General features: G+C 42.6%; 1 protein-coding gene and 1 non-coding gene across 2 annotated transcripts; one reads left to right on the top strand and one right to left on the bottom strand.

Annotated features, from left to right (window-relative positions):
- Positions 1-106,617: 106,617 nt before the first annotated feature.
- LOC124721881 (inhibin beta chain-like) lies at positions 106,618-422,332 on the bottom strand (the record flags this gene model as incomplete). The annotated part of the gene is made up of 3 exons (XM_047247030.1): positions 106,618-108,999; positions 139,627-139,865; positions 422,050-422,332. Coding segments are annotated over 3 exons (1,248 nt in total), but the record flags the coding sequence as incomplete, so codon positions are not given.
- Positions 422,333-574,728: 152,396 nt separating this feature from the next.
- On the top strand, positions 574,729-574,803 carry Trnas-cga. The gene has a single exon. It is a non-coding gene; the product is annotated as a tRNA-Ser (tRNA).
- The last annotated feature ends 1,913 nt before the right edge of the window (positions 574,804-576,716 follow it).

A 576,716-nucleotide genomic window follows, 5' to 3' on the forward strand; every position in this document is an offset into this window, starting at 1 on the left:
GCAATGTAGTAAGATTACGGGTCTTCAGGTTGCAGCAAAAATTTTATGTGATGAAATACTGTAGTGAAAATCTTGCAATGGGACTTGGATGTTATAAACAGAATGTAATGTTTGAAAAGTTGTTAAAGTGTGTTTCACATGTATGCAAAAGGATTTTAGATGAAACAGTGTGCATCTACACTGATGAGCCAGAACATTATGACCACCTGTTTAATAGTGCACATGTCCTCTACTGGAACCTAATACAGCTGTGACTCAGCAAGGTATGGGTTTGACAGGCCCTTCATAGGTTTCTGGATGCATGTGGAACTAGACATCAATGCAGATATTATGCATTTCCCATGAATTATGGGCCAGTGGTTTGTGGGAATGGAATTAGTTGCTAATAGGATTCCAAATATGTTTCATTTGGTACAGATGAGGAAAATTCAGTGGCTGAGACATCAAATGTGAACCACTATCATTCTCATTAAACCACAGCAGCATGAGTCCGGCCTTGTGAAATGGACAGTTATGCTATTGGAAGATATCGTTGTCATTGGGGAATATTGATTTACTGCTCATTTAGAGATCTGTTGTCTTACATTTTGTAACAGGTTGTTCATTTATAGCATTTCTTGTTGATGACAAAACATATTCCATAATACAAACAGCAATTACTGTTTTTAATATCTACAATTGTGATAATAATAAATTAAAAATACATTTGAAATTGGTAAGTGGGTCGAAGGCTTCCATCCAGTCACTCACTGATCAGTCTGGCCTGGCAACGGAAGACAGCAAAACGTAAGCTGAAATTTTAAATTTAGCATTTGAGAAATCTTTCACGCAGGAGGATCGTGCAAACATACCACCATTTGAGTCTCGTACAGATTCCCGTATGGAGAACATAGTGATAGACCTCCCTGGGGTTGTGAAGCAGCTGAATGGGTTGAAAATAAATAAATCGCCAGGCCCTGATGGGATTCCAATTCGATTTTACAGAGAGTACTCTACTGCATTGGCTCCTTACTTAGCTTGCATCTATTGTGAATCTCTTGCCCAACGTAAAGTCCCGAGTGACTGGAAAAAAGTGCAGGTGACACCTGTATATAAGAAGGTTAGAAGGATGGATCCTCAAAATTACAGACCAATATCCTTAACATCAGTTTGTTGCAGGATTCTTGAACATATTCTCAGTTCGAATATAATGAATTTCCTTGAGACAGAGAAGTTGCTGTCCTAGCATCAGCATGGCTTTAGAAAGCATCGCTCCTGCGAAACACAATTCATCCTTTTTTCACATGATATCTTGCGAACAATGGGTGAAGGGTATCAGACGGATGCGATATTCCTTGACTTCTGGAAAGCGTTTGACTCAGTGCCCCACCGCAGACTCCTAACTAAGGTACGAGCATATGGGATTGGTTCCCCAGTATGTGAGTGGTTCGAAGACTTCTTAAGTAATAGAACCCAGTACGTTGTCCTCAATGGTGAGTGTTCATCGGAGGTGAGGGTATCATGTGGAGTGCCCCAGGGAAGTGTGGTAGGTTCGCTGTTGTTTTCTATCTACATAAATGAACTTTTAGATAGGGTGGATAGCAATGTGCAGCTGTTTGCTGATGATGCTGTGGTGTACAGGAAGGTGTCGTCGTTGAGTGACTGTAGGAGGATACAAGATGACTTGGATAGGATTTGTGATTGGTGTAAAGAATGGCAGCTAACTCTAAATATAGATAAATGTAAATTAATGCAGGTGAATAGGAAAAAGAATCCCATAATGTTTGAATACTCCATTAGTAGTATATCACTTGACACAGTCATGCCAATTAAATATTTGGGCATAACATTGCAGAGCGATATGAAGTGGGACAAGCATGTAATAGCAGTTGTGGAGAAGGTGGATAGTCATCTTCTGTTCATTGGTAGAATTTTGGGAAGATGTGGTTCATCTGTAAAGGAGACCGCTTATAAAACACTAATACAACCTATTCTTGAGTACTGCTCGAGCATTTGGGATCCCTATCAGGTCGGATTGAGGGAGGAGCAATTCAGTGGCGGTTGGTTTGATCATCACGTGAGTGTTACGGAAATGCTTCAGGAACTCGGGTGGGAGCCTGTAGAGAAAAGGAGGCGTTCTTTTCGTGAATTGCTAATGAGGAAATTTAGAGAACCAACATTTGAGGCTGACTGCAGTACAAATTTACTGCCACCAACTTACATTTTGTGGAAGGACCACAAAGATAAGATAAGAGAGATTAGGGCTCGTATAGAGGCATATAGGCAGTCATTTTTCCCTCATTCTGTTTGGGAATGGAACAGGGAGAGAAGACGCTAGTTGTGGTACGAGGTACCCTCCGCCACGCACCGTATGGTGGATTGTGGAGTATGTATGTAGATGTAGATGTAGTAGATGAAAGGAAAAAAACCACAAAAATATTCAGGCTTTAAGAAGATATGATGATAGATGATAGGAAAGAGAGAAGGAGAGAGAGAGAGAGAGAGAGAGAGAGAGAGAGAGAGAGAGAGAAATGTCACCCTATCTGAGTCAGCGTGGTCTGAAAGTTTCGGAACTACTTCAAATATTGCAGTCCCAGTTCGCTACAGTTTAATTTACAAAGTTAGGGAAGACATCAGTAATATTTACATTGGCCAGAGTTGTTATGGTGCCTTTATTTATCACCACAGGTCTCTTGGAAATCCAAATGAATGTCCCCCATAACATAATATTGCTCCCACCAGCCTGTGTGTATGGTGCAATGCATATTTCTAGCAGCTGTTTTCCTGGATGACAGGTTGTCCAGACATAATAACTGACCTGGTGGAACAAGAAACATGATTCATTCAACGAAGTGATAAAGTTTCAACAATGCATGTTCCAAGCTCAGTGAACCTTTTTACACTGCAATCTTAATTTACAATGATGTTGGGTCAAGATGGAAACATATACGAGTTGTCTACTGCACCAACATTGTACTCCATGACCACATCTGTTACTGATCACTGCCTATCCTGTTTTACAGAGCAGCTAAACCTCTGACCTTCACATTCTATGATGAGACATGGATCCAACCCCCTCTCCTCTACTCACGGTTTCATCATCCTTCAACCAGTTTTATAGATGCTTATGACAGCAGCATGTGAACAGCTGACTTACTTCAACATTTCAGATACACTCACTCCTAGGTGCTGTGCCATAACAATCCACCCTTTGTCAATGTCATTGTATTTCCTTGTTTGCTGCGCAAATCATCACTATAATGGTTTTCAGGTTGTCTCTGCTCTTCTTACATACTCTCTGTAGTACGCCATGTTTCCACAAATCCAGCAGGCAACATTCAGCGGTCATTGTGTTTTGGTTCGTCAGTGTATATTAGGCATAAAAACTCTTGACACTCAAAACAGTGAAGACATATGCCATGCAAATTCCAAAACAGGTACATTGGCTTTATTAAGGTGTAAATACATCAGCCATTCAAATAAGTGGAGAAAAAAATTATACTCATGAGAAGTGTATATTACAAGAAACAAGAACAAAACTACCCAGAACCATTGCAGTATATATCTACACTGATAGCCATCGACATGAACTAGCAGAAGTTTTCTGTTATCAATGAAATTCAGCAGGATTCAACTCTGTGGAACCTGGGGTGCCACTATGGGAAATTGTCAAGGATATTGCAATGTTCATGAGAAATAGTCATATTCCATTAATTGGAGCTGTCATCACTTTTATTTTATTTGGTATACATATTCCATGGATCCGTACATGCAAGAAATTCAATTGGATGTGGAATGTGTTGATACAAATACAATAAATACTACAGAATAATGATAACATAATACAATAATATAAATAATAATAAGTATAAATTTTTCTTATTTACTAGCTAACATTTATCTAGTATTGTAATCCACTGTCTAACATTAACATAATATTGCATCATTCATGTAATAACTGAATAATAAGATATATCTTTTTATTCAAGAAGTGCATTAAAAGTGCATATGGGAACTTTTAATTATTTCTGGAGAAGAAATCATCTAAGGAGTAGAGTAGCTGGTCAAGCAGGTATTTCTTTAACACATATCTGAATAGCACTTCATTTTCTCTTGTACTTTTAACATCATTAGGCAGTCCATCAAAAATCTTAATATCAGCATACTTTACTCCCTTCTGTACGAGTGACAACTTTTTAATTCAAAATAGAGATCATCTTTACATCTTGTATTATAGTTGTGGTATGGACAATTTGTTTCATACTGAACATAGTTTTTAATGACAGAATTCACCAGAGAGTATGTTGTCAGTGCAGCGAACTGTGTGAAGAGTTTTCTACATGAGGTTCATGGAGAAATCCCACACATAATTCGGATTGCTCTCTTCTGAGCTGTTAGGATTTTTTTTGAGACTGATGAATTACCCCAAAAGATCATGCCACAACTCATTAATGAGTGAAAATACCCAAAATAAGCTGATTTTTAATGGTGTCCCGAAGATGAGTGATGATTCTTAGAGCAAAAATTGCTGATGACAGTCTTTTAGAATCAGGGACATATGATGTTTCCAGCTGGGCCTACTGCCGACATGAACATTTACGAATTTAGTGGAGTGTATCTGTTCTAGTACCTAGTTGTCATGTCCAATGACTACGTTTTCTGGATTTTTATTTTTAGTGTGGAACAAAATACAATTAGTTTTTTTAACTATTAACTGAAAGAGAATTAATTGTAAACCAAGCTGTAACTTTTCTGAGTATTTCATTAACATCAAGCTCTAAATCAGTAGTGGACATATTTTCTACCGCAATACTTGTATCATCAGCAAACACTGTGAATTCGCATTTTTTACTAATGGACAGGGGTAGACCATTAACATACATTAAAAACAGGCAAGGGCCCAAGGACAGATCCTTGGGAATCCAATGCTGTATTTTGCTCCATTCAGAAGCCACTATATTAAGAGATGCATTGTTGCAGCCACGCAGGACCACCTTTTGTTTCCTGTCTTCGAGATATGATTTTAACCAATTGCCTATAGGTCTTCTGATTCCATATTGATAGGGCTTCTCTAAGAGTATCTTGTGATTTACACAATCAAAAGTCTTGGAAAGGTCACAGAAGACACCATCTGGTGACTTCTTACTGTTAATAGACTCCAAGATATCATTTGTGAGTGAGTATATGGTTTTCTCTGTTGAAACCCTTTTTGGAAAAGCAAACTGTCTATGGATCATAATATTATGCTTATCTTGGTGGGTCACAGTCGTGTTATACACTCTGTTATAGACTGATTTTTCAAGAACCTTTGAAAATGTTTTTAACAGAGAGACAGAATGATTATTTGTGACATCTGTAGCATTGTCTGATTTGTAAAGAGGTCTCTCAGTGACATATTTCATCCTCTCATGAATAACTCCGTCACAAAGAGATGTGTTGCAAATGTGAGCAAATACTACACTTGCTTTATTACTGCAAGCTTTGAACAGCATGCTGAAGATGTTATCTATACCTGAAGATCTTTTAATTTTTGATGAGTGAATTATTTCTTTTTTTTTATTGATGGTTATGGGTTATACATTTATATCATTAGAAATTTGAAGGAGGTTAAGTTTAAGATTATCTGCAGCTTCAATTAGGTCACCACCGAAATCTATTTGAGAAATGACAGTTAAAAAGTGGTTGTTAAATGTCTCTGGTATCTGTTTAATATCAACTAAATTCAAATCATTAATTTTTAGGACAGCAGTTCTTACATTGTCAGATGGTGAAGTTCCTGTTTCCCTCTTTATTATATTCCAAATTGTTCTGATTTTATTATTTGAACAGCTAACTTATTTACTGATTACTTTTGTTAAAATTTTACAGTATGTCCTATAATAGTTAAGCTGGAGAGGATTACTAGATTTTCTGAATATTATATATAGTTCTCTTTTTCTGTTGCATCATAATTTTATACCCTTGGTGAGCGATGGTTTTTTGCCTGATTGCCTCTCCTGTAGTCTATAGATCTTTTTTAGAAGACACTTTCAAATATACCTGATACTTCATAAATAAATAAATTTTATTTTCTATTAGCATCACCTGTACAATAAACATACATCCAGTGTCTCCCAAAGGTACAATTTGAACTCTTGATTATTTTCCACATTCATGTTTCTAATGGTTTTCCATTGAGCACCAGCATTACTCTGATGTGTATTAAAGCTGTTAATGGCAAGTATTTGCCCACCATGATCAGAGAGACCATTTATGACTTTTTCTACTGATTAGCTCTACTCATATCTACAATGATACTGTTAATTAAAGTGCTACTTTAGAAGATGCGTTTACTAGGAAATCAACATTAAAATCTCCTTTCGCTTTAATGTCCCTATTTTTCCTTGTTATATGATGGAGCCCTCTATACTGCTACAGTTGCCAATTTCTTGTCATATTCTGCTATTTCAGTAACACATACCTCAGAATCTAGCTCCACACAATATTTTTGTACATCTATTGTGTTAAAGGACAGATTCTTTTTTGCATAAATAGTTACCCCACCTCTGCTCATATGTTTTCTACAATATGAGGTAGCTAATACATAGCTTGGAATATTGAAAATTTCCATGCCCACAGTGAGATGGTGTTCTGTTAGGCAGAGAATGTGAGCACATTTTGCACCGCTCAGTTCATCAATATTTATTATAAGTTGGTCTAACTTGCAAAACAGGCGTTGAATATTTTTCTGGAAAATTGTGAGCTTATTATTAATTACATGGTCAGTTGAGGTGCTGCCATTATCGCGACTGAGATTTATTTCCTTTGACATACTTGTATAATAGAAGTGGTTTTCTGCAGGGGAGGTGTGCTGGTAACACTGACATTTATTGGAATGGACTGTATTACTTACATACTGATTGGAACGTTTCCCACTCTGCAATGACACCACACAAAATCCCCACTTGGAGTTGAAGACTATCAAGGTCTCAGGTACACCCTATGGGCTGCTGTCACTACAGAGCTTTGTGCTAATACTCTTGATCCTGTTGGAGTTGGTGTTGCTGTCATTGTTGATGATGAACATTCTTCCTTCTTGGATGTTACTGCTGCTGATGATGGTGCTTGTGTCACTCTTCTTCTGATCAGTCTCCACTAGTTGTTTCTGCTGGACTGGATGCTTTTACAGATGGTGGTGATCCTGCTGCTGCTGTTGAAGCAGTCAGGTCCTATACTACTACTGGTGAATGTTGATAGGCTCAATCTCATAATGAGTTTCTCTGCTGTTGTTGTTCTGCTGTTGCATTATTCTCACTTAAATATTTGATAACTGTTTTGGCTTCCACAAACTTGTCTCTTCCTCTTGATGATGAATTTTTCTCTGTCTCACTTACCAGCTCTGCTTTTGGTTTGTTACACAAATCTATTTTTCCTTTGGACACCATATGCAGCCCATGTCTTTTATTATCATTTCTGTTGAGGAATGTGTTTATGTCAATTACTGCAACATGATCATGCTCAGCTGCTGCTTTCATTATTTGGCTGTTTAATTTATAAATGGAGTGGTTTTTCTTGGAATGTCATATCTGCATGGAATTCTATATGATATTAATTTCGTCTGCACTGTTTTTTGTATTACTTCATTAACAGCATTTCAAAATAGCATGGTTTCTCTTCATTGTAACTGTTGTTTGTTCCAGCAATCTCAACTGCACTGTCAGTTTTGCTGTAATATTTGTTCTAGAATATTGTTCAAAAGCTTTCTGCATTGCCTACCATGACTGTCGCTCAGTAAAAGCACTTTCCGTTTTGGGCACAAATTTTTTTCAACATGTTTATGCGAATTCAGTTTGTTTGAGTTTCTGTATGTGTCCTTGGGTTGTATGGTGTCTGACAATTGAATTTCACCATTTCTTCCAAGCAAATGTTCTCACTGTTTCAGACTGGCATACTTGTAATGGAGCTCCTCATTTTCTAATCTGGGGTATTCCCTACTTTTATAGGACTCTGGCAGTGGTTATGATGATGTGTATAGGAATGAACTAGAAAATGCTGTCTATCAGCTAGAAAGTATAGTATTCTGGTAAATACTGAGAAGCAGTACATAATTTTGAATGGTATACCACCCAGGCATCACCTCATATGCACTTTGTACATAAATATAGCAATTCATTAACAGGTAGGCCCCTACTTCTCCATCATCATCATCATCAACAATAACAACAACAAAACAATAACAACAACAACAACAAGAACAGTAGAAACACCAGCACCACCAACAGCAGTAACAGCAGCATCACCAAAACCAATAGCAGTATGACCAGCTTCACCAAAACCAGTAGTAATAAGATTACCAATAACAGTAAAATAGCAATATTTCTCAAAACATTACCAATGACAGTATCACCAAAAGCAGTAGCAATAGCATGTGTGAATTTTGAAACTAAAAAAATTGAAAGAAATGTATACATGGCTCATGCTCTACATTTAAACAGATGAGGAAAGATTGACATTTGCAGTAGGGCTGCCTCTTTCATGCACATGCTGAAAGTAGAAAAACCAAGTATCAAAATAAGCCATACACAAATGGGCAAAAACGCAAAAACTACTGTTCTGAATTGAAAGAAAAGGTAACAAAGCACTGTCTTCTAGTGAAAGTATCAAACAAGAAGAAACAGACAATTATGGACCAGTTTGTAAGTTGAAACAAGCAAGAAACAGCAATTCATCTACCCACTTGAACTAATAACCAACAAATACAGCGACAAGGCAGACATGAATGGCTAAATGGGTAAAAAAGGGCTATAATAAAGTGGAAATTTGGCGCATTTCAACAGAAGAAATGCATAATCCCACATCCAGTGAACCAACAAGCTAAAAGTTAGGCAGCAAGGATTCCACATCGGGAAAAATTTTTGATTTTTTTCCCACTAGTGCAAAAAGTAACGTAAGTGCTCAAGAAAGAAAGGATATATTCCATGTATGTTATTTTAAACTTCTAGATTAGAATATTCAGTGACAGTTCAATCAGCTTAATGAAACACAGAGAGCTTTTCTTCCTGATTAAATGAAAGCCAAAACTGCCAGATAGTTCAGGGTAAGTGTTGGAAATGTGGTACATCCAGCACCTACAACCTGCACGTAAATGTGATTGGAATAAAATAGTATTAACCAATAAGTTTACCTTGAAGAGAGAGACAGAGAGAGAGAGAGAGTGATCCGAATGACATTTCTGCCCTGTGCTTTACTGAACACTGGCTACAATCAGATGTGTAAGAGCTCCCTCAGTTGAAAATTGCAATCATGTTTTGTAGGGAAATATAGAGTCATAAGGGTACCAGTGCATATGTTAAAATACTGAATTCAAAGGTGTAACTACATATCATAATCTTTCTGGTGAAAAAGAAATAGAACTTTTCATACTTGAACTGCCAAGACAAAATACGATGATTATGTGTGTACAGATCACCAGATGGAGACAAAAAAGTGTTTTATAATGACATGGAGGAACTTTTGGAAGAAATTGACTATCCCAAGAAAAATATAATTATCTGTGGTGACTTCAATATTAATTTCTCAAAATACAATAAATTCGAAGAAGATATTATAAATTTACTACAGTCATTCAACATAAGCTCATAAGCTCAACTGTAACTGAACCAACTAAGAAAACACGAACTTGTGCATCGGTCATTGAACAGAGTTTGATAAATATATGTAAATATGTCTATAACGCAAAACTTGTAAACATGGCATTTAATGATCACTATGCTCAAATTCTTGCAATGAATGTTGCAGGAAACTCAAACTCTACAGAATAAGATGAACTGTAAGTAGTTCCAATACTGAAAATGTCTAATATTTTTGTTTGCTTCAGAAGAGTGAAAATTGGAATGATGTAGACAATTGTAATGATACCAATGAGAAATATCATAAATTTATGGCCACATTTAACCATCTTCTTTAATTGCATTTTCCAGGGAATAATCTACATTTAATTCTGTTAAAAAAAAAAAAAAAAAAAAAAAAAAGTGATCTCTTAAGGACAAAGATACCATTAGAGGACAAAGATACAATAAGAGGGGATCGTATGAGTACTCCAAGCAAAATACTAGTACTGTTATTACTGACCTTGAAAGATACAAATGAATAGTAACACAAGTTATTTCAGTAGCAAAAGAACTAGAAAAGGACAGCCTAATGTGTAATTCCAAGGATAAAACTAAAGCAATGAGTCCATTTTTAAAAAGATAAATAAGTGCAAGGTCAGTTAATCAAGGTGATATAGACCTGACTGTTTTTGTTGTGGTCTTCAGTCTGAGGAATGGTTTGATGCAGCTTTCCATGCTACTCTATCCTGTGCAGGCCTCTTCATCTCTGAATAACTACTGAAACCTACATCCTTCTGAATCTACTTACTGTATTTACCTTTCGGTCCTTCTCCACGATTTTTACTGCCCACACCTCCCTCCAGTACTAAACTGGTGATCCCTTGATGTCTCAGAACATGTCCTGCCAACTGATCCCTTCTTCTGGTCAGGTTGTGCCACAAATTTCTTTTCTCCCCAACTCTATTTGGTACATCTTTATTAGTAATGTGATCTACCCATGTAATCATCAGCATTCTTCAGCAACTCCATGTTTCAAAAGCTTCCATTCTCTTCTTGTCTAAAGTGGATATTGCCCATGTTTTATTTCCGCACATGGCTACACTTCATACAAATACTTTCAGAAAAGACTCCCTGACACCTTAAATCTGTACTTGATGTTAAGAAATTTGCCTTCAGAAACACTTTTCATGCAATTTCCAGTTGGCATTTTATATCCTCACTACTTCGACCATCATCAGTTATTTTGCTCCCAAATAGCAAAACTCATCTACTACTTGAAGTGTCTCATTTCCTAATCTAATTTCCTCAGCATTGCCTGATTATTCAAGTACATTTCCTTATCCTTGTTTTGCTTTTGTTGATGTTCACCATATATCCTCCTTTCAAGACACTGCCCATTCTGTTCAACAGTTCTTCCAAGTTCTTTGCTGTCTCTGACAGAATTGTTTCATTTTCTTTACTGCTTGCTCAATATAAAGAATGAATAACATTGTGGATAGGCTACAACCCTGTCTCACTTCCTTCTCAACCACTGTTTCCCTTTCATGCCCCTCAACTCTTATAACTGCTATCTGGTTTCTGCACAAATTGTAAGCAGCCTTTTGCTCCCTGTATTTTACCTCTGCAACCTTTAGAATTTGAAAGAGAGTATTCCAGTCAATGTTGTCGAAAACTTTCTCCAAGGCTACAAACGCTATGAACATAGGTTTACCTTTCCTTAACCTATCTTCTATGAGAGTTCTTATGTTCAGTATTGCCTCACACATTCCTACACTTCTCCATAATCCTAACTGATCTTCTCCAAGGTCAGCTTCTACCAGTTTTTCCATTCTTCTGTAAGGAATTCATGTTAGTATTTTGCAGCCATGACATATTAAACTATTAGTTCAGTAATTTTCAGACTTGTCACTTACTGATTTCTTTGGAATTGTAATTATTGTATTTTCCTCAAAGTATGAAGGTATTATGCCTGTCACACACATCTTGCTCACCAGATGGAAGAGTTTTGTTATGGTTGGCTCTCCCTAGACTATCCGTAGTTCTAATGGAATGTTGTCTACTATTAGGGCCTTGATTTGACTTGATCTTTCAGTGCTCTCTCAAATTCTTCATGCAGTACCGTACCTCCCATCTCATCTTCATCTATGTCCTCTTCTGTTTCCATAACATTGCCCTCAAGACCCTCTATTTACTCTATCCATCTTTTTGTTTTCATTTCTTTGCTTAGGACTCTTTTTTCCAAAGGTCTCTTTAATTTTTCTGTAGATGGTATCTATCTTTACCCTAGTGATCTACACTCCTAAATCCTTATATTTGTTCTCTAGCCATTCTCGGTTAGCTATTTTTCATTTCCTATTAATCTCGGTTTTTAGATGTTTGTATTCCCTTTTACCTGCTTTGGTTACTGCATTTTCATATTTTCTCCTTTCATTAGTTAAATTCAATATCTTGTGTGTTATCCACGGATTTGTACTAGCTTTCATCTTTTCACCTACTTGAGCCTCTGCTATCTTCACTATTTCATCTCCCAAAGCTACTCGTTCTTCTTCTACTGTATTCCTTTCCCCTGAAATTGTCAGTTCTTCCTTAATGCTCCCTCTGAAACTCTCTACAACCTCTAGTTCTTTCAGTTTGTCCATGTCCCATCTGCTTAAACTCCTGTAATTTTGTAGTTTCTCCAGTGAAAAGTCTTAAAATTTAAAATCTGATTGCAAAATGTCTGTCTTACCATTACATAATCAATCTGAAACCTGCTGTCTCCAGGTCTCTTCCACTTACCTTTATACAACCTTCTTTCATGATTCTTAAACCAAGTGTTAGCTATGATTAAATTAAGCTCTGTGCAAAATTCTACCAGGCAGCTTCCACTTTCACTCCTTCCCCCAGTCTGCATTTACCTACTATTTTTCCTTTTCTTCCTTTTCTGGCTGTTGAGTTCCAGTCCCCCATGACTATTAAATTTTTGTCTCCCTTAACTATCTGAATAATTTCTTCACCACATCATACAGTTCTTCAATCTCTTCATCATCTGTGGAGCTAGTTGGCATATAACCTTGTGCTACTGTGGGGGGTGGAGGCTTTTGCGTCTATCTTAGCTACAGTAATGCATTCACTATGCTGTTCACAGTAACTTATTTGTGCTCTATTTTTTTCATTGATTATTAAACCCACTCCTGCATTCTGTATTTATAGCCCTGTATTCACCTGACCAAAAGTCGTTTTCCTCCTGCCACTAAACTTCACAACTCCCACTATATCTAATTTTAACCTATCTATTTCCCTTTTTAAATTTTCTAACTTTCCTTCCCAATTAAGGGATCTGATATTCCTTACTCTGACCCATTGGATGACATTTTTGTTTCTCCTGATAACAACATTCTCCTGTATAGTCCCCATCCAGAGATCCAAATGGGGGACTGTTTTACCTCCTAAATATTTTACCCAAGAGGATGCCATCATTTTTTAGCCATACAGAAGAGCTGCATGCCCTTGGGAAAATTTCCACCTGTAGTTTCCACTTGCTTTCAGCTGTTTGCAGTATAAGCATAGTGAGGCCATTTTGGTTGGTATTACAGGGCCAGATCAGTCAATCACCCAGACTGTTGCACCTGCAGTTACTGAAAAGGCTACTGCCCCTCTTCAGGAACCACACATTTGCTTGGCCTTTCAACAGATGCCCCTCCATTCTTGTTGCAGAGACGGTATATCTGTCTGTATTACTGAGGCATGCAAGCCTCCCCATCAACGGAAAGGTCCATAGTTCAAGGGCCAGGGGAAGGGAAGGGGGACAAGGGGGCTGATTACCTGAGGAACTGCCTAAAATTAAAAGGGGATTAACTAATAAGTATTTAGTAAGTGCTAATGAGATACCAGACATTATCATGAAAGGTAGTGCAACATTTATTGTAGAATCAGTAGCAAACATAGCATGTTTGTGACGTTTGCCTGCTTTATTTCTTCATTGATAGTGTTCAGTGTTGATGTACCACATTGTTATACTGGCTGAAAAATGGAGGGTGGAAGTTCAACACTGACTACTGTAAATGATGTAGCTGACAGTTTCACAGTTGCATTTCACAGTTCTTTACTTTTATTGTTCACAACCCCTCAGTATTACACAGTTATATGGGCAGTTTACAATTCATAAATGTTAAGCCTCATTAATAGGTTGCAGGCAAACAACAGCATACTGCTACAATAGTTTTCTGTTGAACATCTATGAGCAGTAAATACCTAACCACACAGTTCACAGTTCTTGGAGAATAATAAGGTATGTGTGACACTGTTCTCAGATACATTGAACAGACACTGTCATTGTTTTAACCCATGAAATATTTGTGTTACACTAATTCCATTGTTAAGTTGATGCATTATTGTTACTTGAAACAGTACATAATTTCCCTCTGACAATCTGCAGTGGACTAACCATGTAGAGACCAAAAATCTGACCTTTATATATCCTCACATTAATAGGCACTGAAACTATAAATTGTTCAATGTTTAATTTACAGAAATTACAATTAAAACATAACTCATTCAATTAATGGACTACTTTGAGAAATTCCTCCTTTTCAACAGTTCCTTTTATCACAAAGGTTAGGCTGACTTGTTTGTTTAAACAATGAATTTAACAATGTCGTTATGCAAACAATGCTTTTGACAAATCTGGTAATTATTTTGGAATTAAATAAGGGCTAGCTTTGCTAACATGTTTTTGAATAGAGCCAAATAAATACTTAAAGAATCCTAGTAGTTCATCTTCCAAATGTCTATAATTAGTATCAAGTTTGTATTTGTTTATAAGTCAACAATAGAATCTAAGTCACAAAACAATTACTGATTTCACTCTATAGCAAAAGTATTAACTACAAATGGTCAAAACAAATTAGTAAATTAATTACATACACAGCACTAAACACAAAATTAGAGCTGCTGCTATTTTCTTTAAGACTGAGTGCCAACCTTTCTCTTTCATGGAAATGGAGATAACATTTATGTTAATGGTAATTAGGCAAAAATGAAAATAAAATGAATTTAAGGAGGCATATGAGAAAACAGGAGAGGAAATAAAGAGACCCCAGCCTGCTTCATCACAAGTTGATCATTTGAGAGTGATTACAAAATGAGAAGTAACACCTCTGTATAACAAGGGTGCAAGATGTGAAATTACTAGTTACAGGCCAGTTTCAGCTTTGGCAGGCTTTAGCAAAATTATGGAAAGAGCGTTTCTTAGAAGATTAACAGCTCTCTTAAACAAGGAAATCGTGATAAATGACTCACAACATGAGCTCAGAGCTGCAAAGTAAACCCAGACAGATATTTTTGCCTTTTTAAATGAAATACTGACACAAGTGGATGATGAACAACATCTGTCTGGAATATTTTGCATTCTTGGTAAAGCCTTTGATGATAATGATCATGACATTTTCTTGTATAAGTTAAGAAATTATAGAATCAGAAGCCAGTCTGGAAGTGGATCCAATCATAACCTAACAATCATCAAAAGAATAGAGAAACAAAATAAAAGACAGTGAAACATAACAGTTTCTAGTTTTTACTGTAATGAGCAACAACCTTAACTATTCTGTAAAAACTCAAGTATGGAGTCCTACAAGTGCCACTTCTGGGATATGTCCTATTTTCGCTGCATGATAATGATTTGGATGGTCAAATAAATGGTGCAGCCAAAGTACTCTTTGCAGTTGAGACTAATATTCCAATTAAATCACAAAGTGAGAAAAATATACAGGGAATTGGAATACTGGATATGCATAGTTTAGCACAGTGATTCAGGATCAACAGGCTCCTCATGAAATCTGGAATAAAACGTGTGGCAGTTAACATCCATGCAACACAAAACCTCCATCCTGGAAACCCTGTTTTCACCATCGAAGTAAAAAATGTCTCAAATGGATGTCATGAAAATTTTAGGTACAAAAAAATTCAAATTGCTCTGAGACTATGGGACTTAACATCTGAGGTAATCACTCCCCTAGAACTTAGAACTACTTAAACCTAACTAACCTAAGGACATCACACACATCCATGCCCGAGGCAGGATTTGAACCTGTGACCATAGCAGTCGTGCGGTTCTGGACTGAAGCACCTAGAACCACTTGGCCACCGCAGCCGGCTTTTAGGTACAGATATTGAGGAGGATTTTAAGTGGGAGATACAACTCAACAATCTAAATAAAAAAACTATAGGATTCTCACTCAAGGTGCAAGCTGTTCGTCAGTGGTGACAAAGTACCATGGCAGTATATGGTCACCACTACTGTATAGAATAATTTTGGTGGCAATTCCTCAATTTAAAAAATTAAAATACAAAAAAAGGGTGTTAGGGTGATAAAGAATGGTAAATGCAGGGATTCCTGCAGACCCCTTTTTAAAAGTCTAGAAATATTGCCTCAGCCTTGTTTGTACAAGGGAGCATCTTAAAAAAGAAAACATCTTAAAATGTAACTATGATTTACATGTATGTGAAGCTAGTAGGAGCTTAACCTACATGTAAACACAGTAAGTACAGACAGATGCAGAAAAGCAGTATACCATACCGGAGTTATGTTATGTAGCCACATGTTGTCTTAGTTAAAATGCATGCCGACCTTAAGTACATTTAAGATAAGATTGAAGCAGGCCTTGCTTGACTGATGCTTCTAAATTGTCTCTGAATTTCTGGAACATCATTATGAGTAAAGCTAATTTATTAAATATTGTTTATTATATAACTGTAAATTATGTCACTTTGTATTATTATTTACTTTGATTGTGTTGTTTATGTGCTCTCACTTCATAAATGTGTAAACTTCTGACTTGCCCTCTATTGTATGTGCAGACAATATGGTACATCAATTTATATCATTATGTACTTATCTCAGTGACTAATGTAACCATAAATTAATTATGTTAACCCAGACATGTCCTATATCATATGTACAAACTGTGCACTAAAATGATTTCCTCGAGCAAATAAATAAATAAACACAAATAAGAATAGTTGCAGAGAGATCACAGAAAATTGAAGCAGGTATATCACCAACAACAAAAGCATCAGTATTGCCAAAAGCAGAAGCAGCGTCATCAGCACAAACTGTAGATGGTACACCTGCATCACCAAAACTTGTTTCAGCAGTACTGAGAACAGTGGCAATGGTAGTACTAACAACAGTTGTAGCAGTAGCAGCAGCCACTAAAAAAGTCCACTGCTGACTGTTGGTACAGAGCAAGAAGTCATGGAAAGAGGTAACAGTGACAAGAAGCCCATATACCTAAAGATGTGGTATTTTTAGTGTCCAAGGACAGAAAAATGGTACATTGAAAATAGAGCAATAGATATGAATAAAGCACATAGCACTCTCAAGGGCACTGACAAAATGTTTTGCTGAACAAAGTGGTGCAGTGATAGCCTTCAGGGGGAGTGCCGTTGCATCCATAATCAAGCAATTCTCATTAATGTTTTCTGTGATATCCATTAATCAATCAAAGCTAATGCCTGTGTGGTTTCTTTGAAACAGACACAGCCAGTTTTCCTTCATATCTTTGCTCTGATCAAATTCTTGATTCATCTCTACTGGGCTCATTGTCAATGGGACAGAAAACCTTAATCTACTTTCCTTTTGTGGTGTTTCAATAACATCTGCAATTGATGACAAATAGGACTTATAATTTACAAATTCTATTAGAGAATTATCTAAACAGTGCATAATTACAGTGTATAAATGAATCCTGCATGGAAAGAAAACTGCAAACTGTGTATGCTCTCAATTTCATACCTGGCAGTTACTTATGCAGAAGGGTAGTGTGCATATGCATGGTACTAGCTGTATTTACTTTAAGAGTTTTATACATTTTGCACCAATTTATTTCCCAGAATGTACACCAAATGGAAGATATATGAAAATTATTGAAAAGTGTTTACTAAATAAAAATGTCAGTAATATCTGTTTATACAGTACACCAGTTAGTGGTGGTGGTGGTTAGTGTTTAACGTCCCGTCGACAACGAGGTCATTAGAGACGGAGCGCAAGCTCGGGTTAGGGAAGGATGGGGAAGGAAATCGGCCGTGCCCTTTCAAAGGAACCATCCCGGCACTAGCCTGAAACGATTTAGGGAAATCACGGAAAACCTAAATCAGGATGGCTGGAGACGGGATTGAACCGTCGTCCTCCCGAATGCGAGTCCAGTGTGCTAACCACTGCGCCACCTCGCTCGGTCACCAGTTAGTGACATGAGGAATGGTTACCCTTTGGGAGGAATGCAGGTGCATGCATAATCAAACCATTCTCATTGATATTTTTGTAATATCCCTTAACCAACGAAGGCAAATGCCTGTGTAGTTCCTCTGAAATAGACACAGCTAGTTTTCTTCCGCGTATTTGCCCTGTTCCAATTCTTGATTTATCTCTATTGACCTCATTATCAATGGGAGATAAGACCTTAATCTGCTTTCCTTTTGTACTGTTTCACCAGCATCTGAGACTGATGACAGATAAGATTGATAATTTTCAAATTTTATTTCAGAATCATCTGAACAGTGCCTAAGTACACTGGATGGAAAGGAAACTACAAACTGTGTACTCTCTCTACTTCTTACTAGGCAAGGTACTTACGCAGAAGGGTAGTGTGCATATGCATAGTACCAGCTCTATTTGCATTAAAATCTTTATACATTTTGTGCCAATTTAATTCCCATAAAGTACACCAAATGGAAGACATCTGAAAATTATCAGAACTGATTACCAAATAAAAATATCAGTATTATCTGTTTATACAGTGCTCCAGTTAGCGATATGAGCATTTTATTAAATAATGCAGACTATTTTCTGCATAAATAAAAAACATATTTTGCTATACGCGGTGACTTTAATGCTAACCACCCAAAGGATCCAAAACAAAAATCACATATATTAGAACTCTTCTTAACACTTAATCTAGAATGTATGACAGGAACAGCAACATGGAAAACAAGTGTCTTCACTACAGCCATTGACAAAGCGTTTCACTAATGCATCTGTGACATGTATTTTATTTATTTGTTTGCCTTTATTATTCCAAGGATCATCTCAGAATCTTCTTCCTCTCCTTCAGTGTTTTTCCCACATGCCTGCAGGTTCCACTACATGGATCCATTGTCCCCATTTGGCTCTATCATGGGCTGCATCTGAGAGGATGTTCACACATTTAAGATCTTTATGAATCGTATCAGCCTAACGTTGCTTAGGTTGTCCTTTGGGTCTACTGCCGACAAATTCAAGTGTGTAACCTGACTTGGCAACAGAGTCATGACTAGCCCGTAAAACATTCCCAAACTCCCGAAGATGATTCTCATGCTTCGTGTCTTCGATCGGTGCAACACCAAACTGTTTCCTAAAGCTGTCATTAGAAACATGATCTGACATAGTGAGGACCACTGTCCAACTTAACATCTTCATTTCCATTGCACTTAGGAGGCATTCTGACTCAGCTGTAGTTGGCCAGCACTCACAACCCTACAAGGTGATTGGTCAGATGATAGTGCAATAGATTTTTGATTTTAAATTATCTTCCATCCTGTGTCACAAGTGACTCTGGCTGTTGTTCGCCACTTTATCACGGTTTCCTGAGTTCTGGTGTTGACCTCTTTGGTGAGTCAGCCATCAATGGTGATTGTGGAACAAAGGTACTTAAGCTTACTCACCTGAGTCAGATCTTCACCATTAAGAATGATGGTTCCCATTTCATGTCTGTCTCATGCCATGTACTCGATTTTCTTCAAATTAAGGCCCAAACCATGTTGTCTAGATTAGATTAGTACTTGTTCCATAGATCATGAATACGACACTTCGTAATGATGTGGAGCGTGTCAGGTTAATAAAAGGTGTCTGTACAAGATATTACTTTACACAAAATATTACATGACAATCAATATTTTTAATTTTTTTTTTTTTTTCGGGTGAGGGAATTACTCACTTACTGTATTCAAAAATTCATCTAATGAGAAGGAGTTTCCATTAAGAAATTCTTTTAATTTCCTTTTAAATGCTAAATGGCTATCTGTCAGACTTTTGATGCTATTAGGTAAGTGACCAAAGACTATTGTGGTAGCATAATTTACACCCTTCTGAGCCAAAGTTAGATTTAACCATGAGTAGTGAAGATCATCCTTTCTCCTAGTGTTGTAGCCATGTACACTGCTATTACTTTTAAATTCATTCGGATTGTTAATAACAAATTTCATAAGTGAATATACAGGGTGTTTCAAAAATGACTGGTATATTTGAAACGGCAATAAAAACTAAACAAGCAGCGATAGAAATACACCATTTGTTGCAATATGCTTGGGACAACAGTACATTTTCAGGCAGACAAACTTTCGAAATTACAGTAGTTACAATTTTCAACAACAGATGGCGCTGCAAGTGATGTGAAAGATATAGAAGACAACGCAGTCTGTGGGTGCGCCATTCTGTACGTCGTCTTTCTGCTGTAAGCGTGTGCTGTTCACAACATGCAAGTGTGCTGTAGACAACATGGTTTATTCCTTAGAAGAGAGGATTTTTCTGGTGTTGGAATTCCACCACCTAGAACACAGTGTTGTTGCAACAAGACAAAGTTTTTAACGAAGGTTTAATGTAACCAAAGGACCGAAAAGCGATACAATAAAGGATCTGTTTGAAAAATTTCAACGGACTGGGACCGTGACGGATGAACGTGCTGGAAAGGTAGGGCGACCGCGTACGGCAACCACAGAGGGCAACGCGCAGCTAGTGCAGCAGGTGATCCAACAGCGGCCTCGGGTTTCCGTTCGCCGTGTTGCAGCTGCGGTCCAAATGACGCCAACGTCCACGTATCGTCTCATGCGCCAGAGTTTACACCTCTATCCATACAAAATTCAAACGCGGCAAACCCTCAGCGCTGCTACCATTGCTGCACGAGAGACATTCGCTAACGATATAGTGCGCAGGATTGATGACGGCGATATGCATGTGGGCAGCATTTGGTTTACTGACGAAGCTTATTTTTACCTGGACGGCTTCGTCAATAAACAGAACTGGTGCATATGGGGAACCGAAAAGCCCCATGTTGCAGTCCCATCGTCCCTGCATCCTCAAAAAGTACTGGTCTGGGCCGCCATTTCTTCCAAAGGAATCATTGGCCCATTTTTCAGATCCGAAACGATTACTGCATCACGCTATCTGGACATTCTTCGTGAATTTGTGGTGGTACAAACTGCCTTAGACGACACTGCAAACACCTCGTGGTTTATGCAAGATGGTGCCCGGCCACATCGCACGGCCGACGTCTTTAATTTCCTGAATGAATATTTCGATGATCGTGTGATTGCTTTGGGCTATCTGAAACATACAGGAGGCCGCGTGGATTGGCCTCCCTATTCGCCAGACATGAACCCCTGTGACTTCTTTCTGTGGGGACACTTGAAATCCCAAGGGTACCGCCAGAATCCAGAAACAATTGAACAGCTGAAGCAGTACATATCATCTGCATGTGAAGCCATTCCGCCAGACATGTTGTCAAAGGTTTCGGGTAATTTCATTCAGAGACTACGCCATATTATTGCTACGCATGGTGGATATGTGGAAAATATCGTACTATAGAGTTTCCCAGACCGCAGCGCCATCTGTTGTTGAAAATTGTAACTACTGTAATTTCGAAAGTTTGTCTGCCTGAAAATGTACTGTTGTTCCAAGCATATTGCAACAAACGGTGTATTTCTATCGCTGCTCGTTTAGTTTTTATTGCCATTTCAAATATACCGGTCATTTTTGAAACACCCTGTATCATTTACTCTTAATGCTATTTGTTCCTCTTCATGTCTGGTTCTACCGGTCTCCTCCTTCACTATATCCCATATTGTCTTTATTTTGTTATCTGATATGAGTATCTTTTCCTTGTAATATATTTGCTTTGACAACCGTACTACAGTCCAGAATCTAGTGATTCCTGTATGTCTGTCCCTACATCAATTAAATATCATCATCTTTATTTTTTTACGCCTGGCTTTGCGATAGGTTCAAAAATGGTTCAAATGGCTCTGAGCACTATGGGACTTAACATCTCAGGTCATCAGTCCCCTGGAACTTAGAACTACTTAAACCTAACTAACCTAAAGACGTCATACACATTCATGCCCGAGGCAGAATTCGAACCTGCGACCGCAGCGGTCGTGCGGTTCCAGGCTGAAGTGCTTAGAACCGCTCGGCCATTTGTGATAGGAAGTCACTATCATCACACACATCAATTGGAATGGAGTCACTGTATGAAGTAGTCATCTACAATTTTCTTTTCCTTCGCTTTTTTTCTGGAGTTACGTGGTCCAATGTTGATTATAAACTGTTGAAGGACATTGCAACATTGCGTCTATTAATACTTGTAGAATGAGCTATGCTCATTGCATCAGGTGTTCTTAGGCTTAGTCAATTTATGGCTTTTGATGAAGTCTAGGAACCAATGTTTACCAGCTACTCCATTTTCCAAAAGTTGGAGGCATGCTTTTATTCTATAGTGTACCAAAGGGAAATGCCAATTTCCTTATCTTAGTTCAGGACAATCCATCATACATTTGGAAGCAATTATGAGGTAATAAACTAATTCATTTTCTCCCTCAGGACTATATACCTGTTAGTCTGCAGAATTTCTATAAGGATCATAATTAAGATTTTTAAATATCACTGTAGAGTGGCTCTTGAAACATTAAAATCTTTCACTGCTTTTATCACTTTTAGTCCAGCCTTCACTACAGCTACCGCTTCTGTCAGACCTTTCACAGAAGTTGGCGCTCTTGTTTTACGTCCCCTTGTCCATGGGCATCTGTCAGAATCAACAGGGAACTTATTGTAACAACAAATAATTTACCTTGAGTCATGATCATGGTGTCCGCAGCTCGTGGTCTCGCGGTAGCATTCTCGCTTCCTGAGCACGGGGTCCTGGGTTCGATTCCCGGCGGGATCAGGGATTTTCACATGCCTCAAGATGACTGGGTGTTGTTGAGTTGTCTTCATCATCATCATTCATCCTCATTATGGTCGAAGGAAGGCAATGGCAAACCACCTCCACTAGGGCCTTGCCTAGTACGGTGGTGCGGGTTTCCCGCATCGTTCCCCTACGCTCTGTCAAGGACTATGGGACTTCATCATCATGATCATGGTACAATACTACCAGCTGACTCAAGGTACAAATTTCCTGCCACTCTGGTAACAGGTTTGCATAGCTCGAAATAATAAAATGGTGGGAAATTTGCAGCATGGTTATTAAGGTGAATGTATATCATAATTATTTACCATTTATGTTCACATTTAGGTGAAAAGAAGTGTAGGAAACTGCAGTAGTTGCTTCTCGCTCCTGTAACAAAAGCTGACTATACCCATATATTGATGTACAACCTTGCTGTGAAAAAGACTGAGGTTAGAGAGTAAATACCAGAGATATAAGAGTGGCTCTAGGTATATGCTGGCTCATTCACATTTTCCAAAACAGCATGGAATCTGAGACAATAGCATGAAACACAACAGATGGAAAGATATAATTTGTGCCGAAAACTTGAAAAAAAAATGATTTTTCAGGAATTAAAACCAAAATATTCTTCTGGTGCAATGAGATCCCTGATTGTGTGGTAATGAAATGCGTAATAATCTTGTCAAGCTCCTTACCAGTACTCAACTTTGCAGCTCCTTATTGCCCAGATCTAGCAGCATATTTCCAGAGAAAATGAAACTGATCAAAGTAAATGATCTGTTTAAAAAGGAGGGAGAGAACAGGTATAAAAATTTATTGACCAATATCTCTGCTGTTTTCTGACATCTCTAAAATATTGGAAAAAGTCTTCTAGAGAGGACTCATTAACTACATAGGAAAAATCAGTTCGTAACTCCCAAGAAGGCTTCAGAAAATTGAGTCAACAGAAACTGCTATCTCTCACTTTCTAACTTAAAACCCAAATGTAGTAGATAAGAAGGAGCATGCAGAAGCAGTTTCTTTCAGATCTGATGTAGGTTTTCAATGTGACAGGCCATAGCTTATCACTTTCAGAAATCTAATGGAGTGAACAAGTAAGAAAATCTTGTCATTCAGTATAATACTTTGAAGAAACTCACCAACGAGTAGAAATGACTTTAGAGCCAAAATATGAATTACAAGAGCCATGGAAAACATGGCAGGCACAAACTCAAGGAACCACTTAGTGAGAAAATAGAAATATAATCATTATCATTTTTATACATCCTAATACTAACAACATTATAACACATCCAGAAATTTAGAAATGAGGAAACCAGTTTAGTATTCACAAATATCTGTATGATACCAGACAATAAAAAAAAAAAACCACTCATTCTTCCAAAATGAAATTTTCGCTCTGCAGTAGAGTGTGTGCAGTACATTAAAACTGTGTTTTGTTAAATGTTCTTCCACAGGAGAGCCAGTGAGAAAGTACGTAGGTTGGAACTTAAATAGCCGGCCACGGTGGCTGAGCGGTTCTAGGCGCTTCAGTCCAGAACCGCGCGACTGCTACGGTTGCAGGTTCGAATCCTGCCTCAGGCATGGATGTGTTTGATGTCCTTAGGATAGTTAGGTTTAAGTAGTTCTAAGTCCTAGGGGATTGATGACTTCAGATGTTAAGTCCCATAGTGCTCAGAGCCATTTGAACCATTTGGAACATAAATAGTGACAACACTGCTGTGGAGACACTATGCAATGGAATCTACTATTGTCGGTGATAGCACACGTTGCTGACGTACCTACCTTACCTCTGAGCAAATGGACTCGCCCGTCCCACGTCACCAGTGTGTGCACAATCGAGGGAAACACAGTCACTTGCGAGCGAGTGATCTAACGTAACGGTGTCCACTAGGCTTTCGAAACAGGAAGAACGGAGTTTGATCAAGATTGAACGTGTTAGAGGTCGTACAGCAAGACAGTTTCATCAAGGTCTTCAAGAGGCATGCGGGGAATTGGCATTGCCGTACAGAACAGTGTCACATTGGGTAAAAGCCTTCAACGAAGGTCGGCAAATTGTGGCAGACATGCATCAGGCAGGTCGTCCTAGCGTCTATGAAGAAGTGCAAGCTTTTGCCGCGATTCGTGAGCTCACCCACGAAATCGGATTTGAGCATACGGCTGTGCTTCGCATCCTGAAGGAACACCTTGGCATGCGAAAAATTCCATGAGGATGGGTTCCGCATTACTTGACAGAAGTGCAGAAATGGATGCGTTACGATTCTGCTCAGACGCACTAAGTGCTATGAGCACGAAGGAGAGGCTTTGTTACCCCGTATCGTAACACTGGATGGGACATGGGCCACATCGTACGATCCAAAACTGAAACGCCAATCAAACGAATGGCGTCATTATGGATGGCCGTGAAAGTCGAAAGTGCGTCAGAGCCCCAGTATGGTGAAAGTTATGGTGATTCTCGTGTATGACTGTGATGGTATTATTCTAATGCATTACATTCCTCTATGGCAGACCATCAATGCACATTATTACTGTTTGTTTTTGGAGCGCCACTTGCGACCAGCTTTGCGAATGAAGCGGCGACACTTTCTGCGCAACCCACCCATCATTTTGCACGACAATGCCTGGGTTCTTACAGTGCAAGCTGTGGCTGCTCTGTTCAGTCGATGGGACTGGGAATTACTGTACCATCCACCATACTCCCCGGACTTGCGACTTTGATTTGATTCTGAAGATGAAGCAACCACTTCGTGACATTCGCTTCAGAACTGTTCCAAAGATTCGACAGGCAGTAGACCGCTCCATTCGCACCATCAACAGAACAGGCTCTGCTATCGGTATATTACGTCTCCCACATTGCTGGCAACGGGTTCTACACAACGCTGGTGACTACTTTGAAGGACAGTAACAGGTGAAAACATGTAATTCTTTTGTATCGGTTGGGAATATATAGTTGTCACTGTTTAAGTTCCAACCCTCGTATTATATGTTTTATAGTAGCTGGCCAAAAAAAGCCTTCATTGTGTACAAATACAACATAAATTTATGAAGCAATTTTAATTAAAGTCACGTCTTTAATAATGGAAAAAGCCAGCTTAATTGAAGAAGAAAAATGATATTATTTTCTAAGTGGGGGAAAAAGCATAACGGATAAGGTAAACAGGCCATATGTATACCCCCTCATATATATTGTTTGTTGTGTTTGTATGTGTATATTTTCACTAGCAAATAAATGCTGATGTTTTGAAATGTTTGGACTACATTTTCCCTGTTGTTTCGCTTCGCAACAGATTGGATGTTCTTTGTCAAGAACACCAATTATGCGAAGTTCGTTTGGCCATTAGTAAACTGTAACAGTGCTATTTCCGTAATTTGAACCTATATACTCACTTCTTGTGTTACTATGACATCTCAGAATCTCACCTTCACCGGTTGGTACTGACGTTGTGTTGACTTACATCCTAGTGTGAACAGACCCCTTTCTCACGATGACATCACCTGCTGTTCCGTTCCGAAGTTCGCTGTGGACTCTTTCCATGTAGCTCCAAGCGAGGTGTATGACATCTATCTTTGAATGTCTGCCATTTCAAAACTTTAACATTTCCGTGAACCCTTTCACTAGCTAACTCTGTGACGATTTTGGCTTTCCTTTTGTATACACTTGATGCTCCTCCTTGTACGACATGACATGAGCACCATACACTTGAACAGTATTTAAGTGTCTTTTGTAAGCAAGCTGCAGCTTCCGATTAGCCCACCAATCAATCGTAGCGTGGAAGTAACTGTATATTCAACTGACCATACGAAATTGTTCCACTTCATACATCTACATATTGTTCTTCCCAAATATTTGCATAACTTGACTATTTCTACTTGTGAGTCATTAATCTTTTAGGATATCAAACTTCTGCGCCCATGATTTGCATAATTTAGCATTTCTATATATTAAGGTTTAATAGTGAGTTTTTGTACTACAAATATTACCTGACTCCAAAACTCAACACTACTATTACATCACACAACACAACACAGTTACGTGAGTGGTCTAAGCAGATGGGTGGAATCGCAAATTTCGGTTGACTCCAGTTTTTTATCCAGTTGGAAACCCTGGTTGGATGAACAATAGGAACAAACGTTGTCTTAAGGTGTCCATGTGGTTCGAATTAAGGAGGTTTCATTAACCTTCTTTTAGAGAACCAACTTTTCGAATGTCTTGAAACCTAAATAAACCTGTATTTCAATGAACATTGGAAGTCTAGAAGAAATGTAGAGGCAAAAGTGATGAAATTAGCTGGCCAGAGTGGCAGAGCGGTTCTAGGTGCTTCAGTCTGGAACCGCGCGACCGCTATGGTCGTAGGTTAGAATCCTGCCTCGGGCATGGATGTGTGTGATATCCTTAGGTTAGTTAGGTTTAAGTAGTTCTGAGTTCTAGGGGACTGATGACCTCAGCTGTTAAGTCCAATAGTGCTCAGAGCCATTTGAACCACTTTTTTTAATGAAATTATATAGCATAACATTTTATCACGTGAAAATGTAGTTGGTAGCTATTTGCAAGTTTTGGTCATGTATTCTGTAAAGTAATATATGATGGGTGTTGAAAAGAAAAGGTATGAAACGAAACTGTGTATGTAATTTTAGTCTTTTTTGAAAAGTAATCACCCTACGCATAAGCACAGCTATTCTGCTGTTTCATGGGCTGAAGGATTCCCGGTTTCCAGAATTCCTGTGGCTGTGACCACAGCCACCGTCCACTGTGTCCTTCAGCTTCTCTTCATAGTTGAAGCACTTCCCTTTGAGATGCTTTTCTTTTAATGGACCAAACACACAGAGGTTGTAGGACAACATGTCTGAATTGTAGGGTGGACCCTCAAGATGATTTATCCATGCTCGAGGAATTTGGTGGGTATCTGCCCTCATACGTCGAAAAAGACTATGAGCATCCCCTTGCCTGCTGAGGGCACAGTTTTGAATTTTTTAAGAGAGGCGATGATGCATGCTTCCATTGCCTCCTGTCCTGCTTCATCTCTGGCTTGAAGTGATGGCACCCCTTAGTCACCAGCAATGATTTGCTCCAGGGAAGTGGGGCATTCATAATACTGGAGCAGGTGTTGCAGTACTAGCCCAGTATGCAGTTTCTTCTGGAGTTCACTGAGCTTCTTCAGAACCCACTGTGCACACAACTTCTGGTAACCCAAACTGTCACGCACACTTGTCCACACTATTCCAACACTGGCCCCCATTGTCACTGCCAACAATCACTCTGTGAAATACCAACCACTTCTCATCAGGCTGTTCACCTTGTCTACGAGTTTGACTGTGATTACCATGTTTGCCTGGCTCAGACTAAGGTCATCTCTCTCAGTCTCCCATCCTTCACAAAACATTCACTTTGTAACCGAGGTGTTGGACACATAGTCTCCTCCATGCATATCAGCCATCCAGTGAAGAATATCCACCTGTTTAACTCCTTCTGCAGTCAGAAATCTGATAACACCTTGCTGCTCCTCATTTGTCGAATATTGCAATGTTAACACCTATTATGTCCTCACATACACTGCCTGGATGGAACACACAACTGCCTGCTTCTCTCCTGCACCACGTGTCCCTAGATGTCTGACTACTTTATCCCAAAGCGGCATTTGAAAATATCAAACAGTTTGGTTGTTATGACATTTTGTATCTTCTAGTTTGAACAGTTCTGATATTTTTTCATAAGGCCAATCAAGCAAAAATGTGCTCAATCAGCTAATTATGTAAGTTGAGCAGAAATATATACATTGCTGGAGACTGGTTGCTTTCGTCGTAAATAGATGTGCTGTATGCTAACCTCTCACATTTTTGTTTCTTAGCAACCTTCGTATCTTAGGCAATTATCCATTAAATTTGGACGCTGACCTTATTTCCTTGCTAAAAGAAGCTGTCTACATTCAAGGAAATAACTTAACTGTTATTTTTAGTAACAGGTAACCTGCAACATATGGGATAAAGTTCATTTACTGTAGGTAGAATGGTGATTGAATAGAATCATGTGCATGGATTTCAGATACAATTCATGTTAATTGTGTGAATGTTGTTTTGTACCCGTAGGTTCATTTTTACATAAATTTTATTAGTAAGAGGCATGAGACCTTTGAAACTGCTTTTAAATGCATAAATGTGTGACTAATGTTCATGGACATGCTGAAAAGTAGTGCCTCCAAATTTTTATGTGAAAATTCTTAAAGCTTTTTAAATGAAACAGCTGTTATTAACATTTTATATCTTTATTCTTCAGATCTATATGTTTATTTTTCAATGGAATCACCTTGGCAGTGAACACATTTCTCCAAACAAGAGACCAATTTGTTGATACTGTCACTGTAGAATGTTTGACTTAGTTGATGAAGCCAAAACCTCATCTCTGCTTGTACCACTTCATCGCTATCGGGGGTATTCTTTGAGTTTTGGAAACAGATGAAAACTGGATGGTTCCAAATCGGGAGTGTATGGAGGGTAATCGATGAGAGTGAACCCAAGGCCTCGGATTGTTGCAGAAGTTGCAACACGCATGCGTGGTCTGGCATTGTCATGCTGAAGGAGAGAGTGCTCCATGTGTGAGGGAACTCTTTGAATTTGAAACTCAATTACACTATGCTATTTCTGACACACCAACATAATTATGTTACACGCAACCAAGATACAAGCTGCAGTTTGGAGCCTGCTAATGACAGAGTGCTGCAGGTATGTACACATGAAGAATTTGGATCTAGAATATTGATAATGTTTGTTTGTTTAAAACGTTTTAAGGGTTTTGACATAAAAAATCAGCAACTTTATTTTTCAGCACGTCCCCATATGTAACTCTATCATGACATGTCATTTGTCTGTCATGTATTGACTGAAGTCAGTGTGCATAATTGTGAGAAAAAAAATTCTTTTTTAATTCTTTGTATGCTATATTCAGTTCATTAACAGTAATTTTATGTTTTACTTATTCAGATATAAATACTGAACTCTGTTTTCACTGATGATTTTTAGATTTTGTGGTTTGGAGGTGGGGTAGTGCCCTCGTCCTGAGATTAGTATGTCACTCCTCTATCCGTATGATATAGATGTGTCTGTTGTTAGTTGTGTTTGTAATTTATAATCAGGACAATCAAAGTAAGCTGTGTGTGAAGTACAGTGCAGGTGCAGTGTGTGCTCTTCTTGAGTATCACCATAGTCCTTTGAACCTGTCTTTCTCAATTGATTCATGGTAATCATATTACATGCTCTCGTTCTGTAAATCACCAAGTGATTCTAATGTTATGAAATTATATACATGACTCTGTCTCCAACATATTACCTTGGCCATGTGGGTAGCCTAATAATTATTTTAGACCTTAAATCTAAACTTTAGTCAAGGACCCAAAGTGTTTGTAGAAGTTGATTTTAAATCTTACTTCATGTTGTATTAACTCCTTATTGTGACAAAACACTTAAGGAATTTTAGTTCCAACAGTGTTCACAGCTATTATAAACTTCTTGAAAGAATTTAGCTTCCTGGATTGCCTGTTTTTGTATATCATTCTATTTTTGTTTTTTACATAGCTTTCTGACGCTGTAACCATTTTCAAGCAAAATGAAGACCCTCCAAAAACCATGAGTTTTGGGTTACACTCATATAACTTCATGGACTGGGCTTGAGAGCAGTAGCTGTAATATGTAATTCTGTACAAACATTAGTACACAGCCAAGCCATTTACTAATGTGCAGGAGCTCTGAACCATTTGCAGCAGCACCTCATAGCAAAAACAAGGCAATGTCCTTTCTTGTTAATGAACAAAATGAGAGTCTAGGAACTTCTAAACAGTATGTAAAGTTACAATAAATAGAAAGACATCTGTAGTTTTGTGTTAACAGTTTGAGTTTTATAGAGATTTTGTTGTGTGAACTGACAATTCAGTTTTACCAGCGCTTGTGCAATTTTTAGTAACAGAAATCCAAGTTAAGTGTATTTATTATTATTATTATTATTATTATTATTATTATTATTGTTATCTGTCAACCCAAAACTTACAATTTTAACAGCTTATGGGCTCAGGGTGGATAATAAGAACTTATAAATGATTGTGCCATGTAAGGCTAGTTTTCTGCCTGTGTGTAGGCTAAACAGAAAAATAACTTTACCACAAAATGAGAAGTGTAATTGTTTGTATGAACTAGCTTGAAGCTACTGAAAACTGGACTGATTAAAAGTTTCAAGTGTGCATAACACAAAATATCACACCTGCCTGTACTGCTGTCAATGTCATGTGGAAACTGTCCAATGAAATGGCAAACTGGTGGTTTTGTGATCAAAATCACATTAACCATCAATAAATCAGTTAAAAAAAGGGTCATATATTGTGAGCTGCTACTCATTGACGGGAATCTGAAGCATGGTTATGTAACTTTGATTGACTGATTAATTGATTTATCAATAAAAATTTAGAATTGGTGTATACATCTTTTTACAGCAATGGTACAGTATGAGAAGAAACCATCTGATGACATTGTGACACTTATTTCTAGGATTTAAAACCTTATATGTCACTTGCAGATTTTAAGTGAGGAAATATTTGATTTGATAACTCAGATAGTAACACACAAGCACTTTGTCAGTGTGTGGCAATATTTCTTTTACACCTGTGTTAGATTTTGGAATGTAGGGTGTGGTGACAAAGTGATATGTAGTGTAGCCCGAAGTCTAGATTTTGTTGGATGGTGAAAGCCTGTGAGTTGAAGGTGTATCAAATGCTTCAGTTAGACTGGAATGGATGCAAGCTGGTGAGTGAACCCTTATATTCATACTTACTGGAGGGTAGGGTGAATATAATTGACGAAGTTGAAAGTGTAGTATATAGAGCAAGCAGTAACCACAATAATTTTTTTGTAAAGGGGAGAAACAGTTTGGAATGATAGGTATGTCTCTATCATTATAAACCACGTCACTGAATTCATGACTACAGAATGTGAAAAGCTGTTACTGAAAAACACTCATCAAATAACTGAGAAGTGTTTGTTGGAGAGGCAGTTTTTACATCAGGTGATTTCGGAGAAGCTGACCATATCTGAGATCAGTGCTGATGGTTTACCTCCTATGAAGAATTTCCAGATGCAGGACCTGTTTTTATTTGTGATAAAAATTACATTCCTGTTTTTGGTACTGGGATTATTAATATTTTAGCCCACAATGGATATTAATGGGAGGAGAAACTCTTTATCTAGGTTTGATGTATACTGGAGTTGACGTACCACCTTTCCTCCTCTGAGTAAACCAGTAAAAGTATGATACATCACACTGATAATAAAACATGTAAAATTTTAAAAGAGGGAAGTATTGCTGCAGTAAGGTGTGGTGTAACATATTTTTTGGAAACAAATTTAAGTTTATCTCAAATAGTAACTGTTAGACAAATTTCACTGTTCATTTAGCCCTGTTTTTGTACCACAGGAAGTGGGAGATCATAATAGCACATGACATAACAGGTTTTGAGTAATACTAAAATAATTTTCAAGATAAGCTCTTTCACTTGAATGACTGCATTTTTTGTAAAATGCATAAACTCCCATCTCCATCCATTGGCACCTAATTGAGCAAGTAGATAAATTTGTGCATGTAAATTTGTGAGTGTGGAAAAACAACAAGGTTCAGTCCATGAGAATGAATGTTTATGTGACAGACCTCTGTTTGTGTGTAAGGATGATGATTTGTACAGTCAGTTGTGTAATGCACAACTGACACAAGTTTATCTGCCAACAAAGGTGTAAGCATCTCGAATATGAAAAATTTTCCACAATTGTTCAAGCCCTACTTAATGTATAATTCATTTTCCTATTAGTAAGCAGTCAATTTCTGGATGATGGCTTCATTAAATAACCTTTATGATGCAATCACATATGCCTGTGGTATCTTCAGTGTTTACACCGTTATCAGATTCTCAGCCTGTTGTACCATTGTATACATACTTGAAACAGTAGCAACTATCAACCAGTGTTAGAAAAATTGTACTAAAATTTCCTTTCTGGTTAAAACTGTCAAATCTGCTTTGTTTGGATAATAGATCATTACATGGTGGCCTTCAGTGTCTCAGTAGAGTATGGAAAGCTTCGACTTGTTTTGAAACCCTTCCTTACCCTCACCTTATCACTCAATGTACGAGGTACCTAGAAAGCAAAAGAAGTATAAAGTTTCATATCTCAACATAAATGTTACAACACTGATGATTCTTGACAACTAATTTACATTATGTTTGTTGTGCTGCAAAAACACATTTTACCATATTATTATAATTGTCTCATAACAGTGGATATCTCTCTTTTCCTTTATTCAGTACAGCATGTTCATTTCAGTGGCCCAGAAAATATTTTTGGAGTAGAGTGATATCTTCTCTTTGATCATTGCTGCTTGATGAAGGAAGTGAATGAGGATCCCCTGTGGTAGAGGTAGACTTCAGGAACAGCCAACAGTCACATGATGTGACTAACGTGTTTTTTGTAGATTTGTCAGAGTCACCAGTACTAGAGTAACTTGAAAAAATCACACAGAGCAGTTGCTTGAGAAGGAAGTTCATCCTCTTCAGCAGAAGAATGTAAAGAAGGTAAAGGTGCAAGGTGTGACACAAGCTGTTGCAGCACTGCAGGGAACTGTAAAGCCTGCAGATACCAAACTGGGTTTATTTGAGAAGACAGTAATGGAATACTTGCATAATATGTCACAACACATTGCATTAGACTGCCAGGAAAATTCTGAATTGTTTAGCTTTTCAGACAATGGCATAATTGCCAACTGTCACAGTAATTGGAATTCTCCAATGCCAGGTCCATCAAAGATTGAGACCTTTGACAAAAATCAGTCAACAGTTCCACATATATTTTTAAATTTACGTTACTGGTTTTGGCTGATTAATCTGTAGTCTTCAGGCATTTGATCTTAAATCACAGGTAAGCTGATGTCAAATGAAGATTATGTGATAAGGACATTGTACAAAAAATAAGTAAAAGAAAGCAAAAATTTTGTTAAATACAAATTTGAAATGACTGAGTGTTATAAAAAACCAAATACCTTCACCAAAGAAACCATAAACAATATACCACTGCAAAAAATAGAAAGCGTGAGATGAATAGCAACCAACAAATTGATAACTTGAGGTGAAATGAAGATGCCTACATATAAAGTAGGAGCACTAGCATCCATAGACCTTTATAAAAGTATATGAAGTATTTACCATAAACACATAAAAAGACAATTATGCAATGGATCAAATTCTTGAAGGCCAATAAAGCATAAAAATAAAATAATAGGTGAATGCAACTAATGAAAATTCAGGTACTGAGCTCTCTTTTATTAACAGCTGATGGTGGTACCATGAGACATTGGAGTAGTGGCTATTCACTGAACTTTCCAGAATGCTGGGGGCCAAGCTTGCTGCTTGATGCGAGTAATATCTTCCTATTACTAGTACTGACCCGCTTGAAGTCTGTGGCTGAACTGGGGCCTGACCAGTGATGGGCAGCTGGCTTAGTCAGTGTTGATAAGAGCTGTTGAACTGTGTCTTCCTGGAGGTGTGGTGCTGCCTACTCTTTCCATTGGCACATGGGCCAGTGCCTTTTTTTATGTGTTTCATGGTGCTGTGCTGCTTGGTGTGCAGTCAATGCTTCATGACTGGACAGAATGCACCATTGTAAAGATGCAAATGGAAAAGAAGTGTAGAGTCACAATAACATTAAGTAACAAGTGTATCATGTTTTTGAAGATCTGGAGGTCAGTATGTCGATGTAACATCATGCCTCCCCACACCATAACACCAGGACCCCCAAAACAATTACGGTAAACAATGGGGGATGTATCATCATATGGCAAGTTTTTGTTACACCTAATGAATCTGAGGACATTGTGGAACATGATGTTTTTGGTGGTTCAAGTGTGTGGGGAGGCATAATGTTGCATAGGTGTACTGACCTCCAAATCTTAAATCCAGATGCACTCACTGGGCCTTATTATTGTGTCACTGTACTACTTCCCCATGTGCATATTTTGAGTGCTGCATTCAACCATGACTTAATTCTTATGTGTGACCACTGTAATGGGTTCTTCAATACTGCTTGTTCAGTGCTCTGTCTTCAAACAGGATGGTGACCATTATTTTATAGTTTTTTTCGTACTGAATTCTACAGCACATCCATATTTCTAGGTTAGTGCTTTGTTTGTTCATTGTTGGTTTTGTTTTCTTCCATGGAGTACAATGCTGGTCCCAAGTTGTCTTTGTACCAAGAAATATTAAATGGTCCAAGAATTGTTATTTAGGTGACTTCCACTAGTTATTTCAATAATAGTAGCTTCTGAACTTTGAAGCAGATATATTCTTCATTATTTCAACACTCAGCACTAATAACATGTAAAATATGTTGTGTATGATTTGTAAGGTAATAATTTGTTGTTTGCTGTTCATTACATTTACTATGTATTTTTTGTGAAGTAATATGGTTTATTGTTTGTTTCAGGAGACTGTGTAGTTGTTTTGTTGTTAAATTTTTGTGCATTCATTTTTATCAAACAAGTTATGCTTTTCAGATGCCCAACCTTTGTACATTTGCTTTTAATGAACTTTTTATATTTTTAATTATTCTTCGTAGGATGCATTTGTCATCTGATCCTCATTTGATATTTGCTTATCTATAATTTAGACCTGTATCAAACTTCTTAAGATGACAGATTAATCTGTTGAAAAAGGTAAAGTCAATTTTTTTTTGCAGGTGACCACAGTGGTCTTTGTGTGTGTGTGTGTGTGTGTGTGTGTGTGTGTGTGTGTGTGTGTGTTTTTAGATTAGATTAGATTTACTTTCATTCATGTTCATCTGTAGTGAGAAGGTCTTCCAGGATGTAGATCCTGTCAGAAAAACAATAATACATGAAAAATATTTACAACTAAAAGAAATAAGCTAATGTACCTTCCACAGGTTCCAAGTTGAATGATCATCTTTTTTCCCCCTAATGAACACTATATGAAAGGGTCATTTTACAAGACTCAATTACTAATATCGCATTAATGCACTGAATTTAAAACTAAAAAAAAGTTATTTATTTATGAGGGAATAACATATAATAGAGCTGCTACAATACTTATTTACAATGAACACATTACTGCATTGAAATGGTGCAGAAGTTAGATTGTACTTTATACTGGGTGTACCATAATTAATGGCATAAAAGCATACATTTAAAGTAAATGATACTAGAAGCAAAAAAGTGTCAGTAAACATAGGGTCGAAAATGCATACCTTAAGAGCTATGAGCATTTTTTCACCTTCGACACTGTGAAGCAAATCTCTTCTACTGCAAGCTCTTTGCTTTCCAGATTTTGGGAAATAGTAGTATGGACCAAAACAAGGAAAAAAGTTTACTAAACATAGGCTGTAAAATGCATACCTTAAGAGCTATGACCCCGTGCTCGTCTTTGCTTCTTGGAAATACAACTCTTCTAATGAACAATTGCTCATAACGTATAAGGTATGCATTTTAGAGCCAATGTTTACTGGACATTGTTTTCTTGTTTTGTTCCATACTACTACTTACCAAAATGTGGAAAGTAAAGAGCTTGCAGTAGAAGAGATTTTTTAAGCTTTTTATGTGAAAAATTTGAAGTTGATCTGTAGTTCAGAGTTCACGTTAAGCCGCAGGTTCCCTTATACTCAGCTGTGTAAGTCAGTTCAAAGGACGGAGGATATCAATGATGTACCACCTCCAATAGGACCATGTCTAGCAAAATGCTGTGGTGCTAAAACCAACATTCAAGTTGAAGACATCTTTTCTTGTTTTACAGTACTGTACTTACAGCCAATACACAGAAATGTGAGCATTTTATGTTATAAGGTAAGTGCACATCAACAATTACAACAAAATTATGTGGGAGAGTTGTATTCTGAATGGTGAGTGCCAATCAACTCTGACAACATGATGTGCATTTTAGCAGGAACATAATAATTACTTTTCTACATTAAAGCTTAAAGCTTGCTTACAGCTAATGGCTTTGTCATTCTCATGATGAGTATATAATGCTTAATTTATATTGCAGAAATATACAGTGTTTCTATTATTTGGTACACGGATAAGACTTGTGTGTAAACAAGCATTACTAATTAGTGACAGCCAATTTATAGTTTCATAGCAGCATGTTTCATTCCACAAATGGTAAAAATAATGAAATACTATCAATTTATTTAGACTGTAGTTGTGGCACAGTCCACTGAGTTTGAGAAAAGAAATAAGAAGGGTCCTATAAACAGAGATTTCTTTTTCACTGTAGCTTTCATTAAAGGAACATAAATATTAAAGTGCAAAACATTAATTTGATACCCAGTTTTAGCATACTTACACAAAGCATAACACCAGCATTCAATACCAAACAACTTTAGAGGATTTCTGACAAGTACTCCAAAGTTGTTTCTGTCATGACACTTAATCTTCAAGCATTGCTTTCTTTATAAATTTGTTTGTAGCCCAAATACTATTTCTGTGCAAAATCCACTTTTGAACCTAATGTTCATGCTTTCTCTTCTTTTTGTGGAGCTTTTGGTGCAATTTTAATGTCATAACCTGTATGCCAACATTAATGCCTCTCCTAGAAACCTCTGCTGCTATTGCACACTGTGCGACTAGAATTTAGCATGTTGCACATAAAATTGGCAGCTCATGGTGCCACTGCAGTTTCAGCAGTCATACCACAAATAGTTGTGTCCCTTTAGTTGAACATGCAAAATTGGCTAAATGTTACTGTATATGGGGCTTGTTGTGCTGCTATCAGAATTCATTGGATGTATTGACTTCAATTTTCTCTGTTTCTGTCAGATATCCATCCTATCATCAAGAAAGTATATATACTTTGTTGACTGTTTGTCCAGATTATCTTTGGCAATGCTTCCAATATTTTTCTTATCTTTGTGTTAGAAAGTTAATGCTTTCTGTTTTTTGTGGTGATTTTTATTTTTCCACCCACCTCATCCTCATATTTCCTGTAGTTGATTACAATTAGTCATTTGAGTCAGGGAAAAATGAATTTCTTCTGGTGCCTCAATGAATGAGAAATTCAATTCGTTCCTGGACTTATTTTTGATACATTTTGAAGCCGGCTTTCCCCAAAGACAGATTAAAAGAAATCAATCTGCTGTGAAAGGAAAGAGTAGTGAAACTAACTTACAAAAAATATTGTAAAATTCTAACATGTGTAATTAGGAAGGCCAAACAAATAAATTACGCAGAAAAATCAGCAATTCAAACAATAAAGTAAAAACCATACGAAACATCATAAAAAAGTGAGACAAATAGGAACATAAAATCTGAACAAGCAGAGACTCCACAGTCCTCTGGTAGTGGTTCAGGCAAGAATAATCAAAAAGTTGCAGCCTTTAATAACTTTTCCTCACTGTAGCTGAAAGAATAGGGAACCATAGTAAACAGTCAACCACATAAGCCAAAGAGATACTAAATCACATGCAAATCACACCACATACAGCACTCCATTTCAAAAACACAATTCCTACAGAAACTGAAAAATCATATTATTACTTAAAAGCTCTGGATCTTGTGGATATGATGGAATATCTAACATGTGCAGACTTAGTCACATTACTATTTATGTAACCAGTCAATGGAAACTGGGACATTTTCAGACAGACTGAAACATGCAGGAGTGATGCCCAGCCACAAGTGTGTGCCAAGGAATGTACTATCCAATTAACAGCCTGTCTCTTTGTTCTGACAGCTGTTTGAGAGAGTAGTTTATGATAGGGTTCATGGTCATATGACACAAAATGGGTTACTGACATATACACAGTTTGGCTTTCATAAGGGATTCTCTAAAGAGAGAGCTATATTTAGCCTAAGAGATGAAACTCTAGGTGAATTAAATCTCAGAAGGTATCTGATGGGGATTTTTTGTGACCTTGCTAAAGCTTTCTACTGCATAGATCATAACACATTTTTTGTGGCGGTGTTCGTAGCGACAAACACTTGGCTGTAGAAATGGCTTACGAAGTCACCGCCACACTTTTAATAGCGGGCCGACCGGTCCGCTGGAACAGTAAACAGAAAGATGAAAGCCCAAACACTCATATTAAATAAAAGTCGGTACTTATCTTTTATTAATGAAGATACAGTAACACAATAGTGAACTCGGTGTCTACAAAAATCTGTCTAGTTCGAGTCGGAGCGGCTAGGTCAGCGTCGGCTGACGACAAACAACAACTCTGCTGCGATGAACACACAACTGACTACCAAGTACACAATTCGGAGGCGAGTATACAACTGAGCGGCGAATACAGAACTGTCCTAGCGCTCGCGACTCCAGCGCTTAAGAAGCCAGAAGCCAGCGGTGGCGCGCGCAGACTTGCGGCGATTTCCTGTATCGCTGGCGCTGCTTATGCGGACGGCGTCCGGACTTTGATGCTGCCAACCTTTTGGCAGCGGGCTCGGGTGGCATTACTGGCTAGGACATAACAACATTTCTAAACATGCTTCCACACTATGGCATCAAAGACAAACCTTAGACATGGCTTGAATCTTATCAACACAACAGGAAGCAAAGAGTTATCTTAATAGAGGCAGGTGTAACAGTAAACTAGGACTGGGGAGATATAAAATATGGAGTCCACTAGGGTTTGATCATTGGGACACTGATTTTCCTTATCTGCATTAAGGATCCACCAGTTACAATTAATGACAAAGCAAAAATATTCAAGTTTGCAGATGATTTTAGTATTCTGATCAAGGGCTCCAACTCCTCAACACAGGATATAGCCCTGACAGTCACTAACCAAGTACACAAATGCTTCACAGCAAATAGCCTAACCCTAGATTTTTCAAAAACTAACATCATACAGTTTCAGACAGTGGATAACAAACTAAAAGTCCCTGAAATGGAGATCAACAACCAAAAAATTTATGAACCCACGCATACAAAATTTCCTAGGCATCCGGATAGACAGCCAGCTAAGATGCACAGAGCAAATTGATCAGCTGATCAAAAAACTTAGCACAGTGTGTTATGCCCTGAGAGCTATTTTTCACCTGGTTAACAGAGAAATATTGCTTTTGTCATATTTTGCATATTCTCCTTCTGTACTCTTTTATGGTATTATCTTCTGGGAAAATGCTACAGGAGTTGAAAGAATCTTCAAACTACAAATGTGAGCAGTGAAGTTAGTATGTGGGGTGTCTAACAGAACATCCTGCACAGGTCTCTTTAATACTCTCACGATATTTACTGTGACAAATCAGTATATACTGTCACTAATGCCAGCAGCAAATATTTCTGCAGAAAAACTGTGACATTTGCAAGCATAATTTCCACCAAGGCTCTGCAACTCTCACAAAAGTCCATAGGGGAGTAAATGAGTCAGGAATAAAATTATATAACAGGATTCCCATCAGTATAAAAAAGGAAATTAATAATATGCAGGTATTCAAAAGGAAACTAAAAAGAGTCCTCAGAGAACAAACTTATTATAAAATGAATGAATTCCTAGAGTAATAAGGCATCCTTTTGAGTAAAAATAGAGAAAATAATATCTCTACTTATGTCATGAAGACAAAATTGTGCATTCTTAACATAAATTATAGTGGTAAAACGTAAATTTATTTTTGTTATAGGTTAAAATGTGTATTACCATTTACTTTACACTATTAAGTATTCACTTGAATGTACTTAGGTGTTGAAGAAAAAATTTCGTATTTCAATTTAAATCATAATGACAAAATGTAAATTTCATTATTTATGTGCCACTCAGATAAAAATGTGTACTTCCATTCATTCTGCTATTTTAAGCATTCACTTGAATTAATACTAGTAAAACGCAGGTTGGAATATTATCCGCAGTCAATCATTCATAGAAAATAAGTATTTGTATAATATATAAAATGCTCACATAATTTTGTGTTATTTCACTTGATTTGCCCTATATTAATTGTACCCCATTTTTACAGTATGTAATTGACAGGACCAAATAAAAAATCAAATCAAATCAAAATCAAAACTGTTTCATATATATTAGATCATAGTTGTGGCCTTGACAACCAGAGAATGTGGTCGTGTGTGTGGTGTGTGTGTGTGTGTGTGTGTGTGTGTGTGTGTGTGTGTGTCGCTACGGTCACAGATCCAAATCCTGCCTCAGGCATGGATATGTGTGATGCCCTTAAGTTAGGTTTAAGTAGTTCTAAGTTCTAGGGGACTAATGACCTCAGTAGTTAAGTCCCATAGTACTCAGAGCCATTTGAACCATTTGTGTGTGTGTGTGTGTGTGTGTGTGTGTGTGTGTGTGTGTGTATGTGCATGCATGTGTTGTCTAATTCTGATGAAGGCCTGTTTGGCAGAAAGCCTTGTTTGACAATTTTTTTGTTGTGCTTATCTACGACTCATCATCTCTGCTATATGGTGAGTAGCAACTATCCTTTCCATAATACTGTCAGAACCTAGTTTTATTTGATACAGAACCATGACCGGAGTATTTTAGATTATCATTTGACCATTATGTTCAAATTAACCATAATTTTTTGCTTTTGTACAAAAATACGTAGTTGTTATTGGATATGCCAACAGTCTTGCCGCAGTCGTAACACGGGTTCCCATCAGATCACCAAATGTAAGAACTGTCGAGCTCGGCTAGCACTTGGATGGGTGATCTTCCGGTCTGCCGAGTGCTGTTGGCAAGCAGGGTGCACTCAGCCCTTGTGAGGCAAACTGAGGAGCTACTTGATCAAGAAGTAGCAGCTCCAGTCTCGCAAACTTATATATCGCTGGGAGAGCAGTGTGCTGACCGCATTCCCCTCCATCCAGTGACACCTATGGATTGAGGATGACATGGCAGCTGGTCGATACCATTGGGCCTTCATGGCCTTTTCAGGAGGAGTTTAGTTTTTTAGTTATTTGATACAAAATATTGTTCCACTACATTTGGCCATCCATATTAGAAAAACAGAATAATTTATGACAACTGTTGCAATGCCAATAATGCATTGCATTCTTTGTCACAAATACCTGACAAGACATGAAGAATTATAACCCCCACACAGTGATTCTTCTGCAGTTTCTGTGAGGACATATTAATATTGTGTAGTTAGAAATATTCTTTGTTTTTTATGTATACGTGGTCATTATAGGCAGCTTGTGTGTTTATGAATATCCTGATGTTCATCATTTTTAGAGTTATGAAATACAAATGCACTAAGATCTCTAGTTTGGAAAATGAGTACATTTTCCACACATAAACAATATGAATTTCCTTCAGAGTACATATTTCATATGTCTTTGATAAAAGGTTTTACAAAGATCTTTTCCTCTTTTATAATTTACTCTACCAGCATCATGATACATATTTATGTTTCTTCAAATAGTGGTGACTTTTGGCATGTTTGTAGCTACATCATCTTAATTGTTTCTATAAAAATTAAATGATCGTACAGCATTGTTGGCCGTGAGTCCCCATGGGGTGTTCAGCCACCGAAATTGCAAGTCCTTTTTAACTGACGCCACTTCGGTGACTTGCGAGTCAATGATGATGAAAGACACACAAAACCAAGTCATCTCGATGCAGAGAAAACCCCTGATCCCGCTGGGAATCGAACCCAGGACCACATGTGCGGGAAGCAAGAATGCTACCGCAAGACCACAAGCTGCAGGCATTGTTTCTATAGTTGCCTTACCTTGAAAGAGTTCTGCAAGAAAGAACTACTTTCACCACAGACATTCTGTGGATCAAGTTGATAACGTTATGGTCAAATTCAGTTTGTGGTTTTGAAGGAAACAGCAGTTATCTCAGTCTTTTTTGCTTATTTCTAAATTTCATCTCCTCATGATATGAGTACATGAAAGGATCAAAATTCACTAGTGACATTTTTGTTACCTAAGTATGTAAAACTAGGCAAAATCTCCTCGAGAATGTAAAATATTGTGGTAAATGGTTTAAACTGTCAAAATATATATAAGTGGATGAACAATTTAAATTGGGCCAAACAAGTATCACAGCTAACCATCCCACCAGAAAACTAGTTGAAGTCTCCCACTAAAATTAATGCTGTCAGTGTTGGAACTGTACATTCTGTCATTTATGAGAAATTTAGTTATTCCAAAACATGTGTGACATGGGTTCCAGACAGTTGATTACATTCCTCAAAGATACCAAAGTTCACACTCATTCTGTAACCAAAGAGCTGTTTATAACACTGGCAGCGTGTACTCCCGTTGAAGTACCTGCAGCTGTTGACGACATCTCCTGCCTATGATCCTGTAAGTTATTTGAGGATTGTATATGCCTGGAAAAACTAACATCTCACATTACACACATTCACCCTTGGTCACAATGTATTGCTACATTAGCTGTTGTATGTTCTTCACCTGTGGCCAGTGTTGTAGACCTGTCTGGCCAGAGTGTTTGATTCTGCCCAGTGGCCTACCTGATTACCACATTGGCTGAGCTGGCCTCTGTTGTATGGCAGTGCCCAGAATAAAACTTCGAAAAGTTTACAATTCACATGTCCAACTTTTTTGTGGGTGTAGTATGGCAAACGACTTGGAGACATTGTTTTCAGTATTCCAGAAAACAAAGCTTAAGTGAAATAAGAAAAAGTGTTGTTTCTTTGTAGAACAAGTTGAATACTTGGTGCATGTCCTCAGTGCTTCAGGCATTCATCCCACACCTCAGCATGTGAAGGTGGGCCAAAAATTGCCCACACCAAAAGGTATAGGCCAACTCGAGTCAGTACTAGAACAATTGAACTGTTACCAGAAATTCATACCACAGGCAGCAGCAATTGCAGAACTCCTTCATGATCTCCTCAGAAAACTGCACTTCATCATGTGACAGGGCTTTTGGAGATCTTTGACAGGTCCTTCTCCTTCCCACAAGCCTCACCGCCTATAATCCAGCCCAGCCACTTGTGTTAGTGACAGATGCTTCCAACTATGGAGTGTGAGCAGTCTTATTTCACATTATCAATAGGGTGGAGCAGCCCACTGCATTAGTCTCCAAGACTAGGTCAACAGCTCAATGGAATTATAGCCAAACTGAGAAAGAGACACTGGCCATCATCTTTGGCCTCAAAAAATTTCATAATTATATATATGGTGTAAAACTTACGTTGCTGACATATCATAAGCCATTGCTACCCCTTTTCAAAGCTTCAGCATCCGTTCCCACCAATGTGGCTCACTGCATATAATTATGACATCAAATCCTATGTCACCAAACACCACGCTAATGACGATATTCTGTCCCAGTTACCAGTACTTCAGGATCCAAAATTTGATGAGGTTTCCACTTAAACAACAAGGTAGAAGAGAGAGTAGCAGCATCCAGTGGACGTGATGCTGGTGCCAGACACTCCGCAAACAACCCATTCATCAGGGAACTCCTTGTTTGGGTCAAGTGGGAGTGGCCCTCCAGTCGAGGACGCACCAAGGACCCAAAAACCCAGACATACTGGCACAGAAGACACGAGCTTTCAACTGTCCATGGCATGTTACTCTACATGGCGAGGACCACTGAACCAGGGTGGTTATTCTGACGTCACTACAGCAATGGGTGATGGCTCTACTACATGAGGGGCCCTTACAAAAAGGTTGGCTCAGCAGCACATATACTGATGGGATCTCTCAATGCTGCTATCACATAAATGGTTGCAGCTTGCGCCACCTGTCAGAGCAAGCAGGCCACATCACGTAAATGATTCTTCCCATGACCGGTCACTTCAGCCCTATGTCCAAGACTACACGTGGATTTAGCTATAACATTTCTGCACTGTACCTGGGTCATAGCTATTGATGTAGGTACAGTTTTTCCTTATGTCTCCTGTATGTGGAACACTTCGTCCAGTTGAACCATGCAGACCCTGGCAAGTTTTTTTTTTTTCAGTAGAATGGCTCCCAGAAACTTTGGTAACTGATAATGGACCACAATTCACTTCAGACGGATTTACTTCCTTTTGTGATAATAATAGTACACAATTAATACATATGGTGCCTTTCCATCCAGCCTCCAATGGCCTAGGAGAAAGATTTGGCCTCATGTTTAAAAATCAAATACCAAAATTACACCTCCATCATTCTCTGAATGAATCCTTTAGCTGGTACCTAGTTTCATATTGTGCCACTCCAGAAGACAAAGTCTTGTCGATAGAAAAATTACATGGTCAACCACATAGGTCACAACTTTCAATTATGCATAGCTATTGATGTAGGTACAGTTTTTCCTTATGTTTCCTGTATGTGGAACACTTCGTCCAGTTGAACCATGCAGACCCTGGCAAATCTTTTTTTCAGTAGATGGGCTCCCAGAAACTTTGGTAACTAAGAATGGGCCACAGTTCACTTCAGACGGATTTACTTCCTTTTGTGATCACGAAATATCTATCACAACCATTATACCCTTCAAGATCTTGTATGGGCCCTGGTCTTTTCTGGATAATAACAACAGTGGCTCCCAGTAACTGTCACAAAACAATTTGGCTGGGCGGTGGCTGAAGTCACCCTGGCAAATGGCGTGGCCTGCCAGAAACATATAAGCGAAATGCGACCCTATAAAGGCAAAAATCCATACACAGAAGGATGACCATCCATTCTTTTTCCAGAGACAGAGACCAAGGGGAGGCCACAAAGAATCAATACAGGGCATCCCAACCACTGCCATCAACCTCTTCTGTGGACCAGTCCACACCCACTGAAATGACACCTATAAGAGTGGACGTGATTCTGGCATCTCACCCGCATACCGTTGAGAACCCAGAACAGCAAGGAGAAGTTGAGATGTATTTTCCCTCTTGACATGTCACGACTTTTTCCTGCAAGGTAGACAACACATCATACATCCCAGGCAACCACTTTTAGCCGAAAAACAGATTTGCTGATGTTTCACTAGATGGACCTAGCAGTGCTGCCAGAGGTACGGGTCATGGGAACCTAGTTGCTTGTGCAATCCGTGTGAGTGAAAATAGATTCCATTATATCCTGCCGCTGGATGGCATTTATATTGGCGCACTGTCGTCCATCGGCAGTTCACTCCGAACCAGGACACCAGTTCAGACGCCAAGCTCCACCAAGCCACCATCTATGCCACCCCTGCTATGGACAACGCCCTGGGTCACTGTGACGCCGCAGACCGACCTGTCGTTCTCAGCGAGACCTAGCAGTTTCCTTTGTGTGACAAACTTGTTTGAAGGCCTCTGTGGTCGAGCAGTTCTAGGCACTTCAGTCTGGAACCGCGCTGCTGCAACGGTCGCAGGTTCGAATCCTGTCTCAGGCATGGATGTGTGTGATGTCCTTGAGTTACTTAGGTTTAAGTAGTTCTAAGTTCTAGGGGACTGATGACCTCAGATGTTAAGTCCCATAGTGCTCAGAACCATTTGAACCATTTTTGAACAAACTTGTTTTGTAAGCTACGGCCCTCAGCCGTTGACTTTCAGTCTTATAAATCTTGTGTTATCATTCGTTGGAGAAAACGAACAGTGTTTATCTAAATTGTAAATAAACTTTTTGAAGAATCTATGATTTTTTGGCGCTACCTACGGAGGATTCTTCACTTCCTACGCAGCTTAAGTTCTATGCCACTACATTTCCTCCCTGCTTAAATTAATCCAGACCACCGGATTGCTGCTTATGAGTCTGGCTGCAATGGGGATCCTGATTTAACTCCTATTGTATCTCCACCTGACATTCTACTGTAGGGGTTCTGAGTAAACACTTCTTATTTAACTTTTCCCCTTTGCATGTCCTTCTTCCCTTTTTATATTACACTGTATACACGAACTCACTCTTGCGATGCTCAAACATGAAGTCTCTGGGTCATTTGTTTTGTTTTCACTGTTTTGTATCAGTCAATGACAATTAGTCACTGGTGGCGACACGACTACTATAGAACTGCAGGCTAAAGAAAAGCAAGAGCGGGATTTCGGCAACACGATACTTATTTCCATCAGAAGTATGCAGATTGCTGACGTACTAGTTCCTTTGGTTAAGTCAGTGGCTATGTTCAGTCCAATATTTTTTTCACATGATCAGACAGGTTTTCCATCGTCATACGACCGTTTTGTCCAGGTGTCATCTGATCCATGGAAGCAAGAAGGGTCGGATCTAGTGCCTAATTTAAGTAGGTTAAATATTCCTTGTACAGGGTCTCGAAGTGTAGGTCAGGCAGGTGAATTAACAAAAAATGTTGGTGTTTATTATCGCGGTTGCGGTGATGATGGGAGGTACCCAGAAAGTAGGTGCTGAGATGTCGCATCGTGTACAATTTATCAAAAATCCCTGCCCCTGCAGTACTATTTGCCGTGCGCCACCAAAACGGTTTTTCATACCAAGTACAAATAGCAAAAATAGGTTTTCTTTCTGAGAATAGCGACTGTGAGCTTGTCGTTTGGAAGAATATGTTTCACTCTTAATAAACTCCCTGGGGTAACCAGTTGCGTACTGCCCAGAGCTAAACAGTCAGTACTTGCATGTTACAGGAACTGTGTATATTCGTTTCGTGGGAATGACACTGACTTTTCCTGTTTGGCACTGAGGCGGAGAGCAGTACTTCCTCAGATCCTTGTTAAATGACTAAACTGACCGAGCAGACATCCGTTATAAATTATGTTTAACGTTAAAGTTAAACGCCGAAGTATGCCACAGATACACTCAGTCTCATTTCCTGCCAACCTGCTTCCTGCTGCAAGATCGCACAGCTACTTATACACAAACGACAAATTCAAATGGCTCTGAGCACTATGGAACTCAACATCTTAGGTCATAAGTCCCCTAGAACTTAGAACTACTTAAACCTAACTGACCTAAGGACATCACACACACCCATGCCCGAGGCAGGATTCGAACCTGCGACCGTAGCAGCCTCGCGGTTCCGGACTGCAGCGCCAGAACCGCACGGCCACCACGACCGGCAACACAAACCACGTACTTAACAAAACAATGATCGCAGTGTACCAAAAAACATCACCATTTTCCTTCTACACTAAGTTAGATACTCTAAGGTTCTACTATATCAGCTAATAAAAATTCTTTTAACCTATTACCTAAACAAGAATAGTTCCTTTATGCTCACTCGTCTGCCTCTTTCCAATAACCAATACAGACAAAGTCATAACCATAATATATTCTCACAAATATTCCTAATAACTGATTAAAACAGAGAAAAAATTAGTTCCCAAGGCCACCTCGTGGTCTTCAGGTGTATGCATGTGACGAAACAAATGTAGATTCATCCTGTTTCGCTTGCCTCGTTCTACCTATCTTTATTTAATTCCCTCCAACCACTTCCCCTTCAGAAGGAGATCCTGTTAAATTTGGCAGTGCTTCCAGTTCACCCTGAAATGGACGAATTCTCCTTAGATGGACAATTGTGCTTCAGGTCGGAAGTTTCAGTTCGATGCAGTTAGAATGTCCCAGAAAGAAAATTGTGAAAAATATCACTAAAGGTTGCCCATAGGGCTCTGTTTGTGGCCTAGAGTGCTGACATGTTGTCACAGAGCCATTACTAAAACAGTTTCAGAGTATAAAAAACACTAGAGGCTTCACCGCCAACGCAGACGATCTGCTCAATGCAGTATCTGCCAACTCAAAAGTTAAATTAGAGGAAATTAGTAAGGTAGTTGTTGAAATACTAAGTACCTGGTGTGCAGGAACCGAACTAACGATAGCAGCACATAAAATAGTTTACATGTTACTAAAAGGAACATTACCAAGAACGAGAAACCTCCCAATCAGAATAAATGACCAGTCTGTGAACAGAAAGGGGAAAAAAAACCCACAAAACTTTCATGCACATGTGGAAATAGTCTGACAGAGAGACATTGAAATCCTGAACAAAACAGCAACAATTGCCCACAGAAATTTTTCAGCTACCACTAAGTGTAATAAGAACGTATCACGAACAATCTTAATTGCTAATGTGGGCTACAGGTTGAGAGTTTGTGCTCAGAGAGCTAGAAAAAAGGACAGCAGAGGCTCTATGGCGAGCACAGGAAGTGTATTCCTGCGCCTCACAGGGTTGTATAGAATAACACTGACTGAGGCGCAGCTGGTGATGCTAGGCTTACTACCTTTAAACCTAGCCGTAAGAGACAGAGGTGCACAATACTGGCTGAAAAAGGACGAATATGATTAGATAAAGGAGATACTGGGCCCAAGAGCAACATCGAATACGGAAATAAAGGATTGCATTGATAGAGAATGGCAAAAAGTATGAGACAGGGCAGAAGCAGCGAGGAGAACTTTCCAGTTCTTTCCCAACTTAAAAGAAATATCAAGAATGTCATACTTTCTTCCGACTAAGGGAGCTATACCCTGCCTTAGGGGACATGGTGCATATCTCAGCTACTTATTGAAAATACAACAACGCACCATAGTCATGCTACAGACCAGGGCAGGAACCCCTTGGTAATACAACAGTCTATGACATAATTAGGAATGAGGAACTGTGGCGTGAGCTGAACTCGCTGACATCTAAAATATCAGTTTATAAACTGCAAGTCTATGGCTGAGAGACAAGCAAGAAGAGATCATTCTACATGATAACGAGACGCACCATGGCAGAACATCCACCTGCAACAACCTTCCGGAAGCAATGAGATGAGCTTTGGGGAGGACCAAGAAAGGATTTCCTGAGACCCTGAAGCTCTCTCCCAACCTCTACACCTTTTGTGACACAGCAGCACAACACCTGTGAATCCTGAGTGCTACCTCAGCGCACCGGGGGATAACTATCCAGACAAATCAGAAATATCGCTTGGTTCTGATATCAGGTGCATTAGTAGTATAGAATTGTGTAGTTCTGTGTAGTGTAGCGTTGTATAGTAGTGAAGTTCAGAATTATTAAGTACAAAATTGTGATCCAGAAATGCAGCATAGGGTAGCGGACGAGAAGCTTATGCCTTCTGGATTCAAGATGAACGTATATCTGTGCCCCACATGGCCAAATGGAGTATGTAGACATTCTGTTTCTTTCTTTTTCAGAAATTATTTTTTCTTTTGTGTGTAGATATATTACATATCTTCTTTTTCTTTAAGTACTGCAATGTTTGGTTATATACCTGAACTTATGTTAAAATATTATGTGCTACATTCATGCCAATTCATATGCAACATTTGGTCTGTTCTTTCGTTTAGATAACAGACTAAAAGAAAATAGCAAATAAATGCGTTCGATGTTAGCTGGAGACGTCATCTTTACTACCTCGTAAGGTCCTTGGTAACGTGAAATGAACTTTTTAATTTTTCCTTTAGGATTAGATAATATTCACATTTAAAAAAATGTTGCATCACCTCGATTCCGAGAGTTCCGGAACCTGTACAGAAAATTGGAATAGAGGTCAACATAAACATCATTTCCACCCTTTTTATTGCTCATTAAAACCACACATTGTATGTTGTACCACCATACAGCGAGACTTTCAGAAGTTGTGGTCCAGATTTCTGTGCACACCGGTAACTCTAATACCCGATAGCACGTGCTCTTGCATTGATGCATGCCTGTATTCGTCGTGGCATACTATCCACAAGTTCATCAAGGCACTGTGGGACCACTTTGTCCCCCTCCTCAACGGCGATTCGGCGTAGATCCTTCAGAGTGGTTCGTGGGTCACGTCGTGCATAAGCAGCCCTTTTAAATCTATCCCAGGCATGTTCGATAGGTTCATTTCTGGAGAACATGCTGGCCATTCTAGTGGAGCGATGTCGTTATCCTAAAGGAAGTCATTCACAAGATGTGCACGATTGGGTCGCGAATTGCCGTCCATGAAGACGAATGCCTCGCTAATGCGATGCTGATATGGTTGCACTATCAGTCGGAGGATGACATTCACGTATCGTGCAGCCGTTACGGCGCCTTCCATGACCACCAGCGGCGTACGTCGGCTCCACATAATGCCATCCCAAAACAGCAGGGAACCTCCACGTCCCTGCACTCCCTGGGCAGTGCGTCTAAGGCGTTCAGCCTGACTGGGTTGCCTCCAAGCACGTCTCCATCGATTGTCTGGTTGAAGGCATTTGGGAAGAGAACGTGATGCTAATCCTGATAGGTCCATTCGGCATGTTGTTGGGCCCATCTGTACCGCGCTACATGGTGTCGTGGTTGCAAAGATGGCCCTCGCCATGGACGCTGACAGTGAACTTGCGCATCGTGCAGCCTATTGCGTACAGTTTGAGTCGTAACACTACATACATCTTGTGGCTGCATGAAAAGCATTGTTCAACATGGTGTGTTGCTGTCAGGGTTCCTCCGAGCCATAATCCGTAGATAGCAGTCATCCACTGCAGTAGTAGCCCTTGGGCGGCCGAGCGAGGCATGTCATCGACAGATCCTGTGTCTCTGTATCTCCATGTCCGAACAACATCGCTTTGGTTCACTCCGAGACGCCTGGACACCTCCCTTGTTGAGAGCCCTTCCTGGCACAAAGTAACAATGCGGACGGGATCGAACCGCGGTATTGACCGTCTAGGAATGTTTGAACTACAGACAACACTAGCCGTGTACCTCCTTCATAGTGGAATGATTGGAACTGATCGGCTGTCGGACCCCCTCCGTCACATAGGCGCTGCTCATGCATGGTTGTTTACATCTTTGAGTGGATTTAGTGACACCTCTGAACAGTCAAAGGGACTGTGTCCGTGATATAATATCCACAGTCAACGTCTATCTTCAGGAGTTCTGGGAACCAGGCTGAAGCAAAATTTCTTTTGATGTGTGTATTATCTGCTGCCCAAAGTTGTACTTAGGCAATTACACTTCATTCTTTTAGGTGGTTTCCTGCCGTTCTAGATCCTTTTTTATAACATTTTTTTTATCTTTTAGCAAAATTTCGAATGGAGGATGCGACTTCTCCCAGGGTATGTTGGTATAATTCCTAAGGGGAGGGCTTTTTTGGTAAAAAAACAACCTCGTATAGGGACAAGCCCGTGTTTTCGTGGATTTTCGAATTATATGATGTTATGACAAATTGTAGTACTGTGTCTCAATCATTGTTGCTACTTTTTATCTAATAAGTTAACATTTTCCCCACTGTCCTGTGAACTCCTTCAGTTCTACCTTTCACTTTCAGGAATAGTGCACTAGTTTGAAACTGATAGCATAACTGATTCAGTGACTCAGACATAAATTTAGATCGTTGATCAGTTATCTACAATTTCTGGTGATCTGAATGACAACAACCATTGGTTAACAACAGCCTTTGCAACTGTTTCTACCTGTTGATTTGGAATGATGATCACGGCCAACAACGGAGACAAATTATCAGTTATAGTCAGTACCTATCGACTACCTATGGTGCTTGTGGAAAGGAGCCAAAGACATCCATTGCGACCATTTTCAGTAGTCTATCTACCTCAAGTAAGAGTTCGCTGACGACTCATGTTGTCTCTTTGAGAGCAAGAAATGCAGTTTTTTACATAACAATTTAGTCTGGTTTCCTCGTTGGCCACTACTAAGATTTCACACTGCAGCTCTCCATGGCACAACGTCCACTATGTCCTGCTGAGATGGAATTGTGAGCGTGCTTCAGTACTTCATTTCACGCACTTCCCTTGTCTAGCACTCCGACATCAAAGCTGAATTGTGCTTCCCTCACAAACTGTTTGAGCTTCCACACTTCAGTACATTCTACGACGGCTGCGTTCATCAGTGTTCCCGTGAGGCTTCTCTTAAAATGTCGCCCAAGCAGCTAACAAGGGAAACAGTTGAAGATAAAAATTACTGTGGGCATTTCTTTTTCGATAGTTAAATAGTTCTGTCCCCTTATTCAGCTATCTAAAAGTGTAAGCTACTGAATGCCCTTTCAAAAAAATGGTTCAAATGGCTCTGAGCACTATGGGAATTAACTTCTGAGGTCATCAGTACCCTAGAACTTAGAACTACTTAAACCTAACTAACCTAAGGACATGCATGCCCAAGGCAGGGTTCGAACCGGCGACCGTAGCAGTCGCGCGGTTCCAGACTGTAGTGCCTAGAACCGCGCGGCCACCCCGGCCGGCGAATGTCCTTTCCAACATATTTATTGACTTAAGACAGTCTAGAGCAGTGTTGCATTAGTAAGTCCTGCTACAATGTAACTGTTTTTAATAGGAAAATGAAGGACTGAACCGGTAGCCAATAAATTTTCAGTCACTCAAACACTGCTTTGCAATCCAGAGTCTGGTGAAAATTTACTCCCTTCTTTAATTAATGCGTAAGGGACCTTGATGCATCTGCAAATTTTGGGATGTATCCATAAGTATTGGGAAAAAGAGAGTATCAGTCCACTCTGCATTGTTGCCAGATGTATCCAAGATGGCGGCGATGACGTCATCCAAGATGGCGTCATGAAGACTTGGCAACATCACATGACGTCATCCAAGATGGCGGCCATGACATCATTCAAGATGTCGAGAAGTTTGAATTTTGGCGGGAAAGTGCCATGTCCCCCTCCCCCAGAAAAGTGGCGGGAAGTTCAAATTACAACAAAATAATGTACCACACCTCTATCATCTCTACTAAGCAAAGAAAATGGCTGGTCTCACTTGTGTTACTTCCACTAACCTAAGTCACCCTACCGCCACCTCTTCCTACGAGCTGGCACCGCCTTTTAATTTTGGTGGTAAACAAAATTCAGTTCCCATATATCTACTAAGCTAAGAAAATGGCACGAAAGGAAAGACACTTGTAGTAACCTCAGTCGCCAGACTGCCACCTCCTCATAAGGATTTGTGGGAAAAGGACTTGGACATAAGTCTTTAATTTAAACAGTTCCATGCAGATGTGTTCACCACAAGGTCAGGACTCCAACTCACTTAGTATACATGGCCACCACCGGAGGGTGCTCTCATCTGTGACATAATCCAAGATGGCGACACCCAGTGTATTCACCAAGAGCTCCAGACTCCAACTGACTTACTACGTATCACCACCACCAGAGGTCACTGTCATGACGTCAGGTGATGATGCAAGTACCGTTTTGTAAGCCACCTCCTTTGTTGATGGACTACATTTTCTAAGGACTCTCCCAATGAATCTCAACCTGGCACCCGCCTTACCAACAATTAATTTTACATGATCATTACACTTCAAATGGTTCTGCACACATACTCCCAGATATTTTACAGAAGTAACCGCTACTAGCGTTTTTTCCGCTATCATATAATCATACAATAAAGGATCCTTCTTTCTATGTATTCGCAATACATTACACTTGTCTATGTTAAAGGTCAGTTGCCACTCCCTGCACCAAGTGCCTATCCGCTGCAGATCTTCCTGCATTTCGCTGCAATTTTCTAATGCTGCAACTTCTCTGTATACTACAGCATCATCCACGAAAAGCCGGATGAAACTTCCGACACTATCTACTAGGTCATTTATATATATTGTGAAAAGCAATGGTCCCATAACACTCCTCTGTGGCACACCAGAGGTTACTTTAACGTCTGTAGACGTCTCTCCTTTGAGAACAATATGGTGTGTTCTGTCTGCTAAAAACTCTTCAATCCAGCCACATAGATGGTCTGATATTCCGTAGGCTCTTACTTTGTTTATCAGACGACAGTGCAGAACTGTATCAAACGCCTTCCGGAAGTCAAGGAAAATGGCATCTACCTGGGAGCCTGTATCTAATATTTTCTGGGTCTGATGAACAAATAAAGCGAGTTGGATCTCACACGATCGCTGTTTCCGGAATCCATGTCGATTCCTACAGAGTAGATTCTGGGTTTCCAGAAATGACATGATACGCGAGCAAAAAACATGTTCTAAAATTCTGCAACAGATCGACGTCAGAGATATAGGACTATAGTTTTGCGCATCTGCTCGAAGATCCTTCTTGAAGACTGGGACTACCTGTGCTCTTTTCCAATCATTTGGAACCTTCTGTTCCTCTAGAGACTAGAGGTACACGGCTGTTAGAAAGGGGGCAAGTTCTTTCGCGTACTCTGTGTAGAATCGAATTGGTATCCCGTCAGGTCCAGTGGACTTTCCTCTGTTGAGTGATTTCCGTTGCTTTTCTGTTCCTTGGACACTTATTTCGATGTCAGCCATTTTTTCGTTTGTGCGAGGATTTAGAGAAGGAACTGCAGTGCGGTCTTCCTCTGTGAAACAGCTTTGGAAAAAGGTGTTTAGTATCTCAGCTTTACACGTGTCATCTTCTGTTTCAATGCCATCATCATCCCAGAGCGTCTGGATATGCTGTTTCGATTCACTTACTGATTTAACGTAAGACCAGAACTTCCTAGGATTTTCTGTCAAGTCGGTACATAGAATTATACTTTCGAATTCACTGAACACTTCACGCATAGCCCTCCTTACGCTAACTTTGACATCGTTTAGCTTCTGTTTGTCTGAGAGGTTTTGGCTGCATTTAAACTTGCAGTGAAGCTCTGTTTGCTTTCGCAGTAGTTTCCTAACTTTGTTGTTGAACCACGGTGGGTTTTTCCCGTCCCTCACAGTTTTACTCGGCACATACCTGTCTAAAACGCATTTTACGATTGCCTTGAACTTTTTCCATAAACACTCAACATTGTCAGTGTCAGAACAGAAGTTTTTGTTTTGATCTGTTAGGTAGTCTGAAATCTGCCTTCTATTACTCTTGCTAAACAGATAAACCTTCCTCCCTTTTTTAATATTCCTATTTACTTCCATTCTCAGGGATGCTGCAACTGCCTTATGACCACTGATTCCCTGTTCTGCGCTTACAAAGGTTCGTGTCTGTTTGTTATAAGTAGGTCCAAGATGTTATCTCCACGAGTCGGTTCTCTGTTTAATGGCTTGAGTTAATTTTCGGATAGTGCACTCAGTACAATGTCACTCGATGCTCTGTCCCTACCACCAGTCCTAAACATCTGAGTGTCCCAGTCTATATCTGGTAAATTGAAATCTCCACCTAAGACTATAACATGCTGAGAAAATGTATGTGAAATGTATTCCAGGTTTTCTCTCAGTTGTTCTGCCACTAATGCTGCTGAGTCGGGAGGTCGGTAAAAGGAGCCAATTATTAACCTAACTCGGTTGCTGAGTGTAACCTCCACCCATAATGATTCACAGGAACTATCCACTTCTATTTCACTACAGGATAAACTACTACTAACAGCGACAAACACGCCACCACCGGTTGCATGCAATCTATCGTTTCTAAACAATGTCTGTGCCTTTGTAAAAATTTCGGCAGAATTTATCTCTGGCTTCAGCCAGTTTTCCGTACTTATAACGATTTCAACTTCGGTGCTATCTATCAGCGCCTGACGTCACATGGTGTGCTGTGTACGTTAGTACACATTACTACAGGATAGTGCACATTAGTGCATGTTAGCTCACCAACATGTGTCTGTAAGGGGGATGTGGTGGTTGGTTGAGGATCATGGTGGAGAGTGACATTGATACCACCAGAGTGTGCTACTGTGGACTTGGAATCAATTTTCGCAAATGCCACACCCACCTGGACTTGGAAGGAATTAGTTAAACTCTCCACCACGATCCTCAGTCAACCACCACGTCCCCCTTACAGACAAATGTTAGTGAGCTAACGTGCACTAATGTGTACTAACCTGTAGTAACGTGTACTAATGTACACAGCACACGATGTCATCCAAGATGGTGTGCTGAAATGGCCAGAAAACTGCTCTGAACATAAGTCTTTATTTTGCAGGCAGTGTCTCCATCACGAGATTTAGTGTCCAACTGACCTAGTACACATTACTGCCACCAGAGGGTACTGTCCTCCCTCGTATGACCAAATCCCAGATGGTGGTCTGTAGGGGCGAAAATGGTGCGAAAATGACTCAGGCTGCGCTGGGCTGCTGGAGAGAGTAAGGAAGGAGTACACTCTATTAATTTTCGAACATTTTATTTACCTATTGAATATATTTTTCACACATATACAAAACACATGCTTGCGTCACTTCACACAGCCCACAGATCTGTAAACTATTTCTAAATAATGCTCTCCAGACACGCAAACAACTCCTAATTTACCCAAATAATTTAAGTACAGACATTCACACTCCTCATAAGTAACGCAGCACAGTGATACGTACAGACGCTCAGTAGTCGTAAACTGTCCAAATAATGCAGAGCACAGCCTACAGACATGCTCGCAAAATAATGCAGCAGACACTCAACCAACATACACAGACACTGTCCTCTGTTCACTACAGGGCATAGGAGGCTACCGATAGCCCCGCCAAGTGACGTGGCCATCAGTTGTCAAACCACACACAGCTGCCCACAGGCATGACGTGGATACATCCTTTTTCGTACTTGACACTAGAGAAATTCCTTTCCTAATATGTGTTCATCTAGACGACGATAATGATGCGAGCGGACAGGAGCAAAGACTTACATACAGAGCGCAGATGCTCCAAGCTTTGCCACACGTGAGTGCGGTCGACTCGGCCGACGCAGGTGAAAGTTGCGACTATATAGTTTCCCTTATACCGACCTCACAGAACTCCAAGGTGCAGTCCCCATACTCGAGACACCTCAGGCCGGCATTGTCTTTACCACGGATGGCAGAATAGCACAGGCTGTTTCCATCTAACGGAACATATGTGATGTGTTCAGCCGCGCGTACCCACCCCAGCATGGCTCACACCACGTCTCCTGGCGAAACGTCTGCATGGCGGCTCGCCATCTAACAATGTTCCCAATTTTATTCTTACGTCACATGGCTTTGTAAAAAAAATGACAGCCAACTCGACCTCTCGGGAATTGTATAGTGTCCCAGAAATTGTTAATACTCGCTTTTTAAAAGTCTCAGCTTGTATGCACAGAAATTCCTACTCTAAAAGAACCTGTTTACGAAAATAACATCGAACGCACTCATCCCAGTGCTCCTAACGTCTTACCCTTGCAGATTTCAACGTACGAAAACGTTCCCTCCTCTATGTAGAGACTCCTATATCTCAACACAAACGATGTCAATGAATGGAGCATTCTGATTGGCTCTTATCGAATTTACACGCTGAATAACTTACGCCGCCGGTGTCAAAGCACCATCCACCTATTCTTTCTGGTGCTTTCAGCGGTTATTTTACACAGATCGCTAAATTGCATTGACAGTTAAACCCGCAAAATTGTCTCCACATTATCAAAAACATACCATAGTCACAAGAACATTGCAAGCCAGGAAGATATTTACCACTGTAAATAAAATTAAATATTACCATTGTTGCTAAAGTCTGACACCAATCAATGTACAGGTAATGTCGTCTCTTGACGACTGTGCTTCAGTATCTATAGCGCATATAATTTTCCACCTAAAAACTTATGACCACCTGCCTAATAGCTTGTTTGTCCGTGTCCGTCTCAGGAATGAAATACATCACTGATTCTGCGTACGAGAGATCCGACTGTTTTTTGGTACGTTTGTGGAGATATGTGATATTAGATGTCTGCTCTCAGGTCATGTATTTCTCAAAATAACACGATGATGGATCCCGATAGCGACCCAGATGGGTTCCATAGGATTTAAATCTGGCGATTTTGGTCGCCGAGACATCAATGTGAGTTCACTATAACGCTCCTCAGACTACTGTAGCAAGATTCTAGCTCCGAGACATGGACAATCATAAAGCTAAAAAATGACATTGCTGTCAGGGAAGACATTAGATATGTAGGAATGCAAGAGGTTCGCAGCCGTCAGAACCAGAGGTCCCATGCAAGCGCAGGAGAATGTCCCCCGTAGCATAATACTGGTCCCACCAGCCTGCGTCCGTGGCGCGCTGCCCGTTTCGAGCCGCCGTTCACCTCGATGACGTAGTTTGTGGAGACGATCATCTACCTTGTGTAGCAAAAGTGTGAGTCACTCGAAGAGCCGATACGTTTGCATTGATTGATGGTCGGCTTCCGACGGTCCCGTGCCCAGTGCAATCGTAATTGATGATGTCGTTGGGTCAACATTTGAACACGTACGGGTGGTCTGTTGCGAAGCTCCATGTTCCGAAACGCTTGTGCGTGCGCCAGCATTGTACTCTTTCGGCAGAGATGCCACATATCACCGTCTATCTTACTTTACAGATTAGTCAAACCTCCAAACTCCACGTCCTGTGAAGAATCGTGACGTCCAACCACTGAGCGTCGAGTGGTAGTTTCACTATCCTTCTACCTCTTTCCGTAGATGCTCACGACAATAGCTCATGAACGTACGACCAGTTTCGCCGTTTTCTAGATACTCTTCCACAGGCTCCGCGTAATTATTGTCTGCCCTTTGTCAAAGTCGCTTGTCTCTATGGATTTCCCCATTTGCAGCGCGTATCTACGCTAGGGTGATCTCCCATCCATGTCTGCTCCGCTTACACACTTTTGTTACCGTGTCACGTGCCTCAGTGACACCAGCCGGCAACCAACGTCGTGGTGGGCAGTGGTCATAACGTTTTAGCTTGTCAGTGTACATATAATAAACGTGGATGTACGAGGGGGGACCCAAAAGAAACCGGATTGTTGTCATAAAAAATTTATTGATGAACCTTTTCCAAAATTACTTCAGTCACCTTCAAAATACTCTCCATTACATGCGATGCACTTGTCAAGTCTCTCTTCCCACTGTTGGAAGCATGTTTGGAACTCTTCAAGTTTGATATTGTCCAGTGCCCTTTGCGAAGCTGTTTTTACCGCCTCCACATCGTCATAACGCTCCCCTTTTAGCGTTTTTTTAATTCGTGGAAATAGGAAAAAGTCGCACGGGGTAGTTCCGGCGAATACGGAGCGTGGGGAACGACAGACCACCTCTGAGATGCCAAATAGTGGGTTACTCGTAAGGCCGTGTGTGCTGGAGCGTTGTCGTGATGCAGAAACCAGTCACCTGATCGCCAAAGTTCCGGTCGTTTCCTCCTCACATCCTCTCGCAGACGCCTTAAAACATCCAAGTAAAAGTGCTGGTTAACAGTTTGGCCAGGGGGTACGAAATCCCGACGCACAATTCCACGAACATCAAAAAAGACAACGATCATCGTCTTCACGTTTGACCGTACTTGCCATGCTTTTTTTGGTCTGGGAGAGTTGGGAGTCCTCCACTGGCTTGACGCTTGCTTGGTTTCTGGCTCATACCTGTAACACCAACTCTCATCGCCTGTAATGACTTTGTTCAAGAAGTTTGGATCACATGCAATCTCTGTTTTCAAGTCCTGACACACATTCATGCGGATGGTTTTTTGCTCCTGTGTGAGAAGGCGCGGAAAAAATTTAGCAGCAACACGTCTCATGTGCAAATCCTCACTCAAAATCCGCTGGCACGAGTTCCAACTGATTCCTGTCTCTGCTGAAATTTGGTCGATCGTTTGGCGACGATCCTCGTTGATCTTTTGGCGGACCTTTTCAATGTTCTCCTCATTTCGCGATGTTGAAGGGCGTCCAGAACGAGCTTGGTCTTCAATACACATCTCACCACGTTAAAAGCGGCCAAACCACTCGAAAACCTGTGTGCGTCTCAAACCGTCCTCCTGGAAAGCTTCCTGAAGCATTTGGTGTGTATCCATTGCACTTTTTTTAAGCAGGAAACAAAATTTCACTCACACTCTTTGTTCTTTTAAAGTTGCCATAACGACTTCACAGAGGTAACCTGCCAACAGTCAGAGAAACACAATACCACACTTGCACGTTCAGCTCTACACTGACACCGTCTGCACAGCTGTTTCATGAAGGTCTCTACTAACACCATCTAGCGTGAGAACCCTGCACTACGTCTACGAGTGGTAGCGCCCTCGGATTCCGGTTTCTTTTGGGTCCCCCCTCGTATGTATGTATGTATGTTCCATCTCTCCTAAACCGCTGGACCGATTTCAACCAAACTTGGGACATATATCGCTTACTGTCTGGAAAGAACCACTGTGGGGGTAAAAACCACCTCCATCAGAAAGGGATGAGGATGGGAGTGAAAAACTGTCGTTGCTCACGACGTCCAAATAGCCAGATTACATGCATCCATTATCTGAGAATGGGAGCACTTAGCGGTTTGCGACAAACTTCACACATAATTTCAAACTTATACGGGCCTTTTTTGTGCTAACGGCCTCCCCCTCCCCTCCCCCCCCCCTCCACCACACACTAAAATGACAGAAGAGGAAATGTTTATCGCTTACTACATCTTTACTGCTCATGCAGCAAAATTTCCTTATTAGGCATGACGTTTTAATTTATTACTTCTTTACTAATAAATGTATTCCCCAAGACGTTTTGCAGACAGTATTCAAATATAACGCTAAATGAAACTACAGAAAGATATAACTGTATGACACTTTGTTCAGGAGATATGAAATCATAAACACTGAGATGAGTGAAAAACTGTCTCATAATGCATGACGTTTCAGTTTATTATTTCCTTACTACTGACTCTATTCACAACATATTTCACAGACAGTATTCAAATATGCAACTGCATGTACCTTCAGAATTATATAATTATACAACACATAATTCAGGAGATATAACGTCTTAAACATAGAGCTGCGTGCAAATTGACCTGCAGGGCGAAATTCCCTAGGGATACTGGTGATATATGTGTAAAAATTTGAGTGAAATACGTTAAATACACGTACAAAGGCAAGGACATGGACTGAAAGATCCTCCTAAACCCCTGGATCGATTTGAAACAAACCTGGTGCACATACCTCGAGGTGAGAAAAGGAAACCAATTGCTGCACTGCAGGTGCTAATGTAGAGAGAAAAGTTGGAGGAGAAGACAGGCAACAGACAGACAGACAGAGACTGGAAGTAGGAGAAGAACACAGGTAGTGGGGAGGAGGAAACTGACAGAAAGGGACGGAGCACGTTGATAGAAGACAGAGGAGCAAATGGAATGAGAGAGGGAGAGGAGTAGATGGACAGAGCGAATGGGGAAGAGCAGATGGTACCAGAGAGAGGAGCAGAAGGAGATGGACAGAGAGAGAGAGGCAGGAGGAGATGGACAGAGAATGGGGGCTGGAGGAGATAGGAGATGGACAGAGACTGGGCTAGGAGAAGATGGACAGTGTGAGTGGGAAGAGAAAGTGGACAGAGAGAGGGGGAGGAGGAGATGAACATGGGAGGGGAGCAAAAGATGGATGGAGACAGGTGGAGGAGGATATAGTCTGGGAGAAGGGGAGAAGGAAATCGACTGGAAGTGGAGGTTGGAAGAGTTGGACAAAAAGAGAAGAGAGGAGGAGATGGAAAGGGAGAGGGGGTAGGAGATGGGCAGACAGGGAAATAAGAGGAAGATGGACAGGAAAAGGAGGGAGCAGGAGATGGGTACCACAAGATAGAGCATATCAGGAGGTGATAAAAGGGAAGAGGATATGAACAGAGGGGGTAGGAGCTGGTCGACAGAGAGAGGGCGGGGGGAGCAGATAGAATAAGAGATGGAGGAGAAGCAGATGGAGAGAGAGATAGTAGGCGAAGGAGGAGATCGATTACTAGAGGGTTGCAATAAATACATACTCTAGCAATGCGGGGTAGCTCTTTTTCTATAAAAATTAGTGAATTAGGGATATGACTGTAGTACCACTACCGTGCTAGGTGTTGTGAAATCTTTAACGGCTTGTACCAGTCGTAGGATGGGCCGTTCACCATCTTTGCCAGTGACATGACCTCTACGTGGATCAGAATAACGGAGTGGTTGACAGCGAAGGTCAGTTGAGCGTGGAAGGGGGTTATGATGTCAGTTTTCCGGCGCGTGCGCGCGCAGTACGGTTGTAACAGCAACTGCTGTTCGGATGCTTACTGACTACCTGCACAATGCAGCCTCTTAACGTGCTGTATTCAGTTCGCAATACAGAATCGTAATATCCTTGTGGCTTAACGAACGCACTCCTGCGTATATTGTTGCCACCCTTCCAGTTTTCGACGGGATTGTTCCGGAATTTGAAGTACCGTCCAGGATCCCAGATAAGTGACTCATGACGCCCTCTGAGTCTGCCTCGTGCCGATTTTGCGAATCATGCTAATGAAGAGAAAGTCACTATGCATGATTCACAATTGCATGTTAGAGTAGGAATTGTTGAGTAGTTAAGTTGTCAGTTTGAGCATTTTAGAATTAGAAGGGACTGTCATTTGGAAAAGATATTTCGTCCTTCCTGTAATGATGAAGACAGTTCGTCTTTTCCGAAGGAGAAAGCTAAAAGATACACCGTGCCGCTTCAACAAAGACTGATTAGAAAACAAAGAATTTTTCCACATGGTTGATGAAAGGAAACGTCTTCACAGGAGAATGAGAGATTTGTCTCTTCACGTTTTCGATAAACCCACGGTGTAAAAAACGGCGTTTGCTACAAGTCGTTTGATTACGAAATGAAATTGCATCTTTCCCTGTTTCCAGGCAGTAATATTGCATCTAAAACTTCGTGTGGAAGAACTAAGGCGACGGATTTTTCGGAAACTTTTCTTGGCCCATACAGTCAAGATGTAGTGATACGAGAGCTTCATTAAAGCCGTTCATTTTCCTGTGTCCTCAGGCTGTTAAAATTGAGGAAATATAAAAAGTTCTCCTCATGCAGTTTAGTACTTTGCTGTTAAACACTGGGATACATCAGAGATTGCTAGATTATTATGGAGACTCCATACAAAAACCCACAAAGACATTTTCCATGCAATAAAGAACATTACCAGTGTCAGATCTAACGGCTTTCATCTGAAATCAAGTAAGTAAGTTACATACAGTGCTGACGATACTGCAGTGAACCATGGAAAAAAATTGGTTTTATCTCACTGAAAAACGAAAATCCACACATTTGGAGAGCTAATTGCAACTGTCATGTCATAAATAATACTGCAAAACATGGTTTTAAAAAATTTCATTACGATTTGGAGGCATTATTTCTCAACATCTAAAGTGAATTTGTTCGTCTGCATAAAATGCTCGGTCACTGAGAGACTTTTCAGAGTTTATGGGGATAGAGTTTAAGGAAATGTTACAATACGTCAAACGAGATGGCTCTCGGTACCTCCTGCAGTTGGCAGAATTGTATATTGATGGCCACCCATGAAGTCATATTTTATTAAAAAGGGCGAGGTAGATTATTCAAGACTGTTTTAGCAATGTGTGACATCAAATGGACAGCATGATGCTGAATAAAAAAGCATATTTTCTTCTTCAATCCTTTGTTTTGTGCTGCATATTTTGCCTGCGCCTGAAACTGCTATTAGAAAACTGGGAAACTGCGCAGTTACTTCTGTTGAGTTGTATAGAATATTAAGAGATCTTAAGAGCAAGCTAGAGAACAGGAAACAAGATAAATTCTTAGGAGAGAAAGTTCATGGAATCCTGGAACATACACCAAAATCACGGAGGATGAGTTTTGAAAATGATCCACAGTCTTGCGTGTCACGTCGCAAGGATTATTTGCAGCAAGCTATGATTTTTCTGAGAACAATGTGTTCAATATGCTCACAACTTTTTCGCTTAAAGAACATATAGACTTTCGATTGCAATGGCACTATATTTCAAAGGCGACCAACAAACTGAATCTCAGCCTGGATGAAGATCAGTTATACAATGAATTCTGTGATTTCCGGAATGCATATGCTAGTCTTGATAAAAGTAAAGACACAGACCAAATTTGGCTAGATGTCTTTAAGCAACAGAGCACAATTAACATATCGCATTCAAAGATGCTTAGGTTTATACATTATTTCAGTTCCTACCAGTAACTCACTTGCTGACAGAATCTTCAGTGCGATGGAGAACCGGTGGTCAGAAGAAAGAAATCGGATGTCTGTGGCCTTAGTGAAAAGAGAACTTCGAATAAAAGTGAATTTTCAGAAATTTGTGGTGAGTTATTGAATTTTCTGATAGAGAGAGGAAACAGTGAAGGATTACTGAAAGCAGCAAAGACAACACAAGATGTGCATTCAAGGTGATCATGTTACTGTTGGAGATTGGTTCAAGATTTTTTATCTCTCTGTTTTATCTGAACTTTGAAATGAATTTATCAATTTTCCTGTAACCGTAATTTTTTTAAATAGCAAATCTATATTGTAGGTACCAATAAGAATGAAAAATGAGGTGACTTTCTTTTCTATTTTTATGTTCAAACAGTATCAAAAGTAATTTTGATATGTGTAGAAATTATAAAAAAAAGGAACAGAAGAGCACTGTCTTTTACAGTAACCAGAATTACTCAAATTTACTTCAATTATTGGTTACGAAAGGGATGACGAAATGGATCTGAATCGTTGTTTGTATCGTGTAAATACAATACTCCACAACATTAAAATAATATAAACTGCTTAAGTACTTACCAATCACTGTACTGCGATTTAGTGTGTTGAACTTATGTAGAGGGGTATTCCTAAATAACAAGATAAGATGTATTGCGTAAATGTGATAGATATCATTTCGTTAAAAATATTAAACACAAAAATAAAGGCGAATTATGGCAAGGGGTAAATGCCACTTAGTTCAGAGTCACTTTCTTCTTCGACACTGTTATTATTTGTGCTCTGGTCGGTGAAAAATTCACTGGAATTGCTCAAGAATATACTGGTAGTTATAATTAAACTTTCCCTATTTAACACGTTATAACACGGAAATTAATTACCTTACGAGAACCAAACTAGGTAGCATTAATATCAAGGATATGGGGAAGGGAAATAATGCAGAATAAATTCAACTGAAACACTTTTAATGTGCTGCTACGGTACCATTACTGCTACAAAAGGGGCTCAATATGGCGCTCATGAATGTCCAGAAGAGTCTGAAAGAGCAGGATTGGATTCTGCATTGCAGAACGAAGCATGTACGTAGGTATGCTGGCTATCTCTCTTGATATGTTGCGTTTCAGATCACCACATGTGTGAATTTTCCCCTGGTAAACCCTGTCCTTCAGGTAGCCCCACAACCAGAAATCACAGGGGGTGAGATAAGGTGATACTGTCGGCCAAGCATCTGGAAACGATCGGCTGATAATTCAATCGTTTCCAAGTGAGTCTCGGAGAAGCAGGTGAACTTCACGAGCGATGTGCGTTGGGGCCCCATCTTGCATGAGAAGTGTTGAGTTCAATGCGTCTCTCTCCTGTAGGACGGATATGATATGCTAACAAAGCATATCGCGGTAACACTGGCCAGTCACGCTGCACATCTTTGGTTCTTGAGCGCCAACCTGTTCAAAAAGGATGGTCCAATGATGAACGTAGCCATGAAGCCACGACATACGGTGACACATTCATCATACAAATGAACTGCATGCACAGTGACTGGAGGTGAAGATCCCCTCACTCGGAAGTTCTCTGTGTTCACCTCAACCATTAGAGAAAAATGAGCTTCGTCTCTCCACAGGATGGTCCAGGGCCAGCCCTCATCAATTTCAGTCCTTACGGATACCATTTGAGAATGGCTCTAAGCACCTTCCGTACAGTCGACCACGGGATGTTCAACTGCCGAGCCACAGCACGCGCACTGCCTGACGATCGGGAACTGTGCACAGTGTTGTCTGCCATAGCAACAGCGATATCATCAACCACCTGTGGTACAATAGGTCGTCGGCCTCTTTCCGGAGTAATGGCAAGTTCTCTGGTTGTTTCGAACTTCTTCATCATGCTCCGCGCAGCAGGTGGAGAAAGAGGATCCTTCTGTAATCCATTCAAACAGCGATATGCTCGAAGCGCAGCTGTAGCGTTACTGTTGTTTTGATAATAGAGCTTCACCAATAATGCCCAGCTCCTTTTACCCAACCCTAAGATATCTCAACAATTTTATTTTTACATGAAAGCCTGTATCTTAATCTACTTTTCTACATAATTTCCGTCAATATTGAGGCACTTGTCATAACGTTGTACCAGTTTTTGAATACCCTCCTCATCGAAGTCTGCCGCCTGACTTTTTAACCACTGCATCACCACTGTTTTGCCTTCGTCATCGTCTTGAAGACGCTGACCGCCCAGGTGTTTCTTCAAGTGCAGGAACACATGGTAGTCACTGGGAGCAAGATCGGGGCTTTACGGAGGTTGATCTAGAGTTTCCCATCGAAAAGATGTGATGAGATCTTTGGTCTTATTCGCCACATGCGGACAGGCATTGTCTTGCAGCAAAACGATGCCCTTGCTTAACTTCCAAGGACTGTTGCTTTCATTCTGGTGTGACGTAGGCCACCCATGTTTCATCGCCAGTAACAATTTGGCTCAAGAAATCACCACCGTCGTTGTGGTACCGCTCAAGGAAAGTCAATGCACTGTCTAAACGTTTGGTTTTGTGCACATCCTTCAACAATTTCCTATACCCAAAGTGCGCACAATTTTCGGTAATTCAAGTGCTCAGTCACAATGCCTTACAAAACACTAGGAGAAACATTAGGAAAGTCATCCCGCAAGGAGGAAATCGTAAAGCGTCTGTTTTCTCTCACCTTATTGTCCACTTCCTGCACCAAACTTCCATTAACGACCGAAGAACGCCCTCTCCGTTGTTCATCATGCATATTTGTGCGGCCATCTTCAAAAGCTCTCACCCACTTTCTTACCATTCCATCACGCATAATGTTTTCTCCGTAAACTACACAGATCTCACGATGAATATCGATCGCTTTTAGGCCTTTAGCACTAAAAAATCTTATAACAGCCCGTACTTCACAGTTGGCGGGACTCACGATTATCGGAGGCATCTTAAACACTCAGTACACAACGTAAACAAGGAAGAATCAGACTGTAATAGCGTCAGTGCGTGGATTAAGGTACAGGCTTTCATATAGAAATAAAATTATTGAGATATATTAGCACCTCTTTTTTTTAATTTCAAAACTCTACTTACTTAAAAAACACGCCTCGTATTTTCAGTATTACTTTCTACACTCATTTCACTTTTCCATGCTTCCTTAACAGCTGTTTCCATGTGGCGTATAACATTACTCCACTTCTCTGGTGTCGTTTGTGCTACTGCTTCTTGTAACGGTTTTTGAATTTCTGCCACAGTGAAGTTTTTGTTATTTGTTGCCATGAAATGTTTAGTTTGCGACCAAATCGTTTCGATGGCGTTAAAGTGGCAGTGGTATGGTGGAAGCCTAACAACGATGTGGCCACGTAATTAAGCCTCCTCGGTCACAACATACTATACTATTTTCATGAGCCCCGTCTTACATAAATCGCCCTGAACTTTCACACCCAACAATGTTGGACTTTTCGTTGCATCGTTGGAACTTTATATTTAATAACTGAAAGTTACGGGGAAATATCCATTACAACGAAAGACGGACCATTTAAGTGTCCCAACGGTTGCTCCTTGAACCACTTCAGAAAGTAATTGTGGTTCGTCTCATCGCATCAGTCACTTGTTTTCCTCGATTTGTAAACTAGGAGATTGTTGGGTACGAAACCAGATGAAGTTGCAGTTTGCATGACAGTAATTCGTACGCGCTTTCCCACGGGAACAGCCAAACTTCCACTTACGCAAGGATTGCCCAGAAAGTAACACACTGCGTTTTTTTTCTGAGTCGAAAACAATGCTATAAATTCAAAACGTTCTGTATGTGTTATTGGAAGTTTCCTGTGTGAGCGCGCCAAGTTTCCGTCCTTCCGACAGATATTGTAGCTCCAGGACAGATCGAAAATGGTGTCTGTACGTGATGTACGTTGCAAGCAACGTTCCGTCATTGAATTTCTCACTGCAGAGATAGAAACTGTCAGGAATATTCACAAACACTTGTGCAAAGTCTATGGAGCATCTGTTGTCGACAGAAGTACAGTTAGTCGCTGGGCACGGAGGGTGACCTCATCCGAATGCCGTTCGGCGGAGCTCCATGATTTGCAGAAGTCAGGGAGACCATTCACGACTGTCACACCTGATACCACAGGCGCCGACACCATGGGGTCTGCCGGCCGGGGTGGCCGAGGGGTTCTAGGCGCTACAGTCTGGAACCGCGCGACCGCTACGGTCGCAGGTTCGAATCCTGCTTCGGGCATGGATGTGTGTGATGTCCTTAGGTTAGTTAGGTTTAAGTAGTTCTAAGTTCTAGGGGACTGATGACCTCAGATGTTAAGTCCCATAGTGCTCAGAGCCATTTGAACCATTTTTGAACCATGGGGCCTGAGGGGGCCCAAGCCCCTCAAATATTCATTAGGGGGCACGGAGACCCTCCCCCCCCCCAATAATTTAAGAAAATTATTAGTTACATTATGCTTTGTAAAATCACAAAATTATGTTGGAATTTTTTATTTTCTTTGTTTGACGATAGATACCTTTTAAAATACGTTCAGTAATGAATTAAAGCAAATAATTATTATGGTAGTAAGCATGTTAACTGAAAACGAGTGGTGTGAATCATGATAGTGTTACAGTGCTGTGGGCGCACTTAGAATTTTTCCCGTTTCGCGAACCTTCAGGTGAAGTCTGGCGCCGGCGGGCCAGCGCTGTGGCCGCAGCAACATCAAAAAGGCTGCAGCAGAAGCGCCTGGAACCCTCCGCCTCACGTTGCCTTGACGCTTCGAGACATTACGACGCCGCGGCTATATAAACCCTACCCTGCTGTCATAGTCATTGAGTGTGGATAGTTTCGTTCAGTGCATGCTGCAGACGTGTTTAGTTTTCCGACTTTAGTGTCTCAAATGTTCAAATGTGTGTGAAATCTTACGGGACCTAACTGCTAAGGTCATCAGTTCCTAAGCTTACACACCACTTATCCTAAACTATCCTAAGGACAAACACACACACCCATGCCCGTGGGAGGACTCGAACCTCCGCCGGGACCAGCCGCACAATCCATGACTGCTGCGCCGTAGACCGCTCGGCTAATCCCGCGCGGCTTTAAGTGTCTAGTGGACTATTTAATATGACTATATTTTATTCAGTTTCTTCAGTCTCTTAGTTTATTGTGAATTAAATGATATATATGTGTAAATTTGTTACCAAAAAGGCGCGATTGGAAGTTGATGATACTGTAAGTCAACCTCCAACAATTATTGTGTCTTCAATTGCTTCATCGTCTTCAGACGAGAACAATTCACAGCCGAAACCTGGAAAATCTGGTAAGGGAAGATCATTTCAGAAGTCTTGGTTGATCAAATATACATGGCTAGAATATGAAGCATCTGCGACTACTGAAAAAGTTTTTTGAAAAACCTCCAAAGAGGCAGATGCTAAAAATGTATTACAATTTTCTTCAAAAAAAAGACGATGCATTTATTTCCGTAGGATTTTCTAACTGAAAAACCGCTTTGGAAAAATTCCGTCTTCATGAAAATACGTTCACGCATAAAGAAGGTGTTCTGCAACTAAATTCTATCACTAACCCAAGTGTGGCCTCCCAATTGAATGAACAGTTAGATAGTGATATGAAGAAAGGCCGTTTAGCTCTTGAAACACTTTTTACTACGGTGCAATTTCTATGCCAAAAAGGACTAGCAATTAGAAGGCACGAAGATATAAACTCACTTTTTTTTTCAATTGTTGGAACTCCGAAAGAATGACATACATGAGTTTAAAGATTGGTTAGGGCGTTCGGGGTATAAGTAGGAGTCCCGCGATATTCAAAGCGAGATCATTGATCTACTAGGAAAGTCTGTGTTGATAAAGGTATTGGCTTCAGTCAAGAAGACTGAATATTTTTCCATTACGGTTGACGAAACAAGTGATTCTTCGATTCAGGAATAAGTGTCATTTTGTATTCCTTAATCATCAACCAAGAGTTTATTGGCTAATACGAGACCCCCAACACTGAATCACAAACTCTGTTTAGCATTTTAAAAGACGTTTTTGCTCATCTTTACTTGTCAGTGGATAACTTAAGAGGACAGCAATATGAGAGACAAGTTCAAAGGACTAACAAAGTTAGTTTTGGATATACAAGCAAAAGCGCGTTAAGTGCACTGCACTGCTCACAGTTTAGACTTCGCAGTTGTAGACAGTCTCCGCCATCTTACGTCTATGAGGGATATTATGGCTTTAACCAAGGACTTAATAAACACCGCAAGGGAATCCAACAAAAGGATGGGACTTTCCAGAAGCATATGCTGTGAAAGCGCCAACGACCAAGCTGGTCTACGGCCCCTTTCTCAGACTCGAAGGACTATGCGAGCTTCTAGCATCTTGAGAATAGTGAAAAACTTTGAAGAACTTCTAGAGTTTTTTAAACACTTTCTGCAGAGGACAAAACAGAGGCCGGTTACAAATGTGCAGGCTACCTTGAGTCAATGTTACAATTCAGGACTTATTTCTTTTTACGTCTTTATTGCCATACAACTAATCCAGTAGAGTATGTCAAAGAAAAAATTCAATGCCCTGTGTTGCTGATCTGAAAAAAAAAATGAGGGCTTGATTTGTATATTGAATGGAAGGCGTGATAGTTTTCAACACTTTTGGAAATTGTGTTTAAAAGAAAAACCTTCACGAGTTGATGATCCTTCGCTTCCTCGGAATCGTAGTGCACCGAAGAAGTATGAAAACAACGAAGGCAGCTCACCACACTCTTTCAAAACTCCAAAGGAATACTACAAAACTATTTACATTGAAGTTTGTGAAACAGTGCAATCTTGCATTACTGGGCAGTTTGCTTCAACTGGACTCACACAGGTCATTGCAGTTGAACAAGAGTGCTTGCTTTTAGTAAACAGAGGTGAAACAAATATGGAAAAATCAACTGAACTTTTCAAAAATGACCTAGACATTGAGAGACTGCACTTACACCTGAATATGCTAGCCGATATCGCTAATCAAAAACAACTGGTCTTAAAAAAAACATGCGTGATGTAAGAAAATACATTACACAAGAGCCTGCAGTTGGAGAAATGTTATGTGAAGTAGTGAAGTGCATTAAGCTTCTCCAAGTAGTTCCAATCACGACAGCAACAGCAGAACGGTAATATAGCGCCCTTAGACGTCTGAAGTCATACCTCCGATCAACAATGGGACAGAAGCGATCGAACAACTTGGCTGTTCTTCATGCCCACCGAGATGTTTTGGATTAATTGGGTATCCGACCAGTCAACAACGACTTCATAATCAGTTACCCAGTCAGACGGTCGACATTTGTACCTTTTTAAAGACACTCTAGCCCTAATAATGGCATTTAGAGCAATATTAAAAATCTTTATAAAATAGAGAATTAAATACATACATAACGTTAAATTTTCATTTTCGAAATATTAGTACTAGTTGAGTGCTATACTACTGTATTACTATAGTACTGTATTAGTCATTTTCAAATACTTAAATATTATTAGGGTGTAAGACCCAATTAAAACCCGCTATTTACATACTTTTTAACTGAAAGTATTAGGCATACTGTATTAATTTTATTGACTGTATTAAAGCATTAACTTTGAGATATTGTTTTTATTTAATGAACCCTGAGCCTAATTTAAAGTAACCTTAAATTAGCTATTTCACTTATTAATCAAAGTGCTATTACTGCACGACAGCAATATTTTATGTCGTATTCTTTTAATGATAGTTTAGGATTTATTTAAATATAATTTCAGTCTTTTCAGAGCTATATATTCACTGCTTTGTAGTAGTCTAAAAGCATGATTATTACTGTAAATTAAATTAGCTTTTTACGAAAATAACGTGCATGTTTATGTTTTGTTTCTTTTTTCAAAGTCAAAAAATGTGTCAGGCTTGTCGAGATTCCGTGAGTGTCGCGTTATCGAGAGTCCATTTTTCGGGGTTCTAATGTTGATCATATGACTCTAAAATGCTTAAAAATAGTTTAAAACGCATTATTTTTCATCTAAAATTTAGAAAATTTCCTGGAGCAAGACTTCCAGTATGGTCTCCTCCAAATTTTGTTATAAGTCGGCTCCTCTACCTGACACACCTGGCTTAGCTCCCTCGAACTTCCACTTATTTGGGACATTAAGGGAAGTCATTCGTGGAAGGCATTTTGAGGACGATGAGGAGGTGATTCGCACAGTGAAGCACTGGTTCTGCTACCAGGGCAAGGACTGGTACCGACGAGACATACACTTCTTTGTTTTGCGGTAGAGGACGACTTTATGATGGGATGGAGATTATGTGGATAAATAGGGAGCGTAGATAAAGCACCATTTTTTCGTGTGCGTGATTCTCATTATGTTCAATTAAGAACTGTCGAAGAAAACAAATGCTGTGCAATACTTCCTGGGCAACCCTCGTATTATCACCTTCCGTCTTTTCTGACAGAACGACCGGCATTTACCCAGGTTTTGTCGAGTCACACAGTGTCTTCAATTGGCACTCTAACGATGTCTTTTAAAAATCGACAACCTCTCGGTACGACATCACTTTTCTCCATCATAATATTCCGTCCATTAATTTTTTTGTAACAAAAACCGAGGGCTCTGACAACTATTAACAAAGAAATCTTGCTGCCACTGAATAATTCAGCCTCGCGAAGAATAACATTTTATTTTTACATCTACATCTATATTCTGCTAACAACCGAGAAATGCATATCAGAGGGTACGTCCCACTGTACCAATTATTAGTGCTTTTTCCGTTGGATTCTCGTATGGAGTGCGGGAAGAATGACTGTGTAAATGCCTCTGTGTGTGTTGTAATTAAACTGATCTTGTCCTCACCATCCCTATTGGGGCCATATTTAAGGGTGAAGTATATTCCTAGAGTAATTATTTAAAGCAGGTTCTTGAAACTTTGTTAGCAGACTTTCTCAGGATAAGTTGGATATTCTTTTCTCTCGTAATGTGTGTGGCAACGGACAGCATCTTGTTGGAATGAACTCAGATTTGTTACTTGTGATTCTATTCTCCTCTTTTTACTGGTTGTCCGTAGTTAGATGAAACACGCTCTTACTCTTCTGCACAGTATTTTTGCTTCAACGACAATGTTCTTATCTATCTTCAACGCGACTGCAGTTCTTTCGTCTACCTTCATTAGAAGCAATTGAGTCGCATCATTCCCTTTCTCCTTCTCGAAATATTTTCGTATCGATCACACAAAATCAGACGTTGGACCGTGCAAAACTTTAGATTTAGTTTTACATAGTCACTTTGTGCCCAAATCCTTAAATGTATAAGTGTAATCTATACGTATTTCATAATATTTCCTGTTGTCACCACAAAATGAATAAAAATAGTCATCCAGACACGAACAATTCGCCAAACTTTCCGTTTAGCAACCACACTTTTCTGCATACTTCGGATTTTCTGTGGCCAAAAATTAATTCACCACTCAGAGAAGTAAAGCAAGCAATGAAACACTGTTTAGATTAGGTACCAGCCGTAAGAACCGTCTGCAACTGGGTATAGTAGACTGGTAACCATAGCAGAGAGATTTGACTATGGCGAACGGGAAGAAGGCGTGACCAAATGTGTTATCCAATTGGCTCTTGCTATGGCAGCAACTCTCTAAACCGCTCGACGTCATTCACTTTGTTATTCTGATCCACATATAAATAACGGAACTCCTGTAACATGAAGGGGTGCTGGTCTAAGCTAAGCGTCAGTCGTTCTGGACTTAACTACTCAGAGACCTCTCGTAGATGCATCTCACGCTCCTGAATGTCCTTGGAGAATACAATAACATCGTCTAGGTAGAGCAGGCATTGTTTCGGTTTCAGATACCATAGCTACCTGACTAGCAAGCGTTGAAAAGTCGCCGTTGCGTTTTTCAAACCGAATAGCGTCTGATCATACTGGTAGTGACCAAATGGAACAAACAACGCTGTGCTAGAACGATCATCTGCTGCCACCCGCTACTAGTAGTAAAGTAACGGCATTGCCCCAGGTTATCTAAAGTCTCTGTAGCAATCAGCAATGGTTGTGCGTCAGTTGATGTCCGTTGGTTTAATTGTCTATAGTATCAGCAGAATCTATAAGCTTTCTTACGCTCTGAGGACTTCTTTGGAACAACGACAACCGTAGATGAGCACAAACTGGGGCTTTCGTCGATAGTCCCATCCTGGAGCTGTGGGTCAATAAATTCCTCCATTACTGGTAGTAGAACGTGGGTGACCAAATACAGTTTTATGTATACAGGCGACTCGTTTCGAACGGAAATTCTGTGTTGCACTAGTGGAATAGCCAGCAATGGTGTAGACGTGTTAAATAGTTCCGCATATTCCTCCAGGAATCTCTGCATGTCGACTAGCGTAACGGCTCTTGGGTGTGGCAAGATGCGATACAAACTGTAACTGCAGCATCGATTAGCGAAAAATGCATGGATCTTAAAATTTTCTGGGCCCGCTGGGAATTCGTGGAATCGACTAGTCAGTTGTTGTCCCTCGTCGGGCATAGAAGAAAGCTCTTAGTGGCCAAATCAACGCAGATGTATTTCTGTACTATATCAAATGGTTCAAATAGCTCTGAGCACTATTGGACTTAACTGCTGAGGTCATCAGTCCCCTAGAACTTAGAACTACTTAAACCTAACTAACCTAAGGACAACACACACATCCATGCCCGAGGCAGGATTCGGACCTGCGACCGTAGCGGTCGCGTGGTTCCAGACTGTAGCGCCTAGAACCGCTCGGCCACTCCGGTGGGCGGTAGTGTATCATTTCATTGAAACAGGCATCTGGGATCCATAGGGATTGGTCAAGCTCATTTAGAGTGTGGAAAGACTACAAGAATAACTCTTGTTTCCTTGTGCGGGCATTGAGTTTTATCAGCAGTATCCAAATATCTGAAGGCAAGTGTGGGATTTAGAGCAGAACTGCTTTACTTGTTGAAGGTTGGAGCTTCAGGTAATGAGCAGTTTTGTTCTTCAAAGCATGGTATATGGAGATAGAAGAAGACGGTGTACCTAAGCGAAGGCAGCATTGTACACTCCTGGAAATGGAAAAAAGAACACATTGACACCGGTGTGTCAGACCCACCATACTTGCTCCGGACACTGCGAGAGGGCTGTACAAGCAATGATCACACGCACGGCACAGCGGACACACCAGGAACCGCGGTGTTGGCCGTCGAATGGCGCTAGCTGCGCAGCATTTGTGCACCGCCGCCGTCAGTGTCAGCCAGTTTGCCGTGGCATACGGAGCTCCATCGCAGTCTTTAACACTGGTAGCATGCCGCGACAGCGTGGACGTGAACCGTATGTGCAGTTGACGGACTTTGAGCGAGGGCGTATAGTGGGCATGCGGGAGGCCGGGTGGACGTACCGCCGAATTGCTCAACACGTGGGGCGTGAGGTCTCCACAGTACATCGATGTTGTCGCCAATGGTCGGCGGAAGGTGCACGTGCCCGTCGACCTGGGACCGGACCGCAGCGACGCACGTATGCACGCCAAGACCGTAGGATCCTACGCAGTGCCGTAGGGGACCGCACCGCCACTTCCCAGCAAATTAGGGACACTGTTGCTCCTGGGGTATCGGCGAGGACCATTCGCAACCGTCTCCATGAAGCTGGGCTACGGTCCCGCACACCGTTAGGCCGTCTTCCGCTCACGCCCCAACATCGTGCAGGAGGGACGAATGGAGACGTGTCGTCTTCAGCGATGAGAGTCGCTTCTGCCTAGGTGCCAATGATGGTCGTATGCGTGTTTGGCGCCGTGCAGGTGAGCGCCACAATCAGGACTGCATGCGACCGAGGCACACAGGGCCAACACCCGGTATCATGGTGTGGGGAGCGATCTCCTACACTGGCCGTACACCACTGGTGATCGTCGAGGGGACACTGAATAGTGCACGGTACATCCAAACCGTCATCGAACCCATCGTTCTACCATTCCTAGACTGGCAAGGGAACTTGCTGTTCCAACAGGACAATGCACGTCCGCATGTATCCCGTGCCACCCAACGTGCTCTAGAAGGTGTAAGTCAACTACCCTGGCCAGCAAGATCTCCGGATCTGTCCCCCATTGAGCATGTTTGGGACTGGATGAAGCGTCGTCTCACGCGGTCTGCACGTCCAGCACGAACGCTGGTCCAACTGAGGCGCCAGGTGGAAATGGCATGGCAAGCCGTTCCACAGGACTACATCCAGCATCTCTACGATCGTCTCCATGGGAGAATAGCAGCCTGCATTGCTGCGAAAGGTGGATATACACTGTACTAGTGCCGACATTGCGCATGCTCTGTTGCCTGTGTCTATGTGCCTGTGGTTCTGTCAGTGTGATCATGTGATGTATCTGACCCCAGGAATGTGTCAATAAAGTTTCCCCTTCCTGGGACAATGAATTCACGGTGTTCTTATTTCAATTTCCAGGAGTGTAGATCAAATAACTAGCTGTTAGAAATAATGGCAGCTATGAGGCTCGTTAAACTGAGAATAAAGCATGTTATTTTGTTTTACTTGCTCTTTTATTTTGCTGAAATTTATGATGACATTAATATATACTAGTTTGGGGTTAAGCTATGTATATTTGTGTTCCATTTTCCGATTTTCCGATGACTTTTTCATGTTTTTTCCGTGCTGATGTCGCTTTGAAGATCTCTAGTTTTCATGTCTACTCTTCGCTCTGGTTTTGCACTGTTTGTCCACCCAAATTTTATCACTTGAAATAGAGCTAGTGAGCTGCTTCTGCAGACATTTAAAGGTACTCAAGACGGTGTTAAACCCATTGAGTAGTCTACAGGCTTTATTGCTGTTTTGGAACATGGTGAACGCTTAAAGGGTTGAGATCAAACAATGAGCGCTACCTTATTTCGCAAATCGCCACGTAACACAGCAACCTTTTCTAGCATTTGCTCGCCGATGATTCTCATTTATTACTGAGATGGTCTAGAGGTGTTAATATCAAACAATCAAGCAATAATTTAAGAAAACACTGCGTTGGTTGGCAGGCACTACTTTGCAAATGTAACTAGATAAACCTATTATTGCTATTTCTGTCTCTTTCTGTCATAAGCCTACTGCAAACAGCACATTTTATTCGTAAGAACTTTTTCTCTTTTATGAACACAGCATCAGTAATGATTTTTTTTAAAAATCATTATAGGTAGAAGTTACTTTGCGTTGTTGTGATTATTATAGACTGAATGACAGTTTTAACTTAGAATGATGTACTGAAGAGTGTACTGTCAGCGTGTTGTGTTCGTTTTTACACTATCTACTTTAATTTCTGTATATCTTTGTTTTTCCGGTAATTGCCCATATTGTGCATTGTTTCATTGCAAAGTGCGCTTGAATGATTTCAGACTTAATATTACTTGTAGCTTATGAAAATTGTCTGTGGATGTTCAGGTTTTGGTGTCGATGGTCTGTTATTGTCTCCTCATTTGCGTTCCTCTCTTTTGGGGTAGTACCAATGACATTATTCTCAAGAAATATCTTTTTTAACTCAATAAAGATCAAAAGGTGTGTTAATTACGCATAATGTTTACACTGCAACCCCCGTAGACGCTTATGAAAAGTAAATCACGTCTGGCTAGTGAGCTTTTCAGTTTGCAGTATGCTTAAGAAAGAAAAACAGCTACTGATTTATCATTTTCAGCTTGCAGTAAGTGCATCTCAATGTTGTTGGTATCCGCTCTATAGCCTCTACGCCTGGTTGCAGAAATGAGAGTACAAGTCATTGATGAACACTAGAATGAAATTTTCACTCTACAGCGGAGTGTGCGCTGATATGAAACTTCCTGGCTGATTAAAACTGTGTGCCGGACCGATACTCGAACTCGGGACCTTTGCCTTTCGTGGGCAAGTGCTCTACCGACTGAGCCACCCAAGCACGACTCACGCCCCGTCCTGACGGCTTTAATTCCGCCAGTACCTCGTCTCCTAGGAGATTGGAACATTCAATCTGGTCCATAAACTGTGTCATAAAGTAAGCAATCCTTAGCACACTGGACATAGGTGAAAACATAGTGAGCATCTGATACCTCGTATTTCTTGAATTAGCGACCCATCATCTGTTTGACGTCACACCCTCGCCTGGATTTTATGTTGCTATTGTCAAATGGTCCCTTTTTCTGCCGTTTTATCTACAGTGGTTCATTTTTTTTCTGTTGAGTGTACTTTAAATAGATGGCAGCGAGGTGAGAACACGTCAGTTGGTGCAGGCCAGAGTCGTCCAACGTATGTCTACACCTTTAATATAGTAAGTTTTGTTAATTGTGCAGTTGCAGTAAATTTCAGTGCGTGGTTTTAAATTACATCTAGAACCAAATTATTTTTTCAAACAAATTGAATGATTTATATGAAATTACATGGAACTTGATGGAGAATCCTTGTCTTTAGATACAGCAAAATAATGTCAATATTTGACAGTTACTTACTTGCAGAAGAGAGAACTAGTCTTTGATAATAAAAGAGCTATCTGTCATTCGGATTACTATTGTTTGTTATTCTGAAGTTGTATTAGTTGTTAACCAGAGGCTCTGTCGAAGAATGAACTAAGAATTTTCATTCACAAAGTAACATTTTAAACTCTGATTGCAGTATTTTTTGAGACTTGCTAAATGGGAGTAAAATATTTACATACTTACAAATTCATATAATTTTCTTTTTCTCCATCTGCACCTTTCGGAAGTATTAAAGTTTTAGGAAGAAATGGCTGCTACGTTTCTCCCCTCCTTTATGGTCTTTATTGTGCAATTTGAATAGACAGATTTTTCTTTAACCCCCTCCAGGACATCACTTAAAACTTCCGGGCTGAGATGCCGTGGTCCATATATAAGCCTCTCCCCTGACATTTCACCTTCGACTGCGGAAGGCATCCTCCGAGGATGCCTTCCGCAGTCGAAGCCGAAACGTCAGGGGAGAGTCTTATGTATGGACCACGGCATCTCAGCCCGGAAGTTTTAAGTGATGACGCTGGCCGGAGTGGCCGTGCGGTTCTAGGCGCTACAGTCTGGAACCGAGCGACCGCTACGGTCGCAGGTTCGAATCCTGCCTCGGGCATGGATGTGTGTGATGTCCTTAGGTTAGTTAGGTTTAATTAGTTCTAAGTTCTAGGTGACTGATGACCTAAGATGTTAAGTCACATACTGCTCAGAGCCATTTGAACCATTTTTGTTTTAAAGTGATGACAACACCTGCCGTGAAAACCTTCATTCTAGGACCCCTCCAGTACAGTTTTAATGTAATTTTTGATTGTCTCTTGCGACATACATTTAATGCGCTGCATATAATCACCCATACCTCGTTATGAAGAACTTTCTCTCCACCTATGGTTCGTGAAGACTGCCATTCCATGCTACGTACTGAAGAGACAGAAACGACAACACTCAAAGTGCGCAGATCGGCAGGTGGCAGTTGACGCAACCACCCTTTTAGAAGAAGGGGTTCGCTTCCTCCAGCACTGAGGACAAAAGATGCGTTTCTGCGCAAGTGTCACCTCTTTCTTCACGATCTGTACTACTGGGCTGCCAGGTGTGCAATAGTGATACACATGTTATGCTGTTGGTATGATAAATTGAATAATATCACTATATAATAACATTCTTCGTGTCTGCATAATTTTCACTGGTCCTGAAGCACTTTTTATCGCTAATTTCAGTTCTATTAGCTTTTACAATCACGTAAGGTTTCCACAAATCAAGTAAACTCATTTTTCATTTAAATCTGAAGTTCAACAGAGAGAAATTGTATTGCAAGTAAGAGAAATTTTATTTTAGTGAGATTGTTGCACCCATATGGGTATTAGGTGGGAAAGTTTACTTCACTTTTAACATGGTGTAACGTTGTGAGGTTATACTTGTACTGTTGAATGTAATTTTGTAACTGCTTAGAAAAGAGTTCCTGCAAGTGTTTGAATGACACAAACGTATTCTTTCCTGTTTGTGGTAGCTAAGCAAAGTCATAACATTGATAGCTTCGTGAAAAATGGCTACCAAACATACTTCAATATAAAGCATATGGTGAAGACAAAAGCTGGGCACTGTATGGAGTATGCCATAAATTTTTTGAGGGGCTAGGACTGTTGGAAAATGTGAAGAGGAAACCAATGTCTTCTGCAATTCCAATGGTTTGGAGTGAATCGCAAAATCATGTACATGGGGTTGGGTTGTTTGGGGGAAGAGACCAAACTGCGAGGTCATCGCTCTCACTGGATTAGGGAAGGACGGGGAAAGAAGTCGGTGGTGCCATTTCAAGGGAACCATCCCGGCATTTGACTGGATAAATTTAGGGAAATCACGGAAAACCTAAATCTGGATGGCTGGACGCGGGATTGAACCGTCGTCCTCCCGAATGCGAGTCCAGTGTGCTAACCACTGCGCCACCTCGCTCGGTTCATGTACATGATTATTACGTTCATATAGCTAGTGTTGAAGGTCATAAGGTAAAAGTAAGTTCGGCATAAAAGATACTAATATTTATTCAGCCTTATGGTCAGTTACCCCTACTTTCACCCTAGTCCAGATCCACCTACCATTCTTCAAGATTTTCGGGAGAAGGGTAGCTCAGAAAATGAATACAATGATGGTAATGATGATAACCCAGAAGAAGATTCTGCACCAGAATTATTTAGTCAAAACGAACTAAATTATTTAAATCGTGACTTCAGTGTGGCAAAAGATGTCACTGAATTGCTTGGGTCAAGACTGAAAGCGAGACACCTGCTGCAACCTGGAGTATCATTCTCTTGCTACAGGAACAGAGGACGGGTAACCGAACGGCATGAATTTACAGTAACAAGTAATTGTTAATATGCTAACTGAAGAAAGAGCATTCAGAAACCCATTATTTACATAAAATCATAATCCAAGTCAGAAATCATAGTGACCTTAAAAGAACAAATTTGGTGTGTTTGGTGATGTAGGCCTACTGAAACTGGTTATCGGAATATATGCTTTACCAGAGAAGTTGATTTTCGAAGATTTTCTTCTGAGTTTATTACACTGCAGATCGCCCCCTTTCTGGTACAACGTTAGGAATATATAACACTGTAAAATAGTTCGTGATTTGATATTCATGTTTCTTTGTTAAAAGCTAAAGTCAAGTTAGAATTATACTGCCATCAGAAACCTAGTTACTTCCTTTCTCACATTGACTCGACGGTGTTTAGGTGTACGTATGTTACCGGTAGTATGTAAAATATCAATAACTGCCAGTATTGCATTAATTTTCATCATTTGTAGAATTAAGTGAATTCCTATGAAGCTACGAATCAATGTTCACTAATTACTCAACATAGTTACTTATTCACATGCAGATGTTATCCACAAATGAGATAAAAGGAACATCATATAACTTCACCACATAAATTAATAATTTTGTGCTCGTAGCTGCAATAGTTGAACTTTTTACTACTAGCAACCTTGAATGTAGAAAGACAATATTTTGTTAAAATACACACCACACTATCATAGATCTGTACACATACCATCTACAATAAAAGCAGACCTATGTTGTCAGAATTCTTTGCTACTTACCATAACGAGTGAAATCATACTCTACGTCATTTTTGTCATTATAGCTGTGTATTTGTTATACAGCTTAAACTGATGATTTTTTTGTGTTGGGTAACTTTCACAAATTACCTCATTTAAATTTTAAATAAAATGCAGGAAATTTTTCTTAAATTCGTGTAAAAGAAAGTGAAAGGTTCTTTCAGTGTAACTAATTTTGTTTACGAATATACTTTTTATTACACAGTTTTCAGAAATCAGTCTTTTTGTGTGGCAGCTAGTGTTGCAGATGCACCACTCCTATAGGATTTTAACGCTTTGTCATATTATTGATGCAGTCATTGCGAACGCTTCTTATTTTAGCCTTTGCAACAAATAAATCACAACTAGGGTCGTGTTTCCACATACTATCCACAATTTAAAGCAATGTTTAAACTGCTCTATTTGTGACATTCGTTTTTCGTGACTCCACAAAGCAGGTCGCTCTTCATACAGTTGAATAAGCTCCACAACTTTTGCTACCAACTGCTGTCTGTCTGTGTGTGCTCCTTTTTTTTGGTACTAGAACACACACACACACACACACACACACACACACACACACACACACACACACACACACACCTCAAAATTTCCGTCTCAAAACACAGCGATGTTACTTTGAAATTATCGTCGAGGTAGCAGTTGAATGAGGCTAATCGTTGGTAGTTGAACGAAATTGGCGTCACGAAGTTAAAGTGAATTTATACCACTCCGAGTAGGGGCCATGTGGCAGCAGTTTAGTGGCATGTGGAAACTCAATTTTAAACTTATTCCTGTGAGTGATATGGACTATCTTTCGCGTGATCTTTGAAGGGTTTTGATGTAATCTTTCTTAAAAGCATGAATCTCTCTCTGTGTATAGTCATATACAATGTGTTTTTAAGACTGACGTGCGCTCTAGATTAATGTCCTTACTATTGGTTTTAAGATAAGATTTTGAGCTGAGCATCACCGATCCACAGTGACAGGATGTGAGTGTGGCAACTAAATGACTAGATAAATGAAACACGTAGGTTGGAAGATCTTTCGAACAAGCAAAGAGAGAACTGGTAATGAAAATTTTTCGTTTTTGCAGTTTTCTAAGAGGAACTGTAAACGATAGTGCGTAATCACTCTAGAAGTAACAGACACAAATGAATTTAACGAAGATAAGCAGGTAAAAGATGAAAGGACTGTAAAAGGACTGTAAAAAGCGTTACATACACGAAGTGGATATTTGTATTTATTTTTTGAGAACGTTGCACATAAATTCCATTTAAACATGGATAAAGTGCCGAGAGCGTGACGGATTGTTCACTGATTTACTGTCGAATATTGTAAGCAAATAATATACGAATGGGAAAGATATTTACAGCGTAAAGTAAACAAGGCTGACAGTTGCAAAATCGAACTATTGAATTAAGATGTTTACCCCCTTGGTCTTAAAGAAATAAGGGTATACTCACCAGCAAACATTGTTAGTGTGCAACCGATTCTTGCATGGGGAATTCGACCACAGAGGACAAATGAAAGACAGATAAACGGGCAATGGGAATCCTGTTAACAACTGTAGATTCCCATACACATTGTGATTTGTGGTATGAAATGTTTGTGTTAAAGGAATATGTAAACGTCTAAATAAAATTGGTTGAATAAATGTTGGATTACTTTGCGACACGCAGTGCGCAGCTGTTCAAAGTTCATCGTTCTGGTGCAGAATTATCATAAAAGCGAGGAGGGTCTACCTATCGAATACGAAACTGTTACAAGAATTACGCTGTGTGATGATTCGAATTTCTCTTTTTAGAAATTCGAAGGAAAATGACAGAATACAGACATGAAATGCGAAATTGAAGTAAGAGCACTAAATGTTCCTTTTGTCAGAAGGGGGCAAATACAACAAACAAAGCTGGACTGAGCTGATCAAAGAGGACGACACGTGGCCATGGTAACAGCCGCAAAGAGTGTGTACATGTATACCCTGCGAACCACTGTGAAGTGCATGGCAGAGGGAACGTCCCATTGTACCAGTTATTACGGCTTTTTCCCGATCCATTCTCATATGGAGAGCGAGAAGAACGATTATTTAACTGCCTCTGTGTTGCTGTAATTAATGCTTTCCTCACGATCTCTATGGGAGCGATGTGTAGGGAGGTGTATTATATTCCTACAGTGATCACTTAAAGTCGGTTCTTGGAACTTTGATAATAGACTTTCTCAGGATAGTTTCCATTTATCTTCTACAGGGTGCCACCTCAGTTCTTTCAATATCTTCCTGGCGCTCTCTCGCAGGTCAAACAAACCTGTGACCATTCGTGCTGTCCTTCTCCGTATACGTTCAGTTTCTCCAGTTACTTCTGTCTGGTACAGGTCCTACACAGTTGAGCAATATTTTAGTATTATTTCAGGCAGTCTTCTTTGTAGGGTGATTGCGTTTCCCTGGTATTCTGCCAATAAAATTAAGTCTGCTGTCTATTTTACATACGACAGAGGCTATGTGATCGTTCCATTTCATATCACAACTAAGTGCTACACCCAGGTATTGGTATGAGATAACCCCTTCCAGTGACATGCTCCCACAGTAAAAGAACAAATATTTACAAGTTACTTTAAATAAATTGCATATTGTTATATTTACACCAGTGATGAACAATAATTAAACGTAACTGAGGGCAAAGGCATATGTAGGATAACTAACAAATTTTAGTAAAATAATTATACTCTTCCTTGTGTTAAGTACGTTAACACATCGACCTTACATATAAGAGCTTTGCAATAACTGCTCAAAAGTAACGTGTCGCTAATACAACGAGAAACCTTTCTTATTTGTTTTATGACTATTACATGCAGTCATAGGAGCAAGGAAGTACATGGCGTAATACGCTACTAAAGATTCAGCCATAAAGTAAGTTATAATGCGCCTAATATATCTACAGATATGACTTGTTCCTATGTCAAAATCACAAGTGTCACCAATGTATCCGATGTATAATGCTTCCGTTTTAGATACTTGAAAACCGTCTAAGGCCGAAATTGCACAATCGTACTGAAAGGAAGAGAACGGCAGCTGAAGCTATCACGAAATCATTCAAAAAATATTCCAGCAGTGACTCACTAATTGTCAGTACAGAGAGCCTGTAGAAATACATATAGAGCAAGTAACGTGGATATGCCGGGCTCTACAGGGAAAGAATTTGGTGGTGGCAATGGATACCAATGCTAAGTCATTCCCGTGGCAGAGTGGTGAACAAGATGAAAAGAGTCACTTATTAGAGGATTTAATAAGTGAACAAATTTTCCATGTTGTGAACAAACCTGGACACATATACGTACTTACACAAGTCGGACTTGAGCGAGGTCACATATTGACTTTACTCTGGTAAGCAATGTGGCTGCAAACAAGATAGAAGTCTGGGTAGTCCTAGACTCTCAGAAATCTAGTGATCATAATTTTATAATGATCACACTTCCATCCGAACCAACAGCTGTGCGGCAGGAATGGATCTCTAGATATAATTATAAGAAGGCAGACTTGCTCCTTCGGGAATATACTCCCCCAGAACTGGCTGAGAATTTTTATGCGCATGAGGCCGCTGTGGTGATGATTGAGTCAATACAGAATGCGATTTCTGTCACTACACGAATGCTGGGAGGAGTCCAGAGCGTCCGCCCGGCGCCAAGGACTCCCGAACCAACTGATCTTCGTAGATCTGTGGGCAGTGCTCGAGGAAAGTGCCAGCGCTTCTTGAATCCGTGTGACTGACAATATACTCTTAACATATATCGTTCACAGCGGGAAAGATACAAACAGAAGATATATGAGGTGAGGAAGGAAGGCTGGGACAAGCTTGTACAGAAAAACTTAGCCATGTCCCCATGGGGAACGCCATTTTGCAAGAGAGAAAATAAGGGCACCTACAGTGTTGGCATCAGTTAAGAGATCAGGTCAAGAGGAGTATGCGACATCGTGCCAGAATACAATTGTAGTCTTGCTGGAGATCCTGCCACCTGACGGTGTGACAGAGCAGGACTCTCCGGCGCAGACTGGAGTACATAGGCGCTTGGAGGAACCAGAGAAAGCAACAGCTATGTACCCTTGTTCAGCTCTTGAGGCCTCTAACATCATCAGGAGATTAAAAAAAGTCTCCGGGACCAGATGGAATTCCACTTGAGGTATTACAAACTCTGTCACCTAAGATCGCCCCACATTTGGTCCAAATCTTTAATAAATGTTTAGAGACTTGCAGATTTCCACGTATATAGAAACTAAGCAAACAAGATAAAGATCCACGCGACGCTAAGTGATATACACCAATTTGTTTACTAGACACCCTGGAGAAAGCGCTGGAGAAGCTGCTCTGCGACAGACTATGAAGTCATCAGGAAATACACTCCTGGAAATTGAAATAAGAACACCGTGAATTCATTGTCCCAGAAAGGGGAAACTTTATTGACACATTCCTGGGGTCAGATACATCACATGATCACACTGACAGAACCACAGGCACATAGACACAGGCAACAGAGCATGCACAATGTCGGCACTAGTACAGTGTATATCCACCTTTCGCAGCAATGCAGGCTGCTATTCTCCCATGGAGACGATCGTAGAGATGCTGGATGTAGTCCTGTGGAACGGCTTGCCATGCCATTTCCACCTGGCGCCTCAGTTGGACCAGCGTTCGTGCTGGACGTGCAGACCGCGTGAGACGACGCATCATCCAGTCCCAAACATGCTCAATGGGGGACAGATCCGGAGATCTTGCTGGCCAGGGTAGTTGACTTACACCTTCTAGAGCACGTTGGGTGGCACGGGATATATGCGGACGTCCATTTCCTGTTGGAACAGCAAGTTCCCTTGCCGGTCTAGGAATGGTAGAACGATGGGTTCGATGACGGTTTGGATGTACCGTGCACTATTCAGTGTCCCCTCGACGATCACCAGTGGTGTACGGCCAGTGTAGGAGATCGCTCCCCACACCATGATGCCGGGTGTTGGCCCTGTGTGCCTCGGTCGTAAGCAGTCCTGATTGTGGTGCTCACCTGCACGGCGCCAAACACGCATACGACCATCATTGGCACCAAGGCAGAAGCGACTCTCATCGCTGAAGACGACACGTCTCCATTCGTCCCTCCATTCACGCCTGTCGCGACACCACTGGAGGCGGGCTGCACGATGTTGGGGCGTGAGCGGAAGACGGCCTAACGGTGTGCGGGACCCTAGCCCAGCTTCATTGAGACGGTTGCGAATGGTCCTCGCCGATACCCCAGGAGCAACAGTGTCCCTAATTTGCTGGGAAGTGGCGGTGCGGTCCCCTACGGCACTGCATAGGATCCTACGGTCTTGGCGTGCATCCGTGCGTCGCTGCGGTCCGGTCCCAGGTCGACGGGCACGTGCACCTTCCGCCGACCACTGGCGACAACATCGATGTACTGTGGAGACCTCACGTCCCACGTGTTGAGCAATTCGGCAGTCCGTCCACCCGGCCTCCCGCATGCCCACTATACGCCCTCGCTCAAAGTCCGTCAACTGCACATACGGTTCACGTCCACGCTGTCGCGGCATGCTACCAGTGTTAAAGACTGCGATGGAGCTCCGTATGCCACGCCAAACTGGCTGACACTGACGGCGGCGGTGCACAAATGCTGCGCAGCTAGCGCCATTCGACGGCCAACACCGCGGTTCCTGGTGTGTCCGCTGTGCCGTGCGTGTGATCATTGCTTGTACAGCCCTCTCGCAGTGTCCGGAGCAAGTATGGTGGGTCTGACACACCGGTGTCAATGTGTTCTTTTTTCCATTTCCAGGAGTGTAGCTCATATGATTGAGTGACAATTCAGATTACGCCGAGGTCGGGATGCGTTCAATCTTTTAGCCGAATTTGTGTGATCGGCGACCTGCTCTGGGAGTGATAGTAGATTTCTCCGGTGAATCTGACAATCTTTCGCGGCCGGCGCTGTTATCCTGCTTGCGGGACATGCAACGTGTGGTGTCAATGTGTGGTTGCCGCATGGGTTATTGCAGACACTGAGTGGCAAAGATGACTTCCCGCAATTCAGTTGTAGTCAAAGATATATATAGAGGACGTACTGAGGATTCAGTATGGAGGCCCTTCTGAGGTCCTTGCAGGTGGACGCTTCGGTATCGGGGCCTGTCGCTTACGCTGATGACTTACTCGTGTTGGTGCAGGGAAATAGTCGCCTTGAACTGGATTGAAGAACTCGCATATGGTGATAATAATGGACTGGTGTGAAAAGTCTAAGTTGAGTATAGCACCACAGAAGTTGTTGTATATGTTGCTAAAAGGAAAGCTTAATAGAGATCCCACAAGAAATGAGAATTCGGTGTAAATACCTTGGGGTATACCTGGACCAGGACTGGAACTTCGCGTCACACAGGCAAAAAGGCACTGGATGTGCTACACAGATTAATAAGTATTGGGCAGAAGAAATTTTATCTTCAACCTCGTATGATAAGATTATATCATGGTAGCCTGTAGGTTGCAATGGTGGTATACGGTTCCAGCCTATGGGCTTATAGAGTGTGTTTGATGAGACCCGGAATGGCTGTGAGAAGAGTACAAAGAAACGTATTAATTGGGTCAATTGAAGATTTTGGCACTTCTCCCACTGATGGATTACTGGTGATAATGGGCTTATGTTACTAATAAGGCAGAGTGCTGCATACTACTGGTTATGGGAAAGGGATTACAGAAAGGTAAGGGAAATTATGGGAAAGCACCTAAATAAAAGAGAAATATGAGAAGAGGCCGTGAATATATGGCAAGAGCAATGGGACACGTCAACAACTGCGAGAAGAGTCTCTGGATTCTTACCTAATGTAATGGAAAAGTTAAACATGAAATATTTTGCACTTAGGCGGGGATTAATATATCTTCTCACATCCTGTGTATTTGCACAAAATTGGAAAGCGAGACTCAGCAAGATGCGGCTGTGGTGCTCTAAAGGATACCTGTGAGCATATGCTATTCGAGTGTCTAACTTTCAGTAATGTAGCCTCAGAAGAACGTGAGGGTCCAGCTGCTGATATAAAATAGTTGCTGTATGACTATGTAGTTTGCATCGGACAAGACGCAAGATCGAATAGGAGAATGGAGTGAGCGGTTGGTCCTCCAACCTTTGCTCTTGCGGGGGACTGAAGGATTTAGAAGGTGTTTGGGGGATTTGCCGAAGCACACCGGCTGGCAGCCGCTGTTCGGATCGGATGCCTGGGATTTGGATCGCCTCGTCGGTTGCTGGTTATCTCCCCTCCATCTACTCATCTAAGTAGTATTGTACGGTGCCCAGTAAAATAGATAGTTACTGTTGCAGTAGGAGCGGTGGAATGTCGTTTAGTATGGTAATGGGTGAAAATTAATAAATTTTTGTTAAGTATCAAGGCAATGGCTTCGTAAATGGATATTAGCGGCCAGCGTCCTCGTCACTACGTATGGGCAATCTACTAGGATCTCCCAGTACGGGTAATCAGACTGATTGTGTTGTATTCATGTTTTTGCATTATTTGTAAATTAAAGTACAATTGTAGTTTGAAGTAGAATTGTTTAGTATATTGCAGTACGGTCCATTGTATTGTAGAAGGTAGTGGATCTTAATTGTAATTAAGTCTAAGAAAAGTGACTCACTAATATTATATTCGTACGATACTGTTTTTTCGTCTTGTGAAGTGCATAGTTTTACACTTACGAACATCTTAAGCAATTTCGCTATCTCTGAAACTTTGTCAAGGTCTGCCAGAATACTTGTCGAGATTCGTTCAGACTGTACTTTATTGAACATAACTGCATAATCTGCGAAAAGTCTGAGATCACAATTAATATTGTCAACAAGGTCATAAATATACAACATAAACAGGAAGGGACACAGCACACTTCCCTAGAGCGCACCCGAAGTTACTTGTACCCAATCCAGTAACAAATTTCGTGGGTGTGGAACTGGGTCAAATACTTTTAGGTAATCGAGAAATACTGCATATACCTGACTGCCTTGATCCATGGTTTTCAGGATGTCTTGGGGGAAAAGTGAGAGTTGTGTTTCACATTATTTATGGTTACGAAATCCGTGCTGGCATGAGGGAGATCGTTCGGTTAGATAGACCTCATTGTGTTTGAGTTCACAATATGTCCTAAGATTCCACTACATATGGATGTCAAGGATTCTGGACAGTAGTTTCGTGAATCACTTCTGCCACCGTTTTGTTGACAGAAGTGAGCTGTTCTTTCTACCAGCTACAGTTCTTTTGTTCGAGGGATCTACGATAGATTATAGTTAACAGAAGGGCTAATCCGGCTGCAAGTTGGGTACAGGATGTGATACGGAATCCATTGGCTGCTGGGGTTTTTTCAGTTTTAACGATTTGAGCTGTTTATCAATGCCAATCACACTGTTATATATTTCACTCATCTTTTCAGTGATACAAAGATTAAATGTCGTAGCACTCCTAGGTTTTCCTTTATAAAGGATCGTTTGAAAACAGAATTAAGAATTTCTGCTATTGCTGTGGATATGTTAGATAATATTCCCCACACTTTTGTGACCACGTTTCAGACAACGAGCAAGCAAAACATAGAAAGGGAAATGTATTAAAATAACATGTCACTAAAATACTCGCAAAGCCTCGTTGCTGCCAGCGAAACAACCGCACAAAATATCACTCTGCAAATGAAGTGGGAGCCTGTTGGATAATGTTACGTATTCACATGCAACATACACCACTTTCTGAGAAAATGACAAATTTCTGACAGTGTAACAACGGACCACATGACTCATCAACTTCATAAATTCATCACTTACTTCAAACATAAAGAGTCAGTAAAAGTACCGAACCGTGATGGATATTCGCTACGTAAGGCTCCAGCATTGTGCGCGTATGTCTATCAGAAGTATGTGGAAGAGACAAACGGTCGACTTGCGAAATATCTTTTACATTCCAGACATTGTGTGTAATTTGATATTAGCCCTCAGACGACCGATTAAGAGGTGGTGGTATCGTCGCCAGAAAATGATACTAGAGTCATGTATCAAAAGTGCGAAATAATCACAAAAGCTTCAAAGACAGGAAACTGTATTACTTTAGTCATCCAACTCAAGCGTTTAGAAGTGTGGACGTGGCCCTGTCGCAAAACCTTACCATTAGTCTTATGCCACTGACGATTAGGCTACATTCATATTGATAAAGCTAAGAAATAGTTCTAATGTAATGGAATAAACCTCGAAGTGTGAGATGACAGGAATAATCAGTTGTGCTGTATTTGAATCGAAGGCAAAAGGAAAGCTAGACCTTTCCCCAAACAATCTGTAAACATGGCAACTGAACAGCTGTGTTTGATGCACAGTGATGTAACGTGTGTCTTTGGCTCAGCTAAGCTATAACATTCATTGACGATTATTCGAGATATGCAGCAGTCTATTTGCTAAAAGCTAAATCTGAAATTTTTAGTCATTCAGAAATATAAATTGTACACAGACAATTTTCTACAGAAAAGAATAGAAATGCCCCATTGGGACAATGAAGGTGAACAAATGAGTAATGATTTCGAAGCATTTCTTGGTAAAGATGGAATTCAGAGGCAGATTACTGCCCCTACCAGACACCAAGAAATTGATGTTGCAGAACGGTGGAATCAAACCCTTGCAAATATTGCACGATGTACGCTTTTGAAGAGGGGACTAGCACAAAATTACTGGAGCAGAGTGAGAGCACCGGCAAATTACTTGCAAAGTAGATGTCAGACAACAGAAAATAATGGAGAAACCAAACACTGATCATCTACTGTTAATCGTATGTTGTGCATGGGCAAAAATGAAAGACACACGTGGCAAATTTGAACAATAGCACAATTTCATTTAATGGTTAGATATCCAGAAATTATGGACGCCTACAGGCTCTGGCACAATGTTTATAAAAGCTCTCGATACTAACTGGTATCTGAATTACACGATACATCTGATCACATATAAGTTATTATTTCATTCAGAATGTGCTGTAACTAATAAAATATTTAATAATAAATGAAAAGCACCAGTTTGCTTTTGTTCTACAATATTATTTTTATTGCTAACCGGTTTTCGGCTTACAAGGCCATCTTCAGGCATTTACTGAGTATTATCACCGGTTAGCAATAAAAATAATATTGTAGAACAAAAGCAAACTGGTGCTTTTCATTTATTATTATAATGTTGTTCTACCAAGAACCGACGGAAGATTCTGTTAATATAATAAAATATTTCTTTTGAGCTACAGGTACAATCCATATGTTCAACGTACAGCAGTAGATTTTGAAACAATATAATTTATTTTAAAGTAAAGGAAATAATTAAAAAACAAAGAGGGAACTAATAATCCAAATAAAATTTCATATACCTTTTGTATTTTCCATTAAACACGTAGTGCGTAACCAACATATTCTTAAAGTTGTCGAAACTTTAAGATGTTTCCCATTAAGCTTTGTTATTCAGTATGTAGTTAGCAGACTTCTGCTTATGATATGTAATTAGCGTTATGAAAAATATATTATTTAAAGATATATGGTAAAATCATGATACCTACAAAGCAGGTATTACTCCAGATTTTATTACAATTACAGACCATGTATTCGCGTAGAGAGAATCAGCAACTATGTTGATTTTAAAATTTTTTATATGTATATCCTTTACTTTTCTGTAGCGTAATTCCGATAGACAAACAACAGGGAGCTTCCACAAACTACATAGTTCTGAAGATAATCCAGTGAGACTGAAATTTGTCATACTGCAAAAAAAAAAAAAAAAAAAAAAAAAAATCGAGTTAGGACTGAAAAATAAATCATATATATGAATAAATTAAATATTTTTATTAGCTTAGACATAACTCAATGGAAACCTACTTTTCTCAGCTGTTCAAAGAACAATTTTCCTTTTCCAAAAATAATTTCTTTGAAAAGTTATTGATGATAGCAGCTTTCATAATCTATAGTATGATTTTACAAAACTGAATAAGACTTGAATAACAAAGACTATAGTCTTGTAACACTAATTCTCAGGTTTCTTACAGTTTGCACTTTTGTCAAAATTAATATTCCAGTTATAAAATTATTGTGATTAAAATGTTTCCATTCCATGACAATTCTGCTGGGAAATATAAGATTACAAATATGGGCGTTGCTCGCCAATTCCGAGAATCTGTGCTTAGATTCCGGTCTGCAAACATACTAAGCTACTATTCTCAAGATGATTGTCATTTGTTTCACTTGTCTTTTGAAGCAATGTCGTGAATAGCTAATCTGATACTAATATACTCTGAACAGCCAAAGAAACTGGTACACCTGCGTAATATCGTGTAGGGCCCCCGTGAACACGCGGAAGTGGCGTAACACGACGTGGCATGACTAATGTCTGAAGTAGTGCTGGAGGAAATTGACACCATGAATCCTGCAGGGCAGTCCATAAATCCGTAAGAGCACGTTGCAAGGCATCCCACATATGCTCAATAATGTTCATGGTAGGACGTTTGGTGGCCAGCGGAAAGTTTAAACTCAGAATGTGTACCTGGAGCCATTCTATAGTAATTCGGGACGAGTGGTGAGATGTCACGTTGTCCTACTGGAATTGCCCAAGTCAGTCGGAATGCACAATGGACACGAATGGATACAGGTGATCAGACAGGATGCTTACGTACGTGACACCAGTCAGAGTCGTATCTAGACGTCTCAGGGGTCCCATATCTGTCCAGCTGCACGGGCACACACCACAACAGAGCCTCCACTAGTTTGAACAGTCCCTTGCTAACATGCAGGGTCTGTGGATTCATGAGGTTGTGTCCATAACCGTACACGTCCATCCGCTCGATGCTATTCTTGACGAGACTCGTCCGAGCAGGCAACGTGTTTCCAATTATCAGCAGTCCAACGTCGGTGTTGACTGGCCCAGGCGAGGCGTGAAGCTTTGTGACGTGCAGTCATCAAGGGTATACGAGTGGGCCTTCGGCTCCGAAAGCCCATATCGATGGTGATTCGTCGAATGGATCGCAGGCTGACACTTGTTGCATTGAAATCTGAAGCAATTTTCAGAAGGGTTGCACTTCTGTCATGTTAAACGATTCTCTTTAGTCATCGTTGGTCCTGTTCTTGCACGATCTTTTTCCGGCCGTTGCGATGTCGGAGACATGATGTTTTACCAGATTCCTGATATTTACGGTACATTCTGAAATGGTCGTACGGGAAAATACTCACTTCATCGCTACTTCGGTGATGCTCTGTCCCATCGCTCGTGGGCCGACTATAACACCACGTTCAAACTCACTTAAATCTTGATAACCTGTCATTGTAGCAGAAGTGACCAATCTAAGAACTACGCCAGAAACTTGTTGTCTTATTTAGGCGTTACCGACCGCAGCATTCTCTACTGCCTGTTTACATACCTCTGTATATGAATACGCATGCCTATACCAGTTTCTTTGGCACTTCAGTGTATGAAAACGGCAAAGAAATATGTTTCAACCATTTCGTAACAAACCTGAACTTTGACTACCACCAAGAGGCCAGAGACAAAAATAAGTAAAACGTATTTTGATTATAATTATTTCTTCCCAATGATAATTAAGTATCGCAAAAATGGTGAATATTTATACCTGAAATGTATTTACTTTGTTTGGTGTTTAACTTTGTTGTATACTAATTGGGATGAAATATTAGAACGTACCGCTGAAAAGCAGTGTACAACTAAAAGAAAAAGATCCATAAAGCATACAAGAATCAACGTCAGCTAATGATAAAAATAAATGGCAAGAAGTAATGGAAAACCTAATGCAAAAACCTACCTGGACATCTTTACCACTAGTTAACAGCACAAAGACAATATAAACAAATTGAGTTTTCAAGCGAAAGCATGATGAGAATCAAAGAATTTTCAGATATAGATTGTGAGCGGTGGCTTTAAGTAATGAGCGAAGTCCGGGAATTGATTTTGACAAATGTTACGATCCAGCTATAAAGGTGAAATTTATGCAGTTCCTTACAGGAATAGTAGTCAAACGAGACTGGGACATTCGTCGTTTGGAAGACATTGCAGCATTTCAGATGATGGAAGTAAAAGACGAGGCCTATGTGGAATTAACGATGTATTTCACAGATGCCACTATCAAATGACGAAGGAAATTCAGTGCCACACCAAATTAGAAGGAATCGCAGAACAGTGAGTGCCTCTACAGATCTGAAAAGGATTGCATCAGTCCAGCAGGAGGTGGAATGGAGCAATCAGTGAGTTCCTGCATATGCAAGGGATACTGTGTTCAAGAGTCGGAAAGGAAATAACTGAAATGAAACAGATATCAAGCATAGAATAAGGAACCTCGGAGTAGCAGGTTATGAAGTCAGTCTAGGGATGGCGACCATTAATGAAGGAACCGGAATTCGGATATATCGGTTATTTTCCACGGGAGCTTAATCTGACAGTTAAAATCCTTCAATTAACCGGTTTCTGAAACAGCCACTTTTCGGTTTTTTTATTCCTACTATTACCTGGAATAAACGTGGAAACAGAGCAAAGGTTGATAATTTTGATTCCTTCAGTTTCAAGTTATATAGAACCAAAATATTAAATTAAGTCGGAAAATAAAAGAAAACTTAGACAATCCACCGTTTCTCGAAAAGTGGCAAGTGGTTGAATACTACAAACATTACCAGTATGCTCATACGCATCGTAATTTCTTGAAATTCTGCTCAAAAGTCACGTTTTAATCGAGGATCATACCAATATTTCGGCATTACGGGTACTCAGTGAAAAAGGATGAAACCTGGGTTGAAGAACTCTGTTTTTCTTCTTAATCTGTCCGTTTTCAAGGGCAGCAAGCAGATGAAGGTATATTATGTAGACACATGCAGCAGATCAGCTACGTGTTGTTAGTTTTTAGTTTATCACTGTTACCATAATTACTTCCTTTTTTATTATTTCATAGAAATGGCAGTCCCCCCCCCCTCCCATGAACCATAGACCTTGACTTTGGTGGGGAGGCTTGCGTGCCTTAGCGATACAGATAGCCGTATTGCAGGTACAATGACAACGGAGGGGTATCTGTTGAGAGACCAAACAAACGTGCGGTTCCCGAAGAGGGGCATCAGCCTTTTCAATAGTTCCAGGAGCAACAGTCTGGATGACTGACTGATCTGGTCTTGTAACATTGACGAAGACGGTCTTGCTGTGTTGGTACTGTGAACGGCTGAAAGCAAGGGGAAACTACAGCCATAATTTTTCTCGAGGGCATGCAGTTTTACTACATGGTTAAATGATGATGGGGTCCTCTTGGGTAAAAGTAAGTAAAATAGTCCCCCATTCGGATCTCCGGGCGGGACTACTCAGGAGGATGTCTTATCAGGAGAAAGAAAATTGGCGTTCTACTCATCGGAGCGTGGAATGTCAGATCCCTTAATCGGGCAGGTAGATTAGAAAATTTAAAAAGGGAAATGGATAGGTTAAAGTTAGATATAGTGGTAGTTAGTGAAGTTCGGTGGCAGGAGGAACAAGACTTCTGGTCAGGTGAATACAGGGTTATAAATACAAAATCAAATAGGGGTAATGAAAGAGTGGTTTTAATAATGAATAAAAAAATAGGAGCGCTGGTAAGCTACTACGAACAGCATAGTGAACGCATTATTGTGGCCAAGATAGACACGAAGTCCACGCCTACCACAGTAGTACAAGTTTATATGCCCACTAGCTCCGCAGATGAGGAGATTGATGGAATGTATGATGAGATATGAGAAATTATTCAGATAGTGAAGGGAGACGAAATTTTAATAGTCATGGGTGACTGGAATTCGATAGCAGGAAAAGGAAGAGAAGGAAACGTAGTGAAGATGGAATAGGGATAAGGAATGAAAGAGAAAGCCGCCTGGTAAAATTTTGCACAGAGCATAACTCAATCATAGTTAACACTTGGTTTAAGAATCATGAAAGAAGGTTGTATACGTGGAAGAGGCCTGGAGACGCTGGAAGGTTTCAGATATATTGTATAATGGTAAGACAGAGATTTAGAAAAAAAGTTTTAAATTGTGAGACATTTACGGGGGCAGATGTTGACTCTGACCACCATCTATTGGTTATGAACTATAGATTAAAATTGAAGAAACTGCAAAAAGGTGGGAATTTGAGGAGATGGCATCTCGATTAACTGAAAGAACCAGAGATTGTAGAGAGTTTCAGTGAGAGCATTAGGGAACGATTGACAGGAATAGGGTAAAGAAATAGAGTAGAAGAAGAATGGGTACCATTGAGATATGAATTAGTGAATGCAGCAAGGGATCAAGTAGGTAAAAAGACAAGGGCTAGTAGAAATCCTTGACTAACGGAAGAGATATTGTATTTAACTGAGAAAAGGAAAAAATATAAAAATACAGTAAATGAAGCAGGCAAGAAGAAATACAAACGTCTCAAAAATGAGATGGACAGGAAGTGCAAAATAGCTAAGCAGGAATAGCTAGAGGACAAACGTAAGGATGTAGAGACATATATCTCTAAGGGTAAGATAGATACTGCCTACAAGAAAGTTAAGGAGACCTTTTAGAGAACCACTTGTATGAATATCAAGGGTGCAGATGGAAAACCAGTTCCAAGCAGAGAACGGAAAGCAGGAAGGTAGAAGGAGTATGTAGAGGGTCTGTACAAGAGCAATGTACTCGAGGGCAATATTATGGAAAGGGAAGAGGACGTGGGTGAAGACGAAATGGGAGATATGATACTAAATGAAGAATTTGACGGAGCACTGAAAGACCTAAGTCGAAACAAGGCCCCAGGAGTAGACAACATTCCATTAGAACTACTGATAGCCTTGGGAGAGCCAGCCCTGACAAAACTCTACCATCTGATGAGCAAGATGTATGGGACAGGCGAAATATCCTCAGACTTCAAGAAGGATATGGTAATTCCAATCAGAAAGAAAGCAGGTGTTGACAGGTGTGAAAATTACCGAATTGTTAGTTTAATAAGTCACAACTGCAAAATTCTGACTCGAATTCCTTACAGACGAATGGAAAAGCTTGTAGAAGCCGACCTTGGCGGAGATTAGTTTGGATTCCGTAGAAATTCTGGAACACTTGAGGCAATACTGACCCTACGGATTATCTTAGAAGAGAGATTAAGGAAAGGTAAACCTATGTTTCTAGCATTTGTAAACTTAGAGAAAGCTTTTGAAAATGTGGAATACTCTGTTTCAAATTCTGAAGTTGGCAGGGGTCAAATACAGGGAGGCAAAGGCTGTTTACAATTCGTAAAGAAACCAGATGCCAGTTATAAGACTCGAGGGGCATGAAAGGGAAGCAGTGCTTAGGAAGGCAGTGAGACTGGGTTGTAGCCTATTCCCAATGTTATTCAGTCTATATACTGAGCAAGCAGTAGAGGAAACAAAAGAAAAATTTGGAGAAGGAATTAAAATCCACGAAGAAGTACTAAAAACTTTGAGGCTTGCGGTGACATTGTAATTCTCTGAAGACAACAAAGGACCTGAAAGAGCAGTTGAACGGAATGGACAGTGTCTTCAAAGGAGGATATGAGAAGAACATCAACAAAAGCAAAACGAGGATAATGGAATGTAGTCTAATTAAATCAGGTGATGCTGAGAGACTTAGACTAGGAAATGAGACACTTAAAGTACCGTAGTAGATGAGTTTTGCTATTTAGGGAGCAAAATAATTGATGATGGTAGAAGTAGAGAGGATATAAAATATAGACTGGCAATGGCAAGAAAAGCGTTTCTGAAGAAGAGAAATTTATTATCATCGAGTATAGACATTAGTGTCAGGAAGTCTTTTCTAAAAGTATTCGTATGGAGTATAGCCATGTATGGATGTGAAACATGGACGATAAATGGTTTAGATAAGAAGAGAATAGAAGCTTTCGAAGTGTGATGCATAGAAGAATGCTGAAGATTAGATGGGTAGATCACATAACTAACGAGGAGTTACTGAATAGAATTGGGGAGAAGAGGAATTTGTGGTACAACTTGACTCGAAGAAGGGATCACTTGGTAGGACGTGTTCTAAGACATCAAGGGATCACCAAGTTAGTACCTTAGGGCAGCGTGGAGGGTAAAACTCGTAGAGGGAGACCAAGAGATGAATACATTAAGCAGATTCAGAAGGATGTAGGGTGCAGTAGTTACTTGGAAATGACGAAGCTTGTACAGGATAGAGTAGCATGGAGAGCTGCATCAAACCAGTCTCTGGACTGAAGACCACAACAACCACAACAGAAATGTCAGACAACTCTTCAATCTCTTAAAGCATATGAAGCATTGTACTTCACTGCTAAGTGACTTCGTAAAAATATTTTCAGGATAAGTTGGTGCGATTCTACAATACAACGGATGTCTGGCGACGACAGCGAGAAACTACCGTATAGACCAGGTGGGGTCAAGTCTTGCACGCTGCATGTTCGCGCTTACTTTAAGCCGTGACAAGTACCAACAGGGACAGTATTGTCTCAGGAATGCTGTATTAATTCTTATGCCATACGTTTCTTGCTCGTTTCTGTCGACACTGTTATTAAAATAGCACTGACTGCTTTTCCCATTTTCTGTAATAACTCAATATTTCAAACAAATGGTAATTTGACTAATAAAAATTACTCCTAATTTGAAAAGGGTTTATTTAAAACTGAAAAATTTTTGCACAGCTTCTATTGCTAATTGATAAATGGCTTTTTTACTCGGTCATGAGTATTATATAAAAAATCTGTTATAACCGAGTCTACACAAATACCGAGAAATACCTGTTATTCAGAATTAAAATCCCGGCCGGTTTTTCTCATTCCTAAGTCAGTCTGAGTTACTAGAGAAGATGAAACGCCGATTTTAGACCAAACAACGAACACAAAAGAAATCTCGCAATAATTCCGAGTAGAAAACTGCAAGCCTATGAAAACAGTTCTCATCTTGAAAATGAAACTACAAAATACGACGGATAAATTGAAACCCAGCAAAATGGATGCATCAAAATACAGAACCACAGCTGGAAGTCTCCTATACCTGGCAGTGTGTACCAGGCTGTAATTAAGCAAGTTTAGTAGGAATCTGAGTGAGAAAAACTGGCATGCCATCGAACACACTCTAAATTATTTGCGAGAGAAAACAAACGCTACACTCGCTTGTGGCAAGACTGGAAAGAAAATTGAAATTTTTGCGATTCAAACCACCGTAAATCTATTAGAGGATAATCGACAGTCTTTCGGAGTGTGACTGTGAGCTGGAGCAGCAGGAAACAATGGACTGTGCAACAGAGTTAGTTGCACTGAGAGGATCTGTGAGAGAAGCGAAATGGATGAACAGTTTTCTTAGTGAGATTGTTTTTTGTTCCATCCTTTGAAGATTTTCGTCGATAATAAAGACATAAAGAAAGCTGATGAAAACCGGAAGGCTTCAGAAAGAACCAATCGTATGGACCCAAAGATGTTCTTTGTGCAAGCGAATGCGGAAGTTTAGAATATTCACTCCTGGAAATTGAAATAAGAACACCGTGAATTCATTGTCCCAGGAAGGGGAAACTTTATGGACACATTCCTGGGGTCAGATACATCACATGATCACACTGACAGAACCACAGGCACATAGACACAGGCAACAGAGCATGCACAATGTCGGCACTAGTACAGTGTATATCCACCCTTCGCAGCAATGCAGGCCGCTATTCTCCCATGGAGACGATCGTAGAGATGCTGGATGTAGTCCTGTGGAACGGCTTGCCATGCCATTTCCACCTGGCGCCTCAGTTGGACCAGCGTTCGTGCTGGACGTGCAGACCGCGTGAGATGACGCTTCATCCAGTCCCAAACATGCTCAATGGGGGACAGATCCGGAGATCTTGCTGGCCAGGGTAGTTGACTTACACCTTCTAGAGCACGTTGGGTGGCACGGGATACATGCGGACGTGCATTGTCCTGTTGGAACAGCAAGTTCCCTTGCCGGTCTAGGAATGGTAGAACGATGGGTTCGATGACGGTTTGGATGTACCGTGCACTATTCAGTGTCCCCTCGACGATCACCAGTGGTGTACGGCCAGTGTAGGAGATCGCTCCCCACACCATGATACCGGGTGTTGGCCCTGTGTGCCTCGGTCGTATGCAGTCCTGATTGTGGCGCTCACCTGCACGGCGCCAAACACGCATACGACCATCATTGGCACCAAGGCAGAAGCGACTCTCATCGCTGAAGACGACACGTCTCCATTCGTCCCTCCATTCACGCCTGTCGCGACACCACTGGAGGCGGGCTGCACGATGTTGGGGCGTGAGCGGAAGACGACCTAACGGTGTGCGGGACCGTAGCCCAGCTTCATGGAGACGGTTGCGAATGGTCCTCGCCGATACCCCAGGAGCAAGTGTCCCTAATTTGCTGGGAAGTGGCGGTGCGGTCCCCTACGGCACTGCGTAGGATGCTACGGTCTTGGCGTGCATCCATGCGTCGCTGCGGTCCGGTCCCAGGTCGACGGGCACGTGCACCTTCCGCCGACCACTGGCGACAACATCGATGTACTGTGGAGACCTCACGCCCCACGTGTTGAGCAATTCGGCGGTACGTCCACCCGGCCTCCCGCATGCCCACTATACGCCCTCGCTCAAAGTCCATCAACTGCACATACGGTTCACGTCCACGCTGTCGCGGCATGCTACCAGTGTTAAAGACTGCGATGGAGCTCCGTATGCCACGGCAAACTGGCTGACACTGACGGCGGCGGTGCACAAATGCTGCGCAGCTAGCGCCATTCGACGGCCAACACCGCGGTTCCTGGTGTGTCCGCTGTGCCGTGCGTGTGATCATTGCTTGTACAGCCCTCTCGCAGTGTCCGGAGCAAGTATGGTGGGTCTGACACACCGGTGTCAATGTGTTCTTTTTTCCATTTTCAGGAGTGTATAATGTGAGAAGAATATCACTTTGTGACCGAGGCAATCGACAACCTCAGGTTGAAAATCCATATGAAGTTGATGCGATCGAGGACTAGGGGTGTAATTAATATGGATAATTTTTCCGACGGTCTTTCAAGTGCTTGAAAAAGCGAGAATCTCTCTCACTGTATTGGTTCGAATGAAATCTGCTTTTACAACTATCTTGTGCTGTACATTTATGTATCATTCCTATTGATTTTAAGAGAATATTAGTTTTTCCTGCTCAATTTCTTGCTCTCAAATTGTCTGCTGCTATTAATATAATTTACCTCTTGACTAAAATTCTACATTCAGGAGGTCTTTCCGTTAGCGAGTACTTCTTCTTGCAAGACTAAATTGAACTGGCTGCAGATTAGTGTTAGCTTGCCCAACTAACTTAAGGTAATTTCTTTTCACCAAGAAGCATGGCAGTTCATGTTTTAGGTGTAGATATGGAAATTTGTATGAGGGATGGTTAGTGGGAATCACAATCGCTGCCTCTGAGACAGACCTTTTCACAGATCACTTAAAATTAGCATTCCTGTAATTTCATGATCATTACTTTCTGTCCTTTCTTAGGTAAATTAACGATATTTTTGCCTTATGGAATAATTATGATGATGAGATGTATAATTCTTCCAGTGAAATAATGATTAACTTTTTCCAAATTAACCTTAAAATTTTCTCAGACTTGTTTACTATTCATCAACATTGTCTTACATGCTATCAATTACAATCTTTTTATAACGATAAATATTCAGTATTAAATGTCAGATATGTATTCTTCTCATAACATCGTAATATCCTGATCACTGAATGTGTGCATCATATTGTAAACATAAGCCAAGAGTTCTAAAGTAATTACATAAAAGGTGTCTAGTACTTTCACAGACACACACTACTAATTCCTAACCGAATTTCTTTTGTCCATCTGACTCTTATGTGACTCAATACCCTCGTCACCAAGAGTCTACTTCTTCGTCATTCTGTTCTTACCTTGGTGACTGTACCTTTTTCAAAATGATTTTGTCTTTATGACTGGGTAGATACCTTTTACAGACCCACAGATCAGAATTTTTGTTCAGAGTAGGATCTGTTCATAATACCTGCACCTTTTACCTTATGGATAGCCTCAGCTCTTCTGAGCAACTTCTTTTAAATCTCTAATGTCTACTTACGTCATTACAATTGGCGCTACTTTTTTCTGCTTCCCTCAGCAATCCTTTTCCTAACACCTGCTTTCTGTGCATCTCCTTATTTTCTTCTTTTGCTTCCTTGTTTCTCTCGCCCTCTTCTTTCACCCCTCATTTTCTGTTAATTGCACATGTATCCTTTCTTTACATTTTAACCTCTACAGCTTTTAAATATAAAAAAGTCATCTCTTACGTGTTTTATTTTCATAAGTGGTGCTTGGTTTAGTGTAGTTAATGTAGTTATTAAAATGAAAAAGTTCTTGATGTGGTCAGCATTTTAAAATCAAAGCGGTGTATGTCAAATCGTCTACATATACAGGGTTATTACAAATGATTGAAGCGATTTCACAGCTCTACAATAACTTTATTATTTGAGATATTTTGACAATTCTTTGCACACACATACAAAAACTCAAAAAGTTTTTTTAGGCATTCACAAATGTTCGATATGTGCCCCTTTCGTGATTCGGCAGACATCAAGCTGATAATCAAGTTCCTCCCACACTCGGCGCAGCATGTCCCCATCAATGAGTTCGAAAGCATCGTTGATGCGATCTCGCAGTTCTGGCACGTTTCTTGGTAGAGGAGGTTTAAAACACTGAATCTTTCACATAACCCCACAGAAAGAAATTGCATGGGATTAAGTTGGGAGAGCATGGAGGCCATGACATGAATTGCTGATCATGATCTCCACCACGACCAATCCATCGGTTTTCCAATCTCCTGTTCAAGAAATGCCGAACATCATGATGGAAGTGCGGTGGAGCACCATCCTGTTGAAAGATGAAGTCGGCGCTGTCGGTCTCCAGTTGTGGCATGAGCCAATTTTCCAGCATGTCCAGATACACGTGTCCTGTAACGTTTTTTTCGCAGAAGAAAAAGCGGCCGTAAACTTTAAACCGTGAGATTGCACAAAACACGTTAATTTTTGGTGAATTGCGAATTTGCTGCACGAATGCGTGAGGATTCTCTACCGCCCAGATTCGCACATTGTGTCTGTTCACTTCACCATTAAGAAAAAATGTTGCTTCATCACTGAAAACAAGTTTCGCACTGAACGCATCCTCTTCTATGAGCTGTTGCAACCGCGCCGAAAATTCAAAGCGTTTGACTTTGTCATCAGGTGTCAGGGCTTGTAGCAATTGTAAACGGTAAGGCTTCTGCTTTAGCCTTTTCCGTAAGATTTTTCAAACCGTCGGCTGTGGTACGTTTAGCTCCCTGCTTGCTTTATTCGTCGACTTCCGCGGGGTACGCGTGAAACTTGCCCGCACGCGTTAAACCGTTTCTTCGCTCACTGCAGGCCGACCCGTTGATTTCCCCTAACAGAGGCATCCAGAAGCTTTAAACTGCGCATACCATCGCCGAATGGAGTTAGCAGTTGGTGGATCTTTGTTGAACTTCGTCCTGAAGTGTCGTTGCACTGTTATGACTGACTGATGTGAGTGCATTTCAAGCACGACATACGCTTTCTCGGCTCCTGTCGCCATTTTGTCTCACTGCGCTCTCGAGCGCTCTGGCGGCAGAAACCTGAAGTGCGGCTTCAGCCGAACAAAACTTTATGAGTTTTTCCACGTATCTGTTGTGTGACGTGACCATATGTCAATGAATGGAGCAACAGTGAATTGATGAAATCGCTCCAATCATTTGTAATAGCCCTGTATTTTTCGTACCCCTTCCGAACTCTTGAAGAAGAGGGAATCCCTGATATCATAAAATCTACATCACACATTTATAACAGCTGCCACTTTTCGTACCACCTTCATTGAGAAATATTAAATTTTTGACTCATCCACCAACTACATTAAGGTAAAGACACTTGTAATTGACATATTGCTGGTAACTGACAACTGCAAATAAATTCGTTTTAGATTTTTAAAAAATTCTCAGTGCCACTTTCGTGTGCGTCACTGTCGACAGTGAAATATGCCCTCACCCCATGAAACAGTATGCCGAGATTTGCACTTAAAGATGGGACATTGGCACCAACACTGGAGGTTAGGAATTTTATGTCTCCCTTTCTCCTGTACTTGATGATCAACTACTGCTGATGTTAACTCACCACCAGGATTCAAACCAACCAACACTGCTGCGTTGAGCATGACTGCGCAAGTGTGAGATGGTGACTTCAGCTACGTAAATGACAGAAGTATGTCAGTGTCAACTAGTGATGTTTGTACCTTCAACTCTTTATGTTTTTCTAAAAACAATTTCAACTTCTTTAAAGCAATGAATAATAACGTACTACATACAAAAGCAAGAAAAATATCCCAGAACTTAATCTAATTTGAATGTATTATAAAGTTGGTTTTTAAATGTAAAATGTGTGGAGTTTCATTTTTGTAAAATGACAACAACTGGTGATATTACTATTATTAATTAAAATAACGCTAGACTATCACTGCCAGTATTCTATTTACCTCACTCATGCTAGTATTATGAACTGGAATGAATGCTATCATTGATAACCTGATATAATAAAAATGTCATTACTGTGACGCATAGAGTTTGAAAAAAGTACGGGAACACGAAAACCACGACACCTTACCATCCCTGTTACAGTGAAGGAAACCCGTTGTCATTCAAGACAATGTCTAATCGTCTCGAAATACCAGCAAGTTCAGGTAACTATGAAAGAGGTGGATAGCGGTTATGCACCTTCCTCTCCAAAGTAGACCACAAAGGCTCAATAATATTGTAGTACTGAGATCTAGAGACTGTGGTGTCCAGGTGAGACCCGACAATTCATCCTCGTCCTCCAGAAATCAGTCCTGAATGATGTGAGCTATGTGAACAGATAGCCTATCGTCTTGGAACACAGCAGCACCATTGAGGAACAAACAGTGCACCATAGAATAGATCTGATAAGCCTTCACAATAATACGGCCTTGGAGAATAGCGATGGCGCCCATGGAATACCACCGTATGGCTGCCCAAATTATTACCAATCCCCACCCCTCGACACCATACATTACTCAGTAGCTGGAAACAGTGTGAAACAAGACTCGCCCAACCAAATTACTTTCATCCATTGTTCCTTAGTCCAGGTTTTATGGCTTCGGCGCCACCTTTTCCAGTTATGGGCATTTGCATCACTGATGAGTGGTTTCGGTATGCCAGTTCGCGCTGTTATGGAGCTTCCTTCGTATTGTTTTGGTGCTGACAGGGTTCGCGAGTGCGACATCCAGTTCTGCAGTAAATTTTGCAGTTGTCGTCCTCTTACTTTTAGTACAATCGCCTTCACTCACCGTCTCTCAAGATTACTCAACATTCATGTCCGTATTGTGACTTAAAAGATGATGTTTTTACGCCCTCCGTCTATACCTTATAATTCTTCGATACAGTTCGTCTTGAAACACGAAACATTTCGGCTCCATTGGTTATGGTAGTACCCACCATACGGGCACCAACAATCTGCAATTCACTTTGCTGCGATATAATTGACTCACAACTTTAGTGTTCTGATCAGAAACTGACGCTTGCAACGCACTGAGGACATTGTACAGGTGCCGTTCGTGGTCAAATACCTTGCTAACCTCTGCATTTATGTTCAGATATCTGTTTCTCGCGGTGTTTCCATAATTTTCTTCGTCCGTTATAGACGCTGCATGTTGTATGTGAGAGATAGCGAACAATGTTTTGGTTTGAAGTTTCATTGCATCATTGCTTTCTAAATATATGTCCTAGTTGTGATATTATTTGCAGTTTCGTGCACTTACCAGTGAGTGTGAGAGAAATTAGAAAGGCTTGAAGAATATGATGCCTAATAACTGCAACTTACTGAACTTCACACTTGATTGCGTAACCAGCATAAGTAACGTCGGGAAAAAGCACAGGTACCGGTATCACTGTTGTGAAATGAATGTAAAATGGTTTGTAAAAAATGTTTTATTCATGAATGTAAATTACGTCAGCAATACAGATACTCTAAAGTTGCACCTGTAAAATATATGGAACTACCGCAATAAATACATATTGTGAATATCACAGGCAGACAGAACTGACAACACACGCCACTACCAGAAATTGGGATATTTTTTTCTGTTGCCAGAAGACTGCCAAATTACTTGTGAATTCGTAGAAGAAATCTCTTACAAAAACAGACCACACTTCAACAAATACTTATTATGAAATATGCTGGATAAAAATTTCTAATGTTACCATGAAAGTTACTAATATTAACGAGAAACTGTAACTTAAGTGAAACAAACTGGATAGTATTAAGTACACTTTAACTTTAAATGATAGATAACCATTCAAGTAGAGAAAAATAACAAAGTCAATTATTGTTTAGTAATTCTTATTTTTAAGTTATTATGTAGCTCACTGGAAAATTCAACATTATTAAGAGCTGCATGTAGTAGGACAAAATATCAGCGTAAAAATGGATTTAACAAACACAATTTTTATTTTAGAACTGAATGAATAATAATAATTTTTTATATTGATGACAGAATTGAGTGTCAGATGTACACATTTACTTTAAAGGTTACTATCTGATTCACGTGTAATCCATTAAGTAGCAGAACAGTTTGTCATTTGAAGAAAAAAATTATATGTTACCCATTTAAAAATAAGTGTCCTGCATTTTCCATTCATAAAAAACTGTGAAAGAAACGTTATTGTGTACAAAACCGAGTACTGTAGCCACTATGCTGTTCCCTTATGTTTTTAAAATGCTTTGCACCATTAAAATTACTCTTTATGTTCCTCTTGTAACACATAATGGTAAATATGTTTGCTATGTCTGACTGTAATGTTATTGCTCTGATTTGTGAAATTCATTTAGAAGCATATTAATTGTCACAATTATATATTTGTTACAATCATTGTATTGCTATGAGAAAAGCCATCCTAAAATGTAGTTTAAATTTTAAAGTTTGAAGATCATATTCTACATACTAAATTGTTGTTACATCGTTACTGAAGTAACAGAATATTACAGGTGTACAGATACTTAAAATAATAAAAAAGGAAATAGTGCCTTGTAAGGTGAAAAATCAATATGGGTAACTAAGCTTAATTATAACTTCTGTCTGTAGCTTGAATGGAAAGAGAGACTTTCATTTCATCATGTTTTAATAGCATAATCAAAACTATAGTTAAACATTACCAGAGTCACTGTACAATTAAAAAAATTATGCAATACATCTACACAGTGCTAGTAATAAATTACACATCTATAGTATGCCAACTCCTGCTTAATAATTTTATTAGGTTGAATGACCTACATATTTACCAAAATTTATAACAAATTAATACTTATATTACTAAACATTAGGCAGCATAAGAGCTGAAAAGATAAGAATGTAAGTGTCACCCAGTCAAATATCAGTCAGTCTTCGATTCTGTGTGTTTCCTCCATTGACATGCTAGTTTCCAATAAAACAGTCTAGTCATAATAAAAGCTGTGAAATTCAAATTGATGATATGAAGTTTGAATTGATGTAAATGACAATAAATGAAATGAGTTTATGGAATGTTTTTTGGAAATATATAGACACACAATGAGGGAGGAATGTTTTTATTCTAAGGACAACCACACTCATCAACAACCATTTTCGGGAGATCTCTCTTTATTATTTTGTTATCTAGACCCCAATAAATTAAAGACATTGATGAGAACTTGAGTGGAGCACAACAAGGCTGTAAACCTGGTAGGCTGTCCATCTTTCTATACTCCTCCAGTGGAGGTGTATGGAAGTTCACGTAGGAATCTGGCGTTCTGTGAGGTCCACCACAATCACCACGACAGTAATTTGCATAGTAACCACTAGGTGCTATAATCCAGTCTTCCCATCCGATTTCTGTAAAATTAACGTAAAATTTGTTTTTGCAGCAAGGACCTTTGTCTCCGTCAGTGCAATCCAATGCTCTTCTTCTGACACGTCTAATGGCAGTTGGATCTGTGTGGACTACTAGAAATGGACGCTGGGTATCATTGGATAGACCCAGACTGCTAGGGTGACTTTGAGAGTACAGGTCACTTGTGGAGTCAATACTGTTAATCACCCTAGAGAAACTAGTCTCAGGATGTGGCTTATAATCAGCATCTGGTGGCCGCTGCTGGAACAGGATGGCTTCCACCATATCAGAACAACCAGAACAGTCTACCAGAAGGCGCAGACGTTCTCTTGGAGCATGTCTAGCAGCATACCAGTTCTGCACTGTTGATGTGAGATCAAATTTCAGCCATCCCAGTCCTGATAGTGTGACAGGTAAGGATGCTGCCATTTCTGTGTAGTCATCGAACTCCTGCAAGAAATAGAAACTGATACATATTGGATAATACCACAACACACAATTTTTCAAGAAAACAACAGGTTATGACTGAGAAACATCTGAAATATCACAGTTACTCCATTTGTTAAAGACAACAGCATATTCTACTAACATTCCGATTCTGCTATTGAAGAGCACCATTAAGCATCAGCATACTAAATAGCTTTCTGCTTTAACTCATGTGTTCAAGATTCGTCAGATTTATAATAAATATGCACACATTTCTGAACAAACAATAATTTGGAGTATTTTCATATTTTAAATGAACAGAACTTCTCGCGAGGAAACCTATCTACACCCATATTCTACAAACCACTATGAACTACATGGCAGAAAACACTTCTCATTCTACCACATGTTAAGGTTTCTCAGTGTTTGTTTTGGGCATAGAGGACAGCAAGAATGGCTGCTTAAATGCTTCTGTGTAGAGAGCGATTACTATAATCTTGTCTTTGTGCTTCCTACGGTAACGATCTGTGGGGGACTGTGGTACATTCCTAGACGCTTATTCAGTACTGATTGTTGAGGCGTTTTAAGTAGGCTTTCGCAGGATAATTGACGCCTTTCCTCAAGAGTCTGCCAGATCAGGTTTTTCAGCATTTCCATGAGTGTCTCTTGGCTCAGACAATCCTGTGAACAATTGTGCCGCCCTTCTTTACAAACGGTCAGCATCATTTATTAGTTATAATAAGTATAATTCCACACACTTCACCAATATCTGGAGGTTGGCTCACAAGAGTTTTGCAGGAGATCTCTTGTTTACTATTACTGTGTTTTTCCAGTGCCCTGGAAATGAATGAAGCCTGCCACCTGCTTTATTTATGATCCATCCTATGTGATCATTCTGTTTCATATCTCCACAAATTGTCACACCGAAGTATATGTATGTGCGGACTAATTTCAACTGTGATTCATTGTTATTGTGGTTATTGGATATAGTGTTTTGTGAAGCGCACTGTTTTACGTTTATTGCCATTTGCGACACTTTGAAATATTTTTAAGACCTGACTAGATATCTGTGCAGATTTTTTCAGACATTATTTTTTTTTTATTTCCCTTTGTGTTTGGTAATCATTGTCACAGTAGCTGTCTCATGGTCACTGAACCAGTTTTTGTGGGCAGACTCAGAGAGGTCTGATCTATTTGTTGCCATTATATCTAATAATGTTTCCGTCGTGAGTGGGCTTCTGAACTACCGGTTCTAAGCAGTTATAACAGATTAATCTGCAAAGATAATCAGTATAAATGAATGTACTCAGATTGTTAGAACTTACATTCAAAATCAGTGAGAATGGTAGATGATGCTACAGCAGTAAATTTTAGTGAGGATTTTGAATGAACTGACTGTATTCTTGGTTATTCTGCACTACTATTTTCTTCCTAAAATGGTATGGAAATATATATAAAATACATTTGCAGTTAAAATGTGCATGGCATGGAAAGTGAAACTATCAGATGATGTACCAGGAGACACATATATAAGGATCTACCACATTAGCAATATTGATTACATGTGTTTATAAATGCCTGAAGAAGACCAGATATATAAATTAATTGAAAACTAAAACTAAACTCCGTCCGAATGGGCCATGGATGGCCGAACGGCACCGACAGCCGCCGTGTCGTCCTCACCCCACAGGCGTCACTGGATGCGGATATGAAGAACTTGCATAGATGTGGTACACATTTAATTTACAGATGAAGTGTGAAGAACATACATGAAACATTCTTGCATCACCAGGGTTCACACTGGCTTACCTCCGAGTCGGGTGTCACCACACAGGCGTGTGTTACTGGCATTGACTACAGAAGTAGACAATGAAGTTCATAACAATACTGGAATGTTAACTAATTTCTAACACAGTTTCTGAATCCAGAAGTCAACATAGATGGCTTTCTACGAATGCATAACCACTGTTTTGAAAGCTATTGATAAAAAACTGCAAGCTGTAGCTATCACTTTAAACTTAACCATAGCTTTCGATATGATGGGCCATAGATCTCTCCTTGAATATTATGGCATTTGGGCCCTATTAAATGAATTGACGCATTCATTTGTTAGCTACTACAAGGAAAAAGTAAACATAAAAGATGCAGAAGTACAATGCCAAGCAGTACCAGAATATTTGTCAGAAGAGTGATTCATCATCTATAAGATACTGTAGGAGCTATTAATGAGCTCTCTTCGATGCCTGATTTATATTAATGATATGAACGTGCATATTGATTCTCATAAAACAGTTCTGTTTCCTGATGACACAACGGTGTTTGTAAAAGCAGCAAAAATGAAGATTTCCATCATGGAATGAGTGTTATAAGTCAGCTCAGTTAATGGTCAACAATAAACTACATCATAATAAACTACAGGAAAACAGTATCAATAAATTTCCATAGCTGCTGAAATAACATCTTGCTTTACCCTGAAGTCATTGTAAATAAAGAGGCAAAACGTTTCTTAGTTTCTGTATATGAAGTGACCTTAAGCAGTGCAAACATATTGAGTACATCAGTTCCAGGATGATTACAGACTGTAACCTTTTAAGTGCCCCGAAAGGCTGAATAAATGATTATTCATTATTGTGTGTTTACGATGCATATCTTAATGCTCATCTGAAATATGGTCTCATATTCTGATGAAATTCCCCAGCAGATCAGGGGGCCTTCAGAATCGAGAAGAAAGTAATTACGGTTATTATAGGACGCAGAGCTGGACAGTCATGTAAACTACTACACTCCTGGAAATTGAAATAAGAACACCGTGAATTCATTGTCCCAGGAAGGGGAAACTTTATTGACACATTCCTGGGGTCAGATACATCACATGATCACACTGACAGAACCACAGGCACATAGACACAGGCAACAGAGCATGCACAATGTCGGCACTAGTACAGTGTATAGCCACCTTTCGCAGCAATGCAGGCTGCTATTCTCCCATGGAGACGATCGTAGAGATGCTGGATGTAGTCCTGTGGAACGGCTTGCCATGCCATTTCCACCTGGCGCCTCAGTCGGACCAGCGTTCGTGCTGGACGTGCAGACCGCGTGAGACGACGCTTCATCCAGTCCCAAACATGCTTAATGGGGGACAGATCCGGAGATCTTGCTGGCCAGGGTAGTTGACTTACACCTTCTAGAGCACGTTGGGTGGCACGGGATACATGCGGACGTGCACTGTCCTGTTGGAACAGCAAGTTCCCTTGCCGGTCTAGGAATGGTAGAACGATGGGATCGATGACGGTTTGGATGTACCGTGCACTATTCAGTGTCCCCTCGACGATCACCAGTGGTGTACGGCCAGTGTAGGAGATCGCTCCCCACACCATGATGCCGGGTGTTGGCCCTGTGTGCCTCGGTCGTATGCAGTCCTGATTGTGGCGCTCACCTGCACGGCGCCAAACACGCATACGACCATCATTGGCACCAAGGCAGAAGCGACTCTCATCGCTGAAGACGACACGTCTCCATTCGTCCCTCCATTCACGCCTGTCGCGACACCACTGGAGGCGGGCTGCACGATGTTGGGGCGTGAGCGGAAGACGGCCTAACGGTGTGCGGGACCGTAGCCCAGCTTCATGGAGACGGTTGCGAATGGTCCTCGCCGATACCCCAGGAGCAACAGTGTCCCTAATTTGCTGGGGAGTGGCGGTGCGGTCCCCTACGGCACTGCGTAGGATCCTACGGTCTTGGCGTGCATCCGTGCGTCGCTGCGGTCCGGTCCCAGGTCGACGGGCACGTGCACCTTCCGCCGACCATTGGCGACAACATCGATGTACTGTGGAGACCTCACGCCCCACGTGTTGAGCAATTCGGCGGTACGTCCACCCGGCTTCCCGCATGCCCACTATACGCCCTCGCTCAAAGTCCGTCAACTGCACATACGGTTCACGTCCACGCTGTCGCAGCATGCTACCAGTGTTAAAGACTGCGATGGAGCTCCGTATGCCACGGCAAACTGGCTGACACTGACGGCGGCGGTGCACAAATGCTGCGCAGCTAGCGCCATTCGACGGCCAACACCGCGGTTCCTGGTGTGTCCGCTGTGCCGTGCGTGTGATCATTGCTTGTACAGCCTTCTCGCAGTGTCCGGAGCAAGTATGGTGGGTCTGACACACCGGTGTCAATGTGTTCTTTTTTTCCATTTCCAGGAGTGTATATGAATTACTGGTAATGACACCATTACCATGGCTATAGATTATAGGACACACTATTGTTCTTAAAAAATATTATTTGGCAGTGTTTGTAATATGAGAAAAAATTGTGACATACAACATGGTAATAGAAGATCAAAAGGAAACTTTAGTGTAACCCCAACAAATACATGTTTTTGTCGGATAGGTACATGCTTATAGGAATAAAACTATTCAACAAGTAGTCACGTTATAGTATTTAAAACGTACTGGTAAATTAAATTTAAAGACACTAGAAAGATCTATTAGAGTTTAACTTCAGTATCACTATTTCCATTCAGTAAGTGAACTTTAGCATATGTACATATAGACACGAATATTTTGCTTTTTAAGCACAGATTTAAGTCAAGTACAATATCATTTAGCACACAATACAGCGAATGAATAAACAGGCTAAATAAATAAAATAGTGATTCACTTGTGCATCTGGTTTCTTCGATCTCGCGAAGTTTCTTCTGTGCTTTATTGCTATTGATTGTATGGTGATAAGCATATTAAAGGGTATTAAAGGGGTGATTGTGATAAATGTTGTGCTCCATAGCATCCTTAAATATCGAAATATATGAATAACTACAAAATACAGTTTTATAGGCTAACTGAGAGCAGAAAAACAACGTTTGACGACCTAATACAGATAAATACACATAGGTAAATCATTTTAAGAAGCTAATGGAGAATATTAAGTTATTTCCACAGTAAAATGTTACAGCGTCTAACTTCAGAGTAGAAATCATAGGCTCTTGTGCCATTATACTAAACGTATTTCCCGAGTATTACATTGAGAACTGTAGGAGACAATTCAAGTGTAAGGGAAATTTGGATCTGTTGACAATAAATTGGTGAAAATTTTTTGATTCAGTGAATGTAGAGATAGTAATCAGGTATTGTAGCATCGTTGATCACTGGTATTGAAGAAAATGCTAAGAAAGATACTGCTTCGTATCATACGTGGCAAGTAAATTATCAGAAGCAGACAACAGCAAACTTCCAGCTCTGAGGAGGAGATTGTGTTAAAAATTCATACATACTGTTTGCCACATACTACATAACCTTGTGCTACAGACAATAGATACAGATGGGAAAGATGTACAATAGTTCATTAACAATATCAGAAAGCTACTACACAAGGAGAAGGATATGCATTCCAGATTCGAACCAAACGGAATCGTTGCTCATAAACAGAAACTGAACGAAGTCAAAAGAAGCATAATGACAGCAGCGCATCAATCATTCAATGAGGTTGAGAGCAAGGTCTTATCAGCAGAGTTCGCGAAAGCGCCTAAAACGTTTTGGGCTTACTTAACATCTGCTAATATGTAAAATCAGTGACCGAAATCATTGCTTCCTTAGCCTGAATGATTTCCAGACATTTCACTCGTTGGAGGTGTCTGGAAAAACTGATCAGCTATTTCTTCAACAGAGCCACAAGCAACTAAACCATGTGCAGGGCAACACCACAGGACATATGCAGCCATTTTTTATCCTATAATGTGAAATTAGGGGCTGCAACTGCAACATATGGGATCCTCGTGCCATGCCGCAGTGTCAGTCAGAAGCCTTATACAGTTCTGTAACGATTATAATTTGTGTATCATCACGTCCTTAACTTGTGACCAATGAAGTTAATTTTAGTGAAATATACTCTTTTTCTTGTTTCAATGATCTCAAAGACTAGTGGTATATAGGGTGATCAGCAGCAACCTGAAAATCTTGTAAGGGTGTTGCAGGGTAGGTTGTGCAGAGAAATAACTTAAGAAAAAAAATCGACACATTGCGCCATTTCCGAGTTAATTAGCGTTGAAGTTAACCAGTGAGATTGTTGTACATGCAAATTAAACAGGCCCACCAGATATACGAGCATTCAAAAAGAAACGAGTCGGAGGCATAATTACAGAAACCAGTACCTGTATGTTAGAAGTATTGACCCTGGCTGTTGAGCAACTTGTCCCACTGTGGCATAAGGTGGTGAATGGCTGTCTCATAAACTTCCCGGGGCTGCGATGTTAACCAGTTCCGCACGTGCAGCTGCACGTCATCGTCCGAGGTGAATCGTTTGCCCCTCAGAGCCTTTTTAAGGCGACCAAAAATCGCGTAATCACAGGGAGAGAGGTCCGGGCTGTATGGAGGGCGCCAGAGAACCTCCCATTTTAATTTCTGCAGGAGTGTTGCTACCGTGTTGGCCGTATGAGGCTTCGCAATGTCGTGGAGCAGAATGACCCCACGAATGAGAGTGTCTGGTCGTTTTGATTTGGTCGCTTGGTGAAGGGTGGTCAAGGTTTGCGAGTAATGCTGAGTATTTGCTGTTGTCCCGTGCTGCATGAAGTGAACCAGAACGGGGTTATCTTGGATCAAAACGGTTCAAATGGCTCTGAGCACTATGAGACTTCTGCGGTCATCAGTCCCCTAGAACTTAGAACTACTTAAACCTAACTAACCTAAACACATCACACACATCCATGACCGAGGCAGGATTCGAACCTGCGACCGTAGCGGTCGCACGGTTCCAAACTGAAGCGCCTAGAACCACTCGGCCACCCCGGCCGGCCAGGGTTATCTTGGTCAAAGAAGAACGTCGCCATAACATTTCCTGCACTCGTGTAGATGGCCTTGGCTTTTTTTGGTGGTGGTGACCCTGGATGCATCCACTGGAGACTTTGTTGTTTTGATTCTGGTTCAAAGTGATGATACCATGACTCATCTCCAGCCACCACTTGTGCCAGGAACACGTTCCCTTGGCGGCAGATGTGGCCGAGCGGTTCTAGGCGCTTCAGTCCGGAACCGCGCTGCTGTTGTGGTCGCAAGTTCGAATCCTGCCTCGGGCATGGATATGTGTGATTTCCTTAGGTTAGTTAGGTTTTAGTTCTCAGTCTAGGGGACTGATGACCTCAGATGTTAAGTTCCATAGTGCTTGGAGCCATTTGAACACATTCCCTTCCCGAGCATAGTGCTGCAGATGAGCAAGACTGTGGGCCATTCGACATGCTTACTGGTGTGGTTGAAGACTGTGGGACACCCATTGGGCACGCACTTTACGCATGTGCAGTCGATCCTCCATGATCGTGTGAACACTTTCGATGCTCAATCCGACCATGGCGGCTATGGTTTTCACTGTCACTCGGCGGTCCTGGGTAATGAGTGCATCCACCAGCTGGACGATGTCATCGGTAATGCAGTGTGATGCTCCAGATTGTGCATCATCCTTCCCTGAAGCGCTTGTGCCACGCCTTGATCCTGGCAAGGGACATGCAGTGTTCGCCGTACACTTGTGACATTCGTCGATGAATGTCGGTTCCTCCTACTCCTTCCGCTGTCAGGAAACGAACAACACCTCTTTGCTCGTCTGTTGATGCCTCCAAGTCGCTGTTTGCAATGCGACTGGCAGCGTTGGAGGATTGATGCATGCTGCTGCTAGCTCTCTATAGTCACGTGACGTGCACGTGTGCCCTCTAGCGACGGGCTGTGAACTTCCACACTCTGGCTGGAACCACATCCTGTACACACACCACGATGTTACCCTCCTGTCACCGGTTTGCGCATTCCAGACTCCGGCTCGTTTCTTTTTGCACGCCTCTTACACAATTAGTGTCCATTGTACTCATGTTATAGATGATTGCGCACGAGACTGGTCAGCCTTTGACTCGGTATCGATCCTTACTATCGTCCCATGTCCAATTTTTGTATCGCTCTCTTGTTCAGTTTTGGAAAATCAAAGGAAGGAGCACATATGGGGACACCGTCTCTGGCGGGTAGCTTGAATTTGGGCGGGAACGGCCTGATTGGCTAACTTCACTGCTGATTATCTTGGAAACGGCGCAACGTATAGAATTTTTTTCTCAACAATTGTTTATCAGCACTACTTACCCTGCAACACCCTTACAATATTTTCAGACTATTTATGGCCACCATGCACATTAAAAAATCTACACAATGGAATAATGGCTTCTCTTTCAATCCAGCATACAGAAAATGACACTGCATTTCTTGTTGACAAATAAACTGAATTGAGAGAATGATTCCTCAGACTGGAACCACATATTCTAGCAGGTATTCAGGGATATTTTAATTATGTGTACATAGGTATACTTAATATGTGAACAGCAATATAAATGTTAGTTTAATGAAATGAAGTGAAAATAAATGAAAGACTACTGATACAGTAAACAGCCAATATTGCTAACAAACACTTTTAACACCCCATTTCTTACAGAGGTGGGCTGCTACATTTGTCACCAGTAAGTTTGGCAAGAGACGCAAGTGTTACAGGAACACAAATGGGAATCCCTGGAGGGAAGACGATGTTATTTCCGAGGAACGTCATTGAGAAAATTTAGGAAACCAGCATTTGAAGCTGTCTGCAGGACGATTCTATTGCCGCCAACATACATTTCACGTAATGACAACATAATTACACAAATTATGTATTTCCCGTATAGGAGAAGACAACTTTATCAGGCAGCGACTTTCAATAAAGTTGTCCTCTCCTGTACGGGAAATACATAATTTGTGTACGAGTACATGTTGTGACGCAGGAACGATGACATATGGAAGTTTGGGTCTGGCACTGATAGCCAAAGCGGTTAAGGCGGCCGCTCGCCTAAAGCGGGAAATCCAGGTTCGACTTCCGGTCCGACACAAATTTTCATTGCCGTCATTCCCTTATACAACTAATGGTTGTTCGTATTCGTAACTACGAATACATTTCATGTCTGTATGACAATACCAGAGACTGCATAATCTTGTGATCACTGTTCCAGCAAATTAAGGACGACAATAAACGACTTATGGTCGAGTATGGGTGAAAGTAGACTGTCAAATTAAGCTGTCTTGTCGAGACAATACGACACAGCCACTAAATCTGACTTCATTGCCACAATGAATGATTTTCTCATAGCGAAGTGAAATTACAATCAGAACACATTTCCTGGAAAGGGATAATTTCTCAGCTTTTAGTCATAGCTCTTTTCTTTCACTTCTAAATACTAATTTATGAATAATGAATACTTTGTGACGAGTGAATAAAATCTGTTATGCATCACACATCATACTAAAACCAATATACAATAGCTGCAATAAACGTTAACATACTGATTTGGTTTTACTTACAATCTTTAATTCATTTACTACTATGATATACTTAATTTCATGTGCGCATTGTTTGTCATTAGCGTAGTTCATATAAGTAACAGCTTTCAGTAATGGTTCGTTTTTTATATCTGCTTGTATGAGTTAAAAAATTGTATATGTTTACGCAGAGTGGGAGGGGGAGGGGTGGGGGGGAGAGCACATTTACCCAGTAAGGTGGAATGAAATTAGTAGGAATATTAATTTTTACAATGGTAATGTTTCAGCGGACTGGTAGTTTTTTATCATTCAGTTTTGAAGGATATGTAAATGACTAGAATTTCCATGCTCTGCAACAGCTAGAACCCCATTAGTGTTATTTATTGATAGGATCAAACGATGGAATTACCAGTTGTGATGGCGTTACTAATGATTGTGCAGAAAGTTAAATGGCTCTTAGGTCAGACAGTAGAAGTAGTTTGAAAAGTGGGAATTATTTTAAAGTGAGCCAGTGTTGGACACAAGGAAGGAATAGGGCAAGCTAGATTATTCTAGATTTTACTGATCACGAAGACTTACAACACCCAACACCAAGGATGAAGTACAGCAGAGGCTACTGTATGACATGTACCTGGCATCCGGAAACTAGTGCTGAATTGTATAAAACCAAACCATCCACTATTAACACTTGGCGACTGTCGACATTTGCATCTACATCAGAGCTCTAGAAGCAAGCGTGTAGTGCGGCGTGAATGGCATATGGTGTATCGCCATCATTTTAACCCCTTTCTATTCTATGTAAGGATCTCACACTGCTCAGGAATACTCCAGAAGAGAATAGACAAGCGTAGTGTAGGCGGCCTCTTTTGCAGATCTTTTGAATCTACTAAGTGTTCTGCCAATAAAATGCAGACTTTGATTTGCCTTCCACACAAACTTTCCCATGTGATGGTTCCAATTTACGTTTCTCGTTATTGTTACCCCTAGATGGTGCGGTGAATCAATAACTCTAAAATTTTAACAATATGAGTACACCATTATTTGAAATGCGCCTACGCCGTCTCTTCGAATACAAAGTACGAAATCCACTTCCGAAAAATTCCAGAAGCTTGTCTGTACGCACCTGTTTACTCCCACAGGATGGTCAGAAACTGTCTGGCAAGGGAACCTCCCCATCGCACCCCCCTCAGTTTTTCAAGGCCTATCCACTGTGCCAACTTATAACTAAATCTGAGGGGGGTGCGATGGGGAGGTTCCCTTGTGAGAAGCTTGTAAAGGTGTTGCAGGATAAGTTGTGCTGAGAAATAGCTATTAAGAGAAAGATTCGATACGTTGCTCCGTTTCTGAGTTAATTAGCATTGAAGTTAGACAACCATGCAGTTGCACGTGCATATTCGAGCGGTCTGCCACATACAATTAGTGTCATCTGTTCTCAAAGTGTAGATCATACCGCACGAGACTGGCCAGCCTTTTTTAAAATTTTCTGTTAATTCTGTAGATGAAAGCTGTGTGTAGTAAAAGAAACAAATAGCATAATTTTTGTCTCGTGGATTTTAGAACGAACTGACGTCGAAACTGCAATGCGCTCTTCAGATTTAAAATCAGAATTACGGAAACAAAGTGCTGTAATACAAAATGCAGAATATAAAACGTGCTGAATGGGCACTAATAAATTCTTAGCCAGAAAAACTTTTATGCAAGAGAAAAGCAATGGGAATCATGTCATGTAAATTCAAAGTGGATTGGAGGGGAAAGGCTGCAACGAGACTTTATGCGGAATCGCCGGCGATGAGTGCAAATGCGTGCCGACTCACATTACCACCTAGAGCTTCTTATCCGCAGCCCCGTCCATGGTTGGTTGGTTGATTTGAGGGAGGGGACCAAACAGCGAAGTCATCCTTCCCATCGGATGAGGGGAGGATGGGGAAGGAAATCGGCCGTGCCCTTTCAAAGGAACCATCCCGGCATTTGCCTGAAGCGATTTAGGGAAATCACGTAAAACCTAAATGGCCGGACGAGGTATTGAACTGTTGTCCTCCCAAATGCGAGTCCAGGTTGTTAAGGGGCTCCGGAACGCCCTATACTTGCAATGTTAAAATAACGCTTATAAATTACATCTTTCCTCACAAAGTATTTGAGGTAGGAAGTTGAACTTTTTACAGATTATTTATTGGAATATGGGCTACAACTTAACACAGGGATTTTACAAAATTTTAGTTCAGTTATTAAAGATGATTTTTTTTCAATTGTAATGAAAATTTACAACATTTTTTTGCAATTTTTTATTTATATATTCAAAAATATACAGTTTTTTGGAAAAAGGCTGTGTTAAATTATGCAGAAGGTACTGTGTAACATTTACTGCAAGTTTGAAACAAATATGTTTGGAAGATCCTTAGAAAACATGTAATTAGTATGAGAAAATAAAAGTTTTGGGAATCGAGCGACAAAGATTGGATTAACTTTTGAGTGCATTCCAGGTCCATAGGATGGATTATCTTCATCCTCTGCAAACTCCTCCTCCAGCTTCCTCTTGTTCCTCCTCCTGTTTACTCTTGCTTGTATTTCTAAACTCTTTACAGCCCTGTCTGCACCCCGAAGGCGTTCCTTGTCTAAAGCAAGCATCGCTCGTACCATGTTAGAACCTATCTTCATTCCCATATTTCTAAATACCTTGCACCTTACAATGTTGCCATCATTGAAAGTCGCAACAGCATCATACACACCAAAGTGAAGTGTTTCTATTCCAACAAATACAGTCTTGGGGATTCTCGACCATATAACACTATTTACACTTTCATTGGGGTTTTGAGTTTTTCCGTGAATACACTTTTTCAACAGTTCAGGTGCTGCTACGTCTCTGAAAATAGGTTTTATCACCTCCATTATTGCATGAGGCAGACTATGCTTATGAGTGTACACTTCACCAGTTAGCAATCCTTTGTTATATTTACACCAACTGTCTTCTTCTTTGGGACACAAGCTATGTTGGAGATTTTCATCGGTTGAAGAAGTATGAAAAAAAGAGCCCAAACAGCCTTCTTCATTTCATCGACACTTTGTGTATTTTTCCTAATAGCCATTCCATAATAGTTCTGTATTTTGTCAATTACACTGTCAGTTAACCTTCCCTTCCCATCCAACCCTTTACCATCACTGAGTTTTTGTTTTTTGTACGAAGCTTTCAGTCGCCAAAGTCTTGTTCCCATTCGCTTCTGTGCGTGTCCAATACACTCAAATTTCTGCACTACAACATCATCACCATAGCGCTTCAGTCCTTGAACATGTTTGAAACTTTTAGAATCACCGTCACCAAGGTAATTAACATATCGCACTTTATCACACGCCTCAGAACGCTGGAATATACTGGCAACACCAGCCACTTCCATTCCTCCACTACTGCCACTATAGTTAGCTTTGCAATTATTTTCATGTGTACCTTTATATTTTTGTGGACATCTACAATACTTTGATATTACTGCTACATCTAAAACTTTCCCTGTATACATACTGGTGGCAGATACTACACCATGAAGAGATGTGTGTCCCCGTTTATGCCAGGTACCATCGAACGCTGCAGTCAAATCTCTGTTACCATTATTTTCCATTACTGCCTCTTCCACAGCGTTCTTCATAGATTCTATACAGACATCTTCTACTTTAGACCCTATTAATTTATTATAGGTCGTAAACTTGGTTGGGGGATTTGGAAGATTCATGATGCCACAGAAAATTGCACCTGCAGTAGCACCCTTACCAGCTGAACGCAAGGAATAAACAAATCTAATGTTGTGTTCATAGATTTTGCTACCATTTTCTTCAGTTGCAGTTACTGCAACACTGTTCCAAAAGGTGGTCATGTATGAACACTTATCACATTTCAGTTGTATTTCACTAGCAAGTCCTACGTGCTTTATTATGGAGAGTTCCAGACCAACTTCACTACAATGAATACATCTTACACAGTTTGAAAAAATTCTTTTGAGAACCGACATATCAAATATTTCATTCACATACGATTCGCCCATAAAACATTCATAGTTTTCACTCATTGAACCAAGCTTCTTCTGTGAAGTATTTTCTTTCCCACTTTGACTGCTATGGGCAGGTGTACTTGAGAGGTTAGGTTCACTCACTTGGTCATCGTCTTTATTGTTTACAATAATAACACACACCTTTGGCTTTCCAACATTTCTCCTTTTCTTAAAAGCCTTCAGAGGATTTCTAATAACTTTGCTTTTACTCATTATTATACTTCAACAAAACAGAGACTCAAGAAACAGAATTAATTACGAATATTTTCGAGATAACGACAGAGTAAATAAACATGAAACAATCGACAATCACACCAGCGATATATATTGAACCATCACAGGTTAGCCACAACACATACTTTATCTCACATCACTAAAATGTACCTGATGAACACGGAGGTTAATAATAACACCATTTGACAGCAGTTTAACAGCGCCACAGTGGGTCACGCCCATGTAGAACACATTTCAAAAAAAATTTAAAAATAGTTGTAGTCTTCGTAATTGAATAAATTATATATCTATTAAAAGGTAACAGTCTGCAGATTCAGAAAACGCAAAAAAGTAAAAATTGAACTTTTAATGATTTTGAGCCTTTCCGGAGCCCCTTAACCATTGCGCCACCTCGCTCGGTTGCCAGCTACTTTGAGACTGACTCAGGAGGTCTAACGTAACTGTGCATCCGCACTGAAGGTGGTGGATTCATTACCCATTCAGGCGATCAGTTATATGAATGTGTAGTGTCTGTTCCTTGGGACAAGTCCCAAAGAACAGGCACCATGCGTTCATATAAGGGAATCATATCGGTAGTCGACTTAGATTTTTCTCTATCTCTCCCCCTCCTCCTCTCCCCCCTCTCTCTCTCTTCCTCTCTCTCTCTCTCTCTCTCTCTCTCTCTCTCTCTCTCTCTGTCTCTCTGGGAGACACAGAAGTTCTGTACGGGGTGTCCACAAAGACCCGCTATCATTAAGAAAAATCATAACTTGGGAAATGTTAGAGACATTTATCACCTCCCAAAAAATTTTACTCCTTTTTCTTTTGTTACAGATTTGACTTGCAGTGCATCAAAATGGCGACAGGCCAGGAGGAGGCTCAATATGTCATCTGGTACACCGAATCCTAACCGGTGAAAATGGTACTATGGAATTAACGACGTCAGTATGAAAGGGCATGAACAAGAAAAACAAAAATAATGAGATGGTTCAAAAACTTTAAAGAAACAGGCGATGTCAAAGACGTTCTTCAAAGTAGACATCTACCTGTTTGTCAAACACGCATTGCTAGTGAGCTTAATTTCAACACAGTCCTCGTGAGTAAGTTCATCGTGGATCACGCTAATTATAGTAAGCAAGATCAGCTATCCATAAATAGCTACATGAGCTGTTATCCCTATTTTCGTAGAAAGTGATAATGGTCCAAGCATTACAACCAAACGTTCGACCTCTGCGGTATGCATTCGTGTATCCCCCCATAGATGGTGACAATGACTGCCTAAAAGAGTACCTGTTTCCAGCTGAACTGAAGTTCCACAATTGTGGACGTGTGAATCGCCACGAGATTAAGATTTGGGGCACCTAAAATCAATTCAACACACCTGAAAACATCTATGATAGCCCAAAGCTTAATGTTTGGTATGATCTAATGCACGGTAGGGTGTATTTTTGTTTGAAGAGAAAACCATAACGAGAACTGTTTACCTGGACATGCTCGAACAGTTCCTGCTACCACAGATCGAAGAGATGCAGCCGTCCATCATCTTTCAGCGCGATGGTGTACTCTCACATTGGAATTTGAACGTGCGAGACGTATTAAATGACACATTTCCTGACAGACGAGTGGGTCGCAGTGGCCCGATGGCATGGCCCCCGCGCTCTCCCTATGTCACGCATTTAGACTTCGTTTTGTGAGGTTACGTCAAGGATGGCGTGTACACAACACCAGTCAATGACATCGCTACCCTTCCTGCACAAATCAGTGAAGCAATGAAGACTGTTGATGACGTAATGCTGACCCGTACATTGGCAGAACTCGAATACCTTTATTTCTAAGAGCTTCGAATGGGGCGCACATTGAAATTCTGCATAACAAGAAAAACTTTGAGGGCTGATAAACGTTTTACAATAACCCACAATGCTCTAACAATTTCCAAACTATAATCTTTTGAAATGATAGCGGAACTGTATAATGGTGATGGTGGTAACACAGGAAACCTACTATTAATTCGACATAGGCTTCAATATGAAAAGTCTTCTGACACCCTTTGATGTTCGTTCCAAAGGCCTCAGCCATGACTAAAAGAGTGCATGACCTCTTTGTGCAATCACTAGGACCAACAGTACAATCTTCGGTTAAGGCTTTCCGCTGACTTCTGATACACGGAAGGAGGAACTTGTTTACATTCCTCCTGGAGCACTGTGAAGAATTGTTGCTGGGTATTGGGGCTAAATGGTTTGACACGCGTCCTTGACAGAGATGTACGTACACGAGTGCAGGGAACTGGTCATCCACAGCCACTGAATTCTTCGATTTCGATAAAACTTGGTTGGAAAACAATTGTGCCACAACACGTCACGATAAACAGTTTATCAGTAATGAGAGCAGTTTTGAGTCGAAGTAGTACACGTTCGATTGCATAGCCTGACTTTACTGAGAGGTCATTCAATATCGTGTCCAGAGACATAGTATAGTTGTAACTACGAATTAGCAGAATAGTGTAGTAGTGGGTAGGAAAAAATCAGTTATCAGTTTTTAAATCCTAGTTTACGTATCTCATTATAGGTTATTTTACCTGAATTGAAACGTAGATACCGCGCGACTGCTACGGTCGCAGGTTCGAATCCTGCCTCGGGCATGGATGTGTGTGATGTCCTTAGGTTAGTTAGGTTTAAGTAGTTCTAAGTCTAGGGGACTGATGACCTCAGAAGTTAAGTCCCATAGTGCTCAGAGCCATTTTGATTGAAGAATTCCGAAATGGTCGCACAAGTGTTACGCACGATGAAGGAGCCGGACGACCGTTTACCGCCACAAATGAAGAAACCGCTGAGCGTTCACGTGAAATGATTCTCTTAGAGAGACGATTAACTATTGACGAAGTGGCACATCATCTGCAAATTAGTCACGGTTCTGCCTACGAAATCATCCACAACAGACTTGGGTTTCATAAAGTTTGTGCAAGATGGGTCCCAAGACAACTTGTACAGTTGCATAAACAAACGCGCTTGGACATCTGCAAAAAACATTTGGATCGCTATGGTAACGAAGGGGACAACTTCTTAGACAGGATCGTAACTGGTGATGAAACGTGGATCCATCGATACGAACCGGAGAGTAAACGACAGAGTATGGAATGGAAACATCCAAATTCGCCGTGCAAGAAAAAGTTCATGACCCAACCGTCTGCAGGGAAACTGATGCTTACGCTTTTTGGGAGGCACAAGGTGCAGTACTGGAGCATTATGGGGAAAGGGACAAAACAATAAACAGTGTACGTTACAATGAGATGCTTACTGTCAGGCTAAAGACTGAAATTCGAAGCAAACGCCGAAGATTGCTATTTTTAATAAAGCGGTGTTGTGTTGATGCACGACAATGCCCGTCCGCAGACTGCTGCTCACACTGCTGAAACGCTCCAGGAACTCAAATTTTAAGTACTGGATCATCCTCCATATAGTCCCGATCTTGCCCCCTTCTGACTATCACTTGTTTGGCCCACTCAAACAGGCATGAAGGGGCCGTCGAATTGCCTTGGACGAAGCAGTGAAAGAAGCGGTGCATTCCTGGCTCGCAGCTCAACCGAGAATCTTCTTTTATGAGGGCATCAGGAAGCTTCTAGAACGACGGACCAAGTGCGTTGAAACGCAAGGAGACTATGTCAGAAAAATGATGTTCTTGTAAGTTTCCTATTTGATTACAATAAAACTTTATAACTACTTTGCAGATAATAATTGACTTACCCTCGTATCTAACACATAAAGTAATGGGTCCATAATTGGACCCCATAGTAGTAACTTAAATAAATTGCACCAAAAGAATGGGGACTGTCTACCTCGTTCAAAAATATGACTATAGTCGACCATGAGTGGAAGTGAGCTCATTACCAATTTAAGAAATTATCACTTGTTAATGCTGAGAATGTTTGTAAGCTATTTGTTTATTTTATAATTATGTAATACACCTCATCGGGAACAATATCATAGTCAGCATCATTCAAGTACTACTACTATAACCAAAGGCAAATTTCGCCATTCAGATCTCAATTATTATTGTAAGTTCATACGGTATATGCAGCTCGTACTGCATTTACTCTATTTCTGTACTGATAACATAAGAGGGGCATGCCATCTACTGGTTGCAAAATATCATAGACAGCACAACAGAACTAAACGGACTTATTTGAAACCCCATAATGTCTTCCACTGCGAAGCATAAGTTTGAAATTTGGCTCAGAGGTACCTTCCTATAAAATGGTGCAAAAGCGTGGCGCCCTGCGACGGCACCCTTCGATACGGCGACGCTTCAGAAAGGTGTCGACACGGGTGAAAAAAAGGCCACATCTCAAAAGTTCATGTGAGATGAGGGTTAATAATGTCACACTGACACCATATTACACCACATTCTGACCAACTCCACCGTGAATGTGTCACACGATGAGAAGGTCGATAGACCCCCTCCTACCCAAAATTGTACCCCCTCATTTGCTGCCTCCGCAGTGGAGGTTAGGACCACGACACCTGGCGTTCAAATCTCGCAGTTTTTTCATATGTTTGGTTCAAATGGCTCTAAGTACTATAGGACTTAACATCTGAGGTCATCAGTCCACTAGACTCAGAACTACTTAAACCTAACTAACCTAAGGACATCACACACATCAATACTCACGGCAGGATTCGAACCTGCGACCGTAGCAGCAGCGCGGTTCCGGACTGAAGCGCCTAGAACCGCTCGGTCACAGCGGCCGGCTCATATGTGTGGCAAAGTATAACATTTCAGACACACCGCCGGTCAGAATCAACACGAAAAGACCTTATAAGGTGGTTTAAAGGGTGTCAATGAAACCACCTCTTCCTCCGAGGCGTTGATGGCCACACGTTTCGCGGACTAAGACGACAGTTCGCAGTGCGATGAGCGACAAGAAGATGTTCGTGACAACTTTTGACACTGCTGACACTCTCGGACGTTTCAACCTTTATCTAAGGACAATGTGGGGCAACATCCCCATTGAACATAATTGTACCCGTTTGGAGTGCAGTACGACCGCGATTTTTATTCTCGGGTACAGCTTGAAACTGCTAGAGACCGTTCAAAACCATTCGACGAAATCTGAGCGCGATCGAAGCAGTAAAGAATACTTATGCTTTTTCAGCCCTCCTGTGAAGAATTCAAATGGGAGTGCAACATTAAAATGTGGGTGAATAAAACGGCAAAAGGTCGCTCTAGGCTCCCTGTCAGAAATTTCGACACCAATTCTACCTGGTGGCCGCTCTGGCGCCTACGGGTTTGGCAACCCCCTCGACAACCTTGAGAGCGGTTTGTCTAGCTTCAGGCGCTAGAACAGCCGCCAGCCTGTACTAATGTCGAAGTTTCTGACAGGTACATTTGTAACGTGCTCAATTAAGTCGCGTAGGTGGTACCGAAGATGTTGCGAAACTGGAGGATCTTAGAGGGATCCTTTGCCGTTTTATTCACAGATCTGTTACGGTTGCACTGCCACATGCTCACGCCACAGGAGTGCGGAAAATAGAAGTGTTGCAAACTTTACTGCTTCAGATCACGTTCTAATTTCGTCGAATTGTTCTGAACCGTCCTTAGTGGTTCGAACCTGTATACGAGAGTAAAAATTGTGGTCACGCTGCACTCCAAACGTGTGCAATCGTGTTTAAGGCGGTTGCTGTCCTACAGTGTCCTTAGATGAGAGCAGAAACATCCGAGGGTATAAGCAGAGTCTAAAGTTGTCAAGAACACCGCACTTAGAACTGTCGTTTTCGACTTTACACCTCACATGAACTTCTGAGTTGTATCCTTTTTTCCGTATGTGTAGACACCTTCCTGTTTGAAGCGTCGCCAAGCCCGAAAGTGACGTCGCAGGTTGCCAAACTTCTGCATCGTTACAGAGGAAGGTTGTAGGCAGCTTTGAGCAAACTTTTGAACTTACGTCTCTTAATGGAAGACAGTTAAGGTTCAAATGGCTCTGAGCACTATGGGACTTAACTTCTGAGGTCATCAGTCTCCTAGAACTTAGAACTACTTTGTGGTGTCACCGCCAGACACCACACTTGCTAGGTGGTGGCCTTTAAATCGGCCGCGGTCCATTAGTATACGCCGGACACGCGTGTCGCCACTGTCAGTAATTGCAGACCGAGCGCCACCACACGGCAGGTCTAGAGAGACGTCCTGGCACTCGCCCCAGTTGTACAGCCGACGTTCATGGCAATGGTTCACTGACAAATACGCTCTCATTTGCCGAGACGATAGTTAGCATAGCCTTCAGCTACGTCATTTGCTACGACCTAGCAAGGCGCTATATTCAATTGATATTTATTATGTAAAGCATGTATCATCAAGAGAGATGTCCTACAATTGTGGATTAAAGTTAAGTATTACATCATCTACGTACTTTATTTGCAATTCTCAAGGTATTGTCCTGTTCCAGACCCCACGCCAGTCAGCGTGTAATTAAGCGCGTGCATTTCGGCCTCCTCTAGAAACACAGTGTTGGCTCTTCTGCCAACACTGCATACTTAAACCTAACTAACCTAAGGACATCACACACATCCATGCCCGAGGCAGGAGTCGAACCAGCGACCGTAGCGGTCACGCGGTTCCAGACTGTAGCGCCTAGAACCGCTCGGCCACTCCGGTCGGCGACAGTAAGGGGTTTGGAATGAGTGATCATTTAATTTTGTTGCACATTGAAGGTTGTAAGTTCATATCTCGTAATACAGCCCTTTGACAAATTTAAATATTTTGCTGTCAGTAACAGAAAGAGAGAGACAGAATCATAGGTCTTGATTACGTTATTCACTGTATACACTAAAAGAAGCATGCATGTAATTTCATATGAAACTGTTTGTAGCTAACAAAATGTTTATAATAACAGTTTAAATAAAGGAAATCAAAGCCTTTAACACAGAGTCTACTGCAAGGTCTTCGTAATGCCGTTTAAGATTTCTTCAACGATCTTATGATTAGAAGAATGAATAATTAATTACTCATAGATAGCCACTGTAATCATGCTAATTAAATACGGGGCGTGTTAGTGGTATCTAGAATCGCAGTCCTTCAAATCACAGAAGTGAAAATTTTGAATGTCTCCGGAAACTTGCAGCGAAAATCGTACAGTAGGTTTATTGGGACTTTTTGTTCAGGACACGGACGTAGGTTGGAGACGCCATAGTGAGTGGATGCGTGTAGCAGGACAGGTATTTTGGAGGCGCCACAGTGAGTGGATGCATGGTGTAGGGACTCGGTGGGTAGTTATACTGTGATGATTTTGCGATTGTTCAGTAAATCTGCTGTTTATATAGAACTCACGGCTATCTGTTTTGCCAGCTGAGTGAAAATAACGGAAGCGCAGAGAATCTCTTCGCTCTACATTTTAGAAGAGTTATTGTACGAACTCAGGACCAGAAGGCGACAGGTGAAATGTTGCATATAATGTTGATGACCCAAAGTGTATACGGAGAGAAAGTGTCGAAAAACTGTAAATAAAAATATTCCGGTAAAGCTTTATATGAGGTGGTAGACGGGAGAATGAAAGCAAACTAGGAGGTCCAAATCCTCTCCAATACACATGAACGATCTCGATTGACAGTGTTCTTACAGAAGTATTACAGAATTAGACTTTAAAAAATCTAGGGAATTTGTCAGCAGAGAGAAGTTTGATGTTTAAATACGGGACAGAAGATAATAAACAAGTCGATTTCACTTAACATAACTATATCATTTATTCATACCGTTGGTATGGTAACTTAGTGAAACGGAAGGAGGTCGAGAGCAAAGAAGAGGAGATGGAGTTTTATTGAGAGGAGACCAAGATTTTATTCGAAATAGCCTAGCTTTGCACATTTGCCGCAAGCCTGCTCCTTGTCACAACGGTTAGGTACAGCTACATATTCTTTAACTATTTCTGACGGAGTGATTCCAATTGGAATCACCAAATAATCTGGTTTGTGGAGCCCATATTACGCAGCAAATGTTCCCAGATGGAATCATAAGATGGAGTTCTGTTTTCTGCCAACAGATTGTAGCACCTTGTTGGTCGATAATAATCGACTGTTAGGTCTCAATCTTTTGTTGTTTGTTGACATGCGCATGGCGTTCCTGTTTCGGTATGCAATTGCAACTTTGTAAAATAATAACAGGTATGCATTACATTTATAAATATTAGCTTTTATCGCTTTCTGTTGCTTTAGAATTAGAGAATAATGTGCTTATATTCAATTTTCACAATGAGAAAACAATGATTCCATTTGGAATCAGTAGGTTTTTGTCATGTGCATACTTTAACATATGCTGATGTCGTTTACTGTCGATTAGACAGATATTTAGTTTCAGCTATCCACTTTTATCACTTATAAATGGATTATAAGAACAAATATTATATATAACCTGAAGAAGATACTGCTAATGGTTATTTTTAGTGATACTAGATTGCAATTTGTAGGTTATAAGTTACGATGTAGTTACTAATTTTATATGCTTTATTTGTTGGTAAGTCGCGGTCACTGACAGATGCAGAAATTGTAGCAATTTTGGAAGGCGATATATCTGATTTTGAAGATGCTGACTTTGAAGAAGATCAGGAATCTAATTTGGAAGTTGGTGTTCGAGAAAGAGTTTTTGGTGATGAAGATCTTGCTAATGAAACTGTAAATATAGACTGTTTAGATATTCCTATGGGAATTCACACACTGAATGACAATTAAGGGGAAGAGCTAGATTAGACTCCCCTCGCTGCACATCTTGAAGCACAAAATTCAAGTGATCTACATGTATGTCAGGTAAGAAGCAGACGTTGGCTACACAAAAATATGGAACCAGTAGATGTGGCCTATCAGTCCACAGTTACTGATCCGCCAAATGAAGAATTAACCCCACTGAATTACATTGAAAAATTTATTGATAGCACCATCATTCAGAACCTAGTAGATCAAACAAATCCATATTCTACGCAAGAAAAAGCAGGGAAGTCCATAGACACATCTACAATTGAGATGTCACAGTTTCTTGGAATCCATATTTTAGCTGGAGTTGTTCCAATGCCAAAGTATAGGATGTACTGGGCTGCTTCTACCCGTTATGAGCAGGAACTATGTCACGAGATCGATTTTGTAAGTTGAGGACTTATTTACACTAAACAATAATGATAACATGGTACCAAGAGAACACAAAGACTATGGCAAATTTTTCAAAATTAGACCTTTTGTCTATCCTCTGAGAAATATTTTTTTTTTTTAAATTGAGTCAGAGGAGTACAACTCAGTAGATGAGATGATGATCTCGGTGAAGTCTCATACATCTATGCTGCAATATATGAAGAGCAAGTCACACCGATGGGGAGTGAAAGTATTTTCACGGGCTGGAGTAAGTGGCTTTGTGTGTGATTCTGAAATATATGTGGGTAAAGGGACAAAAGTGGAAGATGGCCTTTTAGGTACGAGTGGTAATGTCATCATGAGGCTTGTAGATAATTTGTCTAAACATCAAAACTACAAATTATTTGTTGACAATTACTTGGCTATGGAGCTAAAGAAGCTGGGAATCTACATGGTGGGAACTCTGAGAAAGAATTGACTAGCAGGGTGCTATTTGCAAACAGATTGTTCTTTGAAACAAACTGGTCAAGGGTCTTATGATTACAGATTAGAGACAAATGAGAACATCATGTTGCTAAAATGGTTTGACAATAAGGGAATCCACCTTATTTCTTCATATAAAAGTCAAGAGCTCCTTGAAGATGTAAGACGATGGTCAGTTGCTGCTAAGCAATACGTCAACGCCCCTAGACCTGCCATAGTAAAAGAGTACAACACTTTTATGTGGGGTGTTGACCTGCATGACATGCTAGTACAACTCTAGAGAACAAATATCAAGGGCCATCGATTCAACCTCAGAATAATATTTCATCTTGTCAACATGACATGTGTTAAGGCCGTCTGTTGTACAGAAAACATTGTGGACAAAAAATGTAAAATACAGACCACTGCTTGATTTTGCCAGTGATATTGCAGAAGGTCTTTTGAAGAGGGGTAATGCAGAACCAAAAAAGAGAGGGCGTCCAGCCAGTTCATCAAGTCCAAATCTAACGAAGAAGAGGAGAACAGGTAAAGCGAATCGTCCAGTTGCTGATGTACACTATGATGTTATAGGCCACTGGCCAGAACACCTCCCTGACAAAGTAAAACGTAAATTGTGGATGACAAGCTATTCTAGGATGAAGTGTATGAAATGCAATGTCTCAGTTTGTCTTAACAAGGATACAAAGTGTTTCAGGGATTTTCATGTAATATGTTGATTTTGGCCACGTATTAACTAAAAAAATGTTGCTGTAACAAAAAATTCAAATTTCCATAATTTAATGTGTATTTTGTAAAATGTGCGTAGTTTTGCTTAAATAAAACGTGAACTGACAAAAGGAAAAATGTTTATTTTTTTGCTCTCACATGCCGGCTGTAGTGGCCGAGCGGTTCTAGGCGCATTAGTCTGGAACCGCGCGACCGCTACGGTCGCAGATTCGAATCCTGCCTCGGGCATCGATGTGTGTGATGTCCTTAGGTTAGTTAGGTTTAAGTAGTTCTAAGTTCTAGGGGACTGATGGCCTCAGATGTTAAGTCCCATAGCGCGCAGAGCCATTTGAATCATGTTTTTGCTCTCACATGTCACACCATTGTCCCAATGATTTCAACTGGAGTCATTTCAAAAATCATACACCAAAATATATTTTTCAAAAATACGATTAAAATTCTTACTCACTGTATTCTAAAGATCACATAAATTGAAAGAAAAAATTTTTCAGTGGTAGAATATAATTCAGGTCAGAAAGAATTAATGGTCAGTGTTTCAAGCTGTATGTAGACCCTGACTCTTTGGAGTACGAGTTGACGAACCCTGAGGGAGACCTAAATTATGTTCTTAACTGGACGCTTCCCCTTTGGTCCTGTCTTGAATTGTATTGCTACTTCTTCCTTAAATTCTTCCTCTGAAATATTTTTGCTCAAGTTGATCTCGTAAAGTTCTTGTAGGGAGTCCTTAACTATAATGTAGCAGGTGTCTGATAGATAGCCAGAAGTAGTCTAAGTGTTCGGAGCTCCTCACATTTGTTATTCTTTAGCTATGCAGTTTTCTCAGGATTTTTTTCCATCCTATTATGTATCTACTTCCACAATCACTGTATTTGCTGTCGACCTAATGGTTCAAATGGTTCAAATGGCTCTGAGCACTATGGAACTTAACATCTATGGTCATCAGTCCCCTAGAACTTAGAACTACTTAAACCTAACTAACCTAAGGACATCACACAACACTCAGTCATCACGAGGCAGAGAAAATCCCTGACCCCGCCGGGAATCGAACCCGGGAACCCGGGCGCGGGAAGCGAGAACGCTACCGCACGACCACGAGCTGCGGACTGTCGACCTAATGGCCTCGATTTTGATCTTATCTTGTCTAGGGTTGATAGTCTTTGTTAGTGTTTCTCTTACAGCCTTTACGTCGCGATTATTTGCCGATTTAAACAAAAGTACACTTTCTGTTTGTCTTTAGCTTGTTCAATGTATTTTTCAACCTTTCTTATTGGTTTATGTGTTATGCCGTCTGCAGTGACTGCCGCAAAGGATAGTGGAACAGGCTTGTTTTCTATTTCAAGTCTTTGATTCTCTTCTTTAAGGTCTGTTATTTCCTCCTCCAGGCGCTGGATTTGTGCTGCGAATCTGGGGCATTGGCAACGGCCAGTTCTTTCCGCACTCTGTGAGCCTCTTTACGAAGTTGTTCGTTTTGGTCTACTAGTTTACACCGTGTAAGAGCAAACGCCCATATTTTATTTCGTACATTGGCTGAGATTGCAGTGGTTGCCCTCTTCTGTCTTAGTTCGCTTACAAATTCAGGAAATATGTCATCAATTACAGCGATCTTGTCTACTGTTGTCGCATCCAAGTGTCATATCCGGAGAATTACTTCGCCTCACTACACCAGTATTACGTGCGTTATTTTCACCCCTTGACGATGTGGCGCTACCACTGCTGGGACTTGCTGCGGCTGCTGCCAGCTCGGGCCACTGAATTTTTCGTGTCTACGCTTAAACGTGGAGACGGAGTCGGCAAAGTCAAAGAAATGCGACACACACGTCTTAGGTTTTTCAGTGTGCGAATTGTTGAGAGTTAGCGTCGCCTTTGTGACATAAGTCTTCTATGAGTCTAAACAGGCTTCTAAGGTCCACTCGCCTCCCACAATAATGTTTATTAGCAACAGCAGCAGTAGTAGTACGGAGGTATGCTGTCTGCAAGGCCATCGTTTAGTTTCGCTCGCTGAGACAGCCATCTAGATGCGCGAGGCGAACAAGAACAGCTGAAGGCTGCTGACGCGTCGGTTGCCGTTGCCGTTGACGGCGAAATCGGTGCATTGCTGCGAGGCAAGGCGTGGCGCGGCGTGCTGACGCGTGAGAACCGATTGGCTGATGCGAGAGACCGACAAGCCCAGGGTTGGCGGAAGGGCGGCGAGCCCTCCGCTCCCTCGGTGTACAAGCGCCCCGACGTATGAATAACCACAAAACTTTATTCACTCTCCGTATGTAAATCACAATACCTAACGAGTAAGCAATAAACATACTGAAAGAACTTTTCACTCTGCAGTGGAGTGTGCACTGATATGAAACTTCCTGGAAGATTAAAACTGTGTGCCGGACCGAGACTCGAACTCGGGACCGCAACGTCCGTTCTTCCAGGAGTGCCAGTTCCGCAAGTTTCGCAGGAGAGCTTCTGTGAAGTTTGGAAGGTAGGAGACGAGGTACTGGCGGAATTGAAGCTGTGAGGGCGGGTCGTGAGTCGTGCTTGGGTTGCTCTGTTAGTAGATCACTTGCCCGTGAAAGGCAAAGGCCCTGAGTTCGAGTCTCGATCCGGCACACAGTTTTAAACTGCCAGAAAGTTTAATAAACACACTGTGTGAAAAAACACTCCCGGCACATGCGAACGTAAACACCAACTGTTCCTGCTCAGTTTTAACCTAAGAAAACTGCATCGAGGTGCGGAGCCACGTCACGGTGTTACCGGCTTGGCAGCCATCTTGGGTGCGAAACGGGAATGTTCAACCTGGTGCATCATTCGGACGATTGCCTTGACTGCTCACGGCGATTTTGCCTGATTGGCATACTGATTCTGGACCCTATGGCGTTCGAACGAAAGCTTTTTGGTCGCCCTCTATGTATAATTGTGTGTGTGTGTGTGTGTGTGTGTGTTCAAAATGGTTCAAAAGGCTCTGAGCACTATGGGACTTAACATCTGAGGTCATCAGTCCCCTAGAACTTAGAACTACTTAAACCTAACTAACCTAAGGACAACACACACATATCCATGCCCGAGGCAGGATTCGAACTTGTGACCTTAGCGGTCGCGCGGTTCCAGACTGAAGCGCGCCTAGAAGCGCTCGGCCACACCGGCCGGCTGTGTGTGTGTGTGTGTGTGTGTGTGTGTGTGTGTATGTATATGTGTGTGTGTGTGTGTGTGTGTGTGTGTGCGTGCGTATGTGTGTGTTAATGAGGGCGTTCGCAAATGATACTGTGTTTATAGGAATTCACAACGCCAGGAAACCGTAGCGCATTGTAGGAAGACTGCAGAGAATTAATTGTTGTTGCGGCGGCTACCAGCTGATTCTCGCCCTAAACTGATGTGACTCAGTGCCCGTAAACAGTCGGAAAGTCTTCTTATTATTTGATTACACAATCTGACGATTGTTCACTAGAAATTGTCGTTGGAATTACATAACGAGTTGTGTATATCCGGAGCTATTTAAATTGAAACGACGACATAACTAGGAAAAACTGCCAGACTGAAATTCCTTCGAGAAATCCTAAGGAAATACGTTTCATCCACGAAGGAGGTCGTTTACAAAACCATCGTTCGGCCGATTCTTATATTCTGCTCATCAGACTGGGGTCCTTGTTATGTTGGGTTAGTAGCGGCGGTATGTACAATCCGAAGAACATCACCAGGTTTCATCAGGGTTCGTTTAATGAGCACGAGGGAGTGAAGAAGTTGTTCATCCGACTCCAATGATGGTCACTGCAAGACAGGCAATGCACGTCAACTCAGAGATCTACTGTTACAATTTTGCGAGCGTACGTTGGAGGAAGTGTGAAGCAGCGTGACACTTCCTCCCACATATCGCGAAATGTCCATGACAGTAACATCAGAGGCGTTCTAACTCTTACAGAGCATAGAACAAGGCACAGTGGAAATGATAGTGTTACACTGCGACATACAACGAAGGTGGTTTGCCAAGTATAGATGTAGATGTAGGTCAAGGGGACAATAACACCATTACCATTTTGGGGTGAAGAGGTGCAGCCCAGTATAACGTTAGAAAAGTAAAGCTGTTGTCCCATTCTGCTCAAGTAAGTTTTCAATGACTGCAAAGCCGAGGGGTATTTTCTTACGATTTCTATCAAATCGACAGGGCCAGATGACATTGTCGTTATGACACTCGAATTGTGTACTGAAAGAGTGGATGTTCAATTTTTGTCTACCTATTATGATTTACATTTTTCATGGTGCCGCAAAAGACAAGTCAGCACAAAGCTGTGACGATTCGTAAATTAGACGACAGCTATTTTCGTTTTTCAGCCATGCCCAACAAGAACAACCACCATGTCCCCGCTTGTTAGAGAAATAAAAGTAAAGTGTGTCCGATGTACCAATTCAAAAAGATTTTTTATGTAAGATAATGAATAAATGTTTAGCTTTCCAGGTAACAAGGGCAACATAACGAAGAAACATTTTTTCTTTATCGTTTTAAGGTGGATAGAGCACCATAAATGAATCGAAAAATGGAGTCTGCACAGGAAAAGGCACGGCTCGTTTCTTGGTTTGTTGAAACGAAGTCAGATACCCAGGTTCAGAGAAATTTCCAAACGGAATACGGGAAACCACCATCCTCTCAGGCAACAAAAAGAAAATGGCACAGGAGCTTCATGGAAACAGGAAGTGAGAATCTGAGGCACCACATAGGCAGGGCAAAGAGAAGTGACGAAGATACGCAGATAATTCGACAGGTTTTCCAGCGTTCACCACGGAAGTCTGTTCGTAAGGCATCAAAAGAACTGGGAATCCCTGGTATGACAATGCACCGGATACTCTGAGAGCGTTTTTATCTATTCCTCTGAACTTGGGTGTCTGACTTCTTATCAATAAGCCAAGCCATTCACTGTGTCTTTCCCTGTACAGAATCAATTTTTTGATTCATTTGTTGTGTTACAGCCACCGTTCAACAACAAAAAAGACTTTTTTCAGTTATGTTGCTCACGTCACTTGTAAAGGTAAAACAGTTAATCATTATCTAACACAAAAAAATGTTGTTGAGTTGGTGCATCAGCCAAACTTTTTTTCTCAAAGTTAATTAAGGTCGAGTCTTATGACACTGAAATTATAACTTACCTTTTGGGACACCCTGTACAATAGAAGATGTGACAGTGCTGTCAGTGAGTGGTACCGGTGAATGGAAAGATTGAAAAACAAAAACTAAACTATAATCAATTCTGGAGTCGGTTAATTGTAACAATTGAGGAAAAATTCTATGAAAAGGCGTAGTAGCGGCTCGTGCGGGCTAAGAAAATGGGTCTTGAACATGCCCCTATGGTACCACAGACACGTTCTGTAATGAAGTGCAGTGCGTACAATGTATTCACTAGCATGTCAGAAAAAAGATCAATGAATCACAGTGTACCTGTAAATACACTAGTGGCCATTAAAACTGCTACACCACGAATAAGACGTGCTACAGACGCGAAATTTAACCGACAGGAAGAAGATGCTGTGATATGCAAATGGTTAGCTTTTCAGAGCATTCACACAAGGTTGGCGCCGGTGGTGACACCTACAACGTGCTGACAGGAGGAAAGTTTCTAACCGATTTCTCATACACAAACAGCAGTTGACCGGCGTTGCCTGGTGAAACGTTGTTGTGATGCCTCGTGCAAGGAGGAGAAATGCGTACCATCACGTTTCCGTGCTGCATCCCAACGGCCTCGTATCACTAGCAGTCGAGATGACAGACATCTTATCCTCATGGCTGTAACGGATCGTTCAGCCACGTCTCGATCCCTGAGTCAACAGATGGGGACGTTTGCAAGACAACAACCATCTGCACGAACAGTTCGACGACGTTTGCAGCAGCATGGACTATTAGCTCTGAGACCATGGCTGCGGTTACCCTTGACGCTGCATCACAGACAGGAGCGCCTGTGATTGTGTACTCAACGACGAACCTGGGTGCACGAATGGCAAAACGTCATTTTTTCGGATGAATCTAGATTCTGTTTACAGCGTCATGAGGATCGCATCCGTGTTTGAGGACATCGCGGTGAACGCACATTGGAAGCATGTATTCGTCATCGCCATACTGGCATAACACCCGGCGTGATGGTATGGGGTGCCATTGGTTACACGTCTCGGTCACCCATTGTTCGCATTGACGGCACTTTGAACAGTGGACGTTACATTTCACATGTGTTACGACCCGTGGCTCTTCCCTTCATTCCGTCCCTGCGAAACCCTACATTTCAGCAGGATAACGCACGACCGCATGTTGCAGATCCTGTACGGGCCTTTCTGGATGCAGAAAATGTTCGACTGCTGCCCTGGCCAGCACATTCTCCAGATCTCTCACCAATTGAAAACGTCTGGTCAATGGTGGTCGTGCAACTGGCTCGTCACAATACGCCAGTCACTACTCTTGATGAACTGTGGTATCGTGTTGAAGCTGCATGGGCAGCTGTACCTGTACACGCCATCCAAGCTCTGTTTGACTCAATGCCCAGGCGTATCAAGGCCGTTATTACGGCCAGAGGTGGTTGTTCTGGGTACTGATTTCTCAGGATCTATGCTCCCAAATTGCTTGAAAATGTAATCACATGTCAGTTCTAATATAATATATTTGTGCAATGAATACCCGTTTATCATCTGCATTTCTTCTTGGTGTAGCAATTTTAATGGCCAGTAGTGTAAAAACTAATTAAGAGAAAGCTGTCATCTCTAAATTACAATAATTTCAAACGACAGTGAAATGTATAACTAGTAAATGAAATGGAAAACCCCTGTGAGACAACGTACCTTACCACTCAGGTGCGTGTCATTGGTAAAAGATACAGTGGCCGGCTTGGTTACTTTGAACAGCCAGAGCGTAAGGTTCTTGTCAGGGATGCTCCTCAGGTCCTTAGGGAGCGAAGGGCGGAAGGCGACGCGGACCCACAGAGCAGCAGCCTTCACCCGCAGTTCTGGGCCAGCTCCTTCCCCTTCCATTTCTTGAAATCGAGAGAATTCAAGAAGGGTCTGGCCATTTAAGGTGTGACCTGGAAACATAAGGAGTACAGTTGTTAGTTGTCTGGACACATGAACTGTAATTGTTATTTTTATTGTCTAAATACAGACAGCAAGTAAGTAAAAAAAAAAACATATATGATCGTGCCCAACGTAAAGTACTGAGGGACTGGAAAAAAAGCGCAGGTGACGTCTGTATATAAGAAGGGTAGAAGGACGGATCCTCAAAATTACAGACAAATATCCTTAACATCGGTTTGTTGTAGGATTCTCGAACATATTCTCAGTTCGAATATAATGAATTTCCTTGAGACAGAGAAGTTGCTGTCCATGCATCAGCACGGCTTTAGAAAGCATCGCTCCTGCGAAACGCAACTCGCCCTTTTTTCACATGATATCTTGCGAACCATGGATGAGGGGTATCAGACGGATGCCATATTCCTTGACTTCCGGAAAGCGTTTGACTCGGTGCCCCACTGCAGACTCCTAACTAAGGTACGAGCATATGGGATTGCTTCCCAAGTATGTAAGTGGCTCGAAGACTTCTTAAGTAACAGAGCCCAGCACGTTGCCCTCGATGGTGAGTGTTCATCGGAGGTGAGGGTATCATCTGGAGTGCCCCAGGGAAGTGTGGTAGGTGCGCTGTTGTTTTCTATCTACATAAATGATCTTTTGGATAGGGTGGATAGCAATGTGCGGCTGTTTGCTGATGATGCTGTGGTGTACGGGAAGGTGTCGTCGTTGAGTGACTGTAGGAGGATACAAGATGACTTGTACAGGATTTGTGATTGGTATAAAGAATGGCAGCTAACTCTAAATATAGATAAATGTAAATTAATGCAGATGAATAGGAAAAAGAATCCTGTAATATTTGAATACTCCATTAGTAGTGTAGCGCTTGACACAGTCACGTCGATTAATTATTTGGGCGTAACATTGCAGAGCGATATGAAGTAGGATAAGCATGTAATGGCAGTTGTGGAGAAGGCGGATAGTCGTCTTCGGTTCATTGGTAGAATTTTGGAAAGATGTGGTTCATCTGTAAAGGAGACCGCTTATAAAACACTAATACGGCCTATTCTTGAGTACTGCTCGAGCGTTTGGGATCCCTATCAGGTCGGATTGAGGGAGGACATAGAAGCAATTCAGAGGTGAGCTGCTAGATTTGTTACTGTTAAGTTTGATCATCACGCGAGTGTTACGGAAATGCTTCGGGAACTCGGGTGGGAGTCTATAGAGGAAAGGATGCGTTCTTTTCGTGAATCGCTACTGAGGAAATTTAGAGAACCAGCATTTGAGGCTGATTGCAGTCCATTTCTACTGCCGCCAACTTACATTTCGTGGAAAGATCACAAAGATAAGATAAGAGAGATTAGGGCTCGTACAGGGGCATATAGGCAGTCATTTTTCCATCGTTCTGTTTGGGAGTGGAACAGGGAGAGAAGATGCTAGTTGTGGTACGAGGTACCCTCCGCCACGCACCGCATGGTGGATTGCGGAGTATGTATGTAAATGTAAATGTAAATCTTTCAGGTTCTTTCGTAATGAAATGTGCAGTTAGCCTAGATGCTATTAGCACTGTTACTAAACTATGTTGCGTATAGCGTGTATACAAAGTAATCGCGAGTAGTGGACTATCAAATGACTCAAGTAATAGTAAGTAGAACAGTATATAGATCAGCTTGGTTCCTGAAGTGTTTAGTTTCTGAGTTAATGCCAATGACTTATTTTCTTACGTATTTCGTTGCTTCTTGAAAGTAACTTTGATATCAAATGTACCCATAGCCGAAGACACTAATGCATATGTGTTCCATGTTAATCGATTAGTGGGCAGCTTGTCGGAATCGCGCTTGCAGGAGACATTTAAACCGCTGGTATCAGACTGGTAAGGGGAAGAGAGGTGATAACGTAAAGTATCACCTGACGTTCTATGAAAAAATGCGTTTTTAACCATCAGCAGTTTATTTTAAAACATAAATGTCGACCGGTTTCGGTCATGGACCACCTTCACAGGAAGTAAGATGAAAACAGATAAGGTAAAAACGCATTTCATGTTCCATTTAGACTGATATAACGTCAATACTGTCATAATGAGAAATCACAATCAATAGTCAAGTACAGCACTTCCAGAAACCACGATTACGATTCACAGTGATTAATGTCACTAGGCTATGCACGGTTGGCAGTGGCGTGTTTGTTGCTGTTAGAAGTACATCTACATGACTACTCTGCAATTCACATTTAAGTGCTTGGCAGAAGGTTCGTCGAACCACAATCATTCTATCTCTCTACCATTCCACTCCCGAACAGCGCGCGGGAAAAACGAACACCTAAACCTTTCTGTTCGAGCTCTGATTTCTCTTATTTTATTTTGATGATCATTCCTACCTACGTATGTTGGGCTCAACAAAATATTTTCGCATTCGGAAGAGAAAATTGGTGACTGAAATTTCGTAAATAGATCCCGCCGCGACGAAAAACGTCTTTGCTGTAATGACTTCCATCCCAATTCGCGTATCATATCTGCCACACTCTCTCCCCTACTACGTGATAATACAAAACGAGCTGCCCTTTTTTGCACCCTTTCGATGTTCTCCGTCAATCCCACCTGGTAAGGATCCCACACCGCGCAGCAATATTCTAACAGAGGACAAACGAGTGTAGTGTAAGCTGTCTCTTTAGTGGACTTGTTGCATCTTCTAAGTGTCCTGCCAATGAAACGCAACCTTTGGCTCGCCTTCCCCACAATATTATCTATGTGGTCTTTCCAACTGAAGTTGTTCGTAATTTTAACACCCAGGTACTTAGTTGAATTGACAGCATTGAGAATTGTACTATTTATCGAGTAATCGAATTCCAACGGATTTCTTTTGGAACTCATGTGGATCAACTAGTTTAACTTGTCGCGAAATTGAAGTAGATAATTCCTGTGAGTTAGTATGGGCAGAGGTCATTGTTGGCAACCGGAATAAAATAATAATAGGTTCCTTTTACCGACCTCCCAATTCAGATGATACAGTTGCTGAAAGGTTCAAAGAAAATTTGAGTTTTATTGCAAACACGTACCCGACTCATACGATAATAGTTGGTGGTGACTTTAATTTATCCTCGATATGTTGGCGAAAACACATTTTTAATTCCGGAGGTACGCATAACATATCATCTGAAATCGTGCTAAACGCATTCTCTGAAAATTATTTCGAGCAGTTAGTTCATGAGCCCACGCGAATAGGAAACGGTCGTGAAAACACGCTTGACCTCATAACAACAAATAATCCTGAGTTAATAAAGAGCATCAAAACCGATACAGGGATTAGTGAACACAGGGTTGTCGTAGCGAGACTGAATGTTGTAATCCCTAAATCTTTCAAAAATAAGAGAAAAATATACATATTCAAAAAAGCAGATAAAAATTCACTTGACGCCTTCCTAAGAGACAATCTTCACTCATTCCAAGTTAATAATATAAGTATAGATCAGATGTGGCTTGAATTCAAAGAAATAGTAACGGCAGTAACTGAGAGATTTATACCAAATAAATTAACAAACGTCGGAGCTGATTCTCCTTGGTACACAAAACGGGTGAGAACACTATTGCAGAAACAACGAAACAAACATGCCAAATTTAAACAGACGCCAAATCCCCATGATTGGCGATCTTTTAGAGAAGCTCGAAATTTAGCGAGGACTTCAATGCGAGATGCTTATAACCGTTTCCACAACGAAACTTTGTCTCGAAACTTGGAAGAAAATCCAAAGAGATTCTGGTCGTATATGAAGTATGTTAAGCGGTAAGAAACAATCAATGCCTTCTCTGCGCGATAGCAATGGAGATACTATCGAAGACAGTGCTGCCAAAGCAGAGTTACTAAACACAGTCTTCCGAAATGCCTTCACAAAAGAAGACGAAGTAAATATTCCAGAATTCGAATCGAGAACAGCTGCCAACATGAGTAACGTATAAGTAAATATCCTCGGAGTATTGAAGCAACTTAAATCACTTAATAAAAGGAAGTGTTCTGGTCCAGACTGTATACCAATTAGGTTCCTTTCGGAGTATGCTGATGCATTAGCTCCATACTTAACAATCATATACAACCGTTCGCTCGACGAAAGATCGGTACCCAAAGGCTGGAAGGTTGCACAGGTCACACCAATATTCAAGAAAGGTAGTAGGAGCAGTCCACTAAATTACAGGCCCATATCGTTAACGTCGATATGCAGCAGTATTTTGGAACATATATTGTGTTCAAACATTATGAATTATCTCGAAGAAAACTGTCTATGGACGTACAGTCAACATGGGTTTAGAAAACATCGTTCCTGTGAAACACAACTACCTCTTTATTCACATGAAGTGTTGAGTGCTATTAACGAGGGATTTCAGATCGATTCCGTATTTCTGGATTTCCGGAAGGCTTTTGACACTGTACCACACAAGCGGCTTGTAGTGAAATTGCATGCTTATGGAATATTGTCTCAATTATGTGACGGGATTTGTGATTTCCTGTCAGAGAGGACACAGTACGTAGTAACTGAGGGAAAGTCATCGAGTAAAACTGATGTGAGTTCTGGCGTTCCCCAAGGTAGTATTATAGGCCCATTGCTGTTTCTTATCTATATTAACGATTTGGGAGACAATCTGAGCAGCCGTCTTAGGTTGTTTGCAGATGACGCTGTCGTTTATCGACTAATAAAGTCATCAGAAGATCAAAACAGATTGCAAAACGATTTAGAAAAGATATCTGAATCGTGCGAAAATTGGTAGTTGACCCCAAATAACGAAAAGTGCGATGTCATCCACATGGGTGCTAAAAGGAATTCGTTACACTTTGGTTACACGATAAACTAGTCTAATCTGGAAGCCGTAAATTCAACTAAATACCTAGGTATTACAATTACGAACAATTTAAATTGGAAGGAACACATAGAAAATGTTGTGAGGAAGGCTAACCAAAGACTGCGTTTTATTGGCAGGGTACTTGGAAAATGTAACAGATCTACTAAGGAGACTGTCTACACTACACTTGTCAATCCTCTTCTAGAATACTGCTGCGCGGTGTGGGATCCTTACCAGATAGGACTGACGGAGTACATCGAAAAAGTTCAAAGAAGTGCAGCACGTTTTGTATTATCGCGAAATATGGGAGGGCGTGTCACTGAAATGATACAGGATTTGGGCTGGACATCATTAAAAGAAAGGCGTTTATCGTTGCGACAGAATCTTCTCACGAAATTCCAATCACCAACTTTCTCCTTCGAATGCGAAAATATTTTGTTGACGTTGACCTACATAGGGAGAAACGATCACCACGATAAAATAAGAGAAATCAGAGCTCTTACGGATAGATATACATGTTCGTTCTTTCCGCACGCTATACGAATTTGGTATAATAGAGAATTGTGAAGGTGGTTCGATGAACCATCTGCCAGGCACTTAAATGTGATTTGCAGACTGTCCCTGTAGATGTAGATATAGATGTAGATTAATGTCAAAGGGTCGAAAAATCATGGGGGAATATATACACATGAAACTTCATACAATCGTCTACATCTGATGCTGACTATTGTCTTTGCTAGTTTCATATCTATATGCTCCTCCAAGATTTCTGGTCCCTTTGACATTAATCACTTTGAAGTGTATTCATTCGTTACATTCACACTTCGTAATCATTCTAGGATTGGTCTCACAAGTGGTATGTCAGCCACCTTATTACCAATGGACGGAAATCTTCCGCCTGTTTTACCTACGACTGAGCCTATGTCATCATTCCACTTCACATCCCGACGATCTGATACACCCCTGAAATGTTATCATGACCGGACTGAAGCTATTTTCATATAATACGTAGTTACAGGTAAGTACAGAATATGCAAAAAATCTAAGGTTGCTTTTATTATTGTTTGAATTGTCATTAGTATACAGCCTGAACAGCAAGGCTCCCAAGACACATCTCTGGCGCACACTTGAAGTTACTTCTATATCTAGGTATAAGAACTGAATCAAGATTACTTGCTTCGTCCTTCCTACCAACAAATCCTCAACCCAGTCAAAAATTTCAGTCTGTAGCCAATTTTTCTCTTATAAGCGTTGTTACGGTAATGAGCCAAATGATTTTCGGAATAACATGCCAAATATTTTCCATTTTGTTCGCAACGCACTAAGGCGGTGTGCTAAACTATTGTATTCTGTAAGAGTGAGCACTTCGAACATTTTGCGCAAGACGTTGTGAACAATTCGTGAAATTCGACAAGTGGCAAGTGTAATGAACAGTTGCTTCAGCTGACATACTATGAGCGATAGTCTCATCAGTCGAAAGCTAAGTATTTCCGTACCCAAGTTGACTTGAAGTTTTCTTTTTATATGAAGGATCCGAACCCTCAGTATTGACACTACGATAATATTCAGTGAACATAGACCACAGTTAAGTGAACATAAAGTAGCACAAAAAGTGGTGCAGTATAATTAAAATTATGTTGTTGTTGATTGATACTTCATGCAATATATTTCTAAAACAGATTTACTTACAAAAAGCAGTGCATTTCTGCCATTTAATTTTTTATATCTAACACAATGCCAAATGCGTCCGATGGCGTTGTTTCTCACATATTGCTTACCTACGTTATTATACGACAATGCTCACAGTTTAATACGTCGTGAGTGTCACGACTTCTCTTATTCACCTTGTAAGGCATATGTTGTCTTCTTATCTCTTTCATTGATTCTAGGATAGGTTTACTTAACTTGGTATCATATAATGTTTTTGCCTGTTTTCAATTCTGTGAAGCAATACCGCTGCTCAGAGGAAATTCCGGAAACCCACATTGAAAATGAGTCAAGAAACGCACCGCTTCATACCATGTAATGACTACGAAGCTAAAATAGAGAAATTCGGGAGCATGCGGAGGGGTATCAACTATCGACTGCCTTTCTTCCAGCCTACCATATCTGATTGTAACAGGAGGAGGAGAATATTACAGTGGTACCCTTCATCACACACCGTACGGCAACTTAGGGATCCAACTGCTGTGCCGTAGCCGCGGCATCTTCCCATACTCTTCAATGGTTGCTGCATTTTGGTCTTCTAAGTCCTATTAAATTACTAAGACTGTCCTTAATTTGGGCTTTTCTTCGAAAACATTTATTGTAATCCATGCGATGTTCTTGCATCCCTTAGTCATCTACCCCAGTGAGTATCGATCAGTATGTAATACGTGCCTATGCTGAGGTAAAATAATTGTCTGTGAAATACAAATACAAAAACGGTGATGACAATTTACGTATTGCACATGCTGTCAATGAACGACACGCAGTCATGCGCTTCTTCATTAGAAGCAATAACAAACCGGGAAACCATCATCAGTAGAATTTGGCACAGATTTAATAATCGAGGGCTAACGGACGGCAGCGAATCGAGTTCCGCCCCTGACGTTCTCGCCGTTCATTCACGGTCTATAACGCTTCAGAAACCGTGCTAGGTAGAGCAGTGGTTGACACACTGGACTCGCATTCGGGAGGACGACGGTTCAAATCCGCGTCCAGCCGTCCAGGTTTAGAATTTCCGTGATTTCCCTACATCACTTAAAGGAAATGCCGGGATGGTTCCTTTGAAAGGGCACGGCCGATTTCCTTCTCCATCCTTCCCTAAACCGAGCTTGTGCTCCGTCTTTAAACAACTCGTTGTCGACGGGACGTTAAACACGAATCACCTCCTCCCTCCTAATGCCTTAGAGCAGATGAAGTACTGTGGAGAAGCACTATGGGGTTAAGAAAAATCTACATCCCATGGGGTGGGAATGAAAAGGATGTGATATTCAAGCACAAAATAGGAACATTTGGAGCAGTTTCAACCAAATTATTTAGGTACATCACTTATTATTTGCATAAAAATACTTTTGGAGTAAGACTGCTCCCTGCCATTAGGGGATCGGGCGTGGTTGAGAAGGGGTGACGTAAAAATGTTCGACAATGATCTGTTAGTATTTATTTCCAGTATTTAATTCGCTTGTAATACTTCAGAACGTATGACGCGGAATTTGTGTCTTATTTATGTGCTGTTCAAGTAGCGAGAATGAACACTAGAGTGAGCCAATAATTTTGTCAATGTGTGTAGGGACCTAAGATGAAGCAATACGGCTTCATACAACAGATAAATTTAGCATCCTCTCTGTAATCGTATGGTGTAAAACAACAGAGAATCAGACATATAGGTGAACAATATATGTCAATATTCCTATGTTTAACATATCCTCCTAAACCTCTGGATTGATTTCAAATAAGATGCTACACATATTATTTACTATCTGGAAAGAAATAATGTGATGGTGAAAACCACCAACCTCCCATTGGGGCGAGTATGGTGGTGATAACATGGTGATAGATAGAGAAAGGTGGGACACGGAGATGGACGGAGAGAGGGGGGAGGAGGAGGAAATTTACGAGAGAGTGGGGAGGAGAAGATGAACAGAGAGATGGAGGTAGATGGAGATGGACAAAGACAGGCTGATGTATAGACAGAAGGGCCTAGGAAACGGACGGAGAGAAGGGGGAGGAGGAGATGGACAACGACAGGGAGAGGTGGAGATGGGCAGAGACAGGGGAGGTGGATAAAGAGGGGGAGGAGGATGTGGATAGAGAGTGGAGGAAGGGAGATATGGATAGAGACAGGGGGAGGATGAGATGGACAGAGAGAGGTGGAGGAGGAGATGACAGAAAGAAGCAGAGGAGGAGGTGAACAGAGAGAGGCGGAGGAGGAGTGGATAGAGAATGGGAGAAAGATGTGGATAGAGAGTAGGGGAAGGGAGAGGTTGATAGAGAAATGAGGGAGGATGAGATGGACAGAGAGAGGCGGAAGAGGAGATGGACAAAGAGAAGATGGAGGACAAAATGGACTTACAGAAGCCTGGAATAAATAATTACCTGAGCAACGTCAGGTTTGCCAGCTAATTGTATAAAAAGGGTGTTTATAATTAAAGTTAAACTTTCAAACCGCTGTAGAAATACCACCACTGGTCAGAATGACGTCAAATTGCAACTGAATATTACCGGAGAAGGGAGAAAACGTATGGCAGAAGAAAAAAAGTGTGGAAATCGATCAATAGATGGCGCTGTATGTGTCAGAATACATAATGAAAACACCTGTCATGTGCACGACCCATTGAAGTTGCTACACGGCTTTTCCTCCTTCCGCGTCTGCGACTTTCGCCATGACTGCCTCAATGCAGGATCGCGCTCTGTTTGTAAAGCTGTATTACAAGAAGGATGACTGAGCACACGTCGTTCTGGAGAAGTTCCAGACACTGAAGGGTTTGAAAAAAGGCGTTGGTCCGATGATTGCCATGGGTCTGAAGAAAATGATTCGGAAATTCGATAAGACGGTTTCTTTTGGTGTGCAACCTGGTAGAGGGAGGAAGCGAATTGATTCCACGTCAGTGGAAGCAGTGGCCACAGCATTGTAGGAGGAGACGAGTGATGGTGTACAAACTTGTAGTGCACGGAGAATTGCCCGGACAGTGGACATACCCGTGAGCAAGATGCGTAAAATCCTACGAAACATCCTTCTTTGCTATTCGTTCAAAATTACCGATGCGCAAGAGTTGCTTCCCGTTGACCTGCTAGCAAGAGATACCTTTGGTTTAGAATTTCTTGCCCGTATGGGAGTGGACAGTGACTGGCCAGGGAAGATTTTGTTGACAGACGAAGTCCACTTCCATCTGACAGGATACGTCAATACACAGAATTGTCGAATATGGGCAACGGAAAATCCACACGCAAATCAACCAGTACCACTTCATCCTGAAAAGGTCACTGTGTGGTGCGAGTTTACGGCATCATTTGTTATAGGTCCATATTTTTTCGATGAGACAGGTGCTACAGGTCCTGTCACCTGCACCGTCTCTGGTAAGTGTTAAGATTATCTTCTGCGCAACCATGTCATTCCAGCTCTCCAACAGTGTGGATGGGATCATTTTTATGCAAGATGGCGCACCTCTGCACATTGCAAATCCAGTTAAGCAGCTGCTGAAGCACCATTCCGGAAATGCTCGAATTATCAGCCACCACTTCCCTACAGCCTGTCCGTCCCGATCACCTGATCTTAATCTGTGAGAGTTCTGGCCCTGGGGCTATCTGAAAGATGTGTTCAGTGTTCCGATTGCAAACTTAGCTGCATTGAAGGCACGCATTGCGCCACACATTCTGAACGCGGCCCCGGAAACACTTCGATCAGTTGTGGAACATGCTGTTCTCCATTTCAACTTGTTGCAGAAAACGGTGAGCAGCATACTGAACATGTTTTGCGCCAGTCACACGGAAATTAACAATCCGATTTGTTTCTGATTGATGCTTTTTATGAGGTTTTTGGTCTCAGGACAATTAAAAACCGATGTGATTGATGCTTTTTATGCGGTTTTTGGCCTCAGGACAATTAAAAACCGATAAGAGTGATGCTTTTTATGTGGTTTTTGACCTCAGGACAATTAAAAACAGATTTTTCCCACCCGATGTTATTTGACCTTGCCGTGGTAGATGGGCTTACGTAACTAGCAGTATCACGCTGGTACACCCATGCACACTGAGTAGTACAGTTCGTTTGATGTCAAACGTACACCTTAGGGATTGTTGTATGATTCATTTGTCATTTGTAGTCGTCCACTATTAAATTATGATGCTTACAGCGCCGTCTATTGCTACGTTTTGTAACTTTATTTTTCTTTTGCCATACGTTTTCCCCCTTCTCCGATAATATTTCGTTGCAATTTGACGTCATTCTGACCAGTGGTGTTATTTCTACAGCGGTTTGAAAGTTTAAGTTTAATTATAATCACCCTGTAAATATGTACATTCGGGGACATCTCAGGGTTTAGAATTGTAACGTAAAACTGTTAGGAATAAATGGGCTTCCGCAGTCCCTTGGAATCAGGACAAAAGGTCTCAGCGAGACTCGCTCCGACGCACTCCGTTGTTGATTTAGTAGTAGTCTGAAGAGACGTAGTGCTCCCCTCTGGCTGCGTGGTGCACTGAAGTAATTCAGAATGGAACGGTATTCGCGTTAAAAGACATTTATGTGGGCAGCAGCGAGTCAGGTACTGTATGGTATTAGTTCCAGACAGAATTATCGCACGCCGCGTTCGCCGACGCAGCGATATGTACACAAGAGGACCGTGAATTGTTGACCGCCGGCCGCGGTGGCCGTGCGGTTCTGGCGCTGCAGTCCGGAACCGCGGGACTGCTACAGTCGCAGGTTCGAATCCTGCCTCGGGCATGGGTGTGTTTGATGTTCTTAGGTTAGTTCGGTTTAAGTAGTTCTAAGTTCTAGGGGACTTATGACCTAAGATGTTGAGTCCCATAGTGCTCAGTGCCATTTGAACCATTTGAGCCAATTGTTGACTATGATCATCATTTGACGACATCACAATCAAGGAGTCGACAGTTTGTAAGAAACTTAAAACTGTTTAGCATGTAAAAGGTAGTCCCAGTGACTGCGTTGATTAAACAATAGTAACAGCGTTGTGTTATTGTAATTTTGTTGTTAGTGTTCGTTGTTACCCTCTTGTCATTATAAGCTAGAATAAGGCACTGTACCTATTCTTAATTATAACCTAGTAACGTTGGGGTAATGAAGTAACCTGCATTTATCTGTTATATACAGGGTGAGTCACTATCTATTGCCACCAACAATAACTGCGAAAGTATGATAGGAGCTGAAAAGTATGTGGGACAAAAGTTGCAAGGGACAACGGGGACATTATATGACGTTGATTTTTTGTTGCTAGGTGGGATCGCTTCAGAGATATGGAGGTCAACTTTGTTTTTTTTGTAATTGGATGCTATAGTTAGGTACTTATTTTCTGACAGCGGCTATCGAGACGAATCCAATGATGTGTAACAGTAAGGGCTTTGAAGTTCAACGAAGGTCACAAAGTTGGCATGAACGTCCATTTACAGAAGGTGTTCGAAGTGATGACCATTTATATCAATGCAGTGCTGCAATCTTTTAACAGATGTAAACGTTAACAACAAGACATACGTAATGAAATGGACGTACTTACAGAAAAGTATTCACAGCATTATGTTAGGCGAAAAATTAAATCATTATCGTCAGATGATAAAACCATGATACACTGAAAATAAAGGTATACTATAACACAATGATGTGAAGATTGGTTTGTGGCGCTCAACTGCGCGGGCATCAGCGCCCGTACAAAGTTCCAATTTTTACACAATGCAATGTAGCCACTGTCACGAATGATGATGATGAGATGGACCCCATGATCCAGAGGCAGCAACGCTAGCCACTAGACCACGAGCTGCGGACACACAGTGATGTGACTAATTACGAAAATCATATGCCATACAACCGCATATGGCTCACATTTGTACTTATTGAACGGTTATCATACGGTAATATAAATTACATCGTCAGTCTATAAAAACTGTGCTAGATAGTGTACTCATTCGTGTTAAAACTGTAATCAGCGTTAACGCATTGGACAGATTCATACCAAAAAGGGGCGACTACACAGCTGATCACTGTTACTGGTGGAGCCAAATTTGGTCATTGACGTCTTCATACATAGATAGCGTTTAGTAGCTTACAGTTAAAAACCAGTGTGGCGTCTGCTACGATAAGTACATGTGACAGTCATAACAGGGGGCCCATATGTTGCATCAAATAGCAGTCTGCCAGTGTTACAATCACAGGTATGGTGACAGAAAACAAAATGCATGGAATTAATGGTTTATGTGCACTCATAGGCACGTCTTGCTGCATGACGGCTCAACACAAAAGTTTTGTTTCAAGTACAGATAGTGTTGAGGATCAGTGGACAAAGTTCAAAACCATCGTACAATATGCGTTAGATGAGTATGTGCCAAGCAAGATCGTAAGAGATGGAAAAGAGCCATCGTGGTACAACGACCGAGTTAGGAAACTGCTGCGGAAGCAAAGGGAACTTCACAGCAAACATAAACACACCCAACGCCTTGCAGACAAATAAAAATTACGCGAAGCGAAATGTACTCTGATGAGGGCCATGCGAGAGGCGTTCAATGAACTCGAAAGTAAAGTTGTGTGTACTGACTTGGCAGAAAATCCTAAGAAATTTTGGTCTTATGTCAAAGCGGTAGGTGGATCAAAACAAAATGTTCAGACACTCTGTGACCAAAATGGTGCTGAAACAGAGGATGACAGACTAAAGGCCGAAATACTAAATGTCTTTTTCCAAAGCTGTTTCACAGAGAAAGACTGCACTGTAGTTCCTTCTCTAGATTGTCGCACAAATGACAAAATGGTAGATATCGAAATAGACGACAGAGGGATGGAGAAACAATTAAAATCGCTCAAAAGAGGAAAGGCCGCTGGACCTGATGGGATACCAGTTCGATTTTACACAGAGTACGCGAAGGAACTTGCCCCCCTTCTTGCAGCGGTGTACCGTAGGTCTCTAGAAGAGCGTAGCGTTCCAAAGGATTGGAAAAGGGCACAGGTCATCCCCGTTTTCAAGAAGGGACGTCGAACAGATGTGCAGAACTATAGACCTATATCTCTAACGTCGATCAGTTTTAGAATTTTGGAACACGTATTATGTTCGATTATAATGACTTTTCTGGAAACTAGAAATCTACTCTGTAGGAATCAGCATGGGTTTCGAAAAAGACGATCGTGTGAAACCCAGCTCGCGCTATTCGTCCACGAGACTCAGAGGACCATAGACACGGGTTCCCAGGTAGATGCAGTGTTTCTTGACTTCCGCAAGGCGTTCGATACATTTCCCCACAGTCGTTTAATGAACAAAGTAAGAGCATATGGACTATCAGACCAATTGTGTGATTGGATTGAAGAGTTCCTAGATAACAGAACGCAGCATGTCATTCTCAATGGAGAGAAGTCTTCCGAAGTAAGAGTGATTTCAGGTGTGCCGCAGGGGAGTGTCGTATGACCGTTGCTATTCACAATATACATAAATGACCTTGTGGATGACATCGGAAGTTCACTGAGGCTTTTTGCGGATGATGCTGTGGTATATCGAGAGGTTGTAACAATGGAAAATTGTACTGAAATGCAGGAGGATCTGCAGCGAATTGACGCATGGTGCAGGGAATGGCAATTGAATCTCAATTTAGACAAGTGTAATGTGCTGCGAATACATAGAAAGAAAGATCCCATATCATTTAGCTACAATATAGCAGGTCAGTAACTGGAAGCAGTTAATTCCATAAATTATCTGGGAGTACGCATTAGGAGTGATTTAAAGTGGAATGATCATATAAAGTTGATCGTCGGTAAAACAGATGCAAGACTGAGATTCATTGGGAGAATCCTAAGGAAATGCAATCCGAAAACAAAGGAAGTAGGTTACAGTACGCTTGTTCGCCCACTGCTTGAATACTGCTCAGCAGTGTGGGATCCGTACCAGATAGGGTTGATAGAAGAGACAGAGAAGATCCAACGGAGAGCAGCGCGCTTCGTTACAGGATCGTTTAGTAATCGCGAAAGCGTTACGGAGATGTTAGATAAACTCCAGTGGAAGACTCTGCAGGAGAGACGCTCAGTAGCTCGGAACGGGCTTTTGTTGAAGTTTCGAGAACATACCTTCACCGAGGAGTCAAGCAGTATATTGCTCCCTCTTACGTATATCTCGCGAAGAGACCATGAGGATAAAATCAGAGAGATTAGAGCCCACACAGAGGCATACCGACAATCCTTCTTTCTACGAACAATACGAGACTGGAATAGAAGGGAGAGCCGATAGAGGTACGCAAGGTGCCCTCCGCCACACACCGTCAGGTGGCTTGCGGAGTATGGATGTAGATGTAGATGTAGACTTACATACACGAGATGATTCAAATAAATTTTTGCAAACTGACATGGCACATCGGGCATACAACAAGGATCGGTAATAATAAGGGAACCGGACATGAACAAAGACCATCCAGAGCTACTAAAGGTCGTTTCAGTTATTTGGTCACATGCTGCAAATGGACGCCCATTACAGGGGATCTCAAAGTTTTGTCCAGATGCGTTGAGACACGCCTGACATCGACATTGCATTGAACGGCGCCCCCTCTCAAAGATACGTGGTGTATCTCGAAGACATTCTACTGCCGCAACAATCCTGCCCACCAGGTCCTTCAGCGATGTAACAGGTGCCTCAAACAAAAGGTCCTTCAGATATCCCCAAAAGATAAGATCCATTGGGACAGATTGTGGTGGCCATGTGACTAGCCCACCGCGACCAATCCATCATCTGGGAAAGGTTGCCTGCGGATGTGCCCTCACGTGTCTGCTGAAATGTGCGGGGGTTCCGTCGTGGGAACATCATTCAGCATGTCCGGCAGAACCTCTCGCAGGAATACGAGATACGTGCGGGCATCAAGTATGTCAAGAAGAATGTATGGCGCCGGTCGGTGTGGCCGTGCGGTTCTAGGCGCTTCAGTCTGGAACCGCGTGACCGCTACGGTCGCAGGTTCGAATCCTGCTTCGGGCATGGATGTGTGTGATGTCCTTAGGTTTGTTCGGTTTAAGTAGTGGACTGGCAACCGGACTGTTCTGTGATAATTAGTTTGTTCTTCTTTATTGGGGCAGTTAGTAAGCACTTTTCGTGATTCAGAAGCATACTGATGTTGCGCTACATTTATCAAAATGCCCACGTTCTTTTATTTGAAGTTGAGGAGCAGAGGTGGCTTCAAATGGCTCTGAGCACTATGGGACTTAACTGCTGAGGTCAGCAGTCCCCTACAACTTAGGGCTACTTAAACCTAACTAACCTAAAGACATCACACACATCCATGCCCGAGGCAGGATTCGAACCTGCGACCGTAGCGCTTGCGTGGTTCCAGACTGTAGCGCCTAGAACCGCTCGGCCACCCCGGCCGGCTGGAGCAGAGGTGACTGTCATTTTTGGCAGAAGTATACATTTTCCATCTAGGTCTGGTTGTGTTTCGGAACCAGTTGCAAGTTTTCGAACTTTTTGGCTTAAGATGACAAGAAGAGCATTGTGTTTAACCAAGCGGGGTGTGAAGTGCTACACACCCACGAGGGTAAACGGAGAGCTTTTTATTCGCTGTTCGTAGCTACCACCGACGTACACGAGACTCGTGACACATAGAAGAATTAGTAGAAACTAAGAATAATGCTTTGGAAACGCTTGGGAAATGTATTCGGGTAGGAATGTTCACAACTGAAGGTCGTATAGCGGTGGTGCCTTCACGCTCAAAAGAAACTACCTGGTCCTTGCAAGAGCTACATTTGTTGGTGCAGTGACTGATGATTGAGGAGATGAGCTTAGAGATTAGAGCGGTGTCCTCCGGCCGGGCAAGCTCAAGATAGCGGCGTGGCTGTCGCCACGGCTGATTTGTGGCGGCGGCAGGCGGATGCATTTGTCTGGCAGCGGTCAGGACTGCGGCGGTCCGGCGCCAGCGCAGGCGCCACTCGACGGATGGGCTCGTCAGCCACGTCCGATGCTGGCCCGCGATACGCAGCCAGAGCGCCTCCCAGCAGACAGGCCCATTTCGAAACAGCTCATTACGAAAACACGTCTGCACCTCATTCCCAGGATCCGTAGGTACAGGCCGTAGAAGAAGATGCACCGAACTCCTCTCTCACTTCGAGCCAAGTTTTAGGACTACCTACTACTTGTAAAAGGACAAAGAACCTGATAGTATCTGATTACAAGATTTGTGGTCAACGTATTGAACATGTCACATCGCGCAAATACCAAAAAATTACAGAAAAAGCCAGATACGTCGTGGTCAGATATGTCGTGGGTTCGGATATTACACGGTGAACAAACCTTGCTTCATTCTGCAAATAATCAGTCTGACCACTATTAGGTATTGTTGTAAGAAGTGGTCCATTGAAGAAAATACAACAGTTGAAGAATGTACTGACACAGGTTTCAACTGCAGTGACAGCCAGTCTGCATGTGACAGTCTGCAACGCAATATTGATTTGAAGACTTTAACCGCTTAACGGTAGTCAACCACGAGGAACCGATTTCGAAGATAATAAGAGCAAATATATTACTAACGCTGCACGAAATGAGAGTGATAAAGCTGTCGAAGATGAGGATGAAGAAGAATGAGGAAAAAAAACCGAAAATAAACACAGAAAATGCTCCTAGTAAACGTGAAATATTGGGTAATATAAACAAGGTGATTATGGTGATGGAGAGACAGTTGTGACACCTGATGAACATAAAGCAATACACACAAAAGAAAATGCGTGAAATTACTATCCAAAAAAAGCTAATTGACTTCTTTAAAGCAGTGGAAAAATGAACCAACGACGATTGCAGACAGTGTTGTTAATAGTCTTGTATTTAATGTACAATAGTGTAATTCAGTATTTTATTTCGAACTGCTGCTGTATTATTACTTGGTCACCGTTTGGGCGATGATAAGTTTTTTAAATGTTTTACTTCTACCGCTCTTTAAATTTAAATAGTGCACAATATATAGCCCTGTGTAACACTGCATTATGTCCTTTTCCGAACTTCCCATGCGTGGTTTGTCACTCCACAACTCGCTCTCGATATAACCCGTTACGCTATAGCGCATATCCCCCGACAACCGCATTATATCCGGCACCTACCGCACCTCAGCTCGAACGGCTAAGACCGAATAAAAATTATTTTAAAATACGGAAATGTGCCTTGTCAAGAGTACGTACTGTTCCATTTCCTTGTGTTTCGCTAGCTTCATTGGAACTCTAGATTTGCGCTTCGATGACAAATAAAGAAAGTGCATACTGAAACACACCAACTTATGTTTTGAGAAATATGACTTTGCAAATACTACATACGAGTAGACACTGACGGAAAGAAAATAGCAACATCAAGAAGGAGTTGTGCAACGTAAACGAAAGTTTGTAGGTGTGTTTCTACATTTGAAAGAAGACGCCTACTCATATTTCACGCCAGGCGCATAAGAGTGGCGCGATTAACATCACTGGGACGATGCAAATCAGATTTGCTTCAACTACGCGCTGTAACGGTCGTGAGCGTTAATTGCCTTTGAGATTGGAAATGGTGAGTTAATGTTAGTCCAGAATGACTTTAAGGTGACAAAGACACCATCATCAACATCTCACTGCGTTTGAACGAGATCGCGTAAAAGAGCTACGAAAAGCTGGATGTTTCTTCTGTGATACTGCACAAAGACTTGGCAGGAATGTAGCTACTGTACGTGACTGCTGGCAGCGGTGGTCGCGGGAATTTACGGTCGCAAGAAGATCGGACTCCAGACGGCCATGTGGCACTACCTAGACGAAAGACCATCATGTTCAGGGTATGGCTCAGGTGCATCGTACTGCACCTGATGCAGCAGTCTAAGCAGCATTTGGCATCACAGTGACACAACGGTTGCATCAAGGACAGCTCCGAGCCAGACGCCCTGTAGCATGCATTCCCCTGACCCCAAACCACAACCTTTTACCTTTTACTACTTCAGGAGCGTCAAGGGAGAGCTCATTGGAAGGCAGGGTGATTGTATGTTGTTTTTTCTGATGAAAGCTGGTTCTAGCTTTGTGACGGAGATGAACGTGTGTTGGAGGCCAGTTGAGGGTCTGCAACCAACCTGTCTGCATGCTAGACACACTGGACCCGCAGCTGGAGTTATGATCTGGGGTGCGACTTCGTTTTGACAGTAGGAGCACGCTCGTAGTTATCCCACGCACCCTGACAGTAAATTTGTACGTCAGTCTGGTGATTCGACCTGTTGTGCTGCCATTCATCCACAGAATTCCAGGGGGTGAATTCCAATAGGTAACTAACGTGAGCTCCCGAGGCCCACCGCACGGCGTCCATGGAGACGAGGCGCACGCCAGAGCTTAAATATGCTCTCTTAGACAAATTATAGATTCAGGTACATCTTCTGAAGAAGGCTCAATTATTTGGGCTGAAACCTAGGTTAAGATTGGTTTCATTACGGCAATCGAGGCTGATAGTTTCTTATTTAACGGTAAGAAACTTCAATGTTGTAATTGATCCTTGATATCCTGGATACACGCATTGGAAGGCAGTCGACGTCCAAGTTGGTTCCACACACGTTATACTGGGTAGAGATATGGCGATGTTTCAGACCACGGGAGTTCCTCGAAATCACGTAGGCAGTTCATAGAGACAAGTGACATGTGTTGAAGAGCATTGTCCTAGTGAAAAATTGCACGACAGTATTTTCAGATGAGAGGTAACACATGGGGACGCAGGATGTCAGTAACGTACCGATGTGCGGTCAGAGTTCCCTCAATCACAATCAGCCGTGACCTTAAGTCATACCCGACGGTTCCCCTCACCACGACATCAGCAGCAACACCGTTGTGCCTCTCCAAAACTTTGGAAGAATGAGATATCTGTCCAGGTCGACACGATGGTAATCTGGGTGGAGCAGAACCGCAACTAATGTGACACCATTTACCAGCAGCCCATGGTCCCCAGTCATGCTACCAATCCAAACGCATCCGTTTGTGTTGAGGTCTTAACGGCAGCTTACGTATGCAGTGGTAATTCCGTAGCCCAGATGCTCGTAGTCTCCGACCAATGACGCGGGATGACATAGAATTTTGCAGGGAATCCATTACTTGTTCTCGGATGGCAGGTAAAGATGTGAAGGAGATAGAATGTGCTTGGTGCACAGTATGGCGATCCTCTTTTGTAGTGGCCTGACGTGGTGGACCGGAACCTTGGCAGTGAGTATGCTCGTCGTCATGCTCCCACTAGTTCAACATTTGGCCACTGTCACATCCGAATACCCCATAAATGTGGATATTGCATGATTCAAGCATCCGGCCAAATGGAGACCCACCACGATGTTCCTTTAACACCGCCAGTTAGTGATATCGCTGTCTCACACGAGTACGTAGCATTTCTAAGTCCTTCACAGTGATTATTTAACATCTGATGCCGTTCGCGCTCCTAATATCCCCTATCAGCCCTGGTAACAACAATACACTTGAAAAAAAAAAAAAACCACTGCACTCTGGTGGCCGTTCTACCTGTCACATGGAAACGAAACTCTTATCATTACATACCCGCTGGTGGTGCGTACGTATACGAAGTTACATTGACATCCAACCATGTGTTTTGGATGCCACACTCTTTTTCTCAGACAGTGTGTGTTTTTTGTGAATTTCAGAATACTAGCGAAAGCTTCATAAACACTAGTTTCCGTGAAAAATTTTACATATTTATTCGATAGCTCACACCCACAACATGCACAGTTGTTTTATTTCATTGGTAATTTCTTTCTCAATGGTAATTCAACAACGGAAAATCGGTAAGTTCATTCGTCTATGTAATGGAGGTAAAAGTAAACTTCCGTTCTCAGTGCAGTCTGGTAGAGCGTATTGTGTCTCCAATCGTGAACAGCACGATGAGCCTTGCGCACACCTTTCTGTCTGTCACCATATCTTGAAGAGTCACGTACAGTTTAGAGAGTTTACGGTAAGAAGAGTTGTCAGCACTGGAAGTTACTTGGTTCCAATAGCTCCGAGCACTATGGGACTTAACATCTGAGGTCATCAGTCCCCTAGAACTTAGAACTACTTAAGCCTAACTAACCTAACGATATCACACACATCCATGCCCGAGGCAGGATTCGAACCTGCGACCGTAGCAGTCGCGCGGTTCCAGACTGAAGCGCCTGGAATCGCTCGGCCACAACGGCCGGCCTGGAAGCTACTCGCCGAATCCGTGTACATCATAGGGGCATAGGGAAATCATTAGATTATCTAACTGCTATCGTGAGACGCAAAATATTTAAGATCTACGCCATAGTGGTCGCCTGCGGCTGACATCACTAGCTGACGACGGATACTTGCAAATTATGACTCGCAGGTGCTCCAAGGAGAATGGAGTAGAGCTGTGAGCTGCCTTTTTGAGGCATCTGTGTCGCCCCAAGCAGTACGCAGCCGACTCCACACGATCAATTTGCCCTCTACGTGTCCAGTACTCCCTAGTGTGCGAAGAAGTAGAGCAAGCAAACACGTAAAATAGAATGTGGATCAATAACGTCGGGTTGTCTTCACCGACGAGTGCAGATCATAATAAGAGGGTATGGAAAGGGCCAGTTACAAATGCACGTCTCTGGCACGCAGTCTCATTGGTTCAGCTGGGCGGTGAATCCTTCATGTTTTTGGCCAATATTGCGTACGGATGTCGAACGCATCTTATCGATATCGAGGGTAATTTGAGAGCTGTGTAGTATCAGGACAGGGTCCTACAGCCTACTATAATGCCCTACAGTTGACATTTCGGTAATGGGTTCGCTTTTCAGGATGATAATGAGCGAGCACGCAGCGCCCGCCTCGTGAACACCTTCCTCCAAGGAACCTAATGGAATGGACCCACCATTTGTACCTTATCGAGCACCTTGTGGGTAGTATGCCAAGTGCGATCCAGACATGTTACAATACACTTGGTAAAGCAACATGGTATTGAATGTTAGCCAACATCAAATTTTAATTTCGGAGATGAACACTTCCGAACATAGTGCCTTTGTTTTGGTTTCTGATTTGCTTTTGTGACTCTGTAAAGATTGTATTATAGTTTCATAAGGTTTATTATTTCATTGCCTGCTGTCTTTGAATCTAAGCCCACACATTCTCGCAGGTATGAAGCTGCTGCATATATATAGGAGTGGACAAAATAGTGGAAACACCAAAAACACAACACATTAACATTCCTGATCCGTTGGCATTAAAACCAGCTTCCACTTATATGAGTTTCGAGGGGGCAATATTATACTATGCTTCCTATAAAATAGTGGCACGTCCATGTAACGATAATGGAGGTGGGTACCGATCACACGCCCTGCTCTCCAAAATAGGCCACAAAGGCTCAATAACATTGAGATATGATGACTGTGGTGGCCCAGGGCGATGCTAAAATTCATCCTCGTTCTCACAAAACCAGCTCTTAAAGATGCGAGCTGTGCGAACAGGGGCCCTGTCGTCTTGGAACACAAGATCACAATGTGGAACAAACAGTGTACCCTGGGGTGGACCTGATGAGCCAAATGGTCACGTAATCCTTGACAGTAATCCGACTTTGCACAGTAACCACGGGACTCGAGGAATACCACATACAGGTGCCTAGATCATTACCGAACCCTCGCCAAGTTTCACTCTTGGGCCGTAAACACAACAAAAAATTTGAAACGGTACGAAGCAAAACTCATCCAACCAAATGACTTTCTTTCTATGCTCCGTTGCCCAGGTTTTACAGCTACGTGGTTTCCTGCTACGGCCATTTCCATTACTGACGAGTGGTTCTGGAATTCCAGCTCGCCCAGCAGTTCCCTACTTTCGAAACCCTTTTCACGTTATTTTGGTGTTTACAGGATTCGCGAGTGTGACATTCAGTTCTGTAGTGAATTTTGAAACTGTCTTTATTTTTCGTCACAATTCTCATCAATGACCATCTGTCACGAATGTTAACACGCACTTTTGACCTTGTTATCTCTTAGCGGTTGATGTTTTTTCCATTTTCCTTGTATGCGATATAAATCTTCGATACGTTTTCTTTTGAAACACGAAACACTTCGGCTACCTTGGTTACAGAAGCACTCACCGCACGAGCACGAACAGTTTAATTTGTTCTCGTTAGAATTCTCTTAGCTCAGACATAATTCACTCACAACTACACAGGGAACTGGTCCAACCACGACTGACAGTAACGTTTTGAGGATATTGCATTAGTGCCATACAACAGCATAACCTGTACGCTTGGCTAGCATCTGCGTTTGTATTCAAGCATTCATTTCTCGCGGTTTTTCCATATTTTTGTCCACAAAAATCACGGGATAGCGACGTGCACATATGCAGAGGGCGGCAGTGTCGTGTACACAAGGTATAAAAGGGCGGTGCATTTGGCCGAGCAGTCGTATGTACTTGGGTAATTCATGTGAAAAGGTGTCCGACGTGATTACGGCCGCACGACTGGAACTAACATAAATGGTAGTTGGCGCTAGACGCATAGGGCATTGCATTTCGGAAATCGCTAGGGATTCAATATACCGAGATCCATAGTGTCAAGAGTGTTCCAAGAATACTAATTTTCAAACATTAACTCTTAACACGAAAAACGCAGTGGTCGACGGCCTTCAATTAACGACCTAGAGCTGCGGCATTTGCGTAGAGTTGTCAGTGCTAACAGACAAGCAACAGTGAGTGAAATAGGCCGGCCGTTGTGGCCGAACGGGTCAAGGCGCTTCAGTTTGGAACCGCGCGACCGCTACGGTCGCAAGTTCGAATCCTCCCCGGGCATGGATGTGTGTGATGTGCTTAGGTTGGCTAGGCTTAAGTAGTTATAAGTTCTAGGAGACTGATGACCTCAGATGTTAAGTCCCATAGTGCTCAGAGCCACAGTGAGTGAAATAACTGCAGGAATCAATGTGGGACGTACGAATGACGTATCCGTTAGCACAGTCCCACTAAATTTCCGTTGGTAAGAGCTGATGGTTAGGTTTGTGTGTGGCGCAGACCCAATGAAGCAATGGACCCACGTTGTCAGCAAGTCACTGTGCGAGATGGTGGTGGCTGCATATTGGCGTGGACTGCGTGTACATGGAATGGACTGGGTCGTCTGGTCCAAATCAACCGACCGTTGACTAGAAATGGTTATATTCGGCTACTTGGAGACAATTTTGCAGCCATTTATGGAGGGAATGCTTATAGATGACAATGCGCCACCACACTAGGCCACAGTTATTCGTAATTGATTTTAAGAACATTCTGGCCTATTGCAGCGAATGATTTGGCCGCCAAGATCGCCCGACATAGGAAATAATCGAGAGGTCAGTATGTGCACAAAATCCTACTCCGGAAGCACTTGCGTAACTATGAACGGCTATAAAGGCAGCATGGCTTAGTATCTCTGCTTGGGACTTCTAACGACATTTAGAGCCCATGCCATCTCGAGTTGCTGCACTACACCGGACGAAAGGAAGTCCGAGGCGATATTAGGTCCAGTGTATAGCGGCCCCTATGGCGGATGACTGTGAGGTTGGTATCCCACCACTTGTCTGGGATATATGCAGACATGTCTTCGCTGATCATCGGTCACAGTTCTAAGAAGGTCTCATCACTGAAGATAATTATACTTTAGTCAATTAGATTTTAGGCCAAAGACGTGTCTGGAGACTTCACAGGCAGCGCTGGAATATCAGCCTGACTCTCGCGCGCCTTACGGCCTGACAACCAGGAGTGATAGTCTGGGTGACATGTCAATCAATGCCAAGCCGACTGAGCTGGCCGAAGTGGCCGAGCGGTTCTAGGCGCTACAGTCTGGAACCGCGCTACCGCTACGGTCACAGGTTCGAATCCTGCCTCGGGCTTGGATGTGTGTGATGTTCTTAGGTTAGTTAGGTTTAAGTAGTTCTAAGTTCTAGGGGACTGATGGCCTCAGCTGTTAAGTCCCATAGTGCTCAGAGCCATTTGAACCATTCTTGAACCAAGCTGACTGACTGGTTGCATAAAAGCCAGAGGTGGGCCAACGCGTTATTGACATGCTCTGTTAGTGAAGTTCTGTCTGTAGGGTATACCATCCAATTTTTCTGAAATTGTAATCATTTGTTTGTCTGTTCATCACATTCACCAATCTCCTTCCCATTAGGACAATTCCTTCGTGTCTTACAGCACATGAAGAATAAAGACATACAATGTTAATAAAGTTTGTTTTGTTCAAAAAGCTTTAAGAATTTTCAAGGCATTACTTTTCAGCACAACCTCGTACAATTCAGTGTCGAAGTGATGGATAAGCATCGTTCCGTTCGCACGCTAAATGCCCTCGGGGACGTACTGCCACGGGTTAAGTTAAATTTCATTAATAAAATGAATTACCAGCTCGTTCCAACTCAGCTAAAGTGAACTCCTAAATTGTTTTGTTGATGTAACTGAACACGAGAGCAGTTAAGCGTCAATTGATTGACAAATCTGTTTTCCCTGATCGGAAGAGGAATTAATAAAATTTAATATTTCCTAATACTTGTATGTATTAGTGTTACGGAAGCTTTCTGGATAAGGTTTATAACTGTGAATAACTGCAAACCACTTTTTCTTCCGCGACTTTTTTCTTAGTGCGCTAAGAATGTGAGCATTTAATAAGCTGATACAGAACAATTACTATGTACCTTTTAGAAGAGTCTCTACATGCGGAAGTACTAGGTATGTTAGGGCAGCCGTTGGAAATTTGAAATTTGTGGTAAGGGCTTATGGGACCAAACTGCTGAGGTCATCGGTCACTAAGATTACGCACTAATTAAGCTAACTTAAATTAATTTACGCTAAGGGCAACACACATACCCATGCCCGATGGAGGACTCGAACCTCCGACGGGCGGAGCCGCGCGGACCGTGAGAAGGTGGCTCAGACCGCGCGGAGGGCATCCGTTGGTCGATATCACTACAGACGTGAGACTGAGCGTATTTTTGGGATCAAAGGAAAAAATATTAGAGTTTAACGCCCCGTCGACATGAAGGACGTTATCGACGGAGTACAAGTTCGGTATGTTTCCAGAATGGTAAGTAAAACGCCCGTGCACTATCAGAGGTGTAATCCCTACTTCTCCCTGGGGAGATTTAGGGAAATCACGAACATGCTAAATCTGGATGGCCGGACGCGGATTTAAGCCGTCGACCTCTCGAACTCGAGTCCAGTGTGCTAACCACCGCGCCACCTGGCTCGATTATATTGTCGGATGCACACACAATTAGCAACGACAACTCCTACTACTACAGGCACTGCTGATAATCGCATTGGTCAACTGTAGCTATGGTCTCTTACTGTCAATAGTTGGTGTGGTGTGACTGAGTTTGAAAAGCTTGTAAGAGTGTTGCAGGGCAGTCTGTGCTGAGAAATAATTGTTGACAAAAAATTAGGTACGTTGCGCTGTTTCCGAGTTAATTAGCATTGAATTTAGTCAATCAGGACGTTGGGCGTCCAAATTTAAGAGGCCCGTCTCTGGTGTCGCCAAACGTGTTCCTTCGTTTGATTTTCTAAAACCGAACAAGAGAGCAAAACAAAAATTGGGCCCGGGACGTAACAAGGATCGAACCCCAGCCAAAGGTCCTGCATTCGCATGCGCTATCATCTACGCTATTAAAACAACTGATACTAACTGTATCTGGCGGTCCTCTTGAATTTTGCGCGCGCAACGGCCTGGTGGACAACGCCATTTTAATTAACTTGGAAACGATGCAACGTATCGAATTTTTTTCTAAACAATTATTTCTGAGCAAAACCTTCCCTGAAACACCCTTACAGGCTTTTCAGAAATCTGTGTACGCTGTATAATACTGTAAAATGTTTCTTCATTTTAGCGAGAGCTTGTCTCATGCGAATAAGGGTGAACGTTTTACGTTATCGAGAAATAGGAGAGAGAGTGTAACGGACGTGATCCAGGATTTGGGGTGGATGTCATTATAACAAAGGCGTTTCTTGTTACGACGGGATCTTCTCACGAAATTCCTATTGCCAACTTTATTCTCCGAATGCAAAAATATTTTGTTGACACCGACCTACATAGGAAGATATGATCATCGTAACAGAATAAGAGAAATCAGAGCTTGCACGGAAAGAGGCAGGTGCTCGTTCATTGCGCGCAATGTTCGAGAGTGGAATAGTAGAGAATTATTGTGAATGTGGTTCGACAAAGCATCTACAAAGCACTTTAGTGTGATATGCAGAGTATCCATGTAGATGTAGGTGTGCCGTTGACAGTAAGAAATCTTGGATAGTATGGTAGCGTTGTCTTATGACTGTCGCTTTGTAATACACTCCATCTATAGTGATATCCTCCACACTTCCAGCCAAATTACCCGGGAACTAATATATTTAGAAAGCTAGTATTATTGTTAATTAGTCACTAGGCCTAAAGTCTAGATAAGGGCCGGTTGCAGGCACGGCGGTGCTCATCTACTGCTCATACACTACAGGCCATTAAAATTGCTACACCAAGAAGAAATGCAGATGATAAACGGGTATTCATTGGACAGATATATTAGACTAGAACTGACATGTGATTACATTTTCACACATTTTGGGTGCATAGATCCTGAGAAATCAGTACCCAGAGCAACCACCTCTGGCCGTAATAACGGACTTGATACGCCTAAGCATTGAGTCAAACAGAGCTTGGATGGCGTGTACAGGTACAGCTGCCCATGCAGCTTCAACACGATACCACAGTTCATCAAGAGTAATGACTGGCATATTGTGACGAGCCAGTTGTTCGGCCACCATTGACCAGACGTTTTCAATTGGTGAGAGATCTGGAGAATGTGCTGGCCAGGGCAGCAGTCGAACACTTTCTGTATCCAGAAAGGCCCGTAGAGAACCTGCAACATGCGGTCGTGCATTATCCTGCTGAAATGTAGGGTTTCGCAGGGATCGAATGAAGGGTAGAGCCACGGGTCGTAACACATCTGAAATGTAACATCCACTGTTCAAAGTGCCGTCAATACGAACAAGAGGTGACCGAGACGTGTAACCAATGGCGCCCCATACCATCACACCGGGTGATACGCCAGTATGACGAAGACGAATACACGCTTCCAATGTGCGTTCATCGCGATGTCGCCAAACACGGATGCGACCATCAAGATGCTGTAAACAGAATCTGGATTCATCTGAAAAATTGACATTTTGCCATTCGTGCACCCAGGTTCGTCGTTGAGTACACCATCGCAGGCACTCCTGTCTGTGATGCAGTGTCAAGGGTAACCGCAGCCATGGTCTCCGAGCTGATAGTCCATTAGTCCATGCTGCTGCAAACGTCTTCGAACTGTTCGTGCAGATGGTTGTTGTCTTGCAAACGTCCCCACCCCTTGACTCAGGGAGCGAGACGTGACTGCACGATCCGTTACAGCCATGCGGGTAAGATGCCTGTCATCTCGACTGCTAGTGATACGAGGCCGTTGGGATCCAGCACGAAGTTCCGTATTCCCCCCTGAACCCACCGATTCCATATTCTGCTAACAGTCATTGGATCTCGACCAACGCGAGCACCAGTGTCGCGATACGGTAAACCGCAATCTCGATTGGCTACAATCCGACCTTTAACAAAGTCGGAAACGTGATGGTACGCATTTCTCCTCCTTACACGAGGGATCACAACAACGTTTCACCAGGCAACGCCAGTCAACTGCTGTTTGTGTATGAGAAATCGGTTGGAAACTTTCCTCATGTCAGCACGTTGTAGGTGTCGCCAGGGGCGCCAACCTTGTGTGAATGCTCTGAAAAGCTGATCATTTGCATATCACAGCATTTTCTTCCCGTCGGTTAAATTTCGCGCCTTCGTGGTGTAGCAGTTTTAATGGCCAGTAGTGTAAATACTGCGTACGCGATACTGCCGCCAGCTGTATATGTACATATCGCTATCCCATGAATTTGGTCACCTTATGTATAGATGTAGAACAAGTAAGATCCTCATTGGTGCTCTAGCACAATCTTCATTAGTGTTTCTACCATGGGAAATATGCAACACATCTGAATTTACTTCCTATACGCGGAACTACCATTACTGTTCCAAAAGATTAGGCCGAGAGTTTTCGAAAACTGTTTCGTCTCTTTGGTCTTTCAACAATGCGTCAGTAGTTTGGCACTAACTGAGTTGATAAGTACTCTCATTTTAAAACGATCAGCAATAAGACTGCTGGGTAGATTTCTTCATGTGTCACAAGCTAATGGTTTCCATTTGATACCTACATCTACATATATATTCCGTATGCTACAACGTGATGTGCGGTAGAGGGTGCCTTGTAACACTGCTCGTCATTTCCTTTTCCGTTCCATTCGCAAACAGAGGGAGGGAAAAATGAGTATCTATGTGCTTCCGTACGAGCCCTTATTTCTCTTATATTCCTGGACCTTACGTGAAGACTACGGTGGGGGCATTAGAAGCGTTCGGCAGTCACCTCCAAATTCTAGTTTTTTAAATTTTCTCATTACTGTTTCACGAAAAGATCGTCGTCTTCCTTCCAGGGATTTCCATTTGAGTTTACGAATCATCTCCTTAGTACTCAGATGTTGATCGAACATACCTGTAATAAATCTAGCAGACCGCTTCCGAATTGCTTCGATGTCTTCCTTTAAGTCGACCTAGTAGGGATCCCAAACACTCGAGAAGTACTCAAGAACCGTTTGCACTAGTGTTCTTTACGCGGTCTCCTATACAGATGAACCACGCATGCCTAAAATTTTCCCAAAAACTGAAGTCGGACATTTGCCTTCCCTGCTACAGTCCTTACGTGCTCATTCCATTTCATATCGCTTTGCAGTTTTACGCGTAGATATTTTGTCGAAGTGACTGTGTAAAGCAGTACACAACTACTGCTATATTCAAACATTATGGGATTGTTTTTCCTATTCATCTGCGTTAACTTGTATTTTTATACATTTAGAGCAAGTTGCATTCACCACAAATACAAGAAATTTTATCTACGTCATCTTGTCTCCTTCAACAATCACTCAACGATGACACCTTCCTATACACCACAGCGTCATCAGCAAACAGCCGCATATGAGGAAACTGAAGTTCTGTATCAGATGAAATATTCCGATATCACTGTAAAAAGTGTTGTTTGTCAACTGCAGTTTACGTTACCACTTTGCTCTTCATAGCAGAGGAACCACTGGTGACAGTTATGTTCGTTTCCACGAATATCAATTACAATAATGTTGTATTTATCCTGTTAGGTGGTGTTTGCTTCTTTACACCGAAACGCCGATGAAAAACGATGACTCACGGACCCCATTAGTTTCGTGTAGTTCAGTAACATGTTACCGCTCTACTAGTGCATCAAAATCTGATATTCAGACGACCAGACAGGACCTTTTTTCAGTCGTTGAATTTTAAGCACGTACTTAATATTTAAATGTGCGTGCTACGTCTGGGCCGCAAATAGACAAAAAGGTACGTTTCGGCTTCCTGACAGGACTTTCTGATACGACAGAAAACTGAAACTTAATGAGGTATTTGTGAAGTACAGAACTCTTCTATCTGAACAGCGTTTTAGCAAATGACAGGCATAGGAATAAGTCTTTAGTAAAGAAAGCTGGATTTTTAACTGTTACAAGGAAACGATGTTACGGCGATAGCTCTTATAACAGCTTTTTTCGGTTAGTAGCAAGAATTAATTCCGAAGACAATGACATCAGAAAATGAACACAATGTCCAAAAGTCGACCGGAAACTGTGCAGGGAGTAAAATTCTTGTACACAGTTTGCAGACAATTAGCTGACAATGTGCTGTGCTGGAAAATGATATTTGATCGAAACCGGTCGCTTATTGAAAAAAAAAAAACTTTTAACAGCAGTTTACAATGTTACAACATGATGTTTTTTCTTTACGATGTTATATGACGTTATTTCTTAAGTTTAACAATGATATGGAACGCAAGCAACAAAAAATGTTTTAGAATTGCTCCTCCATTTACCAAAGCTGTTAGTAATAGTTTTCAACAACTATTACAGGAATCATCTGATCCTTCCGACAGGATGGCACTGCATCTTCACGCGAATCTGTCATCTGTTCAGTTTGATTTCAGTTCATGTGACTTTTGCAACATTAGTATCTAGATGCCATATTTTTAGCATATCTGTGAGAACTATTGTCTGAAGACGTTCAGTTGTAGTTTTTTGTTGCAATTTCCGCAGTTCACATTCAGATGTCAATAAAAATGAAAGAAGTTTACTAAGTTTACACTGAGGTCATTTAAAAGAAAATAGCAGTAACAAATGACGATAATTACCGAAAAATTTGAGATACAAACTGATTCCCTGAGTTAAGGACGATGCATGGTAATATGAACTTAATACAGTGGTCTTGTTGTAACTTTTAGAAAGTTATATATATTGATATGTGCGAAGGTTCTTGTTACACAAATCTCACCAAAGTTAATGTACAGTTACCCTAACATAGTAAACAATTTGTCAACATTTTATCACGGTGATTCCTCTTAAATCAGTATCGAAACGAAACGATGTAGTGCAGCAATACCTAACAAAAAAATGGCTCTGAGCACTATGGGACTTAACATCTATGGTTATCAGTCCCCTAGAACTTAGAACTACTTAAACCTAACTAACCTAAGGACATCACACAACACCCAGCCATCACGAGGCAGAGAAAATCCCTGACCCCGCCGGGAATCGAACCCGGGAATCCGGGCGTGGGAAGCGAGAACGCTACCGCACGACCACGAGATGCGGGCTACCTAACACAAATTCGATATAAAACGAAAAGAAAATTCGCTTGAAGTGTAGAAACTTCGTTTGAAATCTCTTCGTTAAAAGAAGACGAACGCTACAAAACACGAATCGTTACAGTCTTCAGCTAACAAAGATAGACGGAAACAACAGTTCACAAATGCTGCACAGAGAGAAAGTTCTGACTCTTGGTATCCTTCCACACAAAATAACACGTTAACAAAAATGTAAATAAAAGTTTGAGCATTCATATGTATCTATGATCTACATGTCCATTCTAATCACTGGAAAAAGGGCATTGTGGGTGATACCAGATGATGAGCTTGATGTATAGACTTCTGTGTAATTAATACAGCCACGTTAGGAACAAGGATGTCATCTTCCCGGGCGTAAAATTCACGTTTCGTAACACAGGAAATAATACACTGAAGAGCCAAAGAAACTGATACACCGGCCTAATATCGTGTAGGGCCCCCGGAAGAACGGGGAAGTGCCGTAACACGACATGGCATGGACTCGACTAAAGTCTGAAATAGTGCTGGAGGAAACTGACACCATTAATCCTGCTGGGTTGTCCATAAATCCGTAAGAGTAGGATGGGGGGAGACGTCTTCGGAACAGCACTTTGCAAGGTATCTCATATATGCTCAATAATTTTCATGTCTGGGGAGTTTGGTGGCCAGTGGAAGTGTTTTAACTCAGAAGAGCGCACCTGGAGCCACTTTGTAGCAATTCTGGACGTGTAGGGTGTAGCACTGTCCTGCTGGAATTGCCCAAGTCCGGCGGAATCCACAATGGACGTGAATGGATGCAGATGATCAGAGAGGATGCTTACGTACGTGTCAGCTGTCAGAATCGTATCTAGACGTATCAGGGGTCCCATATCACTCAAACTTCACACGCCCCACACCATTACAGAGCTCCCAAGAGCTTCAACAGTCCCGTGCTGACATGCAGGGTCCATGGGTTCATGAGGTTGTCTCCATACCCGTTCACGTCCATCCGCTCGATCAATGTGAAACGAGACTCATCGGACCAGGCAACACGTTTCCAGTCATCAACAGTCCAATGTCGGTGTTGACGGGCCCAGGCGAGGCGTAAAGCTTTGTCTCGTGCAGTCATCAATGCTAAACGAGTGGGCGTTCGGCTCCGAAAGCCCATATAGATGATGTTTCGTTGAATGGTTCGCACGCTGACACTTATTGATGACCCAGCACTGAAATCTGCAGCAATTTGCGGAAGGGCGGCACTTCTGTCACGTTGAACGATTCTCTTCAGTCGTCGTTGGTCCCGTTCTTGCAGGATCTTTTTCCAGCCGCAGCGATTTCGGTACACTCGTGAAATGGTCGTACGGGAAAATCGCCACTTCATCACTACCTCGGAGATGATGTGTCCCATCGCTTGTACGCCGACTATTATACCACGTTCAAATTCACTTAAATCTTGATAACCTGCCATTGTAACAGCAATAACCAATCTAACAACTACGCCAGACACTTGTTGTCTTATATAGGAGTTGCCGACCACAGAGCCGTATTCTGCCTGTTTACATACAGGGTGTTACAAAAAGTTACGGCAAAACTTTCAGGAAACATTCCTCACACACAAAGAAAGAAAATATGTTATGTGGACATGTGTCCGGTTACGCTTACTTCCCATGTTAGAGCTCATTTCATTACTTCTCTTCGCCGGCCGCGGTGGTCTAGCGGTTCTGGCGCTGCAGTCCGGAACGGCGGGACTGCTACGGTCGCAGGTTCGAATCCTGCCTCGGGCATGGGTGTGTGTGATGTCCTTAGGTTAGTTAGGTTTAAGTAGTTCTAAGTTCTAGGGGACTTATGACCTAAGATGTTGAGTCCCATTGTGCTCAGAGCCATTTGAACCATTACTTCTCTTCAAATCACATTAATCATGGAATGGAAACACACAGCAACAGAACGTACCAGTGTGACTTCAAACACTTTGTTACAGGAAATGTTCAAAATGTTCAAAATGTTCTCCGTTAGCGAGGATACATGCATCCACCCTCCGTCGCACGGAATCCCTGATGCGCTGATGCAGCCCTGGAGAATGGCGTATTGTATCACAGCCGTCCACAATACGAGCACAAAGAGTCTCTACATTTGGTACAGGGGTTGCGTAGACGAGAGCTTTCAAATGCCCCCATAAATGAAAGTCAAGAGGGTTGAGGTCAGGAGAGCGTGGAGGCCATGGAATTGGTCCGCCTCTACCAATCCATCGGTCACCGAATCTGTTGTTGAGAAGCGTACGAACACTTCGACTGAAATGTGCAGGAGCTCCATCGTGCATGAACCACATGTTGTGTCGTACTTGTAAAGGCACATGTTCTAGCAGCACAGGTACAATATCCCGTATGAAATCATGGCGGTGAATCGAGGAAGTACAGTACATACTGATGAAACTAAAATGAGCTCTAACATGGAAATCAAGCGTTTCCGGACACATGTCCACATAACATCTTTTCTTTATTTGTGTGTGAGGAATGTTTCCTGTAAGGCCGTACCTTTTTGTAACACCCTGTGTATCTGTATTTGAATACGCATGCCTATACCAGTTTCTTTGGCACTTCAGTGTACAATCTATCGAATAACTTGGTATAGGTTGGCTGGTTGGTTGGTTTGGAGGATTAAAGGGACCAGACTGCTACGGTCATCGGTCCCGGTATAGGCTATGGATCATAATTAGAAGTAATTATTATTTGTGTTTCATGAAATTGTAATTCTACATTTGTTTCTCTGATTGTGGGGCTTATTAAATTATCAAAAATGGCTCTGAGCACTATGGGACCTAGCTTCTGAGATCATCAGTCCCCTAGAACTTAGAGCTACTTAAACCTAACTAACCTAAAGACATCACACACATCCATGCCCGAGGCAGGATTCGAACCTGCGACCGTAGCGGTCGCGCAATTCCAGACTGTAGCGCCTAGAACCGCTCGGCCACTCCGGCCGGCATTAAATTATCGTTAGCTTCCAGAGTGCCATCTGTGTCTACCCTTTCATAGAACATGCTCGCAGCCAGAAGGCTCAGTGTGGAGTAAACGTGGGAAGCAAGCAGGGAACCATGCCACAGAGACGCACTTGTGCTTCTTAGAGACAACTGAGCGAGTTTGAAAGCGGTCAAATTCTGGCCTTCCGAGTAGCGGGGTGGTCCTTTCGGAGAAGTGCCACACGAGTCGGACATGCTGCATCAGTTGTGCAACGATGTTTATATCATGATCGTCGTACTGTGAAGGGCCGCAGTGGTAGATCGTACAGCTACCACAGCACAGATAAAAGGGCTTGTGACCCCAAGAGTGTCAACACAATGCGTTACGAACCAGTTTTTAGCAGTAGGACTACAGGCACACACACCTCTAGCCTGTCTTCCACTCACGCCACAGTATCGACGTGAACGGCTCGACTGGTGCCGTCAGAGGAGCACTTAGAAGATGAAATAGCGCGCTGTGGCCCTCGGTGATGTTAATGTCAATAGGCGTTGTTCCATTTAAAAAAGTGTATGTTTACACAAAAAGTGCAATTTTTAAGTAATATTTCAATTTGTTTATTTGCTAACAACACGAGCCCCTTGCAAGCAAGTGACGGTCGTTTGCGCGTACGATATAGACCTGGTGAGCGATGTCTCGTAGAACGCATTCATCCAAGACACACTGGCCCTATTCTAGGCCTTACGGTCTGGGGTGGATAAGCTACAACTCTCTTTCACCTTTGGTGGTCCAGGAGGGGACGCTAAGGAGCGCTCGGTACGTGCAAAATGTTGTTACAGCCGCTCTTTAGGCACTCTTGCAACAGAAAGATGATGTGGTGTTCCAACAGAATAATGCTTGTCCACACACTGCCCATGAAACGTACGGTGCAAGACGTGCAGCAACTTCCCTGCCCAGCACGATCTCCAGAGCTGTCTTTAATAAAGCGCATGTGGGATATAATGAGACGAGAAGTGACTCGTGCGACTCGTCAGCCAACAACTGCTACAGAACTACGTGTTCAGGTCGAGCAGGCGTGGCATAACGTATCAAAATGGTTCAAATGGCTCTGAGCACTATGGGACTTAACATCTGAGGTCATCAGTCCCCTAGACTTAGAACTACTTAAACCTAACTAACCTAAGGACATCACACACATCCATACCCGAGGCAGCATTCGAACCTGTGACCGTAGCAGCCGCTTGGTTCCGGACTGAAGCGCCTAGAACCGCTCGCATAACGCATCCGAGGACAGTATTTTCCATCTGTACATCTGCTGGATGCCAGAGTGAGCGCCTGCATTGCCGGCTATGGAGGCTACACCCCGTAATAATATGGGTGTTTCAGCATGGGTCGATACCTGGTACCTCAGAACCGCTAGCGCTATAGATCTGTAAATGTAATCGTTTCATATATTCCAAATACATTATTGCAACAATAAATCTTGAGTGAGTTGGAAACCTCTAAAACGGTTTATGATACTATTTATTTTTTCGGGGGTGTATGTGGTGTGTCCGAAAGAACGGAAACCACGTATACAGGGTGAATCACCGAAAACTTGCACCGCACATATTGCGGAAATGGAAAGTCCTATTGATGTGCGGTTTTCACAGAATGAATTGGTAGTCAGGGGCTCGGCCGGCCGGCGTGGCCGAGCGGTTCTAGGCGATACAGTCTGGAATTGCGCGACCGCTACGGTCGCAGGTTCGAATCCTGCCTCGGGCATGGATGTGTGTGATGTCCTTAGGTTAGTCAGGTTTAAGTAGTTCTAAGTTCTATGGGACTGATGACCTCAGCAGTTAAGTCCCTTAGTGCTTAGGGCCATTTCAACCATCAGGGGCTCGTATTGTTAGCACCTAAACAGATTGAAATAATACTTAAAATTTGCATTTTTTGTGTAAACATACATGTTTTTAAAATGGAACAATACCTATTGAGCAAATGGCTCTGAGCACTATGGGACTTAACATCTGAGGTTATCAGTCAATGCCTATTGACATTAACAAACTAAAAGCAGACTGTCGGTGGCGTTTGTTGCAGGATTCTAGTGCGAGTCGTTTACGTGATACCATATTTTGAAAGTTTTCATACCGACACTTGTCTGTGCCATTCAACTTGCATAGTTTCTAGGTACGATGTTGTTATGTTTGCTTAATAATGTATCATAGTCGCGGTGGTTCGTATCCTGCCTCGGGCATGGATGTGTGTGATGTCCTTAGGCTAGTTAGGTTTAAGTAGTTATAAGTTCTAGGGTACTGATGACCTCAGATGTTAAGCCCCATAGTGCTCAGAGCCATTTGAACCATTTTTTGTATCATATTCCAAGCAAGAGGGTTGTGAGTGGACGGTGGGATTTACCAATGAAGAAAAAGCCGACATGTTCGTGGTGTACAGAGAGTGTAGGAAGAATGCAGTACGTTTTGTACGGTGTATGCGGCAAGATATCGCAATAGATGTCGACAATCTCGGCAGTGTTTTGTCAACCTCTTCAACCAGTTACGTGGAAGTGGTAGTGTAACACTTAAACAACGTAACAGAAGCAAACAAGTGACGACAGAAGAGGGGGAAATTAATGTTCGTGCTACTGTTACAGCTGATACACACGTTAGTTCCCGTGCAAATCGCACGAGGAAGTGGCATGAGTCAAGCAACTGTCCTACACATTAGCCATCGGCATATGTTCCATCCCTGCCACCTCTCTCTCCATCAAGAACTGCATGGAAAAGATTATGAGAATCGTGTTAACTTCTGTACGCGGACATTGGGAAAGGATACTCAAGATGTATCACATATCTTGTTTAGTGATGAAGTCACATTTACGAACCACGGCCAGGTAAACCGCCGAAACATACATCATTGATATGTGGACAATCCCCGTTCTCTTCGTGATGTGGAACGCCAGCGTCCCTAAAGTGTAAACGTGTGGCGTAGGATCGTGAGCCATCAGCTCACAGGTCCGTTTCTCATAGACAGAACACTGAGTGTGATGATGTATCGCAGCCTCCCAACAGACAATCTTCCTCGAATGCTAAAAGACGTTCCTCGGCAGATTAGGAGGAACCTGTGGTACCACCATGATGGTTGCCCAGCCCATAGTGCACAAGGTACTACATCAGGTCTTCACTAACTGTTTCCAAATCGTTGGAATGGACGCAGGGGACCTATATCTTGGACAGCCAATTCCCCGGATTTGACGCCTGTAGGCTTTTCCTGTGGTGAAAGCTGAAAGACGCTGTCTACAAGGACATACCAACTATACCCGATGCTATGCAACGACGTATTATTGCAGCCTGCTCAGACATCTCAGCTGAAATCCTAGCGCGTGTGCAACAGTCGTTCCATACCGGACTGGAAACGTTTACTGCCTCTGCCGGTGGTCATTTTGAGCACAATCTGTGATGTTCGATTCTCTCATTACTTGTTAGAATCCACAAACTAATATATGCGCTTGTGTTGCTCTTTGATGTGTGCTACCACTGGTACTGTGCAAATGTCGGTAATGGAACTTTTAAAAAAACGATATCTCGTGAACGACTGGCACTAGAATCCTGTAACAAACACCACTGACATTCTAATTTACCCTGTTTTAAGTTTGTAAAGTCAATAGGCATTGATCCATCTAAAAAAAGTGTATGTTTGCACAAAAAACCGAATTGCTAAGTATTATTACACTCTTTATTTCTAACAATGCGAGTCCCTGACTACCAATCCATTCTGTGAAAACCGCACATCAATAGCAGTTTCCACATTCGCGATATTTGGGGTGCAAGTATTAGGTGATGCATCCTATATATAATTAAGGCGATGACGACCAATGGCCGGCCTAGGTGGCCGAGCGGTTCTAGGCACTACAGTCTGGATCCGCGCGACCGCTACGGTCGCAGGTTAGAATCCTGCCTCGAGCATGGATGTGTGTGATGTCCTTAGGTTAGTTAAGTTTAAGTAGTTCTAAGTTCTAGGGGACTGATGACCTCAGAAGTTAAGTCCCATAGTGCTCAGAGCCATTTGAACCATTTATGACGACCAATCATCGTTTTCGTGCAGATGCACATCAAGCTCGAACTCTTACGGAATCGGCGAGATGTCGCCAGTAATGAGGCTAATGAGCAGAGGCACTACATCAGTAGTGTGCGAAACAAGTTGAGAATATGGGTCCGACGAGAGTTCTGCTACAGTAGTCCGTGTGTTTCTATTGACCATCGTGTCCAGATGGCGTAGTGGTAGGCACAATTATCTGGCAACCTAGAGACCCAGGCTCGAATACCGGTCCAGCACAAATTTTCAACTTGCCTCATCCATATAAATCAGTACCCACTGGCAGCTAATACACTCCTGGAAATGGAAAAAAGAACACATTGACACCGGTGTGTCAGACCCACCATACTTGCTCCGGACACTGCGAGAGGGCTGTACAAGCAATGATCACACGCACGGCACAGCGGACACACCAGGAACCGCGGTGTTGGCCGTCGAATGGCGCTAGGTGCGCAGCATTTGTGCACCGCCGCCGTCAGTGTCAGCCAGTTTGCCGTGGCATACGGAGCTCCATCGCAGTCTTTAACACTGGTAGCATGCTGCGACAGCGTGGACGTGAACCGTATGTGCAGTTGACGGACTTTGAGCGAGGGCGTATAGTGGGCATGCGGGAGGCCGGGTGGACGTACCGCCGAATTGCTCAACACGTGGGGCGTGAGGTCTCCACAGTACATCGATGTTGTCGCCAGTGGTCGGCGGAAGGTGCACGTGCCCGTCGACCTGGGACCGGACCGCAGCGACGCACGGATGCACGCCAAGACCGTAGGATCCTACGCAGTGCCGTAGGGGACCGCACCGCCACTTCCCAGCAAATTAGGGACACTGCTGCTCCTGGGGTATCGGCGAGGACCATTCGCAACCGTCTCCATGAAGCTGGGCTACAGTCCCGCACACCGTTAGGCCGTCATCCGCTCACGCCCCAACATCGTGCAGCCCGCCTCCAGTGGTGTCGCGACAGGCGTGAATGGAGGGACGAATGGAGACGTGTCGTCTTCAGCGATGAGAGTCGCTTCTGCCTTGGTGCCAATGATGGTCGTATGCGTGTTTGGCGCCGTGCAGGTGAGCGCCACAATCAGGACTGCATACGACCGAGGCACATAGGGCCAACACCCGGCATCATGGTGTGGGGAGCGATCTCCTACACTGGCCGTACACCACTGGTGATCGTCGAGGGAACACTGAATAGTGCACGGTACATCCAAACCGTCATCGAACCCATCATTCTACCATTCCTAGACCGGCAAGGGAACTTGCTGTTCCAACAGGACAATGCACGTCCGCATGTATCCCGTGCCACCCAACGTGCTCTAGAAGGTGTAAGTCAATTACCCTGGCCAGCAAGATCTCCGGAGCTGTCCCCCATTGAGCATGTTTGGGACTGGATGAAGCGTCGTCTCACGCGGTCTGCACGTCCAGCACGAACGCTGGTCCAACTGAGGCACCAGGTGGAAATGGCATGGCAAGCCGTTCCACAGGACTACATCCAGCATCTCTACGATCGTCTCCATGGGAGAATAGCAGCCTGCATTGCTGCGAAAGGTGGCTATACACTGTACTAGTGCCGACATTGTGCATGCTCTGTTGCCTGTGTCTATGTGCCTGTGGTTCTGTCAGTGTGATCATGTGATGTATCTGACCCCAGGAATGTGTCAATAAAGTTTCCCCTTCCTGGGACAATGAATTCACGGTGTTCTTATTTCAATTTCCAGGAGTGTATATTTAATTCCCTTGTACAAAACTTCATTATCAACATCCTTTACGTAATTGCTGAACTGTTACTTTGTAATTTATCTTTCTGTTTAATCTAAAATGGCCCGCATTAGCGTTCTACGCTAGGTTTTCGATGCACGTGCACCGGTAATAAATTATAATACGTGAAAAATGAAAACCATTCAATATAGACTTAAATACTGTGTTCCAGCTACTATTAACAAGGAAATTAAATACAATAAGCGGTTTTCCACTTTCGTTTGTTGTTGTTGAAAGCTTCCTGGTGCACCACGTTATTACTATGAATCACAGGATGACACAAGACGTAAAATATGATAAATTTAAAAATGGTTAATATTCAGCCTACTAAAATTTGAATGTATTCCATCCCTGTCGAAATAGTGCACAGGTGAACCTTTCGGATGTCAGTGTCCAATGGGCACAATACTTCGGCAAGGGACTGCGTTGCCCTTATCAGGTGCGCTGATGAACTGACCGCTTTGGGGCCGGAGCGGCGCTGTTGTCTCTTTCCGCTCCCACCCTTCCCTCCCCCTGCCACCCGTCGAAATGCCCCTCTATCTGCCATCCGTTCCCTGCATTTCCTCCCTGACTCTTCTCGCCGACACATTGCTCCGTTCTAGATTCGTACCCTGGCACGAGCGCTGCCAGTACTCCTGCTGTTCCTCCACCTGCCTCCGAAGTCAGTTCGTTGTGGGATATCTCCCCTCTTTCCTCTTCTTAAATAAACTAAATGCGAGCTCCCAGGCCTTAATAAGGACGTAGCTGCTATCTCTATTGAGCAGCGATTCCCTTACTCGAATCTCAATAGATTCTTCAGTGTTACAGTCCCAGAAATTATATGTCTGTGTCAAAATGGTTCAAACGGCTTCTGAGCACTATGGGACTTAACTTCTGAGGTCATCAGTCCCCTGGAACATAGAACTATTTAAACCTAACTAACCTAAGGACATCACACACATCCATTCCCGAAGCAGGATTCGAACCTGCGACCGTAGCGGTTCCAGACTGTAGCGCCTAGAATCGCTCGGCCACCCTGGCCGGCCGTCTGTGTCAGAACATAAGTACGGTTGTAACCGGTTCTTTAATTCCTATAGGTCATGTTCCACGACAGCCGCCTGTTATGCCGCGGCAGTCCGGTGTGCTTTTTACGTTCTCAGCAGCCATCTTCGACTTTACGCACCTTTTGACCTTTACCGTATATATACATTATATGTATTCGCAATTGCGAATATGGCTATAGAATGGAATGACGACCATGAAAATTTGTGCCGGACTGTGACTCGAACTCCGATTTCGCGCTTATCACGAGTAGTCGCCTTACCATTGTTTTTCTTTTTTTTCTGTTTTTAGGGCCCCCCCTTCCCCCTCACAGTCCTTCCGTTCGCTCATATTGTTTTGCCTTCTTCTACTAGCTTTTATGCTTTAGTCTTTTATTATTATTATTATTATTATTATTGTTATTAAGAGAGTCCATCGGTCTACCAACTTTTCTATTTTTGTATTTTTTGTATTTTTTATTTTTTATTTTGAAGCCGATTCTTAGTTTTCTTACTTTTTTCCAATGCTCTGACGCTTTTTTTCCCTGGTCGGCTTCTAATTTTTTTGTAAGACAGACGCCTTTACCGATTTTGCTAACATAAAGGAGATAAATATTTCTTCTGAATATTAATTAAAGGAAATTAATCTTCGTCTTCAGGACGGAAAGACAAGTATATTAAATTAAAATGAAAGTAAAGTCTCTCATATTCAAAGGAAAATATAAAATCTCGCATCCCCTTCAAGTTAAAGCTTTTTAGAACATAAAACTTCTCTTTTTATCACATAAGGTGATTAAAAACTAAAATGAAAGAACCCAATTTCTTCATGAGGATTTAGTCCTGTGCTTCTTGCCAGGGACTTTATTTCTTTTCTGAAACGTCTCGTGAAAGGATCTAATACATTCATGTGCCAGTTATCTGTGATCGTGCAAGTCTATCATCTCAGAAGTTCGTACCAATCTTGATCTATTATTGTTCTCTGTAACATTTTATTACATTATTCTCTTTAAGAAGCATGCGTAATTCTTTTTGTAGTCTTTTGTCCGCATGAGATGGTGGTTCTGAGTCGTTAAGTAGACCCAGCAAACTTCTTTGCTTTTGTCTTCTTCCTTCAAGATATAATGCAACGTGTGCCCTTTTAGCCAGGTAACAGTGTTTCTTTTAGTATTAGGATGTGCACTGCGTCATGCCAAATTTCTTTGACTTTTTCACACACAAATCGGTGTTCTTCAGTATCAATAAGGTTGCATGACGCCCACATGGGCGAATTTGTAAGACGTATAGCATGCAGTTTGGAATTAGTTGATATTTTCCTGTTGACTGCATTATACCAAGTTGCTTTCACCTTGGAGGGTAAGTTCCGATCGTGGATGTTTTTCCAAATTGCAGACCAGTCGTTGTTAGGGTATTTTCCTTCAGTGCTATTTCCTTCCTTAGCTTCCATCAAATATGAATAGATGTCCTTTACTTTCGTCAATTGCTGTTCTGAGAGCATCGAGGAGATATAACTGTATTCAAAGAGAAAAGTTTTTAGGTGACAAAGACCCTCCTTAAATTTCCTTCCCCCAGAACTCGCTATATCATAAAACATCTATTTTTCATACTTATAAATTCTTTTCATATTTTTTGCTATCACATATGTTATTATTGCCATTATTATAATTGTAACTATTATTACTATTACTATTATCACTATTAGCTGCAGTAGAACGAGTTCTGCCATTATTAACTTTATTAGTTCATAGTCAGTGTTACTTATTCACATTATCACTACAGATATTCAAATCATTTAACTCTATTTTTCATAGTAAAACTGTTATTTATTAGGTAAGTGTGATGTAAAAATGACACTGTATGTGTGAAGCCTTGGTCCGATGTAAGAGAGAGCCTGGTTACCCTAATCAGATCACGTTAAATAAATAAATAAACAGTGTAATGTCTCATTTAGTTACTTTCGAGCTTTTTAAAACGCAATAACATACCACTGGGGACATTGCCAGTAGACTCTAGCTACGTTTTGAAAACAGCAGGAGAATGTGTCGCCCGTGTATATTTTTGTTAAATTCCGTTTGAGTGATGATCAGAAGCAATTGGGAATCTAAATTAGAGTAGCTGAAGAGAGATCTGAACCTTGCTGCTTACCACTGCATTTCTGCCGTTTTTACCATCGGACCTGTAAGGCCTTCTCTCATCTTGTCAGTCAATGTACATTCTTGCTCGCATGTTACGAGTCGTAGACGTAGTCGTGTCAAAGTCTAGGATTCACACGGGGATTTCTTCCGCCTGGACAAACGTGAAGTCAATTTTAGAAGTCGTAAAGTTTCCAAGAATAACACGCATCTGGAATTAAGGAGAAGGCCGTCACAAAACGTCACAGCTACGCTGTTTACCAGCTGAATGCAGAAATTATGCTCGTAATGACTGCTGATATTTACGGGCCAATAGAAAACAAGAACGCCTCCTTCTTCGTACAGATAGATGTGAAATCCCCTTAATGCCCTGTTCTGTAGGACTTCGGTGGATTTTATAAGATCGTGTTGTTTCTAATATGAAGCTACTGTATCACTAAAGACTGAGTCACGAATCACATTTACTTTTGTGGCATTGTTAAAGATACTGTCTTGCTCGGTGACCGAAATGGCATGTGAGAACCACGGAGATCCTGTATCAAGGTGGCACAACAGAGATTCGAAAAGGATTTGTTCCGTAAAGGAGCCGAATATCATACTCATTGTGACTTCTCACACACTTATTCCTATATAAAATAGTGCTGAAAAATAAAATCATTGTGATGAAACTATCATGACGATGTTGTAATATTTATGATTAACTTGAGCAGCAATCCACAAACATGGTAAATTAAGGCGTGATGACTGCGTGCTGTCCTCAAAAAAAGTGGAACGATAAAAAAAATGATTTTAGTGCAGCATGTAATATACGGAGTGTAAATGAAGCAGTGAACTCTGCGAGATTCTGCGTATCAGGTGAACGACTATTGTTATGTTGAAAGACGGGATACATCATTTGTGCTTTTTTACGATGTAATTACTATAAGGAAGACTATATATGCAACTCCAAAAAAAAGTCTGCATCTATACACGGATGTGTCACCTGGCCGCACATCTTCTGCAATTCATTCAACAGTAAGCAACCCCTTTTCTGAATTCGATGACTTACTTAGAAGGGAACCTCCCCATCGCACCCCCCTCAGATTTAGTTATAAGTTGGCACAGTGGATAGGCCTTGAAAAACTGAACACAGATCAATCGAGAAAACAGGAAGAAGTTGTGCGGAACTATGAAAAAAATAAGCAAAATATACAAATAAACTTTAAGATAAATGACAATTAATGTATGGCTTTAGAAAGAACTGTCAATGAAATCATTATGGATATTAATAAGTAGTTTCTAACCAATTCATTGTCATTAAACAATATGAAGTTAGAAACGAGCACGAGATTTTTACTTATAATGTGCATAAAAATATGAGCAGAAACAGAAATTTGACAATTTTAAATTCTTGGTGTTACGATTTGATATTAAATGCAGCTTGGCTGAGTGTCCCTCAGCACTGCTAATTAAAGTCTCACGAAATTTTTGTTTGCCATGCGAATGTTAACAGACTTGGGTAACTGGTTATTCTCATCTCATAAACCTATACGGTATAAAATTTTGGGTGATTCAAGCTAAAGTTGTCCATGTCCAAAAGTATATAATACGAATCATTTGTGATATGAATTCAGGAACGTAATGCAAATGTCTTTTCAAAGAAATTAACCTATTAACGACTGTTTCCATATAAATTTAGTATTTAATAAAATTTGCAGTAATTAATATTTATTTTGTTCAAACCAACAGCTCAGTTCACGAAATCGATACTAAGAACAGAAACAATATATACAGGGAATTTAATCCAAATTATTGTCCGTTATTTAGAAAGAAAGATTTTCAATAAATTGCAAAAAACTACAAAAAATTGAAATTACTAGTAAACTGCAGTTTAGATGAAGCCTAGAGGTTTTATTTCTCGTTAACTCCTTCTGTTCCACAGATGAATTTCATAGTACAACCAATTAATATAAACATTGTTAGCAATGTCACATGAAGTGTTTGGTGTGTAACAGCTGACAGCTGCACAGCCTACACGCAATAAAGCGTAAGTAAGTACGGTTTTTGTTCTTTTTTCACGATTCTTGGTTACTGTAGTTCAGCTGTCGTCTTATGCACTATAGTGTGTATGCATTTACACGTTTAGATAAACTTTTTATTCGACTGTAGCTGATAATTGTTTAAAATTTTGGATGAATTCCTCGACCTTGAGTACCATTCTATTTGAGATTTGTGGCAGATATTTTGGAAATATTAAATGTGTATTAGACGTTTTAGTTTTTCTTAGATGATTCACTGCCTGGAACGAATAGAGTGTCTAAGGCGTCTAATCAAATACAATCCTGTTGTAATACTCGAATAGTCAGTAAGACGCAGTATAAAGAAATAGAACATCGTGATGGGTCGAAAATGTCCATAATTTACACTCATCTGCATTAGGGATGATCAAAATAAAAGTCCCGTGGTATGTAGTGTTAGTTTTCCTTACTGCTCTCATCTCTGCCGACAGAACGACTACCAGTTATGAAACCAGCAACAAATTGCTGTTAAAAATTTAAAAAAGGTGTCAGACAAATTTCACTTCACAGGATCGACGAGACACTTTATTACTGCTTAATGCATGCGAGTAATATCAAAATTACCCAATTTTCAAATTATGCAGTAGATATAAGTAATTATGCAAGATTTACGCGAAAGCTCATTAATATTCAGGTAGTACAGAAAGGTGGTGCCTGCCGGCGGCTGCGGCTGGGGCGCCTGGCCGCCCAGCCGCCGCGCCGGAGTCTAACTGAATATGGCAGTTAACGCCCGCCACGCCGGCCAGACGCCATAAATCAGCGCCTTATACTTAACATTGCGACACAGTTACAAGCGTTCTATGTCGGCGTATATTCAAATCAGTAAAAATTGTTTGGCGCCGCTCTCATCGTTCCGAGCAGCCTACCTCGAAGAAATACATATTTTAAAGTTAATTTTTGGCGTGCGGCCTTGGCGGCGCCATGTGATTGTAGACTGTCAGAACGGGCTGCTTTGGTAATTTGGGACATAATGAGTCGTAGCTCACACACACCGGCTGCATTCAAATTAGGAGTAAATTAGCCGATGCATAAATAACGACCAGACTAGCGAGGAATGACGGTAACTTTCTGCGTCTGGAAAGCAGACAAAATGTGTGTGTGTGAACTTTGTAAATTAATATCAGCGTCCGTTTAAGGCCCACGAGCAATGTCTCCGCTTTCTCTAATTTGGATTCCCGTTAAATGTCCGTCTGCTTATCTGAGTGAAGACGAACACCGTTTAACATGTGAATCGGCGTTAGAGGTATGGCTGCTAGTGCAGAAGATCGTAGCCTGCTACCTACGTATCGCGCCTCGCGCAATTGACCCACGGCTGCTCCTTTGTCCAGAGGATAATTATTTCCCACCTGCGAAGACTCACGCTCTCACATGGTTTAAAGGCATGTCCATATACTACCTCTTTCGAGATGATGGGAAGATGGTACTTGATTACTGGCGATTTCTCCAGGACAGTCATAACACACTTGAGTTTACACCCCGATACCGACAACTATTTGCGAACTATTTCGGCAGTGTCTTCGATAACCCCCCTCACAGTTGGGGTTCAAAAGGCTCTGAGCACTATGGGACTTAACATCTATGATCATCAGTCCCCTAGAACTTAGAACTACTTAAACCTAACTAACCTAAGGACAGCACACAACACCCAGTCATCACGAGGCAGAGAAAATCCCTGACCCCGCCGGGAATCGAACCCGGGAACCCGGGCGCGGGAAGCGAGACCGCTACCGCACGACCGCGAGCTGCGGACTCACAGTTGGGGAGTACCGGGCACAGGATGACCGCCGTCATGAAGCTCCACACGCTGCGAATGTTTTATCAATTTGGAACATGGTACGCAAATTGGCCATGTGCGTGGAATGGCGTGCGGGATTTGGTTCCATTTTTTTTCTTTACCATCTATCATCATACTATTAGTTTCAAATTCTATTTCCTAGTTTAGAAGGAACTCTTGTTCTGTTTGTTGCTACGGATCTACATTCTATTTTGTTTGTCGTAACTGAAAGACGGCTTTTTCCATATAAAAAATATAGTTGGTACAGAAAAGATTTACAAATAAAAAAATTAAAGAAAGAAACAAAGAAAAAGAAAAAACAAAAAAAGAGAAAAGAAAGGGTTACAGCTACCGCGCTGGAGGTACCGTGTTCGAGTCTTGCTCGTGTATTTTTTTATTCAAAATCGAACAAATTTTTCAATTTTAATTGAAAAAAAAAAATAAAAAAAGATAAGACGTCGCGAGTCCTACTACATTCGCTGCTACATTTATTGAAACGCAGCTCCAAAAAAAAAAAAAAAAAAGTGGTTACGTGCTTGTCTACCTTTCTGGGGGCCCGCGATCGTTTTCCAGCCGGGTTGGAGGATTTTATTCGCTCGTGGACTTGCTGTTGTATTGTTCTCATCAACCTTTCATCATTACTGACACGCAAGTAGGCCAGTGTGGCTAAGACTTGCAACCCAGGTGCCGAACATCCCGGGCTGGGACCTCTTGGCCAACAATGCCACAAGATCATTTCATATCATTTTCCTCTTAAATTTGCAGAGAAATTTAAGTAGTTATCCGCTACTGGGCACAACGCGTCTAACCGAAAGAGTATGGTCACATACATTAAACTATCCGGACATCCATTTTCCAATAGATAACTGGACGACAACTGTTGTTGTTGGTGTGGTCTTCAGTCCTGAGACTGGTTTGATGCAGCTCTCCATGCTACTCTATCCTGTGCAAGCTTCTTCATCTCCCAGTACCTACTGCAACCTACATCCTTCTGAATCTGCTTAGCGTATTCATCTCTTGGTCTCCCTCTACGATTTTTACCCTCCACGCTGCCCTCCAGTACTAAATTGGTGATCCCTTGATGCCTCAGAAGATGTCCTACCAACCGATCCCTTCTTCTAGTCAAGTTGTGCCACAAACTTCTCTTCTCCCCAATCCTATTCAATACCTCCTCATTAGTTACATGATCTACCCACCTAATCTTCAACATTCTTCTGTAGCATCACATTTCGAAAGCTTCTATTCTCTTCTTGTCCAAACTATTTATTGTCCATGTTTAACTTCCATACATGGCTACACTCCATACAAATACTTTCAGAAACGTCTTCCTGACACTTAAATCTATACTCGATGTTAACAAATTTCTCTTCTTCAGAAACGCTTTCCTTGCCATTGCCAGTCTACATTTTATATCCTCTCTACTTCGACCATCATCAGTTATTTTGCTCCTCAAATAGCAAAACTCATTTACTACGTAGCCTCTCATTTCCTAATCTAATTCCCTCAGAATCACCCGACTTAATTCGACTACATTCCATTATCCTCGTTTTGCTTTTGTTGATGTTCATCTTATATCCTCCTTTTAAGACACTGTCCATTCCGTTCAGCTGCTCTTCCAAGTCCTTTGCTGTCTCTGACAGAATTACAATGTCATCGGCGAACCTTAAAGTTTTTATTTCTGCTCCCTGGATTTTAATACCTACTCCAAATTTTTCTTTTGTTTCCTTTACTGCTTGCTCAATATACGGATTGAATAACATCGGGGAGAGGCCACAATCCTGTCTCACTCCCTTCCCAACCACTGCTTCCCTTTCATGCCCCTCGACTCCTATAACTGCCATCTGGTTTCTGTACAAATTGTAAATAGCCTTTCGCTCCCTGTATTTTACCCCTGCCACCTTTAGAATTTGAATGAGAGTCTTCCAGTCAACATTGTCAAAAGCTTTCTCTAAGTCTACAAATGCTAGAAACGTAGGTTTGCCTTCCCTTAATCTTTCTTCTAAGATAAGTCGTAAGGTCAGTATTGCCTCACGTGTTCCAACATTTCTACGGAATCCAAACTGATCTTCCCCGAGGTAGGCTTCTACCAGTTTTTCCATTCGTCTGTAAAGAATTCGCGTTAGTATTTTGCAGCCGTGACTTATTAAACTGATAGATCGGTAATTTGCACATCTGTCAACACCTGCTTTCTTTGGGATTGGAATTATTATATTCTTCTTGAAGTCTGAGGGTATTTCGCCTGTCTCGTACATCTTGCTCAACAGATCGACAGCTGTTACTATATCTTTATGTAGTAGCGATGGCACCTTTAGTTATATTTATAGGTCTAATTTTATTTTCAATAGGTTTTACTGTTGCATAATACCATCTTCAGGCCACAGAATGCAGTAATTATCTCTTTGTCATGACTGTACAAAACGCAATATCAAACTATTTATATCTACATACAGACACATCTTTGCTGGTCATCGGGAATCAGTTCAAAGCGAATTGACGCATGGTGCAGGGAATGGCAATTGAATCTCAATGTAGACAAGTGTAATGTGCTGCGAATACATAGAAAGAAAGATCCCTTATCATTTAGCTACAATATAACAGGTCAGCAACTGGAAGCAGTTAATTCCATAAATTATCTGGGAGTACGCCTTAGGCGTGATTTAAAATCGAATGATCATATAAAGTTGATCGTCGGTAAAGCAGATGCCAGATTGAGATTCATTGGAAGAATCCTAAGGAAATGCAATCCGAAAACAAAGGAAGTAGGTTACAGTACCCTTGTTCGCCCACTGCTTGAATACTACTCAGCAGTGTGGGATCCGTACCAGATAGGGTTGATAGAAGAGATAGAGAAGACACAACGGAGAGTAGCGCCCTTCGTTACAGGATCACTTAGTAATCGCGAAAGCGTTACGGAGATGATAGATAAACTCCAGTGGAAGACTCTGCAGGAGAGACGCTCAGTAGCTCGGTACGGGCTATTGTTGAAGTTTCGAGAACATACCTTCACCAAGGAGTCAAGCAGTATATTGCTCCCTCTTACGTATATCTCGCGAAGAGACCATGAGGATAAAATCAGAGAGATTAGAGCCCACACAGAGGCATACCGACAATCCTTCTTTCTACGAACAATACGAGACTGGAATAGAAGGGGGAACCGATAGAGGTAGTCAAGGTACCCTCCACCACACACCGTCAGGTGGCTTGCGGGGTATGGATGTAGATGTAGATGTAGATGTAGAGACTTATCGCTGAAGACAATTCTACTCAAGTCGATGAAACTTCATGCCGAAAATGTGTCTATAGGAGTCCCAGACAGCGGAGGGATAGCAGCCTGACAGGAATGACGGTCTGGGGCGCCATTCTTTTCATTTGGTAGTCACCCGCGGCACCACTACAGCATAGTGGCGCGTCGACAATATTCTACTCTCCGTTCTGTTGGTCTTCATAGCAAGACATCCTGGTCTGCATTTCAGCAAGATAATATCAGCCCGAACACGGTGAGGGTGTCTATTGCTTGTCTTCGTGCTTGGCAAACCTTACCTTGGACAGCAAGGTCGCCGGATCTCTCCCCAACTAAGAGTATTTGGAGCATCACAGGCAGGGCCCTCTAACCAGCTCGGGATTTTGACGGTGTACTGTACCAATTGGACATAACTTGGCACGATGTCGCTCAGGAGGACATCCAATAACTCTGTCAATCAATGTCAAACCGAATAACAGTTTGCATTAGTGCCAAAGGTGGAGCAATGGGTTATTAACTTGCTCAATTTGTGAAGCTCTTTCTCTTAAATAAATCATCCAGGTTTTCATAAAAAATGGTTCAAATGGCTCTGTGCACTATGGGACTTATCTTCTGAGGTCATCAGTCCCCTAGAGCTTAGAACTACTTAAACCCAACTAGCCTAAGGACATCACACACTTCCATGCCCGAGGCAGGATTCGAACCTGCAACCGTAGCAGTCGCGCGGTTCCAGACTGTAGCGCCTAGAACCGCTCGGGCACACCGGCCGGCAGGTTTTCATAAACTGTAATCATTTGCCTGACTGTAAATGTACATCTCATCTACCGATTTCCGTCCAATTCGGATAATTCTTTCGTGGTGAGTCGTTATTGTGTTTGTGTTAGATTGTGTTTTGTCCTCAGTTAGTGTTGGGCACCTTATTCAGTGTGAAGGATTTGTGGGTAACTGCGGTGATTCACGTGTGTTGCCTTGGCTGATGGCGGCCGCTGGCCAGTACACGAGCAGGGTAGCTCCATCGCAAATGGCAGACTGCCATACCGGTCCGCCCTACTTAGGCTACGTGCCGCTGATAACGTGGCGCAGACAGCCCAGACCGCTGCGTTAGTGCCACGGGGGTTTTACTTTAGATCCGAAGTAGTGGTTATCAACAAATGACAGTGTATGCCGTAGGAAAATAGTAAATTGTAATTCATTGATTTGGCCATTATTTAAACAATAACTGGTGTTCTCGTGGTACTAATGGACCAGGCAATAATATTTTTCTGACACGACACTTTTTTTCTAACACCTGGCCTTCGAAGAAGCCAGTAAATGCAGAACGCAATAATGTAATAAAATCTTAAGCAAACCGGCTATTATTCTGAATGAGAATATAAACGTCATAAAACGCTGGACGTTGTCAGTCAGTGGATATCGGGACAGTATCTGGGAGGAGTGTATGCTGTTGAAGTCGCTATTCGGATATCCTTAATTTTTCTTATGGTGCTTGACGGAGGGTGTTTTGTATGCCATTGTAATTTCCCCCCCTTTTCCAGTTCGAGTCGCGAATGGTGCGTGGGAAGATCGTCAGTTGATATGCCTCTCTTTGAGCTTGATTCTCCCTTATTTCGCCTTCGTGGTCCTTCTGCGGGGTATACGTTGGAGAAAGTATTGTACACTGACGTGAAAAATTGGAACACCAAAAAATAATTGATGAAGTGAAATACAAATTACACAAACTTGAAGTCCTAGAAAGAAAAATCATTCGAAAAATACTTGGACCACCAAAAAATACAGAGGTATGGAAATTAAGAAACAATGAAGAAGTTTATCGCAACACAGAAAACATAAATGAAACACTACGAAAGATGCGACTGCTATTTTTTGGACACTTATATAGAATGAGCAGCAACAGGTTAACCAAACAGATTTTTAAATATCTTTGGGACAAGAAGTCAACAATAGCCTGGACTCAAGAAGTTAGGAAAGATTTGGAAAGAAACAACATACGTGAAAAAGATGCAACACAAAGAGAGAGTTTCAAGAGGAAAGTGTAAAAATGGAAGGATTCCAAGACAGGAATAAGAAGGAGACAGGGTCTAAACGGTCCGAGGAGAGAAAAAGGATACATAGTGAAAAGTTGAAAGAATACTGGAGGAAAAAGAAAGAACAACAAAGAAGGAAGCATTGACATTGGTGCGTGGTCCTTAGATGACCCAAAAGATGAATGAAAGAAGAAGAAGAATTGATGTAGAGTAATGAAATTTCAGGAATACATTTGTCTAGGTAACACATTTAAATGATTAGCATTGGAATATTACAGGCCGGCCGCGGTGGCCGAGCGATTCTAGGCGCTTCAGTCCGGAACAGTGCGACGGCTACGATCGCAGGTTCGAGTCCTGCCTCGGCCATGGATGTATGTGATGTACTTAGGTTAGTTAGGTTTAAGTAGTTCTAAATCTAGGGGACTGATGAGCTCAGATGTTGAGTCCCATAGAGCTCAGAGCCATTTGAACCATTTTGAAGATTACAGCTTAATGTAAGGGCGAAATAAGCCATTGCAAATGTGAAATACCGATACATGAATAACGGGTGTAACCGCCAGAATGTTGAAAGAAAACATACAAACATGCATGTATTATATTGTACAGATGACGGATGTCAGTTCGTGGGATGGAGTTCTATACCTGTTGCACTTGGGCGGTAAATAGAGGGATGGTTAACGCTGTTTGTTGATGACGCTGAAGTTATCGTCCGATGATGTCCCATATGTGCTCGATTGGAGACAGAGCTGTGATCGAGCAGGCTAAAGCAACACGTCGACACTCTGTAGAGCACGTTGGGTTATAGCAGCGGTATGTGGGCGAGCATTATCCCGTTGGAAAAGACTGGCTGGAATGCTGTTCATGGCCGGCAGCACAACATGTACAATCACCTGCTTTCAGGGTGCATGAAATAGCCGCGAACGTGCTCCAGTTGTCATACGAAATCGCACCCCAGACTATAACTCCAAGTGTTTGTACAATGTGCCTAGCAAGCAGGCAGGTTGGTTGCAGGCCCTGAACTGGTTTCCCCCTCTCAAATACTCGGCCATCGTTGGCACCGAGACGGAATCGGCTTTCATCAGGAGACACAAAAGGCTTCCACCCTGTCCTCCAGTGAGCTCTCGCTTGACACAATTGAAGCCTCAAATGGCGGTCGTTTAGGGTCAGTGGAATGCACGCTATAAGGCGTCCGGCTCGGAGCTATCCTTGAAGTAACCGATTTGTGACAGTTGGTTGTGTAACTGTGGTGCTAATTGCCGATCAAACTGGTGCTGTGGATGCAATACGATGCACCAGAGCCATGGGCCCAACACGATGGTCTTCCCTTTGGTAGTGCAACGTGGCCATCCGGAGCCCGGTCTTCTTACAACCGTTCATTCTCGTAACCATTGCTGGAAGCAATGATTTGCAGGGGCATTCCTGGCAAGTCTTTCTGCAGTATCGCGGAAGGAACATCCAACTTCTCGTAGTTCTATTACATGACCTGATTGAAACTCAGTGGTCGCAGGTTCGAATCGTGCCTCGGGCATGGATGTGTGTGATGTCCTTAGGTTAGTCAGGTTTAAGTAGTCCAAAGTCTAGAGGACTGATGACCTCAGATGTTAAGTCCCATAGTACTTAGAGCCATTTGCACCATCTGAAACTCAGTGCGGTCTTGGTAATGTCGTCTTTGTCGCCTTAAAGGCATTCTTGACTAACATCAACTCACCACGCCCAATCGCAAAGGTAACCGGCGTTCACTACCGTTACAGCGTGTATTCAAAGCAAACCCGATTTGTATTCTCACAGGGGCGCTACCAGTGTCACTTTTAAGCGACTAGCTCGAAATTTGAACAGGAATAATTTATCAGATGTATAAACACACCTAGCAACGTCGGTTTATGTCGCACAACTTCTTCTTGCTGCTGCGATTATTTTGATATCAGTGTATCTATTGACTCTCCTAGAAACGCACGCTCTTGAAAGTTGGTCACTAAAGTCGCATGAGCATCTCTGTAGCGCTTACGCGCTTACTAAACACGCTGCTCTTTTTTGACTATTCTCTGTTTACTCTGTCAATCCTATTTGGTATGTGTAAGAGACAGACGAGCAGTATTCAACTGTCAGTTCATATGAGTTTTGTAAGATGCCTGTTTCGTAGTTAGACTACACTTACTAGTTCCGAGACTGACGAAAAATATTCAAATATCAGTCAAACGAACATTATTACCTATCTGTTTCGTGGTTGGACTATAGGTACTGTGGATTCTTCCAGTGAATCTCAGTCTAGCATCTCCCTTACCTGTGATTAATTTTATGTGGTCGTTCTACTTTAAATCGCCCCAAATATTTAATGGGCTTAACTGCTTTCTGTGATTGTTTTGCGATTCTGTGGTTGTAAAATAACGCGTTTTTCGTCTATTTGTGCGCAATACATTACTTTTGTTAAAGCTGAGGGTCAACTGTCAACGCTTGCACAAGCACCGGTCCTCTGTGGGTCTTTCTGCGTTTCACTACAATTTTCTAACGTTGTGATTTGTATGTATGTAACAGCATCATCCGTGCAGAGCCGCATTGAATTATTGATATTCACTGAGCCATTTATGCATCTACATCAATACTCTGCAATTCATATTTAAGTGCCTGGCGGAGGGTTCATCGAACCACTTTTACACTATTTATCTACCGTTCCAACCTCTGACAGTGCGGGAGAAACGAAACCCAAATTGCATATGATATCCGTGACACTGTCTCCCATACTTCGCGATAACACAAAAGGGTATGTTCTTACTGGATCTTTTTCTATGTCCTCTGTCAGTCCAATCTGGTAGATATCCCTACCACGCAGCCATTCTCTAGAAGATGCTGACAAGCGTAGTGTAGCCAGTCTCTTTAACGGAATTTGTGCATATTCTGTGTTCTGTAAATAAAACGCAGTCTGTGGTTCGCCTTCCCCGCAACATTATCTATGCGAGCGTTCCTATTTCAGTTGTTCGTAACTGAAATCCCTATTTATTTTGTTGAATTAACAGCCCTTCGATCTGTGTGATTTATCGTGTAACCGAAACACAACGGATTCCTTTTAGAACTCATGTGGATGACCTCACACTTTCATTACTTAGGGTCAATTGCCACTTTTCTGACCATGCAAATAATTTGTCTGCATCATTTTCAATTCGGTTTCGAACTTGTGATGACTTTACTAGACGGTAAACGTTAGCATTATCTGCAAACAATGTAAGAGGGCTGCCCAGACTGTCGCCTAAATCATTTTCATAGATTAGGAACAGTAGAGAGCCTGTAACACTTCCTTGGAAAATTGCAAATGTCCTTATGTTTAACTCGATGGCTTTCCATCTGTTACTACAATATGTTACCTTTCTGTCAAGAATTCACAATTAATAAAATATTTCTTCATTGAAGAAAACCGATTTCAACAGACTACGCTGTCATCTTCGGGTCTTAAAAATCTTTTGTTGTGAAACGTGTTCATTTTACGCAGAACCTCCCGCCAAGATGTCAAGTGGACAAAAATCCGCACATTATAAAAAGTTTGTCATCACTAAACCTTTCATAATGTGCTCATTTTTATACATTCGACATCTTGGCGTGTGATTCTGTGTAAATGAGCACGGCACGTTTTACAACAAAAGATTTCCTCATCTAACGCGGTGGCGTAGTCTGCAGTAATTACACAGTGATTCAACTATTACTTTTTAGTTGAACGGATCTTTGGTTCTGCGGTGCAGCCTACACGTATACAAAACTTCCTGACGGATTTAAATTGCATTGCAAACTGGAACTTGAATTCAGTTCGTAGCCTTTCGTGGTAAATGCCCTAGTCGATTGAGATGTTCATACACGCTTAGCAGACCGCTTCACAGGTCCAAATTGCCACTAAATTTTTCCGATTTTCCTCAATCAGTGAAACTTACCTACACGATTTTCTGGAAAGACGCTCCTGTTAAAAGGATGTAGTTTAAAATGGAGACGAGAAATATGGGCAAATACAGCACGTGAGGCGGTCACAAAAGCAGGCCTGGATAGCTTAATCGGGAAGAGCGTTTCCTGCAAGAGGCAGGGCTGTGCGTTCGAATCATCGTCTGGCACGCGCTTTTATTATGTCAGAGACTGTCAAATCCCCTTCATGACATATTATGTTATTGACCTTTAGCGTTTGTTAAAATTGCGCTGGAAGAGTCACTGAGAAGCTTAGGTGTGACGCGCGCTTAACGTCCGGTCGGCGCGGCAGTTGTCGGCGAGCACTTCACTCGCCTCGAATGCGGAAGTCGAGACTAGGCGCCGTCTCACTGTTACAGGCGAGTCTTCTCTTTTCCAGCCGAGACTGTTGACCCCTATTACCGCGCCGCAGTTCACTGCGAGGGAGGCTATGCGCCGCTCAAACTTCACGCCTTCTACTACGAGCGAGTGACTCTACTTCGTGGAATACAAGGATAACCGACTGGTGTATTCTGTCGCTGTCAACTTTTTTCCACACAAAGCAAGCTCTTAGTACGTAGCCCTCGACAGAAAGCAAACGAACTTCTATCGAGCTATTATTCCGAATGATTACGTTGCTGCAGAAATCCGATAGCATAAAAATGTTCGACAATTATGTAGAAAGTCCCTTATGTATTTGACGGTTCCTTAGTCTACAGTGTGTTTCACACTTCTTGTTACACACTTCTATAGGTTGTAGAGGGGACTCCGTAGATCAAGTTTTCATTAAGAACCCAGTCCGGAAACATCCTCTAAAGATGCTACAGAGCGTCAGAGTTATAGTCGCCGGGGTCTGTAAATGCATTTATATACAAGGTGATACCATGGTGACATTACCAAGGAGGAGGTTAAATGTATTACAATAGCGAAGATGAACAAGTGCTCATAGCTCCCATGTTTACTGAAAATGCCTACCCTACAATCTTAGCAACAACAGTACCAAAACATGTATTCCACTGTCATAGGTATCAGGACGGTTTTCCTTTATAACTTTCGAATCGTTCGTTTCCGGCACAGGGACCTGTACCTCACTCAAATTGATACATTTATCCTTCTCCACCATCCTAGGAAGTTTGTAACGTCATCACGGAATCACTCTGTACAAACGTACATTTGCAAGCGCCGACGCCTATGGCTTTGATGCTCTGTAGCGTCGTTCGATGACGTTTCCGGACTGGGTTCCTATGTGAAACTGGATCTACTAAGTACCCTCTACAACCTCTAGAAGTGTGTAACATGAATTGAGAAACACCCTGTATATCTGAGACCCAGACATTATGAATAATTTTCTGTTTTTGTGGGCCATGCTGAAATATTGGTCCGTCTTTTTTTTCAGCGTGACAAATGCGTAATTGTGTAACGTGGATGACAGTGGCGAGTACTTTACAATCCAGTGTCGGGTTTATGTTATTGTGTATGACTGTGCAAAAGACATGTAGGAAGAGGGTGAAATGCGATGCCCATTCACGGTTAATTTTTCTCTCGGATCGACGTTCCTCTTTGGCAGAAGACTCACCAACCGTGTTCTGCATCTACATGAGCACTGTGTGACTCACTCTTAAGTGCTTCGAGGAGAGCCCACGTGCACTCACTGCTTCACAGGTTGGGAATATTACTCAAGACATTGAGACACAACATTGTTACACAGAACTGTATGCCGTCACCTAGTGACATTACCGCCACATATCGCTTCCAGATATTGATTCATATTCATTTTTGCAATCATTCTGTTGTTAATTTTATTTAGAATGTACGTTTGCCTCGCGTCTCTTTCACTGGGGAGGTGTTTTACCGGTTTGTTCTCTGGGTCCTCTCTGTCGGCAGGTGGTTCTTAGTGAGTCTCATTAGAGAGGGCGAAGGTTTGGTTTTCTGGGAGCTGGTCAGTTTTCACGGAAGTAAGGTTGCGACCTGCTTTGTGCTTTTGTTGCCAAGGCCAGAGCCTCTCCTAGTGCTGAGCAGAAGGTGCCGTGCTGCCGCTGCTTTCCATAGAGAATAATTATTGAACATGACATTTTTGTCTATTCTGTTCGGATATCAAGGGACGAGAGAACGAGATGCGGCCGGAACAGCGTGGTAACTTCTGCTGCTCTCGTTCAAAAATTTGGTGTCCCTAAAAAAGCTGAGTCACACCGTCACCGTGCTTGGTGCGAAAAAGCTGATCAATCGGTGGGACATTGCTCCATCCCAGTACCAACTTATTACTCGTATTCGTGAGTTTTGTACTATGAGAACGGTAAGTTTCTGTAGCATTCCACCGCTTTTTCGTGAAATAAGAGATATTCTCGTCTGTCACATTGGCAACAGCATTGAGTCGTCACCACCGCGTACAATTTTTTGGAAATTAGAGAGTTGAGGAAGGAGCTCTATGTTTCGTAGTCATTCGATCACAGCTCGCCATGAGGGTCGCTTCCACACGTTTTGGTACTATCCCCACAGAATTACCGTCATTTAGTAAATTCATCTGAGTTTCAAAGAAGACTGTTCTCTCTTAAACTTTATTGTGATGTTTGTCAGTTATTACAGAAAACAAATATCTGTTGACCTCAGTCTTGACTAAGATTCCAAGATCCTCTATATTGTCTTACAACTTTTCAACGGTTAGGCGACCCACTAATAATAAATATAAGCTGGTGCAAACCTCAGCTTGTTGTCCTTGCTGTAACAGCGTTATCGTTGTGCACAGCGGTCAAATTCAGTGATCAGTTATATTAAGAATTCAGGGAAAAGAACGCGCGTTGCACTCTCTCGTCTTGTATGGTTAAAGATTTGTTTTGTAACGAGCATTGCACTTATGCTCCTCGACTATGATCCAGAAGTGGGGCCAAATTTTCAGCCCCTTATCTCATACTTCATAAAATTATGGAGAAGAAAAATTTCTTCCACCACAGGGATTCGGGCAGTTTCATCCTCAGTTTCGTTACAGTGATATGTATCTTGAAGACGCGAGTCCAAAGAAATCGATAGTAATCCAGACAGAGAACAAGACATGTGACCATCATCATATCAGTGATGGATATTTGAACATTGTAGCGAGCGAGCTGGTGCGGGGTAAGACACTGGACGCAAAAATGGGAGGACTGTGGTTCAAACCTCGGTCCGGTCATCCAGATTTAGGTTTCCCATATTATCTTTAAATCACTTAAGGCAAATGCAGGGATGGTTCCAATTAAAACGATACGGACAATTTGTTTCCCTAATTCGAGCTTCTGCTTCATCTCTAATAACCTCTATGTCAACGAGAGGTTAAACCGTAATCTTCCTTCCTTTTTTGCTTTGAACTATATCTCGAGCTTTGGTATGGCGTTGTAGCACTGCTGTAGGTGTGTGGTATTCTGTCTCACATCTCACAGAGCTGTGTCCCGCCTGGTCACACTTCTCTGCCCAGCCAAATATACCATGGTTACAGTAATGTCGTCAGCACATGTAGTGGTGTATTGAAGCACCGGTTGCTTCCTTCGATGGGTAACCACAATTTGGATAAATACAGCTATGACTGAAAACGTTTAGAACAGTGTAGAGAAGAACGTTATCGTTCAGTGTTCATGATCCAGCATAATAATGGTGTCCATATCCGGAGCCGCAAAACGCACAGATAATGGAACTGTAGCAATTCGTAATTTTCAATTTTCACAGCCTGCTTGCTTACTGATGCCTAGGCATAATTCAACTAACAGTAAGAGGCGGTTTTTTGTCTTAATCAGTCTCGACAGAAGTAATGGTTGCCAGCATTTGTATAAGCTCAGATTTTGTTCTAAATGTTTATGTCGCAGGTATTCAACCGGAAATACTACATTCATCTCTAGGTTGGGAGAACTTCAAGCCTGTTGGACTGCCTTCCTAAAATACCCCACTGTCTCCAAGCACAATTATGAACCGAACGAAATTTGGAATATACAATAAGAATTAATATATACGAGCACATAAGAGTTTTTTTTGTCGCCGCGGGATCGAGACGAATACAGGTACACAGTGCACAGACGAGGAGAACGAAATAAAAAAAAAAAAAAAAAATTGATACGTTTCGCGTCTTGATACCCCTATACTGTAACAATACAAATTTACTACGAAGCTTTAGAAAGAAACGTGATCAGAAGGAATAGGAACACAAAACTAGGAAATATGCTGCGTACTGTTTATATTGCTGTCTATCATACCGGTATCGACTAATACTTTTGCCCCTTAGCTTTGGACATTATTTTTCAACGCTTCCTAGGTTTATTATAAGGAACGATTAAGAAGTTTCTGTTTGAGAGTGTTGCTGCAGCGTAATGCAACGTAGCAGGACGCCGATGTGACTATAGAAAGCACCGGCATGTAGAAAGGGGCTTAGTGTGGCATTCGTGTCTTTCCGATATGCGTGCGGTAAATGTGAAAACGCCGCGCGGGATTAGCCGAGCGGTCTGAAGCGCTGCAGTAATGGAGTGTGCGGCTGGTCCCGGCGGAGGTTCGAGTCCTCCCCCGGGCATGGGTGTGTGTGTTTGTCCTTAGGATAATTTAGGTTAAGTAGTGTGTAAGCTTAGGGACTGATGGCCTTAGCAGTTAAGTCCCATAAGATTTCCCACACACATTTTTTTAAACTTGCCGTAGAACAAACATTGGTAGATATCAATGCGAGAATGAAGAATGAGTATGGGGCAGCGTGTCTGTCGAAAACCATCGCTGTGGAATGATGCGCCAAGTTCTGTGCTGGTCACGATTCGACAACTCGAGCAACCGCCCTTAGTCCTCATCTCTATATTTTTTTATTTTACAATCTAGTCACGAAACTTCCTGGACTGAATTTCTCCCCATGCGATTATTACTCCTTTGGTCCCTTAAAAACGGCCTTGAATGGTCAGGGATTACTTTATGACGGGGATGAGCAGCAGGCAATTACGGACTTTTTTAAGCAGGACACGGTGTTTTACCAAACGGCTACCTTGAACCTGGTGCGTCAGTGGGATGATTGTCTCAATGCTCACGGCGATTTTGCCTGATTAGCATACCTGTTCTGGATTGTACGGCCTTCGAAAGAAAAGTTTTTGATCGTCCCAATTCTATATTGTTGCTTAATCAAATTACTATAGAAGTCACTTCGAATTGTTCCTGCAATGAAGCGACGTTCCAGTCGCTTCTCCATGATTGTGCATCTGTGTTAAGAGCACAACCTCAGATTACGGAATAATGTGGAACGAAAACTGCGCGCAGTGGCAGAGCGTTTCTAGGCGCTTCAGTCTGGAACCGCGAGACTGCTGCGGTCGCAGGTTCGAATCCTGCCTTGGGCATGGATGTGTGTGATGTCCTTAGGTTAGTTGGGTTTAAGTAGTTCCAAGTTCTAGGGGACTCATGACCACAGATGTTAAGTCGCATAGTGCTCAGAGCCATTTGAACCATTTTTTGAAATCTGCAATGACATGAAGCAGTTTTCTCTAGAACGGGCGTCGTCAGCTTAACGTCCCCATCTGCCAAACGGATGAACATCGACAAAGTCACATGATCTTACTCCTTTAGATAACGACAATTGGCTGCATCTAATGTATTGGCAACTGACCTAGTAAATAGGAACTATTTAGCATCTCTCTCTTTGCCCATAGAATTATTATGATGAAAATACCTCTGCCAACACGTTTCGAAGCGGCTGCTTTAAGGTGAACTGTCTTCGTTACACTCGAACGCCACTGAAGTAATATGCATTAGTAACGTAGAGTAACGTGATACTAATGATGATAGGCGAGAGATAATATTAATTTCCTGGCCTTTACTCCGTCTTCTTCAAGAATGTTTACGAATCATATTCGCGATTACTGGTGGCCATAGCGTCTGGGAGTTGATGACTTCGTATGGTGAATATTTTTTTGAGCGTCAGTGCAAACCAAGAGCCAATTGACTGTCTTCAGTACCTCGTGTAGTACAGCTGCTTTTCAGTTCGCCGTTACCATTTATACTGAACTAAAACTAAACTCCTCCCAAACAGGCCATGAAGGCCCAAAGGTACCGACTGGCCTCCGTGTCATTCTCAACCACAGGCGTCACTGGATGCGGATATGGAGGGGCATATGGTCAGCACACCACTCTCCCGGCCGTATGTCAGTTTCTGAGACCGGGGCCGCTACTTATCAATCAAGTAGCTCCTCAATTTGCCTCACAAGGGCTGAGTGCACTCCGCTTGCCAACAGCGCTCGGCAGACCGGATGATCACCCTTCCAGCCCAGCCCGACAGCGAGTAACTTCGGTGATCTGACGGGAACCGATGTTGCCACTGCTGCAAGGCCGTTGGCTACCATTTATACATTAGAATGTAATTCATACTCCATATTGGCACTGAACTTTATGTAGGATACGGAACATGGGAGAAAATAAGGAAATCACGTCTGATAATTAATATACGACGAATATACGTACAAGAGGGAAGAGGTTTACAAATCCCATGTACTGCTTACACAGACCGTCCAAAACGTTCAGAGACTGATTTTCTTCCTGGCTTATAAACAACCTCAGCTCAGTAACTACGGTGACAGCTTGAACTGTAAAAAAAGAGATGTGCATCCGATGAGTCATTTGTGAGCAAGCAGTGTCAGGCAATGGAGGTGCGGCTGTAGTGTGTCAAGGTCGTTGTGTCACAAATCGCAATGGAGCAACATCTGTAGATCAAGTACTGAAGACATTCTCCAGAATGGTTTGAAGTAGATTAAAATGTGTGCGAAGTTTACCACACCCACCTTGACCCCCGAACAAAAATGACATATGGACGTCTGCCGTGACTTGATTGAAATGCAAAATGCTGACAATTATTTTCTGGAAAAAATCATCACATGTGACGAGACTTGGTGTTATCAGTACGAACCTACAACAAAACGACAAATTGCAGAAATTCAAATTAAGAGTGAATGTCAGTTAAGCACAGCTGAAGAGGCTTGCACAGAACAGACTCAGGTGAAGGGCTGTATCAGACCAGCCTTAGAACTGAAGACCACAACAACAACAATGTCTGTCATTGGAGTTTGTTGTACATTTCCGTCAAGCTCTCTCTCTTCTCCTTCAAGCCAGTGTGATGCATGAGTTGAGCAACATCCCAATGAAAGACGTTTCTGACAGTTTCACACGGTTGAACGAACGTTCAATGCGTTTTACTCAAGTAGACGGAAACTATGTAGAACACTTGAAACATTAAAACCACCATCTTAACTTTTCTCTAATTTTTACTAATCAGGTCTCGAAACGTTTTGGACTGGTGGTACGTATGGCCGAGCAGACAGTTGGGCTCCTATTTGTCCATGCCTTCCGTGAGTTCTCCGCTTGAAAGTTGCGATTTCAATTGCGCTTTTTGTCCACAATTTTTTATTTCTAAACTCCCAAATTTATATTTGCAATATGCTGAGATATCTTACTTCACCTTCTATTAGTCTAGCCAAACGCTTTACGTTGTATATTTGTGGCACCACCGAAACCTTTTTACGCTTTTGGGAGCTTTCACTTTTGTTAGCCAATCGGGGACGTGGGTGAGTCGAACAGGCCATGCAGCTGAGTGTAGCTAGCATTGCTTTGTCTGACGTGTTCTGGAGTCGGCGTGATGCAGTTCGGAGCTGACCTACTTTGGACACACAATGCGAAGGCATGCCTCGCTGGAAAAAACATTAATGCTGGGGAAGATTGAAGGAACTAGAAGAAGAGGACGTCAGAGGATGAGATGGATCGATGGCATCACAGAAGCAATGTGTTCCAACCTGGAAGGTCTACGGGAGAAAGCGCAAGACAGGAAAAAGTGGCGTGATTTGGTTCATGGGGTCACGAAGAGTCGGAACCGACTAAACGAATAGAGAGAGAGAGAGAAGACGTATATCGCGAACTTATAATTTCGTAGCTTTTTCTAGAATTTCAGTTCATATTACATATGCTGGGAATCCGTGTGGTCTTTCTCACCCGTCTGCACAGTTTTAGAACAATACATCAACTATATGATATATTTCTGTTAATCATTTTGCTCAATCTAAGTCATTTCTTTGTTATTGAACGTCAAATACTGCCATGCTGGGATAGTGCCATCTTGTCCACACCCGTTCCAACAATCTTTGTCACATCAGTTACCAGTCAGTGTATAAATAGTCAAATAATTTATTCGTACGCTGCTGTTTCAGTCCATTAATAACAATTATTTTTTCAAGAGTGACTTACAGGCGCAGAAAGATAGGTCACTGATCTAGAATGCAGATAACTGTGGAAGAATATGCATTGTACTTTTGTATAACATGGATATATTTCGTGGAACATATGATAATGTGACAGCCTTTGTTTCCAATAGTCACAGATTTTGCTTTTAAATTATATCATTATCTCATTGGTCTAATGAGACATTTTCAGCAACTGTTCTTTTGCACTCTTTATTCATTGATTACAGTTACGAGGAAACCTCTCCATAGCACCGATGGCTTTAAACGAAAAGTATACATACTACATAACACTGTGGCTAATATTTGATGAGTGATTACCTGCTGTTCGGTGCTCGAGTACGTGGCTGTGCAAAGTCATTACCGCTGTGCATACACGAAATTTTTAAACTAAGGCGCGTGTTCTACGAGCATCCGAGAATGTTAATCGCTTGATCGAGTCTCATTTCAGTCATTACTTTTTTCGTTTTTTTGTTCAGTTTGATATAATATTCATCAAGTATGTGCTAATTAACACATTTAACTGACATTTTTATGAAAGCTGCACGTCTTCTTACGTCTTCTTATTCCTAATTAAATGTCGCACACAAATATCCAGTTTTCATTGCAAACATAAATTATTAATTACCGATCTTTTAAAAAAGATTGTTAGTCAAGATTGGTTGGATTAAAAAATTACTAATTAAATGATTCCATTTTGATGTGCTTTACACTGTACGGATATGCTCTCAGAACATGCACTTTTGTTTAAAAATTTGATTCCACCATGAATCGAACCAGACTTTCCTACGTGGCAGACATGTGAACTACAACCGAGCCATAACTTACATTAAAAAAAATACAGCCTTTCTCTAGCACATTAGAGATGGTCGGAAAACTTCAAAGTCGATTTTCTCGAGAACTTGAGTTGCCTCGAACTGGTTTGGGGGATTGCCATATGGTCTCCTTGTGAGTTCAGTTGTCTCGTCGGAAACCATTATTGTCTCGAAAATTATACTTCAGTGTCATATCCACGGCAGGATCAACAATGGCGGGCACGAAGTGGACAGCACAGGGCAGGAAATCGGTTGTGCTCTTTTTAAAGAAATCATTCTGCCCTTCACTGGAAGTGATGTAGGGAAACTGCTGAAAGCTTGAATTCGAATGATCAGAAGGTTATTTGAGCTCCGCTTAACGGACTACGGAACTAATCCCTTAACCGCTAATTTTATTTTTGAGTATTTAGTAAGTGAAAGTGATATTTGTTTGCAGAACGTCTGAATCTGTTGCGATAAGAGAGAAAGTTTTGTGGCTAGAGTTGGCAGCGGAAGGTAATGAATCAGTACAGTGAGTCAAGAGAAAGAAGCGGAGAGTAAAGTAGCGACCGAAAGTCAAATGTTCGGAAGTAAGGCGGTGACTGATGAGAGGAACCGTATTTGTGCCTTTTATGTAATACGCTTGTTGACCGTGCCAGCTGAACCGGGCGTTTTTGCTGCTTTTAGCCTTGGTGCCAGAATGCTTAATTCGCGTCTAGACTGTGGGAAGTGAAGGAACCGGCGGTGCCTTCCACGGTGAGTGGGCTACTAAAACTGCAATATGTCACGGCGCTGGCGACAGCCACAGCCAGTGCCCCGCCGGATCAGTTTCTCCAGACGCGTATCACTTTCCGGCTCCGCCGTGTCTGCCGATCTCATTACGATCCCGCTGCCGCCGCCCCGCAGCCTCTTCGCCGCGCACCTTCCTCCCGTGCGCTACAGCACGTGACACGTTTCGGCGAATCGACGAGGAAGCGAGATTAAGGTTGACGGTTAAGTCATTGGAGACGGAGAGCAATCTCGGCATGGGCTAGGATTGCGAGGGAAATTGGTCGTGCCTATTCAAAGGAACAATCTCAGCATTTGCCTAAATCGACTTAGGAGAAACTGTGGAGAACCTAAAGCTGTACAACTGGACTGGGATTCGAACCCCGCTTCTCTCGAATAAGAGTCCAGTACCCTTATTACAATGTCACTTTGCACGGTGGACCCACACGTGGACACCAACCAATGCAAACAACTTGGTATATGATGTAAACTGAGCTTGTAGGGCGTTCCTGAAACAGACCCGCGGTAGTTCTGTGTGTTTGGAAATTTGGAAATTTGTGGTAAGGTCTTATGGGGCCAAACTGCTGAGTTCATCGCTCCCTAAGCCTACACACTACTTAATCTAACTTAAACTAACTTACGCTATGGACAACGCATACACCCATGCCCGAGGGAGGACTCGAACCTCCGACGGGGGAGCCCCTGTATGGTTAAGAAGCCCTCTAAACACCTCAGTTCATTTTCTAATGCCTTGCCTCTTACTTCCCTCTGATTTATATTTTTAATGTAGGGGAAGATGGATAAAAACCGCGTACCTTAATTTTCAGTTCATATAGATTATTTTCAGTGATCAATAAGTTTGCAAAGTGAGATTATTCAGATCTCTCATATATTCAACAACATGATACTAGTCAGACTTTAGCTTAAAATAAACCATCTCAGCATAAAAAATAATTAACCTATTTAGGTAAAAAACCGGTTCTCCTCAAACGTTGGGTAAAACGGGGTACTACTTTAAATGAATGAAAAACTTGGCCGGCCGGGGTGGACGAGCGGTTCTAGGCGCTTCAGTCTGGAACCGCGTTACCGCTGCGGTCGCAGGTTCGAATTCTGCCTCGGGCATGGATGTGTGTGATGTTCTTAGGTTAGTTGGGTTTAAGTAGTTCTAAGTTCTAGGGAACTGATGACCTCAGAAGTTAAGTCCCATAGTGCTCAGAGCCATTTTTGAAAAACTTGGAAACAAGAAAAAAGGCTTATTCTGCTTCCAAAAATGTATGAAAACTTGTAGATATCCTTAAATATACTATCACAGGATACTATAAACCTTTTTGAGTGACAAAATTCGTTTTTGACAAAGAACTTCAACAATTCAAAATATTTCGCTACACTAGGCAAAGTTCTCAGAAACTGATCCTAATAAAATGCCTAAACCACGCTTTATTAAGAACAGAAATCACAAACGAAGTAGTTTTCTTCATCCTCTGCACTGGAATATTATTCATGAGACAGACACTGGATCCATACCTTCTATGATAACGAGTCTGGATATCGCCCAATACAAAACATGCATATTTCGTCTGCTTCTTCTTCGCCTGATGGAGTCAATGAATTTTGCTTTCTCTTTCTCTTTTTTCTTTTTTTGAGCTGATCTAGTCTTCCGAACTTTTGTTTTCTGCTACTTCACCTTCGTTACAGTTTCTTCCCCATAAAAAGTTTTCGTTTTGAGTTTCTCTTTCTTCTTTATCCTTCCTACTTTTTCTTGAACTTCCAAACAATTTTTTCATGGAAATAAGGTCAGTATTTCTGCTGGTCCCTTCTCCTGTTGCTGATTTGTTTGCACTTTCTACGAAGCTAGCTTTTAGGGGAGGCATCACAAGCTTTTTCCAGTCCGGTTTTGCCCCACTCGGTGTGTCTGATTTTCCTCACAGTGCAAGACTGAACAAAACATGGCGTTGGAAAGTTAGCATTTATACCATGTGCATTATAGAAACACTGAAATACACTGATAAACATTATTAACCGAAAGACTTACTTAACTGTTTTCATCAGATACTGTTAATCTTCAAGACACTGCTCCAAACTTCGCCAACATCGAAGAAAATTTCAGTAAAAACTTAAAAAATATCTAGAAGGAAAAGCAAGAGACGGTTGTTAGTGGCAGTTATTTACGACTCCCAGAATGACAATTGCTAGTAGTTCTGGATGTTATCTAATCGATGGATGCACTAGTCTCGGAAATCTGAAATTGCCCAGTTAGACGTGCAACCCGGTTTAACCTATTTTTCTCTAGATTAAAAAGCCATCTTAAGGAAGTTTCATAAGAGAAAGCAAAGAATATCTTGGGACCAAGAACATTTCTGATATATTAACACTGATGAGCCAAAAACATTATGACCATCTGCTCAGTAGCTTAACACGGATTGGAAAAGTCTTTGGTAGGTTTCCAGCTCTCTACGCGAGTCTGTTCTGAGCAAGCCTCTTCATCTCTGCGCAACTGCTACAACCTACATCCATCAGCACAGCGAAGTTCATCAGTCTCCTGATCACCCACTAGCATACAAGCAGTGTACCCAGCATATAGTGTAAATTCTGTGTGCAAGCGTTGGAAAGTATTCTTAATGTTGGAGTAGCATGTACCTGAGGGGTAAAATGGATCAAGCCTGGCCGTAACCTAGTGGGCTGTGGGAAACCGCCCATCCAGACTGGCCGGCACACCAACCCCTCATCCCAGGCCAAAAAACCTGCCCGTCCCAGAATCAGTCACGTTAACACACGCGGCTGCCTGGTCGGGTCTCTTCTCTAAACTGTTTATTACTTATGTTTAACTTCAGTACAAGGCTGCTACTTACTTCTCACTTCAGTAGAAGGCTACTTAGAAATGTATTCAGAAGCGACTTCCTGACACTACATTTCACTCGATTTTAACAAATTTACATTTTTTTTCAGAAACATTTTTCTTGCTAATGCCAGCCTGCGTTTTATATCGTCTCAACTTCAGTTATAGACAATTATTTTGGTGATCAGTTAACAAAACTCGTCTACTACTTTCAGTGTCTCATTTCCTAATGGCCTCAGGATCGTCTGATTTCATTCGCTCTCATCCAATAACCCTTCTCTTCTCTTGTTGATGTTTACCTTACGACCTCTTTTCAAGACATTATCTATTCCGTTCAACTGACCTTCCAAGTCCTCGGCGTTTCTGAGAAAACTGCAATGTCATCGTCAAACCTGAAAGTTTTTATTTGTTCTCCCTGAACTTCAGTGCTGTTTCCTGATGTGTCGTTAGTAGAGGTGGCTAATAAAGACGATCAGATATCGACAAAAATATAGCACATTAGTCAGTTTATTTACACTATCTACACTGAATAACTGATTATACATAACTCTGAATGCAGTAGGTGGTTCTATGGCACTGAGTTATATACAATGAGAATAAAGTTCTAGAGCGTAAAAATAGTTTTCGATGCTGATACTATTCGATAGGACACTGAATACAATTATTAGTGAATCACTGCTGCTTAAAAAGGCGTGCCTGCCAATCAGAGTCGCAACAATGAGGTCGTGTACCTTTTTTAGCGTCCCTGATAGTGAGTATACATGGCGCGCCTCAGCGGAGACTGCAAGCGTTGGAGAGCGAGATCGCTCGGCGGCGTGCTGGCGGGAGATTTAGAAGCGTCGTCTCTGGCGTAGCTATGGGCAACACGCGGCGCGCCAGGTACGGTCGACGAAGATGTAGTCGATAACGCATCTCCAGCTTTCTCCTCGCTTTCCTTTGCTGCTTGCTTAACGTACAGATTAAATAACGTCCGGGATAGGCTACAATCATGTGCCACTCCATTCTCAACCACTGCTTCCGCTTCATGTCCTTCGATCTTGTAACTGCAGTCCCGTTTCTGTACAAGTTGTAGACAACTTTTCTCTCCATTTATTTTGTCCCTGTTACCTTCAGAATTTCAAACACTGTCTTCCTGTCAGTACTGTCAAGAGGTTTCTCTAAGTCTACAACTGCTATAAACATAAGTCTGTTATTCCTCAGTTAATCTTCTAAGATAGGTCATGTGTTCGGTATTGCCCCACGTGTTCCTACATTTTTCGGGAATGCGAACTGATCTCTGAGTTCGGCTCAGTTTTCCCATTCATCTACAAAACGTTGGAGTTAGTTCAAAAATGGTTCAAATGGCTCTGAGCACTACGAGACTTAACTTCTGAGGTCATCAGTCCCCTAGAACTTAGAACTACTTAAACCTAACTAACCTAAGGACATTACACACATCCATGCCCGAGGCAGGATTCGAACCTGCGACCGTAGCGGTCGCTCGGTTCCAGACTGTATCGGAGTTAGTACTTTCCGACCATGAGTTATTAAAATGATGTGTTGTTGTGGTTTTCAGCCCAGAGACTGGTCTGATGCAGCTCTCCATGCTACTCTGTCCTGTGCAAGCCTCTTCATCTCCGAATAACTACTTCAACCCACATCCTTCTGAATCTGCTTAGTGCGTTCATCTCATGGTCTCTCTCTACGATTTTTACCCTCCACATTCCCTCAAATTCTCTTAGAAATATCACATCTTCCACCTTAATTGTATTTTTATTTATTTATTTGAGTCACCAGTCTTCAGACTGGTTAGATGCGACCCACCATGAATTGCTCTCCCGTCCCAACCTCTTCATTTCAGAGTAGCACTTGTCTTCAATTATTCGCTGGATGTATTCCAATCTCTGTCTTCATCTACAGTTTTTACTCTCTATGGTTCCCTCCAGTCCCATGGAAGCTCTTCCCTGATGTCTTAACACATGTCCTAAGAGCTTGACCCTTCCTCTTGTCAGTGTTTTCCATATGTTCCTTTCTTCTTCCTCATTACTTACCTTATAAGTCCACCTAATTTTAAACTCTTCGATCCTCTCCTGTTCCAGTTTTCCCACAATCCATGATTCACTACTATTCAGTGCTGTTCTCCAAACGTACACTCTCAGAAATGTCTTCCTCAAATTAAGGACTATGTTTGATATCAGTAGACTTCTTTCGGCCAGAAATATATCCCCTTTGCCTGTGCTATTCTGCTTTTTATGGTCTCCTTGCTTAGTCTGTCATGAGTTACTTTGCTTCCAAGGAAGCAGGATTCCTTAATTTCGCATACTGTGTGGTCACCAACTTTGATGTTAAGTTTCTCGCTATTCTCATTTATGCTATTTCCGATTACTTTCGTCTTTCTTCGATTTACTCTTAATCCATCTTCTGTACTCATTAGGTTCGAATCCTGCCTGGGGCATGGATGTGCGTGATGTCCTTAGGTTAGTTAGGTTTAACTAGTTCTAAGTTCTAGGGGACTGATGACCTCAGAAGTTAAGTCCCATAGTGCTCAGAGCCATTTGAACCATTTTTTGTACTCATTAGACTGTTCACTCCATTCAATAGATCTCTTAATTCTTCTTCGCGTTCACTGACGATAGCAATGTCATTAGCGAATTTTGTCGTTCATATCCTATCACCCTAAATTTTAATCCCACTCTTGAACCTTCCTTTTATTTCCATAATTGCTTCTTCGATGTATACATAGAACAATAGGGGCGAAAGCCTACATCCCTGTCTTACCCCTTTTAATATGAGCACTTCGTCCTTTGTCTTATCTTCATTTAATTCCTCTTCTCTTCTGTTAGATTCTCCTCAAGTTTTTTCGTCTCGCATACCTCTTTCGTACATTGCTTCGACTTTGTTTTCCTTTCTTTACTTAATTTGATATTCATATAGCTGCTTCTCTTTTCGGCACAGGTTTCTTTAATTTTTCTATAGGCATCATCTATCTTTCCCATTGTCAGGCACGCTTCGGCGGCTCTGCATTTCTCCACTAGCCATTCCTGCTTTGCAACTGTGCATTTCCTGTCTGCACTCCCCGTGACAGACATTACAGGACAGTTTAAGTATCTCATATATATATTTATTTTTCTAAACTTAGAGAAATTAGTTCCAAGACGAGTCTCGCCTACGTTCCAATTTACGTGCATAGTGTTAAAATTATAGTAAATCAAACTTACACCAATGCGTATTTTCCCGCTTACCATCAACGTTTCATACCCTAAGAGGGATGAACCATACTGGTACAGAATGTGCTCACCGCCATGCGGTAGGTAGGAACAAAGTACAGTCTCTTAAACATCCGTTTCATTACGGTAGTGTATTTGAGAGACACTGGAGGAAAGAAAACGGATAGAGCGCAAAATACGACAGTCTGTAATGAATCGTTGTTGTAGTAACACCAAGACGATGAAAACGAAGAAAAACATCCCTCAAAATTTTGACAAGCTCTCTAAATGCAGCCTAGAGTAATTTCACGTCTGAATTCTTTAACATGAAGCAACGAGGCGCATTGGTAAACCTTTAATTACCACTGGAACTGTTTGAATCACAGTTTGAAAACTGTGAGCAAGGTTTCCGTGTTTTATTAAACCGATCCACGAAATTTAGACGTTTCATATGTAATCTGTGACATGTTCCAGAAAGTGTTCTTTTTCTAATGATATGTATAGCTTCGAAGTCATACAGATAAAATTCACCTATAAAAGATTGCACATTTTCAGATTAACATCGCAGTTTAATTTTAAGACGTCTGCAAACACGTGCTTTCTTTCATCACTCCCGACAAAAAGTGAAAGAAACTCTTAATTATTATTTCTTCGGCGTATTTATTCCCTCCGGTATTTCGTTAAGGGCTGCGAAAGCCACACTCAAATATCTGTACTGATTCGTATTAAAAAGAACGGAACGTTGAGGTTTAATGTTCCATCGACGAGCTGATGATTAGAAACTTAGCACAAGCTCCGACTGAAAAGTTTTAACGTCCCAACATTTATGTTAAGATTTAGGACAACTATCAAAAACCTGAAGTTAGCATCAGACTGGAGATTTTTAATCTCCATACACTTAGTTGGAGGTGAGTGTTTTCCTACTGCGCAACCTCGCGCCATTTAATTCGTAGTCTAGTACCCGCTATATCTACAACTTGTACAGAAACCATACCGCACTTATAAGGGTAGAAGTGCATGACAGGGAAGCAGCAGTCAAGCAGAATGTGAAACGTGTTTATAGCCTGCCAATGATGTTATTCAATCTGCACATTCAGTAAGCAAATGGGGAATTTTGAATGGGAATTAAAATTAAAAGAAGAGAAATAAAAAATAGTCCATTTGCCGATGATGATGCCGTTCTGTGTAGAAGGTAAAGGACTTCGAAGAGCAGTTGGACAGAACGAATAGTGTCTTTAAATACTAAAACAATCGTAATGGAGTGAAGTCTAATGAAGTCAGGTGATTGACAGAACTAAATTAGGAAATGAAACATTAAGAGCAGTCTATGAGTTTTTCTATGTGAGCTGCGAAGTAACTCACGAAGTAACGTACCTGTGAAGTTACCTGGATGCGTATAAAAGGTCTAGGTAAAATCAAGTTAATTGTCAGATGTTTTTACCATCTACGCGATTCCGCCGTGACAGTTTTACAGTCATTCAAAGGAAGTCTACGCTAACAGGAGAATGGTCCAATCCGACATGTCGAGACCCCCTAAATGTTTTTATACAGGAAGAAAGAAATAGAATGACAAAATTATCTACTAAGACACACTACAAGTATTTATTAAAAAAGGTTGAAAATAGACAAATTCGTAGCTCGCCAGGTGGCTGCAGAAATGCACACCCCTGCCGTAGCTGTAGCCGGCAGTGTATGCGCCACACCGCTAGCTCACATCCTTCGTTGACAAAACATCGGTAAACAGATAACACGGCACAATGCGTTCGTAATTTGTAAAGTGAATTTCAGTTTCTGCTGATAGTTTCTCTGACATCACTGTTCACAGTTAGTATTAGCTCGAATTTGCAGCTCATTTAATATCCATAATAATTAGCAGTTGCCTTTGCGTTATCGCCAAGCGTTAACAGTGAATACAAAAGTGAATTAATTAATTTCTTTGCGTTTTATTTGTATATGCTTGCTAATAGCATCTGTCTCTGTGCAGATTCCAGAGTTTCACAGTAATGTGGAATTCAGTTAACGCTTAAAATCTTGCAAAGGACGTAGTATGCCTGAAAAATTACTTCTCCCGAAGACCTACACATGCGTTATTTATTTGTTAATTTCTTTGATACTCATGATGTCAAAATTTCGCTAGAAATTGTGGAAACATTAGAAGAAACAGGAAATAACTCTGACGATTCCGTGAATTGTGGTGGTGCCTGCGCTCTCGTAGGAACTTAAGGAACTGAGTGCATTTCTCTGCGTCTTCTCGGCGCCAGGTCTCACTTCGACGCACCTATAAGATTATGACCGCATTCCCGGTTGAAGTTGTTCTCGCACATTCCAACATCTTCTGCTTCTTTAATAACAGAATCCCAGTATACTGAAGCGTGATACATGAGTCTATTGTCATCGAACATTATTCGGTGTTTATTTGTGAAACTGTGTTCAGGAACTGCTGATTTCCCAATCTCTCAATTTGTGGTGTGCCTTTGGTGTTCTGCACAGGGTCCTACCTATTTTGCAAGACAGCAAAACGAAGAAGCACAGTACGTAGATCATCACGAGATTGTTCAACGTTTTCGCGTTTTCGTTTCTGGAAGAGGGCTAACTTTATATCTTAAACTCCACAAATATTCTTTCGGAACACATTCTTCGTATTATTAATACATAGAGCTACGACTGTTTGTGACAGGGACCATCTGGATCCGGAGATTAATGAAGACATACGCGGACCAATCAAGAGCCATCTGTGGGCTATAAATTGTCTCCACCACAGAAGCCACGACAATCAGTTGGTCCAGATGAATACATTGGAGGACTTTATCGAAAGCTGTAGACTTTATGCAGATCTGATGCGACAAGTAAATCGAGAAACTTATATAGACAGATGTCGTAAGGACCTTCGATCTCACATCAAGAAGCGCCATTGGACAGACATTAATCATTGTAGACAGTGTTGACAATATTTCATATAATTATGGAACTCGTTTGATGTTCACATGGTATGATCGTTTTGGTGAACGATAATATCTTCTGTAGAAAGCAACATGGATTCTACCAATAACAATTTCGTGAAATTCAGCTTACGATCTTTGTCCATGAGTTCCTGAAAGCAGTATATAACGGCGCCTACGTTGATGCCATGTTATTTCGCTTTCGGGAGGCCAGATTCGTGATTGGATTCAGTAGTTCTTAGTCAACTTAAGTAACCACATTGTCAATGTGAAATCGGGATTACCCCAACAGAATGTTACTTAAGTGTTATGTTGAGTACCAGTGCTGTAGTTCTGGTAATAAAATTACGATAAGTACAACTAGACAAATATCGGGTTGATCAACATTCCACTTGTATACGGCTAAGTTGATGAAAATGACTGATATGCAGCACGATTGTTTCACCGCATACGGTAAATACTCACACGACATTCGGAGCAGCTGATAGAAAACCAAGAGAGGGCGAAATGTTGGTAGTAAATACTTCGTTTTCGACAAGCGTGTTTTCAAAATTTTAATGTTTACGTACAAATAAGTGTGTTTTATGTGCTTGACACATTTTACATTTAGTAGTAGGGCTACTGCTGTATTATAGGTATCCTGTATCCTATGTCAGTTATTCGGGATTCCTGTCCTGTATTGGATGTCATAAGCGGCTGACGGCCGTCCATGTTCCCATGGAACGATTTTCTTTGTGCGGGACATTTTGAGACTCTTTGAAGAGGAACTGTCCACCAGGACTCGGCAAACGGTGCAAGCCTTGGACACATTTAATGCTGATGTGAGCTATATCTATAAGCCAATAGTGGTGGAGGACTAACCACTATGAGTACTGTCTGCGCACTGCTATTTACAGCGCCCCATGCTCCAGCTACAGTTCCGGAATTTGGTGTTATTCATCGATGAATTCCCGTTCAGTCGAGATGACATTGTGAACTCACACAACATCACGTTTGCAAGGACGAAAAATGCGTGTACAGGCGGTTAAAAGTAATTAACACAGGCTCGGTGTGAATTCATGGATCTGGATGACTTTTCGATTGGAGCTGTATCTAATGCCAACCAGACAAAGAGGACCAAGCCGTCTCATTTTTCCAGATACGTTTTTCCTGTCCTGATTTCTTCAAAAGAAAGAGCTTCACAAATTGGACAAGTCAATACTGAGTTGGTCCAGTTTGGCCCTTACGCAACCAGCTATTCGGCTTGCCATTGTTTGATAGAGTTGTTGTATGCCCTCCTGCGGGATATCGTGCCAAATTCTGCCCAATTGGAGCGTTAGATCTTCAAAATCCCGAGCCAGACGGAGGACCCTGCCCATAATGATCCAAATATTCTCATTTGAGGAGGGATCCGGCGACATTGCCAGCCAAGGTAGGGTATGGCAAGCACAAAGACAAGCAGTAGAAACTCTCGCCTTGTGCCTTATTTTGTTGAAATGTAAGACTAAGATCGCTTACCACGAAGGGCAACAAAGCACCGCTGTGCTTTAAGGTTGCAGCCGATGACAACCAAAGGGGTTCTACTATGAAAGGTAATGGCACCCCAGGCCATGACTCCTGGTTGTCGGACCGTATGGCGGGCGACAGTCAGGTTGGTATGCCACTGCTTTTTGGAGAGTCCCCAGACAGGTCTTCGGTGGTTGTCGGGGCTCAGTTCGAAGTAGGACTCAGCAGTGAAGATATTTCTACTCCATTTAATGAGAATCCAGGCCAAAGATGTGTCTAGAGATGCTCCGGACAGCGGTCGGATATCGACCTGATTGTCGGCCGCCAGACATCCGGAAGTGATGGTTTCGGGTGATGTTTCTTTTCATAGCAGGCCCGTTTGATTGTAATCCGCGACTCCCTTACAGCACAGCGGTTCTTCGACGGTATTCTACGCCCCGTTTTATTGCCCAAAGCAAGCCATCTTGGACATAGAGATCATCAACATAATGCCCGCTCGCACATGGCGAGAGTTTCTACTGCTTGTCTTCGCGCTTGCCGAACCCTATCTTGCCCAGAAAGGTCGCCGGATCTCTCTTCAAATGAGAGCATTTGGGGTATTACGGACAGGGCCCTCCAACCAGCTTGAGATTTTGACGATCAGTTGGACAAAATTTGGTACGATACCCTCAGAAGGATATCCAACAACTCTGTCAATCAATGCCATGCCGAATAAGTGCTTGCATACAGCCCATAATTGGACTAAAACGGTATTGACTTGCTCAATTTGTGAGGCTCTTTCTCTTGAATAAATCACCCGGTTTTTCTGCAGTCGCTTGTTTCTCAGTACACGTACATTTCCTCTACCGATTTCAGTGCCATACGGATAAATCCTTTGTCGTGGTCGCTCTCTGCATCGCCGCTATACACTTTGCAATCAAGCTGAAATCAAAAATTTTGAACACCTTCAGTAAGTCAAAGCACGGTGTGATGCACTTTCCTTGCGAAATTTGGACTACACACCCGTCACTATATCCAATCTGTTTTCAAGTTTTCTCCCCACGGCACTGGCCTTCGAATTTCGGTACATGCATTCACTCTTGAAAGTAAGGCTGAGTTTATTGTCTCGCTCGACATATTATGTGATCATGCAGCACATGCAGCCATCTTACACTGAAGACTAATGAATGGATTCTATAGCTAATTATGCTACCAAACACAATCAGAAGAAGCTTTGACGCCACAGTTCTCAAACTTCGGCATCTCACAGGGCCTAGACTATGCATTTCGGGAATCGACTTCTCGCATGAAAAATGACCGGTTTGCCATTCTGCGCAACATACTAAGCGTTGTCGAGGTTTTTTTTCTGTAGCGTCGTAATATATAGGATTCAGTATACGGCGCTGGGAGCTCTGTGAAGCTGGCCACGGATGACGCTGTCTTAGCGCCAGCAAAATAAAAGGAAATATAGAAATACTTGCTAAGCTTCGATACTTGGTGCGGAGAAATGTAATTGATCTTTATCATACACAGATGTACCGTATTTTGAATAAATAGTCGGAAAGCTTCATTATGGTCTGTTTATATTTTGGACGACCGTTCACTACAAACAGTAACACCAGTAAAATATCTAGGAGTATGAGTCGGAGCTACGGGAAATGGAACGACCAGGAATATTAGATGTCAGACTGACATCACTGGAATAATCCTACGGAAACATACACGGTCACATCACATTAATGAATGTGACCACCTGTCAAAAGCCTGAACAACCACGTTTTGCAGCGCGGACATGGAAGAAGCGAGGCAGTGAGGTTCTGGAAGGTACAGACAGGGATGTGAGACCACGACTCAAGAGCCGTGGCCAGCTGCGTTTCTCAGTTGAGGTCTCATGGTGCGAACAGCCCGATCGAGGAGGTTCCACAGACTCTCGATTGGGCTTAAATCCGGGGAGTTTGGAGGCCAGGGAAGTATAATAAACTTATCGTTGTGCTCTTTGGACCACACACGTACAAAGCAAGCTATACAACTCATTGCGTTGTCCTGTTGGAAGATGCTATCATGCCGAGGAAAAATAAAGGGGTGGACATAATCGACAAGGATAAATGCATACTTATTTTGATCCATTGCGCCTTCCAGAATGACGAGTTCACCCAGGAGATTCCACAAAACCATCCTGCAGACCACAACGCTCCCTCCTCCGCCCTGGTCCCTTACGAAGATTATTGCAGGTGGCCATCTCTCTGATGGAGCATAAAACGTGATTAATCTGAAAATTCCACCTTTCGCTTCATCCTTCGTTCATCCCTGTCATCTATGGCCCGTGGTGCTCCACAGTTGCCTCGGCGCCGGTTTTGGATAGCGTCACGGTATATTTGAACCACGGCAGCACGCAAACAGCAAATTTAGCTGTTTCTGAAATGCTTCAACTCTTGAATGAGATTTTCACTCTGCAGTGGAGTGTGCGCTGATATGAAACTTCCTGGCAGATTAAAACTGTGTGTCGCACCGAGACTCGAACTCTGGATTGTCTCGAAAATCAATTATCAGGCCCTTTTGGACATGAGATAAATCGTTCCGCTTCCGCATTACGACAACGACTGCACGTTTCCCGCGTCTGCCCAACACGCTTTATATACCCTCATCTGTTAGTGCTGCCGCCTGCCGTCTCTGAGTGATTAATGCATGTTGACGTCGAACATAGGCAGTGGCCACATTAATGTGATCGGACCGTGTAGTGCACCGACGGAAGGAGTAACTTACAAAACCCAAATTTGACTGATTCTCTACTAATGTTCGTTAGTCTGCGATCTTTAAGAGTAGGATTAAGAGAGGCGATCCAAAAAAGAACGGCATGTTTCATTACGGGTTCGTATAGAAACACGAGAGCTGATCAAACAAATATTCTCATGAAACTTCAGTGGGTCACGCTGCAGCACTACGACGGAGATTTAATACCACAGACTCAATAAATATGGAGACGGACTAAGAGTTTTACACAGACATTGTTGTACGGATCATGGTTCCGTCTTTGGGCACCGCAAGCCTAGAGGTCTTGATAAACACATCATACGTGGTTGGCCGTTAACCCTCCAATTGAAATATATACTCGGCGTCCAGGGTGGTTGAGACAGTCTCTTATTGAAGCCATAGTTAGACCAACTCTCGAGTACAGGCTGTTTCACACTTCCTATTGCAAGGTTCTAGGGTGTATCGAATACTCGTTGTCGGGTGCCCTTCGTGACAGAGGACATCTCTTCAAACTCGAGAGTAGGGCGCGTCCGTGCTGCACCACAGTTAACCCAGATATGTGATATCGTAATTACAACAGAGACCGACAACAGCGCTTTCTTCTCAGCTTCATTTGGTGTTGAGCAGCGGGAGATTTGGTAATGACCCGATCTTCACACTTATTTCATATCCAAACGGCACATTTCAGGACATGGCTTCCCTATCAAAACTATCTACTAAGACCCCTCCACAATCCCTTGAAGCCTATAATAGGATCTGTGAAACCCTCTTTATGGTTAAAATGGTGGTAGAGCATTTTCCCGCGAAAGGCAAAGGTCCCGAGTTCGAGTCTCGGTCCGGCACACAGTTTTAATCTGCCAGGAAGTTTCACATCAGCGCACACTCCGCTGCAGAGTGAAAATCTCATTCTCCTCTTTATGGTTGTTAACACGCCTTCTTGACCTGGTCATTGATTTAGTAGTGTTTGTATTCTTTGTTACTTTGGAAGACGATTCTGGCTTTCGTTTAATGGTACCGTTTCGGGCTCACGTTACTTGTGGTGCCAACATTCGCTCTCTACTGCATTTCCCACTATCATCGTAGCATTGATTGTTGTTTCCACACCCTGCGTGGTTCGCGGAGCGACCCGAGCAGTTACTGGTAGGATACGACACTTCAGGGAAAATCAAAGGCTTTCGAGCTGTAACAAAGCTACGTTTGTTCTTCCCGCTTACCGATTGCGGATGGTACCCTGAAATACTCTCGGCCACACAGCGTAAGACGGCTGGAGAAATGCAAGCGCAGATCAAAGAAGAGTGCGCTGATAACTGTTCTTTGAAAACTACAGAGACTTGTTGTGTAAGAAGCCATCCCTCCGCTTGATGTAGCGGAGGTGCTGGGAGAATAAATTGAGCGAGGACTACGAAACCGAAAGGATGTTTTGCGCTCGCGTTATGCCAGTGAGGGGAGAAGGGAGCGCCGCAGCAGCACAGACTTGGCCGCCTGCCTCGCGTCTCAGATGTCCCGCACTTGTCAATACTGCGTACTGCCGCCTACGCACACACTGTCTGGAACTATGCCCGCTTCTCAGAAACTACTCAGTACCTACTTTTACTCATTCTTTATGTGTGTACAACAGATGAGGCCGCAACAGTACCAAAGGAATAAATGCTTAAGGAGAGAGAGGGAGGTGGTAAAACTTAAAGACGAAAGTAAATTTCGCTTGATGGCTCCCTGCCGAGTAACACAGCTCGATGAAACTTGGACCACACAGTATAGCACAGAAGTTAACTGAAAGAAATACGCTATGAGACGAAAATAAGTTACACTTTTATTTTAAAGACAATAATTACACTGAAGTCACCACGATGTAGGGTGGTCCCCTGGACATCACAAACGGCGGAACATGATTCTTAACAGGATGTATGATCACCACGGACAGCTATACATGCTATGCAACGTGCACCCATGCTGGCCACATGGTTGCTAGGGCGTTGACAACTGATGGAAGGTCTTTGGTGCCTGTGGACGTCTCCCCACCGCATTCCACACTTGCGTGATGGGATTTAATATTGGGAATGGGCAAACTAGTTCACTGGCCGAACATCCTCTCGTTCCTAAAGCTTCTCTACCTGTGCATTTCTATGCGGTTGCGCATTGTCATCCATAAAAATGGAGTCAGGGTCGAATGCACCCATAAAAAGATACACATGAGCAAAGAGTTCAGTATAATAATTACGTTAACCGATGAGCATGCCGTGACCAAAGATTTGGAGATCAGTACACCCATGTAATATTATGCTTCCCCACGCAGTAACACCTGGACCTACAAAATGATCATATTGGATATGTTCCCGACTGCGATACGTGTTTCCAACTCTCGCCATATGAGGGTACGTAGTGCACTCAGGAACATTGTCGAATATGATGGTTTTGATGGACCACGTGTTATGGTGAGAGGAGAGCGTAACGTAGCAATGGCGTATTGGCCTCCAAATCTTTGAACACGGTACACTCACCGCTCATTGTTATTGTGACAGTATGCTCCTTCCCCAAGTGCTTCTGGGTGCATTCGGCCCTGGCTTCATTTTTATGGATGACAATGCGCGACCGCAGCGAAACGCACAGGCGGAGAATGAGAGAATATTCGGCGAAAGGACTGGGCTGGACGTTCTCCGCTCATAAATCCCATTGAGCACGTGTGGGATGCGTTGGGGAGACGTACGGTAGCACGTCCTGATGCACCAACGAACAGCCAGTAGCTGTCAACCGTGGTGGTGAAGGAGTTGAACGCCCTACCATATGATCTCCGTACCAACTGTTTTGCCAGCATTGGAGCACGCTGCAGGCGTGCATTGCTGCATGTGATAATCACACTTCCTATTAAAAACCATGTACCGCCTTTGGTTATGTCCAGGGGACTATAATGAATCGCAGTCACTTCAGTGTAACTTTTTTCTTCGGATAAGAGTCATATTTTCGGTTCGTTTAATTGCGTATTTCTTTCACTTACCCTAGCAGTAGTTCTATCTATGTATGGGGAAAGTATCAAATGGTAGCTTGTAACGTGCTGCAGACGAGTGAGCGAAGATCGGACTGGACCAAGGAAAATGCAGAAAACTGAGTAAGACCTTTGCGGAGGATCTGTGCTTCCATTAGTTTAATGCTGTCGCGTCTTGCAGTTAAATACCTTTCTTTTCTTCTGTAATGTCCAGAAAAATGCTTCATTTTCTTTTAAAGTGTGAATAAATATATTTTGTTTTACATAAAGTACTAAGTGCATACGTTTAGTTCATTATTTTGTACTAAACGAATTTTATTACTTTATGAAGTTGGAAGAGCGACAGGATTCCATAATTTCAACAGCAGCAGGTTAAAGCCATTTACTAAGAAGATTTCATATTATTATTTCAGTCTGAGAAAAAAAGTTGGTCTGGCGGTAAAGCGGGTCTTTGGACACCGAATGTTCACAGGGTAGAATCCTGGTCGGTCCACGAAGCAAACTGTAGGTCTCTTTGCCCGGTGGGATTACTGGGGTTGGTTAGGGACACGTAATTCGTCGATGTGGAGTCTGATTGGAAGGCCATTGAGCTAACTTGATGTGAGCAAACAGTTGATAACATGAATTTGCAAGACAGGGAGGAATGTGAACCTCATTCTTCAAGTATCCTAAATGAGTCAGCCTTGTAACTAATAGTACATAGAGTCTCGTTCTGCAACTGCTGTAGTACTTAAACATTGCGGAAGACTTTCCACTAAGTTCTGTTACAATGAGGGTGAAATCCGTTTTCATTCCCGAAGCATGTGAATATTTCTTCCAGGGGACTTGGGCTGTTGGTATGCTGTGGCTCTTAGCAGCTAAAATTTTGGCAGTGCGTTTCTTTCGTTGTCTTTCTTCTTGTGTAAAAAAATTTCAGGGTAGGTTTCGACATGCCTTATTGGACCATTCCCTTGTAAGTACCCTCCACCACACACCAGCCAAGAAAGCGAGTTAATGGTGCATTCTCACAGAGGAATGTTTAAAATTTCAAGTCTCTGGCTCATCGAAAAATTAATTCAAATCAATTGCTAAATTTGTACCGGACAGAAAGACAAGAAAACGTCTTAATGAAAACGTAGTGACATAAGAAGTGGCAACCATTAGATACAGGTCCATTTGACATTTGTGACACATGACAGGCTAGAGCTGATCTATTTATTTACACTGGAACAAAGAGAATAGAGGAACTGTACCCTCGCCAGGACCGGAAAAGTGGCTTCCTATAGCATTCTGGACATGTATGTGTACATAACTATGTATATTAGTGTAGACTGTGTTAACTGCAAAGTGAATCTGTGTAACTTGACATTTTACCTGCAGTTTCAGAAATTAGATGTTTAATCGCTATAAATGAACTACTTTACACTTACATGTTCACTGTAAAATATACACTGCCGGAAAAAAATTAGTACTCCCTTTTAGAGGTTCCCAGTAGCAGAGGAGCAAAGTTCTAAATTTATCCAAGATGGCGGCTCTCCTTGGGTGGTCTCCCCATCTTCTGTCTCTGGAGTGCTGTAGTGTAGATTTGGATATGTCGCAATTTAACTGATGCACAAATTAATTAAATTATGCAAATTAATTAAATTAAAATTGGCGGGAAACTCAAAAATTGCGTAAATTTCGGAAATGTCGGGAAATTTAAAAAATAGTAGGAATTTCAAATTTTGGCTCCCCAGCTCACAATATCACGACTGAAGGGTGCTGTTGGCTCCCCCCCCCCCTCTCCCATTTACCCTCTCCCCTCCCCAATTTTTACACTTGTGAATTGGCGGGAAAAGTATCCAGTCTGTACTGAGCTGCTAAGGAGGAAGGTACAGTCTTTATTTGTTTATAGATCTGATGGCCAGCTGTCCCAGTGAGCTGCCCCAGCGCTGCTGTGGCGCTATAGAGCGGCGAGTAAGGCAGCTATCCTCCAGTGGAGTCACGAAGTACCAGCACTGTGGGTTGTGATTTGACACTCGGTTGGGATGTGCCTAATGTTCTGCTGGCGGGGAGGTACTTTGTGGGTTAAAGAGGCGGCTTCCTTTGATGGTTGTAAAATACTAAGACGCTCAATGATTCTAAGTGAATACCAGAATCTGTAATGGTGTAGGCCTTCAGAACCACGCCACTCTAATGTGACGGCGGTTTCGAAGGTCCTCCTAGAAAGATCGGCAAACACGAACACAGAACGCTAACCACCGGAACCATCTCATCATTGAGTGGCTGCTTCAAAGCCATCCTTGCAGCTGCAGTAAGTTGTGGGGGGATGCAAGCAGGAACCGCCTCACCATATGGCGGTGTTTATAAAGGTCTTTCTGGAAAGATAATGGTGGACATCTGCTCTCACCAACAAAGAACAATGCTTCCAGGAACAGCTCCATTGATCTAAGACATCCATGAATTTGAGGAAAATTGTAATGGCATTTGCTTTGTCTTAGACGGCAAAAGACTCTCCTGGGAGGGGTGCAGAATGCTGACAAAAACCGTCCTAGGACTCATGGGTTAAACAGCTAGTGGCTTTGATGGAGATGGCAACAGACTCTCCTGGTTGGTTCTTACTGAATTTAGCCGCCAAAATTCTTCTGCTGGTGTGGGAGCACTGCCGACCACTTTCTACAGGTGGACAAATTACGAGACTTTCAGCGGAAAAATATTTAATACAGCTCGAAAACTACAGGAGTCATATTTCACTGATAGTTACACCCAGCAAAAGAAGGCCGACCGGTGTGGCCGCGCGGTTCTAGGTGCTTCAGTCTGAAACCGCGTGACCGCTACGGTCGCAGGTTCGAATCCTGCCTCGGGCATGGATGTGTGTGATGTCCTTAGGCTAGTTAGGTTTAAGTAGTTCTACGTTCTAGGGGATTGATGACCACAGATGTTAAGTTCCATAGTGCTCAGAGCCATTTTTGAACCAGCAAAAGAAGTCTTCTGATCATGAAATATAGAAACTATTGAAACTCCCTGGCAGATTAAAACTGTGTGTCCGACCGAGACTCGAATCAGGGACCTTTGCCTTTCGCGGGCAAGTGCTCTACCAACTGAGCTACCGAAGCACGACTCACGCCCGGTACTCACAGCTGTACTTCTGCCAGTATCTCGTCTCCTACCTTCCAAACTTTACAGAAGCTCTCCTGCGAACCTTGCAGAACTAAGAAACTATTGCCAGAGACATAGTCAGTTACACTTCTCTACTACTATTGCCAGAGACATAGTCAGTTACACTTCTCTACTACTATCGAGGAAAGCATGAAGTTTTCGGCGTGAAACCAAACATGTTACACACCGCAAACGATCGTCCCACCAAACTGTATTGCTACGTCACTGGAGTAAACACAATTCGTCTGGTTCCTCTGGCACAAAGGCGTCTGTTAACGGTGGTGTTTCCTGGCCCGCCCTGCTTGCTGCCGTGGTTTCTGCAACGAGTTGTGACTATCTCGAGACTCTGGGAGTACACAAATATTTACTTCCTGAGCTCTGTCGATGAGAATGGCTTTGTTAGTCTCGAATTAATTTACCGATATCGAAACCGATATCAGCTGCAATATCCGATTTCACACGCCAAAAAATGACGGTATTTGTGACACTTTTATACTGAAATCATCGAGCAGCATATGAAAATTTCCAAAATTTCGTGTATTTTCACGTGCTTTTCCGGAATATTATACCATTTACACGACTGTTCTCGATATCAGCCACATAGCAATATGCTACGGATCGCCTGCACAGTATAATTCCGAAGATAAAGAGTGGAAATTATATCTCTAGAGAGCCGAAACATTAACGAGGTCATTACGTGGGACATGCTGAAAACCATTAAGTAACTAGAACCTTACCTCGCCTGCAAAAGTTTTTACGTGAAAACTCGAAAATAGAGGAAACTAGTAGTTCCACTCATATTTTTAATGAATACCGATGACAATGATATATCGGATTCCAAAAAAAAATTGTTCAAATGGCTCTGAGCACTATTGGACGTAACATCTGAGGTCATCAGTCCCCTAGAACTTAGAACTACTTTAACCTAGCCAACCTAAGGACATCACACACATCCACGCCCGAGGCAGGATTCGAACCTGCGACCGTAGCGGTCACGCGGTTCCAGACTGAAGCGCCTAGAACCGCTCGGCCACACCGGCCGGCATATCGGATTCCAGATCATCCTTGTACATTACAGAGTAAACTAAGGTTTTAATACTCATAACTTTATGTGTTTCGCATGTTTAGAGAACTAGTAGATGTCTCACTGGTATTTCACCATTTCGATGCAAACAACACATCAAAATCGATGTTCTCTCAACCGAATAAAGACGGGAAATGTGTGGAATAGCAGTACACCTCATAATCGAACAAGAGGCTTCTTGAATTCTTGGAATTGCCAGACTAACAACACAAAGAGAGAGAGAGAGAGAGAGAGAGAGAGAGAGAGAGAGAGACTTGTAACTACGGTTGCAGGTTCGAATCCTGCCTCGGGCATGGATGTGTGTGATGTCCTTAGGTTAGTTAGGTTTAAGTAGTTCTAAGTTCTAGGGGACTGATGACCTGAGAAGTTAAGTCCCATAGTGCTCAGAGCCATTTTTTTTGTTTTCTGTGTACATTCGCTATTAACGCTACCAGGTATGTCCACACACGCAATAGCAAGGTGCTACTTTCTTTCCAAAATGACGATCTTGGTGGACGTCGTCTGTGCTGCTTGAGCGTCCAAAACCTCATCTACGGGTGTGAGAATGGTCACGTGTCCACTGCTACAAGCATCGTTGCACAACGAATGCACCACGTGCAACTTGAGTGGCACTTCTCCGAAAGGGCCATCCCGCTACTCAGATGGCCAGCATTGGACCCCTTTCAAACTCGCTCAGTTGGCTGTAGGAAACACGAGTGCGTCTCCGTGGTATGGTTTCCTGCTTCCTTCACACGTAGGCACTACAAGGAGCCTTCTGTCTGTGAGCATTCCTTATTAAAAGGTAGACACAAAAGGCGCTCTGGTAGATTGCCACTACACTATCTGTTGGCGGACGACACTGAAACCATTATCAGCACATCTTCTATCCCCCAGGTGACGTATGCCACTTTGTCTTTCCAGGAATACTAATTTTCTTCTGGCAGTACATATATAAAATGGTGTCTTTTACCGCTCTTTACATAGTGAAAGATATCTAAAATGATTCGTAATTGTAATTAAGCACCATTAGTAAATTAATTATGTGTTTTCTGTACACATTACTGAATCTTACACTAATAAAGAAGTTTTTTATTCTGGAACACAGCCTGAAGTCAGGTGATAGCTATGTCTCAGTAGATATAAAAATAATTTCATTTATTGACTATAAAGGTCAATTATTACACTGTACTATTGATTAAGTAATTATTTTGCTTTCATTTTAACTTTACGAAGCTATTTTTGCGCAGGTGGAACATAAGTTATCTGTGTTACTTACATAAGTACAAACTGAAGCTATTAAGATGATTATCTACTGCTAAAGTAATTGAGAACAGAGCTCCCGCTACAGAGAATGCTCTCCTACTGATGAATTAATGTTCTGTTAAAAGTTTTGCTCGTGAAAGCAGTGGTGTTATACTGGTGAGAAATGTGCAAGGTTACCTCTACAATCACCAAGAGTTTGCACGTCTCCCTCAATAGGTGTCTCAGGATAATTCTTAAAAACTTTTGATCAAATGTGATATCCAAAGAAGACCTTTGGCGCAGAAATAGAGAGGAACCTATCACCATCCATATGGATTCAGTTCTAGCTTTATGCCTGTTACGTTTCTGGTTGGCGTTAAGTTTTTAATTGATGAAGCTTAAGTTTCAGTTGACGATATACGACTTGCATATCAAAGTCGTTTTGTACATATATATTCCATGGTCAGTAGATGACGAGATAATCCCGAAACCCATCACGACAGGAAACAATATAAAGTAATTCACAAAAAGCCAGTGAATATTTGTAAGCAACCTTACAGCATTTTTAAAGTCTATTTCATTACAGAGTTGACCTTATCGTGACTAGCACATCCCTCAGAAGAGATAAGTGAAAGGCTGTAACAAAAATGTTTCAGAAATTACTACGAAGCTGTAGTTGTATGTGAAGTCAATGAAGGGGTTGAAAACTTCTATAATATTCTTCTGTCTAAACACTAGACACTGAAAGAAATCCGAAACATCAAACTCTGGATTTTAAAATTCATTATTTCATCCATAAATGGTTATACTGAAATAATAGACGGAACTGATCCTCCATGGCGTACAAATCTGGTGATATCACTGTTGCAGAAGCAACGAAAATTCATGCCAAGTTTAAAAGAACGCAAAATCTCCAAGACCGTGCGATATTTAACAGAAGCTCGAAATTTAGAGTGGAATTCAAAGAAAGATGCTTTTGACAGTTTCCACAATGAAACTGTATCTAAATCTGGCAGGAACTCCATTGACATTCTGGTCGCATGTAAAATACGCCAGCGGCAGGAGACAATCACTATCGTTACTGTGCGACAGCAATGGTAATGTTACTAAATATTATTTTCCGCAATTCCTTCACCAAGGAGTACGAAGTAAATATTGCAGAATTCGAATCAAGAACAGCTGTAAAGATGAGAAACTTATAAGTCGATATCCTAGATGCAGCGAAGCAACTTAAATCACTTACTGAAGGCAAGTCTTCCGGTCGAGTTAGTATACCAAATAATTTCCTTTTAGAATATGATGACATAATTGCTCCATATTTAGCAATCATATGCAACCTCTGGCTCGACGAAAGATCCGTACCTAAAGACGGAAAAGTAGCACAGGTCATACCGATACTCAAGAAAGTAAACCGGAGTAATCGGCAGAATTATTGTGTTCAAACTTCGTGAGTAACCTCGAATGAAACGATTTATTGACACTTAGCCAGCACGAATTGAAAAATGTCATTCTTGTGAAACACAACTAGCTCTTTATTCACACGCAGTAATGAGCGTGATCGACAGGGCATCTCAAATTAACTGCATATTTCTATACTTCCAGAAAGCTTTTGAAACCGTTCCTCGTAAGCAGTTTCTAATCAGGTATCATGCCTATGGAGTATCTTCTCAGTTATGCGACTGGATTCTTGATTTTCTATCAGAAAGGTCACAGCTTGTAGTAATTGACGGAAAGCCCTCGAGTATAGCAGAAGTAATGTCTGGCTTTCCCCAAGGAAGTGTTATAGGCCCTCTGCTGTTCTTAATCTACATAAATGGTTTGGAAGGCAGTCAACCTGAGTAGTCCTCTTAGAGTGTTTGCAGATGATACTGTCATTTACCGTCTAGTAATCTCATGAGATTATCAAAACCAATTTATAAACGGTTTATAAAAGATGTCAGCATTGAAGTCATTGATTCTAAATAATGAAAAATTTGAAGTCATCCACATGAGCACTAAAAGGAATCCGTTAACTTTTGGTTGCACGATAAATCAAAAAAATTTGAATCCCGTCAATTACACCATATACCTAGGGAAAACAAATACAAACAAATTAAACTAGAACAATGAAACAGAAAATATGACTGTGTTTTATTGGCAGAACACTTGGAATATTCAACTGACTTATTAGAGAGACTACCTGCTCTACGCTTGTACGTCCTCTTCTGGAGTAGTGCTGTGCGGTATGCTATCCTAAACGGGCAGGATTTGACGGGGAACATCGATAAAGTTGAAAGAGAGGAATCTCGTTTTTGTGTTATTCCGATACAGGGTGTAGAGTGTCACAGATGCGATAAGCAAGTTGGGGTGATAATTATTAAAAAAACGTGTTATTCGTAGCGGCGAGGTTCTTCACGAAGTTTCAATCACCACCATTATCGTCTGAATGTGCAAATATTTTGTTGGCGTCTACCTAAATAAGGAGAAATTATCATCTTAATAAAATGTGAGAAATCAGGGCTCGTCCGGAAAGATTTAAGTGTTCGTTTTTCCCGCCTGCCCTTCTGGAGTGTTACGGTAGGGAAGTAGTCTGAAGGAGGTTCGATGAACCCTCTGCCAGGAACTTGTGTGAATTGAAGAGTAATCATGTGGATGTAGATGAATACCTCCCACTAGCGAAAAACAAAAGAAACGCAAAACCAACCAGATGTTATTCCTACAGCGTTATGTCGAATAAACAGTGAAAGTAGCCCGTTTTGTAGCTCATGTTTATTGAGAATCTCTCACGTGATTGTTTCGAGCGCAGATCTCTTTCCTTCTTAAAAATGCTAATAGAACTGAAGCACGGATTAACAGACCAGTATCCCTAACCATCGTTTGTTGCAAGACTCTAAATGACAATCTCAGCACGTACACAATAACAATCAATGAATAAGAACATATTTCGGAAAACCAGTATGGAAGTAGGAAACCTTATATGTGTGGAGCATAGCTCGTTGTTTTTCTCACTACGTATTTTGTAAGTTGTACGTGCCCGTTTATCTAGATTTAAGAAAAACCTTCGACACTGCATTACACTGACGACTGAAGACAAAATGTAGTCATACGGAATATATTCACAAATATTTAATTAGTATGCTGTAGTATTGGACTGATACACCTTACCAGGCCTACGAATATTCAATAATAACCAAAGTAACATCGAGTGTCCCCCAAGGAAGGGTAGTAGGACCCCAGATGATCTCAATACACATAAACATTTTACCACATAGTGTCAGCAGCACTCGCTGGCTGTTTGATGACGACGCAGTTGGACACAGGAATATATCGTCGTTAGATGATTGTTGGGAGGTTTCTGGGATAGCGCAGGGCATCTGTTAACACAACATTACGTACAAGACACTTGCGTGGTCTATTCTGGACTCTAAGAGTACTGTTTCAGCATTTGCCCTCCTTGCCAACTGCGCCTGCTAGTAGACGTTGATGGTATGCAGAGACGCTCTGCTAGGATCGTAGAATTTCTGCACACTGACCTAACACCAAAGAATATTTGTCTCCCGCTCTCTATCTATGAATAATAGTAACACAATGTAAGTATTATTAAACACTTCCGGGCTCAGAGGCCGTGCCGATATATAAATTTATCCATTGGCATTCCGTTCCTGTCTGCAGCATACATCTGCAGAGATAATTCAGCAATGGTACCGAAAGATCAAAGGGGTTACGAATTTATAAATCTTTGTAGAGGCTACCGCCATTCTTCATGTGATGCTGAATACGTGATTATCTGTGATTGGTGATATCAATTCCGATTAAAAGTAATAAATCTTTACTCCATTGACGCCAAGTCGGTTACCATTTTATTTAACTGTCTCTTCTTTTCTGTTAAAGTGACGATGGCGTTTATAAATTTCTAATGCTTGTCTATACAAATGCGCATGATAATGCGTTACCTTGTTTAAAACGCTAGAGTCACTAAATTTTAGTTTACGGTCCCCATTTTGGGAACCGTGTTCGGGTACTGACGATTTATTCGTCTGCCCAAAGAGACAGCTCCCCTCATTTTCAGCTAAGACAATGTTTATACTTCTTCTCGTGGTTCCAAGTCTGACAGTCTCATATGACCCCGACGTCGCAAACAAGGTATTCTGCATCACGGAGAAGTCTATTGATAGAATTCCGAGAATGCGCGTTCCAAGAGGAGACGTTCTCCCACAGCCTTCTCGCGCAACGACCACCACGAGATAAACAGAAATTATAGGCTTACCGAGAAGCATTCTTCCTATGCACCATTCTCGTGTGCAGTGGAAAAGAAGTGAAATGATAGTGCTACCACAAACATCCTTCGTTAGAACTCCTAAGGTGCCTTGCAGACTGTAGTTGTAGCAAGAAAAACGTCTGGGAGAGGTGAAATAAGTCCACTCACTACTGTAGTCTGTGCTCCTCAATGCGTAACCCACGAAATGGAAGTACACGTTTTTGAAATAAAAAGTTCATCTAACAAAAGTCTCACATTCTTTCTGTCGGTAAAGCTGTAGAGAGGGACAGTTTGCGTTTTATGAGTGTCACAGAGGTATACAATCGGCCACATCCATTTGGATGCTGATGTCTTCGAAATGCACACATCTGTAGTAATAATCCGCCAGAGCTGCTGTTTTTGTATTTTACTTGCTGCTACTGTTTTCGAGTGATGGCTTGATTGTATGTAAAATTTTCACTTACGTTATAAGATTTTAAATGTTATTTTTTCAATGATGATCTACTTTTGTTGTCATATATGTAGATGACTGTTACAATATGAATTTATGTGTCAGAGAAATGGTTTGTAATTAAATTTATACTTTTGATGAAAAGTGATTTATATCGTATGTAAAATTTAGGGCTGTTCTTTAGCTCTGAATTGTCTATCACCGTTAAGAATTTTGGAAAATTTCTCAATTTAATTTTTCAATCTAAGTTCTATTTGTTTATTTAAAATGTTATTTAGACTCTTTTCTAAATATGTGTAGATTTCTGTTTCCTCTAATGTGCGCATGTAGCTTCGTCTTTTGACTCTATGAAGAATAAAAAGATGAGTGCTTATGTCTGCTGTTGCGGGTTGGCTCTGAGCACTATGGGACTTAAATTCTGAGGCCATCAGTCCCCTAGAACTTAGAACTACTTAAACCTAACTAACCTAAGGACATCGCACACATCCATGCCCAAGGCGGGATTCGAACCTGCGACCGTAGTGGTCGCGCGGTTCCAGACTGTAGTGCCTAGAACCGCTGGGCCACTCCGGCCGGCTGTTGAGGTTTGATTTTGTCGAAGATGCGTACTAAACTTGGAGAGGTTGTTTTCGCTTTTGTTTATATATTATTTAAATCTTGCAGGAAGTTAAATGAACATCTTAGAGGTAATAGAAATCTGCAACATCTGGCGAAAAATCCAAATAACATTTTAAAAGAACAAGCAGTATACTGACGGGGAAAAACCGCAACACCAAAAAATAATTAATGTAGAGTCATGAAATTTTGGGAAGACATTAGTCTGGGTAACATATAAGTGATTAACATTGCAAGATCATTGCTTAGAGTAAGCGCGATATTAGCCATTGCTAACGTGATATGCTAGTACATTTGTAACCGCTGTAACCGCCAGAATGTTGAATGCAAGCATACAAACGTGCTTTCATTGTGTTTACAGGTTCAGGCTGTCAATTTGTGCGATGGCGTTATATACATGTTGCACTTGGTCTGTCAACACATGGACCGATGGACCTCCCATAGGAACTTACCACAAATTTCCAAAAGATCTGTTCATGAATGGCTGCAAACAGGTCGAATCACCAGGCTGATGAAGAAATTTGCAGCCAGGGTGCGTGGTATAATCATTAGAGTGCTCCTGCTGTCATACAACATCGCACCCCAGACGATAACTCCAGGTGCAGTCCAATGTGTCTAGCAAACAGACAGGGTGGTTGCAGGCCCTCAACTCTCCTCCTTCTAACCAACACAAGGTCATCACTGACTCCAAGAGAGTTTCACCAGAAAACGAAACAAACCTTCACGCTGCCCTCCAATGAGCTCTCGCTTGACACCATTGAGGTCTCAGATGGTGGTGGTTTAGGGGTGGAGGAATGTCCTTGAGGTAATCGATTAGTGACAGTTCGTTTGTCGCTGTGGTGCAACTGCTGCTCAAATTGCAGCTGCAGATGTAGTACAATGCACCAGAGCCATACATCGAAAACAACGGTCTTCCCTCTCGGTACTACCACTTCACCGCCCAGAGCCCGGTCTTCTTGCGACAGTACTTACTCGTGACCACACCTGCCACCAGTCATGAACAATGGCTCCATTCCTAGCAAGTCTTTCTCCATTAATGCAGAAGGATCATTCGACTTCTCATAGCCCTATTACACGACCTCGTTCAAACTCAGTGAGGTGTTGATAAGGGCGTCTTTGTCACCTTAAAGGTATCCTTGACTAACATCAACCCACCACGTCGGGTGTCATAGGTAACAAACGCTCACGACCGTTAAAGCGTGTATTATCCTTTGAACGTTCCGCTCCATCAGCAGCTTCAGAGCAATTAATTTTAAACCCAATTACATTTCTCCAAATGTTGTCTACGAATACCGAAAGGTAGTGGAGTATTTCTATGCAAAATTTAATTTGCAGATGAAGCATCGTTTACAAGCAATGGTCATATCAGTCATCGAAATATGTGCGACTAGTCGCCAGAAAATCCGTGCTGGCTGAGGGATGTGAGTAAAAAAGTACTCGTATCTACATCTACGTCTACATACAGGCTCCGCAAGCCCCGAACGGTGCACGGCAGAGGTACCTTGTAGCAGTACTAGTCATTTCCTCTCCCGTTCCACTCGCAAATGGAGAGAGGGAGGAACGACTGTCTAAAAGACTCCGTATGAGCCCTAATTTCTCGCATCTTATCTTCGTGGTCTTTACACAAAATGTACTTTTGCGACAGCAGAATCGTTCTGTGTGTGGCCTCAAATGCCGAGTCTCTAAATTTGCGCAATAGTGCCTTGCGGAAAGAGCATCGTGTTTCCTCCATGGATTCCAATTTGAGTTCGCGAAGCACCTTCGCAATACTTGCGTGCCCATAGAACCTACCGGTAACAATATATGGAAGTTTGGGTCTGCCCGTGAGTCGTGCTAATCCGGGTTCGAGTCTTGGTCCAATATAAATTTTCATTGTCATCATTCCATTATACAGCTGATATTTGTCGTTATTTGCAGATGCAAATACATTTCTTGCATACTAGAAATTTAGTCTAAGTCATCGTGTATTTTCCTACATTAACTCAATGACGACACTTTCCCGTACACAACAGCTTCACCACCAAACAGCCGTAAATTGCTGTTCACCCGTTCCGCCAGGTCATTTATGTGCGAGTTGCGAGAGAAAAGTAATGAGACTGATTTTTATCTACCAAGATCTTTTTTAAACAACAATATCGTCCTCTTCAAAACAGTTCCTTTCGGCAGCTGTACACCGGCGGAGTCGTTGTTCCCAATGTTAGTAGCAGCCCTGAAAGGCTTCATTTGGTAGGGCCTATAACATGTAGGTCACATTCTTCTGAATGTTCTACAGAGTCCCAAAATGACGTCCTTTTAAGACATTTGAGAATTATTGAAAAGAAAAAAGTCACAAGGACTGAGATCAGGTGAACAGAGGGACTGTGGAACAGCCCGGATGCCTATTGAGGTCAAAAATTCCGTGTTGGAAGTAGCCGTGTGACATGGGGCGTTGTCATAATGCAGCATCCACTTGGCCGCAAAGTCTGATCTCACTACATTCGCCCTTTTCCCGATACTTTCAAGGACATCTTTGTAAAACACTTGCTTGACAGTTTGTTCTCGAGGAACAAATTCTTTATGCAAAATACCCCTACAGTAAAAAAAAAGCAAATCAGCATTGTTTTGATCCTGGATTTGTTCATTCGAGCTTTTTTCAGGCCAGAACATGTCTTAGTGTTCCACTCCTCACTTTGCTGTTTTGTCTCAGGATCGTACTAAAGAATCCAAGATTCACCACCTGTGATCACATGGCTGAACCTTTCGTGCTCATTGGCAATCCGCTCAAGAAGATCAACGCACCCGTTTCTTCGATTGTCCTTCTGCTCAGTTGTGAGGTTTCTCGGTACCAGTTTGGCACAAACCTTTCGCATGTGCAAATCTTCGGTCAAAATTTGATATTTCGTGTAAGTGTTTAACAGGTCACCCATTATCCTCATTGTTAAACGGTGCCCTGATCTCACAAGATCACGGATATGTTCGACGTCTTCGTCAGTTTTTGAAGTTGAAGTTGTACTACCCCACCGCCTAGGTCTTTAGGTAATTAATCTGTATCGTATATAAGAAGCCCAGTAAAGACTTTAAACTATCATTTGTTACGCAAGTATTATTTATTAACGCTAAATTATGGTCCTACAGACTTCAAAACGGTGGTAGAACAATGACACTGTAATTTAATTTTGTGAACAGGTGGGATAAGTATATAATAACGAGTGCAGTACTTGCACTGAAGTATATCACGAACACATTTAATAATATGCTATTCACTGACAAATTATCACAAGAACATGAAACAGTCACAACTAACTAAGGCTGCCGGAGATTCAAGACAAGAAACCAATACGATACTGCGGCGCCTGTGTTATTCTGATTACGATGCAAAGTTCCTTTGGACAGGCATGCATGTCGTAGATGCATGGTTAACGACATATGGTAGTTTGGGTCTGGCCGTGAGTCGTGCACGGATAGTCAAATGGTAAGGTGACCGCTCCCGATAAGTGGGAAATCAGCGTTCGAGTCCCGGTCCGGCACGGATTTTCACTGTTGTCACTCCATTCTATAGCTGATGGTAGTCATCATTCGCAATTACGTAATAATTTGATAAGAAACGAATAGGTGGGTTACTACTTCATTAGCACACTGAACCGTTTCCGCGATCTGACGACAGTGAGTGCCAAAAAATTAAGTTCGTAAAATTATGCATGCCAGACGGCCGTCTTCCTCCTTCTCATTAACAGTCCAACGTTTAATGAGTACATTTCGACCTATACACACCGAAGCTGATTGAAAATCTTAGCTCTTTTTCCTTTTTTCCTTTCTCTTTCTTTTTTTTAAAAAAAAATAAAAACAGCGTCGTTGTCTTATACGCCAGTGCTGCCGTCGTCGACCGCTGTGTCGGACGACACTATCATTATCATAACGATAAACTCTACATCATGCTCCAATTGGAGGTGAAAAGTTAAATGACTACTTCTTACGGCGAACACTGCGAGCGGAATTAGAAGTGATTTTCTTACTAGCGGCGGACGATGTCACCGTAGTTCTTCCTGTCTTCCCTTGTAACATCCGCCCCTTCTTCGAGAGCCAATCATAGCTAGCCCCTCTCACAAGCAGTCATCAAATGATAGGTGTCCATTCCCCTGGAGCATCCATCCACTTCTCAATAATTTTCCAAAACTACTACGTCAGACCTGGCTGACCAATGAATTTCCCGTATTTTCGCGCCCAGGGGCCTACAGCTAAAGAAAGGAATGTTGTGGCTCTGTCCTGTCGATGCCTCAAATGAGCATATTAGCATGTTGTTTCCCACGACCCTCCTAAGATTCCTATCTGCTTTATACACTGAAACGCGGAAGAAACTGGTGTAGGCATGCATATTCAAATACAGAGATATGTAAACAGACTGAATACGGAGCTGTGGTAGGCAACGCCTACGTAAGACAACAAGTGTCTGCCGCAGTTACTGCTGCTACAATAGCAGGTTATCAAATTTAAGTGAGTTTGAACATTGTGTTACAGTCGGCGCACGAGCGATGGGATACAACATCTCCGAGGTAGCGATAAAGTGGGGATTTTCCCGTACGACCGTTTTATGAGTGTACCATGACTATCAGGAATCCGGTAAAGCATCAAATGGTTCAAATGGCTCTGAGCACTATGGGACTTAACATCTGAGGTCATCAGTCCCCTAGACTTAGAACAACTTAAACCTAACTAAGGACACACACACACACACACACACACACACACACACACACACACACACACACACACACATACACATACACACATCCATGGCCGAGGCAGGATTCCAATCTGCGACCGTAGCAGCAGCGCGGTTCCGGACTGTAGCGCCTAGAACCGCTCGGCCACAACGGCCGGCTGGTAAAGCATCGAATCTCCGACATCGCTGATGCTGGAAAAAGATCCTGGAAGAACGGGACCAACAAAGACTGAAGAGAATCGTTCAACGTGACAGAAGTGCAACCCTTCCGCAAACTACTGCAGCGTTCATGCCAATCAGCGAAACACCATCGATATGGCTTTCGGAGCCAAAGGCCCACTCGTGTACCCTTGATGAATGCACGACACGAAGCTTTATGCCTCGCCTGGGTCCGTCAACACCGACATTGGACTGCTGATGACTGGAAAAGAGTCCCGTTTCAAATTGTATCGAGCAGATGGACGTGTACGGGTATGGAGATAACTTCGTGAATCCATAGACCTTCCATGTCAGCAGGGGACTTTTCAAGCTGGTGGAAGCTATGTAATAGTGTGGGGCGTGTGCAGTTGGAGTGATGTGGGGCCCCTGATACGTCTAGATATGACTCTGACTGGTGACACGTACGTAAGCATCCTGTCTGATCACCTGCAACCACGTCCATTGAGCATTCCGACAGATTTGGGCAATTCCAGCAGGATAATGTGACAACCCACACGTTCAGAATTGCTACAGAGTGGCTCCAGGAACACTCTTCTGAGTCCAAACACTTCCGCTGGTCACCAAACTCCTCATTATTGAGCATATCTGGGATGGCTTGCAACATGCTGTTCAGAAGAGAACTTGACCCCCTCGTACTCTTACGGATTTATAGCCAGCCTTGCAGGATTCATGGTGTCCATTCCCTCCAGCGCTACTTCAGACATTAGTCGAGTCCATGCTACGTCGTGTTGCGGCACTTCTGCCTGCCCGGGGGGCCCTACCCGATATTAGTCAGGTGTACAATTTTTTTTTGGGCTCTTCAGTGTATATATCAGGGGCCACCTACAGGTATTTCTGGGATGAAAGTGTTGCCGTCTCACAGTAGGAGAATCCTCACATTTCGTCCATAGTGTTCTGCCTGTAGCGCTCACAGAGCCTGCATACTATCCACCGGCGTATTGCTCTCCTATCGGCAGACTGGCGCCGTCCTCTTTTGCATTGTCCGCCCAAGGCTCTTTGTTTCCCTCCTTCCCGGTCTTTTACTGTATTTTACAACGCCCTCACCGCAGAAACACCCTTTAGGAACGTGGGAGAGGCAATCACCACGTGCAGTATTCCAACGAGTCTGCGGGTGTCGGAACGGACGCGGCGTGACCTGCTGTCCGCATTGTGTAGACTTGCGACGGGCAACAAGCATCCCTCGCTCTGTCCAGTACACACAACAGCCTTCGGTGAATACTGTCCTACGTAGCGTCGGCGTCACCTTTTACAACCAGCTTTAAGTTAGTGGTGCTCTTCGGCCCGCTTTGATCTGCTGTCTGTCTGTGAAATTGCCAGCCCAGCCAAACGTAATTTTCAAGAAATAAAACGCCTACAAGTTCTTCATGTTTTGGCAATTACTATCGGATAAGCTTTAATATAAATAAACGAATGCGCTATCTTCAACTCAAATTAATTCGATCCACACACCACCGACTGTCGCAGGTTCGAATCCTGCCTCGGGCATGGATGTGTGTAATGTCCTTAGGTTAGTTAGGTTTATGTAGTTCTAAGTTCTAGGGGACTGATGACCTCAGCAGTTAAGTCCCATAGTGCTCAGAGTCATTTGAACCATTTGGACCACACACTACTTTATGTAATTAGCATCTCAAATATCAGTAATGTGAAAGTCGACGAAACCATTAGTTTCGCCATCTTTAAAAGACCGTCCTGAGCTAGGTTCATCTTCAACGTGGTGCCGGCCTTCCAAAAATGATTTGTGCCAGCGTAAAACTTGTGCTATTGGTAAGGAATGTTCCCCATAGGGGTGTTTCAACTTTTCAGAGGACACTTTCGCAGATTCCCCAGGTTTAACACAAAACTTGATTGCATTATATTGCTCTAAATTGCATTGTTCCATTTTTGTAACATAAAACAAAAACACAACTTCACTGATAGCTCTCAATAATCACATGATGGCTGTACGAAGCTTAAACTTGGGCTGGGCATCTGGAAGGGATGAACACACTAGTCTGCATAAGCAGAACAACACAGCGTAGACATATCGCTCGCAGTGTTGCCAATCTCATTACATTTTTCACACACCTCTTATACAGAGAATAAAATGACTTAGAATGAAAGCGTTCGTCGTACCTTCGTTTGTCAACGTGTGGCAGCCTCAAGAATCGCTATAGTGGTCACTGTTTCATTCATGGGGCTCTAAATATTCATAAATATCTACAATTAGGAACAGATAAGCTGCTGTGGTTTTTGGAAGACATCCTACTGGACATAAGATAATCGGAGTATTACTAACGTGACGGATCTCCCTTCCATCCCTCATAGATAATTACAGGTCTTCTTAACAGAGCAATCATAGACTGTTGGATGGATCGTTCATGGAACAAAAAATAGTTTGCACTCTCACCAGATTTTACAGCTCTCAGCTTTTACCTGTGGGGACAATTAAAACAAGAGGTCTACAAGAATACACAGACGATTCTGGCATGCATTAAATTTCGTATAATACGTACCAGTGCTGCGAAATGTTCAGATGAATTCATTATGCAGAGTCGGCTTTCCGGAATTGCTTTATAGCTTGTATCATTGTTCAAAGTCAACATCTTAAGCATCTGATGACAGTCATAATAATAAACACAGTAGCCGTAGCTGAATTATTATTCGTGCACGAAATTATTTCACTTGGACTTGCGTGACCGTTATCGGAAACACGCCGTGACAATACTGTAAACAAGTACAATGATGACTAAAGAAAACAAACAGCACTGTGAAAGGTTTCAAGGCAGTTGTGTATTTACTATCAGTTAGTTCAGCATTTCCTCCTAATATATCAAGCTAAAATCTCACGATACACCGATCGAACTGCTCCCACTTCCAGATGCAATGTTATTGTGTTCCACTAATATATGTGCAGTAAGACCGACGTTCGTGGGGTCTCCTGACGGCAGAACAGTGGTTTGCAGCACAGTTATTTTGTTACTATTTGATCACGTTCCACAGATCTTATATTGCTGAAGTCTTCTTCCAAGGCTCGTAGCAAAGCCACAAAAAAGTTTGCAGTTCCATTAAAAAAATAAAAAAAATCTGTGCCATAATTCGGCAGCTACAAATGCATTTGCGTACATAAGAAATATCGTTAATTTGCACGTTACAACATAGCGCAAACAATACCTCGATATATATTTATTCGTCCTGGACATATTTGAGGAATTTTCTTAGCTTCCTCGCCAAGTACAGTCGATGACATTATCAGACCGATAGTTACAAGAGGACAGTGTACATTAGTACGGGCTTTTCACATACGACGTTTTGCGGGAACGAATACTTAGGACGCCCACTGAGGGCCGTTCCTCCAACATGTTAGTTGGTTTGTCGGTTTAGTAAGAGTAGGCCTGGAAGGATTTCTCATTTAGCATTGAGCTAGGTGCGCCAGTGGAATCTGCTCACAGAGCTGTCATAAACTCATCGACTGACCAAGTACTCTTCTTGGGCTTGCAGCCGAATCTCCAAGTCAAGTGGGCACAATACTTCTACGGTCCAAATGGCCGTCATCTCCAGGTGAGATGCTGCTGTTGCTGAGTGTCGTCGAACTAATGTCATGTTGGAGCCGACTCCCCTTTATAGGCCAGCAGAGAGTATTCTGTGCATGCCGTGAATGCTGCGCCCACTGCAAAGGATAAGAGCAGTGCCGTCGGTGGTGAAAGCATACAAAAACGAGTTGTCGCAGACGTACCTAATCGTCAAGGTTTTCTCCCGATTCAATCAAGGAACGTCGTGTTTTAATACAAATCAGAGCAGGGTTCCACAACATGCTCAGAGGATAACCTTTGCGCCTGTTAAGAAGACTATCAGTGATCTTGACTCCAATGGATTCCTTCAGAACATAGTCCCAGTAACGGAAAGCGGCAGTAACCACCTGTGTTCCATGATCATGTTACAAACTTTCAGGGATGATGGAGAACGGTCAATGTACAAATCCGAAGTAAAGAACCCTGGCCCGGAAAAGGCTGAGCCGAAAGTTATGGGTGAAAAGCGTTCCGACACCTCTGACAATGGGCCTCTCCTTCTGCAAGCTCTTTGTTTCCGTATTTTGAGAGGAAGTAGTATGGACCAAAATAAGAAAAAAAAGGTCAGTTAATCATGGGCTTTAATATGCAAATGAGCACTTGCTCAGGAGAAGATATGTGTTTGACAGTAGCAAAGATGAACTAGTGCTCATAACTCTTGAAGTCTGCGGTTTAGAGCCCATGTTTACTGGACATTTTATTCTACCTTTGGTCCAGATTACCTCCTCATAAAATATGGAAACCAAAGAACTTGCGGTAGAAGATTTCTACTGTTAGAGATACCAGAACGATTTTCGCTTATACCGACGACTCGGTCGTTTTCGAATCATAGTCCCTTACCTCAAATTGATAAATTTATCCTTCTCCATTGCCCCTAGAAATTTGTAGCACCACCACAGAATCACCCAGTATTTCATTACGTGTCCTTCGGCAAAGCAATACTACGCCACCCCAGATGTTTCGAGTTGTTGTAGCCTAGTCTGGCGGCGATGATCCAGACATCAGCTACCAGCACTAAGAACAGACTGAGAAACGTATGATTTTCCATAGTGACATGGACTCTTAGAAACACCGTGATTTCTTACATGCGGAACCCAAAACCCGCTCTTGTCTTGGTGCAGAACGAAATAATTCTTGGTGCCAAAACTCCTTACAATCCTCCCTATTTTAACAAGCCGTTTTTTGACTCAGTCGGTAGAAGATTGTGACTGTTGTCTGACGTGTGTAAATCTGGCGGTCGGGAAAAACAACCGATTATGAATCTAAATCCACCGACGCTCGTTATGGTTGTTGATAAGAGATAGCTGTTAGATTCATTTTACATCTCGCTACAACAAATTTTTCTAATTGTTTTTATAAATACTCCGCCGCTTGTGGAGTATAATCCGTCTTTCCAACGCATGTTCTAAGTGTTGTTGAAAATTTTCCTACTTCAAGTTTTGCATCAACTCTCAGTTCCAAGTATATGAGAATGGCTAATTTCTTGGAGAAAGTTCAGTCCTAGGACTTTCTTGTGAACGCTTAAACCATTGACAACCAGTATCGTAAATTCTCAGTCTCCATACTTGAAATCCGAACAATTTGAATAATTAGTTTCCCAAATGTCATCACTACTTTCTCCAGTTTCTGGAAAGGATCTAGAATGCTATCAGAATCCAGAGACAGCCATCGTCGATGCCGAAGTGAGCGACGTCTAAAACTGACCGCAGCCCACAGCTAGCAGCCTCTGTAGTTGCCCCAATAAGGAGGAGTAAGATCCAGAGCGCTGGTTCTCCGGCACTATCAGCGGCAGGCAGTACCATGACTGTTATTATTCTTGTTATTGTTATTATAGCCAGTAATGCATAATTACCAAGGAAACTTCCGGAAAACACTTAATTTTTACAGATGAGCGAGTCTCGTGAACCCAGATCCTCTTTCACTGTACCCAGAAGAGCTGTCGGCTGGTGGGCGGACGATCATCTTCGCTTGATATATTTTCATACATATTGTAATTTGTAAAGAAATATTTCTCATATATGAAAAAAGCTTCGTACACTTTACATTTCATTCCTTTCAATTTGGTTACTCTTGCAGTTTGACTTGGAAAGTCTCCTTATTCTGATAGTGTGAGTATCTAGCTCCAGAAACCTACCGAGGACTTATCGAATCCTTACCGTACAGAATCGCTGCAGTATTTCGTTCCAAAAGTAGATCAAAACACTATTAAACAAGTGGTAACAATGTTTTGGCCCATTAGGGTAAATCTGTATGACTGGGCTTAGACGGCATCTCTTCTGTATACTAAGAACGACAATCCACTTTTAAGAAAGGCGGGTATAGATAAAATTACATGTCAGTGTGGTAAATGCTGCATGGGACAAACCATAAATAAACTATACCTACTGTACGAGAAGGGTACATTGAACACTAATGCCATATCCTCCTTTTACAGTTGAACAAATCTACTATGTCTGAATAGTTTGTTCTTACTGATCATTCCACTGATTACGAAACATTTCAAATATTGGTCACAACACCACTCTTTGGAATTCTGTGATCAAAAAATCAGTGAAAAAAGGATTATTAGAGAACAAGAACAACATGGGTGGCGGCCTCCATCTGGCCAGTTCACAAATTTATTCATTTATTTATTTATTGCATCTTTGATCTCACAGGAATTTATATTCTGTGTTTTCACTACCTGGACTCTACAATCTGCTACCCATTTGAATGACGACCCACCGAACCACATGCTCACAATTATCGTTAATTTGCCGCTTCTCATCGAATTCTGTTTCTGTATTTGCCCTTCCAACTTTTGTCTTCGACACATCTGTGGTTCCAAGTACGTTAACTGCGATGCATGAGCATTTAACTCCGCCGTTTAACTTTCTGTAACGCAGTTTTGGCATATCAAGGAATAAATTGGTACCTACTCACACAGAAAAGTTGATCACCGACTTACCTAACAGTTATGGAAGTTCTTAGCGACAGAGCATATTAATGTACTGAAGGCGGCAGCTAGACAAATTATATTTCAAATTCCCTCTTAAAAATGTCGAATGTCGAAGACAACCCAAGAAAATAAACTTTAATTATGAAAGACTAAATATTGTTGGTAAATTTGAATAAATCAGTGAACCAGTCAGACTAGATAAAGAGGGGTTAATATAAAGAACCGGAAAATGGAAGTAGTATTGTGGAACACCACAGACATCTACAAAAATGTGATCTTTTGTGTGACTGTCGAAATTCACCATTATATTACTATCACGAATTCAGTATGTATATGACTGTCTTATCTTATAAGGAAAATGTCTGCATGCTGAACTAGAACTAGAACGAAAATACATAAAGGTATTTTAGAACATCCTTGGCGCAGGCAGTAAGAGGAGATCTACGTAACACAGCACTCGAATGTAGAGGAGGTTCCGGATGCGAAGTGCAGACACAGAGATCGTCCCTGCAATCATATAAGACGAATAAAAGCATACCCAAGTACCCAGGTTCGTAGTCGGAAAAACAGCTTCTTCCTTTAACGCGAATGTTACGTTAGATTTTCAAGAAATAGAATGCCCGTGACTGTGACTCTTTGAGAACAGCGATGTTAGCTTTTGGGGCATTCAGAGATGAGAAACTATTGCGATATGGACAGAATAACGTAATAATGAAAAAAGTGAGATGATTAAAAAAAAAGCTGGTTCAACGCGAAAATAAACACGTCTGAATACGAATTCAAGCTTATCGTGGTCCCTTTTTAACTAGCTAGTGAAATAAATATTAATACTAATAGTCATAGTTATCGTACTGGGTTGAATAGACGTGTAAGAGAATAAGCTTACAGTTTGTAAAGCGATAGGACTCCGACGAGACCGTGTTATGCGATGAATAAATAGCACTAAGTCTGGTCAGTGACATACGTCAAATGAGCTGCCGTTGATGTAAAAAATATTCAAAAGTGTGAAATCTTATGGGACTTAACTGCTAAGGTCATCAGTCCCTAAACTTACACACGACTTAATCTAAATTATCCTAAGGACAAACACACACACCCATGCCCGAGCGAGGACTCGAAACTCCGCCGGAACCAGCCGCACAGTGCACGACTACGTTGATGTAAGGTGGCTCACTGAGTGCGACGCGCCACGGCGTCGAAATAGATGAATTTAGCTGAGTGCTATATTAAAAAATGCAAAAATGCGGCCTGTTTAAAAGCATGGCATTAAATACGAGATCACACATCAGTCACTACGGATACGAGAAATATCAGAGTACTTTCCTAACATCTAGCTTATGCTTATATTTAATTGTAAGCGTAGGCTGTTGTCAATGGAAATCAAGAGATATAATGCTTCGTACGGAGATACTGATGCAGCAAAACATAAAAGTAAACGTCAAAATACAACACTCAACAAACACGGGTAGTATTTCTCAGGCTTGTTTAATGTTCAATTGACACTGAGGCTATTATACATAGTGGCCAAAAGTCATTGGAAGACGTATCACGAGTCGGTTGTGGATTTTTGTAGTATATACAGTTTATTTGTCTCTGTAAAATCATGGTAGAAACGCGTTCCTGAAGCCCCACATTCAAACTGATGAACCGAGCGAGGTGGCGCAGTGGTTAGCTCGCTGGACTCGCATTCACGAAGACACGGTTCAAATTCGTTTCCAGCGATCGAGATTTAGGTTTTCTGTGATTTCCCTAAATTGATCCAGACAAATGTCGAGATGGTCCCTTTGAAAGAGTATGGCTGATTTCCTTCCCCATCCTTGACATACTCCGTCTCCAACGACGCCGTTGGAGAAGGGAATTTAAACTGTAATCCTCCTTGCTTCAAACTGCTGGAGATCTGACTGACAGTAAAAGGCGACGGAACATCCGTTCGTCAAACACTTGTGCTCATCCTGTACAGCGATTTACGCACCTGGAAAAGTCTGTGTCATTTACACTACTGGCCATTAAAATTGCTACACCACGAAGATAACGTGCTACAGACGCGAAAATTAACCGACAGGAAGAAGATGCTGTGAAATGCAAATGATTAGCTTTTCCGAGCATTCACACAAGGTTGGCGCCGGTGGCGACACCTACAACGTGCTTACATGAGGAAAGTTTTCCACCGATTTCTCATACACAAACAGCAGTTGACCGGCGTTGCCTGGTGAAACGTTGTTGTGATGCCTCGTGTAAGGAGGAGAAATGCGTATCATTACGTTTCTGACTTTGATAAAGGTCGGATTGTAGCCTATCGCAATTGCGGTTTATCGTATCGCGAAATTGCTGCTCGCGTTGATCGAGATCCAATGACTGTTAGCAGAATATGGAATCGGTGGGTTCAGGAGGGTAATACGGAACGCCGTGCTGGATCCCAACGGCCTCGTATCACTAGCAGTCGAGATGACGGGCATCTTATCCGCATGGCTGTAACGGACCGTGCAGTCACGTCTCGATCCCTGAGTCAACAGGTGGGGACGTTTGCAAGACAACAACCATCTGCACGAACAGTTCGAAGACGTTTACAGAGCATGGACTAATGGACTATCAGCTCGGAGACCATGGCTGCGGTTACCCTTGACGCTGCATCACAGATGCCTGGGGCATGGATGTGTGTGATGTCCTTAGGTTAGTTAGGTTTAAGTAGTTCTAAATTCTAGGGGACTGATGACCTCAGAAGTTAAATCCCTTAGTACTCAGAGCCATTTGCATCACAGACAGGAGCGCCTGCGATGGTGTACTCAACGACGAACCTGGGTGCACGAATGGCAAAACTTCATTTTTTCGAATGAATCCAGGTTCTGTTTACAGTATCATTATGGTCGCATCCGTGTTTGGCGACATTACGGTGAACGCACATTGGAAGCGTGTATTCGTTATCACCATACTGACGTATCACCCGTCGTGATGGTATGGGTTACACGACTCGGTCACGTCTTGTTCGCATTGACAACACTTTGAACAGTGGACGTTACATTTCAGATGTGTTGCGACCCGTGGCTCTACCGTTCATTCGATCCCTGCGAAACCCTACATTTCAGCAGGATAATGCACGACCGCATGTTGCAGGTCCTGTGCGAGCCTTTCTGGATACAAAAAATGTTCGACTGCTGCCCTGGTCAGCACATTCTCCAGATCTCTCACCAACTGAAAACGTCTATTCAATGGTGGCCGAGCAACTGGCTCGTCACAATACGCCAGTCACTACTCTTGATGAACTGTGGTATCGTGCTGAAGCTGCATGGGCAGCTGTACCTATACACACCAGCTCTGTTTGACTCAATGCCTAGGTGTGTCAAGGCCGTTATTACGGCCAGTGGTGGTTGTTCTGGGTATTGATTTCTCAGGATCTATGCACCCAAATTGCGTGAAAATGTAATCACATGTCAGTTCTCATTTGCATTTCTTATTGGTGTAGCAATTTTAATGGCCAGTAGTGTAATATCCTCCCTAGACACTGCTGACGTTCGAATCCCAAATTCTTGTGTAACCTGCGATGTATCTCGCACCGATTATCATCCAACGCCGGCCGCAGTGGCCGAACTGTTCTAGGCGCCTCAGTCCGGAACCGCGTGACTGCTACGGTCGCAGGTTCGAATGCTGCCTCGGGCATGGATGTGCGTGACGTCCTCAGGTTAGTTAGGTTTAAATAGTTCTATGTTCTAGGACACTGATGACCTCAGGTATTGAGTCCCATAGTGCTTAGAGCCATTTGAACCATTTTCGTCATCCAACGTGCTATCATATTCACTACACAGCTGTCTGTACCATGCTGCTCAGGTATTGTGTCTAAACTCGACTCATACGCCTATACATTTGGGCGTCATATACGGCATGGTACAACTGTTCCATAAGGTGCGTTTAGATGTACCATATTTTACGGCATTATTTGTGTCCGTAATAGCGCTGCCGTCAACAGTGCTGCAATGTGACTGCAACAGACGGCAATTTTGCTGGGCAATATTTTTGGTGCTGCAGTCTGCTGCAGGCAGTTGCTGTACTGCCAAGGGGCCGCTGGTATTTTCTGCTAAGGGTGAAGAATATTTCGTATTGTAGGACAATCAGGACATTATCTACCTCTGGTCTTGTCTATAAATGATTCTGTAAATGCTCTCACTTTTGTTTCCAACTTCTCTCGTTCACAGCGCTGAAGTCATGTGTCTAGGCAAAAGTGTCGTTTCCTTTCTGCTCGACAGTTTGCGTGTGTACATATAGCCACATGCTTTGTAATTGTTTGCTTTTGTGTTTGTTGTGTACAGCAATGGAAAAGTGGACAAACGAGAGAACTGTAAATTTTATAAACGTGATTCCTATGCGACGTCGAAAGTAATGTATACAAATACTGCAGTAAGAGAAAACAGTGGACAAGCTGTTTATGAAGAGCTCGTAATTATGCTTGATGAAGCATACAAAAATTTCCGAAGTCTTTCAATCTGTGCCTAATGCGAGGTGACATTTCATCCGTACAGTCTGTATTTACTGCCATGAGTTTCGTAATATATGGGGACGTACCTGAAGCAGGAATTGGTAGTGTAAATAGTTGTGTGTGCTGCCGAACAAAAATAAATGTAAAAATTTTTCATAATGTAATATTTCGGTCCTTATTCCAAAGCATTGCTTATTTCTTGTACCAAGAGGCTTATTGATAAATAGGTAACATATATCAAACTTCTTTACGAATCATCAGTAACTAAAAACCTAAGAGTGATCACCAATCAGTTTGTAACTCATCTACACTCTTTCATATTTGTATCAATTTTAGCAACTCTCGTATCAGTTACTTGTACGATATATTCGAAATAATGTTTCGAAATTCTGGTAAAACTCTGCCATAAGTATGTATCCAGCATCGCATCACCAGTAACATTTTTTGGTGCATTCCACTTACATAAAAAAGAACGCAACATCAAAGTTCGATTTCTCTGGTTCTTTCTAACCTGATCCCTTGTGTGATGTTAAAGCAGTAGAGCCGCAGTCACTCCCACTACATCACGTTCGACCATTTTGTGGCAATAGTGTTGTCTTTTGTAAACGCCTATGACCCGGAAAAGTATTACCGCAAACATTGTTGGGCAATAGTGGCCGGTAATATTGTAGTACATGTGGCTGCAGTTCGTGTGGCCACATTGTTGCTGGACAACACTGTGAGTATATATTGCCCACAATATTCAATTTTTATGGCGCATATAAACAAACTTTTGGAGTTTTATTCACTCAGTCTAATAACGGGATCAATAATCGTTTCGAGCGGCTGTTAGGGAAAGGTCTATTGACACACAGTCAACACGGACTTAGAAAACATCGTGTCTGTGAAACACAACTAGCTCTTTACGCGTACGAAGTGTTGAGTGCTATTGACAACGGATTTCAGGTTGATTCCATATTTCTAGATTTCCTGAAGGCTTTTGATCCTGTACCACACAAGCGGTTTGTAGTAGAATTGCGTGCTTATGGAACACCGTCTCAGTTATGTGCCTGGATTCGTGATTTCCTGTCAGAGAGGTGACGGTTCATAGTAATTAGCTCCAAGCGCTAATAGAAAGCACTGATGCTCAAATAGGTATAGGCACTGAGAGCTGGCTAAAGCCGGAAACAAGTTCAGCCAAAATTTTTGCGAAGATCCTAACGGTGGTCTGAAAGTAGTAAAAGCTGCCAGTCTTGCTTGCGAGACGAAAGCAGAGTAGATCATTTGCAGCATAGTCGACAGGACCGATTGCGTCGGATCTGAATCAGAGGCTCAGACGGTCCTGCGGCCGTGTAGACTGCAGATTCCTTGACTTTGGCCATAGGGTGGCTGGGTTTCGGGTTCCGCTGTATAGGTCAGGAGTCCACTACACGCATGAGGCGGCCACACGGGTAGCAGGGGCTGTGTAGCGTGGACTGGGCGGATTTTTAGATTAGAGGGGAAAACACAAAAAGGGCTTCAGTCTCAAAGGGTGCAGGCCGAACACAGCAAGAACGTAGATTCAGGAACCATCGGAATAACAGTTGTAAATTGTTGTAGTTGTGTTGGGAAAGTACCAGAGCTCCAAGCGCTAATAGAAAGCACTGATGCTCAAATAGTTATAGGCACTGAGAGCTGGCTAAAGCTGGAAACAAGTTCAGCCGAAATTTTTGCGAAGAACCTAACGGTGGTCTGAAAGGATAGACTAAATACAGTTGGCGGTGGCGTGTTTGTTGCTGTTAGAAGTGGTTTATCTTTCAGTGAAATTGAAGTAGATAGTTTCTGTGATTTGGTATGGGCAGAGGTCAGTTTGGCAACCGGAATAAGATAATAATAGGATCATTTTACCGACCTCCCAATTTAGATGATACAGTTGCTGAAAAGTTCAAAGAAAATTTGAGTTTTATTTCAAACACGTACCCGACTCATACGATAATAGTTGGTGGTGACTTTAATTTATCCTCGATATGTTGGCGAAAATACATGTTTAATTACGGAGGTACGCATAAAACATCATACGAAATTGTGCTAAACGCATTCTCTGAAAATTATTTCGAGCAGTTAGTTCATGAGCCCACGCGAATAGTAAATGGTTGTGAAAACACACTTGACCTCTTAGCAACAAATAATCCTGTGTCAATAACGAGCATCAAAACCGATACAGGGATTAGTGAACACAGGGTTGTCGTAGCGAGACTGAATATTGTAGCCCCCAAATCCTCCAAAAATAAACGAAAAATATACCTATTCAAAAAAACAGATAAAAATTCACTTGACGCCCTCCTAAGAGACACTCTCCGCTCCTTCCAGATTAACAATATAAGTGTAGACCAGATGTGACTTGCATTCAAACAAATAGTAACAGCAGCAATTGCGTGATTTATACCAAATAAATTAACAAACGACGGAGCTGATTCTCCTTGGTACACATAACGAGTCAGAACACTGTTGCAGAAACAACGAAAAAAACATGCCAAATCTAAACAGACGCAAAATCTCCAAGATTGGCGATATTTTACAGAAGCTCGAAATTTTGCGCGGACTTCAATTCGAGACGCTTATAATAGTTTCCACAACGTAATTTTGTCTCGATATCTGCTAGAAAATCCAAAGAGATTCTGGTCTTATGTGAAGTATGCTATCGGCAAGGCACAATCAATGCCTTCTCTGCGCGATAGCAATGGAGATACTATCGAAGACAGTGCTGCCAAAGCAAAGTTATTAAACACGGCCTTCCGAAATGCCTTCACAAAAGAAGACGGAATAATATTCCAGAATTCGAATCAAGAACAGTTGCCAACATGAGAAACGTAGAAGTAGATATCCTCGGAGTAGTGTAGAAACTCAAATCACTTAATAAAATCAAGTCTTCTGGTCCAGAATGTATACCAGTTAGGTTCCTTTCAGAGTATGCTCATCCAATAGCTCCATACGTAACAATCGTATACAACCGTTTGCTCGGCTATGGATCCGTACCCAAAGACTGGAAGGTTGCACAGGACACACTAATATTCGAGAAAGGTAGTAGGAGTAAGACACTAAATTACAGGCCTATATTATTAACGTCGATATGCACCAGAATTTTGAAACATATATTGCGTTCGAACATTATGAATTACCTCGAAGGAAAAGGTCTATTGACAGACAGTCAACACGGACTTACAAAACATCGTTTCTGTGAAACACAACTAGCTCTTTACGCGTACGAAGTGTTGAGTGCTATTGACAACGGGTTTCAGGTTGATTCCTTATTTCTAGATTTCCAGAAGGCTTTTGATCCTGTACCACACAAGCGGTTTGTAGTAGAATTGCGTGCTTATGGAACACCGTCTCAGTTATGTGCCTGGATTCGTGATTTCCTGTCCGAGAGGTGACAGTTCATAGTAATTGACAAAGTCATCGAGTAAAACAGAAGTGATTTCTGGCGTTCCCCAAGGTAATGTTATAAGCTCTTTGCTGTTCCTTATCATATAGATAGCAGCCATCTTAGGTTGTTTGCATATGATGCTGTCGTTTATCAACTAGTAAAGTCATCAAAAGATCAACACTGTTTGGAAAAGATATATGTATGGTGCGAAAATCGGCAGTTGACCCTAAATAACGAAAAGTGTGAGGTCATCCACATGAGTGCTAAAAGAAATCCGTTAAACTTCGGTTACACGATAAATTAGTCAAACCTAAAGGCCGTGAATTCAACTAAGTACCTAGGAATTGCAATTACGAACAACTTAAATTGGAAGGAACACATAGAAAAAGTTGTGGGGAAGGATAACCAAAGACTGCGTTTATTGGCAGGACACTTAGAAAATGTAACAGATCTACTAAGGAGATCAATTGAAGACGTAAAGTCTGAAAATGAACCAGTGCTCATATTTTTTGCACTTGGCACTTTATTTTACAGGTCTGCCTTGATCACATAATTTTTTTGTTTGTAAACAAGTTATACAGAACTGCAACCAGTCACTTTTTTGATTAATTATGTTTTATTTCATGAACCGGTTTGCGAACCTTTTCAGGTTCATCTTCAGATGGTTTCAGGAAGTTACATCATTACTGCTAGCATAATGCTATGACAAAAAGATGGGTCACACTTTAATGTATCGCCATGCGGTTCCCCTGCATATTGTAGATCCTGTATATGCCTTTTTCGAGCAGAACTTTCGTAGTCGTTCGTAACTTAGCCGAAACAGTTAATTCCTGTTTGCATCCAGTTTTCAGCGTAGAAGAATATAGATGAAGTATTTTATTTATTAAAAGCTGTCAGAGTTTTATTTCGCTTGAGGACAAATACTCTACTCGTAGGGTATTAACTGAGTTCGTCGTACGCGCAGGATAGCCATAGCTATGGGGAAATGCAGATCTCTTGACATTATGAGACTCCTCATTCGTATTGTATAAGCTGTTTGTTTCGGGAGATTGCTACATTGCATTCTAGCGCAACGCCCTTTTGTCGAGGACGTGGAGTGCTTGTCAACTTGCCAAGTACTCTACATTGTTTCGAGAAGAGAGGTTCGAGATAATAGTTTTACGGCCTCGAGGCTACTGTCCTCGTTTCGATTGTAAGTGTTAATAAAACAGTGTGCGTCCAACGCCATTTTATTTTACTGTGCTTCTGGTGTTTGAGAAGCTTTCGCGCATATCTGAAAATTCGTTAAAGAACGGGGCAGTGATTCCGAAGAGAAATAAAATGCATTTCCTTTTCACCGTCTCTCCGTTCATGTGCATATACTTGGTGTGTAACAGGAGGAATAAGCTGTAAAAGTAGATTGATCAAATTTCTGTTCACGGTGGCGATGATAAGTTTACAGCAACACGATGAAATCAAATTTCGATCAACTGCTAGGGAAAGCCTTTGTGAGCTTTGCATCCGCTTAGTGTCCACTTATCGCACAAAACAAGCGTCCTTAACGCAACGGAATATCCGTTATGAATATATGAATTAAAACGTCTCATACTTATCAACTGCCGTAGCAGATAGAACCAAAGTCAATGATACAGAAGCTGGTCGAGTTTATAAAACACATTTTATGCTAGTGTATTAAGAGCTTTTAATAGGTCAAAATGCTCCTGTGTAAAATTAACGTGTCTTCCGCAAACAACGATTCTGTGAAAGCCGGCCGGAGTGGCCGAACGGTTCTAGGCTCTACAGACTGGAACTGCGCGACCGCTGCGGTCGCAGGTTCGAGGTGGTGGTGGTTAGTGTTCAACGTCCCGTCGACAACGAGGTCATTATAGACGGAGCGCAAGCTCGGGTTAGGGAAGGATTAGGAAGGAAATCGGCCGTGCCCTTTCAAAGGAACCATCTCGGCATTCGCCTGAAACGATTTAGGAAATCACAGAAAACCTAAATCAGGATGGCCGGAGACGGGATTGAACCGTCGTCCTCCCGAATGCGAGTCCAGTGTGCTAACCACTGCGCCACCTCGCTCGGTCGCAGGTTCGAATCCTGCCTCGGGCATGGATGTGTGTGATGTCCCTAGGTTAGTTAGGTTTAAGTAGTTCTAAGTTCTAGGGAACTGATGACCTCAGAAGTTGAGTCCCATAGTGCTCAGAGCCATTTGAACCATTTTTGTATTCGAACATTATGAAGTACCTCGAAGAAAACGATTTATTGACACGTAGTCAGCACGGATTCAGAAAATATAGTTCTTGCGGAACAGCTCTTTATACTCATGAAGTAATGAGTGCTATCGACAGGGGATGTCAAATTAATTCCACATTTTTTTTTATTTCCAGACGGTTTACGACACCGTTCCTCACAAGCGTCTTTTAACCAAACCACATGCCTATGGAATATCACCTCAGTTGTGAGACTGGATTCGTGATTTCCTGTCAGAAATGTCACAGTTCGTAGTAATAGGCCGAAAGTCATCGAGTAAAACAGAAATAATATCCGGCGTTCCCCAAGGAAATGTTATAGGCTTCACTGAGCTCCGACATAATGCACTCCCAACCACACAGAACACTGTATTGACCACGGCTGGTACTTGCGAAGTATTGAGGACGTCCTGCAGATGTCGTTAGTTGTCAAATACAACAGAGCAAGCTGCTGGCTTGGCTAGATCTACTTTTATGTTCAAGCATGCATTTATCGCTGTTTCCATATTTGTGTCCAACCGCTGTAACACTTCCCCTCACATATATTTTCCTGAAATTATTATAGTGAGGAAACGAGGATTGCGAGGAAACGAGGACTGCGAGGAAACGAGGATTGCGAGGAAATGAGAGAAATTCGTGTTCATTTGGAGGTTTTCCGACAGTCTTTCGTAGTGCATACGCTTCGCTAATGAAACACGAAAAGCGGTTGGGGAGTGGGGGATGACAGTGGTACCCTAAGAACTCTTCGCCACGCGTCACGCTTCGTATGACACTACATCCCGCTGGGCACCACGCGAAATCGTACAGTATATGCGAGCGCGTCCTCGAGAAAGAGGGCCGTGGCCGCTCGCCGTGTGTTTGACTGTGCTGGGACGGCAGAAGATAGAAGGTGGCTCTCTGCGTGGACAAAACCTTTTGATGTGTCGACAGAAGTGCCGACACAGTGTTATTTTGAGGGGGCCGATAGGCACGCTATCTAACGCAGACGGGCGTGAATTCTGGAACAGGATAACTATTGAATGGTAGCAAGAAAAGTACGTAGCTGCTTTATACTTAACTTTATTCGTTGATGAATACAGCGTTCTTCTGGAGACATTTATACTATAACTCTCAAACTATGTAAGGCTAATGGCGCCTTGCTAGGTCGTAGCCATGGACTTAGCAGAAGGCTATTCTAACTGTCTCTCGGCAAATGAGAGGAAGGCTTCGTCCGTATTGTCGCTAGCAATGTCGTCGTACAACTGGGGCGAGTGCTCGTCCGTATCTCGAGACCTGCCTTGTGGTGGCGCTAGGTCTGCGATCACACAGTGGCGACACGCGGGTCCGACATGTACTAAATGGGGCGCGGCCGATGTAAGCTACCACCTAGCAAGTGTGGTGTCTGGCGGTGACACCACACCTTTCACGTATCTAACCAATGTTAAGTTTTCAGGGCAGGAAGTGACATGTTTCAAAGGAAATAGGCGGTCGGATTCCGACAACGGCGGCAAGCCAGCGTGCGATTTGAAACCTTAGTCAACAACGTCAAGTCCGTGATCCGTTTACAAAGAAAATAGTTAGGCATAGCATTTTAAAGACCTCCTTGAGGTGAAACATATGACACTACGCTGGGCTCTGTAGCATTATTAATTTATAAACCACAGAGCGATAAAGATAAGAACTTATCGTAAATTCATAAAAAATTGTAACTTTTAATGTAATCATTCCATGAACATGAGCGGCAGCGCAAATAAATGATACTGCAAATCCGGCTTAGAATGCAAATCTAATCAAAAAGCTGACAGCCAACGACTCTTTGTGTGTCATTGTAACTTTTGTATATTCCTTACTTTGTTTCAGTGAAAATATCGTAAATATAAATTAGAATTAAGAAACCTAAAGCAGCATGGGAAAATTTAACTTAAACCGAGTAGACAGAGACGCCGCGACCCATGACGCACAATGACCTGATTTCAAAGATCGGAGGTGAGCCGTAATTTTAAAAAAAGCCATTGCAACTGTTGTCGCAAAGAAATAGTACTCAAAATAAACACCTGATTCTAATGACACAAACCACGTAAAACCTGATGAGAGCTGCCCTTCATGCCATGTAAGTCTCTGGCGACTTTGTATAAAATTGAAGCAGATTTCCTATGCGTGTACTTATGTGTTGCTAAAAATCACTATAGTTCTTAAATATTACGAGAAAAATGTTATATAATGCGAGATTCTGGCTACACGGTGAAAATAAAGGTTCAAATGGCTCTGAGCACTATGGGACTCAACATCTTAGGTCATAAGTCCCCTAGAACGTAGACCTACTTAAACCTAACTAACCTAAGGACATCACACACACCCATGCCCGAGGCAGGATTCGAACCTGCGACCGTAGCAGTCCCGCGGTTCCGGACTGCAGCGCCAGAACCGCACGGCCACCGCGGCCGGCTACACGGTGAGATGGACACTTTACCTAATAAGTGTCGCTCCTGTATAAAATGTAAAACATTCAAAATGCGATGCAGTGCGTAGTTCTGACGTCTCAAAATCGCGGAGTCGAGAGTATAAATAAATCTGCGGTCTACTTAAGTAAGAAAAGGCATTTCTTACACAACACTTTATGACTACGAAATAGGAATCTCTCATGGAGCCCTGCTGTCCGGCACCTGCGGGTAGAGCCAGACCGACATCCGTTCTTCCACAAACATGTGAAGAACTCTGAACAAAAACGCTTACGGGGCCCCTTTTCCTCAGTAGTGAGATAGAAGTTTCTATTAAACTTAGACTGTAGAAAAATGCAGTAATATCAACGATACTGTGTGGCATTCGTGTCTGGGGCTTAACGAGTAAAATCCGTTTCTACGAAATGCGATTAGTCCACAATGAATGTTTAGCTGGATTTTGAAAGGTGTCAGATACTCTAGAATCACAGACCTGCACCACGACTCCCACAAGGATGAGTTAGAGATAGCAATTCAGAAGCCATTCACAATTCGACATAGTTGTTGTTGTTGTGGTCTTCAGTCCTGAGACTGGTTTGATGCAGCTCTCCATGCTACTCTATCCTGTGCAAGCTTCTTCATCTCCCAGTACCTACCGCAACCTACATCCTTCTGAATCTGCTTAGTGTACTGATCTCTTGGTCTCTTGGTCTCCCTCTGCAGTAAGCAGACATAGTAAGATCAACCAAATCCAAGGGGCAGTCAGACAGGTGGAAACACAGGCACAGCGAATCCACGTGCCTGCCACCGTTCCAACGTTGCTGACACGTCAGCACACATGACGTAAGAAGGCCATAAAAATTGTAGAACAATATTGTTGGAGGTAGGGTGATGTGAAGGTTCTAGCAACCATTTCCGAGGTGAATTAAAGCAGAAGAAGTTTTTGATTCCGATTTTGCATTTGGAACTATTTTTGCAGTAGCAGTAAGGAACCAAGTTGAAAGCAGGATATTGACTGATAGCAATTTTTACAGTCCAATGGTCAAAACTTGGAATCATTCTGAATGCTGTTACATTGCTACAATAGTCTTATCACATGTGTTAGAATAATGTCAATTTGACGTGTGTCTTGCGTAAAGCGTCTCCGATGAATGCGAATTACTTGTAAACAGGACATCTGGGAAATCCGTTTTATGAACTAACTTTCGACTGGCATGTTTCACAAACACTTTTCAAAGTTAAAGTAATGAACAAAGAAATGCATAACTACACTACAAGGAGACTGAGTGTGGCCAATAATAACCAACTTCCATGATTTTAAATTTGTCTCTAGAACTTTGATCAGTCAGCTGCTAGAACCTGAAGAACACCGCACGTCTGCGATTGATACATGTATACATATAAAATAATCCGTCAGCATCTGATACATCGTCATGTACCACAGTTCCAGCTCGGCAGGATTGCTTCGTACATTGTACCTCACACAACTTGCTAGTTACGGATTTTCAAATAAAACCAACGTTATTAACATTCTAAATCTTTATTCTTCATGTCTATATATTTATTTCTCATAATAGTCACTCTAGCGACGAGAGGCCAGTTTGTTAACATCGGCACTGTACAGTGTGTGACTTTGTTGACGGAGCCAAAACATCACCTCTGCTCGCGCAGCTTCATCATTATCAAAGTGCAGCCCTCGAAGGTGTTCTTTAAGTTTTGGAAACATATGAAAACCTGATGGGGCCAGGTCGGAACTCTATGAAGGATCACCCATGACAGTGAACCCAAGGCGTCGGGTTGTAAGCGATGCCGAAGCGCTTCGTCATGCTAAAAGGGAGGTAGCTCCATGTGTGGACGAAATCTTCCTACTCGAAACTCGATTAAAGCACGCTGTTTCTCACATACCGACATAGTTACGTTACACACCGCCATGTCAGACGCTACAAGTCGGAGCCCTCTAGCGGCAGAGGGCTGAAAATATGTAGGCATGAAGAATGAAGATGTCGACTATTAAAAACGTTTGTTTTGTTTAAAAATCTTTAAGGGTTTTGACATGCAAAATTCGGAGGCGTTACTATTAAGCGCACAGTCGTATTTCGCGCAAGAATAATAAAATCAGATCTAGTCACAGAATAAACTTCGAGCCAGTTCCAGATGGAGCAGCAATTTGCTTAGATGTAATTAAAAATTATATTAATATGTTATTTACAATTTTCATTAAATATAATACAGGGTGTCCCACTCAAACCTCCCTGATTTCAAGGACCCAGGAGAGAAAAACCACAGTAGATACGACAATTAAAAATGCACCACATTGTAGAGCATCTCAAAGAATTTGTGTTCCCTCGTCAGAACTGCTACGTATCGTCGCCAGAGTGCAGCATGGTCTCATTAAGTGGAAATGTCGACTCTACAGCAACGCGCTCAAGCAGTAGTGTGATTTGCATTAACGAGCCGGCCGGAGTGGCCGTGCGGTTCTAGGCTCTACAGTCTGGAGCCGAGCGACCGCTACGGTCGCAGGTTTGAATCCTGCCTCGGACATGGATGTGCGTGATGTCCGTAGGTTAGTTAGGTTTAATTAGTTCTAAGTTCTAGGCTACTGATGACCTCAGAAGTTAGATCGCATAGTGCTCAGAGCCATTTGAACCATTTTTTTTTTTTGCAGTAAAGAAATCGCCGATTACTGTGCAAAGAAATTATCGTCGTGCGTATGAATGTGATCCACCTGATGAGAAAACAATTAAGGAGTGGTATAGGAAGTTTCTGGCAACAGGAAGTGTTCTGAAACAATCTGGCAGTGCACGTTACAGAGTTTCAGAAGAGACAGTGGAGGACATTAGACAAATGTTTCAGAAGCCCACGTAAGTCAATTCGACAAGCATCTAGGCAACTTGATGTACCTCGATAAACATTGCATTGTGTAGTTCACCAACGACTTCGTATGTGTGCTTACAAACTGCAAATTCTGCAACATCTGACGCCTTAACGACAAACCACGCCGACAACAATTTGCTGCGGATATGCCGCAGCGTATTGAAATGGATGCCAGCTTTCTGGAAGGATGTTTATTCTTAGATGAGGGAACCTTTCATCTCTCAGGAAGGGTTAATAGGCTTAATGTTCGGATTTGGGGTTCGCAAAATCCGCACGTTGTCATTGAACATGTTCGTGATAGCCCTAAACTAAATGTCTGCTGTGGGCTAATGCACGACAGGGTTATTGAACCGTTCTTCTTTGCGGAACAAACAGTGAATGGATCAGTGTATATTGACATGTTGGAGCAGTTTGTGTACCACCAGATACAAGACTTGCAACAGAACATCATTTTTCAACATGATGGAGCTCCGCCACATTGGTCAACGGGTGTTCGCAAGTTCCTGGATAGGAAATTTCCCAATTCGTTGGATCGGACGCGGAAGACCCACTGCCTAGCCACCATGATCACCCGACATTACGTCGCTTGATTTCTTATAAGAATGGCTCTGAGCACTATGGGACTTAACATCTGAGGTCATCAGTCCCCTAAACTTAGAACCTCTTAAACCTAACTAACCTAAGGACATCACACACATCCATTCCCGAGGCAGGATTCGAACCTGCGACCGCAGCGGTCACGCGGTTCCAGACTGAAGCGTCTAGAACCGCTCGGCCACACCGGCAGGCGCTTGATTTCTTTATGTGGGGATTCATGAAGGACGTTGCGACATCGTATCACTAATGCGATTGCAACAATAACAGAGGAAATGTTACAAAGACCTTGGCAAGAAATTGAATATGGACTCAGTACTCTTCGTGCTACAAATGGTTCACGTGGAGAGGTGTATTGATGATAAATAAATAATTTCTTTTGGGATGCTCTTCAATGTGGTGCACTTTTCATTGTCGTATTTACTGTGATTTTTTTTCTGGGTCTTTTAAATCAGGTTGGTTTGAGTGGGACACCCTGCAAATTGTATACATTTATCATATTAATTTCCTGTTAATTACTGACAATATCATGGCTTTTCCTGGGGGGGGGGGGGGGGGGGAGCCTCGAAAGTTTGTCGAGCCTCGCCTCTCCAGGAAGTTTCAGCTCAGTGTACTTCTGTAATGTACGCCGTTATGAAGTTAAACTTAGCAATTAATCACATGTTACTAATCTGTAGTTACAATCCTTACACATTTTATACATTTTCTGTCATTGGGTTATGTTCAATATATATTTTTTTCATTATTCTTCCTATTTTTTATATTATTGTATGAATCCATATTATCTCGTTGTAAGTTTGTTGCTGTCAGAATGGTTCTATGTGTTGTGTTGTCTTGTTAGGTGATTCTCTATTCTCCATCTCATGTATGGTTGTTCCTGTCTGTAAGCTGTGTGGAGCGCTTGTGAAATTTTGTCGGTGATGGTGTTTAGTTCTAACAAGTCATCTGGCTGCCTTATCATTTGTCGTATGTCATTGTCGTGCTGTTGCGGTCGTATATGTCTAAACATGTCGCAATATAATGTGAAGTGTCCCGCTGTGCCGATTTTTCGAGATGTGCATATGTCTGTATCACTTAGTCCAACACGATGGAGGTGTCGTGGGTACAGTCCATGTCCCGTAATAAAGTGGACCATACCACGTGTCGGAACTTTATATTTCATGCTCAGTCGTTCTCGGATTTTCGGGAAGAATGTGTGTACTTTGTGTCCTTTTTCTGTTGCGTCCCAGTCAGTCTGCCAAGTATCATTTCGCCATTCATTAATTTGTTTCTTGTCATCTGTTTGTTTTCCTGTAATTTCCCGTAATTTGCCCTGATGACCCTTTTTCATCCAGTATGTTGCAGCTCTGAAACGTACTGTAATGTCTATTGGGTACATACCCAGGACGACGCACAATACCTATGTTGTCCCAAACGTTCCTGACATTCTTAAAAGGATGCTTCTCTGTCCGCATCGCACAATGGTTTTGTGTGATGTGAGACAGAGACGATGGGCCCATGTGCTTGCTGCAAAGCTCAAAATAGACTCAAACAAGGCGATATGGTAGGTTCGTATCATCTGTAGTGGTAGTCTAAACTGTGCAGTGTTGAGTCTGGCTAGTTTATACATCAGTTTTGTAGCCTTTTCAGTTGCGAGTTTTGTGTAATCTTTGAATGAAAATTTTCAGTCAACATATAGTCAGAGGTATCTTGTTGTAAGTTTTCGTTGTATGGTGGTGTTGTCATGTCTGATTATTGGGTTTCTTTGTAATGCTCCCTTTAACAGCAGATAGAGAGTTTTGTTGGCTGCTTTTTGAAGTTTGTTATTGATCAAGCTGTTAGAGGCTCTGTAATGGTGTCGCGCGTGTGCAAAATGGCTCTGAGCACTATGGGACTTAACAGCTGGGGTCATCAGTCCCCTAGAACTTAGATCTACTTAAACCTAACTAACCTAAGAACATCACACACATCCATGCCCGAGGCAGGATTCGAACCTGCGGCCGTAGCGGTCGCGCGATTCCAAACTGAAGCGCGTAGAATCGCCCGGCCACCACAGCCGGCCGGGCGTGTGCAGTTGGAGTGATATGGGACCCCTGATGGGACTACACACATGCCGGCCGCGGTGGTCTAGCGGTTCTAGGCACTCAGTCCGGAGCCGCGCGACTGCTACGGTCGCAGGTTCGAATCCTGCCTCGGGCATGGATGTGTGTGATGTCCTTAGGTTAGTTAGGTTTAAATAGTTCTAAGTTCTAGGGGACTGATGACCATAGATGTTAAGTCCCATAGTGCTCAGAGCCATTTTGGACTACACACGACTCTGACAGGTTACACGTACGTAAGCATCTTACCTGATCACCTGCTTCCATTCATGTCCATTGTGCATTCCGACGGACTTGGGCAATTCCAGCAGGACAATGCGACACCCAACACGTCCAGAATTGCATAAGAATGGTTCCAGGAACAATCTTCTGAGTTTAAACATTTCCTCTAACCACCAGACTCCCCAGACATGAACATTATTGAGCATATCTGGGATGCCTTGCAACGTGCTGTTCAGAAGAGACCTTAACCCCCTCGTACTATTACGGATTTATGGCCAGCCCTGCAGGATTCATGGTATCAGATCCCTTCAGCACTACTTCAGACATTAGTCGAGTCCATGGCACGTCGTGTTGCGGCATTTCTGCCTGCTTGAGGAGGCCTTTCACGGTATTAGGTGGGTGTGCCAGTTTCTTTGACTCTTTAGTGTATATATATTCAAGTGATGTGTCGTGCCATGTGACATTTGGGCAATATATAGAAAGAAAGAAAGAATAGTAAAGGAGATAACGGAAAGAAATACGCAATAAGACGAACAGAAGTGAGACTTTCATTCAAAGCCAATAATAACACTGAATTCACTGCGATTCGTGATGGCCCCCTGGACGTTAAACATGGAGGGTCATGGTTCTAAATAGGAAATGTGATCGCTCCAGACGGTTTAGCATTCTCTGCTACATGCTTCCATGCTGGGGACAAGATTGGTAAGAATTTATTGGGGTTATATGTTACAAACAAAATTATTTTAAGTTTTCCATGCCCATTCGATAGAGCGATCCCAAATTAGTCTAGTGCGACATTCGTTTTGTCGGTAAGTGTTCAAATGGTTCAAATGGCTCTGAGCACTATGGGACTTAACTTCTAAGGCCATCAGTCCCCTAGAACTTAGAACCATTTAAACCTAACTAACCTAAGGATATCACACACATCCCTGCCCGAGGCAGGATTCGATCCTGTAACTGTAGCGGTCGCGCGGTTCCAGACTGTAGCACCTAGAACCGCGTACGTGTTAGGAGCAATAAAACCAGTACGCCAGCGGCGACTGAGTAGCACTGCTGTATGGTGGTAGCAGACAGCTACACGCGTCACTGGTGGAGTACAAGAACGAAATTGCAATTATCAGTCGAAACCCCAGAGCTAAAGCGCCTGAGGGCTCGAAGGAGGGACAGCCTATGTGCTTAAATATTTACAATTTTTCCTTTTAAAAATGTCAGTATTCCAAGAAAACAACAAATTTTGCACCTAGATTTCAGCACCTTTATTTATTAATTGTCGTTGTACCATTTTCGAGATTTGTGAGTTGTTTCCATGATTACGTCACTAAAGAATAGATAACAGTAAATTTACTGTCTGTCGTCTAGTATGCGAGAGAAGGTTCTAAAAATTTCACTGTCACAGCGTCAGCTTCGTCACTGAGTAAGTCCTGCCTATGTTTTCTGTTGTGGATAAATCATTTCAAGTTCTTGATAGAGGTTCTCGAAACGCGGCGAGGGAGAAAACAAAACTGACTTAGATAATTGTTTTGGTTTACCTTTTGTATCATAAACAGTAGCATTTTCTAAACCACAGTCCAACATGGACAACATAAGGTTAAATTGGAATTTCTTCTCCAGTACAGTCAAACCTCCGCATAACAGTTACCAATTCAACGATAAATCCGGGTACAGCGATAATTTTATATGGCCCCGGCTGATTTCCTATATGTACTATGTTAATTACCCCTCATTACAAAGATGAAGTAAATTTAGCAACACCCAGTCATAACGAAGACAAAATTTCGAGGAATTTACTATTTCCTACTTCTGAGAAGTTCACTATATTGTTAGGTATTGTTTATTTTGCTACTAGACTTTCGTCGCTTTATTTCCAGAAGCTTCGCTACATACTGCACTACTATATTTATTCTAGTGGTAAAGAGAATAGCGTACGGCCGCGGGCGGGCTGTGCTGAGCGGCAAACGTCAAAGACCTCCTTTGTTTGAACGAGTGTTTAGTTTGTCCATTGTTGAGCTTCAGTAGCAGACAGAAGTGCTTTGCTGGGCCCATAAGCAGCTTATCTCCGTGATTTTTGCAATCTGTGAATGTTTTTAGTTGATGTAAACGCTTTGGACTTCGCTAAGAGTTGGACTATGGCTGGAACTCGAAAACAAATAAGGTTGGAGACAAGAATGGAGGTTTTCAAAGACGTTGGTAACGGAATGAAACAAGTAGACGTGGCAAGGATGTATGGACTTGCACGTTAGCTACATTCCTTTAAAAAAACGAAAAGAAATTGAAGAAAGTTTTGAATTTGGCAAATTCAACCCTTCAAGCAAAAGAATGAAGACGGCTGCTGCTGACGATGTGGACAGTGCTACACTGGTGGTTTAAAGAGCTGCGTGCCCAGAATGTACCAATTAATGACCCGTTGATATGTCAAAAAATGATTCAAACGGCTCTGAGCACTATAGGACTTAACATCTATGGTCATCAGTCCCCTAGAAGTTAGTACCGCTTAAACCTAATTAACCTAAGGTCATCACACAACACCCAGTCATCACGAGGCAGAGAAAATCCCTGACCCCACCGGGAATCGAACCCGGGAACCCGGACGCAGGAAGTGAGAACGCAACCGCACGACCATGAGCTGCGGACGTTGACATGTTGAAAACCCTTAGATTTCGCTAAGTTGCTGGGCGATTCTTATTTTAAGGCAAGTAAAGGATGGTTTCAAATATTTAAGGACAGGTATGGGATCATTTTTAAAGTGATTTCAGGAGAAGAAACATCAGCACCTTTAGGTAATGCAGAATTTTGGAGGTAAAACACTATGTGTAAACTGTTAGAAAAATACATTCATGAAAACTTGTACAACGCAGATGAGGCGGGATTGTTTTATCAGCTGATGCCAGAGAAGTATAAAGGAGGGAAGCAGTCTAAAGTACGCCTAACTGTTCTTCTCTGCAGCAAAGCGTCAGGACATATAAATTGACGCCACGGGTGATCGAACGGTCAGCAAACACACGGTGCTTCAAAAATGTAAGTAGCTTACCAGGTAAGAGGGTACATACATTTTATTTTACCTTCCTTTAATTTATAAGTTAATTCAGTACAATATAACTTAAGCTGTAATGTTTTGTTACAGTCGTACTGTAAATGTGATTTCTTTTATTGCAGTCAATGTACTCTTTTTAGTGAGTGGCTGCTTTCGCTTGACAAAGAGATGTCAACGAGGAATACGAAAATTGCATTGCTGGTGGATAATTGTAGTGTGCATAGCAACAAGACAGTGTTGAAGAACGTTGAACTATGCTACTTCCCCCGGAACTGTACTTCGATTCTTCAGCCACTAGATATGGGGATAATTAAGAACTTTAAGACAAAACACCGTTCACATTTAGTTCGACACGTGATCGAAAACACTGAAGGAAAGGTGAGCTATCCCTACAATTTCAATGTGAAGCAGGCTTGTGACATGATTGCTAGTTCCTGGAACAGCGTACAGCCGAATGTGATTGTGAACTGCTGGAAAAATGCAAGAATTTCCGAAAGTGAAGATGTTGGTGAAAATTCTGTGGTGGATGAAATAACGTAGGATGATATTCAAAGCAATCTGGAGAATTATTCAGCAGTTACTGGTAAAACCATAGATGCTTCAGTAGTGGAATACTTGTCAGTGGAAGATGAGGGGTTGGTGTTGATGAGGGGTTGGTGTTTGAAGCATACGCCAATGGATGTATCAATGAGGAGTTAAAGGCCAATTCGCCTGTTGAATATTCTGACGATGACAGTGATGTGGTAAGTGCGAATCCCCCTTCTCTGATGGAGCTAATAGGTCAGTTGGAAGCCATTCAGCAAGTAGCATCTGCAATCCCCAGTGTTTCAGCGCAGCAATTGATTACGCTGGAGGAGGTAAAGACAATATTCACAAGAGAATCTTTAAGAAAAGCAAACTAAGGAAAGTAAGTGAATTTTTCTGTACGCAAAAGTAAGATATTTTACAAGTACAGTATTAATAAATGAAGTGAACAAAAGTGTTACAGTAATGTATTTCTCAGCCACGACAACATGGCTCCTTGCGTCGAGTCACGATAACAAAACCTCATTATAACAATAACCCTGGTATAACAATTTAATTTTCGTGGTCCCATGAAATTCGTTATATCGAGGTTTGACTGTATACATCGCATATGATGCACATACGAAGGAAGGCTAATAAGGGATGATTCATATCCACCATTTAAGGAAGGAAGCTTCGATTTAACGTCCCTCTGACGAAAGATTATTAGAGTCCGAGGACAAACTATATGAGAGCATGAGGAAGGACGTCGTCCAACGTTTCAAGTGAAACATTCTAGCGCGTGCCTTCGTCGACTTACGGACACTGCGAAAGATCTAATTCTACATTACCGAACGGGGTTTTACATCAACTAATCCGATGCTAGTTGGCTACCGATACAGAAACGTAAAACGGGGAAAAGACCAGTGGAAAACTGAAAACGCTTTCCTAAATCCGAATGCAGAAGATGGCCATTTATTGTTTCCATTCTCACTGTTCGCACTCCCCCAAAGAATTTAGTGAGTTCAAAAAGTACTAGCCTTCGGACAAAGACGAGGTTAGCGAACCTGACTGGTTAGCAGGTAGGGTGAAGACTATTTACAACACATGTGCCGGGAAAGCTTGAAGAGTCACAACAGGGTTTATATCTATTTTCTCTCAGATCTTCACGTGACTTCTACAGACTGTTGGATTAAAATAACTTCAGAATTTCTTGTTCTAAATCATGACAATGCATTTACCTGACACTTAACGAAAACCGGTTCCTTCAGTAAAAGCCACATAAATTACCTAAATAAATGATTTTTAGTCTTTCTCAATGTTAAATTTTAAAGTTACAGAACTATCGAGAAAACCTTTAAATTTCTAAGGTCATATTCACACAGTTTAACGCAAAGGTGTTTTTGTATTTCGATAACTTTCAAGTTACAAATTTCATGCTGTACATCACACACATAAAACTAATTTAGTATTAGGTTATTCTTAACATTTGTTTGAATTCTTATTTCTCTCTATATTCGAACACCGAAAAGCTCTGAACAAAAGAGGTTTACAAACTTTTGTGGCCCATATGAGCTATTCGCATATTTCAGTAACAAGCTTCTATTTAACACCTTATTACATTTATAATGTTGTCTCCAGCTTCAAAACAGATCAGTGATAAATAAATAAATGCCGTGTGGCTAGGGCCTCTTGTCGGGTAGACCGTTCGCCTGGTGCAAGTCTTTCGAGTTGACGCCACTTCAGCGACTTGCGTGTCGATGGGGATGAAATGGTGATGATAAGGACAACATAACACCCAGTTGCAGAGAAAATCTCCGACTCAGCCAGGAATCGAACCCCGGCCGTTAGGTATGACATTCCGTCGCGCTGACCACTGAGCTACCAGAGGTGGATGGTGCAGTGATGAAGTCACTATACTCGTATTCTGGAGAAATTCTGATTTATTCTTTCCAGGTTTGCTTCACTCAAGGCGAATGCTGCGATTGTTCCTTAAAACAAAGCCTCAGCTGGTCTCCCCCCACCCATGTCCAATCAGAGCTCACGATCCGTCTCTACAGACCTTCAACTGATGGATCGTTAAGAACTAATTTTTCTTCCTTCTTTGCCGTTCTTCATTAATGATAAGCACTATGTCCTCGGGGTGTTAAAATATAACCTTCGTTCTATCTTCCAAAGCTAGCATCGATGATGACGTGAAAAATAAAGCCTACCTTAAGAACTGCCTTGAAATACAAATTCCTAACTATCCACATCTCTTTTCTGCCTTTTAATAAGTATACTCACCGGATACTTAGACTCATACTCATGACTTGGAGTGTAGTGCAAATTGAGTTCCGAAGGGCGTTGTCGCTACCACTGCCAAAAGCTACTGCCATTGAGGCAATACCTTCTACCAGAAGGTCGATAAGAAAGTTTCGCAATGATCGTATATTTAGACCGAATTGTCTTTGTGTTTAAAGCGTAAGACTGCTCCATTTGGCAATCGGAGTGCTTCCGCGCTGTGAATGAGCTAAATCTCAGTACATTGTTTCTGAGTTCGCTTCTTGCCAGATTAAAGTGGCGCGCGTTCGTATACTTTGTTTCCTTATTATCCGAAAATAATAATATTTCCATCTTGGTATGAGCTTATCAACGTAACATTATTTGTCATTCTAAGTTAAGAGAATTGTTTCGAGGACAGCACAATCTCACAGTTTTCTGGTTAATGATTATCGGTTTCCAGATATTCTATGGATCAATAGAAAGTAGGAAGTATGTTGCACATTTTCATATCTGACTCATTCTGATCGGTATTTCAAAGAACATTAACAAAAATACGTTTGCTCAACAACATTCCAATTTACATGAATATTTCTTTAAGCTAATATACTTTCGTTAAGTCGGTGGGATAATTTTAACACCATTAACTATTTATTTCAAAACCTATCCTACCAGGCAAAATTCGAAATGATTCGAAATACAGGGTGTCCCAAGAAGATTGTTTAATGTTGATGGATATGGATATGACAGGAACGATTATTCGAAAGAAAAAAGTCTGGTAGACATAGGCCCTAAAATGCATTCCTTGAGAGCTATGAGAATTACTTCACCTTCGATACTGTGAAACAAAACTCTTCTACTACTAGCTCTTTGCTTTCCTCATTTTAGGAGTTAATAGGGACATGAACAACAAAAAAGTCGAGTAAACATGTGTTCTAAAACACATACTTTAAGAGCTATGAGCACTTTGTTCAGTAAAAGAGATGTGTTTAACAGTAGCGAAGGTGAAGAATTTCTCATAGATCTTAAGGTATGCACTTTAGAATCTAAAGTTACTGGTCTTTTTTTTGTTTCGGTCCATATTACCGCCTTCCAAAATATAGAAAGCAAAGAGCTTGCCACAGAAGAGATTTTTTTCACAGCATCGAAGACGAAGAATTGATCATAACTCTTAAGATATTCAGTTTAGAGGTCATATTTGCTAGAATAATTTGCTTCGAATGATTTCGTTTGTCATATTCTTGAATACTGACCATTTCTCCTGGGACAACCTGTACAATTTTAGAAATAATTCTCACTTCGGCCATGGAGTGAGGTTAGCACTCGATCCATGGTCACCTGTTTTCATTTTGATTTCCTACAGTCTCACTGAACCACTTCAACCGAATGCTGAAATGGTTCCTTCAACAAGTCATGACCATCTGAGTCCCCCGTCATTCTAGAACTAAGCAGACACTCACGGGGCTAAGGAAGTGAAGTTTTACATGTCACATATTCAATTTTAAGGGCATGCCATTTCATAAATGCATGAAGGCATTAACTTCCTTTGACTGAATAGTTGTTTACGAAGATAGAATAAATACATAATACGCCTGACATGGTCACAATTTTGCGTCTTGAAGACTCGTGAAATCTCGTACTGTGTGCATACTTCTTACGAGGGCGCGCTGAAAAGTAATGTCTCAGAATTTTTTATGTGGAAACACTTAAAACCTTTTACATAAAACAAAAGTTAGTAACAATCTACATCTTTCTTATTCATTTCTACGTATTTGTTTTTCAATAGTCGCCCTGACGAGGAGCACATTTCTCCCAATGAGAGACCAGTTTGTTGATACCATCACTGTAGACTGTTGCCATTTTTGACGGAGTAGCAACCTCACCTCTCCTTGCACCATTCATCATTATCAAAGTGGAATCCTCGAAGTAGTTCTTTTGTAAAGAGATGAAAGTTGGACGGGGCCAGGTCGAGACCGTGTGGTGGATGATCGGCGACAGTGAAATCAAGGTGCCAGATTGTAGCAGATGCAACACTCGTGTCTGGCTAGTGTTGTCATGCTGACGCATAGGGTGCTCTACGTGTGGAAGATCTCCTTGAATTTGAAATTCGATTACAGCACGCAGTTTCTCACGCACCGTCATAGTTACTTTATACAGCGCTATGTTACACGCTACAAGTCGGAGCCGCCTAGCGGTAGCGAGCTGCAAATAAGTAGACATGAAGACTAAAGGTGTAGAATGTATTAATGGCTGTTCTGACTGAACTTCCTCATCTTGATGAATTAGGATCGACCTTTTTTACTTGGTAAAAACTTTCTAGCGCGAAGTTCGCATAACTCTTCTTTATTTTTGACAACCGGTTTCGGCAGGTATAACTGAAGATCAAAACGTGACAGTTATATTTGTCAAAACCTGTTATCGACAATGAAAAGGAATTAGCGGGAGCTTGGCTATAGAAAGTTTTTTGCCAATGTCTGTTTTATCTAAAAATCTTTAAGAGTTTTCACATAAAAACTTCGGAGGCATACTTTGCAGCACAGCCTCGTAAACGAAAGCAAGTATTCAGAAATAAGTTTGACATTGCACACAGCTTTGGTGGTGTGTTCTGTGGTAACCATAGGACACACGTAGACATAGTTGAGTAGTCGTATACCATAAAACAACTTCAGCCCCAGCCTACTTATATTCCGTGATACAGCCTCCCAGAAGACGTTCTACTACGAGACAATGTATTCTAAAACGACTCTGAGTGATACAAGCTAATGGGTATTAATAGAAAGAGATATTAATTTGGACAGGCAACTCCCTCAACTTTTACACGGTCCTACGTCCATATTACAGTGTCCTCTGCAATTATAATTGACTAGCGACACTCCACGGCTTCGCACGGGTAGCTCTCAGTATTTACCGTTAGACGCCTTGTCTGGAGTAGTGGAAGTAAATTATAGACACAAAACTTCCTCATGAATCTGTCTGTCTATTACTGAAAACTGTATCAAAACTCCTACAGTAATTCATGAGATTAACCTCAACATGCAGACAGAAAAACGGTGTGGGGGACTTTAATTCATCATATTTCAGCCAATTTTCATGAAATATTTCTAAATTATATTCACAAATCTTTCACGTGAATCAGTATGACAATACTAATATGAGCTATAGGCTATATACAACTATGTATGACGAACGGAGTAATTCGAAATAATTGTATCTTCTAAATTGTAATCCATTGCCAGATGCGAGGTAGAGCGCCTTCTTCCTTGTTTTCTAAAGGGAGAATAAGGAGCACGTTCATAGTCAAGGCAAGCATTTCCCACCCCTTGCCATCTACTAGTAAAGGAAAATTAGTTTTCAACCTCCCGTCGGTGACGAGGTCATTAACGTAAGAGAAAAAGCTAGGACATGAGACGGAGAAGGAAATCGGCTGTGTTGTTTTCTAAGAAAAATCCGCTTATTCGGCGTAATCTGTTTAGCCAAATCATACAAAATATAAATACGAATGTCCAGAGGCTGATCTGCAACCAGCTCCTTCAGAATGTGAGTGCAGTGCCGAACCCACAGCCATGCGTCCATTTTCTACACATGCAAATGACATTAGCAAAAGAAGATTCCGCAATACTTCTTCATATCCAGCGGGCCAACAACATATTCCTTTTACCCAAGTACTTTCCACTAACAACGTCCATGTTCTTTGTAAACAAAGTTCGAAGAATGATTATTCCCCATCTCAGCACGTCTTTCGTTTAGTTCGATGTTACGCTATCCCCCTGTGCCCAAAGTATGTACATAATCACGTTAGTTGGATGAGCGTGACGTTATGGTTGTTTTTGTACAGTTAGTTTATGGATAATGAGAAGAATCTGTAATTTTTTCAAATTTTTGTCATACTTCACGTATTAAATTTGTCTAATACTGCGTATCCTTGGAGGAATAGTCAATATTCAGTGACGTGACAGGAACAATCATTCGAAGCAAAGAAGTCTAAGAAACGCGGCCTCAAAAGCGTATACCTTAAGAGCTACGAGAACTTCACCTTCGATTCTGTGAAACAAATTTCTTCTACTGCAAGCTTTTGCTTTCCCTATTTTGAGAGCTGGTAGTATGAACCAAAACAAGAAATAAATATGCAGTAAACATGGTCTCTAAAGTGCATACCTTAAGAGAGATGAGAACCTGTTTATCTTCGCTACTGTGGAACACATAGCCGGCCGGAGTGGCCAAGCGGTTCTAGGCGCTTCAGTCTGGAACCACGCGACCGCTACGATCGCAGGTTCGAATCCTACTTCGGGCATGGATGTGTGTGATGTCCTTAGGTTAGCTAGGTTTAAGTAGTTCTAAGTTCTAGGGGACTGATGACCTAAGATGTTAAGTCCCATAGTGCTCAGAGCCATTTGAACCATTTGATTTGTGGAACACATCTCTTCTAGTGAAAAAGTGCTCATAGCTCTTAGGGTATTCTTTTTAGAACCGATGTTTACTAGAATTCTTGTCTTTGAATGATCGTTGTTGTTATATCCCTGAATACTGACTTTTCGTCCTGAGACATCCTATATAATTACAATGGGTTGCGAATATGTTCTACACACACAAAATACTTAAGTTTTCAATAAAATTCGGTATCTCTGAACTGATTTAATTTTATTAACTACTTTGCACACGGCACCTTATGATCAACCATTTCAATCTGCAATGTCTATCTGTGTCACGTAACACATCATATGCTAAATACGAACGAACATTGTAACATTACTGCTGTTAATAACGCCACAGGAGAGATGGGGTTGTAGAAAATACTACGTCCATAATTTGAATCCCCATCCAACCATTGAAATACTGTATTTCCGTGATTTCCCTAAATCGAATAAGGTGAAGCCAGGATGGTTCCTTTGACAGAGCAGGACGAATTTGATTCCATATCCTACCCATGATGAGTTTGTGTTCTGTTTTTAATGACATCGTCGTTTACGGGATGTTAAAACCTACTCTCCATTTCTTTTGTTGTTAATGCAGGGGTAGTTGCGGTTTTTCAAAAATAAAATTTTTGGAACATTTTAGAGGTGACTGTTGGACGCCGTGTGATGTGTGAGACGCCGTGTGTATTTTCTCTGTGGAAAAGCCAATTGTATTCGGAAGACAAAGGCAAAATTTTTTTTATTTACTGTAAACTCTAAAAGGAGCAACCACTTACACTTGCAAGGTGTTAAATTTATAAACTGCAAAAACTACGACAGAAGATGTGAAGAGCAACTGTTGTTTACTAAACGAAATTACAATTAGAATGTACAGGAATAAAAATAAACCAAACAGCAGAATGACAGAGGAGAAAAAGATTTGTTCTGAGTAAGATAACTGTTGTTGTCAAAACTACCCTATAATGAAAACGAAGTTTCAATAATCAAAGGCTCGGAATTGAATATTATATGGAATAGTAAAGGAAGGACTTAAGTTTCGCTATTAACACAATAAGAAAGAGCGGAAGTAAGAGAAAAAAATGGTTCAAATGGCTCTGAGCACTATGGGACTTAACTTCTGAGGTCATCAGTCCCCTAGAGCTTAGAACTACTTAAACCTAACTAACCTAAGGACATCACACACATCCATGCCCGAGGCAGGATTCGAACCTGCGACCGTAGCGGTCGCGCGGTTCCAGACTGTAGCGCCTAGAACCGCTCGGCCACTCCGGCCGGCGAAGTAAGAGAACCAAACGTGCATCTTGAAGACAGAAGACTGAAAGTAACTGAAATGAGTAAGCACGCTGTACACAAAAAATAATTATGTAAAAATAAATGGATTTTAACCTACCACGTTTTTAAATCGGGCTACATAGTATAAAATTATTTCTCATAGCCCTTAAAGATTCCTAAGCCCATATATATAGTCCTGAAAATGTATGGTTGTGAATTTTTGATAACTATGAAAGTACTTGTAAGATTTAAAATGAAAAACGTGAGAAAAAAGCAAAAGATAACGCGAAAGAGGTGAACTATCCATTAATCAAATGGTGCAAATGGCTCTGAGTACTATGGGACTTAACATCTGAGGTCATCAGTCCCCTAGAACTTAGAACTACTTAAACCTAACAAACCTAAGGACATCACACACATCCCTGCCCGAGGCAGGATTCGAACCTGCGACCGTAGCGGTCGCGCGGTTCCAGACTGTAGCGCCTAGAACCGCTCGGCCACTCCGGCCGGCTCCATTAATCAGTTAATAGGTAGCCTAATATTCAGGAGGTGAACTATTCATGCATCAGTAATGTAAAACATGAGCCCAATGTTCATAGTTTTAAATCTTACATGAACACTGCTGGAAAAAAGTTGTACACTCTTTTAGAGGTTTCCAGTGCACTCAAGATTTATCGTTGCAGCAATGCATATGGAGTACATGAAGTGATAACATTTACAAATCAATAGCACTAGCAGTTCTGAGGTATCTGGTATCCACCCATGCTGAAAAACCCATATTATTATGTATTGTAGCCTCCACGGGTGGCGATACAGACACCAACTCTGGCATCCAGTCGATCTTACAGATGGCGAATTCTGTCCTGGAATACGTTATGCCACGTTTGCTAGACCTGTTCACATAGTTCTGTAAAGCTTTTGATTCACGAGTCACTCAAGTCACTTCTCGTCCCACCATGTCGTACACGTGCTCGATTGGAAACAAGTCCGGAGATAGTGCTGCCCAGGGAAGTTGCTGCACGCCTTGCAGAGCACGTTGAGTTTCACGGGCAGTGTGCGGGCGAGCATTATCCTGCCGGAACAACAAATCGCCTTCCTGTTGCGAGAACAGCAAAAGAACGGTTCTAAAATTTTGCAGATACCGAGCTTTGCCTGGTCAGCGTCCCCTACAGAAACACTACGGGTGTTGGGGAGACCATAAGGCCACGGGTGGGACCAGTGTATCTTGGACGAGTGCACCCTACAACACCCAACAATCACCTTACGAGACAGCGCTACCAGGTCTGCGTTGTCCGTGAGAACGAACAAAAGAAGAAGGAAAAAAAAAGTTCAAATATGTGTGGTGAAATCTTGAGGGACTTAACTGCTAAGGTCATCAGTCCCTAAGCTTACACACTACTTAACCGAAAGTATCCTAAGGACAAACACACACACCCATGCCCGAGGGAGGACTCGAACCTCCGCCGGGACCAGCCGCACAGTCAGCTGTTAAGTCTCATGGTGCTTGGAGCCATTTGACCATTTGACAGAACAGCACTGACTGACGAACTTCAGGCGCACAGGTAAACACAATGATGCCTCCATTCTACTGTGTGATTCCCTGATGATGTTAAAAACTTTCAGGAATGATGGAGAAGGGTAAATGTGTATACCTGAGGTAACAGACCCTGGTCCGGAAACGACCGAGTCGAAAGTTATAAGCTAAAATCGTCCTGATGCTTCTGACGGTGGATCTCTTCTACTGCAAGTTCTTTGCTGTCCATATTTTGAGAAGTGATATTACGTACCAAAATAAGAAAGAATGCCCAATAAATATGGGCTGTAAAATGCATACATTATGAGCTATGAGCATTTGCTCAGTAGAAGAGATCTGTTTCGCAGTAGCAAGAATGAACAAATGCTCATAGTTCGTAAGGTGTGCACTTCAGAGTCCATGTTTACTGGACTTCTTTCTTTTCGTTCATACTGCCTCCTCCAAAAACATTGAAAGCAAAGTAGTAGAGGCCTACTATCAGATTTTCGTCCTTTCGACTCGGTCGTTTCCGGACCAGGGTCCCTTACCTCAAACCGATATATTTACCCTTGTCCATCATCTCTCTAAGTTCGTAACATCGTCACGGAATCACTCTGTATGTTTAGTAATTAAAACTTCCGGGCTAAGAGGCCGTGGTCCAATAGTAGAAATACTTCTCCCTGACGTTTCGTTGCCAGCTGCGGGAAACATCATCTGAGGTGAGTCTACGACAGTCGTAGACTCACCTCAGATGATGTTGCCCGCAGCTGGCAACGAAACGTCAGGGAGAAGTATTTCGGGCAACATCATCTGAGGTGAATCTACGACAGTCGTAGGCTCACCTCAGATGATGTTTCCCGCAGCTGGCAACGAAACGTCAGGGAGAAGTATTTCTACTATTGGACCACGGCCTCTTAGCCCGGAAGTTTTAATTACTGAAGACGCCGGCCGTGAAAGCCTACACACTCTGTATGTTTGCTAACGTTTGCTTCAATACAGTAGATGTTCGCTGGACATCTTGTCCTGACTGCGAAACAGTGGTTTGCGGCGATGTTATCTCACTACTGTTTGATCAAGATCCAAACATTGCGAGCAATCATCACTTGCGTGTAGGAACAGTCTGCTTTCACCGCTGAAGACGACGGCGCGCCAATCCATCTGCCCAGGGATCCTCTGACGCCCCCAGCCCAGCCGTGCATGTTGACACTGCGGTGTGACTGGAAGACGGGCTAGAGGTGTGCATGTTCATAGTCACACTGCTAATAACCGGTTCGCAACAATTCGTGTTGCTCACAAGCCCTCTTATCTGTGCTGTGGTAGCTGTACGGCCTGCCATTGCTGTCTTTATAATACGATGACCCTGGTGTGCGTATGATCTGCGTCGAAAACAAAAATCTCGTCTACGTGTGTGTCCATGCCCACATGACCACTGATACCAGCATCGTTGCACTTCTGATGCAGCACGTCCTGCTTGGGTGGCGATTCTCCGAAGGGCCACCCCGCGACAGGGATGGCTACAACTTCACCTCATTCAAACTCTCTCATTTGCCTGTAGGAGTTATGACTGCGTCTCCGTGGCATGGTTGCCTGTTTGCTTCACACGTCTGTGCTACGTTGCGGCTGCTGGCTGAGAGCATTCGCTATTAGAGATTACCGCAGAAGGGGCTCTGGTAGCTATTAAACTACCCTATATGTTGGCGGACGACGATGAAACCATTATCAGTACATCTTACACCCTACAAGTTGGATATGCCGTCACTGGATAAAAATCAACGTCGTCTTTCCAAGTGTACTGATGTTTTTCTGGCAGTATATTTCTCTTGATAATTTAATTTCTGACGCTCGCATTATAAGAAAAATGTTACAACTGAAACCAAAATCGAAGTGTTTCTGGACTCAGGTGATCATTACATTTTTCCTTACACAATTATTTTGTAGAATGATATTTTCGCTCTGTAGCGGGGTGTGTGCTGATATGAAACTTCCTTGCAGATTAAAAGATTGTGCCGAACCTTTGCCTTTCGCGGGCTAATGCTCAACCGACTGAGCTACCCAAACACGACTTACGACCCTTCATCATAGCTTCGAGTCTCGGTCCGGCACACAGTTTTAATCATTCAGGAAGTTTCAATTAGTTTCTAAGTTTTTGTCTTGTGTTTTAGGCATTTTTAGTCGATTTCAAACAATTTGAAGAGATTACAGCAGAGAAATGTGGTAAATTTCAGGTTTATTTCCGTTTCTCTTCATCTGACTCAACCAGTATGTTGCTTCCTCTTACGTACTCTCCAAGCAAAAAAAAAAATAAAAAAGAAAGAAAACGACGCACCACGAAGAATTATCTGCATGGGATGGAAATCAGCGGGTAGCTGTGATGTGTATGTAGGAGAAACACGACAAACAAATGATTACAATTTCAGGAAATTTGATAATTTATTCAAGAGAAAGAGCTTCACAAATTAGATGAGGTTGGCCTTGATGCAAGCAGTTACTCGGCTTGACATTGATTGGTAGAGTTGTTGGACGTCCTCCTGAGGGATATCGCGCCAAATTATGTCCTATTGGCGCGTTAAATCGACAAAATTCCAAAATAGTTGGAGGGACCTGCCCGTAACGTACCAAACGTTCTGGACTGGGGCGAGATCCGGCTGCCTTGCTCGCCGAGGTATGGTTTGGCAAGGACGAAGACAAGCAACAGAAACTTCTGCCGTGTGCGGACGGGTATTATCTTGCGGAAATGTCAATCCGAGACAGCTTGCCACTAAGGTCAACAAGGACAGAATATCGTCGACGTACCGCTGTGCTGTAAGGGTGCCACGAATTAAAACCAAAGGCGTCCACTACGAAATGAAGTGGCACCCCAGACCGTCACTCTTATGTCGGGCCGTATGGCGGCCGACTCTGGATTGATATCCCACCGCTGTCTGGGGCGACTCCAGACACGTGTTCGCTGGCAGTCGGGACTCAGTTGGAAGCGGGACTCACCACTTAAGACAATTCTACACCAGTCAATGAGATTCCAGGTCGAATGTGCCCGACACCACTTCAAACGGGCTTGTTGGTTTAAAGAGGTCAATGGCAGTCGGCGCCAGGGGCGCCGTTAGGTCAGCCCCCTTCCTGTGAGCCGCCTATTACTGGTCCTTACGGTCATTGAAGCACCAGCTGCACGTTGGATCGATAACAATGATGAAGCGGGGGCTCTGAGCTCCTCACTGATGACTGCTCTTTCGTCACGTTCTGTCGCCTCTCTAGGTCGACTGCTTCTTCTTGAAGCAGTTTTCGGTGGTGTTCAATCCATTCTTATCAACAGCGTGGCAAATGTAGAGCTATTCGTCGATTACTCCAGTCGGATTCTTTGAGCCCAGCTACGTGTCTTCTCCCAAATGCTGACATCGACTTACGTTATTCACTCGCCAGCCTGCTAGGCGTAGTTATTGACCAACTGAGTACACGGAAAGCAATTCGCGAAGACTTCATGTCCTAGTACCGACATGTCCCCTGTTTGCTACCCTTGCCAGCTTCACGGTGAAATTGCGCTACAGTCACACATTCATCACAGGCCACTATGAATATCCTGCATGAATATCAGTCTGTCTGAATATCATTTTACGACCGATTGGCATAACTCCTTCGCGGTACGTGAGGTTTGTCTTAGAGTGTACATCTTGATAAAAGACAGCGCAGCTAACAATGAGAGAGATTAGAGCTCACCCAGAGACTTACTAGCAATCGCTCTTGCGGCGAAACAATTATCTGGAACACAAAATGGGGGAAGCTTTCGAAGATTGGCATCATCTACATCGTCAGACGACTTACTGCCTGGTTCGATGTGTGCTTCTTATATAGCGGCGGTCAGGCGTACTGCTGATGAACTAACGTCACCTAGGAGCGGGAAACGTATGTGACATTTGTACCTTCAAAGAATTCTTACACCCATTCGTAAAGCTATGCTTAGCTATCGCTGTTTTTTTACACTTTGGCATAATATATAATGAAAATAGTAATATATTAAATTAACTTAATGAGAAAATAAATGGGAAGAAATTCTATCCTAGGGCAAATATTCTTAGAGCTAGGTGAAGCAGCTGCTAAATCTTAGCTTTTTGTTGTAAGAGTCGAGGATCAGTAATTAGTTGAACTGTATTTATCTTTCTTCGCCACAATAAGTGAATACAGACAAGTACTTACAAATCTCATTTTCAATAAACCAGAAAAATGTTTCCGGCTCAGTTAAAATAGTGCGGCGAATTTCGGCAAAATTCTCAGATTCGTACAGACACGATCTGATCAAAAGTAAGGGTCACATTGGGAATTCGACTGACTGCTGTATTCCCATTCTTCCACAGTCGCCGTGGACAACGGATCCATATGGAATCAAATATGCTGATTGAAAGTATCAGGACACCACTATGTAATGCGAAATTGACCACCATATGTCACGAGAGGCAGACCCACGACTATAAAAGGAGGTCGAGAGTATTGTGTTGTCAGTAAAGAAGCATTAACAACAGAATGGGGCGGTCAGGGGAGCTTAATGACATGGAACATGGACTAGTTGCTGGAAGTTACCTGAGTAACAGATCCAGCAACGACACTTCAACCCTTCTAAAGCTGCCCAAGTTGACTGTTGGCGGTGTGACTGTGAAGTGCAAATGTAGAAGAACAACCATTGCTATTCCAACACCATACAGACCTCTTGGCTGACGGACAGTGACCATCGAGCATTACGTGGCGGTAAAAAATCGCATAACATCAGTGGTACGTGTCACTCATGACTTCTAAAGTGCTGCCCATAGTCCAGATAGCACACTGGCTGTGTGTAGGAAGTTAAAAAGAATTGGGTACAGTGGTCGAGCAATTCGTCATAACACACACATTACTGTAGTCGATGCTTAGCGACGCTTGAGATGGTGTACAGAACGACAACACTGGACAGTGGATGACTGGTACCGAGAGATTTCGAATGATGAATAACGCTATAGCCTGTGGCAATCTGATAGAAGGGGTTAGGTTTAACGACCGCCTGGAGAACGTTACCTGCCTGCCATATCGGTAGCGCCAACAGCGAAGTTCACAAGAGGTGCTGTTACGGTATAAGGGTGTTCTTCGTAGTTGGAATGTTGCCTTCTTGTTGAACTTACGGAAACGCTAAGTGCGGAAGGATATTAATACATTTTACGGCGTACAACAGAGGAACAGTTCGGAGACACTGGTCATTGGTACGAGCATGACAACACACCCTTTTATAAAATGGTAATGGTTTGTGGAAAAAAACGTTCCTGAAATGGACTGGCATACCCAGAGCCCTGCTCTGAACCCAATGGAACAGCATTAGAATGTGTTAGAATGTCTAACTGGCCCCACACCGCAGCGTGCATCACTACCGTCTCTGGTTTCGGCTGTCGTCAGTAGCAGGTGTATGGGTACTTTTGATTAAATTATGCAAATATTTTGAATTGTATTAAATATAGCCAAACTACTGTCATTTTTAACGACTGGTAGTACGGTGAGTAGCTTGCTGGCTCAGTGGAAAATTGCCAGATTGCAAATCCAGACGTCTGGCATACTATGTCCAACAGGTCTTACGATTTTTTCTATCACACCTCTCTTATTTCACTTTTGGCGATGATTTGTTAGTGTGAAAAATGCCAAGCTGCAGTGTGGCTCTAGGCCCATGTTAAACTGTAAAGTTCCCTTGTAACTGGCTGGATATATCGCATCCTAGGGCAGATGAGGGTGAGAGTATATCGCTTCCATTTGGACAATGGCTAGTAAATCACTGTAGTGTTCAAATCAAATGGCTCAAATGGCTCTGAGCACTATGGGACTTAACATCTGAGGTCATCAGTCCCCTAGAACTTAGAACTACTTAAATCTAGCTAACCTAAGGACATCACACACATCCATGCCCGAAGCAGGATTCGAACCTGCGACCGTAGCGGTCGCGCGGTTCCAGAGTGAAGCGCCTAGAACCGCTCGGCTACACCGGACGGCCGTGTTCGAATTAACATTCGGGTTGAAGTCAGCTTTGCTTCAGTAATGAGAATAAGTGCAGTTTTGCCTTAAAAGTTTGTATTTTGTTTTTATTTTTATTTTATTTTATTTTTTTGGAGGGGGGGGAGGGGGGCAGGAAGAACGTTAAATTTTCACGTAAATTACGAAGTACAGACGAAGTATCACATTGACTAAATTTAATATAATGTAAAATACTTATAGTCTCAAGATTGGAGTCTGTTAACATTACGCTTAGTGGAAATTTTAGTTGGTAGTAAAAAGTTGCTGGTCCAGGAAGTGTTGTGCAGACTTGATACAACTCTTACATACAGTCGTGAACCTCAATAAGTTTCATTTTTTAATGTAACAAACGTAAATCAGATCAGCGCCGGTTTATTTCCTCTATTCTTGTGAAACCTCAGTAATGTGCTTCGTTCTAATGACTCTACTTCCATTTGAACTTGAAATTCTACCTAAAATGGAAATTCCATTAAATTGGCATATTATTGTATAAAATAGGAACTAGAGAGGAGGAGATTTTAACTAATATCTGAGAGTTGCGGAACCAGTTCAGAACGAGAAGAAGGTAAAGGCAGCATCAGACAAGTGGAACACACTCGTTGCGAAAGCCATTTACTATTTTAATGAGTCGAGTAATAAAACGGGGGCGCACCAGGCGTCGGAGTTAGGGGCGGGACGATATTTTTGAGCAGGCTAGTAAACATTGCGATTACTGCGCGCCGAGCGCCGCGCGGCAGCGGCAGCGGCGGGCGTCGCGAAGTCTAGACAGGCTCGTAGCGCCGGCCTCCGCACATCTTAACGACGCCGCCGCCGCCGCCGCCACCGCCGCCGCCGCCGCTCGATTCCTGCGCGACGCATCCTTCATCCTTCTGCTCTAGATACTAACTTCGCTCAGCCGTACTCCTCCCGGCCTATATGGCAACCAATCTTCCGCTAGAATTATTTCCACTGTTAGATTTTATTGTCTCCGTTCTGATTTCTGAAGTATACTATTCACTAGCCGTTCAAGGGCACCCAGAAAAAAATGGTTTCATTCACTTTTATTATCAGAAAAAGACTTTTTTTGATTGCTCCCTACGCACCACAGCCAAAATCACATTTCAATATAATAATATTTAATTTGTAACGTACTATAAACATCACAGACAAGAAGAGAATGTAAATTTCTTGAAGTGTGGTTCTACAGAAAAGTGCCGGAGATTAGATGGATACATCGAATGGCGAAAGCAGAAGTACTGGACTGAAGAAAGATATAGTTTGGTAATCGAGGGTAGGCAGTTAAGACAAGAAGAAGATAGAAGCTTTTGAAAAGTGGTACCATAGAAGAATGCTGGAGATTAGGTGGGTAGATGGAATAACAAATGAGTAACTGAATCGAATTCGGGAGAAAAGAAATTCACGATACAAATAGACTGAAAAACGGATAGTTTGGTAGGACGTATCCTGAGACACCAAGGGACTGTCACTTTGGTAATAGACGAAAGTGTGGAGGGGAGGGGACAGGATGTGGGGTAAAAATTGCAGAGGGTCACCAACGCTTGACTATAGCAAAACAATTCAGGTGGATATCGGTTACTGTAGTAGCGCAGAGATGAAGAGACTTGCATAGGGTAGACTAATGTGGAGTGCTCCGTCAAAACAGACTTCAGACGCAAGACATCAACAGTGTTCTATTTATAAAATAGCTGAGTACAAAGTAAACTATAATTTCCTTCTCATTTACTAAAAGTGGCATAGGAGGACGACTGACTAAATGAGAAGTTGTCTAGAGCTTGACAGACAGCCTTTCGTGCTGCACAAAAAAGTGGACAGGTGCGAGTAGGACTGGCGGACCGAGGCTTCCGTACAAATTTAATTATGCATATAGACAGATCATCCGTCCCGGGAATCGAGAATATAGACCATTTTTGCCTGTTACCGACGCTGATCCCTGGTCCTAGGAATTTCAAGACTTTCGAGAGTGCTTCAGTTTTATGTTTGAGGTCGGATAACAAATGAGCATGGAAACATTCCTTTGTGTGATATAACTCAAAATTAATAATTTTCTGATTTTATCTTTACTTCTTCTGTAAGACCTTTCTTCTTGCCAAATTTCGTGATTCTAGGTCAATCTACAGGTTTTCATGAGTGAGTTTGCGAGTATCAAAATATGTGCCATAAATGGCCGTTTCTTTTCATTTCTTTGACTTAAAAGCTTAACGTTTCTACACCACCAAAGGATCTACATCTACATCTACATTTATACTCCGCAAGCCACCCAACGGTGTGTGGCGGAGGGCACCTTACGTGCCACTGCCATTACCTCCCTTTCCTGTTCCAGTAGCGTATGGTTCGCGGGAAGAACGACTGCCGGAAAGCCTCCGTGCGCGCTCGGATCTCTCTAATTTTACATTCGTGATTTCTTCGGGAGGTATAAGTAGGGGGAAACAATATATTCGATACCTCATCCAGAAACGCACCCTCTCGAAATCTGGACAGCAAGCTACACCGCGATGCAGAGCGCCTCTCTTGCAGAGTCTGCCACTTGAGTCTGCTAAACATCTCCGTAACGCTATCACGCTTACCAAATAACCCTGTGACGAAACGCGCCACTCTTCTTTGGATCTTCTCTATCTCCTCTGTCAACCCGACCTGGTAGGGATCCCACACTGATGAGCAATACTCAAGTATAGGTCGAAAGAGCGTTTTGTAAGCCACCTCCTTTGTTGATGGACTACGTTTTCTAAGGACTCTCCCAATGAATCTCAACCTGGCAGCCGCCTTACCAACAATTAATTTTATATAATCATTCCACTTCAAATCGTTCCGTACGCATACTCCCAGATATTTTACAGAAGTAACTGCTACCAGTGTTTGTTCTGCTATCATATAATCATACAATAAAGGATCCTTCTTTCTATGTATTCGCAATACACTACATTTGTCTATTTTAAGGGTCAGTTGCCACTCCCTGCGTCAAGTGCCTATCTGCTGCAGATCTTCCTGCATTTCGCTGCAATTTTCCAATGCTGCAACTTCTCTGTATACTACAGTATCATCCGCTAAAAGCCGCATGAACTTTCGACACTATCTACTTGGTCATTTATAAATATTGTGAAAAGCAATGGTCCCGTAACACTCCCCTGGGCACGCCAGAGGTTACTTTAACGTCTGTAGACGTCTCTCCATTGAGAACAATATGCTGTGTTCTGTTTGCTAAAAACTCTTCAACCCAGCCACACAGCTGGTCTGATATTCCGTAGGCTCTTACTTTGTTTATCAGGCGACAGTGCGGAACTGTACCGAATGCCTTCCGGAAGTCAAGGAAAATGGCATCTACCTGGGAGCCTGTATCTAGTATTTTCTGGGTCTGATGAACAAATAAAGCGAGTTGGGTCTCACACGATCGCTGTTTCCGGAATCCATGTTGATTCCTACATAGTAGATTCTGGATTTCCAGAAATGACATGATACTCAAGCAAAAAACATGTTCTAAAATAAATTTCAACTTGAGATACTTACCCCTTACTGAAAAAACGGGGTCTTAACAGGTGGACGGACAGACAGACAGTCGGATAACAAGCGACAAAAAAGTTATTTTCGTATGGTGTAATTAAAAATTCACTGTTTTGGAATCTTTTTCCTTTACTTGCACTGAAAAAATTTTGTCTTGCCAAATTTCATGATTGTAGACCAACGGAAAGTATCCTATATGTTTTGATGAGTGAATTTTCAAGTATCAAAATATGTGACACAAATGGCCGTGTCTTTTGAATGCTTTGTCTTAGGAGCTCACATTTATTACAACACTAAATGACTACATACCTTAGTATGTGACATAAATTTCGGCTTGATACGTAAACTCGTTCCTGAGAAAAATGGTTTTTAACAGTCAGACAGACAGGAAGACGGACAGACAGCAAAGTGATCCTATACAGGTTCAGTCCTTACCGACTGATGGTTCAAATGGCTCTGAGCACTATGGGACTTAACATCTGAGATCATCGGTCCCCTAGAACTTAGAACTACTTAAACCTAACTAACCTAAGGACATCAAAACATCCATGCCCGAGGCAGGATTCGAACCTGCGACCGTAGCGGTCTCGCGGTTCCAGACTGAAGCGCCTAGAACCGCTCGGCCACAACTGCCGGCCTCTTACGGACTGAGTTAAGCAATCCTAAAAAAAGGTCATGTCATAAACAGCTAAGAACATCCCTATGTGATGATACCACATAAATGATTTCTTCGCATGTCATTCAGTTTGTGCACCACGGTATATGTGATCACATGAATAATCAAAGGAAAAAAACTTTCAGGAGGGGATTAAAATTCATCTTGAACCGATATCAATTACAAGATTCACTGATGACATTGCTATCCCCTGTGAAAGTGAGGAAGAATTACAGGACGTACTGAATGGACTGAGCTGTCTACTAAGCACAGAAAATGAACTGAAGGAGTTCTACCGTCGTGGAAGTAAACTGGACGTAGCATGAAGTATACAAAAAGCAGACTAGTAAAGGCAGAGAGAGAATTCGTAGTGAAAAGAAATGTAATAATGTCAAACATGCTCCTAAACTTGCGAAATACATTTCTGAGAATGTACATCTGGACCACGATATTGTACGGAAGTGGATCGTGGAATGTGGGAAAACCGGAAAAGGAGGGGGTCAAAGCGTTTGAGGCGTGCACGCTAGACATAAAGTGGACCGATAATAAAAGGAAGTTCTTCGCAGAATCGGCGAGGAAATGAATATGTGAGAAACACTGACCTTACGAAGGGACAACATGATAGGACATGCGTTAAGACAGTAGGAGAACACATTCTATAACTCCCATGGTGCTACAGGGAGATGTAACAGACAAAATTAGAAGAAGAAGACGGAGATTTGGATATATAAAACAAATAAGTGAGGGCGATGGGAGATTAGCAGAGGACAGAAAACCATGACGAGTCGCCTCATACTAGTCGCAAGAGCGACACAAAGTAATTATTTAAATAAAAATGAATTTTTAACATACAAGTTTTTAAATCGAGACAGAAAGTGGAAAATAATTTTTCCTAGCCCCACACAAATTCCTACTCCGATACAGACAGTCCTGAAATTTTGTGATTGTGAATTTTTAAGAGCTATGAAAATACTTGTAAGACTTAAAACGACAAACGTGGGGTGCATACAGCACATAATAATCAGAGGGCGAACTACTCATGCATCAGTTATTTATGGCATGCACTCGACGTTTATCGTTTTAAATCTTACAATTACTTTCACAGCCATTAAAAATTCACAGTCACAAATTTTCATGACGATCTGTATGGGCTTAGGAATCTGTATGGAGCTAGGAGATATTATTTTATACTTGTTAGCTCGATTTAAAAACGCAGTCTATTAAAAATTCATTTTTATCTAAATAATTATTATATTTTTAATCTCGTCTGTGAGAAATGTTTCAGTCAATTTCTAATATTTCATGAGATTGCACCTAACACACGTGGTAAATTTCAGGTTCATTGCAGTTTCTCTTCGCCTGACTCTACCAATATATTGCTTCCTCCAATGTGTATCCACTGTACAGACAGCAAAATACAAGTACAAAGAAACGCTTCACTATGCGTGTAAGATAACGTTTTGGAAAAATTCATTGCGAAAATGCTATACATACGTTCGACTTTGAGGGCTCACTTAATTTTATCACTTTCGCTGCAAACTTAGAGTGATGCGGAAAACTTTTGTTGGGAAGGTAGGAAGGCAGATTAGGTCTTAGCGTGCCGTCGGTGGCAACGTCACTAGAGACGTATTCTGTTTGGAAGCCTACCTTCATACAACCATGCGCAAGCTATAATGTTCTACCATCAGTTCTTCCTTCTGCTAGCAGTACATCGCTATCCCTGTTTAGGTTTTTCATTGATCCTCTAAAACTGCTTTAGGTAAACATCTGGATCTTCCTTTAAAAAGGACACATCATAATTCCTTTCGCATCCTTCCCTCAATTCTAGTTTGTGATCCTTTTCTAATGAGCTCTGCGGGACGTCAAAACGTAGTCTTCTTCTCTTTCGAATAAGTTTATGTTGGAACAAGAAATAGGCTGTAAGCATTTTTAAGGAATCGTCTTGGCATTCTCGTCAAGCTGGGGTAAGCACGGAATATGTGCATTTGACTGGTTGATCGGCGTTTTAATCCAGTGTCTAAAGCATTACGTCACCTCACTTGTCGAATGAATGCAAATACCTAAAAATCAATGAATTATCCATGGGCATCTTAGAGAAACATGCGATCCACGGCGACATACGATTTATCTTTCCTATTCACAAGTGCCTGTAGAACAATTTATATTTCAACATGTTAAAAATTTAGATACTTTCCCAGCGTTAAGACCAATGAAGCTGTATGAGGTATTGTCGCGGTGGGTGCGTCCAAGAGCAGAAAAAAAATTGTTCCACACTGATAAAAATTTCTCTGTAGAGAAAAGTCCTGTGCAAGGGTTGAGCTCTTCTTCTGTGTCTGTGGAATTAAAGTAAAGCTGCATCCCATCGATGGACAGTAATTAAGATGAATTTCAAATACACTAATCGAAAAAAGTCAAGGGAATTTGGGAACATTTTATGACGCTAATTCTTTACAGAGTTTACAAAAAATACTACAACAAGCTTTGGTGGAGGGTTTCTCATTAAACCAAGGAACAAGTACCGCGTCAACATGCGTTCGGAATGTTTTATCTGTGGATTGTTACCGAAACATTTCATGAGGTGTTATCGATAACTGTCAATCTGATGACGAACTCTCCCAGATCGTCGACAGCGTGTGGCCATTACGATAAGAAGAGCGATATGTTTTATATACGCTGGGACTCTGGCACATTGTAGGCTACTTATATTATTCGAAATGTCTGCCATGGCAGATGATTAGATAGGAGTGGATCAGTTCCGTCTACGAAGGACGTCAATCTTCTCAATTTTTGTATATAGCGACCCTTAAAAGCATCAATTTATTTGATTCAATTGCAGAGACGCTTTGTAATCTAGCCATGGAAACTAGGGGAAAGTTTTAAATACCAACTGGAGTTCTTTGAAGTTGTGCGACAGCCCTTGACCAGACAAATTTAGTCGTGTGTCGGGCCAAGAAAAATACATTATGAACATTTTAATGGGTTTATATGTTTTTATGACACTTGTAATCATTCCAACGAGATGAAAATTGGAAAGAGATTAGGCTGTGCGAGTAAACATAACGTATGTTAGGAGATAACTAAATACGATCCTTGTAATTTTATTCACATTCCAGTTATTTGTCTACGTTGAACGACAAACGAAATTCATACGTAGCTGGAGTTTGCCGTAAGATTAATTGTCAATCGTCTACGTCTCTTATTCTCTATCATAGTGGAATGTGCTAACTGAGCCGGCAGGGGTGGTCGAGCGGTTCTAGGCGCTACAGTCTGGAACCGCACGACCACTACGGTCGCAGGTTCGAATCCTGCCTCGTGCATGGATGTGGGTGATGTCCTTAGGTTAGTTAGGTTTAAGTAGTTCTAAGTTCTAGGGGACTGATGACCTCAGAAGTTAAGTTCCATAGTGCTCAGAGCCATTTGAACCATTTTTTTGCTAACTGATTCTAGTTACGCTGACTATGATAAATGTTTGCTAATAAGACACAGTATCCTGTCATCTGATATTTATTTTACGCGCTTTCTGCCTTTCGAAAGACACGTTCCCATTTGATAACATGGAGAAATCATCCAAAACCGTATCCTATTGTCGTGCGGGAAGAACTTTAACTGTATTGCTACTGTTCCAAGAAAAAATGTAAGTGATCAGGTCATCTGCCACGGTAGTGAGTATCACAGAAGAATTTCTGTGGTCAGATTATAATTAAATTTCTATGTGAGAGACACTTTTTTCATCCGTTTCTATTTCCATATCACGTGAGATCTCTGATTCCTATTTGAAACAATGTGGACTCTGCTGTATTTTGCACATCGCTTGAAAGATACTAGAGGCAAGGTAGGTTACGTTTGAATTGTTGGAATTTTCATGCGGAAATGCTAAACGGTTGCCAACACACAAGTAATAGTAGAAGTTCTTTAAAAAAGAGAAAGCGTGTTTGATTTAGCAGTCAGAATATTACAAGTTTAAGATTTTAAAAAGACATCCATATTTGGTAAAGCTCTTCAAATAAGCCTTTGCGTAACGTTTCGTAAGGAAACCTGGTGACAAACTCAACTAGAAGTGGCTGGACGCTAATCATTTACGATCTTCCCGAATACGAGTGGGCTGAGTCGCTGACTCCAGAATTGGCCTCGTGCTGGTAGCTGACGGTGGTGCCACAAGAAGAGGAACCGAAGCCAGCAGAAGAGCAGGATCGATAACCCTCGCCTCGGTGCATCTTATGCGCTCGACCGGCAGCCCCTGGCTCGTCGCCATTTCTGCTTGTGTTTTGGGTTCAGTTTATCCACTTACTAACTCTAGCACGTGCCTTATTCTTTTCGAATACGTACTAGTAGTTCGTGTGGTCTGTACAGTGTTGTATGTTACTCAGATTATCTAGCTAATTTCTATGCCGCATAAAAAAACATTAATTTTTCCGATACGAATTTTATACCAGAGCAGAAAATATCGATTTATAAAATGATAATCTTAATTTTTATGCTGCGATGATCGTAAGGTCATCTTAAAATGTCATTTGCGGAAGGAAATAATTAAGGCACCAAAGTACATGTAATTACACTTAAGGACAGGCAACTTGGTGCATATAATCAAAACAGCCACAAATACAGCCCTTACACGCCAAGCTCATTTATTTCTTCAACGAAATCTGTAACTGCTGTGTTATTAAGAACTAGCAATGTGCGTGATACTTTAGCCGTTAATTATGTAAAATACTCAAGGAAGATATACTTTATTTCGTTCCTGGAAATCTTTAAATCAATATTTTTCATTAGGCATGTCAATTCTGTGGTGGAAGAATTATCAGAAACTTCAGGGCAGGATACGTGTAAAACAGCGACTCGTGGATGGGTAGAGCGTGACATCACATCTCTTCAAGTCCTCTGAAAGCGTTTTCGCCAATCAGGTAAACGACCGTAAACTTGATATATAGCTCGTAAATTTAAGTGATGGTTTCAGTCAGAGCTGTTATAAAGCTGACGTTGACAATTGGCTCATTTTTGCCACCGTAAGAGTGTACAAGCGAAACGTCGTCTGTACTTTCACACACGGTAGGTGAGAGAAGAAACGGAGATATACACGTAACTGCAGTGACTTCTTTGCACAACTTCTATGTAGCCGCCAGCCAGCTGACTGTGCGATTATACAGATGCCTTAAAAATATTTTTCATTACTTGTTCAGCTTTTCCTTCGTTTTATGATAAAACCGAATTAAACTTTTCTCCTCCAACGAAATGAATTCCAGAACAATGTCGAAGTTTGTTTTAAATTCTTATGAGAAACTAATATACTTCGTTAGGTCATGAACTCTTAAGTCAGTTTCCGTGAAATATGATTTATTTATTTCAGTTTTACTTTTGGGGAAAAGTTCTACATTTTCTTGAGAGTGGAGCGGTGTTAGTGCAGACAAACACCAGCTCTGGCCCGACATGAATCGAAAAAAGGATGGGTTTGATCCTTGGGTAAGAGAGCGTTTTCGATTACATTTGGACCATTTAGAAGAACTATGATAACCTGATTCACAGAAACCGCAGAAATTTTCGAGTCATGTTAGTCGCAAATAAATTCAGTCATTCTACTGTTCTACCCCGTCTCCAGAAAACACGAAATGAAAGTACTTTCTTACAACAAAGGAAAGTGTATATGCTGTATATTTAACTTGTGTTCGTCTCTTGTAGTGTTTTATGGAAAACTATAAATCTTTACAAATTTGGTAGTTATACAGAGTGTCCGGACTACAGGTAATACAAATGAATGCTTATAATGAAAGAACTCGACATTTTATGTTGTTGGGTAAATACGCAGTCGATAGAGACACACTCCAAGATGTGAATCTCACCATTTCATGAACAGCGCTGGGTCCTATGGCTCATGCACACAAATGTTTAATGTGCAGCAGGCAAACGTATCCCCGACAATCAACATGTGACCGCCACAAAGAAAACTGCATTGTGTGCTATGGTTAGCAGGGTTATAATCTGTAACACATGATAAGAGTCGTGCAAGAAGTGAACAGAACGTGACTCCTCCCATGCGTAAATCCATTTATCAATGGGACAGAACCCTTCGAGAAAAGCGTAATTTGATTTCAGTGCTGGAAAACATCCTAAAAAGCATGTGAATGAAGGACCACGGAAAGTGTGCGTGAAGCATTCGTTAGATGCCAATGTGAATACATTGGACAGGCCAGTAGGGAACTAGCCGCCCCCGTTCGACGGTGCGCGGCATTGTTCAAAAATGTCTCCTGTTACGTGCTTGAAAACTCCAACGTTTGCATCACATTAAGTCTGAGGGTCATGGCAGATGATGCGATTTTGCTTTTAAAATATTGTATCGTATAGACAAAAACAACGACTACCTCAAAACAGTACTCTTCAGTGATGAATGAACCTTCAATATCTGTGGCATGGCACGCCAAAAGTTAATGTATGGGTGGAGTTATATAAAGATGGTGTGATTGATTTATGTGTTTTAAGGAGTCTATTGTGGCAAGGCACCTCTATTTCGACATGTAGGCGACCTATGCAGTTCCAAACATGCCTCCTGGGGACGTCATTGTAGGATGGTGCCCCACCCCACTATCATGGGGATGTTACCACGTATCACCATGGGACGTTTCCTGAGCGTTGGATCGGATGGCTGGGGGGGGGGGGGAGGGGAGGGGTGGTCTCATAGCCTACTCCACTCACCCCCCCCCCCCCCCACAGACACACACTTTTTCTTTCGACCTGACTCCGCTGGATTTCAGTGCACGTGTATGAGGGTTTTTCAACGACATTGTTTATAGAACATAGGTTGGAGATCATGCAGATTCGAGGTAACGGATCTACGCCGCAGTAGAAGCCATAACATGTGTCATGCTTATGAACATGCAGCGCGAAGCGGAGTATCGTTTCGATATTTGTCGAGTTACATATGTTACCCACACTGAGCTGTACCAACTTGCATTAAAATGTTTGAGCTCCTATGTAGACTGTTGGATAAACAAATTTTTATACCTTAATAGAGATTTAAATATAAAAAACAGTTTTAGTATACTTCTAGCCCGGACAACTTGTACTCTACGTCTTCGACACACTAGTTTCAATAATGTGAGGCTTATTGTTTCTGGTGATTGTGTGCAAGCAGAGGTTGAGGAAGAAAAAAAAAGAATATCAATGAAACGCATTTAGATACACGTAAGTAAATGAGGTTTGCTAACGACATGGTCCTTCTAGCCACAGGGGAACAAGAATTACAGTATTTAGTGGACACCATTGAAGCTGAAGGAAAAAACTATGGAATGAAAATTAACACAAAGAAAACAAAAGTATTGGCACTAGGAGCAAATAAAGAAATAAAAATTATGCTGAATGCAGAAATATTAGAACAGGGGCAAAATTATAAGTATCTTGGAAGCAAGATAGACACCGACTGGAAGTGCAGCTCAGAAATTAGACAAGGATAGCTATGTCCAAGGAGGCATTTTATAAGAAAAGGACAATTTTCTGCAGCAGTCTGGACAGAGCACTGAGGAAAAGACTCATAAAATGTTTTGTATGGAGTATTCTTTTGTATGGCACTGAAACATGGACTTTGAGGAGATGTGAACATGGCGGAGGATGGAAAGAATAAGCTGAATGAGCAGAGTAAAAAATGAAGAGGTACTGAGAAGAGTTGGAGAGAAAAGACAGTTACTAGATGTAATAAAAAGAAGAAAAAGAAATTGGATTGAGTATATATTAAAAAAGAATGACGAACTGATGAACAGTTTTAGGAAGTTATGTAGAAGGAAAAATGAAGCGAAGAAGAAAGAGATTTCAGATACTGGATGACGTGATGGATGGTACAACATACAGCAGCCTTAAGAAGGAAGCAATGTATCGCTGAAAAAGGAGAGGCAAAGGACCTGCTTAAATAGCAAACTGATGATGATGATTATGAAGTAAATCCATTGGTCTTATAACTTTAAATAGGGAACTATGATACAGGCTGCCATTCCTTGAAGAGGACATTATTTTAAAGGAAATTTTCGTAAGTATTGAAAAATCCAGTCCACTGGGTGTGTAGGAAAGTAAACGGTACAAATATAGTATTTAAACTATTAAAAAAATGTCGTGTGACTAGGGCCTCTCGTCGGATAGACCGGTCGCCTGGTGCAAGTCTTTCGATTTGACGCCACTTCGGCGACTTGCGCGTCGATGGGGATGAAACGTTGATGATTAGGACAACACAACACCCAGTCCCCGAGCGGAGAAAATCTCCGACCCAGCCGGCAATCGAACCCTGGCCCTTAGGGTTGACATTTCGTCGCGCTGACCACTTTTTTCTTTTTTAATCTCATTTTGTTCGCTTTTTTGTTCGTTGCATCTGCTCGGGGCTGACGTCGTAAGACATCCGTTTAAGTTCGTTGTTGATCGATTAACTTAGTTTTTTTAATTACAGAGGACAGCTAACTCTCTGACAGAACACGCTGAGCTACCGTGTCGGCTATACCACTCAGCTACCGGGGGCGGACATTTAAACTATGTTATATAATGAATATTTACCTAAAAGCGTGCGGTATACAATATTCCCCTACGTGTACGTTTTAAGTGATGATCAGCATATTGTTACTTCATCTAGTCTTCAGTTTGTATTTGTATGAAAACTTATTGTCTATTAAAACTGTTCCAATAGACAGCATAATTTAAATAATTAGTTCAGTATTAGTTCTGGGGTAGGTATTTGGCACCCTGTGACATAATATTTCAAGCATTTTTACTGTCGGAGCAAATTTCACATAAAAAGTCAAAGTCCATGGGAATTTTCTTTGTGTACCTGTTTGAAGGTCGCCGGCCGGTGTGGCCGTGCGGTTCTAGGCGCTTCAGTCTGGAACCGCGTGACCGCTACGGTAGCAGGTTCGAATCCTGCCGCGGGCATGGATGTGTGTGATGTCCTTAGGTTAGTTAGGTTTAAGTAGTTCTAAGTTCTAGGGGACTGATGACCACAGATGTTAAGTCCCATAGTGCTCAGAGCCATTTGAACCATTTTTTTGTTTGAAGGTCATTACAGGAAACGTATTGTCAGTCGCAAAGAGAACAAAAAGCATTACATCTAGCTACGTCTGTCAGCCACCGTTATCAAAGGACATTTCTAGTTCTCACTTAGCAGGGCGAAGTGAGTGAGAATCGTTTTTACACTGGGTTGGCCTGTTCTACGTCTGTTTATCACGATATTCGTGAGTGCATCCTTTTACCGTAGCTGACTTTTGCAGCTGTTGTGGAAATTTGAATTGGTCGCATTATTGCAAGTTTCACAAGAGTAGTGATATCCTTCTATTAAAAAAAAATTGTGACACATTGCATCGACACATAATAAACATGGCCTGTTGGTCGCATTGCTCTACTAACTTCATTCACTCTCTGCTGTTATCGCCTTGCACCATTCTGGTGAAGTGTCACAACATGCTGCTTATTTACCATGCAAACCTCTCGTTTAATATTAAGCAATAGTGTGTCCAAAGATTAAATACCCCGTCTGGTAGCAATATTGAGAGATGACATTGCATGGCTTTGCAGTGAATAATTATCATGCTTTTCCCAAGGATACATCAGTGTCCTGTATGTTGTTTTCATATAGCTACAAATCGTCGTATAGCATGGTATAAAGATAGAAAAGACGCCATATTGCAAATACGTTTACATTTTATGTGATCGCCTTGCATAATATACGAAATTAAGTCTCTTTCCCAAAGTAAGTTAAATTTTCAAGTGGACGCACAGAACTCTTGTGCAGTTTCATAGAGGAGAGTCCGTAAACACAGAAATTTTAACGAGCTCATTAGAAGAAATTCCAGGTAAGAAATATAAAAACTCCATGTAATATGTGTTACTAATTTTATATTTTAGTAACAACAAACAGCGGTGCGTCTTACCCATTCTGGACGCTGAAAATTGTGACTGTTGTGTAACAAGTGTTGATTTAGGTAGAAACTGCCCCAGTCTGTTTAAAATTTCCTGAAATTATCCCACGAATCAGCTTTCGACCCACTGCAGACTCATCACGAAATAGTGAGCAATCACAGGAATTTTATTTCGTAGCTCATGTGCAACTAGTTGTTAGGCTTGCAGTGAAATCATAAGATTCAGGAAATGCACCGCGAAAGTATCCATTTTACACCAGCGTGGAAACAGCGTTTGGATGCCCGAGCTTTACTAACTTCGTAAGTAATTGGCAGAAACTAGCTGCACACCGTATACAAAATAAAATTTGTCTGACTGTCCACCATTTTACGATGACCCTGCAGTGGCCCAACAGCCAACTAATGGTGTAGCATTCCGTTTAGGAATAATGGCTGGACTGTTGTAACCAAATTAACGGAGAGTCTAAAAAATTTCATCCATAGTTGCATAATAGTTTCACATTTGCTCAAACGTTCAACTTCTGGCCCTGTAACACTACGAAACTGATCAACAGAAGACTTTTTCTACAAAGTGTGCGGATTAAATAATACCTTTACTTATTACTCTTATATTTCTTAAAAACTAAATAATTATTTTCATTACTTTGCTTAAATATCACCTTCGTACTATAAAGTTTTACAACAGAACTACTCTACTGGTTGTCTTTATATACAACGTGCTGATAAATAATGACTCAGTACTTTTTTATGTGAAAATTCCTAATCCTTTTTAAGTAAAACAATCATTATTAACATTCTAAATCTTTAGTCTTCAGTTCTTCACGTTTATTTCTCAATGTAGTCACCCTGGCGGCCAGAACAGTTCGCAGCTCGTGGTCGTGCGGTAGCGTTCTCGCTCCCCACGCCGGGGTTCCCGGGTTCGATTCCCTGCGGAGTCAGGGATTTTCTCTGCCTCGTGATGACTGGGCGCTGTGTGATGTCCTTAGGTTAGTTAGGTTTAAGTAGTTGTAAGTTCTAGGGGACTGATGACCACAGATGTTAAGTCCCATAGTGCACAGAGCCGTTCGACCAGAACATTTCTTCCGACGAGAGACCAGTTTGTTGATACTGTCACTGTAGAATGTTTGACATTGTTGACGAGCCACAACCTCACCTCTGCTTGCACCACTTCATCACTAGCAAAATGAAGTCATTGAAAGTGTTCTTTAACTTTTCATGACAGATGAAAATCGGATGGGGTTAAGTCGTTACTGTATGGAGGATGATTGCTGTCAGTAAAACCGAGGCGTCGGATTGTAAGTTATGTCGCAGAGCTCGTGTGTGGTCCGACATCGCCATGCTGAAGGAGAAGGTGCTCCTTGTGTGGACGAACTTCTCAAAGCTGAAACTCTGTTTCTCACGTACTCACATAGCTTGGCTACACACCAGGCTACACTACCAGTCGGAGCCCTCTAGCGACAGAGGGCTGTGAATAAGTAGACAGGAAGAATAAAGATACAAAATGTTAACAACGTTTGTTTTATATAGAAAGTTTTAGTCAAGACTTTTAACATAAAGAGTTCGGAGGCATTACTTTTCAACACGCCCTCGTACAGTATCCTCGGGACCCGGCATCAAGCAATTTTTTGTCCGTTCAGTCCTTTGAAGGACTTTGGCTCTGGCTCTGAGCACTATGGGACTTAACATCTGAGGTCATCAGTCCCCTAGAACTTAGAACTGCTTAAACCTAACTAACCTAAGGACATCACAGACATCCATGCCCGAGGCAGGATTCGAACCTGCGACCGTAGCGGTCGCGCGGTTCCAGACTGAAGCGCCTAGAACCACTCGGCCACTCCGGCCGGCTTTGAAGGACTTTGAGGCTGAATAATTGTATTAATACCAACCCATGTCCAGAGACATGACGTTTCCGTACTACAGAAACAAACAATAAATTGAATGCAGAAACAAACAATAAATTGAGTGCTCCCACATATTTTGGACGATAAGTCGATAATAATAGTGATCTTGATAATTATTGCTTGTATAACCAGCTAACTAAGGTAGTAACCATGTCCAATAGTTAATGATATTGTGACAGTGGGATGCATCTCATCAATCAATGTAGCGGCACATTGTATTCCATGTGACAAGTTAGTGTTGTACGTTTCGTCTGTTCCTTAGGATTGGGCATTGTTTTGCACTGGTTAATTAGTTATAATGTAGTAAATAACACAGTCACATTAAATTAATGTCACTCTTTCACTTGGTAGACTTGGGAGAGCAGAACACATGTGTTAAATGTTTTCTGTAAGATAGAAATTATTCTTCTCTAGATATGAGTTCATTTGGTAATTATTACCAAACAAGTGTGTGACGAGTAAATTCTTTAAATTATTCTCGATGAAATGCTACCAACAGTCGAAGAAATGAATTCAGACGATTATTAAGATAGAGCGTTAGAGTCATTACTGTTCGTCTTCGGCATTACTGAAGTGCGAGATAACATTAGCAATCTTTTCAAAAGGGCAGGTACTGTCACACCTGAAGTGTTAAAATAGGAAACTGTGCCATTATCCAAAGCGATAAAGTTCAACCCTCTTGTAGGAACTACCGAGCGAGGTGGTGTGACGGTAACAAACTCAACTTGCATTCAGGAGGACGATGGTTCAAGGCCCCCTGCGACCATCTAGATTAGGCTTTCCGCGAGTTCCCTAAATTGCTTAAGGTGATTTCCAGAATGGTTCCTCTGAAAGGGCTAGGTCGATTGCCTCCCTTATTCTGCTTCAATCTAAGATTGACTTCCGTCTGTAATAATGTAGTCATCGGCGGGACGTTAAAACCAACTTTTCTTTCATGAGTTGACAACTGCCAGATATATAATATCCGATAGTACTATGTTTCACTAAACCAAAAAAATGAATGAAGTACGGCCAAAAAGTTTCAGATAGAGGGATTTGATGCAGCATACATGCAGCGTAGCGCGACTCCGATGTCAGTATAAAAGCACCCACATGTAGGCAACGGATTCTTGTGGCATTCGTGTATTTTCGAATTGCGTGCGGTAAGTGAGGAAACCTGAACTATGGCGACGTTATTGCCAAATGCGTTCAAACTGGACCAACGTGCTATTATTCTTTCCTCTGGCTGCCAAAGGACGAACACCGGTAGACGACCGTCGGAGAATGAGGAATGTATATGAGATAGAATGCGTGTCGAAAACCACGGCTATGGAATGATGCGACAAGGGGTGCAGCAACTTCGCGATAACCCAAGTCCCCATATGGCAGACATTGTCACACAGAAGTTACTTCAACTCCAGTGGCAGACACTCAAGCACCCGCTTTGTAGACCTGATCTCTCGCCATGCGAATATCGCGCCTTCTCTCCCCTAAAAAAAGGCCTAGGATTGTCGACGATTCCTGTCGGACGAGGATGTGCAGCAGGCAGTTACGGGCTTCTTCACGTAGCAGGGCACAGTGTTCTAGCAAATGGGTGTCTTCAACCTGGTGCATCGGTGGGATTATTGCCTCAAAGCTCACGGCGATTTTGCCTCATTGCCATACCTATTCTGGATTGCACGGCCTTCGAACGGAAACTTTTTGATCCTCGCAGGGTGGTCCATTGATCGTGACCGGGGAAAATATCTCACAAAATAAGCGTCAAACGAAAAAACTGCAAAGAACGAAACTCGTCTAGCTTCAAGGGGGAAATCAGACGGCGTTATGGTTTGCCCGCTAGATGGCGCAGCCATGGGTCAAACGGATATCAACTGCGTTTTTTTTAAATATGAAACCCCATTTTTTATTACATATTCGTGTAGTACATAAAGAAATATGAATGTCTTAGTTGGACCACTTTTTTCGCTTTGTGATAGATGGCGCTGTAATAGTCGCAAACATATGGCTCACAATTTTAGACGAACAGTTGGTAACAGGTAGGTTTTTTAAATTAAAATACAGAAAGTTGGTACGTTTGAACATTTTATTTCGGTTGTTCATACATGTACCTTTGTGAACTTACCATTTCTGAGAACGCATGCTGTTACAGCGTGATTACTTGTAAATACCACATTTATGCAATAAATGCTCAAAATGATGTCCGTCAACCTCAATGCATTTGGCAATACGTGTAACGACATTCCTCTCAACAGCGAGTAGTTCGCCTTCCGTAATGTTCGCACATGCATTGACAATGCGCTGACGCATGTTGTCAGGCGTTGTCGGTGGATCACGATGGCAAATATCCTTCAACTTTCCCGACAGAAAGAAATCCGGGGACGTCAGATCCGGTGAACGTGCTACGACGACCAATCCACCTGTCATGAAATATGCTATTCAATATCGCTTCAACCGCACGCGAGCTTTGTGCCAGACATCCATCATGTTGGAAGTACATCGCCATTCTGTCATGCAGTGAAACATCTTGTAGTAACATCGGTAGAAAGTTACTTAGGAAATCAACATACATTGCACCATTTAGATTGCCATCGATAAAATGGGGGCCAATTATCCTTCCTCCCATAATGCCGCACCATACATTAACCCGACAAGGTCGCTGATGTTACACTTGTCGCAGCCATCGTGGATATTCCGTTGCTCAATAGTGCATATTATGCCGGTTTACGTTACCGCTGTTGGTGAATGACGCTTCGTCGCTAAATAGAACGCGTGCAAAAATCTGTCATCGTCCCGTAATTTTTCTTGTGCCCAGTGGCATAACTGTACACGACGTTCAAAGTCGTCGCCATGCAATTCCTGGTGCATAGAAATATGGTACAGATGCAATCGATGATGATGTAGCATTCTCAACACCGAAGTTTTTGAGATTCCCGATCCTCGCGCAATTTGTCTGCTACTGATGTGCGGATTAGCCGCGACAGCAGCTAAAACACCGACTTGGGCATCATCATTTATTGCAGGTCGTGGTTGACGTTTCACAAGTGGCTGAACGCTTCCTGTTTCCTTAAATAACGTACCTATCCGGCGAACGGTCCGGACACTTGGATGACGTCGTCCAGGATACCAAGCAGCATACATAGCACACGCCCGTTGGGCATTTTGACCACAATAGCCATACATCATCACGATATCGACCTTTTCCGCAATTGGTAAACGGTCCATTTTAACATGGGTAATGTATCACGAAGCAAATACCGTCCGCACTGGCGGAATGTTACGTGATACCATGTACTTATACATTTGTGGCTATTACAGCGCCATCTATCACAAAGCGAAAAAAGTGGTCCAACTAAAACATTCATATTTCATTACGTACTAGACGGGTATGTAATAAAAAATGGGGGTTCCTGATTAAAAAAACGCAGTTGATATCCGTTTGACCTATGGCAGCGCGAACTATCGCGCTAACCATAGCGCCATCTGGTTTTTCCCTTGAAGCTAGACGAGTTTCGTTCTTTGTAATTTTTTCGTTTGATGCTTATTTCGTGAGATATTTGGCCCAGTCACTATCAATGTACCGCCCTGTATACGATACAGCCACATTAATGTGACCACCAGTCAAAAGCCTGACTAACAACCTTTTGCAGCGCTGACGTGCAGGAAGAGAGTGAATGACGTTCTGGAAGATGCAGATGGTCCGACAGAGGTGATCCCATAGATTCTCTATTGGGTTTTAATCAGGGGAGCCTGGTGATGAGGGGAGTACGGTAAACTCATCCTGGTGTTCTTCGAACAGCGCAAGTACACTGCGAGCTGTGTGACATATTGCATTGTCCTGCTGGTAGATGAAATACATGAAGCGTAGAGTATCAGTACGTGGCGTTTATAATACCCTCTCAGTGTTAGTGAGTAGATTGGTAGGGTTGGCGTCATCAGTATCAATCTAGAAATTTGTATAACTCAGCACAAAAGAGTACTTGTAAAACAGTGTAACAAATTATCCATAATGTGTTTTGGACGTGGTCAGTGGCAGTTACAATGGAATGCAATACGACAGGCGTATCCAGAGGACAGAGACTCCAGGCACTTTGGGCACGACAAATACCCTGTTTCCACTGCGTTTTCGGCTTTCGACCTTGCATCAATATTAGTTTCTAAACGCGACATGGTTCGCGGCAATGACCATGAGTTACTGAATGACAATGACGAGTAAGTTACCGGCCAACACTACTTGGTTTTCCCGCCGAAATATGGCATGAGGTTTTGCAGTACAGAAGGACCAGAACCTTGGATTCTAAGAGCTCCTGGGTGTAGCGGCTGTTGTTTAGATCGCTCTTAATACATCATGCTGTGCCCGGAGAAATTCGCTGTCATTAAGTCCGAGTGAGCGATAGGTGCAGACGTGTTTAGCGAGCAGCTGAACACAACACATAACAATAATCAAGATCAAACGACGCTTGCTGATAGTTGAGAGTCGTGCGAAGCACAATTCGTGCAAACGTGTGCGGAATTGTTTGCGCCAGAGTTTAATATCTGAAGTGTATTGACGGAAACCGACAGCAATGTCTTCAGTGCAAAACTTATTGACAGAACGGCGCGAAACAGAATCTTCAAAGAAATATCAAGAGAACATAGTTCGAGTGAAGGAAAATCTGGAACATAGTACGACGAAATATTAACACCGTTTATCTATACAAGCGGAAACTAACAGAACATAGCGTCGAAACATTAGCAAAAAGGACCTGCATCCGCATCCTTACAAATTTGCTGTTGCACACGGGTTAAAGCATCCAGACGAACTTTCACTTGTTGAGTTCTGTTTGTAACGAACTTTCGCTTGTTAAGTTCTGCTTGTGGTTTTTGTGTGAAATGGAATCATTACTTTTGGATTTTTCAGTTTTCCATTTCTTCAGACGAGTCTTTTTAAACTTGTCAGGATATGAGATCTCAAACAACATGCGCCATTATATATTAGAAAATACCTACTCCGAAGAGCCGTTGCATAATCTCCACATCAGTGTCTGATGCGCAGTGTCTGGTGTCCACATCACAACATGATCCTTCCACCAAACTGTTAATGGCAACCGGTATGTCAACGGCCTTGTCTCGTTGAATATCCAGGTCCCGTCGGATCACAGAAGTTTAACAACGCTGGGCGTGGCCGGTACTTGGATGGGTAGCCGCCTAAGTACGCCACGCTCTGTTGGGAATTTTCTCCTTGCCTTTCGGACAAAGGGGAGAAGGGGAGATAGGTGTAAAGTTCCTGACTGCCAGACTTTGCGCCAGTGTCCTGAGCTAAATTCTAAATCTCTTCACAGTATCTCATGGATTTGAGACATATGACGCTGTTAATGATGACCCGTCCGTCGGATGTGGTCGTTAAGCTCAGCGTTCCTTTGGTGCTATTCCAGAGAAGTAAGCTGTGTGCCGGGACTGGGTATCACCCTCTCCCTTCACTCATCATTGTACAACGCAAACGTGACACCACACTACAAGCACACGCTCCCATTATAGTCGTCTTCTCGTATTACATGGACTTAACATACAATTTTCCCATTTCGATAACGAAAAGTCCCATTGTGTGCGAAGTATAGGAAAGACCTTTCCAATTAGGCGTCTGAACCTTCCCTTCGGGGTCTCCCAGCCAATCATACCATACGATTTTAGTTTTTTACTAACTAGAATGTACTTCCTCTCGCGGAAGATTAACGACTGTATGGAAATTGTTAGCAAGACGCAGCAACAGCACATATCGCCTTGACAACCTTGTCAATAGTGCATGAAATGTTCAGTGAGGAGAGGACAATTAGCAGTCTCAGTGCAATCTCCTCACCGCTTCCATCCTCTGATTTCTCTCCCTATGATTTCTACCTATCGAGGCTGGGAGGCCGACCGCTGTGGCCGATTGGTTCTAGGCGCTTCAGTCTGGAACCGCGCGGCCGCTACGGTCGCAGGTTCTAATCCTCCCTCGGGCATGGATGTGTGTGTCGTCCTTAGGTTAGTTAGGTTTAAGTAGTTCTAAGTTCTAGGGGACTGATGACCTCAGATGTTGAGTCGCATAGTGCTCAGAGCCATATGAAACATCCCATAGAAGCCCAGAAGCCTAGAGGCCCAGTTGAATGTGCCCCATAGCACCATAGCGTAATTCTGTCCAAACCGTCCTGTGTATAGAACGAAATTTTCACTCTGCAGCGGAGTGTGGGCTGGTATGAAACTGCCTGGCAGATTAAAATTGTGTGCTTGACCGAAACTCGAACTCGGGACTTTTGCCTTTCGCGGGCAAGTGCTCTATCATCATCATCATCATCATCATCATCATCTTAGCACCAGCCAAACTGTCATCATTTGTTTCTATAGTGTCTAACTAAAAGAAATTATTTTTACTTTACCTGAACAGCATTCAGTAAAAATATGGCTGCTGCCAGCAGGCACCCTCCATCCTACCACCCCATGTCAACGGAATAAAATAATCTGTAAAGAAAGAAGGCGGGTGGATCAGTTGTTGCCAAAGCTATGCCAACTCGCGTATACAGTTATTACCTCACTTTCTGGACCTTGGTTTTGAAACTCGATTTGAGTGAGTTACGTTGTGTGAAACAATTCGGTCTTCCGTACACTGATGATGATTCGGGTTCATTTAACTTCTAGTCGTAATGTTAGCTCACCGCTGCGTTTTCGGAGGAAGAGGCACTTCGTGTATCACTCTGATTTACCCTTCCCTGTCCCATTCGCGAATTGTGTGTGGCAAAGTCGACTGTCGATAAGCCTCCGTATGAACTCTAAAATCTCTGATATTTTTGTCGGGGTCATTTTTTGAGGCTTATACGGGAGGAAGTAAAAGATGATGCCTGACTTTTCTTCAAACGTATGCTTTCGGAATTGTAACAGTAAACAGCTCAATGGTGCATAAAATATCTCTGGTAGCATCTGTCACTTGGGTTCCATAAGCACCTCCGCAACGCTTCGTGCTTACTAAAAGAATCTTTGGTGAGACGCTTCATTCTTCGTTAAACCTTCTCTATATCTTTTATTAATCCTACCTGATAATTATCCCAGACTGACGAGCAATTCTCAAGAATCTTTCGAAAGAGTTTTGTATTCCGCTGCCTTCGAGATGAATTACGTTTCCTTGGGACTCTCCTAACAAATCTCAGCCTGTTATCTGATTTTTATGCCGCTAGTTATTTGTGATCAATCCACTTTAAGCCACCCCTGGCAGTTACTCTCGGTTATTTTAAGCTTATAAAAACCAGGAAGAATCATATGGCGTCATTGGCTGAGAGACCCCAAGGTGTTGTTCAGCCGCTTAATCTGAATGGGTTTTTTGGCTCCGTAAACAATGGCCCCATTCCTCGCAGTGAGTGACAATTACGTATTACGTGAATATGTTGAGCGAAGGTGTCTGTTATGGATGCGTGTACAATGCGGTGTCATATTTGTATTTCATGATGGTGAGAGAAGAGAGAGTGTTGAACCCGGTGCCGTCACATAGCCTACTCATCTTGCATAAGACCAGTGGTCTCAGTGGTCTACCGAGATTAATGTCCCCACCCGGCCGACGGATTACCATCAACAGCGTTACATGCCCTCACTCAATGGGACGCTGCGGAGAAGTTTGGAATTCAATCCAGCGTATTGGCACAAAGACTGTTCATCATAAATCTTATCTGAACAGCTCTCCTCCATTTACCGGGAGATTTCTTTCACTAGCAGGATTCGAACCGGCTATATTCAAGTAGAGCGCCGCCGCACAGGCGTGCTATAGCGGCCTCGGTTACAGAGGCTGACAATATTGTAGTAATTGAAACAGAGCAATACACTGCAGCACCTAGAGAAAACGGTACAGATGAATCCAAACTCATAGAAGGTGTAGGATAGTGTTCCAGCAATGTGAGATAAACACTAAAGATAGACAGCCAACACGAAGGCGCAGTAGCATCCTACATTATATGGCCACAATGGTCAGTCTCACCCCAACCCGTAGCACGATGAGATGTCAGACGTGGTAGAAACGTGAAATCAAGCGGCGCTATTTATTTTTTAACAGTGTCTGAAGAAAACAAACATTGGTCATGATCTTGCAGCTTTACTAAATTTGTGAAATTTATTCGCAGTAGCGGAATCTTTCAGACATTAGCTGCTTTAGATATGAAGATATTCCCTATGACATATGGAAGCCTGGATCACACCTGGAAGCATGCTCGGATAGCGGGAATGGTTACAGCGAACGCTCCTGACAAGCGGGAAATCCGGCTTCGAGCTCCGGTCTGGCACAAAAAAAGAAAAAAAAGTGTCATTTATAGGTAATATCTTCATACCTAACACAGCTAATGTCTCAAAGATACCACAACTGCGAATCAATTTCATAAAGTTAGTACTACCCCAAGATCGTTACCAATGTCTGTTTCTTCAGACAATGTTAAAAATAGGTTTTACAAACCTCAATGGGCAACATGGCGATCGTAGTACTAACGCTGAATACGTTTGTCTCCTTGAAACACTGTGGCGGGAATCCAAGTAAAACTTAGAGCGTAGACAGAATGACATATGGAAGTTTGGGTGGCCATGGAAGTGTACGCGGAAGCCGAAGTGGTTAAGGCGAACGCTCGCGACAAGCGGTAATTCCGGTTTGCGTCCTGGTCTGGTACAAATTTTCATGTGTCACCAGTACCAATACCTAATGCAGCTAATGGATGAAAGAGTGCACAATTGCGAATAAATTTAATAAGTGTCAGTAGGCCTCGTCGACGTCAGAGGGAGCAATACCGACGCGTGAGGGACGACGAACAGTGCAGAATGATCGGTTTGCAGGAAAGAGGTTTGTCATATCCTGAAATTTTGTCTTGCACATGACTTGCTACGAGCGTCGTGGTCTAACGGGTAGAACACTAGACTCCGGCGCTGGTAGTCCCGAGTTTAATACCTGATAGGGGTTCCTCCTTCATTCCATCGAAGTTGAGCCCGGCTACTCTCAGCCTGCTACCGAATGAGTACCAGGGATCTTTCCCGGGGGTAAAAGGCGGCTGGGACAATGGGCATCCCAGCGTCCTCCTCCTAGGCCGGCCGGAGTGGCCGAGCGGTTAAAGGCGCTACAGTCTGGAACCGCACGACCGCTGCGGTCGCAGGTTCGAATCCTGCCTCGGGCATGGATGTGTGTGATGTCCTTAGGTTAGTTAGGTTTAAGTAGTTCTAAGTTCTAGGGGACTTATGACCACAGCAGTTGAGTCCCATAGTGCTCAGAGCCATTTGAACCAACCTCCTCCTAGTGCAGCGGCGAAGAAAGGTTGTCAGGCCAATAGTACGGTCGCAGGCTTTCGCAACACACTCTAACATTACTATTTTTATATGACAAGCAACTACGACAGTAAAGGGTATGTGGAACCAGTACGCGGCGACGAGCGGGTACTGAATGACACTATTTGACAGCTGGACGAGATGAACGTCAACTTGGACGCGTGGCGGTAAAGGAATGTAAAGTTTCTTCTACAGTGGTGGTCAAGCACTAGAGTACGACAACGGATGTAAACTAGTCCGCGTCGACGGTTTGACGCCGTCTGCTGCAAGCCAGACAGGTAGCAAGAATGCCATGGCGGCAGCTACCATTTTTGAACGACCCCGTTGCCTCACACTGCTTATTCATTCATTTATTTGATGCAAAATATTAACAATCCGCCGTCGGTTTGCTACCGTATTTTACGGACTTCAAGGCACCACAGACTATAAAACGCATTTTAATTTTAAGCATTTTTAAAAAATAACATTTTTACCATTTTTATAATTAGGTTAGACATACAGACTAAGAAAAAGTTCTTAGTTTATAAAACCGAACTCATCTTTAAAATCCCTGAAAATTCTTATATGAACTCACTTCTTCTTCATCGCTGTCCACTTCATATATAAAATGGGCTTTACTGGCATCGAGAACGTTACTGAAGACGCAATTCTTGAAATATTTAACAATAATGTGTTCTGTCACTCTAGATCACGATTGTTTTATCCACTGACACACTTGTTTGATTGTGGGTCGTTTTAAAGCTCCCTTCTCGTGAATTCATGTTGGTTTCATCCATTTGTTCCATCCCTCTCTCATATACACTTTAAGTGGTTCATATATCGACACATCAAGAGGTTGCAATTGTGAAGTGAGTCCTCCCTCTGTATTTCCCTGTCTCAGTTTCTCTTTCACAGAACTTTCTAAATGACTACTAAGCTGATCTAACATAAGAAGAGAACTCTTCTTCAATAAGCCACCTTTCCTTCTCTCCCACACTCTGTTAATCCATAATTTCATATCAGCCTCGTCCATCCAACCCTTGTCATGTACGTGAACAACACCTAGCTGTATTTCTGAATGGTTTGGCATTGTTTGCGCTTCAAAATGATCATTGGATTAATTTTAGTACGGTCAGAATAGCATGAAAGAGCAACAGTTTTGTGCAATTTTTCATGTCCACTTGATTTTATAGGTACAGTTTTAGCACCTGTCATGGCAAAAGTACTGTTACTCGGCGCGTCAAATGTCAGAGGAGTTACGTCCGTATACGCTGTTTGGCTTAGTTCCACACTGGTTTTCTTTCGATGTTGGATAATGAAGCGATGGAAAGACAATATTTTCTTATCATACTCTTTTGGCATTTTCTGAGATATTTAGGTTTTGGTTCGCATGCTAAGTCCATGAAGCTTCATGAACCTGTTGCACCAACCAGCTCCGCCCATAAAGTCTATTAAGTTCCATTGTAGCTCCAGCTTATGAGCGTGTATTTGAATCATTTTTATATTAATTCCATTGCCATTTTGACAGTTGTCCTTGAATCCATTTCAATACGTCATCTTCTATGTTTGGCCATTTTGCATTCAATACTGTATTTACACATTTAATCTACCTCATGTTTTCAGTTCTTCTTTACTAGCTCGACAATCGCGAATGCTTTTTTTTTCTGTTGGTGGAGGGGCGAAATGTCGCTCAGCTGCTCTGTTTCCATGTTTTTATGCACATGTTCTTACATTCAGTTTGTAGATTGCATCATATGAACACCTTTTTTCAATTACGAAACTATCTGCTCGAAAAAAATATTGTACTGTTTCCGACAACGTAAATCAGTTCCAATTGAAGTTTACTGGCACCGTAGACTGCAATGGCGCATCATAAGGTAGACAGTGTTCTGGCTTTGTGATGGTGGGGCAGGAGGGAGACAATAGCAGCAAGCTTGTGGATTCCCGCAACTCATGTTCGTCGCATCGGTGCACTGCTGCTACCAGTTGACTCCAATGTTGCCAGATAGTGATAGGTTTCCAGCGCCATCGAATATGTCACCATTTTTAAGACTGGCGAGAATCTTAAATCACACACTCGACATTTTTATACGATTTTCGAGTGTAAGACGCACCCGAATTTGGGGGTAATTTTTCGAAGAAAAATATGCGTCTTATAGTCGGTAAAATACGGTGTATATGACTGTACATTCCATTAGTAAGACACAAACTTACAGTCCTAGTTTCAACAATAAAATCATATATAGTCATTAGATATAATCGTAATTCCAATATAAAATTTAGTCTGAATGTATAATTTAATTCTAATGACACCTTCTACCGATCTATTACCCAGTACATTGCTAATCTAAAAATATATAATCCGTGCTTAAAACCGAACGAGTTTTTCTTATAAATTAAGTTAATGTGTCTTTTGCATGGAAACATTAATTAACTTAATTTCATGACAATACTGACATTATACTGGAAGATGGTCAGAAAAGAGAAAGAATAAATAGCAAGAGATACTGCAACTGTCAGACGCTGTGGCGTTGCAGTACGCACTAAGGGTACACACCACGGCCAACTGCGTACTTCAAGGACAGTCCCCACTTCAGTGAGTTTCCGTAGATTTGATTCAGCCTTTGATGAGCCAGAATCTCTGCTCCTCTCACAGCGCCGTTGTTAGTAAAGACGAAAGAACACTAAGCTACTCGATAAAAATTTATTTTAAACTGAATATATTCCGTAGCTACTACTATTACAACTATAAAACCAATAAAACGTTGCTATTCGTAGTTGTCTAAGCCTGCGTCAGTTGTCAGAACATGACATCCTTTTTTCTGAGGGTTAGATACGGAAATAGACGTGAGCTTTGGCGATGGGACGATGAGCTCCACATGCATGGTGTCGTCACTTTCACTTCCTGACGCTTCTTCTTCAGCCGCATTCACTGCCCTGTCTTCTTTCGTATTTTGCATTCGTGGCACCCTAAGAAGCGCACGGCGGCACTAACTTTACAGCACATTTTTGAGTTTTTTAGAGTCGCGTATATACAAATTGGGTGGAAGTCGAATGTTTTGTCTGGATATTATTGATAATGCACTATGGAAGACAACGTGTTATGGAATTCCTTCGACTCCGTATTTACATACGCTTCTCTGCCTAAGCATGAATAGATCAATACGAATGTACACTCCTGGAAATGGAAAAAAGAACACATTGACACCTGTGTGTCAGACCCACCATACTTGCTCCGGACACTGCGAGAGGGCTGTACAAGCAATGATCACACGCACGGCACAGCGGACACACCACGAACCGCGGTGTTGGCCGTCGAATGGCGCTAGCTGCGCAGCATTTGTGCACCGCCGCCGTCAGTGTCAGCCAGTTTGCCGTGGCATACGGAGCTCCATCGCAGTCTTTAACACTGGTAGCATGCCGCGACAGCGTGGACGTGAACCGTATGTGCAGTTGACGGACTTTGAGCGAGGGCGTATAGTGGGCATGCGGGAGGCCGGGTGGACGTACCGCCGAATTGCTCAACACGTGGGGCGTGAGGTCTCCACAGTACATCGATGTTGTCGCCAGTGGTCGGCGGAAGGTGCACGTGCCCGTCGACCTGGGACCGGACCGCAGCGACGCACGGATGCACGCCAAGACCGTAGGATCCTACGCAGTGCCGTAGGGGACCGCACCGCCACTTCCCAGCAAATTAGGGACACTGTTGCTCCTGGGGTATCGGCGAGGACCATTCGCAACCGTCTCCATGAAGCTGGGCTACGGTCCCGCACACCGTTAGGCCGTCTTCCGCTCACGCCCCAACATCGTGCAGCCCGCCTCCACTGGTGTCGCGACAGGCGTGAATGGAGGGACGAATGGAGACGTGTCGTCTTCAGCGATGAGAGTCGCTTCTGCCTTGGTGCCAATGATGGTCGTATGCGTGTTTGGCGCCGTACAGGTGAGCGCCACAATCAGGACTGCATACGACCGAGGCACACAGGGCCAACACCCGGCATCATGGTGTGGGGAGCGATCTCCTACACTGGCCGTACACCACTGGTGATCGTCGAGGGGACACTGAATAGTGCACGGTACATCCAAACCGTCATCGAACCCATCGTTCTACCATTCCTAGACCGGCAAGGGAACTTGCTGTTCCAACAGGACAATGCACGTCCGCATGTATCCCGTGCCACCCAACGTGCTCTAGAAGGTGTAAGTCAACTACCCTGGCCAGCAAGATATCCGGATCTGTCCCCCATTGAGCATGTTTGGGACTGGATGAAGCGTCGTCTCACGCGGTCTGCACGTCCAGCACGAACGCTGGTCCAACTGAGGCGCCAGGTGGAAATGGCATGGCAAGCCGTTCCACAGGACTACATCCAGCATCTCTACGATCGTCTCCATGGGAGAATAGCAGCCTGCATTGCTGCGAAAGGTGGATATACACTGTACTAGTGCCGACATTGTGCATGCTCTGTTGCCTGTGTCTATGTGCCTGTGGTTCTGTCAGTGTGATCATGTGATGTATCTGCCCCCAGGAATGTGTCAATAAAGTTTCCCCTTCCTGGAACAATGAATTCACGGTGTTCTTATTTCAATTTCCAGGAGTGTATATAAATGTCACAAGGGCCGCGTCCTGTCAAAAGATGTACGACGCTCAGGCTGGGATTGATAAGATTCACATTCAGAACTGAAATACGCACTATTAGTGTTCCACAACAATATTTATTTTACTTTTTACTGAGAATCAGCCTTCCGTCTTTCTAGGCCGTCGTCAGACATCTTAAAATTGAACAAACAGTCCACACAATATCAGTAACAGCTTCTAGCTGTACAAAGACCGTTATTTCCAAAGATATGTGACATTTAAAGATTATGCATCTATACGAAAAACACCATCTGTATCAGTTTTTCAAAATGAATTAAAAATCATTACGGTAACTGTATATAGCAATGGTTATAGTCCTACCCAAATTGATAGTATACTTCAGAGGGAGAGTAGAAAGAGGATAATAGCAGTTCCGTATCCTCGTCAGAAGGCACTAAATCGCATAAAAAACAAACATGTCCCTGCGGTGTATGAAGGCAGGAGTTCATAGGCACGTGCCGGCAAACTAAAATCTAGGATATATTCTCCAGCTTCCTACACCAGGAATATTGTTGGCCACATTCTGTTCAACAGGAAAGACAAAATTACTCCATCTGAACAGAATGGAATTTATACATTGAAACACCAAACAAACTGATGTAGTCATGCATATTCAACGGCCGAAGTGGCCGTGCGGTTAAAGGCGCTGCAGTCTGGAACTGCAAGACCGCTAGGGTCGCAGGTTCGAATCCTGCCTCGGGCATGGATGTTTGTGATGTCCTTAGGTTAGTTAGGTTTAACTAGTTCTAAGTTCTAGCGGAGTAATGACCTCAGCAGTTGAGTCCCATATTGCTCAGAGCCATTTGAACCATTTTGCATATTCAAATACAGAGATATGTAAACAGGCAGGATACGGGGCTGCGGTCGGTAACGCCTAAATAAGGCAGCAAGTGTCTGGCGCAGTTCTTAGATTGGTCACTGCTGCTACACTGGCAGGTTATCAAGATTTAAGTGTGTTTGAACGTGGTGTTATAGTCGGCTCACGAGCGATGGGACATAGCATCTCCGAGGTAGCGATGAAGTGGGTATTTTCCCGAACGACCATTTCAGAATGTAGCATGAATGTCAGGAATCTGGTAAAACATCAAATCGCTGCCACCGGAAAAAGATCCCGCAAGAACGGGACTAACGACGACTGAAGAGAATCGTCCAACGTGACAGAATAGCAATCCTTCCGTAAATTGCTGCAGATTTCAATGCTGGGCCATCAACAAGTGACAGCGTGTGAACCATTCAACGAAACATAATCGATATGGACTCTCGGAGCCGAAGGCCCTCTCGTGTACCCTTGATGACTGCACGACATAAAGCTTTAGGCTTCGTTTGGGCCCGTCAACACCGACATTGGACTGTGGATGACTGGAAACACGTATCTTGGTCTCGTTTGAAACTGTATAGAGCGGATGGACGTGTACGGGTATGGAGACAACCTCATGAATTCAAGGACTCTGCATGTCAGCAGGGAACTGTTCAAGCTGGTGGAGGCTCTGTAATGGCGTGGGGCGTGTGCAGTTGGAGTGAAATGGGACCCCTGATACGTTTAAATACGACTCTGAGTGATGACATTTATGTAAGCATCGTGCGTGATCACCTCCATCCATTCATGTCCATCATGAAATCCGACGGACTTCGGCAATTCCAGCAGGACAATGCGACACCCCACATGTCCAGAATTCCTACAGGGTGACACCAGGAGCACTCTTCTGACTTTAAACACTTCCGCTGGCCACCAAATTCTCCAGACATAACATTATTGAGCATATCTGGGATGCCTTGTAACGTGCTGTTCAGAAGAGATCTCCACCCCCCGTACTCTTACGGATTTATGGACAGCCCTGCAGCATTCGTGTGAAAGTTCCCTCCAGCACTACTTCAGACATTAGCTGAGTCCATGCCACGTCGTGTTGCGGCACTTCTGCGTGCTCGCGGGGGCCCTACATGATATTAGGCAGTGTATGATTTCCTGTAAACTGTGTGGCAAATTGCATGTAGGTCAGTGAGGTACGGCTATAGCTACCAGACTGACTGAATACGAAAGGAGTGGGAGCATGCACTTAATGAAAGTCATTCTTATGATATTAAATTTGATGTGCTCCATAGATCAAAAAAGACATAAAACTAACATAACTGGAAATTCTGGCTACCAATAAGCATTAATGCTAGAACCTGACTTGATCGTTAATGCTCAAATACAGTTATGTCATTCACTTTTTCTAAAGCAACAATAGCCAATTAACATACACTATGTGATTAGGAGTATCCGTACACCCCGAAAAACATACGTTTTTCATATTAGGTGCATTGTGCTGCCACCTGCTGTCATGTACTCAATATCAGCGACCTCAGTAGTCATTAGACATCGTGAGTGTACAGAATGGGGCGCTCCGCGGAACTCATGGACTTCGAACATGGTCAGGTGATTGGGTGCCACTTGTGTCATACGTCTGTACGTGAGATTTCCATAACTAGGTCCACTGTGCCCGATGTGATAGTGAAATGGAAACGTGAAGGAACACGTACAGCACAAAAGCGTTTAGGCCGACCTCGTCTGTTGACTGACAGGAAACGCCGACAGTTGAAGACGGTCGTAACGTGTAATAGGCAGACATCTATCCAGACCAGCACACAGGAATTCCAAACTGCATCAGTATCCACTGCAAGTATTATGACAGCAAGGCGGGAGGTGAGAAAACTTGGATTTCATGGTCGAGCGGCTGCTCATAAGCCACACATCACGCTGGCAAACGCCAAACGACGACTCGCTTGCTGTAAGGAGCGTAAACATTGGATGATTGAACGGTGGAAAAGCGTTGTGTGGAGTGAAGTATCACGGTACACGATGTGGCGATCCGATAGCAGGGTGTGGGTATGGTGAATACCCCGTGAACGTCACCTGCCTGCGTGTGTACTGCCAAAAGTAAAATTCGGAGGCGGTGATGCTATCGTGTGGTCGTGTTTTTCGTGGAGGGGGCTTCCACCCCTTGTCGTTTTGCGTGGCACTATCACAGCACAGGCTTACATTGATGTTTTAAGCACCTTCTTGCTTCCCGCTGTTGAAGAGCAATTCGGGGATCGCGATTGAGTCTTTCAACACGATCGAGCACCTGTTCATAATGCACGGCCTGTGGCGGAGTAGTTACACGACAATAACATCCGGGTAATGGACTGGCCTGCACAGTGTCCTGACCTGAATCCTATAGAACACCTCTGGGGTGTTTTGGAACGCGGATTTAGTGCCAGGCCTCACCGACCGAAATCGATACCTCTCTTCACTTCAGCACTCCGTGAAGAATAGGCTGTCATTCCCCAAGGAACCTTCCAGCAACGTGTGAGAGTGGAAGCCGTCATCAAGGCTAAGAGTGGGCCAGCACCAAACTGAATTCCAGCATATCCGATGAAGGGCGCCACGAACTTGTAAGTCTTTTCAGCCAGGTGTCCGGATGCTTTTGATCACATAGTGTAGCTCTCACCGTAACACGATTTGCTTGTTGCAAATTGTGTAACTGTTTCTCACCCCCCACATTGAAGGTTCTCCTTAATCCTCTTTACCCCCCCTCCCCCCCAACCTCTTAACCATTTCATTACATTCATCAACCTGTGGATTTTTGTTCATATACCATAGAAGTCTGCTCCAGACTTCACTTAGTGTCCTGTTTTGCCCTTATAGTAATTTAATTTTAAACTTTGAGTACAATGATATATAAGGTTTATTGGTACTTATCTTTTGGGTGTATATCTCAGTATCAGTTTTCGTATTGTTTAGAGGTTTTAACTAATACAAATTGTATAATTCAGTATGTTTTGTTGTCAGTCAGTCATTGTATTTATGCTTATAAATTTTATTGCGGTTTGGCATAGCCTTTTGGTTGTTCTCAAATTTCTGTGTGACTGTTTTATTCTTTGATGTTGCAGATGTACAATCTCTAGGATGGCACTAAACATGCCTCGTTCACAGTTTGGTTGAAGTGAAAACAGCGAACAACGCCTGAAGATGACACCTATGGATGTTGTTGAAATATTATGTAAAGAAGATGACAACACGAATGCCAAACCTCTAACTTGCAAATCATCAGTTTCGCCAAGGATGCGTAAGACGTCGAATATGAAATTGTTCTGCAGCCACATGTACAGTATAATGCAAACGCTTGTTTTACGCTATAGAGGACTCAGGATGATAGAATTTAGTTACTGAGGCGGAAATATATGCGAAAACCTCCAGAAACAAAGCCCATTCGGGCTCCAGGTTTGTAGCAGACCACGCACGAATGATGGACAAGTATCGAATAGTAACACATTATCTTCACGCTGTTTTATTTCTTTCAGCGTGAATTTTTTCGCTAACTCTACGCAGACGGTTTTCAAAAGGTTAGCTCCGGCTCTGGCCTACCATATGTGTATTTGTCAAAGCGTCGTAGAGTGTTCTGGAGATGCCGCTCTAGTTTATCTTGAGATGAGTGAGAGAAGGATGTGATACAAAATACTGGAGGAAACATAGCAGGATTCACCTGTAATGATTCAGAAAATCACCTCGCCTGTGTTGGTCTGGCGAAGCGAGGCGGAAATTTGTCTCAAATGAATCTGCGCTCAGCAGTCGATTAAATTCTAGCAAGAGTAAACATTTAAAAAAAGTTTTTATTTAATCGAAATGCGTTTGTAATTTGTCGCACTATGCTGAAATTACAGCACTAATCTACCTTAAATCGAGAAAAAGAAACTATTTGTTTTTGCGCTGCTTTTACCTCGACCTTCCCGCTGTGACACTGCGAAAATCGCGGTTGCCTGCGGTGATTCTGTTAGCTTGAATTCTTCAGTTATGCTTCGAAACACGGTACATCCTCAGGCATGCTCCTCTTTCGTTCAGAGAAGGTTGACGACCCTCTGAATGAATGTGTGTGGCCGTCTGCCCTGCACTCATCAAACACTGGAGCAAGTGGTCGGTCGATTGCAAACAAAATGCGCGCCGGCGAGTAAGCGGAAAATGAATGAGTACGCGTAAAGGCAATTAGTGCAAAGCCTTTCCAGGGCGCTCTTACAGCCATCCCGGTCTCAGCCTGCCGACAGCCTAGCGAGTCATTAGGCGCTGCGCTCCACCGAAGGTTAAGCAATTGCCAGGGCCCAGGGACGAACCTTGTATCCAATAACAGCAGAATCATAAGAAATTACTGTCGCTAGCCAGTTAATGAGTTCAAAGAGAAACCAAACTACGCAAACACGCTCTCTGAATACTCCCTGTGCCCATCTTCGTTTAACGAAAAGACTGACTTTCGAAAAACTCGTACCAAAACCGGATTCACGAGAATACTAGAAACACCAAAGAATATCCCATCACTTAAAAATGACATTACCGCAGATACGTGGAAACCAAGAGAACGCATACATTCACAACAGAGGCTCTGGAAACAGCAAGTCATACAAAATGAAAACTTTAATTGAAACATCGGATCGGAACACCTGCAGAGGCTTATCAATTGTGCCGATCACTTACAGAGTTCCTTCTGAAGCTGTCTGTAATTGCTGTAAACAATAGGCAAGTCATCTGACGAATGAGGACGGCATGGACTACAGCAATGGACGATCGTGTGAGGAACAGTCATGAAACATGAAGAGGATGTTAAGCATCTGTCGACCAACAACACGATCGTCACCTTTGTAGACTTCAACAAGGTCTACAACCGAGGAGATACAGATTGTAGTTTAATGTTATAGATAGTCTCAGACCTGACAAGAACACCAGAGAACTAATCCGATAGATCTCATGAACACAACATCAAAGCCAAATACCTTGTTCATGTCTCTGATCTTTTCGAAACACGTACAAGTGTTCGACAAGAAACAGTCTTGGAAAACGTATAAAATGTTCACAGTGAATTTATTGCATCACTTCACTCGGAAAAGATCGTTAAGTGCCCGTTGCAAGGCAAAATACCTGTGGGGAACTTCTGAAACACCCTGTAAATGCCCTCGATAGAAATTGGCACAGTAACATATACTGAAATGGGAAACGCTACCACATTACGCAGAAATTTAGTGCTCTGTTCAAATTAAAATATTACTTACGGTGAAGTTCCCAACTGAACTGATATTCATAAACTAAAAGGAGGCAAAACTAAACTGTGGTAGGACATGAAACAGTATCTTTGCAATTATAACGAGGCAGTCGGTGTCATTTTCGGGAACTGCGAAGCATTTTCATGCTCTGTAGTTTTAAGCCATCGTCGTAGCATATCTCGTTAAAGACTGACTAACTCAAACACCTCTCCATGCATTAAACAAAATTACACTGGTATGACAAAAGTCATGGGATAGCGAAGTGCACATGTACAGATGACGGTAGTATCGTGTACACAAGGCATAAAAGGGCAGTGCATTGTCGGATCTTTCATTTGTACTCAGGTGACTCATGTGAAAAGGTTTCCGACTTGATAATACCCGCACGACAGGAACTGACAGATTTTGAGTGCGGTATGGTAGTTGGAGCAAGACGTATGGACATTCCATTTCGGACATCATTAGGAAATTAAATATTCCGAGATCCACAGTGTCAAGAGAATGCTGAGAACACGAAATTCAGGAATTACCTGTCATCGTGGACAACGCAGTGGCCGACGGGATTCACTTAACGATCGAAAGCGGGGTCTTTGCGTGGAGTTGTCAGTGACAATAGACAAGGAACACTGCGTGATGTAACAGCGGAGCCGGCCGCTGTGGCCGAGCGGTTCTAGGCGCTTCAGTCTGGAACCGCGCGACCGCTACGGTCGCAGGTTCGAATCCTGCCTCGGGCATGGATGTGTGTGATGTCCTTAGGTTAGTTAGGTTTAAGTAGTTCTAAGTTCTAGGGGACTGATGACCACAGATGTTAAGTCCCATAGTGTTCAGAGCCATTTGAACCTTAGGTTAGTTAGGTTTAAGTAGTTCTAAGTTCTAGGGGACTGACGACCACAGATGTTAAGTCCCATAGTGCTCAGAGCCATTTGAACCTTAGGTTAGTTAGGTTTAAGTAGTTCTAAGTTCTAGGGGACTGATGACCACAGATGTTAAGTCCCATAGCGCTCAGAGCCATTTGAACCTTAGGTTAGTTAGGTTTAAGTAGTTCTAAGTTCTAGGGGACTGATGACCTCAGATGTTAAGTCCCATAGTGCTTAGAGCCATTTGAGCCATTTTTAACCTTTCCTGGGATCGTGACCATATCGGTTGGACCTTAGACGACCGCAAAACCGTGGCCTGGCCAGATGAGTCCCGATTTCCATTGGTAAGAGCTGATGGTAGAGTTAGAATGTTGGGCAGACCCAACGAAGTCATGGACTTTATGTATGGATACGCAAATGATCAGCATTTGAGCGCAACCGCAACAAATAGATAGGTACAACACCATCTACATTCACTATCTAACGAAAGATATCCAACGAAAGATTGTGTAACTGGGTTCTGATTCAGAAATCGCGTTTGAATGATGTTGTATGTGAGAAGATCGTGTTCCGCATTGCGTAAGAAGGTGAAAAGTCTTACCAGCAGATGCCGGAATTCGATAGTGGCAGGATCGTGTCCTATCGCGACTTTGGGTTACTGTTCCGCTATGTACCTGCTAGAGTTGGTCAGTATCCGAATGTGGAATGTGAATATCGACTCGATGGGTAGAGGAGGGCCACACACACCGAAATACAGGATCTCAAAGTCCTAGAGTTGTGAAATTACCGTCTGCTACCGTAGACTGTAGTAAGTAAGTGTAGACTACGGTTATTTTCGTAGTAGCTTTGGTCAGTTAAAATCGAAAACGCGTTTCCAGTACATTAGGTGCGTCGCATACCTATCGGGCGTTACACCATTTCAGTAGCGTTTGTATATGGTATTATTCTATTACTAGATTCCCCTAGAAACCCGGAAGCGGTGAATCGTCTAGAGACTGAGTTAGGATATGTAAAGGACCACGTTACCTGTGGAACATTTTTGTTCTATTAGTTATCCTCCGGCATGGTACTCAAAACAAGCAGTATTTAGGGATATTGTAGTAAAAATAAAAAATAAAAAACATATTTATCAGATAGCGTTAGTAAACGCAATTTACTCAAAGAAAAGATATAAAAAGGACACAAAACAAAAACATATAAAAAATCACGTCAATACTTCGTCAAGCTAATGAAAAACATATTTCTGTTGTTGCTAAATAACTTTCACATTTATGAACAATAACTCGCAACTCTTCCCTTTGGTCATGATGAAGAACGTTCGTTGAGTACAATATAAAAACAATATCTGTATAAATTTTCTATGTTTGTGCATGTAAACTATACGTACATCAAAAGTAATTGTTTAGGTTACATAACAGTGCAGAAGTGAGCAGCTAACTTTTGTCGCCTGTAAAATGCAGATTATACACAGTGGATTAAGAGTGAACGATGTGCGGTTCTAATTATGTGGAAAACAAACAAACAAAAAACAAAGAGGCGTCGGCTCCCAGTTCCTCTCTCCCACATTCATTTAGATTTCTTTCCATTCCGATGCTACCAATACTACCGGTAACACTACCATTTACTGTGTCATTTATGTACTGTGCCAAAGCTACCGAACCGTAGTTTTGGTAGTGTGCAACATTACAATGGTCTCGCACTACCTGCACCCCTTCAGCCGTGCAGGATCGTACAGCCACGTCACGTACCTTGAGTAAGGAAACAGGCTCGTCTGTAACAAGACAAGTATCCACTCGGATAGTACGACGGCGTCTGGTGCGCCACGGATTGTCAGCACGGCGACCGTTGTTGGGCCTTCCGTTGACGCGGCAGTAGAGATAGGCGCGCCGACATTGCTGAGCCCAACGATAACAATGGGCACGTGAGTGGCACTATGTCTTCTTTTCAGACGAGTCCAGATGTCCAAGGAGAACGAATGTTGCCAGATTGCATTTGGCATCATCATTCGGACCCAACACCTGGTATGATGGTGTCGGGTGCCATTGTGTACAAAATACAGGGTGATTCAAAAAGAATATCACAACTTTAGGAATTTAAAACTCTGCAACGACAAAAGGCAGAGCTAAGCACTATCTGTCGGCGAATTAAGGGAGCTATAAAGTTTCATTTAGTTGTACATTTGTTCGCTTAAGGCGCTGTTGACTAGGCGTCAGCGTCAGTTGATGCTAAGATGGCGACCGCTCAACAGAAAGCTTTTTGTGTTATTGAGTACGGCAGAAGTGAATCGACGACAGTTGTTCAGCGTGCATTTCGAACGAAGTATGGTGTTAAACCTCCTGATAGGTGGTGTATTAAACGTTGGTATAAACAGTTTACAGAGAATGGGTGTTTGTGCAAAGGGAAAAGTTCTGGACGGCCGAGAGCGAGTGATGAAAATGTAGCACGCATCCAGCAAGCATTTGTTCGCAGCCCAGGAAAATCGACTCGCAGAGCTAGCAGAGAGCTGCAAATTCCACAATCAACTGTATGGAGAGTCCTACGAAAAAGGTTAGTTATGAAACCTTATCGTCTGAAATTGGTTCAAGCACTGTCTGCAGCTGATAAGATTAAAAGAATCGATTTCTGTGATTTTATCCTTGCTCAAATGGAAATAGATGAACCTTTCGTTTCAAAGATTGTGTTTAGTGATGAAGCAACTTTCCACACTAACGGGAAAGTCAACCGTCACAATGTCTGTATATGGGGCACTGAGAATCCGCGGGAAACAACTCAGTATGAACGTGACTCGCCTAAGGTGAACGTTTTCTGTGCCATTTCAGCCAATAAAGTTTTTGGTCCCTTTTTCTTCGAAGGTGCTACTGTAACTGGACTACAGTATCTGGAGATGTTAGAGAATTGGCTGTTCCCTCAGCTCGAACAAGAAGCACAACAATTCATATTTCACCAGGATGGAGCGCCACCACATTGGCACTTATCTGTCCGTAACTACCTGAACGTCAACCACCCGAGGCGATGGATCGGCCGCCAGGCAGCCCGTGACAGAGCACTTCATCACTGCCCTCCAAGAAGCCCTGATCTTACCCCCTGCGATTTTTTCTTATGGGGGTATGTTAAGGATATGGTGTTTCGGCCACCTCTCCCAGCCACCATTGATGATTTGAAACGAGAAATAACAGCAGCTATCCAAACTGTTACGCCTGATATGCTACAGAGAGTGTGGAACGAGTTGGAGTATCGGGTTGATATTGCTCGTGTGTCTGGAGGGGGCCATATTGAACATCTCTGAACTTGTTTTTGAGTGAAAAAAAACCTTTTTAAATACTCTTTGTAATGATGTATAACAGAAGGTTATATTATGTTTCTTTCATTAAATACACATTTTTAAAGTTGTGGTATTCTTTTTGAATCACCCTGTACATTCACCTCTGATTCGCAAAAACGAGAATTCGGATAGGAGCTGTTGATTGATGATATATTAAATGTCAGTGGCCGTGCCTCATCTTCGAGGTCTTCGTGATTTCAACAAGCTAACGCTAGATCGCATATTGCCCGTACTGTTGTTGATCTACAACCCTACAGAGAGTGTTCGACTGTGGCTTCGGACAGCACGTTCTCCAGATACCTCTTCAACTGAAAACATCTGGTCGTCCGTTGACCGACTGACTGCCGCTTCACTATACACGAGCCACTATGTCTGATGAACTCTCGAATAGAACTGAGCATGGCATAACATACCCGTGTCTGTCTTACAAACTCAGTTCGATTGGATGCCCAGCCGGGCTAGAGCAAGGAGAGAGGTGGCAAATCTGTCTAATACATTTTGCACCTACATAGCCCAAATTACCTACATACTTCAACCATGTGTTCTTCTTACTGTACTGTACACCCACAATAAGTAAAAGATCATTATTTGAGATCCTTCCTGGTGTTGCGATTTTAATGGACTGCAGGTTACATTTGCTACCGTTTCTACCTTCGTGCATACTCCATCAACATTCTACGTATCTTTTTAATAGATTGCTGCACACCATTTCTCTAAGATCTGGGGTGTAGCTGGAAGGAAGTGCGTGTTTAAAGTCCAATTCGATGAGTTCTTTAGAGGTGGAGCTGAGGCTCTGCTTAGGGGGAGGAAATTGACTGTGACCTCTCACAGGAACCATCTTGGCATTCTCCTTAAGCGATTCAGGGAAATCACGGAATATTATGGTTGGCCGGGATGTTTGGCCGGGAGGTGAGTTAAAACGCCCTCCTCTTGTTTATAAGTCAGTGTCTTACCACTACGGAGTTGTGGGCCAGGCGTCTTGCCTATCATTGCCCACTTAATTACTACCCTTGTAATTTTTTATGTAACCTCACTGTCAGGATTAAGCGGACTTGGAAACGTCCAACCAGAACTGTAATGTCAATAATTTATCTCTAGTTTGGTAAGTCAATGACAAGAAAGCAGTGGGTCTTGAAAGTGAAATCGATAAAAGCAGTGCGTACCAAAGGTATGCCACTTCTCAGGTCCTGCAATATTCATCTGAGATGAAGAGATTGGCATGGTAGCCTTCGTGGCTGGCAGCATCAAACGATACAGAAGTCTGATGGCTCCAAAAACAAAAAAGGACCTTTTATTATAGAAAAAGCTTCACTTCAAACTGAAAAATTATTACATATATAAATACTTGTTAGTACGTTTTTATTAGGTCGCTTCCTTCTCTCTCTGTCATGTTTGGTAAAAATTTTGCGATTTATTTTAAACTAACTTCCCGATTAGCTAGAGACTTGAAATTTTAAACATAATCTAGAACTGCTTGTCAATGCAATATTAACTCGCTCTCTTGTCTGGTGTGTGGTGGAGGGTGCTTCGAGTACCACTGCCATTTCCCCCTCTTCCCGTCGTGAATGGATCCCGCTAGAACGTTTGCTGATAAATTACTTTTGAATGCATTATGGGAACAGCAGTGATCAATGTCTTATAAATAATTACTATTAAAAACAGTCTTGACCACAATTTATTTAATAAGGTGACCGGTTTCGACCACTACTGTGGTCATCTTCAGACCTATAAGTTGTATACAAAGCTCTAATTAGAGGGCTACATACATTAAACAGAATACATAAAGTTATAAAGCTATAAAACGTTGAATTACCATTGAGTAGGAACCTCTTTGTTGGAGAATCACTACTGGAGAAACCAGTGCACGTCTTACTATATATAATGGAGGCTCCACCCACTTCTGACTGCATGATGTCATTATTAACCAATGAGTTATAAGTCGAATTACAAAATTAAAACATCTTAGTTAAAAGAACATTGTCAAGAATTAGAAATAAATACACACTAAACTTAGCTTATTAAACAGCTATTATCAATTAAGAAGCGTTAAAAATATTTAATTGATACATTAAAACAGATAGCAGTTGCTAACAATTATAATTCCCTTCAGGTTGATCTGTTATATCAAAAATTAAAAGAAAAAAATGACGCTGTTATAAATTCCAAGAAGAGATTTACACAAATGACATATATGGGACCTATCTCAGATAAAATAAATAAATTATTTAAGAACACAAGCGTGACAATAGCATTTAAAACTAATAACCCCCTACAGATGAAACTGAAACACACAATTGGAGACTCAAATAGATACCAAAAGTCAGGCGTTTATAAAATAATATGTAATGACTGTGAGAAACAGTATATTGGCCAAACTGGCCGTAACTTTTTAACACATTTCAAAGGACATACTACTGGTACTGCATGCATAAAATCAATATTTGGTCAACATCTTGATGGATACAATCATTCTGAAGGTTGCATTTCTAGCAATTTGAAAATATTACATACTGTGCCAAAAGGACCACTGCTAAATACCTTAGAAGAAACTGAAATTTTTTCACTTCACAAAAGTAATCCATTATCTGTTTTAAACGAACAACTTCAGTTCAAAGACAAACATTTCTTTGAGCTTTTCGATGATCTGCTTTAGAATGTTTACTCTTCTGTTCTTTGTTTTAAAAGGTTAAATAATATATATATATATATATATATATATATATATATATATATATTAACTATAAAGACTTTTATCAAATATTTTAGCTTCACATTGTAATTGTCTTTTACCAAACATTATTTTATGATTGACTATATGTTTTAGAATTTTTGCTTTTATGCTTTTAGACTGCATATTGCTAATTCGCATCGTTTTATTTTTGACACTGGTTCATAATTTTATAATTTTAAAGTCTTTCGTTTGTATTTGCTTATATGACTGGCATATAAACAGAGGAATAGCAATGCATCAAAAAAAAAAAAAAACGCTCATGTAATCTACATATCAACTTCATAGATAATATTTCATATATATGGACAACTACTTCGTATCATATTTGGGCAGCATGTAGTATACATGTTAGCTACAGATTATTGTAGCTTACTCTTTTCGTTTCAATAAAGACAAGTTGCTGCTCAATAATACATCGTCTGATGCCACAGTCTTTGCCATTCTACTTCGCAACAACTTCATTGGAAAGAATCCTGCTGCCACATCTTTGCACTGGTGTTTGTCCTCACCATGGCAACCACTAGTTCGACTATCGACTGTACAACAACTTCAGTGAAGAAAGCCTGCTGCATCATCTTTGCAACGGCGTCTAACTTCACCATAGCAACCAGTGGTTCCAAATGTTTCACTGACAGGCCTCGAGAGGGCAACCCATCTACTGCCAAACCGAAGTTCATTTTCCTACATATTTAAATATTTTTAACGCTTCTTAATTGACAATAGCTGTTTAATAAGCTAAGTTTAGTGTGTATTTATTTCTAATTCTTGACAATGTTCTTTTAACTAAGAAATTTTAAATTTGTAATTCGACTTATAACTCATTGGTTAATAATGACATCATGTAGTCAGAAGTGGGTGGAGCCTCCATTATATATAGTAAGACGTGCACTGGTTTCTCCAGTAGTGATTCTCCAACAAAGAGGTTCCTACTCAATGGTAATTCAACGTTTTATAGCTTTATAACTTAATGTATTCTGTTTAATGTATGTAGCCCTCTAATTAGAGCTTAGTATACAACTTATAGGTCTGAAGATGACCACAGTAGTGGTCGAAACCGGTCACCTTATTAAATAAATTGTGGTCAAGACTGTTTTTAATAGTAATTGTTTGCTGATAAGCCTTTGTGCGAGCTCATGACGCTCTTACTTTTACCTTCACTGTGTTTTTGCGAGATGCACGTAGGAGGAGACAATATATTGTTTGAGTCAGGTGAGGAGAAACTGGAATAAAACTGAAATTTACTACATTTTTCAGTTGTAATCTCATGAAAATATTTGAAATCTATTGAAAAACAGAAAATAATTATTTAAATTAAAGTTAGTCTTGAATGAACCACGTATTTATACCGGACTAAAGAATATAAAATAATTTCTCCTACCCCCGTACAGATTCCCAACCCTATACAGATACTCCTGAAAAATTGTGACTGTCAGTTTGTAATAGCTATGAAAACTAAATAACATTTCGAACTAAAAACGTGGGGAAATGCGATGCATTACTGGCGCATGAATAGTTCACCCCTTTAATGCTGCACTACTAACTAACTGATACATAAATAGTTCACCTCCTTACTATTATGTACTCCATTAGTCCAACGTTTTTCGTGCTTAATTTTAGAAGTATTTCCATAGTTATTAAAAACACGGGAGTACAATTTTTTCAGGACCATCTATATGGGATTAGGAATCTGTACAGGGCTAGGAGAAATTATTTTATACTTTTTAGTCAGATGTAAAAACGTAGCATATTGAAAAATTATTTCTGTTTAAATAATTATCGTCTCCGTTGTATTTCACAGAGTATCGCCTAACCAGTCTGGTAGCACGTTGTTACGTTTTATGTACATAAATCTAATGTTTGTGGAAACTGATACACTACATGGAACCACGAGATATTAATAAAATTTTATTTGTGTGTGGTGATTCCAGATTCAGATTAGATTATATGGTCTTAAAGTCAGAATTTTGTACACAATTGTTGGCATGCGGGATATGTAGCGGAAATCCACTCACATAATTCAGAAACATTTTTTACTCTCATTGTATCGATTAATGTAACATGCGTCACATTTGTGGACTGGCGAGTGTGATTTAAAGTGATGTTGTATTTCTAATATTAGAAAATAAACTAAAGGTGAAGCATATAAAGCGAATGCATTTTCGGACTTCAGGTCTGTAATACGATAAGTTGCTAATTAAATTAAATACAAACAATCTTTGTAATTCAAGTCATACTTAGCTGTTACACATTAATCTGATGTGCAGATTCTTGCATCCTCAAATAATTGAGCTGTTGTGCGCATTCAACTCAAAGCTAGATCTCTGCCAGGTGCTAAGATCCACATACATCCAATAGTCAGTTTATTGGGTAAAGTCTCTAACAGCTGTGTAAAAATAATACTAGTGTTGTCAAACGGTCCAATTTCTCAAAATGAACAAGTGAATACGTTCCTTGTCATAAATGGAAAAAAACTGTGAGCTCAATAATCATTCCACTCGCAATAAAGATATACCACAACTATGGGAGCATATGCATGAGTGGCTGTATATATCAGAGTAAAGGAAGGCGATACCAAAGGTATTTACGATACTCATATGAATATATCCAGAAATTCTGAAAATATCGTAGTCGATTATAGCTACAACCTTACTCTATCCGTCGATGGACTAGTCGGGTTTTATGTTTTATAGACACGTTAACAAATAAAATATTTTCCATACAAGTTTGGTCATTGTCACCCATAAAAAGACACCATAGGGCACTGAAAAGGTGAGCATTCAGTTAGTGAAATTTAGTTCTTTCAATTTTATTCTTTCGTCATACAACAGGTGACTTAGTAATGGATGAACAATATTAATTAGCGAAATGTTATTTGTCGATGATGAGTGGTATTTCACGCTGCGACTATTGTGGAAAAGTAGGATATCATTTGTTATTTTGGACGTTCCATTTCTTTCGCCTTGTTGCTCACCACCTTTTACATTTCCGACAGCGTTACACGTAGTCTGAACATTGCAGCCAGAGCAAGTATGTAATATGAGCTATCCAACAGGCTGACCGACGTACAGTTCCAAAATTGCTTAAACCATCATCATCCATTTACGTCAACTGGACCACTTCCACACATCATCACAGTGTTTTAAAGTAAGAAGTTCAAGTCTACGCAACTCTACCATTTAACGTAGTTCTACGTTTGTAAAACTGCATCAACGAGGAAAGTCGATGCAATAGAATCCAAACGCGGAGAATGTGTGCAAGAGTCATCCAGAAATATGTAAGTAGCATTCTAAGAGATATGACGTACACGAAAGCCCCACAATGCCATCTAGAGTAATCGAGACTGAGTGAACTGGCGCAGCAGGTAAGACACAGGGCTCACATTCGACAGGACAGCGTTTGAAATTCCCTTTCACCCATCCACATTTAAGTTTCCCAGGTTTCTCTAAATCGCTCAGGGCCAATACCACGAAAGTTGGTTGAAAAGAGAAACTGCCAGTTTCCTTCGCGAATCATCCTTAATACGAGCTTGTGCCCTATATCTAATGATTTCGTCGTCGACTGACCGCTGCACCTGTATACGCCTTCCTGCCTTCTTGAGTGATCGGAAGGCTCAGTTTAAACTAATTTCAAACAGTAAAGTGCCAAGTGCAGCTTGGAAGAAACTGCTAATACGCTTCATCGACGTCACAGGGCGCTATATCGGCTTGTTAGCTCGAAGAAGACAAAACACTCGATCACTGGGAAACGGGTTAGCAATTTTGTGGTGTTGTAGTTCGTACATGGCATACTGCAGAAACGAGATGCGTGTGTGTAATAGAGGGTTGCAAATTGCAACGATGAGAAATGGTCTACATATTGTGACTGTACCACGATATGAACGACATATGTACTGCGCAGTCCCACTACAATGGACTCGTAAACTTGGCTGCTGGTATACTGAATAACAAAAACCAGTGTTTTTTTTTTTTTTCAAGCATCGTAACCTGCTACTAGTATAGCTCTGTGACTCGATGCAGAGGTACCACTCCTTATATCCAGACGGCCAGAGTTCCAGCGCTATTCAGTCGTATTTTCTGGCTCTTTCCTGTCTGACAATGATTTGTGTGTATGAAAAATGGTAAGTTGCATTTCAGTTTGGAATAAATGCTAAGCTGTAGGTCTTCCTATAACTGGATGAGCAAGTCAGTTCGAAGATCAGTGGAAGGAACGAACAAACCACCTGAAATACGACCGTAGCCAATAAAGAATTATGGTGTTCAAATCAACTTTCGGGCTGATGACAGGAGCTTCATGCTGAACTAGACAGGCCCTGCCACGAACCACGGAGTGGATGGAAACCAGTTCGATAGCAAAAAACGCAGTAGAGAGCGAACGTTGCGACTACGAATACCATGAGCCCGATTCGGTTCCGATGGACGAAAGCCAGAAACGCCCTACGAGAAAATACATGCGCCAATAGAGATCCAAAATCGAAGTCTATGTCCAGAAAGTGAGGTAACAGTTGTATTCGAGATTCGGGGTACCTATTTCGTCAATATCGAAGGACGCATTGCTCGATCCTTCCGCAGTGCCGGATATTTATTCCAGTAGGAGGGCTAACTCCCATCCCATGCGGAGCGTTGCCACGACCCGTAGGCTTGCAGCTGCCGCAGGGGCAGCTATGAGTCGTACAAATAATCCGCCGAAACTTCTGAATCCGTTTCCATTTGAATGACGTTGCCGCATAGCCTGTTAGTATCCCTACGAGTGCTCCTAAAAACTGTTCTATAGTGCATACATCTTAGATTTTACAGCGGCTGTTACACTCTGAATGCCTCCACTGTTGAGCAGAGTAGTTAACATACAGCAGTGTGTGATGGTTTGCGACACTATCGGTTACTCGCACAACACAGGATCTCGAATGTCACATAATGAGAGTAATATAGGTATGTGTCCTCGGAGTCTTTCGCGGTGGCATGACTGGGTAAAATCTTCTCGGTTTTCAGGGCGCGACCTGAAAACAGAGAAGATTTTATCGAGTAATCTGGGTAGCTCCGACGATATCTGAGTCGTTTGAGACCCCGAGGGACTGCCCTCTGTCAGGCAACTCTACGTATCACATTTTAGCAGGACAATGTGCAAGAGATGTGCAAGCTTACCTAGAAGAACGACGTGCACTGATGGACAAGGATATTGTGTATGTTCGATAGTCGGTGGAATACTGCTGTGGGAGGGGTGGGAAAGATATTGGGTAGATATTCCTCATTTCAAGCCAGGCTCTGAGCACTATGGGACTTAACTTCTATGGTCATCAGTCCCCTAGAACTTAGAACTACTTAAACCTAACTAACCTAAGGACATCACACACATCCATGCCCGAAGCTGGATTCGAACCTGCGACCGCAGCGGTCGCGCGGTTCCAGACTGTAGCGCCTTTAACCGCTTGGCCACCCCGGCCGGCTTTCAAGCCAGGGTGAGAGATTGTCAGAACCCTGGCAGAAAATGTGATCCAGTTGCTCCAGTACTGAGTCTGGAGGGGAATGCTTCTTTGTGGTTGGACGATGATACTCTGGGGTGTTGGCTGGCTAGATAGATAAGGCTGGGAGATATGTTTCCGTACAGGGTTGGGAGAATAATTTCGGTCTGTGAAGGCCTAAGTGAGACTATTGGTATATTTCAAGAGGGACTGCTCGTCACTGCAGATATGATGGCTACATGTGGCTGACTGCAGTTAAGGAACTTCTTTGTATGGAATGGGCGGCGGCTGTCGTAGTGGAGGTTTTACTGGTGGTTGGTACGTTTCAGATGGATGGAGGTACTGACGTAGCCATCTTTGAAGTGGAGGTCCACATCGAGGAAGGTGGTTTGTTGGGTTGAGGAGGACCAGGTGAAGCATGTGTGGGAGAGGTTCTGGAGGAATTAGGATAGGGTGTCCTCACCCTCGATCCAGATGATGAAGATATCATCATTGAATCTGAACCAGGTGAAGGGCCTGGGATTGTGGCTGGTTAGGAAGATGGCCCATGAACAGGTTGTCTTAGAATGGTGCCATGCAGATTCCCATTGCAAGATCATGGATTTGTATGTAGGTGATGCTTTCAAAGGTGATGTAATTTCGGGTGGGAGGAAATAGTTGGTTATGGTGACCAGGAAGGAGGTTGTAGGTGTGGAAACGGTTGGACATTGGGGAAGGTAGTATTCAATGGCGGCAAGTTCAAAGGCAATAGGGATGTTAGTGTAAAGAGAGATGGCACCAGTAGTGATGAGCAGGGTGCCCTGTGGTAAAGGAATAGGAACTGTGGAGGACTGGTGGAGGAAATGATTGGTCTGTTTTATGTAGGAGGGGGTAATAGGCCGAAGGTGTTGGTCTACAAGAGGAGAGATTCTCTCAGTTGAGGCACAGTAAACGGCCACAATGGGACATTCTGGGTGGTTGGGTTTATGGACTTTGGGAATCATGTAAAAGGCAGGAGTGCATGTTCGTTTTCTACGTTTCTCAGCCGTGCGGGGAGACCGCTCGGTTTGAGGCCCCATGTCACGGGTTGCGCGAACCCTCCCACCGGCAGTTCGAGTCCTCCCTCGGGCATGTGTGTGTGTGTGTGTGTGTGTGTGTGTGTGTGTGTGTGTGTGTGTTGTTCTTAGCATAAGTCAGTTTTTAAGAAGTGTGTAAGTCTAGGGACCGATGGCCTCAGCAGTTTGGTCCTTAGGAATTCACACACATTTGAACATTTTACGTTTCTCATTGGAATTGTCTTGCAAATACTTGATCACCAGGCACTTTCCCGCTCTGCCACTCCCTTATACACACTGAACACATTATATATGTTATATAACCCACAAAATTGATTCTAAGAACCCATTGTTTTCCTTGTAATTCACAATCCTGGTTCGCTGCTGCACCTATACTAATACATCCCACGTAGCCTATACCTGCCCACTCTCCATACCCTGTTCTTTGGTACAGTAGTGGAAATCAGTATTAAGGCATTAACATTTGTAGGAACACTAACATTCTCGTTTGGAATATTTTTGGACAGTGTATAGGCAATAAAATGAGATCCAGTTTACTGACAAATGCAGTCAAATGGTATCGAACTTGATGTCATGTTACTGTGTGTGTACGTGGCTTCCTGCAGATAGGAAACAGACACCATTAGAAACAGTGTTTATTGTACACGTAAACCACGGCTGTGACACTGCTACGCGTAAAACAGTTATCATGTGATGACAAAGCAAAAATCGGTGTCTAGAAGGAAATGGGACTCTCTAATCGTCAAACCGCCAAGAAGATGAACCGTTCAAGTACAATGATTTATATTTTTGTTAGAATAGGCGCACGATGTGGATAGATCGGAAAATAGGAGCAATGTAGAAAGTTATCTGAGGTATCGAAACGGTTACTTTCGCGTAAAGAAAGAGCCACAAACCGTTATTCTCCTCAACTTGTTGCTGATACACAGTTGCCAGTAGCTGCCAGACTTTTATGACAACTTTTTACAAATGAAAAACATCCTGAATTCAAGAAATGACTGCAGAAACTTGCTCTAACACCCAAACATAAACAGGCTAGATTGAAATTTGCTGAAAACATTTGTCACGGACTTGAGAATGGGATAAAGTGATCTTCGGTGATAAGAAGTAGTTTAATTTAGATGGTCTGGATGGATTTCAGTATGATTGGCATAACCTGAGAACAGCACAGCAGGTAAAAATGAGCAAAATTTTGGTGGTGGATGTGTTATGGCTTGGGTAGATTTCTGCAGTAAAGGTAAATCACCTATTGCTTGAGTGAACACTAGAAAGGACTCCAATATGTACAGTGAGATGCTAGAGGCAGAATGAAATGGATTATAGGAGTACCTAGGAGACGAAAGTGTAATGTTTCAACAGGATAATGCGTCTCTGCATGTTCCTCCTACAACAAAAAAGTGGTTTGAAGAAAAAGATATCGGTGTCTTGCCCAGGCCTGCACGCAGCCTGGGCCTGAACCCCGTGGATAACCTTTGATGAATACGTGCAAGTCGTGTTTATCGCAATGGAAGGGATTTTGAGGCCGTATGTGAGCTGAAAAGAACAATACGAAAAGAGTGGGTGACAATTTCACTGCAAGAACTACAAACCCAAAATCAATGCCGAAGAGAGTTTCTGAGGTAGTTAAAAAGAACGGAGGTTGGAAAACATTAACAATGCAATAACACAAGAGAACAGTGACTCTCTTTAAATCAGTTTCCATCCAGGAAATTCAAGCGCCTTAATTTGTTACTTATGTTATGAAAGAAACTATATAATTCCGTCATGATTGTTTATGTCTTATATGTATCTACTACTTTCATAACAAATTCCACACATTTATCCTTCAGACATTGTATATTACTTTCGTAGGAACCCTGCCTTAATACTGATTTCCACAACTGTAGTTTTATGAGACTCCCTCTCCCACACAATCCGCCTAACATTTACCTTTCCTACCTGATCTAACCCGTTCTCTATTTCTCCCACATATCAAGGCTGCTTCTTCACATCCCATCCTCTTCTACTGTTCCCTGCTCGTAACATTAGCCTGACCTCCGCCTATCCCATGAGACACATTTTCCTATCGCCCACATTCCTACATTACATCTATTCCCAAATATCAGTTTCCTGCTTCGTTAATATCGCACACCTTACATCTACATCTACATCTACATCTATACTCCGCGAGCCACCTTACGGTGTGTGGCGGAGGGTACTTATTGTACCACTATCTGATCCCCCCTTCCCTGTTCCATTCACGAATTGTGCGTGGGAAGAACGACTGCTTGTAAGTCTCCGTATTTGCTCTAATTTCTCGGATCTTTTCGTTGTGATCATTACGCGAGATATATGTGGGCGGTAGTAATATGTTGCCCATCTCTTCCCGGAATGTGCTCTCTCGTAATTTCGATAATAAACCTCTCCGTATTGCGTGACGCCTTTCTTGAAGTGTCCGCCACTGGAGCTTGTTCAGCATCTCCGTAACGCTCTCGCGCTGACTAAATGTCCCCATGACGAATCGCGCTGCTTTTCGCTGGATCATGTCTATCTCTTCTATTAATCCAACCTGGTAAGGGTCCCATACTGATGAGCAATACTCAAGAATCGGACGAACAAGTGTTTTGTAAGCTACTTCTTTCGTCGATGAGTCACATTTTCTTAGAATTCTTCCTATGAATCTCAACCTGGCGCCTGCTTTTCCCACTATTTGTTTTATGTGATCATTCCACTTCAGATCGCTCCGGATAGTAACTCCTAAGTATTTTACGGTCGTTACCGCTTCCAATGATTTACCACCTATGGCATAATCGTACTGGAATGGATTTCTGCCCCTATGTATGCGCATTATATTACATTTATCTACGTTTAGGGAAAGCTGCCAGCTGTCGCACCATGCATTAATCCTCTGCAGGTCCTCCTGGAGTACGTACGAGTCTTCTGATGTTGCTACTTTCTTGTAGACAACCGTGTCATCTGCAAATAGCCTCACGGAGCTACCGATGTTGTCAACTAAGTCATTTATGTATATTGTAAACAATAAAGGTCCTATCACGCTTCCCTGCGCTACTCCCGAAATTACCTCTACATCTGCAGATTTTGAACCGTTAAGAATGACATGTTGTGTTCTTTCTTCTAGGAAATCCTGAATCCAATCACAAACCTGGTCCGATATTCCGTAAGCTCGTATTTTTTTCACTAAACGTAAGTGCGGAACCGTATCAAATGCCTTCCTGAAGTCCAGGAATACGGCATCAATCTGCTCGCCAGTGTCTACGGCACTGTGAATTTCTTGGGCAAATAGGGCGAGCTGAGTTTCACATGATCTCTGTTTGCGGAATCCATGTTGGTTATGATGAAGGAGATTTGTATTATCTAAGAACGTCATAATACGAGAACACAAAACATGTTCCATTATTCTACAACAGATTGACGTAAGCGAAATAGGCCTATAATTATTCGCATCTGATTTATGACCCTTCTTGAAAATGGGAACGACCTGCGCTTTCTTCCAGTCGCTAGGTACTTTACGTTCTTCCAGCGATCTACGATAAATTGCTGATAGAAAGGGGGCAAGTTCTTTAGCATAATCACTGTAGAATCTTAAGGGTATCTCGTCTGGTCCGGATGCTTTTCCGCTACTAAGTGATAGCAGTTGTTTTTCAATTCCGATATTGTTTATTTCAATATTTTCCATTTTGGCGTCCGTGCGACGGCTGAAGTCAGGGACCGTGTTACGATTTTCCGCAGTGAAACAGTTTCGGAACACTGAATTCAGTATTTCTGCCTTTCTTCGGTCGTCCTCTGTTTCGGTGCCATCGTGGTCAACGAGTGACTGAATAGGGGATTTAGATCCGCTTACCGATTTCACATATGACCAATACTTTTTAGGGTTCTTGTTTAGATTGTTTGCCAATGTTTTATGTTCGAATTCGTTGAATGCTTCTCTCATTGCTCTCTTTACGCTCTTTTTCGCTTCGTTCAGCTTTTCCTTATCAGCTATGATTCGACTACTCTTAAACCTATGATGAAGCTTTCTTTGTTTCCGTAGTACCTTTCGTACATGATTGTTATACCACGGTGGATCTTTCCCCTCGCTTTGGACCTTAGTCGGTACGAACTTATCTAAGGCGTACTGGACGATGTTTCTGAATTTTTTCCATTTTTGTTCCACATCCTCTTCCTCAGAAATGAACGTTTGATGGTGGTCACTCAGATATTCTGCGATTTGTGCCCTATCACTCTTGTTAAGCAAATATATTTTCCTTCCTTTCTTGGCATTTCTTATTACACTTGTAGTCATTGATGCAACCACTGACTTATGATCACTGATACCCTCTTCTACATTCACGGAGTCGAAAAGTTCCGGTCTATTTGTTGCTATGAGGTCTAAAACGTTAGCTTCACGAGTTGGTTCTCTAACTATCTGCTCGAAGTAATTCTCGGACAAGGCAGTCAGGATAATGTCACAAGAGTCTCTGTCCCTGGCTCCAGTTCTGATTGTGTGACTATCCCATTCTATACCTGGTAGATTGAAGTCTCCCCCTATTACAATAGTATGATCACGAAACTTCTTCACGACGTTCTGCAGGTTCTCTCTGAGGCGCTCAACTACTACGGTTGCTGATGCAGGTGGTCTATAGAAGCATCCGACTATCATATCTGACCCACCTTTGATACTTAACTTAACCCAGATTATTTCACATTCGCATTCGCTAATAACTTCACTGGATATTATTGAATTCTTTACTGCTATAAATACTCCTCCACCATTGGCGTTTATCCTATCCTTGCGGTATATATTCCATTCTGTGTCTAGGATTTCGTTACTGTTCACTTCCGGTTTTAACCAACTTTCCGTTCCTAGTACTATATGCGCACTATTTCCTTCAATAAGAGATACTAATTCAGGAACCTTGCCCTGGATACTCCTGCAGTTTACCAATATTACGTTGACTTTTCCTGTTTTTGGTCTCTGAGGACGGACGTTCTTTATCAACGATGATAATGTCCTCTCTGGTAAGCCGTCAGGTATTTTATCGTTTCGCCCAAGGGGGGGTCCCTCTAACCTAAAAAACCCCCGTGTGCACGCCACACGTACTCTGCTACCCTAGTAGCTGCTTCCGGTGTGTAGTGCACGCCTGACCTGTCTAAGGGGGCCCTACAGTTCTCCACCCAATAACGGAGGTCGATGAATTTGCAACCATTATAGTCGCAGAGTCGTCTGAGCCTCTGGTTTAGACCCTCCACACGGCTCCAAACCAGAGGACCGCGATCGACTCTGGGCACTATGCTGCAGATATTAAGCTCAGCTTGCACTCCGCGTGCGATGCTGGTTGTCTTCACCAAATCAGCCAGCCGCCGGAAGGAACCAAGGATGGCCTCAGAACCCAAGCGGCAGGCGTCATTCGTTCCGACATGTGCTACTATCTGCAGCCGGTCACACCCAGTGCGTTCAATAGCTGCCGAAAGGGCCTCCTCCACATTACGGACGAGACCCCCCGGCAAGCACACCGAGTGCACACTGGCATTCTTCCCCGACCTACCCGCTATTTTCCTAAGGGGCTCCATAACCCGCCTAACGTTGGAGCTCCCTATAACTAATAGGCCCGCCCTCTGTGACTGTCGGGACCTTGCCGGAGAATCGGCCACTGGCCCAACAGGCGAGGCATCCTGTGGTGGCTCGGAAACGATGTCATCACCACTAGGAAGCACCCCGTACCTGTTGGAAAGGGGTAAGGCAGCTGCCACGCGGCCAGATCCCACCTTCGCCTTTCGGCCAGGCACGCGCGAGCCCACCACTGTCCGCCATTCACCCTGGAGTGATGGCTGACCGGTAAGATGCTCACTGCCGGAAGACGCAGCGACATCAGGGGTTCCATGCGATTCCAAGGCCACCGAAGTAGGCATAGGTCTCACCACAGTTGCCCCAACGCCACTACGAGCCGACGCCTGCGCCTCGAGCTCGATGAGCCTAACAGACAAAGCCTCCACCCGCCCCCGAAGAGTGGCCAATTCTCCTTGCGTCCGCTCACAACAACCACAGTCCCTACACATGACTATGTTTACCCTACAAGCGAACGGTGTACTCGCCTTATTAGCAGCAGGAAATCGAAGTGCTCTCTCACTGACGGTCTAACCGACACTGAGCTGTTCTAACCAAACAAACAAAAGCCTGTACGATACGAGGGTCGATAGCAACGGCGATACTGTACACTACACTGTTATTAAAATAAACGGTTGTGTCTAGTAGGCACTCAAACACGCAAGAAATTACAAAAATAAAATAGTAACTACCCAGATAACTGAAAATAAGTTGTACCTGTTTGAAGCTCGCAAAAATGTGTAACAAGCGAACGGTGTACTCGCCTTATTAGCAGCAGGAAATCGAAGTGCTCTCTCACTGACGGTCTAACCGACACTATTAGAGAGCCCTTAGCCTCTCCTCTCCCATACACCACCGCCCTCACCCCTTACAAATCCTTCTCATTTAAGTGCAGTACAGAAGTTCATCAATTTTGTCAGTAGTTCCTTTAAAATACCATCGATGTAAAAGGAGCATTCTAATAATTTCCTAAAATATGTAAATGTTTCATCATCTTTGGAAATTGACACTGTACAACAAAAACCCTTCCCATGAAACATGGACATTGCCGTTGGTGGGGAGGCTTGCCTACCTCAGTGATACAGATAGCCGTATCTTAGGTGTAACCACTACGGAGGGGTATCTGTTCAGAGGTCAGACAAACGTGTGGTTCCTGAAGAGGGGCAGCAGCCTTTTTAGTAGTTTCAGGGGCAACAATCCGGAGGATTGACTGATTTGGCATTGTAACATTAACCAAAACGGCCTTGCTGTGCTGGTACTGCGAACAGTTGAAAGCAAGGGGAAACTACAGCCGTAATTTTTCCCGAGGACATGCAACTTTACTGTGTGGTTAAATGATGATGGCTTGCTGTTGGGTAAAATATTCCGGAGTTATAATACTCCCCAATTCGGATCCCTTGGCGGGGACTACTCAGGAGGACGTCGTTATCAGCAGAAACAAAATTGGCGTTCTACGGAACGGAACGTGGAATGTCAAATACCTAATCGGGCAGGTAGGTTAGAAAATTTAAAAAGGGAAATGGATAGGATTAAAGTTAGATATAGTGAGAATTAGTGAAGTTCGGTGGCAGGAGGAACAAGACTTCTGGGAAGGTGAATACAGGCTTATAAATACAAAATCGAATAAGGGCAATGTAGTTAGGTTTAATAATGAATAAAAAAATAGAAACGCGGATAAGCTACTACGAACAGCATAGTGAACCCATTATTGTACCCAAGATAGACACGAAGCCCACACCTACTACAGTAGTACAAGTTAATATGCCAACTAGTTCCGCAAATGATGAAGAGATTGAAGAAATGTATGATGCGATAAAAGATGGTATTCAAATAGTTAAGGCAGACGAAAATTTAACAGTCATGTTTGACTGGAATTCCATAGTAGGAAAAGGAAGAGAAGGAAAAGTAGCAAGTGAACACGGTTTGTGGGTAAGGAATGAAAGAGGAAGCCGCCTGGTAGAATTTTGCACAGAGCATAACTTAATCATAGCTAATACTTGGTTTAAGAATCATGAGAGAAGATTGTGTAAGTAGAAGAGGTTTGGAGACATTGGAAGGTTTCAGATAGATTATATAATGGTAAGACAGAGATTTAGGAATCAGGTTTTAAACTGTACGACATTTCCAGTGGCAGATGTTGACTCTGACCACAATTTATTGGTTATGAACTGTAGACTAAAACTGAAGGCACTACAAAAAGGTATGAATTTAAGGACATGGGACCTGGATAAACTGACAGAACCAGAGGCTGTAGAGAGTTAATTTCAGTACAGATAGTCTGCAAAAATCAGCATAATCCTCTAACTGAGGAGGTATCAAGAATGGTGTCCCACAGGGTTCAGTCTTGGGTCCCTGCTCTCAACGTTCTCAGTTGGGGAGCTCCGAATTATTACTTTTTACATATCTCTGTGTTGGAATACGCATGTCTATACCAGTTTCTTTGGCGCTTAAGTGTAAACTACTTAAGTTTACAATTAACCAACATCTCTGCAATTCTTGTAACTTTGTTCGTTACGAAGATGTGAGCACCAGCACACCTTTTTTAAGCAGCATACTACATTTTCATTTGGTAATCCATTTCGTCTTATCAAGCCCTGATCAAATACGTACCAGTATACCACTCACTAAATTGTGGCCCAAGTGCAGTGCCCGCATCTACTGTAATCGTGCAGTCATTTGTTCCTATCCGATGCAACATCCCCTTGGAAGAGTGTAAGAATTACTTTGCCTGCACGGTTTCGATCAGTAAATGCATGAAGTATCTCTGGGTACTACTGGCACACCATATGATCAAAAGCATACGGATACCCCTCTGTAGTGCGCACTTGTGCATTAAATATCACGAGAGGTGGTCCCAGAAGTATAAAATGCCTATGTAAGACAAGTGTCTGGCGCAGTTGTCCGATCGGTTACTGCTCCTACAATGGCGGGTTATCAAGATTTAAGTGAGTTTGAACGCGGTGATATAGTCGGCGAACGAGCGATGGGACACAGCATCTCTGAGGTAGCGATGAAGTGGGGATTTTCCCGTACGATCATCTCAGGAGTGTACCTTGAATATCAAGAATACGGTAAAACATCAAAACCCCGACATCGCTGCGCCCAGAAAAACATCCTGCAAAAACAGGACCAATGGCGACCGAAGAGAATCGTTCAACATGACAGAAGTGCAACCCTTCGACAAATTGCTACAGATATCAATGCTGGGCCATCAACAAGTGACAGCATGCGAAGCATTCAACGAAACATCATCGAAATGGGCTTTCGGAGCCGAAGGCCCTCTCTATACCCTTCATGACTTAACGACACAAACCTTTACGCTTCGCCTGGGCCTGTCAACACCAGCATTTGACTGTTGATGACTGGAAACATGTTGCCTGGTCGGACGAGTCTCGTTTCATATTTTATAGAGCAGGAACATCAGACAGGTATTAGAAAGGGTAACGGGAATATTGACTTCCTGTGGGACTGTAACAGAAACAATGAAAAACTTCCTATAGCAGGCAACACATCCAGTCCTCTGCGTAATGCTACCGTAGAGACCGCGAAGGCGATATTACGCTGCTAACAGCATATGTGGAGACATCTACATAATGTTTCTGTTTAGAGTCCATCAGAGACAGGAACAAAAACGAATTGAAATGCAAACCACAAAGAGCGCCATCGTCTGAAGTGATTAACAGAATATAAACAGAGATGTGGGTGTTAATGCACATCTATCTTTAGCGAAGAGGGTATGCTTTAGACGATTCTACTCCAGCTGTTTTAAGTCAAGTACTGTCTTCTCATCAAACTTGACTCCGAATTTTAGACTATTGAGCACGTCCCTTTCGGAAGCCACTGACGTTTAGTTGTGTAAATGCACCTGAATATAATGAAACAAGAAGAGATCACCAGAACGTTGATCTGGTTTTCATTTCCTTCCATCAACTTTTCCAGTTAAAGACCTCGTCGGGAATCGAACGTGAAACACTCGCGTTAGAAGCGCCAAGACTCCCGAGATAGCCAAGGGCACGGGTAGTGACTCGTTCATGCATTTAAAACAGAGGAGAAATACAATCTCCCTTCATCAAAACGGGACAGGAATAGCCAAGAGCGTAACATGAGCGCTGTACTTTGTTTCTCGAGTGACATGACTTGAATCCGCAAGGGGAGGGCGTGTATTGTGGGTGAGATAATGGCTAGAAAGCGTGGCGAAGCGCCGCTCCAGTGCAGTTCAAGCAGACACAATTCTGCAAACTACTCCGGGTTTGCTCTGCTCACATTCACACCCATAACCCAGACCATTATGAAAATTCACCTAATAGTGTGATGAACAATCTCTCATGATCAAAACAGCTGCAGTTAATAATTGTAATAAGTCTAAAAGTCATCTGTACGTAGCCGGCAAGGATAGCTTCGCGGATCGATGCACAGGTCATGTAAATAACATAAATTTCCAGAAACTGATTTGTAAACTGTCAGCTCGCGCTCCATTTCATCCTAGATGTGTTCGATACCTGTTGATGGCGCTCATGTACTGGAGAACTGTGAAAGAAGACAACTTTTATGAACGTGACGACGGAAAGTGTTTGAGTATTCTCTGTGCATTAGATATCTGCAATGAGAAGTGCAGCTCAGTTCGATTCTGCCAACGTTTCCACTTGGCTGCTGGGAGCGATAATTTCATTGAGAGCTGTGTAATGTAAATTTCAGAGTGAACTGGAAAATGTCATTTATTTTCTCTGTGCTCGGAAGTTCTAATTTAGCATCATGATACAGTCAATTCAGTGAACTTGTTAAGCTTTCTTCATTAACTAACAATAACGCTATTTTATTGAAATAGCAGAGGTTGAAAATACCGCTTCAGTTGTAAATTTCTTTATTTACACACGACCGGTTTCGGACTGTTATAAGCCCATCTTCAGGTGTCGTAGCTGTGCTGTGGTCCCCGAGCGCCGAGTGTCCCATGGGCTTATAACAGTCCGGAAACCGGTCGTGTGAAAATAAAGAAACTTACAACTGAAGCGATATTTTCAACCTCTGCTATAATCTCAGTTGCGGATGTTCTTCCAACAGGATTGTCTATTGAAACAGAGTCAACGTAGAAAAAATTTCCGCTGAACATTTAGATTTTTCGTCATTTGTTTATTAAATTACAATGACATTAACAATGATGACACATAGAACAGTCGACATCACTCATGCGATAAACAATGCTTGCTTATCATGCAGACTGAAATAAAATAAGGTGATAAATGAAATAATAATAGTCTCATGAAGTATATATACTGATATTGTATTTTCAATATGTAGTATTTTAAGACACAAAGGAACTGCAGATATTGCCTGTGAGGGGGCATTGACTTAAATCAAAGTTGAAAATTTGTGCCGTACCTGTAGAAACGCGGATTACCTAACTCTGGTATCCTGCGAACAGTTATCATCCTTTGCAGACCGTCAATAGTTGTGAAAGTACGTCAAAGGACTCTGCAATGACATCATAAACTGTTTGCAGCGACTGACTAGTTTTGATAGCTCGCGCCGGCCGAAGTGGTCGAGCGGTTCTAGGCGCTTCAGTCTGGAACCGCGCGACCGCTACGGTCGCAGGTTCGAATCCTGCCTTGGGCATGGATGTGTGTGATGTCCTTAGGTTAGTTAGGTTTAATTAGTTCTAAGTTCTAGGGGACTTATGACATCAGATGTTAAGTCCCATAGTGCTCAGAGCCATTTGAACCATTTTTTGATAGCTCGCAGCGCACTGCGCCTCCCATAACAGTGCTGCGCTGGATAAGGACACCTCGCGGAACCCACTGACTGTTTGAATACTTACATTCTCAGAAACAGACTCACCGATCGAGACAGCGAAGTAGTAAACCACAGGATCCACAATAGGGTGGACGGCGGTTCAGATTCGTCCGAAGAGCTGGATTTATGTTTTCCGTTGCTTCATCAAATAGCTGAAGGCAAATTCTTAGTTTCCTTTGAAAATCCTCAAGACCAGTTTTCTTCCCCATCCTTTTCCAATCCTGTCCGTCTCCAACGACCTCGTCGTTAACTGGAAGTTAAAACTAATCTTCCTTCCTTGCTTCTGAAATAGTATCTTTAATTACTTATCAATAATGCAAGAATCGTAAGCTAGTTTGTCATAAAAAATTTATTTGTAAGGTAAAGCTTTTATTGAATATTTCAGTTTCCTATAATCCTGATTCATTTTTCCACATTCTCTCCATTCACTTCCTAAGTATTTTTCGTAACGTTGCACCAGCTTCTTCATCACCTCTGCAAATACTTCTCTTTATGTGAAGCGAATCCCGGGAACGTTGCGCTCACCGCCTGCAAACGGTTGATTCTTCTTTGGTACAGGATATCCACGTCTTGTCGTCCGTAACGGTGTGGAAAAAGAAATAATCTCCATCCTTCCGGCAGCGGTCCAGAAACAGTCTTCCTTTTAGCATTCGAATGGTTCAAATGGCTCAGCACTATGGTTCAAAGTTCAAATGGCTCTGAGCACTATGGGACTTAACATTTATGGTCATCAGTCCCCTAGAACTTAGAACTACTTAAACCTAACTAACCTAAGGACATCACACACATTCCTGCCCGAAGCAGGATTCGAACCTGCGACCGTAGCAGTCGCGCAGTTCCGGACTGAAGCACCTAGAACCGCTCGGCCACCGCGGTGGCTCCTTTTAGCATTCTTTGCTCTTTCTCTTGCTCAGTAAAACATTCTCTTTGCCCGTCTTCCAAACAGTTTGCTATATCAGATCATTTGCATGACAATTTAGTGATTAGTTGTGCATCCAATATCAGGAAATTTGCCATCCACAACATCAAGGAAACTGCAGTGACGGATTCGCACCGTTTCCTCGGCTGAATATTGGGCTTCCCACTTCGTTCTTCGCAAAGTCACTTTCCAATTCTCGAAACCATTGTTTAAGTTTTCTTTCTTTCATTACTGAGTCCATAAACTAGGCACAACTCATGATGAATCTGAGGAGCTGTAGGTTATTTTACACAAAATTTTTTTTTGTATTTTTGAAGATTTCACCCACAGTCCAATGACTATTAAATCAAAGCAATGACTTCTACAGCCGGCTGGTGTGGCCGAGTGGTCCTAGGCGCTTCAGCCTGTAACCGCGCGACCGCTACGGTCGCAGATTCGAATCCTGCCTCGGGCATGGATGTGTGTGATGTCCTTAGGTTAGTTAGGTTTAAGTAGTTCTAAGTTCTAGGGGACTGGTGACCTCAGATGTTAAGTCCCATAGTGCTCAGAGCCATTTGAACCAATGTCTTCTATAGCCTCGTAACACACAACAAATGGCGTTACATTCGTGCAGCTTTGTTCCGAGCTGCCAACTTTTAAATACGGGCAAACGGCTCTTATTTTGTTGAATACATTTGGTATCTAGGAGATGTAATACAGATTTTTATTAGCGTATCGTCCGTTTTCGTAACTGCGTACTGTACTTGCAGAATATTTCAATAACCCACCAACAAACCTTTTAGCTATGAAACATATTGTGCTTATCACACTGGTTGTGAATAATGAGGTCACATAAGAACTTTGCACAACTAACATTTTATTAATGTATTATTCTGAGAAATTGGAAACAAATGTTCGAATGGGTCTGACCTGAGATTCATCAGATACTTGGTACCTTCCCAACAATAATTGTCCTGCTATATAGAGTATAGCACACCTTTCTTTCTCGTTTCCTGAAACGCGAAATTTAGTCGCGCATTTAGCTGCCGTGACAGTTGGGACAATGAACGCTACGCTTCTGACGCTCTCTCAGAGAAGGCAATCAACGGGCTTCAAATCAGGCAAACGCACTAACTACGCAACAGTCCCTGCTCGATCTGTTCCATGTTTCCCAGATAGCTGTGCCCGCACATCGTTGCTTAAATGTGGTGCAATTCCTTCATACCAAAACAGAGAATGCCTTTCGCAGTAAGCGGAACCGTATCCAACAGTTTAGCAAGCGTGGCATGCAAAATCTAGTAGGAAACTGTTACATTTAATTTCAGATTTTAGAGAAGGATTACAAATCATTCCGATACAAAAGTTTAGCGAAGCCCGTTGTTTATGAAAACTACCATCTGTCCCATGTGAGTACCCATAGTTCTAGATGTGACTAACATGACTAAAGCACCCGTAAAGTAAGCCTGGTCTGTGAATTAACATGTGTTCGTAGACTCGTACGTGTGGAAGAGAGAATCATAAGCATTTTGATGAAGAAAGCACTGCAAAATCTCCTTGCAAGACACGATAACGGGTGGACCTAGTGCCTTAATAATATCAACCTAAAGAACAAAGCACATCAGGTCTTGTCACACATGGAGAATAACAACTCTTATAAATGTCATATCATTATTGGTTTTATAAAAGTTACGTATTCTTTCAGTACGTAACAGCCGAAAATGAGGCCACAAGCAGCATAACAAATCTACAACAGTGCTTCGACCAAAGAAAAACAATCAGAAGGATTTAGATTGTACGAGTATGTATAAGGAGACTGGAAACTCGCCACTACACGTGCACGCAGCGGCCCTGCTATATCTTTCTTGCCCCCTGCCCCCCTCACTCTCCATCTCCCTCCCTCCCTTCCTTCCCCCCTCTCTTTCTCCCCCCCCCCCCTCTCTCTCTCTCTCTCTCTCTCTCTCTCTCTCTCTCTCTGTCTCATCTGTGTCATCTACACATGCCACGGAGATTCCACTACGCTTTCTCCATCTCTCTCTCTCTTCCACAAACACCTCGATCAGACGTCGTTACGCTGTCTGTGTTTCACCGCCTGGGGCTATGTATAAATCCACACCACGCAGCACAGAGTACAGTTCATACTATTTTATTTTAATTTACTGGCTTTTGGGACGTCACCATACAGCCAGCTCATTCGAGGAACGTCAGTTATGACGATACGAACGTGAAGCAACAAGATACCAATTCCTCGAGTGGAGCAAATCTCCGACCCGGCCGGGAATCGAACCCAGACAATCCGCCGCGCCGACCACGCAGCTACCTACGCGGACCGTTCCTACTTCAGTTTGTGATTGCAACACACAGTACAATTCTGAGTGGTGAATCCGTTCGCCGCTCTCGGACCACAATGAATTCGATCCGTGTTTCTTACAGACTACAGATGAATACTCAGTTTCTTAGTCTACGTTTGTCATAGTGTAAAATTAAACTGCTGATTTTAAAGGATAGAATGGGGCCTGGGCGTAAAGACGTTGCAACGGAATCTTACATCGAAAGTTCAAACGTGGTTCACCCGCATGATGTGACTTTAACCCCAAAGGTTCCCGATCAAGACTGTGAAATTCAAGAAGGTGGTGTAACGACTTAAAGGTCCATAGTCAAAGCAGTAAGATATTAACGACTTACTAAAGGGGGAAGAAAAGAAAATATGACGTCTTTTACATCATTCTCGGATTTATTGACTGTAACGGCTCACCTCTCTGCATGTTATCTAGCATGTTACTTTCAAATAGTTCCATAGTGCCTGTTAAGGTGCGCCGACATATAGAAACTATACACCCAGATTGAAAAGACAATAACGAAGAATTGATTATGGTTCAGAAAGAACCGTTATTAAGAAGTCAAAAAACGATGAACTATGTGACTCAAACTATGAATGAAGAAGCACGAAGGCATCGCATGTGGTCAGCTCTCGCGCTGTGCAAACAGGCGCATCACACATCATCGCTGAAAATTTAAGAAACCATGTGTGGCAAACATAGCACAATGTATGCTCGAAGAAAAATCTGCAAAGCATGTTTCTACAGTACTGCTTTCGAACGACAACGTTTGACGTCCAATTAAGGGTCTTCCACGCTATATCAAAGAAGAATTGGTTAGTCGTCTTCACCACAACGAATTCGTGTTTCAGATGAATGAGTAGACTGATCTTGCTGGACTGGCCGTCTTGCTGATAGTTTTACGATATCCATACAAACATTCATTCAAAAAAGTCTTGGTTAGATGCCCTTCGCTGCCAACCAACATTACTGAAAAAGAAATTTTTAAGATGATGAACAAGTTTTTTCAAATAAACCGTCTAGATTGGAACGATTGATCGATATTTGTGAAGACAGGGCCAAGGCAGTGACTAGTAAAACAGCAGAATCGGTATTACTGTAGCTTCAGCCGCTGTAGACAAGAACTTGCGATAAAGAAGATGCGCCAAATTTAAACTTTGTTCTTGATGAATCACTAAAAATAATCAATTACGTTCAGTGACGATTGTTTTCAGAACTGTGTGAAGATTGTAGGGACAAACATGAAACACTAACGCTCAACACCGAGATTAGATGGCTATCTCGTGATAAGGCCTTAACAAGGTTATTCGAATTAAGAGCTGAATTACATGCTTTTTGTAAATTAAAGGATTGTTTAAACAATTTGACTTGGTTGTCCAGACTGGCTTTTAGGCAGGTATATTCGAAAAATTAATGAATTAAATCTATCTTTACAAACAAAACAGACAACAGTTTTCAGTATGAATAACAAAATAATCGTCTCAAAAAATGGCGTTTTTTGATCTTTTTTGTTGCCAATAGTGAACTATAAACCTTTTTAACGCCTAATTTATTCGTTGGCGAGACGGCAGAATTAACGACTGAAATGTTTGGAGACGTGGTTCAATGACTCCATGATGTGCACGCATGGTTTGAGATGTATTTACCCGAGGAGCAGAAGTCAAAACTGAAAGTGAATTAATAGGTACAGAATCCTTTCGTATCGAATATGCAATAGTCAAAAAAAGTGTTCAGCGAAAGCTATGAATCCTGGTCAGAAATGACATCAGATTCAAGCATGGAATCATTGTACAAAACGGTATCACTTGATGAATTTTGGTGCTGGGTTCGTGATGACTATCCACGATTTTCCATGCAGGATCTGACTGTTCTTCTCCCGTTCCTAACAACTTACTTGTGTGAAATGTGATTCTCAGCATATGCAGCTGTACAGCCAAATTCCCACAATAGAATGGATACTGAGCCCTATGTGCGTGTTCATCTCCCTTCTATTAAGCCTTACATTAAACAGTTTGTCAAAAATAAAAAAAAACAGCTTCATATCTCCCAGTAAATGGAAACAAATTTATCCGTTTACAGTGGAATCAATACAGTGTTATTTTGTGTATTCTGTTATTGTGTGTTGCTTTGTATATTGTTATAGAAGTCTGTGGTACGTAATGTACCTATTTTTGTATAGTTGTTACTAAGTAATTTTAATTACAGAATGAACATAAAAACAGGTTTTGCTTGTTTTAGAGCTCCGTGAAATACTTGATATTTCAAAAGGGTTCAGTCGTAGAGGGGGAGAAGATTCATCAATAAACACCCGTCAACTCGCCCACGAGATGAGTGTAGTGTGAAGACTGCTGGCTAAGTAGCAGTTTCACCTCTCTTAAATTGATCATCAAGAATGAAAGCAATTCATTTAGAACTTACAGTTCAATTCTCTCAGTGGATTACATTATAATGAATATAACGAAACTAACGGGATCTACTTCGAACTAGAGCTGTACACTAAAGTTTATAAAATTATAAACATTTTTACCAACGACTCGTTACGTATCTCAGATTAATCAGTTTAGGATTATTCAGTATCTGTATGGTTTGGACTTTTGGAGTTTGCTAGTCCCTGTGTAAAGATTTATTAGACAGCGTTTGTATGCTGACACTGCTGTTATATACAGTAGAAATCATAAGTGATTAACGTAAGAAAATACAGAGCGAGTTGGACAAATTACCACTTAGTGTAGTGAGTGTCATTTGGTCTTATATGAAGGGCTTCTTTCAATAGTGGTACAAGTCCATTTTTGTTCATTTTGAGATACAGAGTCCTAAAGTTAAATGAGCGCTGAAAAATCTGCAGTTGAGATACCAGAAATATTCAAGCATATGGCTTCTTGTTAGAGACGAACCTTCCTTTCTGTTTGTTTGGATCATTAATTTCAGAAGCAGTATAGGCAGGAAAGTGGAGGAAATGGACTTGTACCACTATTGAAATAAGCCCTTCATATGTGACAAATGTACGATAATATGCACAGTAGGAAACAGAACAAAATATTTCCCATAACAGTATTCAGCAATGTTCATCTCAATGGTTTCAATTAAATCACTGTGAGTTAAGTTATCAATAAATATGAAACGAAAATGACATAATGACGCTTTCAGGGAAGGTGACTGAAAACTTAGACTCGATGGAAAATTTTTACAGAAATGTAACTGCTAACGAATCGCACATTTCTCTCATATAGGGTGGCCAATTCTTGAGCACGATCCAGTTTTCAGGAAGCTCATTAGATTTGTATGATGGAAGAAGCCAGAAGGAAAACGCCTCGTACGTGCTCAGGAAATGGAAAGAGGAATCGTTGGAAGAACGGTGAAGGTGTTCTCGCGAAGCACTGCTAGCTCAATCGAGAGAACCAGTAGCTCAAATTTTAAAACTTTTCCGTAATGTATTTCCTGTAGCAACCGTAAAGTGAGAAAGATTATGAGTATGGCGCGAATGGATGTAAACAGTCATTTTTCCCTGTTTACACAAAAACTCGATAAGCAGCAACAAAATAGTAGAGGTCTGATACACCTCACACCGTTCACGATATAGTGTGTAGTGGAACAAAATGAGTTTTAAAATGATTCCGATAAAACCCCAAATATCTGGGGAGGAATAAATTTGGAGTGGAATCCAAGACTGGATTCTCTATATTTTTTGTCCTTGTAGCGCTGCTCACAAGCTTGTTTGACTGCGAACGAGTGTTACAGATACACTGAAAAATTTTTACTGGCTAATACTCGAAAAAGACGCAGCGTATCTTGATGAACCTGCTCACAAAACTTTAAAAATCGTGTGTCAGGGCAGAGAGAAGAAACATTCTTCAGGTCCCTGCTACGGTCGCAGGTTCGAATCATGCCTCGGGCGTGGATGTGTGGGGTGTCCTTAGGTTAGTTAGGTTTAATTAGTTCTACGTTCTAGGGGACTGATGACCTCAGAAGTTTAGTCCCATAGTGCTCGGAGCCTTTTTTTTATTTTAGAGATCGTACAGGTAAAATTAGGTTAGCAAAAGCACAACCAGAGGACGACATGGGATCATTCTGTACACGATGTTCCTCCGTGAATCGATTTACAACGCCTGTAAAGGTTACTCCCGCTATTTTTAATACCTCGGGGTCCTGTTAAAAACTTTTTCCCTGTGCACAGGAAACTCGCACACGTTCCAGCTATTTTAAAGTTCCGTACCTGCCTCTACTATTGATATTCCTCCCTGTTTTGGTGAATATCACGTGAATACACTACAAACGTGCACCTGTGACGATATTTGCGTGTTGTACCCATGCGCTCTACGAGGCATGGACGTAATTCCTTTTGGCTCAGCAATTGCTGTGCCAATGACCAGAGTTGGAAGTTACCAAATTTCACCTCCGCTGGAACGAACAAGGTGAACATACAAGAAGAAAATAGGTCGCGGACGTGTTTCAGGGATAGTCCTCGTAGTTATCCGAAGATGAAAAGAAGCAACAAAAAAAAATATTTCACAGACGCTCGACGGTGTCCGCTGGTACATGAGTCACGTGTGTAATAGTGTATTCTAAACGAAAATTTTTGTCCTAATTATAGCGTAAAAGTGAGGCTTCGTTTTTCTTTTTTTTCCAAAAATCTCCAAAGAGTGCAGAGGTAATCAACAAACCGGAATATCCTCTCCCTGATATTGCTGTATGTTGAAAACCCGTGACACTGAAACGGAATTTGCATTCTTGTAAATCGCAACTTCTTCATTGCTACATGCACCGACGCACTTAAATATTTTCTGTTGCGTATAGGGGGTTCAGTAACATTAATGTGGCCACCATCTACACTACTGGCCATTACAATTGCTACACCACGAAGATGACGTGCTACAGACGCGAAATTTAACCGACAGGAAGAAGATGCTGTGATATGCAAATGATTAGCTTTTAAGAGCATTCACACAAGGTTGGCGCCGATGGCGACACCTACAACGGGCTCACACGAGGAAAGTTTCCAACCGATTTCTCATACACAAATAGCAATTGACCGGCGTTGCCTGGTGAAACGTTTTTGTGATGCCTCGTGTAAGGAGGGGAAATGCTTACCATCACGTTTCCAACTTTGATAAAGGTCAGATTGTAGTCTATCGCGATTGCGGTTTATCGTATCGCGACATTGCTGCTCGCGTTGGTCGAGATCCAATGACTGTTAGCAGAATATGGAATCGGTGGGTTCAGGAGGGTAATACGGAACGACGTGCTGGATCCCAATGGCCGCGTATCACTAGCAGTCGATATGACAGGTATCTTATCCGCATGGCTGTAACGGATCGTGCAGCCACGTCTCGATCCCTGAGCCAACAGATGGGGACGTTTACAAGACAACAACCATTTGCACGAACAGTTCGATGACGTTTGCAGCAGCATGGACTATCAACTCGGAGACCATGGCTGCGGTTATCCTTGACACTGCATCACAGACAGGAGCGCCTGCGATGGTGTACTCAACGACGAACCTGGGTGCACGAATGGCAAAAAGTCATTTTTTCGGATGAATCCAGGTTCTGTTTACTGCATCACGATGGTCGCATCCGTGTTCGGCGACATCGCGACATTGGATGCGTGTATCCGTCATCGCCATACTGGCGTATCACCCGGCGTGATAGTATGGGGTGCCATTGGTTACACGTCTCGGTCAGCTCATGTTCGCATTGACGGCACTGAACAGTTGACGTTACATTTCAGATGTGTTACGAGCCGTGGCTTTACCCTTCATTCGATCCATGCGAAACCCTATACTTGCCGGCCGGGTTGGCCGAGCGGTTCTAGGCACTTCAGTCTGGAACTGCGCGACTGCTACGGTCGCAGGTTCGAATCCTGCCTCGGGCATGGATGTGTGTGATGTCCTTAGGTTAGTTAGGTTTAAGTAGTTATAAGTTCTAGGGGACTGATGACCTCAGTAGTTAAGTCCCATAGTACTCAGAGCCATTTGAACGAAACCCTATATTTCAGCAGGATAATGCACGACCGCATGTTGCAGGTCGTGTACGGGCCTTTCTGGATACAGAAAATGTTCGACTGCTGCCATGGCCAGCACATTCTCCAGATCTCTCACCAATTGAAAACGCCTGGTCAATGGTGGCCGAGCAACTGTCTTGTCACAATACGCCAGTCACTACTCTTGATGAACTATGGTATCGTGCTGTTGAAACTGGGTGGGCAGCTGTACCTGTACACGCCATCCAAGCTCTGTTTGACTCAATGCCCAGGCGTATCAAGGCCGTTATTACGGCCAGAGGTGGTTGTTCTGGGTACTGATTTCTCAGGATCTACGCACCCAAATTGCATGAAAATGTAATCACATGTCAGTTCTAGTATAATATATTTGTCCAGTGAATACCCGTTTATCGTCTGCATTTCTTCTTGGTGTAGTAATTTTAATAGCCAGTAGTGTATATTTGACGTCAACGCGCAGTAACAACTCACAGACGGCAGGTGGTAGTACGAGAAGTCCTGCGCGGTTGGGGGATACGGAAAATAGTTGTGTTGTTGTCGTAAAGCGGAAACGGAGCGATTTTTCTGTCGTCCAAAAAGGAATGACCATTGGCGTTTGGGCCAAGGGTGGATGCATTTCGGAAACGGCTAAGTTTGTAAAGTATCCGCGTTCCGTCGTGGTTAAAATATATCGTGCATGGCAAAATGGCGCTATCCAAAACCGGCGCCAAGGAAAATGTGTAACAGTATTATCAATTTTCGACTCGCACAATAATTTCTTCAATGCTTCGAGGCTGCTGGATTTTAGTATCTGCACTCTGTTTAAGATTTCTGAGACTTTTCAGGTGGAGGTCGCAACATAACATGACCAGAGGACGTGCTCGTTCAACTTACCGCCATCTTTCACACCTTGAGAAAAGTCGAATTACTGGCAGAGGGACTTGAGAGCAACATACCGCGTCACCGTCACATTTCATAGACAACTTGACTGTAGTGCAATGACTGCAGTACGAGTGGTGACGAGGTGGACCCAGGATAAGAGTCTGGCATGAGTCCTTCTAGAAGGATTACGCTATGTTCTTCCCCTCAGTGTGCCTCATACACTGGTGAGAACAGCTTAACTCCAGGCAGAGGTTGCAGAAAGGGTGTCACCAAGAACCGCCGGAAACATATTACTGGATGCTGAGTAGAGAACACGAGTTACCATGCATCGTTTATCGCTGACGCCATAACACAAACAGCAGAAACTTACATGGCGTAGAGCCAAACTCAACTGGGACATTGAGTGGCACTCTGTGGTGTTCCACGATGAGTGTGGCATCTGTTTGTAGTGGCCAGGTCGATGCAAACGCATCCGTAGATGACTTGTTGAGAGGTCATAGGAGGCTGCAATTCTCGAGAGCCAGCTCCCGAAATTATGCTGAGGGGAGCTACTAATGCCAATAATAGTAGACTCCATTATCGTAACCTTCATGACCTGGGCACCAAATGGCATAGTCAAGTAATATAGTGGAAGATCCCATACACTGTACTTCACATCACAAACGCCTAGAAGAATGTAAGGATCCTTGACTGCTCTCTGCAGCACCATGGCATTTTGTCCACACACCACGTCAGAGATGCAGAGATGCGATGTAGGAACGGTCCCCAGTCCCCACCCAAAAATCTTCACGAACTTATACACGATATGTTCCAAACATGGCAAAAAATTCCTCTAGCTGACACTTTGAGGCTCTCTGCATGCATGCCGCAACGAATCCAAGAGTGTATTCGTGTCCTTTGGCATCACACCTCATACTAATATTGATGAAAGAACGCTTTAAGAAAAAAAATGAAAAAAAGAAAAGATGCACCACGAACGAATTGTTGAAACGGGACGGAAATCGGTAGATGTGACATACACATACAGACGAACAAATGATTTTTAGATTCAGAAATATTGGATGATTTATTCAAGAGAAAAAGCTTCATAAATTAAACACGTCAACACCAAGGATGGTCCAATTCGGGCCCTTATGCCAGCAGTTATAAACTCCTCCCGAACAGGCCATGAAGGCCCAACGGTACCGACCGGCTGCCGTGTCATCCTCATCCCACTGGCGTCACTGGATGCGGATATGGAGGGGCATATGGTCAGCACACCGCTCTCCCGGCCGTGTGTTAGTTTCCGAGACCGGAGCCGCTACTTCTCAATCAAGTAGCTCCTCAGTTTGCCTCACAAGGGATGAGTGCGCTCCGCTTGCCAACAGTACCCGGCAGACGGATGGTCACCCATCCAAGTGCTAGCCCAGCCAGAGAGCGCTTAACTTCGGTGATCTGACAGGAACCGGTGTTACCACTGCGGAAAGGTCATTGGCCTAGCAGTTAGACGGCTTGGCATTAATTGAAAGAGTTGTAGATGTCCTCCTTAGGGATATCGTGCAAGTTCTGTCCAATTGGCGCGTTAGATCGTCAAAAACCAGAGCTGGTTGGAGGGCCCAACCTATAATGCTGTAAACATTCTCAATTGAGGAGAGATCCGACGACCTCGCTGGTCACGGTAGGGTTTGGCAGGCACCAACATAAGCAACAAAAACTCTTGCCGTCTTGCGGGCGAACTTTATTTTGCTAAAATGTAAGCTCAGGATGGCCTGACATGAACGACAACAAAGAAAGTCATATTGGTTTCCCACCACTTTCCAGTGCGTCAGCAGACATGTATTCGCTGGCAATTGGGCCTCAGTTCGAAGCGGGACTCATCAGTGAAGATAATTCTACTACTGTTAATGAGATTCTAGGTCGAAGACGTGTCTAGAGACTCCCCAGACAGCGGTCGGATGCCATCCTGACTGTAGCCTGCCATACGGCCCGACAACCAGACGTGGGGTCTGGGGTGCCACTACTTTTCATAGCAGGACCTTTGGTTGTTATTCGCGGCACCCTTACAGCCCAGCGGTACGTCGACGATATTCTACGCCTCGTTTTGTTCCCCTCACGGCGAGCCAACCTGGACTTGTTCCAGCAAGACAATGCCCTCCCGCGCACGGTAAGAGTTTTTACTGCTTGTATTCGTGCTTGCCAAACCCTAACTCGGCCAGCAAGGTAATCGGATCTCTCCCCAATTGAGAACGTTTGGAGCAGTATGGGTAGAGCCCTCTAAACCAGTGTGAGATTTTGACGATCTAATGCGGCAGTTAGAAATAATTTGCTATGATCTCATTCAGAAGGACATCTAACAAATCTATCAATGCCAAGCCGTGAAACTGCTTGCATAAGAGTCACAGGTAGACCAACGAGATACTGACTTGCTAAATTTGTGAAGCTCTTTCTCTTGAATAAATTACCCAATATTTCTGAAATTGTAATCATTTGTTTTTCTGTACAGGTACGTCACATATACCGGTTTCCGTCCCATTTGAATAATTCCTTCTAGGTGCGCCGCTTTTTCTTAAAGTGGTACATCAGGTCCGAATGAAACGAAAGTCGGCCTGATTGCTTCATAGTTTTACGCTTTCCATTGACGACGGTGTATTTTTATAGCACAAATCTCATGATGATATTTTTGCAGTGTGTTATGAATGCAGTGTGTTATCATTGACTGCGACTCCTCGTGTGTATGCTTTGTACAATAACTCTTTCAGCACGTGGAGTAGCCAGCTAAATATACAGACCTGAAAAGCTCGGGACCAGTGTAGCTAAATTCGAACAGAAATTCTTTATTCTTGGTGTGTTTAACTTATTTTATACTATGCTACGCTGTGGCTATTTACTCTTACTCGTTACAATCATTTTTGAATTCCCGATTACTTTATGATTTTCCTTCCTCTGTTAACTTCGTAGATTACTTGCTGCTTGTACATCTTCTAGTTTAGTTTTCCCTAGCAAAACTTTTGCTGCTACCCGTCACGATGTCTATTCGTTTAATTTATCCTGCGCACAGCGCACTTCCGAAAATAATTCTCAAAAATGGCTCTGAGCACTATGGGACTTAACATCTGTGGTCCTCAGTCCCCTATAACTTAGAACTACTTAAACCTAACTAACCTAAGGACATCACACACATCCATACCCGAGGCAGGATTCGAACCTGCGACCGTAGAAGATAATTCTCATTTTAAGGTGCTTTTCTTTTACACTAAATGTGATGCTAAATGTGATGCTTCCTCTGTGTGAGTTGCAGTAACATTTCAGAAATAGCACTGTAATGCGTACACGAGAAGAAATTTTGTTCATGACGTTTAGTGTCTCACAGATACTTGGAAAGGTGAAAGTAATTTTACTTCTGGTAGTCTGAATAGCTGTTATGTAGGAAGAAACATTTGCAAATCATCACTTAAATTTCACCCACCAGAAACCTCATGGCACCTTGACCATTTGTGAGATGTACTGAGAAAAATTCACGAAAATTCCTAATGTCTTATATAACTCCAATTGCCCTGAGTTTGTAAGAACTCAGCTGTTTCGGAGTTTAGTTGTGTCTTTCACATTCAGCATACATCACTTCACTGAGTTGCATAACATTTTATGAACAACTGTCAGTTTAGGAATTCTGCATATGATGATAGCAGACTATATATCTAATACTTTTTACTACAAAGGGAGTAAACGGTAAAAGATGAGTATTTCCTTTGCAAAGCAGATTAAGTAACAGTTGGAAGCATTAACTGGATGAATATTGGGCTGTTGCGCCGGTATACTGCACTTGGAGATACAATGACAGCGTTTTATGTCTGTGACATTAGCCTATATTCTGGATAATTTGTTCTGTTCCTTCGTGGGGATAACGTATGTACATGGCTAAACTGACAACAACGCGTGCACTGAAAATAAATTATCCTTATAAGATCGCTCCCACTATTTGCACCTTTGTACGCTTTTTTAGCACGCTATACCATTTGGGAGCTCAGTTTCATTCATTTTAAAAGTCATTCTTGGTCACGTAGTTTTAAGAATTGTGGCGTTAATAACTAATGAGGAAAATAGGATGTGAATCTTCTGAATTAATGATCCATAAATTTCTTTCAAAGGGGTGTAAATGCTGAGTACACGTACAAGGGCGTGCTGAAAAGAAACGCCCCCGAATTTCTTGTATGAAAACTCTTTGTAAGTAGGCTGTTTTGGTTTTTATGTTGGTAACGCCGCGTAGCACTCTGTATGAAAATCACTGACTGTGCTGTGTGTAGTCTGAGGCTGGTCGGCATTGTTGGAATATTTGCTACTGTAGTGTTGGGCAGTTGGCTGTTAACAGCCCGTAGCGTTGCGCAGTTGGAGGTGAGCCGCCAGCAGTGGTGGATGTGGGGAGAGAGATGGCGGAGTTTTGAGAGCGGATGATCTGGACGTGTGTCCATCAGAGACAGTAAATTTGTAAGACTGGATGCCATGAACTGATATATATATATATATATATATATATATATATATATTATGACTTTTGAACACTATTAAGGTAAATACATTGCTTGTTCTCTATCAAAATCTTTCATTTGCTAACTACGCCTATCAGTAGTTAGTGCCTTCAGTAGTTAGAATCTTTTATTTAGCTGGCAGTAGTGGCGCTCGCTGTATTGCAGTAGTTCGAGTAACGAAGATTTTTGTAAGGTAAGTGATTCATGAAAGGTGTAGGTTATAGTTAATCGGGGCCATTCTTTTGTAGGAATTATTGAAAGTCAGATTGCGTTGCGCTAAAAATATTGTGTGTCAGTTTAGTGTTGACCAGAATAAGTAAAGAGCGAAATGTCTGAATACGTTCAGTTCCGCTCAGCTGTTTAAAAATCAAATAATGTAAGAGGTTTATCAGCACAGGCATTCATAGATTTTTCTAAGGGGACGTTTCATCTTAACGCTTTTTAGATAAAACAAATGTTATTAACATTTTACATTTTTATTATTCATGCCTACATAACTGCAGCCCTTTGGCGCTAGAGGACTCCGAATTGTATCGTGTAACATGACGATGTGTAACATAACTACATATGTCGGTGCGTGAGAAACAGCGTGCTCTAATCGAGTTTCGAACTCGAAGAGTTCACCCACACATGGAGCACCCTCTTATACAGCATGACAATTCCAGACCACACACGAGCCCTGCGACATCTGCAACAATCCGACACCTTGGGATCACCGTCATCGATCATCGTCCATACGGCCCCGACTTTGCCACAACCGATTTTCGTGTATCTCCGAAACTTCGAGGACATCACTTCGATACAGATTAAGCGGTGCGAGCAGAAATGAGGTCCTACATTGACTGTATCAACAAACTGGTCACTTCAGGTTACCTTCCATTCAGAAGGCTATCAGTAGAAATAATAGATTTCAGCTATCAGTCGAAATAATAGATTTTAGCTATGTGTCGTATTCATTGAACTGTGGATGAAGCCCGACCAACAGGCATTACATGCATTGATCAAAAACGATAGTGCATTGAGAATGGCTAGTTTCTAGGTGAAATCTAGATCTTCCAATAAAATTTAAAAAGGACGACTGATAGCTGAAATCTATTATTTACAAACTAGTCACTTGTTCGGAGAAATGTGGTCAGGTTCAAATGGCTCTGAGCACTATGGGACTTAACATCTGTGGTCATCAGTCCCCTAGAACTTAGAACTACTTAAACCTAACTAATCTAAGGACATCACACAAATCCATGCCCGAGGCAGTATTCGAAACTGCGACCGTAGCGGTGACGCGGTTCCAGACTGAAGCGCCTAGAACCGCCCGGCCACACCAGCCGGCTGTTCGTTGTCAGGGCGGTAATGTTGAGAAATAAATACCGGGTGATCAAAAAGTCAGTATAAATTTGAAAACTGAATAAATCACGAAATAATGTAGATAGAGAGTTACAAATTGACTCACATGTCTTGGAATGACATGGGGTTTTATTAGAACCACAAAAATACAAAAGTTCAAAAAATGTCCGATAGATGGCACTTCATCCGATCAGAATAGCAATAATTAGCATAACAAAATGGGACAAAGCAAAGATGATGTTCTTTACAGGAAATGCTCAATATGTCCACCATCATTCCTCAACAATAGCTGTAGTAAAGGAATAATGTTGTGAACAGCACTGTAAAGCATGTCCGGAGTTATGGTGAGGCATTGGCGTCGGATGTTGTCTTTCAGCATCCCTAGAGATGTCGGCCGATCACGATACACTTGCGACTTCAGGTAACCACAAAGCCAATAATCGCATGGACTGAAGTCTGGGGACCTGGGAGGCGAAGCATGACGAAAGTGGCGGCTGAACACACGATCATCACCAAACGACGCACAAGAGATCTTTCACGAGTCTAGCAATACTTTTTTTTGTTCTAATAAAACCCCATGTCATTCCAAGCATGTGTGTCAATTTTTATCTCTCTATCTTCATTATTCCGTGGTTTATTCAGTTTTCAAATTTATACTGAGTTTTTGATCACCCGGTATGTAGACATGAGGATTAAAGCTCTAAGATGTTAATGAGGTTTGTTTTGTTCAAAAAGTTAAAGGTCTTCGCGTAAAAAATTCGCAGGCATTACTTTTCACTACACCCTCTTATATCATGAGATATTTCAGACACACAGCTGCTATTACGGCAAATCTTTTTTTTATAAAAAAAACTTCGAGCAGCAAGACTTGAAACTGTTGAAAGCCTTAGCGCGTCAGACGTGTACGTAAATGGAAAAGAGTGAAGATGTAAATTTCAGTGTAAAGTACCTCATCTACTTTTCGCTTTAAAATTAAACGTCGTTCTGCAGCAAAGAAAATGAAAAACAAGAACAATTCTCGACGAGGCAGTATACTGTAACTGCGTCCACATGAAAATGCTTACAACTGTGATGACATCCCCTCTCCCTCCCCACTTCTAACAAAGAAACGTCCAGAGGAATCCAAGCCGTATCTATAAACATTTGGGGGAGGGCTCTCACCCGGCCATAAAAGCAGAATATATGGAGGTTCTGTCAAAGAAATTCCTCATCGAGTCCCCCCCCCAATAAAGATGTACTCGCTTCCGCAAAACAAAGCCGTAGGCGGAAATGTGACAAACAATCCCGCTTTCTGTGAGGCAGTGTATCGCGCTACTGTTATTGCATTCACGTGGGGCGGCTCGCGTCTGGAGTTTCGACCCCGCCATCCGACAGACACGCGTGCAGTGGAGCCGACGCCGCACTTTGAGGGGCGTCGTTTCTGGGGCACTCACCCGGCAGAAAAGGGAACACGAGGCACTGCTGTTAATGAAATGCCTCGCCCAGTTGCCGCGATAAAAACGTACTTCCTTGTGCAAAACAAAGACATACCGGAAGTTGTGACGGGAAACAAGGCCTCTGAGGGAGGGGGCAGTCAGTGTTATGGCGTGCACGTGGAGGCTGGCCGACAGGCGCGCCGGAGCCACGCGCTTGCCGGCGCGTCTGCAGACGGCGGCGGGGGCGGCGGCGGCGGGGGCGGCGGTGCTGTTCGGCGGAATGTCTGGAGACGCGGCGCGGCGCGGTCGATGTGCGCGGGACTGGCGGGCGCCACGGCCGGCGCCCCACCCCGCAGCCCTCGTACTACGCAGCCACTCCGTAGGCCCACAGACTTGCCAACAATAGCACTCCGTCGGAGCCCTCAAATTCCCGGCACGTCGAGAATACTCAGAAACGAGGCATCATTTGAGAAGTAACGAAAATTAAATCATCTCAATTCAGCAGAAACAAGAGTAACTTCAGGTGTGCCCCAGAGCAGCGTAATAGGTCCTCTTCTTTTTACGATTTCCATAAACGATCTAGTTGATGGTACTGACAGCGGCCTTAGACTGTTTGCCGATGATACTGTAGTCTACAGGAAAGTTGTATCACACGAAAGTTGTGAACAAATCAATGAGTATTTGCAGAAAATAAATGCGTGGTGTAATGACTGGCAGTAAAGGTCCTTAGCAGAACAAGTGAAAGCTTTGACTTTAATAATGGTGTGAAGCAAGGGGATAGCCTCTCCACTGTCCTATTCAATATAGCCCTGCATAGCGTAGTAAATAAAATCAACAAAATAGGCACCATATTTATGAAAACTAGCCAGATATGTGCATACGCTGATGACATTGCTATAGTAGGAAGAAATACCAATACACTCCTAGAAACATACCGGGCAATGGAAACAGAAGCCTTTAAAATTGGCCTCATAGTAAATGAAAACAAAACAAAATGTATGATAATGTCACAATCTGAGGCCAGAAGAACCCCTAAAAACCTAAACATCAATGGGAAATGCTTCAATGAAGTGTCCTCTTTTAACTACTTGGGAGCCCTAATAACATATGATAACAGTATTGGAAAGACTATAAGGGAAAGAATACAAGCAGGAAACAGAGCTTACTTTGCAAATATGCAGCTTTTCAAAAATAGCCTTGTTACAAGAAAAACTAAACTGCTAATATATAATTACCTAGTCTTCCCTGTTATCACATACGGCTCAGAGGTATAGACGTTGATAGAACACGATAAAAATGCACTAAGAAGCATTGAGTGGAAAATACTACGCAAAATCTATGGACCAATAAGGGAGGAAGAAGGCTTCAGAATACGCTACAATGCCGAATTACAAGAGTTAATACAAGGCAGGGACATAGTAAAATTTGTGAAATCACAGCGAATGCGATGGCTAGGACACTTGGAGAGAATGGCAGGGGATAGAATCCCAAAGAAAATAATGAAAAGTATGATCCATTCAGTTAGGCGAAAAGGGAGACCTAGAAGAAGATGGATCGACGAGGTAATAATGGATGTCACCAATATGGGAGTCCGGGGGTGGAAAAGAGCAGCAAATAACCGAGAAGTGTGGAGGAAGATTATTGAAGAAGCCAAGGGTCACCAAGGGCTGTAGCGCTACTGAAGAAGAAGAAGAAGAAGAAGAATGACTGGTAGTTATCTCTCAGTATTAGTAAGTGTAACCTACTGCGTATAACAAGGCGAAAATCCCCATTAATGTATGAGTACAAAATAAATGATCGGTCTTTGAAAGCGGTAACATCAGTCAAGTATCTGGGTGTGACTATTCGAAATGATCTCAAATGGAATGATCAGATTACACAAGTTACGGGTAAGGCGAACTCTAGATTGCGGTTTAATGATAAAATCCTAAAGCGATGCAGTCCTTCAACAAAGGAAATAGCTTACAATACGTTAGTTCGTCCAGTCTTAGAGTATTGTTCGTCTGTATGGGACCATTACCAGCTGGGTCTCATTCAAGAAATTGAGAAGGTCCAAAGAAGAGCGGCACGATTCGTGACTGGTACATTTAGCCATCGCGAGAGCGTTACAAATCTCATGGAAAGTTTGAAGTGGGACACACTTGCAGACAGACGACGCGCTAAACAGAAGGGGCTGCTTACTAAATTCCGAAATCCAATCTTCACCGAGGATGTAGAGGACATATTATTACCACCAACTTTCAAATCGCGTGATGATCATCATTCAAAGATTAGGTAAATAAGAGCTTGTACTGACGCGTTCAGACAGTCGTTTTTCCCTCGTGCGATCCGCGAGTGGAACAAAGGGGGGAGGGGGGGGGGGAATATGATTTTGGAGCGAATTGTGTCCTCCGCCACACACCGCTTGGTGGCTAGCGGAGTATATATGTAGATGTAGAACACTTCGATATCTACAGGTGTTAATCAAAGTGTGAGGTTGGTGCATAAGTTTGCAGCGTTATTGTTTCGCACGTTGGTATTGCGGTTGCTATGGGTTTATTTATCGACTGACTTGTCATTTTTTGTTTGTAGTTCACTGTTGCTGTACGAGTTCACATATTGCCATTTTGTCATTTGGAGGTAGTGAGTGGAGCTGTGGACACTGGAAAATTGGGTGCCAAGTGAGAAAATCGGTACATTCCCGACATTTTCTTCTGTTTGAGTTTACTAGAGAGGTGACAGTAGCAGAGGCAGCCAGAAACACTGGCGCCGTGTATGAGGATAATGCTATTGGGCAGAGCTCGGCAAGAAAATGATTTTCTCGTATTAAGGAGGATCACTTTGACAGTAGTGACCCTCGACTCTCCACGGTCAGGAACACCTTCGAGGTTTGATGAAGATCGATTAAACGAATTAATCCACAATGATCTACGTTAGTGTACTCAAGAAGAGGCAAATGGGATGAACCGTGATCATTCCACCATCGTGCGACCTTTGTATGCAATGGGGAAGGTTCAAAAATCGGGTATATGGCTCCCATAAGCTCTAAGCCAAAATCACAAAAATCAGCGGTTGGCCATAGTGGTTCTCTGGTTGCTCGTCATCAGTTTGCTCGTGAATAACACCGATCATTCCTGCCGGCCGTAGTGGCCGAGCGGTTCTAGGCGCTACAGTCTGGAACCGCGCGACCACTACGGTCGCAGGTTCGAATTCTGCCTCGGGCATGGATGTGTATGATGTCCTTAGGTTTGTTAGTTTTACGTAGTTCTAAGTTCTAGGGGACTGATGACCTCAGAAGTTAAGTCCCATAGTGCTCAGAGCCATTTGAACCATTTTCGATCATTCCTATCATGCTTCGTCACTGATGACTAGAAATGGTGTATTTATGCTAACATACGGAAAATAAAAGAGTAACTGAGCCCAAACAAAGCAGCAATTACCTGAACAAAGAGCTGCGCGACGGTCTGGTGTACTACGAATTGCTTCCCCAAGGTGTAACCCTCACTGCTGACATTTATTGTCAATAATTGAGACATCTAACATATGCAGTCCAACAACAGCGCCCAGGAAGACTTCGTTAAGGGATGCTACTCCACAATACTGCACACCGGCATTCTGCTGGGCTGACAAAAATACTACATCTACATCTACACTTATACTCCGCAAGCCACCCAACGGTGTGTGGCGGAGGGCACTACACGTGCCACTGTCATTACCTCCCTTTGCTATTCCAGTCGTGTATGGTTCGCGGGAAGAACGACTACCAGAAACCCTCCGTGCGCGCTCGAATCTCTCTAATTTTACATTCGTAATCTCCTCGGGAGGTATAAGTAGGGGGAATCAATATATTCGATACCTCATCCAGAAACGCACCCTCTCGAATCCTGGAAAGCATGCTACACCGCGATGCAGAGCGCCTCTCTTGCAGAGTCTGCCACTTGAGTTTGCTAAACATCTCCGTAACGCTATCACGCTTATAACCCTGTGACGAAACGCGCCGCTCTTCTTTGGATCTCTATATCCTCTGTCAACCCGACCTGGTACGGATCCCACACTGATGAGCAATACTCAAGTATAGGTCGAACGAGTGTTTTGTAAGCCACCTCCTTTGTTGATGGACTACATTATCTAAGGACTCTCCCAATGAATCCCAACCTGGCACCCGCCTCATTAACAATTAATTTTATATGATCATTCCACTTCAAATAGTTCCGTACGCATACTCCCAGACATTTTACAGAAGTAACTGCTACCGTTGTTTGTTGCGCTATCATTTAATCATACAATAAAGGATCTTTCTTTCTATGTATTCGCAATACATTACATTTGTCTATGTTAAGGGTCAGTTGCCACTCCCTGCACCAAGTGCCTATCCGCTGCAGACCTTCCTGCATTTCGCTGCAATTTTCTAATGTTGCAACTTCTCTGTATACTACAGCATCATCCGCGAAAAGCCGCATGGAACTTCCGACACTATCTACTAGGTCATTTATATACATTGTGAAAAGGAATGGTCCCATAACACTCCCCTGTGTCACGCCAGAGGTTACTTTAACGTCTGTAGACGTCTCTCGATTGAGAACAACATGCTGTGTTCCGTTTGCTAAAAACTCTTCAATCCAGCCACACAGCTACGCAGGAGTTAGGTTGGAAAATCATTCCGCACCCACCTTTGTTCATCTGACATTGCGCCCTCGGTTTTTCACCTTTACTGCTCTTTGTCGAGCAGTCTTCATGGAACTTCCTTTCCAGATGGTAATGCGTTCCGAATATGGCTCAATGAGTTCTTCGCCTCAAAACCACGTAATTTCTGCAGTCGCTAAATTTAAAAGTTACCCTACCGGTGACAGACTATTGTAAATAGTGAGTAGAATATATTTTTGACGACTGAAGCCCACGTTAAGTGTATCTGTTGTGTTTATTAAACTTACTGAAAAAAGCTGCGATCTTATGGAGGAAACCAATAATATGAACACTCTGGTATAAATAACTCTCCTTCGGAGCTCGTCTTCACGCATTTATCGCTCATTGCGTAAGTCTCGAGAGGCAGAGTACGCAGTCATTCTGTAGGCTCAAAAACTAGCTAATAATAAAACTCAGATAGAATATTCAAACGTTAAACACATCAGTAAAAAGGCGACATTCAAGCACTAACTAAAATGAAATCAGTCCACCTGAATACATTCGATATATACAGGGATTAATTGAAATAGTTTGTACCCCCTGATATAAGCAGCTTGTTACGGAGCTCGTCATCTTACATTTATAGCGCATTGACCGTTGTCTTTGCCGGCCGCGGTGGCCGAGCGGTTCTAGGCGCTACAGTCTGGAACCGCGCGACTGCTTCGGTCGCAGGTTCGAATCCTGCCTCGGGCATGGATGTGTGTGATGTCCTTAGGTTAGTTAGGTTTAAGTAGTTCTAAGTTGTAGGGGACTGATGACCTCAGAAGTTATGTCCGACAGCGCTCAGAGCCATTTGAAAAATTTTTTTTTTTTTTTTGACCGTTGTCTTTGCAGTTCACCCATTACAGCACCTGAGAAAAAAAGTGAAGCGGCAGGAGGACGTGGTCGGACGTCAGTGTCACATCGCACACGTACCCTCTGTCGGCAGATATGAACATGATTAGAGTGGCAGTTGTCTGTGACGAGTACAGCGGACACCATGGCGCGTTAGTGTTGTTCGTGTTTAGTGTTGTTATGGGGCTTGGTAGAATATATATACGGAGCGTGAATATAATCAAATATTGAGTAATCGATATGAAGAACACAGAGATGCCACGCACTTGCGTGTGGCGGCATTATCAGCACCTGAAAAAGTTTTAATGTGATCTCATTGTGGGTCTCGATTTGGCCAGCTGGACGGATCATGCAATATCCAGAGCTATGGGGCACTCATATGTTGCAGTGGCCTGATGTTGGACTGCATAGGAACGTAATGGTAAGCATCCTCGTAGTCAAGGTTACGGTCGATCACGTTTGACCAACGCAAGGGACGATATTCGTATTACATACCAAGCACATCGTAGCCCCTTCACATCTGCACTTGCCTTCCCAGAGCAAATATGGACACCCTGCAGCATTCTGTATCATCCTGCAACATTGATTTAAGACCAGCGGCAGCCGAAGAATGGTTTTGCCGCCTCCTGTGTAGACTGCCGTTAACATCACAACACAAACGAATGCATTTGGAGTGGTGAAGTGACCGGTAAGCGTGGCCTGCTGATAACTGGCGCCCACTGTATTCAGTGACGAATCTCCTTTCTGCACCAACCTGGATGACCGTTGTCGGCGAGTATGGAGGCTGCTTGTGAAGGGGATCCATTCTTCCAAAGTTTACAAAAGGGGCAGCGGTGTTACTCCTGGTCTCATGGTGTGGGAAGCCATTGGGTATGACTTCAGGTCACGCCTGGTAGTGATTAAGGGCATTCTGGCGCTACTGTGGTACGTCACAGACATCCTGCGTCCTCATGTTGCCTCTCATGCGACAGCGTCGTGGTGTCATTTTTCGGACAGTGTTCGTTCACGCAGGGCACGTGTTTCTATGAACTGTTTGCTTGATGCTGAGGTACTCCCATGGCCAGCAAGTTCCCCATATCTGTCCCCAATAGAAAACATACGGGACCAGCCCGGACTTCCGATATCCAGGATACCAAGGCCAACTTACAACAGCAGGCCAGCTTGCCTCAGGAGACGATACAACGACCTTATGACACCTTTCCTAACCGAATTAGTGCATGCATCAAGGCCAGAGAAAATGCAACGTCGTACTTATCGGTGGGCTCATACAGCCAAGTTCTTAGTACACTACTGGCCATTAAAATTGCTACACCACGAAGATGACGTGCTAGAGACGCGAAATTTAACCGACAGGAAGAAGATGCTGTGATATGTAAATGATTAGCTTTTCAGAGCATTTACACAAGGATGGCGCCGGTGTCGACACCTACAACGTTCTGACATGAGGAAAGTTTCCAACCGATTTCTCATACACAAACAGCAGTTGACCGGCGTTGCCTCGTCAAACGTTGTTGTGATGCCTCGTGTAAGGAGCAGAAATGCGTACCATCACGTTTTCGACGTTTATAAAGGTCAGATTGTTGCCTATCGCGATTGCGGTTTATCGTATCGCGACATTGCTGCTCGCGTTGGTAGAGATCCAATGACTGTTAGCATAATATGGAATCGGTGGGTTCAGGAGGGTAATACGGAACGCCGTGCTGGATCCCAACGGCCTCGTATCACTAGCAGTCGAGATGATGGGCATCTTATCCGCATGGCTGTAACGGATCCTACAGCCACGTCTCGACCCCTGAGTCAACAGATGGGACGTTTGCAAAACAACAACCATATGCACTAGCAGTTCGACGACGTTAGCAGCAGCATGGACTATAAGTTCGGAGGCCATGGCTGCGGTTACCCTTGACGCTGCATCACAGACAGGAGCACCTGGCGATGGTGTACTCGACGACGAACCTGGGTGCACGAATGGCAAAACGTCATTTTTTCGGATGAATCCAGGTTCTGTTTACAGCATTATGATGGTCGCATCCGTGTTTAGCCACATTGGAAGCGTGTATTCGTCATCGCCATACTGGCGTATCACCCGGCGTGATGGTATGGGGTGCCATTGGTTACACGTCTCGGTCACCTCTTGCTCGCATTCACGGCACTTTGAACAGTGTACGTTACATTTCAGATGTGTTACGACCCGTGGCTCTACCCTTCATTCGATCCCTGCGAAACCCTACATTTTAGCAGGATAATGCACGACCGTATGTTGCAGGTCCTGTACGGGCCTGTCTGGATACAGAAAATGTTCGACTGCTGCCATGGCCAGCACATTCTCCAGATCTCTCACCAATTGAAAACGTCTGGTCAATGTTGGCCGAGCAACTGGCTCGTCACAATAAACCAGTCACTACTCTTGATAAACTGTGGTGTCGTGTTGAAGCTGCATTGGCAGCTGTACCTGTACACGCCATCCAAGCTCTGTTTGACTCAATGCCCAGGCGTATCAAGGCCGTTATTACGGCCAGAGGTGGTTGTTCTGGGTACTGATTTCTCAGGATCTATGCACCCCTTATGGGTGCTTCACCTTTTTTATTGTCAGACAGTGTATGTTAGACACCTACCTACGAAAATGTATCAGCCACGTTCGTACTGAAAGCGATGTAGACGGTTGGTGCCATGGACTCCACCAGACAGAAAGCGTTGGTGGAACCTTTCTGATTTGTGACCGCTCAGCCGCGACTCAAAACCTACAGGCATAGGTCGGAGCTAGGTCCAAACCGTGCACATTACCAGTGGGTCTCAGAAGTACCCTCACGCGATTCTCACACAGCTGGTCAGCAACGGAGTGTTACAGTGTGTTGATGAAGGTAAAGGTCGCCTGTGAGGTGCTGAAAGCAAACATACGGATAGACAGATAAACATGAACGAACGATAGTTTTCTGTATCGTTAGCTGCAGAGAGACTGTTACACATGCGACAGCGTTCCCGCTTCATCCGATTTAACACTCGCAAAAGTGATTAAAGCTCTTCAGCCACACAAGTAAGTCCAGTTACCAGTGGGCCTCATGGGATTCGTGTGTCCTATTTGATGAAAACGCCGTAATAATCGTATTCAACCTACTTTTAGCAAGCTTGTCCAATAGCATTGGGTTATTAAATATGAAAACACGGGGAAAGAGATGTAGATTACAATTAAATATATTTACGACCGTTTTCGTTGCTAGTTACACTCCTGGAAATGGAAAAAAGAACACATTGACACCGGTGTGTCAGACCCACCATACTTGCTCCGGACACTGCGAGAGGGCTGTACAAGCAATGATCACACGCACGGCACAGCGGACACACCAGGAACCGCGGTGTTGGCCGTCGAATGGCGCTAGCTGCGCAGCATTTGTGCACCGCCGCCGTCAGTGTCAGCCAGTTTGCCGTGGCATACGGAGCTCCATCGCAGTCTTTAACACTGGTAGCATGCCGCGACAGCGTGGACGTGAACCGTATGTGCAGTTGACGGACTTTGAGCGAGGGCGTGTAGTGGGCATGCGGGAGGCCGGGTGGACGTACCGCCGAATTGCTCAACACGTGGGGCGTGAGGCCTCCACAGTACATCGATGTTGTCGCCAGTGGTCGGCGGAAGGTGCACGTGCCCGTCGACCTGGGACCGGACCGCAGCGACGCACGGATGCACGCCAAGACCGTAGGATCCTACGCAGTGCCGTAGGGGACCGCACCGCCACTTCCCAGCAAATTAGGGACACTGTTGCTCCTGGGGTATCGGCGAGGATCATTCGCAACCGTCTCCATGAAGCTGGGCTACGGTCCCGCACACCGTTAGGCCGTCTTCCGCTCACGCCTCAACATCGTGCACCCCGCCTCCAGTGGTGTCGCGACAGGCGTGAATGGAGGGACGAATGGAGACGTGTCGTCTTCAGCGATGAGAGTCGCTTCTGCCTTGGTGCCAATGATGGTCGTATGCATGTTTGGCGCCGTGCAGGTGAGCGCCACAATCAGGACTGCATACGACCGAGGCACACAGGGCCAACACCCGGCATCATGGTGTGGGGAGCGATCTCCTACACTGGCCGTACACCACTGGTGATCGTCGAGGGGACACTGAATACTGCACGGTACATCCAAACCGTCATCGAACCCATCGTTCTACCATTCCTAGACCGGCAAGGGAACTTGCTGTTCCAACAGGACAATGCATGTCCGCATGTATCCCGTGCCACCCAACGTGCTCTAGAAGGTGTAAGTCAACTACCCTGGCCGGCAAGATCTCCGGATCTGTCCCCCATTGAGCATGTTTGGGACTGGATGAAGCGTCGTCTCACGTGGTCTGCACGTCCAGCACGAACGCTGGTCCAGCTGAGGCGCCAGGTGGAAATGGCATGGCAAGCCGTTCCACAGGACTACATCCAGCATCTCTACGATCGTCTCCATGGGAGAATAGCAGCCTGCATTGCTGCGAAAGGTGGATATACACTGTACTAGTGCCGACATTGAGCATGCTCTGTTGCCTGTGTCTATGTGCCTGTGGTTCTGTCAGTGTGATCATGTGATGTATCTGACCCCAGGAATGTGTCAATAAAGTTTCCCCTTCCTGGGACAATGAATTCACGGTGTTCTTATTTCAATTTCCAGGAGTGTATATGCCGAAGTAATCGAATTCATTCCTTTTTCTTTCCACACTTAGCAGAAACTATTACATAAAATGTTTCATTTTACAGTCCTGGCCGGCTGCTGTGGCCGAGTGGTTCTAGGCGCTTCAGTCTGGAACCCCGCGACCGCTACGGTCGCAGGTTCGAATCCTGCCTCGGGCATGGATGTGTGTGATGTCCTTAGGTTAGTTAGGTTTAAGTAGTTATAAGTTCTAGGGGACTGATGACCTCAGATGTTAAGTCCCATGGTGCTCAGAGCCATTTACAGCGATGCCATCTGAAATATGAACACTTGTTATAACTATGAAATTTTACTGATTGGCATTAATTAACTCTACATTACAAAATTACGACTTTATTGTGATATTACGATGATCTTAATGGAAAATATGTTGACAAGTTACGTAATTATGAATATTTAATTATTACTTTTCTAAATATAAAAAACCTTGTACAATCTTTAGCTGTTATCGTTTATGTGTAATTACCTGTAATCAGTCAAGTTTGATTAAAAAACAACACCTTAACTTCAAGGACGATTACACATGTAGTAACAGGATGAATATGTATTTCTTTCGTGAATCAACAATGTATTCTACAGTGCTAATAGAAAGGGATGCCTGTCACTTTCCTTCAATTCTTTTATATTGTATCAGATGTACTTTTTTGAAAAAAATTGTTACTACGTATTACGTGTATTGGTTCATAAATTCGGGAAAGAGAAGAAAAAAGGAAGCATGGTCATAACATATACTTCCATAGTATATATTCCTGTGTTAAAGCACAAAACTGGTATGGCAGCACCTGTACAAATGCTTACCAACAAAATGTTACAAAATTAACTCAGGTAGGAGATTCAGAACTATATGTCGTAATCTTTCCAACCCTCTCAACCTACTTTGCACAGTAAACCACTTTTTTCATAAGTTAACCAACTTGGCTGCAGAGATAAGTGAAATTAGTTCACAGTCGTTCGCTGCATCCGATCCAGTTTCTTTCATGGGCGTACTATGGGATTAGATGAATTACGCGTTTCAACGTCCACTGCATACTATAATCCGATAGAGTGTAATTATGATTATGGCCACAATATTTTTCATTTCGTATTTAATTGTTCATTTCAGACACTGTTTCACTGTGGAATGACCAGTGTACAAGACGAGATTAACACCACATCAACATAAGGGAAGAGACATACAAACAGAAAATCCTTGAGATTAGCCTGGACATCGTGAACAGTTTCATATAATGCATGACCGCACCTCTAGCTAGTTCAAGCCCGTTATCACAGTGATAAAAAGTACACACTGTTATAAGCCTGCGATTATCTAAGAGACAACAAACAAATGACAATGAAAAGAGTCGGTTTGTCAGCATCTGACTCAGTGAGCTAGTAAACATTAATCAGAAAGGCATCCTACTGCCAGTACGAGATTTTCAGCATCCCTAAGTGGCCGGGGTATGTCATCCATGACGGAAACACTGAATCTTGTAGCGAAGGTTACTGAGAGAGTCTCGGTCATCCTCCAGACGCATCTCAAAAAACAAACTAAAATAAAAATAGGGTTAGCGTCCTGTCGATGCTCGAATTGTTTCCACGATGGGGAAGGAAATCGGCGTTGCCCTTTCAAAGGTATCATCAAAACATGAGTCTGGAGCTATTTAGGAAATGCACAGAAAATCTAAATCAGGATGGTCGAACGGGGATTGTAACCGTTGTCCTCCCGAAAGAGAGTTCAGTGTGCTAATCACTGCTCCACGTCGCTCGTACTGCACCGAATTGTTTGGCAGCAGACCACTGGAGCAGCCGCCGTCTCGGAAACCAGTGGTGCATAAGAGGCAGGAACGGTTCAGGGTCCATGTCTGTAAGCCCTTACACGTAACGTCTTGGATTTACTACCATGTGTGGACAACATCCGTATGGCGATAATGGCGTCAGCGGTGGATCAACGTACCGTTCAGGCAGAGATCAGCGACAAGAGTATCTCAAAAATCTTGTGTTAGGCATGGCCTTCTGGAACGTGGATCGGCGATTTTGGTGCTGTTTCTGGCGATGTTACAGATCTCCTTCTCCTTGGATCTCGAGTGTTTGGGGAACCGTAGGTGCTGATAATGGCAGCAAGAATCCATCAATTGTTTGCGCGGGCACAGCTGCCTAGCTACACAGGTCAGAGCCCTGTAGCATCGAGCAAAGTAAGGTACGAGAAACAATACCAAGAAGGATGTTCTTCTTTTCATTGTGCGCAGCGGTGCAGGTCGACATTGTTATTTGCGGATTTGGCATAGTTAATTCATGTGGTGACCGGATCCCCTCATGTTGCCAACCCGTACCTTCTCGGACGGAATACGTGTACCCCAAATGCCTATGTGTAGTGTTATTCATCTGCAAGTGAGAAGTAGTTTTCTAACTACTGGCGAATCTGAGGCGCGACTTGGGTATCAGCCCGGTATTCACCTAGTGTGATGTGAGAAACCGGCAAAGCATCACATCCAGGCTGGTCAGCACATCGACCCTCGCCGCTAATTCGCCAAGCGGATCCGGTCCGGGGCCGGCGCACTTCTCTCTCCCGGTAGCGGCTTTTCACACACACGGCTATCCGGGAGAGTAAACATCGTGGATAGTGTCCATATAATTTCCGACCCCACGGGTGTGCTAGTCAGATTGCTACTGTGTTCGCCACGGTCAGAAACCTGTGGAACAAAGTGTTCTCCAGCGTGGAGGAGGTGGGGCGTCTTTCGCCAATCCTCCTAATTGGGTTTGGCCGGAGCATTCGCGGCTGGCTTAAAAGTTTGTAATATCCCATGACAGCCGGTGTTTTTCAACTAGCGTTGTGGGAAGAGTTCTGGAAGTGCCGCCAGGAAGCAGCACCTTAAGGACGTTCTATTAGCTGGAGCAGGAAGCGGCCAATAAAAACACTTACATTCTGTTCCTGATTCTGACTGGCTGACAGCTCTAAATGTTAAGTACTCAAGTAATACGACGGCAGCCCTCGTGGGGTGCAGTAGTGGTATGCCATCTGAGGTGGAGGTGCTGGTTTCATATTTTATTTCACAAGTCTGAAAAGGGGGATCCTTCGTGATCAGCCGAGTTATTCCTTGTACCATTGCTTAAGTGGGTTCTAGTGTGCGGAAGTAGGTTTCGGATTGAATTACCCGTGTTCTAGGGGAGTGTTGACTTTAGGTGAGCGAAGATGTGCTCGGTATGCAGAACACGGAGAAAGCAGGCAGGTGATTGGTGCTGTTTTAGTGAACGAGACAGATGTGGAGAGGTTTAGTAGAAACCTATAAATAATATTTCTTTCCGTGGTCATTTGAGAGTTTTGTTCTTGTGTCAGTTTTTCCCTATTGACTTTTAACTGTATTTCCGTTATGTTGCTGTGGGTATTATTGGTGGGAGTTGCTAGCAGGCAAATGGAGTCAGCGTATTGCCCTGTTACCGGTGAGCATATTCCAGTCCAGTGGCGGGATATTGGAATACATTTCCTGAAAGTTACATAGCTACAGGGTTTTGGAGTTGTGGGACTGTCAATAAACGTTTCCGTTTAAATCAGTGTAGCAGTACGTCACAAAATTGTTTTGCGCGCCGCACATCGCCAAGAGTGCGTGAGTCTGACTACGGCCACGAATGTCTGTTTCGGAAGCTTCGAGGCACGAACGAAACGAACGTTTCCTTTTTTCTATAACAGTTTTCTTCACATGTGCGAAATAATTGTGTGAACCATCACGACAGGATTCGTCGTTTGAGTTAAGCGTGGACGGGAGGCATATGGGCACGCCAGTGCCGTTCTACTCAGGTAAACAAGAAAACTGCTTGACTATCAACAACTGTCACTGACAGTGGAGTGCAAAGAACCCCATTATAGATAATGTTTATTTCCTACGTGTGAAAAATTTTGTTGCACTTCCGCAAATGTTTTGGACGCTTGAAGGAAGATTAGATTTTAACATCATATCAGTGATTAGATCATTAGAGACGAAGCAGATCCTTGCACAGGACGAGGATGGGGAAGGAATCATCCTGGCTGTTCTCCTTAATCTATTTAGGAAAACCAAAATCTGCTCGGACTGAGGTTAGGACTCCACTTTTTCCGACTGAACGTCCTGTACCTTAATCATCTCGCCACCACGATCGGTAAATTGTTTTGGATGCTTCCGGTAAACCGTCATACAACATACAATTGTTTCAGGTTTCAGCCGGGGTAGGGGAGGGGTGTAAGTAGTCAAACAAGGGTCTGACTGAGATGATTGAAATGTATTGTTAAGGTACAGAAAACCACACTCACAGTCTCACAGTAGACGACCAAAACACTGCCGTTCGTTATTCCGCGGTTGATTAAAGATGTATGAAATATCAACCTCAATTAATAACACAAACGCTACAATTCATCTTTCAAACGAAAAACGGCAACTCTTTTAAATTTGGACTCTTATTGTTTTTGATTTATTGTCTCTCGATGCTACTAAGTTGGTGTATCTTTACTCAATTTTCTGTACTTATTTTTAAAATTTGTATTTATACAAATTTGTATTTATACAAATTACATTGATGCACCACAGGGTACAATTTAGTAAGTAAAGCATACCGGTACTGTAGTCATTAATGTCGCGTGGGACCAGTTACGACGATATCATCCAAGTAATTCGTAAATGATGGAATACGATGAGCGAGTCATTTACAAAACCCCTGAAATATACAGGTGAACCGGCAACCAAAATGTAACAGTTAGCCAGCGGTACGAAACACAAGACTAGCTCTCTTTCGCGTCTCGACGTTGTGTGCCGGTTGCAATTATTCATGAGAATGCTCTACCACGGAAATATGTTCACCCCTAATAATTTAGCAAATTATTCCGTTGAGCGAGCAGGATAAGAATCGTTCGCCGACTGGATGTTGATGATGGGCTTAAGGAACCCAGTAAACGTAGTATTGATCAAAATTAGAAGAAAAGTTGCTACGATACGTCCGGATACTTATATCTATTGAAATATGTGCCAATCTGCCCTCTCATTCTCATTCTGTCTGTTACGTAGACACTAAAGGCAGTTCTGCATCTGGCTACCAAGCGACCTGATACGTCCTTCAGCAATTCTCCTGTCATGGTAAATCTATTTTTCTATCAGTTTATTTGTAGATGAAACATTGCGTGCCTGCCGCAGATTTACGCAGTTATTTTGTTGTCAGTTCCGGAGTACGTTTCACAGAATGGTCAGGGACGGCTTAAACTAAACATTTCTTTAGCAAAATCACGAAAACCTACAGGAAGAACAGTATTCAAGTAAGAGCATTATTGATACCACTTATTGAACAGGGTTCTCTCACAGTAGTTGCAGGGGTGTGTTGCCAGAGCTAAATGAATTAACGTGCCAAGACACCATTAACTGCAGTGGCTTAAGAGAGCTATGCTTAGCTACTCCACATTCCAAAGCACTTAGCTCCATTCCTGATGTTGCCATCTAAATAGTCCACGGAATGATGTAGATGTGTGTCATAACGGGTGACAAATAACAAACCACATACTGTACTTAGAAAATGGAGGAACTTTTTTTGCTGTCCAGAAGTATGAATAGACGTAGTCGTGTACGTGGCTGAGTCGCTCTAACCATTCCTAACCATTTTCTTCGTTTTATGGGTTCAGTAAGTGGTACGCCGAATGTAGAAAAATTCCAATATAAAAATAAACTGACGAGCCAAAAAATTATGACCACCTGCTTAATAGTGTGTTGCTGCATATTCGGAACATAATGCAGCAGCAATTCTGCGTGGCATGCATTCGACAAGTCCTTGGTATATTTCCGAAAGTATGTTGCGCCAGATGCCTATGCACAGATCACATTGTTCCCGTAAATTATCGGTCAGAGATTTGTGGATGTGGAGCTGGCGTCCGATAACGTCACACATGTGTTCAGTCGGATTCAGATGAGTCGCATTTATTGGCTGAGGCATCAACTTGAGTTCACTATAATGCTCCTCAAACCACTGTGTTTCTGCCCTCGTGACACGGACAGTTATCCTGCTGGAAGGTGCCACTCCTGTTGGAGAGCCGGCCGCGGTGGTCTAGCGGTTCTAGGCGCTCTGTCCGGAACCGCGCGGCTGCTACGGTCGCAGGTTCGAATCCTGCCTCGGGCATGGATGTGTGTGATGTCCTTAGGTTAGTTAGGTTTAAATAGTTCTAAGTTCTAGGGCACTGATGACCACAGATGTTAAGTCCCATAGTGCTCAGAGCCATTTCCTGTTGGAGAAGGCATCAGGCGTGGATGGAGGCAGGTGGTCCGCTATGATGTTCACGTAGTCCACAGTTGTCATAGTGCCTTCGATTACTACCACAGCTCCCATGGAAGCCCAGAAGAATCTCACCGTAGCATAGTAACCCCCCCGCCGGTCTGTGTATGTGGTACAGTGCAGCTGTTCGCCTGGATGGCGGCGTATCCGAGCACGACCGTCGTCTTGGTGTAACAAGACACGTGATTCATACTATCAGGTCATACGTTACTCCATAGTCCAGTCTCGATGATCCTACGTCCTTTGCAATCGCAGTTGTCGATATTGTTGGCTCAACTTGGGAACACGTAGGGTCGTCTGCTCCGGAGCCCGCTGTTCAACAATGTGTGCTGAAAGGTGTGTACCGAAACATATGTTCCTACACCAGCCATGTACTCTGTCCATAGATCTGCAACAGATCGCTTCACATCCTGTTTTACAGAGCCGACAAGCCCTCTTCTGCCACTTTTTGTGATGAAGAGTGGACATCCAACACTTTGTCGCCTACTCGTGGTTTCACTGTCCTCCAGACACTTACCATAGATCTACATCTACGTGATTACTCTGCTATTCACAATAAAGTGCCTGGCAGAGGGTTCAATGAACCACCTTCAAGCTGTCTCTCTACCGTTCCACTCTCGTACGGCACGCGGGAAAAACGAGTATTTAAATTTTTCTGTGCGAGCCCTGATTTCTCTTATTTTATCGTGATGATCATTTCTCCCTACGTAGGTGGGTGCCAACAGAATGTTTTCGCAATCGGAGGAGAAAATCGGTGATTGAAATTTCATGAGAAGATCCCGTCGCAACGAAAAACGCCTTTGTTTTAATGATTGCCACTCCAATTCACGTATCATGTCTGTTACACTATCTCCCCTATTTCGCGATAATACAAAACGAGCTGCCCTTATTTGTACTTTTTCGATGCCATCCGTCAGTCCCATCTGATGCGGATACCACACCGCACAGCAATACTCCAGAATAGGGCGTAAAAGAGTGGTGTAAGCAGTCTCTTTAGTAGACCTGTAGCACCTTCTAAGTGTTCTGCCAATGAATCGCATTCTTTGGTTTGCTCTACCAACAGTATTATCTATGTGATCGTTCCAATTTAGGTTATTTGTAATTGTAATCCCTAAGTATTTAGTTGAATTTACAGCCTTCAGATTTGTATGACTTATTGCGTAATCGAAATTAAGCTGATTTCTTTTAGTACTCATGTAAATAACTTCACACTTTTCCTTATTCAGGGTCAATTGCCACTTTTCGCACTATACAGATATCTTATCTAAATCATTTTGCAATTCATTTTGATCATCTGATGATTTTACAAGACGGTAAATGACAGCATAATCTGCAAACAATCTAAGACGGCTACTCAGATTGTCTCCTATGTCGTTAATATAGATCAGGAACAATAGAGGGCCTATAACACTTCCTTGGGGAACGCCGGATGTTACTTCTGTTTTACTCGATGACTTTCCGTCTATTACTACGTACTGTGACCTTTCTGACAGGAAATCACCATTCCAGTCGCACAACTGAGGCGATACTCCGTTGGCACGCAGTTTGATTAGAAGACGCTTGTGAGGAACGGTGTCGAACGCCTTCTGGAAATATAAAAATATGGAATCAATTGGACATCCCCTGTCGATAGCACTTATTACTTCATGAGTATAAAGAGCTAGTTGTGTTTCACAAGGACGATATTTTCTCAATCCGAGCTGACTATGAGTCAATAAATCGGTTTCTTCGAGGTACTTCATAATGTTCGAATACAGTATATGTTCCAAAACCCTACTGCAAATCGACGTTAGTGATATAGGCCTGTAATTCAGTGGATTACTCCTGCTTCCTTTTTTGGGTATGGGTGTGACTCTCAGGCACCAGACCATAACAATCTGCCCTTTGCCAAAGTAGGTTATGTCAGTGGATTTCTCCTTTTCGGCCCGTATTGTGGCTAGAATGATTTCCCATTCGTCTTTACTTCGCTTATATACACTGCGCAACTTAATTACACGATCGCTTTTTCGGAACGCCGTAATTGTCTCCCATTGCAACATAGAAGTTTGAAGTTTGCTCAGAGGTTCCTAAGACATTCCTCTGTAATGGTGTAAAACTGTGGCCCCCTGCGACGTCACCCTCGGGCTCAGCGACGCCTCAAACATCGTGTTGACACATGCGAAAGAAAGGCCAATAGCTCATGTGAGGTAGCAGGTGGGTTAACGATGTCACATTGGCACCAAATTTCTCCACAGTTCTACCCAACGCTATCTCAGACATATCATGTGATGGGAAGGTCGTCACAGCCATTCTTACCCACACTGCACCATTAAGCAATGGGAGCTTATTTTTTATTCACCCTTCATATTGCGAACCCTCCTGTGCGTGATCACGTGGGAGTGTGACAGTGACACATGCATGAATGAAATGGCAAAGGTTCCCTATAGGACTCCCCAGTTCGAGAAAATCCACATTAAAAATGTACCTGCACAGACAGAAACTGTAATGGAGTTCTAGACACTTGCAGATAGTCAACCACTTGGCACCCCTCTGACACCACATGCCTACTAGCTGGTCTAAGAGCAGCAGCATAGCTTGCCTGCAGCCGCCTAGTACTCTCGTCCTCGTTTGTCTCTTACAGGTAAATTTTAAAGTGCTCAACAAAGGCGGATGGGTGGCACAGAGGTTTCTGCCGAACTTGGGGAGAGAGTGGGGTCTTAGATGGATCCTTTACAGTTTTATTCACACATATGTCAATGTCGCGACGCTCCGTGATCATTTCAAAGCAGGGCACGAAACAGAATAGCTGAAAAAAATAAGCACGCTTTCCTGCTTCGGAATACGTTCAAATTTCGTCCAATGATTTTGAGCGATCCCTCGTGGTTCCATTCTGGAGACCAGAGCTAAAACTGTAGTTGCACTGCACTGGAAAGGGGTGTTATCATGTTCAGTGGGGTTCCTGGTCCACGATGTTCTTAGAGAGGAGTTTAATCGTCTGCGAGTGTCAGCAGTGTCAAAGGCTGTCAAGAACGTAGTCCTGTTGCTCATTGTACTGTTAACTGTCGTTTTCGACCGCAAAATGTGTGGGAATAAACGCCCCAAGGAAAGGGGTGATTTTAGTCACACCCTTTATAGCACCCCATAAGGCCTTTTCGAATCGATCCTTTTTGATGAAATTTTGTGCCAATGTGACGTTATTAACTAACAATCACAGTTAACATGAGCTTCTGAGCTGTGGCCTTTTTTCACCTGTGCCGACACCTTGCTGTTTGAAGCATCGCCGATCCCGAGAGTGACGTAGCAGGGCAGCACGTCTTTGCACAATTACTGAGGAGTTTTGTAGGAACCGATGCACCAAACTTAAAACTTCTACCGGAAATGGAGACAATTACGGCGTTACTTGTGTTGCTTCGTGTACTGTTCTGACCGCGTCACGTGCCTGCAATACCACCACGACGCTACCCAATCTTGCAGTTGGCAATGGGCATAATGTTTTTTTTATCGTCAATGTTAATATTTCCGTTTGTAAGGAGTCTCCTGAAGCTTCTCCTATATTCCCCGTATTATGGTTGTTAACTATTCTCAGTTATAGCTCTACTGCACTGTACTTCCCGGGCTGGTAAAAAATGCAAGGGCTTGTTTAGAATCTATATTTTAACCAACTCGGTAGATCGTGGTGCCCTTCAGGGTAGCTATTTTTCTAGGTGACCTTCGTCACTCCTTTCTATTCCTGCAGAAAGCGTACTGAATAAAGCGCAAAGAAATCAACAAAATGGTTAGAAAGAAATAAAGCAACATTTATGGAAACAGCTGGGATGATGCGAGACATTGTATTCCGCCAACGTCATACATGATCAATTAGACTAGACACAGCTGTTGTGTGGACAGCGCTCCTTCTAAGACGAATGTGACATCCAGCGTCTCACGCGTCTGGCCGGCCGGGGTGGTCGAGCGGTTCTAGGCGCTATAGTCTGGAACCGCGCGACCGCTACGGTCACAGGTTCGAATCCTGCCTCGGGCATGGATGTGTGTGATGTCCTTAGGTTAGTTAGGTTTAAGTAGTTCTAATTCTAGGGGACTGACGACCACAGAAGTTAAGTCCCATAGTGCTCAGACCCATTTGAACCTCACGCGACTGAACTTAGCCGTCCACGTATCCCTCGCGATTATCTTGGAGGACAATAACAAACGGTCACTAGCCATAATATCCAGAGCCGCCTTCCCGTTACAGGGTGCCGAAACAACGCTGGAACAATTGCATTTTACGCTCGAAGCACTCTTTTCGATTGATGAGCCGCGTTACGCGTTGGCAACAGTTGTTGATACGGGATGAAATACAATCCCTGGTATGTCTCCAAACAAGAAACACTATGGACATCCATTTCACCCACCCTCAGCACTGCTGAGCATGTATGCAACCCCCTGAAGCGAGATGTTTACGTGAGCGCAGACTAATCTCTTTAGTTTTCAGGCAGTGATTCAATTATCGCGGATCAGAACGGCGTTTCGTTGAGGCCATAACGAGTCGCCGTTGTCACCAGGGAGGACTGGGCTGCAACGTGCTACTAGATAGGTGTCACCAGTTCAGTTACTCATGAATGTACACTAAAAACGCCAAACATTTTCGCTCTTGTGCACTTCTATCGCTGATCTCATCATTTACCTCATTTGTTGACTGAATACAGACAAAGAATCAAATGGAAGCTACAACAGAAATACTCTTCGAATGGAGTTTGCATGACGCTGGCTCTCCGAAGAATACCGTTCATTATTCACTGATTACGAGAAGTGGAGTTGTTTTAGTATACAGGCAAGACCAAGGTCCTAACACAGACTTCGAAATATTGGAACTGTATCGTCAAAGAAGCTATAGAGATCGGAGTAAGAAAACCTGAACTGAATCGTGACAGCGGCTATTCTCTTAACCGAGCTTGGGAACCAGCCATTATCCGGATTAAAAAGGAGATGGAAGTATCCCAGAATGTACTGACTTCTAGGGCAGGGGGAGGAACCTCCGAAATGCAGCCGGCAAACCTCCCTGGGCGTGGACCCACGAGGGAACACCCAGATGCGGGGCCACAAGCCGGGCGTCGAACCCCGGCGCGGACTGCCGAGAGAGCGCCCGCGGCGCCGACGATGGAGAGAACGCCCGAGGGAGGGCTAGGGGGAATCTGATACATACCTCACGCCTGCCGTCCCATGGCAGTACATCAGCACACCTGATGATGGCAACAATGTCGACTGCCGAAATATTGTGTCCTTTGTACACTCAGACCAAGCGGTTCACCCGAGATTTATTTCGTAATGTGCCCTTTGTCAAGATCGAAGTACTCGTCCCACGCCTGCAGAGTGCCTGCTACGCCATAGAAGACTGGGCGGCGAAGTGGCGTATCCGGTTTAATCCGCAGAAAACGCAAACTATCATCTTCACCAAGAGGCGACCTGGTCCTCGCTGGCTTCGTCATCTTCGGAACCTTCGGCTCTATGGAACCGAACTGCAGTGGAAGGACTCCGTTAAATACCTCGGAGTAACTACGCACAAGCAGCTTACATGGAAGCTCCACGTCGATGACATCCGCGCCAAAGTGCCTCAAAGGATAGGGATACTTTACCCCTTCATAAACGAAGGTACGGACCTCTCGATAGCAAACAGTCTACGGATATTCAGAATGTACATCCGCCCCATTTTTGACTACACCTGCGAGGTATGGGGCAACACGGCAAAGACACATCTTCAGCGCCTTCAATCGCTACAAAATAAGGTAATTCGTCGTGTTTTCCACGTTCCCCCGCAGTTCCCGCACCGGTACATCCATCTGGCTGCAGACGAACTGGAAGTGCCACAACGACATCAACAGATAGTACGAAGAATCTACACCAGGACTGGAACTTCGGCCAACCCCCTGATACGAAACCTTGGAGCGCCGCATCAGCCAAGGAAACGCTATGCGCGACCCATTGCCATGCTGGAACGGTAATGTAACTAATCCGAAATAAGACGGAATCTGCACCAAAGACAGGAGATAATTCGTGCCCGCCCACACCCAAGACACACAAGCAAATAAAGATGTTACACACAAACCCACCCCCCAGAGAGAAGTAGGAAATGCTCCTGAGTAAACCCTACAGAGTCCGCAGCTCGTGGTCGTGCGGTAGCGTTCTCGCTTCCCGCGCCCGGGTTCCCTGGTTCGATTCCTGGCGGGGTCAGGGATTTTCTCTGCCTCGTGATGACTGGGTGTTGTGTGATGTCCTTAAGTTAGTTAGGTTTAAGTAGTTCTAAGTTCTAGGGGACTGATGACCATCGATGTTAAGTCCCATAGTGCTCAGAGCCATTTGAACCATTTTGAAACCCTACAGAACCCAGCTGCCGCAGAACAGCCTGAAGCAAAGCGGACGTAGCTTAGTCAGTGGGTTTCCGCATTTTCAGTCCGTATCTTCGCTATAATGACTGCCCATCTATATCTCTTCCACTCACAAATTTTCCTTACTGCGTCACGTGCCCGCAACACAACCAGGAAACATGGAGGCATTCAACCTCGCAGTGGGCTGTGGGCAGAATGCTTTGGATCATCAGCGTATGAACTGTTCTCGATATCTATGAAATCTTTGTAGCCGTGAAAACCGAAATGATACAGTCATGGATGCGTAACAACTGCCATCAAGGCATCCTGCTGGTTCTATGATTCATTAAAAGAAATCATTCCTTTCAAACTTCAAGACTTACTTGTACCAATCAGTGATTGTGACAGTGATACTTGCAACGTGAAGAAAACTTCAAATATTTGAAATAAAAGTACAAAGAAAGATTTTTGGGCCCATATAGGACGACCATTTCCTAGAATGGATAACTAGGAAGACTGAAGAACTATTCGACGTAGAAATGTCAAAAACTGTCCAAATAACGAAGGTGACAATGCATCATTATGCCAGGTATGTAGTATGGATGCCAGAGAACGGGCTGCATTCGTATCATTCGCTAGAAAGTCGGCTGAAATCAGAAGAAGAAAATGGAAGGAGAACATCTGGGACGATGAAGAAAAATTTTATATAGACGATACGCAAGCAGATTCTAATGGAGCAGTTTTACTGAGTAGGTATATTATTAACCAGGTCCAAATCGGGCTTTGTGGTCTAGGGGAAACCGAGAGGTCGCAGGATCGGATTTTCAGTTTGCCTTTAATCTAACCTTCACCTGTCAAAGATTCCACGTTAAACTGTTAAGTCCTCTTTCCCCGGCTGGATAACTGGGGCGGAACAGGTACACGAAAGTCACCGAAATGGCGTCCAGTTAAAAGACGTGCACAGGACCACTGAGTTACACGAAATTATTCTTAATTAGGTCCATGCCTTATTTAGAAATGGAGCAAGTTTCTCTATCGAACCCAGGAATATCATCTAGCGACAGCTCAAAACGTCAAAAGCCACGTCTTTGTAATGGACTTGAATTGTTTGACTTGAATGCTTATTTCTAGTCCCATATATGTCCGGCTCACACGAAGAACTTACCAGGCAAAAAGTCTAGAGCAGAATTCGAAAGATGGGAGATATCAGTTCATTTGATCACGGCCAGTTCGTGCATGTCCATTGGTAAACTCTATTTCAAACATCATGCACCATTAAAATTTTATCGTTCCTTGTCAAGAATATGCGTTGCGTACTCGAATCAATAGTAATAACAATATCTTGATACCAGGGATCACCGTCGAGTATTGCGAACTATAATAGCTACTGATCTGACAAAGCGCAGCACATTACTCTCCAATTCAATTTCGGACACATGCAGTCCTTCACGCAAGTAAAAGACACTTTACGTACTGTGGTGAGATCCAATTCAAATTAGAATTTGCACTTCACACTTCATATTTGAAACTATTCTAGCTGTGTCAACAGGTCTCTTCTACTGCAAGTTTTATATGCTACTTCCCGGAGAAAGAAACGTTTGGAAAATATGCTGGAGGTTTTGGAATACACAGCAATGATTGAAGTGAAAGATATCTTACGAAACCACAATATATCGGTGGCACGACGGAGATCCACGAAGAACTTAGCTACTTTGGTGAAGGTTGCAGAGAGTAAATCGCAACACTACGCTTTCTGCATGCAACGTGTAATGAAATTTTAGCGTACTCTTAATTTAGGAGTAGCAGTGAACCTGACGTTTTTCTCTAGGTGTCTGTTATCTTTTGATAGTGAGCATTACGGTTCTATTTCCATACATATCCGTACCAATCCGCAATAAAAAAACTAGTTACGATTAAATTAAAAGATCTTCATCACAGTTATCTGCACTGCTGAATTTTGGATGAAATACAAAACAAGAACATTAGAAAGATCAATTTTATTAAGACATTGTGCTGAACGGCGGCGGGGATTCTCGGGTGGGTGTAGTTCCTTGATGATCATATAGGAAGCACGCTACAACAGTTTTAAACGACCGCATGTTCTCAGTACACACATAAGTGATAGGGTACGTTTTACTTTAAGCACTAGTCGAGTACGAGAACTGTACGTCCCTAAATACGTGCTGTAAAAAAATGCTATTTCAAAGGGAACTGATAAACTTCAGTACGGGAAATGACTTAAAGAGCCCAATTGTAAACGGAAAGGGAGACTACTCACTGGGTACAAAAACATAGTCGCTTACAACTGAATTTCAGTTGTTGCAACCATTTAATAGGTTAGTAAAAATTGTAAGCGTTTTCAAGACGGCAACTACTAGAAACATTCGCGATAATTAATCGAATTTTGGTGTGAGCGTGTGGGAGTCTGCAATGTCCTTTTGAATAATTTCCCAAAATTTGGTTCGAGAAATATCAGTTCTGTATCAGAATTTTCGGAAGGTTCACTTGCTCGTCTTCAGAAATATCTGAAAAACAAACAAGTGTGTTACAGGAGATAATTCCAGATATTGAAGTTCTTTCCCAGTAAAATGTGCCCATAGTCTTAACACCATGTGATTATTAACAAAAAATGGTTCAAATGGCTCTGAGCACTATGGGACTTAACATCTATGGTCATCAGTCCCCTAGAACTTAGAACTACTTAGACCTAACTAACCTAAGGACAGCACACAACACCCAGTCATCACGAGGCAGAGAAAATCCCTGACCCCGCCGGGAGTCGAACCCGGGAACCCGGGCGCGGGAAGCGAGAACGCTACCGCACGACCACGAGCTGCGGACGATTATTAACACATGTGATTTACAGCGTATAATATATAAAAAGCCTCATTTTTTGCAATCAGAACTTCAGTTTGTTCATTTTTAATTCTCGATAGCTTGATAAAGATTAATAACTGGATGGGTGACTGAGCGGTACAAGAAAGTAAAAGGAACGCTTATAATGTAATGAACTGACAGCAGTAATAGACGGATGAAAGTGGACTGCATTGGTGTTTTATGCAGAGAAATGGGAACGGAAATTTGGCAGCAGTCGTCTGCAGCTGCATACTGCTGCAGACACAAAGAGGTCTTTTGACTTATTCAACGATTGAGCTCTTTGTTAGATACCTGTATTCACGAGTAGCTGCACTGTATGTTACATATCGCTGGGTGCAACGTGACAGATGTGCATATTGACTCTTAAATGGTTGCTGCGATCGTGAAAAATCTGTTAACATTGCTTCCGTCCTTACGTGCCTGAGGCGATGTCAGGACACCCAACGGTCGCGGAAGTTGTGTAAGCAAGGTCTCCATGACCTACGTTTAACAAGCACTACGTTTTACATTTTCATCATTAAGTGTTTGACTCACAACATTTAAAGTATGGTTTGACCATTCGGATAGATCTTATCTATAACTTCCATAGAACCTCTGAACGAATGCCGGAGCTCTTCTTCCGTAAGTCCGTGAATAATACATTAATCCAGTCTCTCTTTTTTTAAATATTGACTATATGTGTGTGATGTGTGTGAGCACTGCAATAAAAGTTCGCGAACAGGAAAAACAATTGGCCAAGTGCATCAAATACTCATACAGTACTCGAGAATAGTACACACAAAGATCTTGTACGTTCTCTTCTTTGTAACTGCACTACGTCCCTAGAATTTACTGTGTAAATATTAGTGAACCACTTGTCCTCCGTACAACAAGTCTCTGTAGGGAGTTGGCATCACATCTGCACACACAAGTCCTCTAATTCTCGTAAATTCCGGGGAAGGGGGCGATAAGCTCCGCCTTTAACCGCACGGCCACTTCGGCCGGCTTCGCGCCCTCCCGTCGGCATGATGAAGAAGGTATCGGGATTCATCAGACCATGCATCGATATGCCACTGCGCCAATGTACAGTGCCGAAGTTCACATGTCCATATCAGTCGCAGTTGTCGATGTCTTGATGTTAACATTGGCACATGCATGGGCCCTTGGCTGCGGAGGCCCATTGTTAGGAGGGTTTGGTGTGTCCTACACATTTGTGCACTGTCCAGCATTAAATTCTGATGCTACTTCCGCCACAGTTTGCCACCTGTCCTGTTTTACCAATCTCCCGAGCCTACGATGTCCGAAATGGGTGATGATGGGTGGCCACACAATCCCACGACGTCTGGACATGGTTTCACTTGGTTTCGTCACGTGTTGTCGATACTCACAACAGCACTCCTCGAACACACGACAAGTCATGCAGCTTCCGAAATGATCGTCCCGAGCCTATGGGGCATAACAATCCGCCCTCGGTCAAACTCAGACAGACCGCGCGCCGTCCCAGTTCTGCACACGGACAGTACACTCAACGATACCAAATGTGCCGTGCGTGTGTCTGACTAGTAGTCATTCCTCGCCAGGAGGCGCTGCTATCGCCTGGACTGGTTTAATCGATAGTAGATCGGTGATCATAATGTTCTGGCTTATATATATATACTACTGGCCATTAAAATTGTTACACCAAGAAGAAATGCAGATGATAAACGGGTATTCATTGAAAAAATATATTATACTAGAACTGACATGTGATTACATTTTCACGCAAATTAGGTGCATAGATCCTGAGAAATCAGTACCCAGAACAACCACCTCTGGCTGTAATAACGGCCTTGATACGCCTGGGCATTGAGTCAAACAGAGCTTGGATATCGTATACAAGTACAGCTGCCCATGCAGCTTCAACACGATACCACAGTTCATCAAGAGTAGTGACTGGCGTATTGTGACGAGCCAGTTGCTCGGCCACCATTGACCAGACGTTTTCAATTGGTGAGTGATCTGGAGAATGTGCTAGCCTGGGCAGCAGTCGAACATTTTCTGTATCTAGAAAGGCCCGTACAGGACCTGAAACATGCGGACGTGCATTATCCTGCTGAAATGTAGGGTTTCGCAGGGGTCGAATGAAGGGTAGAGCCACGGATCGCAACACATCTGAAATGTAACGGCCACAGTTCAAAGTGCCGTCAATGCGAACAAGAGGTGACAGAGACGTGTAGCCAATGGCACCCCATACCATCACGCCGGGTGATACGACAGTATGGCGATGACGAATACACACTTCCATTGTGCGTTCACCGCGATGTCGTCGTACACGGATGGGACCATCATGATGCTGTAAACAGAACCTGGATTCATCCGAAAAAATGACGTTTTGCCATTCGTGCACCCAGGTTCGTCGTTGAGCACACCATCGCAGGCGCTCCTGTGTGTGATGCAGCGTCAAGGGTAACCGCAGCCATGGTCTCCGAGCTGATAGTCCATGCTGCTGCAAACGTCGTCGAACTGTTCGTGCACATGGTTGTTGTCTTGTAAACGTCCCCATCTGTTGACTCAGGAATCGAGACGTGGCTGCACGATCCGTTACAGCCATGCGGATAAGATGCCTCTCATCTCGACTGCTAGTGATACGCGGCCATTGGGATCCAGCACGGCGTTCCGTATTACCCTCCTGAACGCACCGATTCCATATTCTGCTAACAGTCAATGGATCTCGACCAACGCGAGCTGCATTGTCGCGATATGATAAACCGCAATCGCGAAAGGCTACAATCCGACCTTTATTTTGTGTGTGTGTGCGTCTGTGTGTGTCGGATTTATTAATGTCCACCCCTAATAAAACCGAAAAAAGCAGCAGGGACAGGGACGGATTCCTGAGTGTAAATGGAGGTAAAAAGTTCCTATGAACATGAGGTCGAAATTGCATCGTTGCAACAGTAGATGGCGTTGACGAATGGAAGTTCCTGTGAGCATGTGCTGTGTGTTCCTTGTGTGTTGCAGGCTGTGTGGTTGACGCAGCGTACTGTGAGCAGCTGAATGGTTTAGCGTTCATGTCGGGAAAAAGCCGAGATGGTGTTTGTGTACAGCCAAGCAGATGGAAACGGTCGAGAGGCACGAATATACCAAAACAAGTACCCTCAGAGGCACCAACCACATCACGCAACATTTCAAGCCCGTTTTGGCCGTTTCTGCTATCATTGGTCCTATCAGACAGACGAACGTGCAGGGAAGCGCGGGCCTGTGCGGAAACCAGATTTGGAAGACCGAGTCGTACAGGATACTGAGGCGAACCATAGTTGAAGCTCCAGAGAAGTGGCCCGCCAACATGAACTGTTGGTTTGTCACTACCAGCGTCTGTTTCATCTTTCAGTGTTCACTCCATTGGTGGTTGGAATTGGGAGAGAAGCAGATGGAATTGAAAGCTTTTGTAAGAGCGTTGCATCTTTCAAAGAGGCAAGCAGAATTATTTGGGTCTTTTCTTGAAGAAAATAACCTGTCGCAACCAAACACTAGTATTACATTCCGTAAACGACAGTTTGGTCTTTCACTTTTTTCGCAATGGCAGAGAGTTTGGTATGTTATAATTACATAAATGGGCTGCTTACAAAATTTGGGATGATTCACCATCCGGAAAAATGGCACCTATTTATAGATACCTCAAAGAGCAGTTTCAAAGCTATTCTATTACATAACGGAAACTAGAAACCTTCTATACCAGTGGCCCGTTCCGTTCAGTGAAAGGAAACCTACGAGAACATAAGGCTACTCCTGAAATATACTGACTATTCGGATCACAAATGGATAATCTGTGGTGATCTCAAAGTTATGGGACTTATTTTCGGAATGCAGAATGCTTACAGAAAGATATTGCTGTTTCTTGTGTCACTGGGACAGTGGGGCAAGGAAAGACCATTATGTAGTCAAAGAGTGGCTTTTGAGAGAAATTTTCAGTCCTGGTGAAAACTCGTGGTTCTAGGCGCGCAGTCCGGAACCGTGCGACTGCTACGGTCGCAGGTTCGAATCCTGCCTCGGACATGGATGTGTGTGATGTCCTTAGGTTAGTTAGGTTTAAGTAGTTCTAAGTTCTAGGGGACTGATGACCACAGCTGTTAAGTCCCATAGTGCTCAGAGCCATTTTTGAACCTGGTGAAAAAAATGACCCGCTGCTGACAAATGCAGTGTGGCGTTACCAAAAATTCATCCGAAATTGGGCTTTATGAAGAATTTTGTGAAAGTGGTGGACAAAGATGACCAGAGTGTTTACTTTATAAATTTCCTGCGATTAGTACTGCGAAATTAAAAAAGGAATTTTTATTGGACCTCAGCTTCGTAACTTGATGAAAGATATTACCTTTGAACAGCTGCTGACACAAACAGAGAAGTCAACTTGGCTTGCTTTTAAAGGTGTGTGCCGAAGTTTCTTGGTAAACGTAATGTCCGAGAATTACAGGGAACTGACGGAACACATGCTGGACTGTTACATGGTTGTGGGGTGCAACATGTACCTGAAATTACGCTTCCTTCATTCCCATTTGGATTTCATCCCACCTAGTCTCGGAGATGTGAGTGACAAACATGGTGAGCGATTTCACCAAGAATTCTCTACAATGGATTGACAATATAAGGAAAGATAGTCACCAATCCTTTTGGCGGCTTACTGTTGCATACTCTACAAGAAGTTTCACCAGTCACCCACAAACGCGAAGTTTCCAAGAAATGTTTCTAACTTGTGAATTCATTTCAAGCTTTATTCAGCCTTCTCGTAGTATTTTCATTTTATTTTATGTTTCGTAATACAAACAGTTACTTTTGTCATGTGATGTGTATATGAATCAACCACGGATTCCTCTTGCATTGTTACTGAGTCGTTTCCAAGTTTCTCGAAAGAGATATAAGTGGCCTATCTTTCCTAGGAAAGTTGGTACGTGGAGGAACATTTCTGATTTCATTTTCGCAATCAGCATATGTGATTTAGTAAAGACCACATACTTTCATCTCGCGGAAAGACACGAAGTTCAAATTTGTTGCACTGTGTAATCTTCCTGCTGTCTGAAATACGTTAGGTAGTATTCTCTAGAAACTACCGGTCACCCCAAAATGAAATATTCACTCTTTCTCATTCTCGGCAGATGCTCTACCCACTGAACTATCCATACACATTCTGTACAAAACTTCTATCTGCAAATACTTCTCTTCTACTATTCGAAACTTCGAATCTCTTCTGCATAAGATGTTGGTCTTCATGAGTGCAAAAGGATAAATTCGAGAACAACTTCGCCGCTCTTTCGGCTTTCAAAATCAGCGTGAGAAAGTGTGAATTTCTACAATAGCCTGTTGACAGAATGAAATATTCAAATGAGTCATTATTATATAAGCGTCATTTCTAGAAGCTCATACATCGCGTCAATTCTTGATGCTGTCTGTACATACTCATTAACATTCTTAAAATCAACTCATTTATGTGAATTTGGGGACAAATGTAGGCGCATAAAGTTAAAAACTATTTGCTGCTATCACAGACTGTTTTGACTTCCCCATACATCATCATTATTGTGTTTGTAAGATATATTTAGATCTTTATTTTTATTGTTTTATATAGCCTGTAAATGTAGCAACATAGTAGTCCGTACATAGTTTTATTTGAACGTTTACGAAGGAGAGTGATGAATTGAACACGTGCAACGACAGTTTTAACAGACATCGAATCATTCATTCTAGGTTCGTTTAGCGAGTCTGGCAATTGTTGTAATGCAATTAGTGAATATTAGAACCAGACGTTTAATTTAATGATGTCTGCGGCTTTCAGTCTATTTTATACCTATTTGATTTACCGTTCTGCGTGAATAAATACCTTCCAGAGCCAACTAATCATAAAACAGTATAAATAACAAGCAAATTGGCGGAACAGTAAGAAAATAAATCTAAAAAGCATGAAATGAATGCGTGTTCCTGTAGAGTTACTGATATGAAGCAATGGTAAGAACCTCTCCGCCCACTGCCGAGGAACCGAGGTTTGTTCTCAGTCGGCTAGGTTGACTTGGGTCTTCAGTGGTTTTCCTAAGTCATCGCAAGCCATCGCTGAGACGGTTCCATATAGGTTACGAGGGATTACTTCCATGCTCCTGTTATTGATACTGTTGTTGAACAGGAAAGTTGATGGCATCTTTAAAATACCCACTTAGGCAATTTCAGACCTTCCCCAAGAATTAATCGGAATGTTCTTGTGCAAAATATAATAATTTATGTAAACTTCATTATAGTGAAATATGTGTCTTTTATGAAGTATCTGTGCATATGAAATGACGGATGAACTCTAGTGAACCACAGAAAATACCCAGATCTTTATGTGCTATGTGTCTTGGTATATCTAGTAATAATTCTCTCTAACAAACTGGCTCTTCTTTATCGTTTATACATGGTGAGTCAGGAGGAAAGGTAAGTGGTTTGTGGGATGATAGTATTAGTGATTCTGAACAAAAACAGCGTCATATGGACATATGGCCGGTTCTTAACAGTTTCCGAAGAAACTAATGAAAACCATGAGGAACAGGACAAATACAGATTTAATCTTTTATTTAATTGTGTGCATCTCCTCACAGACGATGTTCAAGAAGTCCACCGTCTGTTGCTATCCATTTTGCCGCTCTTGTAGACAGCTGCTGTTTTGCTGCTTTGAGCTCAGTCGTAGGGTCCTTTACTTGAGCACACGCATGTAAAATACAAGAGAGAAGTTCTTCCTTTGTGTCAACTCTGCGCTTGAAGACTTCGCTCTTAAGCAACCCCACAAACAGTAGTTTAATTAAACAAGATCGGCTGACGTCAATAGCCAAGAAATGACTCCACGGTGACCGTTCCAACGCCCACGTACTGTGTCACAGGTCGTAGAGAATGTGCAGAAGCTCTCCCGTGCTAAAAGTACGTACGATGTCGGGTTGCCAAAGGAATATCTTCCAAATATTCTGGTAGCATGTTTTGAAGGAAATCAGGATACCGTACTCTATTAAGATGGTTATCTAAAACAACTGGACCGATGGGTTACCCATCAGTAATACCGCACCATTCCTTCAGTGAGTAAAGACAACACTACGTAGCCTACGGTCGCTTTGGTTGTATTCACACGTGAGTGCTGGTAAAGAAGGACATGCGACTGACGTCCGCGATTTTCAAACAGGTGTATGTCAGATGCGGTTAAGATATTCACTGAAGTTTTTTGCTCAGAATCACCAATACTATCACCCCTCAAAACATGATACTTTCCTCCTGATTCACCCTGTATACATACGAGTGTTTCTTTTGATATTTCATTACCGAAAAATACATTAATGACGCGATTATCCACAATTTCTGGACACTATGGTATTGCAGCTGCCTGTGTTATAAGTGGGCGTATCCCTGCAGCTGTAGAGAGAAAACGTGTTTGATTTAATGGGCAACGTAGAGGACCGCGCGACTTATCCCTGCTCGCTGAAATAGTCATTGTAGTTACGGAAAATAGTTTTAATGCAAGGTGTTTCTCTTATGTAACAGTAATATTCCATTAAAAATATACGATAGATCTGCTCAAATAAATGCACAACTAAACGAAGTATGTTGGAACTGACAGTTCATTTTGTTGCGAATAAACAAGTGTTACAATTTCCATGAAAATCTACATAAAATAGTGCGTTTTAATGGAGAGAATCTTCGGAAAGCAATAACTCTCCAAGGTAGCTCTATAGAGCACAAATTTCAGAAACAGCACATTGAAGTATTTTAAATACGGAACTTTATTGCTGATATAAACGTAGACAAGCCTGGTTCGAAATATATTGTTTCAAAAAGGTAGTTTGATCATGGAAGTTCAATGGGATATTCTTCAGACCACCACAGCTGTGATTGGAAAATAAATTATTCTGGTACGGTCAGTAGGCTCACGGTATAACAACAACCTAACTGATTACATCCTATGGGCTCCAGAGTAAGTCGTTGAATGTCACACGACATAAGCACACGTTTCTCAGGACATGTTATAAATTAGGATAGCGTACCGTTTGTTTATTTAGGTAAAATTTTCAATAAATAGTTTCAAAACTTAACAGTCTACTTACTCTAGATACGACCAATAGAAAAACAATGTGTTCTACGTGGACGAAACATATCAAAATGTTGCTTTTTAAAATGTTCCTTGAACTACTGCAAGAGACCTTCACAAATTAAAACCTGGAGACTGGTTTCATTACAGAATTGAATATTCAAGTGTAATGACTACAGTAATTGCGGTAAATATGCAAAGAAGTACTCGCCTTGGCTCCTCTCAGTGCACTGCTGACTTACTGCTTCACTGAAACTGAAATTCGTTACATACCCTACCATGTATTTCGAGCTTATAAATTACTAGTGGAAAACAATACTATAAGCTAAAACGAAACTATTACTCTGTGATTCCAAACTGCTACAGCTATAAATTATTTTGCGGGTAATCAAACTGAACTCTATGCTTCATAATAAAACCACAATTCATATTTGATTATGTGTGTGACACTCTGCTCTCTGCTTTTTCTTCTGTGAAAGTTTTCCAGTTCGAAGCCTGGTATTTCAGTGCGACTTCTACAAATGGTTCAAATGGCTCTGAGCACTATGGGACTTAACATCTATGGTCATCAGTCCCCTAGAACTTAGAACTACTTAAACCTAACTAACCTAAGGACATCACACAACACCCAGTCATCGCGAGGTAGAGAAAATCCCTGACCCCGCCGGGAATCGAACCCGGGAACCCGGGCGTGGGAAGCGCGAACGCTACCGCACGACCAAGAGCTGCGGACACGACTTCTACACCAGCCCTAGTTCATTCCCGAGTGAAATCTATAGGGAACGGTGACATATGGTGATTATTGCGGGAGCTGACTACTGATTTCTTACAGCAGTGACAAGAAACTCTATTCTTTCCTGGAAGTTGACTTTTTTCAATGAAACAGCGATTGAGCAAACTTTTCGTGCTAATTGTGATGAGAATCAATGTTTCGGGAAAATTCACAAGCGTCTTTGAAGTTTGTTTATTAATAATTTTATTTGTATTCCACGGTCATCAAATCCTCCTTAATATAGATAAGCTCACTTCCTAGTGTTCGAATTTATTGGTAATGGTGCTTTTTAACGATTATAATTCCAACAGCGGGATGTTTTTAAACTTAATATTGTGAGTACGTATCTCAATACGGAAATCTTAGCTAATCGACATAGACTTTTAAGATATTTAAAATTTCAGTTTCATATACCGGGTGATCAAAAAGTCAGTATAAATTTGAAAACTGAATAAATCACGGAATAATGTAGATAGAGAGGTACAAATTGACACACATGCTTGGAATGACATGGTGTTTTATTAGAACCAAAAAAATACAAACGTTCAAAAAATAGCAATAATTAGCATAACAAAGTAAGACAAAGCAAAGATGATGTTCTTTACAGGAAATGCTCAATATGTCCACCATCATTCCTTAACAATAGCTGTAGTCGAGGAATAATGTTGTGAACAGCACTGTAAAGCATGTCCGGAGTTATGGTGAGGCATTGGCGTCGGATGTTGTCTTTCAGCATCCCTACAGATGTCGGTCGATCACGATACACTTGTGACTTCAGGTAACCCCAGAGCCAATAATCGCACGGACTGAAGTTTGGGGACCTGGGAGGCGAAGCATGACGAAAGTGGCGGCTGAGCACACGATCATCGCCAAACGACGCGCGCAAGAGATCATTCACGCGTCTAGCAATACGGGGTGTTTTTTTTTTTTTTTTGTTCTAATAAAACCCCATGTCATTCCAAGCATGTGTGTCAATTTTTACCTATCTACATTATTCCGTGGTTTATTAAGTTTTCAAATTTATACTGACTTTTTGATCACCCGGTACATTACGCTACATGAATACCCTGACGTTGACTATTATCCAGAGGTCGACATAAGCCTACGGAGACTATTATGTGTTAATAAATATCTATTCGTTCTAATAAAATAAGTTGAGCTTGTGTAGAATTAATTTGGCTTACATGCCGCAAGAAGAACAGTGTTTGTCGTTACTCTCAATTGAATAATTAACAATTTTTTCTGCCTTGACGTAAAATTTAGATCCAAAATTTTTCTTAAATCAGTGTCGGTTCAAGTTATAGTAGGAGTGTATGTTCATTCTTGTTGACAGAATTTTACACAAGTCTGGATAGGGTAATTAGAATCTCGCGAAATGCCTGCTGTGAAATTTCGGCAGATACATACCTCGAGTTGCAATCCCCAACAAGCACGTGCTGCCGGCCTTAGTGGCCGAGCCGTTCTAGGCGCTTCAGTCTGGAACCGCGCGACCGCTACGGTCGCAGGTTCGAATCCTGCCTCGGGCATGGATGTGTGTGATGTCCTTAGGTTAGTTAAGTTTAAGTAGTTCTAAGTTGTAGGGGACTGATGACCTCAGAAGTTAAGTCCCATAGTGCTCAGAGCCATTTGAACCATTTTTTTTTTTTTTTTCACGAAGGCATGGTCGTTGATTTAAGAAAATCTGTGAACTGCTGCACATGACTTGTGGGTTCCACCACCATCGATATTATTGATAAGGAAATGCTTTTAACGCCCATAAATATCGAGACTGTCATCTCTGTAGATACGTGCACTAACAGTCCTACATTCAAAAAAGAGTTGGAGTATACTCCACAGAAGCATCACGCTTGACAATGGGGAGAAGCTATTCCTCGCATTTACAAAGAATATTCTTGGCGTAGGGAAGGAGTCAGAAGGAGCTGCGGTGTCAGTTCAATAACATCGTGCAGGGTATTGTTTAAGCGTCACAGAATTCCAACCCTGTCAGCCCAGTACACACTTTCCCTCAAAGGACTTTTGATTTATAATATGGACGCATTGAAAAGGAACTATCGAATTCATTTAGTTAACACTGGCTGGAAGAACGATTTACGCTCAGATAACATTTCTATTAAAACTTGCACAGAGAAAGTGTGATATATTCCGCAGGTCAATGATAAAATCCGATACAGTTGTAAAAATTAGCCGGCCGAAGTGGCCGTGCGGTTCTAGGCGCTTCAGTCTGGAACCGCGCGACCGCTACGGTCGCAGGTTCGAATCCTGCCTCGGGCATGGATGTGTGTGATGTCCTTAGGTTAGTTAGGTTTAAGTAGTTCTAAGTTCTGGGGGACTGATGACCTCAGAAGTTAAGTCCCATAATGCTCAGAGCCATTTTGAGCCAAGCACGCGCTGTGGCGTCTGTACGGACGGAAGCTCCTCGTCCACCAATATAATCTCTGAATTACTTATTCAGTGTGGTATGTGAGGCGAGATTGGGCCCAATTAATGTGACACGAGACCCCCTCCAGCGGGCCGGAGGGCCAGCGTCGGTTCGGTGCTTCATGTGGGTGCGTCCCTGGAGGCTCCAGCCAGTACTGTTATTCAAAAGGAACGCTCTCCGTTATTTTCCAGCAGCGCGATAGTTACTTAAGTTGCCGAGATGTGAATGCGGTCCACATCCAGTTCGGATAGTGATCAGCCACACTTTGTGTCATCCAAATTGGTGTAATATTTGGGCTTTTCCCTTCATTAATCTAATCAATTACTGGGCTGAATGATATTTTAGTCATTTACGCGATGTTAATGCAAAAAAGAGAATAACTCTTAATACAAACTTATACCTCTCTCTAACATAAGGGCCACTAATTTCCATTGCAAAACTTCGGACTTAAGTATTTCTGCCCAAGACGTGAACTTGCTCATAAACAGTACAGATTCTCTTAGATGCCAGATAACAGCCAGCTTCTTCAGACACAAAGTAAGCTGACCCGTTAAGTTCACGAAGGCATGGTCGTTGATTTAAGACAATCTGTGAACTGTTGCACATGACTTGTAGGTTTCACCGCGATCGATATTATTGGTAAGGAAATGCTTTTAACGCCCATAAATATCGAGACTGTCATCTCAGTAGATATGTGCACTAACAGTCCTACATTCAAAAAAGAGTTGGAGGATACTCCACAGAAGCATCACGGTAGGAGCTGCGGTGTCAGTTCAGTAACATCGTGCAGGAGAAAGTTTAAGCGTCACAGAATTCCAACCCTGTCACCCCAGTACACACATTCCTTCGAAGGACTTTTGATTTATAATATGGACTCATTGAAAAGGAACTGCCGTATTCACTTAGTTAACATTGGCTGGAAGAACGATTTACGCTCAGATAACATTTCTATTAAAACTTGCACAGAAAAAGTGTGACATATTCCGCAGGTCAGTGATAAAATCCGATACAGTTGTAAAAATTATTTATTTCTGCAGGATTCATTTTCACCAATATTCCAAGAGAACCGTAAAGCTTCAATCACAAATCCAAAATTTTCAGATTCAGCTTGAAAGGCCTCATTGTAGCAGATTCCTCTTGTTCTGAATTCGTCGACTTATCTTAGAGCTTAGCAGTACCACGTATTATTTGATGTGTAAATCATCTTAGATTTTTTGTGGCTTCTTAAATTTTTATTGATTTCGTTTACGGTTTTCAAATTTATCTATCGGATTTTTGTGAAGTATGTGCTTACTCTTGCAGAGATGAGGAGTGACACAGGAAGAAAGTGGTGCTACTGAAGTTCCTTAATGTTAGGAAAAGAACTTGCTCCGAATACTTCGTCTAAGTTTGATCGAATGCATCTGACATGACACGCAAGCAGCAACAGATGGTCAAATGTACATTTTATTGTATTTCTTGCGTTTTTAGAATTAACAAGCCTGTGTGAGTGCTTCGTATGCTCATGTACACAAGGCGCTTTTTAAAAGTAGATAGTTTTACTATCGACAAACCTATGCATAATGTGATGTATTTTATCCATCATACTGACAACATGGCATGAAGTACTAACCACAATGGAAAACGTTTTATAACAAAATTTCTTTGAAAGCGAGAAGATGACAGCTACAACTGCCGAAACCGGTTGTCAACAACAAAGACTAATTCATGCGATCTTGGATACTGAAAGTTTTTTCCCTCACACCTGTGACACTTGGCTACTTCGACATGTTACGATTCTAGCATCCGAATTCTTTCGCCGTCTCCTTATCAGGGCCACTTGAGGAGGCCCCAGGTCACAGAAAGGGCACTGTAGAGGACGCCACGATTTTTTGGCAGTGTCCGTAACTGATGCCTCGCAGGTTTCTGGAATCCTTCCGTCCTATCTAAAATATCCATCCGCTGATTCCACGTGTTCGTTGAAGCTATATCGCCTACGTAGTATTCCCTATCTGTCCAATCGTTTAAAAAATTCCGACTTTCCGTTACCACATGAACTAAAGAACACCAATTTCATCTGCCCTGCACTATCCCCAGAAAACTTTCCAGGGTGGACTCCATTAGATACTTGTGTGGTGCCATCAATTCATCTCATTCTTCGCTGCCTTCTTCTGCTCTTGCCTTCGTTCTTCTCCGGCATTAAAGACTTTTCCATCGAATCATGTCTTCTAGTGATGAGTTCAAAGTAGGTCTGTTTTTGTTTCCGTATCAGACTTGCTGTTTTATTTACTGAAATACGACCTATTCGTTCTCTTCATAATTCTTATTTAAATTTTTCGATCGCAAAATGTTTTAACAAGATTATCGGTTTCAGCTATGAAATAGCCATCTTCAGAATCTCTCAATCTGCTGCACTGCAACATGTCATATACATTTAAAAATAACAAGAATTTTTACATGTTTATGACTTGTTTCACTATAGCAGAATAAGAGCTCCTGAAGATGGCTATTGTGTAGCCGAAACCACTAATCTTGTTCAAAAAAGTTTGCAGTCAAGGCAGTTAAATAAAAAATTACGTAAACCATATGCTCGCTCTCCATATGGTCATTTTATCTTAATTTTCATTCCATTTGTTCTCTTTGCAGTCCGCGGACCTCTAAGAAATCCCTCGAACATACATTTCAAAAGCGTCTGTTCTAAGACGTTCAGCCTTTCTTACGATTCATTTCGTAGATCCGTGCATCACAAATGAAAAGACGAAAGCCTTTGAAACTTCCTGGCGGATTGAAACTGTGTGCCAGACCGAGTCTCGAACTCGGGACCTTTGTCTTTCGCGGGCAAGTTCTCTACCATCTGAGCTACCCAAGCACGACTCACGCCCCGTCCTCATAGCCTCTTCGCAGAAAAGCTTCTGTGAAGTTTGGAAGGTAGGAGACGAAGTACTGGCAGTAGTAAAGCTGTGAGGACGGGGCGTGAGTCGTGCTTGCCCGCGAAAGGCAAAGGTCCCGAGTTCGAGTCTCGGTCCGGCACACAGTTTTAATCTACCAGGAAGTTTCATATCAGCGCACACTCCGCTGCAGAGTGAAAATTTCATTCTGGAACCATAGCCTTTACTATACTACGTAGTATTACAGGTATGTATTTAAACGACGCTTCAGGCACCACAAGTTTGCCAGCGATGCTGTGATCTGATGCCATCGGTTTTCTTTTAACTTTTTTATGGCCATCTTCTCGAATTTCTTCACAGTTAAGCTTCATTTGGTCTAAATTTTCTCACTACCATCCTGCGGCGGTGTTTTCTTGCAGGCAACAACAGCGTCAGAGGAAGATCTGAGATAGCTGCTTATCTCTTCTACATGTTGCCCTGCATTCTAAGAAGGTTAAAGAGTCCCGCCATGTTATCTTGGAGCGCACCAGTTTCTACTTTCGTTTCTCTGTAGCATTCGGCGTGTGGTATAACATTCGGATTCCTTCACTTAAAACTGATTCGGCGAATACATAGCGTAACGCTTTCCGGGTAACTGAGTGACGGCTCCCTTTGTTGTTCTGTTATCAAAGTGACGAACGACGGGGCATCGTATCGTGTCGCGGTAAACGCTTTCGTCTCTCTGGTGTTCCTTTCATGGAACTTCTACTCACCTTTTCGGATTGCGAGCCTTTAAATTTACCCATTCATGTACCACAAGCAGAACGTCGCCTTTGTTTCGGTGCGGAAGCTCCGACACAAGGCGGATTTACGATTCATTTCATCGGCCCTCGTGTGGTGAGTAAGAGAGGAGTGAGCGGTGGGTGCCACGCGCAGCCGAGACCGCAGCCGGCTGGCAGGCAATTGCGGCGGCGGCGCTCCAGACGCGCGTCATAACACATTGATCTCGTTGGCGGGCGGGTCGGCGCATGCAAGGGCGCAGACGCAGACCCACTTTCCGAGCAGACAGTTAACGCCAGCGCCGCTGAATCAGCCGCCCCTAAACTGAGCTACGGCGCCACAGCTGCATGCCGGAAATTCCGCGCCCGCTACCTAGAAGCTCAGCACTCCGGCTGCACACTTCTTGCCTTCACAACTGTACGTCACTCTCGTGCCGTCTGCCACATGTTAAACTTCCACGTTCTCTTTACCCCATCTACATCATCTGTTCTCTGGGCGTGCTTAGCAGAGGACGCTCTTTACGGTACAATTCTTTCTACCCGTTCCATTCGCGCATGAGACGTGAGAAGAATGATTGCTTATATGCCTCTGAGGAAGTTGTGATCAGACTAATTTTACCTCGACACTCCTGTGGCTGTGATATGAAGGGGACGAAGCAATACGAGGTGGCTGCTGTGTTGCGGGGCCAGCTGTCCTGTAGCTAAGCACGTGTCACGTGACACTAACGCCATAATATTGTACTGGCCACCAGCGTGATAGCTGAGAGGATGGCCGGCAAGGTTCAAGACATCAGCGTATTTGATCGTGATTAACTGATGCATGAGACAGCCACCTCCAATCTCCTTCAAGCTCTCGGTTTTTCCTTCGCCACCGTGTCAAAAATATGCCGCCACCGATAATGTCTGCTGTGGGAAACAACGAGTTGCTTAAATGTGGCGTCGTTCACTACCGCCGATTATAACAAAGGGCAGACGGACCAAAATACAGAAATCGCTCAGCAGGTCAATGCTCGACAACAATGGCGAACGTTGAGTTATCATATCACCCAGAAATTCTTCCTCGCTATACAGTCCAGTCGCCACTGCTCCATACCTTTTCCCCTGCATATAGCAAGTCGCGGAGCACAGAGATTAACATGGGCGGAAAAGTATCGCCATTAGACTTTCTCAGCCTAGAAAAATGTTGCCTGGCCACATAAAGAGCGGTACGCTCGGACAGGACGGGTTTGATTAGGCTATGTCCAAAAACACATGAAATTGGTGGAAAATTAAGTTTTAACGTCCCGTCGGCGACGAAGTCATCAGAGACGGAGCATAATCTCGAATTCTAAACTTTGGAGAAGGACCTGTCCCAATACCTGCCTTAGGTGATTTAGGGAAACCGTGGAGAAACTAAGTCTCGATGGTTGGACGAGGATCTGAACGTCCGTCCTTCCTAATATAGTCTATTGTCTTACCAGTGCGCCACCTAGTTCGGCAAACCGCCATAAAGTTGGTTGGTTGATTGGTCGGTTGTTTGGGGGAAGACACCAAACAGCGATGTTATCGGTCTCATAGGATTAGGGAAGGATGGGGAAGGAAGTCGGCCGTGCCCTTTCAAAGTAACCATCCCGGAATTTGCCTGGAGCGATTTAGGGATATCACGGAAAACCTAAATCAGGATGGCCGGACGCGGTATTGAACCATCGTCCTACCGAATGCGAGTCCAGTGTCCGCCATAAGGCTACACATGACATCTACATCAACGTCTGCCAACAGGGCAGTGTGAAGGCAGCTAATGGAAGTGAGTGAGATGTTTGCGTGGTATGAACTGGGCACTTGACGTCAACAAATGGTGCAGAAAGCTATTGTTCGATCGCTTGCATCTTCACTGAGAGCACTCAGCAGGTGCCTCGCACTTTCAGCTAGACAATGCAGCGCCCCATCATTTCCGAACTGTGTCGATGGTTTGTGAATGCTTCACAGAGTTCTGCCACTTCAATTTTTGGAAGTTATTTTACATAGGATAGTAAGCATCTTTTTACGTTCATTTGTTAGCTGACATTTTCAGCATTTCTGTTACACTCTCCTGCGAGGCAAAAAAGCCTGTAATAACTCTTCTTTATACACACTCGAAGCCTTCCGTTAGACCAACCTGAAACGGATCGCTCGTGCTAGGTTATTATTCCAGTAGAGGCTCTACATGTATTTTTAAAACAATCCTTTTATCTTGGGTATGCTTCAGTGTCTCAGAATCCTATCAATAAATAGAAACATGTGCTTTTCTGTTCCTATCACTAATCCTGTGATATCTGTCCACTATGTACACGCACATATTCTCGCAACAGTGTATTTGCACAACATAACTGATTCTACCTAAGATTCATAAATTGTGTATTCAAAGGCTAAAATATTTTTATTTTTCGTGAAATGAATAACATATTTTTCAGCGTTAGGAGCTAGTCTCCTGTCTTTGCATTCATTTGCGTTTTCGTCGATATATGATTGAATTTTTGTAGATATGCTACATTACATATGGGCACACGCTCTTATTTCGAACAGTTATCATATTTACATATACATTTACTATCTGAAATCCGAAAGGTGCAATGAAGTACATGGCGAATGCTTTTCCAGATCACTGATAATAACTCTCTCCCTTGTTTCATTTTCATTCGGAAATAAGTAACGGCGAAGCTACAGCGTGTGTGCTTCTAACACCCTCATCTCCTTTAGCTTGAGCTTACGCTTCTTTCGTGAAACATGCAATTAGAACCGCATAAATTTTTAATTTCTTTCTTGAATACTGATTCTCTGAATTTACTCGTTCGTCTAACAGTTACCGACATCGTCTATCTTTCAATGGTCTCTAGATAAGTCGCGTAAGCTCCCCGTAGCTTCGTTGTCTTGACTAAACGGCAGTTACAATTACGTGCGATAGTGGTTGCATATGCGCTACGTATCGTATTCTCAAGGTAAAAAAAAATATGTTCATGCACCTCCGTTCAACAGGATTTATGTGTTTGTTACGTTGTATACCATTTTCCAGTGTTACTCAGTTCGCGTGTCTGCGAACAGAGTGGGAGTGCTGCCCTCTCGGACACATCATTTACAGGAGTATCATCCTTAAAGTGATTGTATGTTGTTATTCTATGTAAAATAATGACAATTTTAGAAAAATAATTAAAAACATGTTGTGATATATACCATATGGGCAACATTATAATTTTCACTGTTTTCCTGTATTGGTTAAGCCAGTTTTTGTGCTCTCTAGTTGCAGAAATGGGTCTACTGTAATGATAACCTACCGTTAGTAGGTACTTTTGTATTGTCACGGAAGTATTGTCCAACAAAAAGTGATATGAGATGCAGAAAAAGTTGCGTTTCTATTGCCGGCATTTCAGAGCAGCAGTGAGTGTGAGGAAATTACTTCCTGAAAGCTGTTGGGACAGATGAATTCTGTATCGTTTGACATTGATAAAATTAATAGATAAGATCGAAAGAGGATGTATTAGATCCTAGAAAGACTTATTACACAAGTATGAATATGTTTCTCATCGAATGTACTGTTTTGTCTTTAAGTAGATGTGCCGCAAGGAAGGTAACTTCACTCTGGCTATTTCAAAATTTAGAGTTCTAGTCGTCACAGTGACTTTATGAGCATATGTACTTTCTCGTACGTTCGTCTCACACAATGGTAATAGTAATTTAATGAGAGAAATATGACGATCTTTTGCTGCAATGTAGAACGAAAGAGGGTACAACGGTACGAGCAAATTTTCACCATTTCTTAAACAGTCGTTTCTTCGTACAAATAAAGATGCAAGATTGTTCTAGAAATTCCTAAAGCGAATTTTATAACCGTTACATTGAAATTAGAATAAACGTCTGCTTAAGTCAATTATTTCGATGCTGAAAAGGAATCAACCATCAGGCCAATCTAAATCTACAGCGTGCTAAAATTCTTTGGAAAGTAATGCCTCGCCTTTTGTGAAACGTAATAAAAGTATAAATTAATCCTTCCCTTATACATATTGCTTTCCGCCCAATGCTCGGTGTCCGTAGCTCGTGGCCGTGCGGTAGCGTTCTCGCTTCCCACGCCCGGGTTCCCGGTTTCGATTCCCGGTGGGGTCAGGGATTTTCTCTGCCTCGTGATTACTGGGTGTTGTGTGATGTCCTTAGGTTAGTTAGGTTTAAGTAGTTCTAAGTTCTAGGGGACTGATGACCATAGATGTTAAGTCCCATAGTGCTCAGAGCCATTTTTGAACCCAATGTTCGGTCATTTGCACAACATTACACTAGAAGGAAACAATGGCAAGAACGCCTTGCTAGATAAAGCAATGATAGCATACGGCACACGTTTCCACTCTGAACAAAGCATGCTCTTTCAGTCCTCACATATTAAACTGTGCTCCGTTTCTCCAAGGACCTATCAACATGTACATAAAATAAACTGAGAGAGGTATTTCAAGACAAGAAAGCCAGTGGAAGTACGGGGTTGTAGTACTTGCGTCCTTATTAGCACAAGAGTGGATACCAAGCTGATACATTTTCGAAGTGAGATTTGTACAGAAAGGATGCTATTGCGTAGCTCCTTGACGTCACAGCGAGACTACTCGTAAAATGACGCGCAGCAGAAGGATTACAATCGGAAAACAGTGAATGTACATTTCACAGTCTCAAGATCTGACACAAAATACTTTCTCATAGCATTAAAACGGTTCATCAACTTACTACCTTGTGATACATTTTGGTTATTGTAGGAATTTGATGAACTTCAACCATTATGGAAATCTGAAAGGCTTCGGTAATAACGGCCGTTACTATCGCTTATTAAAAGCAGGAGAATCGCCTTCTCAGTCTTACGAGGGCAATGGGGGCCAACGCGGTTCATTAACCATGGGCTGCATGTTGTGGCAAAGTGCCCGCCAAAATTCTCATCATCAAAACTTCCGAAGTTTGACCTTCACCAGGTCAAAGTCGACTTAAATTCCTTGTACTGTAACTTCTATTTCTTCTGAATAATTCTTTTGTTAGTCGTTCAACTAACTTCTGCAGTAGACGAGGATGTCTCTCAGAAAATTCCTGAAAACATGTAAGTTTTGTATCCTCGTTATGAGATAGAATAAAATCGAAGTATCACTCCTCGGGGAAGCGCAGACTGCCAAGTACGGCAAACGCTATTACAGGCACCAGTGTTATACACAGGGAGCAGGCCGCTTCCGTTTCATCGATACCGGATTAAAATTTTCATTTTTCTACCAAACGATATTCGGAAATTAAGCGCCTTCCTTTTTATGTGGAGCAGCACGGAGGGATTACAGACGCTGCACTGGCACTAGCGGTGTTACGGATCTCTTCTCTAACATGTCAGTATTAATATACATTTTCTATGGTTTCCAGGACAGATTTTTGTGGGTTCTTACTTATGCACGCCAATTTCAGTACGATACCATCCAACGTGAGTTGTGTTTGTCAACATAAGACAGATTCCAGCTTCTACAAGGTAAAGAAAGCACCGATTCCTACGAGAGCGTGCTGAAAATTAATGCCTGCTAATTTTTTATGTGAAAACTTTTAAAGGTTTTTAGGCAAAACAAACCGTACTAACATTTTACATTTGTATTCTTCATATCTACAGTTTTATTTCTCAGTATACTCACCCTGGCGGCGAACACATTTCTCCCAATGACAAAACAATTTGTTGTTACCGTCGATGAGGAATGTTTGATTTCGTTGACGGAGACAGAACCTCACCTCTGCTCGCACGGCTTCATCCTTATGAAAGTGAAGTCCACGAAGGTGTTCTTTAAGTTTTGGAAACATGCAAACGGCCAGTTCGAGCCCGTATGGAAGATGATCGATGACAGATCGATGACTGTTGCAGATGTCACACCGCTCGTATGTGATTTGGCATTGTGTCCTCCATGAACAGACGAATTCTCCGAATTCGAAAATCGGTTACAGCACGCTGTTTCTCGCGCACCGACATAGTTACTTTACAAACCACCATGTTACGCGTTAGAATTCCGAGCCCCCTAACGGCAGAGGGCTGCAGAATGTCAATATTGTTTGGTTTTTTTTTCACATAAAAAATTCGGGGCATTACTTTTCAGCACGCCCTCGTTTTTCTCAGGGCCTGTCAGCCAACAAAGACACGCCGTTTTGAAGTAACTTTTTAGCGTCTCTTTGATGACTTGTGAGATAAAGGAAAAAAATAACACGAAACCTTAGTAGCACGTAGTTACCAGTCTCTGACCTTCAGCTTGACCACAATGTAGGAGATTGTGTAACCAGCCTGAGGAGTGTCAGAAGAAAGTTTATCTTTTCTAGATTTGGGAACAGGGAAGTGTACTTATGAACAAAGACATCGCCGACAACACAGACAAATAAAAAACCAATGTTGACGGGGCTATAAACAGCAGCTCCAAAGAAATGCCTGCTGACGTTGAGAGCCGCCGCTAGCTTGTACGGGGCTTCGCTTTCCCTCGCTGTGGAGGGAGCCAGTCCGGCTATCTCCAGAACTGGAACGTCGAGCCTCTCAAATGAATCACCATTTAAAAAGCTACGGCGCTTGTTGTATGCTATCTCGTGGCAAGGACAGTGCACCCAATGGCCGAGACGTTTATTCACGCCGGGGACGTTCCGGAAAAGTTACAGCGGGGCCGGTGACGAGTAACATACAAAATATGCTAATGTTGGGCGGCGCAGAAGTCGTAAAGCCGCGCCGGTAGACGCTGGCCGGGCGGGGGGCAGGAATACAGCCCGCCACGCCACTTCGAAACCCGCTCTGGGCAGCGCCATGCACTCGCCCATATACGGAAGTCCATCTTCGTATGTATAGCACCGACGCGTTCGTTCTGGTCCTTTCGTGGGTGGCCGCTAACAATGAACAGTTCGTTTCTCACGATGTAACTGCTGTCCTTCGTCAAGTCTCAGACAACTTTAAAAAAAAGAAAAACGACACGAACGCGTATCGGCTGCAACGTGACTTTGTGTACTCGCGAATAACTACAATAATACTATTATCTGCTGGTCACATAATCGAGTCATCGTAGTGTGTTAGTATGAGCCATTTCGTCAGATTCCGTGAAGAATTAAGCATTGTTCAAATACGGCACACACAGTAGTTTTTGGGTGGTGTCAAACAATGCATTCGTATTTACAGTGCGGCACTCAAATGTATCGTGGTTGTATGGTGATATACAGGGTGTTACAAAAAGGTACGGCCAAACTTTCAAGAAACATTCCTCACACACAAAGAAAGAAAATATGTTATGTGGACATGCGTCCGGAAACGCTTACTTTCCATGTTAGAGCTCATTTTATTACTTCTCTTCAAATCACATTAATCATGGAATGGAAACACACAGCAACAGAACGTACCAGCGTGACTTCAAACACTTTGTTACAGGAAATGTTCAAAATGTCCTCCGTTTGCGAGGATACATGCATCCACACTCCGTCGCATGGAATCCCTGATGCGCTGATGCAACCCTGGGAGAATGGCGTATTGTATCACAGCCGTCCACAATACGAGCACGGAGAGTCTCTACATTTGGTACCGGGGTTGCGTAGACAAGAGCTTTCAAATGCCTCCATAAATGAAAGTCAAGAGGGTTGAGGTCAGGAGAGCGTGGAGGCCATGGAATTGGTCCGCCTCTACCAATCCATCGGTCACCGAATCTGTTGTTGAGAAGCATACGAACACTTCGACTGAAATGTTCAGGAGCTCCAACGTGAATGAACCACATGTAGTGTCGTACTTCTAAAGGCACATGTTCTAGCAGCACAGGTAGAGTATCCCGTATGAAAACATGATAATGTGCTTTATTGAGCGTAGGTGGAAGAACATGGGGCCCAATCAAGACATCACCAACAATGCCTGCCCAAACGTTCACAGAAAATCTGTGTTGATGACGTGATTGCACAAATGCGTGCGGATACTCGTCAGCCCACACATGTTGATTGTGAAAATTTACAATTTGATCACGTTGATCGAGGAAGTACAGTACATACTGACGGAACTAAAATGAGCTCTAACATGGAAATTAAGCGTTTCTGGACACATGTCCACATAACATCTTTTCTTTATTTGTGTGTGAGGAATGTTTCCTGGTGCGGTAGCGTTCTCGCTTCCCACGCCCGGGTTCCCGGGTTCGATTCCCGGCGGGGTCAGGGATTTTCTCTGCCTCGTGATGGCTGGGTGTTGTGTGCTGTCCTTAGGTTAGTTAGGTTTAAGTAGTTCTAAGTGCTAGGGGACTGATGACCACAGCTGTTAAGTCCCATGGTGCTCAGAGCCATTTGAATGTTTCCTGAAAGTTTAGCCGTACCTTTTTGTAACACCCTGTATACTGTTACTGTCAAGTTAAAGAGGTTTATATAATTATAAGAGTAGGACAATTATACAGGTACATTTACAATTCTATTCTACATTGCTTAATGCTTCCCGTTATTTGATGACATTATATCTTGTGAACCATGGATGAAGGGTATCAGACGGATGCCATATTCCTTGACTTCCCGAAAGCGTTTGACTCGGCGCCCCACTGCATACTTCTAACTAAGGTACGAGCATATGGGATTGGTTCCCAAATATGTGAGTGGCTCGAAGACTTCTTAAGTAATAGAACCCAGTACGTTGTCCTCGATGGTGAGTGTTCATCGGAGGTGAGGGTATCATCTGGAGTGCCCCGGGGAAGTGTAGTAGGTGCGCTGTTGTTTTCTATCTACATAAATGATCTTTTGGATAGGGTGGATAGCAATGTGCGGCGTTTGCTGATGATGCTGTGGTGTACGGGAAGGTGTCGTTGTTGAGTGACTGTAGGAGGATACAAGATGACTTGGACAGCATTTGTGATTGGTGTAAAGAATGGCAGCTAACTCTAAATATAGATAAATGTAAATTAATGCAGATGAATAGGAAACAGAATCCCGTAATGTTTGAATACTCCATTAGCAGTGTAGCGCTTGACACAGTCACGTCTATTAAATATTTGAGCGTAACATTGGACAGCGATATGAAGTGGGACAAGCATGTAATGGCAGTTGTGGGGAAGGCGGATAGTGGTCTTCGGTTCATTGGTAGAATTTTGAGATGTGGTTCATCTGTAAAGGAGACCGCTTATAAGACACTAATACGACCTATTCTTGAGTACTGCTCGAGCGTTTGGGATCCCTATCAGGTCGGATTGAGGGAGGACATTGAAGCAATTCAGAGGCGGGCTTCTAGATTTGTTACTGGTGGGTTTGATCATCACGCGAGTGTGACGGAAATGCTTCAGGAACTCGGGTGGGAGTCTCTGGAGGAAAGGAGGCGTTCTTTTCGTGAATCGCTACTGAGGAAATTTAGGGAACAAGCATTTGAGGCTAACTGAAGTACAATTTCACTGCCACCAACTTATATTTCGCGGAAAGACCACAAAGACAAGATAAGAGAGACTAGGGCTCGTACAGAGGCATATAGGCAGTCATTTTTCCCTCGTTCTGTTTGGGAGTGGAACAGGAAGAGAAGGTGCTAGTTGTGGTACGAGGTACCCACCGCCACGAGGATGGTGGATTGCGGAGTATGTATGTAGATGTAGATGTAGACAAAGGGTCGCACTGTCTGATTAAAATAACTCGCTTAAAGCTACCAGAAAATGATAGTTTATCGAAAATGGTTGTGAATAACTAATATTGTACTGCAGCTTCTTGGCGGTCATGTCTTCTACTCTCAACTATTGAAAACTCTAGAACACCAAATTTACGCTATACATCCACTTTAGGTTATTTGTTATTTGTGTAAAATTATCAGGCTAATTCAATTAGCCGATCACAATATGCGTTACTGTCGTTCAAGGTGTCAAAACAGTTTCATTTTCAACGTTTCAGGATTGATTTTTTGCAAGTTATCAGTTTTCCGACTGGTTTAATGCCGTCATCTATCTGTTCTTTTCTTATTCAAATCTTAGCATCCCCACGTACTTTTTGCACGCAACATCCTCGAGAAATGTTTTCTATACTATAGTCTCTCTTTGCGTCTACAACCCTTGTCTCTGTCACGCACCTTCCATTGTCTTTTTCACAATTCTTGACTGCCCAGTATATATCCACATAATTTGCCCATTGCCTCTAGCGCCTCATCGTTTCGCTGTTCATATGTGTGCTTCATTTTATCACCTTTCCGTAGCATAGTATTTCTAGTGCTTCCGTGTTTACAGTATGTTCTCCATCCTTCTGACTTCTTCAACTCAACAAATCGACTTCTTTCTTCTTTGCTTTCTCCTTCTGATATAATCTTGTAGATTCGGCCAGAGAATTCTTCAACTTTTTCCACTATATGTTTCGCAATTTTGATTTCCAGACATTCGGTTATCTCCTTTCGTCTTGTCGATATTGTACGATCGATAGTGAAGTAAAGAGATATTCTTTTTAGTGTGGCAAAAACCTCTCAGACATAGTTTTCAAAATATTGACTGGTAAGAAAGAAGGATGTACAGTGTAACGACTGGGTGCAGTGACAATGGTAGTCATTATCTACTGAAGCTGCAATAATGACTACAACTGTCCCTGTACGCACTCGTTACCTCTGCACATCTTTGTTTCCAAGGAGATCGTCCCTGATTTCCCAGCATTCTTAGCTGGTGCAGCCTCCCTAAATTTCCTTTTCCCAGAACTCGCTGTATTAGAAAACATCTGTATCTGTAACCATAAATTCTTTTTATATCTGCCACTACCATTAGTGTTATCTTTGTCATTATTATTACTATTATTAGTGATAGTTTTCTTTATTAGTTCATAGCCAGTATTATTTACTGACGTTGTCTCTGCAGACACCCAAATAACTTTAATACTATTTGTCACATTAAAATTGTTATTTCTTAGATACCTGTGAAGTGAAAAAGGTACTATAGTATGGATCTCTGGTCCGACGTAATAGAAGGTGTGAGGGCACGAGTCGGACCAAGTTAAATAAATAAAAATAAAAAAAATAAAAATGACGATATAAGAGAGTTTCAAACTTTTACAAATACTATTGGAACAACCCTCCCCCCCCCCCCCCCGGTCTATAAAACACACGAGTGATATATGTCTGTTAGACAGTCTGTCACGTTATTAAGGTGTTAGGAGTTTCAAGGATATTTATTTCGAGGATGAGGGTAACATTGTATTCTGGGTTTCATTAACACTTACGTCAAAGTGTGCATAATCATTTGTACAACTACTAACGGGACTTTCTTCAAGGATTATAAAAACGCTTCATACACAAATAAAAAACTATTTTGTTTAGTTAATAAGGACAGTTCTTTTTGGAGGCTTTGAAGGTGCTCTAGTGGGAGGATGGTGCGTTTAAACGATTTGACTCACATGATACGTTCGAAGTGCAATTCATCGTGAATACGGACCATGGACTAAGGAACACGTAAAGCAGATGTATCCGTTCATGCGCTATGTCAATTTTAAAACTCTAGAAACATAACGTTTTGGATGCTCTGTATGAAGGGCTAAAGACAGGAGCGCAGTTTCGTACAGGGGCAGAATTTTAATCCGCCAGGACTTTCAAAAAGTGTACTCCTACTTGCGGAGTAGCAGATTCATTCCGGAAACAGAACTTATGATCTCGTTTAGTATTCTCCGTCAATACAAATGCTTAAGAATCCCACATATTCGAAAATATTTCCGCTTGTGTCACAGACGTATTTTGAAAGGTTTGCTTAATTGACAAGTTGTATTTTGACAACATACCAAACTTGCCATTTGCTTTACTTATATCTCACATTAGGTGAACGTTGCATTTCGTATTTCATCGTAACGTTATTTTTACTTATATTAAGTGATGCGTTTCATTTGGGACATCATATTTAGGAATCGAGCTCTACTACGCTACTATATTTGGTCAACGCTTGAAGCTTAACAATTTTTTTCATATTTAATAACAGTTGTCAAACACTATAAACTGGGCGAATTAATTATGCTAATTTCACACATGATTCTTAGTTTATAGTGAGGCAGCGTGGTGTAGAAGAGCGGCAGTCATATTCGGGAGTAGCTTCCTTCATATCCTGATACGTCCAATCTTACTCAACATTACGAGTCTTGCGCCTATTACTTTAAGCGAACTATTAAAGTAGTGGATCCACATGAAATTATTAGGGCAAAATATTTATTCCTACCATACACGTCTCGCCAAATGACCAAGACGAGAAAATCAGAGAAATTAAAGCTCATATCGAAGGTAGGGAGAGGAGGAGGTAGTGGTACCCAAAGTAACTTCCTCCAAACACCGTAAGGTGACTTGGGAGTTATAGAAATTGATGAAGAGGAGACCCAATTCTAATCCAATTCTGATCATCATGTTTTAGTGTTTACGTTATTTCCCTTGATCACTTAAGTTCATAGTCCACTTTCTTCTCTTGTCTCGGCGAATTCCGAGCTTGTGCTCAATCTAATAACTTGGTTATTGATGGGACGTTGATTTTTACTTTTCTTTACATGAGTGCGTGAATGATTGAAGACCATGGGTAGTTCCTTCCCAGGAGATTCCAAACGCGTCATTTCTCGATCTTGTTCAATAGTACTGCTATCGACAGGGCGTTACCGCTTCCTCACTCTCTCCACCTCCCTATTAAAATACATACTCCAGAGCTCCAATTAGTCGAACTCCAACTATTCGTAACACCAATTATGCAAATCGCTTTGTGGAAAAACAAATTTGCACTGTATGACTAAAACTGTTGCTTTTGTTTGATAGTTATTGCAGTATACAGTATACTGCACGTTTCTTTGTCATTCTAAAATCACTCCGCAGTGTATATATTAGAATACAAAATCTTCCAGTGAACAACGAATACAGTAAGCGCATTATTGTACGCGCAGTACGTGTATTGTTCTGTTTGTAGTGCCCGTCGCTGAGTGCGGCCTACATCAATCTGTGTCGTGACCTTAATGTTGGGGAAAGTCGCGCAGTATCGGCCAACGTAAGTTTTTTTAACTTTACTGTGTAACTATGGTGGTTAATCGGAACATTTACTATTCTCTCATCTCAAGTCATTTTCTATGAGTAGCACAGTGTAATGATGTTTATTTTTTATTTCTTGTACTTAATTACATCTAGCGCAAAAAAGCAATAATTAAACGGCTTCTAGAAAGTGTCTCGCAGTATCGGCCATTGTCTTTTCTGTGATATTGTTGGTTACTAATGATACTCAGCACTGACAATTATTGAACAATACTAAAACACATAAGCACGGGAACATTGTCCCTATTTCAGCTCGGTAAACCAACGTTTAGCTCACTGTTTTACAGGTATCGCAAATAAAATACGAAATATTCTCCTGATCCACACAACCAATATGTGCCCAGCCTCAACACTTGGTACACAACACCCGTATCTCTTCAAATCACTCCAAACACAATGCAATTGACAGTGTCTTCTGTTGACCCATTATTTCCAGTAAATTACAGTTTTCTTCGTCGCTCTGTAATTGGTTTCCATGGCCACTTTTGTGTGTTTATTTTATTTTGGAACCCCGACTAGAATTCAGCTTTCTTCAACACTCTTTCAGAATATTTTGTTCAGCTATCAATCTCTTCTCTTTGGTAGCGATATTTTTCTTTTCTAATTGTTGAAGAAGATTCAGCTACCTCCCTCACGGTCTTGGCTCACAGCCATTGCCATGCGCTCTTCATTCAATTTTACTCTTACTTTTCTCACATATTCCACCATTTAAGTCTGAAAAGAAGTAAGAAGAAGAAGAAATTTTGAAATTACATTTGGCCGATACTGAACGACAGTCAGGTAGCCAGAGCTGCACGACAAACACGCAGTAGGATCTAGTCATATTGTGAGTCCTTCTAATGAAATCATCATGAACCGTTTGTTTGATGTCATTTCTTACGTAACATATATAACCGAAATATAGCAACGAAATTAATCACTTACCTTAAAAACAAGTACCACAGGCCTCAAAGTATCTTCCGTGCGCTAAGAGCCACAGCAACACCATCAAGCACTCGGAGCAGACATACCACTGAAGAGAGGAAAAAGATTACCGATTCTCGTGCACATGGATACACAAGCTTGCTTCTGCTTACTGTACGCTTCTGCCATTTGCAGGCGGAAAGGGAAATCACGGTAGTAGCCGGTACTGTAAGCCGGCCGATACTGCTTGACTCTCCCCTACTACACTGAATTGTCGCTATACGTTCCGTCTTCCGGCTCATTTCTTTCGTGCGTGTGTTTTAATTTACTGCACTATATAATATTCTAAAAGGAAACGCGTTGCCTTATCGTTGGAAGACAAAATAAGAGTCCTTGAACAATTAGACAAAGGCGTGAGTAGCAAGTAATTAGCTGAGATGTTTAGCGCGGGAACATAAACAATTTCAGACATAAAAAAACAAGTCCTCAATTTTAAACTTTCTGTCTGTCCTTGAGAAAGGAAATGAGAGTTCGTGGAGAAAAGCGATGAAAACAGCAGCAAACGAAGAGCCTGAAAAGGGCGTATTCAAGTAGTTTCTGTAGCAGCGAGCATTGGGAATCCCCCTTTCAGGGCAAATTGTTTGCGAAAAAGTTGATCTTCATTTAAAGCGAGAAATAGCTGGCTACGGAATTTCAAGGCAAGGCAGAGTATTAGTGAATTGGATTTAAATGCCGAGAAACTATCTAAAGACCCAAAAGCAGTAGAAAGTTTGATCGAAAAATTCAGAAATGATGCAGAATCTTTGTTCCTGGTGATAAAAATAGTAAAGGCAGTGTTAAAGTGCTGAACTGTGCTAACTCTACAGGAAACCACAAAATACTGCTTGTGTTAATCTCTGGGCTTTCAAAAACGTTAAAAAGTTTCCCATCTTTTACAAGAATCAACCAAAGGCCTGGATGACTGCTACTTCGGTCTGCAAATGGTACGACTGAATTTCCATACCTGAAGTAAAGAGATACCAAACGCCAATGGGGAAAGAAGGCAGTAAGGCGATTTAATTCTGGACAATGCACATTGCCACTCCACAGAAAGATAGAGAAGATGGGCGTGTAAAAACACTCTTCCTGCCGTCAAACGTAAAGATTTTGTTGCAGCCAATGGACTACTTGGTTATCGAAACTATGAGGCGACGTTACAGAAGACAACTGGTGAGGAAATTTTCGATAGAAGATGGAACTGAAGAAGGTATTTTGGCTCACCACCAAAAAATGAATTTAGAAAACTCCTCTTACATAGTGGGAAGCATGGAATTAGGTGAAGAATACCACATTATAAAGAGCTTAGAACTAATTGAAAGGCATTTGAAGCAAAGATGAGCTACGGAAATATGAAGATGAAAAGAAAAACCGTGAAAAGGAAGAAGAAGAATGAGAAGCGGCAGTGGATGAAATGTCGCTTGAGCACGTAAGAAAGATCATTTTGAAAATTCCTCGACGTTCCGACTGCAGTGGAGAGGATATAGACGAGTGGCTTGCTTGTGATTCTTAGAAACCTGGATTCCAAATTTTCACTGACGATGAAATCATTCTAAGTGCGCGAGAAGGAACTGATGGCCAGGAGATGACACTGAAATTGAAACTCATGGGACCGCCTGCTGGTGAGGCGTTTGCGCGTCTTGACATTGCGCTAACATGGATGGGGCGGCACGCGGGGGTCTGACCTTATGTAGCTGCTCACCGTCAAGCAGACGAGAGACTTGGTTGCAAGGAAACGATTGAAGCCAGCAAAGCAACTTAATCTGACCGATATGTTCAAGAACTGACACTGTATATAAGTACAGTACTGTATAATATTTAATCAACAAATCAACATATTTTGTAGTCATGAAATTAGTATTGCGGAGTATGAAAGCACAAATTTAACTTTTTCTTTTAAAGAAATTGCGTGTTTTTATGACCTATCCAATTATCCGGATATATGATTATCCGGATCGGGTCCGGTCCCGAGTCATCCGGATAACTGGAGTTCCACTGCACTTCAATCTAACACATATCGCTGAAAGAGCTGACACAGTGAGCAGAGGATTTAGGCAGTGCGTCGTGGAGTTCAAATCCAACCCGATTGTCAAGCTTTATGCTTCCCTTGGTCTTCTTAAATTACTTAAATTGACTCTGTGCTAAAGGTTCACAGCATGAATCTACATCTACATACAAACTACGCAAGCCACCCTACGATGCGTGGCGGAGGGTACTTCGTATCACTACCAGTATTTCCTTTCCTATTGCGCTGACAAGTAGAGCGAGGGAGAAACGACTGTCTCTGTGCCTCTGTAAGAGCCGTAACTTCTCTTGATTCATTTTCGTGGACTTCATGCGAAATGTACTTTGGTGGCAGTGGGATAGATCTGCAGTCAGGTTCAAATGTTAGGTCTCCAAATTTTCTCAATAGCGTTTTTCGAAAAGAATGTCGCCATCACTCCTGGGATTCCCATTTGAGTTTCCAAAGCATCTCCGTAACACTTGCGTGTTCATCGAACCTACTGGTAACAAAACTAGCAGCCCATCTTTGAAGCCAGCCGATGTGACCGAGCGGTTCTAGGCGCTGCAGTCTGGAACCGCGCTGCTTCTACGGTCGCAGATTCGAGTCCTGCCTCGGGCATGGATGTGTGTGATGTGCTTAGGATAGTTAGATTTAAGTAGTTCTAAGTCTAGGGAACTGATGACCTCAGATATTAAGTCCCATAGTGCTTAGAGCCATTTGAACCATCTTTGAACTGCTTCGATGTTCTCCTTTAATCCGATCTGGTGCGGATGTGCTTCAATGTTCTCCTATTATCCGACCTGGTGCAGATCCCAAACACTCGAGCAGTACTCAAGAAGGAGACGCGCTAGGGTTCTATATGCGGTCTCCTTTACAGATGAACCAAACTTCCCCAAATCTCTCCTAATAAACGGAAGTCGACCATTTGCTTTCATCACTACAGTTCGTACAAGGCCGTTCCATTTAATGTCGGTCGCAACGTAAGTATTTAATCGATCTGACTGTGTCAAGTAGCACACTGCTAATGCTGTACTCGAACATTACGAAACTGTTTTTCCTACTCATCTACATTAACTTACATTTTTCTACATTTAGAGATAGCTGCCATTCATCTCACCAACTAAAAATTTTGTCTAAGTCATCTTGTATCCTCTTGCAGTCACTCAATGACGACACCTTCCTGCACACCACAGCGTCATCAGCGAACAACCACAGATTGCTGCCCATACTGTCAGCCAGGTTATTTATGTATATAGAAAATAGCAACAGTCCTATGACGCTTCCCTGAGGCACTCCTGACGTTACTCCTGTCTCCGATTTACACTCACCGTCGACCAAAGCCTACTGGGTTCTACTACTTACGAGGTCTTCGAGCCATTCCCATATCTGGGAACCTCTACTGTATGGTAGTACCTTTGTTAACAGTCTGCGTGAGGTACCATGTCAAACGCTTTTCGGAAGTCTAGGAATATAGAATCTGCCTGTTGCCCTTCATCCACAGTTTGCAGGATATCAGTGAGAAAAGGGCAAGATGAGTTTCGCACGAGCGGTGCTTTCTAAAAAGTGCTGAATTGTGGACAGAAGCTTTCGAGTCTCACGGAACTTTATTATATTCTAACTGTGAATATATTCAAAAATTCTGCACCAAACTATATTAAGTATATTGGTCTGTAATTCTGAGGGTCTGTTCTTTTAACCTTCTTATACACAAGACTAACCTGTTTTTTTTTTTTCAGTTGGGACTTTGCACTGGGCTAAGGATTCCCCCATAAATGCAAGCTAACTAAGGGGCCAGTGGCGTAGAGAACACTCTTTGTAAAGCCGAGCTGGGATTCCATCCGGACCTGGCGACTTATTTGTTTTCAATTCTTTCAGTTGCTTCTCTACGCCAGGGATGCCTATTATTACGTTCTCCATACTGGAATCTGTGCGATGTTCAAACGACGTTTTGTTTGTATCATCCTCCTGCGTGAACGACTTCCTAAAAGTTAAATTTAAAACTTTAGCTTTCCTTTTGTTACCTTCTACTGCCACTCCAGGCTGGTCAACGTAGGCCCCGAATTTCCTTAATCCTGGACTCGATCCTTTGCTAACGTATGGCAGTGGTAGTTGCATGCTTCACGCATCGATGTTTTTACAGACACACGAATCTCTACTAATTTTGGCTTCTCGCCATTTGCACGTTCTCTTTTGAACCGAGAGCGCAACAGTCTTTTTGTTTCCTCAGCATTTTCCGAATTTTTTTTTTGTCAAACAACGGTGGGTATTTATCGCCCTTAACTCATGTACTCGGAACATACTTCTCTAGATCGTGATTTACCATCCATCAAAACATGATATCATCAAAAGAAGTCTGAATAATTGTAAGTGGAGGCTTCAATTATTTCGTTAGGGCTCCGAAACCCTGACGTTTCATGTAAAAGACTTACCAGACGTTTTAAGGTATAGTATAGTAGAGACTAATGACAAAAGTCATACAGTTATTTTATCATTTAAGTCCGACGGGGATAGTGGGCAACATGTAAAATGCATTCGAGACATGGGATGGTTGATTCAAAACAGCTACGGTTGATTCCTTCCTATCCTTGTCCATCGAAGCTTTCGCTATATCTCTGGTGATATCGACGTTAACGAGAGATCAATGTTGGAGGTTCATTTTATCTTTGTTATGTGTCACTCGTCACCAGTCACTTTGTGTACTGGACAGATGTAATTTGACCATAGCACGAATCCCAGTCCCTCATTGGAGACAGGCCATTTCTTTGTGTGCAGATGTTTCAACAGTTATGTATGAAAACACAACACTGATTCATCGATCTCACCATTCAGTACTATGATTAGCACTTTAAGCTTTCTAGACTATTCTGTAACATTTGGAAACTTTATTTTCCTTCTCCGTGAGCGGAAATTTTGGACTTTCGGGTGGCTTTCCCGTGTTCTTGAACAGAGCGAGGTGACTCAGTGGTTATGACAGTGAACTGCCGTTCAGTTTCCCGTCCGGTGAACCAAGTTTGGGTTTTGCATTGTTCCCGTAAATCGCTTATGGTAAAAGCGATGACTTCTCTTTTGAAAAGAGTATTAGACCGATTTCTTTCCTCGTTCTGAGGTTGTACTCCAACTCTACTGATCTTATCGTCGTCGGGACATTAAGCTTCAGTGGTCTTTCTTCTACGTATCCTTGATTAAATTGAGATACATTTTTGAGGTTGCGAGCACAAAGGCGATAGGCTAGGCCAACAATATTTCGTATATTAGAACAACTTTGATCGCACACTATTATCTTATTGATACGTGGACATAATTCTGTACTTGCAAACGATGAACCGACTGTTATATTATGAAATAGTGTTACGATGGAAATCACTGTGCTGTGTCTTACGTCTACATTCTCGCTTATGGTTATCGTTCATATTTATGTTGTATTTTAGATCTATACCCTGCATCTGTCACAGTGGGTCCTTTTACAACAAGGGCTAAAAGTTATAAAACTATTAAATATGTATCGAATATATCGTATCCTCTGTAAAGAGTCCCCACTGAAGATGCTTAGAACCTAGATACCGCACTGTATTTTATCCGATCTTCAATTAATACATAAAATAATATAATAATTATTAACATAATATTTATTAGTTGTTAATGAAAGCGCGAAAATTCACCGATTGCTTATTAAATTGTAAAATATAATGTTTTGAATGGTCTGAGTGTTAATTGCAGGCACTAAAAAGGCGTTTTCCTGCATTTTCAGATGTGACTGTTTTGGGCGAGAAGTAGTTCGACGTTGCTGCATGGTTGGAGACAATCGTATAAAATAGCTCTCTACTTTCAAAGAGCTTCTAGTGCTATATGTAGCGTACATCTATAAAATAGAAATCTTTAGCAATGTAAGACGGAATCATGACTCTGGAGTATTGCAAATAAACTGGGACGGACAATGTTAGATTTATTTGTAGGGCCGAACGTCGAGTTGACGATGAGGTACCTAGAGAACTAGAAGTCGCTTCGATTTGACAAAGATCGAGAGCGTAAACTCGCTTGGCGTCACATGAGAAATCATTATATCTGTCACTTTAGGGAAACCATAGAGAACTTAATGAAGGAATATGGAAATGAGATCGAACCACAGATCTTGCGCTCGGAACAACGTTTCTTATTCTGGTCCAAAATCTCCTCACAATGACAGGCTACAAGATTTACCGTTGTCCAGACCTTTCCGTTTCACCAGTTTATATCATATTACGTAGTCCACAGGACGACAATCTACCTCATACAGGAGTTCAACTCGTGTCTTCCTCAAATGTCCACAAGGACAAAATCTTACTTTTCTCTGCGAGTTTTTAACTGAAATTCTCGCTAAGCAACTGTCCTGTCGAGCAAGAACACTCTTGGTTTCAGCTCTACGGAATTATTGACTGCTAAATGTTCGTCAGTACTTCAAGTTCCAGGCATCGGCCAGTACTATTTGAACTGCGTTTGGAAAACTCCAAAACTTGCTCTCTGAAAGCAACAGTTGATCGGAATTTCATAACTGTGATACAGTTCGAATGATACTTATACAACTGAACTGAACAAATTTCTTTTACTGGAATTTTTGCTCACAGCTGTTGTAGTATTACTATCTCAAGCTACAAAGGCAGTATTTTGCTCTGAACCATTAGCGGTGATACTCGTTCCATATCAAACTACATCTCACCTGCAAATAAAACAGGGAAATGTGACCCATAACAGTTTAAGAGAAGAGAACTGCTTCTTTCACCTACCAGAGCTTCAAGTATAGACTTCCTTATGTCAGTATTCTTCTCCAAATACCCATGGTTAGTGGTAATATGGTAGTTTAGAACTGTTGTGTTTGTGCTCTTTTATACCGTTTCCTGCAGTATATATTCATCCTTTTTCTGGTGGTAAGAAACAACTGCGCAAGACGTTTCTTAACGTGATTCACCCGATTAAGCTTGAAACAGGCAATATGAAGCCATACAGCGGCCTCCGCTTGTCTTAGACGATACCACGTTCTCATAAGAGAACAGACACGTCCCCAATTTGTTAGCAAGCGCAAGGAGTTACCATTAGGCAGACGTTTTCAACCTGAGGAACAGTGACGGGTATTTTCTCCGTCTATCTCGTTACCAGCCTCACTCTGAGTTGAAAGTAAGTTTGTTTCTAATTTTAGACTATATTACTCAAATAAAGACTGATATATTCTCTCTCACTGTCCTCTACATCGGCACTACACCATCAGGAAGCGGTTATATCAAATCGTTGACTGTTGTTATTGGTTCCGTAACAATTGCATGGTGCAACGCATTATTGGTAATTGGCGCAGCACGTCTCTGAAAAGTTGTAACTTCCCTACTTAAAAATACGTACTTAAAAATATCTTATTATTTCCAAAAGGAGAGGGCAGATCGCAGAGGCAAGCGCACGAAAGTATGGTATGAAACATACATACAACAAACAGTACAACAATGCATTTCTTATAACTACAACGATAGCAACGATAGGAACAGAACGTTAGCAGTGAAGCTACTCCCTTCCAGTAGTTGTCTCAACGTATGGAGACTGACAATTCCGTCAATAGTTAACTATCCTAACCGGTAACAAGCATTTGTACTCTTATATATATATATATATATATATATATATATATATATATATATATATATATATATATATATAAGATCGGTTGGTATGACATGTTCTGAGGCATCAAGGGATCACCAATTTAGTACTGGAGGGCAGCATGGAGGGTAAAAATCGTAGAGGGAGACCAAGAGATGAATACACTAAGCAGATTCAGAAGGATGTAGGCTGCAGCACGTACTGGGAGATGAAGAGGCTTGCACAGGATAGAGTAGCATGGAGAGCTGCATCAAACCAGTCTCAGGACTGAAGTCCACAACAACTATATATATATATATATATATATATATATATATATATATATATATATCCGAATGCCCTCAAAAACTGACTCACAAATTGAAGTATATTTAAAAGCTTTTGTCTGACCACTTACATTATAGTTTATTACGAATTTCGTATGTGTCTTTGCAAATGGAAATTCGATGTGTTGGATTTATTTTTTCTAAACAAAATTTTTGGACGGAGTATACTCCAATTCTTGGGTTTCGAAGGACACAAGCAGCATTAAACGAAACAGAAAATAGTGAATTCGTTCTCTGCCAACCCCCGGTATCTGGTCGAATTCCTCTGCCGGTGCCATAAGTTTCTGAAGATAATGCGTGCAGAACGTGTACACATTCGAACTGTAAGTACAGCTCCGTACGAAGCTGAGACGTGGCAGCGAGCGTTCGGCAGCCGCGGCAAGGGCCGTGCTTACCTGGTTCGGCGAACGTAATGATTTCGGAGGTGCGGCCGTAGAAGTCGTCGGGCACGGTCTCGGCCGAGCGCTGGCGCGGCATGTCTGCGGCGGTGGAGCGGCGGGCGTCTCCGCCGGCGCGCTCCAGGGTGTCCAGAGCGACGGCCCGCGGAAGCGCAGTGGTGACGTTGGGCTTGGAGCGCAAGCCCAGCTTGGAGAGGATCTGCTTCTTGATGGCCTCGATGCGGCTCGCGTCGTCGACGCCCGACGTGGTGGTGACGGCGGCGAGCGGCGGGACGTGCGGCCGCCGGTGGTGCGCCCGCGGCCGCGGTCGCGCTGCACCGCTCGCCGCCAGCCACAGCGCCGCCAGCAGCAAGGCGTGCACGCGCCACCGCATGGCCGCTGAGAGTGCGCTCGGGAGCTGCGCCGCAGCCGCTAGTGGGGGGCCGCGGAGGCGGAGGCGACGCTGCGCTGCATGCCGGCGGCCGCCGTCAGCTGCGGGCCATGCGTGCGGGCGCGAGTCCGGCCGGAGACTGCCGCCGCCGCCGCCGCCTCCGCCGCCGCCGCCGCCGCCGCCGCCGCCGCCAGACGCCAGACGACGCCGCCGCCGCCGCCGGCCCCCACCCCCGCGCTCCCCTCCTCACCCCGCCGCGGCGCCGTATTCTTCACGTACTTATGCGATCTGCCGAGGATAGTGGCCGTTTCTCGATCCTTCCACGTCGGCCAAGTGCAGTGCTCCTCGGCGGCTGGGTGGTCTCTTCTTCGATTGGGCCGGCCGGCTGGCCTCGCGGCACAAATTTTTCGGACGCCGCCGAGGTCGCTAACCTTACGTCAGACGCGCCTCCCCACCTCGCCCGACGAACTCGCCTCCGGCGCGTCGTCACTCGTTACACCAAACTGTTTGCACTGAAGTTAATACCTACCGCGCCTGCGTTTCAGTCGTTTCACTTTTGGAGATGTACTGCAAACTTTGTCGCTTCAGCGCTGTTTTTCTAAAGCTCCTCGTACTCCGTAAATGTCTCGAGCCGTATGACTGAGGGCGTCCGTAGCCCTAGTCTCAAATCTAGTTGATACGTCCTAACACACAGTGAAAACGCTTAACTCGGAAATGAGGGAACCGAAATATTTTTTGTCTTAAAATAATTTCGTGTTAAAACATACACTCGAAAGAAACAAAATCTTCTATCTTGTCGTATTTATTACATCACAGTGATACAATTTCCTTCTAAAATTTACTTTTATTGGTACATCTGTTTCTTCTTCGTCTTTTACGCACGAGTCGCTATGGATTACTCTTACTTCTACTGTTTCTCATTTCTTTTCTTCCACATTTCTCTCACCATTTCTCGATGTTTCTTTCTTCTTTCCTCTGTTCGAGTGGCCCCAGTTGTCTTGGGTCTTTCATGGAAGCCTTTGGAGTCCTGTATATTTCTTTCTGAGTGGTAGTCGTACCTCGATATCTTGTGGACTAATTTGTAGTTCATCCATCTCTCTTCCAACTTCTTTACACCAAATGTTTTTCATTTTTAATTTACCGAGCCGGCCGAGGTGGCCGAGCGGTTCTAGGCGCTACAGTCTGGAACTGCGCGACCACTACTGTCGCAGGTTCGAATCCTGCCTCGGGCATGGATGTGTGTGATGTCCTTAGGTTAGTTAGGTTTAAGTAGTTGTAAGTTATAGGGGACTGATGACCTTAGAAGTTGAGTCCCATACTGCTCAGAGCCATTTGAACCATTTAATTTACCGGAGTAACTGAATAGTCTTTGTGTCAGTCTGTTGGGATTCATCCTTTGGATTTGGCTGTAGAAAGCTACCCTTCTTTTCCTCATCATGTCTGTAATACTTTCAATCTGTGTATAAAGTTCGCTATCGTGAGTTCTCTGTATAAATCAGTAAACGGATCGAAGCCATACACTTTGTGGCAATAATAACAGTGAAACGAAGGACAACACAGAAAAAAGCCGAAATGCTAAACTTTTTTTTCCAAAACTGTTTTACCGAGGAAGATCGCATTATAGTTTCTCTGTTAAGTCATCGCACAAACGAGAAAATGGCTGATAGCAAAATAAGTGACAATAACGGTCGGGTGATGCTGAGGGAATTAAAGTAGGAAATGAGACACTTAAAGTAGTAAAGGAGTTTTGCTATTTGGGGAGAAAAATAACCGATGATGGTCGAAGTAGAAAGGATGTCAAATGTAGACAGGCAATGGCAAGGAAAGCGTTTCTGAAGAAGAGAAATTTGTTAACATCGAGTATAGATCTAAGTGTCAGGAAGTCGTTTCTGAAAGTATTTGTATGGAGTGTAGCCATGTATGGAAGTGAAACAACAACGGGATGGAAAAGCAACTGAAATTGTTCAACAGAGGGAAAGCCACTGGACCTGACGGGATGCCAATACAATTCTACATAGAGTATCCGAAAGAACTTGCAACTCTTGTGACTTCCTTATTCAAGAAGACTCATCGAACAGAGGCATAAAACTATAGGCCTCTATCTCTCACGTCGGCCAGTTGTAGAATACTTAAACATGTTTTATGCTCACGTATTATGATATTCCTAGAGGCAGAAACCAAGAAGAGTTCCGAAAACAATGATCTTGTGAAACCCAGCTCGCTCTGTTCGTCCACTACACCCAGAAAGCAGTAGATACAGGCGCCCAGGTAGATCCCATTCTATACAATTCCGCGTAATGAACAAAACAAGAGCGTACGGAATATCAGATCAGCTGTGTCACTGGACTGAAGGATTTCTAGCAAACACAACACAGCATGTGATTCTCAACGGATAGAAGTCTTCAGACGTAAGGGAGTTTTATAGGACCATTACTTCTCACAATAGATAACATTGTAGCGAAATGCAGAAAGACATGCGGTGGATCGACACTTGCTACAGGGAGTGGCAATTGACGCTCAACGTAAACAAATGCAACGTATTGCGAATTCATAGACAGAAGGATCTTTTACTGTATGATTATACATCTGCAGAACTATCACTGGAAGCAGTGGCATCCATAAAATGCCTATGAGTATGCGTACGGAGTGATTTGGAATGGAACGACCACATAAAATTAATCGCGAGTAAGACAAATGCCAGACTGAGATTAATTGGAAGGATCCTCGGGACATGCAGGCCATCAACAAAGAAAGTAGCTTACAAAACACTGAGACTTGGCTGATAGAGGAAATATAGAAGATCCGAAGAAGAGCGGTGCATTTCGTTACAGGTCCATTTAAAATGCACGAAAGTGTTACAGAGATGATCAGCAAACTCCAGGGGCAAAAGCTGCAAGAGAGGCCTTCTGCATCACGGTGTAGTTTACCGTTAAATTTCCAGGTTAGAGAGATTCGAGCCCATACCGAGGCTTACCGGCAATCATTCTAGCAGCGAATTATTTGCGACTGGAACACAAAACCGGGGGGGGGGGGGGGGGGGGAAGTGTCAGTGATACACAAAGTACCCTCCGCTACACACCGCAAGGTTGTTTGCAGAATACGGATGCAAATGTGGATGTGCTTGCTCTTTAACTGGTCTCAAAATTTTCCGTAGTATATTTCTACCTGTGATTTTCAGTGCTTCCATCATCGCCTTTTTGTTCAGAGTTAAAACATTCTGTTGTGTAAAGTACTTCTGGGAGAACTACTGTTGAATAATGTGAAAGTTTAGCATTGATGGATGCTGATTTCTTATTATACACATCCTTCGAGAGGTAGTATGCTCTTTTCATCTTATTAACTCCCGCTTTAATTGCATCGCTTCTTTCTCCGAAATGTCTTTTTCAGTTACTTCTACTTGTTAGTTTTCTCAGTTTTTCCATATGTAATTTTCATATGTTTGAGGCTACCTTAATGTTTGTCATAAATTTTCTTTTCTCAAAGGAGATTTTTAAGCCTGCTTTTTCAACTTGTTCGTTGAGCAATTCGGTTTGTCTCTTGGCTGTTTCAACTAAGTCTACAAAAAGTATCTAGGTCATAAGCAAACTCCACACAGTCTCTTGGTTGTTCTTGGCTGTCTCTTTTATAGCCTAATCTACCTCCATCATTGGTTTGGTTTTCACCTAATGACATTCTCCATTCCCTTATGACTTTTTCTAGAACACAAAGAGCAGACCATCTCCCTGCCTCACTCCAGTTCTGATCGCAAAACTTTCAGAAATTTCACTTTAGAATTAGTTTTTGTTAGTGTTTGATTAATTAGAGCTGTGGTTTTACTGTCTCAACCTAGTTCGTTGATTATTTCAAACAGTGACGTCTTACCAACTGAGTCATTGGCTTTGCTGAAGTCAAAAAATGTGATTACGAAAGTCTTAGATCTTATTTTCAGATACGTTATTTCTAAATTTACGTTGACAATCTGCTCTGAACATGTTCTATTCTTTCTTAAACCACACTGATATTCATTAATATGAGAGTCGGGTTGTTGTGCCACACTAGCTAACGATGGTTTTATAAGATTTTGTAGGTAGCTCATATGAGAGAAAAGCCTCTGTAGTTATTCACGTAAGTTTTATCACCTGTTTTGTGCACTGGGTGGATCAGGCCGTCTTCCAGTCTTCAGGAATGTCTTCTGTTAGCGAATTATTTTGGGCGGTTTCGGTTAACTTGTTCAGGAATTTGTTATTTGAATATTTCCAGTTATGTGTCTATAGAATCCTCCCCAAGTGCTTTATTGTTTTTGAGAGATCTGATGATTTCCTAGATTTCCCCTTAAGTTTGGAGATCTATGCCTGGGTACTAAGTGTTTCCCTGAGTAAATTTAAATCTTGATTTTTGGCTTCATAATTTAGTAAATTTTCAAAATATTTTGCTGAAATGTCATAGTTTTCTTTGTTATTATATTATATTTTTCCATTTTGGTCTTTAAAGTAATGATTTCATGGGAAATATTTACTGAAGTTTCTTCTGAACCTACTGTTTATTGAATTTTTTTATGCCTATCTTTTGTGAATCATCAGTCTTCTGACTGGTTTGATGGAGCCCACAAACACTAACTTTTCTGTACGAATTTCTTCATCTCGGAGTTACACTTAAACTAACAGTCCTCAATTATTCGTCCGAAATACAAGTATCCCAATCTCAGTCTTCCCTTATAAATTTCACACTCCGCAGATCATTCTAGTACCCTGGAAGTTATTCTGAGATATCTTAACCCATGTCCTGTAATCTTGTTCCTTCTTCGTCTCAGTGTCTTCTACATATTAGTTTCTTTGCCGATTCTGTGGAAAATCGACTCAATTTTTATCTTACCGCTCCACCTAATTTTCACCTTTCTTCGAAAACACCATATTTCAAACGCTTCAATTTTCTTGTTTTGCGGTTTCTCCACAGTCCCGATTCACTTCCGTACAATACTGTGCTCAAAATGTACATTCTCAGAAATTTCTTCATGAAATTAAGATCTATTTTTGGTACTAGTGGATTTATTGAGGGAGGAATGTCCTCTTTGGGCGCACTAGTGTGCTCATTATAAGTGTGCTCATTATATCAGCCTTAATATTATCTTCATTAATCTTTTATTGCTTTTTGATGCGTATTTTTCAGCATCAAACGTTAGGCAAATTGTTCAGTATCGTCCACCACGTTATTAGTTTTGTGATTCGAATGCGCGTCTAAACAGCTGTGCATTTCATAGAGTTCAAAATTTCTGTTGTAGAAGTGACAGAACCTGCAATGTTGATTTCATTTTCATATTCTTCGTCGTCGCTTACATATACGCGATCTTAAAAGCTCTTAGTGATGACCAAAACGTCTTCATGTGTCATTTGCAGCGCCGTACACCCATCATCATTGACTGCAACAAAGTCATCTGTGTGACACTGTCCGACATGTAATAATGTAGACGTTTTCCCAGTTCCCCTGCCAATTAGCAGTAAAAATAAATTTCCAGCAGTTCCCTTTAAAAAAACACGAAACGATTTTGACACAGAGTTCACTGATTTCGACACAGAATTAAACGACTTCGACGCGCTCATCACCGAATTCAGAAAGTGAAGTTTTTTGGCATTGGTTGTCCTCAGGCAATAGCATAGCAACAGAAGCATCCATTGTGACTTCACAATTGCAAAAAGAAAGGGTATTTTTTTTACACGCGTCGGAGGAACATGGTCAGGTAGGTGAGGACGTGGGCATCTGAAAGTATTATTTCAAAACAAGTAGTTGGTTACAAATTAAAAAGACGATATATTACTGCACGAGATACAGATGGGCGCTTCGAGATGGTCTGTGAGACCATTAGCCAGTCATGGCGATCGTAAGATGAAATTAATTTGTGTCGGAACAAAGTCTGAGAATAAGTGTAGGAGAGGAGGACTTACGTCATTGCTAGCTGGAAGCCGGTGCCAGAGAGCGCCCAGCTTGGAGTCGACACTCCAGCAGTTAAATAAGCACGTGATTTATCTCACATGCTCCCTGCTGGATACACACAGCAGGTGCATAGTGGGTATGTTGTCAGCAAATCACGTTTCACAGGAATAAACAACCTCTGCTGAAGCGACGATGCTACTCAGAACGTAGGCCACAACAAAATATACTTGTCCATTACAAAGAATGTTAAAATGAAAAATTAAAAATAAAATAAAAAATAAATACCAGTCTGATTGACTAAGGGACCTGCACACCTTTTGTCCAATCTTTTTGGTTTCAACTACTTCTGATTCATGTTAAAAAAAGAATTAACTTATATGGTATTTTGTCGGGACCGCAGCATTTTTCCATCTCAAACGGTTTTTTCTGTTAAGAGTGTTCATTTTATTTATAAAACTAAAAATATCTTTTACTCAAGCGTAATTTCAGTTTAGAAATTCAGTCCCATGTTTAAGCAAAAGTAGCACTTAACGTGAGGAACGCCGGCCGGTGTGGCCGTGCGGTTCTAGGCGCTTCAGTCTGGAACCGCGTGACCGCTACGGTCGCTGTTTCGAATCCTGCCTCGGGCATGGATGTGTGTGATGTCCTTAGGTTAGTTAGGTTTAAGTAGCTCTAAGTTCTAGGGGACTGATGACCACAGATGTTAAGTCCCATAGTGCTCAGAACCATTTGAACCATTTTAACATGAGGAACTGAACTTCCGTGAGGGGTTATTGCGGAAATATGAGGAAAGTGTGATAAGAAAAGCATATTCCTTCAGTTCTGAATATTTCTTCACGTCTTTCTAAACAATTAAAACTGATGCTGTTTAAAGAAGTACACTTTCTTTGTGGTTTAGCGAATTGTAGTGTCTGAGGGCACTGCGGTGGTCATTCCCTTTTTTCCCCCTTAATTCTGATCTCCTTCTCGGCAGGTTTGTGTTACTGACACATATGTTCGAACATGTACTACGATTCATTCTTCCAGCTGCATAATGTTTTGCGTGCAAAACTTAGGTAATACAAGACAATTAAGTGAAAAAATTATCCACAAGTAATAGCGAGACAAAGAAAAGTTAAAGAAAGTGTTCAGTCGTCATAGAGATAAATTCGACATCTAAGCAGCGTATTTTTTGAGACGAGGGTCTCCAACTATATGTGAGGCATGTTGTTGTTGTTGTTGTTGTTGTTGTGGTATTTAGTCCGAAGACTGGTTTGATGCAGCTCCGACGCTAGTGTACCCGGTGTAAGCACCTTCATCTCCAAACAACTACTGCAAACCACATCCATTTGACCTATTCCTGTACTAGTTGCTTGGTCTCTCTCTACAGATTTTACTCCCCACGCTTCCCTCCGATACAAAACTGACAATTTCTTGATGCCTCAGAATGTGTCCTAACGACCGATCCATTATTTTAAATTGTGCCATCAATTTCTTTTCTCACCAATTCGATTCAGAACCTCCTCATTAATTTGCGATCTACACGTCTAACATTCAGCATTCTTCTGTATCACCACCTTTCAAAAGCCTCTATTCTCTTCTTGTCTGAACTGCTTATCGTCCACATTTCACATCCGTACAGGGCTACTCTCCAGACTAATACCTTCAGAAAATACTTGGTTGAAGAGAAATTCCTCTTTTTTCAGAGATGCTGTTCTTGCTACAGCTAGTCTGCCTTGAACATCTTTTCTTCTTCAGCCATCATTAGTTATATTGTTGCCCAAATAGAAAAACTCATCTACTACTTACAGTGTCTTATTTCAATATCTAATCGTCGCAGTACCGAGTGATTTATTTCGATCACATTCCATTAACCTTCTCTTATTTTTGTTGACGCTCATCTTACAATCTCTTATCAGGACACCGTTCTGTTTAACAACTCTTTCAAGCCCTTTGCTGTCTGTGACAGAATTTGGCAAACCTCAAAGTTTTTATTTCTTCTCCCTGAACTATAATTCCTTTTCCAAATTTCTCTTCGATTTCCTTTACTGCTTGCTAAATGTACAGATTGAATATCATCGGGAGTAGGCTACAAACCTGTTTCTCTCCCATCTCAAACATTGCCCCCTCTTCAGGCCCTTCGACTTGTATAACTACAGTTTCGTTTCTGTACAAACTGTATATTACCTATCGCTCTCTGTATTTTACTACTGCTACCGTCAGTAGCAGAGTGTATTTCAGTCAATATTGTCTCTAAGTCTACAAATACTATAAACGAAGTTCTGCCTTTCTTTAACCAGTCTTCTAAAATAAGCCCAAGGATAAGTATTGCCTCGCGTGTTCCTACAGTTATCTGGAAGCGAAGCTTATTTTTCTGAAGTCGGAATCTACCAATTTTTCCATTCTTGTGTAAAGAATTCATGTCAGTATTTTGCAGTCATGACTTATTAATTTGATAGTTCGGTAATATTCACTCCTGTCTGCACCTGCTTTCTTTGGATAGGGAATTATTACACTTTCCTGAAGTTTGAGGGTCTATCATCTGTTTCACACGTCTTGCACACCAGGTGAAATAGTTCTGCCACGTCTAGCTTTGCCAAGGATTTCAATAATTCTGAGAGAATGTCGTCTACTCAACGGGCCTTGTTCTGACTTAGATTTTCCAGTGTTATATATAATTTCTTCTCGCTGAATCATGTCTCTCATGTAATATTCATGTATTTCCTCTTTCCTTTCTATTGTATTATTATGAAGTTCATTTCCCCTGTAGACGCCACCTGTGGTAGCCGCGTGGTCTTTGGCGCCTTGCCACGGTTCACGAGGCTCGCCCCGTCGGAGATTCGAGTCCTCCCTCGGGGATGGGTGTGTGTTGTCGTCTTAGCGTTAACTTAGTTTAAGTTCGAATAAGTAGTGTGTAAGCCTCAGCAGTTTGGTTCAATAGGAACTTACTACAAAAATGATTCAAATGGCTCTGAGCGCTATGAGACTTAACTGCTGAGGTCATCAATCCCCTAGAACTTAGAACTACTTAAACCTAACTAACCTAAGGACATCACACACATCCATGGCCGATGCATGATTCGAACCTGCGACCGTAGCGGTCGCGCGGTTCCAGACTGTAGTGCCTAGAACCGCTCGGTCACCCCGGCCGGCGAACTTACTACAAATTTTCTTGTAGAACCCCTCTATATATTGTGATAAGCCACAACATCATGACCACGGCCCCCCGCGACGTTGGATGCCACCTGGCGGCGTTGTGGGCACGTGACGCGGTAACAGAAGTATGTAAGCGGAGCAGACACAAACGGGGGAGCACCGTGTACAGGGTATAAGCTGCAAATGGGGAAATCTATTGAGATAGGCGACTTTCTCAAAGGATCGATTATTATTACACAAAGCCAGTGAACGAGTATCTAGAAAACGGTGAAGCTGGTCGAATGTTCACGAGCTACTGTCCTGAGCATCTACGGAAAGAGGTAGAAACATAGTGGAACTACCACTAGGTACTAAATGTCTGAACGTGGGGTTCGGAGGCTGGTCTGTTCTATAAAGTAGGATAGCTGGCGATTCGTGGCAGTTCTTCCGAAAGAGCACAATGCTGGTGCATCCATTAATGTTTTGGAGCACACTGTTCACCGTATATTGTTGAACATTGGGCTCCGCAGCAGGTCGACCCCTACATGTTCACATGTTGACCCAGCGAGATCGTCAGTTACGTCTGCAGTGGGCACGGGATCTTCGGGATTCGACCGTCAATCAATGGAAATGTGTCGGACTCTATCTCAGAGCCAGAACCGTGTTACAATGGTTTGAGGAGCATAATAGAAAACTCACGTTGATGTCTCGGCGACCGAATTCGCCTGACGTAAATCTTACGGAACCCATCTCGGTCGCAATAGCGTGCTATCACAAATCAGTGACCCCTTATTTACGCGAATTATATGACCTGTGCGTAGACATCTAATGTCACATACCTTCACAAACCTACCAACAAACTATCGGATCCCTGATATGCAGAATCAGTGATGTATTTCGTTCCAAAGACGGACAAACAAGCTATTAAGCAGGTGGTCATAATGTTTTGGCTTATCAATGTATTCCTTCCACGTTTCAGCTTTACTTAGAATTGGGACGCTGTCTGAGCTCTTCATATTAATTCAGTTGCGCTCCTTTTCTCCAAAGGTCTCTTTAATCCTCCATAGGCGGTATCTGTCTTTCCCCAAGATATACATGCTTATACACCTTTTCATTTGTCCTCTGCCCATTACAGATAAACCATTTTTCACTTTCTCAGTTTTTAGACGTCTGTATTTCCTTCCAGCTGTTTTATTTGCTGTATTTTCATATTTTCTACTTTCGCCAAGTAAATATAATATTTCCGTGTTATCCAAGGATTTATACTAGGACTTGTCTTCTTACTTATTTGGTAATCTCCTGCTTTCATTATTTCATCTCTCAGAGGTAACCATTCATGTTCTGCTGTATTCCCTGCGCTTGTTTCAGTCAAGCGTCGCGTAATGCTTCATCTGAAGCTCACAACAACCTCCGGTTCTTTCATATTACTCAGGTCGGATCTCCTTAATTTCTTATCTGAGGCACAGAAAAACGTCTTTCTGTTTCGGTGGGTTAATAGTACAGTAATAGCAGCTGCTAGAACTGTAGGTGATAAAACTAAAGGAAGAGCTATAATAGGAACTGATAATCAAGGTTTTCGGTCTAAGGTTATACTTTGTGACCGTATTTGAGTTCTTGAGGCATATGTCAATAAAACTCACATACGAAGGTATCGTCAACCATATTAGAAGATTAATAAGTGCTCGTAGCATAATGTAACTTATCTCTTGAACTGAGAAAGGATAGCATGCCGGAGAGGTGGCAGTGGAACTGGGGGGAAATTTTGTGGAATGAGATTGTGGTCGCAAAAATCTAGAGATTGTGACACTGAGCAGAGAATAAATGTATCATATAACCTCATTAACTGCGTGTTAGTATTAGCATGAGTGGCATGCTATGACGCTTCATGCTGTTCTGGGCTCTACTGTTTTTCTTAGAACTAACTCATATGAACAGGTTGCGTCATTACAGTTGCAGATAACTTAAACTGCAACAATCAAATAGACAATGTTGTGGGAAAAGTAAACCAAAGACTGCGATTTATTGGCAGAACACTTAGAAAATTCAACAGGTCTGCTAAAGAGACTGCTTACACTACACTTGTCCGCCCTCTTCTGGAGTACTGCTATACGGTGTGGGATGCGCATCAATAAGATCGACAGAGGACATCGAAAAAGTTGAAAGAAGGGCAGCTCGTTTTGTATTACCACGAAATACGGGGGAGAGTATCACAGATATGATACGCGAACTGGAGTGCCAACCATAGAAACAAAGTCGTTTTCCGTTGGGGAAAAACCTTTTTGTGAAATTTCATTCCCCTACTTTCTCCTCAGAGTGTGAAAATATTTTGTTGGCGAAAACCTATACAGGTAGAAATAATCGTCATAATAAAATAAAAGAAATCAGAGCTCTCACGGAAAGATTTAAGAGTTCATCTTTCCCGCGCGCTGTTCGAGAGTGGAACGGCAAAGAATTAGTTGGAAGGTGGTTCTGCGAATCCTCTGTCAGGCACTTCATTGTGAATTGCAGAGTAATCATGTAGATACAGGTTTTATGCTATTATACATCAAATATTAGAAGTAAGCCGGGCAATAGAAGTTTTGTGAGTCATTTAATCTTTCAGGTAGTCAAGCATTTAATTTCAGGGCCTAAAACGTACAGTTTCCTAGTGAATGTCTGTTGTACCCTTATACCAGGCATTTTTAAAGAAATACCTGGTTGAGCGAAATTCCTGTGAGTGTTGGGTGGGCATGAAACTAATTGTTTATCAGTCCGCCAACTCTTCAATATGCTCCAACTTAACGATGAATTTACGGACCGAAAACATTTCCTGTTAGTTCTACAGTCAATGCAGTAGAACGGATAGCGCAGAACCGTAGCAGCCACTGACAGTTGATAGAGCTTGGAAGTGTAAAAGCTTGTCACTTATTCTGAATAACTTTTGTGTTGAGTTCAGTGAGGTGAAAATTGTAACAAAGGTATATTCGTTATTATTCAGATGCTGTTATGCATTGTAAATTCATACGTGAGTTCAATAATCGTTCTAGAACAAGTGTTTCTATATAATGCATATAGCAAAATCAATCGTTAGACGTTTCAGTGTTGAAATACTCAATATTATTTCTTTTCCTTATCATGTTAAATATTACAGTGCTACGATAGCTAGTTTATATCGTAAATTTGAGTGAAAAGATTTATTTCAGTGCCTGGTCTGTTAATAATGAAACCATTGCCTTCTCATTAAATTGCTTCCATCAGTGCCGACTCTTCTTATTATATTTGATTACAGTGATATTTGTACAGTGTGGAAGCGTAGCCACACACATAACGCACAACCTGGAGGACGATTGACTCTTAGTCGGATTGCCCAGTATACAGGGTGCATCACGTAAAGCCTGCACAGCAAATAATGCGGAAATGGAAAGGGTTGTTTACAAGCGGTTTTCACTGAATAGTTTGGTAATCAGGGGCTCGTATTTTTAGCCAATCAACAGATTGTAATAATACTTAGAAAGAGCATTTTTTGTGCAAACATACACTTTTTAAAATGGAACAATGCTTGTTGACGTTGGCAAACTAAAAGTAGGGTAAATTAGAATGTCACTGGTGTTTGTTGCAGGAGTCTACTCCGAGTCGTTTACGAGATATCGTATTGCGCAAAGTTTCCATGTCAACACTTGTTTGTGCCATTTAACCTACGTAGATGCTATCTACGGTGTTGTTATGTTTGTTTACAGTGCGAACGGTGTATGCAGCATGATATCCCAGTAGAAGTCATAGACGGAACACTGAACGCGAACAAGTATCGCAGCATCCTAACAGACCATCTTCCACGCATGCTAGACGACGTTCCTCTGCAGACTAAGAGGAACCTGTGATACTAACATGATGGCTGTCCTGCCAGGAGTTCAAAAAGTAGTGCAACATGTCTTCACGGATAGTTTCCAAATCACTGGACTGAGGCAGAGGGCCTGTACCTCGGCCGGCCCGTTCCCCGGATTTGACGTCTATACAGGGTGAAAAGTACTTAAACCGACCAACTCTGGGATGTTGTAGGGGACATCAAAACAAATATTTTTCCGTAATGTCATTTTTTTCCTGTGAAGAGTATTTAAACCGGTAGAGGAAGATTTGTCTGGCGCCAAGTTAATTAAACCAACAAACACTTTTCCATTTTTTGTGACCAAGAGACAACACATTAAACACAACCCAATTTCAGTTACAGTAGATTTTCAAAAATTCCTCCATTAACACGGGCAAGAACCCCAGGAGTATCCTGAATTCTTCCTGCTGTTACTGCTGCTGCTGCTGCTACTATCTGGGCAACCAGATCCTCCTCTGATGCAACAGGAGTTGCATATACAAGGTTGCGCATCTCTCTCCACACAAAAAAGTCCAGACATATCTGGGGATCGAGCAGGCCATGGTACAGGACCACCTCTGCCAATCCACATTTCTGGGAACCGTCTGTCCAGGAATCGACGCACACGACAACTAAAATGTGGCGGCTCCCCGTCACGTTGGAACCACATGCGTTGCCTTCTAGGAAGCGGGATGTCTTCCAGAAATTCTGGCAATGCTTTGGGTGGATAATCAACTGGTTCCAGGTTGTGGACACGCTGTAAGTGAAATGGACGTAACAATTGCTCTCGTAGGACTGTTCTTACATTCGTCTGATTCGTCCCCATGTTACGTGCAATTGCACGAGTGCTGATTGAAGGATCTCGTTCCACATGCTGCAAGACTGCTTCCTCAAATTGCAGCGTTCTTACCGTGCGACGGCGTCCCTGTCCAGGTAATCTGCTAAATGACCCGGTCTCAGGCAGACGTTGGTACACAGCAGCAAAGGTCGTATGATGCGGGATACGGCGATTAGGATATTGTTGTCGATAAACTCGATGTGCAGCTCGTCCGTTGTGGTGCGCTACGTAGTACGCCCCAACCATATCAGTGTACTCACTCCAGGTGTATCGCTCCATTAGTAAACAGAGACAATGCACTACTACACTGGTGGACAGCAGTTGCCTACAACTGAAGAGCGTAATACGTCCTCTAACAACCGAAGATCGTAATACGACGTCTAACAACTGAAGAGCGTAATACGGCCTCCACCGGTTTAAATAATCCTCATGAGAAAAAATGACATTAGGGAAAAATATTTATTTGTTTTGATATCCCCTACACCCTCCCAGAGGTTGTCGGTTTAAATACTTTTCACCCTGTAGACTTTTCCTGTGGAGAAAGCTGACAGACAGTGTCCACACCGACGTACTAACTACACCCGATGATATGCAACGATTTATTACTGCAATCTGCTTGGACATCTCTGCTGAAATGGTAGCATGTGTGCAGAAGTCGTTCCATACCAGACAGGAATCATGTATTGCCACAGTCGGTAGTCATTTTGATCGCAACCTGTGATGGTCAGTCGTCTTGTTAACGAATCAACATAACTAGTGTATGAACTTGTGTTGTTCTTTAGTGTGTGCTACCACAGCTATTTGTAACGGAACTGAAATGATGGTGGGCTGACAGTAATTTGGAGCCCGCGCGTCGGAAACGGGCGCACTGGTGTGAGACTGCCAGGGAGTGCACCCTGATGCCATCTATTGGCGAAACTGGGAATTAGCGCTACCTGTCAGACAATGCACTAAGCTCTCGGAGTCAAATGTATTCTTTTTCTTGGTAATTATAAGTTATTACTGTATGATTTAATGTTATAAAGCGCTAGTAGTAAATTATTATAACTGGTATGAACTCCAGGGTAATAAATATAAATATTCTTAAATACTAAATGATTTCGGTGAATAGGTGGTAGGGGAACGTCCCCATTCTTGGTGATACGAGCGTAGCTAGAGGTAGCTGGAGACACAGGGACTGAACAATGAAATGGCCTGGGGAGTGTTGACGTGACCGGACGTGCGTAACTGTGCTCACGCAGAAGTGATTGTGCAACAGCGAAGAGGCGAATATCGTCGCCGTTTGTGGAGTAGAACGCGACGAATGGTTGTCGAAGCCGTCTCTATGCCACTGGGGCTGATTGTAAAAGTTCCTGCGCCCAGATTTTATGGCGGACGTGCAGTAGCTTATACGAGTGCTACAGCTCGTAGTTCCAGCCGCCATTGAGGGCATGAGGCGTGAAGAACTGCGTTAGCCACATGCATCTCACCACCAGCACCGACACGTCTACCCAAGGCAAGACTGATTGCAATTGTTAAGTCGAACTTTGTATACATGTAAAAGGAAAATACCAGTTTTCTTTTATGCAAGTGCAGAGGACAGAATATAGTAATGAGTAAAATTACGACGCATGTTGTTCATTGTAAAGTGTAGTAACCTCAAACATAGTATAGTGAAATCAGACTGAGGCCACCATCGCCTCTTTCATTTAGAATTCTTTTGGTTGTAGAATACTTTAGCGTATAAGAATGTTGAAGAGAGCAATGGTCACACCAGAATGAGTCGCTATTTATAGTTACTTAAATTTTTCTGAGTAACTTTTCAAGTAAAGTCACTTAACTAATTCTATATCAATTGTCCAAAGAGTAATATCCAAAATCATTAAATAAGTTGAAGGATAGAATTTTGTTAACCTAAGTTGCATAAATTGTCTTGGTGGTAATTACCAAGCCAACTCACAGAAATTGAGAGAGTATTTGCTTTGTAGAATCACCTAGAATGATCAGAAATAGTAATATTCAGAATTAAGTTTAAATTCAACTCAAGCCGTTTCACTTTGAAACGACCCAAAAAATTGATTTATTCTTTTGCTCCTTCAGAGCTGGCGACCGTAGTTATAAGTATTTTCAGGAGGATTCGACGGTAAGTCTGCTGCTCTCGTCGTGCTGATAGGATTATCCACTGCTGCTAGAAGTGGTGATTGGATACATAAGCTCACTACCAAGTTAAGTGGGTCAGGTAGGCAGTGTTACCGTGTGAACTGTAGGGCACTGTAGGCCGTGGATCGAACCCGTTCAATCATCACAGCTCTTTCGGAAATAGTCCGGTTAGGAGTGTACTAATCATTAGGTAAATACTGGCGAGTAACGGTCAAAAATGTATACGCAAGTGAATTTAGCAAGGTCCATGCAGCACCTAATTAATGTGGTGCAATGGCGAGGGTAGGAGTGGAGTAAAAGTGAGCTGAGCTTCTGGCAGCTGTGCTGTACTCAAAGATTAACAACGTGAATTCACTACTACCTCTTACCATTAGGACTGAGCTATTTACGGTTTAAATACGTAGCAGTAAGCGCAAAGGCGTGACAGCTGCAAGTCCGTATTGGCTTTATACATACGGAATTAGGAAGCGAGTCTTTCCGTCAGTGGAGGGGGTTAAAACAACCGAGTCAGTTGAGAACATACCCCATTTACTGATGGAAAGATTCGGCGGTTCGGTCGCATATTATACAAGTGAACTTTTAAAAATACGATAGCTCATAAACGGCTCACACTAGAATCCTGCAACTAACAAAACTGACATTCTAATTTACCCTACATTTAGTTTGTTAATGTCAATAGGCATTGTTCAATTTGAAAATGTGTGCTTGCGCTAGTAATACAATTTCCAAAAATTATTATAATCCTTTAACTGGCTAGCAATACGAGCCACTTACTACCAATCCATTTTGTGAAAATCGCACATCAATAGCACTTTCCATTTCCGCAATATTTGCGGTGCAATTTTTAGGTCACTTACCCCGTATAATCACCAGGGAGTCTTCTCTAACCCCCTAGTGTTGGTTGTACTTCACCACGAATACGCTGCCCAAGCACCATGCGGTTTTTGCCTTCAAGTTCGAAAGAATTGAATTAGCTTGTAAAGCTGCTATACGATCGCAGAAGCATTTCCCAACTATTTCTTGCTCAGAGCTCTTGGGATCCTACTAACTTTTTGAGTCCAATAATGTAAAGGATGGAGCACCACGGAAAACACGTTCTCTTGGTTCAAAAATGGCTCTTAGCACTATGGGACTTAACATCTGAGGTCATCAGTCCCCTGGAACTTAGAACTACTTAAACCTAACTAACCTAAAGACATCACACACATCCATGCCCGAGGCAGGATTCGAACCTGCGACCGTAGCGGTCGCGTGGCTCCAGACTGCAGCGCCTAGAACCGCTCAGCCACACAGGCCGGCAAATCATGTGTGCGTTCTCTTGGTGGTCGGGTGAGTTGGAAGGGTACACAGGGCGTTTAAATACACGTGTCACATATTCGTACAGGAGGTATATTTGCTCAAAAGTAGAACCAAAGTTCCTAAAATTACATGTCCAGAAACAAATACCTATTGAAATATGGACCAATCTATCCTCTCATTTCCATCTGTCTACAATGTAGAAGTAGACACTATAGGCAGCGCTGTATGTGGCTACAACCCTTCAATCTCCTTCACAATGGATCACACAAAGTTTCAAAAACACCTTGCTCCAATCGAATTGCGTTGCATGCTTTTTTTTACTTGCTTCTCTGTCATCTGCACGTTGTCGATCGGTCTGGCGTATGCCAATGACTCCGAATATCCCTACAGCAAGAAATCCAGCGAATTCAGGTCCAGCGAACTGGAAGACCATGCTACCGGGCCACATCTCAAAAGAAACGTCGCATTGAGCTACTATCGTACGAGCCGTAGAAAATGAGGTGGTGCCACATCGTACATTAATCGTAATCGCTGTCTTTGTGCAAGGGCAACGTTCTCCAGTACTGCTGGTAATACAACGAAAACCGGAAATACACAGAACCTGTTAAAGAGTTTGGTAAAATGTTCACAGTATCCGGGTAACAACAATATCACCTTTGTCAAAGTCGCTTACGTCAGTATATTTTCCCACATGCGGCCCATGTCGTCATTAGAATGATTCCCCATCCGTCTGTGATCCACTAATATACAGGGTGATTATAATCAAAGTTAAACTTTCAAAACGCTGTAGAAATTACACCACTCTTCAGAATGACGACAAACTACAACGGAATATTATCCGTGAACGGGGAAACGTACGGCAGAAGAAAAAAAATGGTGTGAAAATTGCTCAATAGATGGCGCTGTGTGTGTCAGAATACGTAAATGAAAATACCTGTCACACGCACGACCCGTTGAAGTTGGTATAAACACGCCGTGTACACGGCTTTTCCTCCGAGTCGAGTTCGCGATGCCGACGTGCGAGGAAGATGCGCGCGCGGCCGGGGCAGCCGCCTCGGACGCGCCAGAGTCGGCCGCTGGTCGGTCGGTTGGGCCTGGCCCGCCGGACGCTCCAGCGGCCGCTCCACACAGGACGGATCCCAGGTTGACGACCCAGGCTACGGCACCGGTTCATGACAGGCTAGAACGACGATCGACAGGCGCTATTCGACGGCAGAAGACTACACACCACACTACGAAACCGTATTCGGACGTCGGCCATACATCACATCACGACGGACGCAGCAATGAAGACGACCGCCACGACTACGCTAGAAGACTCGATATACACTCCTGGAAATGGAAAAAAGAACACATTGACACCGGTGTGTCAGACCCACCATACTTGCTCCGGACACTGCGAGAGGGCTGTACAAGCAATGATCACACGCACGGCACAGCGGACACACCAGGAACCGCGGTGTTGGCCGTCGAATGGCGCTAGCTGCGCAGCATTTGTGCACCGCCGCCGTCAGTGTCAGCCAGTTTGCCGTGGCATACGGAGCTCCATCGCAGTCTTTAACACTGGTAGCATGCCGCGACAGCGTGGACGTGAACCGTATGTGCAGTTGACGGACTTTGAGCGAGGGCGTATAGTGGGCATGCGGGAGGCCGGGTGGACGTACCGCCGAATTGCTCAACACGTGGGGCGTGAGGTCTCCACAGTACATCGATGTTGTCGCCAGTGGTCGGCGGAAGGTGCACGTGCCCGTCGACCTGGGACCGGACCGCAGCGACGCACGGATGCACGCCAAGGATCCTACGCAGTGCCGTAGGGGACCGCACCGCCACTTCCCAGCAAATTAGGGACACTGTTGCTCCTGGGGTATCGGCGAGGACCATTCGCAACCGTCTCCATGAAGCTGGGCTACGGTCCCGCACACCGTTAGGCCGTCTTCCGCTCACGCCCCAACATCGTGCAGCCCGCCTCCAGTGGTGTCGCGACAGGCGTGAATGGAGGGACGAATGGAGACGTGTCGTCTTCAGCGATGAGAGTCGCTTCTGCCTTGGTGCCAATGATGGTCGTATGCGTGTTTGGCGCCGTGCAGGTGAGCGCCACAATCAGGACTGCATACGACCGAGGCACATAGGGCCAACACCCGGCATCATGGTGTGGGGAGCGATCTCCTACACTGGCCGTACACCACTGGTGATCGTCGAGGGGACACTGAATAGTGCACGGTACATCCAAACCGTCATCGAACACATCGTTCTACCATTCCTAGACCGGCAAGGGAACTTGCTGTTCCAACAGGACAATGCACGTCCGCATGTATCCTGTGCCACCCAACGTGCTCTAGAAGGTGTAAGTCAACTACCCTGGCCAGCAAGATATCCGGATCTGTCCCCCATTGAGCATGTTTGGGACTGGATGAAGCGTCGTCTCACGCGGTCTGCACGTCCAGCACGAACGCTGGTCCAACTGAGGCGCCAGGTGGAAATGGCATGACAAGCCGTTCCACAGGACTACATCCAGCATCTCTACAGTCGTCCCCATGGGAGAATAGCAGCCTGCATTGCTGCGAAATGTGGATATACACTGTACTAGTGCCGACATTGTGCATGCTCTGTTGCCTGTGTCTATGTGCCTGTGGTTCTGTCAGTGTGATCATGTGATGTATCTGACCTCAGGAATGTGTCAATAAAGTTTCCCCTTCCTGGGACAATGAATTCACGGTGTTCTTATTTCAATTTCCAGGAGTGTATGTCGGGAGGAGGACAAAGAAACGCTGAAGGACATACAACGCCTTATCCGCTATTCACGGGAAACGCAAGAGCAGGATAACGACACCTGTCTGGCATCTCCATCTGTGGACTCAGATGTCGAATCACAGCACTCCCACCAAACGGTCGACGACGCGGAGATGGCAGCGGCCTTTCCAGCAGAAAACGACGACTCCCCACACGCAGAGGGGGACTTTACGCTCGTACACAACAAACGGCGCAGAAGCAACACATTAGCCAAGGACTTAGCCAACCCGGCTAAGAGACGAACGGAGACCATCCCCACAACGAAACGATTCGCCCCACTGACACCTCAAGCTGCGCCTCCATCAACCACCAACAAGCCACAGGCACAAACTTCTACTGCCGCAGAAGCCGTGGACAGAGACAAGAATGTCCTTCGCAAAGTGCCCCCAGTCATAATTTATTACACAAAGGAATACGTTCACCTCAATGAAACGCTCAACGGACTTCTAGAGGGCAACCTTAAAGCTATATACCAAAAGGACCGCATCAAATACCACCTTGAGTCCTTCGAAGACCAAAGACGTGCAATAAAATTCTTCACGAACCACAGCTTCTCCAATTTTACGCATCAAGCACCAGACGACAGGGAACTGAAAGTAGTTGTCAAATGCCTTCCGGCGGAAGTTACCGAAGAACAACTTTACTATGCCCTCAAGGAAAAAGGATTCAAAGTGCTACAAGTCTACCAATTTAAGGAACGCGACGAGAAGACGAAACAATTGATACCGCAACCTGTGTACCGAGTCACCCTCCCATCCGGAAAAGACAGTGACAAGATATATGATGTCAAATACCTGCTCTACACACGAGTGATAATAGAAACCTGTAATAGTAAAGAAGGACCAGTCCAGTGCCGACGTTGCCAACGTTTCGAGCATACAGCGAACTACTGCAGCATGCCAGCACGCTGCGTCCGCTGCGGTGGATCCCATAAATCATCGAATTGTACCCATCCTAGGACGGCGCCCCAAAAGTGCGCCAATTGTGAACAAGAACATCCAGCGACCTTCCGTGGCTGCCCCAAATTTCAAGAACTCCTACGGAAATATACTAGAAGGACACCAAAGAAGTCGACACCACAACGGCCTATAATTGTTAATAACTTGGCCATGGCAGCGATTCCGGCCACCCAACAACAAGCAGCACCTCTCCCTGTGGAAACAATCGCCACTCGACTACAACCGGCACCCAGAGTGACTCTACGACAGACAAGACAACAGCGCTCGTACTCCGAAGCAATACATGCCCATCCACCGACGCCAACACCAGCGGAGACATTATCTGCCTGGTCGACCACCTTTACACCAGCGTTAACAGATATTCTTCAACTGCTCACCGCCCTCCAGCAGAAGCTGACGTCTATCCTCTCGCTTGTAGAAAGCGTACTGACAGCTTTTCAAACACCCTAAATGGATAGACGGCATCACACGAGGAATCTTAACTTCTGCATTTGGAACGCCAACGGCCTAAAACTGACGAAAATAGAATTCACGGACTTCTTACATCGCCACAATATAGACGTAGCATTTGTCTCCGAAGCACATCTCCGCGAGTCAACCGAGCTCCGCTTGAGGAACATGCACATCTACCGGACGGACAGACGGGACCAACGGGGTGGAGGGACCGCAGTTCTGATCAAAAAATGTATTCGTCACCACCAAGAACGTTTACCCTAACTCCAGACTTTAGAGGCCACGGCAGTAACAATCCACACGACGCTCGGAAACATTACCTGTATTGCGGCTTACCTTAGCCCAAAGAAGCCTCTCCACCCAGAAGATCTTTACGCCGTTACAGAGGGTTACGACAAGATCCTCCTTGGAGAGGATCTTAATAGTAAACATGTTGCCTGGAATTCCCGTAAGACTAACCCAAAGGGACATACGTTGTTTGCACTGGCTGAGAATTTACATATTTCCGTCCATGGACCACGGGAACCGACGAGGATACCTTACGTCCAGACACAAGACCCCGATGTTCTAGACATCGCCATAATCAAGAACATCAACCCGAATCTCCATCTGCGGACGCTGGATGATCTTTCGTCGGACCACAGACCGGTGTTAGGACTCATAGAGAGGGCTACTTTGCAACTCCCACTGCCGATGACAAGAACTTACTACTGGCAGCAGTTCCAAACGTACCTCAACAACAATGTGCGACCAACCCAGGTTGTTACTACCAGAGAAGCGATTGATGTGGCAGTCGCAGTACTCACGAAGAAGATTAACAGTGCGAAACAACGAGCACTCACGGAGCACCTGCAACCAGAAGTCAATTATGACGAGTTTCCACCACCACTGCAGGAACTTAAGACAAGGCGCAATCGATTTCGGAAACGATGGGTCCGTTACCGCCATCCGGACGATAGACGGGAGACTCACAGACTAACCCGAGAACTCCGGCGGAAGGTTCAGGACTGGAAGCAACACACGTGGGAACTCAAAATGGACAACTTTCTGTTACGCACCAAAGATGAATGGCGAATAGTTAAAAGTCTCAGACAGCAACAGCCCCCCAAAAGGGCAATTCGAGGACCCATGGCCTCTTGTACGACTCACTGGCGCAGGCGGAGCTGTATGCGGGTACATACCAACAACAGATGACTACGCCCCCCACGGAGGATGGAGATGATGCACTCCACCGTGCAGAGGAGGACACAGCGGCGGAATGGGAAGCTATTCGGGACGCCCCGACTAACACTATGCCCCGGCTGACAACGCCGGAGGAAATTCGGAGGATTATCAAGTATAGCAAACACACCTCACCTGGAGCAGATAGAATCAGCAATACGGAATTGAAACACCTACCGAGAAAGCCTGTTGTGCTTCTCACCCGGATAGTGAACAGCTGCCTCAGGAATGGATACTTCGCAGAGGCATGGAAGATTTCCAGAATAGTGCCAATACCAAAACCGGGCAAGGATCTCTCACACCCTGAAAGCTATAGACCCGTAAGATTACTGCCGACGCTGGGAAAGGTACTGGAACGTGTCCTACTGAAACGCATGCTGGACATCCTTGTGGCACACATCATCATCCGCCCGGAGCAGTTTGGCTTCCAGGCGAAGCTATCGGCTGAGTTACAACTACTGCGCATCACGGAATCTATCCAAGACAATTTCAACAATAAACGACATACTATTGGAGTCTTTCTCGATATAGAGAAGGCTTACGATAAAGTATGGCGACGCAACTTGATCGTCAAGCTCCGACGTACCAGTCCCCTACCAGACGGCTATTTAAAACTTCTCGACAATTTTCTTCAGGATCGCAGATTATATGTTCGCATTGATGACGAGAATTCAACACCACGGCCTGTCCTTGAAGGACTTCCACAAGGATCAGTCATATCTCCACTGCTGTTTAATTTATACATTAACGGCCTCCCGACGGTGCCACATGTTACTGCCAGTTTCTATGCCGACGACACAGCGCTCCTGACTGCAGGCACCAGAATGGACCACCTCGTCGCACAGATGCAGCGCCAACTAGATTTAGTGGACCACTGGACCCACATGAACAAAATAACGGTCAATGCAGAGAAAACCAAAGTAATTGTCTTCACACGTCGGAGACCCATCGTCAATGAACGCCTACGGATATCAGACCAGCCACTCCCCTGGGCAACAACTGTAAAATACCTGGGAGTGCATCTGGACGCCAGACTGTTGTATAGTCATCACATTATGGAGAAGAAGACGTCTGGCCTCAAAATGCTGGGAGCTCTCCTCCCATTTCTGAAGAGCTCATACCTCAGCCAACGCACGAATCTCCAGTTGTACCATGCCACAGTCGAACCATCTATTTCGTATGGATCGACCTCTTGGGGTACTACGTGTGCCACTAACTACAAGAAGTTACAGGTTGTACAAAGCAGATGCCTACGATGGACCACGGGAGCCCAATGGTGGATCCGAAATCATGACATTCATCGAGCCTTAAGCGAATCTTACCTCTCAGACAAGGTCAAGGAGAAGGTACGAACCTTATTTCGGAAGTTGGACATGATACGTGACAGTACACCACAACCCACCACAGTAGGTACGGTAGAACCCTTAAGCAACCACAAATATAAAGTACCGAAGGCCAGAGCGAGAGCACCAGCAGCAGCGAGTACTGTTTGTATAAAGCGTTTTTGTACTTATTTGCTGCGCTTAGCTTTTAAATAGTTTTTCTGGGAAAACCTAGCGTAGTTTTCGCGTCTCGTATTTCAGTGAGTGTTTCTTGATTATCAGAGTAGCTCATCAGAAGATTATCTTGGGAATTTGTCACCGTATAGAGTAGGGTAAACATAGTCATGTGTAGGGACTGTGGTTGTTGTGAGCGGACGCAAGGAGAATTGGCCACTCTTCGGGGGCAGGTGGAGGCTTTGTCTGTTAGGCTCATCGAGCTCGAGGCGCAGGCGTCGGCTCGTAGTGGCGTTGGGGCAACTGTGGTGAGACCTATGCCTACTTCGGTGGCCTTGGAATCACATGGAACCCCTGATGTCGCTGCGTCTTCCGGCAGTGAGCATCTTACCGGTCAGCCATCACTCCAGGGTGAATGGCGGACAGTGGTGGGCTCGCGCGTGCCTGGCCGAAAGGCGAAGGTGGGATCTGGCCGCGTGGCAGCTGCCTTACCCCTTTCCAACAGGTACGGGGTGCTTCCTAGTGGTGATGACATCGTTTCCGAGCCACCATAGGATGCCTCGCCTGTTGGGCCAGTGGCCGATTCTCCGGCAAGGTCCCGACAGTCACAGAGGGCGGGCCTATTAGTTATAGGGAGCTCCAACGTTAGGCGGGTTATGGAGCCCCTCAGGAAAATAGCGGGTAGGTCGGGCAAGAATGCCAGTGTGCACTCGGTGTGCTTGCCGGGGGGTCTCGTCCCTAATGTGGAGGAGGCCCTTCCGGCAGCTATTGAACGCACTGGGTGTGACCGGCTGCAGATAGTAGCACATGTCGGAACGAATGACGCCTGCCGCTTGGGTTCTGAGGCCATCCTTGGTTCCTTCCGGCGGCTGGCTGATTTGGTGAAGACAACCAGCATCGCACGCGGAGTGCAAGCTGAGCTTAATATCTGCAGCATAGTGCCCAGAGTCGATCGCGGTCCTCTGGTTTGGAGCCGTGTGGAGGGTCTAAACCAGAGGCTCAGACGACTCTGCGACTATAATGGTTGCAAATTCATCGACCTCCGTTATTGGGTGGAGAACTGTAGGGCCCCCCTAGACAGGTCAGGCGTGCACTACACACCGGAAGCAGCTACTAGGGTAGAAGAGTACGTGTGGCGTGCACACGGGGGTTTTTTAGGTTAGAGGGACCCCCCCCCTTGGGCGAAACGATAAAATACCTGACGGCTTACCAGAGAGGACATTATCATCGTTGATAAAGAACGTCCGTCCTCAGAGACCAAAAACAGGAAAAGTTAACGTAATATTGGTAAACTGCAGGAGTATCCAGGGCAAGGTTCCTGAATTAGTGTCTCTTATTGAAGGAAATAGTGCGCATATAGTATTAGGAACGGAAAGTTGGTTAAAACCGGAAGTGAACAGTAACGAAATCCTAGACACAGAATGGAATATATACCGCAAGGATAGGATAAACGCCAATGGTGGAGGAGTATTTATAGCAGTAAAGAATTCAATAATATCCAGTGAAGTTATTAGCGAATGCGAATGTGAAATAATCTGGGTTAAGCTAAGTAACAAAGGTGGGTCGGATATGATAGTCGGATGCTTCTATAGACCACCTGCATCAGCAACCGTAGTAGTTGAGCGCCTCAGAGAGAACCTGCAGAACGTCGTGAAGACGTTTCGTGATCATACTATTGTAATAGGGGGAGACTTCAATCTACCAGGTATAGAATGGGATAGTCACACAATCAGAACTGGAGCCAGGGACAGAGACTCTTGTGACATTATCCTGACTGCCTTGTCCGAGAATTACTTCGAGCAGATAGTTAGAGAACCAACTCGTGAAGCTAACGTTTTAGACCTCATAGCAACAAATAGACCGGAACTTTTCGACTCTGTGAATGTAGAAGAGGGTATCAGTGATCATAAGTCAGTGGTTGCATCAATGACTACAAGTGCCAAGAAAGGAAGGAAAATATATTTGCTTAACAAGAGTGATAGGGCACAAATCGCAGAATATCTGAGTGACCACCATCAAACGTTCATTTCTGAGGAAGAGGATGTGGAACAAAAATGGAAAAAATTCAGAAACATCGTCCAGTACGCCTTAGATAAGTTCGTACCGACTAAGGTCCAAAGCGAGGGGAAAGATCCACCGTGGTATAACAATGATGTACGAAAGGTACTACGGAAACAAAGAAAGCTTCATCATAGGTTTAAGAGTAGTCGAATCATAGCTGATAAGGAAAAGCTGAACGAAGCGAAAAAGAGCGTAAAGAGAGCAATGAGAGAAGCATTCAACGAATTTGAACATAAAACATTGGCAAACAATCTAAACAAGAACCCTAAAAAGTTTTGGTCATATGTAAAATCGGTAAGCGGATCTAAATCCCCTATTCAGTCACTCGTTGACCACGATGGCACCGAAACAGAGGACGACCGAAGAAAGGCAGAAATACTGAATTCAGTGTTCCGAAACTGTTTCACTGCGGAAAATCGTGACACGGTCCCTGACTTCAGCCGTCGCACGGACGCCAAAATGGAAAATATTGAAATAAACGATATCGGAATTGAAAAACAACTGCTATCACTTAGTAGCGGAAAAGCATCCGGACCAGACGAGATACCCCTAAGATTCTACAGTGATTATGCTAAAGAACTTGCCCCCTTTCTATCAGCAATTTATCGTAGATCGCTGGAAGAACGTAAAGTACCTAGCGACTGGAAGAAAGCGCAGGTCGTTCCCATTTTCAAGAAGGGTCATAAATCAGATGCGAATAATTATAGGCCTATTTCGCTTACGTCAATCTGTTGTAGAATAATGGAACATGTTTTGTGTTCTCGTATTATGACGTTCTTAGATAATACAAATCTCCTTCATCATAACCAACATGGATTCCGCATACAGAGATCATGTGAAACTCAGCTCGCCCTATTTGCCCAAGAAATTCACAGTGCCGTAGACACTGGCGAGCAGATTGATGCCGTATTCCTGGACTTCAGGAAGGCATTTGATACGGTTCCGCACTTACGTTTAGTGAAAAAAATACGAGCTTACGGAATATCGGACCAGGTTTGTGATTGGATTCAGGATTTCCTAGAAGAAAGAACACAACATGTCATTCTTAACGGTTCAAAATCTGCAGATGTAGAGGTAATTTCGGGAGTACCGCAAGTAAGCGTGATAGGACCTTTATTGTTTACAATATACATAAATGACTTAGTTGACAACATCGGTAGCTCCGTGAGGCTATTTGCAGATGACACGGTTGTCTACAAGAAAGTAGCAACATCAGAAGACTCGTACGTACTCCAGGAGGACCTGCAGAGGATTAATGCATGGTGCGACAGCTGGCAGCTTTCCCTAAACGTAGATAAATGTAATATAATGCGCATACATAGGGGCAGAAATCCATTCCAGTACGATTATGCCATAGGTGGTAAATCATTGGAAGCGGTAACGACCGTAAAATACTTAGGAGTTACTATCCGGAGCGATCTGAAGTGGAATGATCACATAAAACAAATAGTGGGAAAAGCAGGCGCCAGGTTGAGATTCATAGGAAGAATTCTAAGAAAATGTGACTCATCGACGAAAGAAGTAGCTTACAAAACGCTTGTTCGTCCGATTCTTGAGTATTGCTCATCAGTATGGGACCCTTACCAGGTTGGATTAATAGAAGAGATAGACATGATCCAGCGAAAAGCAGCGCGATTCGTCATGGGGACATTTAGTCAGCGCGAGAGCGTTACGGAGATGCTGAACAAGCTCCAGTGGCGGACACTTCAAGAAAGGCGTTACGCAATACGGAGAGGTTTATTATCGAAATTACGAGAGAGCACATTCCGGGAAGAGATGGGCAACATATTACTACCGCCCACATATATCTCGCGTAATGATCACAACGAAAAGATCCGAGAAATTAGAGCAAATACGGAGACTTACAAGCAGTCGTTCTTCCCACGCACAATTCGTGAATGGAACAGGGAAGGGGGGATCAGATAGTGGTACAATAAGTACCCTCCGCCACACACCGTAAGGTGGCTCGCGGAGTATAGATGTAGATGTAGATGTAGATAGTATTTGAGCCTCCGTAAATGATATCCCTACGTAATTCTCCATAATTTAAGGACATATAGTCCTTTAGCACTTCTACAGACATGTTTTCAAACACACACCAATAGCAGCGAGTTAAAGGACCCTTGTGTGTACCCAAACTAAAGCTGAAAGAAGAATAAACAAATAAAGAGAAAATTTTTACCCCTTCCATTCCCTACAGAAGTAAAAATCAACGAAGTTGATCAGACTTCAGCACCCCCCCCCCCCCACCCCCACCCCCACCCCCCACACATACACACAAAACAAAAAAAACAAAAAAGAATTTCCTCCTTTCGCGTCTGCAACGTTCGCCATGACTGTCTCATTGCAGGATCGCGCTCTGTTTGCAAAGCTGTATTACAAGGATGAAGATTGCCCACATGTCGCTCTGCAGAAGTTCCGGACATTGAAGAGTTTGAAAAAAGGCGTTGGTCCGATGACTGCCGTGGACTGGAGAAAATGATTCGGAAATTCGAAAAGACGGGTTCTTTTGGTGTGCAACCTGGTAGAGGAAGGAAACGAATTGATTCGACGTCAGTGGAAGCAGTGGCCACAGCAATGCAGGAGGAGACGAGTGGTGGCGTGCAAACATGTAGTGCACGGACAATTGCCCGAATATCGGATATACCCGTGAGCACGGTGCGTAAAATCCTACGAAACAACCTTCTTTGCTATCCATTCAAAGATACCCATTTGCACGAGTTGCTTCCTGTTGACCTGCCAGCAAGAGAGACCTTTGCTTTAGAATTTCTTGCTCGCACGGAAGTGGACAATGATTGGCTGTGGAAGATTTTCTGGACAGACGAAGCCCACTTCCATCTGACAGGACATGTCAGTACATAGAACTGTCCAATATCCACACGCAAATCAAAAAATGTTCAAATGTGTGTGAAATCTTATGGGACTTAACTGCTAAGGTCATCAGTCCCTAAGCTTACACACTACTTAACCTAAATTATCCTAAGGACACACACCCATGCCAGAGGGAGGACTCGAACCTCTGCCGGGACCAGCTGCACAGCACACGCAAACCAACCAGTACCACTTCATCCTGAAAAGGTCAGTGTGTGGTGCGGGTTTACGGCATCATTTACCAGAGGGCCACATTTTTTCTAAGAGACAGGTGCTTCCGGTCCTGTTACCTGTACCATCACTGGTAAGCGCTATCAGTGTCTTTTGCGGAACCACGTCATTCCAGCTCTTCAACAGCGTGGATGTGTGGATGGGATCATTTTTATGCAAGATGGCGCACCTCCGCACATTGCAAATCCAGTTAAGCAGCTGCTGAAGCGCTATTTCGGAAATGCTAGAATTATCCAGATCACCTGATCTTAATCCGTGTGAGTTCTGGCTGTGAGGCCATATGAAAGATGTGTTCAGCGTTCCGACTGCAAACGTATCTGCATTGAAGGCACTCAACACATTCTGAACGTGACTCCAGAAACACTTCGATTAGTTGTGGAACATGTTGTTTCTCGATTTCATCTTGTTGAAGAAAACGGCGGACAGCATATTTAACATGTTTTGCGCCAGTTACTCGGAAATAAATAATACAATTTAATTTTAATTGACGTTTTTTATTCAGTTTCTGGCATCAGACAATTAAAAACCGACGTTATTGATGCTTTTGATGCAGTTTCCGGCCTCAGGACAATTAAAAACTGATGTGAGTGATGCTTTTTATGCGGTTTTTGGCCCCAAGACAATTTAAAACCGATTTTTCCGTCCGATGTGATATGACCTTGCCGTGGTTGATGGGCTTACGTAACTAACAGTATCAAACCTGTACACCCATGCACACTGAGTAGCACAGTTTGTTTAACGACGTACACCTTAGGCATTGTTGTGTGATTTATTTGTCATTTGTAGTCGACCACTATTAAATTATGATGCTTACAGCGCCATCTATTGCTACATTTTGTAACTATTTATTTTTATTCTGCCGTACGTTTTCCCCCTTTTCCGATAATATTCCGTTGCAACTTGACGTCATTCTGATCAGTGGTGTTATTTCTACAGCGGCTTGAAAATTTTACTTTAATTATAATCACCATATACCTTCCTTACCGTGCAACGTTCCCGCAATGCCGCCAGGCGACATCCTACCTTGCGGTGGGCAGTAGTCATAATGATTTGTCTTATCAGAGTATATGATTGCTGGCTAACCCTCGACCGTCACCTCACCTGGACCCCTCACCTCCAGACCATCCAGCAGAAAGCCCATTCCTGCCTCCGCCTCCTGAAACTCCTGTCTGGCCGGACATGGGGATTGGTTCTTTCCCTCACACGGCTCCTGTATGAACTCATCCCCTTCCCCCAACTCCTCCTATCTCCTCTAACATCTCCGCATCCTTTACATTTTTCTCAGCATTGATCCCCCCAACCCCTGGTTTCCTCCTTCCTCTCCACTCACCGCCCGTTGCCGCGCCTCTATCGCTGTATCCCTCCCTCTCTCCACCTCCACACCCTCCATCTCCTTCATCAGGGCAGTTTCCAGCGCCTCCCCCTCCCACATGATGAACTTCGCCATACCCTTCCCTCCAACTATAATCTGGCTATGTTACCCCCCCCTCCCCAGGGCCCCCTTTTTCCTCTCCCCTCCTTCTCCCAGATCGGATTTTCCTCCTTCCACCCCACCCCCCCCCCCCCGAGACCCTGCACCCCATCCTCACCTCTTTCGCTCCCACGTCCCTCCCTACCTGGCCCTCTTCGACGCTCCCCCCGTCCATCTCACCCCTCTCTACCCCTCCCTCCCTTCTTCTCTTCTCCCTCATCTCCTTGCGCCTGGCAGATCCTCCGTTTTATCATTGTCAGTGTTGTGTTTAGTGCTGTTCTCCTGTGCATCACGAGGTGTGATTAATTGTGTGCTTGCCTTGTACTTAGTGTTACTATCAGTGATTGTTATGTGCCATGCCATCTGTCGATACTTTTATGCTCCAGTCATACTGTGCCTTGTGTTCTTTTAATTGTCCCAATGTGTGGTTCTTTGTGTGCGCTACTTTTTTACGGATTTTATCTCCATTTTACAGTCGCCCCATTTTTGTCTATTGTCTTCCATGATGTTCCCCCTTTTTTATATCTATGTACACCATGTTTTCTCCTTTATGTTATTTTTAAATGTCTTCTACTGTTCGTTCTATGTATTTCGGCTGAAGAGCAGCGCATATGCTGCTGCCAGCCTCCCAAGATGGGGAATTGAAATACAATAAAGAAAAAAAAAAGATTGCTGGCAGTGGTGGTCACGAGAACGTACGGTCGCAAGAAGACCAGTCTCCGGATGGCCATGTGGCACTACCAAGTTCAGCGTATATCTCTGGCACATCGTATTACATCTGCAGGAGTAATTTGAGCAGCAACTGGCACCACAATGACACAAGGAACTGTTACAAATTGGTTTCTTCAAGCACAGCTGTAAACTAGACGCCCTGTAGCATGCATTCCACTGACCCCAAGCCACTGCCATTTGCGTATTCACTTAAGTCAAGCGAGAGCTCACTGGAGATCGGGGTGGAGGTCTGTTGTGTTTTCTCATGAAAACTGGTTCTGTCCTGGTTGTAGTGATGACCTTGTGTTGGTTAGAAGGAGGCCAGTTGAGGGCCTGCAACCAACCTCTCTGTGTTCTAGACACATTGGACCTACCTCTCGCATTATGGTCTGTGGTGCAGGAGCACTCTCGTGGTTATCCCACTCACCCTAAACCTGCATATTTGTACGGCAGTCTGGTGAGTCGACTATTCACGAACAGCATTCCAGGAGGTGTGTTCCGAAAATATAACGCTCACCCACACAGCTCTGTAGTAACCCAACATGCTCTGCAGAGTGTCGGCATGTTACTTTGGCCTGCTCGATCACAGACCTGTCTCAAATCAGGCACATAGTCGGCCGGAGTGGCCGTGCGGTTCTGGGCGCTACAGTCTGGAGCCGAGCGACCGCTACGGTCCCAGGTTCGAATCCTGCCTCGGGCATGGATGTGTGTGATGTCCTTAGGTTAGTTAGGTTTACTTAGTTCTAAGTTCTAGGCGACTAATGACCTCAGAAGTTAAGTCGCATAGTGCTCAGAGCCATTTTCAGGCACATATGTGATATCATCAGCTCCACCGTCCTCCACAACCAGCATTAACCGACCCTATATTGTTCGACCAAGTACAACAGCCATGGAACTTCGTCCCGCAAACTGACATCCGTCACCTGTACAACACAATGCATGCACGTTTGCATGTTTGCATTCAACATTGTGGCGGTTACATCGGTTATTAGAGTACCAGAATTTCACATTTGCAGTGGCTTACCTCGCTCTTACATTAAACTGTGATCACTTAAATGTCTTACCTCTCTCCAATCCTCTAAACTCTAAACTCCGCCCCAACAGGCCTCGGAAGACTCTAACAGTACTGATCGACCGCCGTGTCATTCTCAACCTATAGACAACAATGGATGGGGATATGGAGGGGCGTGATGTCAGCACACCGCTCTCCCGGCCACTGTTAGTTTGCGTGACCGGAGCCGCTACTTCACTCCAGTAGCTCTTCAATTTGCCTCACGAGGGCTGAGTGCACCCCGCTTGCCAACAGCACTCAGCGGACCGGACGGTCACCCATTCAAGTGCTAGCCGAGCCCGACAGCGCTTAACTTAATGATCTGACGGGAGCCGGTGTTACCACTGCGGCAAGGCCGTTGGGTAGATATGTTACCTAGACAAAGTTGTTCCCGAAATTTCATTACTCTACATTAATTATTTTTTGATCTTGCGTTTTTTGTTTCGTCAGTGTATTTGAAACATTGTGCTACGCCGGACAAAGAAGAAATAAAAGAAGTGAGATTATTTCAGTCTTATTCAGAAAATTTTGTTTGAATGTCTCGATGATGTTGAGATCATTAGAGACGGAGCGCAGGCTCGGATTGTACAAGGAAGCAGGAGGGGAGAGGGGCGGGAAGGGGTGGGAGATAAATCCACCATCTTGAGCGACAGAGGGAAACCAAGGCAAACCTAGAATCGAATGATCGAACTGGGTTTTGTACCCCTGTCATCCCGAATTCGAGTCCGTTGCGTTAACCAGCCAATCACCAAGGTCTGTGGATTGCAACACTTGTCATCTTGTAGCCGTTACTCATATTTTGGCTAAAATACAGTTACGGTGTACCTAAATGTTACATCGGGTTGTGAAGTTGGCAATTTATCTCGCATTTGTTTCCGTTGCTCGTAGCCAATGGTTGAGAATACGGGATGCCCATAAATGATTAACGTCATTTTAAGATTACACATTAATTAGATTTATGCTGATACCTTTTTTTTTTTTTTTTTTTTTTTTTTTTTTTTTTTTTTTTTTTTTACAAGTCTACTAGAGAACCCACATCCGCCACAAGGAACACTGAGCTATATCGTCACAACGGCTTGCTCCCCCAGGAGAGAGCTGAGTGTGTTCTGTAGCTAGCAGAAACCAAATCACCGATTACTGTGCAGCGAACGTTTGAGGCCGGCCAGAGTGGCCGAGAGGTTCTAGGCGCTACAGTCTGGAAACGCGCGACCGCTACGGTCGCAGGTTCGAATCCTGCCTCGGGCATGGATGTGTGTGATGTCCTTAGGTTACTTAGGCTTAAGAAGTTCTAAGTTCTAGGGGACTGATGACCTCGGAAGTTAAGTCCCATAGTGCTCAGAGCCATTTGAACCATTTGAACGTTTGAGCCCCGTTATGGAAAGAAAGCATCTGATGTCAAGTTAACCAGAACATGGATGCAAACATTTATAGCAACGGTCTAAGATCAGAAAAGGACAGGCAGTGGCAGACCATCTGTTTCGGAGGAGACTGTGCCGGCAGTTCAAAATGCATTCACGAGGTCGCCACAGAAATCGAGTAGACAAGCGTCGCGGCACCTTCAAGTGCCCATGAGGACAGGGCATAAATTCGATAGCAAACGTCTTGAATTGTATGCGCACAAGACCCAAACTGTTCAGGCGTTACAACTAGATCGTCGCCCAAAACGTGAACAATTTCCAGTGGACATGCTGAACCGTTTGGGTCAGGACAATGATTTCTTGAAGTGTGTGTTTTTCCGATGAGGCTACATTTCATACTTGTGGCTCATTTAATTGCCATAATTTCCGGATCGGGTATCAGAAAATCCTCATGTTGTACGAGAACACAATCGGGACAGTCCAAAGGTTAATGTGTGGTGTGGGTTAATGTGTGATCGAGAGTTTGGCCCATTGTTCTTCCTTCAAAGCAGTGTAAGTGTATACGTTTACATAGATATGTTGGTAAATTATGCCGTTCCGAAGCTACAGAATAAGCAACGTACTGTCATCTTTCAGAAAGATGCCCCCCCCCCCCCCTCATTGGGCTCTAGAAGTCTATGATTTTCTTAATGAAACCATCCACAACAGGTGAATTAGAAGTGACTGCCCAATCCCATGGCCCCAGAGATCACGTGACATTACCCCCTTAGATTTCTTTCTTTGGAGATACGTGAAAGATATTGTGCACAAAACTACAGTTCCTGATATTGTGCCGCGCGGGGTAGCCAAGGCGTTTGTCACGGTCCGCGCGGCTTACCCCGTCGGAGGTTCGAGTCCTCCCTCGGGCATGGGTGTGTGTGTTGTCCTTAGGTTAGTTAGGTTTAAGTAGTTCTAAGTTCTAGGGGACTGATGACCTCAGATGTTAATTCCCATAGTGCTCAGAGCCATTTTGATATTGTGACACTGTAACAACGCATCAGAGATGCCATTGGCACAATCACAGCAGACATGTTGCAGAATGCTTGGCAAGAAATTGAATACCCGTTTGATATCTTGAGTCTTATCAGCGGTGCAGATGTTGAAGTCATTCAAAGCCGCGCGGAGTGGCCGCGGGGTTTGAGACGCCATGTCACGGACTGCGCTGTCCCTCCCGCCGGAGGTTCGAGTCCTCCCTCTGGCATGGGTGGGTGTATTGTTCTTAGCATAAGTTAGTGTAACTTAATATAAGTAGTGTGTAAGCCTTGGAACTGATGACCTCAGCAGTTTGGTCCCTTAGGAATTCACACACACTTGAACATTTGAGTCATTTAAATGTTGACGTGTATTACCTGCATTAAATGTTTATGTACAGTTCAAAACTTAATGAGTAGAGGCATATTTAGTATAATGCACGTTTCATTTACTGTATCCAATCAAGTTACGTTTTTTTATTTTTATTATTATTTATCAGATTAAACACTTGTGGACATCCAGTGTATAGTAGCCAATGAGAATCGTAGATTCCAATTATTTGTTTCGGCGCAAGATACAATTTCATCTTGTTTTTGCTCTAGAAGCAGTTTGATTACTTCTGCTTTCGTAATGGAGACAGGGAGTTTGACGATTGTAGATCTCGCAATTGTCGATTGTAGGGTTGGTTGCTGAGAACCGTAATAATTATTTGGATTTCACGTTTCTCAGAATGTTGTGGGACTTCTTGATACGTTGTTTCGTAATTCAGCGTAGCTGTTTTAATATGCAGGGCGAGAGAGTGAAATGGTGCATGAATTACGGATTCACTGCTAAAGAGAGGTTCTGCACTATATGCTCTCAGCATATGAGGGTTGCAGCTCGCAAAGGCAGAAGTAATGGACTCCAGTGGTCACGCAAACAGACTTCACACAATTGTCGAATTAGTGTTCGTCAAAAATGTTAGTTTGAAGAAAGTAGACTGAGTAAGTGAGACATACTGAAGATGACTTATTTTTGGGTAAAAAAAATTTAGTACGACATTCACTGCTGAAGAGCTCCATTTGTCAAATCGCACTGTTGTGGACTGGCGCAGCTTGTGCTGCGAAGTCTGTGTTGTGGACTGTGTAAAAAATGGGGACAAGCTGGTAGGTGTTGCGTCGATCGTATAAATTGACGAATCAAAGTTTGGTAAAAGAAGTACCGTAGAGGTAGTAAACGTGTTTGCGGCTGATGGACGTTTGGCGATATGGAGACGGGAACCACGAAGTGTTTAATTGAAGTAGTTCACAAAAGAACAAAAATTGTTCTCCTGAATATGATTAAAAATGGTATCTTGCCTAGCGCTACAATAATTTCCGATTGTTTTCGATCGTACAAGTGCCGTTTTGATGAAAGTTTCTTCCATTTAACTGTCTACCATGCAATAATTTTCAAATACCAAGAAACCGAAGCGCACACCAACACCATGGAATGGACATGATCGACCATAAAACGGTCTTTTCATGGAACGAATCACTGCAAAAACATGTTCAGCTCCTACATATTTGAATGTATGAGGAGGAGGAAATGAAATTACGAGATTGACTTACTCACGACATTCATACAAGTTATTTCTAATATTTACAATCCCGAATAAAGCATTCCCATTTAGTCTTGCTTGTGAAAAATATTTTGTTGTTTCTTAACAATATGTCATGTTTTCGTGTTTGTGGTTGTGCAGGAGCCTAAGAGCACAGCTTAAAATATCGCTTAAAATTTATTTCCCGTCTCTAAGACTGTCACGAGTTTCGATTATGTGGTTAGGCAGCAAACCTAACACTGCCGCTTCAATTATTTAGAGTGAAACGAACAACAATCATATTTACAGTACTGTTTGTTACAATTTATTTCCTATTTTTTACGATTGTGTAACGATTGTAGAGCATGTGGTCCTGCAGGAACATAAGAGTAAAGCTACAATTACTGCCAGTGAAACAAACAGCAATCGTATTTACAGTACTCTTTCTTAAATACTTTCCCGTTTCCTACAAATATATCAAGATTTTCGAGAATATGGTTACGCATAAACCTGAGAACGTTGCTTAAATTGAAGCGATCGAAACGAGCAGGATTCAGTTTTACAGTACTGTTTGGCAAAATTACTTTCCTCTTTTCTACGAATGTCACGATTTTGGAGTATTCAGCTAGGCAGTAACCTAGAAATACAGCTTAACTTACTGCGACTGAAAAGAGCAGCAATTATATTTGCAGTACTGTTTGACACAATTCCTTTCACATTCTTAGGTGTGTGTGTCACGATTTTAGAGTGTGGGATTAGGCAGGAATTTAAGAGTGCAGCGTAAATTACTGTGAGTGAAACAAGCAGTAAATGTACTTAGACAGGAACCTAACAGTAAAACTTAAATAAGTTGAATTACTCCTAATAAAACAGCGAGTGCTCTCTGTTAAAGTACGTTTCAAGTTTTTTACAAATATTCACGACTTTGGAGTTTTAGTGAGGCAGGAATCTAAGAGTACAGCTTATATCACTACGATTGAAACCACCAGTAATCATATTTACAGTACTATTTGTCAGAATTACTTTCCCGTTTATCATGTGTCACCATTTACGAGTATGTGCTTAAAGCAGCAAGCTAAGAATACAGCTTCAATTACTGCGAGTGAAACAAGCAGCATTCATATGTAGTAACTGTTCACTTCCGATATCTCACCTAATGACGTTGCAAAAATGTCGCTCACTATGCAGTTCACTTTTACGACTGCTCCCAATTAGCCCTATCCATTTATTGTGACTTACTACGCCGTTATCGATATCGCAACATTATCGACCCTTTTTGCAACAAATATTTCCGTACCTCAATTACCTTTGTTTACATAACATCCTACATTACAAATGAACAGTATCATTGGATACCGAAGTCCCTCCTATGATTGGTTGTGCTCACTTGCCATCATTCACGCGCACTTCACAACTTCACAATGTAACTTCACTTTTGCGCTCATATTTATTCTTGCTAGTATCATTGTACCTCGTCATCTTGCTTGTCTTCGGCTCTAGATGGTTCAAATGATTCAAATGGCTCTGAGCACTATGAGACTTAACATCTGAGGTCATGTCCCCTAGAACTTATAACTATTTAAACCTAACTAACCTAAGGACATCACACACTTCCATGCCCGAGGCAGGATTCGAACCTGTGACCGTAGCAGTCACGCGGTTCCTGACTGAAGCGCCTAGAACCGCTCGGCCGCAGCGGCTCGGTTTTTGAGGTATTTTTGTTAGTTACGATTTTGTTATTATTATTACATGTATTGTATTCAGAATATGAGTGCTTGTACGAATGCCCTTGTGAATAAATATTTAATTCAGCATTCATATGTATTACGAGGGAATCTTGTATGCAACTTACGCGACTCCGATGCGGGTACATAAACACCGACAGGTAGGCAAGGGATTAGTATGTCATTCTTATCCTTCCCAAGTGCGTGCGGCAAATTCGGTAACGTGAACTATGGCGACGTTATTACCAAATGCGTCCTAACAGGACGCTTGGCTGCCGAAGGACAAACACCGGTAGACATCCATCGGGGAATGAAGAATGTGTATCGGACAGCATGTCTGCTGAAAACCACCGTTGTGCAACAAGGGCTGCTGCTGCTTATTGGTAGCGCGCTTCACCATAACGCACTTCACGTCAAGTGGGAGACAGTCGAGCGCCCGCCCTATAATCCCGATTTCTTGCCATGCAGTTATCACCCCTTAAGTGCCTCAAAAAAGGTCTTGAAGGGTCAACGATTCATGCCAGCCGGGATGTGCAGCAGGCAGTTACGGACTTCTTCACGCAGCAGGAAACTGTGATTTAACATATGGATATCTTCTGCCTGGTACGTCGGTAGGATGATGGCCTCAATGATCATTGCGACTTTTACGAGTACTTGATTGCGTACCTATTCTGGACTGTATGGTCTGTTTGATCGCCCCTTATATTAAGCTCAGCCGTTTCGAGATCTAGCGTTCTGCATTGGTGAGACTTGTGTGAGGATCGACTGAAATAATAACGTAAGTCAATAAAGTTAATTATCAGGCTAAATTAATCAACAGGGTATGATCTGAACTATAGTGATTGGCTGTTGAGAAATCTCTGTATATAGCTGCGGAACGATAGCCCAACAAATTTCGAACGTAAATAAATTGTAGGGTCATATAAATAGCTCAAAAGATGTTTTTTACTACCTGCATATCTACGAACATGAGTGGGCTTACAGTGAAATAAAAACCGGACAAATGCGAGTAGGACTCGTGTTCTGGGGGTTCCATACGAACTGAATTATGTGTATAGATAGTTCATATATAGGTTTTGATACATGCGTTTGGAGTATCAAGTCAGTGGCATAAAAAACCGTATCTTTTGGCTCCATTGACTTAGAAACTTACGTTTTTTACACCGCCAAGGAACCGTAGACAACTTGATGCCTCTACTCGTTCCTGAGTAAAAGGGGTCTTTAGAGACGGACACACAGACAGACAACAAATGGTAAAAAACGGTTTTATGTGATGTAGCTACAAATCAATAATTTTCGGATTTTTTTTCCTTCAGTTGTACTTTGAAACCTTGCTAATTGTCTTACATCATGATTCTAGGTCAATGGGAATTACCCTATAGGTTCTGACGAGTGAGCCGGCGAGTATTAGAATACGTGACATAAAAGGCGTATCTTTAGATTGCACTGACTTAGAAGCTTAAATACGAGGGTCATTCAATAATTAAAGAGACAAATTGGTCGGGGGGAAAAACTGTAAGTAGAACAAGCTTGGTACGTCTATGATTTTAAGTTGGCATCACTGGGATGAGCCCTGATCAGCTGATGTACCAACATTGTTTTGTTTATAACAGCAAAAATACATTTCAAGATGGCGAGTCCGCTTAAAACGTCCACATTAGTTGAACAACGTTCTGTTATTCGTTTTCTGAAGGCGATAAACCAGTGAATATATACTGCAGAATGTCTAAAGTTTATGGTGAAAATTGTATGAATCGTGCAAATTTTTACAAGTGGGTAGAGCAGTTCAAAAATGGTCCCGACTCAGTGACTGACGAACACCGTTCTGACCGACCAGCTGCAGTTTCAACTCCCTTACTTGACAGTCGAATTGATCACATTATTCTTGCCGCCCGCCGTGTGACTGTGGTTATGATAGTTGATAAGGTTCAAGTTAGTACTAGTACAGTTCATAACATTATCTGTAACACGCTGAAGTACCATAAAACACGTGCAAGGTGGGTCCCAAAGGAGTTGAGGCGGCTACACAAGGAAACAAGGTTGAGAGTCTGCACAGAGCTAAAGGAACGTTATGAAAGAGAAGGTGAGCACTTCCTCAACAAAATTTTAACTCGCGATGAGACTTGGGTTCACTATTATGAGCCAGAATAAAAAATACAAAGCATGGAGTGGAAGCACACCAAGTCACCTGTCAAGAAAAAATTCAGAACCCAAGCATCAGCAGGAAAAGTCATGTTGACGGTGTTCTGGGAAGCTGAAAGTCCAGTTTTTGTGATTATCTCGAAGATCAGCGTACAATGAACAGCCAATACTACTCGCATTTGCTTTTAAACAAGGTGAAGCCAGCCATGAGAGAGAGACGTCGTGGACCTCAGAGGAGAGGTGTGTTTCTCCAGCAAGGCAACGCACATCCTCATATTGCTCAACTAACCCGTGAAACCATCGACGAAATGGGATGGGAAGTACTGTCTCATCCCCCTTACAGACCAGATTTAGCACCTAGTGATTTCCATTTGTTTGGTGCACTGAAGGAGGCATTACGTGGGAAGAGGTTCCAGGACACCGAGGACTGAAAACATTTGTGGGAAATTGGTTCAATGATCAAGATAAAGAGCTCTTTGCAGCTGGAATAAAAAAGCTTGTAGCCCGTTGGGACAAGTGCATAAATGTTCCAGGGGATTACGTTGAAAAGTAGAAAAAGTAAACGCTTTTTCTCCAGACCAATTTTTCTCTTAAATTGCTGAATGATCCCGGTATTTTACGCCGCCAAGCGACTATAGACCTTAGTATCTGGTATAAATTTCAATTTGATACCTCAGCCTTTCCTGAGAAGAACGGAGCTTAACGGATAGAAGGACAAACAGACAGACGGACGACAAAGTGATCCTGTAAGTGTTCCGTTTTTACCTACTGAGGTACAAGATCCTAAAAACAAACCGATAACCAAACTAAAGAAAGTTATTTCTGAATATCGCATGATTTCTTATATGTGAAATCCAAATCTGCTGCTGCGTAATTCTCAATCCGTGTTAATCCAACCGTTGCATGTTGACACTCTTGGATCCTATTGGAATGCGGTTCGCAAGTTGGTAGACATGGTGGTGATCAAGTTTGTCCCACTCTCCCACGGCGACCCTCGTGAAATCATCCAGTGTGGCAGAGGGGTTGCTGTGACGACACACTACCAATCCTAAGTCTTCCTACAAAATCAAGGTAGACGAAACCATCGCCTTAATGTTAACTGTAGGGCTGCAAAATATGTTGGAAGATCCTGTCCTGATACTGCACAACCCTCAAATTACTTTCGAATACTGTGAGAGGCGACCAGCATTCGTACATGAAACCGGCCCAGAACACGACCAGCAAGTCTTCCTCTGAACCCTGTGACACTGTAAGCCTCAGAATGCACCTGGCGCCATGAAGTCTTTACGACGATTATAAGGCGTCAGATACACTCTGCGATGGTTAGCACATTGGATTCGTATCTGGGAGGACGACAGTTCGAATCGCCGTCCGACCATACAGAATTAGGTTTTTCGTCATTTCCCTAAATCTTTCCAGGCAAATGCCAGGATGGCTCCTTTGAAACTGGCACGGCCGATTTCCTTCCCCAATCTTTCGCAGTCGGAGCTTGTGTCCGCCTCTAATCATCACGACGTCGATGAGACGTTAAATTCTAATCTGCCTTCCTTCCCGGCGCCAGTCGTTGAAGAGAACCAGATATCACTGATCCAGGATCCATTCAGGTTGATCCCTGGTCCACCTTCTTCGCGCACCTTAGTGCTGAGAGGTTTCTACTGCTGTTTGTAATCGATGCCAAGAGGTGAAATTGGTCGTTTAGACAAGGTTGTGTACTGTCTGGCTCAACACAATCCTCTCAGTTATCTCCAAAAAGGCAACCCGCAGTTCTTTTAAACTGTTTGAGGGTACTCACAAATGGTAATTGGTAAATGGCGCTCATCTGCTAGTGTTATTGACCGTGGCAGACCAGTACGAAGCAGATCTCCATTGTTTTGTGTCTGAAGATGGTGGATGAATGGCCGTCATGTCGCTGTCGTCTACGCCACTTCGGCTGGCAACTTCCGCTGCTGATGACACTTTTTGCCGTTAAGTGGGACTTCACACACGATTTAAGCTGAAAATCACCTTTCTAGCGATTCCGTTGGAGTTGACAGTGTACACGAGGCGCATCATTCACTTTACGATTGGAGACGGGGCGCGGCCTACTGGACTGCACTGAAAAAGTTGCTTCATTTTACTTCCATTAAAGGCGTAGCTGTAGACAGCGATTTCCTGTGGTTAAAAAGTATTGAGGAAGACGTTTTCGTTAAATGGAAAACACACTCAAACTATGCAGGCCGTGGGGATGGTCCTGATTGATTTTGAGTTGTATATGTAAGATCTAGAGAACTTGGCAAGTGACGTGTCGGATAGTATTTTTACTAAACTCAGCCATAAAAATACAGCAAACAAGAGGTTAACAGTTAGGGAGGCATTTAATGTTCTAAACGCCTAAGCATTACAATTTTTTATTGAACAAATAACTCCAGTGTGACTTAATCGTTGCATGGTAGACTAAAAACACTCTCTTAAGCAACAAAAGGATAGCATACGAAAGGATACTGCACCAAGTAAAGACCAGAACCGTCACATTAGTAGCCTCTTTGGTGCTGTCGGGGGTGTTGCCACCACAGGGTTTAAAACTCTTCCTTCATCATTGAGAATAAGACACTATACGCACACTCATCTACTTTTAAAGCATAAACAGGAGCCAAATACCACAGAGACTTCGTGCAATAAACATGCAAATATGCGAGTGGAAGGAAAGTTTTTCCATTTGAACCGCAGAACAACACTTCAGCGTCTCCCAGCTGTTCACAATTTTGGATGCTTGCAACCATCCTTGCATAATTATACATGTAGTTACTTGTTAGATGTCAAACACATCTGCAGAGCTGTCATGGCATTATTACATATACATACCAAGCGAAGAAGGGTATAGTTGTTAAGGCATTGCTTTCTTATTCCTGAAGAGCGGCATTCAATTTCTTTTCTGTCCGCCTATCTGATGTTTTGTGTACTTCCTCAAATCACTTCAGACGAATATCTAAAGCTGTATATCTATGTAACCCTTTTACGACTCAGAAAGTCTTTCGCCTGTGGAATGAAAAATAGTAGCTTTCGTTCTAGTAAAGACAATACCGTCACATAGTGTTTGTAATTGTACTACAGTCTCTGCCTATTTTTTCTGTAAATATTTAGATCTATTCGCTGTTTACTTTTGGCTTGTTGTCTAGATCCTGAAATATAACATATGTTCCATATGAAATAATATAGCTAAGCTACACTTAATGTACTGTATTTAAATTACATAAAATTTACAATGTATTTGTGTGTTTAGCATAATGTTGTTCAAAATGGTTCAAATGGCTCTGAGCACTATGGGACTTAACATCTGTGGTCATCAGTCCCGTACAACTTAGAACTACTTAAACCTAACTAACCTAAGGACATCACGCACATCCATGCTCGAGGCAGGATTCGAACCTGCGACCGTAGCGGTCACGCGGTTCCAGACTGAAGCGCCTAGAACCTCACGGCCACACCGGCCGGCCCATAAGTTGTATTATGAAGTAAAGCAAAATAGTTATGAGAGAAGAGGAACCAAGCCGAGAAAGAGAGAGCAAGATTAATTACATGTTAAGGGAAAGAAATATCTACTTGCTACTGTTTGGCCATCTGGCACGCTGATAGACGAGGTCTTTACGGAGAAAAAGTAAATTTTTTGGAGGTGCAAGTATAGACCAGTCAAGAAAAAAACCTGGACAGTTGCGAGAAGCATCCTGTAAATAGAGAATCTCGATTATATTTGTCTGTTATCAAGTCAATACTAGCAACATATCGGTCCCGGGAGTTCCAAGACTTTCGAGATTGTTACACCCTCTCACCCCGGATTGTCTGCGTGCGGTGTTATTCATATGAAAGCGTGCGAAAGTTTTCGAAGTGCCTGTGAAACATGTAACGGAAGCGGGACTTGGGTACTAACCCGGAATTCATCTAGAAGTATGTGGGGACCACCGAAGATCCACCTCCAGGCTGGCTGGCACAACGATGCTCATCGTTAAACCGCAGAGCGGATTCAATCTGAGGCCGGCACACAACCCCGTTCCACAAGCGGCGCTTTAGCACTGCTATCTGGTTTCAGAATTTGAAATTTGTATTTACAGGGTGTTTCAAAAATGACCGGTATATTTGAAACGGCAATAAAAACTAAACGAGCAGCGATAGAAATACACCGTTTGTTGCAATATGCTTGGGACAACAGTACATTTTCAGGCAGACAAACTTTCGAAATATTCATTCAGGAAATTAAAGACGTCGGCCGTGCGATGTGGCCGGGCACCATCTTGCATAAACCACGAGGTGTTCGCAGTGTCGTCTAAGGCAGTTTGTACCGCCACAAATTCACGAAGAATGTCCAGATAGCGTGATGCAGTAATCGTTTCGGATCTGAGAAATGGGCCAATGATTCCTTTGGAAGAAATGGCGGCCCAGACCAGTACTTTTTGAGGATGCAGGGACGATGGGACTGCAACATGGGGCTTTTTGCTTCCCCATATGCGCCAGTTCTGTTTATTGACGAAGCCGTCCAGGTAAAAATAAGCTTCGTCAGTAAACCAAATGCTGCTCACATTCATATCGCCGTCATCAATCCTGTGCACTATATCGTTAGCGAATGTCTCTCGTGCAGCAATGGTAGCGGCGCTGAGGGGTTGCCGCGTTTGAATTTTGTATGGATAGAGGTGTAAACTCTGGCGCATGAGACGATACGTGGACGTTGGCGTCATTTGGACCGCAGCTGCAACACGGCGAACGGAAACCCGAGGCCGCTGTTGGATCACCTGCTGCACTAGCTGCGCGTTGCCCTCTGTGGTTGCCGTACGCGGTCGCCCTACCTTTCCAGCACGTTCATCCATCACGTTCCCAGTCCGTTGAAATTTTTCAAACGGATCCTTTATTGTATCGCTTTTCGGTCCTTTGGTTACATTAACCCTCCGTTGAAAACTTCGTCTTGTTGCAACAACACTGTGTTCTAGGCGGTGGAATTCCAACACCAGAAAAATCCTCTGTTCTAAGGAATAAACCATGTTGTCTACAGCACACTTGCACGTTGTGAACAGCACACGCTTACAGCAGAAAGACGACGTACAGAATGGCGCACCTACAGACTGCGTTGTCTTCTATATCGTTCACATCACTTGCAGCGCCATCTGTTGTTGAAAATTGTAACTACTGTAATTTCGAAAGTTTGTCCGCCTGAAAATGTACTGTTATCCCAAGCATATTGCAACAAACGGTGTATTTCTATCGCTGCTCGTTTAGTTTTTATTGCCGTTTCAAATATACCGGTCATTTTTGAAACACCCTGTATTACAGCAATACTGTCCAAGAAAAACTGTACGGCTATGGGATCAGCAAACAATTATCAATGTTGTGTTGTTGCTGTAAACAAAAATAGAATTTACATTAAATCACTTTAGTTTAGGATCAATGAGTCTATTGCTAGAGCGACTGCTACGGTCGCAGGTTCGAATCCTGCCTCGGGCATGGATGTGTGTGATGTCCTTAGGTTAGTTGGGTTTAAGTAGTTCTACGTTCTAGGGGACTGATGACCACAGATGTTAAGTCCCATAGTGCTCAGAGCCATTTTTTTCTATTGCTAGGTGGTGCAATCGAATTTGCTTCACTCATTGATAATCGGTTTTTTAAATTATATCTCAAGACCTGCAGCAGGGATTATCAGACGAATAAACTGGCATTCATGACCTGCCTGAAGATCTGCCAGGAACCTTTCATGTCTTTCGTCTTTGAGGAGGGGTGTAAAAAGCAACTGGGAACCCAATTCGTCTTACGTAATTGTCACCATAAATGCGCCAGCGCCAGTAGTAATCAAATCACCGTTCTCTGTGTCGCACTATTACCGGACGTATTTGTTTATGACGGAGATGTCTGTGTTCCATAGCGAGAAATAAGCTCTCACTGCTTAGATATTGTTTACCATCACTGCATTGGCATGTGACATGCTGCACTATGGTGATCTATTTGCTTTTACATTTGCAGCTTGCTAAAGGTAGATGGAACGTCATGAAGGTCTGGTTTCAGGAGCCATGAGAGTTCTCGACAAGTATGGTCGCGGAACGTGCCCTGCGAAATTCACTCCATGCCGAGTCGCCGGAATCATCTGTGCCAAAGAGAAACGAAACTTAAGTTTTAATGTCCCATCGACGAACAGGTCTTTTGAGACTGAGTAGAAGGATGAACTGGATACATATTTTGCAAAAAGAATGGACTGTTCTTGGGATCGTAAAGACATTCAGCTAAAATTATTTAAGAAAATCGCAGGAACTCTGAATAACGATGGTCGAATGGGGGACTCCTGAGCCGGCCGCTATGTCTGAGCGGTTCTAGGCGCTTCAGTCTGAAACCACGCGGCTGCTACGGTAGCAGGTTCGAATCCTGCCTCGGGCATGGATGTGTGTGATGTCCTTAGATTAGTTTGGTTTAAGTAGTTCTAAGTTCTAGGGGACTGATGACCTCAGATGTTAAGTCCTATAGTGCTCAGAGCCGTTTGAACCATTTGGGAACTCCAGAAAAGCGAGTCCAGCGCATCAGCTCACTACTACGAACTTGTCTATGATTCAATTCTTCATGAGCCTAAAGAAACGCATCAAGTCATCAAGATAGTTACGCACAGTACCCCTACCAGAGTCTTTACTGAGTACTAATAAGCCGTAAGGTCATGTTATGGAACGTGAATAATTTCAATTGGAGGAATAATTACGTATAGTTTATAATATTTAGATCGAAGGTTCATTTAATGGCTGTAAACGAAATGACACTATACAGCATTTTGTAGCATGGGTACAGAACTCATCTCTTCATGCCTCCCGCAACTTCACACAAGTACCTTTCGACGGATACATTCCGAATAACCATAATAGCCGACTTATTAAACTATATTTTAAGCCGCGGCCAAAGCAGCTCGTCAGTACCTAGTGCAATTAAGTGAATTATACTGCTGCATGATCATGTGGGTGGGCTATTAGAAAACAGCAGCAAGTGCAGAATCTGTAACTTCTACAAACGTGAGGCGCTATCGTTTTAATTTGTTTTTGTGTCCGTTTAACGTCATTCCCGGTGCGAGACCAATACAGTACTGTTTGAATCTGCAAAAAAAAAAATTTTAAAAATATGGAACTGGATGTGGATATCTTAATGGAATCATGCTATTTCAACTTTAATGTAATTCAGATGACCACGATACTGATTTTTTTCTGTAGTTGCACTATGCCTTTGATTTTGATTACTACTAATTTCAAGGTCGAATCGTCTCTATCAAGCGTTCCTGATATGTCTTCGTAACCTTCTCAAATTTTTCAAAGATGAATTTGTTGCAGATTCGTAGCTGATAATTTTTCCACAACTACATTATTTCTTCAATTACTTGACTAATATTAATTTTAAGACCGAACCTCCAAAATCAAGAGCTCACTTTCGTTGAAGCCAGGGAAGTTATCATCAGATACATTCCCGCAAAAAGTGTTCATAGGAAAATGAAGAGTATTATGTAGGATTTGTTACACCAGGAGTGCTTGATAATTCGACTTTGAATTTAAAATTATTAGTGACCAAATAAATGTGGATATAGTGTCGATGTTGAAGGAGTATTTTCAAAATTTTTTGTCACTTACGAATCCGCATTAATATTCTCTTGAAAAAAATGGAAAAAACTGTCAGCAAACCTACTTTGAAGATAATGTGACAGCAATGATTATGATGATAACAACTGACGTTGAAGGCACTGTGTGTTCTGACTATCAGAGTTGGTGGAACTACAGAATCCACGCTACTTGAACCCAGATTTAAAATGCCTGCCGGCCGCTGTGACCGAGCGGTTCTAGGCGCTTCAGTCCGGAGCCGCGCTGTTGCTGCGGTCGCAGGTTCGAATACTGCCTCGGGCATGGATGTGTGTGATACCCTTAGGTTAGTTAGGTTTAAGTAGTTCTACGTCTAGGGGACTGATGACCTCAGATGTTAAGTCCCATAGTGCTTAGAGCCATTTGAACCTTTTTTTTTTTTTTTTTTTTTTTTTTAATGCCCTCTCCAGATCAACGAGACAAGTGGGCTCATCATTAACGAAAATATAAATTGCAAATTATGGAGCTCGAAAGGTGCGGCGACCACGAATTAATGCTGAATTCAACCACTATCTACTATCAGTCAAAACAGGACTCAGTGAAACCAGTGTATCGCCTTTCCTTCCACCATTTGAAAAGCGGGAATGGCAAACAGTGTGAACGATGTGTCTGGGTGTGTTGTGAAAGTCTGCTATGACATACGTGCGGATATAGCGATCTTCATTAAACGCACCACATCCAACATTTGCAGCACCTACCGTACGTACAGTACTGCGTGAAGTACCTGGGACTGTTCTGTGACGTACGTTATGGTCACGATGCCAGCAAGGCCAAAATTGCTTCAGGTGCTTCAACAGCATTATCTCTTTCAAATAAACAAATTTAATATTTCCTCCTGATACGACGTCACGTAGTAATGACATTAATATAGGCATTTCTGGTTTGTCAATGTGCCGTGTGTCTTTTAATTCACTTGTTATTAAGAGTTAACGCCATCTACTCGTTGCATCAAAAATACCCGAACTTTGAGAGCAGGTAAATCCCATTAAAGCGTAGGTCCAGAACTGCTTCGTTTTTGACTTGTTATTGAAGTAACATTGTACAATGGTAAACCATCTGTTTGAAACTGGTAGCTTCAAGAATTTTTAAAATCTCATTACTTCTTAAAAGAACTCACAGGAAATGTCCAACATATATTACCATTACTTCTAAATGCACATCAATTAGTATTACCAACATCGATACTGAAGATCCTCGGAGTTATATTTACTGAGGTAAGACGATGGCTGTCCCCATATAAATTTTTGACTCGTGACTTTATAAAATTTTAAACGAACCCTGCTATTACACAGTCACGTTTACGGATGGACACAATGAAGGGAGCTCTCTTGACTGTTCTGCAGTTTGCTCTGAGTGTCCTCAAGAACTGTTTAAGCAAAAGTAAGCTACTGGCCATTAAAATTGCTACACCACGAAGATGACGTGCTACAAACGCAAAATTTAACCGACAGCAAGAAGATGCTGTGATATGCAAATGAATTGCTTTTCAGAGCATTCACACAAGGTTGGCGCCGGTGGCGACACCTACAACGTGCTTACATGAGGAAAGTTTCCAACCGATTTCTCATACACAAACAGCAGTTGACCGGCGTTGCCTGGTGAAACGTTGTTGTGATGCCTCGTGTAAGGAGGAGAAATGCGTACCATCAAGTTTCCGACTTTGATAAAGGTCGGATTGTAGCCTATCGCGATTGCGGTTTATCGTATCGCGACATTGCTGCACGCGATGGTCGAGATCCAATGACTGTTAGCAGAATATGGAATCGGTGGATTCAGGAGGGTAATACGGAACGCCGTGCTGGGTCCCAACGGCCTCGTATCACTAGCAGTCAAGATTACAGGCATCTTATCCGCATGGCTGTAACGGATCGTGCAGCCACGTCTCGATCCCTGAGTCAACAGATAGGGTCGTTTGCAAGACAACAACCATCTGCAGGAACAGTTCGACGACGTTTGCAGCAGCATGGACTACCAATGTACCGTACGAGACAGTACTCATCAGGTCTACATTGTATGCAGAAACGACGATCAGGCAGAACCCGCTTTCATTGCTGAAGACCATGGCACGTCATTCCACCTTCTACGTGATCCTCTGACGGCATCAGTCGAGCCGTGCACGTCCGTACTGTGGCGTGATTGGACGGGCTAGAGGTGTGTATGCCTGTAATCCTGTTGCTACTAACCGGTTTGCAACACGTCTGCGTTCACAAGCCCTGGTACCTGTGCTGTGGTAGCTGTACGATCTGTCACTGCTTCCTTTACAATACGACGATCCTGGCGGGCGTCTGTGGTGTATGGACGTCCAGAATTTTGTGTAGGATGTGAGAATGTCCACGTGACCACTGATGCCAGTATCTTGCACACCTGACGTAGCACGAGTAACTTGTGCAGCAATTCTGCCGAAGGACTATCCGCCACTCGGAAGGTCACAATCTGACTCGTTGAAACTCGCTCAGTTGGTTATAGGAAGCACGAGTCTGTATTCGTGGCGTTGTTTCCTGCTTGCTTCACACATTTGCACCATACTGCACCTTCGGGCTTTGAACAATCCCTATTAAAAGGCAGACACACATGGCGCACTGGTAGCTATGGCACTACGCTACCTGTTGGCGGACGACGCTGAAACCCATTATTAGCATGTGTACTATCCCCAGGTGGCATATGCTGACATCGGATCAAAATCGACGTTTTCTTTCTAGATGTACTACTTTACTTACGGCAGTGGATTTTTCATGATAATTTTCAAAAATGTTTCACATGGCTCTGAGCACTATGCGACGTAACTTCTGAGGTCATCAGTCGCCTAGAACTTAGAACTAATTAAACCTAACTAACCTAAGGACATCACACACGTCCATGCCCGATGCAGGATTCGAACCTGCGACCGTAGCGGTTGCTCGGCTCCAGACTGTAGCGCCTAGAACCGCACGGCCACTCCGGCCGGCCATGATAATTTTATTTCTGTTGATTATAACTATAAGCAAAATGTCGTTACAACTCAACTGAAAATCGATGTGTTCCTGGATTCATGTGAATGTAACTTTTTTTTTACTTTTTTGTGTGAGTAATGTGCCACCAAAGTTTGGCCATACAGTTTTGATAAACGATAATCGCCTATGTACGTCGTATTAGTGCAACGAGTATTACTAGTAATTTCTCAGGAATAAGACAAGGCTGAGGAATGTAGCTGCATAAGTCAAATGGCTCTGAGCACTATGGGACTTAACTGCTGTGGTCATCAGTCCCCTAGAACTTAGAACTACTTAAACGTAACTAACCTAAGGACATCACACACATCCATGCCCGAGGCAGGATTCGAACCTGCGACCGTAGCAGTCGCGCGGTTCCGGACTGCGCGCCTAGAACCGCTAGACCACCGCGGCCGACACATAAGTCAAGGAGTAAAACTTTTTATACATTATTCATGTCAGAGAGGCAGCAAATATGGCTAGCTAAGGGTTCTAATTTATCCCCTGGAAGTATAGCGTGTGAAGCAATGAGAAGTGGTTTTACTGACAAGACGTCACAAACAGAGCCATTACTGACGTCATGTTCTTCCTCGTTTCTCTGTTGTTTCTCATAAGAAACGACACCAGTTTTTCCTTCGAAGTAGCAGTGCTATTTGCGTCTATATCAAATTGCACTTGTGTGACTATTTATGTTGGAAATATTATGTGAAGAAAGGAAATAATTATTTCTTTCTTTTACTATCACATCTTACGGCTACAAGTATTGTTATCATGTAACTCCCGATTTAAAGAAACAAATAATGTGCGACCTTGCAACGTAAGAAAATTACGTCTTTCAAAGTGTCTATAGCAATCGTGATGTTTGTCTATTTAGCTAAAATGAGCAAAGAAAATTACTCATTTAAAGAAGTTCGTCTAGCATTTAGGAAGAGTTCCTTTCTTCTACATCAGAATATCTTATACATCAAGACATGAAGCAGTGCGTTGTGACATCTGTGGTGACCGTAGTCACGAGCGCGCGCTTGCACACACAGACAGACAGACACACACACACACACACACACACACACACACACACACACACAAGAGCGCGCGCGCACACACACACACACACACACACAAGAGCGCGTGCGCATGTGTGAAGTTTCACCGTACCTTCATGGTACCTCGATACAAAACCCGGAAAATAAAAACTGTAATAGAATGACCTGATAGGGAAAGGAGTATGGATGGACAATCAAAACCTGATTTACTCTGTATAGCTTTCCTTATTCGAGACTTGAGTCTTCGATTGAGAAACTGGTAGCAGCAGCAAAACTGAAGTGCAAACATTCTCATAACATTAAAAAAGGACAGTTACAATACATTTCACTCCCCTACGTTGGTACCTCTATTTCATGCAAATTCCGTATTTTCCAAAAGGTTAATCGTGTGGACCAGTGATTAGAACGCAGAACATCGTAAAGAGGACTGTTTAAATCCCCGTCTAGGCGTTGGGAGCTAACATCTCGCAGGTTTTCCTAAATCTCTAGAAGCAACTACTATTACAGTTCCTCAAGCACAACCACTGTCGAGTTTCTTCCGTATCTTGTTGAATTCCAACCTGTTGTCTGTCTCTAGTGACATCGAAGTCCATACATCGTTAAACTCAAACATTGGTCTGTTTCACCAACAACGACACCCAATAGTGATCTGAATATCCCTTTCCACGCTGACATCAGTTAGCAATATCGAAACGTTACAGTCGACGAGCCACGAAAACAAGTGTTATTCGAAAAGCGAAACAGTGAGATAATCCTTTGTAAAACTTGAAACCGGCTGTGTTTCGAAATAGTGATCCAGAGTAAAAATCCATGAACGGCGACAGCTATAAATGTACTAACTCAGTTCAATAATAGTCTTGCAGTATTACAACAAGTAAACTGCAGAGGAAAAATAGTAGCATTAGGAAGAAATCAAATACCGTTTACCGTTGTAAATAACTCATGAACACAAAGCAGCTACTCGTAACTGTAGAACAAGTATCAATGCCTATTATCACAGCAGATGAAAAGATTAAAGAACATATTATGCGATAAAAATAATTAAGCAGTACGATCATAGAGATGAAAGTTTCACTCGGTTGAGGGCCTGGATAATACAGTGAAATAAGGTAGGGAAGAAAAGATTGATGAAGCAAATGGACTGGGGGAAAGGAGTGAAAGTGGAAGTCACCTGTTACAATGTTGCACGGATCACTTTTTAGCCATGGCAAACACGTGGTTTAAGATCATGAAAGAACACTGTACACGTCGAGGAGACCTGGAGACACAGGAAGGTTTCACACGGATTACATAATGGTAAGGCTAAGATTTTGAAACCAGATTTTAAACTGCAAAACTTTTCTAAAAACAATAGATTCTGAAGATAAGTCGTTAAACCTGCAGCTGTTAAGTTTTTTACGAAATGCATGGCACGCAATTGTCTATACGCCTTTCATTATCACTAACGGTTTCGGGTAAAACATAATCACATTATTGACATTATAACTGTGCTTGCACATGTGACAACCACGTTCTGAGTACGGATACCTATTTGTTCTTTTGATGTACAGCATTTCCGGATGGGGCTGTATTTTCACTTAGCGTGCGGCTGATGTAGTATCCCAGCGCTTGCGGAAAATGGGAATGTGCGGTGGAAATAATATTACGTCACGCCAATTATGGTATATTTTTGCTATTTCAAACGTATATTTACGGCTCCCTCAAACGCCTGCCCGGTCTGCAGGCTTCGTAGGTTTTACAGATTTCTAGTAGTGGTATAACTGAAAAAACTCGTCATTTTTGAAATCTTTGTTATTGTCTCTTGTTTTCTAGGCGTAACCTGACGTTCAAGTTCTCTCTGTTTCGTGCGTTTTGTGTGCTTTTGTATTCATTTGTTCAAAATGTGCTGAGAAGAGGATACGTCTGGAACAGATAAATTACAAACTGCTTCACGAGTCTGAAATATCTGATGACGATTCAGATTACACATTCATCTTATTATTTTCGCAGATTAGGTTGTCATAAAGGTTATTTCTGCAAGTAAATCAACAAATCAATCCAAGCTATGTTCCGAGTGAGCGCAATATTGGATTATGTAGCTCTCCATGTTTCAATTTGTATCAGCTCTACACCGCTATGAGCGCTAAATTTTGTTTGTTGTAGTGTTTTGGGTGTTTCTTTAAATTTAAATGGACTGTGAAAAAATTTTAAAAAGAAAGATCACTTGTTTACCTACCTGGGTATGTATCTGAATACCAGAAATTCTTTTCAATTTTTTTCTTGTGTAGTTGCTATTAAATTGAAGTTTTATCTATGGATTCCAATTAAATACGACCAATGTCAACATACGTAAATTTAAAGTGGAAATTACAATAAACTTAATAATGTTTTGAAATTCCAACTACATATTCGTACACAGGACTATAACTTCCAAGAGGCCACATATTTTAACCAGTCAACTGGTAATGGCAGCTACATAAAGACCAGCACCGTAAGGTTAATAACGTTGATGTGAGACGACATGATACTTTGATAATATATGAGCTTTTATACTGTGATGATGGTTACTAACCGAAGCCGGCTTGTCATGCGTTTCGTAACATAATTAAATGCTTCTGGAAACGTAGTAAATTAGGGGGATTTGACCAGTAAGAGTTGAAACATCTTAAGGTTGTTGAAACTTTCAAACTGTAAAAGAGTTCGTGGTTAGGGGATGGAGAGAGAAACTTCTGACACCAATGTTAATGTATAAAATGGCAGGGAAGGGGAAAGTAGGTTGTTAAATATGTCTCGTGGCGGCAGTGTGCAGGAGGTCGAGCGGTCATGATTTGATAGTGGACGTCCAGGGTTACCGTTAAAACACAAAACAGGGAATTAAGTACAACAAAGAGGATGTATTTCAATATACAGAGTACAAAAGGCGCGCCTAGGGTCGGACGTTAGCAGGTTTAGGCTAGTCTAGGAGGTCGAACAATTAAATGCAATGGATAACGGAAGGGGAAGCGGTTCATGTTAACTTACGTTAGTGGCCGGTCGTGAAAGCAGAGCCAGAGGCTCTTACTTCCAAAAGGACGTCTGTTCTGCTCGAGGTCTGGATTACAAAAGAGAGAAGCAAGAGTGTCCACAGACGTGATCGGTATCCCGCGGACGCTATTGGGTAAAATCAATGGCGTGAATTCGCTAGTAGTTTCAGCAGAGGGCTCATGGCGTCTCCTGTCAGCAGCTTAAACGGGACAGAACTGCCTCGGTTTTGAAAGACTGGCGACTTGTGTCACGTAGGCACGGCGTAAGTTGCTCGGGAAGAACACTCGTAAAGATTTCACTGGGCCTTTGAAATAAATTTCTTAAACCAATTACCTAAAATACTCCTTGACTGCCTGCCATCCTGTACAAAAGGTTACATTAGGTAACGACAGACCGAAATAGGTGAATAAAATACAATAGACCATGAATGGGTAACTTCGACAGATGAAACTGAGAGAGAGAGCCATTCGGATGTGACACTGGCTCGATGTTGGACTGCATAGGAAAGTGAGGGCAGGTGTACTCATCATCAAGGTTCCAGTCGACCACGCCTGACCGCCACAAGGGAGGATAGCTGTATTGTGCAGTACACACATCGTAGTCCATACACATCTCCATCTGACATCCAAGAACAACATTATTACTTGATTGGTTGCAACGTTTTATGTCATCATGCACCATTGATACACTACTGGCCGTTAAAATTGCTACACCAAGAAAAAAAGCAGATGATAAAAGGGGATTCATTGCACAAATATATTATACTAGAACTGACATGTGATTACATATTCACGCAATTTGTCTACATAGATCCTGAGAAATCAGTACCCAGAACAACCACCTCTGGCCGTAATAACGGCCTTGATACGCCTGGGCATTGAGTCAAACAGGGCTTGGGTGGCGTGTGCAGGTACAGCTGCCCATGAAGCTTCAACACGATACCACAGTTCATCAAGAGTAGTGATTGGCGTATTGTGACAAGCCAGTTGCTCCGCCACCATTGACCAGACGTTTTGAATTGGTGGGAGATCTGAAGAATGTGCTGGCCAGTGCAGACCTTTCTGTATCCAGAAAGGCCTGTACAGGACCGCCAACATGCGGTCGTGCACTATCCTGCTGAAATGTAGGGTTTCGCAGGGATCAAATGAAAGGTAGAGACACGGGTCGTAACACATCTGAAATGTAACGTCCACTGTTCAAAGTGCCGTCAATGCGAACAAGAGGTGACCGAGACGTGTAACCAATGGCACCCCATACCATCATGCCGGGTGATATGCTACTATGGCGATGACGAATACACGCTTCCAATGTGCATTCACCGCGATGTCGCCAAACACGGATGCGACCATCATGATGCTGTAAACAGAACCTGGATTCATCCGAAAAAATGACGTTTTGCCATTCGTGCACCCAGGTTCGTCGTTGAGTACACCATCACAGGACCTCCTGTCTGTGATGCAGCCTTAAGGGTAACCGCAGCCATGGTCTCCGAGCTGATAGTCAATGCTGCTGCAAAAGTCGTCGAACTGTTCGTGCAGATGGTTGTTGTCTTGCAAACGTCCCCATCTGTTGACTCAGGAATCGAGACGTGGTTGCACGATCCGTTACAGCCATGCGGATAAGTTGCCTGTCATCTCGACTGCTAGTGATGCGAGGCCGCTGGAATCCAGCACGGCGTTCCTTATTACCCTCCTGAACCCATCGATTCCAGATTCTGCCAACAGTCATTGGATCTCGACCAACGAGAGCAACAATGTCGCGATACGATAAACCACAATCGCGATAGGCTACAATCCGACCTTTATCAAAGTCGGAAACGTGATGGTACGCATTTCTCCTCCTTACACGAGGCATCACAACAACGTTTCACCAGGCAACGCCGGTCAACTGCTGTCTGTGTATGAGAAATCGGTTGGAAACTTTCCTCATGTCAGCAAATTGTAGGTTTCGCCAGCAGCGCCAACCTTCTGTGAATGCTCTGAAAAGCTAATCACAGCATCTTCTTCCTGTCGGTTAAATTTCGCGTCTGTAGCACGTCATCTTCGTGGTGTAGCAATTTTAATGGCCATTAGTGTAGGAGACTAGCACCAGCCACACACATATTGTATACCCTACACAACTGCACCTGACATCCGAGAACAATTAATGGATTGCTTGGAATATCTTGTGTCATCCTGCACCATGGTTAGGAGACAAGCGCCCGTCCAACTAGGAAATTATTGTGCCATACGTAGGGTACAGTTAACATCACAACACAAACGGCTGCATTCGAAGTGGTGCCGCGACCGGGAAGAATGGATTGCTGATGAATGACGTCGCACTGTGTTAAGCGAAGAATCGGGGTTCTGCACTGTCGCAGATGACCATAGTCGGCGAGTATGGCTCCGACTTGGGCAGAGGTTTCATCCTCCCAGTGCTTTGGAGAGGCATTGTGATGTTACTCTTGTCGTCATGCGGTCATAGGCCATCGGATACGGCTTCAGGTAGTGATTGAAGGAACACTGACAGCACAGTGGTAAATCACTGACTGCTGCAACAACAATATCGAGGTGCCATTTTTCAACAAGAACATGTCCATACATACATGGCATCTGTCTCTATGAACGGTCTGCGTGACGTTGAGGTATCTCCTTGGGCAGCGACATCCCCATATCTGTCCCCGATGGAAGGTGTGGGACCAGACATCAAGGACCATTGACAACAGGTGTGCGCCAGCTTGTCTCTGGAGAGAATAAAACGGCTTTCCAAAAAAAATTTCCCAGCCGAATCAGTGTGAAAACTGCCTCTTCATTCAGCACCTTCATTCATTCCCATTGTACACTGTGCAAAAATCGTGGGATAGCGATATGCACATATAGAGTTGGCGGTAGTATCGCCTGTAAAAGGTGCAAAAGGGCAGTGCGTTAGTGGACCTGTCATGTCTATTCAGGTGATTCATGTGAAAACGTTTCCGAAGTAATTATGGCCGAACGACGGGAATTAACAGACTCTGAACGCGGAACAATAGCTGGAACTAGACGCATGGGACATTCCATTTCGGAAATAGGTAGGAAATTCGATATTCCGAGATAGATAGTGTTACGAGTGTGACGAGGATACCAATTTTTAGGTATTAACTTTCATCACGGACAACACAGTGGCCGATGGCCTTCACTTAACGATCGACAGCAGTGGCGATTGCGTAGAGTTACCAGTGCTAACAGACAAGCAACATTGGGTGAAATAAGCGGAGAAATCAATGTGGGACGTACGACGAACGTATCCGTTAGGACAGTACGGCGAAATGTGGCGTTAATGGCCTACGGAATCAGACGACCGACGCGAGTGTATCTGCTGACTGCACGACATCACCTGCAGCGCCTCTCCTGGGCTTGTGATCATATCAGTTGGACCCTAGACGACTGGAAACATGTGGCCTGCTCAGATGAGTTCCGATTTCAGTTGGTAAGAGGTTATGGCAGGCTTCGAGTGTGGCACAGACCCCACGAAGCCAAGGACCCAAGTTGTCAACAACGCAATGTGCAAGCTGGTGCTGACTCCATAATGGTGTGGGCTGTGTTTACATGGAATGGACTGGGTCCTCTGATCCAACTAGACCTATCGTTGACTGGACATGGTTATGTTTGGCTGCTTGGAGACCATTTGCAGCCAAACAGCAATGAAGTTTTTATGGATGGCAGTTCACCATGTCACTGGACCACAGTTATTCTCAATTAGTTTGAAGAACGTTCTGGACAATCTGAGCCAATGATTTGGCCACCCAGATCGACGACATGAATTCCATCGAACATTTATGGGACATAATCGAGAGAACAGTTCGTGCACAAAATCCTGCACCAGTAACACTTTCGCATTTACGGATGGCCACAGAGGCAGTATGGCTCAGTATACGTAAGTGAGTGAGCTCCCAACGACTTGTTGAGTTCATGCAACGTCGAGGTGCTGTACTGCAGCGTGCAAAAGGAGGTTGGACACTATATTAGGATGTATTCCATGACTTTTAACGCCTCAGTGTATTTTGCTGTTAGTAAATCGCGATACATACTTTTGATACATTTTACATGAGTTTGCTATAATCAGTTTCGATTAATTCATACAAGCACTTGGCAGCCCCTTTGCATGGTTACTGAACCATTTTTACGGCTTTAGGGAGTCAGTTTGTCCTCTGACGAGTGAGAAACAGTCGGGGATTCAAGGCCATGACATTGTTCTTGTTTGAAAGATGATTCGCCATTGAAGACTGCGTTCTTAACATCCGCAGTTAGATGAGAGTTTCTGATTGCTGTGTTTGGACGAGGTCTGTGCTAGACAAGGACACAGTCTTTGGTAGAGATTCATGCTGTTGTGAAGATTCTACAATGTACAAAGTATTTACTGAGATCATTGCAATTTACTTGCTGTAATGAAGCTTAGTTAAAGTGATGACGCTGTATCGACCTCGCTTGGTCACGATTGCTCCACGAGCAGGTGTGGGGCCATGTGCTTGTGCGTAGTAAAATCAAAGCTCATAAGCTGCTCGAACATGGTTGAATGGAAGCTGATTATAGCGCCGTATATTATTCTTTCACTCAGTCGTTTTGTAAATTCAAAGTTGTTACCCTTACTTGAAGTAAAAATAGCTATTGCTTTGTTAGAAGCCTTGATATGAAAACATGATGTGGTGAATATGAAACTTCAACTTGTAGGTTTGAGTGCCCATGTGGGTTTCAGAAATCGTGTCCTTGTGTTCACTGACAATGTAACTGTTTATCAGTGTACTTCTTTCGTATTTATTTCGATTTATACTCCATCATTCTTCGTTATTACCGAGCGAGGTGACGCAGTGGTTAGCACACTGCACTCGCATTCGGAAAGACGACGGTTCAATCCCGTGTCCGGCCATCCTGATTTAGGTTTTCCGTGATTTCCGTAAATCGCTCAAGGCAAATGCCGGGATGGTTCCTTTGAAAGGGCACCGCCGACTTCCTTCCCCGTCCTTCCCCAATCCGATGAGACCGATAACCTCGCAGTCTGTCTTCTCCCCCAAACAACCCAACCTCCCCCCCCCCCCTTTCGTTATTCAGACACATAAGACACAAGATCCTGCACATTGCAATGCATTCATCTTGTTATATGTTGTGGCTTCACATTGAAACCCATAAGCATTCTGATGCACTGACGATCACATATTGATTTGCTGTCACGAGTGATAGCAGTTCTTTGGATTCTGTCAGGTTGCAAGCGCTTCTAGGCCTAAGGTAGTTCGACTGGTGTTGTTTCACCGATTGCTGTTTTTCAATCAGGCAGAGTACTCTCACATGCTACTATGATGTATAAGACATTCTCAGATTGCTTGCCGTGTCAATTCGGGATAAAACCTCGACCTTTCAACCATTAACTTCATCGTCTTCGTCAGTAGCAAGTGGCTGTCAAAACTGCTACAGTGATGCGCATATGTATTATATATGGGCTCTATAAGGCCACCACAGCAGGTGTTTTGCAAGTCAGTTGCTCATGACGAAGATGATGGAGGTAATCGTTAAAAGTTTGAGGTTTTGCCCTGAATCGACGCAGCAAGAAGTCCGAGAATGTTTTATACAACTCTACCATCGCGAAAGCCTTTCTTCTCGTCCTACTGCGATGTTATGTAAAAACGATGTTCATGAATTACATTTTAGCTCTGATGATTTAACTGTCTTTTGGAATTTAAGTCAATAGTTACAAAACTGAGGAGATTTCCTCATTGCACAGCTGGACCCTATAAAAAGAAGTCTAACACTTGTTTATTTTTGGATCACTGTTCAAGGAATCATTATTCGCAGTATTTAAATAGTAATAATACAAGGCAATTTTTCTCAGTTGCGCTGTATTGTGATTATCACATTTCGAACCATACAATGTTTCCAAATTATTTTCTTTGGCATAGGAAATATGTTTTTTGAATAGCTTGGAGGTGTTGGGGCTTAATTATCACTACTTGCAGGAGTAGACATCACTTGTTACAACCACAATCGTCTTTCAAATTTGACTGAGCACGTCAGTTCTTAGTCACAGTTTCTTTCAATAAAAGTTTTTCACATCAAATCTAGGAAAATATTTAATTTTCACGACGTATGCCATGATGTGCATTGTTTTTTATATAATTTTATGTTTCCTGTTGTCAAATTTGCCAACGTCTTTCAATATTCGGTATTCTGCCCGAATTTTTTTCCCGTGAGTTTCTCTGATCAGCTATTACTTACAAATTGTTTAATTTAATTTCAGTGTTTGTTACTCAGTTAATTAAGTTTTTCAATGCATCGTAATGCTACGCTCGCAGGTTCGAATTCTGCCTCGGGCATGGATGTGTGTGATGTCCGTAGATTAGTTAGTGTTTAAGTAGTTCTAAATTCTAGGGGACTGATGACCTCAGATGTTAAGTCCCATAGTGCTCAGAGCCATTTGAACCATTTTTTTGTCGCTTTCTTGGTCTGTAATTAGGGTTTTATTAACTTTTAAATATGCAGTGGAAACTTGTCATTTATTTTGAAAATACAGGGAAGTTCAGCATTCAGTGAGTAGGAGATTTCTCTTTTATGGTTATTGGGTGAGGTGATCTTCTCCGAGTGAATTTTTTCATACTGACGCCACAAATAGTTTTTAATGTATGGGAACAATAATATTGTACCTTTAAAGTAACAATCTTTTTACAGTGTTGATTTCATTTTCCATTCATGTACCATGCGGTGTGTGATATCTGCTTCCACACATGGACGTTGGCTCATTATAAAAGCATTTCTTTGATTGAGGAAAGTATTGGGATTGTTGTCTACTTTGTTTTTCACGAATCAGATATTAGGTAGAGGAACCTTGTGCGGAACCCTATTGGCATCCTATAAGAAGTAACCGTGCTATGAGACAGTCAGTGGTATAACCTTCCTCCGAAAATCAATTTTTGTGACTTAATATATACCTTTGAGAACCCTCCCATTGATTTTGTGGTGAGAGAATTGAGGTGCAGAATCGATTGAGGAGGCATTGAATGAGAGGTGTTAAACAGATTGAACATCTGTAATGTACCCTATTTCTCTATTTATTTGTCTGGGATAAATGTATCTGGGACTTGGAAAATTTTACTAGTGAAATTTTACGAGTGAAACACGTCTGGTGTAGTGTTGAACAGTTGGGAAGAGAGTTAAGACTATGTGAGGTTTCTTGAACATACAGGTGGTACTCTTGATGATTAATTTTCAGCGTTCTTTTAAATATTCGATTTTTACAAAAGTATTTTGTTGAATTATTGTTTGTCTGTGAAACTGAGAAGAAAACTTGAGCATTGGTATTCCTAATCTTGATAATTATGTGCTTTGTGGAGAACTGTTGCATATATAGTGCATGATTTTTCATTTTTTTAGATATGGACTTCTGAAATTTTTTATTAGACTATATATTGAGATGTCACTTCGAAGCTGTAGCTTGGTCCTTTGTGATATTATTAATTGGTATATGATGGAGAAGTTTGCAGTTAGGCAGCGGTAGACAAGGAAGGTACGTATTTGAAAGATTCAGGAGAGAAGTGTGAGAGTTAATGTGATGAAACATGTGTCAAATAATACTCAAATGAAAAGACTTTGAAATAGCTCCTTGTTGTCTATTCTAGGGACAATATAGTCTTCACCTAATATTGATCGCTTTTTAAATGACTGTAGAAAATAATGAACTATTAATCAGATAAACAAATAATTGCTAGGTTGAACGTAAGTGGATTCAGTGTCAAATAATATACCCCAACTATACTTGTTTAAGTTTAACTAACGAAGTTTATTGACTTAAATCAACACAATAATTCATAGACTGATAATAAGCTGCTACATGATTCAGTGAACTGAAATTAGCTTGCGCCCACAATATTGTGGTCAGTGAACGCACTATATTATAAATTAAATAAATGAAATAACTGACAAACTGAGCTAAAGTTCAGACTCACTGTAACTAATTCACAGTCCATATCAGCTTCATGCACAAAAAGTACAATCTCATCTGAACTACCAACAGAAATAAAACAGTCCTGACTACTGCAGAAAACTGTGTCCCTAATGAACTAACATGAAATATGTCAAAATGTTATGACAGATCATGTTAAAAATTTCTGTCTCCGAAAAGGTGTGGCTGGACCACCGCTCAGACCAGCACAGACCTTGCCTCTTCAAATCCAACCTGAATACTGTGAAAGAGGAAGATAACCACCACCCTTCTAAAGCCTTGCCTTTCCCCTCTATGAAACATACTGCATTCACATCACTTCATTACTTCATGTTATCACCAGCCTGATTTACAACTTTTCCACACATGATTGATATCAAAAATCTGAATCCGCCATTAAATCCGTTCTAAATTCTAAACAAAAGTGATATCTCACACTTAATTTTACATGCAATAGTTTACCCAAAATTTAATGTTAAAGAAATGCCAAGCTTTGTTGCAGTACTAAAAATCAGTTCATGAACTTTTTGCCATCAATTATTACAATAAAAATGAATAAGGCACTCCTCTTTTACAGGAATTTTCCTGTACTTTCCATTGCAAGAATTAATGTAAACTTACTAATTATTTTAAGTTAAGGGACAAATCATGCAAATTAATAAACAATTAATAAAGACGCAATAAAAACACGGATCTTACAAACTAAATGTTACATGTGGTGTGTAATTACATCTGCCAACTCGTATCACCTTTCAGGTGTCTTATATCAAATAATATACTGATTTTTAATTAAAGTACAATTAAAAAGTATCTCATATGACAATTAATTGTGATGTGACACATGTGAGCAGTTTAGTAGGTGAGCATTCATAAGCTCTACAATTTCGTGGCTTGATCTCTATTGTAACCTAAGCATTATAAAATTTATTAATCGTCTATTTAAATGGAGTTAGCTGAATCATCTTAGTGGTGTAACTTCCCCCATATGTTAACTACAAAGCATATCTGCATACTAGCAGAATCATGTTCATCTCCTCTTCAAATTGACATACTTTTCTCCTCTGCACTTACAGTAGTTTACGTTTTAGGTGTGCAAACGTGAATAATGCAAATCATGTCTTTCTGTGGTGGATCACAGAACTGATGTCACTCGCATCTCTAAAATTGACAGGTACATGTGGCCTACCAGTGTCTGCTGCACGGGTCCGCCATGCCACATTTGCTGGCTGTCAAAACACCCACTGTAGCTCTGCTTGGTGCCATCTGCGAACAGCCTCCACAGTGTGGAGCCTGCACAAAGTGAATGCTGTTTGTGACCAAACTCGATCAGCCATACCCAGATTTGTTATGTTGTGTCTCACCTGATCTTTCAAAAAGTGACAACGATAATCGAAGCCGCGCCAAGAATTAAACAAATTTATCAAAGAGATCCAAACAGTAATCAGCAAAAAATTACATGAACAAAAAAGTATAATATTTTGCGTATTGGCAGGGTCAGTGTGTGCCGTACATATTTTGACTCCTAAACCAAATGTGTATAAATCTCTGTGTGTAACCCATGCGTATTTGTTCATTTGTGACAGAGTAATACTTTGTAGAAAAATAACACATTTAAATCTAAGACACTGCATCTGTGTTAAGGAATAAATGGTTGCTAGGAGGTCAAGTATATTTTCACAAACATTTACACTTCGAGAGAGCTCCTGAACACTGCGAAAGCATTCAGTACGATCCTAGACGACGTTTTATGCCTACCTCCAACCTTAGACAGGTATTTTCGCCAACGTATCAGGCTAGATTGAAGTTGCCACCAACTATAATTGTATGAGTGGGATACCTATTTCAAATGAGACTCAAGTTTTCCTTGAACTGCTCAGCAACTGTATCATCTGAGTTGGGGTTCGGCAAAAGGAACCAATTATAAATTTGTTCTGGTGGTCAAGTATAACCTCTACCCATACTAACTCAGAGGAACCATCTACTTCAATTTCACTACATATTAATTATTTCTGACAGCAATTATCACTCCACCACTAATTGTATTTAATCTGTTCTTTCTGAATATGGTTAGGTCGTTTCTAAAAATTTCGGCTGAAATTATTTCCAACGTCAGCCAGCTTCCCGTACCTATTGAAACGTCCCCGTAGAAAAATTAATAAATTACTGTGCTGATAAACCTCTTACATTTTTTGATTTTCAAACAGCTGAGCAGAACTGAACGTATTCAGACATTTCGCTCTATACCTATTCTGATCAACACTAAACTGACACACAATATTTTTAGCGCAACGCAATCTGACTTTCAAAAATCCCTACAAAAGACTGGCCCTGACTAACAATAACCTATACCTTTCATGAATCACTTACCTCACAAAAATCTTTGTTACTCGAACTACTGCAATACAGCGAGCGCCGCTACTGCCAGCTAAATAAAAGGTTCAAACTACTGAAGGCACTAACTACTGATAGGCATTGTTAGCAAATGAAAGATTTTGATAGAGAATAAACAATGTATTTACCTTAATAGTGTTCAAAAGTCATAATATATATATCAGTTCATGACATCCAGTCTTACAAATTTACTGTCTCTGATGGACACACGTCCAGATCATCCGCTCTCAAAACTCCGCCATTTCTCTCCCCACATCCACCACTGCTGGCGGCTTACCTCCAACTGCGCAACGCTACGCGCTGTTAACAGCCAAATTCCCAACACTACAATAGCAAACAACAATGCAACCCAGCCACAGACTGCACACAGCACAGCCAGTGATTTTCATACAGAGCGCTACGTGGCGTTACCAATATAAAAACCTAAACAGCCTACTTACACTATAACGATTTGAGATGCAGTTCTTTCTATTAGCGCTCAGAGCTCCCGTTCTTTCTCAACATAGATACGACAGTTTACAACTGCGATATTGCTGTGTCTACCCTCTCCCTGAGTTCGTCCTGCACCATTTGTAACTGAAGTCCTTTCAGCACTTTCCCAATGCCCTCTGACCTAAAAAACCACCCAGTCTCTTGTACTCAGCCCCCAACACCCCCGTAGCCGCTTCATGTGTGTAGTGTGTGTAGTGGACCACTGACCTACTTAGTGGAACCCGGAAACCCACCATTCCATGGCTCAAGACGAGGAATCTGCAACCCCTACGCTCGCGGAACCGTCTAAGTCTCTGATTCACATCTTCCACTCGGCTCTGTAGCAAAGGACCACATACAGTTATGTTGACCATGCAACAGATGGTGAGCTCCGCCTTCATCTCACAAGCAAGTCTTTTAGCCCGTACGACTTTAACTAGCCACCGAAAACCAGAGAGAATCTCTTCCAAATCAAAGCGACATCCATCGTTAGTGCCAACATAAGCTGCCACTTGCAGCTGGCTGCACCCTGTTGTTTTCATGGCATCTAGTGGCACTCGTTCCACATGTGGAATAACTCATCCTAGTATGTACACAGAGTGCATTTGGATCCCTTCTCCTCCTTCGCAGCCATATCCCTAAGGTGCCCCATTAGGCGCCTAACGTTGGAGCTCCCAACTACTAGTAATCCCATGCTCAGACATTGTGGGACGAGAGGCTTCCTCTGAAGCAGGGCAAGTGACTTCATGTGGCTCAGGGACTCAGTCAGCCACACATAACGCTCGAAATCTGTTCGTCAGACGAACCATGGAGGCCCTCCTGTCACCCCCCCCCCCCCATCCCACCCCCCAGAAAGTCTTTCACTACCAGCCACACCTTGAAACAACCTCCCACTCGACCACAGGTGAGTGGTCAACCTCAGTGCAGGCAGTACACGAGGCGGCCACAGTAGTGCCTGGACGTTCCTCGAATCACCTCTTCTGGCCCCCCGTAGTGATGCCCATTGGCAACAGCCTCAAGCTGGGTGACCGAAGCCGACACTGACTGAAGCTCGGCTCGCATCTGAATGTAAAAATCACAGTTCCTGTCTATACTAAAGATGGCCTAATGCTTATTCAGACACGTACGAAATATAGGAGTAAAAGCTGAAGAGCAGTGATGAAATTTAAAATAAGTTGCTTCTAATGAGAAGCTGTGTCAGTTCATAGTACTCTGATGAGGTGCTGCTACAAAAGCCACAACTCGACTCAAGGATCTAACTACTACAAGTGGCTCTTGAAACACAAAAAAAAAACGCTTGGTGCAATACAAACAGAATTTCTATGTACGACACAGTTAATAAAGTGCGGAACTGTGCCTGATAAATACACAAACATGCACGGAATACAGGAGTTGAAGCTAGTTGCTGATATTGATTCTCTAGTCTGATTGCTTAGCTCTAATGCTGTCAACCTGACATTATTATCCTTCTCAAAAGTTTACAGGTTAAATAATTCTGTTAAATCAATGTGTACAGATGCAGACGCTGCCTCTGTTTCTTTCTTTCTCATGCTGCCTCCAACCTCTCCATCTCACTTCACTTCCCAGCCTGCCTCCATAATGAACATTCCAACTTCCACATAATCAAGACTATCAGTATACCCTCACATAAGTCCATCTCTGGTCCTCTTTCCATCATACCATGTCCTCCCTTCACGGACCACAGTCGCAAGAAAATTTAGTTTCCCAGCTGTAGCCTCTGCTAATTTCCAATTTGCTTATCACTGCCGCATTGCCTACTATTGTCAGGCCCTTCTCGTATCAGCTGACTACCGCGATTGTGGGAATTATTTTGAATGTTATTAGCATCTCGCTGTAATCACTCTCGATCTGCGTTCTGCGCTTCATACCAGTTTCTGTTACCCCTATGGTTTTCATTATTCCTTGTGCTACTGGTTCCCCTGTTTCGGTAACACATAGCAAGTGACACACAGCACAGTGCATTCGCTACACAAAATCAAAAAAATTGTCTATTATTTCTGTGGAGCTGCGAACCAAATCCCACTGCAGATAGTCAGGCAAGCGCTTCTTTAGAGTAGAAATCTACGTGAGCGTGTCCAACACTTTGTCCAAATGCACTAATTTTTGCAGTTCAGACTTGCAAAACTCTTGCACACTGCCCCAATTACTGTTGTAACACGGCCCGTTCAGGAAAGCGTTCTGCAGGTGCATCTGCTTCCGTACGTCCCAGCATTTACTAAGAGTGCCTCAAACGTGGCGGAATCACTAAACTCTGCTGCATTTTGATTCACCCACGTTTGTGCACACCCATCATTACCGCTTGCATTCAAAATCAATTATCCATACGCAGATATAGAACACTGTGTCACAAACATATTGATTCTGGTATCTTGTGCAGTGTTGCTACTCAAGGAAATGGTAATCTAATAAGTACTCAGTTAATATGGGACTTAGCCACATAGAAACTGTTGGAGCCAGTGAGATTACTCCTGTAAATCGAGAGGGCAGTAATGACGGAACAGTTGTTTTTGATGTGGTTCAAATGACTCAAATGGCTCTGAGCACTATGGGACTTAACTGCAGTGGTCATTAGCCCCTAGAACTTAGAACTACTTAAACCTAACTAACCTAAGGACATCACACACATCCATGCCCGAGGCAGGATTCGAACCTGCGACCGAAGCAGCAGCGTGGTTCCGGACTGAAGCGCCTAGAACCGCTCTGCCACAGCGGCCGGCTTTTGATGTGCTTCAACCACTGGAGTCTATTATAGTATCATTAAAATTACTTGATAGCTAAAACTTCAAGCGATGGAACTGGTTTCTGGTCAGTTCACTTTTAGTTCCTTGTCTGGTCTTCTTTCTTGATATGTTTTGATTCCAAATCCTGGGTCTAGCCCTTTTAGACCTTTTATTTCGTATTTTGCCACACCTGATAACCGCACCAAAAGCAACACACACAAATGCACACGCACGCTCACACACACACACACACACACACACACACACACACACACAGATAACGATGCTAACGAAATACGTTTCATACACAGCACTAACCAAACACTACTGGATCCTTCCGCACAAGACACAATTTAGAGTCACATACACAGTTATTATAATCACAGAGATTAGCTTACATCATGAAGCTTTGCACGACTAGTGTGAATCTGAATTTTAGAATGATGGAATTCGTTGTTGTGTGTGAGCCAGAGGAGTCGGCAGAGAAAAGTAGTTAGTGTGTAATCTCGACTTGTAGACGGTCGTAGGTACAGCTCCCACCAAATACATCAATTTTTTTTTTATTTCCAAGTCTTATCAAAAGACTTTGATTATTACTTTTATTCAATCAATTGATTTAAATGTAATACTTTGTGACATCATTTTCATCATCGTATTGACTTTTTCATTCGCTCTTATTTTTCTTCCAATAATTCTGTTTTCACTTGGAATCTGCCTGTGTTGCTTACAATCTGCAACCAAATGCCAACCATGTCTGCTCATCGGTTGGTAATGCGGCAGCTTGTGTAGCCAGTGTGAGGATAGTTTCAGGTGACCAATTATACCGAGAAATTACAGTCTGCTTATAGCTGTGACTATGACATTTTTCTGTCTTTAGTTTGCTTGTAGTGGTCAGCTTTAATTGTCGTGAACGAAGCGATCGTGATTTAAGTTGTGCTGCAGATTGTTGACCGCCGTTTTGCCGGTTGCACTATACATCAAGACGTTGTGATTATGTTAGGACATGAGTTTAACTTCAGGGCCACAAATCGCGTCGTCTGCCGCAGTTCAGTTCAAAGATGGTTCAAATGGCTCTGAGCACTATGGGACTTAACATCTGAGGTCATCAATCCCCTAGAACTTAGAACTACTTAGACCTAACTAACCTAAGGACATCACACACATCCATGCCCGAAGCAGGATTCGCAGCAGGATTCGTAGCAGTCGCGCGGTTCCGGACTGGGCACCGAGAACCGCTCGACCACCGCGGCCGGCCGCAGTTCAGTCATTGGCCACTTAAATCAACCGACGACAGAGCATCTTGCATTTCTGTCGTACCCCACGGCGGCCGCTTCCAGCATTGCTAAGTGGTACACGTTAAGAGCCCGTGGGAAAAAAGCGCTGTACTTTGCGAATATAATGTGATATGTAATCACCTAATATAAAGAAACGTATTTATTGCGATATACTGATAAAAAGTCACAATTCACTAACGATCACAATGGCGAGAGAAAACAGACTGAGTCAAAGATATCGCTGAGGTTCGCAACAGTTCAGGGAGATTCTCGATAGTCGATCCACTGTTGATATTTAGGCCCTCCCCTCCCCCAGTATGGAACACAGAGAAGGCAATGAAGGGGCAGCGCTGCACTCGATAGGGTGAAGTGGCAGTCGCTAAATCTGGCGAATAGGTGTGCAAGATTGCGCCACCAGTCGTGTCGTGGCAGGCTCATAAGGAAAACATAACTGGACCATTTCTCGAAACTGGAGGTCGGGGGTACTGGAGACTACATAGTCCCATAGCCAGTGAAGGGGACACAGAAGTCGGTCTATTACACAGAGAGGTATCGTCGGATCCTGCTCCGTAGAGGGACAATGGGCGATGAGAGAGACTGGTGACAGAGAGGCGACTGTTGTCGACGGAAGCTGCAATGTTGTCCTCGTCAGCGCCGTGGGGAAGCTGGAAGGAGCGGGGAAGAGTGATATGGGCGGTTGCTGAATCGTCGAGCGTACGTGGAGGAGCATGGAGAACGAAGAGTGTGCCATCTCGGAGTTGGAGGGAGAGATTCTCGGCGCAAAATGTAGATATGTCGACCGTGAAGATGGCGATACTAGAGGTCACATAGGGAGACAGCACGTCGTGGGACAGGGAGTCATCACACGGAGCTCTGGGGTCAGAGGATACATAGAGAGAGGTGGACTCGAAGGCAGCTGGTCAGTGCACATGGAGGAAGGCATATCCGTGTATGACATCTCAGAATTGGATATCGATGGCGGATCCTCATGAAGGGTCCTCGTGGGTTTTATTCGGTTAAGTGACACAGTCTATTGGTTCCCGTTGAAGCAAATGTCTGAAAGGATATTCGTGAGCTAAGGCACCCTGTGCAGATCAGAGTAAGTAGGTTGTAATAATGCTGCACGGGCTGTATCACTTCAGACCATAACGAACTAAAAGTGTTTCGTGAGCTGAACGCCCTCTGTGGACCAGAGTAAGTAGGTTGTAATAACGCTGCTCGGGTTGTGTCATTTCAGAGCATAACGAACTCGCAGTGTTCTAGGTCTTTGTGAACGAACACTCATGGTATGTTGCGAGTGCGCAGAGGCAGAGTGCAGATGTTAGCAATGTGTGAGCGGATGTGCTCGACTAAGGCGTGAAGCTCGACAGGGGAGGGGAACTCAGAGTCTACGACAAACGCTGCTGGGAGTATCAAACACTCGCCATATCACAGGGAGAATTTAGGTTGTCGTTAAAGGCTGTACGGATTCTGAATGACATCCAAGGAAGGGCTTCTAACCAGGAGCTGGAGTGACACATGAGTGCCACTTTAAGCGTGTGGTGTCAATGTTTGACGGTTCCATTGCCCTGGGGATGGTACGTGGCCGTGTGGAATTTGTTTAACCACACAGGGCACGTAACCTGGACGATCACGATGAACAACTGAAGCAGGAGAGCCATTTAGTGGCAAAGACTCATCTAACCAAATTGGCAGATATGTCTGAGAGGGGGAGAGCCTTCATCCGTCTGCTGGCATGATCAGTGACACATGGTATGTATATAAAACCTTCCAAAGGGGGAAGAGGAACCAAGAGGTCGAGGTGTATATGATGGAACCATCTTTCGGTATTTGGGATTATTCTAGAGGGGGTTGAGCATGACAACCAACCTTACTACACTGGCTAGGTAACCACACACACGTCCAGGAGCGACATTCATTTTTTACTCCAGGCCATACGAAACGTTCTGTCAAAAGGTGCATGGTTGCCGTAATTCGAATATGTGTGAGATGATGAATGGCTGAAGAAACCATACTGTGGAAGGAGACTGGGACCAGAGGGCAGAGAGTACCCATAGAGGTACTGCACAGTACTGGATATGAAGAGCCACGAAGTCAGCGGAAATCCACTGTTAATACAGAGGTAGTGTCTCGTTACAGATATTTAATGTCTGGGTCATCCATCTGCAGGCGCTCTAGTTCATCCAAGGGGGAAGAAATGGCGTGCACAAGCGATATGTAATGGCGGTAACGTTATCAGCCCCCCTGATGTAGTAGACGTCTGTGGTTCATTGACTGATGAGGTCCATATGACAGAATAGTCTTGGGTAAGACCATTGAGAGTGTTGCAGAGCGCATCCGAAAGTGATTTGTGATCAGTGAAGATCGTGACTTCACATCCTTCAGTGTCCTCACGTAAGTATCGCTTGGCCTCGTAGATTTTGAGGAGTAGCACTCAAATGATGACCATTTGTGTTCAGAAAGGGAGAGTTTATTTGAGAAAAAATAGAGAGGGTGGGTCGTATCGCTAAGGTGTTGCTGAAGAATTCCACTGATCAGTGATTCACTCACAATAGTCGTGATAAAGATGCAAGCATCAGCAAGTGAGTGCGCGAGTGTAATGACGTTTGTGAGGTTGATCTTGAGAGTATCAAACGTGCAGATCATGTCGTCGGACCTTTGTACTTTCTGTGCCACAGAAGTGTCGTTGCCTGCCAAGGTGTCTGTCATTGGGGCCTGGAGAGAAGCAGAGTGGGGTATACAGCACTGTAAATAATTTGCCATTCCAAGGAATCTTGTCAGGTCATGGTAGGTCTCTGGCAATAGCAGGTCGTTGATAAATGTGGTAGGTCCAACGTCAGAAGGATTCTCTGAGCGGTAATGGTGTGACTGGCGAAAATTACTCTGAGCACTATGGGACTTAACATCTGAGGTCATCAGTCCCCTAGACTTAGAACTACTTAAACCTAACTAACCTAAGGACGTCACACACATCCATGCCCGAGGCAGGATTCGAACCTGCGACCGTAGCGGTCGTGCGGTTCCAGACTGGAGCGCCTAGAACCGCTCGGCCACAAAAGCCGGCGTGACTGAGGAAGGTAACACTAGTGTGGCGTAATTGTCATTCGTCATGGTTAATCTTCACACTGTGGTTGGTGGGTGTTTTAGGACCTGTTTTAAGTGTTGCTTGTGCTCCATAGTGTATGTCGAGTAGATGAGAACGTTGTCAGGGTAGACGTAGGAAAAAGGTAGGGAAAAAAAGTTCAGAGTCAATAAACTGTCGTCACTTCTAAGAGGCTTTCTTGAGACTGTATGACATAAATCAGGATTCAAACAAGATTAAAGGCATAATGATGGCTGTTTTTGGTAAGTCGTCTTTGTATATAGTGATCTGCTGATAGGCTTTGCAGCACTAAAAATCCATGCACCATGGAGTTGTTGACCAAAGTCTTGTATATGAAGAATCGGGCAGCTATTCACAACGGTATGAGCGTTGAGATTGCGATAGTCTCTACACAACTAGAATGAGCCGTCCTTCTTAGGCATTAGATGAATGGGCGACAACCAGTGGCTATCCGATGGACGCACGATTCCGGCATTTAAGAGTTCATGAAAGGGTGCTTTCTCGTAACGGATTTTCTTAGCGGTTAGTCACTGGGTCTTGTAACGGACCAGAGGCCATTCTGTAGCGGATAACCTATGGCAGATGCTGTTTCTGATCGCACCAACGGCAGCAGTTTGAGTACACGTGTATCATCATGAAATGGAATTGCCTAATGACATGAAATATAGATAGTTTGAGTCACAGTGACCTGGGTTGCATGGTGCATTGTCCGGGGCGAGAGAGCGGCGGGCACAAGGGCGGAACCCATGATGTGAAACGGCTGTGAGGCAGTGAGGTCGTCGACCATACAAAGAGCTCACGCCAGATTAGCTGACACAACAGCAAACAGTTGATGAAGGATGTTGTTTTTGAAGCAGAGGTTACCGATCTCGCAGCACTGACTCACAAGCTCAGGGAGCGAGTTGACGCGGGAGCACTCAGCGGTAGCACAGAAAAGTGGGTTGTACTGAACCAGAGGTGCGCAGGGAGGGTAGGGGTGAAGGAGCTGGGAATTCATGTGCCAGTTGCATGATGGTGTAAGGCGACCGAATAAAGTTCAGGAGAGAGACCGAAGTGAGTAAGGAAATCAATCCTGAGGTCTGGCGTGTCCACAGCAGCAACATGGAAGGCCCAAGGGAGTTGTAGCTTCAGTGTAACTTGGAGCCAGAGGCTAGCGGCACCATGGACAGTGATGTCAGAGTTGTTGGCAGCGCAAAGAACTAGCATTGTGGGGAGAAGGCTCGAAGAAGTGCAGGAGGAAGGAATAACACTAAAATCCACCCCGGTGTCGACCAGAAACGCGAGGTTCCTGGCGGAGTCCGACACTGGGAGGAGCCATCATGTTGGACGACTGGTGTGAGTAACGGTGGCCTGTAGAGTCAACGTGAGCCGTGGCGCCTACATATCCCTGCATGTTGAATTTAGAAAGGTGTAGAAATGATGACAGGTCATCGCAGTGTCATTAAATGTCACGTGGTACCAGCACAGTGGTTATGCAGGACGTGGAGTGTACTGTGGTGAAATAGAGCCCTCTGACAAGTTGCACTTCACGTCACTTGTGAGGCCGGAGGGGGCAGCAGTAGCGGATGGAGCAAGATATGTCGGTGACAGTCCACCAGGTGGCAGAGAGAAAGATTTTTAAGCTGCTGCAGCTCGTGCGTGACCTCTACCATCCGGGCACAGAGGTGCTGGGCAGGAAACAGTAGCGCTGTTACCAACCTTAGAGGTAGGCAATGAGGCACCTCTAGACAGAAGCTCTTCGTGGAGGATGATATGATGTGCCTGATCCGTCACCTCAAGTTTAGATTCCAGTGTGTTGGTGGAGTGTAAAAGTAACTGACGTTGCAGGTCAGCGGGAAGTTTGATGAGCCATAGTGTCCACAAGATGGCCCCAGCAGGTTCTCTGAATCAATCTGCACAGTTGCAAAGATGTTCTGTCTCGAAGTGGTATCTTGGGAATGAGGTGATGTATCGCCTCCAACACACACACACACACAGCGCACCTAGCGAGGAAGTCAACCCAACTGATGCAGATGGGGCGACTGTGGTCGCCAGAGAACAATTGACAAAGTTTGTGGGAAATAGTCCAGACGAGTGAGCAAACACTGCACTCCGTGCAGACAAACAAATTCATAGGCTGCTGAGTCAGACAGTGAAGACAGAGGAGGCCTTGTGGCAAGGTGATGTGGCGATGTGGCTTCATGCTCCAAATCATGCAGCTCACAGTCTGGATGGGCCGAATGAGCCTGTAAACATACGTTTGGTTCAGGATGCAGTGGCGTGAGTACATATGGTTCCCGCCATGGTGGCGTCGGTCAGGTGAGATTAGGCGACAGAGCACTTGTATAGAGTCAATGTACGTGTTCACACGAATCTGAGAAGTCAGAGCCTGCTCTTCACAGTCTAAGTTCACTGTAGAAGCTGTGAATGTAGAATTCGAGTCATATGCAGTAAGCTATTCACCATTTACAGACCTTGACGCGAAACCAATGATTCACAACACACGTATTTCGTAGACGAAAGAAACGAATCAGGGTCACGAATGTGGGAATGAGGTACTATACTTGGTGATGCGATCATGTTATATAACAAAACGTATTTATCATGATACATCGGTACAAAGTCTTAATTCACTTATGCTCAGAGTGGCGAGAGAAAAAAGACTGAGTCAAAGATGTTATCACTGAGCTTTACAGTAGTTTAGGCAGACTTTCGAAAGTTGATCCGCTGTCGATAGTTGCCGTAAGCGTTTGTGAAGTGACTCGCTGTGTTGGTATGTCGCCTACAACCGAGTGGTAGCTGGCTGCCAATGTGGCAACACTGTGGCTGCAAGTGACAGTAATTTTAATCAGACTATAGTAGTTGTGGTGCAACAGCAGATGCTTCTGTAGGTTCTGTGTCTTGCTCTGTTCAAACAGATCAGCAGAATATTGTCTCATTTCCACAAACTAATTTTGACCAGGGTTTGTTCTGCACATTGATATAAGCAGTAGGCAGTATGTTACGAAAGAGTGTAGATGAATTAAAGGAAGAACAAAAACAGAACATAAAAAGACTTGGTAAGATGTTGGGAGAAGGAATAGAGACCAGTGCCATAAAAGTAGCTGAGAGATTAGAGGTATATTCAAGTGAACAGCAGGCTGATGTTATTATGAGGTTGGAACGTTAATAGAGGGAACTACTTATTTACAATTTTTACAAAATGGATAAATCTTTCAAAGTTTTACTATCCTTCAAACTATTCACCAGTTCATTTCCATTATTTTACATAGGACAAATGCATGAGGCTCAAACAATTTATTAACTGACCTGAAGGTCATGCCATAGTGACGTATGAAAATCATCAAATCAGATTTTGGAAATTCATGGCCTAGTGTTGTGTAAAGTTCAGCCAAGCAGGTACCTTCTTTTTCAGTCGTTTAAAACTTTTCATAGTTAATTTTGCAATGTTTACGATGTGACGTAACAATTATTGTAGCCTCCAGAGCACACTCAAAATCTGATCAATTTACTAAGGAGGGGGAGATGAACGTTTCTTGTTAATATGATGCTTTAATTTTTTTCCATTATGAAAATTAAGCGAGATAAGCACTGCAGGAACCTCTTTGGATGGTTACCAAAGCACTTTTACATCTTTTGGGAGCTACTTGCTTTCTGATCTGTGGTCATTGTTTGCGGGTTGCAAGCCATGGAGCGGTTCTAGGCGTTTCAGTCTGGAACCGCGCGACCGCTACGGTCGCAGGTTCGAATCCTGCCCCGGGCATGGATGTGTGTGATGTCCTTAGGTTAGTTAGGTTCAAGTAGTTCTAAGTTCTAGGGGACTGATGACCTCAGATGTTAAGTCCTATAATGCTCAGAGCCATTTGAACCTCTTTTTTGCAGGCCATGAGGTGGTTCTTGTCTGAAAGAGAATTCTCCATTCAACTCTATGTTCTGGTCTTCTGAGGTTACATAAGAATTTCTGGTGCTATGCTTGGAGGAGGTCTGTGCTGGAGGTCTGGTCTGTTGTGAAGATTTTACAAAGAATAAAGAATTGGTTGAGTCCATTGCAGTTTACCTGCTGTGATGAAGCTTAGTTCAAATGGTGAGGTTATATTGACCTCACTGGGTCGCGATTCCTCCACGAGCAGGAATGGGGCCATGTGCTTGTGGATAGTAAATTCGAAGCTCATAAGTTTCTCATACTTCGTTGGATGAATCTGGTTATGTGCTGTATTTTCAAATTTGTTACCATCACCTGAAGTACAAAATAATTATTGCTTTGTTAAAAACCGTGAGATGAGAATAGGTGTTCCGATCACTTGTTGTCAGTCTGAAACTTGAACTTGTAGGTTTGAGTACCCATGTGGACTTCTGAATCATATCCTTGTGTTAATTAACAATTTAACCTTTTATCAGTCAACTTCTTTCTGATTTATTTCGATATACACCTTAGCATTCTTTATTATTAAGACACAAGATGGTGCCACATTGCATGGTAGCCATCTAGTTATACCTTGTGGGCTCGGGACACGACTTTCGAGCATTGTGATGCATCGAAGATCACGTACTGAGTTGCAGTCACGAGACATTAGTCAATAGCAGTTCTTTGGAAGCTATCAGTTTACAGGTGCCTGCCTTACGGGGTACATCGACGACTGCTGTTTCACTAATCGCTCTCCATCAGATATTGTGCGGAGTAATGTCACACGCTACAATGATGTTATATAAAAATGAAATTAATGAGTTGCATTTTGGCTCTCATGGTTTAACTATCTTTTGTACTCCATGTTACTGGTTACGAAACTGAGGAGACACCCTCATTGCGCAGCCGGACGCTGTAAGTAGAGAGTTAACATTTACTCAATTTCGCATCGTTATTTAAGGAATCGCTATTTGCAGTATTTAAATAGTAATTACGCAAGGCTATTTTTCTCAGTTGTGCTGCATTGTGAAAGTGTGAGTGTATATCATCTTTCCTACAAAATTTTTCGAATCATATACGTACCGTTTTCAAATTATTTTCTGAGGCATAATATTTATACCCTTTGGTTGGAGGTTTCAGGTCTCAATTATCACTGCTTCTGGGAGTAGTCTTCACTTTTTTATCTCCTCACACGTCTTTCAAGAGTAAACATCAATGCCAGCGGCGTTGCAAGGTCATGCTGATAAGTGAGCTGATAGTCACATGAACTTTGTAAATTTTATTGTATTTCTGAATCAATGAAATAACATCACATACCCTTTTAACAAGTGAAGTTTCACTTCGTTTCATTATCTCCTTTTGGTTGTCTCACTCTTTTGGCAAACAGTGTACAAACATATAAAACAGTTGTGAGGGAAACTGCAGAATGCACCAGCAGCAATAGCGCCAGGAGAAATACAAAGCTGTAGAATCATGCTTCACTACTGGATAGACAGATTCCACGTTTACGAAAAGTAATGTATCCCTAAGAGAAAAGAGAAGTAACCGTGTAAACATCAAGGGTTCAGTTGACAATATAGTGCTGAACAACGAAAGTGTAAGAAATGTATGAAAGTGTTGTAGGCACGAAACAAATTACGGAAGTGGAAGAGGAAGTGGATATATACAAGATGAGGGGTACAAGAGGTATATAATATAGTACTGAAATACCTAATACTAAACAAGCCACCTCTAGTGACAGAATTTCCTGAGAACATTTCAGATCTTTGGGAGGATCAAACATGTCAAATTGTTCTCCCTGGAATACTGGATAAATGAGACCCGTTGATTACCCTGAGACTTCAACCAGAATGTAATAATCCCTGTACCAAAGAAGGTAGATGCTGACTCATGTGAGCAAAGCACCACTTCGTCAAGTCATGGTTGCAAAGTACTGATAAGTATTACCTACAGAAGAGTGGAAGAAGTGGTAAAAGATATGTTAAAGAGGGACAAATCTACGCTTACAGCATTTGTAGAGTCAGAGAAAGCTTTTGAAAATGTTGAGTGGATTACACTCTTAGCAATTCTGAAGGCATGAGGGATAAAATAGAGGGAGGCAAAGGTTATTCACAACATCCACAGAAACCTGACCGCAATTATAAAGATCTAAGGACGTGAAAGATAAACGTTAGTTGAGAAGGAAATGAGATATAGTTGTATCCTATCCCCAGTGTTATTCTATCTGTACATTGACAAGCAGTTAAATGACCCCAAGGAGAAATTTGGATAGTGAAATAAAGTTTAGTTGTGAGAAATAAATGCTGTGTTTCCAGATGATATTGCAGTTCTATCAGATTTGACAAAGAACTTGGTATATCAGTTGAACAGGATGTAAAGTGTTTTGAAAAGAAGTTATAAGATGAACATCAGCAAAATTCAGACATGAGTAAGTTAGTGTAGTCGAATTTTATTTGAAGAGTCTAGGAAAATTAGAATAGCAAATGAGAGACAAAAATTATTAGACGATCTTTGTTGTTTGTGCAGCAGAACAATTGAAGTTGGCGGAAGTAAAATGGAATATAAAATATACATTGACAATAGCCAGAAAAGAGTCCTAGAAAAAACGAATTTGTTAATGTGTAATACATATTTAAATGTTAGGGCGACTTTTTAGAAACCATTTGTGTGAGGTGTCTAACGTAACTCATATGCTGCTGAGATATCAGCCAGATGTCAACTTTGAGATGTAACATGTAAGAATTGGTTCGGCTGAGGGGGCCGAAACGAGAAATGATGGCTAGGGCTTCCATGGCATGCCACATGCTCACCAGCAAAAGAGCAGCTAATTGGCGGTTTTTCGCAAGAAACAGGAAGCGACTAGCCGACAGCAAGCCTGGCCTGGTGTGTGTGACTACTAAAATGTCAGCATTTGCTACGTGACAGAAGATGGATACCTTCAAATACTTCGTAATCTGTAACAGTTCGATGTCTAATCGTAATGTAAATACAATCATATTATCACAGCACCAGCTGAGTAGCACCGTGGTGTAGTGGTTATGATACTAAACTGTTGCATGGAGGGTCGTGAATTCACAACTCGCCTGGACTGTATAATTTTAATTTCTATATTCGGTTCGAGTACATTCTAGAAGTATCTACAAATGTCAAAAATCATTGTACTGGAATGTTCTGTAGCTGTATATATACTGTATGAGTTCTGGCCGGAGGAAGTTCGCCCCGCGCTCTTGTTATGTGCAAGTGCTGAATAGACCTTCGTTAAGTGAAGTTAGTGTTCGTCATTCATCTAATTACACCTTCTTCTACGTGACAATATCAACGTATCCACAGCACGGAGGTACATGTATTAAGATTTTACTATTAAAATTATCACCGAAACTGCAGAACTTACATTATCAGAGCAAATGAAAGTTCTTACAATAACCACATAAAATTACGAATTGTTCAACAGTTCATACAATCGTAACAAACAAAATATTGGATGATAGGATAGCATTATAGCTATCATCTCAAAAACACACATTTGTACAAACTTTATTTATTTCATCATTAATTAATTAAAATATTTTGAATTATATAAATGTGTCAGATCATCATATTCTCCAGTCACACAACAAATGAGTGTAGTATGGAATTTCTCATGTCTCTCCACACGTTACTATACCACATTTCTGTAGGTTATTAATTGTTTTCTGTTTTATTTGATTAAAAGTTAATTCAGCCAGCATTAAAGACGCTAATATCTTAGAAATGATTAATGGTTCACAAGATCTAATACCATCACCAGACTGAGCTTGAAAAGACACATCAACTGAGCAGGCTAAGTTTATTACTGCATTTGTTCTAATGTATAGTCTTTGTTATTTGTCATCAGAATGAATGCCCTAGATCGATGATTAATTATTTATTTATGTCTTACCTTTTATACGTCGAATATTGTATTTGTTCTCAATGGAATCGGAAGACAAAGATCTTTTATTTAAGTTATATCTCTATTTTGTATTTTTGTTGTTATTCAAATGATGCTCCTACTTTTGTGTTTTCAGTAAGTTTCTGCATTTTGATGGGGGAACGCAAAATGTCATTGGCATGAACGGAGAGGCACCTGGGCATTCTGGGTCATGAAGTGACTCTTGGCTAGCAAGGAAGGATTCGGGAAAGATCTGAGTTGGGAGACACGTTGTGTCGAGTCGGCAGAGGATTCGGCAAAGTTTGGCGCAGGAAAGTCTCCAGGCAATTTATCGATGACCTGATACTTCGGTAAATGTTGGTTTTTGGGCGTCAAGCGGCCACATGAATACCCTAAAATTTGCTCATACTTTATTATATTCTGTGCGAAGTGAGTCTACGACTGTATGAGTCACTGAGAATTTTAATAGTTCGCTATCGTCATAATATGTGCATTGACTAACGTTTTTTACTTGCTGTACTGGGATTATTTGTGCCTAGTTTAAAACACAGGATTCTGTTATTTTCGTGAACCAACGATGATTCAGTGATATCTGGGACTCTACTACCTCTAGAATTATACCTTCACGTAAGTTTAACTGCAACTGATTATTTTTATTAATTTAGTTCTTGTTAAATTAAATTATTGTAGGACCATCATTTCTATGTTTCCTTCCAAATGATTAAGTGAATAAATTATCAGTTTGTTCAGCTTAAATGTTGTGGTATTGCCTACATCAGTTTATCATTAGATAATAACCATTTCATTGTTTTATTATTATTTTATTTCATTGCAATTTGCTGTTGTTTGAAATTCGCTTAACTTGCCAATGCTTAAATTGCATGATCGTAGGATCACAAACTATTTCTTCAGCTATCTTAGATAAAGAGCATGAAACCAGATGTGTACGGCTAGACATTATGATTATAGCGCGCCACAGTCTCATGTAGAGCCATACGTCGACAATAGTTTCTGTTTATAAATCTCGTTTCAAGGATTTATTTATCTGAAAGCATTGCGTGCCGGCAAGTCGCAAGTGCACCCTTATATGGAAACGAAACTTCGATGATAAACAGTTCAGAAAATAACAGAGTAGAAGCTTTTAAAATGAGGTATACATAAGGATACTGAAGATAAGGTGGATAATTCAGTTAACTAGGGAAGAGGTACTAAGTCGAATTGAGGAAGAAAGAAATGTAGCTATAACTTACTCAACGAGTACTATGTTAGTTTGGTAAAGGAGGGAAGTGTGGGGGAAAATTGTTCTGCACATAATAAGAAGGATTAAATGGATGTAGGTTGGAAAAAGACAACAGCAATGACACATTAACCGATACAAATATCGGTACAATATAATAAAATAACTGTCGCTTAACCACTACATATTCAGTGTATCTTAAACTGAAATCAGAGTTACCAGATGTCGCGGTATTAGATCAAAGACCCTTTTTATTCGTTTTTGCAGTGGTGCCCGACAGTATGCTTAGATACTTTCTGGTGAGACGGCTGGACAAGTTGTGGAGAAGCTATAGTCAAGATGTGGCTAGTGTTTCTAATCCAAAGAAGAAGTGTACCGTACTATGATACGAAGAAGACAAGGGCACCCTGAGTATTATGTGGCTGGACCGTGACAGACTGTAATGTAATACCAGGAGTGAAATGAATGAATGATATGATTTTGGTCTTGAAAATTCTCCGAAGAAGTGGCTGTTGTTTATAGCACCAGCAATTCCACGGTTGCTAACAACTGTGTGCATCGATAATAACAACCGTGAATCTCGAATCATAAGCATAGTTTGCCTGTTAGATCGGTCCAAAGCGCGATGGTATATGAACCTGATCTATACGTAAAGCCTCAGGTAGAAATCGACGCAAGCGTGCATTCAGTGACGTGGAGCCAGTATAAGTCTACATCATCAAAGAAGATAAAATTTTGAGTGAATATTAATTAAGTGTTTGGCGCGTTCTTGTTTACTTTTCGGCCTAACATAGCAGGCTTTATGGTACGAGGTATCTTGTAATAAATTTCGAAGTGCGATGGCATTACCTATTTTTGGAACATTTCTGGGATTATGTTTTAAGATATGCACAACAAGCAAAAAATTTGTGACCACCATGAAACATCACGCTAATACCGTGTAGCACCATCTGCAACCTTCATAATGGCCTCAATTCAGCCTGGAAGAGAATCCTTCAGTTTCTTCAGGTATGTCATACCCAGCTAAAGGCTCTCAGTGATGATTAAATACTGTAGAGCTATCAGACTACAGGAATGCTGATTTGTATGTTTCACTCACACTTCCAAACAATCACAGACAATTCTACAGATTTAAGATCGGGCGGTTTAGCGGGTTGATCGAGGTGCGACAGGTTGCCTCAATGTTTGTCACACCAGGAACGTATGTATAGAGGCCTATGACCACGGCTATTATCAGTTTGAAGAAATTTCAGAAGAAAGGGCAACATTTGATCACTCAGAATGTTGAAATAAACATCCTGGTACACGTTTATGATAAACTGAATGACCGACCCCAAGTCATGATGCGAAAATCACCCTCAAAATCTCAAAGAACCACCTCTGGCCTGAACTACACCCTCCACACACTGTAGGTTAAAAGCTTCATTGTTCCATCGATGCGCTCGACACCTTGCATCATTTGGAAATAGGTAAATCTGGGACTCGTTGACCACGCTACACACCTCCAGTCAGCTATTGCCCAGTTTCTATGTTGTCTGACCCACTGAAGTCGTGAAGCTTTATGTGCTCCATGTGCTCCAGTCCAAATGTTCATTGTCTGCTGGAGTTATCCCGGATGGTCACACCACCCTGTCACCCATTTACTGTAGCACGACCCCAAAATATGGTCTTCTTCCACATTTAAATTAACCTGAAGCATGCCCCCAGGGAATTTCCTGTCAAGCTACCGACATCAGGCAGGCTACAGTCGATGGTCCCCTCCTACACAAGGTCATTAAATATGTGATATACCTTAACTTAGTGCGTGTCAGGCCCAGTGTATACTTATGGGCCCAACATTGGTACAAGTTTATGGGCTAACACCTGTCATGTACGACAGGTCCGTAGGCTGTCCCATGTTCATTATTTCCATCGTAGGCAGCCACCTCTGCCACTTCTAAACCCGCTGCGTCCGTGGAGTCACCCTTGCAACTTACTATCGACAACAGTTGCATGACCCACCCGTCATTTCAAAAACTATCATCCTACAAGCACGAGCATCGTCTAGTGCTGACCAAAATTGGATTGCAAGATACAGCGCAATCCGCCCAGGACAATGCCAATCCTAATGCCATCACTAACACCCGCAGAAGAGCCAACCAGGGATGTCCTCTCACACTGCCACTGCTGTCCCTAATCAGCATCGACAAGGAGGCAAATCTGGCAGGCAGCCTACTGTTAGGAACGAAGTTTTCTTATACCCTCTGGTCCTTCCACCTTTGCAGGAACCGAAACACCCATTTGTGCCCCCTTTTGGGGAGGAAGAATGTTTGACTCTGAGGATGAAGCAAGAGAGCTGCCAGAGGTTGTAGGTGGTTGCGAGAGAAGAGAGGGCCCGTAAGGATACAACAGTGCTGTGGCACACAGAACAAGCAACAGAAGTAACACACAAAACTTTGATAAAGGATGGATGCTGAGAGCTACCAACTCAGTTGTATATGTGCCGCTCCGCACTGTTGTCATTTAAATATTCATCTATACTTCAAAAGTCACAGTATAATATGTGGCGGAGTACGCAGGCCTCAATTACTCCAACTCTACCGTCATAGTCATTACGCGAGATGTCTGTTGGAAGGGGTGATATGGTTGTTGCATCGTGTTGGAATGTGATCTCTCTCAGTTTTTTGAGAAAAGTCATTGTGGAATACTCAACGCCTTTTTGTAGCGTTTCCCACTTTTCGAGCACACTCACACTGCCTAAACATACCCGTAATGACATGCACAGCTCAGTGCGCTTGCTACCGATTTCTGCGTGTTGTTTGGAACCTTATTATTTACGTTTTAGAATATACATAGACATGAACAGGTCTTGTTTGTTTCTAGATTATTTTTATTTACTTACGTCTACCCGGCATTACTTGGAACCTGTGTACCTTCATTCGTAGGAACTGTCTCTGCATTCTATTGAGTGAAACACTGAGGCCACACTTCAACAGAAATAAAATATCGCTCCGAGCGGTTCTACGCGCTTCAGTCTGGAACTGCGCGACCGCTACGGTCGCAGGTTCGAATCCTGCCTCGGGAATGGATGTGTGTGCTGTCCTTAGGTTAGATAGGTTAAAGTAGTTCTAAGTTCTAGGGGACTGATGACCTCAGATGTGAAGTACCATAGTGCTCAGAGCCATTTTTTAAAATATCGCTTTATGTTTCCTGACAGTCACTTAAAAAGAGTCCTACAGAGATCGTTACGAGCGAAATGAAATATCGTGGCAGACAAAATGACAGATATCGAAATGAGTGCCCATGGGATAGAAAAGCAACTGGAATCGCTCAACAGAGGAAAGCCTTTTGGGTCTGAAGGGATTACAAAACTATTCTACATAGAGTATGCAAAAAATCTTGCTCCTCTTCTAGCAGAAGTGTACTGTAGGTCACTGGCGGAACCAAGTGTTCCTAATGGTTGGAAAAAAGCTCTGGTCATTTCCATTTTGAAAAAGAGTAAACGAACAGACACGCAAAACTAAGGGCCTAAATCTCTAACGTCGGTCTGTTGTAAAATTTTGCCGGCCGGAGTGGCCGAGCGGTTCTAGGCGCTTCAGTCTGGAACTGCGCGACCGCTACGGTCGCGGGTTCGAATCCTGCCTCGGGCATGGATGTGTGTGATGTCCTTAGGTTAGTTAGGTTTAAGTAGTTCTTAGTTCTAGGGGACTGATGGCCTCAGCAGTTAAGTCCCATAGTGCTCAGAGCGATTTGAACCATTTTGATTTGTAAAATTTTGGAACGTATTTTATGGTCGCACATTAGGAAGTTCCTGGAGACCGGAAAATCTCCTCCGTAGGAACAAACATGGGTTCCAAGAACGACGAATGTGTGTAACTCAGGCCATTCTGCTCGTCCACAAGACCCACAAAGCATTGGATACAATCGCCCTGGTTGATGCTGTGTCTCTTACTTCCGGAAGACGTTCGATACATTTCTGCACTGCAGCCTTATCGAAAATTGTACAAGTGTATGGAACATTAGACTAGCTGTGTGGCTGTGTCGAAAAGAATCTATCAAACAGAACACAGCAGGTCATCCATAATGGGGATTAGTCTTCAGATGTAAAGGTAATTTTGGGTGCACTCAAAGGGACTTTTATAGGGCCATCAACTTACAGAATATAAGGTATATAAATGACCTAGCAGATAACGTCAGAAATTCCATGAGGCGATTCGTAGATGTTGTTGTTGTATTCAGAGAAGTTGCAACGCTAGTAAATTGTAGTGAATTGCAGGAAGATCTACAAAGGATCGACAGTTGATGGAGGGAGTGGCAACTGACCACCAAAATAAGGAAATCTTTTGTGTATGCACAGACAGAAAGACCCATTATTGTACGATTACACAATTGCAGAACAATCACTTGAAACAGCTACTTCCATGAACTATCTAGGAATATGAGACGTGTCAGTGTGTTGTCATAGCACTGCATACGATCGAGCTGACAATTAACAATTTAAACAGTTAAGAATAATAATTCAGAAATGTAACTAGATGGCAAACTTGAGAGATTATACAGAATTTTATTAGAATAAGAATTTCAAAACTAGCTCAATGATTGGAGTGTGTATGGTTCTGATATTTAAGTTTTAATTAAGGTAACCTTTTAGAATTGGCCCAGAGGTGACTAGAGCATGGGTAAGCCGGACAGCGCGTTGGAAAGCAGGCGCGGCCGGCGACCCCTAATATTGGCAGTCATCGTGGTGGGCGCATCCAGTAGAACCTGGAAAGGGTAGGAGTAGGTGCAGCGATGCAGAGAAGGGACCAAATGTAAACCTTAAGACGCAGCCCTCGGAAACGGGCACCGCTTCACTTCATTCCCTGTGGACTGTTCTGTCACCAGATCCAGCTGGAAGGAAAATAAGTCCACAGTGCGTTTTATTGGAGGCTCTGAGCACTATGGGACTTAATTTTATTGGAGAACAAGTCACCGTATTTATAAGAACATTTATGTAAATCCAGCAGTGACAGCACGGCTGTAACACACCTGGCAACAGCGCTACTCAGTCGCTGCTGAAATACTGGTTAGCGGTTCTAGGCGCTTCAGTCCGGAACCGTGCTGCTGCTACGGTCGCAGGTTCGAATCCTGCCTCGGGCATGGATGTGTGTGTGATGTCCTTAGATTAGTTAGGTTTAAGTAGTTCTCAGTTCTAGGGGACTGATGGCCTCAGAAGTCCCATAGTGCTCAGAGCCATTTGAACCATTTTTAAGTACTGGCCATTCTTCGTGTTTTATTCTCCCTGTTAACACAAATCGATACAATGAGTATCGAGCTAGGCTAATTTAAGAATGCTCGATCGAATGTTCATGTAAAATTTCTCTTTAAAATATCATTTTGTTGATAACGAGAAACAAACTGACGCTTTTCGTCCACACTGGGCGTTGTCACGTTTCGGCACCTACCTGTAGAAATACCAGCACAGGGTAGATGCTCACACACGCTGGTTCACCATCTGAAAACTTATGTGGCATGATTCTGTCCCCAACTAGGTGAAAAATCGAACAGTTGCTTTATAGTTTCACACGAAAAACTCTTCCAATTTTTATTTCTCTCACTGATATCGATGATGGTCAGGTCTCAAACAGTTTAAATGTTTCTAACAGGTAAGGGAAACGGACATTTTCGAATCACGGAAAAGGACATTAAATGTCACTTTTTCTGCTAGTCTTTACACAAGTGACTATTACAAATCCTTTTTAAAAGTGGCAGCAGCAGTTCATTGGCTCAAAAAAAAATTGTTCAAATGGCTCTAAGCACTGTGGGACTTAACATCTGAGGTCATCAGTCCCCTAGACTTAGAACTACTTAAATCTAAGTAACCTAAGGAAATCACAGACATCTATGCCCGAGGCAGGATTCGAACCTGCGACCGTAACAGCAGCACGGTTCCGGACTGAGGCGCCTAGAACCGCTCGGCCACAGCGGCTGGTAGCAATTCATTAACAACTAGTCTAAGCAGTCCTGAAGCATATTACAGGTACAAGAAATATTGATAATCTATACTAAAAGAGTTTTACTCTCATTCTAACAGATACTGCTCACGACCTGAAGATGTATTCATCTGGTATTGCTTATTCAACGTTATATTTCAGTATAAGGGTTCCCGAAACTGCCGTAAATAACAACGAATACGGGACACGTTGCATACATTTCTGTAACCGATACGTGGTGCCGAAAGAACAGCAAACGTAATCCGATGACGCGACAGATCCAATTCTAAGACTTGTGAAAGTAAAGCTGAAACTCAACACGTACTGAGCGAAATGGATTCAAAAGCTAAGACTGAATATAGACTGACTGAAATTGAGCGAACGTCAACCTTGCAAAGAGTAGCGCTAGACTATTAAGCAAGTTTGTTTATTAAGTTATTGTTTGAATATCCCATAGGTTAAAATCTTTGTTTCCAACTGGCAGTTGAATATCCAATGTTTAACAAAACACTGGATATGAACAGGATCTATTAAAATCTACGGAATCGAATTGTGTTTACGCTCTGGGAGTTGCTGGATTACAAGTATAGCATCCATGTTGAATGATGGAATTTAGTTATTGAAAATTAGGTAATTCTTAATTGGTGAAGGTTGTCACATGATGTGGGTGTCACTGGACGCAGAAACGTCAGAGTAACAAAATCATGTTACTAAGTCCTGGATTGTTGCAGCACTTTGGTTATGATCTGTTGCAAACGTTTGGGCTAGTTGACATCTTTAATTTACAATATTTCGTAAACTAAAAAAAGTCTGGGTAAACATAATTACACTATTGAAATCTGGGGAAATTGCTCTTTAGTGAATGGGGTCTTTCCTTTAGAGTTAGCGTATCGCCTCACCATGTTTTGATGGATAGCTGGCTGCATGGAATTTTATAATTACAATAACTTTTGAATTACTATATTTCTAGTGAATCTAATGATTACAATACAGTCAGAATTTTTGCATGGCCTGAATAATAAGGTTTTGAAGGGGACTTCCGTTTATGCTTAACTGACATTTTGTGTAACATCTGTTCGCTATCGTAATAATACGATTAATATTTAAAGAAAAATATTAGCAATACATTTTATATGTTTTAACTTAAAAACTGGGAGTATAGATGAAGTAGGATGATGTGGCCTAATCCTGCTTTGTCATAACTTGATGGGCAATATTTGTTTGGGCTGACTATAGCTACACACTGCAAAAACGAAATTGCAAATATCTGACGAAACACCACAGAAAATGCGCCTGACGACTCTCAGGTGAGACATTCTGTATACTGTATGTTACAAACAGTAGCGGTCCCATCCCTGATACCTAAGGCACCGCCACTCTACCGTGCCCCAGCCACACCTCACTTCATAGCCGCTCTCATTGCAGTGGAAAATGACGTTTTGCTTCCTGTTCTTAGAATATGAGAGGAATCATACAGTGATGCTGATGTGTCGGCAGCTGGGCCAACACCTTGTAGATCGAGATGGCTGAAAATGCACGCTAGACTAACGCAGACGGGCGTGAAGTACTGGAACAGGCTACGTAATTAATGCTATGAAGAAAAGTACGTAGCTGGATTAATACTTATCTTTAATCAATCATTGTGGTACATCGCTCTTGACTATACACAGGAGACTTTAATTACAATCACTGTAAGGCTAATGGCGCCTTGCTAGTTCGTAGCCATTAACTTAGCTGAAGGCTATTCTGTCTCTCGGCTAATGAGAGAGAAAGGCTTCGTACATCGAGTCGCTAGCTAGGTCGTCCGTACAACTGGGGCGAGTGCTTGTTCGTATATCGAGACCTGCCTTGTGGTGGCGCTAGGTCTGCGATCACACAGTGGCGACACGCGGGTCCGACATGTACTAAATGGGGCGTGGCCGATTTAATCTACCACCTAGCAAGTGTGGTGTCTGGCGGTGACACCACAGATGCAGTGTCTTAAACGTCAGCATAGCCTGTGATTGTAATATACATCTACATGGTTATTCTGTACTCACGCTTAAGTGCCTGGCAGAGGATTCATCGAACCATTTTCATACTACTTCTCTACCATTCCACTGTCGAATGGCGCGTGGAAAAAAGGAACACCTAAATCTTTCCGTTCGAGCTCTGATTTCTCTTATTTTATTATGATGATCAAGTCTCCCTACGTATCTGGGTGTCAACAAAATATTTTCGCATTCGGAAGACAAACTCGCGAATCATATCAGTGAAACTCTCACCCCTATTGTGCTATAACAGCAAATGAGCTGCCCTTCTTTGCACTTTTTCGATGTCCTCCGTCAATCCTACCTGGTAAGGATCCAACACCGCGCAGCAATATTCCAGCAGAGGACGGACAAGTGTAATGTAGGCTGTTTCTTTAGTGGGTTTGTCGCACCTTCTAAGTGTTCTGCCAACAAAGCGCAGTCTTTGTTTCGCCTTTCCCATAATATTATCTATGTGGTCTTTCCAATGTAAGTTTCTCGTAATTGTAATTCCGCCTCGCGGGATTAGCCGAGCGGTCTAGGCGCTGCAATCATGGACTGAGCGGCTGATCCCGGCGGAGGTTCGAGTCCCCCCTCGGGCATTGGTGTGTGTGTTTGTCATTAGGATAATTTAGGTTAAGTAGTGTGTAAGCTTAGGGACTGATGAACTTAGCCGTTAAGTCCCATAAGATTTCACACACACACGCACTAAAAAAATTGTAATTTCTAGGTATTTAGTCGAATTGACAGCCCTTAGATTTGTGCGATTTATCGTGTACCAAACATTTAACGGATTTCTTTCAGTATCCATGTGGATGACCTCTCACTTTTCTTTGTTTAGTGCCAACTACCACTTTTCGCACCATGCAGAAATTCTCTCTAGATCATTTTGTAATTGGAATTGATCGTCTGATGATTTTACTAGACGGTAAATTACAGCGTCATCTGCAAACAATCTAAGGGAGCTGCTCAGATTATCACCTAGATCATTTATGTAAATCGGGAACAGCAGAGGGCCTATGACACTACCTTGCGGAACGCCAGATATCACTTCTCTTCTACTCGATGATTTACCGTCTATCACTACGAACTGTGACCTCTCTGAGAGGAAATCACGAATCCAGTCACACAACTGAGACGATACTCTATATGCAAGCAATTTGATTAATAATCGCTTGTGGGGAACGGTATTAAAAGCCTTCTGGAAATCTAGGAATATGGAATCGATCTGAGATCCCTTGTCGACAGCACTCATTACTTCATGGGAATAAAGAGCTAGCTGTGTTGCACAAGAACGATATTTTCTGAATCCGTGTTGGCTATGTATCAATAAGTCAATTTCTTCAAGGTGATTCATAATGTTCGAGTACAGTATATGCTCCAATATCCTACTGCAATTTGAGGTCAGTGATATGGGTCTGTAATTCAGTGGGTTACTGCTATCTCCTTTCTTGAATATTGGTTTGACATGTGCTACTTTCCAATCTTCAGGAACAGACATTTCGCCAAGCGAGCGGTTGTATATGATTGCTAAGAAGGCGCCATTGTATCTGCATACTCTGAAAGGAACCTGATTGGTATACCATCTGGACCGGAAGACTTGCCTTGAGTTGTTTCGCAACACCTAAGAGATCTATTTTTATGCCACTCATGCTAACAGATGTTCTGGTTTCGAATTCTGGAATATTTACTTCGTCTTCTTTCGTGAAGGAATTACGGAAAACTGTATTTAGTAACTCCGGTTTAGTGGCACCACCATCGTCAAAATTTCCATCGCTACCGCCCAGTGATGGTATTGACTGGTTTTTGCCACTGGTGTACTTTACATATGACCAGAATCTCTTTGGGTTTTCTACCATATTTTGAGAAAATGTTTCATTGTGGAAGCACCACCAGCTTTTTTTAGGGTGTAGTAGGAAACCGTGTATATTCATCAACATCTACATCTATACTCTGTAAACAAATGTAAAGTGCATGGCAAAGCGTTCGCCGCATTATACCAGCGATAAGTGCTTTATCCCGTTCCATTCACGCAAGGAGTGCGAGAAGAATGACTCTTTAAATTCCTCTGTGCGTGCTATAATTAATTTAATCTTGTCCTCACGGTCTCTATGGGAGTGATATTTAAGAGATTGCATTTCGGGATAGTTTCCGTTTATCTTCAACATTCTGCCAATTCAGTTTTTTTTTTTTAATGTCTCTTTGAGACTCTTCCGCGGGTCAAACAAACCTGTGACCATTCGTTCTGCTCTTCTATAACCCTTGTTAGTCCTGTTTGGTAGGTCCCATGTACTTGAGCAATAGTTGGAATGTGTCGCACGAGTAATTTTTGAGCAATATCTGTTATAGACTGACTGCATTTTCCTAGTGTCTATCAATGAACGAAGTCTGCCATCTGCTTTACTCACAACTAAGCCTACGTGATCGTTCCATATCATGTCCCTACAAAATGTTACACCTACGTTTTTGCAGAGTTTACCGCTTCCAGCTGTGGCTCGTTGATAAAGCAGTCATAGGGTACTACGTTTTTTGGTTTTGTGAAGTGCACAGTTTTACATTTCTCAACTGAGTGAATGCTTGTGCAGCTTCATTTAGACTGTACTTCGTTGTTGATAATTGCATCGTCTGTGGAAAATATTACGTTACTATTAATATTGTCCGTAAGATCAGTTATAAACAACAAGGCACCCAACCACATTTCCCTGGGATACACCCATCTTACATTTGTCGATCACTCTCCATCCAAGAGTGACCGACGGCCCTAGTAGTCTGGTACCTTCAATCCTACAAACCAACCAACCAATCTCCATCCAAGATAACTTGCTGCGTCCTCCCTATCAAAAAGTGCTCAATCCAGTGACAAATTTCAGTTGATACCCAATACTATTGCACGTCCACATCTACATGATCACTCTTCAATTCATACTTACTTCACATTTAAGGGCGTGGCAGAGGGTTTTTCGAACCACCTTCAGACTGTTTCCTTACCGTTCCACTCTCTAACAGCACGTGGGAAAAACGAACGTTTAAATCTCTGTATACGAGATCTGATTTCTCTTATTTTATTACGACGACCATTTCACCGTATGCAGGTTAGCGACAGTAAAATATTTTCACCTTCAGAAGATAGTCAGTGATTGAAATTTCGTGAAAAAATCTCACCGCAACGGAAAACTTCTTTGTTTCAATAATTGCCACCCCAATTCGCCTATCATATCCGTGACACTTCTTTGGACTTTTTCGATGTCCTCCGTCAATCCTATCTGATATGGATCCCATACTACACAGCAATACTCTACCAGAGGACGGACAAGCGTAGTGTAGGAAGTTTTTTTAATAGTCCTGTTGCATCTTCTAATTGTTCTCCTAATTGAACGCAGTCTTTGGTTCGCCTTCCCCATAATTTTATCATTGTGATATTTCTAGTTTAAGTTGTTCTTAATTGTAATTCATATGTTTTTAGTTGAATTGGCGGCATTTAAATTTATGTGCTTTATTGTGTGACTGACATTGAATGGATTTCTTTTCGTAATTATGTGGATGACCTCGTGCTTTTCCTTACTCAGAGACATTTGCCGATTTTCGCACCCTACATATCGTGTTAGAGCCATTTTACAATTGAATTGTATCATATGAAGACTTTACTAGACGATAATTAACACTATCAAGTAAAAAAAAAAACTAAGAGGGCGGCTCAGATTGTCTTCTGAATCGTTTATGTGGACTAGACACAGCTGACGACCAAACATAACACTCCCCTTGGGTACTTCTGTTTTACTCGACGATTTTTCGTCAATTACTACTTACAGCGATATTTCTGACAGGAAACGACGAATGTAGTCGCGCAACTGATGTGGCACTCGACAAGCTCGGAATTTGGTGGTCTTTTGTGAGGAACCGTGTCAGAAATCTTCTAGAATGATAGAAGTATGGTATCAGTTTCTGGAGACTAGATATCTACTCTGTAGGAATCAGCATGGGTTTCGAAAAAGACGATCGTGTGAAACCCAGCTCGCGCTATTCGTCCACGAGATTCAGAGGGCCATAGACACGGGTTCCCAGGTAGATGCCGTGTTTCTTGACTTCCGCAAGGCGTTCGATACAGTTCCCCACAGTCGTTTAATGAACAAAGTAAGAGCATATGGACTATCAGACCAATTGTGTGACTGGATTGAAGAGTTCCTAGATAACAGAACGCAACATGTCATTCTCAATGGAGAGAAGTCTTCCGAAGTAAGAGTGATTTCAGGTGTGCCGCAGGGGAGTGTCGTAGGACCGTTGCTATTCACAATATACATAAGTGACCTTGTGGGTAACATCGGAAGTTCACTGAGGCTTTTTGCGGATGATGCTGTGGTATATCGAGAGGTTGTAACAATGGTAAATTGTACTGAAATGCAGGAGGATCTGCAGCGAATTGACGCATGGTGCAGGGAGTGGCAATTGAATCTCAATGTAGACAAGTGTAATGTGCTGCGGATACATAGAAAGAAAGATCCCTTATCATTTAGCTACAATATAGCAGGTCAGCAACTGGAAGCAGTTAATTCCATAAATTATCTGGGAGTACGCATTAGGAGTGATTTAAAATGGAATGATCATATAAAGTTGATCGTCGGTAAGGCAGATGCCAGACTGAGATTCACTGGAAGAATCCTAAGGAAATGCAATTCGAAAACAAAGGAAGTAGGTTACAATACACTTGTTCGTCCACTGCTTGAATACTGCTCACCAGTGTGGGATCCGTACCAGATAGGGTTGATAGAAGAGATATAGAAGATCCAACGGAGAGCAGCGCGCTTCGTTACAGGATCATTTAGTAATCGCGAAAGCGTTATGGAGATTATAGATAAACTCCAGTCGAAGACTCTGCAGGAGAGACGCTCAGTAGCTCGGTACGGGCTTTTGTTGAAGTTTCGAGAACATACCTCCACCGAGGAGTCAAGCAGTATATTGCTCCCTCCTACGTATATCTCGCGAAGAGACCATGAGTATAAAATCAGAGAGATTAGAGCCCACACAGAGGCATACCGACAATCCTTCTTTCCACGAATAATACGAGACTGGAATAGAAGGGAGAACCGATAGAGGTACTCAAGGTACCCTCCGCCACACACACGGTCAGGTGGCTTGCGGAGTATGGATGTAGATGTAGAAATCCGCAGTTGACAGCACTCATTATTTCGTACGAATAAAAAGTTAGTTGTGTTTCACAAGAACATTATTTTCTGAATCGGCGCTGATTACGTGTCAGTAGACAGTTACCTTTATAATGTTTGAACACCGTATATGTTCAAAAATTTCCAAAATCCTATTGCAAATCGACGTCAGTGATACGGGTGTGTAATTCAGTGAATTACTCCTATTTCTTTCTTGTGTACTGGTGTGACCAGTGCAACCTTCCCGTCTTTAAACGGATCTTTCGTCTAGCGAGCGGTTGTATATGATTACTAAGTACGAGGCTACTGTATCAGCATACCCTGAAAGGAACCTAATTGGTATATATTCTGGATCGGAAGACTTGCCTTTATTAAGTGACTTAAACTGCTTCGCTGTACCGTGGACATCTGCTTCTAAGTTGCTCATGTTGTACTGTACTGGTCCTTCTAGAGAGACGAAAAGTGATAAAGGTGCTAGCCAGAAAGAGAAAGCGTAAGGAAACTACAGGATTCCATTGCGTTTCCTGATACACGCTAACGGAATGAAGCCGTGACATGACAGGAAAGCTACGAAAGCGCCGGTCTCTTAAGATGCTAGCGAGTGAAACAGCGTGAGTGGCGCAGGCGTGTGATTTGGGTCATTCGTCGATACTGCAGGGCGCGTGGGACGGCAGACGGCGTGGGTGGCGGCGCCCGCCCACGCGCCCTTCGCGAACGAGTCGCCGTCTAAATACAAGGCAGGCGCTGCGTGGGAGTGGGCTCAGCGATCAAAGCTCCTACAGCGGCTGAGTCATTAAATGAGCACGATTTGTGCGTCTCGCTTGCTGTAGCATAACGCTGCATTTCCGACTGTCTCGCTGCACTGTGCAAATGCAGCTCGTAGGGTCAGTGCTATTTGAATATTTATCGCACAGAATATTATGGATCCCGGCTACGAAAACATCGGAATGTTAATTCAGAACATTACTGTGTGATGGGTACGTAAAGTTTCCCGGATACCCAAGACACTCTCCCTTCGTTTGCTGCTTTCAGTCTACGGCTAACCACGCTCTTACAAAAATCTTTATTCCTGTAGTGCGATTACAGTAACGTTGTTTAGTAATGTTAATACACATCTGGAGATTAAAATTACAACACCACGAAGGGGGCTTGCAATAAACGTCAAATTGGCACCAAGTTTACCATGTATTTATTTATTTATTTACACGTCAAGTTCCGTAGGACCAAATTGAGGAGCAAATCTCCAAGTTCATGGAACGTGTCAGTACGTGAAATTAAAACATAAAAGTAATAACAGATGGAAATAAACGTTCATGAACCTGAAAAAATTCAGTCCATAAGTTTAAGTAAACGCTATCAGGAATACAATAAGAATCAGCTTAATTTTTCAAGGAACTCCTCGACAGAATAGGATGAAAGGGAGTGGATTAGTGCTAAGATTTTTGAAGTCGAGTGGCAGCTTATTGAAAATGTATGCAGCAGTATACTGCACACCTTTTTGCACAAGAGTTAAAGAAGTCCGATCCAAATGCAGGTTTGATTTCTGCCGAGTATTAACCGAGTGAAAGTTGCTTATTCTTGGGAATAAACTAATATTGGTAACAAGAAACGACAATAAGGAATATACATATTGAGAGGCCAATGTCAAAATACCCAGACTCGTGAACAGAGGTCGACAAAAGGTTCGTGAACTCACACCACTTATTGCCCGAATCGCCCGTTTCTGAGCCAAAAATATCCTTGTAGAATGGGAAGAGTTACCCCAAAATATAATACCATACGACATAAGCGAATGAAAATAAGCAAAGTAGACTAATTTTAGTGTCGAAGTATCACTCACTTTTGATACCATTCGAATAGTAAAAATGGCAGTATTAAGTCTTTGAACAAGATCCTGAACGTGGGCTTTCCACGACAGCTTACTATACATCTGAACACCTAGAAATTTGAACTTCAGTTTCACTAATCATATGCCCGTTCTGTGAAATTAAAACGTCAGGTTTTGTTGAATTGTGTGTTAGAAACTGTAAAAACTGAATCTTACTGTGATTTAACGTTAGTTTATTTTCTACAAGCCATGGACTGAAGTCATGTATTGCACTATTTGAAACCGAGTCAATGTTGCACACAAAATCCTTTACTACCAAGCTAGTGTCACCAGCAAAGAGAAATATTTTAGAGCTACCCGTAATACTAGAGGTCATATCATTTATATAAATAAGGAACAGGAGCGGCCCCACACTGATCCCTGGGGCACCCCCCGCTTGACAGTACCCCACTCAGATCCCACTTCACAGCCGTTATCAACTTTGTGAATAATGACCTTTTGCTGTCTGTTGCTAACGTAAGAGGTGAACCAATTGTGAGCTACTCCCCGTATTCCGTAATGGTCAAACTTCTGGAGCAGTAATTTGTGATCAACACAATAAAATGCATTAGTTAAATAAAAAAATATGCCAAGCGTTCGAAACTTTTTGTTTAGCCCATCAAGTACATCACAGAGAAAAGAGAATATAGCATTATCAGTTGTTAAACGACTTCTAAAGCCGAACTGTACATTTGATAGCAAGTCGTATGATATAAAATGATCAATTATCCTCACATACACTGCCTTTCAATAACTTTTGCAAACACTGATGGCATAGAAATAGGTCTAAAATTATTTTCATTATCCCTTTCTCCCTTTTTATAAAGCGGCTTTACTACTGAGTACTTTAATCGCTCAGGAAACTGACCATTCCTAAAGGAAAAATTACAAGTATGGCTAAATACATGGCTAACATGTGCAGCGCAGTACTGAATATGTAAATGCTTAATGTTCCAGAGCAATCGCACAAATAAAATAGGAGTAACTTCACCTACGTTCTGTATGTAAAAAATTATCCAACTGGTCTCTCATTCAGAAATCCCATTTGAACGTCATTTGTTTGTGAGAGAGCCGTGTTATATCTTGTGTAAGGAGAAACGTCTATCACTGCGAATTTGGACAACGACAAGAGCGTGTCCTATCGAGACCAAGGTTTATTTTTCTAAGATATTGCTGCTCTAGTTTGTCGGAATCCGATGACTGTCTTGTGAATATGGAACCGATGGTTTGAGGAAGCCTTCGTCGGCTCTGTGCAGCATCTCATGGGTCCTAAGGGGCTAGGGCCCGAGAGCAAACACATATTGCTAGCTTGACTGTGCAGGATTCCACAGCTTCGTCCCACGCTTCATTTCAGCAAGACAATTATCCACATGAATATTATACATTTACCTCTATTTCTCTTTATTTATAGTCCGTCTAGTGAACTAAATGGACCAGCTTTTGTACGTTGCATTTTGAAACTAGTTAAACAAAAAACATACACTTTCGTTGCCATTTCTTAGCGTACCTAATATTTACTAGTCATCTCATTCCTTCCTACACTTGATTTAGGAACCTCGTAGATCCAAAAGCTGGTCGACGGTTTACTGTAGCATTTCCCATTTCACCTCCTGTATGGTAGGCTAGGTACGGAAGATCCACTCTCCCTTTCAGACTCGGCTTCGCATCCGAAGACAGCTCTACTTCGGAAAAAAAGACAAACTGACGGTCTACTAAACATCTTTCTCTCCATTCTTATCCTGGTACTTCGTTGTGGCACGTCACGTTCTTTTGTCCTGGGCACACGATAATTGTTCTGCAAGCTCTCTTTGGCTGTCTGCTGGAAGACAGAATCGATTTCATTCAAGATGCCAAATATTAAGCTCTGCGTCATAGACAGGACTGCTCTGAATCTGCATATTCCCTTCTGTCATTAGTGACTCATAAACTGGATATTGCAGTAGCATGTGGTCCGGTGTTCCTACAGCTCTGCAATCACAACTGCGTTGTTCTATCTTTTAGACTACATATACATAGTCCTGGTATGAACCATGTTCTGTCAGAAAGGGTACAAAACCAGCGGTTGGTTTGAACGCGGCCCGTTACGCGTCTCTCCCTAAGATTTGGGAAGAGGCAATATGACGGCCACCCAGTAGCAGAGAAGTCCCTTCTCTCCTTTCACAAAATGATAAATTACTCTCTGATTGAGATGCGACTATCTTCACTAGTCCCGCATATTTCATTTACTTTATGTGATCCGTTTTTCTTCACCCAGTATATGGCATCACTTTCTCTAATCCGGAGACAAGAAGCAGGACCTCAAACACTATTTGCATGGTGTCAGTTGATGTTGTGCCAAAAGCAACACTGTAGCTACTTGTAGTCTGTTGTTACCAACAAAGGCTAGTAGCAAGAGATCATCAGGATATACAATTATCCTCAAAGACTTGTTTTTTTTGTAGTGTTTTCAAAAGGGGTTGCAGGTTAATGAAGCAATATGCTAGCCCAAATCCTGAGCTCTGAGGCCAACCTTTGGTGATTATTCTGTCAATTTCTTCTTGGGACTCAACAGTTTAACTTCTGTAGGTGTGCGTTAGTCTACAAAACATTTATAAAGTTTACCTGGTCCGTTAAGGTACTGCAGCCGCGCAAATAAAGAGGACCATCAAAAGTTGTCGAAGGCACCTGAGAGATTTCTCTTTTCTAAAGACATATTCTGCATCATTCATTCAGGTTTCACTCTTGTGAACGTGAAGCCTCTTATTTAGCACCGCCCAGACGTTTTGCCAACAAAAATGAGTAAGCAGATGGATCTCTAAAATTTTGTCTGGATTGAACTACTATTGGTTCAAATGGTTCAGATGGCTCTGAGCATAATGGGACTTAACATCTGAGGTCATCAGTCCCCTAGATTTAGAACTACTTAAACCTAACTAACCTAAGGACATCACACACATCCATGCTCGAGGCAGGATTCGAACCTGCGACCGTAGCAGTCGCGCGCTTCCAGACTGAAGCGCCTAGAACCGCTCGGCCACAGCGGCCGGCTTGAACTTCTATTCTCCCACTTCTTCAGGTTGGTGACCTCTCTTGATGTACAAATGTTCGGAATTTTTCCTTGGGGAAAGGCACTCATTGAACAGTCAGCTTAAAAGGAGAGCAATAGCGGCACCTGGATACTTTAACATTTCGGAAGGAATGCTATCTGGCCACGGTGCCTTATTAGTTTTCAATGTGCTGAGGAATACCAGAAGCTCTTTACCGTCACTTGTACTCCTTAATCAGCTGTTTTCTCAACTCCTGTGATAGTCGGTTTTATCTTCTTGTCTATCATCTGGCTCAATAGTAGTTCGGGTGATTCTTGTCAACCAGTATTCAGTTGAGCACTAATCACAAACGTTGAGGGAACTAAAGATGATCTGACCTTATGGCTTGCCACTTTGTATGGAGTACCTCATGGATTAATCTGCAATTGCTTGCAAACAAATGAATCCATCATACTCAATTCTAATTCATTAGTTCGGTTTTTAAAGTGTGGTTTAGCCCTAGGTAACTAGTACGTAGTACTGTCCTGTTACCTGGTACAAGACTTCACTGACACCTTCTTAGAACTCTGCAGACACTTCTCCTCAGCTGGATGAGCTCCGAACTCCTGGGGGATACTGACTTTCTTGCCACTAAGAACTGGAACGTTAATATTTTCAGTTAGACCCCTCCGTGATCTCTCCAGCCTTCTCCTCGATTTTACCTCAGATTTTGTTGCTCCTGAAGTGACGTGCACTTCACTTCACATCTTCCTGTGAATCCTTTTCAAATTTTTCTGAGGGCTATTTAGGGCTAAATGAAAGAAGCTCAGGCGATTTGCGGTTAGACCTTGAGTCACGCCCCAGTTTTTGACTGATTTATAAGCACGGTTATTCGTCATGGTAATGTCAATACGAGTATTTGATGTCCTAGGCCGTCCTACATAGGTAGGTGAGTTACCTGACAAATTTTTCACACGAAGCGCCATTATCACGTCTTGTAACTCAAGACAACGAGAATCCTGAACTCTGCTGTTCCACTGACGCCGATGTATTGCTAGAGATCAAGTGAAAGGTCACAGGAGACAGCGGATCCTTGACTGGCCCGACTGCTGCCTCGATATGTGACCCATAAAGCATGTCCAGAGTATGATGGGAGAGACGTATACTTTTACATGTCTCCAGTCACCATCCCTCATGAACTGAAACTGCGCGAGTTTCAGATGTAGCAAAAAGTCTATCAAAAACGCATTTGAAGACTATTTGCTTTCATGCTCCAACGTACACAAGAAGATAATGGTGAGAGTGGTTCCTCCCTGTTCGGGTGATCATAGCGACGATACCTAATGGCTACTGCTGAGTAGTTGTTCTTCTAAACAGCACTCCATACGAGCAAACGAGTTGCGTGTTTAACTGCGATTACTCGTACTCTAGGTACCTGGACTACACGCGGCACTGTTTAAAATGAATTGCTCGATGTAGTCGTAGGGTAGAGCTGCGCATGTCTGCTTTCATCTCCTGCAGCGAATTAACTGAAAATAATGACTTTTAGCTGTGATCCTGTAGATAAACAGTCTATGCGTTGGCTAGATATGCGAGTTAATAAAATACACACAAATACAAAAGTTAAATTAATAATTTAATACCAAGGATTCTATTTTAGTGTTGTAACTGATATAGACGACAGAGAATTATGTTACATAATGTTTATTCAAGAAAGGACATCTCAAATAAATGGGAATTGCGTCCTACGATATTAATTTAAAATACAGACAGAAAATCCCCTTATAAAATGCAGTAAAGTTACGTCGAGAGCGTTACAAGAATGGTAGCAAAATCCGCAAACAAAATAGTCATCAAAGATACGTGAAAACTAAGTCCATTTCGTGATCACAGTAATTGAAGTATTCACCTACTCAAAACAGTTCAGGGTTCAACATGACGAGTCGCAAACTAAGAAGTGTTATACAAAGAATAGTAACTTATAATCTGTCTGTCATCAGTTCCGTAATACAAGCGAAGCACATTCAGACCTCTGGTGAGTTAGAGTCTCTTCGAAAGTTCGAGTATTGTAGCACCCGTTCACCGCCTAGAATTAATCACCTATACGACTGGATTACACACGTTACACGGGCCTTTTCCAGTACTCGGCACAAAGTGCCCCTTCAAGATCTAACTGAAATGTGTCCTCAGAAGTTAAAGTCTCATAGCGGCAGTTCACCGCCCGGAATCTATCGCTGACACAAACGAATATCACACGTTATCAAAGACAGGTCTTTCTTCCTCAACAACAGACATAAAAGTGTCCAGGATCGCTCCCTTGAGCTCTTCACTCGAGAAGTGCCAGTCTCCACTTGATTCCCGTAGTGTTCCCGTACTGTCTGCTTTTCCATTAGCTGAAAGCCGTCCCCACAAAAAATACGTCGTCCTTTAGTTCTACAGACGTGATTTGTTTCAACTTAACCACTTCTCGGACTAAACTATTAAAACAATATTTAAATAAAGATATGTTATAAATATTCAGTCAATATTCTCAGTAACAACAAATAAAAGTTTGTTCGTAAATAAATAAGCTAGCATTCTTACGCGAGTGTGCTCACGTTAAATGAGAACGAATTGTCATTAAATTTTGTTTAGACAATTATTTATGCCTTCTTGACGGAAGCGTCTTTTGGCTCTATTTTCAGTTGTAGTGTCCGCTAACATATGCACTTGACCATTCTTACATTAGCACAATTGTTTAATAGCGCCTTCAGTCTACATTTGAATAAAGTTACTGGTAAAATAGCAAACTGTTTATTACATAAATACACAAGTATGCGAAAATATGAAGTATTACATTTACTATGTAACTGTGGAGTATACAATGTACTGATAAACATTTGCTTAGTGAGAAATATATGAAAGACATCGTAAATCAACAAATAAAATAGATATAGATACGTTACTTTCAGCGATGGTAGTTATAGTGCAATGATACCATCTGGGATATTGTATGTTGAAATCGTATGAAGCATTTAAAAGTTGTAAACTCGGAGATTCGTTGTGAAAATCTGTAGTCACTGTAAATTATTAACTTCTGTTGTTTTAAAGATACTGGTATTATTGCTGTGTCACTCGATGCGCCTAATTTTTCTGGGATCTCCAATGTATTAAAAACGCAGACAGGATCAGCTATTGTCCCATCATGTGACACTCTTGCTCAGCGGGAGAACGAGCGGGTCATCATGGTGCTGTGAGTACATGATGAACATTTGTTGGCTGAAGCCAGATGTGTGTACTACTCCAAAAGCACATCTTTGGGAATTGTAGATGTAGTAACGGAGAGGACTGAATGATGCTCTGGTTGTATAGCGAACTCTTCACTGACTCTTTAGCAAACCTTAGGGCTGCACACAACATGCTGTACAAAGTTAGTGGTATTTGTTGCTGATTTACACACTTACAGGGTAGCAGGTCTTCTAGATGTCGACCCAGTCGTCAGTGACACCAAAGTTGAATCTGCTTTCATCCATAAACACAACTTTGAGCCATTCATCCATTAAGTTGCGTATTCCATTGCACGATCGGAGGTAGGTTACCAGGTTGATGACTTCTGAGAGGATACCTGAAATGTGGCAACCTTACTCCTAGCTCAGCTTCCAGTAAACTGTATTTTATGTATCTACAGCAATGAACAAAGTTTATCCACTGTCAGAAGTTGCTGTAAATATACTAGAATATATTAGATAGTTACATACAATAATGTTTCTTAAAACAAGACAACCAGCATGGCCAGTACAGGGTTATTTATAAGTGCAGTCTGTGACAGAATGTTAAAGACACCTCGCCTCATCGTTATGCTAAACTGCACAGCTTTGACGTCTAACATAACGTAATATGCAAGGAGGCGAAGGAAATTTGGATATTTGTGGTAAATTCCTATGGGACGAGACTGTTGAGGTCATCGGTCCCTAGGCTTACACACTACTTAACCTAACTTAAATTAACTTACGCTACGGACAACACACACACCCATGCCCGAGGGAGAACTTGAACCTCCGACGGGGGAAGCCGCGCGAACCGGAGCAAGGCGCCCCAGCCTGTGCGGTTGCAGGCGAAGAGCCACCAACATATTGTCTACTGGCGTCAAGTCGAGAAACCATCCGAACACCGTCAGACAATTTTAGATAATGTGGGAGAACATATTGCTGCTGATTAATTTGTTTCTTATATTTATCTACTGTGTTCAACAAACTAACGAAGAAATTCTATTTAGTCTGAACTGCACTTATACAAATTAATTACAACTTTCCATAACGTTGTGAAAAAAGTATTTTTAATAAAACAGTGTACCCCAAACTGTCACAAATTAGCAAGATAACACGCCGTTTCGTCTTCGAAACAGTCAGTGTCTACGTTCAGTTCACAGTCACACTGAAAAAAGCGTTACAGCACTAACGATAGTATGCAAATCTAGGAATAGGAGTTGATACATAACGAAATCCAAACAACAAGTCATTCAGTGCCATAATTAGGTCAATAGAGTTGGGAGAAGAAGAAAAAGCAAGCACTACGATTTTGCAGTTCAGCAAGTTTTTCATCATTAGATCTAGATGGTACAGAGTCAAAGTAGAATTTCTTAACTGATTGTCGATCTGGTTGCTAGTGGCTCTATCAGAGAACACTTCATCGCTAACCTCGTAAACAACTTTATTAGAGAGCACTCCGAGTGTTATGTCTTACGTGTTTCACCCTGTATATCCTAGGTTCGTTCGTCATGAAGAACAATCCAATTAAACTGTAACCAAAATCACTAAGGCCTGATTAATATTATTAAGTAGAACCACTGCGTGATAACTGCGTGATAACTATGTATCACGTTCGTTTACACTTAGAAGTACAGGCTACAAATGTTGAGAGAGTGGTTCCCGTTATTGTGGATAATTTCGGTGCTTATGGAATATGTTGGAATATGTTTTTTTTAATTGCTATTTCTGCTGTGCTAGACAGCCCAAGTATAGATCGTAGCCAGAAGCAAATCATGTGCATACGTCTCTCACAGGAGCGTCGTGGAAATTAGAGGTAATACAGATTTGCCGAGAATCACTCTTTATAAAATTATTGAAACTTTGGTTTAGAGGTAGGTTATGCTAGAACTATACCCCACTTCTATGGATACAACATGGTAAGAGTCTCCAGCTGACATCAACGTGACATATTTTTATGTAACACAACACGAAAAAACTAATGAAAACCCGAATCATTTACCGAAAAGTGCTATTCAATGTTAAGAGTGTGGAGAAATCTAGTGGAAGTCATTGTCTCCATGACAGTAAATCTGAGAATGCAAAGAACAGCCATACATATCTAAACATCAAGGTATTAATGTATTCGGGACCGAATGTGAAAGCGTTTCCACCTCAATACTCGCTGAGAATATTAAAGACTGCACGAGAGTTTCGTGGTATACGAAATAGGTTACAGACAGATGTGATGACGAAGTTCACGAAGTTTAAGGACCAGAGGGAAACAGAGTTGAAAGGGTCTGAAAAACATGCATACTAAACCAGAGAAATGTTACGACAAAAAGAATGTTAAGAAAACGGAGAAATCTAGTGAAAGTGATTATCTCCGTGGCAGTAAATCTGAGAATGCAAAGAGCAGATATACATCTCTAGACATTAAGATATAAATGTATACGGGACCGAGTGTGAAAGCGTTCTCATCTCAATACTCGCTGAGAATACTCAGGAACACACGAGAGTTTCGTGGTATACGCAGTACGTTCCAGACCAATGCCTGCATCTGTATCTCAAGCTTTACAAACCGTAATATATGTATTACAACTTAGTCATGTGATCATGACGTCGCTTCAGGTAATAACTCCTAAAATTAGAGCACAGATTGACAGTACTGGTAAAATTGCGTTATGTCATTGATTTGGTGCTCAAACCCTACTGCTCTTACGCTACAAGAGATAACTGAGAATGCGGAAATCCGTTACAGCTCCACCAAGCTACATTAATTTCAATACACTCTCGTAAAATACCTACTATTACCCGTCATCAACGATTTAATCTATAATTATAATTATTTATCGCTTGCGTAACACATTTCGGTAAATGATTTGGATTTTCAAGTGCGTTTTATCATTGTGTGTTACATAAAAATATATCAGGTAGCTCTTAACCATTTTACATTCATGGAAGGGGGGTATAATTATCGCACAATCTACCTCTAAGCCCAAGTGAGCTGTGAAACAGACAAACAGGCGCCAATCCATCGTACATTACTGCTGATTCTTCTTCGCATTAATGTCTCTGTTAATATATGTAATGCTGGTCCGAACTCTGGGTCACTTTATGATTAAAAGTGGACCAAGTGACCATGATGTCTCTTCCGTTATGACTCCTATATTTTTAGAACACATCTACTTCTACATACACACTCCGCAAGCCCCGTATGGTGCATGCTGGTGGGTACTTAGTGTCACTCGCCAATAGAGCGAGGGAAAGGAAACGACTGTCTATATACCTTTCTGCAGGCTCTAATTTCACTCGTCTTCGCGGCCCTCACGCGGACTGTACATTGGCAGTAGCAGAGTCATTCTGCAGTTAGCTACAAATTCCGTTTTTCTAAATTTCCTAAATGATGTTTTCGAGAAAACAACGTTGCCTTCTCTACAAGGATATCCATTTGCACTCATGAAGCATCTCCGTACTATTCACGTGTTTATCAAACCTACCAGCAACAAATCCTTCTGCCATAGTGTTACGTGTTGATTTAGAGAAATCCTTCTACAAAGTTAGCCATCACTACTTAAGGAATGTGTTACAGTATCTTCACATTTCAGCAGACATCAGAATATTTACTCCTACCAAATAGAGTCAAGTCTACAGACAGAGTTGAGGCGTTTCCTAGCTCCTAGACGATACCATTTGTGTTGTTCTGCAAGAAGTACAGAGATATGTAATAAAGAATATTAGAGTGTGTCATACAGCTTGCATTTTACGCTGCAGTAGAATGTTTCGACTGATGGCGCGCCGAATGCCTTATCAAGCTCCTGCTTCCGGCAATCAAGTGGCTGGCGGCACGTGGGTGCTCTTGCCATTCCCCCCGCTACCGTATCGTTTAACGGTGTTTTTAGACATCGCCTGTTACGACCGGAGAGTTTCGTAGCCTGATGGGATCCCGTGGACGCCTTCATAGTGTTGAAGAAACGCATTTTACACATCATTGACTTAGACCAGTCAATAGAGATATCTCTATTAGACTTTTGTGGAACATGTTGTGTACTTTTCTTATACATGGCTTTTCAGACAGAAAAGAAAATGATCTATGTATTCACCTGATCTGTTTTTGCCTTATATCGTGCGAAGATGGTCCACGACCGAAACCCGTGGTTATTAAGATTCATCATCCAGTGTTTGTTGCGGCTCGTATGACCACTGAATAAATAATTAGTTCATTGTACTGGAGTGTGCAGTTAGTCCCTATACGAGTCCATTATGGACCAACATCAAATTCCCTTTGATCATTATATTTAGAACCACTCCTAATGTTTGAAGCCATAACGTTACTTTCGGCAGTCCATGCACATAAATGTAAAATTAAGAAGATATTAGTAACTGGAGCAATTATTCTTCACGTCAATACACAGCTGCAGAGCAAAGGCGCTCTGCAAGCACGGAGAAACTACCAAAAATGTGGATAAATTCCACCTATTAAAAGGAATGGGCCACATTCCAAGAACTGCACACATCTGTCAATAAACTGAGGGGCGTGCGAAGTCATTGTATCATGGTGGCAGTTAAACTGTGGATGGACAAAACTGAAACACTATACACACGTGCTACGCCGGTAAGAAACTGCTTACTTTTCCTGCAGTAGTCCACATGAACACAAGTCGTATGTATAGTAATTGCGATTATATTGGTTCTGCAAGTTACATTTTGTAAAACTGTATACCCACAACACAAGTCGTACCGATTACAAGCTAGAAAGTGTACACTTATAATAGCTTACACAGTAAATACATGATTATATAAATATACAGTGTTTTACAGCACATAATTATATACAGCACATAATGTTTTCCAGAACATAATATATGTGGTTGGAGTATCTCTGACAACAGAACTACTATAATGTTTAAACATTCAGTGGTATGAAAATTTCTTTTATTCTCAATTTTTCATGAGTGACCTTCGATCTAGTTCTACTTCACTTTTCCTTAATATGGTACGTACAATTCGTTAGTCACATGGTGAGCAAATAATTTCCGTTTACTGTTTGTCCATATATCTCACCACGACATAAAATTCTATTTTTAACTGAAAGTTTTTTCAAGTTTACAGGGAAATTCTTCTCAGTTGGTGATGCTGTGTAGGTTCCTTGATAGAGCTTGTTTTAATTTGATGCCGAAGTATTGACATCTCTTTCCAAGTTTCGTAGCCTGTGTGTAAGACACGTCAACAATTTTCTGTTTCTTGTTCTATGGGTATGAGTGGTCTCACTGGTCACAAGTTTTGTGGGATCACGTAATGCCTTCGGAATGACCTTCATTATCACTTTAGACTGAAAAGTTAAAATATCAGGACCCTTAAAACAGTTTCCAAAAGTTCGTTTCTCCCTCTTTTTCAGTGTAATCAGAATCGCTTTCCTTTGGTGTGAATATATATACACTCCTGGAAATGGAAAAAAGAACACATTGACACCGGTGTGTCAGACCCACCATACTTGCTCCGGACACTGCGAGAGGGCTGTACAATCAATGATCACACGCACGGCACAGCGCACACACCAGGAACCGCGGTGTTGGCCGTCGAATGGCGCTAGCTGCGCAGCATTTGTGCACCGCCGCCGTCAGTGTCAGCCAGTTTGCCGTGGCATACGGAGATCCATCGCAGACTTTAACACTGGTAGCATGCCGCGACAGCGTGGACATGAACCGTATGTGCAGTTGACGGACTTTGAGCGAGGGCGTATAGTGGGCATGCGGGAGGCCGGGTGGACTACCGCCGAATTGCTCAACACGTGGGGCGTGAGGTCTCCACAGTACATCGATGTTGTCGCCAGTGGTTGGCGGAAGGTGCACGTGCCCGTCGACCTGGGACCGGACCGCAGCGACGCACGGATGCACGCCAAGACCGTAGGATCCTACGCAGTGCCGTAGGGGACCGCACCGCCACTTCCCAGCAAATTAGGGACACTGTTGCTTCTGGGGTATCGGCGAGTACCATTCGCAACCGTCTCCATGAAGCTGGGCTACGGTCCCGCACACCGTTAGGCCGTCTTCCGCTCACGCCCCAACATCGTGCAGCCCGCCTCCAGTGGTGTCGCGACAGGCGTGAATGGAGGGACGAATGGAGACGTGTCGTCTTCAGCGATGAGAGTCGCTTCTGCCTTGGTGCCAATGATGGTCGTATGCGTGCTTGGCGCCGTGCAAATGAGCGCCACAATCAGACTGCATACGACCGAGGCACACAGGGCCAACACCCGGCATCATGGTGTGGGGAGCGATCTCCTACACTGGCCGTACACCACTGGTGATCGTCGAGGGGACACTGAATAGTGCACGGTACATCCAAACCGTCATCGAACCCATCTTTCTACCATTCCTAGACCGGCAAGGGAACTTGCTGTTCCAACAGGACAATGCACGTCCACATGTATCCCGTGCCACCCAACGTGCTCTAGAAGGTGTAAGTCAACTACCCTGGCCAGCAAGATCTCCGGATCTGTCCCCCATTGAGCATGTTTGGGACTGGATGAAGCGTCGTCTCACGCGGTCTGCACGTCCAGCACGAACGCTGGTCCAACTGAGGCGCCAGGTGGAAATGGCATGGCAAGCCGTTCCACCGGACTACATCCAGCATCTCTACGATCGTCTCCATGGGAGAATAGCAGCCTGCATTGCTGCGAAAGGTGGATATACACTGTACTAGTACCGACATTGTGCATGCTCTGTTGCCTGTGTCTATGTGCCTGTGGTTCTGTCAGTGTGATCATGCGATGTATCTGACCCCAGGAATGTGTCAATAAAGTTTCCCCTTCCTGGGACAATGAATTCACGGTGTTCTTATTTCAATTTCCAGGAGTGTATTTACTCCGCCCCCATACCTGGTTTTTCCTTTGTGAAAAGACTACAACGGGTTTCACTCAACCTCATGATGCCAGCCGAGGAGCTACTTGAATGGGAAGTAGCGGTTACAAGTTCTGGAAAGACGACAACGACAGGGTGAGCGGTGTGCTGACCCCATGTATCTCCAAAAGGCACCTAATAAGGCCGTATTAGCAAAGGATGTAACTGTGTCTGGTCAGTATCGCGCGGTTCTCAATGCCTGACCAAGTAGTTTAGTTGTTTTTAGAACATTCGTTTCGTTCCTGTGGTGGTAAAATTTCCACATGCTGTGACTCCATACTGCACCCCAAAATAGCATTCATGCAGACATTAAAAATTGTCAGAGATCTTCCGTGGTAACACCACAAGCTGCGCAGAATGAGGCAATGACCGGTGGAATGCCAGAAAGAGAGAAGCTCTAGCCGAGTAACAGTGAACACAGAAGCTATTGTGACACTCCCGAACTCGCCGAGTGTTGAAGCAAGCGAACGTAACACAATGACATCATGGCGACTGAAGGGTACCGTCATAATGGTAAACTGCACAGAGTGCTGCAACAAAACACACATGTATCGTAAGAGCAACTACACTACTGGCCATTAAAATCGCTACACCAAGAAGAAATGTAGATGATAAACGGGTATTCATTGGACAAATATATTATACTAGGACTGACATGCGATTACATTTTCATGCAATTTGGGTGCATATATCCTGAGAAATCAGTACCCACAACAACCACCTCTGGCCGTAATAATGGCCTTGATAGGGCTGGGCATTGAGTCAAACAGAGCTTGGATGGCGTGTACAGGTACAGCTTGCCCATGCAGCTTCAACACGATACCACAGTTCATCAAGAGTAGTGACTGGCGTATTGTGACGAGCGAGTTGCACGGCCACCATTGACCAGACGTTTTCAATTGGTGAGAGATCTGGAGAATGTGCTGGCCAGGGCAGCAGTCGAACATTTTGTGTATCCAGAAAGATCTGTACAGGACCTGCAACATGCAGTTGTGCATTATCATGCTGAAATGTAGGGTTTTGCAGGGATCGAATGAAGGGTAGAGCCACGGATCGTAACACATCTGAAATGTAACGTCCACTGTTCAAATTATCGTCAATGCGAACAAGAGGTGACCGAGACGTGTAACCAATGGCACCCCATACCATCACACCGGGTGATACGCCAGTACGGAGAGGACGAATACACGCTTCCAATGTGCGTTCACCGCAATGTCGCCAAACACGTATGCGACCATCATGATGCTGTAAACAAAACCTGGATTCATCCGAAAAAATGACGTTTTGCCATTCGTGCACCCAGGTTAGTCGATGAGTACACCATCGCAGGCGCTCCTATCTGTGATGCAGCGTCAAGGGTAACCGCAGCCATGGTCTCCGAGATGATAGTCCATGCTGCTGCAAACGTCGTCGAACTGTCCGTGCAGATGGTTGTTGTCTTGCAAACGCCTCCATCTGTTGACTCAGGGATCGAGACGTGGCTGCACGATCCGCTACAGCCATGCGGATAAGATGCCTGTCATCTCGACTGCTAGTGATACGAGGCCGTTGAGATCCAGCACGGCGTTCCGTATTAGCCTCCAGAATCCACTGATTTCATATTCTGCTAACAGTCATTGGATATCTCCAACGCGAGCAGCAATGTCGCGATACGGTAAACCGCAATCGCGATAGGCTACAATCCGACATTTATCAAAGTCGGAAACGTGATGGTACGCATTTCTCCTCCTTACACGAGGCATCACAACAACGTTTCACCAGGCAACGCCGGTCAACTGCTGTTTGTGTATGAGAAAACGGTTGGAAATTTTCCTCGTTTCAGCACGTTGTAGGTGTCGCCAACGGCGCCAACCTTTTGTGAATGTTCTGAAAAGCTAATCATTTGCATATCACAGCATCTTCTTCCTGTCGGTTAAATTTCGCGTCTGAAGCACGTCATCTTCGTGGTGTAGCAATTTTAATGGCCAGTAGTGTATTTACTTACAGGCGCTGCAGAAAAGAGTGACTGAAAGGTGATGTTGAGAAATCCTGAGGCAACCAAGAGAACTACCTCACTGTAACAAAGAACACGACTGCACCCAATATAAATACTACTCCTGTCCTGGTGGATTTCTGTTCAGCTGCAGCAGTCCTGTCGAGGAGGGAGATGTCAGTCGACCGTCTGCTCCCCTAGTTGCCTTCGAACTTCCATGGAACACCAAGTCCTGTTGGAGGGATTTAGCCGCTGTGAACTGCAGTGGCTACTAGCGTGCTGAGAGTGATAGGGTGCTGTGACTGTCACCACCCAGCTGACCTTCTGGAGACCTGATCACCAGGGCCTAGCAGAAGATCGCCATCCATCACCGTGAGGGTGAGCCACTGCTGCCACTCACCCTGGCTGCTGCAGCAGGCACCGGTCCTGCCATCTTCTCTCTCCTAACGGACGGATGTCAGCGAGGTTGCTCTGGAGATCAATTACCAAAGCTGTGAACCACTATCCTGCCCAAACTACGTTCGTAGTGATGATACTGGGATCGTCGTCCACCCACTTGTAGGAGCCTGTCACGTGACCCATCGCTACCACTCCATGAATGCGAAGCATGCATGTGTCAGCACCTGCTGGCCTGGTGTGCGCTGCACCAGCCCGCCTAACCTGCTGACGTCCTAGGGAAGACAACTGTGTAATTGTGATTATTAAATATATAACTGATAGTAAGGCTTCTTAACGTTTTCAGCATGTGACAGATCGTCACCACCGTATTTCGCACAGCTCAATCCTCTCGGTAGCAGGGGCCATCGAACGGCCCTCTATACTGCATATGTCGTGAGAGAAATTTCATGAGATCTGTTGATATCCATTATTGAGCCAGGTCTTCCATTACAAACATCACTGGACTTTTTGGAGACAGTGTCAATTTGCTATTTCCATCTTGACGTTATTTCTAAAAACTTGAATGAAGCTTCTTCCTGTCCTGTTTCATTCAACATTACATCCATGTGTTCACTATTTAGTTTATCAACGTACTGATAATTATGTAATTAGGGTTTTTCGGATTAATGATATGCTCATTTTCCACGATCCTTTGTGCTATACAAACGATAAGTTTCTAGGAATTTTTCTTAAGCACCTCAAAATTGTTAGCTACATTCGCCACAATAATATCATCGGCACACATAATCGTCTTTCCATCTGCCTGCACATGGTTTCAAAAGAAGCAGAACAAGACAGGTCCTACTGCAGGTCATCAAGACACATCAAACACTTTATGGTTCAAATGGCTCTGAGCACTATGGGACTTAACATCTATGGTCATCAGTCCCCTAGAACTTAGAACTACTTAAACCTAACTAACCTAAGGACATCACACAACACCCAGTCATCACGAGGCAGAGAAAATACCTGACCCCGCCGGGAATCGAACCCGGGAACCCGGGCGCGGGAAGCGAGAACGCTACCACACAACCACGAGCTGCGGACCAAACGCTTTATGGTTATATATTGTCTCCAAATCCATTAGACAACAAATCGAAATAACTGGCATTTGATTCAGGGTTTTTTTCTGTGACTTACTTCTTTCAGCCAAGTTGCTTCGTGGTTAGGAGTCCACTTTAAACTCTAACTTCCCCTATAACTGACGGAGTAATCAGTTCAAAGATCGAATGAAGACCGCAGCATACCACTTAAAAAAGGGTCATGATCAGTCAATTTCTGTCGTGTTCACAACAACTTTTGTCTTAAGTAGACCATTACTGTTTGATGTCATGACGAAGATCTGATGGTAGCAGTTGTTTTAAGAACAGGAGGACCAAGATGTCTTTGTTATTGTGTGAAAATGGCGTTTATTTATGAGTCAATGTGAGTTTAATACCGATAAAACAAATAATGGGCCACTGCCAATCTTTTTTTCCTGATGCATAAAAATGTATTTCGGTGCCATTAATTTTTTTCTTCGTTTCCACGCCAAAACTAAGAATATTTCAGTTACTTTTAAAGTGAATCACGATCTTCAAACCTTTCCATACCCTTCCAACAGTTTCATCATCTGAGAAACAATTTGGCTATATCCTACTAAACACAAGCTAGTTCTGTACACAAATCCCTGTATGCCGCTTCCGGGATTCGAGGAGGCGCGCTGCCCCGTGGAATCCGCCCGGCAGATTAACTACGAGGGCTGATGAGCTGGCCAGTCTGGATATTGTTTTTAGGCGGTTTCCCACATCCGAACAGGTGAATACCGCGCTGGTACAAATGTCCAGTCTCAGTTACACGATTCGCAAGCATTTCACAAATACTCTCACACCTTAACGTGGGTAACAATTGCACAAACAGATAGTGTACACTATTTCCATCCCAAAGAGGGGGGAGGTGGGTGAACCGGAAGGGAGGCATCCAGCCACTCCCTACCACCATTAACATTGCCAAATCCAGATTAACATGCTGACCCCATGCATATACAGAATAAAGCCCAGGAAAAAGAGTGGAGGAAGATTCACATCCAGTCTCTGTGAAACATACTCGTATACGATAATTACTGCATATTTTTTATCCAATGTATCAAAACCTCTGAGGAAAATAGAAGGCACTGAATCCAAACCATTTCAAATTGCTTGCACTTCCTGTCCAACAGGAGAAAGTTGAATACTCCTAATAAAACGTGTCATCTCAGAGATGTTAGAGAGGTTAGTATTTGACGAACTTGCAGCATAAGACTAAATTGAAATTTGTAAGTATACTCATCAAATTCACACAGTTGGCTTCTGAGCTTGTGATATAAACTGCCGTACTTCTGGAAAATACCGTAGTTGGAGGAGAAGGAACGAAATTACTTTTTTTTTTATCCCGGCGCTACGTACGTTCCACGTGCCTTATGGAATGGATTACTGACTCCTACAGAAGTATAGAAGACATAGTTGTCTGCCTTGTCAGAGTGCTACATTCAGGTTCGCGGTATCCAGCCTGCAAAACCAGTAGAGCACTTGTCTTGTCGTCTAGTACGAGCACCATTAATCTCCGCCCTGAGTCGCCCACTGCCTTGCTGCAGTTACATAGTAGTCTACACCTATCTGCTACCGGCATATGTTTACATTTTGATTTCTGTAGAACCGGTTTCTTCTGTTCTTGTTGCCAACTGAATAACAGATCTTGTTAACAGTAGGCATTTATACAGCAAAGCCCTCCTTTAAATAACCTGACTTCTACTTACTAACCGAATACTTGAAGAACCGCAGTTTAAAGCTGTTTTCCGGCGAGACTCAGGCCATGAATTCTCGCGTCGCACAATAGTCGTAAAAGAGGCCCCGGAATAATGCAGCTACTTTTAGCGACTAGGTGTATTAGAAGGGGTCATGCAGTGCAATGCAAAGTACCATATAGGTATTCGAGAGTAGGGGAGCAGATGGAGGAATGCTGTACCACCACTCATAGCAAATTCCTAGTGTAGGTGGTTTGCCGTTGTCTTCTTCCGATCTGTTATGAAGTGTTATATGTGTTTCTGTGCCATGTGGATGACTGTGATGAAGGTTTGGACAGTGTAGTGATATGACTGAAAGGAAGGGAAAGTGTGAAATTCGGTGTCGACACATAGCCTGCTCCTTGGCGAATCCGACAAACGGGTCACCATTAACAGCGTTACATGCCCTTACTTCGTGAGACACTGCGGAGAGGTTTGAAATTTAATCCAGTGACATGGATTAAAGGTTGGTGATCAGAAAATTTACGCCACCACCTCCCCTCCCCTTGCGGATCAAATAATGGCAGTGAAAAATTCATCCACCACCAGGCTTCGAACTGCCTGACCTCCGAGTCGAACGCTACCGCACACGCGTGCGTTAGCGACCTAGGCTACGGAGGCGGGCAGAAAGGCACGTACTGTAGTGCTGATAATCTGCGCGTACGTAGACGGATCGAAAATTTCGTTGTTTTAAAAAAAGCTTTCTTTATCTGGATCTATCCTGCATAAGCCACATTACGGTTTTGGCGGAAGGTACTTTGTGTAGTTCTGCCATATTCCACCTTTCCTCTTTCACTTGCGAACTACGTGTGAATATGCTCAAATATCTCGGATTTTCCTGTCATTGTCATTTGGAGAGATATAAGCGGGAGAAAGTAATATGTTTCTTGAGTTCTTGGAACCTGGATTCACTTTTTCTAACGATAACACTCTCCTTGATGCATACCGTGTCTCTTGTAGCGTTGAGTAAGCATCTCCGCGACGCTCTCGCAGTTAATAAACGAACTCATGACAAAATGAGCCGCTCTTGTTTGTATCTGTTGCATAACTTCTCTTAACCCTAACCTAAAAAGAGCTCCACACATACAAAAAACTCTCAAGAATCGGTCAGATGTGATTCTTGTAAGCAACCTCTTTCATGGGTGAATTACTTGTCCTTCAGATTCTTCCACTGAAGCTTAGTCTAGTAGTGGGGCAGCAAGGACATCGCCCCAAACTGCAGGTTGCCCACATCAAGGGCAAGTATACATTCACAGGCAAACCTATTGTTCTCTTTTGATTGATAGGTCCTTAACCAATTTTTCTGGTAAGAGGATTATGACGCACTTGGGATAATCCATCCTCCCTCTAACCTTCCTTCTCTCCTCCCCATCCTCGTTCCCCACCCCTCAGGGAACTATCCTCGCCGATACAAGCAGACTTTTGATATGAATTTGACTGACTATTAATTAACTCAATCAATTAATTAACCCTTCCCCCTCTGGGAAACCCCAACACACCTTCTCCCCTCTCCCCACTTGGAAATTGGCGGGAAAAAGACAGTTCATTGGCCATTTGGCGGGAAATCGATTGCTGTGTGTGGAATACTGTTTAAACAATTTAGAAAATGTGTGGAATATTGTTTATTTAAAGAATTACGTGATATCAGGTAGTGTATGGAATATGGTTTAGTATTTATTTAAAGAATTTGTCGGGAAAATGACCGCAGTGTATGGAATACTGTTTATTTAAACAATTTACAGGCAATTTATGAAATACAGTTTACTTATAGAATTTGTCAGGAAATCGATTGCAGTATGGAATATTTAAACAATTGCTACAGTTTTTTTCTGATTGCACATGGAAACGCTGAGTAGGCTTAGTTTATATTTGCCGTCAGAGTATGGGATGGTAAGGCTCTTATTTTCCTCGCTTTTCGAAGCACTTTTTCTAAGCACAGGCGGGAAAATCAGAACAAATACATATCTAAAAGTTCATGACATATTTTGAAACTCACCGCCACTTTCTGCAGATGGAGAAATTATGTAGTATCTCAGTGGCAAAGTATTTTGTACACATCGAGAAACGTACAGCAGTCATATTGCACTGACAGTTAAACCCTGCAAAAGGGGTATACAGATCATGAATGAATGAAGTGCGACGTACTGGCCATCGTCTGGTGTCTCCCGTACGTGTGTCTACCGTCAGGGCTCCGACACGAAGGTCAAAACCGCCCAATGTCGCAATTACAGACCACGTTACTAAATACCACCGACCGCGGACTGCATATTGGCGTTCTTTGGTCTCGCAGCGCCCAAACAAAGCATAAGTGGCGACATTCTGTTAATCGGGGAATTCCAGTCTCGCTTCCTGTCTCTGTCTTCCTCAAGAGGCCACTAACTCTTTGTCTGTATGAACCAACGTCGCCGGCCGCTGTGGCAGAGCGGTTGTAGGCGCTTCAGTCTGGAACCGCGCGACCGCTACGGTCGCAGGTTCGAAACCTGCCTCGGGCATGGATGTGTGTGATGTCCTTAGGTTAGTTAGGTTTAAGTAGTTCTAAGTTCTAGGGGACTGATGACCTCAGATGTTAAGTCCCGTAGTGCTCAGAGCCATTTTTTTGAACCAACGTCCCAAATCATGCGGACGGAATTTTTCGTCTCTCCTCAGAATACAGTAATCCTTTTGGCTAACGCTGGAGACAAAGGGAGAGCTGACGCAATTTCGATATCAGAAAAGTAATTGTTTAACAGTTTACAGGAGTCAAATACAGTAGATCGCCTCCTCCTCATGATTGATCCTCGTTCGTAATAAAACATATTGTCAACGTTCGAGCATCGCACACGAACATTATTAAAATCAAGTAACGAAATTTCCACCACAAATAGATCGTAGAGCTAAATATATACGGGGTCTTGTATGCACCAACGTTTGAGACCACAAACACCATCCTCCACCACAACTTTTCACTAAACATATCTGGTGAAAAAAATTCTACCGATCACACAAACTAGCGATCGCGAAGTACGCGCCATTCGCCAACTACAGAGTACCGCTCGTACTGGCCAGGAGAGAGACTCACACCTGCGAAGACCATGCCTGCATGTACAGCCCGCATGCATGCCCGCAATACGATTATTGGAAACAATAAATTGATCACTCGAGAATTAGATTTTGCGGTTGGGTTTTTGAAAGTACTATAGAATTCCTAAATTGGTCCTCTCCACTACATTTCGAAAGAGGGGGAATAGTCACATCGAGCGGTTCTAGGCGCTTCAGTCTGGAACCTCTCGACGGCTACGGTCGAGGGTTCGAATCCTGCCTCGGGCATGGGTGTGTGTGATGTGCTTAGGTTAGTTAGGTTTAAGTACTTCTAAGTTTTAGGGGACTGATGACCTCAGATGTTAAGTCCCATAGTCCTCAGAGCCATTTCTTTTGAATAATCACAAGAACAACAAATACCTCTGCAAGACAGAGTCCACTGCGATGTATTGAGAAGCACTAAACATGACACACTTAAACCACGATCCAATCTGTGGTAATAATTGGTCATGGTTAGTTGTCAGAGATAGCTATCACTCGGGAATTTGACGTTGCAATTAAGCACTATAGAATTCCTAAATTGGTTATCTCCACTACAGTTGGAAGGTGGAAGGCCTACTGCATGACAGGATAGAGGCAACAGCAAATACCACTGCAAGACACAGTCCGCTGCGATGTATTGAGAATAACTAAAGATGACACACTTAAACCATGATCCAGTCTGTAGACGCAGATGCCATGACTTGATGTCGGAGATCGCTGAAACACCCTTGCATCCCGTGCGTTCATGTCCTGAGGTCCAAACGCAGCACGGCTGTTCCCTCATACGCCGGCGGCGACAATGCTCAGAAGTTCGTGAAACCAACCACCGCGATCGCAGCTACAACTGTGGATACGTGTGCATGCCAGAGTGCACCACCCGTGGCCATGGAAGACAGCCAGGGATGATAAGAATTCAGATTTTATCAATATCCAGTGCAAACAACCATCATTTTGAATCTTCTCTCGCGCAACACACACGTCAGCTTCTGTCGCGCTCACCCAGCACTCTTCGCTGGCCCTCACTGCCGTGGGCAAGATCAGACAGGTCAGAGAATCCTTTGTACCTAGCCACATGTCACTAGCTGAGCTAATCCACTACTTCTGGTCACTGAAGCCTCGCGACCGCCCTTGCAGCCTGCCGTGGTACACTGTGAAACAAGCAGCTGCAGCTTGGACATATACAGTAGTTCTAGCCAATACCTTTTTACCATAGACCCCCATTTAAAAAATCCACTTTATCCAATCCGAGACAGTAATGTTGTTGACCATAAACCTAGAATTTCTCATGCGAAATGTAGATTTTTATACAAGTGATTTTCGAAAACAGAAGAAATCAGGGCATACACGATTTTTCACTGCGCTGAAGTATCGTTACTTGTTGTGATAATTCTGTAACTGTATGCCATAGGCTACATTTCCTCTCAGTATTTTCTCACTGGGTAGGAAAAAATCTTTTCTTATGTGTTATGTCATGCATCACAGGACTAGAATATTAAACCGATTTCTGGCTCATGATGGAGTGCTAAGATCTATCTCTGCCACAGGATGCCTCCTCACTTTCGAACTCTCTCTTAAATTAGCCGAATGCCTTGCCACATACAATGTCTCTTAAGGTAACAGCACGGAGAAGTTGTGAATATCAGGTTTCTGCTACGTATCACTTTACAAATGCGGTAAAACATCTGATTTTTTTACGATGGTTGTCTCTCTCTGTGTAGGTGGGAGATTGAAATATCGTTAAAAGATACCGCTGCAGTGAAAAGAAACGCATGTTTACCGCTCCAAGCTAAGAATCATATCCATTGCACCCTACCTATCGCCCACTCCAGCCAGGCGGCAAGTCATTGATACGCTAATTAATTAAATTGGTCATGAGAGTCACTTTGCATGAGCAGTAATTTTTTTTCAGCAATCGGATTACACTCACCGTGTAGTTCAAATGAGAATCCCTGAAGGGAATACGATGTTCTTTTCAAGGAACACTGTTGAGAACTGACATTTGAGGCTGACTGCAAGAGGATTCCATGTTTGGCAGCATACATTACACGTAAGGTCTGAGCTATTAAAAACAACCTGCCGGGGTGGCCGAGCGGTTCTAGGCGCTACAGCCTGGAACTGCGCGATCGCTACGGTCGCAGGTTCGAATCCTGCCTCGGGCATGGATGTGTGTGATGTCCTTAGGCTAGTTAGGTTTAAGTAGTTCTAAGTTCTAGGGGACTGATGACCTCAGAAGTTAAGTCCCATAGTGCTCAGAGCAATTTGAACCATTTTTTTAAATTAAAAACATGATCACAACGACTATGTTACCGTCACCCAGCATAAAACGTGGTCTTTGTTCTAAAGAAACACATAATAATCGCTGATAGCGTTACGCTTTCTGGTAGAAATGCTGCCTGTGATTTGGAATGAACCACATACCCGCGTTGTATGCTATGGAGATATCTTTTAATGATTACAGCCACTAGCGAATCATATTCGTGGCACTCCCATATCTCGAAACGAGTCGCCTTTTTCGAACCTATCTGCTACAGCAAAACTCCAATGTGGTTTTAGACAGCCCCTATGCATGTTGTAACCGGTCATCAGTCTGTGCCCCGCCCTTCCTGCAGCTTCGTCCTTGTGATCGTTCCACTTTAAGCCAGGACTGAATGGAAGTCAGAGAGCACTATCTCTAAGACCATCTGCAACCCGTGGAGAAACGGGGTGAGCTGAGTTAATGCGACTGGATCGTCTTTTGCGACATCTTGGTGGAAATGGGAAAATGTTGTCATAGCTCCGTCAACTGTGTACGATGTGTAAGGCCAACACCAAATGAAGCTTTCTCCTGCAACATGAGGTAGTAGAAAAAGACAGTACATGCATTCACGGTGGTGCTTCTTATTGGGAGAATTAGGAAGACTTCACATCATACAGGAACTGGAAGAAGGACAAGGATTTTGCTACTGCATTGTGGTACATCTCCAAACTACATACAGGTACAGCAGTCTGAAGGAGATCTACGTCTCTCAGGGTGCATTCATGTCTGTCACCCAAACAATCTCTCCCTTCCCCTTATTTTGTACCATATAACAGAGAGAAACTATGAACTGTAAAAACTCTGCTAATGTCATCGACAGAGAACTTGATAAGATTTTTACTGCATCCCTCTCTTCCGATATATACGTTGAAAACAAATACCACCTGCATACCAGCATTGACCATACATTGAAATCCTGTTAAATATACAGGTATTGGTTCATTGCAGCAGATGGCTTGTAACCGAAGTTGTTTCCACATATCAGTATAAAGTTTCATCGCCTAAGGTGAAGGAGGACCACATCCCACAGACTATCAGTCGCAAAAGAGGGTCCCCGTTTTGTCGTTTGATACATTGATTTTTTCTTCTGTAACATGTCCATGCAGTGTATGACTACAGCTTTGTACACCATCATACATTTTGTTTTTTCCACCATAGCTTCGAGGTCTGTGTCAGGTTCTAAACTGACATTAACACATCTCGATCCATTGACTCCCACAGAAAAAAAACGGACATTGCATGGTTAAATTATGCTGCTGATGTTTCCACAACACACATAGGATCATAGAAATAAAAGACAGATACATTGTTTGTTACTGACAAAATAATACAGAAGGTATTGCGACATATGGAAACTGGAAGAGCTTTTGTCATATTGTGGGGTGTTTCCAATTGGCTGTCTGAGGGTAATTGATGACCTCTACATTTAAAGTCATCTTCTACAGTGATGGGTTAGCAGATATTTAAGTGTTCCTTTCAACTGATCTCTCATATTGCAGTCATGTACGTGATCACTGTTCAAGTGCACGCCATCCCCGGAGGGTGTGGCCCCTCCACTAAGACTCTGTCTCCATCTCAAACAAGTGATGTCAGTCAATCATTATGTGGCAATAAACAGTGTACCAGTGGATGGATGAGATGGAAAAGACACAGTCAATGTACTGTAGTAAGCACCACAGTTGACAGCGTGATCAATTTTAGCAATTTTACCAGTTTATTTCTATAATTTCAATGCTGACCAATGACACAACAGCATACTTCCCAGTTTCTCTATCATCACTAAACCACTGCTCCACTACTTTGCGAGTACCATATACTAGATTGCAAATGTAGCTAGATAACAGTGCAGCATGTCAATTCATTGTTAATTCTCGAAAATACACAGATCAAAAAAGTTTCGCATCACCCTGGTTCCCAGAACTCTTGAAGATAGACGTTGACTGTGGATATTGTATCGTAGACACAGTCCCTTTGACTGTTCAGAGATGTCACTAAACCTGCCCAAAGATATAAACAACCATGCATGAGCAGCACCTATTAGATGGAGGGGGTCCGACAGCCGATCAGTTCCAGTCATTCCACCAGGAAGGACGTACACGGCTCGTGTTGTCTGTAGTTCAACCATCCCTAGACAGTCATTACCGCGGTTCGATCGCGCCCTCTCACCAAGGGAAGTGTCCAGGCGTCTCAGAGTGAACCAAAGCAATGTTGTTCGGACGTGGAGAAGACACAGACAGACAGGAACTGTCGATGAGCGGCGTATGGCTTGGAGGAACCCTGACAGCAACGCCACCATGTTGAATAAAGCTTTTTGTGCAGCCACAGGATGTTCAGTTACAATTCAAATTGTGCGCAATAGGCTGTATAATGCTTTGGACGTCCATGGCGAGGTCCATCTTTGCAACCACGAAACCATGCAGCGCGGTAGAGATGGGCCCAACAACATGCCAAATGGATTGCTGAGGATTGACATCACATTCTCTTCACTAATGAGTGTCGCATATGAAGTCAACTCGACAGTCGTCGGAGACGTGTTTGGAGGAGGAGGAGGAGGAGATTAGTGTTTAACGTCCCGTCGACAACGAGGTCATTAGAGACGGAGCGCAAGCTCGGGTGAGGGAAGGAAATCGGCCGTGCCCTTTCAAAGGAACCATCCCGGCATTTGCCTGAAGCGATTTAGGGAAATCACGGAAAACCTAAATCAGGATGGCCGGAGACGGGATTGAACCGTCGTCCTCCCGAATGCGAGTCCAGTGTGCTAACCACTGCGCCACCTCGCTCGGTCGTGTTTGGAGGCAATCCGGTCAGACTGAACGCCATAGACACACTGTCCAGCAAGTGCAGCAAGGTGGAGGTTCCCTGATGTTTTGCGGTGGCATTATGTGGGGCCGACGTATGCCACTGGTGGTCATGGAAGGCAACGTAATGGCTGTACGATACATGAATGCCGTCCTCCGACCAATAGTGCAACCATATCGGCAGCACACTGGCGAGGCATTCGTCTTCATGGACGACAATTCGCGCCCCCATCGTGCACATTTTGTGAATGACTTCGTTCAGGATAACGACATTGCTTGACTAGAGTGGCCAGCATGTTCTCCAGACATGAACCGTATTGAACATACCTGGGATAGATTGAAAAGGGCTGTTTATGGACGTGATCCACCAACCACTCTGAGAGATCTACGCCGAATTGACGTTGAGGAGTGGGGCAATCTAGACCAACAGTGCCTTGATGAACTTGTGATAGTATGCGACGTCGAATATAGGCATGCATCAATGCAAGAGGAAGTGCTATTGGGTATTAGAGGTACCGGTGTGTACAGCAATCTGGACCACCACCTCTGAAGGTTTCGCTGTATGGTAGAACAACATACAATGTGTGGTTTTCATGAGTAATAAAAAGGGCGAAAATGATGTTTATGTTGATCTCCATTCCAATTTTCTGTAAAGCTTCCGGAACCCTCGGAACTGGGGTAATGAAAACTTTTTTTGATGTGTGTATATATTCTAAAGTATACCAGACAGTGACATATAGCGATTTAAATATTCTTAGTACTTCGATCATAGCGCATAATTTACATTGACGATTATCCATCTTCCCCAATGCGGATGGCAGTCACAGAGCATTCTCGCATTCTTAGGATAAAGTTGGAGATTGAAAGACCTCCCCGCACTGTCATTGAGCAAACCTCCCTGCAACACTATCACCAAAGTATACCGCTAAATTCCACGTCTCGAAAAGGAACAGATCGATCTGAGTCATAACTGCTATTCAGCGAAGACTGTTCCACACCAGTCTTACTCATGGTGCCCATCGAAGTGCACAAATTCTCTCCAGACGCGCCCATGACGAGGTGGTTAGCGCACCTTATCGGTGTATAGTAGATATAAGTGTGTTATGATGATATAATAGACGATTATGAAGAAGAAACGTATGGTTTTATGCATGATGGAGCCCCAGACGGACGTAGGTCGAAGCATTTTGTATAAATCAACTGTGCTATCAATTCTAAAATATTGTGCTAGTGTCTGGGGATATTACCAAGAAGATATTGGCAAAAGAGAAATGATCGTGACACATAAACACATGCATTCTTAAGGCTAAACGGTTCTGCACTTAAAACACACTCAATTGGTAGAGAGGTGCAGTTTCCCACCTATTAGTCATGTGGAAAACAACGCTGTTAATATTCCAATGTAAGAAATATATTCCCAGCGCACGACACACATTCTTCCTTTAAGATTCTCTACGATAAACTATGGTGTCAAACTGTAAAGTGATAAAACTGCGCCGGCCAGGGTGGCCGTGTGGTTCTAGGCGCTACAGTCTGGAACTGCGTGACCCCTACGGTCGCCGGTTCGAATCCTGCCTCGGGCATGGATGTGTGTGATGTCCTTAGGTTAGTTAGGTTTAGGTAGTTCTAAGTCCTAGGGGACTGTTGACCTTAGAAGTTAAGTCCCATAGTGCTCAGAGCCATTTGAACCATTTTTGATAAAACTGCTGCCTAGCACACCAAAGAAAACATCGGTTCTTTATAACACAAACACTGCATATGTTTCCAGTGGTGTAAGACGCCTACTGTTTACAAAGTTTAAGCGTGATTACGGTTCAGAAATTATGATATATTCACAACAGCCCAATAAAATGATCGTCAACAGCCGCAAATGCATACGAAGAAACAGTGAAATTTTACGATGAAATAAACATCATGATCAGTAACCAGACGAGATGTAACAGTCTTACCGCAGTTTACCACCACTCCTGTTAGGTTTCCTCCTACACAGAAGTCATGGTCCGATGTTAGGCTGTATTGCTCATGTGCGGGATAAAATTGCCGTTTTCCCTTGATGCTACGTCTCGAATGCCTCCTCACTCTACTACTAACAAGGGAACCTCCCCATCGCACCCCCCTCAGATTTAGTTATAAGTTGGCACAGTGGATAGGCCTTGAAAAACTGAATCAAGATCAATCGAGAAAACAGGAAGAAGTTGTGTGGAACTATGAAAAAACAAGCAAAATATACAAACTGAGTAGTTAATGTGCAACATAGGCAACATCAAGGACAACCTGAGCTCTAGAGCGCCGTGGTCCCGTGGTTAGCGTGAGCGCCGGCGGAACGAGAGGTCCTTGGTTCACGTCGTCCATCGACTGAAAAGTTTAATTTTTTTATTTTCAGACACTTATTATCTGTCCGTCCGTCCGTCCGTCCGATGCGAGGTAACTGCGCCGTAGTATGGGGACGCCACACCTAAACAAACATCGAAACACACACCGTCAGTCGACTACAGCGCACGGAAGAGAGAGTATTCCTGCTAACGAGGCTCCCTGACTGGCAGTTGACTGTTCACTACTTTGGACGAGAGTGCATTAAATACGTGAGATGTATTCCGTGGGCAATATGAATCCAGCAAATATAGCTCACGACTTCAATAACAATCGCAAGGTTTTGCGGTGCGGTCGCAAAACACAGGCGCTAAACTTATTACAGTGAATAGAGACGTCAGTGAACGAACGGACAGATCATAACTTTGCGAAAATAAAATTTCCACTCGAGAGAAGACTTGAACCATCGTCCTCTAGTTCCACAGCAGCTCACGCTAACCACGGTACCACTGCGCTCCATAGCTCACATTGGCCTTGATGTTGGCTATCTTACACATGGACTACTCAGTTTGTATATTTTGCTTACTTTTTTCATAGTTCCACACAACTTCTTCTTGTTTTCTCGATTGATCTGTGTTCAGTTTTTCAAGGCCATCCACTGTGTCAACTTATAACTAAATCTGAGGGGTGTGCGATGGGGAGGTTCCCTTGTAAGGTATATATGTAGCATCAGTCTACTCTCCTCTCCAGAACATGCAATGTTACTGATCTTGCTCAGAAATGATTTCATGTTGTTTTTCTCTAATTTGATGTATTCTCAGTCAGTTTCTGTGATTTTATTAAGTTTTCTCGATTTTACGATTTTAATGGTATTTCACTCAATTTCTACGTATCTCACATCAGTTTTTCGTGATTATACCAGGTTTTCCTCGAATTTCACCGAGTTTTCCATTTTTTTTTTTTTTACAGCGTTCCATATGTATATGAACATGTTGCTGACATACCCATCTGCCGTTTGATTTTCTACAAGAAAATTTGGGCCTCTTATACACCAATCTACTAAAAAGTCCTAAAACTTGTCCTCTCCCCGATGATCCACTTGCATGCATTTGGGATGGGACGGACATGAAAAGTACAGTATAAATCGCTACGTATCAATATGAAAGTGAAGACTCGATTTATGTCCAAGATGTGGCAGAGAAATGTACTACATCGCGTACTTCTTCGTTTGCCTAAAGGAGGGTGCCGGTTTTCCATCGATGGACATGGTTTATCAGACATGGGTTGGAAGTCCTCTGATAACTGTGGTTTGGAGAGGTTTGCTGTGAACGATCGCAGGTCGATAGTGCTTTAGTCGCACAGACATATAATTTTATACGAGTCGATCGCTGGTTGTAACACACCACTGATACATCCCCGAGAAAATAACGGAAAAAATGCTTAAATGCGTGATAAATGGCCTGCAGCAACATCTCCCACTCTCCCTCTCAACCGATCACTCCATCTACTTTCTATCGTCCTGTAACACAGATCCATGTCTTTTCCAGGAAAGCATCAAAGACAGCAGGCAACATGCATGTATCACTATTGCCTCAATAGACAAATAGCAGAGTGTTGTTAAAAAAACCATACAGAAACTGTTTGTTAGCTGACAACGCACGGTTCTGACTGGCGGAGAGTACAGAGCAGCACATTGTAAATACTGTTTGTTAGGGTTTAAAACACCGAATCAGTCCTGCACAGGCTCAAACACGTGATTCATTCTATTGTTGTATATTGCGGTCACCCCATCTGGCAATACAACGCTCTTTAGCTAAAGACACTTCATAAAAAATCTATAAGGTGGTTACTGGTAACTTTGAGATCACACCTGGGCTTGTGATCCAACATGCATAAATTTATTACTCTGCACTTGGTGGTTAACCACATAAAGCATTCTATTCCGACTGTCTTATCGCTGTCGACGATAAATGGTTTCCCTGGCCACCGATGCTTCCATGTCAACTTTTTCTCATGTTCCTCTTGCTGTCGCATACTCGTTCCCACGTACAAGAATTAGCCTGCGCCAAGCAGAAGACTTGCAAGTACTCCCTCAATTTCCCCGCATTTTGGGGTATTTTCCCTCAATTTATACATATTTTCCGTCATTTTTCATAATTTTATCGGTTTTATTTCACTCTCACCATGCGATCATAACATCACTTCTCGCTACGTACTCTAAAATTGCTTGTAAATGTGGTACAGTTGGCAACACCTAGCACAAATGCACTATTTTTCTGGTCGGATGCCATAGTATAACACTGTACTCGAATGCATCCATTCACCTCCAACTGCCTACAATTGTAAAATGTGTAGCAGTGACTGTCAGGAGTGATCTTAAGAGAATGATGATGTAAAACTAATTGCAGGGAAAGCACATTACAGTAGTGGAGCAACAGGGGCATCAGGGTGTTTTGTTAATTTGAGTTGCCTACATCAGGAGCAAGTATACATTCAGGGGCAAAGCTATTGTTCTCTTTTTGATTGACAGGTCCTTAACTTATAGTTCTGCTAAGAGTATCATGACCCCTAGAAAGAATAATCTCTCCTTCTGAGAAATCTCCCCCCACCTTTCCCACTACCCCACCTCCTCCCTACTCGTCATGAAACATCCATCGCTCCCCTCTCCCAATCTCTGATACAGGAACACTTTCAGGCCTGAGTCATTCGAATAGCCCCCTCCCATTCTATCAATATGATACACTATGTGATCAAAAATATCTGGACACCTGGCTGAAAATGACTTACAAATTCATGGTGCCCTCCATTGGCAAGCTGGAATTCAGTATGGTGTTCGCTCACCCTTACCCTTGATGATAGCTTCCACTCTCGCAGGCATACGTTCAATCAGGTGCTGGAAGGTTTCTTGGCGAATGGCAGCCCATTCTTCACGGAGTGCTGCACTGAGGAAAGGTATCGATGTCGGTCAGTGAGGCCTGGCATGAAGTCGGGCTTCCAAAACATTCCAAAGGTGTCCTATAGGATTCAGGTCAGGACTCTGTGCAGGCCAGTCCATGACAGGGATGTTATTGTCGTGTGACCACTCTGCCACAGGCCGTCCATTATAAATAGGTGTCCGCTCGTGTTGAAAGATGCAATCACCATCTCTGAATTACTCTTCAACAATGGGAAGCAAGAAGGAGCTTAAAACATCAATGTAGGCCTGTGTTGTGATAATTCCCCGCAAAACAACAAGGGGTGCAAGCCCCCTCCATGAAAAACAAGACCACACCATAACACCACTGCCTCTGTATTTTACTCTTGGCACTACACTCGCTGGCAGATGACGTTCACTGGGCATTCGCCCTACTCACACCCTTCCATCGGATCGCCACATTGTGTTCCGTAATTCGTCACTCCACGCAACGTTTTTCCACTGTTCAATCGACCAATGTTCACGCGCTCCTTACTCCAAGGGAGGCGTAGTTTGGCATTTACAGACTTGATGTGTCGCTTATGAGCAGCCGCTCGACCATGAAGACCAAGTTTTCTCACCTCCCGACTAACTGTCATAGTACTTGTAGTGGATCCTGATGCAGTTTGGAATTCCTGTGTGATGGTCTAGATAGATGTCTGCCCATTACACATTACGACCCTCTTCAACTGTCGGCGGTCTCTATCAGTCAACAGACGAGGTCGCCCTGTACGCTTTTGTGCTCTACGTGTCCCTTCATGTTTCCGCTTCACTATCACATCTGAAACAGTGGACCTAGGGATGTTTAGGAGTGTGGAAATCTCGCTTACAGACGTACGACACAAGTGACATCCAATCACCTGACCACGTTCGAAGTCCGTGAGTTCCGCGGAGCGCCCCATTCTGCTCTCTCACGTTGTCTAATGACTACTGAGGTCGCTGATATGGAGTACCTGGCAGTAGATGGCAGCAAAATGCACCTAATATGAAAAATGTATGTTGGGTGGGGGGGGGGGGGGGGGGGGTCCCGGATACTTTTGATCACGTAGTGTAGATTTAAATGCACACTTGGTTGACTGCATACATTTGCTTATGCTGTTCGTCATAGCTTATTACATACACTCTAGCTATGGCAAGAGACATTCAGAGTTTAAATTGTATGAAGTTTTTACAATATCACACATACACTAAAATGAGTTACAATCACATTCATTTTTCTTACGTCTTTTGCATATCGACAGGAAATTAGTCATAATCACGTTCCAGGTCGTTGTAAGCCGCGAGCTAACGGATTCATACCCATTAAAAATCACGTTTCATATTTTACATTTCCACACTACAGCCGTCACTATGCAGTGCATCATATTTCACAACTTGGGCAACCAGTAAGTCCCCGATTTTTTAAATAACAGAATTCTCGTGAACAATACAGCTTCAAACGTCTGATTACTTTTCAAATGAGTTAATGTGTTAAATATTTCTTCTTAATCATCAAACTGAGAAAAAGTTTCGAAACGGTATGAAATTATGCTTAAAGTTGGCTCTGAGCACTATGGGACTTAACATCTCAGGTCATCAGTCCCCTAGAACTTAGAACTACTTAAACCTAACTAACCTAAGGACAGCACACACATCCATGCCCGAGGCAGGATTCGACCTGCGACCGTAGCAGTCCCGCGGTTCCGGACTGCAGCGCCTAGAGCCGCAAGACCACCGCGGCCGGCGCTTAAAGTTGTTGCAAGTCGCTAAGTGCTCTTATCACGAAACACTGGATGAATATAAACTGAGTAATTCGGGCTCCATTTTAAGAAAAGACTAGGTTTCACGCATATTATTATTTATGACGTCATATATCCTGAAATATGTGGCGTATAACGATATAATGGAACATTTAGTGTTATATGTAGATATTGTATGCAAACAGAGTCATTAGTACGTAAGTAATAAACTGGAACGCCATGCCTGTAGTTAAAGTTTTAATGAGAGTTGTTTTAAGCAAAACTAATTTTTCACGTATCTAAATGCTTATGACGTCATACTTCCTGAACTATGTGTCGTACAATGATACAATTTTGCAACTACATTCAGTGGTATGTGGGAATACCGTCTGCAAACTGTGTTGCGAATACAGTTAGTAGTAAAGAAGTAATAAATTAAAGCGTCATGCCTGATGCTGCCGTTTTACTGCAGGAATAGAGGAAATGTAGTAAGTGATAAACTTTTTCTTTCCTTTCGTGCTTTTTGTCACGGAGTCAGCGAGAAAACAGTTCGAAAAAGTTTGCAATTACGTGTAAAGTTGGTTGGAAGTCACTAAAAGCTCTTCATCCGCAAATACTGGATAAACAAAGTCTGGGAATTTGCGCGCCGTCTGTTACGTTGGCTTGGGTCAAATACACTATTTCTAACTATAATACTTGTGTTATTCTGTAAAACTTTTAAGTTAAGATTATACCTTTTAATGAGTATATCATGACAGCATTTTTTTTTTTTTTTTTTTTTTTTTTTTTTTTGCAATGGGCATTTCTTCACCATAAGAGTATGTGAAGAAATGATGACAGATGGTAACGAAGACGTTAATCTAAATGCATGTCACGTTCCTCTGCTGTCGTCATGCGGAAAAGTATAAATCACTTACGAAGAGTATTGAAGCAATGCACCAGGAGAGGAGGTGCAATATAAATTTCAGATTTATATATTCACTTGTGTTTTTTTTTACATGCTCCCTCAAAAAGTGTGCGTCACATTTGAAATCAAACGAATTCAAGATAATGAGAACATATTTTGTTGATGATAGGGAGTTTAATTTAGTCAATCAGAAGGGGATGCTTCCGCTTGAGTATCTAAATTCACGTCAGTTACAAATCGCATGCATATTTTTAAATATCCGAACTTTTCATACATTTAGTGCTGTGAATGTTAAAACTGGGAAGGAACAAGTATTCCAGGACACAACAAGAAAAGGCAGACCACAAGAACAAAGCAACGATAATGTTGTGAGGTTCATTAGCTCCACTACATCAACAGGCCTGTTCGTCTCCAGCCCAAACTTGCAGCGTAAAGAAATACATAAGTGAACAAGCGTCTCACCAGATGGGAGGGCAGTAAACGAGATAAATCAATCGCCATAGATGTAACAGCCAAAAGATGTGAGTTAGTAGTTAAGGCGGTACGGGGCACGGATAGTGGAAGTGACCATTTTCTGTTCAGAGGCCTGTTACAAGTACAGTGTACAGGAAGGGCCAGGAGTAAGGTATAGAAGGCTGTCAGATACCATGCTGAAAGGAGACAGATTGAAAGACGTATGTTTGTTTGACTATATCTTTCAGTGTAGTTAATCCTCTCAACTAGGTATGGTCTTTTATCATTTTTATATGTCATATTTATCATATTGTACTTCGACTAATGCCTATACGAAGTGATCTGCAGGGTATGTTCCCTTTATGATCAGCAGCCTCTATGGCATAGAGTCTATGCCATGAACATTCTCTGTCTTCCATGAAATCCATTCTGTTAGTTTGGCTGTGGGATAAGGCGAATTTTCTGCTCCTGTGCATTCCAACGATTCACTCGGTGGGCTGAGTCGTTGGAATGCACAGGACAATAGCAGGGGAGAGGGGGGTTCGAAGAACAAGGACAGAAATGGTGGCAGAGGACCCCAGCCTTTGCTTGCTTGACTTGAAGTGCGTACGTGGAATCATCTTTCCCGCTGATTTCGTGAGCGAGTGTTTCCATTGGTTCCTGGAAGTTCGCGGTAGAAGCTTCGAGTTCTTTCTAGGAAATCTGCCGGACGAACAAGGAATCCGTAGGGCGCGCTTTTTGACGTGAGCCGATTGGGCCGTTGTGTTGCGCCCGGAAGCTAGACTCGTGATTTTTCGGTATGTGCGTCGAAAAGTGCGTCGTCTCCGGGGTGCTGAGGAGCGAAGGAAAGGGCGGTTGAAGACAGGACGCGCTACAGTCTGGAGATGTTAAAGATGTTGTTGGCCAGTGGGAATACGCTGTGCAGCTGTACCACGAGGCAACGACAGAGAGACGCAATGCAACTGCTTGCTGGTGACTACCAGTTAGGTCGTGATCAGAGCTTTACGAACTGCTGAAATCTTTTCCACATGTGTCGTAAGCTAAATTATTTACACCGCTGTGTTTTAGGTTAAGCAGTGCTTCAATAACTGTAGCTCATATCAATTTTTATGTCGCTCTGCTCTTGTCCCGCGCAAATCCGTTAACGAAATTTTAAGTTTGGCAGCCCAGCGAATCACTGTGGATGAGTAAAGCAACTTCATCTCATGTTCTTTGCCCTCAGCAACTCTTGTCTCTGATACAGCATGTTGGATCACGCACGAGATTATAAAATCCTTCCCCTTGTTCCCATGGGCGCGTTCCCCATGGTAATCGTTTTGTGTGCTAAGTTGCAGCTAGGTCTTAATTTCGATATTCATTTCCTAAGGTACAGTGGCATTTAATAACATTGCTCGTTACGCAATTCAAATTTCCTTCATGTAAAAGCAAATGTTAATAAATCTTAAGGTTTGAATTCAATCTCTTACTTCGAGCCCCCCCCCCCCCCCCCAAGCCCAAGTCCCAGGTCATTTTCAAATGCATCAGCTAATAAAGTTAGAAATATATGACATCTTGTTTGCCTCCATAAGGCCATACTATGCTGATTGTTTCCGTTGCGTTAGGTTGAAGAAAGTGTTTCACCTGTTTTCAGGGCAGACATTTCTCCTACTTATGCGCCGAATATATTAAAATAACACTAGAACTTAGTGATTAAGAGTTTGCTTTCACATTCTTGTGTATTTTCAGCCAGAAATAAAGATTAATATCATCTACACCCACATCTACATCCATACTCCGCAAGCCACCTGACGGTGTGTGGCGGAGGGTACTTTGAGCACCTCTATCGGTTCTCACTCCTATTCCAGTCTCGTATTGTTCGTGGAAAGAAAGATTGTCGGTATGCCTCTGTGTGGGCTCTAATCTCTATGATTTTATCCTCATGGTCTCTTCGCGAGATATACGTAGGAGGGAGCAATATACTGTTTGACTCCTCGGTGAAGGTATGTTCTCGAAACTTCAACAAAAGCCCGCACCGAGTTACTGAGCGTCTCTCCTGCAAAGTTTTCCACTGGAGTTTAGCTATCATCTTCGTAACGCTTTCGCGACTGCTAAATGATCTTGTAACGAAGCGCGCTGCTCTCCGCTGGATCTTCTCTATATCTTCTATCAACCCTATCTGGTACGGATCCCACACTGGTGAACAGTATTCAAGCAGTGGGCGAACAAGTGTACTGTAACCTACTTCCTTTGTTTTCGGATTGCATTTCCTTAGGATCCTTCCAATGAATCTCAGTCTGGCATCTGCTTTACCGACGATCAACTTTATATGATCATTCCATTTTAAATCGCTCCTAATGCCTACTCCCAGATAATTTATGGAATTAACTGCTTCCAGTTGCTGACCTGCTATATTGTAGCTAAATGATAAAGGATCTTTCTTTCTGTGCATTCGCAGCACATTACACTTGTCTACACTGAGATTCAATTGCCATTCCCTGCACCATGCGTCAATTCGTTGCAAATCCTCCTGCATTTCAGTACAGTTTTCCATTGTTACTAGTTTACCATCCAATTACTCCATGTTAACAAAAGCCGGCACGTTACATCATGAATCAATAAAGAAGGTAGACCAGCTGCAACTTAAGAACCGTTTCAAATCACTCGGTGAAAGCGGCGGCAGTGAAGCCCTGAATAAATGTGGAGAGACATCAGGAGGTCAGTGACTGACGCAGCAAAGGAAACGGTCAAGAGGTATCCAGTTGGCAACAAGATCTGGTTTGGAAAGGAATGCGCTGATGTTTTGGAATGGAGGCAGGAAGCCAGGAGAAAGTGGCTGTAGAAGACAAATCTGGTGCAGATAAATTACAATTTGTCAAAGACTCAGATGATAAAATCCTGACCAACGATAGTGAATCGCTGAATGATTGAAGGAGCACTTCAGATAGCTTCTCAGTTGTGATGAACCCAAACAACGGTTCGATGTCCAGTCTCGAATCACAGCTGACACAGTAGACTGCCCCCCCCCCCTCCCCCTCCCCATCCATCAAAATGCAAGCCAAATGACTTAAGAAGATAAGAATCCAGGTGAAGACTGAATACAGGCCGAGATGATCCAGGCATAAGGCGAGAAACTTGCAGGAAGATTAGACCAGCCGATAAAAATAATCTGGACGAAAGGAGAACTACCAACAGAATAGAAAATAGGGTGACAAACTGAAATGTGACAACTATCGAGGAATCTCTCTGCATAATGTATGCTACAAGGTGCTGTCCAACTGCCTCGTACATAGAACTCAACCCTGGCAGAATTAGTACTTGGTGAATGTCAGGGAGGTTTCCGGCCAAGGCGGTCAACAGTAGATCACATCTTCGTTCTCCTACATCTCACTGAAAAATTGAGGGAATATGGTAACATAAACTTATAGTATTTGAGAGGAAAGTGCTGCTGATGGATTCAGTGGCTCCAATGGATCGTATGAGCTAGACAAACTATACTGAGATGCCAGGATAACAGGAAGCATAAGATGCAAGAGATGACAGTGGACTGGACATGTGGCTCGGATGGAAGACGACAGGTGGCCACGGTAGGATACCCCGGGAGGACCAAGAAGACAGAAGGGTTGGTCAAACTGTCACACATTAACCTTTTTAAGACAAGATCGGTTATTATCACCAGAGTGGAGAGCAGCTCCCGTTCTCTTGTAACCGGAAAACCGACGCTCGCATTCACGATAGCGATCAGCACTAGTCGACGGGTGCTATCATAAAATGATATGTTACAGCTATGTTCTGTTAGCCTCACGTTAAAAACATTCAGCAATGTGGTGAGTAACATCAGATTTGCAGAAATGTGCAACAAAAACGAGATCAGATGATCAACTGCAGCAGCAACTGGTAAACATGCATGCAATAAGTTACCAGCTTAGTATCTCTGAAAATATACTCATATGTCAGTAAGACAATGTCTGAAAAACACTGCGCTAATACTCTATCAGATCTCGATAAGATTTCAGAGTGTTACAGATATTACAACTTGCTTTTAAATGTTGAGAAATGTAAAATTTTGCCCTTCGCAAATGGCAGAAACGAAGTACCCTGTGGCTACAATATCAATGAGTCATAACTGCAGTCACTTATCTTATACACGGTCTAAGGCGCTGCAATCATGGACTGTGCGGCTGATCCCGGCGGAGGTTCGAGTCCTCCCTCGGGCATGGGTGTGTGTGTTTGTCCATAGGATAATTTAAGTTAAGTAGTGTGTAAGCTTAGGGACTGATGACCTTAGCAGTTAAGTCCCATAAGATTTCACACACATTTGAACATATCTTATACAAACACCTACGTGTAAGAATTTTTGAGGCCGTGAAATACAATCCGTATACCTTTTGGTCATCTTCAGAGTGAAGACTGACTCTACGGCACTTGCCCTTTGAGCACCAGTTGTTTCTGCCTGAAACCACTATTTTATCCATTTTTAAGTTCTAGTGCCATTCAAATGAAACCACTGATGATATTCCAAGACGGAGACAGATAGTGGTACACTGAAGTACTTTTACAGATGTAGTGCATTGAAGCAGTCACTTGGAGCTTTCAAAGCGACAGTCGGCTGCGGAGCGACAGATTGTACTACGTTATTGTGGGAGATTGTGATATGTGGGTGTTTCTGTAGTGACCATATTGAGAAGATCATAGCAGTGAAAGTAAGTATATCTAAAGCTATTGTAATGTAAATTTGAGTTTCCACAATTGCTGTTATGCGTGGTTTCGAAATGAAACCACTGGAGCGGGATATATCTTCGAGATTAATTTATTAAATTTTAGGTCTATAATTTGTCCTAGGCATTATGAGTTCATAGAATTTCCGAAGTGTGGGATTGCGTCTAAGAAAAAATAGAAATTGCTTTCATATATTTCTCATAAAATGAAGGGTGGTTGAAAACTGTATGTCCCAGTGGTTCGTAGGTGAAGCCACCTCCTTCAAAAAATTGACTGTTTGCTTTTTGCCAATTTCCTCTAGTGTTCGTTGCTTAGTATGATGATAAACGTCAATTTTGTGAAAAATTGTAAAATTAATTTTTTGATATTGTTGGAGCTCAAAGTGTTAAAAGGACGGAGCAACATCTGCAGCGTCAGCTTCTCGACTCACTCTGAAGATGACCGAAATGCATACGGCCGAAATATTAGGAGAAGAAACAGAATTTATGTGACTACACGCCCGAAATTTAATGGATCAGTTATTGTGCGGCAAAAATTTGAATATGCATATAGTGTAGACAGATTACTAGGGCTGTGGCGTAGTTAAACAGCTGGCAGACTTCGGTTCATCGACAGCATACTGGAAGAAGCAATCAGTCTGCAAAGAAGATTGCTTACAAAACTCCCGTGCGCCCAACCCTCGATTGCTACTTCAAGCGTGCGACCCATAATAAACAGGACTAATGAAAACATACAACGAAGGGTAGCACGAATAGTCACAGAGTTGTTCGTCCCCTGGGATAGCGTTACAGAAAAGCAGAAAAACCCAACTGACTGTCGCTTGAAGATAAACGTCGACTATCCCGCAAAACCTACTTAATACATTCCAAGAACCATTACTAGCTGAGAAATCTAGGAAAACACCATAATCCTATGAACATAACTCCCACAGGGACCGCGAAGACAAGATTAGACTAATACTGCACTGCGCATAGAGGCAACGGAGCTGCCATTCTTCCTGCGCACCATATACGAACTGAAAAGCAAACAACCCTAACACCTGGTACAATGGAAAGTACTCTCTCCCCCTACCATTCACTTTATAGCGGTTTTCAGAGCATATGCAGGGTGGTCTTAACTATACGTCAAAAATCTAAAGGCAGATACAGGGGACCTAAATAAGCAGATTTCGTGTAGGAATGTGTGTGCGGTAATGACACAGTACAGCGCTAGCTTGTACAGCAGTATGAAGCACAGGAAACTGAAAAGGTATGTAAAGACAAATTACGTTAGAAATTTATAGTTCAAATGTGTGTGAATTCCTGCTGAGGTCATCGGTCCCTAGACTTACACACTACTTAAACTAACTTACGCTAAGGACAACACACACACACTCATTTCCGAGGGAGGACTCGAACCTCTGGCGGGAGGGGCCGCGCAATCCGTGACATGGCGCCTCAAACCGCGCGGCCACTCCGAGCGGCAGAAGTTTATTAATAGTTTACAAGAGATGCTCGAAAGAGAGACTACCAACAGCGATACATGATTCACAGCGACAGCGCGTGGATTGTCACATTAGAAAAGACAGACATATCGATAACTGGTCCAACAGCAACAGACACACAGGCAACTAGATATTCTTCAAATGTGACACAGTTACCGTATACCAGGCTTTTCATATGACCCCACAAGAAACAAATCCATGTAGGTTAAATCTGGAGAACGCGGTGGCCAGGGAAGTGGACCGCCCCGTCCTATTCACTGCTGACCGTAGACACCGTCCAGGTGATTCCTGACGTTCCGACTGAAGTGATCCGAGGGTCCACCGTGCAGACAGTTAAAGGAACATCGCCCAGAAGTTCAAGTAAGACCTCCTGTAGGAAGATGCATGTGTGGCCATTTTAACGACTAGGTGTAATGTACGGCCTAACTAAGTTCTTGTGCACGATGCCGACCCCGACATTAATGGAAAACCTTTCTTGGAAGGCGTTTGCTATTGTGCCATGTGGGTTACCATAAGCCCACAGGTGAGAATTATGGATGTTCAACGTACACGACAGCCTAAGGGAAGCCTCATCAGTAAATAAAACATCTGCAGGGAAGGTTTCATTGGCTGCATTCTCCTATAGGTACCAATGAACAAAGTTGAGACGTGGAAGATAATCGTCAGGGGTTATTGCTTGCACTCTCTGTAAATGATATGGATACATTCCGTCTTCATGTAAAGTCTTCAAAACACTTTGTTGGCTTACACCCAACGCACGTCTTACAGCTCTCGAGCTTGTCAAAGGATTATCCTCTACTGTGTTTAGTATTCTTTCTTCCACTGAAGTAGTTCAGCGGTATCTTCCAATGCCAGTTCCACGCCTGAAAGCATAAAACGATCCACTTGCGCGTAGCTCCCAATGAAGACGCTCAAACGTTCGGCGATCCGGCTGATTATAATCCGGATATCGCTTCGTGTACATCCATTGAGCACCTAATCCATTCAAATGTTTTTTTTTATTCCAGTCTTTGTTCACAATGTAAAGTCCTTCGACGATAAACGGTTTCAGTCAGTAATGACCATCTTCAGATCTGTTCTACACCATGTCCTAATATGATAAAGTATGTTTTGTACAGTGACGCCAGTTGCAAAATGACTGTGTGGACGTGTGGCCTATTTTACACCATATTTTAGTTCCACGTGACGATTCTTTGCTCAGAGTCTTTTGAGTGTATTTTGACGATGCCATCACGGCTTTATCACATTAGTAAATGATGTAGAACAGATCTGAAGATGGTCATTACTGACTGAAACCGGTCATCGTCGAAGGACTTTATATTGTGATCAAAGACTGGAATAAAAAACATTTGGCAGTACCTGGATCACTGTTTTGTATTCGCGACTATGTCGCAGCTTATGAAGCTAATCCATTTCTCTATGCAGCCCGATATATGAAATACATGTCGGCCAACTTCGCATTGGTGAAACGATGCATGCTGCGCAAAATCCGCGAGCGAAATGATGAATCCAGCTAGTGAAGCGCTTTTATACGCCGCAGACATCAGCGCTCTCTATCTGCTCAAGGCGGCATTACCACACACTCATTCCTATACGACATTTGCTTATTTCGGTCCCTTCTACCCGCCGTTACATTTTTGACATATAGTTTAGCACCACAGGTGCTGATAGAACCTCGCGCTGCCATAGGCGTTTATAGCATTTGATGATACAGAAAAAGGATTCAAATGGTTCAAATGGCTCTGAGCACTATGGGACTCAACTGCTGTGGTCATCAGTCCCCTAGAACTTAGAACTACTTAAACCTAACTAACCTAAGGACATCACACACACCCATGCCCGAGGCAGGATTTGAACCTGCGACCGTAGCAGCAGCGCGGTTCCAGACTGGAGCGCCTAGAACCGCTTTTTTTTTTTTAATCTCATTTTGTTCGGTTCTGTTCGTTGCATCTGCTGGGGGCGGACGTCGTAAGACATCCTTTTATGTTCGTTGTTGGTCGATTGACTCAGTTTTTTTTTATTACAGAGGGCAGCTAACCCCCTGACCGAACACGCTGAGCTACCGTGCCGGCTGTCCGCTCGGCCACACCGGCCGGCTGCAGCTACAGAAAGTCCAAGGGCATGAAAGGGAAGCAGTAGTTGAGAAGGGAGGGAGATACGCTTGTAGCGTGTGCAAAGAAAAATAATTTTATTGTGCAGGCTTAAAACTTTTATTAAATTTCCATCGGGCGAGCTCGGAACGGGTTACTTTGGATCTGAACTGATACATAAATTGAGAATAGGACAGCCAGAAACGCAAAAACCTCTGGGCCACTTAACAAGGCACTGTGAGGCAACACTATGTAACTCGGCCTCCCAGGACCGCTATAAAATTAAATGTCGACAACAAGACCGAGCTCGACGATATAGAACCATTACTGCAATTATCACAAGGGTCCGATAAATGAGGACAAACACGCTCAAGTACTCAGAGCCACAACGTCATAGAATAACAGTCTAATGAGTTTCAGTGAAACCACGACAAGATGTTCAGTGATGGCCAGGTTGCTACCAGCTTGCTGAATTCAACACCGAGGCAGCCAAACCTGATGCATACTACGGCTGTGGTCATCCGCTGCTGTCTACTGCGTCATCACTGACGAGAAGATTGATGAGCAGCCAGCCCTCCTCCTCCTCTGGTTCATCGCGGATGATCTACATGCTGCCAATTTCGCACCAACCAGTCGGGGAACGTCCGCGCAGCCTCCTGGCCGATCCGTGATCATCTGCTGCAGTATTGGTCGATGTAGGGTGGGTGGCAGCGCCTCTCTGCACAACAACCTGCATTTTGGACCACAATAAGCCGAATCCAACTAAGCACACGACAGGGCGATCATCGAGAGCGCTGAGATGGTAGCTGATCTGGGTCATAGTAGTACATCCGAGGGGCCGAACTTAGCTATCCCACCACGTCTCTAGCACCGTACACAGCAGAGGGACTCACCTGTGGTAACAACAACACGCTGTGCTGATGAGGCGTCAGTATTCCTTAGCGGCACACGAGCCCCACGCTAACCCTTTGTATACTTTGCTCCACCGATAAATACAGATAACATTGTGAGAGGTACCTTGCCCTCTTTTGCATGTCGCCTCTCATTTTCATCAATTTTATTAGTTTTCTATGTCATTGCACGGTAGTAACAGATCGAATAAGGTTATGGTAATAAGAGTATTTGTACTGAGAGCTCAAAAATACTTTTCACTTGATTCCTAAACATGTTGGGTTAGTTCTCCGGGTGGCCTGTGCGAGGCGAGCATAGGAGGACGCGGTACACTGCGTTCCCTGAATTCTGAGGGGTTCATACAATAGGCTTAAGCGCCTGGCGGAAAGACTGACGTCGGTCGAGTTTCGCCTATTGTATGCAGAGCGAAACAACCTGCGAGACGTCTGAGTGTCAGCCGCGCTGCTGCTACGGTCGCAGGTTCGAATCCTGCTTCGGGCATGGGTGTGTGTGATGTCCTTAGGTTAGTTAGGTTTAAGTAGTTCTAAGTTCTAGGGGACTGATGACCACAGCAGTTGAGTCCCATAGTGCTCAGAGCCATTTGAATATTTTTTTTGTCTGAGTGTCGCCGCAGTTTATGAGTTTACCGGTCCGGCGCGTCCGAAACGAAGATTCCTAGCACCGACTGACTGCATTGTCCTCTTGATTCTGAGAATACTTGTGGACTATGCCCTGCTGCGGGCGACTGTCTGGCGCCAGATGGCCGGTGGTCTAGGCAGGTTGTTTTCGTAACCGGTCAAACGGCAAGTTCAGTGCCCTCAGCTGAATAGCAGAGACATGATTGGTCAACTTAAACTGAGGCTAGTTGACGTCATAAAACCCTGCTCGAAATTGGAGGGAACGGTCGATATTGGCGCGAATGATGTTGTGAGACAGTGTGGGGGAATTTTGGAATCTGTACTGAATGCTGATTCACAGTTTTCGAGGAGAGTAGGGAATAGAGAAATTTTGGCTTCGCTCTTGCGTTGCGCGGGCAGGGAATTCGGGATCTGATCTTCCTCGGAGTCGGACGGTCTTGCGACTTAGTCGCTCGTTTTCGGAAGAACTTAGAATTCTCGGACAGCCATCGAGGCCAGGGGCTGACACAGAGTTCCTGCACGGCAGAAGTCGGCGCCTACATCAACAGGACGCTGCCTACCAACGACGTGCTGCAGGTTTCAGTACTGGTACAGTATTTTGCGGCTCGAGCACTGTAGGACCTTATCAATTTTATACTGAATCCCTCAGCAGCACGCGCGCTCGCTTTGCTACAAGTCCACCTTGGTTGTTTCTCCATGTGATCCCATTTGAGCTCTCACTACTAATTGTGATACTGCTATATAGTCGGGAGATTAATATTTGATTCATTAGGATCTCCAGTCATTATCGTCAATCTATTGCATCACAGAGAGCAGGAGCCCCTTGTTCTCGAGCCAACTCTTACTCCCATAATATTTCAGTATACCCTATCCTTTAATCCTCTGTGTGTGTGTCGACAATCATGTGCATTTATGTTCTGATATATAATAAATCTCATTGTGATATTTAATCCGCATATCATTTCGTAGATATAGACAGAATCCCATTTCCTGCTGTTTATTATGATAAAGCTCTCTTTTTTGAGTAGATTACGATTTTTATTAAATTATTGTGAGTGTGCACTCATTTTACTAACTAGCAGGGTCCATCATCATTTCCTTCCGTTACCGTTGTGCGCATAATTAATTAGCTGGTAGATAAGGAGGAGGTGGAGTGCATGTCTCGTTCTCATGCAAGATTCGTCTGAATTAAAGAAGTACAAACTCTTCTCCACCCTTGCACCTCGCAACTGTATCACTGACGTCTCCGGATGTACACTGGAACACCCATCCTAGCTCTTTGCTCGGCTTTCTGATTACAGCGCGACCCCAGCCCCAGGATGTAACACTGGCATCTGGAAGTGGTGCTGGCACATAACATTGATGTCAGGATGGCTGTCACCTCAAGACATTGGTGACTGTAAAGCAAATTCTACAGCCCCATCCAGCAGTATCAGAAAAATGTATTGTGGTGAGTGAACTCTGTTTCTCATTAAAGGCCTTCTTTGGAGTATGTTTGTGGTGCTGTTAGTAATGTCTATTCATAGGGATATCAGTATTATCCTTAAGGTGTCATATGTAAAACTAGAGCAGCCTGCTGATTTGCTACTGTTTAAAGAAAATATTAGGGAAACGTATTTAGCACAAGTTCGGTGTAAGTTTTGTAACCTTTCTGAGCATGAGATAACATGAACCAAGACTGTGTGTTTTGCTTGAGACATCTGTAAACGATAGGGGCATATGGCACAGGATTGTTCTGCGTCGCATTGGCCGATGATACATCGGAAAGATTAGTGTTTATTTATTAGTGTTGTGCTGATGTACAGCTTTTTTTCTATCCAAGCGCTGTTGTAAGTTACGCAAAATGTCAGACACACTTTCTACTACCATGGCAGAGACAGTTGCCGCATTGACGGTACAGGTGATAATATTATCAAGACAGGTTTTTTTTACTTCTGTGTTTGCAACACTAAAAACGAACAAATGTTATTTTTATGTTACCTGGTATGTGTGCGTCCTCGAAATGACCTTGGTCATGTTTCCGCGCTTATTCATTAGGTGACAGGGCTGTGCTTAGCAACGCACTGTTGGAGTTCTTGGCGCATTAGTTATGGTGACACAATGGATGCTAACTGTGAGCAAAGAGTGAACATTAAGTTCTGTGTTAAGCTCGGGAAAACCTCTAGCGAAACTTGGACGGTTATTGAGAAAGTATATGCATGCGAGGCATTTTCAAGAAGTCGTGATTTCGAGTGGTATAAAAGGGTTCGTGAAGGCAGAGAGAGATTCAATGGAAGAAGATACCAGAGCTGTTCGCCCGTCTACAGCACATACTGATGCAAATGTGGAGCGTAAAGCAGTTATTGCAAGAGGACCGCCATGTAACTGTGCGTACAATGTCAGAACAACTTAATTTGAATTATAATGTGTCTCGTAAGATTTTATGCGATGATTTATAGAAAGGGAAACTTGATGCAATACTCGTCCTTCACACACATACAGACGACCAGAAGGAGGAAAGACGAAGAATTTCTGCTGAACTACTGGATAGAGCCAGATGTGATCGCACATTTCTGTTAAAGATTATTGCTGGGTATGAAAGTCGGTGCTACCAATATGACTCTCACGCGAATCGCCAAAGTGCTGAATGGCGGAGTGCCGGATCACCAGCCTCGGAAAAAGTCAAACGACAACCTTCGAGAACAAAGACAATGTTGATCGCATTCTTTGACAGTAAAGGATTAGTTCAGCACGTTTATTTTCCTCCAGATCAAATAGTGAACAAAACTCTTTAGATCGAAATCTTGAAACGTTTGCGACAATCAATTCGACGTCGCCACACTCATTTGTGGCCTTCTAAGCATTGGCTCTTACTGCATGACAATGCAAGATCCCATACTGCTTTATCTGTTACCGAAAATCTAGTAAAACATTCTGTTATTGTCATTCCACATCTGCTATATTAGCCCGACCTCTCGCCATGCGATTTTTTCTTGTTTCCGCGAGTGAAAAGGCGACTGAAAGAAAAGCTTCATCAAGATATGGCAAACATCCAACGGGCTGTGCCAAATGAGCTCACAAGCATCGCAGTTGAAAATTTCCCTGCTTGCGTGCATTACCTCTAGATACGTTGGCAACTGTGTACAGATAGCCGAGGGAACTACTTCGTTAGGAGCTAGGCTCATCACTTGGTGAGGGCAATTTTCTATTATAAAGAAACCGGTCCTGGAACTTTTCTGACAAAAGGAGTACGTGTTGCAACACGAACTCCTGGGTAAAGTGAAAACATACCAGCAGCTGACTGATGGGTTAAGACAACGTTATCGAAAACAAAACAGCACAAGTTTTTTGGGAACTATTGTGTAACTTGATCCAGAAGCATAAGGAGTCGGTAGATATCTTTTCGGGAAGGATCCGAAGGGTCAATGCACAGACAAACCAGCTGACGCAAAATACTGAAACGACTAGAGTCTTTCTCTGGGAAGCTGAAAATAGGTACTTTGACGTTTTCTTACATGGTGTCCCTACAGAGATATCATGTAGAGTAAGAATGGAAAATCCAGGGTATTTAGCTGAGGCTCTCAGGATTGCGCCGCAGTTAGATGGAACCGACATTACGGTTAAAGCACGCACAGAACACTGTGTTTTCAAAAAATGGTTCAAATGGCTCTGAGCACTATGGGACTTAACATCTGAGGTCATCAGTCCCCTAGAACTTAGAACTACTTAAACCTAACTAACCTAAGGACATCGCACACATCCATGCCCGAGGCAGGATTCAAACCTGCGACCGTAGCGGTCGCACGGTTCCAGACTGTAGCGCCTAGAACCGCTCGGCCACTACGGCCGGCGCCGCATAATATTTTTAGTAAAACAGTAATGTATAAAACACTTCCGTAATCGTCGTGGGGTTGTGGACCACTGCGGCTGCGGTGGGGACGGAGCCTCTTCGTCGTTTCTAGGTCCCCGGTTAACATACGATATGATACGATACCTACAAATGATAATGCACCATTGTATAGGGAGCCATACCGCTTAGCGAGACATCTTCAACTCGTAGTGAAAGAATTTACCCATTAGCAATTAACAGATGGTATTATAGAATGCTGTGATAGCCCATGAAGTATGAATATTGTCACCATGCAAAAAAAGTCAACGGATGTAACATTACACGAACTAGGGCAGTGCTGATACTTTACAACAATGAATCTAAGAAACAGGTACTACCAGTTGGAGATAGTTCTGGGTGCAAGACCTATTCCACTGTCCCATGAGGGCGTTATCAGTATAATTGAATGCCGCTTGAACTAAAAAAACGCGCCAGCCGCGTTCCAAAGGTTATTGGATGGCGTTCTATCGCGGTTACAGCCAAAAACTTGCATGTAGTATTTGGACGATATCCTCATATTTTCGAAAGATATGCTAGAGCATGTGGATCAGTTAGAAAACGTCCTCAGCAGATTAAGATCCTCACATATAATGTTTAGCATAGATAAGTACCACTTTGTGCAGACACAGGTAAATTATCTTAGGCAGGTGATTTGTGGGAAAGACATTCAAACCGATTCTCACCTAAGAGAGGCAATAAAAACTTAACAGTGCTGCAAACGACAAAACAATTACAGTCGTTTTTGGGCTTATGCAGTTATCACAAATGCGTTAAGGATTTTGCGCAGAGTGTGAAACCCAAGAATCATTTATTGAGGAAGGGTGCGAAATGGCGCTGGTGAGCTAAATGTCAAACAGCATTCGAAACACTGAAGGGGACCTTAGTTTATGATCCAGTGTTAGTCTTTCCTGACTTCAAGAAAGAATTTATCCACTGCTGAGATGCTAGCAATGAGGCGGTTGGTTGTGTTTTAAGCCAGAACATTGGTGGTTAGGAACGTCCAATGGCATAGCATTCAAGGCAATTGAATAAAGTGAAGCAGTACTACTGCATAATGCGAAAGAAAATGTTAGTAGTAATACATGGAATGACATACTTTCGTTGCAATTTTGGTGGATGGAAGTTAAAAGTTGTCACAAACCACGTTTCGTTCAAATGGTTGTTTGGGCTGAAAGATACAAAGTAGGTTCAGGAGATGGGCACTCAAACTCATTGAGTTTCATTACAAAGTAGTCCACAAACCAAGCAGGAAACACGCAAATGCAGGTACCCTATTTAGGAAAATTGCAGTGTTAGTGGTATTAGGTAGGAATTTAACGGAGTAGCAGAGTGTGCAACTGACCAGCAAGGACTGTCAGGTATTCAGGTCACAGCCATAGTTTGTGATGTATGAGGGCTTGCTCTGCAGAACGACTAAATGCGGACCATACATGGCTGCTCTGGCAACGTTCACGAACAAAGTTATATGTCAAACACATGACCATGTGTTGTCAGCTCGTGGAGGGCGTAGAGCGACTGGTAGATGTGTAGCAGAAAGATTTTGGTGATGAACATAGAAACCTGATGTTAGACAATTTATGAAGGACTGTGTGCCTTGAGCAGAAAATGCCGATCTCAGTCATTAAAAAATCCCTTTACAAAGACTACCAGTGCTTTTAATCATTTCCAATAATATCACTTCATATTTTGGGACCTTTTAATAGACACCCACTGGGAACAAATATGTGGTAATAATGATGGATAATTTTTCGAGGTTCTTAGCAATGGTGGTGATTCCTGATCAGCAGACTAATACAGTAACCTAAGCTTTGGTGAACAATTAGTACTAAAATTTGGAGTACCTGATACCAGAGTTTTGGATTGGGGCACAAATGTTTTGTCGAATTCAATGAAACAGTTATTTCATATCATTATTCAGAGTTTTACTGTGCATTGGTATATTTCTGTAGTAGTCACGTATTATTTCTTAGTTTTAGTGTATACGAGTTTTTGTGGGAGTGAGGGAGCGACGGAAGTTCCTTAATGAATCACCAGGAGCGACACTTCTTGTCAGAATTGCAGCTAGCAGAGAAATAATTCTCAGCGGAGCTGCAGCACGTAGCGGAAGTGTTGGAGAAAAACTTAGCCTTGTTTTACTACCTTGCAAATGTGGAATTAAATAAGGATGGAGCGAAGTTATAGTTTTAGTTCGACTACCAGTTGCAGGGATGAACGCGCAGTATCAACGTGGCACGGTTCTCCCTTCTCCAGTAAAATGGACAGCGTTAGTAAAATGGGTTCAAGTAAAGACACAAGAAGTACTAATTGAATCGGAACATGGAGAAGCTCGCGCCAACGGCCTTGCTGCAGTGATAATACAGAGTTTCCGTCAGGTAGCTGAAGTTAAGTGCTGTCGGTTGTGGCTAACACTTGGCTGGATGACCGACCTGGTCTACCGAGCGCTGTTAGCGAGCAGGATGGATTCATCCCTTGTGAGGCGATTTGAGATGCTACTTCTATGAGAAGTAGCGGCTCCGGTCACGACCGTTGGACCTTCCGAGGACTGTTCAGACGGAGTATGGAGAAGCTCACGCTCTTATGTTACTGAGTGACCTACAATCGTATGTGAGGTAGAAGATCACTATTTGTCCAGCCAAGGAAGTGCACACTGACGCACAGCCATGCAACGTGCAACTGTTTCCAGGGAGGACAAGGGAAACGGAGTGACAGAAATAAGTACTGACACCATGACAGCATTTTCAATATTCAGTTTTTGCGCCAGACACTGAGATTATGAATTGTTTCAAGGACAGGAAAGACTCAGGACATGGTAAAATTCGATTTACATTATAGTGGTAGTTCGGTGATTGGTATGACGCGTGAGACAGCTGGGACAGCTGGGACAGCTACACCCACAGATTAGATTAGATTAGTACTTTTTCTATGGATCATGAATACGACACTTCGTAATGATGTGGAACGTTTCAGGTCAATAAAAGGTGTCTATACAAGATATTACATTACACAAAATATTACATGACATTTAGTATTTTGGGTGGGGCGAGGGGGGAGGGGGGGGGGGGGAATTACCCACTTACTATATCCAAAAATTCATCTAATGAGTAGAAGGAGTTACCATTCAGAAATTCTTTTAATTTCCTTTTAAATGCTGTATGGCTACCTGTCAGACTTTTTATGCTATTAGGTAAGTGACCAAAGATTTTTGTGGCAGCATAATTTACCCCCTTCTAAGCCAAAGTTAGATTTAAGCTTGAGTAGTGAAGATCATTCTTTCTCCTAGTATTGTAGCCATGTACACTGCTATTACTTTTGAATTCGTTCGGATTGTTAATAACAAATTTCATAAGTGAATATATATATATTGTGAGGTTACAGTGAAGATCCCTAGTTCTTTAAATAAATGGCTCTGAGCACTATGCGACTTAACTTCTGAGGTCATCAGTCGCCTAGAACTTAGAACTAGTTAAACCTAACTAACCTAAGGACATCACACACATCCATGCCCGAGGCAGGATTCGAACCTGCAACCGTAGCGGTCACGCGGTTCCAGACTGAAGCGCCTTTAACCGCACGGCCACACCGGCCGGCAGTTCTTTAAATAAGTGTCTGCAGGATGATCTTGGATGAGCTCCAGCAATTATTCTGATTACACGCTTTTGTGCAATGAACACTCTTTTACTCAATGATGAGTTACCCCAGAATATGATGCCATACGAAAGCAGAGAATGAAAATAGGCGTGGTAAGCTAATTTACTGAAATGTATATCGCCAACATTTGCAATGACCCTAATAGCATAAGTAGCTGAAATCAAACGTTTCAGCAGATCTTCAGTGTGTTTTTTCCAGTACAACCACTCATCAATGCATACACCTAGAAATTTTGAATATCTACCTTAGCTACCGATTTCTGATCGAAGTCTATATTTATTAATGGTGTCATTCCATTTACTGTGTGGAACTGTATATACTGTGTTTTGTCAAAGTTTAATGAGAGCCCATTTGCAGAGAACCACTTAATGATTTTCTGAAAAACCTCGTTTACAATTCCATCAAAAATGGTTCAAATGGCTCTGAGTACTATGGGACTCAACATCTGAGATCATCAGTCCCCTAGAACTTAGAACTACTTAAACCTAACTAACCTAATGACATCACACACATTCATGCCCGAGGTAGGATTCGAACCTGCGCCCGTAGCAGTCGCGCGCTTTCGGACTGAAGCGCCTAGAACCGCTCGGCCACCGTGGCCGGCTACAATTCCATCAGATAATTCTTGTTTGTTGGGTGTGATAGCTATACTTGTATCATCGGCAAAAAGTACCAGCTTCGCATCTTCGTGAATATAGAATGGCAAGTCATTAATATATATTAAGAACAGCAGAAGACCCACACGCAACATTGTACTCCAATTTAGGCATTCTGCGTTGTATTCACTAGAGAATCGAAGCGAGGTACTGCCTACCCAAAATTTGACTTACCTGCATAACACCCTGAATCATGATCTTAGACATTCCTTAGACACAATGATAGTATCTCAGCGGAGCAAAATTTCCATGGGGCAAATGTTGCAACATATTCAACAACACCAGGAGAACTGACGACGATACACTGACGGAAAAAAAGACAACATCAAGAGGGGGTTATACGATATAAACGAAACTCGGTAGGCGTGTTTCTACATCTGAAAGATGACGTCAGTTCAAATTTCGCGCCATTCGCAAAAGAGGATGCAAATCAGGTTTGCTTTAAATATGCTCTGTAACGGTCGTGAGCGTTAGTTCAGAATGGTTCAAATGGCTCTGGGCTCAGTTCTGAGGTCACCAGTCCCCTAGAACTTAGAACTACTTAAACCTAACTAGCCTAAGGACATCACACACATCCATGCCCGAGGCAGGATTCGAACCTGCGACCGTAGCGGTCGCGCGGTTCCAGACTGTAGCGCCTAGAACCGCTCGGTCACTCCGTCCGGCGAGCGTTAGTTACCTTTGAGACCGGACGTGGTGAGCTGACGTTAATGAAGAACGCCTTTAAGTCGACAAAGACACCATTAGCATTATCTCACTCAATTTGAACGAGGTCGTGTAATAGGGCTATGAGAAGCTGGAAGATCCTTCTACGATATTGCTGAAAGACTTGGCAAGAATGTAGCCACTGTACGTGATAGGTGGCAGCAGTAGTCACAGCAGTGTACGGTCACAAGAAGACCGGGCTCCTGACGGTAACGTGGCACTACCCAGTCGGAAGATCATCGTGTTTGGTGTATGGCTCTGGCGCATCATACTGCATCTGCAGCAGCAATCTGAGTAACAGTTGACCCCACAGTGACACAACGAACTATTACAAATCGGCTACTTCAAGGACATCTCCGAGCCAGACGCCCTGTAACGTGTATTCCACAGACCCTCCCGCCCCTCTCCCCCTTCCACCATTTGCGACTTCAGTGGTGTCAAACGAGAGCTCATTGGAGGACAGGGTGCAGTTCTGTAGTGTTTTCTGATAGCAGCTGTTTCTGCCTCGGTGCTAGTGATGGCTGTGTGTTGGTTAGAAGGGGGCGAGTTGACGGCCTACAACCAACCTGTCCATGTGCTAGACACAGTGAACCTACAGCTGGAGTTACGATCTGGGGTGCGGTGTAGTATGACAACAGGAGCAATCTCGTGGTTATACCACGCACCCTAACCGAAAATTTGTACTTTAATCTGGTGATTCGACTTGTGCGTTATTTTGTCTATAGGGCAACAAGAATTTGTGTTTTAAAAGTTTTCATGACGGTTACCAACTAGAAGTTCTCGGTTTTTGGGTCTCGCTTCTAAGTTTTCATTTCTTAATTCTTGCTTCTCAGTTCTCGATTATGTATTCGTTTCCTTTGCCTAGAAAGAGATGAAAGTTCTCGGTTTTCAGCCTCTTATTTGTGCCTGCTGCCTTTTGTTACAGGAATTCAGATTGATTACTTCATTTGTTAAATTAGAACGTTCAACTGAAATTCCTCTTAAAACATAGAATGCATTTGCAATATCAATATCATAGAATTACGGAACGAAATGTTTCATTAACTTTCAAATAAAATGCAAGTTGTAAGACATTTTGCAAACACATTATGATAAAAATAATAATGTCGTGTGACTAGGGCCTCCCGTTGGGTAAACCGATCGCCACGTGCAAGTCTTTCGATTTGACGCCAATTCGGCGACTTGCGCGTCGATTATAATGAAATCATTTGAGGACTAATGATACGGAAAGTCGCGACCTCCTATGTGGGCGCCCCGCAAATACGAATAAAAGTCGGTGGGAAACGTCGCAGCGGTTGGAATGCGTTATGTCCAAATACCGAAAGTTCTAGCTTGGCAGCCGTTTGTGGTCTCGGGTTAGTGTCAACGCCTCGTCTACCGAAGGTAGCGGTTCGACTCCTGCACAGGCGTGGATTTTAATACGTGACGTTGCTGAGCACATCTTTTGTACCGATCAGAATGCGCCCGCCGGTGTGGCGGGAGCGGTTCTAGGCGCTAGTCTGGAACCGCACGACCGCTACGGTCGCAGGGTCGAATCCTGCCTCGGGCATGGATGTGTGTGATGTCCTTAGGTTAGTTAGGTTTAAGTAGTTCTAAGTTCTAGGGGACTGATGACCTCACATGTTAAGTCCCATAGTGCTCAGAGCCATTTGAACCATTTTTGATCAGAATGCTTGCATCAACCGTGATATTTCTAATACAGGTGGTGTTCCTATGTGTAAACTAGTTCTAAAGGAAATGGTGAATAACATGTTATACACTAGGTTACATAAACGAGCAAATTCAAATGAATCTGTGGACGTATATATCTGCATACCTCTGGAAGACTTGGAGCAATTTTAAGCAGATTACGTACCAGAATGAGATTTTCACTCTGCAGCGGAGTGTGCGCTGATATGAAACTTCCTGGCAGATTAAAACTGTGTGCCGGGCCGAGACTCGAACTCGGGACCTTTGCCTTTCGCAGGCAAGTGCTCTACCAGTCGTGCTTGGGTGGCTCAGTTGGTAGAGCACTTGCCCGCGAAAGGCAAAGGTCCCGAGTTCGAGTCTCGGCCCGGCACACAGTTTCAATCTGCCAGGAAGTTTCAGATTACATACCATCTGAACAAAAGTATTATACACTGAAGCGCCAAAGAAACTGGTATAGGCATGCGTATTCAAATACAGAGATATGTAGACAGGCAGAATACGGCGCTGCGGTCGGCAACGCCTATATAAGATGACAGGTGTCTGGCGCAGTTATTAGATCGGTTACTGCTGCTACAATGGCACGTTATCAAGATTTAAGTGAGTTTAAACTTGGTACTGTCGGCCGAAGTGGCCGTGCGGTTCTAGGCGCTGCAGTCTGGAACCGCGAGACCGCTACGGTCGCAGGTTCGAATCCTGCCTCGGGCATGGATGTGTGTGATGTCCTTAGGTTAGTTAGGTTTAACTAGTTCTAAGTTCTAGGGGACTAATGACCTGAGACGTTGAGTCCCATAGTGCTCAGAGCCAAACTTGGTGTTATACTCGGCGCACGAGCGATGGGACACAGAATCTCCGAGGTGGCGATGAAGTGGGTATTTTCCCGTGCAACCATTTCAAAATGTACCGTGAATATCAGGAATCCGGTAAAACATCAAATTCACGAGTGTACCGTGAACTTCACGAATCCGGTAAAATATCTCAGACATTGTGGCGGCAGGAAAAAAATCCTGCAAGAATGAGACCAACGACGACTGAAGAGAGTCGTTCAACGTGACGGAAGTGGAACCCTTCCGCAAATTGCTGTATATTTCAATGCTGAGCCATCAACAAGTGTCATCGTGCTATCTATTCAACGAAACATCATCGATATGGGCTTCCGAAGCTGAAGACCCACTCTTATACTCTTGATGACTGCACGACACATAGCTTTACGCCTCGCCTGGCCCCGCCAACACCGACATTGGACTGTTGATGACTGGAAACATGCTGCCTGGTTGGTTTCAAATTGTATCGAGCGGATGGACGTGTACGGGTATGAGACAACCTCATGAATCCATGGACCCTGCATGTCAACAGGGAACTGTTCAAGCTGGTGGAGGCTCTTTAATGGTGTGGGACGTGTGCAGTTGGAGTAATATGGGACCTCTGATATGTGTAGACACGACTCTGACTGGTGACACGTACGTAAGCATCCTGTCTGATCACCTGCAACCATTCATGTCCTTTGTGGATTCCGACGGACTTGGGCAGGTTCAGAAGGACAATGCGACACCCCATTCGTCCAGAATTACTACAGAGTGGCTTCAGTAACACTCTTTTGAGTTTGAACACTACCGCTGACCAGCAAACTCCCCAGACCTGAACATTATTGAGGATATCTGAGATGCTTTGCAATGTGCAGTTCAGGAGAGATCTCCACCTCCTTCCCTTAGTATTCTTACCGATTTATGGACGGCCCTGCAGGATTCATGGTGTCAGTTCCCTCCAGCACTACTTCAGACATTAGTTGACTTCATGCCACGTCGTGTTGCGGCACTTCCGCTTGATCACGGGGGCCCTACATAATATTAGGCAGGTGTACCAGTTTCTTTGACTCTTCAGTGTAATATTGTCCTAGAACACTTATTTGGGTGGAGGGGCTGCGGTGACAGTAGGAAAATGATGGCGTGTATTGAAAACGACCGATGTCACTGTCACGGCCAGAATTTTGGAGGTCTCTAGGCCGACTGATAAAATGCCTGAGTTTAGTCGAACAGAATACTAGAACATTCTGAAGATAATGATGAATTCATGTCGGCTGATCAGCTGTTACTGGTGGCGTTGTCTTGTCGCAACGTTTCGATAGGTTTCGTAACCATCATCTTCAAGCGAAGTGCCGCAATGCTGACGCTGAAGCTCCATTGGCGAGCTTTCCTTGCTCGCCGTGTTGAGCAGTGTAAGTATAAAAATGCTGTTCCTGTGGGGGAAAAAAGAACCTTACCTATACGAATTGTCCTTGGGTGATGTG

The sequence above is a fragment of the Schistocerca piceifrons genome, chromosome X (genome assembly GCF_021461385.2).
Source record: "Schistocerca piceifrons isolate TAMUIC-IGC-003096 chromosome X, iqSchPice1.1, whole genome shotgun sequence".
Lineage (NCBI taxonomy): Eukaryota > Metazoa > Arthropoda > Insecta > Orthoptera > Acrididae > Schistocerca > Schistocerca piceifrons.